This window comes from Hippopotamus amphibius, chromosome 13 (assembly GCF_030028045.1).
Source record: "Hippopotamus amphibius kiboko isolate mHipAmp2 chromosome 13, mHipAmp2.hap2, whole genome shotgun sequence".
NCBI classification, from domain to species: domain Eukaryota; kingdom Metazoa; phylum Chordata; class Mammalia; order Artiodactyla; family Hippopotamidae; genus Hippopotamus; species Hippopotamus amphibius.
The window spans coordinates 25,523,962-26,100,677 of record NC_080198.1 but is presented as its reverse complement, the minus strand read 5'-3'; the positions used below and the strand labels follow the sequence as shown (position 1 = coordinate 26,100,677).

Sequence of the window (576,716 nt, the reverse complement as noted above, 5' to 3'; positions counted from 1 at the left end):
CTATTTGAAGCCAAACTATATTGCATAGGATAAACCATGTCACTATTTTGCTTTGTAAACTGAACTATCAAAAGCCCTAGGGCTTTGGGGGAATACAGGAGAATTTGATCAATGGTCTCCAGGATCATCACAGCAGTGCCATGTCAAAGGCCTTTAGAATTTCTTTTGGTGACCCTGGTTCCCTTTTCAAACCTTCTTGCATTCCCTAGTGAATGCTTTGAAGTGAAAACAAAGTCATTTCACCCATTTCTGAGAAGTCATTTGAAAGATGGTGCTGGCTGCCACTTGAAACTTTCTTGGCTGGTTCTGAAATAATAAAAGATCACCTGAAGTTCATCTCATTGGAAGACCTGAAGAGAGTAGCACTATTTTGCAGAGTTGCTGAGAACCTATGCAACCCACCATGTGGTTTATCTAAATGCTCAATCACGGTTATTTTCAAGAGAGCACGGGCTAGAGAGTGCAGATGCTGATGCAATTAAAAAAAATCATCGGTTGGTTCTTCTTCTTTAATCAGCCTTCTCTCCTCTGAGAATATGCATTTATGGAGCTATGGCTATCCTGCTGATTGATGACCTAACAGCAATACTAACAGAGCCCTCATTCCTTTCCAGGTACTGTTGTAAGAACTTCATACGTGTTGAGTTGCTTAACCCTCACAGCAACCCTGAGAGAAACTGAGGCATGAGGAGATAGAGAATCTCTTCAGGATCACAGGGCTGGCGTGGGGCAGATCCAGGATTCCATCCTAGGCAGTACACACTCACAAGAATCATAGGCAACTGTTGCTACAAAGCTGAAGACATACCCATTTGCATGTTTCAAGTGTAGACATATTTCAGAATGGACAACGGAACAGGTCAGCCTAAATGGTGAAAAATCGGAAATACATTTTCTAAGACACGTGGCTTTATAATTCTTTAGCTCAATAAACATTCTTTAAGTAGTATTTACATTTACAGAGATAAAACAAGAAGTATTGCTAAGTAGAGCTGTTTTCTTATGGGTTAGACTCTGGCTATATGTTAGGCTTTAGATTTCACCGGGGGCAAAGAACCACACACACACACACACAATTGACCCAACAAGCTCAGGGAAAATTTTTCAATGAATGTGTATGAGAAGAAGCAATGAAGGCCATGTGTCTCTACTTTTTTTTTTTTAGAAATTATTGATATATTTGCAAGAACAATTCCAGTGCAGAGATGGGGGCAGACATGGCCAAAGGCTGAGATTCTTCTTCAAGGGTGTGTCTCTGTTTTTAATACCTTCCTTCTCCCCTCCCTTTCCCCACTCTCTCCCCCCACCCCTCCTCCCCATCCCTCCAGTCCCTTCTTCCTCTCTTCTGCCCCTCCTCTCCCAGTTAAAGCTTAAGCTCAGCCAGGGTTAAAAACACTGCATCATCGCTTAGCTGTGCTTCTCAAAGAAGAGCTCCTCGAATTACCAGAATCAGAGTTATCTAAGGTACTTGTTAAAAAATACAGTCACGGGCCTCCTGAGTCAGAATCTCTTGCAGACACACACACTTGAGCATCACTCTTTTAAAATAAGCAGAATGTTCAAATGAGAAGGTGTGGTGAGAAACAGTCCCCAGCTGTGGGCAGGGTGTATACTAATTGTAATAAAGACATTTTCTTAATTCTAGCTGAAGTTGATCATCTTGTCTTATGCTTATGGCCTTATGAATTTCTTCACCTAAAATGTCTGCTAGTTCCCTAAACCAGACTCTATTGGTTTATTTGTCTTTTTCACAGTAATTGGCAGTTATTATATATTCTCTATTTATTCAGCCTCTGGTAGGTACGTACTGAGCATTATAGCACCAGGGCTATTTCAGGTGCTGGGAATACAATCCAATGAAAGACGGCAAGGTTGCTCCTCCTGTGGGGGGTCTGCTCCATGGATGTATGGGAAACAGACAACAAAGTACAAAATAAATGCTGTAATATTAGATTTTGCAAAGTATATAATGAAAATTCTCAGTATAATGAGAAAGTTACTAGTGCAAGAGGGAATAGTTGCTGTTCCGGAATTGGCTCATAATTCCTTGCCAGAGCCGGTTGCTAAATTTTCAGGAGTTTTTAAAGCTCGTTGTTAAACAAAGCCTTTATTAAAATCTAAATTATGTAAACTTAAAATTAAATAAGTTGAATTAAGAGCAAAAGCAGTAAGTACTCAAAACTTCATTTCCTAATTGCTGCATGGCCTCGGTCGTCCCTACAGGTTATGTAAGGTGTCACCTCTTTCTATTCCACCTCCAGGACGTCACGTTGGTAGCTTGAAAGAGGACATGCTGGCAGTATGTCCACCACAGAAATTGGCAGAGGCTACAAATCAGGGCTTGATTTATTGTTTTCTTGATTGTCTAAAACTTAAGTTTTGGCGAGAATATTAATAATGCAAATTCAGCTGAAAAAGTGTCTCGTCTCAGTAGCTGTTCCATTGCATTAGCACCAAAAAATGGAACAAAATATTCTTTCAGTACTCGGAAACTGTTCTCCAGTTCTGCATTTTCTATTGACCAGGCCATTAGTATTTTCTTCCCCACTCCTGAACGCAAATTCCTCCAAGTTCACAATTCTCTGGATTATTTAGAAACAAAACCAAAAACCCTGGGGAGAAATGCTCATCAGCCTGGAACTGGCCTCATCGCCGTTTCACTCTGCGGTCCCTCCCTTGGCTGAGACTTCAAGTCCCCATTACAGCTTAATAGGCTGGATCTGACAGAGCTCAGCAATGGCATTGACAAGGCTTAGATTGGTTCCCATTCCTGCTGTCAGTCAAGCCTCCAGATTGGAGACTCCAACAGTCCTATCCAGTGCCTCCTGTACATGGCTTTGCTTGAACAAGCCTGAAACCATCCCCTAAGAATGTTACATCTTGGAAGCTTTCATATAGCGAATGCATATACAGTAAGGTCCTACTGTATAGCACAGAGAACTATATTCAATATCCCGTGATAAACCATAATGGAAAAGAATATTTAAAATATTTTTAAAAGAATATTTAAAGAAAGGAATGTATAACTGAATCACTTTGCTGTACAGCAGTAACTAACACAACATTGTAAATCAACTATACTTCAGTTTAAAAAAAAAGAATGTTAGTCTTGGCCAACTGTATTTAGCTGCCACAGAGCTTCACTCACGTTCTACTATCAATTTTTTCCAACTGTTCTCAATTGTATCTTTCAGGGAAGGTTTTTTTTTTTTTTAAATCTCTGCCCCCAGGCGTGCTGTAAAACAGGAAATCAAGACATGGAAAACAAGGTCTCTTATTTTCTGGGCTTTTCAGGTGGAGTTGTTAGACAAGCTTTGTTTGTGTACATGTTCAAGGTCCTTCCAATGACAGGATTTAGTAGGATCTATTAGAATTTTGGTTCTGAAAAGAGTGTCACTCTGAACTGAAACAATCAGGAATAGTCTAAACATGGATTTGATGAAAATCAGAGCTTCAGTCCAAATTTGCCTCTATTGACAGGATGTAAGTACTTAGGAAAGATACTCAAGGAAGAGAAACACGATGCAGTGAGTAGGAGAGGTCACAAGCATGGTGGTGTTAGTATCTGCATCGCTGCATGTGATGGAGGGGCTGTAGGACTGGGAAACCAGGAATGGTCCATGTTCTCTTCTTCTTTGGCTCTCCATCCTGCCCTTATTTCTCATCTTGCCTTTCTGCTTCCTCAAGGCAGCAAACGGGGCGGGGGGAGGGGGACGAGAGTATTGTTGGAATTTACCTCTCAAAAGTGGTGAAAACAAATTTCCCTACAGCATAGACATACATCCTCTTTCACTTCACCTCTGGGCTGTGTGACCTTACGGGTATTTTGTTTTGTCTTTTAGCCTCTTTGAATCTCATATAATTCATCTATAAACGGGGATTCAGAAGATTTTTCTTGCAGAGTCGGAAGGATTGAATGAATCCGTGTTATGACTCTCTATCATGTTACGATGTCTGTTATGGCTAACAGACAGTGGCCACAAATGTCAACTTGTCTACAATGGATTTTCCCGTGGCATTTATTTATCTTTGAATTTATTATTGGAGGCTATTTTCCTCCTGCAACCTCTCTGTTCATCTTTGTTCTTCCAAGTCTTACTTGGTTCCTTTGGTGTGGAATATGTTACATAATTGATAGATGGTCAGTTAACAGTTGATAAAGAAATGAATGAATGGATGGATGGAGCAAGGACCACCCTGAGCTCTTGTTTCTGTAGAGAAGATCTGAGGGAAGGTTGTGAGTCACTTTGCTTCCTTTTTGGTTCCAGTTGCCCCTTTGTCTTTTTTTTTTAAACAGTAAGATCTCAGCAGGCCTTGATCACTATTTCTGCTCTAGCATTGTAAGAATGGCTTTGGGACACTGGCTGGGAGAAAACAGTAGAACTTTGCTTTGAGTTCCAGGAACAAAGAAGCTCTGAACACTGTTCTAACAGTATTTGATGACATTATTTCTCCCATTGTATGCTGTTTCCTGCATCCTTGCTGCTATATATTGATTGAAAGTGTCTAAAAAGGGTACCGAAAAGGGAAAAATGAAATCATCACAGGATGTCTCCTATAGAGTGTGAGACAGGATGGGTGGGGGAAGATGGATGGGGAAAGGAAGCAGATATGCAATAAGGCAATTTGGGCAAGGGACAATAAGAATAAAAAGAAAAAGAAAGAACATTATAGTAGTGAGGAGAAAGGAGAAATATGTGGAAAGTGTTCCTTTGTCAATTCTTAGAATTTCAGGCCCCTAAGGGAGGCTCTGAACTCTTTTTGTCTGAATGTCAGGAGGACACCTAATTTTATTATTGGCACAGGGAGGCCAGATGACAGAATTCTCAGGACTGTAAGGAACCGTATGTTCAAATGGTGCACCTACCAACAGTGATATAGTCTCCTCCTCTGAATCATTGCCTGATAGGAATCTAAGCTGAACCTGATTGTCACCAAGGGTGTGGAGTTCGCTACATAGAGTAGAGGCCCATTTCCTACTTGTGCTTCCCTGGGCTTAAACTGAAATCTACTTCTTCATCATTTCTACATGCTTGCCTCGTATGCAAGCTCCAACTTCCTCCTGTTGAGGGACATTTGGCAATTTACATGATCTGAGCTTTAGTTTCTTCATCTATAAGATTAGTTATAATAGTATTTAGTTCATCCACTTGTGGTAAAAATTAAATAAAAATAATGCATTTAAAATAAGGAGCATTCTCAAGTCCTCCCGCGGTTTATTTGCTGTGTTTTCCAGGTCTCCCCAGTCTGAAAGTCTTTCGGTCCAGCCAACATCTTTCAAAATACTTCCTGGTTCTCAGAGTCCATCAAAATTATTCGTGACCATGTTCCCCCTCATCTAATCTTGTGTCACCTGTACATAGTGCTCACACAATTTTAAGAATATGAAAAGATGTAGTTGACCTGATCTGTGAATTCAGAGTCCCTCCTATTAAGTTAAAGGTCTGAGAGCTGCTTTGCCCCCTGTGATAGAGATCCCAAAATCCATGGAAGCCCTAAGATCCTTTAGATAAGCTAACAGGGAAACATGGAGAGTGAGAATTATCTGCTTAAAAGCACAAATTCATTTTTTATATTATTGTCTTTATATTTTAAATCTCTATGTTATAAAAATAATGTATGATTATGATAAAGGAGAAAATAAATATCCAGCTTATACAAAATATCCAATATTTAATTGTTTTAGGAATTTTGTTTATATCCTTCAGAATTTGTTTTAATATCCAAAAAGAAAACACACTTGTTTTACAAATTATTAACAGATCTTCTGTTTCACTCTCATCATCTATTTGGAAAGTTCTTTAAAGTTCAATTCATATATTTTATAATTTTTCATGCTTGGATAATATTCCAAGAATTGTTTACTCAGTTACCTACAGTTGGGCGATTTTGATTCCAAATCTTTGATTTTGTACATAGTGCTGCAGGGAACATTTTTGTACACATCTCTCTCTGCACTTGTGTGACTCCTGCCTTACAGTAAATTTCTTAAAGGGGAACTGGTGGGTCTAAATGTATATGCCCTTTTTTTTTTTTCCAGGTGTGTTGGTGGACATAAACATGAGGATGTGACCACTGATTGACCCGAGACAATCAGAGGCTCCTCACCCCCTCCCATGTCCTTGGACGGAAAGCTCTGCCCACCCTTCCCATAGTGGGAGCCATTTTCAAGGACACAGCCTTGAGAGAGTAAGGGGTAGTTGAGACTATCAGGATGGTTTATGTGACTGAACCCCATTAAGGCCTCTATATGAACTTTTAAGACTGGCAGGTGGGTGCAGCGATCACTCACTTGTGACACCCGAAACAAAGCTTGTAAGTAAGTTCCCTTACTTGTTAAAACCTGCTGCCTACTAATTTGGAGTGGCCTGCCTCATTCTTCCGTCTCTCTTCGCCCTTCAGTGAGAGGCATCAGTGTGTGAATCAACAAGGTCTACTAAATTCATATTAGCAAATTGACACAAAGAAAGAAGGCACAGTTGGCCCTCCCTATCCACGGGTTCTACATCCACAGATTCAACCAACTGCAGATGGAAAATACGCATGTTTCCTAATTACAGAAATTTCCAAAAAGCCAAACTTGAATTTGCCACATCCCAGGAGCTATACACACAGTGTTTATACCGTATTGGGTATTATAAGTAATATAGAGATGATTTAATTATGGGAAAAGATGTGCCTAGGTTAGATGCAAATACTACCCCATTTTATAATATAAAGGACTTGAGCATCCATGGATTTTGGTACCCTTGGGGACCTTGGAACCAATCCTTCCATGATAGCAAGGGATGACTGTATCTACCTCATGTATAAATGTGCTGATGTCCTCCCCTAGTCTATGATTATTAAATAGAAAGAACTTAGAATGATGCCCAGGTTAATATATGTTAGCTATTGTGCTCACTGTCACTATTATTCAATTACTGCTGTTTTCAATTTTTTTAATTGAAATATAGTTGATTTATAATGTTGTGCCAGTCTCTGTTGTACAGAAATTCACCCTTTTTTCTTTGTCCATGTTGCATAGCATGTGAGATTTTTTTCCCCAACTGGGGATCAAATCTGTGCCCCTTGCAGTGGAAGTGTAGAGTCTTTACACTGGACCACCAGGGAAGTCCCTACTGCTGTTTCCATCATTTTCCATTTTTTCCCCCACTGGATATCTGTGATGTAATTAAAATGGACTACTAGCTGTTTTCCTAAAAGTATTCCACACCTCAAATCTGTCTCGCTCATGTTCTTTCTAGTTGTAACGTCTTTCTCTTTCATCGTCACCTGTCAACACCCTCCCCAGCCTTCAAGGTCTACATCATATAAATAAACTTAATGAATTTTTTGGGTTTTTTGTTTGTTTCGTGTTTTTTTTTTAAGCCCTCAACTGCATAATCTCTTCATCCTTGGAATCCCTAATAACTTTCAGGATATCTCTGGCTGAGTAATAGCTATTTGCGTTCTTGGTTTAGGATGTAACTACAGTTGACCCTTGAATAACTCTGGGGTGAGGGGTGATGACCCTCCTCACAGTCAGAATTCCACGTATGACTTTACAGTCAGCCTACCGTGTGGCAGTTGTTCATCCTCAGATTCAACCAACTGTTGGATGATGTAATACTATTGTACAGATTTATTGAAAAAAAAATCCATGTATAAGTGGACCTGCACAGTTCAAACCCATGTTGTTCAAGGGTCAACTGTATTAAAATAGCTTATTTAGCTTTGAGGAATGTGTTTTTCATAGCTGCCTCCCCAGCAGTGCCTAGTACTCTGACAGGGACAGATTAGGTGTTAAATAAACAAGTGTGAAATTGAAGAGGCTAGATGCTAACAAGGTACCATCATCTTAAGTACCTTTACATACAACCAATTGTTTATTACAAAGAAACTAATTTGTAGGCAAATCATCATGGAAGGCGATTTGTCATCCCTTTTAGCAGTGTATGTTGCTTTAGGGACTTTCGGCAAGGCACAGACTCATTGACAATCATATTTGAGGTTGTGTTTTTGGAAATGTATATCCCAGAAGATAGACATATGCTTCACTGGCTTCCCCAGGGCTCACAAGTCATATCACCTTCCTCCTCTTTGTTGGTCATGGGACTTTTGCCTTGAATGATCCAAGATGGTTTGCCATACAGAAGTCAACAAAAATTGCTTTTTGTAACAATGAAAATTCCTTGCTTGGGCATGGAGATGTTGAGTTTGTAAAGCAATTTCACAGATGTTATTGCACACTTTCAAATGCCAGCTGAATAGGCTGAAAACTGTGGTTAAAAATAAAACAAGATTAACAAAGTTTTCCATTTCTGTTGATGTATCAGATAGCACGCAATAAAGTGCTCAGTAGGTTCTCAGTAAGTGTGGTCCACCCAGCAAGACCTAAAGACCACAAAGCCCAGTGGCATCTTGAATATCACTATAGTTTTGTCCACCTAAGTACTTACTCTGAAGTTCATTTCTGTACTCATTTCTTATCCTTTGGCTGAGATGAAAGCTTGAGTACGACTAAGATGTTGTCAAACAACTTCAATACCTAATGACTGATATTCATTCCTAAAAGCCAGAGGTGGGGATCATGTCTAATCCAGCCTCAAAAATATGCCTTTTCAGGTTAATCTTGCAGGTCAAAGTTGTTTTTGTAGTAGTAGCTGACACACTGTGCTTTATGAAAAGTCCAAAGGGGACACAGGGAATTTATGGATAGAAGCTCAGACCTGAATGGCACCTAAATTCTAAGTTTGGTCTTATCGTTGGATGATTTGCCATTTTCAGCCAGGTCCCACTAGGATCTGCTGTGGCTTGAGAGATTGCCGTTGGATCAATACTCACACTGCAGTGTTTCAGGCTGCAGTTTCCATAGTGTGGGAGGAAGGAGGCTCAGGATGTTTCTTAAGTCCCGGGGAACAGAGGGAGATCTGGAGAAGAGGGGTATTGTCTGGGGAGCCGGGAAGCCTTCTGGTCTCCAAAGAGGTAGACAAAACCCTTGTTGCCTTCATATGAAGATGTGCTCTCAATGGATTATGGAATTATGAGGGAATGAATTAAATATGCCTTCTATTTTTCTGTAATTCAAGTAGACCCACTTTTTAAAAAATGTCATGAAAGTATTAGTAATGTTTTATTTCTTACTCTGGGGAATAAGTACACAGTTTTCTTTGTATTGTATTTTCTATCTCGTGCTAAATTTTAAATGTCACAAAACATATTTTAAAAAGGAAGGAAAAAATCAGATGTATGGCTTTCTATAGTTAACTAATAAATGGTTGATTAGTGATATTACAATATTTTTCCTTTATACACCAATTCCATTTCCGGTGATATGGGCCCAGCATGGGGTAGGAAAAGTGAAGCACGAGGGTGACTTAAAATTATGTGAAGATCAGGTTACCATATATTTATGGAGTCACAGTGACAAGATAGAAAGACTTATCTTTCAGCCTTGCTTGCTACTGCCCTGTTACTAGACCACATGGCCTGAAGTACACTGTGAATTGTTAATGTAAACAATTGTATATATTCATAAGCACATCACTGTCGTTTAGGACCATGTGTTGGTGTTTTGTACATAAGAGCCTCCAAACATTGGAGGGGTCTGGCCTTTCCCTGGCTGTAAAGGATCCCCTGCTGGTGATCTACTCCAGTGCAGAAAAAGACAGTGGAGAAAAAAGTTCTAGTTTCATACCAATGGGCCATGGAAGTCAGTTCTTAGAGTCTTCCTGTCTCTTCTAAAGGCTCAAATGCAGTGAAATATAGCACTCTGATGAATGAGGACTCCTTCAAGGCTTTAAGCATAATTTGTGTAATTTAATGACAGCTAAAGTTAAGCCTGTCTTCTGTCCCCAAGCTCTTTACCTACACTACCTCATTTAATCTTCCCAACAGCCCTATGTGATAAGGCCCTATAATTATACTCGTTTTACTGAAGAGGACATCAAGGCTTAGAAGGTTAAGTAACTTGTCCAAAGTTGCACTACTATTAGTTTTCTGAGCTAGTATTTAACCCGAGGGCTGTCTAACTTCAGAGGCTATGTGTTTCAACAGTCTGGTATTCTATACCCATTATGGGCAATCAGAAGGCTCTGACTGATTTCTTGACTCCAGCATAGGGATGGAGGGCTCCAGCCCAGCCTAAGTACAGTCAGGGGTTTCTACAAGCCCCTGATATTTCAGCACTACCTTTCTTTGTAAGACTTATCTACATTAAACTAGAAGCTAAGGATCATTTACTAATTCGATTCCTGAGCTGTATGCCTGAAATCCAGCGATTTTGTAAATATTTGGCTAGACGTAAGAGGGAGAGATGAAGTTCTGACTGTGGGATGATTTGGAAAGCTACTTTATAATGTTTCTTTTAAGATTTTTCAGGTAAATTTTGATTTAGCAATAAACAGTAAGGAGAGAGGAAGGGAAGACATTTCAGTCATCTGACAAATACTGTTAAAAGGATGCATCCCTTTGGGATTTGTAATTCTTAACTAAATGTCAATTTTTAAAATACAAATGTCCTTGGGTAGGATGACTAACTACATTAATTGATAGAAAGACAAGTCTAACAGAACAGTTATGTATCTGGACTGTGGAATCATACAACTCTGGGTACGAATTCAGCTATCTCGTAACTGCTGGTTGGTGTAGAAAGAAGGTGGATAAAACAATTCAAACCATCCTATAACCCGGAGCATTCGCCTTAGTAGTCATTGGATACGTACCATCCAGACCCCCATCATAATTTTCTCAAATGCAAGCAATGAAAATTTCAATTCTAATTCGTTAAAAAAAAAAAGATGAGTTCTGTTTCAGGCACGATGGGCTCCAAGCTGAAAATTATTTCATGAGGATCCAGGTTCTCTCTCTGCTTCTTTTGGCTACTCTTTGTTCTTCCCTGTTGGCTCCATTCTTTTTTGTAATTTAATTTTATTATATATTAGATTATAGTTGATTTATAATGTTGTATTAGTTTCAGTTGCACATTTGTGTATTTTAATGATGGCTAAAGTTGTTAAGCCTTTCTTCTGTTCCCAAGCTCTTTACCTGTATTATCTCATTTAATCTTCCCAACAGCCCTGTGTGATAAGGCCCTCTGATTATACACATTTTTACAATGATTTAAGATGTTGTATTAGTTTCAGTTGTACAGAAAAGCAATTCGGTTATATATATGTATCCATTCTTTTTCAGATAATTTTCCATATACATTATTACAGAATATTGAGTAGAGTTCCCTGTGCTATACAGTAGGTCCTTGTTGACTATCTATTTTATAAATAGTAATGTGTGTATATTAACGCCAGACTCCTAAGTAATCCCTCCCCCCACCTTTCCCCTTTAGTCATCATGTTTGTATTCGAAGTCTGTCAGTCTATTTCTGTTTTGTAAACAAGTTCATTTGTATCATTGTTTTAGATTCCACATATCAGTGATATCACGTGATATTTGTCTTTGTCTGACTTACTTCACTTCGTATGATAATCCCTAGGTCCATCCACGTTGCTGCAAATCACATTATTTTATTCTTTTTTTATGGCTGAGTGATATTCCATTGTATCCATATACCACATCTTCATCCGCTCCTCTGTAGATGGATATTTAGGTTGCTTCCACGTCTTGTAAATATTGTAAATAGTGCTGCAATGAACATTGGGGTGTGTGTATCTTTCCCTATTGTGGTTTTCTCCAGATATATGCCCAGGAGTGGGATTGCTGGATCATATGGTAGTTCTATTCCAATACATGCTGGAGAGGGTGTGGAGAAAAGGGAACCCTCCTACACTATTGGTGGGAATGTAAATTGGTACAACCATTATGGAGGACAGTATGGGGGTTCCTTAACAAACTGAAAATGCACTTTCCTAATGGGGTGACAAGAAGGCTGCAAGTAAGTCCAGATTTATATTCAGTTTTAGGTTCAGAACGTGAATGCCTTATTTCCTCCCCCCGCTCCCCCAAAGCAAAGTACTGGGGTTAGTTTTGATTGAAGATACTGGCTTGGCCTAGGTTACATCCCCATTTCTCCAGCCATCACTCTGGTTAAGAGGATAGGGTGCTCCAGGAGCTAGGCCTGTGCCCGGTTCTCCTACAAATTATGTCATGTTAGGAGAGGAAAGAGTGATTTCCTCCAGACAGTTCGAGTATTTTACTAAAGATGGGGGTTGGTGAATTGTAGGCAGGCAAAACAGTAAAATTCTACACATAAACCTGTAAGAAAGATCTGTGTACTACTGGATACAAATAGGGCTCATTCCCTCTCTGGGGCAGAACATACATTCTTCCAGAAGGGAGGCTTGCCAGCCACCTGATGGATGGGTCTGCTGCTTTCTATGCTGTTCTGAGCTCTGCTATAGCTGCTGATTTGAAAAGTCCCCTCTTGCATAACAATGACACCTGGCACACTCGCTTAAGAGCATGAGGGGGAATTTTCTTCATCCTTTCTTAAAGATGCAATTGTTTCTGACAGCCAGTGTCACCTGCGGTGAGAGATGTCGCTTCTGACTCGCAGCCACGGCAGACAGCTGAGCTCAAGGAGACTGTTAGTCTTTGGTGATGGTATTAACTCTTACCTAGAAAAGCCAGAGCACTGAAATGTTTGAGTTTGAGGGATTTTCTTAGTCAAATATGTAGTAGGGCAAGGGCTCCTGTTGTAGTCGCATACAACCCATGTACTTCCCCCGTCACCAGCCATCACATGGTGTTCAATTCATTTGTTCAAACAGACTACGATGTAAACTCCATGAGGGGTAAGCTTTGGGTCTGGTTGCTTTGTCTTTTGTGGCTAGCACAGTGCTGGGCAGGCAGTAGAAGTTAAAAAAAGTATCTGTTAAATGGTTGAGTCAATGACTAAATATAGGAATTTTAAAAGAAAGTTAGTACTCATGTGTGTATATTTTGTATGTGTGTGTATATACATGTGACTGCATCCTATCATTTTCATCTATTGCTCATATGGGAAATTGAGGCATAGTTGCTAGGGAATTTGTATAAAGCCCAACAAGAAATTAATACCATGGCTATAATATATAATAGATTATTTTAGCACGATTTTTGAAGTCTCTTATGGAAACTACTCAGCTGACTCAAATATCTTGCCTTTTTACAATGTTTTCCAACCCATTTTTATCTTAGTTCATTCAACATATACTCACTACGGAATTACTGTTTTCCGGATATATTTACCTTCTCATTCTGATGCTCAACCTCACAACTAGTAGGTATTATAACTCAACCTACAAAGGAGGAATAGAGACTTAGCAGGTAATGTGACTTGTCCCTAAGCAAGAGGAGCCAATGGCAGCCAGGAATCACACTGACTTCTCCTGACCCAGGCTGGATGCTCGTCTCCACTGGGAAATGGTACTTTGTGACCTATCGACTATGGGGTACTGTCTGCTCCCATGGAGTCTCAGCAACTCTCCTCCGTCTAGTGAACCTGCTGTCTGACATGCCCATTTACGGGGCTTTGATGATGCATGGTTATAGAACAAGAGCAGTCAGGCACATTATTTTCCACATTTATGACCGATGCTGGAACTCAGTCTAGACTTGCTGTTGATTTCTCATTCATTCTTTTCAGACATAAGTTAATGAAATGGAATATAAAACTAAAGGTCACAATAGGCACAATTCTCTTTGGCTCTTGAGATCTGAGTCACAATTTTTCAATGATTGATTTTCTGGCAGAAACACAACTTCTGATTTTGATCAGCTCATCAAAAATAAGGACAGGAGAATAACAATTTTTGAGTACAAGAAGGATCAGATTTCTCTGTCTACATACCCCACCTGAGATTTTTTTTGTTTTTTGTTATTTTTCCTGATGTGTCAACCTTTGGGTATCTGACTTCTTAATCAAGATTATTAAGAAAAGTAATATTTTTGGACCCTGAGCTCCTGTTATTATACTCCACAAATTTTCTTTTTTTTTAATCAGCATTTATTTATTTATTAAGCTTTTTATTGGAATATAATTGCTTTACACTCTTGTACCAGCTTTTGAGGTACACCAAAGTGAATCAGCTGTATTTATACATATATCCCCATATCCCCTCTCTCCTGCAACTCTATCCCACCCTCCCTGTCCTGGCCCTCTAAGGCATCACCCATCATCGAGTTGATCTCCTTCACCAATTTTGTTAAATGTGTGCGCTTTGGAGTTTTAAACCATGAATGGTAGAAACATTGCTGATGGTATCATGGATAAATAACTATAATTTCTTGAATCTAACTAGTATCTTTCTTCCAATGAGGTAAAAAAAATTCTCCATGACTTATTTTTCATGTATTGCTTATTTCCTGTGTGAGCAAGCTAGGGTATGGAAAGTTTGAGAAAATTTCAAAAGGAGACATTTTAGATGCAGATGCATGTCCCTAGATTCCTAATGTCTCCATTCTACCAGGCTGCTGGTTTTGGTTACACATTTTTGGATACAGGGGATACAGCCTTGAAGAAGACAATTTAAATAAGGTGAGTAGTGAACTACCATAAGGGCATGTTTGGAGGATAACAAATGAGACAGAAAAGATAACATGTAACCTCCATGGCTTAGATGCTTTGTTTAGTTTTATTTTCCATGGGACAGGGGTCTTGTTTTCATTCATCACTGTATCCCCAGTGTGTAGAGGACTATCAATATTAGATTCTCAACATATATTTGAATGAATAATAAAAAACAATAATATGAGTGAAAAAAGCTCCCATTGATTCCTTACTGTGTGCCAATTACTATGCTAAGACCCTTACAAGTTAGTTTATCTTTACAACAATCCAGTGAAGTTGTACCATCATTATCCCACTGGAAATGGCGTCATACTGAATTTTAAATTACTCGCTCAAGATCGCAAAGTTAGTAGGCACAGGACCTGAGCTGAGAATATAGGACCACAGGAAGCCAGAGCCCTTACGACTAGTAGAATCCAAAAACCAAGGACTACTGGAAACAAGCTAGGTCTGGTGAGAAGTGGAAATTGAAAGACAATTAGTATTATCTCAGATCTTATTTCTCTCTCTCATGGACCACATGGTCTTCTATTATTTTTGCTAATTTTCTCTTTGTCTTACACCCTTGACTTACCTACTCCTTCCCTCTTCTCTGAATGTGTTTTCTGTATTTCATGACTTGTGCTTCCTTACGGATACTGCTGCTTCATAACTTGGAGTTACCATGACTCTTGCATCCTAATTCTACCTTAGAGGACTAAATCTGCCTTACACCTTCATCTTTAGAAAAGAACTATTTAGTACTTTAAGCTTTAGTTCCTAGTTCCAGCAATATTAGTCAGTTCAGGCTGCTACGAGAAAAACAAAACAAAGCACCATAGACTGAATAGCTTATAAACATCGATTTCTCACAGTTCAGGAGGCTGAAAGTCTGAGCTCAGTGCCAGCATAGCTGAGTTCTGGTGAGAACCCTTTTCCGGTTTGGAGACAGCCAGTGGCTGACTTCTTGTTGTATCCTCACAGGGTGGAAAGAAAGCAGTGAAGCAGCTGTCTTGTGATTCCTATAAGTGCACTAATCCCATTCAAGAGGGCTCAGTCCTCAAGACCTCATCTCATCCTAGTTACCTCCCAAAGGTCCCATCTTCTAATACCATCACATTGAAGGGTAGTGTTAAATTTTACCTGCCTTGAGGGGACACAAACATTCATTCCAGAACACGCACCATCTCGTTTCTTTCTGAATTTTCTAATTAAAATTGGCGACAGCAAGAATCCAGTTATTCCAGCTCATTGGCTGCCTTTACATCCAGTGCCTAAGCCAGGCCCACTGGCTGGGGTTTGGGCAGGGCACACACTCTCTTTGGAGCAGAGCTGGTTCATGTGTCTCTAGAGTTTGAGTGCTGTCTAGAAATTTACATGTCTCTAAGACGTCGTCTTTTTTGGGGCTTTTCATCAGTTGGGACTCTTTCAGTTGCATATGTTTTTTAAAAATGCAACATAAAAAAAACCAGTTTAAAAATAAAAGGAAATATTTATGCTCGATTCAGAGTACTAGCAGTGTTAGCGAGTGCCAGCATCTTTCTTCTGCTCTCAGCTCAGCTTTCCTCCGTTAGTGTCACTCACTCTCACGTAAAATCCTTTCACATATAGCCCATGGAAGCTGCAAGCTTACATTTTAACATTTCTAAGTTTAGCAAAAAGAAAAACTATGCCTCTATCCTTCAACAAGACATCAGCCCAGCCAAAGGAACCCAGATTGTGCCTTAAAGTCTCATATTGGGTTATGTGCCCATTGCCGATCCAATCTCAGTGGTCCGACTGAGCGTGGAGGTGATAAAATGCTCAAATAGGTCAGGTTCAGTAACTTGCTAGAGATGAGTTAAAATCAGTACTACATACACAGGGTGGACTTGGACTTCCCTGGCGGTCCAGTGGTTAACACTCCGCTTCCACTGAGGGGGCCTGGGTTAGGATCCTGCATGCCCATCGTCGCGGCTAAATAAATAGGGTGGACTCTAAGTGCATCGAGGGGATTATTCAGGGGAAAGATTGGGGGCTGCCCTCAAGAGAAGAGTGAACGAGTGCTGGGCCCACAGACTCCCCAGTTATAGCTTAGGATGCTGTGCTGGGTTTCGAAGCTGAAAGGGAAGTAGTAAAAGTCCCTGCTTTCCATTCTAGGTCACTAGCAGCTTCATCGTGACCGAAATCAGAAGAAAGAAAGAAAATAGAGTTTTTCCTATCTGGCCTCTGGTCTAAGGCCTGTAGCAAGGCTTTCATTTCAGAACTTAGTGGGGTGACAGCTCCTCAGCAGAAGTGCATCTGTGAGTTTGGTCACAACCCCAGACTGCTACAAGAAAGCCCAGTTTCCTCACTTCCCGAAGATAGCTAGAGGGGTTCTGCGGCCCATTACAGGAAGAAACAGGGTTCTTTAAAGGAAGAATTTTAAATCACATGAAGCAAAGATGGAAGAACAGAAGGCTGAGGTATGAGACAAGGTGCATCATCTGTAGGAAATGGGTTTTTAAAAGATTTGCTTTCATTCTTGATTAGTTGTGCGACCTCATGTGAATTACTTAACGTCGGGTGTCAGTTTCTTCATCTGAAAGATGATAGAATTGGATTAGTTAAGCCTTCTACTTATATTTGGGTTTAATCTGTCCTTTTTACTAGCTTCTGAAGACGGAAACTTCGTTGCTTTTAGAGCTTTCTTATTTACTAACATAGGCATTGGAAAACTATATATTCCACTATAAGCACTACTTTTGCTGTACTCCACAAATTTTGATTTACTGTGTTTTCATTTTACTTCACTGGAAAATATATTTTAATTTCCCTTGAGATTTCCATTTTGATCCATGGATTATTTATAACGGTGTTGTTTAATTTCCAGATATGAGTTTTCTGAGCATCTTATTGTTAATAATTTTAACAATATTGTTGTGGTAAAGAGAATTTCAGTCTTACAACTGGGTCGTAAGCTGGGTCATAAAACAAGTCAATATATTTTACAACGCGTGTGCCGTGTGCATTTGAAAATCATACATATTCTGCAGTTGTTGGATATAGTGTTTTAGAAATATTTATCAGATAAAGTTGGTTGAAAGAATTGTTCAAGTTTTCTCTATGCTTACTGGGCCTTTTTCTGGTCTTTGTGTTCTATTAATTGATGAGACAGCAACTGTCTATTTTAGTTATGTCAGATTTTGCTTTGTATGTTTTAAATCTTGGAATTGGATGCATATACATTTAGGAGGTTTATGACTTTTTGATGAGTAGACCCTTTTTAATTAGATAATTTGCCCTCTTATGTCTGGTAATACTCTTTTCTTGAAGTTTACCTTGTCTGACACTAATGTAGTCCTTACAGCTTTCTTATGCTAAATGTTTGCATAGTCTATCTTCTCCACCCTTGTATTTTCAGCCTGTCTGTGTCATCATATTTAAAGTGGTGCTTCTTCTAAACATCATTTCAAAATCCAGTCTGATAACCACTCACTTTTTTTTTTTTTTACAGTTTATTGTATATGGTTGTCTTTTTTTTTTTTAAGCTCTTTATTGCAGTATAATTGGTTTACACTGTTGTGCCAGTTTCTGCTGTACAACAAAGTGAATCAGCTCTATTTATACATATATTCCCATATCCCCTCCCTCCCAAGACTCCTTTCCACCCTTCCTATGCCATTCCCTCTAAATCACCAATCATTAAGTTGATCTCCCTGTGTTATGCAGCAGCTTCCCACTAGCAATCTATTTTACATTTGGTAGTATATATACGTCAGTGCTACTCTCTCAGTTCATCCCAGCTTCCCCTTTGCCACCCCCCCCACCCCACCTCGTGTCCTCAAGTCCATTCTCTACATCTGCATCTTTATTCTTGCCCTGTCACTGGTTTCATCAGTACCATTTTTTTTAGATTCCATATATATGAGTTAGCATATGATATTTGTTTTTCTTTTTCTGGATTACTTCGCTCTGGTCCATCCACCTCACTGCAAATAACTCAATTTCATTCCTTTTTATGGCTGAGTAATATTCTGTTGTGTATATGCCACATCTTCTTTATCCATTCATCAGTTGATGGGCATTTAGGTTGCTTCCATGTCCTGGCTACGGTAAGTAGTACTGCAGTGAACACTGTGGTACATGTTTCTTTTTGGATTATGGTTTTCTCAGGGTATATGCCAAGTAGTGGGATTGCTGTGTCATATGGTAGTTCTATTTGTAGTTTTTTAAGGAACCTCCATACTGTTTTCTATAGTGGCTGTACCAATTTACATTCCCACCAACAGTGTAGGAGGATTCCCTTTTCTCCACACCCTCTCCAGCATTTATTGTTTTTAGATTTTTTGATGATGGCCATACTGACTAACTTCTCACTTTTAATTGAAGAATATAATCTGTTTACATGTTATGTAATTATTGATATAGTTGGGTTGAAGGCTACCATCTTTGTATTTGTTTTCTATTTGACCCTTGTATGTATGTGTGTGTGTGTGTGTGTGTGTGTGTTTCTCCTTTCTGTTTTTGGATGAATAGAAATGGTTTTAGAATTTTATCTCTTTTTAAAATTCTCTAGTTTTATATCTTTATGTATTTTTTCAGGGATAGCTCTAGAGGCCAGAATGTTTATTTTTAACTTAGTGCTATCAACCTTCAAATAATATGGAACTACTTCATGATGTGGTACATTACAATACTCTTCCACTTCTACTTCTCATCTTTTGTCTTCTTGTTTTCATATTCTACTTCTGCATATTCTATAAGCCCCATAGAATATTATTTCTTAAACAGGAAAAAATTTTTAAAGAAAGGTATTATAGTAGATGTATCTATAGGTTATAAAAAGGTCTTTATGTTTACCTACATATTTATTGTTTCTGATGCTCTCTGTTCCTTCCCAAAGATTCAGGCTTTCCATCTAATATTTCTTTTCAGCTGGAAGAATTTCTTTTAGCATTCGTATTATACAGGCATGCTGAAAATGAATTCTCAACTTTTATATGTCTGAATATAACAGCATCTTTATTTAGTCTCCTTATTTTACCTTCATTTTTGAAGAATATTTTCATTAAATATAGCATATTTGACTGTTTGTTCTTTCAGTACTTTAGTGTTTTATTGTCTTCTGTCTCTATTCTTTTTGATAAGAAGTCACCTATAATTTATATTATTGTTCCCCAACATGTAATATTTCTTTTTCTTGCTTTGGCTTCTTTAAAAATTTTTTCTTTATTTTTGTTTTTTAGCACTTTGACCTCTCTGTGTCTGGTAATGGGTATCTTTTCATTTATCCTGGTGACTAGATTTGTGGGTTGATGTTCATCAATCTTCATATATTTTTTCTGTCCTATTCTCTCTCTCTCTCTCTGCTTTTTCTGGGACCCAGTTATAATATGGTAAACCATCTTTGATAGTGATTCACAGATTGCTGATGCTTTGTTACATGTTTTGCATTCTTTTTCTCTTTTGGTTGGTGTAGGTAACTTTTCTTGACCTATCTTGAAGCTTGCTGATCCCTGCATTTCTTGTATTTAGTCTTCTGTTAAACCCAAATGAATTTTCTACTGACTTTTTTTTTTTAATTTCTAGCATTTCAATTTGGTTCTCTTTATAGTTGCTGCTAAAATTCCCCATCTGTTCACACACATTGTCCACTATTTCTTCTAGATCTTTCATCTATTTTCATCATTATTTTAAATTTGCTCTCACAGTACTAACTTTGGGTCATCTCTGAGTCTTTGTCTACTGCTTGTTTCTTATTTGACCATAGGTCACATGCTGTTGCTTCTTCAGAAGTCTCACTTTTTTTTTTTTTATTGTGTCCTACATACTATGTGTAAAAGACCAGCAGAGATATAAGTAAATATTATCTGTCTCCTGAAAAGAGTATGTTCCTTATTCTGTGGGGCTAACCATATCGGGAGCTGAGTCCGTCTAATCTACATTTAGCTTTGACATAACTTTAGTTAGATGCGGTTCACCCGAAGGCTTTTCCCTGCAGAGGGGCTTGAGATCTGAGTCCCCGAAGACTTCTTGGACCTCTCTCTGCTTCACAGCCTGAGCATTCTGATTTCTGGGAAGGTCTCTCTGCTCTCAGTGCTGTGTACTTGGGGGGTTTCTCTTGGCCCTTCTGCCTTTCCCTCGGCCTTTGGAGGGCCACTCAAGTACAACTTGTTCAAAGTCTGGGATCCCTTGAAAGAATTTCTGTCAGCTGGCTCTCACCACTCCCAGTCCTCAGCGTCACACCCTCAAGCATTTAGTGAAAGCCTGTGGGAAAGAGTTGTGAATGCGGGCAGAATTTCTCCATGGTCGAGACTTCCTAGGACTCTCATCTCTCCTGGCAGCTTACATGCAGCCGTTAAAATTTTGTTAAATGTCTGGCTGGTTTACCTGAATCCATGTTTTCACGGATTCCTCTCCCCACAACAGTTCTACCAGGGATAAAATACTATTTGCTCTCTTCTCCCTTAGGAAGGTCTTATCACTCTCTGGGATAATAGTTCATTAAATTTTCTTGCACCCTCAGCTCTACATAGCTAATCCAAGAAGTCCCTTTAGGGTCATTTTAATGATAGCTTTTCAATTCTGAAGACATTGGAGATCTGAATAAATTATTGGAGTCAAGGTGAGCATTATCTATTTGTATTATCAGAACCTGTCTCACAACTCCCCTTCTGCGCAATTTTTTAATAGTTGAATAATTGACTCAGTTACCAACACAGCAGCCAATGGCAAAAAAAAAAAAAAGGGATGGACGATGGTGCACCAAGAGTCACTGAAGACGATCCCAAACTGGGACTTAGCACTGCTGAAGCATATCATGCTTTTCTGCTGCTTTATTTTTGTTGATTTTGTTGTTTTCTGTAATAGATACTATTTCATTTGAGTAAAAAAGTCTTCCTGATTTGACAGATGTCGAGATGGTTACTTTCGCTTTTTTCAAATGCATAGAAGGAAAATCTAAGCTACGTTCTGTGGAGTGGAGGTAATTGACCAAATATCAAGTAGTCGGGTCACCTGTGGAGACAATGTCCCTGCTGAGGTTCTTCACTATGGTCTAGCTGTTTTGCATCTGCTGTGACACTAATGCATGGGAAGAGAGAGAAAACACTTTATATCCTGAAGAAATGAAAGATAGAGCTTGGGCTGAAATCTCAGCCTTTTTGTGAAGCTCTGTCCCTTGCTTACTCAAGAGCTCATGCCCCTCAGTACCCTAGGTCCAACTGAAGTCCCTAATACTATGCCCTATTAATTAAGTCATCTAGTTCACACAGGAATAAAGAGATTCTACTTACTTTCACAAAGTCTCAGCTTCCTAGCACATTCTTACATTTCTCAATGTCGGCCTTTTATAGTATGAACACTCAGGTCCCCAGAAAGTCTATTAAATCATCTGCAAGGGCAAATGAATGACATTAAGTACAAGGTGAGTTTGCAGTGGAATTGATTATTTCCCCAGCTGATATCAGTGGAAATCTACTGAGTCTCTACTGCACTCATGAAAAACAGATCATGTTTGACAAATGTGACTGGATATTTTTATACGTTTCCTCTATTGCTTGATAAGTAGGAGTGAGGGAGGTGGAATATTTGTAAAGTGTATGACATTGAACCAATCGGTGGAATGATTTCTAAACTTAGAAATGCTTCTTTTCTTGAAAGAGTGGAAGTCATCTAGCACAGGGCTTAGGAATATAGGCTTTGAAATTAGACTTTCCTGGGTTTGAGCCTTGACTGTACCGTTTATTTAAGCAAATATCTATGCCTCAATTTCCTAGGGTAATAGAAGCATTTGTTATCTATCTACCTCTCTTTATTTTCTTAAACACAGTGGCATTCATATACAATTCTGCACACTGCTTGGCACACAGTTGATGCTAAGTGGTAATAATTATAATATATGAAGAAAATTAGATCCATGATAGAAAGTCTCAAGAAAACCCAATAGCAAGTTTGCTACTAACACTGAAGGACTTTTTCCAGCTGTACTTGTGTACTCATGTTATTTTCACTGGGAGGTCTGAATGATTATTTTTTCTGCCAATATGATTGACTAGCAGAGAATCAGTTGCTCACAATCTTTTTGTTCACCTTTGTAATGCATAATAGGATTTAGCAGGAGTGTATTGCTTGCTATTCTGTTGTTTTTTTCACGATTCAGTATTAAATAGAATTTGTACCTTGAGGGAAAGGAGGACGAGAGAAACTCATCCCTGAGTGTTGGGGTGAAACTGGAATTCAAAGTGTTACTATGGATAATTGAGAGCTGAATGTCTAAAGGTGCAGAAATGGGAGACAAAGTCAAGTGCCTATTATTTCTTAAGATGGCCTTACCAAGATCTCAGTTCCCCAGGCTAACATTTATGCTTAAATGCAGATAGGAATGTTTCCAGTGTTTATTAGTAATGAATCTTACATAATCATGCCAAATAGAGCATAAAAGTACAGTTATTTATCTTATCTCCTGTTATTTAGCAATTTCCTTCCCCCACCCCTTCCCATTACCAAAGGAAAAGGCAAAAGGCAGAAAAATAGAGTGGTTAAGATAAGCCAAGAGGTTGAAGTCAGACAGCGTGGATTCAAATCTTGACTTTGCCTCGCGGTAGATACTGTCTCAGATTCCCCAACTAAAAAACCAGGATAATGCTTACCTTACTGGATTCTTGCAAGTTTAAAGGAGATAAGATATGTAAAATGTGGTGTTTCATACATCTTGACTCATCCTATTGATTCAGAAAAGAAAGCTTAAGCTTATAGATTCTCCCTCTTAAGTCTGAAGATCTGTGACGGTTCAGATGTGTGTCTGTGGGGGGGGCTTATCAACCACATTTTCAAAGGAGGATCCATCCATCTTGCTACTTTTACCCATATACCCATAGTGGCTGTCATGTGGGGTTTGCTAAAGAAAAGTAAAAAAGACCAACTTGGAGGCAAGTGATGAGGTAGCATCTTCTACTGTTTTTCTTTCTTAAATTCAGATTGAGTACATAGCTGTGTGTGAGACCTACACACCTGTACGACATCATGAGCATCAATGCCAGGATTAAATAGGGCCAACCCGCTGACAGCTGCCCTGTCTGAGCCAAGCACTGACCAGTGAGGGTTCAAGGCTTTGAGACGCATGATGGGAGCTGCTCAAGGTTAAAATTCACTGTCTCCAGAGGCGTCAAGTCAGAGACAGTGTTCCCATCCTTCCATCAGGGGTGCCAGGAAGGCTAATAGGGACCAAGAGGCTGCTTACAGGAAATACCTACACTCAAGGTATTTCACTCTATGAATCCTTTTGTGGTTCCTCATCATCTCCATACAATAGAATTCCTTATTTCAGTAGGGGAAGTTTGGAAATACTGGCGCTATTATGCTAGTTACATACAAAATCAGATGCCCAGAAGGATAGAATGGAGTCTTAACATTCATCTGTATCTCATTCATCATATGCTTTGGGCTTAGCACAAAGCTTAAAATAGGGGTTCTTTTTAAAATTTGGGTTCATCACTTCATGCATACTCCCTTATTTGCTCCTGTATAGAGACCATCCAATCCAATTTATCATGCCTATTATATTGATAAGAATATTGAGGCCCAGAGAGGGGAAGCGAATTGCTCAGGATCACATCCCTATTCAGTAGTTGAGCAAGACTGGCATTCCTTGATTGCAAGCAACAGCAATCGCGTATAGTGACTTAAGCAATAGACACATAAAGAGACAGACAAGTAAGATGGTTACTGGACAACCCTAGTATATTAAAGGAAGAGCTGAAGACCTAGGCACTGGGACAGAAAGGAACAAGCATTTTCAGTGGTCTTGGTGGCAGGAACTCATTAATAGTCTCTCCAGAACTTTTCCGTCAGGTCATTCAGTCTCAGCTACCTCATGTGTGTGGCTGTCCACAATTCAAAGTCCTGGAGGGAGAGACCTGATTTGTCATCAGTTCTTGGGACCTCCATCTAAGTTGTGGTCCGGGACTCTGGACCCTGTGACTAAGGGCAGAGTCAGGGGAAAATCCCCAAAGGATACTGAGAAAATAGAACTAAAAACAATATGTATGAAAGAAGTGTAAACTATGTTTAAGATAAGACAAACAGTTTTCCTGGGGCAAAAAAATTTAAAAATATGTAATTCTTAACTTTCTAGAAAGTTTAACAACAGGCACCTTCTTGTTATAAAATTGTTTCTTTGGTGTAGTTTCAGTTTTATGGTTGATGATCAAGGCCCTTAGGCCCACATCCAGCTTTTCTTCCTGGGACATGGCCCTGTTTCTGTGTTGGAAGTAAGGAAATTTGTTGGTCCAGGGCTTAACCTACATCTAGAGAATGACTCAGACATGGTGAAGAAGGCACCTGGTGTATAATATCCTACCTCTCAAAGAACATTTCGATCACTTGAACAACCTTATTTGCAGGATTCTTTAAAGCTGTATTAATCATATCTTTGACAGAGCAAGGGTCAGCCTGAAGTAGAACTATGACGCAAGGAAAAACCACCAGTGCCCAAGAATTAGGAAGATGGGGTTAGGGTTATGTCTCTGACATTTGCTAGTTTGGAGGAGGCTGGCTGCTTTATCTTCCTTGACCTCAAGTTTTTTTTAACCTGTGTAATGAGGATGTTGAAGTAGATACTTTGTAAAGAATTAGTAGAACAAATGAATGCGAAAATGAAGAAATGTTTTAAAACTTAATAAAACAAAACTCTACTCCATGGATGAGGCTTAATTTGATTCTTTCAAACACTATGACAGAACATGCAGAAATAGACAAGATAGATATTAATCAAGCATTCTAAAAGATTATTTTCATTGCATCTTTGTTCTGTCTCCAAATCGTCTTCTGTATGAAAATCATCATAGAGCTATTACGGCCACCGTCGTCTGCCCTGTAATGAAGGTGTGATTGTTTTGTTTTCTTTAAGAACTTTTATTGAGATACGATTGACATACAATAAACTGCATATATGTAAAGCATACCATTTGATTTTTTCTTCTAAGAATGTATGGCAATCCCAGTCTCCCCATGTGATTGTTTTGAATGCCCCTTCTTCTCGCTACTCCTAAGTCACTTGGACAATCAGGTGGATTAGGACACCAGAGGGTGAGCAGGCCACCCCATCTCTGACCCCCATTTTTATCACTTTATCAAGAGCAGAAATTTTAGGCAATAATGGCCTTGGCTAAATTCCACTTGGATCACTTCTTCCCTTAATGGAAACATTCAATGGCCGTTAAGCATAATTTCTGAACAAAAGAATTGTTTAGAAGGATCTTGAAAATATTACACATTTCATTGCCTTTTTATGTCTAATTTCTTTGGTGGGGCCCAGAGAGTTTAATAGTCATATTTTGTTAATTTTATTCCTACCCCCTGCAAGGCAAAGAGAAAATTAACCACATCATATGTCACCAGCTCCACGGAGAGTCTCCTTGAGTAATCCAGGCACTCTGCTGGACTCTAAATAGAGAGTCTGGATCCTTGCTCTCAAGGAGCCCACAGATGGTGGGGTTGGGAGAGGAGCTTCTTTCCATTTTCCATTCAATTCCTAGTCTGTAGGTATCATGAATACCTGCCTGTAAAGTTGGCTAAAACCCAATTTCACCTCTGCCTAAGCAAGCCCAAGTAGGAGCCCAAGTGCTGTTCTGTTAGCTGGCAATCAGGTTAGGGAAGAGGTGAATCAGATATAGGACCCAGATTTGTTGCAAGTATTTGCTACATCTCTAAATAATCAGCAACTTTAAGAAAAGGATTCCCCACCCCAACCCCCTGCGCTGGTACTAGTAAAAGAAAGTCATCAAACATAGCCTAATGATCAGACTTATCTGCCACTTTGATATTATTAGACTCCAGGGGATAAATGTCTCTCATTATTGTAAGAGAGGATTATGGACTATTTATGAAGCACAGACAACCTTATCTCCATCTTCATTCTTCCAGGCAGTTATGTTGAACATGTAAATATTCCCCCTGCTGTGATTATTAGTGCAGCTGGCCAGAGATGCTCTATTTTCAAGATGCTGATGCAAGAAGATAGAAGCATCAGGAGCAATGTACCAGGTAAGACCTCCCCGCTGGCAGGTGGTGGTTCGGATAGTGGTAGCAGTGGGCCTTTTATTGAGACAAGGTTGAAATTGTACTTTGTCTTAGTCAAGGTTTATTTTCTGTTACAAGTAACACATCTCCCCCCACCCCCCCCCCGCCCCCACCCCCCACCCCCAATTAGCTGAAACATGAAGGGGGTTATAGCACAAGGGTCCAGGAGCAATTTATGGAACACAGTGGTGTTAATTACTGTCTGACCTCTAGAGAGGCTGGGCTGAGAAATCAAACATCTACTCTGTCTTTCTGAGGCCAGATGGTCTCTCATTTCCTCTCATTTCTGCACCTCAGCTTCATTTTTTTTTCTTTTCCAACACTCCTGCTGTATCTCCATCTCTGCGGATACAGCAGAAGTTGGCTGCCCCACTTCCTTATTCACCTGCCCTTGACGTTCACAGGTCAAACAGTGAGCAAAGACAAATTCTCACATCTTTGACCCCAAACCCCCAGAATCAGCTAAGTTTGGCCCATTTTGTCCATCTAGGGTTCAGTCAGGGGGTGGAAACCTGAAAGCCCAAATAGGAACCCTCAAGAAACTCAAGCCTGGCATAAAGGACCCCTTGCTAAGCATTGTGGCGAGCGTTTCATGTGCATTGTGGCGAGCGTTTCATGTGCATTGTCTTTGAAATTCACTGGAACCCTATGAAGTAGGAATAATGATCTCACTTTATACATAACAAAGCAGGTTAAGAAATTTGCCCAGGATCCTGCACTTTAAATGGCAGAAATGGAATTTAAACCCACCCCACCTCAGCTTCAAAATCCAGGCTCTTTACCACTGCCCTCTCCTGCTCAAAAACAGGGCTTCTCAAATTTCAACCAGCTTCACAATCACCTGGAGGGCTCATTAAAATCCAGATTTCTGGGCCCCGTACCTAGAGATTCTGGATCTGCAGGTCTAGGATGGGGCTCAAGAATTTGCATTTCTTACAAGCTCTGTGATGAAGCTGATGTTGCCAGTTGAGGACCACACTCTGAGTAGCCCTGCTGCTCTAACTGATCACGAAATGAACCGTCTCATGAACTGACAAATCTCTGAGTTGTGAGCACACCCTAGAAATACCAGAATAAAGGAAGTTCTTGGGAGTTCATTAATTTGCTCTATCTACTCCCAATGTTTTATACAGCCTGCTTTTAACGCATCTTTCTAAGAAAGAAAACTCTCTCTGACATAGGGACTCTTGGAGTCTTGGAAATATACACAGTACATAATCTTTGGAGGTCGTCATGGAAGTTACCTTCCATACTTTTTCATTTTAGCCCTTCACTCTAATAAAAAAATCACTCTGATGCTCTTCAGAGAAATAATTCTGAATAACACTGTCTCACTGGGAGATGACAGAGGTCAGTTTCCTGAACTAGGATACACAACCTCACTCTTCTCACCCACATATTTTTTAAAAGTTCTTGTATACAGTAATGAGAAGGAACTTAGGGCTACTACACATCATGGGTGACCTCACACACAAATTGTTGAACAAAAAAAGTACGCACTGCATGGTTCCATCTATATAAAGTTGTTAAATGGGCCGAAGTCATCTATGGGGATGGAGATAAGGATCCCGGTTGCTCCTGGGGCAGGGTAGCAACTGCAGGGCATCAGCTGGGCTGGGGATGGGAGGATGCTAAAGACCTTTTGTTTCTTGGCCTAGGTGATGGTCACATGGGCATGTTAGGCCTGTGCAAATGCATCAGCTTGCACATGCATGCACTAAGCACTTTTTCTATGTGTATATTATATTCCAATATAAAGGTTCAGAGGAGGTAAAACAAAACTCCTTTGTAGAAAAGCAGAATCTAAACTATATTGAGAGCTTCATCACTACTGTGCTAAACCTTCACACCTAGAAAGAAAAAGCCTGAAAGGAAACACCCCACAATGTTAACCATGGCTGACTCTGAGTAGTAAAAATGTGGTTGGATTTTTTTTTTTTATACTTTTCTGCATTGTTTTCATTTTTGGCAATATGCATGCGTTACATTTATAAAGCCATTTTCACCTAAGTTTTAAAACTAATTAAAACTGTTTTTATACAGATGTTCTTATGTAAAAACAGATCAGTTTTATTAAGGTAGAAGAGAACCCAGTCCCAGCAAATTCAGAAAAAGAAACCCCATGTCTACAAATGCCTATTTAATACAAATGTCAGAACAAAAAAGTGGCCATGGGAATCGAGGGACCTTGACATTCACTTTATGCCCCATAAATGTTATTTCCCAAGGGCTGTTTTCAGCTTATATTGGTATTTGTAAAGCAAGATTCATGAGGGAGAGGCACTTAGTAAGTAAGGAAATGATCATTTCATGAGCTTTGCAAAACAGGATAAGAGTGTCCAAGGGCCAAGTGATAGTGATGAATGAGACTTTAGACCAAAGCTCAGAGGTGCTCAAACTCCAGGAAACCCATCTCATGTTCTTTAGTACGTTGAATATTTGTCACAGTAATAAAATTAAATAAAAATATCGACGTGTCTGTGATCGGCATTTTAAAAGCATTCTTTCATTGCTCCTTGAAGCGCTAGAAAAGTGAAGCGTTTCAAAGAGGTGATACTTTTTATGTTCAGCATCTCAACATCTTTGACCAAAGGTGCAATAAAAGCTTCTTGAGACTTAAAGAGAAAAAAGGAATGGTGATGTGATCCTCTATTCTGGTCTCTAAATATTTCCTGGGGTGTTGCCAGCCATGGGCAACATCAAACACATGAAGAAAGAGGGACCAGGGCCAAGTTGGCTGGCCAGGTGCATATTACTTTGCTGCATTTTGGAGACAATTTTTAAGGGCTTCATGGGTACACCCACCTCGTCTAAAAAAAAAAAAAGAGGTAACTTCAATTGACAACGAACTAACCAATGATATGTATATACTATGCACACACACACATATGAGGCAATACACATGCATGTAAATATACCTGAGCAACGGCACAGTGTACTAGTAGCTGTGAGAACACAGGCTCTGGAATCAGTCTCCTTGGGTTTGAATTTTCCTACATGTGTGACTCTGGAAACATTATTTAGTTGAACCTCAGCTTCCTCAGCTATAAACTATGAGTAATTTTTCTCTTCCTCCCTGGGTGATTATAGGGATTATGAAAAATGACACACATGCCAGTTATCCCTGTATTGCCTCTCAGCTCCCAATTCACCCTTCGGTACCTGTTCTGCCATAATGGATGGAATTTTTTTAAGCATTTCTCTTTTACAATGAGCACAATGTTAAGCTTTCTCAGTAGAGGGCACGGGAGGGACATTTCAGGAGGAAACAGGCTCTCCCGCTGGTTCCAACGGTGGCACCGGCAGCCGCTGGTATGGACAGGACATCTGGTGGGGATCTGTCCCTGTGGGGAGCCCAGAACGTGGGTTCCTCAGTGACCTAAGAGCCCTAGTTAGCCTCACCTTCCCATGGTCCTTTCAATAGGACACTGACTGCCAGATTTCCTGCCCCGCCTCCCAGCTCCTCCTGCAAGCTTACGTGCCCGGTTACCAGCTCCACCCCACCTTACCCCAAGAGTTGCTTCCTGCTTGCCCAGCCAACAAACCAGGTGACTTTCCTACCATCTAGTGAGCTGCTACTATACCTTCTCCAGTGAGGTCTCAACCCCAGCCTTGGGAAGGAGGCCAAGTGTGTCCTTTTGTAGGTACTGTCTCTCAGCTCTACCATCATATACAGTTATTTTAAATCTTATAAGTTACTCTTTTATCATAGGAATCAGCAAATTTATCCTGTAACCACGTAATGCTTTAAACCAGGGAAGCTTAGGGTCAACAAAAAACAGCCCCAAGGCCCAATGTAGCCACAGGCCTGTAGCTTGTGATCTAAGCATGTTTTTTTGTTTTTTTTAAGATCTTTATTGGCATATAATTGCTTTACAATATTGTGCCATTTTCCACTGTACAACAAAGTGAATCAGCTGTATTTATACTTATATCCTCATATCCCCTCCCTCTTGAGCCTCCCTTCCACCCTCCCCATCCCACCCCTCTAGGTTGTCACCAATCATCGAGTTGATCTCCCTGTGCTCTGCAGCAGCTTCCCACTAGCCATCTACTTTACATTTGGTAGTGTTTATCTGTCATTGCTACTCTCTCACTTCGTTAAGAATGGTTTTTGTATTTGTAAAGAGTTGGGTAAAGAAAAGGAAGAAGGGGAAGGCCCCATGATGAAATTTCCTGCTCTCCATGGATGTTTAACCTTCCCCAGACGTATTTTTCTCTCTGTTGTGTGTGACCCACATATGAAACTCAGTTCTCTTCTCCTGATTGCCATGAAATCCCTTTGGGGGTGTCCGTGGGCATGGAGGACACGCCCAGACTAGGAACCCTACAAGGGCAGTCACTGAAAGGCAGACACAGCTATGGGTGCTCCTGTGTGTTCATTCAGTCAGTGCTGGGTTTGAAGCTTGGTTAGTTGTCTGAGGTGAACCTATCACATGGATCAATGTCTCCTGGACTCACACATTGGAAGGGAGGAGCCTTCAAGTGTGTGAGTCTGGAAGGCTCAGAAAACAGAGCCTCATCAGATTGGGTCATTGCCAGGTTCAGTTGGGGCTGCTCCAATTCTGTTACCTTGATACGTTCATTTTCATAGACTTGTAAGGGTCTCTATTTGGTGGGTATCTTCTCCATGTTTTCTGGCTCTATCTCTGCTGTACATCCTTAACACTAATATATTGTGTATGTGTGTTTTAAGCTAAAATGTGCTTGACCTTGTCAATGTACCCCAATGGACTAAACAGATAAATGCAGATGGGAAGCACAGTTTTTAAATAAAGGAACAGAGTAAGAGTCACTGAGAGGGGAAGTGAGGCTGTAGCTTTGTAGGCAGATAATTTAAAACTAAGTATTTGTGTTTCAGGGCTTAAATTCTTTAACCATGTCTGCTAATTCAGATATCAAGCATCAGTCTTCCGCTCAATTTCTTGACTTTCTCTTTTCATCCATTCTTTACTCACCCACCTCCAGCAATGAGAAACAGCATCCTACTTTATGATAAAGAAAAGTTCACCGCTCTCTGAGTCAACCTCTAAATTCAGTTCGGGATCTGTCTTACACATCTGAAGATTCATTATTGCTCTCTTTTCCCATCTGGAGATTCATTAATATGTTCAGCCAAAAGGGAGCCTTATTCTCTGCAGAGAAAAGTAGCAGACTGTGGCATACACGAAGATGTACCACCCGGCTACTCCTTCAAGGAAGGACTTGGGGGTCTAGTTGTGGGAGAATGGGATTAGCAGACAGACTCTAGATTTCAGCTCTTTCAAGGCTGCCCTCAGCTGCAGAGAGCTTCTCTACCTGAGGTCGTGGGGAAGCCTGCAGGTAGTGACTCAGCAAGTTGGTGATATAAAAGACTACCATCTTGGTGATCAAGACACTCTGATAGGCAAAACTGGCTCCAAAGATTCTCTACCAAGTTGGCGAGTCTTGTTAGACGTGCAACACAGTCTGGCTTCTGTTTCTGCCTAACCTGGACCTCTCCCTTCTTTTCAGTTGTGTTGATCCCCAATAAAAATCTTGTACCCCGAACTCTGACTCAATATCGGCTCCCAGAGAACACACCTGTGACGAACTTCTATTCCCATTAACACAAAATAATTCATATTTAACCAACACATTCTTGAGTGCCTATTATATGCCAGGCATTGTACTAGGTAGTGGGTTCACAGTAGTTAAATGATGCACTGTGGTTTCTGCCCCATGGAGCTTGAGGTCTTATAGAGGAAACAAACAAAACACAAATGAATGAATGGATGGGGGAAAGAGCTAGAAATATTTCAGTTTATGTTATACTTGGCTGGTTCATATTTTATATACCTTCAGTGCATTGACCCAATCCAATTTACTTTGAATCTCTAGACAGAACTTGCTTACAGAATATCGGACCAGCTGTCACTGAGTTTTCTTTCGGTTTGGCAAGTTCTCTCTCTGCCTCCTGATTATTTATTAAGAAAATCATTCAGACTGCAGCTTTCTGGTTTTAGACAGCCCCACTGGCAATTGGAGCATCTATTTTGGAGACATAATTGAAATGACTGAAGAATGCACTGAGGACCTTTTAGCTGATAGACGCTAAAAAAGAAGCCAAGAGATCTTGGTCAAGATTTCTGGAATGCCAGAGTTTCTAATTAGAAGGGATGGTATTTATTTCCTGACCTAAACAGTGGCAAGGTTTTAGTCAAGGTGATTTAGAGGAGATTAGACAAGGAGGGAGATGCTTGGGGCATGTTGAAAGAGAAAATTTGTTTTTCTGCCATTAGCTTTTATTCTGCAATGTTTTTAGCTTCTAAAACCCTTTAATATTGACTTGGATGTTTTGTCCCTTGGGAATTGGGCAGGCTTTAGAACTAACACATGAAGATTGGCTGTACGTTTTCTCATTAAGTGTTATCTTTCTTAAGCTCCCTAGTGGCAAATTAGTTAGGTTTGAAGTGTTATTATTGTATCCAAGCCATCATATGGATGCTTTGGGATTATGATGTAACCCAGAAACATTAACCCCCCTCATGTGGGTACCTAGAGTCTTGGCAAAGTTTCCCATAGCTACCCAATGTTTGAAATAAGTATGTAGAAACAATAATAGTTAATTGTTGAATGTTCATTACATGCTAAGCGCTGTGCCATGTACACGATATACCCATTTTCCCATTCCATCCTCACAAGCATCCTACAAGGTAGGTATTATTATCATCTCCATTTTAAAGATGATGAAAATGAGGTTTGGATGGGTTAAGTAATTTGCCTGGAGACAAAGCCAGTACCTGGCAAAGTCAATATAAACCCCAGTATACCTGAATCCAAAACCATGATTACATTCATAGTAAAGTAAGGTCCCATTCATTAAGAAGCCACTAAATCAAAGTTTATAACGTAATTGTTTCATAGTCAACAATTCATGTCATGCTGTTTACACATTGCTTTCAATACTGTTCTAATCAAACTCTGTGTCTGGAGTGAAAATGGCTTGGTCCAGTCCATTTTAATTCAAACCACTAGAAGATGCATATGGCCCATGAAGGGTTTTAGTTCCCGAGAGGGAAAAGGAAGACAAAGATGAAATAAGATACATTTCCTGCCCTCAGTGAAGTCAGAGTCCATCAGGGGGTCCATCAGTCCGTTACTCCTCAGTTTTCATCCCTTCTCCCTCCACAAACTATATTGTGGAAGCTGCACAGGAAAGGAGCGAAGGGAGACTCTTAACTAAAGCATTATAGAGACAATAACTTAAGGCTCAGTGTGATATTTGGTGAACAGCCAGGCCAATCTCCTTTGCTCATGTGGGGATGGAACCTATGGCCCCTACCTCCTTAGTACTACTAGTATTAAGCAGGCAAAGACAGTCTGTTACATAATTACACTATAAGGAACACCATTTCATTGGAGTATGATTCCATCTTTCAGGGGACACTGCCATGCACATATCCACAGAAATACGCCTCTAGTAGTTATATTTGAACTGTACAAGCCCTTTCCCAAGACACAGCTGGTTAGTCAGTGGATTAACACTAACCCAAGCGGAGCCAATCAGATTATCTTCCCTAGCAATTCTGTATGCCCCATCTGTATCCTTGTGATTGGCTGAACCAGTAATACCTAAACCAGGGGGCCATGGGGTGGCCTTACATTTGTATGCAACAAGGAACAAATAAAATCTGTCTGGGTCTAGAAGACAAATACTAGCATGCAAAGGAAAACATGAAAGTTTTTGAATTTCTGGTTCCAGAATGGTTTCATAAATTCTGGTTATATTCCCCAAGTCATTCCTTTATTCTCAGAATACGTTCCCATTCTTGGCATAAGCTAGCCGAGAAACTGGAACAGTTTCTATCATTTGTCATCACTGACACTTAACTAGTACGGAGACCAAGCTTCATGTGTATCAGAGCTGCCACGTATGGTGGTTCACTGCACAACACAAGCGGGTGATCGTCACACCCTAGGTTGCATCACATAACCATATGCCGTGGACCCTGATCTTCAAAGTCACCGAGTCCCTGAGCAACTTCTTTCCTGTGTTCCGCTCAATTCATCTAGTGTTGATCGAGTCTCATTTCTACAGCAGAGACAGCACAAGGCAAAGGGTACGAGGATTCAACATAAAATGGTCATGACCTAGGAAAGTAAACCGATGACCAACAATAACAACAGCAGGTCGTACAGCGGATACAGAAGAATGTCTGAGGGAAAAGGCCCTAACTCCCTTGGGGAGGTCAAGGGGGACTTCACAGAGGAGGAATACCCCGGCAAGTGCCAGGCAGTGGGAACAGCAAGTGCAAAAGTGGGAGTGGAAGAGCAGAGAGCATTTGCAGAACTGTGGATGGCCTGCAGTTGCTGAAGGTAGAAGGAAGTGAGGCATGGGGCAGAGCTTGAGGGGGGAGCAGGGGCCAAACCACAAGGGGCTGGGCCTACCAAGCTAAGCTTGTACCTTATGCTGTAGACTAAGGCTCCTCATGTTGTAATAACATGCACATCATCTGGGAAGCTTGCTAGAATGTAGCTTCTGATTCAATACCTCTGGGGAGTCTGCATTTCTAACAAGCTCTGTGGTGATGCCAGGGCTTCTGGGCCACAGACTACACTTTGAGTAACAAAGATTGAAGCAGTGAGGCGTTGAAGGCAATGAAGCAGAGAATACTACGGTATTCCAGAAAGATCAGCCCGCTGTACTGGGATGGGCCTATTAGGTGTAGAAGGCAGGGAAGACTTAGGCAGCACCCAGTTAGGAAGATGTTTCAATATCCATGTGAGAAATGGTGAAAACAGGAATTAAGTTTATTGTGTCAAGTGCTAGGGAGCGATAAAAAGAGTTATTCCATTAGTTTCCTGATTCTTCTGGATCAATGCTACAGATTGAAGAATTTTAGATTTATATTCTTAAATAGCACAATATGTTTGCTGAGTGTTTATTTTTGTATCAACTGCATTCTTAAACCCATTTCAAAATTATTTTCACTTAATGTGCAAAATAAATTCTGTTCTTGATAGATAATTTGCAATCAAGTGGTCCTTTCAAGTGGGCTGGATTTGGTACTAAAATAGGTTTGTGATGAATGAATTTTTCACAAGGAAATGGAGGGCACTCTCATTTTAACTAGGCTCCAAGCACCGAAGAAGTGAGGTGGCACCTTGGTTTGCTTAAGAATTACCTGGAGCGTTTATTAAAAATGCAGACTCTTCCCCCATCCCTCACCTTCCCCCATCCTTATTTTGAATATCTTACATGGGCTCAGGCACCCGCATTTTAAACCAGCACCTCCAAGAGAATCGGATTCAAATACCCAAGAGAAATTAATACCAGTCTAGTTCATTTTAGCAAAAACTAATTGCCTTCTTGTAATGTGCTGTCATTACCTATTACTGACTAGTACCTCCAAATACACAAGATAATCTCTGCCTCCAAAGCAGTAAACATTCTCAATGAGTAAAGTGATCAGGAAGTTTTATATATCTCTAGCTGACATCCTTATTCCCACACCACGCTTATGGAGACACTTGTATTCTGGCAAGATTCACATTGCATCACCGTCATTAATAGCTCAAAAGTGATTTTAAAAGTGCTGCAATACTCATCGTTTCCTCTGAGTCGGTGAAATAGGTAAGGCAACTCCAGCTTTCCAGGTCTGTGCAGAAAACTTCACAAAGTATGGGTCTTGCTTGGCACCACATTGCTGCTGAGGGGAAGCACCACTGCCGCAGAGTCTTGTCTTATCTTCAAAACAAGTAAATCCGGGAACTGGAAATGCTTATGGTCAGCTGCCCCTCCAGGCATCCAAGAAGAGCTGTAGCATTCAACTTTGGCTAACAGCAGAATCACCCTTTCAGCTTTCAATCACCTTGATGCCAAAGCCACACTCCAGACGCAGGTGGGAAACAAGTATCAGTATTTTTAAAGCTCCCCAGTGATTCTAATGTACACCCAGGCTTGGGAAGCCTTGATCTGAAACCTCTGCCAGAGGAGGCTTTGCTATGGTGCTAATGAAGTTTCAGCCTAAGGGATCTCCATTTCCATGCAGATTACTTACAAAGATGTGCATTTAAATCTGTATTCAGGGACTTCCCTGGTGGCACAGTGGTTAAGAATCCACCCCCTAATGCAGGGGACAAGGGTTCAAGCCCTGGGCCAGGAAGATCCCACATGCTGCAGAACAATTAAGCCCGTGTGCCACAACAACAGAGCCTGCACTCTAAAGCCTGTGACAACTACTGAAGCCCTCGTGCCACAACTACTGAAGCCCGCACGCCTAGAGCCTATGCTCCACAGCAAGAGAAGCCACCACAGTGAGAAGCCTGAGCACCGCAGTGAGGAGTAGCCCCCACTAGTAGCAACTAGAGGAAGCCCCCAGACAGCAAGCACAGCAACAGAGACCCAATGCAGCCAAAATTAAATAAATAAATCTATAAAAAAAAAAACCAAAAAAGGAAAGAAAGCCTTGGCCAGGCCAAGGCTCCTTGAACAAGGTTACTCCTCAAAGGAGTGTGGCATCAAGCAGAAATGGACAGGTTTGGGAACCTCTCTTTTGCTCAGTCACTGGCTAAAACAGCCAGAGGGAAGTAAGGCCTCAGCAAGGATGTGCCAGGGGGTCTAAAGGTGCTGCAGCTGAAGACTGTGAGCGACCTTGACCCCTGCAGCAGTTTCTCTGGAAGGTAAATGTGAATGGCGTGCCTCCATGGATACCACACCCCCCTCTACATAAGCTTCACACCCCAAAACCTAGACCCGCCCCTTCCTCTGAATTCCTAGCTAAACTGGGGGAGAAGGGACTTAATCTGACCGCACCAGGGTTAACTTTGAGAATTTCCAGTAGCAATCCGTGGACCACATGCGCAACTTCAATTTTTCTTTTAATTTGCCAAGAGAGCTCATCTGTGAGGTGCAAGTGTTTTCTCTCAAGTGAATAAACATTGAGTGAATAAACACCACCAAGCGGTGATCAATCTGCCAGGCTGTTGTCTTCAGGGACCTGCCGTTAAGGAAAACAGGTGAAACTTGGATTTAATTATTCAGTTAGTTACACAACGATTTTCGTTAGGTGTTTTTCTATATTCCAAACACCACAAGATGCTCAGTGTTCTGGATTCAAGAGCTGGTTCCTGTTTTCATGGAGCTTATATTTAGTAAGGGGAGCTAGACCAAAAGCCAATGAATGTGTAAATAAATAAAATGATGACAGCTTGTAACAAGTGTTTAAGACAGACACGAAGTGCCTTGATAGAGTGAGGGATTGGGTGCTATCTTAGATAAGCTTGTTAGAGAAAGCCTTGCTGAAGTAGGGGACATTTAAATAGTGACTTGAACTTTGGGGATCAGGGTAGGATGAAGATGGGGAAGGGGAATGCTCCAGGTAGAGAGGAACTCTTGTTTTTGTCTTAGTGTTGTTCTAAATCTGAGGTGTCTAGAGCACAGAAAGCAATGGGAACCCCAGCACAGAATGAGTTTGGAGAGGTGAGAAAGTCAGACAGACCTCATGGGCTGTGGCAGGGAGTTTGAACTGTATTTTAAATGTAAGGAAAAGTCATAGCAGGATTTCAAACAACGTGGCAGGGTGGGTGGAAATGAAGGTAACATGATCTAGCCAGTGTATTAAGGGGATTGCTTTGTCTGCCCTGCGGGAATGGATAAGTGGGGAGAGGGAAGTGGAGAGGCCTGTTAGAGTCCTGGGATTCTGTGTTAGGTCGACAGCCCAAGGGGAGATGGGGGTGGGGCACACTGCATGTTTCCAGCATCATTTTTCTGCAGAGTATCTCAGTAGCTTCAGGAACATCACCATGGGTTAAAATCTGGTAAGGCACTGATTCCAGAGTGTATTTGAGGGCAGCTTTGACAAATGATATCTATGACTTCATATTACAGGTTAAAAATGCTTCCCGTCATTGTTTTAAACTTTTTGATCTCGACTCTTTTCCAGGATAACTTGAGTTGGATATTTGCAGCAAAAATCACTTTACACTGCAGTATTTGTAATTGCCTGTGATACTTCCTTAGCTGTGTCTCAAACAAACCAAAAAAGCCACTTTAATTTATTGAGCTCCTACGATATGCCAGGCACTGTATGTAGATATATATATATATAGACAGACAGAAATATGTAGTTATCTTTTCAGATGAGGAAAATTAGGCTTAAACAATTGACATTACAAAGATGATACGACTTATATGATACAGAGCTAGGATTGGAATCCTTGTCTATCTGATTTCAAAAGCTTGTTTTGAAGCACTAAATTTAACTGCCCAAAGATCATTTTATATCCATTTTTCCCCTTGAACTATAGAAAGGAGAGCTTTTCATGTCAACATGGAAATAGCACAACTCTTTGAAGGATTTTTCTGCCCAAAATCTGATTGTGTGTGTGTTAGGAAAAGTCACACTTTTTGGTGTGAGATGTTTGTCTCCATAAACTGGAATTGACCATCGGAGAATCTTTCTTGCTGATCTTACCACACACTGGCTGCCTTCTGAAACCAAATCAACAGCCCTAGAAATATCCCTCATTATCCCATTTGTGAGATGGAACCTGCTTAGAGGTCACATTAAATCCTTCCCAGTGACATTCATTTAAAATGTGGTGGTTCACTTAAAATGTTTCATCTTATTCCCTAAGTAAGATCATCTCCCTAAAAATATCTTGTATTTGTATGGTGCATCACAGCTTGCAAAGCATTTTTGCTTTATATATTTGATCTTTTAGGGGCAACTGACACAGGGGCTACCATCCTCTTTTTAACAGATGAGGAAATTGACTCTCAGAGATGAAATGGTTCTTTCAAGCAAGATTCTAGATCTAAAGAAGGGTAGGAGACAGGAGGAAGACCTAGGCATTATGATTTCAACACTTTTTACAAATATTAAAAGTAAAGAAGTTAGAAAAGGCTTTAAGCCATTATTATTTAGAGTAGTCAGTTTTACATATAGACTCACCCCCCTATCAGGAGGAACTTTAGACCTCCTGGGGAAATGGCTGGTTGGTAAAACATCTTTAGGTATTTGCAAGAATGGTATAAATAATATAAATATGAGTCTTTTCTATACTTAGCTGCTTCTGGCAATATTACTATATTGATTTCCTGTCATTTCCATCCCTTGCTCCTTTCATTCACAGCTGGCCTTTGTCAAGGATTCTTTTCCTCCCATGCATTAAAGTCCATTCTGTTCAAAACCAGCTTGAATCAAATATAACTATGAGAGGTGTCTTATGGACAACACAGAGGTCATGCTGATGCTTTGATCTGCAATCAAAGACAGAAGGAGCTGAGGATGTTTAGACTGCAAAAAAGTCAGACAGGGCATAAACTCATTCTGCAAATGATGGAAGGGATCTCATAAAGAAGTGGAACCAAGCCTATGTAGTAAAGCCCCAAAGATGGAATCAAAAGCCATGAGTATGGAGAAGCCTAAATGAAGAGAGACAGAGGCCTCTGTCACAGCCAGCAATGGGAAGAGGTCTGCCAATAAGCACATGAGTGCTCTTGAAAGCATATTTTATAACTATGATGCAGCCTTAGATAACTACAGCCCCAAGCGATGGCTTGACTGCAACCTCATAAGAGACCCTGAGCCAGGACAATCAAGCCAAGTCACTCTCAGATTCCCAATTCTCAGAAAAGGTGTGATGATAAATGTTGTTTTTAAGTGCTAAAACAAAAAAGCCATGAATAAAAAGCACTACCCATTCTACTCGCCTACCCATCTAACAAAGTGAAAGGAGAGAGCCACAAGACACAGTATTTTAATCTAATTGTAAGATTCATGAAAGGTTTTCCTGAGGAAGTGACATTTAAATTGAGACCTAAAGGATGCCTTCGTCACAGCCAGATGAACAGAAGGGATACGCACATCAAGCAGAGGGAACAATAAAGGTGGAAAGAATTTGGTACCTCCAAGGATCTGAAAGGAAGCCAGGAGCCTAAGCAGAAAGGGGGACACTCGGAGGAGAGGTTGGAAGGAAGAGGGAGGCAGACTGTGGAGGTAGGCTGTGAGACAGCAAATCAATTTTAGCTGAGTGTAAATAATACAATTATGTCACTCAGATCTGTACAAAAATGAACTGGGCTCCTGATAAACAATAGTGGTGAGCAGCTGGGTGACCCTCAAGGAAAACATTGGTTAAAGAAATGAAGCAGGAGCCAGGGTAGAAGGAGAGAGGGAGGACTGGATCTCATGGCATGTTAGGTCTCTTCCAATGCTGAGGGTCTATAATTCCACGATTCCAACAAGTGTGCGATGTAGGTATTTTCATTTCTTAGGAATTCCAAGGCTGCCTATTTTTCTATAGTAAATCTGACATGCAACAAACCTTGGGGTTTTAGCTTCTGTAAACAACAAAAAGTAAAATGGGGAGGGGGAGGAGACCCATGGTGAGAGGTGGAGAGATGGAGATGATACGGTGGTGATGATTAGCGATTTGAGGTCAATGCTGTAACGTGGTGGGGGGTGGCGGGGGCAAACTTCAGGTGCAAGATACAGGCCCTATAACATCACAGTCTGTGGCTAAGAAAATGGACTGTCGTCTGTCTCCTGCCGTAGCCCTATGCCTAGTGCGGCACACTTGCTGAATGAGTAAGTGAATGAAAGTCCCTGCTGTGGTGGTGTGCTCACAGCTGCCCCTCGGTCGTTATAAAATGATGATCACTCAGACTCTGCCCATAAATTCCTGGCAACACCTGAGAGAGGCAGAAGGAAAGGAGAGTTAATCAGCTCCTAAGTGTAATATGCTCATAAACCCTCCATTCCCAGGGAAGAAAAATCAGCCCTCCTCCCTTTCCACGTTTTCCCAAGGCTCAGCTCTGGTCATTTCTCTTTTCCTTCAGGGCTCCCTGTGATATTCATTTGACCTGATTTCTCCTGTACAGCGTGGCGGCTGAGGATTTGCAGGCTTGTCCTTGCCTGCGTTGGAGAAGCTGGCTGAGACTTTCCCGATGGACAGCCCCACACCTCCAGCGAGAACAGTCACCCGTTTTATTGGCTCGGACCGTAGACGGTCATTGGCGAGGTCAGCTGCTGCTAGTAGAGAGCTCTGTACCAACTGAAGACCAAGGAAGAAAATCTGGGGAAGGAAACAATGCCTGGCAGCACACACACTCGTGCTTCCTGTTCTGCACCAGATCCCAGACATTCCGGCAAGGTCCCTGCATGGTCTAGAGCTCCTAGCGATGGCCCGTTAAGAACAAGACGCGCCGCCCAGTAAACATTGGGGCATTGAGAGGGCAGTCTCCTCTGATTGTGTGGGTTTCCTGAGGCTCCCTCTGTGTCCATTGGTTTCAGTTTGGGCTTCCCGCAGTTTGAGGCTGCAGGGAGTGGCGCTCCCTCATGGTTACAGACAGAGATCACAGCAATGCTGCACAAAGTGGCCCGGAGCCAGAGCCAGCTAGTGGCTCCTGGTTATTAATTGCCTGTGAGGTGCCAGGCACATGTATCATGAGTGCGGTGAACACCGCGACGAGCCACCCAGGTCCCCCTGCAAGCTGTTGCTGCAGCTGCTGAAAGTGCCCTTGGCAGACAGCCTTCTCTCATCGGCTCCCTTAGGACGTGCCTCAGCGGCAGAGAGCTGCCTTCCCCAAGGTCATGAGCGTCCCTCAGTGACGGATCAAGGTGACTCTATAAAGGCTGGGCCAAGTCAGCCCAATGCAGGGCGGCTTTGATGGGCCATTTTGATGCCACAGTTTCCTGGGGGGTCAGCCCAGGCTGGCATTGGACCTGTGTGGCAGCGCCACGTCTCCGTCTGCCCAGTCCTGCTTCCTTCCCCTCAACAGGGGTTTGCCCCAAGCACCATTCTTAAAAAAAGAAACTTACATGCTCAACTTTGCCTCAGAGTCTACTTTAAGGAGAAGCCAACCCAGGAGAGGATGAAGGATTAAAACTGATTGACATGTGACTTTTTTTCTCCGCCTTGCATTCCCCTTTTGCTTTTCTGTGACCCTGCACTATTCATTTAACTTTCTTGGACCTTGTGACTGAAAGACAAATCTTAAATGCCAAAAACACAAGGGAATGAACTACACATCGAAGTCCCTCACCATCCTAAAATCCCCAATTCTGTATAGAATTAAAGTTTTTTTCCCACATTGTGGTATGATGATATGAAATTAATAAGGTAATTGCAAAGTTTGTTTTATTATCTTAAGAGATGCCTACATTATATAGTTGGATCATCACGAGTCCCTGTGAAATATGCAGTGATGTACTGTTTTCCCCGTTCACATCAGGAGAAACTAAAGCTCAGAGAAATTAAGTCGTTGGTGCAAAGATATTGATGTTTAATTTCAGATCCAAAACACAGACTCACATCTCCTAAAACTTAGAAGCTTCTAATACTTACCCCATGCTATTACTCAGATTCTCTTTAGTCTGGTGTCCTTGTATTAGTTATCTATTTCTGCGTAACAAGTTACCTTAACCATTAGCGGTTTACAGTAACACACTTGTAATTTCCCATAGTTTCTGAGGGTCAGGGAGAGGCTTGGCTGGGTGGTTCTGGCTCAGAGTCTCTCCTGAGTCAGGATGAGGGCTGGTGCTGCAGGCATAAAGTCTGGACTGGAACTGGAGGACCTGCTTCCAACATGGTGCACTGTCTTGGGTGTTTACGGAGGCCTTCATTTCTCACTGGTTGTTGACAAGAAGCTTTCATTCTTCACTACATGGAACTTTCCCCAGGATGGCTCCAGTGTCTTCAAAACATGGCAGCTCATCACCCCCCAAAACTGTCAAGAAAGAGAGCCACGAGGAAGCTGCAGTACCTTTTATGACCTAGCTCAGAAGTCACACACCATCACTCCTCCCATATTCTATTCATTTGCAGTGATTCATTAAGTCCAATCTTTTTTTCGAGAGGAGTGGAATTAAGCTCCAAATCTTGAAAGGTGGAATGTCAAGCAATTGATGCACACATGTTCAAACGACCACAGTCCAGCTCTTTGGTAGGCTTTAACATTACCCACTAAGAAAGAAACTCAAGCCAGCACAGAGAACCAGATTGCCAAAAACTGTACTGCATGAGAAGTTTTTTCAGGTGCCACATTAGGTGGCAGTTTGATAGCCTTTATTCCTTGGCCAGGATTGACTTTGAAAAAAATTCAAATAATACTGTGATGATAATGCAATGGTGAAGAATAACTACCTTTTGCCTGCCCAGGATCCATTCCACTTTCTTCTAATTTTACTTGGGAACCCCCATTCACCCCTCCTAGTCCACGTGGAACTGGCCATTTGAATCCACTTCCTTCTGGTCCAGAGATGGTCATTTGACCCAGGCCTGGCCAATCAGCATATTCCATTACCCTAGCCACAATGATGCCTCTGGGACAGGCACCCAAGTCACATGAGTTCAGCGATAGTCAACCCCCAAATTGTGTTGGAACTATTGGAAGCAGTTGTCTTTCTGTAGGGTTTTCTAGGCTCCTTCCATCATATGGGAAGTTTGAGAGTGAAGTCAACACCACGAAGAAATGGTGCCAAGACAGACAGAGAGATTCTTGGTGATGTTATTATTTGTATCCAGAAAGTCCAGCATAATTCGAGCCCACTCTATCCCTGGATTTTTAAAGCCATAAGCCAATAAAATCCCCACTTTGGTTTTTTCAGTTGCAAGTAAGAAGTCCTAATATACTATCATAAGTAATAACATCCATCCCTTATTGAGTATTTATAATATGCCAGGATGTGTGCTCAGACCTAAATATCATCTATTTCTTAAAAAAAGAACATTTTGAGGGTGATAGTATCATTCTCTCCTACAGAAGAGGCTCAGTGAAGGTAAAAACGTGTCAGTCATCCTTTAAGGAATAAAGAAGTTGGAATCTGAACAAAGACTTGGATGACTAGGTAGTCACAATCCCAGCACCATGTTGCCCTGCCCACTCTTATTGGGGAATTTTAAAATGTTTACTGAACCAATTAGCTAGGTAGTAATTACTACTGATCACTCAGAGCCTGGTGCTATAGGAAACGTACATGTGTTGTCTTATTCAATCTTCACATTGACTTTAGGATGGAAAAACTGCCATGCTCGTTTCACAGACAAGGAAAGTGAGGGCCAGAACAGTTTAGCATCTTATCCAAGGTTACACAGCTAGTAAGTAGTAGAGCTGGATTTTGACTCATATATCTGAGGAGAAGCCACACATATTCACTTTAACATCAGTAAAGATTTACCAATTAATAGAGTCCATGGGTATTTTAGAAATAACACCAGGGTCCAATTCAGGATTTAAAGTATATATATATATATATATATATTTTTTTTTTTTCTTTTCTCCTATTAGGGTGACCAGCACATCTTGGTTTCTCCAGGACTTTCCCATCTTAAAAACTGGAAGTTAGGCTGGTCTCCCTACCTTCCACAGGCAGTAGCAAATGCAAAGACTGGGATGTTTGAACTTTACTGGCAGATAGAAAAAGGGAATTGGGGCTGCAGACTCCTTGATACCCAGTTCCCGGAGAGAACAGACTTGTCTCACTATTCAGGGAAGTTAAGAAACCAGGGGAAGCCTGCTGTCTTAGCAGCTCGTCCATGAGATGAGCCTGGAAAGCTGGACCTGGGGACGTTCCAGTTGAAGATGCCCTGAGTATCTGTTCCCATATGCCCTGAGTCTACAAGATATGCTTTAATCAGCACTTTTGGTCCCAGCAGGCAGTGGCCTTTGTCAATAAATGCACTTTGCAAGATGGGAACCTTTCTTCGCAGTAGTTGTGTATAATAGGCAGAGAGTGGGTCATGGGGTCCTATGTCTTGGGTCTGCACCCAGCTTGGCCACAGCTCCTGTGTTGCCTCTGGGCCTTGGATTCTTTCACACCTAAAGTGCTATGGTAGTGACCACCTTAGAGTTTTGCAATGCAGATTGATGAGTTAATGTACAACAATGCTTTGTATGCATGAAATACTCCTGCAAATAAAAGATGCTGCTAATGAAAAGTTTACATCACATCTCCTTGAAATCAGTATCTTTCTCGCTTTAGGTTCTCATTTCTGTTTTCACCTACACTCACTGCTGAAGGATTCCATCCAAAGACATAATTTACAAACAGCTCTGTGTGATAGGCAGAAGGTTGGCCCTCAGAGATGCCCAGGTCCTAATTTCTTGTGATTATGTTTTTTTATGGCAAAGGTGAATTCAGTTTGTAGGTGGAATTAAAGTTAGTGAACCAGGTGACATTAACAAGGTCCTTAAATGTGGAAGACAGAGGTGGTAGAATCAGAATCAGACTGATGCAGGATGAGAAAGATACAACTGGTAATTGTTGGCTTTGCAGGTGGAGGAAGGAGCCACAGCCAAGGAATGTGGGCAGCCTCTAGAATCTGAAAAGGGCAGAAAAAATGGATTCTCCCTAGAGCTTCAGAAGGCAATGCAGCCCTGATGACACCTTGATTTTAGCTCAGTGAGACCCACTTCAGAGTTCTGACCTCCAGAACTACAAGACACTACGTTTGTGTTGTTTTAAGCCAAGTTTGTGATAATTTGTTATATCAGCAATAAAAAACAAATACACTCCAAAACCAAGGTAATCCAGTAAGAAATATATATAGGATCCTCACATAAGCGAAGCGATTACCCTTTGCCAGGTGGATTATTTACTCATTTTCTCTGGGCAGCCTGAGAGTGAGCCTTTTAAGAACTTAAGACACAGTGTTTGATGGATGTGTCTGTAGCATCTCCCCTGGGTTGTTGTAATCCACAAGAAGACCTACAGATGGGAGTCTTTAGAGGTAAAACTTGGTAAAAAAAAAAAAAAAAAGTAAACCCCAAAACATTGTCAATTTCACTTCTAGTGTATGCTTCCAAAGTCATCTAAACTGCTCTTGGCCCCGCTCTCTAGTTTTACTGGAATCAGTGTTTGGGGATAAATGACAAGGCAGCTGCTGTTTCTTGTGGGTTGGTTTCTAATGTGATATTGTTTTTCATTCTCTCTACAGAAGAGGCAGTTGAGCAAAATGGCAGAAGGGCCGAAGTTTGCCGTTAGACTGACAAGCTTTAAATCGTGCCCCTACCATGTACACACTGTGTGACCTTGTGCAAGTTACAACGGCATCCCCGAGTCACTTTTCTCGTTGACAAAACCAGGCTGATAAGAGAGTAGCTCCCTGAAGACAGGTATGTGAAACAGAATAATGAAGGTAAAGAGTTTTGCATGGTGCCTGCCTCATGGTAAATTCTCCAGAAATGTTCGCTGTTACCACCCATTGCCTATTTTTTGGTCTGAAAAAAATGAAGGAAAGAATCAAAGCAGCCCAGCACACAGAGTATCCTGTGCAAGGGTGGGCACAGCAGGATCAACAGAGGCTGAGGGTGGAACCCAGAAAACCAAGAGGGCTGGGCAAACGCTGACTCAGCCTCTGGCAGATCTTTGCAACGTGATGAAATCTTGTTCACTCTGCCAGTCTTCCCAGGCACCGCAAAACCCGCATTTAGAGAACAGCCAACAAGATGTGTGTATACAGTAAGTATTCATCAAAGCTCCTTTGCAGCCCTGGACACTAGTTTACTGGAGCATTGCTACTGAAGGCCTCTATGCAGTTAACAGGATCCAAGGGTTCTATCTGGAGTTTGCCAAATTTAGTGGGCAGGACAAAGGCCTTGGAGTCAAACAGACCTCAGTTCATATTCTGGCTCTGCCACTTTCCAGCTGCCCCTGTTTCTTCTTCCATGAAAGGGAGATAATGTTCTCTTTTCCCCAGAGATTTTTTTCAGGATGAAAGGTGATATGCAAACAAAGGGCTTGAACAGTTCGAGGTGGTCCTTGTCACAGCAGTTAATTATTAGTATGGATTATGTAGGTTCAAAAGACTTGATTCTAGCACTAACTCCATTGCATAATATGACCTTGGGGAAATCCTAAACCAGTTCTGAAGTTGTTTCTCCTTCTGTACAAAGAGGATAATAAAAAATGATACATCTACTTTATGGGGCTGTTATGTATGTCAAATGAGACAAGGCTTGTATATAAAAGTCTTAGGCTTGGAGTCAATTAGAATATAAACTTTCCCTGTTGTGCAAAAAGGCCCCGTTGTCCCCAGCCCTCTCCCTTATTGGCCTGCCTCTGCAAATGGTACAGTCACCACGGGGTTGTGTTAAGGCAGTGAGATTTTAACACTTGGATCCTCATAGATAATGCCCTATGGGGTTGAGCTCAGTACACACCAGCTGGGGAGGTGACATGAGGGCAGGGAGAGGTGTAGTCAACAGACACTTGATATCCTTCTGTGTAATCAGCAAGACTGAGCTTCTGGATTCCAGCGGCACAGTAGAGGCCATCAACATAAGTAACACGAAGGCCAGAATGTACAAGAAACTGAGCAGGAATTAATCTCCTAGGGCAGGCACTAAGTCATTCACTTTCCACCAATGATCCCAGTTCATCTACCCAAGCACTTGATCAACGAGAATAGCTTTTCTCATTTTCTAGCAGAGAAAGTTAAGGCCCAGAAAGGTTAAGGAAACTATCTATGACCACACAGAGAGGGAAGAGTAGACCTAGGATCTGGGCCCAGATATGTTCAGGCTCCAAAGTTGATGTTCTTTCCACACATCCACGTTGTATCCCCGAAGTCCCACTGTAATGATTTCATGACTCCTCTGATACCCAGGTCAGATGTGAAAATGAGCAGAATCCAGTAGCATAAATAACATGCTTAAACCAAGTCAGAGGAGTTCAGGGGACATATTGAAACCTTAGATCGAGTGAGAGCTTTGCAATAGTATCCGAATTGCTCACTTACCAAGTGTCATTGATTGTGGTGTGCAAATATTGACATACTTCTCATATAGCATTTCCCAGGGCATATTCTGTGAGATATTATATTATTGTTATTATTAAACAATAAAACTCATAACTACCACAATTAAACTATAATTCAACAAACTACTATATTTAAAATTTATTGAAGGCTTTTTATCAACCAGGCATTGGTTAAATACTATTTTTAAAACTATCTTATTAAATACTTAAAATGTTCTTTTGAACTAGATACTCATCTTTATTTTACAGAAGAAGAAACCAAGTCTTGGAGTGGTTTATTATCATTTTGAAAAAAAAGGTTTTATTCTCAAATACATTTTGGAATCCCTTAATTAAACCAAATTGAGCCATTTTTATTTACTACAGGACTTCTCAGAGCCTTTCATAGACTCTGAGACTCTTCAAGAAGGGGACACTTATTTAGTGATTGCCAAATGTAAGCGATACAGGTTGCTTTCTCTCCTGGACGTCTCTTTGGCTGCCTTTCTCTGACTGCTGGCTTGTCCGCTCTCCCTGGGAATCAGGCCCCATGCATTGTGCTCATGCCATTCCTTATCTGATCATCTTGAAAAGCCATGAAATTTTTTTCATTTTCAGAAGCTTTTCTTGTTTGTGGACTCTGAGAGGGGTGGAGGGAGGTGTGAATTGCTTTTTATAGAGGATTGAGTCACTGATAGTTTGGACTTAACATATGAGACAGTGGCTGTTTCCTGAAAAGTTACAGAGTTTTGTTCTGAAACAAGGAGATGAAGTCAGCTTTCCACTTTGCAAATTGCAGAAGTCCCCTTGGATAAGAAATAAATGGGAAAATCAGGTTTGCAAAAGTGGCAGTGTAAATGATGCTCTGGCAATGCTTAAACCTGGAGGAGAATTATAGGCATGTGTGGGTTTTTTTAATCTGTTCTTAATTTACCTTATATAATATTTATCAAATAGCTAAGAGTAGTATGGAAAATAATGGGAGTGTGTGGGTTCCCTGCCCCTCTGAGACCTTATGATCATAAGTTTACACGCAAAAAGCAGCAAGACAGGAACAAGATTTTATTTAAATTGCTCCAATTTTTAGTTTTGATATATTTCTATTTAATGTAAAAATCACCTCCTTATAAATCAGTTGCTTTTACCACTTATTTACTTTATGTAAAGTCAACTTCCTCCTTTTGAAAATCGCCCCCAGAATTTCAAGGAATACAGGTATACAAACTCTATCTTAGATTAAAACATCTTTGATTAAATTAAAAATATAACTCCCAAAACATATGAAGACGGAAGGCAGATGTAGGCATGGTAAATGATCATTTATTCAGGTGTCAGATTGCACTGAAGAACTTTACGAAAACTCAGGCACTGAAGACACCTGGTTTTTCAGATAGTGGCAGTCAGGTAGTGACTGAAAACAGGAATATGTTTTTGAAAGTTAGTATGAGGAGCAATTGTACCCATAGGTCCCAAGACCTCTATGTCTAAGACCCTCCACAAGATAAAAAGAATGGTCCCTGATGGAAATGAACCAAAGAGGCTTCAGACTTGGGACCCCACTTTTTGAGGGTAGCTTCCAGGGATATTTGGCTTGTTCACATGTAAGCCATAGGGATCCCATGGCCAGAAAAGAAGAAACCACTCATGGATAAAGTCACAGAGGTCCACATTAAGTAACTGTTTATTTCCTAGGGCTCCTGCAACAAATTATCACAAAACTGGGTGGTTTAATAAGACAGAAATTTTCTCACAGTTCAGGAGGCCAGAAGTCTAAAATCAAGGTGTGGACAGGACTGGTTCCCTCTGAAGGCTGAGGAAGAAACCCTTCTGTTCCTCTCCCTTAGCTTCAGGCGGTTGCTGGCAACAGTAGGCATCCTTGGCTTGAGGACACATCACTCCAATCTCTGCCTCCACTGTCAGATTGCCTTTTCTGTGTCTCTGTGTGTCCTCTCCTCTACTTGTGAGGATGCTGGCCATTGGATTTAGGGCCAACCCTAATTTAGTATGGTCGCATCTCAATCCTTAGCTAACTACATCTGCAAAAACTTTATTTCCAAATAGGGTCACATTCTGAAGTTCCAGGTGGACATGAATTTAGAGAGGACACTATTTCACCTACTATAGTAACCTCTGATGTGGAGGCAAATGCTGAGAGGGTATGGACAGGGAAATGTCAGTATCGGCTACAAAGTTTTACTCCCTACTTTGGAGTAAAACACACCTAGATTTTAATCTCAAAAAAAAAAAAAAAAGAAATAGAGTTTACATAAGTTGGGTGAAATGACTGGGCAACACTGGTCTACCTAGTTTTTTGTTTGTTTGTTTGTTTGTTTTCTGTGTGCGGGCTTTCTTTAGTTGCGGTGAGTGGGGGCTACTCTTCATTGTGGTGAGCGGGCTCCTCATCGCCGTGGCTTCTCTTGTTGCAGAGCACGGACTCTAGGCGCATGGGCCTCAGTCGTTGCAGCACATGGGCTCAATAGTTGTGGCTCCCGGGCTCTAAAGCTCAGGCTCAATAGTTGTGGCACACAGGCGTAGTTGCTCCGCGGCATGTGGGATCTTCCTGGGGCAGGGATCGAACCCGTTGCCCCTGCATTGCCAGGCAGATTCTTAACCACTGCACCACCTAGGAAGACCCTGGTCTACCTAGGTTTTTAAAGTAAGTTAGTACCATGCCACTAAACAAGTATCTTTACTATAGAATATGCCATCCACTGAGAGGCCCAGAGAAGATACTGTGATGGTTCTTAGAGTGAGGAAACTTACAATGTAGGAGGACAACATGAGCACATATGAGACAGTTAAAGTGCAGTAGAAAGCAACAGGCAACAAAGTGACCAATTAAAGCACAAAATTCACTGCCTAAACTTTGGGCAGTAAAAAAAAAGAAGGTTACGAAATTTTCAAGGACTGGAAAACATGAGTCTCCAGATTCAAAGACCCCAGTAGGTATACATTACAATGGCAACAAGCAGGCTTATGCTGAGGTGTCAAAATGACATTTCAGAAGGCCAGGTATGAAAAGAAGACCATCAACTTATCCAGAGTGGGTGGGGGTACGCTTCACATTAAAAACAAAACAGTAATCAGAAAGGCATCAGGGAGAGTTAAGAGAGAACGAAAGAATAGCTCCAAAATTCTGGCAAAGTTGTTGTCGACCTTGAATTTTATGCCTTCTAAGCTATCAATCAAGTATAAGGATGGCGGGGTAGGGGGCAGTTGGTAGGGGGACACTTTTAAGGCTTCCATATTCCAAAATAATTACCTTCAATGCACCTTTTTTCTTTGTTCTGGCAAAATGGAAGAATGGACTAAACTAGAGGAATGGAATCCAGAGAAGAGGAGCTCCAAACCCAAGTTAAGGAAACTTCCAGAATGTTAGCTAAGAGAAATCCTGGAGTTCAAGTAGTGCTAGAGAGATGGTGGTGTAGATTAAAGCAGAACTGAGGGCACAAAGGGAAATGTCTTCAAGAAACTATTGAAACTAAGAGATTCTAAGTTTGTCATTGAAAAAAAAAATGTATTGAGAAGGGTTTTGAAGAGTTATTACAAGGTGTGGAAAGATTTCATTGATTTACATAAAACGGAGCAATAAAAAGCAGTCAATTTTAACTCCAGATGAGACAAAAGTGGGATAAGAGATTAAATGCAATGATGGTACACTACTTCACTGAGCAGTGAGAAATATTTACATAGTCATAATATTAAAAGCACTGATGTGTAGTTAATCAAAAATTGTGATGTAATTATACAAAAAGGAGTAGAGGTAAGGGAAATGGAATGTAATAGAACTAACGTCGTCTACCTAAAGAGGAAATGAGTGGACAATGTCTAAATTTGAGAATTCAAGAAAAAGAAGTTTAGGCATTTTATTTTTAAGAAATATAGGGAAATAAGCAGAAGAAACAGCTAAAGGGTTTTCAGTAGTTGCCCCTCGGGGGGAGATTAAGAGGTGGTAAATGAGTGTGTCTTGCGGCTGTTGATTATGTCCTGGTGATTTGGGGTTTCTGGTTCTGTTCTTTGAGTCCCAGGTTTCTCCAGCTCTTCTTCCAATCTGTAAGCTGCCTCAGTTTCCTTCACTGACACTTAATCCAAAAAATATACATATATTCTGTTTCACTGAATGCAGTTTGTTTTTTGTTTTTTGTTTTCTTTTCACTGAATGCACTTTGAATTGAGATTCTACTACAACTAAGAGTCCAGGCTGTTACAATGAGAGATGTGGATCCCATTAATGTATGTATCCTGATGACTCCCTTTAAAAATTAGTCCTGATCCATGTCCAATGTACAGTCTATCCCATACGCTGAATAGGCCAAGCCCCTATTATGGCATGAGGTTAACCACGTTCCGTATCTTCCTCAGGCTTCCCTCCCATTACTCCCAGTTTCCTGTCACATTCTACACATACCCAACTTCTTTTAGTTCCCCTACTGTGCCTCCTACCCCAACACCCCCCACTGCCCACAGCTCTTCTAAATTGCTTTTTCTAGAACCTCTGTTCTTTTTACATCTGGTTTTTACTTATTCTTCAAGACTCAGCTCAACTGTTTCCTCCCATAGCCTTCTCTGATTTAGTAGGTTGGCCATCATAGTCCTCAACTGCACAGCTCCGTGTCAGCCCTTCAAACATTCTGCGATTCTACTTCTGTATCCTCCTTTAGACAAGAAGCTATCTAATGATTAGAACCATGTATTAGTCATCGTTCTATCTGTAGCACTCATAGTTGTTCAATAAATGTGTATTGAACTGAACAACTCAGCTTATGTCTACATGGAACAGAGATAAATATGGTTATCTTGGTGTTTCAGGTGCATAAACAACCACCTTTAAATATAGTGGCTTAAAACTGTTAACTATTTTTTTTCTAATGATTCTGAAGTTAGAGCATGGTAAGTGGGTACAGCTTGTCCCTATTTTGTGTGGTGTTGGCTGAGGTCACACATGTGGCTTCATTGACCTGAGAACTCAGTGAGAACTGGTAGATCTAAGATTCACTCCTGTGTCTGGTACCTCAGCAGGGATGGCAGCAATGGCTGGGGCTGGCTGGACCTCTCTCTCTCCCAACATCGTTTAGTAGCATCACCTGAGTTCCTTGACATGGGACCTAGATCCAAAAAGAACAAAGCTGAAAGCTGCCAATAGTCCTAAGGCCTCATTTTTCAGAATTCACTGTGCCACTTCTGCTACCTTCTCTTGGTCCAAGCAACTTGCGGGCCCAGCTTAAATTCAAGGAGAGAGAATAGGTTCCAAGGGGAGGATTGATATGACAAGGCTGGAAGAAATTGTTGGCATCCGTCTTTACAGACAAACTGCATTTGATAATTCAATCGTTACGGGTAATTAAACCAGATAATTCCATTCACACATTTTTGAACTAAAATATTTTTGTGGATTAGATTATCCTTGGAAGAGTCAAGAAGTGTGACTGGGGAGGAGGCACCTTGTTTTGCACATGATTTTAATTTCAAAGATAAAAATAAATGGTTCAATTGTGATATTTGAAGAGCGATGCTCAGACACAGAGCTGATGTTCTTTTCTACAAATTGGGAAGGGATAAGTTGCTTTCGGAGAAAACTAATGGAGGAAAAAGGGGACGAATGTGGCTCTATGATAACAAACTTTTCATTAAAAATGATATTTCATTAAAGATATTTACTGTCCTCAGCCAAAATTTAAAATAATGTCCATGTTTAAAATAATCCATTATATGTAGCCATTCTGTCGGGATATACTTTGCACATTAATGCTTTTGAGAATATGGAACTCTCAGAATAATGAATGGATATGCCTGCATTTTAGACATGTGCATTACACTAATTAAAATCTAGTATGGCCACAGCTTTTAATTACTTTTCATCATTGCTGTAGTCAATGAAGCTAGCTTTATTACCCACTGTAATGCCTCACTTGTAGTAAATCTTTATAAAACCTGAAAAGAGTTTTCAATTCTGAATTCCAGAGATAGGCTTTTCTGTCTAGCTTTGCTTGGAGCAGAATGCATAAATGAGCCTTATTTGCTTGTTACCTGAAAAGACAAACAAAGCAAATGAGACTAAGTAGGACTTATGCTTTTTCCTATCTCTATTTGAATATCTTTTTCTTGTATTTTGTTGTATTTTTAATTCTTTGCCGATAAGCATTTACCACTTAGGAGAGACAAGTCAAGGCACTTAATGAGGCTTAAGAGGGTTAAAGGAAAGGTTGGAAATTTTGGGTTCCAGTTTTGGTTCTGCCACGTACTTGCTGTTCTTAAGCAAATCCCTTAAACAAAATGAACCTTATTTTTTTCCAGTTTTATCGAAAGGATAAGCCTATCTTTCCTGTTTTCTTCACAGATAAGAGAAAGACAATGAAAGGGCTTTCCGAACTGTCAATCTCTAAGCATATGGGAGGAAACAAATTGGTGAGACCATAAATGAGACAGTAGAAGCCATAAAAAATCAAAAGTAGATTTGGGTCATTCATTATTTACTCATTTAACATTTATTGAGTGTCTAGTATGTGTTAGGCACTGTGTTCAAGGCTGGAGATCAGTGGTAAATCAGACAGTTGGTATTCCCCCCATCTCCGTGGAGCTTGCAGCCTGACAGGGGAGACATATTAAACAAGAAAGCAAACTGTTAATATCTCTGTAATAAGTGCTGGAAAGGAGAGGAACAGGACATCATGAGAGAAAGAAACAGGAAGAGCTGAATCAGTAAACCTTCCTGGTATAGGAAATTGAGACTGGAGGGTGGGATCAAGTCAGACCAGCAGATAAAGGGGTGCACAGGCAAGTCCCAAGCAAAAAGCAACTCGAGGAAGACAAGTGTGCCTAAAGGATTCTGAGGAAGAGAGAGAGGGCATGCACATGACTTAAAAAACATGTAAACTATGAAGGGTTTTGCTTTGATTCTGAGCCATGGAAAGTGACGGAAGACTTTTAAGCAGGAGAATGATGGGATCAGATATTATGCTTCACAAAGGTCTCTTGCTGCTGGGTCGGTAAGTGTCAAAAATGGAAAGAGGAAGCTACTGCAGAGGGCCAGAAAGTTGATGATAGCTTAATTCAGGGATAAGCAGTAGAAATAGTGGGGATTTGATGAATTCAAGATATATGTTGGAGGTAAAACTGACAGTATTCATTCAGAGAATCTTTATAATTAGACAGGATTCCAAGACTTCTGGCTTGAGCAATTAGAAGGGTGGTTCTGCTGATTATAGAAATGAGGAAACTGGAACAAGTTTGTAAAGGAAATAAAAATACACTGTTGTGGCATGTTGAATTTGACATTCAAATGGAACTATCAAGAAGGCAGTTGGCTAGAGAATCAAGATATGGGCTAGAGAAATTTAAAAGTCATAAGAGTGCAGACCCATGCTTCTAAATACCTTCCGGCATAGATAGGGTAAAAAGCTCCCAACCCAGGCCATCGCTCTGCCGCCAAGCTCAATCATGCCATGCCTGTGAGTGGCTGGGTAAGTGGTTTTCTTTTTAGGTCAGGATCAAGCCCTTTCCATTTCCTCCTGAATATCCCTATTCAATTTACCCGTCCTACCCATACACCATTGACCTGAGGGTAGGACACAGTTTTCAGACAGATGAAGTCACCCCGTTTGTGAAGGAGTCAATGGGTAGACCTTCTCCTACCTTTCTTGCTTCCTTCCTTTATTCAGAACCCAAGAACATTGTGTTAAGAAGTGATTAAATAAAAAGTAGTTACTAGCAGTCCAGGCCTTGGGTCAGTTTTACTGAACACCTAGCTTAAAGCAGAAGCATGCAACACAGATGTCTAACATACTTCACCCTGGCCTGTTGAGTCTACATGTCGGGGTGGTACATAATTATAACTTTCTGCATTTCTCTATCTAGAGTTGATGCTTTCTCATCTTATTTTATGATTAAGGTAAAAGGAAAGTGATTCCCATTGGAATGCTTTATTGCTTTCCATATTTATTCTTTCCTAGTGTTCTTTCTATATTTATTCTACATAACATTAGTGCTCTCCTTTTCTTTGATACTGCTGATGACTTATATGATGAAACACTGTCCCCGATAGGACTCCTGTGAGCCATTCTAGACTTGAATCCAAGTGCCAGCACTTACAACCTGTGTGACCTTACATATCTCTTGGTCTTGTTTTCCCATTTGTTAAATGGTGCTAAGTACCTTGTAACAAGTAAGTGAAACATAGGATAGTCTTAACACAACGCTTGGTACAATGTTAGGGATTTGTGGTGGTTATTATTACTAGATGGATCTAAAGCACTGATTAGCCTTGGGGCTGCACATACCAGGGTCTTAGGAGTTCCGGTGAGGAATACAAAATCAGATTAACGACCATCACTGAATAATGCGAAAGTGGGTTGCTATGGTGATAGAAGTGATGCTGACCTGGTGGGCATCTTGAAGGAGGTCGTGCTATTCAGGAGTCTAGTGTGTGCAAAGTTTTATGAAAACCTCTTCCAATGAACTGAGCTTGAAGCATTGTCTACTTCCAAGAAGGCACAAAGTATCTTGAAGTCAGTATTATTTCCTTGTATCCTGCAAGTTGGATTGGTGTCCAAGTTTACCATGTTACCCTGGTGGACCACACTCACCAGAGATGAGGCTATGTTTGGGGTTTGGGGAGGGAGAGAAAGTCTTGACACTTACAGGCTATAGAAAGAAATGATTGACAAGCAAAGAATGTGTGAAGTGTAGCATACTGCATTTAGAGTCAAACGCTGCTATAAATGACTTGCTTCAGATTTTTAATCATGCCTTATTTTGTCTAATGATTTTCCATACATGATGGCCTTTATTCATATGAGATCCTCAACAATTTTACAAATATTTAAGGAGCACCCATTCCATACCTGACTCTGAACCTTACTCCAGCTATGCTAGATAGGCAGGGAAGGTTGGGGAAACCGAGTCTCAGGAGGTGACATGATTTGCTTATCAGTGTCAGGCCTGTTCAGTGCTGTTTGGTCTTACCCTTAGGAGCTATTTCTAATGCCTTTGGGACTAGGAGAAATGGAATATATTAGACCCTTGGAATTCAAAGTTACCATGTCTGTTTTTGACTATTTGTGAGCAACCTGAAGCTCCCTGACTTGTAGCGTGTGTGCATATATTTTCATTTTACTGAAGCACGAGTCTGAATTGCCGCACGGCTGCTGTGTGGGAGTGTGTGTACCGTACATCTGTTGTTTTTGCCTGCCTGGCACCTATTCTCCATTCTTCGGTAAGAGCTCTTGGGTTTGCTTTGAGGCACTGTTCCTCACTGTGTTGGATACTGCCATTGGATACTGCCATAGAGGGAATGTCAGTCAAGGAAGCCTGAGAAGGGTCTGGGCATGTGACCCAAGTTCAATCAGTTGGACTCTCTCTCCTAGGAATTCGAAACCTGAAATAAGAGATATAAGGATGGAAAGTGATTAAGGAAGATCTAGCCCCGTCTCGATATCCTGGAAATACTATCCACCCATTTCCCTTATTTTGAGTAGGGATCACCAAACTTTTTCTGTAAAAGGCCAGCTAGCAAATATTTTAGGATTTGTGGGGGGCATTAGGTCTCTGTCTCAACCACTTGACTCACGGGTTTTTCCTTTTTGCTCTGTGATCTCGTCATCCTTCTAAGGAAATTCCTTTTTCTCTTTCATGTTGGCAGAGTTAATTTCTGTTGCTTGCCACCAAAGGACTCTACTAGAGCAGGGTGAGTCTCTTGGCTAATGAGTGAGTCTAGTTGGCTTCCCAATATCCACACACCAATGGAGATTTCTCTTTATGCCTCCTACTACTACAGGGAGTAACAACTGAGAAGAAATTAATAAAAGAGTGTCTTAGTAAAATAGCTAGGCCTGTTGACATCAACAAAAAAGGTGAAGAATCTATGAAAAAGAAGAGTGTGCTTTGTCAGATGTTTAAGATAAATTAAAAAATAGAACATTGAATTTGTCAGTGGCTCAATTCTATGACTTGAATTAGCCCGTTATAATTAAAGAAGAAATGGTGGGTTTATAATATTGTTTTAGTAAGTGTTCCAAAAAGATTTTTTTAAATAATCAATGAAAGATTTAAAATGTTAAAAAAATTAACGTTTTTAAAAAAATATTAAAATGAAGTTTACTTATGGTATAGGTTCATCATAGAAATGCTGAGCTTTTCATGTTGGAAGATGGTAAGTCTGTACAAAGCTTTTTACATTGTGAAAAAAGCTAGGGTGTCAGAGTAAATTCTTCCAGAATGACAAAATTTCACTTCTGTCATTTCTTCTGTCTCTGTCTCTTTCTGTTCTAACCAAAAGTAAATATTGTTGGGCATCCTATTTAGATGGAGCAGATAAAATCAAGTTTTTTCAGTCTGGTGATAGAAGGAATATAAAATGAACATTGTCCCTGCCTTCAAATAATTGCCCATCAAGCTGAGATGAGGACATTACCCACCCAGCAAGTTCTGAGTAGTGCAAAGTGGTCAGGTCATTTCAACAGAGAACAAATAAGTCACTTGAGGTTTCTCTAGCAGTGCCAAACCGAGGGAAGCAATAAACCTAGCTTCACCTCAATTTAGCATCAGAATCCCTGCATTCACTTCCTTCATTTCCAGCAAGAACCTGAAGGAGCAGGGGAGCTAAGTAACTTTAAGTTCCTACTTCTGATACTGGTGTCACTGCAACTAGCAGTTGCTGTTACTGATTCCTGTGCTTAGTGACTTGAATGTATTCACTCAACCTCACAATAATCCTATGAAGCAGGTACCATGACTATTTCCATTTTATAGATGAGGAGATAGGCACTCACTGCAAGGTTAAGTAATATGTCCCTAGGCTCTGTGGTCCCGCATTGTGTTCTTGAATACATCTGTCTACTTTGATACCAAGAGTGTAACTGTATATTATGCTGTCTGTGCCTGGACACATTCAGTTTTGAGATATGATCTTGAGGGAGACTCTACTGAGTGTAGATTTCCTTCTAACAATATCGTCCACTTCGATCGATGTCTACTGATAATGTTATAGGTGCGTATTATGTGCGAGTTACTCCACTACGTGTTTTGCAGACACAGTAGTTGATTGTTGCAGCCACACTGCAAAGGAGGCATTATTTTCCTCATTTTGAAAGGAGGAACCTGGATTGGTTTGTCTAAGAACACCTTAATAATAAGTTGCAGGATAGCAATTCAAACCGAGGTCTAGCCAGTCCCAAAGCCTATGCCCTTTGCTGCCTTCCAAATCTAGGACTCTGCCTTCTTTAATGCTATGCTCCAACTTACCAAGCATCTTCTATACTTCCATCCTCATGCCTGTAATCAGAAATGAGTTGGACATTCGTGTTCAACAAAATGTATACTATTCCAGCCAAGTAGTTCGGCCCCTCAAGGTTCCCCACAGCCATATCAACCAGTATTTGGAATGGAAGTCAGACAACAAATGCCAATGTACTGGACTGAAAATTACAACCTCGTTGAGTTGGTGGCTGAGAAACTCATGTGAGACACATAGATAATAAACAGCCGGTTTTGGACGGGAAACATGGCATTAAATAATTGAAGCCAGTGAAAGTGGAATGTGGGGCCAAGTCTACACAGCTATTTATGAAACTGAGAAATGGAATATTGATGTTTGGTACCAGTACTGAGAGCTTTCTGGTTAATTACATTCCTGGGTGAAGTCAGAGACAAATATGATACTTACATTTTTCAGGGAACAAAATAATTTTCAGTCATTCACTGAGAAATTGGTTAACTCTCTAGCTCACTTACTGTCTGTAAAACCTGGAGCAGCACTGGCTGTGAAACACTGAATTTGTGGCCTCGATGTCTCCAATATTTATTATGAATTTACTGAGCACTCGCTGTGTACCTGGCAAAGATCTTCTCAGAGCTCATCGTTAGTGCAACAGTCACAGAGACAGCTAGATCAAACATAGGAAAATTACTAGAATGGGATCCCATTCCTTTCCCCATCAGTCACTACCTGACACAGCTTTTTTCATAGCATTCATCAGTAGTGAAAACTATACATTTATTTGCTTATGTGCCTACTGTCTCCCAAAGTAGAATACAGGCACCAGTGAAGCAAGGGTTTTGCTTCTTGCTCTGTTGCCAACATCTAGAACTGGGCCCAGCAGATGACAGACAGACATCAATGCTGAATGCAACAGAGACAACAGAGGGAAAGGTGACACGATTTGACCAGGGTGGGCTGGCGAAGGCACCAGAGGGGGCAATGTTTCAAGCAGAGCCTTGGAAGGTGCACCGGAGTTGATCTATGGAGGAGTAAGTTATGAGCATCATGGGGAAAAGGCAAGGTAGAAACAGATGGATGGATGCATGAAGCTGCATGATGTGTTCAGGCATCAATGATGCAAAGGTTGTGTCCAAGGGAGTGCCTGTAAATAGTACACAGTGTGGCCAGAAGACACCATACACAGCATACAGTGATGATGCAGTGGGCTAATCCCCATTCATCTGCCCCCTACCTGGCTGGGACCCACTGACTTCCCCTACTTCCCACTTTGGTTTCCAAAGGTACTTTCTCAGAGAAGCCTTCAGTACCTCTGGCTGGGCTCTAGTATGTTAACGAAGCATGCAGCTCCCTTTAGCTATCTCCATTCTATTTCCTTCAAACTTGGATATATTAACTTGCTCAACCCATCATATAGTTCTAGCAAAAAGAATTTTTATTTGACATTCCCAGTGGCAGAGCTGAGTTAAATTGCTTTTGATGGCGAAGGTTTTATTAACCTGATTAGGTAGTGTTTGAATGGATATGAAGCAGCCTAAGTAGTCTCCAAATATGTCATAATCCATCATGTGTCACTTGTTGGCTTGTACTCTTTTTCTTTTTGCTTTTTCACTAGCACTGCTGTTTGAATGAGTGCCAAGCTGTTTAGAGTTAAAACTCTTCGTTGCAATTAACAGAAAACAACAAAAGCTCCAATTATAAAAGGGGGAATTATTGAGAGAACACTGTGTTAACGTTGTGAGAACATGGAACTCCAGAGCAGCTGGGCCTCTTAAATGACTTGAAAAAGAAATTTGAAACAGGCAGTTTTTAATCTCATATCTCTCGCTCCCTGGCCCTCAGCCTCTTTGTGTCTTTGCCTCTGGCTCTGTCTCCTTCCATCCTTCTGTTTCTTCCTTCGTTACTCCCTCCTCTCTCTCTCTCTCTCTCTCTCATTCTTTCATTTCTCACTATTCTCCCTTCCACTAGCTTTCTTTGCTTTTCCATGTTCATCGCTAAGACTTCCTTACAACTGTCCAGATTGTACTTTCTTCATTTGAGAGACCAGCTCAGATGACTGGCTAATTCCCTAAATCGCTCAGGTTTCAAAATCCATAGAAAGCTCATTTGATTGGTCCAGTTTGAGTTAGGTATCACCCATGGCCCAATCAACTGTGAGCAGGGAAACAGTCACATGATACAAATATGCCTGGGGGTGGGTGTGCAGAGGCCCTTTGGAGATATGGAGAGCAGTATTTCTCAGAGAAAGGGTATTGCCGCTAGTTGAACATACAAGGTAAAAGGTATCTGCTACCCCCAAGCACAGCATTTGGATGAAAATTGATGGATGAATTAATATTCCTTTTCAACTAATGCTGGCTGATCAATAAAGCTTGATGAGAGATACCATCAGGAATTTCAGCACTTCATGTGGAGTGATTCTTCCCTGGGAAAGTTGATCAGACTTTTTCAATGTCAGGCCATTTAGTAGATTTGTAGAGTTCACGTTTCTAGATCACCAAAGGCCAGAGAAGCAGATTCATGCTACCTGTTGCTTTAGAGGGGAAAAAAGGTACCCACTAGCTGACAGGCAAATGTCTATGCCAAATGGTGTCTCTTTGCAAAGTGGTTTCTTTGCTGTCTTTGGCTTGCTCATGTGTGAAATGAGAAGGTAGATGTGACAGTCCAAGTTCCCTTTAGTTCTGGTTTGCTGTGAATCCGAGTGGAGGTAAAAGAGGCCCTGCAAGGTCTGGGCTGCTCTCAGAAGGAGCTGCCTTCCTAATCACAGTTCATATACACACTTGTGTTTGCCAGACCCTCTGAATTCTCCTCAAAGCCATTACAGCTGAATTTGGGATCCTATTTTTTTTCCCTAGGTAGTCTAAAATTAGATTTGCCGACTTTGCAGCTCCTGTCAGATGTCTGTTTCTCAAAGCAGAGAGTTTTCAGACTTTGAGCAAAAAACTTTCAGCTCTTGGGAACTGTGGTTACCTTTTTCATCTCTCTAGGCAGAACTCTGAACGGCACGTGGGCCTCTGAGCCAGGGCTCCTGGGGTCTCTCTCCCAGCTGTTAACCATGGAAGTCCTGCACCAAAGCACCCAGCTCTCTTCTGTAGGATCTGTCAGCATGAGAACCCTATTCTGCAAAGTTCAGGGCGATAAGACTGACATTGGGTGTAAATGGTTTTATCTGGAAATGACAGAATTATTAAAGTGGGGGTGTGATTATGCTCAGATTCCTCTGGGCATTTGGTGGAGGGTGTATTCTCTCCTGGTCTTCTTTAAATGTTTGGTGGAATTCACCAGAGCAGCCATCTGGTCCTGGGCTTTTCTTTGTTGGCAGGTTTTTGATTACTGATTCAATCTTTTTACTTGTCATTGGTCTGTTCAGATTTTCCATTTCTTTATGATTCAGTCTCAGTCGGGTTTATGTTTCTAGGAATTTATCCATTTCTTCTAGGTTAACAAATTTGTTCGTGTGTATTGTTCATGGCAGACCCTTATAATCCTTTTTATTTCTGTGGCATCAGTTGTAATGTCTCATTTAATTTTTATTTTGAGTCTTTGTTTTCCTTACAACTATGCATTTACCAATTTTATCTTTCAAGAACCAAGCCTTAGTTTTGTTCATTTTCCTGTTTTTCTAGTCTCTATTTCATTTATTTTTGTTCTAATCTTCATTACTGCTTTCCTTCTGCTAACTGTGGGATTAGTTTACTCTCCTTTTTCCAGTTTCTAGAGAGGTAAAATTAAGATCTTTTTTTTAGTGTAGGTATTTATCGCTTTTCTCTTAGAACTGCTTTTGCTGGTAGCCTGTAAGTTTTGATATGTTGTGTTTCCATTTTTGATAAAATTCTTAAAAGAAAACCTGGGTAAAGTTCCATGATAACAACCTAGGCAATGATTTTTTGGGGAATACGATATCAAGAGCACAGGCAACAAAAGCAAAAATAGGTAAATGGGACTACATCCAACTGCAAACCTTCTGCATAGCAAAGGAAACAATCAATGGAGTGAAAATGGAACCTATGGAAAGGGAGAAAATATTTGCAAGCCACATATCTGGGCAAGGGGTTAATATCCAAAAAAATAAGGAGCTCCTGTAATTGAATAGCATGACAACTCATTTTACAATATTGGCAAAGGACTTGAATAGACATTTCTCTAAAGAAGCATACAAATGGCCAACAGACAGATGAAAAGATGCTCAACATCACTAATCATCAGGGAAATGCAAACCAAAATCACAGTGAGGTATCATCTCACACCTGTGAGGATGGCAATTATCAAAAAACCAAAGGTAAGTGTAGAGAAATTGGAACTCTTGTACTTGGTTGGTGGAAATATAAAATGTTGTGCTCATTTGGGAAAACAGTATCTAGGTTCCTCGAATTAAAAATAGTACTACCATATTGTCCAGCACTCCCACTCCTGCGTATATATCCACAAGAATTGAAATCAGAATCTTGAAGAGATATTAGCCCTCCCATGTTCACTGTAGCATTATTCATAATAACCATGCTATAGAAACAACCTAAATGTCCATTGACAGGCGACCAGGTTAAAAAAAAATTGGTATAGACACACAATGGAGTATCATTAGCCTTGAAAAAGAAAGAAATCCTGCCATATGTGACAACCTGGATGGTCCTGGAGGATATTATACTAAGCAAAATTAGCCAGTCACAGAAAGAAAATACTGCATAATTCCACTTATATGAAGTATCTAAAATAGTCAAACGCATAGGACCAGTAGAATGGTGGTTGCCAGGGGCTACGGGGAAGGGGGAATGAAAAGTTGCTTCTTAAAAGGTATAAAGTTTCAATCACACAAGATGAATCAGTTCTAGAGATATGCAGTATTACAACATCGTGCCTGTATTAACAATGCTGTGCTGTGCACTTAAAATTTAAGAGTAGATCTCGTGTTAAGCATTTTTACCACAATAAAAAAATAAATCCATTTCCCCTCCCCCCAACGAAATAAAAAAGGATTTATTGTGACTTTCTACCACTCAAGAATTCTTGGAAGCCGAAGGCCTCACAGCCTTATGAACGCTATTCTTCTAAGAAATGAAGGTATTCTTCTGGGAGGCAGAGGGCCTGCCCTTTTTGACATGGAACAGATCTTTCTGGATATTCCAGGTTTTTCAAAGGCCCAGGAAGAAACAAAGAAGAGCTGGGCTGAGTCTCCCGGGAGGCCTGCTTGTGTCTTTGAATTCAGGCCCACAGCCCTTCCCCTTTGGCCCGGCTGTCACGGAGGGCAGCCGTGCCCTGTGGCATCTTCAGAGCCTCAGAGCCGTGCAGGATGATCCTCGGGTCTGCTCCAGGCTGTTATTCCAAAACACTGTGTCTTAAGGAAATACAAAGGCTACTCAGAAGCTCCAACCCTCCTTTAGTGTGGTCCTGAATGCAAACTGCTTTTTAGGCAGGGAGAGGCCTCTGGCTAGAATAGAAGACAGAGCTGCAGTCAGGACATCTGGACTTGGTCCCTGCTCTGGAAAAGTAACCCTTGCTAAATCCCGTAGCCAATCCTGCTTTTAATCCCTTTCCCAGCCTGGTAAAAAGGTGATTAGCCCATCTCCAGGGCTTTACCTTTGTTGGGCGTCAATTTCAAATAGACCCTAGTTTAAATCTCTGCTTTAACACCCTTGTGGCTTTGGAAAATTTTTTTATAAACAGCATTGTTTTATCTACTTGCTATTTCAGGTTAAAATAGTTGCATGGATTGTCCACCAAATTTGGATCTTAAGTTAGTTGGATGGTCTGACTTAAGATTTAAGTCAGATGACATAACCGTATGGCCGTACTCTATCCAGGGTAAGAGATGACCAAGAGGGCAAACTGAGAGGTTACTGTGCCCCAGACACTGTACTAGGCACTGGACATGCAGTGTCTCTTTTATTCTTCACCAGCTTAGGAGGTAGTTACTATCATTACCTATTCTTTCAAGGGGAGGAAGTAGAAATTGAGACTTATTTAACCCTGGGGAGAACAGGTAGTAAGTTATATAAATCCCTTAGTACAGTTAGTTATACAAGTCACCTAACCCAGTGCTTGGAAACTGGCAGTAATTATTACTAAAGCTGCTTGGTAAGCAACTAACATCATAGCAGATATCAAATAGCAGCTGTCTGTGCAACGGGCTATATTAGACGTTTGGTTTTGTGCAGATTCAGAGAAGACTTTATAGAAGGAAAGATGACTGAGCTGAACCCTAAGGAATAAATGGGATTTTCTTATGAAGACAAGGGTATTTGAGGTATGCATAGGGGAGGGCGTTGTAGAAGCAACGAGAATGGCGGAAGCAAAGGCATCAAGGCATACGAGTGTAGGATGTGTTCGGTGAACCACAGGCGATCCCAGGCTAGAGCCACTGGGGAGGAAGAGCAGGAGTCCAGGCTGGGATGCCAGCAGGTCGCCCACGTTGGGGAAAATCTGGAATTTATCTTTTGGGTCACAGGCTTCAAACTAGTGGGCCTCTGGCCACATTTGGCCAACATATGTCTTTCATGTGTGTTACCCATAGCTATTTTCTCTTACATTTTGAATTAATTACCAACATTTAAAACTCTGATGTTTTCAGAGCTTCCCTGGTGGTGCAGTGGTTAAGAATCTGCCTGTCTATGCAGGGGACACAGTTTCGAGCCCAGGCTGGGAAGATCCCACATGCCACAGAGCAACTAAGCCCGTGCACCATAACTACTGAGCCTACACTCTAGAGCCCACTAGCCACAGCTGAGCCCACTAGCCACAGCTGAGCCCACATGCCACAACTGCTGAAGCCTGCATGCCTAGAGCCTGTGCTCCACAACAAGAGCAGCCCCCTCTCTCTGCAACTACAGAAAGCCCACGCACAGCAAGGAAGACCCAATGCACCCAATAAATAAAAAATTAGTTAATTTTAAAAAGCTGATGTTTTCAGCCAAGTATTCCAATTTCCAGATTTTCCTGAAAAATGGGTATGTTTGACCATCATGATTTACCCTTCAGCTGTGGGTGATGTGGAGTAATTAAAGGCCATCTAAGAACTATTTATTATGTGCTTATTCTCTACCCCTCTGCTAGAGCAAAAAAGTGTATGTGGTTTCCTTTAAGGAACTGTCCTTCTGGGGCTGGGCTGACCAACATAGTAGCCACTTGCCACATGTAACTTTTTAAAATGAGACAAAATAAAATTTTAGTTCCCTCAGTCACACTAGCCACATTGCAAGTGCCCAGTGACCACATGTGGCTAGTGAGTACCATATCGGACTGCACAGATACAGAAATTCCCCTCATGGCAGAAAGTTCCATTGGACAGCACTGCTCTATAGAGCAGCCAAGGATGAAGCAGTCAGAAAAATATACAACATCAAATACTAACCACCTGGCTTGGATGGTGCTGGAGAGGTTGGGAGGAGGTGTACATTTTCATGAGTCTTTATGAAAAGGAAGCTTCATGAGGGAGGTTGACTGAGGATGGATAGAATTAGATTGGAAGAGGGTAGAGTGTGAGTAAGAATAGAAAGGGAATCTATCTAGTAGGAATGCTTTGGCAACAGATCACAGGATAAATAATTAACAGTAGCTTAAGCAAATAGTTTATTTCTCTTATATAACAAGACATCTGACCCAAGGACCCAGCATCTCTGATATTCTTGTGGTCTTTCTCTAATTATTGGAAGTTGGGTGTTGGAGATCTAGCCTTTGTCTCTTTAATCATGATGGGAAAAATGATAAAGGAGAGTGTGCTGGCCATCTTCCATTCACTGGCCAGAACAAGGCCACGTCATGTCACATGCAAGGGAGCTCAGAGGCTTTTTCGGCTCCTAGTACAGGAAGGTAAGGACCAAGGGAGTTGTTGTTGACAGTTTACCAAAGCCATCTGCTGTCTGCCATAGCTGGGGGCTGGGGACACATGATGGGGGAGAAGGCAACGGACTGAAACCCAGAGACATGGGTTATAATTGTCACCATCAACTAGCTGTGTGAGATTTGGAAAGTTATATTTATGAGCCTCTCAAATCTCATCCCTTTATGATACTTAAGGCCGCTTTTGAGGTGGCCCACAGTCCATGGGATCACGAGATCCCTGAAACCATCCTTTCACCCTAAAGTAGAACACAAAATAAAATCCAGTTGCGAAATGATGCTGACTCTGTTGATCTGGGAGTAGATTGCATTAGCTTTCTATTGTTGCTATAGAAAATCAACACAAATTTAGTGGATTAAAACACAAATTTATCACCTTACAGTTCTGTAGGTTACAGGTATGACATAGGTCTCCCCAAAAATCAAGATGTTGGCAGGGCTGTGTTTCTTTCTGGAAGCTCTAGGGGCGAATCCACTTTCTTGCCCTTTCCAGCTACAGGCCGCCCACATTCCTTGACTTATGGTCCCTTCCTTCATCTTTTTAAAGCTAACAGAGTTGCATCTCTCTCTACCTCTCTTCTGTAGTCATATTTCTTCTGACTTTCTCTTTTGCTTCCTGATTACCTTGGGCCCATCCAAATAATCCAGGATAATCTCCCCTTTCAAACATTTATCTGATTAGCAACCTTAATTCCTCCTTGCCATGTAACCTAACATTTTTACAGGTTCTAGGAATTAGGATGTAAACATCTTTGAGGTGGGGACACATTGCTCTGCCTGCTACACTGACTTGGGCACAAATGAATTGGATACCAATCCAGAAATCCCACTTTTAAGAATTACCCAAGAATACAAGGAGATAAATGTATATGCATTGCTATTTATTGTGCAGATATTTATAATAGCAAAATTCAGGAGGAAAAGCAATGTCCCTGAAAAGGCTGGTGGTCAAACTATAGTCCATCTGTAGGATGGACAATTTTGCAGTCATATCTGTTTATTGATATGGTGTCAACAATATGTCAAGTGAAAAAAGCAAATTATAGAATACTTACATGGTATTAGCCCATCAATACTAAATCTACGTGCCCACAGAATGTATGTATATACATACATCGAATGATTACTAGTGATTATTTCTGGGAGTGGTAGATTTGAGATGCAAGAGGTTTTCACTAGATATTTTTAGAATGATTACTTATACTCAGAGAAAAAATTATATCCTTTTAAAGAGAAAGTGTTGTAAAAAAAAAAAAACTTTATTATTCCTGAATTATTCACCAGTATGTACTTCTGACAGAAGTCTTCCTTTCCACTTGAAATTCAAACAATAGTGTCTAAATGAAAAACAGGGTGCACTGCTGGGAGCCATTTTGTGTGTCTGCATTCAAAAATCACACAGAGATCACTGTTTGCCACTTTATCTCACTCTTCTGTGTTTTTAAATAGTCTTCCAAATGCTGTTCCCATTTGTTGGCCTAATACTTAATAGCTCATTCCACCCAGAATCTTGGAGTTCATTTGCTCATTTCTCTCCTGAGATAGACTGTAAATCTGAAACCTTAGGCAGCTTGGTATTTTGATTTCCAGGTGTCTATAGAGAAATGCATTCACCAACTCAACAACCAAAACTTAGCAAAGGCCTACAATGTGCCACTTGTGATTTGCTATCATTTCTGGTTCGTGTGATATGTTCTTCTATTGTTTCCTTAAACCTCTCTGTTGCATGAATTAGTTTGGATGTATTTCCCTTTGCAACAGTACATGCCCTAATTCAGTTAGCATTCCCAAACTACATTTCTTGGTACTAGTGCTCTCTGTAGCATAGAGGTATTCTAAAGACAACAATATTGGTTTTTTCCTCCAAAGTTTCTCTAATATGCGTGCACACACACGCAAACAGATGTAAGTGTATCATAATAAAAAGAGGTAACTGCCTTGGGAAATGGGCCACCATTCCCAAGATCAAAAGGAACATTAAAGCTGTACCCAATTCATCAATGCTATTAATCTGTAAATTAATGCTTGAGACACACTTGCCAGCTCACCCTAGACTGGTATAACCACCCTATTAATGATCTCTGGTCTTTGTTATGTATCTTATGCCTTATAATTCTAACATATTTGTGACATTATATTTTGTTCTATATGAAACAGAAGTCACATGTTCATTGTTTCTTGTCACAATTATTTCCTCTGCAAGAATATTTTACTTTAATCCTGTCATGAATTTTAAATCATAAGCATTTGATGCTCCATCAATCCATTATAATTTTAAAAGGAGCATCATGGTCAAATAATTCTTGCATTGTTAGCTATAAGGAAGAGGTGTCAAGTTTTGAGAAGGATGATGATATATATATATGTATGTGAGAATCATGGAGGTCTTCTGCATAATAACATATTACAGTGGTACCCAAGCCTAAATGGACTGCTCGTACCTGGGCAGCCTCTGCTAAAATATAGATGCTCAGACTCTAGATCAAATCTAATAAGTTTTCTACAGAAGGAATCCAGGAACCTATATTGTTCAAAATCTCTCTAGATGACTCTTCTGCAGTATGTCCTGCAGTATGACCTGGTTTATAATCCACAAGTATATTCCATTTTGTTACATTTATTTTCATCTTCATAATTTCCTTTATAAAGATCTTTACTGATTCAAAGGGTATAGTAAACTAATGAAGTCTTAAGTGAACAAATAAAATGTAGCTCTTTTGGAATGTACAAAAATGCTCATTAATATTACAACATGTTTAATACTTGTTATTGAATGGTACAACCTACAATACAGGCCTTAATTGAATTTTGTTTAAATTATGCCAGGCAATTGAAATGCACCCTTCTCAGCAACAAAGAAAGAATTAGAGAATATCATCTTGGTTGGTTTTGTAAGTAAGTACAACCCCTTTGAAAAGTGGTTTGGCCATGTGTACCAAGAACCTTAAAAATGTTTATTATCTTCGCACCAATAATTTTTACTGCTAAGAAGATCCACTAAGGAAATAATCAGAGAAGACAAACATATTTAAATAAGGTGACTTCATTTGTAGTATCACAGAATGTGAAGTAACCAAAATGGATAAGTGTAGAAGACTATTTTAATAAATGATCACATGTACGTGATAACATATTATGCAGTGATTACAATTATATTTAGGACATTCGGTGGCAAGCATTTAGATGCTGCACAATCTAAAACTGAATCAGAAGTTTTTTTCTCTTTGTAAAAATTCAACTTTAATTGAGATACTGAAGTATTCACCCATTTTAAGCGCGGAGTTCATGAATTTTAACAAATGTTTTGACAATTGTACCCAAGGGATCACCACCAAATCAAAACAGAGAACATTTCCTTCACGCCAAAAGCTTCCCTGTGTCCTTTCCTACTCAACCATGGATTTAAAATGTTTTATTTTAAAATTTTTATTGCAGTATAGTTGCTTTACAATGTTGTGTTAGTTTCTACTGTACAGCAAAGTGAAGTCAACTATACATGTAGCCCCTCTTTTTTGGGTTTCCTTCCCATTTAGGTCACCATAGAGCATTAAGTAGAGTTCCATGGGCTATACAGTAGGTTCTCATTAGTTATCTATTTTATACAGAGTATCAATAGTGTATATATGTTAATCCCAATCTCCCAATTCATCGCACCCCCCTCGTCCCCCTTGGTATCCATACATTTGTTCCCTGTGTCTGTATTTCTGCTTTGAAAATAAGATCGTCTATACCAATTTTTTCAGATTCCACGTACTTGCATTAATATGATACTTGTTTTTCTTTTTCTTGAAAATTTAACACTCAAGGGATGCCTAGGCCTGCCAGTTTTGCTATACATAAGGTGTCCAAAAAGGGGGCTGGATTTTGTTTATTTATGTAGTACAGGGGACATGTACTAGAGAGAAATGAATAGGTTACAGAAAACGCTGTGGGAAGTCAGGAAGGAAAGGCAGTAAGTGAATGGAGCACCCAGAGGCCACCCTCCACACACACAGACACACACACACACACCCCTCTCAAAGTCAAGGCTAGTGTTTCTCAACCTTGGCTGCACATTGGAATCATATTAAAAATCCTGATGTTCAGGCTCTCTCAAGCCCATCATGTTGGAATTTCTAGGAGTTAGGACCCAGCTATCAATATGCTTAAGCTTTCCGGGTGGTTGCAATGTACAGCCAAGAACCTGATTAAAGACAGCTAACATGACAGAGTACCCGTGTGCAGCGCAAGGAAAGGAATAATTGTCACAGCATCCCATATTTCTTTTCTCCCTCCATCCTCCTCATCTCTCAGCAAGCTTTGATAAAGTCCCCTGAAACCTTCAGTGAAAAACTGCTTAAACTTTTGTAACACTTTATCCTGGGAAAGACAGAGGAAAGAGGTGTCCTGTGGCTTCCCCCTTCAGAAGCTCCCTCCTTGTGAACAGGAGCCTGGATGCTGACCCAGGCTTATCTTTTTGGCAGTCGCCTCCCCAAAGGCAGCTAGAGACACACCCTGGGCGTTGAGCCAAGCTTCCAGCTTCAGCCTGCCATCGAGGCCACAACAGCCTTAACCATGGACTACACATTTCCTATCATGTTAGTAGACTCACAAGAATCAGTTTGTAGTCCCAACGCTGGTTCCAAGCACGCACACGAGCTTGGAGTTCAAAATTTAAAACTCCAGGATAACATATCCACCTTCCCCTTCGCTTTAGTAGAAGAACTGGATATTTGTCATAAGGAAAAAGGACCCTGCTCTCAGTACAAAGGGAGACTGGGAAGGTGCCTCAGCAGCAAGTATCAGAGGGAGGAAAGAAGGAAGGCAGGAACTAAAAATAATTTTAAAATAAAGATTGTTTTCCTAAATTAGGATTTGCAAACTGGCATCCCTAGGCCACAACAAACCCCAAATTATGTGAAGCACACACGTTTATAATAAATATGAACTTGAACCCTTTGAAAAGGGGTGTGCAATCTCCAGCTCATCTCATCACAGTCCTCATCATGACACTGAGGCCACTTGATGAACCCGCATCACATGATTGGGCTCAGCAGTCACTGAGTGATTCATGACCGCTAAACTCCATTCTTTGACATTTTAAATTCTGGATTTTCTACAAAGGTTGACATGGAGTGCTGATCAGTGTTACAGAGATGCCAGCCAAGAACCACCTTCTCTATCCTCTCCTTGAAGGATCTTGGACACAAACTTGCAGCAACTTGCGAATTACTGGCCAATGTTAGTCTGAGGAACAGCTTTCCAATTCTGCAGAATCTAACCCAAACTAATTATAGGATTCACCAGGGACAGCGCCTGTGGCTCCATCTGACTCCACTCCATCAGAGCACCAGCTGCCGAATTCTGTTTTTTGGCCAGAGGCTGAGCAGCAGATCATCAGCCACCATGCAGTGGGAGCAAGACAAGAGGGGAGCTGGCCAGAGTGAGGGTCCCCTGCAGGGGAGAGCCGTTATCCCCCACCTTTTCCTTTTGCACAGAGGTCCACAGTGGAAAGCAGCACATCTCCCTTTAAGTGACATGCACGTTTGTAACTATTCCTTTCATTTTTGGAAAGCCCATAGAAAGGAAATGTAAATTTTTACTTTCTTGTTTGCCCTTTGTTTGATAAATAGAATTTTATATAGATGTGGTTTACAACATTATTTCCCCACCAACCCCAGAGCACTGAATCATACATAAAGAGTTCAAGAAGTACTAGCTGAATGAATGAACGAACCTATCCTTGGCCTAGCCTATGTAGTCATGCATCTATACCTCAAGGCAACATCTGAAATATTCTGTAGCTGCTACGAACAAAATCTACTGGTTATTTAGAGAAGAAAGCTTCCTTTTTATTAAAGGTTAGGAAAGATTTTTAGAATTAGTATCCAAGTTGTACCTGGAAGGATAAGGAAGATGTGCACGTCAGCAAGAATAGAAAAGTATGGAATATTTTGACATAGGAGCAAGGACCAAAGGAAATTTCTATGTCATTAAAGGGAATTCACTTCAAGTGGGAACCAAACGTCCCTAAAAAAAAATGGAAAAAAATTTGATTGGGAATTTAACTCAAAAATGAAATAGAAACTATCAAATAAGTTTCTATGTTACAATCCGTCAATTATAATCACAGCAATTTGCTGTCTTAAACAATGGATCAAGGCTGCAGTGTGTACGTGTGTAATACTTTTGACAATTGTATGGTAACATAAGATGACTGACCTCTTTCACTTCATACTTGACTTTCACAGATTGGCCATGAAGAGGTCATAAAACTTAGAGTTTTGATTCCCTTTTGGAACATCATCACTACAGAGATTCTGATACCTACTCAGGTAATAAGGATCCCTCGCAGTTGACTTTGGCTGGTATATAAGCAATACATTGAGAAGCTGTGGGTAATAAGGATGGCCAGGCTGATTGGAGCCTTGAACACTGTGGTAAAAAAGTGGTGCTTTATTTCCTTAATGGACAATAGGGAGCCAGTGAAGATGTCTGAGCATGAGAGTAAAGTAAACAAAGTTATCCTTTAGGAAGATTTGCCTGGCAGTGCTAGGGAGGATGGGTTGCAGTGGAGGTTACAGATGTGCAGACAGTCGGGAGGCTGATGTCATCCATCAACCCCAGTGTTTCCTTACAGAATGTTTGTCTATGGGGAAAGGCAAAGATTCCTCGTTTATCAACGCTTTCTGTCCTCCTTCGACTTCCACTGCAATTGATGGCGATGCATACCTTCATTTATCTTTGTAGGATGAGAGACATTTTTCAGAGCCGTTTGCATGTTTTAAGCAGCCCACACAGAGATGGATGTGATTGGCAATTTGGAACATATTGTCTTTATTCAGCTCCTGATTCCTCCTTAAAATCAGGCCTGAGGGAAGAAGGGTTAAGTAAAGGAAAACAGCTCCCCCTCCCCCTTTCCCACCTCTATGAAAACACAAATTTAATTTTTCATCTTGTGATGTTTACTTTTGAAGGTAAACTAAATGAAGGCTAAAGACTCACTGAAGTCCCTGAGATGAAGAAGAGCTGAATATAGAGCTGTTATTTATTTTCTAAACATCTTTCTAAAGCAATTTATTTAATACAACTGCATGTTATCCTTTCAGGGCCTTGAATGGAGTGACATAAGTGATAGACTTTTTCAAGAATGTTACAGGGAAATACTTTTCAACTATGGTACTCTTAAAAATGTGAGTATACCCATGTTTCCCCTTCATTCTTTGTTTCAAAGCTATCCAACCCTCAAATACACACACACACACACACACACACACACACGAATGCACATACCTGCTCACTAAACAAAGGATATATTCTAGGAAGAGGATAAATGGAGGTTCAGTAGAAGAAAATGAACACCTTCCAAACAAGAATTTCTGAAGTTAAGCTCTCATTCTCTCAATTACAAGTTCTGAACACAGGTACATAGCCACCTATGAACCAGGAATGGGTCTATTTCCTAAGCAAATATTAACAATGACAGAGAAAGGAAAACAGGTAATTTCCCCCCTTGAAACATAAGTGTTCCTAAGGGTATTGCTAGTAGGTAAAAGGGCCTCAAATCTTTTGGTCCATCTCTCACTTCCTAAACCTTTCTGGGCTAGAGATTTTGCAACAGTTTTTAGAGCCTCTCTACTATAATCAATACTGAATTCTATGAAAACCAGAAAAATACTGAATTGAACATTACGATTTCTTTATTTTTCATCAGGTCCTTTACCCTAAAGGCTCAGTGACTCTTTCTTGGCAGGATGATAAAGGCAGAAAGCACACTTCCCCCCTGCCATGTCAGGCAGGCAATAAAGATATTGAACACCTAGTGCATATTGGCAATATTCTAGCCATGAACCAGGCAGAGAGGTCCCTGCCCTTAAAATATTAACTTTCTTGAGGGAGGAGAGGAAAAGAAATAAATGTAATAAATTCCCTAACTGCTAAAGGCAATGAAGAGATAAGAGAGGAGCTACTTCCTGCCAGGTCATTTGGGTAGACCTCTTTGAGGAGGTGACAGTTGAGTTGGACTTAGTTTGGACTTGAATTTCTGTTTGGACTCAAAGTCAGGTTGAGCACATTAGTCTAGATTTAGTTTTCTCAAGACAAAATCCCCATTTCAGAAACTGGTATTTAAATTCTGCAATCTCACAAAGGTCCTCCCTTTCCACCTTCATGGAATGGAGCAAACAGGGCAAAGGTTAAATAAATGAACAATTTTGTGGGGTTGTGGGGTTTATTATTCCCATATTATGGATGAGGAAATAGAATTCAGAAAGGTTGAGTTAATGGCCAAAGCTGATATGCACAATAGGTAGAAGAACCTTAGTGACTTAATACAGTTTCTTGAAGGTTCTATAGGTTCTTAAATTTTGGTAACGTATTAGTTCTCTGTTGCTGCATAACAAACTACCCCCAAATTTAGCAACTTAAAACAACAAACACTATCCCACAGTTTCTCTGAGGCAAGGACTCTGACTCACGGTCTCTCACAAAGCTGTTATCACAGTATAAACAGGGCTGTAGTCACTTCAAGGCTTAACTGGAGGAGGACCTGCTTCCACTATCGTTTACTCATTGGTTGGCAGGTCTCATGGGCTACTGGCCCGAAAGACCAGCTCCTGCCATGTGAACCTCTCCATGAGGCTACTCACGACACCACAGCTTGCTTTCCCCAGAGCTATGACTCAGAGGGAAAGAGAGAAAGAGGGATGGAAACTGGAGTCTTTTATAGCCTCATCACAGAAGTGATCTATTCCGTCACTTTTGCCACATTCTATTCATTAGATATGAGTCCCTTACTCCACATCTAAGAGGAAGGGATTACACAAATGCATGGGAACAAGTAGGGGTGGTTGGGAACTATTTTAGGGGCTGTCTGCCAAAAAAAAAAAGTTATTTTAAAAGTAGTATATAAGTCAAATTACACTTTTCATTAGACAGCTATCTAAAAATGCAATACTGTATTTGGGGATACACAGTTAAATTGAATGGCTTTTCGAACTAATGATTAGAGATGAAAAATAACTTCATTGTTAAAATGGAAACATCATAACAAAATCAATAACCATGCTGACCTGAAACTGAAAGATTCAAACTGACAAGGGAAATAAAACATGCAAATATCTTTTCATTTTATTATACTCAACATGAATCTAATACCAGCAAAACAAAACCATCCATCAATTCATGTCAATTTGGATTGTATAGGCTGATTGTTTTGGATGCCTTTATTTGCCAAACTTCACAACAGCACTTCAGAGCAGGTTCTAAGACTGGGCTCGTCCTATAGCTGAGGGTACATGGGCACTGAGGTAAGGCAACTTGCCCAAGGTCAACAGAACGCAAGAGCTAGAAGTTAACAAGGAAAGTCTGACTCCAGAGCCCATACTCTTAACAATTTTGGTGAGATCCTGAGGGTTATAAGGAAAATAAACATTTCAATTAACATAGGTTTCCACCTCACTTGTGAAAGGATTACCCCACCCCTATTTGTCAATGTGCACTGGACAAGAATCAGACACACTCCTTTCCACTTCCATTTCCCTTCAGATAGCACCCACTTTGCATGGACAAATAATTAAGCTAAGGGAACATCTTATATCACATACTTATTCCACATCCAACTATCCAGCTGTCCAACCACCCATCCATCCACCCGTTTATCCAACCCTCCTGATTCATCTCACATCTGCCCCCACCCCATCCATCCATCCATCCACCCACCCATTCATTTTTCCAACACGTTGAAGTTGATCTGCTTTAAATCCGTTTTTCTCAAATTGCAGCCATTAACACCCTGGTCTCAATATTTATAGCCATATCGACACAAAACTTGTGCTATTATAATTTTTTAAAAATATCTATAGTGAGGGCTTTGTGTGCAAGTTTATTTTTCTTCAAATATACTTTGAAATAAGTTCACAGGAGTTAATTTTTTAAAAAAGGAGTGGGGGGTGTTGACCTACCACAATTGCCAAAACTTGGGACTCAATTTGTCCCTGTCCTAAAGTGTTTAGAAAGAGGGGAACAGATGTGCCCCTTTGTCTTTATTTCAGGACATCCCCACCCCCACCCCCAACCTAGAAAAAAAAGGGCAGTAAGTATCTGGATCCAAAGGCCTAGCTTATCCTGTGGCTCTGGGGAGAGGCAGAGGGGGGACGGTAAAGGACTCTGCCTACCCCACCCACCTAACCTCCGGCTCTGTACAATTGACTGGTTTGAAATGAGATTGTTTTCCTGAACACCTGTGGGACCATCCTTGAGTCAATATCTCGTATTCATTAACGAATGAACAGCTGGAGACGAGTAAGCCTTTCTGTGAAGGCTGCTTGCTGAGCCTGCTCAATCAATGCCCTCCCTTGACGGTTCCACTTCTAGTAGCTGCATCTGGCTCCCTCCTAAACATTCACTGCTAGGCGTGGACACTGGAGCCTTTGTGGGCCTTGTCTGGTGCCACGCTGGGGCCTCCGAAATACGTGTATTTGGGCAGTTTGTGTGTATGAGAATAAAGGGAGGTTGGTCACGCAGATTTATGAAGGCCTTTTTGAAGGCCCAGGAGAAGCTCTCCCCCCCCTCCGCCCCCACCCCCACCATCTCCCCTCCCACCTTCTCTTTCCCTTTGTTGCTCTGCTCTGTCTCCTCTCTCCCTCTTCTCCATTTCTCCCCCCACCTTCTTTTTCTCCACCTCCCTGGTCCTATCCTTCCTTCTTTTTATCTTCATCTCTCTCCTTCCTCTTTGTTTCTCAATCCACTTAATTCACTGTAGGTTTTCTTAAATAATCTTCCTGTTTATTTCAGATCTATCCTTATGGAGGAGACAATTTGAATCAGCCCAAAGAGGGGCTAGTGAAAACGATCCCTTAGTTACTGGAGGGCTGGGGGGAAGGGGATTGAGCGCCTACCTCGGAGTTGCTGCAGAATATGAAATAATGTTCATAGACATACGTTTGGCATATAGAAATTGCTCCATAAAAGTTTTATTATTTCCTTCTTCATTCTCATTAAACAATAACTCTGAGCATCCTTTTTCACTAAACCAATGTGACAATTCAATTAGGTTATTTGGGAATCTACCATGCTTGACAGGTATTAAGTTTTATTTTAGGCCTTGCCTTATTTCTCAGAGATGATTTTGGGCATTCCTGCTCTTTATCCCTCAGTCATGGAGCTCTGTGGAATAATCTTAGTTGCAAAACTGACCATGCTTTGCTTTCCTATGCTTAAGAAAAAACATTGATTGTAGTACTTTAAAGTGTGTTGGAGCTACTGTTTGCTGCTACTTAAATATTCTTAGGGTGCCCTCTTCTGTTTCCTGACAGTAATAGTGCAGATTATTATATCTTGTCTGAGGCTGAAAAGTCAGACGCAGTTAGTCTGTACAAGATACAGAGGAAACTAGGGTGCTGTTAGCATCACCTCTAGCTGCCAGTGTGGCTAAAGGATGCTGAGAGTGGACTGGATACGTAATAGGGAAGAACAAATCTGACCCCATATTGGATCTGTTTCTTTTACTTTAACCTTTGTATTCTATTGCTTTTGCTATAAGTTAATCACTAAAGGGATATTGCCTATAGCTTAAAGTACACCTAATGGTCCATCTCCAGGAACCCTGCCTCCCATGCCTAAGCGATAAGCTAAAATACCTTTGTTTAGCTTATAGGAAACACCCTGACCAGGTCCCCCCCTGTGAATGGCTATAGGAAAGAAGAAATGAACACATCCCCTTCAGAGTCTGGCCAGAACCAGGAAGTATTTGCAACAACTTACCCCCCACCTTTTTTTTTTTTAAACCTTACCTCCTCACTTTCCCCTCTTTGTTCTATAAAAGAAACTAGCACCCGAACTGAGGCAAAATGGTTCTTTGGGACACTACTCCACCATTTTCTCCGTCTGCTGGCTTTCTGAATGAAGTCGCTATTCCTTCCCCCAACACCTTGTCTCTTGATTGACTGGCCTGGCCTGTGAGCAGTAGGAGCTCGGACTTGGTAACAGATAGTCTACACTGGGTTGTCAGAACATGATAACAATCATACTGCCAAAATTTTCTAACAAATATTTCTGGTCTTTCCTATAAGTTAATAATTTGGCAGGGAAGAAATGTATCATGATCCCTTATTATATGTGAAAAGTCACAGACAAATCTTTTCCTCTATTTATGGACCCTCCCAAGTGAGGATTACAGTTGACCCTTGAACAACAGAGGTTTGAACTGTGCAGGTCCACTTGTAAATGGATTTTTTCAATAGTAAATACTACAGTATTACACGATCTGCAGTTGGTTAAATCAGTGAATGTGCAACTGTGGATTCAGAGGAACCTCAGACACCAAGGTTAACTACAATTTCTATATAGATTTTCCACTAAATACAGTGCTGGCACTCCTAACCTCTGCCTTCAAGGGTCACTTATTTAAGCTGTGAGTAGGTGAGTCTTTTCCTTCCTTCCTTAGGACTCTTTTATTGTAAGCAACTGAAACCAAATGATTTTAATTTGAGCAAAATGAGGGCAATTCTTACAAGGTACAGGCGTGCCTCATGGAACCCAAAGACCACAGGGCCATGGGCAGAGACTGAAACTTGGCACAGCATCAGGACTGATATTGTAATTGCCCCATTTCTCACTCAGCATCCATCTTTTCTTTCCACTTTCTAGTTTTCTCTGCTGCCTCAAAGTTCTAAGTGTGCATGTCTGGGGCTACCTGGGACCAACACTTTTCGTTCCCATCAAATTACTGGGAGACAAGAATCAGATTGCCCTTGTTTGAGTCAGGTGTCTAGCCCTGGACCAGTATGGCGAGAGCCTCATGGTGACACAGCAGAAACATGGAGCTCACTCCTGCAGACCGTTCCTGGGCAGATGGCCCAGCAACTGATGCCCTGAGCTACCTGAATGACTGACCACGAAAGCCAGAGCTTGACTATATTCTGTGCCTTAAGGAGAACTTATGAAGCCAATGGCCCAGCCCTTCCCATTCCAAGCAGCAACGCCCTGATCAGTGGGGCCACTCAGGGTGTGACCAGTGAAAGGCATGTCCTTTTCAGTCAGCAGCTATAGACCCAATATCTGAGGACATCTAGAACCCTAAGGAGAATAGCAAACAAGTTCTTATCCAAGTCTAGGAAGGTCCTGGAAACATTACTGACAAAGCTTTTACTGTGGGCTTTTTTCCTCAAATGGTATTTTTTATTATTATCATTATTATTATTAAAGCACTGCATAAGTTTCACTGTCCTCAAACCCTATGGAAAAGTGACACAATAAATTGAAACTCCCTCTGGTTTCTACCACATTTCAGGAGACAATGAATGATGAGACCCGCAAACATGTCACACCAACGTGTCTTCCCATGAGTATACAAAATTGTATATGGGAATCCACCATGAGTATGTAAGACAGCACTTGAGATGCATGGAATACCGTATCCTTTAGTTTTCTAAATCAGTTCAGGCACTTGCCTGTGTGCATGTGTTTCCTTTTCTACTTTGAAATGATGTAGGAGTGTTTGGATTTATTTAGTCCAGAAGTATTGGGAAGGGTCCCTGGTCCTCCATCCCTCAGGGTCACTCTTCTAGGGCTGTCAGCTTGATCTCCATGCTTTCTCTGTGCAAAGCTTGGGACTCAGGTTCCTCCATGACTCTGAACTCTACCCAACTTTTGCTGGTTTATGCAGTTTTTTCCTCTCAGGGCTCTGTGACCTGTGGGTGGTTCACAGAGTGGGAGTCAGGTCCCTACTGTTCCTAGAAGCACTTAGTGCTTCAATTTTGCCAGCTCTAGAGAGTATACTTTCTTCCTCAAATAAAGCCCTTCCATGTGACACCCGTCCCCCTCTACGACTCCCTTTGGGTGACAACTCTGACTTGCCTACAAAGCCTTTTGAAGGAATTTGCCTTTAATGAATTACAAAGAAAGGTAATTAAACTCTCCAATCTGGCTCTACCAAAACTTATTTCTCTATATTATAATCATTTAATAATTTGACATTTCTTGAAAGCCCTGTACAGTATGAGCGTAAGTACTTAAATCTATTGTTTTGTATTAATTAGAGCAACCACTTTTGAAAGTTCCCAATGATAGACATGATGCTAAGTTCTTAACCTTTATTAGTTTTGATCCTTACAACAATTATACAGAAGAGGAAACAACTTCAGTCATTTACCAAGGTTATAAAGCTGTGCTATCAAACAGAAATACGTGACTCACAAAATTTCACATTATAATGGGATTTTAAAGTTCAAAATTTAAATTTCATAGGCAATTAAAAACTTTCTAGAGCCACATTAAAAAGTACAAAGAGAAACTTTTAAAATATATTTTAACTCAATGTATCCAAAAGATTACCCTTTCAACATGAAAATCAATATAAAAATTGAGTTATTTTCTTTTTTCTACCAAGTTTTCAAAATATGCAGTATGTATTTTTCACTTATAGCACATCTCAATTCGACTAGCCGATAAAAACTACTTTTAAATAGTTTTGCCTCAACATCACTAATCAGGGAAATGCAAATCAAAACCATAATGACATACACCTCACCTATTAGAATGGCTATTATCAAAAAGATGAGTAACAAACTCTGGGGAGGATGAGAAAAGGGAACACTTGTGTACTGTTAGTGGGAGTGTAAATTGTTGCAGCCACTATGGAGAACAGTATGGAGGTTCCTCAAAAGACTAAAAATAGAGTTGCCATATGATCCAGCAATCCCACTTCTGGGAATTTATCTGAAGGAAACAAGACCAATAATTCAAAAAGATGTATGCACCCCTATGTTCATTGGTATATCTACAATACCCAAGATATGGAAGCAACCTAAGTGTCTGACAGATGACTAGGTAAAGAAAATATAAATACACACACAATGGAGTATTATTCAGCCATAAAAACAGGAAATCTAGCCATTTGTGATAAAATGAATGAATCTTAAGGGCATTATGCTAAGTGAAATAAATCAGAGAGAGACAAATACTGCAAGATCTCACTTATGTGGAATCTTAAAAACAAACCAACCACACAAAAAATTAACTCATAGATACAGAGAAGAGGTTTTTGGTTGCTAGAAACAGTGGGTGGGGGGGTGGACAAAATGAGTGAATGTTGTCAAAAGATAAAGTTCTAATTACAAAATAAGTCTTGCGGATATAAAGTACATCATGGTGACTGTAGTTAATAATACTATATTGCATATTGAAAGTTGCTGAGTAAATTTTAGAATTTCATCACAAGAAAAACAATAGTAATTGTGTGGGAATGAATGCTAACTAGACTTGTGGTGATTATTTTGCAATACATACAAATAGCAAATCATGTATACCTGAAACTAATAACGTTATGTCAATTATGTCTAATTAATATTCTGCCTCATGCTTAGGTCTGTGGCATTTTTCAGCCTTTGCCTTTGTGTGAACTAGGAGAAGGAAAACAATATCCTTGGCATTCTAGAAGCGGAAAGAAATATACACAGAGCACAGACTAATACATTGAGATGTAATATTACCACTCTACCTCAAGTTGATTCCTGTTACTTAACCCCGAGTAAGTACCTAATCAATGCACTTTTCATTGGGAAGCCTTGAGAATTAGTCTCTCACGCACCTGAGCCCTAATTCTGGTCTAGTTTTCTTCCTTTGATTTATTCTGGAAGAACTCCAGCAAAGAAGCTAATCTTCTGCAATAGTTTTTCTACTGTTTCAAACAAGGGGCACTTGCAGTGCCTAAAGCCTGGCAGGAGTCTAGAAATGTGGGCCGATGTGGGAGGTTGGTTCCCCTGCTGCTACTTTTTGATATACAGAGACAAGGAGAAGTCTCAGGGAAGAGTGCGCCCAAGAATCTGGGCAGCATCTGAGTTGAGTCACTAGCCTGCTGAAGCTGGGAAGAAGCCCGACATGAGGACCAGAAGCATCCAGCTGGGGCTTGGAGCTTGGGGACTCTAAGGGTCTCAGGTGGGCAATTGTTTCTGCTTCCACCGGTGCTTACGGTTATGCACTGAGGCCAGCGGAAGTGATTTACAGCCTGGTCAGAGAGCAGGTAAAGAGGTTTAAAATTTTTGAGGTAGAATTTAGGTAGATAAATTTATCCTTGTTAGTGCATGGTTCTATGAGCTTTCATAGCCATCACCATAATCATGATATAGAACATCTCCCCAAATTCTCATGCTGCTTTGTAGACAATCCCTAACCCCACCCCTGGCCCCATTGATCAGTTTTTCTCTCTATTCCAGAAAGTCAGATAAGTGTATTCCTAGAGTACACAGCCTGTTGATTCTGGCTTCTTTCACTTAGCATAAAGCTTCTCAGATTCGTCCCTGTTGTCTGTTTTATTAATTTGTCCCTTTTTATTACTGTGTAGTATTCCACAGTATGGATATGCTACATTTTGTTGATCCACTCACAGGCTGGAAAATGTTTGGGTTGTTCTAGCTTTTGCTGGTTGTGAATAAAGATGTCTTAACATTTGTGTATAAAACCAACCCAGAGGCACTCTTGTTTGGATTTTATAGATTCTGTAATTTCACAGTACTTCAGTACCTTTAGGACTTCAAATTAGCCTCCTCGATGTCCGATTATATGTATACACACACATACACACAAACATATGCTGAATATCCATATATACCTGCTACTTAAAAATAATGTAAAATTATTAAAATATTTTCAGCTATTCACTCCTGGTACATCCAGTCCAGGATGAGCAAGAGCTATTCATTTGAGTTTTTGACCTCATTCATTGGACTTTTCTCCCAAATATTCTTTTCCCAACTGGTATTCACACAAAGCAGGAACGTAATAATCATTTCCCTTCGTTTTCATCTCACATCACACTGGTCTCACTTGCTAAACCCCTGCACTGCTCTAGACTGGGGCTGAGGTTTCATCTTTGCGCCATGATGATTAACAATTTGCTGTCAATGTTCCCATGAAGGAAAGAAAAAATTCGAAAGGGATCCTTCTGAAAAAATTGCTTTTACCCACGAAACTATGGATACATCTGCTGGATTTCTTTTCCATGACTCGCCATATAACAGATTTAGATTTCCTATCTTTTTTAGATATCTAAAAAGTGCTATTATTTCAGCTGTCATATCAGCCAATTGGCTAGGACAAAGACAAAAACTTCTCCACTGGTTACACAGCTAAGTGTCTTTGTTTTGCTCTAGAAGAAAAGCTGGCAACTTGGCTAAAGTAAGCTTGCTTCACAAAACTCATCCCTCATGTGTGATGGCTGTAGAGCATGGCCTTCATCTTACTGTATGTTTCCTAATGGCTAGAAATAGTTCGGGTTTGTCCTGCCCTACTACTGAGTCACCATATAATTTCCTGACTGTTTAATGGAGGAGGGAGCATTCACCAGAGAGGAGGATTTTCTTTTGTTTCTGTCCCCAAGCATTGGGTTCCTGTTATGCATTTGAAGGCATTGAAAGGCTGAAGCTCTGATTACAAGTGAATCCAACCTGACCTGAAGTGTTTCAAAAGAAAAATATCATGAACAGCAATAATTATTGATAGCATTTATTGAACACCTGCTACTTGGTTGATACTGTGCAGAGCAATATGTATTCATTACAATATAACTCCCGAAGACAACTCCATAAATTAAACACTGTTACATTGCCCCCTTTCTACAGATGAGAAAACTCACTCAGAGAGATTGCTTAAAGCGGTCACAGTATGTGGCAGAGTTGGGACTGGAACATAGTTGTATTTGACTCTAAATCCATGCTGTCAACCACTGCATTTAATTGTCCCCTGGATCTGTCCAATAGCCCCATGATTCTTCTATCTGTAGGTAATAGTGGAATTGATATGGCCTATATGCTGGACTGAATATTTTAATTTTCTTAAGCTCTTATTCATGGACATAGGTAGCCCCCACTATGCCATTCTGAGGGGTCCACTTGTTGTCTATTCTGTATTTTTCCCCAATGCATTGCTTTAATGATACTGTACTTAACTCTAGATATTACACCAACTCTGGATGACAGATAACTTTCTTTTAGCTACACAGCTGGCTTTTAATTTCTGCAGTTACCTTGGGTTGAAGCTGAAGTTCAAAGGAGCCAGAGACAGGAAGGGAAAATGTACATGCTGAGAGCTTCGATGTGCCCACAACTAAAAAGATACTTCATGAAGCTTCAGTTGCTTTTCCAACAATATTTTGAGTAAATATTATCATTCTTTTTATAATTATTATCACTATTTTGAGTATTTTCATTTTACAAATGGGGAAACATGCTCAGAATAATGAAGAAATTTATCCAAGGACTCTTCGCAAATAAGTGGTGGGACCATGATTTAGATTCTTGTTTTTTTTAAAATTTTTCAGTCTTGTTTTCCACCGGGCTGCTACCTGAATTACAGAAAGGAATACTGACTCTGACTTCAAGGTGTTTATTGCCATGGGTGTGGCAGCATTTGAAAGGAAGCTCCAAGCCTTTTGGAAGATTTATCTGTTTTCTGAGATAAGCGAACATTAGGATCTGGATGTGCTTTTAAGTTTGGCCCAGAGGGATGATACCAATGTTCTGCCTTAACAGAAGAAGCAAAATGCGCCAGTAGGAGGCAGATGGGCATGAGTAAATCTAGATGTGTCCAGGTGGTACCACTCCTGTTTAACTCGGTGCAATTCCATCTGGAAGTATACATTGTGTGTGTGGTTAGGTTCTAAAACTAGCTACTAAAGGAGAAAATTGCATAGAGCCAAAATGATCCTTAAAATTCCCGAGAAAGGAGAAATGGTTACTGAACTATTGTCTCTGGTTCTCTTAGCCTGGCTATACTCCGCTATTAGAACAAATCGCCCTTTCTTCAGTGGGGTGCAGGTGGAGAAGCAGGTTTGTGTGAAGGGGCTGTGTTGCATGAATACTGCTGCTCTGTGTGTCTATGAGACAGCCCACCCGGAGAGACGCCTGTGCGTGTTTCCCAGCTGAAGCTCATGCCCAGGCAGCACCATCTGCAGGGACGCATCTTCCTTTCTGCTGTGGCCCATCACCTTGTCTGAAAGGCTGTTGCTTAGGTGCTGAATCAGGAACGTAAACATGTATCCGTGTGGGGCAGCAATGACAGAATGAGCTGAAATCAACTTCCATAAATGCATTGATAAGGATCTTTAACAGTCTGGATGCTAAAAAGAGCAGAGACAGCAAAACATGACTCTCCTCTCTTAAATGGGTGGTACTGATTGGAAGATACTTTCTATCTGCAGCTAGAGATTGCAGAAGGGAAGGAGAGGAAAGATAAACCGAAAGCAGGTATTTTCAGAGTCATTTTCTTAACATTTTGTTTAAAGGAAAAAACTCCTTCACCAAGAATAGAAAACTTATAATGAATATATGAAAGTGTCAAAGGGGTTATTTTGTGATAACAAATGAAGTCACTTATGTGGTACACGGATGACTAGAACATAAAACTTTATAGGGTATTATTTTTACTATGTGAAAAAATTCTCTTTCCTGTTTCATTGAATTGGTCTTCTGCATTGATTAGCATCACTCAGAGAAGGTATGTGCGGAGATTCTTGAATGCGTTACATTGTTTTCGTGATCTTTATATTAGCTATGAACGTTGGGATCAAATGCTGTCAGGAGTTTGAGTTTGTTAAAAAGCCTCAGAAGACATATTTCATGGGAACGTGGGCCAGGAGTAAACACCTCTGACCTCCTTCCGGAGCTGGGCTATCCCATCAGCTGTGTGGCTTTGGTGCCGTCTCTAGCTATCTATGCCTTTATTTATGAGCAAAATGAGCATTTTGTACGACATGACTCCTAGAATCCTTTCTGGGTACAGCATTATCTGTCTTGGTTATGAGGGCCAACATTTTGAAGTTTGAGGCTACCCATCTCAAATTGCACTTGAACACGCCATTTGAAAAAGCATTACAATTCCTTTCATTCAGACATTTTTTTTCCCCACCCTCTTGCTTGTAGAATTGCTTGAGGGTAGATTCCTCAAATGAGGCTCAGATGGGAGAAGAGAAGGGGAAGGGAGATTTGAGCTTCACAGATTGTAAGCAGCTATTCCCCCAGCAGGCCACATAGTCAGGGAAGAGAGTCATAGGAGAGGCAAGCTTTAAACTCAGGATTGGGTGGAATTCCCTGGTTCCAAAAGTGGGTTGAAAGCATGACAATATTTTTAAAAACCTCGCCGCATGTCCAAAAGTGAATTCATTAAGATGTTAACAGGTCGTCTCGCCTATCTCTGGTTTTGGTTTGACCCAAGGGCATTTCGTGATCAAACATATTTGGGAATTGGGGTTCAACTCTTTCTTTACTGTAGAACTTCCCAGAGACTTCAACATGTTAATATACATTATGACTCTGTAAGCAGAAGGAAACACTAAGAAACTTACTATTTCCAGCTCTTCTTGGACCATGGAAGATTTTCTAAAATGTGTTTCTCAGAACTAGTGTTCCACGCAACATGATTTGGAAGCATCGGTTTCAGGTGTCCATTATCAGTGAAAACAAAGCTTGATTCCTATAATCTGGGGTAGTTTGAAGAAAAAAACCTGATCTATTTGGGTGGTTGCTTTGAAAGATCAGTGATTTGCAGTGTTGTTGGCTAACTCATTCTCACATCTTTCTAATTCATTTACCAAAGAACAATTCAGCTGAACAAAAAGGCACATCAGTCCTCTCAGACAGTACCCAGTCATTATTGCCTCATTGCTCCAAAACATTTAACTCTCCCTTATTTTTAAGAGAAAGACCTTTAACAAGATCTCCCAGGCCCTGTGTACTCTGGCCTGATCTGTGCTCCAACTGGTTAAACACCAGTCATACTGCATGTGCTCGTTTCCTGGGGCTGCCATACAAGCTACCACAAACTGGAAGGCTTACAACAACATACATTTATTCTCCCACAGTTCTGGAGGCTACAAGTCTGAAATCAAAGTGTTGGCAGGGCCATGTGCCCTGTGAAGCCTGTAGGGAACATCCTTCCTTGCTTTTTCACCGTCTGGGGCGTCCAGGTGTTCCCTGCCTCGCTACAGCACAACTCTAATCTCTGCCTGTCTTCACATGGCCATTTTCTCTGTATCTGTTTCCTCATCTGATGACACTGGTCACATTGGATGAACCAACAACCCTGCTCCAGTCTGAGCTCATCCTAGCCAGTTACACCTGCAATCACCCAATTTCCAAATAAGGGCACATTTCTCAACCCAAAGCAACACCTTGATCTCTCCTCTCTGTCAGGAGTGTTCATCAACTTCTTGAATTACCTGGATGACTCCCCACATCCTCTATCCCAAGACCTTTGCTAACACTTTTCCTTCTGGCTATTCTTCAGCTGGTTACTCCAACCGTTACCCTACTGCTCTTTCACAGCATTTTCCCATTTCCGTGCCTCCCACAACACCATTCACAGCATTTACCCCACTTGTAATTTTCTGTTATATCTGACTATTGTCTTCCTCACCTTCCTTCTTCATAGACAGGGACCATGTCAGTTTTGCATCCAGTTTTGCATCCATGTCAGTTTTGCATCCCTAGCACTGAGCATAGTTCCCAATACAACCTAGTGAAACTGTGCTTTATTATGTTCACCATGTATTTGAATAGACAAATCAATCACTAAAATCAATGAAATTAAAGCCTCTCTGAACAAACCTTCCAGAAAAAGTCTCTACCTTTTCACTTACCACCTATACCTAAAATGAAAGAAACGGAACCACCCTCAGTGTGGTGTGTTCCTCCTCACTCACGGCGCGGGGCCTGCCTCTGGAATTTTGCAGTTGCTGTTAAGTTCCTCTCATTGCTAAAGTCGACTCCTGCACAACAAGGAAATGATCGGCACACTTCTGAGTGCAAGCTCCTGTCTGTAGCCCCTTTGTGGAGCTTGTATGTTCTTCCCTCGACAGATGCTTGAAGAGAGAAGCTGTATGATTTTCATTCATGGGATCTCTAAGGAGAACTGAGCTCTGTCTGATCACAAAGCTGCCTTCGTGTTCGCAGCCTGTATGGGCAATAGCTCTGTTCCCAGCCTGGCAGAGGTACATAATGTGCTTTCTACCTTGGTAAGAAACTCCTCCGAAATGAGATGTGGCACACCCTTTCATGGGAGTAACTGGACAAGTCTGACCACAAGCCCCAGGAGCACGTTAAGTATAGTGGTGAGAATCCACTGGGAAAGTTTTGTTCAGGAATAAGGGTTTGATGGTTCTCCTGGTGGTTAAGAAAATTTATAGCAAGGAAAGGATTCCCCAGAAATAATACATGACTGGTTTTCTTCTGTTCTCCCTTCCACTGAAGGCCCATTCTCTCAAATTCTTACCCCCAGTTCCTTCTTTCATTTACTCTAGATTCATGTTTCTCAAACTGTGGCCCATTTACAACTGAATCACCAAGTAAGAGCATGTTTTCAAATCTTGATTTCTCCCCAGACTTCTTTAGACTTTTGGAGGTAGGGCAGAGGAATCCTTTTTAAAATTATGGGGGATTCTTATGTGCCCTAAAGTTTAATGAGCAGTTTAAGACAAAAGCTATGGTAAGATTTCTCCAATGAATATTTATAAATTCCTTTCAATAGAAAAATCACAATATTTAGGTTTTATGTGATTTATTTTAATCATTTGAAGTTTGCGTTGTTGGAGCTAAAACTTTGAATGCGACATAGAGATGCATTTAAATTTCAATTAATAAAGGAATGCAAAGTGTAACGGACATGCCCATCATTTTGCATACCATGCCTCTCCTTGTGTGAAGAGCACTGATCCTGGTCAAGCTGATGCCACTAGAAGTAGGCACCTGCTCTGAGCTGAGCCAATCAGATTAGCCCAATTAAAATTACGGTTGAGAACAGGAATTAGAAGTCACATCCAGGGCTGTGGCTGGAATTATATTTATAGCTATCGTCTTGCTCTGATTGCAACAGAGAAGCAGAGAAAACAATTCTGCAGAAGAGAACAGAATGAAGACAGAATGACATGCATTAATAAAGAAAAGCACTAGGTTCTCAGGGAGAAAGAGAGAAAGTTTAGTTACTGATTTTCCAGTATCAGGTACTAGGTCCGGTGGACAATGTGCAACATTTTCTGTTAAAAGAATGATGTTTAATTTTTGTGTAAGTGTTATTCTTGTAACCAAGATTTTTGTTAATAAAAATGCAGAATTTACTGGGTGCTGCATGAGGTAGAGATGATGAAGTCTCCACATATCTTACGTGTTTTTATTCAATGGCGTGTACCAGGACACATGTCAGCCTGACATGCATTTAAGGATCCAACTCAATATTAATTTTCCTATGTGTGTTCTGGTCTGGTTTCTCCTGTCATATTGTTTGAAAATATTAATTTGCTTTTAGGAAGTTTAAAAACAGGCAAATCTAACAGGCTGTTAGTAAACTGAGGGCAGCCTGAAGCACTCAGTTTCTTATAGTACACTGTATCATTTTATCACCTTAATTATATGTCTATTAGATTTTAATAATAAAGATAGGGTGAGTTTCCAAAAAATACTAACTCTCTTAAAAGTATATTTGAAGTCAGGAACCAGAGCAGCAGGATTTCATCTTTGGCTTGATGACTTATGGCATCATCAAAGAGAAAATGACTCATAGGTAACATTTGTCACTAATAAGATTCAACAATTGAATAAGCATTCTTAAATACCTTTCATGCACTTAATCCATCTTCCTTATATGGATTTATCTGAAATAAACCATTTTTTGATCCCTCTAAATAAAATCACAAAACAATACCTGTAACTCAATGTAGTGTGAATCATGAGGATGTAGAAGTAAAACTCTTGAAAACATAGTTCATCAGAAAGGAAAACTGATGCTAGAATTGAAAGACAAGTTGTCATCTGGTCTCAATTCTAATATCAGGAAATCTGCCTGATTACTGTCTTCAGTACTTTAAGGGAAAAACTTCTATTCAAAAACCCACCATCAAGCATGATGAACTTTAACGGAACTAAAATAAGAAAACTACGCAGCCCTTTCCACTGCTCTACCCCAGCAAGATGCCATTTTCTTCAGTTATGTAGGCAATGCCAATTTGGTATTTGTTCTCCTGGAAGAACACTTCAGAGGAAATCTTGGGTTAGAGGTGGCCAGAAGATAAAAGTGTTTCATTAGCTTTACACACACACACTCTGACAGTCATCAACTTCCACACATAGATTTGTTTTCAGAGGACAGAGACGGTTGTCTTAAATTAGCCTCACATCTAGAGTGATACCCTTCTCCGAATTAAAACTGCATCCAAATAGACACCATACCAGGACCTAATTATTGCAAAACTGGCATGGGGTTTTAAATTACTTGAGAAACATTAACTGATCTGTCTCCAGAGTTGGTATGAGGAAAGATGTGGGTTTCTACGCTTATCCTGAGAACTCCCTAGTGCTGCTGTCAAATCCAGCACAGAAGGAGTTACCATTTCTCACTCTGGGGCACATATGGTGTTGTAATGATGCTGCTTCTTCATTAGCTAAAAGGGCATCCTACCACATGTCATCTGGTTTGTCCTCCTGGAAACAAGGTCTTGTCTGGCATTTTCTAAAGTATGTTTCCATAAAACTCAATCTAAGTGTTTGAGGGATGCCTAGTACTGATTCTTCTAGATAGGACTAGCAAGCATTTCTCAAATAATGTCCTGTGAGATGCTCTGCTGAAAAAGTATTCTGCACTCAGGTCATCCTGGGAAGTCCTGCAAAGGCTATTTCCCTTGTGGAGACTCACAAACCATGTTGCTACATGAGGTCAGGGACTATGTCTTTCACAGTCATTCTATACCCCTGGGCTCAGCCTGAGATTGGTATATAGTAGTTTAGTAAGAAACATGAATTAGAATAGTAAAGGCTCAGAAAGTCTTCAATGAGGAAATATTTACCCTTATTTAGGCTACTATTTCCCCACAAAGGTTGACCAAAAACTTTTTCTTTAAAGGTAACACTGCAGAGGAAAGAGAACGAATACCATGTTGACTGTCTCCCTCATTCTTTAGGGTATGTATTCTATTACTTTAGCTCTGCATGTCAAGAGTTAAACATTAGAGAAATGTTGCTTGTGCCCAAAAAGCTTGAGTTCCCTTAACCAAGTTTCCATCCCACCTCCCGAGTTAGTTGTAGCTATTAGTATTGTAGAGAAGTTTGCTTTCAGCCCAGAAACCTTGCAAATAAGCAAAGGTGAGAATGGTAATGTGAAAATAACAACCTAAAGTTTTACAGGATCCTTGTGATCTAGCCCATGTGAGCAAGAACAAGGAAATATTATGCTTCCCTTGAATCCCAAGTGGCTCCAAGAAGATGGCAATCCGCCTTTACCCTTTGATCTTGAACCATGTGCTTACCCTTTTCCCTTAGCATAAAGGAAGCCTAAACTCTACTCCTAGTAAAGATGGTTCTTTAGGACCTTAGTCGCCTGTCTTCTCAGTTTGCTGGCTTTCTGAATAAAGTTTCTCTTCCTTGCCTCTTGTCTCTTGACTTACTACTGGCCAGTCCTGAGGCAAGAAATAGGAGCTTGGACTCGGTAACACCACCATATTACATTCACAGACCATAATTTGATCATTATTGTCCTCCATTCTCTAAGGTTTACTTTATTCCTTCAATAACAGTTTAAAAACCTGAACTCAGCCGTCATTAAAAAAATACATATCTGGTCTGGAAATCTACGTAGCATTTTATAATTGAAAAGTCAGGAAAAAGTAAACAATGGAAGAAAATTTAGAATGGACGAGTCCTTTTACCCTAGAATCAGCTATGCCACAAGTGCAAGACACTGACAACTTTAATGTACAATCCAGGGCTTGCGACGGAAACTTGAGTAATTTAGGGGTCCAGTTTAAAACAAAATACAGCTAGGGACAGCTTCTCATAATCTGATAGGCCTCTATCATTCTCTCAGACCCTTTTGGTGCTATTTCTCCCTTATTAGGGGATTTAGCCACATTGCCTTCCTCCACTGTAGCATTCATTATAATTTAATCAAATGATTAGGTAATTATTTAATATCCATCATCTCTATTGACTGGAAGTTTCATCAGACATAGATGGTGTTGGTCTTGCTCAGTGCTACCTAAAATCCTGTGCTTGATGATGGGTGTTTGATATTTCTTTGATCATTCAGATTTTCCAATTAAATGGGGCTTAGAAAACTCCACAGAACTCGTATTAGCTAACATTTTTTTCCCTAACTGGACACTGTTTTTACTAAGAGAAAAGCAGTCAAACATCATTGTGGAAACCATTTGAGTAATTAGAGATTCAGTTCAGTTGTACCTGATTCACTAATGAAAATCATTTTCTTTACTTTTATATCTCTGGTCAGCATTAGTTAAGTAATTTTATTTAATTCAGCTGCACTAACTATGCACTGGGCACTGAGAATGAAAAGGCTATTTTTAGTGATTCCTTTCCTCCAGGTGCAAGTAATCTAGCTCAAAGCTAAATCCTCATGGAAATTAGGACCGATCAGGCCTAAAAGAAATTTCATCCTATCTAAGCGAAATAGATTGTTGATGAAAGTCATTTAATACAAGTTCCTGCCTTTGGATTCCCTCTTTCCTCTGTATCTCAGGATCAGAGTTTTGCAAGGTTGGTCTAAATAATGTTTGTTGCAAGTAAAGTAGACTTGGTTGGGCTGGGTTCCTACAAACCTTATTCTCAATTCTCTTTTCCTTTGCTTTTTAGTCATTTTCACAATCGCCACTCCTGCCCTTTTAATCAGCTGTTCAGAAGACTGAGCAATAGGAGAATAGCTGAAGAATGAGGACGAGAGGAAGGTAAAACCACGCAGGTTTTAGTAAAAAAAAAAAAAAAAAAAAAAAAGCCATCTTGATTTTCTATAAGCTGTTTCTATCTTTGCTTTCCCTTTTTTTCCCCCCTCCCTCTTATTTCACTTTTCAACCTTTGTTTCTTTCCATCTTCCTGTTATGTCCTTCCTTTGGGTTTTTTTAGTAAATATCTGATGGGTGTTTTAGCGGATGCCTCTCACCAACATACTGTTTTGTGGATTCTCAAGTGTTTGTATGACCAACACATGTTCCTACAAAAATTCAATGTTAAAGACGAATCATTAGCCAATTCATTAAGCTAGAATTTTGTTTGACAAATACCATGTACGATTTTCTCTCTTCATTAGACTGCCTTTAACAGAAAAATTTCTGCCTTCGTAATACTGAAAGCTGTAGTAAAGTCAGTAGGGTCACAGGAAAGTTAAGAAATGCAATGTGGAAAAAAAGTGCCACCTCACAGAAAAGCCGTAATCCCAGAAAGTAGCCACCGTTAGGAGAACTTTAAACAGGGTTTGTTTTGCACTGGAAACACTCCCAGTTCTATAAATTCACACTTAGAATCTGGAGAATCCTCGAATCACCTAGTACTGTAACTATCTTTTTAAAGCAGTGAATACATTTTGCAGACACAGAATTAAGACAGTAAGAAGCCAGACTGGAGCTGCTTGGGCTGACAGAAGGGTGCAGGACATCTGACTTGCCCACTCTCCCTCACCCGTGTCCCCTCGATAAGTTATAAAGTTCAGCAGACCCCATTTTAAAAGCCCGGTTTACATTTTATCCTAATTGTTGAGGAACATCACTCTTCGTAACCTAACTTCATATTTAAGGTCTTCCTGTGAGCTTCACTGATACCTCACACTCGGCGTGCAACAAACTCTCACAGCCACCCTTCAGCTGCCTCCCCGAACTCTAATCTCATTTACTTTCACAAATTAGGCTTGTGGGACGGGGACCACAGGGCCTTCCTTCACTTCACGGCTTTCTCCGAGGAGACCCGCGGTGACGGCCTTTTGCAGAAATAGTATTCTGTTGAATCCCTTCCAGCCCTCTCCCTCCACAGGGTAGTCCTGTTATTATTTTTTTCTCTTTAGTTTCCATTTCCCTTGGTAGAGGACAGAGACTTTTGAGAGTTAAAGCGACTTTCAGTTTTCGTGAAGAAAAATTAGCCTGACCATTTCACTTCCCAGAGTTACGGAACCAGCTTCGCTTCGTCCGGCACTCACTAAACTCAAATGCTGAGACCCCGACGACTACAGCAAAAAAGGAGGTTTAGTAGGAAGAGAGACAAAAACAGAGAAAAACGAACCCCAAACCACCCGCCCGCCCGCAAGGTAAAACGCTGGAAAACAATGGGCGTGGGGTATTTATAGGATGAGGGGCGGGGCGACCCGAGGCGTGGGGGCACGTGGGGAAAGGCGATTGGAAAAAAGGCGCAGGAGCCTTCTGCGCAGGCGTAACTAGGCTGCAGGCCTCTGCACTGTCTCCGCACGATCTGAGGGTGGAGTTTTCTGCCCTCTGACGTCAAAAGGTCACGGAGTGGACACTGGCGCATGCCCAGTTGGAGGGTCAGGGGTCCTCTCTTGGCTTAACAAGGTCAGCCAGCGCTAGACACAGCTGAGTCCAAGTTCCTGGAAAATGACTCAGGTGAACGTCCTATAGCTTCCGCGAGGTGCCGCTTTGAGGACAAGCAATGCTTTTGTGGCAACACTTGAAACGACCATGATTAGTGAAGGCAGGCGAACAGGTGACATGGATTTAACTAATGATTGGGTAATCATTACCCAATGTTTTCACCAGGGTCTGCAGTGAAGTACTCTGCTGAGAAATCAGGTTTTAGAAAGTAGTTTGGATCTTTCTTTAGTTGAGGATTTACGAGGACAGACGCCTTAATATGTGCCGTGATCTTAGAAGGACACGTTAAATCAGAATCTCACTTTATCTGGGGGTGGAGTTCCCCAACTCCATCCAAAAGCTTTTGTTAAACTGCTCAGTACAGGGGGTTTCCTAAAAGAAATCACAAATCCATGCCTTTATGAAAGAACCTCAGATATGTCAACCCTCATGCCTCCTTTCTTATATCTCTCATTTCCTATTACTAGCATCTTTATCACTCAAGTCATTTCTTTTGGGTTAGTTGTTTTTCCCCAATTAGTTTTAAAATTCTCAAGGGCAGGACCATGTCTTATATTTACTGGAGAGCTGAGCAAATGATACAGATGAAAAATTATAAAAATGCATTAGTTGAGAATCCTGTCCACTACTAGTTAATAAAATCCTTGCCAAGGTTATGCTGCCTGTATTTCTCCATTATTCTCTGCAGACTGTTAGCTATTTATTTCTCACCAGATAGACAAAAGGGAATAGGTGAAAGTGTGGGAGTTAATATTTATTGAGAATCTACTCTGTGCTACCTGTTATACCAGGTGCTTTGTGTGTTTTATTGCATTATACCCTTCCAACAATTCTGAAATGTCAGAATTGTAATCTTCACTGTACAGATGAGAGTTGGCCCTGGAATCCAATCTTTTTAGAACTCAATGACTAAAGCTTTGTCTCCAATGTAAGATGCCTCCTGGGGTCTCAGAAAAAGGACCCATAAATCCTTTTCTGTTTGCATCTTGAGAGAGTAAAACTTGACTCTAAGTACTCTGTGGCCGAAAGGTGTTTTCTACTGGAGTTAAACAAGGGGCCAGAGAGGATCCAGCTGAAAGCTTATGTTCCCCAATGTGTATTAACAAAACACAAGTTCTTCAGGAAAGTTGAGAGGTATTATAAGAATGATCCTGTAGCCAAATAAGTTTGGGTATTGCTGGGTTAAACAACATTAAATTGATTTCCTGGAGCTTTTAATTGATTAATTCATTCTACAAACATTTATAGAGTACCTGGCACTATTTGCTAAACTATAGACACTGATCCTGCTCTCATGAAACTTTCAGTCTAACAGGGGAGACATATGTCTAACAAGGAAGATGTTTACTTAAAATTTTGGCCTGTCCAAGAAACTGAAATTTGGCCAGTGTGTTCAAAGCACAGAGAAGAAGAGGGAGAACACGGAGTCTGGAGAGGTGGTAGGTCATCAGATCATACCGGGCTTTATACTTCATAAAGAGAGTTTGGCTTTTGTTCTGTTTGAAACAGAAAAGCCTCTGAAGGGTTTTAAGCACAAAGTCTATTTTAATAGAGCCACCTTGCTGCTTTGTGTCGACATGAGTGACAGATGAAAGCTCTACGAGGACAGGGCTTCATCTGTTTTGTTCACTGTTGTAATCAAAGCGCCTGGGTCCGTGCCTGGTGCATAACAGGTGCCCAATAAACCTTGCTTTAATGAATAAGTAATTTGGAAGAGAGCAAGAGTGAAATGTAGAAATACAGTAAGACAGATATTACCATGGTCAAGGTTAGGGGTTATGGAACGTTAGATCAACTTCATGTTGGAGAATAAGGAAAAAAGTCAACAAAACTAAAGATTCTTTTGGAGAGAGTAATATTAGGACTTCCTGGTGGATTTGCTGCTGTAGTTAAACAGAAAGAACTAAGGATAATTGAATTATCAAGTGGCTAATAACTGATAGGTTGATTATTAAGTTATTGTCTCTCCCAGGTTGAAGGTTGCCCTTCTACACTCCCTGTGGTGCTGGGGCTGGGACGTACAAACCACCTCTCTGCTTTCCCAGCTGCTCCCTGTCAGGCTCTGCTAATAGCGAGTGTGACAGAGAGACGGAAAAGCAGGAGGAAAGAGAAGGGCCTGGGTCCTTCCTGTAGGCTTTCTGCTCCCATAAAAGTCGCTGCAGCCTCCAAATTCTTTCTTTCTTTTTTTTTTTTTAATGCTCCTTATTGGAGTACCACTGCTTTACACTGTTGTGCCAGTTTCTGCTGTACAACAAAGTGAATCAGCTGTATTTATACGTATATCCCCTCCCTCCCGCAACTCCTTCCCACCCTCCCTATCCCACCCTTCTGTTATCACCAGTCATGGAGTTGATCTCCCTGTGTAATGCAGCAGCTTCCCACTAGCTATCTATTTTACATTTGATAGTGTATATATGTCAGTGCTACTCTCTCACTTCGTCCCAGCTTCCCCTTCACCCCCCACCCTGTGTCCTCAAGTCCGTTCTCTACATCTGCATCTTATTCTTGCCTTGTCACTGGGTTCATCCGTACCATTTTTTAAGATTCCATATATATGAGTTAGCATACGGTATTTGTCTTTTTCTTTCTGGCTTACTTCGCTCTGTATGACAGACTCCAGGTCCATCCACCTCACTATAAATAACTCAATTTCATTCCTTTTTATGCTGAATAATATTCCATTGTATATATGTGCCATATCTTCTTTATCCATTCATCTGTTGATGGGCATTTAGGTTGCCTCCATGTCCTGGCTATTGTAAATAGTGCTGCAGTGAACACTGTGGTACATGTTTCTTTTTGGACTTATGGTTTTCTCAGCGTATGTGCTCAGTAGTGGGATTGCTGGGTCATATGGTAGTTCTGTTTCTGGTTTTTTAAGGAACCGCCATACTGGCTGTACCAGTATGGTACATGCTAGTTGTACCAATTTATATTCCCACCAGCAGAAGCTCTTCCTGCCCATGGCAGAGGCTAACCCAGGTGGCAGTTTTCCGACGCTCACAGAGCCAGCCTCATCGCCCTCCTCTCAGAGACACCAGTGCCAACTGGCACTGTTTCCTCAGATGTCTAAGCTTCACCTCTAATTTTTTTTTAACCTTTTTTGATTGCAGAAGTCATGTAATATAAAACATACTATTTAACCCTATTTAACTGTGCACTACAGTGGCACGAAGTACATTCACATTGTTGTGCAGCTCTCACCATCATCCAGCTCCCGATTTTTCACCTTCCTAAACTGAAACTCTGTCCCCATCGAACACTAACTCCCCATTCCCCTTTCCCATCCCCCACCCCCGGCCCCTGGCATCTACCAGTGTACTTTCTGACTATGAATTTGACTATTCTAGGTACCTCGTAGAAGTGTAATCAAGCAGTATTTGTCTGGACCTAATGTATATTGGAATGCATTTTTTTTAAAGCTCTTTATTGGAATATAATTGCTTTACACTCTTGTACCAGCTTTTGACGTACACCAAAGTGAATCAGCTGTATTTATACACATATCCCCATATCCCTTGCCTCCCGTGACTCCCTCCTGCTCTCCCTGTCCTGGTGCTCTAAGGGATCACCCATCATCGAGTTGATCTGCCTTTGTTATACAGCAGCTTCCCACTGGCTATCTGTTTTACAGTTGGTAGTGTATATATGTCTATGCTACTCTCTCACTTCATCCCAGCTTCTCCTTTGCCCCCTGCTCCCCCAACCCCGTGTCCTCCAGTCCATTCTCTGCATCTGCATCCTTATTCTTGCCCTGTCACTGGGCTCATCAGTACCATTTTTTTTTTTTTTTTTTTTTTTAGATTCCGTATATGTGAGTTAGCATACAGTATTTTTTTTTCTCCTTCTGGCTTACTTCACTCTGTATGACAGACTCTAGGTCTATCCACCTCATTACATATAGCTCCATTTCATTCCTTTTTAGTGGAATGCATTTTTAAGGTTAACTTAATATATGTCCTACAAATAGATCATACCTTGTTTTGTTTTGTTTTTTACCCTCTGCTATATAGTAGGCACTCACTGGCCATCCACTTCATACATAGTGTATATACATCAATCCCAATTTCCCAATCCATCCTACCCTCTTCCCCCCCTGGTGTCCATACATTTGTTCTCTATGTCTGTTCACCTCTAATTTCAATGAACTCTGACCTTTTCTCTTGGTTCTCCAGCTGGTGGCTGTTCCTTCAACAATCACTTCTATAATAACTTAGTGTTCTTTGGTTTTGTCAATTATGTGGTTAACAACTCTACACCTAGTTAACAATTCTTTGTATTTGAACAATTCTCTGTTCAAATCACTGGTGTGGTTTCTCTCTCTTGATTGGACTCTGACCAATGCACTTGGCTTCTGATTTGATTGACAGAATATGGGAAAGACTGGAAGATACACAAATAAAATGCAAGGGGAAGAAGTGAAGAAATTGGAATTAAATATCTTTAGTTTGAAGGCCTGTGATAACTACAAGCGATGCTGTCAAACAGGCACTGGGGTAAACAAGTTTAGTGTTCCAGGGAGAAGGTTAAACTTGACATATACAGTAATTCCCCTGCATACAAGTGAGTTCCATTCCAAGAGCCTGTTTCTTTCTTTTTTTTTTTTTTTTAAGAATTTTTATTGCAATACAGTTAACGCACAATAAACTGCATATATTTAGAGTGTACAATTTGGTATCCCAATCTCCCAATTCATTCCCCCCCAACCCTCCCCGCTTTCCCCACTTGGTGTCCATATGTTTATTCTCTACCTCTGTGTCTATTTCTGCCTTGCAAACCGGTTGATTTGTACCGTTTTTCTATATTCCACATATATGTGTTAATATACCCAAGAGTGTATTTCTAAGTCCAATTTGTTCGTAAGTCGAACAAAGTTAGCTTAGGAACCCAACTAACACAATCGGCTATATACTGCTGCTTTTACGGACATCCTGGGCTTGAAATATAGATACTGTACCACTGTACTCTATACAGGACTGTAAAGTCCGCAAAAGCACAACCACTTGTAGAGGATGAACACATGTGACAATGTATGCCAGACAAATGAACTAAATTACGCGATTGGACATGTGAACTCATGTTCGCATCTTTGAAAGTTTGCAACTTGAAGGTTCATATGTAGGGGACGTACTGTAATTTGGGAAGTCAAGACTTTCAATGGTGTTTAAATCCACAGGACTGGATGATTTCACCTAGAAAGAGAATGTAAAGACATTAAAAGAGATTTCGCCTAGAGAGAGAAGAAAAAGGAGCCGTGGGATTGAGTAGCTATTCGATATGCTTATATTCATTGTGAATCAACAATTGTTATGAGAAAGAATTGAATATATTTTAGGAAACACTGGTTTAATCCTGCTTCCCTTCAGCCATGCAAGGGACGCCGCAGGGGAAGGCAGTGTGGTGAGCAGCTAGGCCCTGGGGGTCTCCTCTGGACCACTGAGACACGTTCCTCCTTGAGGGCTAGGTTGGATGGACGGGAATTCCTGGAGCCAGATGCTGAAGCGCAGCCTCCCAGGAAAGGAAAGCAGGGAACAGAATCGCCCCTGCAGCACATGAAGACGTTTTGCTTTCAGCTGCAAGAGCTGAACAGCTGGCTGTATAATGTAGCAGACGTTACCATCCACTTGACACCACCCAAATTCAGTCTTACAGGTCTCTGTCTTCTCTGTAGCTTCGGTGGCCATTTAAGGAAGATACACATGAACAGCAGTCCCCGACAGAGAGTGTCTTATAGAAAGGGGAGATGCTTCTTCAGTGCCTGGTGGATAGTACCCCAGTGTAAAGGATGTCCCAGGGAGGATCTCAAAGCAGCCCAGCGAGCTGGAGAGCCATGCAGATGGCCTGTATGACCCCCCCTTACCCTCTCTGGACATGCTCACTGGCTGCATCCTCATCCCTGAAAACACATCACTGGCACAAAGGAGCGCGGATGTGGCGGGGTTTAGTCTGGTGGCATTTTCTCAGGCAAAGATGTAATCTGTCAGCCAAAATCTGGCTGGTGGGAGGAAAAAAACTTTCAGGGACTCCTTGCAAGAGCGATTTAACACTGAAATCAAGGGGAAAACTCACTTGTACTAGCTTTAAAATGACCTTTTAAAGGGATCTCGAACTACTCTTTTTTTATTTAAAATGAATCCTTCCAGGGATTTCCCTGGTGGTGCAGTGGTTAAAATTCCACTTGCCAATGCAAGGGACATGGGTTCAATCCTTGGTCCGGGAAGATCCCACATGCTGCGGAGCAACTAAGTCCGTGTGCCACAGCTATTGAGCCTGTGCTCTAGAGACCACAAGCCACAACTACTGAGCCCGCGTGCCACAACTACTGAAGCCCACGTGCCTACAGCCTGTGCTCCGAAACAAGAGAAGCCATCGCAATAAGCCCGCGTGCCGCAACGAAGAGGAGCCTCCACTCTCCGCAACTAGCGAAAGCCCACGTGCGTCAACAAAGACCCAATGCAGCCAATAAATAAATAAATAAATTTATATAAAAAGTAATAAAATGAATCCTTCCAAACTGAAAAAGTATCTCCTGTGTTGCAACTTCTAGGATCCTAAGCAAAGTACAAAGCAGCCAGGAGGTAAACAGACGGGCTGACGGGAGGAATATCTCAGCCCTGCATTTATGACTCTCTTCTTGCCCTGCATTTATGACTCTCTTCTTTCCCCACATGGCAGTCAGCGGAGTTCTGTGGTTAAATGCATGTGCTCTTAATCAGAAAAACCAGTTTCGAATCCTGGTGTTAATGTTATGTAGCTGCAGAATTTGAGGAAAGTTTGTCTTTTCTAAGTCTCAGTTTCCTTGCTTGTAAAATAGGAATAAGAACTTGGGGACTTCTCTGGCGGTCCAGTGGTTAAGAGTTCACCTTCCAATGCAAGGGGTGTGGGTTTGAATTTGTACCATGAAGGGGTGACAGGATAACCACATTTAGTAACATCTCTAAAGAGGTCAGCACAGAGCCAAGCACATTGCTGAAGACCAGTAAGCGGCAGCTGATGGCAGTAGTTAAGGCGGCAGTCAGAGCAGCAGCAGAAGAATATCTTATATGCCTCTGTGCAAGAGACCATACCCAATAGTTTCTTGCAAAGTGCTAAGCAGAGCATGGTTCCTTACTGTAAACTTCTTGTTTAATGGAAGTTTTGTGTCCAGCTTCTGCCATTTTAGAGAAGAACCTTTATCTAAAGTATTCTTCCTAAAAAAGGGACTAGCAATGAACAGCTATAAGCAAGGCCTTGGCTGGGTCAGGTCCTGAAACAGTGTACTGCAAAATTTCCAGATGATTCGTGGCTCAGCCAAACCCAAAAGAAAGGTGATAAATGGCAGAACCTAAGAATAGAACAATATCATGAAAATTTAGAAAGACTGGTCCAGAGGAGGTAAGAACTGGTGTTATGCCTTGATTTTGAGGAAAAGGGTTTATTTCAAATTTTAAAATGGTTCTCATCTCTTACAAAATGCCTCCTGACTTCTGTCCTGTGATTTTTTTTTAAACGCGATATGTAAGGGGGAGTCTATAGGTGGCTGAAAAGAGACCACATTATTTTTATCTTGACAAGCAAAAGGCCTTTCAAAAATAGTGCTGGAAAGTTTTTGTTGCATTTGTGTAGTCGAAACCCTGTAACAGGCTAGGCTAGCTTTAGGCATTGGTAACAACTCCCAAATCTCAGTGGTTTAACACAGAAAAATGTATTTCTTGATGACTCAAAATTTGCTGTAGACAAGCACTCCCTCTGGCTGCTATACTCCATGCAGTGACTCAGCAATCCTGTGTCCCCTCCTTCTCAAACCTGGACTCCACACTCCTCACAGGAAGGGAAGAGGCTCCAGAAGAGCACAGGGAGGTTTTAGTGCTTGAGCCTGGAAGGGACACAGGTCCTTTGAGAGTTAGGCTCCCTGAGAAGACTCCTAAATGGTGATTAACATGTAGGAGGATTAATAAAATATATAGGTTGCAAAACAAAACAAAAACAAAAAAATACCCCCAAAAACCATGCAGGAGGTTTATTAGGGAGTACTTTGGGGATCAATACCTTTAAAAGGGAAGGAAAGGGAAGAACCAATGTTGGAAAGAGAGAGTAGCTGGGCTATGACACAGTCTCAAGAAAGGCCTCATCCAACCCCACAATAACTCTGAATTTGGAAGAGTCCTTCATGGTTGTCTCCTTTGGAGAAGGGATGGCGCTGGGATTTCCATCCTTAAGTCTCTTAGACATTGTATGTAGGCTGCCTCAGAAAGAGGGCGAAACTTTGGGAAAGATGGCTCTCCTCTTCAAACAAGGCAATCCTCTAAGTCTAAGAAGTGAATGCTGTCAATCTTCCTAAAAGGTAGGAAAATAGCCCTTTCTGTTTGAAAGGGAAGATCTGGGAGCACAGCACAGCACATCTGTACCAAGTGGGATGAGTCAGGGGGAAATGTAAAAGATAAAATCAGAGAGAATATTACATAAAATTATTTTTGGCAACTTGAAACAAAAACTGGACAACTGTCACTTAACCGAAATAAGTGTATTTTTATCACATAAGAAAAAATCTAGAGGTAGGCGGTCCAAGCTGGTATCACATTCTATGCTATCAGGGCCTCAAGATACCTTTATCGTTTGCCTAGATTGATCATGTAGGCTTTATCCTCATGGTTATAAAATAGTCTCTCTCTCTGCGGGTATTCCATTCCTAATCAAGGCAGGAAGAAGACGGGTGAAGGGTAGAAGTCCCATGCATGCTGAATTTGTCCTTTTCTAAAATGATGGGGGAAGAAAGCTTTCCAGAAGGACCTCACCAGAAGTCTTCCCCTCATATTTCATTAGCTAGAAAAGGATTGTCTGGCCACGCCTAACTCACATGAATCCAGGGAGTTGAGAGTTTATGACTGAGCTCATGCTGTCACGGCATCAGGTTTCTGCTCATAAGAAAGAACATTAATATGCTATTGGATAGTCAACCAGCACTGTCTGCCATGGGCAGGCAGACACCAGATCATGTAGGACCTTGGCATCCACAGGAAGGAGTTTGGATTTTACTCTAAATGTCATGGGTGGCCATCGAAGGGTTTGAAGGAGGAGAGTGCATGTCTTAATTTACTCAGGCAGCGGGATGCGGAATGGGTTACAGAAAGGAAGGCAGGGAGAGGGGAGGCCATCTAGGAGGCTGGTGTCATAGGTCACCAAGGACATGAGATGGCTTGGGTGATGGAGGCACAGTGAACATGGGGTTTATGAAGACTCTCTGAACCTGAACATGTAACTGCCATCTTGGCCAGATAAACCCATTCTGCTTAGAATCCTCCTACCGTGGTGGGGAGAGAGGATCCTGATAGGTAAGTGGGGTATCAATTTAATCAGTCTCTTTAACAGAAACTGTGGTCCTGGAACTGGAAGCTAGCCTAAACCATCCCATCGTCTTTCCCTTAAGGCAGATAAGGACTCATTATCTTCATTTTATAGATGAGAGTGTTGGTGCTGCGAGTGACCATACCACCTCTTTAACTTATGATTAAAGGTAATTACTTGAATGTGTTTCTGAATCTGACATTCGTGACACTTTGCTGGGTATCACATTTGTTTCCTTCCTCTACCTTTCTCCTTAGTTTCATTTCTCCTTTATTTTTCCCTCAGTTTACTTCATGCTCAAGATTTCCAGATCTCCCCTTTAATACCTTTTTATGGATTAAACCCTGACTGAAAATATTTATAAATACCAAAGAGGAGAAAACTCCCTGGGAGCCTTATAAGTATGGAAAAAAATGTTTCTGGAAGTTTTTGGTTGCAAAAAAAACAAACATAGGCCATCTGGCGCCACCAAGTGGCTACTCCAGGAGTTGCATAGGAAAAAGTAAAACTGCTTCCTGCCCACCTGAGACCCTGGCAGGACACCAGATAATATCTTGATTTCACACATCTTGGAGTGATGTTATTTCATGAGTGTCTCTGAATCCTGGAATTCTCTCATATAGTTTTGGAGGAGAGGAAATAGTTTCTATGAGATGGAGGAAAGGATCATTGCTTTAGATTTCTCTTTGACTTGACATGATCTTATCTCCATATATACTGAATCCCAGAGAGTTTCTTTGATTTATCCAAGATCTCGTAGCCGGTTAAGCAGGAAAATTAGGACTTAATCACTTCTCCCTGGCTCTTCGTCCAGTTTTCTGACAACTATAGTATCGTAAATCACTGTTATGTATACACAACAGTGGCCAGAAGGAATCATGCACTTCTAATTAGAAAATCTGTCTTGATGATAGATGATGGATAAAGATCGGGAATTCTCAGACTCTGATTTTTTATATCATTTTCTGGCATTCTTTAGTAATTAGTCATCTCTACATGACAGGAACTCATCAAATATGTTTTGAATGAAAGGATGAATGAGTTTCCTTTCTTTCCTATTCACTGTAGCCGGAGTGCAAATAACCATGTCCCAAGCCATTCTGCAGATGATCACGTAGTCAGAATCTTATTTAACTCCTTTCCCACTGGGCTTGTCTCATAGGCATTTCCTTGACATAGAACAACTGTGGAAATACTATGGTTATAATGTTTAATTCAAGCAATCAGCCATAAGCTTTTGACATCACTTTAGTCCCTCAAATTGCCAGGTTGTTGGAAGATGCCAATTGATGCTGCAGAAAATATAAGTCTGAACAGTTCTATACGTATGGAGGCAGTCATCAGAATCCTGTTATTATCTCAGTAGCTTAACTTTTGAGAAAACCTTTTCAATAACTGACAGGAGATATAGTGATGGGCCATTAGCTGTGAAAATTTACTTCACTCTCAATTCTGGCCTAATCCTAACTGTGACCACCAGTGAGTCTTATATGATAGCATCATCTCTTCTTTTAATCTCAGAGCCTTTATCTTCCTTCAAAGAAAATTCTGCTGAACATATGCTGACAGCTCTTTCTCCTATGCCTATGTCTGTTTAGAGTTCTCCCCTTTCATTATATCAGAACAGGATAGCATGGTGGAAATAGGTGACATTTGGAACCAGAGTTCCTGGAGTTGAATCGTGGTATTGGCACCTTATGGATTTGCAGACTTGGGCAAAAACCTCAACCTCTCTGACTTTCAGTCTCATCAACAACAAATGAGGGGTATTCATACTTAGTTTTCAGGGAAACCGGAAGATTAGAGATGCATAAAGTACTAAGCACAGCATCTGACGTATACACACACACATTATATACTAAATAAGCAGGTGCAATTCAATCATTATTACCATTGTCATCATTGAGGTAATTTCTATCAGAAACAGTTATCTACAAATCTACTTTTTTTGCAATTGGTCTGCGTATGTAAGGTCATCAGGATGTGTGTGGCTTTTCTGTGTGCAGATATTCTAGGTCAGGTAAAGATCAAATGAGGGTATTTTCCCCTCAGCACTACCACGTAACAGGCGAACTAATTAGCTTCTGTTCGTGATCTCTTGGGCCACCTTTCTGTGTTGTGCACAGTTGCAATTTTTCCACAGTATGGAAGTTTAAACTATATTAATAGGGAAAATCTGCATGGATGTATGACGATATCAAACATATCAATTGTACTTTTAGCATCTGTTTGTTGGAGAATGTGCATGTAGTTCAAGTACCTATGCATTCACGTAGAGCTTTCACTTAAATTAGTTCAAGTTAATTAAATTCATAAGTAATCATGACAGCATCTATGTGTTTTTGTAAACCAGTCATATGTTTATCAGTAAGATGTATGGATTCAATCCCAAGTCAGTGCTTATTGAGTCCTTGAGTTCTCAGATCCTCTGTGGTAATGCCAAAGTCTTTAATGGGTCCATGGTCCCTGGGAGGGCCTCCCTGATCTGGTCTAAATCTCTCATTTTATCATCAAAGCTACTCTGGATTAGAGGTGTGAAATGGCTTATCCATAGTCATATCGTTGATCCATTTCAGAACCAGAAATTGGACCCACGTATCTAGAGCCTTAATCATATGCTGATTCTCCTATACTAAAGTTTCCCAAACTTCACTCCCTCTTGTATAACACTTTCAAAATTCTTCCCATATCTGTCTATCACTATTAATATTATTCACTTAATATTTTGTTTGAATCAAATTTGTTTGCTCACTCCTTAAAACACAGATGCATCATAAGAACTATCCATAAAAACCACTGGTTTTAGATGCTAGGTTTTCCCCCCAAAACTCATTTAATTAATACACAACTATCAACATTTCTCTATAAAATGTTATAAAGGTATTGTTATACATAATTGTATTATGTTATTTAATTACTATGCAACTATTAACATTTCTCTATAAAATGTTATAAATGTATAAATAAAAATGTATTCATGTACCATCTTGCATCATCTCAGATACTACCTGTGGTACCTGGACCACCCAGTACATACCTGGGCCAATACCTCACTGCCTCCTTGGAGTAGGAATTTCAGTGTTTCTCTTTCCTTTCAGTGCTTTTCTTTCCCCACTTGCAGGTTTCAGTGAGCGCTCTGGATAATCTTGTAAAGATGGAGCTTTAGACTCGTGAATTGAGGCACATACCCAGATGCCCCCAGACTGTAATTTAAGATATATCTGAAATAACACCCATCTCTAATGTGAATATGTACCGCATGTCTAGGTTCTGGTCCTTTTAATATATTTGCTATTTATTCTTTCTGTTTTCAGAGATTCTGAAGGAAGGACTCCAGTCTGCTACAGTAAATAGAGCATGAAAATCAGGTCTGGCTTGAATTTTATCCTAGACATTAACCCTATCTCAGCTTTTGCAGGCTATTCTTACTGGCTGAGGTGTGGCCAATAATTCACCTTTCCCCCTGCTAAGAACACCTTAACCTTAAAGAGAAGATAGATACACATCATATTTCAACTTTGTTTCTTTTTCTTTTGCCACACCACATGGCCTGTGGGATCTTAGTTCCCCCACCAGAGATCAATCCTGGGCCCTTGGCAGTGGAAGCATGGAGTTCTAAGCACTGGACTGCCAGGGAAGTCCCATCATGTTTCAACTTTAAATGGGGTTCTGCACAAAGCCATTCACTGGATACATTTCTCTCTGTGCTGCCATCCTAGAGGCTGTATGTAAATTAAACATGGGATAGCAGAGTGGTGAAGTACAGGCATTTGAACTTTGACTGCCTTAATTTAAGTAAAGACTCCTCTACTTCTAGTTTTTTAATATTCATTCCTTAGTCCATGTGAGTCTCAGTTTCATCATCTGTAAAATGGGGATAATAACAGGAACTACCCCATAAGGTTGTTATGGGGGATAAATATGATCTGATGGATTAAATTCTTAGCCCATTGCTTGACACTTACTAGGAACTTGACAAATTTAGTTTTTATTATGATAGTAAGGCTGGTTTACACCTTGGGAATTTAGGGTTTCATATAAGTGAGATGCTTAGGAGATACCATTTTAAAGGGCATGAAATGACTGGTGGTTTCCCATTAAAAAGGGGGAAATGTTAGGTTACTGCCTAGTGACGCCTTCTTATACCCTAATTAAATTGTTAAATCTTCCATCTCAGGAAACCATTCCCATCGCACCAAGGAAGTAACACTACTTCTACTTCCTCATGAGGATAATACCATAATACCATTGCTGGGCTGGCCAAATACTAGGACCTAGATCGAAAGTGGGCAACATCCTTCCAAGAAAAAGCCATTTTTTTCTTTTCATGGAGGTGAGAACCATGCCAAAAAAAAGCACATGGCTTCACCAGACGCTAAGCCATTCAGTGAAGCAAATGCCCCATGTCAGAAAAGAAAAAAAAAAGGAGAGACAGACAGACAGACAGAGAAGGAGAGAGAGTGTGCAACCCTTTTGCACAGGTTTCTTTATCAAAGCCAAGACCACTTAAAATATAAACTGGCTGATTTACTGGAGCATTTATACCCATTTCCCTTATTTGACAAGGCTCACTTGCTATTTTTAAGTCCTAATTCATTTTGTCTTTACTTAGAAGCTTCCACCATTTAAAAAACAACAACAACAAAACCATGTGCACAAGATGAAAAGACAGAAATCAAAGAGTTATAACTCAGAACTGGTCTAACCCAGTTGAAAAAAAGAAAAGGAGAAATGGGGAGCTTCATCTAGAGAGGAGACATCAGATTTGTAAAGTCATTCAGTAGGGTTACTTCATACAGCTCTCAAGGCTGTTTCAAATGAGTATTTCAGGCTCTGACTCTTATTAGAACTGTAGCTAAAAGAACTAAAGTTTGATAATGCGGTATTGGTTTCTCCATCCCCAGTACTCCTAAAATAATCTAAACTTTTTGTAAGATGACTTATGGAAAATGATGTTGAACTGATGGTCAGGCCACCTGGGGTCTATTTCCAACTCCACTGCTAACTGTGGAGGCCTTGAGCTAGTTTCTTCCTAGGGCTCATGTCCCTCATCTGTAAAATAGGGGAGGTATTATCACGAGCATCCTATAACTGCATCACCCAGAGTGACAATGCATTAGCAATTGAGGAGCTATTTTAACCTGAGCAAGTCATTGGATTTAACTAGGAAAAAAAAAAAAAAACTAAAGAGGGAAAAGCACTTTTCCAAAGAATGCTTTTCCTTTTAACATTTCCATGTGGAAAAGAATTCACATCGAAGAAAAAGTGCTAAACCCTCTGATCCTCAAACAAACAAAAAACACCCCAAACCAACAACAACAACAAAATCACACAATTTAAACACGTTTTGTTCAAAACTCAAAATTCTGATATATACTACCCTCTAGTGGAGGCTGGGACCAACATGGCTAATTCCATCTGAAAGTACTTTCAGATCCTTTGTTCACAGGACAGGAGGAATAGGAATTTTCTTTAAATTGTAACCATTTACAGTCCTCCTCAGAGTATAATCCAAAGACCTGGGCTCTCAGAATGAACCCAGCTTCCCAGAGCCCACTCAAGAGCAACTCAACCAGGCTCTTTGAGGGTGGGGTCCAGGGATCACCATGGTTAACAGAGAACTCACCTGATTCCTAAACCCACTGGAATTTAAAAACCAATATGCTAGCTCTCTGAGAGGCATGGTATGAAAGTGAGCATTATCATAAATCTAGTGTGTAGTTAGAAGACGAATCTCTAAACCCTGAGGAGAGATACAAATTTAAATTCTCTTTTCTTCATCTCAGAGAAGCAGAAAGTAAATACACCATCAGTTCCCTGTCGACTCCAAGATAAGGATCACGTTCCTTTGCACAGCACACAAGGCCCTTTATGGTCCAGACCCTACATCCCCACCACCCAGGCCCTGGTGCTTCTATTATTTTTTGCCTCTGCCCCATATTGATGCTATTGCCACCGTTACATTCCACCTAGAACACTTTTAAATCCCTAAAAATATCTGTGCAATTGATTCTGCATCCTTAAACATGTTATTCACTCTACATGGAATATGCCTTCCTCCAACTTAAATCTGATTGGAAATATCATACCGTTTGTACGGATCATTAAGGAAACTGAAAAGGGTAATGCTACATGAAACTGATATCAATGGCAGGAGCACCAGGACTAGTTCTGCAGGCTGCACGTCTTCTCTCCCATCTCCATACGCCGCTTTTCCCAAGTGTTTGTGGTACAACCTATAGCACTGTTGCCACTGGCATGGCCATTCCCCTTTCCAATCACATAGCTGACCTCAAGCCCTTTTCTTCTTTATCTAAGTTTAGACACACTTGAGAAATAGAACCCAGGCAAGTACAAATAAAGATCAAAATGTCAACTTGATTTCTGACAAAAGCTTGGTTGGAGACTGTGGCTAGATCTTTGGGTACCACAGGAGGGAAGGTTTAGGACTGCAGAACAGGCATCCTAACCAAGAACTTCTGCCCTGCACTGTTTTAGGGCCAAGACAGAAGAATAGGAGTCATATTCTGATGTAGTCTTTTAGTAGCTTAGCCCTCCCCAATTTATACAATGAATAAGGGTTGCCTCTAAGAAGGCCCAGCTCTATAGAAACTCTGGAGCTGCCCCTCTGCGGAACTGTTAGATGAGAAAAGTCAACTTTCTAAGCTCCGAAATATATTTTTCAACATCTATTCAAACGATGACTTGCTGTAGGCAGCGTTCTTGTTAACAGAGTGCAGTATGTTCTGCTCAGGGCCAGTCGGCCTGTGCTGATCGCTTGTTTCTCATAAAAGATGTTGTTTTGTACATGTTCCAGGAGACAGTTAAATGCAGCAGTAAAGATTTCAATTATTAATGTGATAGTGAAAAGCTATTTCCTTTCTTAACAAAGTTTTTATCAATATAATTGTAGGTTAACGTGTAACTGTAAGAAATAATACAGAGTGATCCTTCTACACTTTGCCTATTTGTTTTTTCAGTCTAGTTTCTCTCTTATGCAGATTGGGTGAATTCTACTGTGTCCTCAAGTTCACCGCTTTTATCCTCTGCCATCTCTACTCTACTCTTGCTCCCAACCAGTGAGCGATTCATTGGTGATGTATTTTTGAGTTCTATAATTTCCATGTGTTTTTAAAAATAATTAATTTTATTTCCTTGCTGAAACTATTTTTCCATCTGTTTCAAGAGACTTTATATTGATGGCTGAATCATTTTTATGATGACTGCGCTAAAATTCTGGTCCGATAATCCAATATCTGATTCACGTCCGTGGATGTTGCCACCCGTTCATTGCCTTTTCTCATTCGAGTTGTGATTTTCTTGGTTCTTGGTACGACATGATTTCAGGTTGTATTGTGGTCATTTTGTCAATTATGTCAGGAGACTCTAGGTTGTATCTAAATCTTCCATTTTAACAGGCAGTCCCCTGTTTAGGTTTCACTTATAGGTCTTGGCTTACATTGTGGGCTGTGGCTTCAATGGCAATTTAATTTTCAGAGCCTTTGTGGTGTTATTTTGGTCTGCTTGGTTTATGCTTGATGTTGCAAGCATGACTCCTTTTCCACTGGGAGAAGAATGACCCTACCTGTCTGCCTTCCCTTGTTAGGTCAGGGATTGGGACACCATGGGTCCAGGTCATCTACCCCAGTTGGGGACACCCTGCCACTATTTTGTCCCTTAAGTCCTGAGGAAACCATCTCACCTTCCTCTTACAGCCTTTCAGCATTCTCCTTGATTGTCTCTTGTGCTGTTTCCGGGGTTTATATTTCTGTAGAGTGGGGAGGAGCAGGGAGACACTCATCTACGCCATCTTGTCCTGACCCGAAGTCACTCTATTTCATTTTAAGGAAGGAAAAAACTCAATGTAAACAAATAATTCACATTTTTTTCCTGTGAGTCAGTTTCCATCTGCCATAGGGAAGCCTCATTGGCGTTGCCCCTTTTTCTCCTCAGCAGTTCCTTCTTTTCCCACTGTCCATCTCCCCTTACCTGCCCCCCCATACCTCCCATGTACGGAGGTATAACTTTTGAGTGATTTTTAAACATGAGAAACCCGTGGCAGGGCATACAGAAACACAAAATAAAACAGCCTCTGTGTTAGGTTAAACACAAAGGCAGCTATAAAGCAGGGAGCTTTAAGTACCAGCGGTTTTGTAGTACTATTAAATGAATTCTGTGATTTCCAATAAAAAGAGATCTGACATTTACTCACTTAATTTTAGTGACTGATGGAGCTTATATGTTTCAACATTCTTAGAGGTTATTTGTATTTAATAGGGATCAAAGTGAAACAAAACAGAGCCCTAAAGGCATGATTTCAGAGAGCAAAGAAGTGAGGATGTTATTTCCTAACAGTGAGTTTTGAAGTGCAGCAGAGGATAATTCAATATTTTGTATCTTGGAAGAAGCCACCGTATCTTTAAAGACTAGATTCTAAAATTATCACTGCTTTGTTATGTTTTTAATCATAATAGTTCCTTTAGTTTGAACTTTCAAAAAGTTTAGAGTTAAGGATTTTAGGTGTGATCAAAAGCAAGCTTGAGCAATACTGTTTCAGAGAATGAAGGGAAACAAACTCTGCCTCCTTATGGGGCTGACCACTAATTAGGCCGTGAGGTGCAGGCTCTCGTCCGTTGAATGTAAGTTGTGGTGCGTCTTTTCCAGCTCTCTCTATAGCTGTGGACTCAATACCTGTCTTTGCTGACATTTTTGTCTAATACTCTGGCACTGTTCCTTCAAATCTACCTTCCCTCCCCCTTGACTGGGAAAGTGTGACAGGTGCTATGCAGCTGTCCGAACCATTGTCAAGCAACAGTTTGATGCTTCAAAGATAGAAAAATGTTATGAGATGGACTTAGGCCCCTGACAATCTCATTTCTTTCTTTCTATCCCTATTGGGCTAAGGAGATTCAGTTTAATTAGGCTGGGGTCATATGTGAGATGGGGCAGGTTATCTGATCTTCTGGGTCCCTTTTATTCCTTTATGTCTTGCCTCCTCACCCTCCATGAGTTGTTTTTTTACTGTTTTTTTTAAATAAAAAATATATACATATATATAAAACACATTGAGGCCATAACATGCAAAGCGATCAATACTGGCATGAGAAGAATTTACCTATTTAGCAGGATAAAAATGGTCAATCTACTTTAATCTGAAAACATAGCTCTTTTATATTTTTCACTTTTTTGTATTAGAAGCACTCATCCCATTGTAACAGAACACTCACCTCCCTAGTCTACACTCGAAGAGAAAAACAAATGTTTTCCCTCACCACGTATACAGCGTTAAAGGCAGCTTTCCCTGCAGTCATGGAAAGACAGAAACAACTTTTCCTATGGCTTATGATGTTTGCTCTGGAGGTATGGTCCCCTGAAGTCTAGGAGGAAATAAAAGAAGACACAGGTCTTTTGTGTAGAGGGACAGAGACGGTGTGGATGTGTGTCTGGAGGTGGGGAAATAAGTGAGGTGATGGATAAATACAAGTGACCTCACCCTGGGGCACTCGTCCCAGAGGCCATTGTCTATAACCCGTCACAAGCCCAGTGAGTGAACCAAGAGGAGGATCATTATAAAGGACATGTTGCAAGGCCCATGACCCGCAGTGTCCTGGAGTCACTGCCGTCCCGCACGGAGCCTTCATGAGGGAATGTCCCATTATTCATAATGCAGCCCATGCAGCCTGTGCCAGCTGGGACTCCAGCTTATACCAGATGGAAACCCTGTTCACTCCATACCAGCATGTTACCAGCTCACGTCCCTGCAGCCGTAGTTCCCCCTAAGCCATGAGACTTTATACTGTCCCCATCCAGTGATGCCCACGCGTGCACCTCTAGAGAATGCCATGGAACTTCTGAAGACCAAGTTCTAAAGCAGGACAGGGGTGAGTATGGCTCCCATTTAGCTCATGCATGGTTCAGCCTGAAGATGTTAAAAACCTCTCGGCTTTCCATGGCTGTAAGGGGGTACCGATTATGAGGTTCCAGCTTCACTCTTACAGGACAGAGACCGAAACAGTGGTGGTGTTGAAGGTGGCTTGTGCCCTCGCAGGGGCTGCGGTTGGGGGAGGAAACGGGGATGGCAGACATAGGAGGAAAGGAGCCCAGAGACTGGACCTCCTGATGCTCTCCTAAGGCTGACTCTGAGCAACCTGACCGTGCCCAGGAGCTACTTCCTGCCCTCCGAGGTAAGAGATTCCTGATACCACTCAGTCGTGGGGCTTCCTTGTACATCGGGGAAGCCTGGCCTCATCACCAATCCCAGAATGAGGCTAATTTGAGGTCTCTGCCATTGGTGGTAACTCCATCTCCCTTGCCCAGGATCGGTTTGAGAACAGGCATATGACACATCTCTAACCAACTAGAGATGAGGGTTACACCATGGGGACTTCTAGAAATTCTTTCTTTTCCTTAAAAAGAGAGGCCTATGAAAGAAGTAAATTCTCTTCTCCCCTTTCCTCCATGTTGATATATATTCACGTTGACACGCCTGGAACTGCTGCTGTCATCGCGTGACCATGCGAGAGATACAAGAAGAATTTGAGCTGGAGCAATAATGAGGTCAAGCCACTCAGTTAACCGACTCTGAAATGGCCCTCTTTTTAGCTCTTGGATAGATAAGAAAATAAATCTTCCTCATTGTTTAAGCCAATTTTAGTTGACTCCAGCCAAAAACATACCAAATGAATTAATTATCTGATGGGGAAATAAATCTTTTGCATAATTTCATGGACTCCTTGTGGATTCATGATAAGCTAGGAGGAATAGTATCTTCTTTCTGGTAATGGTCTCTACCTCCACCCCCTCCAGGAGATCCTGAGATGGCATATACCACACTCTAAGAAAGAAACTTTCTATCATTATCAAGCTTTTTTTTTCTTTCAGTGAAGTCAATATGGGGAATAAAACTAAGGAAAGGACCCCTCCCCAATTAGGCTCTGAATTCATAAAATGTTACATAAAAAAGTAAAAGATAGGTGAATACACATACAAATTCCAAACCAGAAGATAGAAATACCCACTTTCAGAAATGCAAAGCAAACTCAAAATCAGAGAGGTGGGAAGGAACTTAAGTGAAAATGTATTGGAGCTTTACGAGAAGCAGGTGTAGGCCCTAATAGCTGCATCTGGGGGCTTGGATGCCTGTGCGGAGAAGGAAGTCTGGGACACAGACACTATTCATACAGAGAACTAGAGCTGCGATACCTGCAATAAGCCAGGAGTTACTGGGATGGGTGGACTCCACCCCTACCAGGTGGGGGAAGCAGCAAGGAAGCTTGTCTTATATCCAGGGTTGAGTTTAGAAAAAAGTAACCCCAGGAAATTCAAACCCATCATCACATGAGTGAGCAGGTTCTAATTCATGCAATCAGTGTGGAGCAAAAGCTCCTAATTGAGAAATCAACATAAAAATGGACGCAGAAGGAGTGAAACTCATGGACTCTCAGAAGAGGCAAAGCCAACATCACCCAACAGGGAAAATTCCACAGCTCAGGGAACCCAGGATGCCAAGGAAGTAAGTCTCAACAGAAGATGAGCCCCCAGGTGAAGATTCAAACCATGGAAGGAAGTGAATTACTGGGACAGAGGATAAGATGGTGCAACAGAAAGAAATATTTATACATTAAGAACAGGAAATAATAGAACTATCTAAAAGAGGATTTAAATAAGTATATTTTAAAATGTTTAAATAGGTAAAGAGGAGATAATAAAGATAAAACAAGCCCTCCACACTTCCACCCAGAGTCTTCCATTAGCTAAACCCATCTAAAAGCAGAAAGCGAGAGATCCTGGGAAATGTAGTGTCCTCTAATACACAGCAGAGGAGAGAAGGGCAGAGAATGGATCTCCGAACAAAAGTCAAGTGATGGACCCAGCTCACCCTTAGCTGATGAATTCAGGGGAGTTGCTGTAACGGCTTTCAGCATAAGGACAGACGTTAGTGTCAGAGGCCTGTTCGGTGTCTGCTCTGTTCTCCTAACTCCCCCATCTGCCTGAGTTCCTCTGCTTTGGCTGCCTAGTCAATGTTGGCTTGAAAATGGCACAAGCATTTTGTGTGTGAATGACTAAACGGACTCCTCTTTCGCGCAGAGGCATTGCTTCCTTCCAGTCAGAGTCCTGTTCTACAAGGTTTACAAATGGGAACGTCATTTAAGACCATCCACCTACTGAGCTTTGTGTAATGCTTATATCCTCTCAAGGCTGCTACACCTGGAAGCTAGTAGTGGGATATAAAAGTAGCTTTCCCTGTTGGAATGGCTTTTCTTATTTGAATTCTAAGTAACTCATTTAGGCAGATATCAAAAGCTCCTCTTATTTGCATTTATTTTACCCATAGAAAACTTACAGTTCACATGACTGTTCTGCTTCAAAGAAATAATCAAAATACAAATTGCTTGAACTAAAAGGCAGGAGCTCAGAAAACCTTGGAGAAGGAAGAGAAATTAGGGCACATTTGAAACATAAGTGAAAGGGGTTTTTGCCGTGGCTATCTTCAAATCACATCTCCAAAGCACAAGTAGAAAAGAATTTTGAGATTTACTTACTTCACAGAAACTTCGTCCTTCCTGAAATTTTATTCTTGAGTAAGTGAACCAAAAAAGATGTCAATGTTAAAACTCTGTTTTCCTTTGGAGTAGATAACCAGAAACTATAACATGATTTTTCTGGAATCAGAGTTAAGCAATAACTGGTAGTCATCTTTATCTACCCTCAACAGAAAAGCCTTTGAACAAAGAATATGTAATAAGCAAATAAAAAGTATTATTTTTTACTTAAAAGATATCACCGGCTATAATATGAAATTTTAGCCAAAATATATTTTTCTTTTGTTCATCTTCTTTTAGCTTTGATAGAGGTAAATGGTTTAATGAAATATCACAGTATTAACTCTGGTGGGCATTTTTGGTGATAGAAAATATGCTATTTTTGGTGGTGATGTGGTTAACTGTTAACTAAGTAGACAAAAACTGAGGTAGATTTTATAAAGTGTCCCAATTTTTTAAAACTTTAGGGCTATCATTAGGTAATGATTCTGACTTTTGAACTGCCTGTGTTTATAAATTCTCTACTTAATGTTCAATGCATATAGTTACTTTCAGTTGATCAGTTATATAAGAAAGCTTTGTTGACTCTGTGTGTGTGTGCCTGTGTGTGTAAGTGTGTGTGTGTACTTCATAAAGAACATTAGCACCCTCTTCTGGATGACTTTTGAGGCTGTAATGAAAATATTCCTACAACTTTTTTCATTTCCTAACAATGAACAGCTTGAATATTCATTAAATTTGCTCCTGATTAAAGTACCACCTCTGAGTAATTTAATTATACTGTATATTTCAGAAACACTGATAAGTGCTAGAGTCAAAAAACACTTCATTGCTAAATGTTACCCACTGAGAATAAGTGTTGGCTTATGAAAAGGGAAAAAAATGCTGCTTCTACATTTCTCAGAATGAGTATTTCCAATGATTTAAATACACAGAGCTATGCAAGGAGGAAGAGAACACAAGGACAGACAAGGAGAGCAGACGTGTGTACATTCTTCTCCCAGCTGTCAGTGCTTGAAGAAAAAATGGATGCCCTCATATGTTTTAATACTGACAACAGTTAAATATTCTTTTATTCAACTGAATTTTTTTTTTAAAGAAAATCAGACACCTTTTAAATCAGACTTCCTGGAGTCCCCTAGCTGCTTCAGATAGATACCATATGAGGCTGATGAGGGAGATGTAACTGAACTTGTTTGATTCTTTCATTCACTCACTCATTCATGCTACAAATATTTTGTGAGCATCTATTGTGTGCCAGGCACTCTTCCAGCTACTGGAGATCCAGGGAACAGATCCATGTTCCCAACCTCACAAAGATGACATTTCTAGTGAGGAAAGATGGATTCAATGCAGAAGTACGTACAGAATATGTCCCATGATAAATTCTATGTAGAAAAATGAGGCAGGGTGAAGGGGATGAGATGTGTGGGTGCACAGTGGGTCGGTATTTTATACAAAGTGGTTGGAAAAGTCCTCACTGATATGGTGACATTTGAGCAGAGACTTGCGATCAGTGAGTGTAAACCTTGTGGGATATTTAGGGAAAGAGTGTTCCAGGTGGAAGGAAGAGCGTGGGCAAGCCCTCTGAGGTCGGACCCTTAATTCCCTTTAACGATTTCAAATGCCGTCTAGGGGCTCAGCACGTCTCAGTAGCTAAGAGGATGCTTGACTTTCGGAATTTGAAAACTTGGATAAGATTCTGTATATTAGCAACTGACAAATGATTTCAAATCTCTCAGCCTTTATTTTCTCACCTATAAAATGGGGATTCGTACAACTTCCTTCTTCCCAGTGTTGCTGTAACGACTAAGTGACAACGCAGACAACGAGATTAGTTGTCATTGGCATCGTGCTGAGTTCAATGTGAGCTGTGACAAGGGAAAAAATTCTTCTCAGCAACATTTACATATTAAAATGGATCACGAATGTTGAACTGGAACTCTCTTCTAAATATTAGTCTGAAATTATAACATGAGTAGTCTTTTTCTGTGTGGTCCTGGATAAGCTGTTTTCCCTTTATGATACTTAGGTTTTGTAAAATGAGGAATTTAAATTAAACCAGTCGCTGCTGCAGTCTAAAGTCTTCAGGTAGTAGGAGAGCTAGTATCCCTGTCTGAAAATTCCTGAAAATAAAATTTTATATTTACTTCTCTTTTGTTATTGAAGTATAGTTGATTTACAATGTTGTGCCAATCTCTGCTATACAGCAAAGTGACTCAGTTATACACATATATACATTCTTTTCTTTTTAATACTTTTCCATTATGGTTTATAAAAGGATAGTGACTATAGTTCCCTGTGCTATACATTAGGACCTTGTTGCTTATCCATTCTAAATGTAATATATGTTTTCTTCTGATAAAGATAATGAGGGACTTGACCATTAGGCTTGCTTGGGGCTGAAATATGAAGTGTGGAATTTTGTGGCTAAGGCCACTGGCTGTGGAGTGTGACAGTCCAGCCAAGGTGCTACCCCAAAGGCTGCCAAATTTACATTTACCTCAAGAGCAATGTTTTCCCCAAATTGTTGTCTTCTTGAGATATTTTCAAAGGGCTCCATCATCCACATCTAAGTCCAACATTTGAACTACTTCTGGGCACCTTCCACGGGGTTAATTCTCCTTCCAACCATTCTCCCCAAATCCTATCCCTTTCCTTTCTGCCTCTTGACGGAAAGCCATTTTTCCAAGCTCTTTCCATGAATAAGCCTAACTATGGTTAGATGAAGGGTCATAAGACTGTGGGGGAGGGGAACCAAGAAGGAGAAGGCAGCAGAGGAAGGGCTCCATCTACAGCCATTTCCATGAGGAAAATGGGGCCAAAAAATGAGGTGAGGAGTCAGGAATCTAGCATCTTTCTCCGTGTTTGAAAAGCTGTCTAAGGATCATATACCACAGGCTTCCTTACCCATCCTTATAATCTTCAAATGGGATTAAACAGAACTAGTCAGAGCACTGAAGGGACAGCTAACTTCTCACAGGCAAAATAATGTACAGAGAGGCTTTGGCATTGCTAGCTATTAAGTAGCAATTCCAGCAAAGTCTGTTCTGAGAAATGCTGCAGCTCATATTAATCTCCTTCCCTTCCCCTTGCAGAATATATCAGACCTCAAAACCTGCTACTGCTGATTCTGCAATTTATCAGCTGTTGACTCTGGGCAAGTTTACCAACCTCTCTGAGTGTCAGGCTCCGTTTATAAAATGGGGTAATGATAATGACCTAGCAGAGTTGCCTGGCACATAGTGTGGCTTAGGGCACGGTAGCAATTATTATCGAGATAAAGGGGAAGGGTGGTGGTTGTAAGGAGTTAATCAGATTGTAAGGCGCTTTCTAGCTGGAAGAGAGGATGCTGATTTGGTTAAGATATAGGTAGGTATGAAATAGAAAACATAAGAAATGGACATGGAGAAGATCTGAAGAGGGAGAAGTCAGATATTTTAGGTGTCACATGATTCAGGTGTTGAAAAATTAATCACACAGCTGGCAATCAGTCCTCATTCATTGCTCCTAACGTTCTCCTGTGTCTTAGCTTCTCTGTGGAATTCTTACTGGGAGCAAGGCTACTATAGTGGAAATTCTTTGAGGCAGTGACAACATGGGACATGTGAAATGGATGTTCTGCAACACTTGAATTGAGACCAAAATCTATTGTGCTAATTAGTTATTGGAATCTTTGCATAATTACACATGCTCAAGGACCATTCACTGGCTTTGCTGGCTGTCTTGCACGACTGTTATCATGTGACCACTGGACAGGATGCCATTTTGATGAGAACTAGCTCTGTGTCTGCAGAGTGGAGATATTATAACATTGCTAGAGCATAATTATTGCCTCTGAGTTGGTGACTCGGTTTTTCACCTTCAGATTTATTTTGTTAGTAGTTATTCGGTTGCTGTCAAATGCAGTGAAGACTGAGAAGTAGCAGTGGCCTTAAATTCTATACTATCCGCCTCCCAAAAACAAAAATCATTTAATCAATCAACATATAACTCTTGAGAAAAATTCTATTGAAATCACTTTAGGATTATTTAACACCATCTTTTCATGTCAGTAAACAATCGAGGGGATGCAAACATACATATGATGGATAAACAACAAGGTCCTACTGTAGAGCGCAGGGAGCTATAGTCAATATCCTGGGATAAACCATAATGGAAAAGAATATGAAAAGAATATATATATATATGTACAACTGGGTCACTTTGCTGTATAGCAGAAATTAAATACAACATTGTAAATCAACTACGTTTCAATAAAATTTTTTAAAAATAAATAGGAAAAAATAAGCAATTGAGGGAACACAAGATGCAGAAAAGGCTGGAACATCAGTAAGAGTATGTTCAATCTTTTAATTAAAGACATGGAAAATCAGAAAATAAAGAGATAATATTTTCAGCTATCCATCTGGAAAAAATTTAAACGTAATAAAAACCTAGTGGATGATGCTATGGAGAAACAGGCATTTCTATACAAGATTGTGGTCTTGTAACCTTTCTGGAAAGGAGATGTGGTGATATGCATTAATATTTACAATATACTTGCCCTTGCCCATTTTTTTCCAGGAATTCCAACGCTAGGATTTTTATTGTCAATATCTGCACATAAATTTTCAAGCTATGTGGGCAAGGACATTTACTGTAGCTTGTAACAATGACAACATATGGAAACAACATAAAGTACTAACGATAAAGAGTCATAAATAGGATATACACACATATATGAGATAATATTTGGTAATATTAGCTGTTTAGGGAGGGCCATTTGCCTGAATTTCTTTTCTCGCTGGTGTATTGCATGCCTTGCTTCAGGCATCACAGGGCAGAGCAGAATGCAGGCATCAAATAAGTAGAAAATGTTGGGCTTTTGAGTTTCAAAAAGTTTTAAAAGCCTTTACCTTGATATTTAGAAGCTTGTGCAGTAAATAAGAGAAATTTACCTATCTGCCCCCATAGACTAAAAACTTCCTGACTTGGGGAAACGAAGGAGTAAGAAGGGGATCACATACGTGCATGGGAAAGGAGCTTCCAGTGAAGGCTGAATCCAGGGGTGGGAAGTAACAAAAGCTACGGATTATTTTCCTTAGACTGAGAGAAAAGAAAATTTGCTTCTTAGGTAGATGCCTAGAAATGACCAAGCCCTCTCCTGACCCACCCCTCCCCCCATTTTGAGAGTATCCTGACATAGTGTTAAAAGAGTAGGGACGGAATGGCTGCCTGGTGTAATTAAAAGATGGGTCTGAGAGCACTTGCAAGATCTCCCCCAAGTCACCGCATGGCACAATAATCTCCTGTGTGTGAAGGTGACACCGACACTGGATGGAGATCCAAAGGATCTAATGGGGGCTTCCTAGGTGGCGCAGTGGTTAAGAATCCGCCTACCAATGCAGAGGACATGGGTTCGAGCCTTGCTCCAGGAAGATCCCACATGCCATGGAGCAACTATAAGCCCGTGTGCCAAAAAAAAAAAAAAAACAAAACAAAAACCAAAGGATCTAATGGGACCGGGGTGAGAGCCGGAGATGATCATCAGAGTCCTACACAGGTGAGTGATGGGGGACCAGATGGGACAAATAGCAATACACCTCAGCATCCGTCAGCGTGGAACGTCAACAACCAAGGACAAGACTCTGCAGCCATGACCTCTGTTCTATATAAACCTCATGGAACTCAGCTAAATGCCAGACCCAGACTGGGAAGATATTAAGTTTGGACCACCCAGGGGAACAGAATCCTAACATAAAATTAAGTTGAATTGAAGAAAAATAAAGATGACTGAATGTCTTCCTTGCCTCAGTTAGTGGGATGAGAGAGTCTCTCACTTCACATACCATGAAGTAACATGTAGCTATTGAAAATAATGAGGCAAGCATATTTGCTCTGATGTGAAAGATCCGCAAGATAAATTTTAAATTAAAAAAGGCAAGAGAAAGAACAATTTGAGTACTGTGCATTCCATTTGCATAAAAATGTTATATGTTCTAACTGTTCCCAGGATATGGAAGAAATGATTAACTGTGATTTTCCTCTAGAGACTGAGACTCTTCATTTAATGCCATTTTATAAAGATTTCTTTTAAACCAAGAGCTTATATTATTTTATAATACATATTTATCATATACAATAAAATATCCTTTTTTATCCTTAAGCCATGTTTTGTGATCTATTATATTGAATTAGAATTCCATTTATGTAGTATTTATTTCGATAATTTTAGAATATAGGATGAAAATATGTGTCTTTAATATCTTTTGAGTGCAGCACAAAGCTGTCAAAAAGAATTCATTTGGTTTTCTTTTTCAGTGAGAAATGGTGTTGCAATGTGCCTTAAGGAAAACTGCCCTCTCTCCATCTTTTTTGTAAATGTGGATATGCAAACTTTTCCCACCACAAAGCTATAGAAAACGTTCCTAAAAATGCATCAATAACCAGAATAAGGATGTATGCTTTGAAGAACTGGACAAAGTCATACATTTTCATACGCTCTAGCATATGGTCAAACATGCAGGTCACAGACTGGGCATATCATCAAAATTTATATATGCAGATAAAGAAAGGTTCCTTCCAAGTCATCCTATAGTTATTTCAAGTCACAGAAAACATTTAATAAGTCATTTTTTGGAGTTAGTTAGGGCACATTGTTTTGAACAACCTAGCAGGTGCCAAATCACCACCTTTTAAAGATAAATTTAAATTTTAACAGCAGTCAAAGGCCATTTAGAGTCAAGTATGGTGAATAAGCCAGTCACTCAATTTAGATAATAAATTTACAGTAAAAAAATAAAAGCGTGGTATAACTAAAACAACACGATTGCTCTATAAGCGCTAAAGGAAACAATGCCTAGCACCCCTCCCCCCCCAAAAAACCTGAATGTTTTAAAAACTACAGCATCCTATGAATAACTGCATTGCCTTCCTAACAGACTACTTTAAATTAATTTTGATGAATAAATTTTAGCCTGTTAAAAACCAACCTAATGACTTACAGTAGCATTCTCTATCACTGTTTTAAAATATGGAACTATAGGATTTTTACAGCTATACTTCTAAATACTTTAGATCAGCATTTAAAGTGGGTCACAAAACCATGTTAGTGGTTGCAACCAATATTAAAAATACAGAAGAGAAAATATCAGAGTGCTTCACATGTAATTGGTGTAGGTATGATTTTATAAAACTGTTTCACTTATATATTTTTAGTCAAGCATTCACTATTCAGCACAAACATACTGAGCAAACACAATACACCTGTCAGCCATTTGGACCACCAACTGGTCATCTCTCACCTAGATGGTCTCTAAGATTCCTTCATTCTTAGCCTTAACATTCTCTGGAATATTGAAGTCCAAGTTTAATTGCCTTTTCAAATTTTTTTCCCAGATCATATTTTTAAGTGATGACTGTGTGCTGGAATTCTGCGAGCACTTTACTATAGTATCTCATGTGATCTTTGTTCCAATCAAAATCGCTGCTTAACAAACCATTCTAAAACACAGTGACTTAAAACCACCACAATTACTTACTTAGTTCCAGAATTTTGAGCTCAGTCAGCAGTCAACAGAGAAGGCTCATGTCTGTTTCGTGTTATGTCTGATGGGGCAGCTTCACTGGGGTTGGAGAATCTACTTTCAGGATGTGTTACTACACGGCTGGCAAGTTAGTGCTGGCTGCCAGCCGAATGCTCAGTCATGGTCAAGGGCAAGGAGACCCCACTCCTCTCCATGGGTTTCTAGGACCTCTTCTCACCATGGCTGGGTGGATTGGTTCCTAGAACAAGCATCCCAAGAGTTAGTAAGTGGAGCTACTAGTTTCTTAAGGCTCCAGAATGTGATACCATGTATTCTATTGATGAAGTGACCATAAAGCCCAGATTAAATAGGAGGGGACACTGACTCTACTCCTTGGTGAGAAAAGTGTTCAAAAATTGGGGGGCCATGTTTCAAACTGTCACATGTTCAAGTAACCACATGAGGTATATTTTCTATTAATATATCCCAGTCTTATAGACAAGGCAACTAACACAAAGAGCTATTCAGTAATTTTTCCCAAAGTCACACAGCTTTTACACATCATCTAAGACCAGAGTACAGATCTTCCTGTATCCAAAGCCAGGCTCCAGTGACCCTGCTATTCTGTCTCTTCTTGTGATTAGTGCATATAAAACTCTACATCCTTCATAATTTATAGTTAGGATTTGTTGTTTGAGGGTAAATGACCCAGGAGTTCCATAAATTGAGAAAAATATGGGTAGTGTTTTGATCTGATAGTGAGTAGATGAAAAGGTGAAGGAGTTCAGTAATCTGTGGAAGAAATATGGAAAGATTAGCAGATACATGATCAACATGATGCTTAAATTGAAGCAAAATAATAATACGTGAGAAAGTCACTCTTGACTTATTAACCTTTTTGAAAAAAATTATTCCAGCTAGAGATGCATATCCCTTAAGCATGCACTCAAATTCTTTCAGCCTTTAAGAGAAAAAGTGCTCTAAGTGAAAATTAATTTTATTATAAGCTGAAACAACCCCTATCAGCACGTAGCAGGAGTATGTGTGTTTTTTTCTTACGTCTGCAGAACTGAATACTAAATAGGGTCTAGCATTTTTTTTTCTGTGATGTTAGCTATAAGTGGTACTTAGATATTCAACATGAAAAACTCAGTTCTACCCTTTGAGAATAACCCTTGTTGTCTGACACAAAATATTAAAATATTTAAAATTCAGTAGAGTGCAAGACACATTATTCGCTTGTTGACGGAACACATTTCTTCCTAGAAGGAAAACACAGAAGCCATTCAAATTCATCGAAATAATTTAAATGCGTTTTCAAGTGTGCAGGGTATTGTGGCAGTTTGGTTTCCAATGACATTCTTTAACTTCAAAAGGTGCCCTTTCTGTTTTTCAAAAAACAAAAACTTTTTAATCCTAAGAAACAATGCAAGACTGTTTTTATTTTTCAGCCAGTAATAAAAATCTTGGCTTCCATGATGTTCCATACACTAACATGTGGAGAACAGGACGATGTATTTGATCACCAGACTTTCACGCTCCATCTGCACTGCTGGGACAATGCCTGTTGTAGTCATTCTTGTAACCCAATACTTAGCGTTGTGTTTGTGTTAAGCAGACATTCAATAAACAACTGCTGAATGAATGGATGTTTCATTTGTTTGAGGACACAATATTTAGTTATAGTCTATGTCCACTGAATGGATTTAAATCAGATTCATCTGTATTTAAAAATACATTTTTCCTTGCTTCCTTTACTTGCTACAGAGCAGCAGGCACATTAGAGACCATCTCTTCTAAACCTTTGTTACAAATGAAGAAATGGAGCTAGAATCACAAAATCTAGCAAACCTTGCCAAAGTTCACAGGTGTTGCAGAGATTCAAACCAGGTGGACCCCCATCCAGGTGAACAGAGATGCTGCTGTCCTCACTAACTACGTGAAACATGGCTACTGCTCCCCGAACCAAACATTACCCACGTTCCCCCAAGGGGTGTGTGGTCTGGAAAAGAGGAGAATTTATCACAGAAACAAATTCAAGCATTTGTGATTTCTTTTTTCTTTCGCTTTTTTTTTTTTTTAGCACCATTAGCCTTATCATTCTATCTTTATGTCATTTTTTTTTTAAGTGCTACATGCAAATGTTGAAACGATCAGGTGTCTGTTGTGTTTGTTACCATAGTGCCTGGTACCCTGTAGGTTAATAGGAAAAAAAACAAATATGAAGTTGTGGTGTTACAGCATCCCCCTGAGTCTCACTTGTTCCATATACTGGCTCCATCTTTGCAGGCTGGCTCCCCCACCCTGCTCAAGAGGCACAATGCCTAGGAACCATGAAGATGGTGTTATTTATTTTAAAATCAGTCAGAAAAAGAAACATAATCCACACTGGATTATATTCATCCTTGCACCAACAGAGTCATAAAATACAATTGTTAATGTTTTTGGAGAGAAAAGGCCCATGAAGGCAAAACCTCCTGGCGTCCGTGAAATCATGATGTGGCCCTGGGCTCTCCTGGGCTGCGTGAAGAACAGATGTCCCTACAGAAGTGCACTGAGCTCACTGAAAATATACAGACAGGAATATGGAGCTCAGTGGGTGTCCCCAGCAGTTGGAAAAAGTGAGGTGATGTCTGGCTCCCATCTGAGAAATATCCTGGGTTAGCTAATGGTGGGGGAGTCAAAACCAGTGGTGGAAACTGTGGGGGACCTGCTGTATCAAAGTTTGTCGGGGAAAAGGATTCTTAAGTTTTTCCCGTGGACCAAACCTGGGCTGCGTTTAAGGGCGCTGTCACAGGGCTTTCCTGGAGTGTCCACCGGACCCCAACAAAAGAGTGCGTGCAGGGACTGCCAGATTCCTAAGCAGCTTCAGAAGGAGGACATGACCAGCTAAGGCGGGGGCGCGTGCCTCGGGTCAAGGGGGGCCAGGTGAGTGGTCCCCAACAGGCACTGGGAGTGTCATTTTGCAGAAAAGAAAACCTTTCAGGCTGAAAGAAAATAAAGGCAATTTATAACAATGACAGTCAAGTAAGAGCATTCGGGCTGCACTGACCCCTGTGTGTTTCTGTCAGAAAGATGTTTACAAGGGGAAGAGGTGGAGCCAGAAAAAGGAAGCAGCAGCAAACCACTCCATCCTCCACCATGTGCAGGCTGCTCACCTGCATGAGGTCCTGGCCGGGGCATAGAAGAGTGAACTTTCACTCAGTTTTGCCATTTTGATGATTATATGGGACTGGGAAGTCTACAGTTCAGAACCAAGACGATTTTCAGTGACCATCTAACATTTTATTAAGAAGCAATCCAGTCATGCCTGAGGTTTGTTTTAGGAGCCAGAGGGAACGTCCCCCCAGCCCATCAAATAAATTTTAAAAGGATCAAGGGAAGGGAAACAAAGCAAAACAAAACCTGGCAATTTGTTCAGTATCATCCATTTCAGCAAAAATATTCTGATATGGTTAATAATTTCAGAAATGGTTTCGCAAATTCAGGTTTCCTGTCACTTGAATATTCATGATTTCACCCGTGGAATAATCATCCTTCACGCAAACAAACAGATAAAATGAGCACAGAATTTAACTCGTGACTTTACATGCCAAGTCATAAGTGAGGCGAAAGAGTCCCCAAAGAGCCTTTATGAAGAGGAAGGTGCCTGTCAGTGATAACATGACCTCGAGGCAGCAAAAGGAGAGACCTGGGTGACATTGAGCAAATCCCCCCTTCATGTGGTAGACTGCTGGTCACATCAATCAGTCCACTCTTGATACGTACAAGGCATGTGTTTGATTGTGATTGATTCTGTTTGTATAAAAATATTCATGGAAAATATGGAATATTTTGAAAATTTAGAGAACTTAATATTGAACCTGTTTTCATATGGGGGAGCTGAACGGAGTTGTTTAGCACTCAAAGTGAATGTCCCCAGTATACTATTTTTTGAAATGTCTTCACAGGGTCAATCTTCCATTTCTAGGCAGTTTTACTTATATGAAACATTTGTAAAAAGATTTTTTAAATAACTTTAATAATAATAAGTGACTAAGAATCCATTTATATATTTAAGTATCCCATGTATCTAGTGCCCAATTATAATATAAACATAAATTCTATTTTCCTAATAATATAAAGGTATGATTTGCTTATGAACAAGGAAATTAACTAATGATGGATTTTCCCCACCAATGCTTGACCATGGAAAGGAGTGAGGGTTCAAGTTGAAATGAATATTCACACAACTGCTTTTAAAATATGGAAAGCCCATCTTAGAATTTACGTAACAGCCATCTCTTTATGGCTCATATTTTAAATTATTATTTCTGATGATCCTTTCTCAGATACAAAGGAATTAAAAATATTTGCTGATGGGACCACTGCTAGATAAGCCTTTTTTAAGGACCTTCTTGAGTAAAAATTCCCAACTACTGCCCTTCAGAGAACTGAAAATCTAAGCTCATCCCATTCAAACCCAGTTTATAGCATTCTACATTTATTGATCCCCTAATAGGTGCCAGACACTATGTTTAGCAATGAAAGGGCTACAAATATGAGGAAGCCACCTTTTCTACCTTTAAGGAGATCATTTATTCATCAGACGAACATTTGCTGTGAGCCTATTCTGTGCCGGATTTCCTGTGGGAGTGGAGATACAGTTAGCAGAAAGGCAGCCAAGGTTCTGCCCATGTGGAGCTTACACAGTCTAGTGGGAAGATACACACTGAAAAAGTAAATTTAAGCATAATTGTTACACAGAAGTACAGGATGTTATGAGAGCACATGACAGGAGCACCTAACGTGTCTGGAACATTAGGTAAGGATTTTATGTTGACAGCAGACACTAAATTAAAATGACTATAACAAAACCAGAGGATTATAAGTGGTAAAGGAAACATTTCAAAGTACAAGGAACACTGAGATAAGAATGACCAGTTCTAATCAGCATATGACTAACGATGGTGGAAATCTAGAAGCTTTCCCCAAATCGATGCCATTTGAATTGAGTGATGAAAGACATTTTATTTATTTTTAACTTTAATTATCTTTGGCTAGAGAAATAACAGCACCAAGTAGTGATTAACATTTTTTTTTTTAACTTCAGGGTGTCAACCTACGATTGCTAGCTCTATCATATTTTAAAATTAAGACTTTAGTTTTTTAGAGCAGTTTTAAGTTCACAGCAAAACTGAGTAGAAGGCACAGAGATTTCTAATGTCTCCTGCCCTCCCCCAACAAGCATAGCCTCCTCCCTTATCAACTTCCACTACCTGAGGGATACAATTTTTACAACTGATGAAGCTATACTGACACATCATAATCACCCAACTGTCCGGTTTACATTATGGTCCCTCTGGTGTGACATAGTACATGGGCTTGGAGAAATGTATAATGACATGTATCCATCATTATGCATGTATGCTCAGTGGCATCATTCGGAGCATTTTCATTGCCTTAAAAATCCTGTGTGCCACCCATTCATCCCTTCCTCCACCCTAACCTCTGGAAACCACTCTTGTTTTCGCTGTCTCCATAGTTTTGTCTTTTTCAGAATGTCACATAGCTGTACTCATACAGTATGTAGCCTTTTCAGATTGGCTTCCAATGTTTAAATATACATGTAAGGTTCCTCTGTGTCTTTTCATGAATCAATAGTGCAAGTAATTTTTTTAAAAATCAGACATGTTCCTGTCACCTCATTAGCATTTAACATCCTATAAAACTAAGGTAAAACAAGATATCCTTTGGATATCTTGAAAATAAATGAGAACAATGCTTTTCTTGACAAAAAATGATGTTCCAAAAATCATTACTAGTAAGATTTAAGCTAAAAGGACATATAAAGATTGAGAATGTGGAATACACAGGAATAAACTTAACCAAGGAGGTTAAGTGAAAATTATAAAACGCTGATGAAAGAAATCAAAGAAGACATAAACAAATGGAAAGACATCCATGTTCGAGGATTAGAATCCTTAACAAGGTTAAAAATGTCCACAGCACCCAAAGCAGTCAAGCTACAATCAACACAATCTCTATTCAAATCCCAAGAGCATTTTTCTCAGAAACAGAAAAAAACTTTTAAATTCATATGGAACCACAAAGACCTTAAATAACCAAAACAATCTTTAGAAAGAAGAACAAAGCTGAAGGTATCACGCTTCCTGATGTCAAAATATATGAGAAGGTTACAGCAATTAAAGCAGCTGGTACCCACATACAGGCAGATGTAGACCAATGGAAAATAGAGAGCCCAGAAATAAACACAGGTATGTACGTTTAATAGATCTTCAACAAGATTGCCAAGCTAACATCGAGAAAGGACAGTCTCTTCAACAAATGGTGTTGGGAAGGCTGAATATCCATGTGTTCTTACCACAATTTACTAAAAAAAAAAAAAAAAAGATGAGGATGTGGGTGATCAGTTCCCTAATATTTAATTAGGTAATTGGGGTTGGTAACTAAATAAAAGGCTCATCAATATCTCCAGTTTCCAGTTGCAGTCTGAGAAATGCATATTTTATACTTTGGATAATTAGACGGTATAAAATAGTTCAAACTCTCAAGAATTACTGGCTTCAAACTTGGCTTCGCTTCCATTTTGCTGTATAAATTTGGGCAAGCAATTCATTTGTCCATGCTTGTTTCATTATTCATGAAATATGGATAATAACTAACTCATAGTGTTCTAAGGAGCTTATCATAGTGCCTGGCACATAGCAAACTCTCAACAGAAGTAACTTACAATGATGCTGTTGATGATATCTGCTGACCATGGTTTGGGAAAGGATTCTTTCATTTTCTGTCTCCTCTTCCTCTATGTCTCATCCTTTTTTTCTTGCTTCCTTCCTTCTCTCTTTTTTAGTGTTTTTCTTTAAACCTGTCTTCTATTTCTGGCAAAAAACCTATGTAATTGTACCTTTCTTCTGGGTATTATTTGCCAAGCAGGTGTAAAAGTGTAGTGCAATATAATTTAGTAAAACCTAATTTTAGGTGTTGGATTTGTTCTTCTCTCTGTGAGTGGCTCCAGCAGGGTCCTCACACAGCTGTCAAGCCCTGTGGAAGAACCTAGGCCAGCAAAGAAAATGACCATGAAGGACCAAAGGAGTCAATTTTCCGATGTCTCATATTTGACTTAATTTGTTCTTTACTTAAAGGTTTAGATTAGGAAGGAATAAGTAAGTGTGCTCTTATAATCGCTGAACAGGGTAAGGTTTTCTTTTGCCTCGTTTAGAGCAGATGCAAAAGCCATTTTGCCATATTGCAACACAAGGTCTAAAGACCATCTGGAGAATTTATTAAAATGAAAAGGACGCAGTACAATTTGGATTACATGCTTTTATTAAAGATATGATAGACTCCATCTGATCTTTCCTATCTTTATCATCTGTAAGTTTTTTATATATATTTCTTTCCTAAAACAAGAATAAAATTATTAGAGATTGCAAACACTGCCAAGTAAAACTTTTTAAGAAAATCATAAAAATCCCTGCCAAAGCTCTACTTATACACATCAAAGAAATAAAAAACTTTCATATTGAACTGTTATTTTTTAGGAGATCTATCAGGAGGCTTCCCCCCTAAAAATGTTTTGAATGACTCAATATTCTTACCAACCAAAAAGGGAAAAGTATTTTGGGGAAAAAGTAATAAGAATTCTGAAAAAAAGAAGGGAAATAGAAGAAAAATTTTTCTAAACTATTTATTGTAAGTAGTGGTTGTGCAATACTACTAGGGGTGCAAATATCATAGACCATCTCCTTACCAATGGCGTAGGTCACATTTCTCTGCCTTTTAGCAGCTTTCTGTATTAGATTCTTCTGAGACTTAACTTGTGTTAACTCATCTATTCTTTCTTACAAAGTGATGTGGGTGGTATAGTTATTAACTCCATTTTATAGATAAGGAAACTGAGTGCCAAGAGTTTAAGGGACTTACATGCTCAAGATCACACACCTAGGAAGGGATCAAGCCAGGGTATGATGAACTCAGTCAATCTGATTCCAGAACTTGTGTCATCACCCGTTACGCTGGACTCTTGCCTGGGGAAGACCTTAGGCAAAATGTGTCCATTCCTTGGGCTCCATTTTCCTCATTCAAAAATTGCAGTGGGTGGTATGAGAATAACAGTGCTGTTGTGATCCATGAGTCTGTGAAAACAGGGAAGGGATCCAAGGAGAACACCAAGAATGATGAGCATTTTGGAAAACACAGCTAATGATGAACGACAAAAATAATCAGAATGATTGAGCCTTTGAGAGGGGAGGGTATTTTCTACCTGTGTTCATGTAATGACAGTATTAGTAGTCATAGTAGTGGTAGTAGACAATGGTGCCCATCTTTACTTTCTTCCTGCAGAGGAATTTTGTTTATATTTCAGCAAGAAAAATATTTTTGCCTAAAGCTTGTGACTTTTTCAAATTTGCAATGGAAACTGCATATCCTCTTTTTCTTGGAAAGTTATGAGGGTGCGAGAAAAATCATGACTCTGCTGTTTACTACCCATGAAAACTTAGCTGAGATTTTTAATTTCTTTGAGCCTGTGTTTTCTTGTCTGCACAAGAAGCAGCAGTCTACACTTAATCGTCGATGAGGATATTAAATGAGTTATAGCCTATGGGGGTGCTTAGCAGTCTGTCCAGCAACTATTTACTACTGAACACGTTTCAAGGGTCATTCTTATGATGACTGTTACTATTCTTCCCTGGGGTCAGTGATGAATCCTTTGACATGAGTTTTGGTCCTCTAATGTGCACATACTAAAGCCTGGTCATAATGACACAGATCTCTTTTGTTTAAAACAAAGATGGAAGTAGAAATAGTGAAAGCATTTTGTGATGTGAATTCACCTTGGCCATCCACCCTTGAAATTTTGTATCAGTTCTGATTGCATCCTATAGAACACTATCCTATTTGAATGCTAAAAACTCTGTAGGAAGCCTATGGAATCTTATTTTATGACAAAGATTTAAGGCAAACAAAAACACACATCCTTATCTGTTATTGCAGCCGTTTAAGACTGAAACAGGGCGCAACCTGATCATTGGGTGGAGAGATAATGCTATATTTATTATAAAGTTAGAGATCTTGAAAATGTTTCTACACCATCTCCTGTCCTGCGACTCCATGCAAACCAAACACACAAACAAATATTACACAAACATACTACTGGGTTTTGCTTTCACCCTAACTAGCTAAGAAAAGATTTGGAAAGATCAGGTTAGTAGTATGAGCGGAGGGTGAAAGATGTAACGTTTCAAATGACTTTCACTCATTAGTACTTCCAGTATTTTAAATATCATAATGTGTAGGTCATATTTCCTCCTGTATTAAGCTGCTATGGATAAAATTTTAAATTATTTTTTCCTTTTTGCCACAAGAGATATAGGAAGATGAAACCCAGGTATATTATTCTCTGAGACTGAGATTTAATTGTCTGAATAACTCAAGTCTGTCTATAGCAGCTTGGTACTTTGTTCTTTGGTAGTAGTTTTGATTCAAGATTAACCCTCTTTGAGATGCAAAATGGTTTGTTGAATTTTGTTTAGTTTCTTGTCTTACCAAATATTGGAGCCTGAACAAATTGGGCTTATAGTATATCCCACTACAAGGTAAGCTCTGTGAATTCAGGAATTTTGTCAAGCTGTTTACAGTTTACAGAGCAATACTAACACATATTGGCAGGCAGTACTTATGAATAAGTCAAGGTTTTTCAGCCTTGGCAACTATTGACATTTTCCGTTTGATTCTTTGTTTCAGGCAGCTGTCTTCTGCATTGTAGGATGTTGAACAACATCATTGGCCTCTACCCTCTAGATGCCAGTAGGTGCCAGTAGCACTGAACCCCCCTCCCCAGCTGTGACAACCTCAAATGTCTCAGATCATTGCCAAATGTCTCCCAGGGGAGGGAAGGGCCCCCATTGCCCTTTATTGAAACCACTGCAGCAAATAAATGAATGTACTGCCTTGACGTGTCAAAGGAAATCTTCGTAATAATAAGTTCCTGGCTGAAAAGGAAAGAAGAATTTGGAAGCTATTTGATTTATATAATCAGCATAGGGCACAAAAAATGGATCCTTTATTCTCCACCAAAGTTAACAAGATTGCTGAATCATTTTGAGAGGTTTGCTATAGTAAGAGGAAAATTATCTTTCATCATCACGGGGCAGAAGAGAAGGGGTCACCCCTCAGTCACTGAGAGTAATATTGTGGTAGTGCTTTATCATCCCTCCTACCACTCCCAGCCCAGTTTTTTAAGGAACCTAATGTTATTTCCAGGTCTGAATACAGAGGTTCTGGCCCCAAAGTCTACAAAGTATTTAACATTGCAAATGGGGTATGGAACTCTGGTTTATTTCGGTGATGCAGCTGTTGGCAGCTCATACATTTCTGGAACGTGAGAAGCATCCTCTGACAATGTGCAATTGTTGTCTAAGCGACTACATTGCCATTTGCCACAATTCTGGCTCCTTTCACATGGTGTTTGGAGGACTTGGAAAATTTGCCACCATATTAGCAAGGAGGAAAGTTGGGTGTGAAGAGAGGCCTGGGGGAATAGGCTCAGTAATCACACTTCATCCTCACCAAGTTCTCAGCTCAAATGAAACGCAAGTGGGTGGTAGTTTAAATAAATCAATCTTTCTGTCGAAAGGGATACAAATGTTTAGGTGACCTGGGGCACATTACTTAGCCTTTCTAACCTGGATATATTATCCATAAAAGAGGGGATGGCAGTGACGCTTAGATGATGCATTTAAAGCACTGAGCACAGTGGCTGGCATGCAGCGAGAACTGAATTGATATAAGCTATTATGATAATTATCATTATTAAACATATGCAGGAGGTGTTACACCTCATAAGCTAGTTGACTACGATGGAAAGAGCAAGGATTCAAGGACAGTGAAGTCACACAGGGTGGAATCTTGGTTCAGCTACTTACTAGCTGTGTGAACTCCTGTATCAATCAGCCTAGGTGATGCTGTATTTGTAGCAACAACAGACTTCAACACCTCAGTCGCTTACAACTCCAAATTCATTTCTTGCTCAGCTCCACGTCTATCAAGGTTCAGCTGCAGCTCTACTCTACATCAATCTTATGCCAAGAACCAGGCTGAACGAGTAGCCTCTGTGTAATGTTGTACATTGTGTTATCATGGTAGAAGGAATTCACAAGACGGCAAATCATGAAGGGGCTCTTGAAACATCTGCTCAGAAATTCATTCATCACTTCAGCCCACAGCCACTGACCAAAGCAAGTAACGGAGCAACTCCTAAGTTCTAAAGGGCAAGGGTATATAGTGGAGGGGCACTGCAGAGAGTGACGAGACAGTGCCACAGCCGACCACGCCTCTGACGTGGGCCTCTGAGCCTCCATCTTTGCTTCCATAGAAGTGTTAGCAGGCAGAAATTCAACTAAACATGGAGAGATTAGGAGGTGCCACTCTGCCCAAGGTATGTGATCTACGAAATCTCTCTGAGTCTTCATAACAACCAGCTAAATTGATGTAGTTGGCTCCATTCGACAGATTTTTTAAAACCTGTCTTGAGGAAGTTCAATAACCTCGCACACACAATCATATACAAAAATTGCAGGATACACACTAAGTATTTGCAGTTGCATAATGGCTTATTTTTGAAACAACTTGTTTCTAATTGTTTTAGACTCTATCTGCATGTAGGAAGAGCAGTAGGAACAAAACTGGCTGGCTGCAGATGGTGCAACTAGCCCTTCGGAGTTCTGACTCACTAACTTTCTAGTCTTTCTCCAACAAAATCCTGGGCAGGGGGTATCTACGCTGGATGCTCTTTCTTACCCAGTTTTGGCCTGCTGCCTCCCCTTCTCAGACTGCAAACTATTCTTTTCCATCTTTTCCCCCAACTCCTGAATATTAATTATTCCCCTCCCCCCACCTCCCCCCACCTCCAAACCTTTTTGGCAAATCTTTGTAGTAAACAGATGGGCTATCTGTGTTGCTGGGAGACCACTTCATACATGGAATCCAGTCCAAAGGGAGTGAGAAGGAAGGGGACATATCAACTACGTGGTAGAATGGCTAAGAGTGCTGAAGACTCCTCTTCCTCCTCCTTTTCTATTTTGAATTCAACTCTGCTTCATTCTCTGCACGCCCCTTCTATGACCCTCAAATCCGTCATCTCTAAAATGAGAATAATAGTACTACCAACCCATGGGAGTTTTCTTAATATTTAATGAAGTAATGTTTATAAAGCCTTTAATACAATTTCTGATTCACAGAAAGACTCAATTGTTTTGTTGTTATTTACTATTTGGGGCAAGCTTGGCGGACTAAGGGGGGAAGAGAGTATGAGTTGGGGTGGAGGGGACTCAGTCCTATTTATGATGGATTTGGGGAGTGTCACGACGGTTGTATCTTAGGCAAAAGATAGCAGTAGAAACAGCATGAGTTTTAAAGGAACTTAAATTCCAATCCCTGTTTAGCCCCTTATGAGCTATGTTACGTGGGCTAATTCAGCCTCAGGAAGTCTATTTTCTACTTTATTATTTTCTCCTTTAAAAAATGGGCATTATAATTCACTCCTAACCTCACAGTGGCCATGGGACTACCTGCCTGGCACACTGTCCCACATCTTCAGTCATGAGTCATTGGTTTCCCCTCTCCCCCGTAGCCCCCTTCCCCCGACCTGACCCTCTGCCTAGCCCTGAGGGAATGGGCAGTGTTCATCCTGTTCCTTGCGGTGTCCCAGCACCCGGCACTTCTTGGCCACATGGAGAACCTTCCATGAAGGCTTCAGGGGAATGACCAAGTCAGGAGTCTTTCGCTGGTGTGCAGAAGTCACCAGAACGCACACACCTCCCCACGTAAGGTGTGGGTGGCCTCTCTCTCACCTGGAAACCCCGTCCTCGGGCAGGGGAGCGTCTTACTGAGAGTGCCATCCTGCCTCCCAGCAAACCTGCTGCCCCAAAGTTGCCCTGGAGCCTGAAAGCGCGGGCGCGCGCGGCGCCGCCGACCCCAAGGTCGCGGTTGGGCCTCGCCCACCTCCTGGTTCTCCCCTCCGGACCCCGCAGCTGGCCAATGGCAGCCTCCCCCGGGCCTCCGGGCGGGCCCCCCTCCCTCCCCCTCCCCCCCTCCCCTCCCCCCTCCTCCCGCGCCGCCGCCGCCGCTCCCCTCCCCGCCCGCCCCTCCCACCCTCGCCCGCTGCGCTCGCCGCACCCGCGCGCAGGCTTCCAGAGCCCAGCGTCCGCGAGCCCGCGCCGGGCGCCCCGCTCTCCCCGGCCTCGCTCTTCCGGCTCTTTCCGAAAGGGGGCTTCTGGCCCTAAGGACGAGGACGGTGGTGGCCCTCGAACTTCATTTTCAAAGACACCGCTGGGTGACAGGCCCGAGCGAGGCGAGCTATGGACCCCGTCAGCCAGGTAAGACCGACTGGGCAGCGCGGGCGATGCCGCGGGACCTCCGGGCTCCGGATGCCGCGTCCCCAGCCCCTTCCTCACGTTGTCTCTTTCTCTCTCCTGCCTCCTTGATCCACAGCTGGCCTCAGCAGGCACCTTCCGGGCGCTGAAGGAGCCCCTTGCCTTCCTGCGAGCCCTGGAATTGGTGAGTAGCGGTGCGTGTGCGGGGAGGGGACCCAGGCAGTGAACCGGCAGGTGAGGAGAGGTCGGGTGGGGTGCTGTCTGCTCGGTTCTGCTCCAAGCCTGGGATGCAAAAGCCGCTTCCTTCAATCCTCCCCACTCCCCAGGTGCCGTTCCGGGATGGCGGGGACAGGATGGAGGGACCTGGCTTGGAGGCGGGAGCGTGGACGAATTTTTGGAGGCGCTTTGACAAGGTGGCATCTCACCTCGGCGCTTGCACGCGCGCAGGGGCTGGGGAAAGAAGCCTTCTGGGGAGACCTGGAGGGTAGCAGATGGAGGAGCTGCCGCTGGGCTCTGACTGCTCACCTGGATTATTGCGGGGGTGAGGGAGTGAGAGGAGGGATGCGGGGCTGAGCGGAGTAGCGGGGAGGGCTTGGCCAAGCTGGGAAAGTTGGTGAGCACGGGGGCAGCTCTCCGCCCCGCCCGGGATGCTGGAAGCACTGTGATCCCAGCTCCGCCGCCCGAGCTCTAGCGAGAGAGAAGCTGCGAGGCTGTGAAAGATGCTGGCGTCGAGAGCGGGACTCCTTCCTCCCATCTCAGAGTTTCTCTACTCTGGCTGCTCTCGAGGGCTTTTCAGATTTCTTCTAGAACCTCCCAGCCTTCTTTGTGGAGCTTGCTTCAGCGACTGGGCTTTAGGAAGTTATATTACTCTTCGGTTCTGTCCCCTTAAAAAACAACTTGGTAATCCTAGGGCAACTTATCTATTGGCAGGGGGGTGAGCCGCAGAAACAGTTACCCACGGGGCCACAGAGCAATGTTAGTGTTTCTGGCTTGGATGATGGTTATTCACAGTGAAATCTGCGGGTCACACATTCTCTCTTGCTAGGAGCTCTGAAAGGCAAGCGAACCTATCTGAACAGAAAGTTCAAAGCCCGTCATGTAGCATTAATCACAGGCCCTATCACTGACTAGCTGGGAAATTATGTAAGAGCATGTTCTGTCCTCCCAGATCTTAGCTCCAAGGGCCAGTATCCGGCTTTGGCAACACGACTGTGGTATGTGCTTACATGGATCATCTACAGGGTAAACACGTTTGCCTTGTTTGTAAACCTGCGTAAAAATGCACGAATATATCAACTGGACATCACATCAGGACAGCATTTGGAAGGCTTGAACTAGTGGTTTGGGGAGAGCAGTTCTAAAACTGTTTTCCTCAGAGCCAGGTTAAAGCAAGCAGGACTCACAGTCTGGGCAGCTTTCAGCTGACTTTCTCAGAGTTCTGTCCACATTCATTCATTCAGCCGTGCAATAAACATTCTCTGCGGAAGAGTGATTTTTTTGCTCAGTGTAAAAGCTCCATTGTCAAGCCATTGACTCTCAAAACAAAATTCAAAGACCTGACATCATTTCTGACATAATCTCTTATCTTTTCCCACTGTCACTGTCATTCACCTGAAATATTAGTTTGTATCCCCTTCAGTCCTGGTACAATCTTATTTCATGCCCCCCCCCAACACTAACCCCCCCAAACAGCCTTTACAAATATATTTCAAACTGTTGTAAACCTGGATGAATTTTCTTCAATGCAGATTTATAGACATCAAAAAAAAATTTATGGAAGGTGGGTGCTCAGGAACCTGCATTTTAAACAAGCTCTCTGGATAACTTTTATGCACATTAAAGTTAGAGGACTACCACTCTAAGCTATACAAGCAGCCCCCCAAACTCCAAAGCACTTTTTTACCTTAAGGCTCTTGTTATTCTTGTTCATACCGTATGGAATGCCCTCACAGCCCAAGCCGAGAACAGATGTTTGTCTTTTACCCTCAGCTTAAATATTACCTCCTCAGTGAAGATTTCTCTCATATTTGCTTCTTCCCCTTTCCTCCACCCCAAACTGAATGATTCACCCCACTCTTTGGGCTTCCATTACATCTTATCCATTCATTCATTCATGAGAACTTATCACACTGCCTTATAGTTGTTTTTTCTTGGTGTGTGTGTGAGAGAGAGATGGGGGTGGGGGAAGGGAGAACTTATTACATTTAAAACATTTTTTAAAATTTATGTATAGTTGATTTCTTCTCTCTCTTCTGGGCCTTTAAGACTCTAAGGAAGAAGGGATTTTGCTTATAAATCAGTGATGAGCCTCTCATTTGTGGGAGAGAACCTGAATAAGGGACCAGTAAAACCTTAAAATGTCAGATAAGTTCGCTGATCACTGCCTTTTGAAAGAGCTAAGGTCGAGAGATGTGAGCAGGAAGATGGACGGTTTGAGAAAGTTAATCAAAGTGGAGAAAGGAAAGTAACTCTTCTGTGCGTCCTGTGCGTCCTGTGCGTGAAGAGCCTCTCCGAGGTCTCTGTTTTCTGTGGGAGATAGTGACGAGAGAGAGCTCTAGCTCTTCCATGGCAGGAAATTTGTTCTGTTTCTGTGTTCCCCACAGGTGCCTTTCATGGTAAACAGTAGTGATCAGCAAAAAGTGTAAATTGAGCATGACAGAGCACTAAAACACCCCCATGTCTCCTGTTCTTGGGGGAACAGCTTTGAAGTTGGCAGTCTTGAAAGTCTTTGAACTACAGTTCTTTTTATTTTTTAGTATTTATCCTGTAGAAGTAAAAATATGTGTAAATATCTCTGTTCAAGGCTATCTACTGCAACATCGTTTGTAGAGGAAAGAACTGGAAACAATTAGTAAGTCCATTGACAGGAAAATCATTAACGTATGATTCATGCATGCTTTGAAATATTATACTGTCATTAAAAAGATGAGTTGAATTACTATGCATTGCTGTGAAGGTCAGGTCAGTGTATGTAATTGTGTTCGATAAAATTATTAAGTACAGAAAAAATGAGTTTCAGTCTTAGTATTTGATGAAATTGTTATATGGAAAAAAGCGGTTTTCAGTTTTCCTTCTTTTAATCAACACATGGAAAATGTATTCAGTCAGATTTCAGACTAATGTATAGCATATAGTGTTTTTGTAAAACTAAAAGCAGAAAATATAGTTTTGTGTGTGAATGTGTGTATGTGTGTGTGTGTAATTTGTATAAGCATAGATGTATACCTCTGAACTGTTAAAATTGATATTTTTCCCAAAGGGTGTAATCGAGGTTCAGTGGGGAGAGGAGAGGGTAAAGGAAAGCTGTGGTTTGCAGGAAAAATCACAGGCACATCACTTGTCCACAGTTGTGCACATGAGTAATTAAAAAAAACCCTCATATTTAAAATGATTTCCTATGGATTGACCATACGAAGCAGAATTACTTCTAAAAACATTGTCCACTTTGAGATTTATTGCCTTGGGGGGAAAATGCACTTTATTGATGTGTTCTTTGCTTAGGAAGGGCTCCTGGATACAGTAGATTTAAAGTTTAAAGAACATATAAAAGTCAAGCCTTCATGGAAAAAGCTTTAGCCAATTTCAAAGACCTTGTGGCAAAACTCCCAAATCCTTAATCTCTAGTTAAATGAGGTCAGAGGACTTTTCACTATCTTTTGGGTCAAAACCACAATTCAGGACACAGCACTGACTCTGGTGGTCTGTTTCATCTATTCCCCGATAATAAAATAGGTCCACAAAAATGCCTTAAACCATCATTTAGAGATGGCAAAAAATTTTTTTTAATTGAATTTACCTTACTTCTCAAACTTATTAAGTTGGTATAGCATCCTACCTTCTACTGATCACTTTTATTTTGCTACTTCATTTCTTTGCCAATAGAATTTTGGGCTGCTTTTTTTCCTTTTCCTTTTAAAACATTTTTGTTAATACATTCTTTCTTCTCTCTACTATTTACAAGGCTCTGGATTTGCAACTGTGCATTTATGTGTAATGGAATGTGGGGACCCCAACAGGTCCAAATTGTCTAGGACTAGAACTGGTGCGCATGTAAGGGCATCAGAGGGACTTGAGCTCCCTCAAATGATATTTGCTGGACTGGCCAGTCCAGACTCCGTCCCTCTAGACGGAGGCAACTGTTGGGGCAACTTTCTTGATTCCTCTAATTCTTATTCTTTGACATCCATCCCCCATTTGGCTATACTGTTTCTGCTACAACCCCTGGACTCATATCTCCATTCTGCCTTTCTTTTCTGCCTTCCCGAAGGAGGCCAGCTAATCCAGAGATGCAGCATGTCTGATGTACGAGGTATAGAGCTCCTTGACTTAAATGGAGGCATCTGCTTCCATAATCTTCATTCCTGAATCTAAATTCTGATCTATGTTTTCCAGACATCCTACTGCTTGCTTGACATCAGTAGCATTTCTCATCATGTTATTGATAATAACACAGTAAGCATATTATAATGTAATGTAATATAATATAATATAATTAGTTATCATTTTAAACCCTTAAGAAGTACAGTAGCTACCTCTGTCATGCAGGCTTCAGAAGAGGCATTATATTCCATTGCTTTCCGTACATGATGATGTATGAATGTATTGAATCTGTATGGCTTACATTCCCATTTCACCATGGAATTCAAGGAATGTTTATAACTCATCAAGGACAAAATTGTAGAAAACGGCAAAGCCAAGATTTGAGCATTCTCACTCCAAACTGTATTCTCTTAAATGCTACACTCTTCTGCTTCCTTCAGTGTGGCAGGCACCTGCCATCCCTTATCCTTAATTCTCAAAGAAACATTAAAAGGCAGATGCTATCCTATTTTGCAGTGTTTACCTCACCCACTCTGATGTGTATTTCAGGTCTTTTCTGAAAATGCCAAGGAGTGTTTATATTTAGAGACTAACTCAACAGACATCAATTATCTTTGATATTCTTTTATTTTCTGTTGGTTATTAATTAACCAAGATAGAGTAGGTTCAAATTAAAAATCAGTATCTTTTCATTTAAAATACGTAGGAAAAAAATTTGATTATAAAACCAATAATTTAATCTTCTTTTATGGGTCTTTTTTTCTATTTTCTTAAAAATACCTGTGCATGAGTCAGACAACTGTTTTTTTCTAAGCACACACAAGACAGGCGTTCTAACATACAGCTTGTTTAAATTATGAGCAGCAATCTGCCTTTGAGGGTGTGATGTAATTTCAAAGCTACATGAATTTGGATTTAATTATAACTTCTAGCCTCTCAATTAGTGACAAAAATCATGTGCAACTGGAATATGAATCAATACATACACTTTTCATAAAAGAGCAACTCCTCAGTGGGCTAATGGATTTGTCCCTTCATGCTTTTCTGAGTTTCATTGAGATAATTGGTATTTGGTCCCACGAGTACAGAAAAAAAAAGACAAAATACTGTTTATGGATTTGAATCCCAGTTTTATTCTTTCACTAGCTTGGTGACTTGGGCAATTTATTTAACTTTATTAGGTATCATTTTTCTCATCTATAAAATGGGACTGGAATTCAGTAGTTACTGCTGTTGAGGAGTATTAGGTGAAGACACGTGGGTCAGGTCATTTTTTTCTGTGCTGGTTGCCACATCTTAGCAAGCACCAAAAAAAAAAACAAAAGCAGTTTTTAAACCGCTATTTACATAAAGGAAGTCATCAAATCCAGTGCTTCTGCATACTGTGTTATGTTACAGTCCAGTTTTGTGTGCTTTACTACACGGTTTGGTTACAGGACTTCTGTGCATTGTAAACATAAACGGCATGGAAAAGGTTAAATACCTGTGTGCAGATTGTAAGATCTGGTCCGGACTTGCTGTGTATATTGTAACGTTAAATGAAAAAGAACCCCCCTTTGTATTATAGTCTTGCAGTCTTATGTATGATAAACGGTTGAATAATTTGTCAAAAAAAAAAAAAATGGGACTGACAATATCAATGGTTGCTACTTCAAAGGGTGGTCATCAATGACCTAAGTCACAGAAACCACCTTGCACAGTGCCTGGGCGATAAAAAGTGCTCAACAAATGATTGTGAAGGTGGTGATGATTATGATTGTGACAATAACTATTTGAGTGATTCTGGGAATGATGAAGAAAGAGGAAGTAGAAATCTACCGGAGAGTAATTTACAACATTATGGCAACCTCTTGCAAGTTAGAGTCTTGGCAAAATTCTGACCTAGAAAATTTATATTCACACTTGCGTGTGCCTCTTTTAAGCCCCTCACCCCTTTTACCATGCTACCAGGGATTTTTTTTTTTTTTACCATAGCAGTTTTGACTCTCCAGAGAATTGCTTCTTGGAATAGTTGCATTCAAGGAACATTCCAGAGAGGCCAGTGTTGGACCTAAAGGAAGAGGTCTAATACAAGAATTTCAGCAATTTAGTTCTCAGGATTTATTTTTTTGTTGCGGTGTGGGGAGGCAATTTTCCTGATTGTTCTGAAATAGCCATTGCTAATTCTTGAAAAAGTGACGTGTATCCAACTGAATTCTCCCAGGTGTAAACCACACCCTAATACCCAGGTACAGTAGGCCCTTGGGAGCCACACAAATAAAAAATAGGAGAAGATCCCTGCACTCATGCTCAAGCAGAAACATCACCCTTAGTGCTCTTTTCCCCAGAGGATTCACATGTCTTCCTAATCCAGGTAAGAAAAATAGTCTTATGGTAATATAAAAAAATTTTAAAAGCCTCTAAGGAATATATCTACAGAACCATGACTTTCCTTTGAATCTTTACCTTCTGCAGGCATGTCTTTGACCTTGACTGTATATGTAATTATTCTCATTGGTTCCTTTAGCTTAGCCATCCTGTGAGAACCTCACTTCCTCACTGAAATTTGGGGACAATACCCCTTGCCTACCTTCTCATAGTTTTGGAAATCTTACGTAAGAGCAAGCTTGCAGAACACTTTGTGAACTACTAAATTGTCCTGCAAAAGTAAAAGATAATTGTGATCATGATGATGGTGGTGATAAAGGAGCAATTTTCCAGTCTGGGTGACTCTGGATATCATGAAATAATTGGTGAAGGTGGAGGTGTGAAGTGATCTCTGCTCCCTGCAGGGCTGAGCCCTCTCAACCACTCTCCATCCTATAGCCTTTGCCCCAGTCTCTTTGGAACCCACAAGAGAGAATCATGCTGCCTGTTGAAACTGCATCATAAAAACTTGGAGGAAGACCACCTTCCCCACGTTTAGCTCTTTTACTAAAAGCCTGTTTCTTGCTCTGTACACATTTCCTATTTATTAGATGGGGGGCCTGGTGATGGTTTCTTGCTGGGCTGATGAACTTTTGCACTGCCCTTTCCTGTGCTTAGAACACACATTCTCTCTTTTCACTGAACCCCTTTTAGCTGTCAAATGCTTCTTGTCTTTTCAGGTGTCAGTTTAGATGTCACTTCTTTTGGGAGGGTCTCTCTGAGTAGGGAGGTCCCTCTAGGTGAAGACAGCCTCCTGATGGCTCCCAGGACACACTTTTTAGTGACTTTTTTTTTTTTTTTTTAACATTTTAGCTCCTCAACCAGACTAAAGGCTGTGTAAAACAAGGATCCTGCTTGTCTTGTTCATCAGTACATTCTAAGCACCTAACACAGTGCTTGACACATGGTAGGAATACCTCCAGGGGCATTCAGAAGTCCCACCAGAATACTCAGGCAATTGAATATAGGAACCAGGCAGTTGATTATATGCAATATCCTGAGATAAACCATAATGGAAAAGAATATAAAAAAGAATGTATATATATGTATAACTGAATCACTTTGCTGTATAGCAGAAATTAACACAACGTTGTAAATCAACTATACTTCAAAAAAAACCCCAAAACATCCAAGCAGTAGGTGCTTTGTAAGTATTGGTTGAAGGAAGTTAGGGAGAAAAGGAGGGAGGAAAGGGAATAGAGAATGAATAAATGAATCCTTGCAAACACATTGGATGGGGTGTCAGTCACCTTTCATGATCTCCATTGTGAAGAGGAATTGCAGGGCCTCCCACGGAAACAGAGGTTTAGCTGTCAGTCTTGGTTGTGGAGGACAGTAACTTCTGACTCAGCTGTCAAGGAAAGAGGGCAGCTGCAAGCATGCCCATTGCACAGCACGGGAGGAGAAAGAACTCTTAGGGAAATAGGGAAATAAACGCGTGAGGACTGGCACAGGCCTCAGGTTCAAGGCAACACCTTAGCAAGAGTGCTGCCAGCCTGGTGCCTTGGCTGTTGTCCCACTGCCCTCTTGGTGTGTTCCCTTCCTGCTGCCTGTTGAGCTCATCCTTTGTGTGATTCTCACCTCACATCCTAAGAGAAGGAATACGATTGACCCAGGAGATAATCTATTCAGTTGGGACACAACTGTCAGCCCCAGGCCCTATCAGGCTATGGATTGGCTGCCCTGGGCCAGAGGTTCACTGCGAATCCTGTCACTTGTGGCCTGAATACAAAGGGTCATGAGATTCAAAACATGCCCCCTAGACTGTTCTTTCAGCTGGAGCCGGGGGAGGGACAGTTCTTTAAGTCCAGGACACTTTAGGGACAGGGAGAGGTGTACATGTCTGGTGAACAAGGAAGGTAGCACTGGTTGTTTTCTCAAGGAGAAGATGTTGCATCTTTGAGATTTGGAGAGCAACCTTCTTGGAATTTGCTCTGATGAGGGGCCATTGAGGGGCTCCACACTGATAATGTGATCTGGAGGGGGTGCGCCTTTGCCCCTTCAGCACATGGGCTCTACCAGCTTGTGCTGCTTGTTCATCAGTTGAAAAGTCTCTTTCTGAAAATAACGGTGGGGTTTTTCCCTAGTCATGAGACAGCCCATTCGTGAACCCCAAACAACACGTACTCCATCTTTGTTCGTGTATTGGTAGGTTAATTCAACACTGGCCCTCAATGTTAGGAGACTGCATTAATTAGTGCATCTGTTATCTTGTGTTTATTAACATGGCAGAAAGGAGAAAAACATGAATGAATGGGTTTTGTTGGCTTTTTTTTTTGTTTTTTGGTTTGGTTTTAATTTAATATCCCTATGCTAATGAAATGTTTTATCCTGAGTGTTTACTCATGGAAGAGTCATTGGCTTGCCTGGTGTGATGGGTCCTGTCTGTTTCAGGAAGGGGAAGAGAGGAATTGGTTGACAAGCAAGAATCCTGTGAAAAACCTGGAAGGTAGCGTGGGCCTTGAAGGAGCCTGGGCTTTGGAATGAGCCTTTTGCTGGAGGGCTGGCTCTTCATTCCAGCTGTGGGACACTGAGCAGATTACATGATCCTGCTGGTCCTCGGGTCTGAAGCCATCAAATGAACGTCATGAGAGCCCCATCTTTGGGTTGCTATGAGGATTCAGTGAGACACTGTTCATCAGCTCCCCAGCAGAGCGTCTGGTTTAGACTGAGGCTCCCTGGCTGTAACTAAGGAAGAGGTTGTTAAAGACGATAACATGCTACCTATAAATACAGTTAAGCATTCCAGAAATCCCTAGGACTGTATAAACCTCAAGTTTGCTCAATATGTTATCACCATATTGTTTTTTATTTCCATTCTTCTCTCTTTATTGTGAGATGATCATAAAATATACACAAGTAGTAGTAACACTAACACACGGAAACAGCACTTAACCTGAGTGCTCTACCTGTGTTATTTCACTTGATCTCACAATTGCTTTTGAAGGACCAAATAATAACCCTTTTTCTATGTGAGGAAACTGAGGCCTGGAGAGGGCAATCAGCTTGCTTAAAATCATACAGCAGACGTGTAAGAGAGTCAGGACTTGAACCCAGGCAGCTAGATGCCAGACCCCTTGATCTTAGTCATTTTTCTATGTTACCTCCCATTAATGGTGATCACTCATTACCTCTAGATCTTGAAGTTAAATGATTTCCCCAATGAAAACAGTGGGGACAATGTATATATAATTTCCTCTTAAATTCATGTCTTCTTATTCCTCATCCTAGTCCCTTTCTACTATCTTATGTTGTCAGAGCACAAAGAAAAATGTAAATGCTCATCCCCGTAATGACTAAGGATGTCCAGACCTTCTCAGGGACCTTTTTCCATCTCAAAAATACTCCTAACCCCTGAGAAAATTTGACTGATCTGTGTATCTCTTCTAACAAAATCTTTATTCACTGATCCATTGTATAAAGAAATTCAGATTCAGGAATGTGTTTGTTGAAACATGCCTGTAAAGAGTTCTGTAGAATTCAGAAAAGCTGTGGATATTTAGCAAGATAATGATCCGTAAATTCTTTTTGTATGCCTGATAAATTACTTGAGTCAAAGAGATTAATTCCATCATGGATACAGGAAGAGCAAATGAATTTTGTCTGCCCATTGTGTGTGTGCGTGCATGTGTGTGTTCACGCGCGCGTGTGTGTGTGTGTGTGTGTGTGTGTGTGTGTGAGGTGTCATCCTTTGGATTTGTTACTTCAAAGAATTTATGTGCTAAATAAGAAGACATACCCCCTATGGCTTTAATAAGAAGTGCTCACACATCCTTCTGGTCTACCATGAGACTGCCTGGCTGTGCTTTCATGCCCTTAATTCACCTGATGGCTTTGCCTGCACTCGATAGACAGTTGGCATTACCCATGGAACCCTTCCTGAAGCGGAGATCTAGAAGAATTGAGAAGGTAGAAGTGTTAGATTAGAGGAAAAAGTGATACCAGAATATTACTAGGCACAAATCCATCCTATGAGTGCAGAATGGAACTCCTGAGAGATATTTAAACTAGAAAAGGAGTGGCTTGAAGAGTAGAGATTGTGACTGTGATTTGGAGTGTGCTGGCTTTAGAACCACATTAACTTGGGTTCAACCAGAGACCTTGAGTGTGTTCAAGGGCAGATCAACCTTACTGAATCTCATGTTCCTCAGGGATTTTACTAAAAGATATGTTTACATGTTAAAAATGAATTCATGACTGAAAACCTTGGACAAACCCTTTCTGTCCCCAACTCTCAACTTCTTGAACTGTAAAGTGAGGATAACATCTAGAACACAGACTTGTGAAACAAAATGGGCCAACACATATGAAAGTTCCCATCACAGGGCTCAATAAATATTGAATGTTCCCAGATCTAGAAAACTAAAGCTCAGGTATCTGGGGACTCTTTACTCTAGAAGCAATGCCTGATATGTTACCTTTAGTTTTCATCTACAGCTGAGATGTTTGAGGAAAGGGAGAAGGCATATTTTTATGTTTCATAATCATTGACTAGACTGTGTAGAAGAACTTTTGTCGTCAGAATCACATCACAGATTCTATTTATGAAGCAATTGAAAGCAAAACATGATTATGTATTTGAAATGTTTTAGATGACTTGCTTCATTGGTTAAAAAAGAACAATATGTGAATACGTGTGAAATTGTGGCGTTAAACTAGGTATTCAGGGGAAAAGACTGCTTATTAGCAAGAATGATGAATTTGAAGTATACATATTGTTCATACTTTTATTATTATTTTATTATTATTTTTTAAAATTTATTTATTTTTATTTTTTGGCTGCATTGGGTCTTCGTTGATATGGGTGGGCTTTCTCTAGTTGGGGCGAGCAGGGGCTGTTCTTCGTTGTGGTGTGTGTGTGGGCTCAGTAGTTGTGGCGCACGGGCATAGTTGCTCCGCGGCATGTGGGATCTTCCCGGACCAGGGCTTGAACCTGTGTCCCCTGCATTGGAAGTCAGAGTCTTAACCACTGTGCCACCAGGGAAGTCCTATTATTATTTTAAATTGCTGGCTCCTTTTTGTTTTCTTTTTAATAGCTGGCTTTCTTCATTACATTTCCCTCATTTGTTAACAGAAAGAATAACTGGGTTTGACTGTCAGCTCCACCACTGACAAGCTATGTGACCTTGGGCACCTTACTTAACCCCTCAGGGCCTTTCATTTACATAAGAGTAGAAATAATAATGATTAGCAGGAAGAATTATTGTGTTGGTTAAATGAGATAACACTTGCAAAGAGTAAAGGCACTTAGCAAGTACTCAATACATTTTTATTTCCTTTCCTTCGTTCCCCTAGAATATGTTTTACTGTCAATGCAAATTTCTCAAGAATTTGTGAAATTCTGGAAAATTTCACAAGAGGCTTTTTGTTTCTCTAGGTGTTCCTAGGTATTCTTGTGTCCCCCCCACCCCCCTCATACACACACACGTGCATTCTTTGTACTAAAGGCCGTAAAGAGCAGATACCTAAGCCAAATGAATTCAAATGGGACAATACGATCTGGCAGGTGTGGTTGGCAAGGAGAGAATGATTAGATTGGGTCATCAAGTCCTCAGTCAGTGTCCCAGACACATTGGATCCCCAGGCTGTCTGCAGGCTTTGGCTAGATGACCATGAATTTGTGAAGCTTTTCTGAAAGGAATAACATACTTCTTTATTTTAAAGAAAGACAAAGCCCCCACAAATAGTGGGAGTTCACTAAATGACTGTAAATAAATGAGCTCTTGTTATGTGCCAGGCTGTCCTAAATCAGTGGTATGTACATTATATACACAATTTCATTCACATCTCACATTGGCCTTATAAGGTCCACTTGCCCAAAGCTACAGAGCTGATAGGTGACCAAGACAAGATTTCAAGCCACGGCTGTTTGACCTCCTGCCTCTCCCATATCTGCTGTGATCTAAACATGCCAAGTATTTGTGTATTGGGGGGTAGATTTCTTTTGACTTGCTGTTTACAGTCATTTTAAAAATTATTTTATTTGTTTATTTATTTAGGCTGCGCCATGTCTTAGTTGTGGCACGTGGGATCTTTAGTTGTGGCACGCATGTGGGGGCTAGTTCCCCGACCAGGAATCGAACCTGGGCCCCCTGCATTGGAAGCATGGAGTCTTACCCACTGAGCCACCAGGGAAGTCCCTTTACAGCCATTTTTATGCTTAAGTTATTTGTTTAGTAATTTAAAATCACAAAATATAAGCAAAAGTTAGTAAACCATCAAAATCACCCAATGTCCTTCCACTGGGAGACAACTAAGGTGAATATTTCGAAAAGTATTTTTTCAGACATGTTGGTATTCCTTTTTTCCCTGAAAAAAAAAAATGATGTGTTAGATTGCTAGGGCTGCCATAACAGCACAACAAACTAGGTAGCTTTAACAACAGAAATTTATTGTCTCATAGTTCTGGAGACCAGAGGTCTGAGATCAAGGTGTGGGCAGAGTTGGTTCCTTCTGAAGGCCAGGAAGGAGAATCTGTTCTATACCTTTCTCCTAGTTTCTGGTAGCTTGCTGTCAATCTTTGGTGTTCCTTAACTTGTAGGTAATGTATTGCCTGAATTTCTGCCTCTGTCTTCACATGGTGTTCTCCCTGTGTGTATATCTGTATCCAAATATCCCTTTTTATTTTTTTTATTTTTTTTTATTTTTTGGGGGGTACACCAAGTTCAATCATCTGTTTTTATACACATATCCCCGTATTCCCTCCCTTCCTTGACTCCCCCCACCTCGAGTCCCCCCCCCCAGTCCTCTAAGGCATCTTCCATCCTCGAGTTGGACTCCCTTTGTTATACAACAACTTCCCACTGACTATCTATTTTACAGTTGGTAGTATATATATGTCTGTGCTACTCTCACTTCGTCTCAGTTTCCCCTTCACCCCCCGCCCCCTCCCATACCTCGAGTTCTCCAGTCCATTCCCTGTATCTGCGTCCTTGTTCTTGTCCCTGAGTTCATCAGTACCATTTTTAGATTCCGTATATGAGTTAGCATACAATATTTGTCCTTCTCTTTCTGACTTACTTCACTCTGTATGACAGATTGTAGTTCTATCCACCTCATGACATATAGCTCCATCTCATCCCTTTTTATAGCTGAGTAATATTCCATTGTGTATATATGCCACATCTTCTGTATCCATTCATTTGTTGATGGGCATTTAGGTTGCTTCCATGTCCTGGCTATTGTAAATAGTGCTGCAATAAACATTATGGTACAAGTTTCTTTTGGGATTATGGTTTTCTTTGGGTATATGCCCAGTAGTGGGATTACTGGATCATATGGTAGTTCTATTTGTAGTTTTTTAAGGAACCTCCAAATTGTTTTCCATAGTGGCTGTACCAACTTACAGTCCCACCAACAGTGCAGGAGAGTTCCCTTTTCTCCACACCCTCTCTAACATTTGTTGTTTCCAGATTTTGTGATGATGGCCATTCTGATCGGTGTGAGGTGATACCTCATTGTGGCTTTGACTTGCATTTCTCTGATGATGAGTGAAGTTGAGCATCTTTTCATGTGTTTGTTGCCCATCTGTATGTCTTCTTTGGAGAAATGTCTATTTAGGTCTTCTGCCCATTTGTGGATTGGGTTATTTGCTTTTTTGGTATTAAGCTTCATGAGCTGCTTGTATATTTTGGAGGTTAATCCTTTGTCCGTTGTTTCATAGGCAATTATTTTTTCCCATTCTGAGGGTTGGCTTTTAGTCTTGTTTATGGTTTCTTTCGCTGTGCAAAAGCTTTTAAGTTTCATGAGGTCCCATTTCTTTATTCTTGATTTTATTTCCATGATTCTAGGAGGTGGGTCCAAAAGGATCTTGCTTTGATGTATGTCATAGAGTGTTCTGCCTATGTTTTCCTCTAGGAGTTTTATAGTGTCTGGCCTTACATGTAGGTCTTTAATCCATCTTGAGTTTATTTTTGTGTATGGTGTTAGGAAGTGTTCTAATTTCATTCTTTTGCATGTTGCTGTCCAATTTTCCCAGCACCACTTATTGAAGAGGCTGTCTTTTTTCCATTGTATATTTGTGCCTCCTTTGTCAAAGATAAGGTGCTTGGGCTTACTTCTGAGTTCTCTATTCTATTCCATTGATCTTCCTTTCTCTTTTTGTGCCAGTACCATACTGTCTTGATCACTATGGCCTTGTAGTATAGTTTGAAGTCAGGAAGCCTGTTTCCACCAACTCCATTTTTCCTTCTCAAGATTGCTTTGGCTATTCGGGGTCTTTTGCGTTTCCATACAAATCGTAAGATTTCTTGCTTTAGTTCTGTGAAAAATGCCATTGGTAATTTGATCAGGATTGCATTGAATCTGTAAATTGCTTTGGGTAGTACAGTCATTTTCACGATATTGATTCTTCCAATCCAGGAACATGGTATGTCCCTCCATCTGTTTGTGTCATCTTTGATTTCTTTCATCAATGTCTTAAAGTTTTCTGCATACAGATCTTTTGCCTCCTTAGATGGGTTTATTCCTAGGTATTTTATTCTTTTTGTTGCAATGGTGAATGGGAGAGTTTCCTTAATTTCTCTTTCTGCTCTTCCGTTGTTAGTGTATAGGAATGCAAGAGATTTCTGTGCATTAATTTTGTATCCTGCTACTTTACTAAACTCATCAATGAGTTCTAGCAGTTTTCTGGTAGAGTCTTTAGGGTTTTCTATATATAATATCATGTCATCTGCAAAGAGTGACAATTTGACTTCTTCTTTTCCAATTTGTATTCCTTTGATTTCTTTTTCTTCTCTGATTGCTGTGGCTAAAACTTCCAAAACTATGTTGAATAATAATGGTGAGAGTGGACACCCTTGTCTTGTTCCTGTTCTAAGAGGGAATGCTTCCAGTTTTTCCCCATTGAGAACGATGTTGGCTTTTGGTTTTTCATATATGGCTTTTATTATGTTGAGGTAATTTCCTTCTATGCCTATTTTCTGGAGAGCTTTTATCATAAATGGATGCTGAACTTTGTCAAAAGCTTTTTCTGCGTCTATTGAGATGATCATATGATTTTTATCCTTCAAGTTGTTGATATGATGTATCACGTTGATTGATTTGCGTATATTGAAGAATCCTTGCATCCCAGGGATAAACCCCACTTGATCATGGTGTATGATTTTTTTAATGTGCTGTTGGAATCTGTTAGCTAGTATTTTGTTGAGGATTTTTGCATCTATATTCATCAGTGATATTGGTCTGTAGTTTTCTTTTTTTGTGACATCTTTGCCTGGTTTTGGTATCAGGGTGATGGTAGCCTCGTAGAATGAGTTTGGGAATGTTCCGCCTTCTGCAATATTTTGGAAGAGTTTGAGAAGGATAGGTGTTAACTCTTCTCGAAATGTGTGATAGAATTCGCCCGTGAACCCATCTGGTCCTGGGCTTTTGTTTGTTGGGAGATTTTTAATCACTGCCTCAATTTCCGTACTTGTGATTGGTCTGTGCATGGTTTCTATTTCTTCCTGGTTCAGTCTTGGAGGATTGTATTTTTCTAAGAATGTATCCATTTCTTCCAGGTTACCCAATGTATTGGCATATAGTTGCTTGCAGTAGTCTCTCATGATGTTTTGTATTTCTGAGGTGTCCGTTGTTACTTCTCCTTTTTCATTTCTAATTCTGTTGATTTGCATCTTCTCCCTCTTTTTCTTGATGAGTCTGGCTAATGGTTTATCAATTTTGTTAATCTTCTCTAAGAACCAGCTTTTAGTTTTATTAATTTTTGCTATGGTTTCCTTCCTTTCTTTTTCATTTATTTCTGCTCTGATCTTTATGATTTCTTTCCTTCTGCTCACTTGGGGGTTTCTTTGTTCTTCTTTCTCTAGTTGTTTTAGGTGTAAGGTTAGGTTGTTTATTTGATAATTTTCTTGTTTCTTAAGGTAGGACTGTATTGCTATAAACTTCCCTCTTAGAACTGCTTTTGCTGCGTCCCATAGGTTTTGGGTTGTTGTGTTTTCATTGTCGTTTGTTTCTAGATATTTTTTGATTTCCTCTTTGATTTCTTTAATGATTTCTTGGTTGTTTAAGAGTGAATTGTTTAGCCTCCATGTGTTTGTATTTTTTACAGTTTTTTTCCTGTAATTGATATGTAGTTTCATGGCATTGTGGTCTGAGAAGATGCTTGATATGATTTCAGTTTTCTTGAATTTGCTGAGGTTTGATTTGTGACCCAAGATGTGATCTATCCTGGAAAATGTTCCGTGTGCACTTGAAAAGAAAGTGTAGTCTGTCGTTTTTGGATGGAATGTCCTATAAATATCAATTAAGTTGAGATGGTCTAATGTGTCCTTTAAAGCTTGTGTGTCTTTATTGATTTTCTGTTTGGATGATCTGTCCATTGATGTAAGTGGGGTGTTCAAGTCTCCCACTATTATTGTGTTACTGTCGATGTCCCCTTTTATAGCTGTTAGCATTTGCCTTATGTATTGAGGTGCTCCTATATTGGGGGCATAGATATTTACCATTGTGATATGTTCTTCTTGAATGGATCCCTTGATCATTATGTAGTGTCCTTCCTTGTCTCTTGTAATAGTCTTTACTTTCAAGTCTGATTTGTCTGATATGAGTATTGCTACTCCAGCTTTCTTTTGACTTCCATTTGCATGGAATATCTTTTTCCATCCCTTTACTTTCAGTCTATATGTGTCCCTTGGTCTGAAGTGAGTTTCTTGTAGGCAGCATATAGAAGGGTCTTGTTTTTGTCTCCATTCAGCCAGTCTGTGTCTTTTGGTTGGAGCATTTAATCCGTTTACATTTAAGGTGATTATTGACATGTGTGTTCCAATGACCATTTTCTTAATTGTTTTGGGTTTGTATTTGTAGGTGTTTTCCTTTTCTTGTGTTTCCTCCTTAGAGAAGTTCCTTTAGCACTTGTTGTAAGGCTGGTTTGGTGGTGCTGAATTCTCTTAACTTTTGCTTGTTTGGAAAGCTTTTGATTTCTCCCTCAAATCTGAATGAGATTCTTGCTGGGTAGAGTATTCTTGGCTGTAGGGTTCTCTCTTTCAGGACTCTCAGTATATCCTGCCATTCCCTTCTGGCCTGCAGAGTTTCTGTAGAAAGGTCAGCTGTTATCCTTATGGGTTATCCCTTATATGTTATTTGTTGCTTTTCTCTTGCTGCTTTTAATATTTTTTCTTTGTATTTAATTGTCATTAGTTTGATTAATATGTGTCTTGGTGTATTTCTCCTTGGGTTTATTCTGTATGGGACTCTCTGTGCTTCTTGGACTTGGTGAATTATTTCCTTTCCCATGTTGGGGAAGTTTTCCACTATAACCTCTTCAAATATTTTCTCAGATCCTTTCTTTTTTTCTTCTTCTTCTGGGATGCCTATAATTCGAATGTTGGTACGCTTAATGTTATCACTGAGGTCTCTGAGACTGTCTTCTATTCTTTTTATTCTTTTTTCTTTTTCCTGCTCTGTGGCATTTATTTCCCCCATTCTATCTTCCAACTCACTTATTTGTTCTTCTGCCTCAGTCATTCTGCTGGTTATAGCATCTAGAGTATTTTTAATTTCCGTTATTTTGTTATCCATTGCTGTTTGTTTTTCTGAGTTCTTATGAACTGTTTCTTGTACTTTCTCTATTTTGTTATCAAGATTTTGTATCATTTTTACTATCATTACTCTAAATTCTTTTTCAGGCATTTTTCCTATTTCCTCCTCATTTATTTGGTCTTGTGGGTTTTTTTCCTGCTCCTTTGCCTGCATGGTGTTTCTTTGTTTCCTCATGGTTGTCTAAACTTTTGGGGTTGCTTGTTCTGGCGATAGAGGTGTTTATAGAAGACTGTCCAAGCCTCAGAGTAATGTCCAAGTGTTGGATTAAACAAATATTAAGTCTAGGAAACACATACATGTATAAGACACACAATTACTGAATCCATTAGGACATAAGGCTCTAGAAAGACCTGACAGAACCTCAGTGTGCTATCAGATATTCAAAGAGAAACCCAACAGAAATTGACAATTGAAACAGAACAAATCAGAGACAAAAGGAAAAGCAAACAAACAAACAAATAACACCTTACACATACAAACATTAATCCAGGGAGATTTTGTAAGCTAGGATCAAATATAGAAAAGAGCTAGAGTACCACCAGAGAGAATGTAGATTCTCACAATGTAATTAGACAACTGTACTAAGAACTAAGATAAAGACAAAAGCCTAATATTAAATACCAAGGCAGTGCATCATCTGGAGAATAGAGCAAGGAGTCTAAGCAGACCTATAGTGTTGCTTATAAGTATGTTAAGATAAAATAAACTTAAAAGGCTGGAAGAAGGGGGAACAGAAGAGCGTAATGTAGTTGGAAATATGCAATTAAAAAGAAAGGAATAGAAATGTATAAAAGATAGGGATGAAAGGAAAGTATGAGAGATATATTGTCTGTACTACCAAAAACTTAGCTAGAAATAGAAGTATATAAAAAGGCAAAAAAAAAAAAAAGAATAAAAAATATCATTAAAAAATTATGTTATAAAACTTGTAGATCCCTTAAGGCTAAGATCGTATTTAATAAAGAAAAAAAAAAAAGAGAGAGAAAGAAAAAGAAAAAAAAAAAAAATCCAGAACTGATCCCAGAATGGACCAGTTCAGTAGGTATTGATACTACTATTTCTGTTTCCTTAGCGTCTCAGCTGTAAGTGTCCTTCTCCTTGCCTTGGGTTTTTTTTGCATTATTCTGTGACCAGCCGAGGTTCCTTTATTGTTTGTCTGTAAGCCTCGGTGTGTGGGGAGGGAGAGGGTACAATAGTGGCTCCTTCTCCTGGGAGTGAGTGAGCAGTGGCGCACTGTTGTTTCAGTTGGGCTTGGAGGTGCCTGTTGCAGAGGGACGCTGGTGGCTCAGGCGTAAACAGAAAGTCTTAGAGTTGGGCCTCTCTCGGGTTTTTTTGTTGTTGTTGTTGCTGTTGTTGTTTTTTTTTTTTTTTTTTTCTCGGCAGCCTCCCTGCTGCTGGCGTTGCAAGGGGTTTTAATCTAGCCCCGCCCAAGCGCCTGAGGGTACTTGTTATCCCTGAACGCCTTAGGTGGCCCACGGGCGTCTCTCCACCGCCTGTTGCAGAGGCTCCGAAAGAGAGAGAGAGGCTACGCGCGGCTCCTCCCCCCCGCCCGTGAGCCTGCAGCCTCCAGCCACCATCATGGCCGGGCAGCTCTCAGGGACGGGCACTCCTCTCCGCGGACCTCCTCCCTCCTGTCCTCTCGGCCCGTCACCCTACCGGCAACAATGTTTCTCCCCCTGAACCAGCTCTCCGGTTCCCATGCTCCCGCTCCTGGACCCTCCATTCAGCCGCGGATCGACGTCTCAGTCCGGGAACGCTGAGCTGCGCTGCGGGCCCTCCGTGTGTTTCTCACTCCCTCCCGTCTGCCACAGCTCCGCCGCTTCACCCTCTTTGAGCCGTCGTAGATGCCTCCCTACCGGCTATGTCAGGTTCTCCGCAGCCCTTTCCTGTGTCCGAGGCCGTCTGCTGGTGTTCAGCTGGTTCTCTGTGGGAATGACTGCGTCCTTCCGTGCATTCCCAATGCATCTGTGGAGAGGGATGCACTCCACGTCCCTCTACTTCGCCGCCATCTTTTTTCTCTCCCCAAATATCCCTTTTTATATGACAGAAGTCATATTGGATTAGAGCCCACCCAATGCCAGTGTGACTTCATCTTAACTAATTACATCTGCAATGACCCGATTCCCAAATAAGGTCACATTCTTAGGTACTAAAAGTAAGGATTTCAACATTTGAATCTTGGAGGGACACACTGCAACCCATAACTAATGAGTTCTTAGAATAGACACTACTTTGTCATCTGCTTTGCTGCTAGATAAAATCTTTCTTCACAATTTTGATGGCTGTGTACTATTATACCGTATGCCTGTACTAGAAATAACTAGTCTCTAATTTTAATAGTTTTTAAATGGATATTATTTTTAAAACCTGCAAGGAGTCCCTTCTTAAAGATAAATGCTTACTCTGTTATTGTTTACTTAGCTTCCAGATGTAGAATTTCTGGTTCAAAAGGTTATGCATTTTTAAGGTATTTGAAGCAAATGCCAGACTGCCCTCCAACAGAGGTGGTTCCACCGTGGGCATTACCAGTTAAAAGGTTTTCCAGTTTCATAGATGAAACTGTAATCTTGATTAAATTTGTACTTCTTTAATTTTGCAGTGAGATTGTGTATTTTTTTCAGAGGATTGTTTATATTCTCATTTTCATTTGGAAACATTTTAATGGACAGAACGGATTTGTGAAGCAGTGGTTGAGGCTGCTGCATTCACGATGCTGGTCACGTGGACTTTTCTATAAGCTGCTGCCTTAATCTTTCTAGGCCGTTGTGCTCCTCCATCATTTGGAAATTATTTAGATTGCTGTATTCTGACTTGAGTAGAGAGGCAAATACTGAGTCTTCCTCTCTCTGAATCATTATATAAGAATAGATTTATGTAATTTTTAGCATACCAAAGTTAACTATGTCATGAATCTTTAAGAATATAATTTTATAATATAAATTTATCATCCAACTTGCATTTATTTATATTTTTAATATTAAACTTATTTATCATAAGTAACTTATTATTTTACCTTAAACGATACTCCTAAGCATTGGTCCATACTCAGTACCTTTCTGAAATGTGAAGCTCATGTATATGTATGTGGTGACTCACGCATACGGACTCATGCCATACCTTCTTCGGGTTTGAGGCACTTGGAACTTTAATAACTCTTGAGGGGAAGGCAGAGTGGATGGGGTGTCATTGCGTCATCTGAGGAATCCTGGGGGGTATCTGGCTCGTGACTGTAGAAAGCCCTATCCATAAAATAAAATGAATTCAGCAGCTGCCTGATGCCAAGGGCACTTCCTTTCTTTCTTGGATCACATTCCTGGCCACACTTGCTATTAACAAAGATAACATTATGGATGCATTCTGCCTCTGCCTCACAGGAGGCTATTTTGGGCCACCTTGGCCTCTCTGAATTAAAATAACAGTTGTTAACATGCATTGTATACTTACGGAGCTCCAGGCCCTGTGTGAAATGCTTTCAACAAGTATGCCATTTAATTCTAGCAGCTCTACTACAAGACATGCATCATTATTTCCCCTTCTTTAGGCAAGAAATCTGAAGATTAGGAAAACAAGTTTAAGTGTGTAGGGTTTAAGTGTGTGTAGTTGACAACAGAAGAGCTGGGATTTGAACCCAGGTCTTCGGTGCTTCAAAAAGACCTTGTGTGCTTCACCTAACAGTTGTAGAGGAAGAAGAGTTCCCATTCTCTCCCAGAGACCAGATGCCTATGAGAAGAACCATCCCAGCCAACAGGGCTGCTGTCTGTAGCCCTAAGTGAACCCAACTGAGGGACAGGCCCAACCATTTAGCCAGACCAGTGGGCAAAATCCACCAAGGTGGTGGTTTGACTGAACCTACTTATTTGTCTCAGTGAGGTGGGGAGTTCTCTTGCGGGCGGGCAGAGCAAAATTCTTGAGTTCTCTTTGCAGTTCAAAGGCAAGTACTTTTTAAGAAGGCATTTCTTATGAATTCACTTGATAAAACAATACATGAAATAAAGCATGGTTATTTGCTTTGAATTGTGAAAGCAATTCTGATTTGTAGAAACAAATTGTAGCACCACAGTGATCTAGGCAAAGAATGGAAAATACTCAAACAGAGCCAGAAACCGGTTGCTCCCTGCCTTTTCAGTTTGTCTAGAACGTCTCCACCACCATTTAACTGATCCCCATCTGCTTGTAAAAATGCGAAGATCCTTGAGCTTGTAAAACCTTTTGTATTATTGCTTTGTTTTGGATGATGCTCAGTTTCCTCTCCCATATTAGTTAGCCTGCCTTGGAAGAACCTGGGGAGCATGCCCAAGGCCACCTGGCTGGTCAATGTTGGGGCCAGAATGCAAACCAGGTCTGCTAAAGTGTGAGCAAGCAGGAAGCACGCTATGCTAAGAGGCAACACTGGTGACCAGAGGTGGTGGCATCTCTGCCTGTAGAAGCAGCTGCTTCCACTCCAGCCAGTTGTTACTAAGCGGGAGCATAGGCCTAAAGTGTCTAGATAGTTCTACTTTTATTGAAAAACAGCAATGAGAATTCTGGTGCTCTCCTTGGGGGGTTTTAATGTGGGAACTGTCTCCTGTTTCTCAAACAGCAGGAGGCCCTTCCTGTGCAGAATACACAAAGCATGGCTGACCTCTGGATGTAGCCCACAGTCTCCAGCTTGTTCCCACTGAAGCACAGAGTCCTGGCACCCTGGAGACTTTGTGTCCGTGCCCCCAGGGACCTGGCCCGGTTCCTCTTGCACAGAAAGTTCTCAGGAGCCATTTGACTGATAGGTGAATGGGAACTTTGGTGTTCAGAAATTAACCCTGGCTTTGTTTTTGAAACGATGAAATTAGTGACTTCAAGGGTCCCTGTTGCCTACTCTCAGATAAAATAAAAATTTATTTTCACTACATACCTAGGAAGCATAAAAATATAGGGTCTCTGTCTTAGACCAAAGCCGTAATGGGAATGGAGGCCGTGGCTCCTAGCAGCAATGTAGGATAAGTTAGTAATACAGTGCTAAGTCCCAAAGAACTGAATTTCTCAGTCAACCAGTGTAATCTCAAAGAATTCATAAAAAGTGCAGTTTCATTGTAGTTTAAGGAATCAGAATAATGGGGGAGGATTCTGAATATGTATCTAGAATAGAACGTTCCACAATAATGGGAATGTTCTTCACTGTCCAAGGCCGCAGTCGCCACGTGTGACTATGAATCACTTGAAACTGAGCAACCAGATTTTTAATTTAATTTATTTATAATTAATTTAAATTTAAATGGTTAGTGGTTACCATGTTGGACAGCCCATGTGCAGAGAATTAGCCCATCTATCTGTTTTTCAAGGGTGATATGCTAAACTTCAGCAAAAAACTTAATAAGGACTGGCTACTATGTCATGGAATATATTCATTGTGTCTCTGTTCTTTAAAACATTCGATTTTACATTGATTTTTCAACACACATCATACAGTCGGTGGCAGGGAGTTTTTAAGCCAGCTTTTAGAAATTTATCAGACCCTGAATTTTCCCAACTTTACAGTTCTTTAGTTTATGCTTTTCATGCATTTTATGCATTTCCTTGTGTTCATGAATTTTATACATTTATATATCCACTTTATAGATTGAAATAAAATGATAGAACAAACTAATAACCTTTTCTATTTACCCTCTGATATGAAGCAAGATGACAGTTGTTAAAGTGTGTACTAATTTGTTAGCACAAGAATATCTCATAATAATAGTTACTATTTTTTAATGAGGATGTGCATTTTATTTGGGAAGCAGGCTAAAAGCGACACAGATTGTTCAATATCATGTGATGCAAAAAAATTAATTTCTTTAAGGTTTAGTTATCAAGAAATCATGTTGAGACATTTATTCCATGATTAGCAGGGTAGTCTGGTAATGTTTTGACAGTGGCCATATGAGTGGTACAATTCGCATGCAAGTGTACATTTAAGAGGAAGAAGAGCATTGTAATCAGATTAAGAGAGCATCAGTTGTACAGTTGCATCACGATTGTGGTGTCAGCCCTACAAACAAGACCTGGAAATGAGCAAATCCGTGTGTCTCCACACCCTTCTTGCCCCCATTTTAGTCACCCATAGATAGTATGGAATTTTTGAGTTTGCCCAAGTGTCCTGGTTTTGCAGTGTCTTTGGGTTCCCTTGAGAGCAACACCTAAGTCAAAAGTAGCATCTATGAGAGTAATTTACTGGGAAGTGATCCTAGGGAGTAGGAATGAGGGACCAGGGAAATGAAACAGGGATAGGGAAAGAGACATAACAAGTAACTCATAGGGCTTCCTGAGCGAGCATCACACAAGGCATCTCAAAACTAAGTACCTTCGAGACAAAAGGGGGAAATAGTAACCTTTTGGCTCCCAGACCCCATTACTCAGGGTGGCTTCATGGAAAGTAACTCCTGACTTAGTTTGAGTTCCCCAAAAGCAGATTCTGAGGTAAGGATGACATTAGTTTATTTGGCAAGTAATACCAGCAAACACTGGTAAGGGGGTGGAGAAATGGGACAGGGAATGGAAGGCAATAGAGAACAAATTATTTAAAATGTTTCCACCATTGGCAACTGCAGGTTCATCCCAGTGGGAGATGCTGGAGGCCAGCCTAGAACACTCATTGGCTATAAGGTGTCACCTTGCTACTTATGAAGAGGCTGGGAAATGTAGTTTGTAGCTGGGTGTGTTGTTACCTCCAACAGAACTGTTACTAAAGAAGAGGAAGAGAGTGGAACTTGGGGGATTACCAGTATCTGACACAGATACACAACAGATATTTTTCAAATAGTTGCTGAATTCTCCACTTTGCTTTGGCTGAGTTTATATATATATATAAAATATATCCATTCTGACTCATCAGAGATCATTAAGCAGAAAGCATTTGGTTGCAAGGAATGGGAACTCATTCAAACTGGCTTAGGGGGATAAAAAGGATGTATTGGAAGGAATCTGGGTTATCAAAAAGCAAGATTAGTCAGACTTCATGAGAGAGAGAGGGAGAGGAAAGGAAAAGCTGGGAGGTGGAAAAGCTGCGAAGAATTCTTCCCTATCATAGTGCTGGGCCCTTGTTTCATCTGCTTTGTATCTTGACTCCACTTCTCTGATTTTACTGTCAATATCTTGCTTTGTTTTTTGTATTTAAGGAAGACGTCATCTGCCCCCTGCCTGATTCTAACCATATAGTGCGAGCATCCAACACTGTTACTCTTATACAAATTCTCCAGAGATGGAGAATGGCTGACTCAGCCTCACCTGTGGCGTGGCTCAGCTAGGGTCCTATCACCAGATCTGGGGAAAGGAGCAGGACCACATAGTATACAGAGGCTAGCCAGTGTTGAAGGGAGGGAGACTCTTCCAGATGGGGCAGTAAGTGGGGAGAAAAGGGTCACTATCTCTACTTCACTGAGAGTGACTTTTTTCAAGTACGAGAAAATGCAACTTTTATATGAAAGCAGAATCCCAAGGCAGTTGGTAATCAGTGCTGAATCACAAACTTCCAGGAGAATGGTGTTAGTAGTTTCACAATAATTGAGAAGTGAGCACAAATGAGGTGTCTCTGTGGGTGGTGACCGCCACTTAGATGTTGGGGACACTCATCTTCAGACCTGTGTACCAGGAAGAGGCTCTTCTATGTTTTGAATGTGGCATTGTTGAATTCATTAATCATTAGAGGTGCTTGGTATTCAAATTAGCAGCAAATGATGTGTCCTTGATTGCAGAATTGGGATATGTTTTTTACTTGTGGTGCTCCAGAGTGATTGGGATATATTTTTGATTACTGCTCCAAGTTTCCCTGCTAGTTTCAGAAGAACTCTTCACAGAAGAGCTGGTTGGGGTACAGAAATGGGGAATGGAAGAAGGAGGGAATATGACTCACCTCCAAGTGATGCCTTGTAAATTGTACTTTGGCAAGTGACATTTTATACAATTTGTTACCCAGAACCCCCTTTTAAAATGCTACTTGTGTTCTGAGTTCTGAGTGTGAATTCTAGAAGGTACATTCTCTCCCTCTTCCTCTCCCTCTCCCTCTCTCTCCCTCCCTTTCTCATTCTCTCTCTCTGTCTTCCCCCCCTCCCTCTCTCTCTCTCAGTTCCATCCATCCATCCAGTCATCCATCCATCCACCATCCATCCATCTATCTTCATTCTAAGGTAACGTCAGAATGGATCTGCTGAGTCAGATGCTTTGGTTTAAAAACAAATGTTGCACGGTGTTGGTATTCGATGCCAGCATTCAGGTATGCTTTGAGGATAAAATAATTGGGCTCTGATGGTCCCCTGCCCAAATCCGCTTTACCAGGCTCGTCTACAGCCCTCTTCCTCTCTCAGCTGTGGTAAACGTTGATTGCTAACAGGTCACAGCTGTCCCTTATCCAGAAAATTGCCTTTGGCTGAATGACAGCCACCAAAACTAGGAACTTATTCTCTGCCCCAGGGGAAATCTGCCCCAGCTGGTAACAGTCTAATACTGGGGTACACAAAACACTGGGTCCCTTGCCTCAGGGTGGGACCACATCTGGTACAATTCACACTTGAGAGCACCTGGCGGGGTCAGACTGGAGGTGGCCTCTGGCTGACACCACATCCTTGAGCAGCCCCTTCCCCAGCTCTCTCCTCTGCTCTCTGCTGTTTCCAGAGAGCACCTCCCCAGTAAATGAAGAGCACTCCAGTCCCTGTCTCAGGCTCTGCTTCCAGGGAACCTATTCAAAGATAGGGATGTTACTGTGGTTAGACCCTATTTTTAAAAAAGCATATTGGCAAAGGAAGCTGTGCAGGGTTGGAAATAGTTCTGTTAAATGCAGTGAAATATGATTTAGTGACAAGAGAACTGGATTTGAAAATCCAGGCTTTAATCTCTGTTCCTCTGCGTGACCTTAAACAAGTCACTTTCTGAGCCTCCACTCCCTCATTGGAAAACTCGGAGTATATACTGACCTTTCCTTCTTTATCTCTTACGAATCTGGTGTTTCGTAAACATAGCCTTTTTTTTTTCAGTAGTGTTACTGTGACAAGTTGGAGAAATAAATCTGGATATTGATATAATGTTTTGAATGATCTTTAGATATGAAATGTGCTGATTAGCACAGTAGCTAATGTAGAGTGGGCCCTCAAAAGTGTTGTGAATTTTGAGCAATTCTTTTAAAATATGCATACTTAGAAAGGCATGTTTGTTACTGTTGGCTTACTTAAGAGACAGCTCGAGCCATAGAACACAATCTAGAAAAGGTTTCCATTACAAGGATTTAGCTTTTTTTTTTTTTAAGTTGGACTGGTAGGGTAGAAATGAGTAGAGGACATGGTTTACCATCTCATAATGAATTTGATGCATATACCAATATTCACTAGTTTGATAGATTTGTTTCTGTTCTGAAGTGTATCAACAATTAAAATTTCCTACAGTATTCCTTCACCAAAGTAAATGACTTTCTGTCCTGAGGCTGTGATATGAATCTTCTGGAAATGACATATTGTAATACATACAACTCTTCCAAGTTTATTGCTGCAGGCTTATGCTTAAATACATAGGATTTAAGGAGGAGAATTGAACTATTTTAGAAAATTCTCCATAGAAGCGTAGCAGTAACTAGCAGATGGATGCTTATGACATGAATTTGTGTAACTTTTTGACGCTTCTGGATTTTGTCAAGTTCCCATCTTGTCTTCTGCAGCATCTGTTCACCTGTTGTCTGTCTAATGAATTAATTTCACTCTAACATTGACTGTTACCACAGGCTTCACTGGAATGTATGCTTCATGAGAATGAGCCTGTCCGTGAACTATACTTCTATAATTCCATTACCTAGAGCTGTGCCTGTCTCATGGTAGGCACTCAGGTATTTCCTAAAGGGATGGATGTAGGAATAAATGAATTAGTCGTTTTCCCACCTGGAATGCCATTCCTCATCAGCATCCCTCATTTCATCATTTTTCCCCTGTTGAAATTTTACCCTTTCTTCTCAGATTGTTCCTTTTACTTATTTGAGCTTTCATGGAAGAAATTTCTTCTTCTCTTTTGGGAGACTCATGGTTTCCCTGTCTGCCCTAATGAGTTAGGCTGGTGTTTCCCAACATAAGCTAGGCTTTGCAGCAGGAATCTCTTCCTGTTATTTGAACATTATGTCCAAAGCCACAGGACTGTAAGTTGTTGGAACAGAATTAAATCTTATCGGACCTGACCCCATGTTTATGATGCAATCCTCTGCACCACTTTCTTTCAATAGTCTTCAGATTGTCTATGCATATATTACATTCTTCAGTAAAAGATACTTTTTTACCAAAAATTTTAATGTATTGATTTTCATTACTGAAATAAAGCATCAGTAATATTCAACAGCCACATTGAATAAATGTGCATAATTTATCTTCTTGTCTTTAAATATTCCTTTAAAAATATTTTTTTTCTAAATATAAATGTAACAGTTTTCATCCTAAACTTAGAAATTAACAGCGAGTACAATAAAGAATTCACTTTCAGAAGCGTATGTTTTCAGAGGTGAAGATTATCAGGTATAAAAAGTTGCAAAACTTTCATATAGAAATACTGGCTTTGAAAATATTCTACCCTGCACTTCTGAACTCAGAAAAAAATCTGAGAATAAAATGCTCTGTATGACCTTATCTTATAAACATCACTGCTGTTTTCATGGTGTCCTGTGTGCACATTTCCCTTTCAAGCAGGGTGACATAGAGGGAGGGAGGCCTGAGTTTATTCATCAAAAGACCTTGATTCTCATAAAGAGCTAAAAAAAAAAAAAAAAGACCTTGATTCTGGTCCTGACTCTGCCGTGTACTAGCTGTTAAGATCCTGGGCAAACCACTTCTATGTGTGAGTGGTACCTGCTTAGCTTATTTCCCAGATTTTTCAAATAGTATGAGACATGTGTGTGATCATGCCTGCTAAACTCTATACACACAGAAGGTAATTTATCCAGTGGAGTCCAACAGATTCACGTTCAAATTTGAACTCAGTTACTTCCACGTGGGGGAAAGTTTTTTGATCTTATCTGTAAAATTGGGATTAATATACTTACCTCATACAGTTATTGTCACCATGAAATTTTCAAATGCATGTAAATACTTAGGATAAGTACTCAGCAAAGGCGAGCTACTATAAACAGTTATGAAAAAGCATTGAACGAGAACTTTAGTTTCTTCTAGTCTTCCTTTTTAAAAAAATCCATTTTCACTTCACAGACATGATCATTTAGACTCTGCCAGCAATTTTGGGTGAGGTTTTGAAAAAAGCTACGCCATTGTTTGGTGTTACCCGGTCATCTCCTATAAAGCCGAATGGTCCTTTTGAGTTTTACCAAGAGAAAGCTGAGTTATCTAGAGACATTGGCCATCATGATCTACTGTGGGGGTTAAGGGCTGTAGGGTTCATGGCCCAATGAGATCCTATGTAGTTAATGAAATCCTCTTAGTGGGTAATTCTGGGCAGCTAAGGAACAAAAGTCTACTGTTGCTAAGGGCTGTAGAACTGATCCAACATAAAAACTTGCACCAACTTTACCTTGAAGCATCACATGAATTCTCGAGTGAGTGCTTTCGGCGTTTCTTCGCTCCTTTTCTTATTCTAGGACTGTTCAAAAAAAGCTGTTCATTCCACAGTTAGTGATAACATTTGAATGGCAAATTTTCTTGGAACAAGTAACAGCTGGGTTCATTTTATATTGCGTTGTAAATGGCTGCTAGCAGATCCTTTTCTGCAAGTGGGTTCTGTTATAGGAGAAAGCATTTGGGAACTGAGAGGGAAAGGCATAACCAATGCCAGCCTAGCTCCCCGAACAACAGTAAGACCTTCAATCACCTTGAGAATCATTCACCTTGAGTAAGAAAAGTGTGTGTGTCAAAGAAATTTTAAGTTACTGGTCAATTGGGTGTAGTTTTTCTCTTTAAATAATGTCAGAATTTCTAAGGGCAAAAGAAAGACCAGGCCAGAGAAACGTCATAACTTACAAGGCAGTTGATCCTTTAAGTTGCAGGGCATGCTACAACCTTTCATTTCTTGTTAAATGATTTTGTCTCTCTCAGAGCTTCCCAGTTGGAATTCTATGATTTAAAAATACCACAAGTGAGAATTGTATGAATGACTCATGCAAAACACTCCACATTTTCTTCCTCTTGGGACTATAAGTATCACAATTTTCACACCCCCTCTCCCCCCACTTTTTAAAAATGAAAACATCATGTGTGTCTCACTGGAAGAAAATGAGAGGATTGGTAATGAAGGGTTGGGCTTTCTGAAAGTTACATTTATGTTATTTAATTTTATTAAGTTATTTAATATAAAATGTATAATTATGTTTAACGATAAGACAAATTAGTGTCTTAGTAAATAATTTCATATGATAATTTTTATTAAATGATTCTTGTGAAGAAGACTACGATAGTGATTACAAGATTTTACACAAGTTAAGGATCAGGGGGAAATAATTTTTTTAAAAAAGGGAATTCCCTGGTGGTCCAGTGGTTAGGACTTATCGCTCTTACAGCCTAGGGCCTAGGTTCAATCCCTGGTTAGGGAACTAAAATCCTGCAAGCCATGTGGCGCAGCCAGAAAAAAGAAAAATAAGTTTAAGTATAAGACAGATCCTGATCCTGCCACATTACCTATAGAGCAATGGGGAAAGTTTTATATTCTTTCTGAGCCTCAGTTTCCAGAGGTATATAATGGGTCCAGTTTTGGAATGACATTATGTACTAGCTGGTCTCCAAGACAGTTCCCAATGACCCCATCTCCTGGTGTTCACATCTTTGTGTGGTCCCTTCCTGCACTCCGCTGAGTTGGTCTGCCCAGTGGAGAGGCCCAGGAGGCTGGAAACTGAAACCTCCAGCCAACAGCCAGAGGGGGAACGAGGCCTGCAAAAAATCACATGAATGACCTTGAAAAAGTATTCTCCAGCCTGAGCTGAGCCTTGAGATGCTTCTACCCCAAGCTGACAGTTTGACTGCAATCTCCTGACACACCCTGAGCCAGAACCATCCAGCTCAGCATTGCTGGGTTCCCAACCCAGAAAGTATGTGAAATAGTAGATGTTTGTTATTTTAAGTCGCTAATTTTTGAGCTAATTTGCTACGTAGAGGTTGATAACCGACATGCATGATGACAGGAAAAAGAGTATTCCTTGTACCTACACATTTGAAAACTTGAATATTTAAGTAGGGAGTATATGAGATTTGTGTCTTAGATATTTTCCTTACCTAAACCCTATGTTTTCTGTCAGTTCTCAAACTATATTGTGATTAATAATCACCTGGAGAACTTGCTTAAAACAGTACAGCTGGGCCCCACCACCAGACGTTCTGACTTAGTAAATCAAGGGCAGGGCTTACGAATTGTTCTTTTTAACAAGCACCCACACACCACCTTACAGAAACTGCTCTTGTGCAATTGAGCTATTGCTCTCAGAGCCAACTCCGGTCCTTCTTGTTTCTCTTAAAATGACAGTCCATCCCAGTTTGCCATGGACTTTCCCAGGTCTAATTCTGTCTCCCAGGAAATCCCTCTATCTGGGCTCACTAGGAAGACTGGTCATTTTCACAACTTCCCATACCAGCCTCTGCAACCAGAATACACTCTTCACCCCAGTTTCTGCATCTCCACCTGCCAGCATCACACCCAACGTTCAAGGCCCAGTTCAGATGCCACGTCTCCATCCCAGACAGCTTTTCAGGTTCCCCTGAAAATCCTGAGAGCCTTTAGATTCTCAAAGCATGTTTCCTTTTACAGCATCTTATAAAAGTAACACTTGTACCTTCTTTATCCTTTGGAAACTCTTGGAGGCAAGGACTGCTGTCTTATTCATCTCATAACTGAATGTCAGGCTTCTTGATTTGAAGTGTGGATTCAATATCAGGTGCCAGCTTGCTGCAGCCCCAAGGGGCAAACCTTTGGGGCAGGGAAGAAAGCATCACTCTTTAGTGAGGTTTCTCAATATGCTCCCTTTCAGTATGTTTGAATTTAAAGCAATTCTGTATTCGTCACTCTAGAAATAGTAAATAGGCTGCCATTATGAATAGATGCTGCATGGAGTCAGGTGGCTTCTTTCCTGACACCTGTTAGTCTCTCGCTGGCAGAGCAGACCGACATTTTCCTGGGGACTTCCACTTATACCTGACCTCTGTCTATCAGATTCACCAATGATGAAAAACAGTATAAAGTTAATTTGTAGATGGCCCATTAAAATTTGCCAGGGAGTTCATTATAATGGTAAAGATCAAAGTAGCGGGGAACTCAATGTGCTTGATTATGACTTCAAAATGCAAAGAAGCCCATCAAAGCACTCTCTCTCTCTCATCCTTGAAAAGGATTAAGTTCTTTCAGCCCAACTTCAGATGGATTCCATACAAAAGGAAAACTGCACTTGGGGGACAGGTAGTTCTAATCAGGGTTTGACATCAACTTGGTTTCGACTTGAGGAAGGCAAATTCATTCAGTTAATCTAGGGAAGGGAGGGAGGCTATTCTTTTCAACTGCCTTCTTTTTTATTGTGCTCACTCTCCTGAAATGGAAAATGTACACCCTCCGTTGAAGGCAGAATAACTGGAGGACATTCTTCGGCAATAATAATAATGAGTTGTTGTGTATCGAATACTTAGTCTGTTCTAGGATCTGTGCTAAGTGAAAGCATCTCTTTTGGGTGAAGTTTCTCATTATGATCCCTTTGCGAATTTAAAGTAGTCTTATGCTTTATCCAGCATTGGATAGTGTTTTATTCAACTTAGCTTTCCCAGTAAAACAAAGGAGGAGATATTGTTACTGTATCCGTGTTACAGGTGAGGAGAGGCTCTGAGGTTGAGTGATTCACCCAGGGTCACACACAAGTTACAAGAATCAGCCAGGATTCAAACCCAGGCAGTCTGACTTCCAAACCCAAGTTCATAGCTACTGCATTACCCCACCACCCTCACCATCTTCTTAAACAAGAGGTTTCTATTGAAATCAGTTTTCTTCCAGATACACCCTTTTTAAAATGGTTACTAATACATTAACAAAGTGTCAAGTTCACTTTGATTCCTTCATTCCTTAATATGTTTATTTCCCCAGAAGTTGTATACTAATTATTCATGTTTTCTTATTGACTGGCATATAATTTCAGAAATGTTTCATCCTTCTTTCTCTTTGCCCTTTAATTAGCAACTTCCTCAGCCTCTAGCTGGCAATTTTGCAGTCTTTCCTTTCCCTGTCATCTCACCTCACCCTTTCTGCCAAATAATTTTAAGTTGAAGAAATTCTTCATGAAAATCCTTTCTCATGAAGATAATCAGCCTTCAATTTGCAAGTTCTGTAAATTTTGATTTTCATATATTAAATTCTCTTAAAAGAGGTCACACATTGAGATGAAGTGAGACACCCTGTGTTGATAAGATTCCTAGGGGGAGTCTATTTAAAAAGTTCACTTTCAAGAAAAAGCTAGTCTCTGGTCTAATTGCAGTTGGTATTAAGGGACTAACAGAGATCTGATATCAGACTTGAGAAGGACATAGTTCATGGCTCACATTAGGGAAAAATAATGAATAAGGATTTTTACCAAAGTAAAGGGCTTTGAAGGACAAAGAAAAAAGGAAGATTATCTTCAACAATATTAGAAGATATTAAGGAAGAGAAAGAGTGACGGCCTGAGTATCCATTAAACACAAGAAGTAGTAGAACTAAGAAAACATTGGTACACTTTATGTCAGAGAATATTTTGCCTGTGTTCTCTTCTAGGGGTTTTATGGTGTCATGTCTTACACTTAAGTCTTTAAGCCATTTTGAGTTTATTTTTGGTATAGTGTGAGGGTGTGTTCTAACTTCATTAATTTATATGCTGTCCAACTTTCCCGACACCACTTGCCAAGGAGACTGTTTTTTTTCTGTTGTATATTCTTGCCTCTGACCATGGGCTCTCTGTTCTGTTCCACTGATCCATATTTCTGTTTTTTGTGCCAGTACCACACTGTTTTGATTACTATAGCTTTGAAATATTGTCTGAAGTCTGGAGAGTTATATCTCCTGTTCTGTGCTTTTTCCTCAGGAGTGCTTTGGCAATTCTGGATCTTTGGTGGTTCCATATAAATTTTAGGATTATTTGTTCTAATTCTGTGAAAAAAAGTCATGGGTAGTTTGATAGGGATCAGATTAAATCTGTAGATTGCTTGGGTAGTATGGCCATTATAATAATATTAATTCTTCTAATCCAGGCGCATAGGATACCTTTCCATTTCTTTCTTTTTTATAAATTTATTTATTTATTTATTTATTTATTTATTTATTTATTTATTGGCTGTCTTGGGTCTTTGTTGCTGCACACAGGCTTTCTCTAGTTGCAGTGAGTGGGGGCTACTCTTTGTTGTGGTGCACGGGCTCCTCATTGTGGTGGCTTCTCTTCTTGAGGAGCACAGGCTCTAGGCATGTGGGCTTCAGTAGCTGCAGCACATGGGCTCAATAGTTGTGGCTCACAGGCTCTAAAGCACAGGCTCAATAGTTATGGCACATGGGCTTATTTGCTCCATGGCATGTGGTATCTTCCTGGAGCTGTGATTGAACCTGTGTCCCCTGCATTGGCAGGCGGATTCTTAACCACTGCACCACCTAGGAAGCCCCAATCCTTCCATTTCTTTGAATCATCTTCAATTTCCTTTATTAATGTTTTTAGTTCTCAGCATATAATTCTTTCAGTTATACATATGGATACATTCTTTGTTATATCATTTTCTATTATGGTTTATCATAGGATATCAGATATAGTTCGCTGTGCCCTACTGTAGGACCTTGTTGTTTATCTGTTTCATATATAGTAGTTTGTATCTGCTAATCCCAAACTCCTAATTATTCTGCTTCCCCCCCCAACCTGGCCTTTTCCTCTTTGGTCACCATACGCTTGCTTTCTGTGTCAGACAGGTTCTACCTCATGTTGTCAAGATGGCTATGACAGCCCCAGCCTATGGCTTCTCGGGTCCAAGTCCACTGGAAAAAATGTCTACTCTTGCTCTAAGGTCTTAACATAAGGTTCATGCTGCCCTATTGGCTCTGATGGATTCATGTGCCGAGCACTGAGCCAGTCCTGAGGCTGCTGTGGGGCACTGATTGGCTGAGGCCTCAGAACAGCAGGGGAGCCCTACCTGATGCACATGGCATGAATGTTGGGAGGGCTGGTTTTTCTGGAAAAATCAGGGAAGGAGCCCATGGGACCAGCTCAGACCATGAGAGTGTCTTGCTTCAAATGCTGAGGTCAGCATGTTCAGACCAATGTATTAGAGGGGCTGCTGGTGGGCTGTTCCCTGCACTCTCTTGCCTAGCTAGCTCAAGGCCATCCAGAACACACACACACACATCATTTAATGCAGGTGTCCTTCCCACATTCTGCCAAAAATCACATGTGTAAAGTGGAGTGTGCATGTGTGAGCAGAAGCTAAGAGAAGGTGGTCGTATTTTTGTTGTTCTGTTGCTTAATTTCCTTTAAAAAACTTTTTTGCTTTCTTTGTGTTTTTAATTAACTTCTGGATTTCCCCTTAACATCTTACTCTGAGAAGAAATGAGATGTAATTATATTCATAAAAGAATCTCAGTTGTTAGTTTGAGAAATTTCATCTGTATCTCTGAAAACCACTGGCTGACAGTGGGGAAAATGGTGGTGAAGGAAATCTGATAGACTTTTCCATGGAAGTGCCCAATATGGCATCTGTAACTCAAAGATAAAATAGGTGATGTAGGTAATGCAATCTGAATTTAAAGCTATGTGTATGTATGTGTGTACATATATATGTACAAATATATACACATATTCATATATATGCATACTTTGAAATATTACACAGGATATATCTTTATCTAAAAAATACCTTCAACACCATGTTAAAGCCAGCTTTCTATGCATTATTTTCAATTTAATACTCTATCTAAACTTAGCATAGGAAAGAGCATTGTGTGGCAGTTAGGAGGGCTGAGATGCATTTTTCGCTGCAGTTTAATCCTTATAAGACTTTAAAAAAAAAAAAAAGCCTTCCTCTTTCCAGGCCTCACTTTCCTCATTTTTATGTTATTTATTTATTTAAAAAAAATTTTTTTTTTTTTTACTTTCCTCATTTTTAAAAGAAGAAGGTAGGACAAGGTGGTCCCTTTCAGATCTAAAATTCCATGGTTCTCTAAATCCTCCCATTGCTAATATCATAAATTCCAATGCTGTGCAAATAGGAAATAAATCTGACACTGAAGTGAGTCATACAGAATAATTCAAACAACAGAGAGTAAAGCATACATCAAATTCACTCACCCTGTAAGTGGATAGTGTTTGACATGTTGATGAAATTCCACCTAGGATTTTCTTTGCCTCAGCGCCCAAATATACATGCACATGATTTTTACATATGTAAGATTGACTGTACTTGCTTTTCTGTAACCTGCTTGGTCAAAGACTTAATTTGCTGTTATTAAAACTATAAATTCACAGCCTTTTACAGCTGGGATCTAGGTGCTGCCCAGCAAGCTCTCTGTTTCCTTAGTCAGCTCTCTCTTCCTTCTCTCTGCTGTTCTTTTGGGGGACTGTTTCAAACTGGGCCACGTCTTGAAGTTCAGCCACATCCGTCTCTGCCTTCCCTGACAGCAGACACACATTTCCTACTTCCAGAGAAGAGGGAACCCATTTCTTTCAATTTCCTGTAGTAAAACCCATTTAGATAACTTACCCATGTTCACATATGTCTTTTTCTCCTTCCTTCCTGAAAGAGGTTCCGGGCCTGCTCATTACTGTTCTGTCCACCTGTGTCCTGGATCCTGCCTCTCCCTGAGTGGCCTTGCCTCACCCAGGTCTGCTGTACTGAGCTCCCCAGAGGTCTCCACTCCTGAGCCACGAGCCTCATCCCAGTTCGTTGAAAAGGGCAACTTCTTTCCTGTCTTAGGACTCCTTCTTGTCCCTGTTCCTGAAATGCTCTTTCCTCCACTCTCCCCAGGGCTGGCCACATCCCATCGTTCAGATTTCCATTTAGATCTCTTTCCCTTGCAAGTGCTTCCATAACAGTCTCAGTAGATGTCACTTCACCTTGATAAATTCTATATCAGTACCACATTTGTTTCTTTTACAGCACTGAGCAGAGTAGACATCATAGGATTCTTGGGTTATTCTTTTGCTCATTGTCTGTCTCTCTTGCAAAGTTAGAAACTTCATAAGGGCAGAAACTCTGTTTTAATGACTAAGGTATACTCAGGGCCAAGCAGAGTACCAAATAGTGTTATCATGTATCTGTTGAATGAATAAATGAATGAAGGGGTGAGTGAACAAATATCTTCCTAATTTGGGAAACATTTCACTTGAAGAAAAGTTGACCTAATGTTTTATCTAGCCCAGACTCGTAAACATTCAGAGATTAAATTTTGTGTTATTACCCCAAAGTCTTCATGATTCTAATCCAGGTCTTCTTGAAAAGTTTGCACTGTCTTCTCAGAACCAATTGAATTGTCACGTACAAGTTCATGTGAAAAGTAAGATATGAATAGATATCTTAATATGTTATATGAATTTAATCCTTTCCCTTACTTGTGTGGTGAGAAATTAATGTGGAAGAATTTCCGTTTGAAATTGCCCTTATTTCGTGGGTATAACACTGGAGAGTTCTGTCAGCGTTCTGCTGAGTCAAAACTTGTAGCCATTCAAGAGATTTTAAATAATACATTTTCACAGATGTGAATTTGGGATGTAGAAAAACTACTTAATTCTGTAAGGTCATGTTATTTCTGTCACTACATTTTGAGTAGTTTGCCAGTCTCTTGAGATCAATAAGGAAAAATATTTGAAAGGCACTTATTATTTATCTACAGAAGATCCCAAATAAACACTGGCACATAATTCAGTCACTAAATAAGAAAGGAATACATTTCCTTATAACTTAAAAATTTTTATTATAAAAATAACTTTTATTATAGAAAACATTGTCATCATTTAAAAAAATTTTTATTGAAGTACAGTTGCTGTACAATATTATATGTTACATGTGTACAATATAGTGATTCACAATTTTTAAAGGTTATATTCTGTTTAGGGTTATTATAAAATATTGGCTATATTCCCCATGTTGTACAATACATCCTTATAACTTATTTTATATGTAATAACATTTTAAATTTAAATGACGGCTTTTTTCTGATTAATTAAATGACTTGTTAAAATTTGGAATATACAGAAAAACAAAAAGTGGAAAATAAACATCACTCATAATTACAACACCCAAGGATAAGGCCTACTTTTATATATGTTCTACATAATTGGAATTAGACTATAAATATTATTTTATAACCTTATTTTTTCATGTATTGTGAAAAATTTTTATACCATTAGGAATTTCTGTAAAAGATTCATTTTACTAATGACATAGTACTATATAACATAGCACTGTATCAGAGTTTATTTAATCAGTCTTTAATTATTGGAAAATTAGGTTTTCCCTTTTGCTATCTTATAAAGAATGCTGTTGTGAACATCTTCAGATATACATATTTGTGTACATTCTTTATTATTTCCTGATTATAAATGCTTAAAGTGGAGTTAATAAGTCAATGAGAAGTCAAAACAGCTAGGCTTAGTTATTGAAAAAGGATGTCAAGGTAAAACAGGAGGGAAAACAATCTCATGTATGGCCACCATATACTTTGAAAATATTCCTAATCCTTCCAGTAGATATTTGCAGACTAAACTGAAGAAGACTATATTCAAATTTTCTAGTGGAGCACTGTAATAAAGGCACACCTTATTAAAAAGAAAATAATACAGAGAACTTTGAGGACCAAGAACTTATTCTATATTTTTGCACCTCTGGACCAGGAAGGCAGGGTTCAGCTGTAGGTCCCTGATCTGTGTCCACAGAACTTAGAGAATTGCCTGGCATGTAGCAGTAATTTAGGAGATGTCTAGTGAATGACTGAGTGAGTGAATGGACCATTAATAACTGGTGTAACAGAGCTTTTAGAAACTCTAACAGCTCATCCATACATTTCAGGAATTGCAATTGCTAATGTTTTACTAACTTTCTGCATGGAAATGGCATCACTTTGAGAGACAGAAAACTTTGATCGTAGTGTTGTGCTTTACTTTGTGACCTTGTTGTCAGTTTCCCCCTCTGTAAAATGAGGATGCAGTACTTGGTTTTCCGGAAATTCCTGCCATTTCAAAGAAATTATAATCCAAAAGCCAGGAGCAGTAGCAGTGCTAGAAAACACGTATTGAGGAAAAGTTGGGAGAACAAAGGGCATTGCTTGGCTAAACATGCTGGATGTGGATTGGATTCTTAACTCAGAATAACCTAATTACTTGGACTGCATTTGCAAGTTTATACCCATCAGAAATTTCTTTCAATTATAGGAAAGATTTTACATATTTTGGACTTATTTTTTTTTAATGTCATTATTTTATAGCCTTTTCATTTTGTCAAAATATGCCTTCAGGGGGCTTAGTCAATTTCTGACCTATAAATATAGTAACACTTTTCTTTATCATCTTAGTATATAAGTAAAACATATTTTATTGTAGAAAATAAGGGTCCTGGCGAAGAGATCAGAGGAAAGTGTGCTTTATAATCTCTCTAATCTTGCTTTGTTGACAATTGTGAGGGTCACATATTTCCATTAAGAATCCATTTCTGTTTCTGGAACAGATTAATGTGATTACTGTTATAAAGATTATGAAAGTCAAGTTGTGGGCATAGGGAAAGGAGCAGCAAATTGTAGGCCCCTGAAGGATGAGCAGTGTGTGTGTCCAGATGTCCTGCAAGTTTGCTGATTTCTTAAAAATGCCAGTTGTGCTTCATTTTGTCTGTCATTCGAATACCCAGTTCATTGCTTAGCACACAGTACGTGCTTATGCTTTATCACCTAGAATGGGAGAAACTCTCTGCCTCCCTTTTAGGGAGAAGAGTTTAAATTTCTAGCCCTTTGTATATGCATGGCAGTACTCTGTGTTTACACACACGTCTCCACGTGGGTAGCCAGTCTGAACACGAAGAAAACTCCCCTTAAATAAAATCAGCAGAAGGTTTCCTTGTGCCCTACATTAGAAAGCTCCCAGTGAGCGTCCTGAAGTTTCCCTTGAAGGGGGCAGCTGAAAAGCAGCCCCGTCAGGCTGGCTGCCAGGGAATTTGCAGTTCTCAGCTCTAAGGAGGTTGAAGTTGTGACTGTTCCTGTCCCCAAGGGGGTCCACCTTGTTATTCACCCAGTGAGGTCTGTGACAACAGTCAGTGGGGAGAGAGGTTGCCTTGCAATGTCCCTGTTTGGCCAGAAGGCTAGGACATTATTCCTAATAGAGGGATAGTAGGAGCCCCGACACCTTGGAGAAGTTCACAGCAATTCTCTGCATTCAGTGCTTGGAGGAATATAGGGTTCCCGTGATATCACCCACAAACATTTGTATAGATGCCAAGGATATAAGCACATATAAACAGAGGAGATGGGCATATACTTTTGAGCACCACATATGGACTGGTAACTGTGGTAGGCACTTTATTTTCTCTAACTCATTGATTTCCCATAGATTTTCAAGTAAGTGGTGGTGTTTCCACTTTCTAGATGAGGAAACAAAGTCAGGGAGGAGAAGCACGGTCCTGAGGTCATCTAGTTTGAAGTGAATAAAAGAGAGCTTGGATCCACATCCGCCTGTCCCCCCCCCCCCAGAATCTGTGTGCTTGACCACTGGTCTGTACTGCCTCCACAAATATAAGTGTATTTAAAAGTATTACATTACTGATCATATAAAGGCTTTTTTGTATAGGTCTTTAGGTCTTGACTCCCCACAATGATTCTGTGAGGTAGGTGACTCTGTCCCCATGTTACAAAGGAAAAACTAAAGTGTCAAGAGCCAAGTCACTTGCCCATGACACTCAGCCTTTGAAAAGTGTTACAGCTTAGATCTGTGTGGGGCCAAATGCCAAGCCCTTTTCTCTCAATCCCAACATCTCCCCTGCCCTTGAGAAGCTTGTCACGGAGATGAATATACACAGATGTAAAGAGATTTACAAGTCCCTGTCTAAGACTCATTTGCTCCTTAAGAGTGATCTTTTCTGGAAAAGGCTGCAAAGTCACAGTAAAGACCGTCTGTCCACGGGGCATTTCTCCTGCATCATCATCCCCTTAAGGAACGGGAAGAGGCCATTCACTGGGGATGATCCAGTAAGAGCTGCTCAGGTGGGCGCTGCAAAGAAAGGAGCAGAAGATAAGGCCGTAAACTGCAAAGAGGCCTCTTTTTCAAGATCCAGGAAAGGCTCAAACAGAAAGAGCAGTTGAAGCACATCAATAGAATTCAAAGTAGCAGGACTCTTAGCTGCAGAGCCACTGTGCCATTTGTGAGGGCAGAGCTTTTGACACTGGTTCCTTTTGAAGCAACAACAGAGCTTTTGAATCCTCAGCAAGCTTTCTCTTGAGGGCAAAGTGCTCAAAAGCTGGCTCCAGAGGAAATAAGAAAGGGCTAAATGGAATACTACAGATTGACTCAAGGATTAGCGATGCTCACTTTGCAATGGACAGTGCACCATTTCTCTCTTCACTTTGTGGTTTTAGTTTTCAAGCTTCTGTGTCCTTTGGCAAAACAGATGGGAACTGGATAAAACTTAGTCAGTTCCATGAGCATTTACTGAACTCCTCCTGTGGAGGTGATGGAAAGATGAAATTGATTAAGCCTCCATCCTTGAACTTGATAATTGTTGAGATAAAATATACACAGTTCAGTGTCAACTAAAAAAAATGCCCAACCTAAAAGTTGACCATTATGTTTTATTTCTGGACCTTACTGAAGACTGTGGCCCAGGAGACAGCCTCTCAGATCGCTCTGAGGAACTGTTCCTAAGAGGTAAGGGAGGAACCAGGATATACAGGAGTTTTTGCTGGGGGAAAAAAAATAAAGACTTGTAGTCAAACATCAAAAGATTACTGCTAATCAGAAAAAAAACAGACATCTCAATGAGTCTTGGCTCTTTGAAATTATTTCTTTGATGTGCATCTTAACTATCTAGGGCCAGTATCCTGTTTTTCTCCATCCTGGGTACACTGTTGGGGCGGCTCCAGTGGCTGATGGTTTGTTGAGGGGGAATGACAGGCATCATTCTTTGTTTACTGAAATAGCAGGCAACATTCTCTGTCCACACCAGAATGCCCCAGTTCTGTTGGAAAGTACTCCTTTATACGCACAGAGTAACTTATTCCTGAGATGTGATTTCCTGCTAAGGCAGCAGGAAAGGCTTCTTGGAGGAGGAAACATTTGAGTATTTGATCTGGATTTAAAGACTATAGGACTTGGTGAGTTATAAATAAAGAGAAGGGTGGTTCTAGGATGGGGGGGTGGGGTGGGAAGCAAAAGCAAAAGATGAAAGAAGGTGCATTCAAAGAGATTATCTTAAAGTAAGTTCAAAATAGGACAGGAAATAATGCTTGAGTTTTCTTCAGCACTTACTTTGTTCCAAGAATTATGTGAAGTTTTTCACATGCATTGTCTCATTTAATACTCAGAACACCTTCACATGAGACAGGTATTATTTGCATTTTACTGAGGAGGACAGTGAGGCCCAGGAAAGTTAAATAATTTGCTCAAGTCACACAGCAGATAGCAGACTCATTGTTTGGGCCCAATCTGATTGCAAAATCCTAATGTTTAACCACTTACAATATACTGCCTCAATAGGTAGTCCTTTGTGGCTGGAATATTGGCCAATAACAAGAAGTAATACTACTAAAATATTACTAGTAATTATTATAACAATCACCTGCCTCCAGAGAGTATTTTCAGTGTAAAGGTACTAAGCAAGTTACTTTGATTGGACTTAATCCCCACCACAGTTGAGTATCATTAATCTCATTTTAAGATGAGTAAACTGAGAGAGTAACTAACTTGATAAAAGGGTGTTAAGGGTGTAATAGATCTGAGCTTTGAATCAGTATCAGTGACCTCAGCCATTACATTGTATTGCTTCCTAAGGCTGGGATCAGATGATAAGATCCTTGAATGCTAAGCCAGGAAGTTTGCATTTCTCCTGTAGCTAACATGGAAATATTAAAGTTTGTGAGCTGGGGAGTGATGTGGCTTGACCTGGACTTTTGAATGATTAACCTAGAACTGGCATTGGGTAGATTATAGAATGGAAAATCAGAACAGAGAGAGCAGTTATAGGACCTACTGCAGGAGTCCATGTAAGAGGTCCTTTCCAGGTGAGATGTGTGGTCCAGGTGATTGGTCCTGAAAGTGCAATAGGGACGCCTGGGAGGAGAGACAGAAAGCATATGATGTTGAGTTTATGAATGATAAGGTTGGCTCTTTGGTGCCTTGAAATCTGGATCTCTTGCTAGAGAGGGAGGCTGCCTGTAGTGAATCTGCTGGCCCTTGAGCTAGGAGCTATTTAGTATGGAGAGAACCTGGAGCTCTGATTACCAGACACTGGGTTGCAGCTGCAGCCACCCAGAATTAGCCGGGCCAGATGGTGATGGGTAACTGGCTGTTCTCCATGGACCTCAAGAGAGAGCACAACAAGTATCACAAGTGAGAGGCACATGGCTTCCCGTGGACTCAGGAAACACGTGTTGTGCGATTCTGATTCTCTCAAATCATTTTCTTCCCATGTTATCTCAGTGATATCAACTCAGGTTGATAATGGTGAAGAATGCTGTATACAAATCAGATTTTCTTTTAATGAGGCCATCTGGTGGGTTGTCTGCATTTATATCCCGATAGCCAAAAAGTCCTCCTAGCAGGTTAGAAGCTGAATAATTCTCTGCTTGTACAGTATTAGTAGAAATTATTTATAGCATAGCAGAACAGCCACTGCAATTACAACTTAATTCTTGGGTGACAAGAGACAGGATGTTAATTAGATCTCCCAGATAATAGTATACGTAATGACCATTAGTACCAGCCATTTTTTTCACATGTAATAGGTGTGAATTCTCAGCATCATTCACTTGTGGTATACAAGAAACATAACAGTTTCTTTAATAAAATAATTTGAGCCCACGATCTACCTAGTGATCAGAATATAATCCACTTACTTCGAAGAAAGGTATGATTCCAAAATGTGTTAGTTAGTTCAGATTTGGAATTCAATCATGGTCAAAATCATCCTCCCTCCAATTTATCCCTCCTTTTGACCCAGGGAGGATATAAGCCCAGGAGATCATACTCAGGTGCCAACCTGCTGACAGCAGGGAATGGGTGTCCACCTGTCGGAACCTGCAGGCCTTCTGCTGGCTTCGTACACTCAATGTAAATTCATTTAATCAGATCTTTATAAACCTGCAAACAGAGACCAGACAGCCTGCCCATGCTGACTGGTCCCCATTAGACTTCTGGCTCAGACAACCTGGTGAGATGAAGTCCAGTCCTCCCATTATTCCCCGTGGAAAGTGTCCACACAGCTGGCATCTGACACTTCGCTCGTTGTGCCCGTAACAGGACCTGGTGCAGGTCCACTTACCTCTCCTCCTCAGCCACCACTTCCCCCTCAAGACCCAGGGGAAATTTTGCAGGTCCCATCCCCACAACACTTTAAGGCTCTGGAGTTCTCGGGGCTGTAAGAGGAGATTCATTTTGTCTCCGTAGCCCTGTGTGTCTGAGATGGAACCAGAAGCTGAGAAATTCTCATTTTTATTCATTGGCCCACTTCTGAGGACAAACGGTGACCCATGTCTCCCCACCTGAATGGAGATGAGGCAGGCAGAGTAAAAGAAGAGATTAAGAACTCAAATTACAGTTCTGCTGCACATGTGTGATCTCTGATACAGCACCTCTTGGTAGTAGAAACAATGATTTTGATGAGAAAAATGAGGCCCTGAAAAGTTAAGGGATATGTTAGAGGTCCCACTGAATCCACAGGACTTTGGACAGAACTGTCCGACTGCAAACAGTGAGCTTTTACCCATCACTCTACAGGTAGCAGAGACGGAGGTTGGTGTATGGGACCTCACATAGAACTTATTTCTCAGGGTACATATTTGGGAGTGTTGAATGAACCAAATTCCATTGTAATGGAATGACTTTATTCTTCTATTATCAGCTATCAGGAGCAATTGTTAGACCATGTCAATGTTGTGAAAGTCTCCTTCATACAAATGGGATTATGCTGAGATTCCAAAGGATATCACCATTTCTTGTGGATTAAAAGAAACTTCAGAAGGTCGCTGGTTGGGATTTCATTTTGTTTACTCCAGATCACTGAGTGGCCAGTCTTGTCCTGAAGATGATCTCCTCTCACAATGAAACTGAAAGCCTGGAGGCCTAGATTCTGGTCCTTGGTCTTCACATTCTCATAATGATGCCCCTGAATCCGTGTCTTCTTCATCCCCTATCGGTGTCTCTCTCTGTTAAATAGCACCCAGAAAAGGTGTTGTGGTTGTTAATAACTTTGAGATCTTCAGAAGAAGGGAGAAGTTCTTGGCAAGAATTGGATTCCGTAACTCATGGAAGTAATTGAACGGTTGTGCTTGAACTCTTGCTAGTTAAGTTTACATTGGACTGGTTTTAGGATGTGTAATAAGGAAATATCATGGATTTAAATGGCCATCAGATCCATTTCCCCATTCCTAAATTTTACCAAAATTAATAGTAATGTTTTCTCAATCCATTAGAAGACTGAATTCCTTCTTGAAATAGAATGAACCACTGACATTTTATTTTTAGCATTTTGTTTTCTTTCTTAGTGACTAGACATATATTAATTACTAGCTATGTTAAAGTTGTGATCATTTGTGCAAATTGGGAGGGAAAAGTAGCCACTGGCTATGACGAATGGAGATAAATATACACACTATAAGAGGAAACGCACCCCCACCAACATGACAAAAATGAACAAAACAATACTAAGTGATAACAAGGTTATGGAAGAATGAGAGCTTTCTTACACTGCTGGTTGGGGATGTCAATGGATGTAACTTTGGATAACTACTTAGTAGTACCTACTAAAGTAAACATATATGTAGGTTCATGTGGAATATATATAGGAGTATCATATATCTGCAATATGTAATTGTATATAATATATATTATATACAATACATATAATACTATATATTATTATATATAATGTAACTTATATAGCCAAGCAATTCTTAAGTGTATGTTCCCCAAAAGATACAAATAAATGTGTTCATAACAGACTATTTGTAAAACCACACATGTTCATCAGTAGCATGGTAGGCAAGTCCATTATGGTTATTTATACACTGAACTACTTACAGCAAGAAGAATGATCAGACTATGAGTTCACACAACATGGATGAATTTCACACGAAAAATAAAACGAAACCAGATACAAAAGAGAATATAGTAGGTAATTCAATTTTAAAGATAATCTATGGTCTTGGAAGTCAAGGCAGTAGCTAACTTGGCTGGGAAGAGGGTAGGATGGAACTTATGGGGTTCTGATAATAATATTCTTTTTGTTGATCTAAGAACTGAGTTGATAGATGTGTTTACTCTGTAAAAACTCATTGAGCTTCTTTGCACTTTTCTGTATGTATGTAATAGGTCAAGAAATTTGCTTTGAAAAGGGCAGTATGTGAAAAGGACCAGGAGAGGCCCGGATGGAAAAAGGAGGGCAAACTAAATATTGTTAACAAATGAATAGGATATAAATTGTGAAATGTTATTCAAATGTAGACTGTCACATATGACTGAATCTAAAATAGATTTCAGTGGGCCCATCACTAGGTGTTAGCATTACTTTTATGAAAGTCTACAAATCTCATCTGTCATAAGACCAGTTATATCATTCAAGATGTTCAATACTAAGCCATAAAAAAAATACATACCCTCAGAAAAACTGTGATAGAAGCAGAAAGAGAGTTCCTTCTTACTTTCCCCTTTATCCCCAGGTTCTAGAAGCTCAGAGCCATCCTCTCCCTCTTTGGGTCCGTCCAGAATCTTTTATTCAGGCAGCACATTTCACCACAATTAGGTGACCTGTTTAGCGTTCCTCGCCTGAGTCAGCCCATTTCATATCAGATGAACCTGGTCTATGTTTAAAAGGAAGAATTCATAATGTACCAGCATGCTCTAAAAACTTAATCACTGGGTTGAGAGCTCCCGGCCCCACTTCCCCTAACATGCCTGTTCTCTCTGGCTTTGACTCACAATCATGTGTTTTTTAAATGGACAAGAGGATGAGTATACAAGCAAAATTGCTGGTGACTAAGAATAGTAGCCAGCAGTCCTGGGAAGGATGCAGTGCTCCAGGGCTGAGCAGGAAAGCTGTGGAGGCTTGTGCGCTGTGGTCATGCAAACCAGCATATGACCAGAGGATTGATGTGACCTCTGAAGAACTGAGTTACTGAGAGCTGGTGTCTGAATCCGCTATCATTAAATGAACCTGCCATGTTTGTTAGCAGCTTGTGTGTAGACACGAGTATTAGATGGCTTTACTCTTTTTCTACCTTTTACTTATTATAATATCCACAAGAGGCCAAGACCTGTTTTCTCAAATTTACTGCCACATCTCCAACATTTATCAAATAAGACGTGCTGTAGTAGCTGCATATTATATTTCTTATTTGAATGATTTGACTACAGTCTGTAAGTCCAGTCCAACCTGCAGATGATCTCAGCTATCCCACTTCTGGAAAGTAGGGCCAGTCCTCAGGTCCTGAGTGCAAAAGCAATCATTATTATCGATGAGCTTGTTGAAATACAGAAAAATACACTGCCAGTTCAAGCAAATAAATGAAAGACTTGGACTATTCAGCAAACTGGCTCCAGAGCTCGCAATTCACAGTTGAGGGTTATTTTAATATTAAAAATAATAGCTAATAAGAATTAAAAGTTTACTATGTATTAGCCACTAATCACTTATCCTACCTTATAATTTAATTATCACAATAACCCAATGAGGTAGCTACTCTTCTTAGGCCTGTTTTACAGATGAGAAAACTGAGGCACAGAGAGGTAACTTACCTTACCCAAAATGGCACAGCCATTTAGTGGTCAAGCCAGGATTTGAACACAGGATCTAAAATATATGAATATATCTAAAAGCATCTAATCCTTTAACCGACCTGCTCGGCTTACCTTTACCCAAGTCATCATGATGTTATAATTTGGAAGAAAATGGAATGAATTTGTTTTTAAGCCAATTCTTTCTTGAGTCAGATCGAATCTCCAAATGTAATACAGCACATTGCTTGAGGAGAGGAATGTACTTCCTGACTAGTGAGATGGATCACAAGTCTTAGGACCGACCTGGTTCACCCCTGGGGCCTGGCGCAGTTCACAGTGTTTCTTTTCACTCACTAAAGTGTCTTTGGACAATAAACTATATGGTTACCCTATGACATATTTGTCTTTGCCAAAATGTCCAAACGCCTCAATTAAAGCTCAGGTGTCTAGAATCTATCAAGAATGAGACCAATTTCTTTATCTGACCCAGGACTTTCAGGATCAAGACAAGGCTGCTGCTTGACTTAGAAACAAGCTGTCCAGGCACCTCTGAGTTTTACCCACAAGGGTAATCCTTGGTTGGCCAAGCATCCCCCTCTCTTACCTTCGCCTTATTAGAGCAGGGAAGTAACAGCACAGTCTTCTGAAATCAGATGGCCTGCAGGGGGGACATGTAACACCTTGATCGCAGGGCTACGGACATCTGGGCAGAGATTTTAGCATCAATTTGGGCTGGCTGAGCTGAGAGAATCCTGTGATCTGACACGTGTCAGCTCGGCTGTGCTTGGTGTTGTCAGGAAGCTCAGTGACCCTTTCTAGGCTTTACAGTGTTGCTCAGCCCTCAGGAGCCTTTTATCCAACCCACGTACCCTGTGGAAAAGCAGTCCTGGGGCCCTGTCAGTCCTTGCTGGTGGGACTCGTCAGTCTCCTCCAGGTCCTTTTGGTGCATTCTTCTGAAACACACGACTTCAGGAACAGACCTTTACATAAGAGTTAAATGTCCCTCATGGAGCAGTGAGGATACTTCTAATTGTGAGTGTTAAAAACATTCTTCCAACTGGCTTAGGCCAAACAAATGAACAAACAAAAAATTCTTTAAAATCTGGGTTCAGATTCTCGCATGAGATATGGCTAGTCCCCGGATTTCAAATGATGTCTTGGGGATCTTTCTCCATCTCTTGGCTGTTCTTCCCTGTATTTGTAGACAGAGGCTCACCACATGCAGCCACAATGATCACAACCAGGTCCAGGCTTCCATAATTCTTCATGCTTGAGACCTCAGAAAGAGAGACCGCTGCCCTCTGTGTACGTTTCAACCCTTAGATAAATGCTCTAACAAAGCTAGGGATAAAAGAGGAGACGGTGAACACTTAAAAAGTGTTTTTACATTAATCAGTTTAATACTTTATCCACATGTATTAGTTCATTTAGTCTCTCCACGAGCCCTGTGAAAGAAGAATTATTATTAGTACCATTATGTCTATTTTACAGATGAGGTAATTGAGGTACAAACAGACTAATTTGTTCAAGGTAGTATAGCTTGTAATTGGTGAGCTGATTTTTTAAAAATTTTATTGAAGTATAGTTGATTTTCAATGTTGTATTAAGTTCTTGGTGCAGCAAAGTGACTCAGTTATTTAAATATATATATATATATATGTAATTATATAGATATATTCTTTTTCTTGTTCTTTTCCATTATGATTTGTCCAGATATTGAATATAGTTCCCTGTGCTATACAGTAGGACCTTGTTGTCTACCCATCCTATGTATAATAGTGTGCCTCTGCTAATCCCAAATTCTCATTCCTTCCCTCCCTTCCCCACCCCATTGGCAACCACAAATCTGTTCTCTATGTCTGTGAATCTATTTTTATTTCATACGTATGTTGATTTGTATTTTAGATTCCACATATAAGTGATATATAGTATTTGTCTTTCTCTTTCTGACTTGTTAATGCTTCGCTTAGTGTGATTACCTCTTGGTCTGTCCATATTGCTGCAAATGGCATTATTTCATTCTTTTTGATGACTGAGTAGTATTCCATTGTATATATGTACTACATCTTTAGGTGAGCTGATATTTGAACTCAGGGAATCTAACTATGCATATCCCACTGTACCATAGAGGCATATAATAGCTAGCTCCACCAGATGAGGAAGAAACAGTTTTCTAAAATGAAACTTTTTTCAGACAGAAAAAAACCTAACAATAATAGAGGTCACTAATGTTGTCCAGTAGACCTAAATCATACTTTGTACAGGTCACTGAACTCTCTGATTCTTCATCCTCATTGTAAGGAGGGTATTGGTCTAGATAAAGATCCAAAATACCCAACACATATACCACAAGCACCATTATGTGCATGCTGTTCCCACGACAGACATTACTAAACTATCATCACATTATTTGTCCCTTAAATCTGGACGCAGCTTCAGGATCCTTCTCTGCACACTAATCCAGGGAGACTTCCTAACTGGACAGAGTTTACAAGTGAAATTGAAACCTGTTGCCATTCTAGGATTAAAAGATCTCTAGAGACATTTCCCAGGCTAATGTTTCAGAATTCTGCTGAGACTGCTCAGGCAGCTGAGACAGGCAGAACAACTTTTAGATCATACAGCATAATCACATAATTATTAGATGCTATGAGCAAGTGTAGTTCTAAGAATTCTTCAAGAATTTTCTAACCAATGCTCCAGTTCATCCTGCCAAATTGTTTGGTTTATTCCACCCTTTTTCCTCCTCTTCTAGTAAGAACAGAAATAGTGATCATATACCATAAACCCCTCTTCTTATATGTCCACATACATTTGCACCCACTCTCTGAAGCGCATTCCATCAGGAGCCCTGAGACAAGCCAGCAGTCTTGAAGGGGTCTGGGGCTCCATTATAAACCCAGGTGCGCATTTTTACCTGGGGAGCTTGAAAAAACTTCTTTACAGGGCCTGAAACTGTTCCCAGAAGCTCTGGGTAATACACTTTCCCACTTCCTTTATGAGAAAATGGCAACCAGAGAGGTCAAGAGACTTTTCTAAAGTTACACAGCTGGAAGTAACAGAATTAGGTCCTAGAAGCTGAGGGTTTGAAAGAGGCTTAAGCCAATGTTTCTATCTGGCATGTACTTTCTAATTGGCGAAACAGAGGATGAATAGAAAACACTGATGAGGTAACAAATAGGTGCTCTGTGAATCCTGAAGTTACCTTTAGTTGGTGGGCAATCTTGAGGGCTGTGCTTCCATCCTCTCTGGGGTGTGTTCTCTTTCAAATCACATCTAACATATAGATCTAGAATAAAAAGTTTCAAACCGAGCAAGACCAGTGTGAGCAAGGGAAGAAGACGGCGTCTTCTAATCGGACTTCCCGGAGTCTCATTCCTCCTTGCCTTGGAAGCTTGAGGCTTTTGGTTCTCAGGGCATAGCTTTCTCTTTGCTCATGACTCTGACTCATTCTTCACATGAAGCTCCGACCTCCCTTCTGCAGGAAAGTGTTCCTTGATGGTTACCTCCCATTCCTGCCCTCACGTTTGATCCCCACGTGGCTTTGGCCAGCTCACCTGGGTTAGGCTCATAAAGTAACTGATCATTTAATGACTGTTTCTCACCCTGGAGTGTAAACTCCACGAGGGTCAAAACATGTCTGTCCCATTTCCTGTTGGATCCGCAGGACTTAGTTCAGTACGGTGCTCAGAGTACCCCTTCAGTATATTTATTGGAGGAAGAAAGACGGGAAGGAGGATGCAAGAGAAAAGAGATGTATACATCTTAAGGCCTTAACCTTAATAATAATTATGAAAAGGAGATGAACATTTATTGAGCCCTTATGATGTGCCAGCCTGCTTCTCTCATTTCCCTGGGATGTAGGTTTCATCATCCCTATTTTATAAACAAGAGATCAAAGCCCAGAAAGGTTTCATAACTCACCTGAAATCACTCTGCTATCAGGTAATACACTGAGGATTTGAACTCAGTCCGTTTGACTCCAGGGTCCTTCCTGGAGTCTGGATCATGCAAGAGCAGAGTTTCGCACCATTGGCCCTACTGACATGTTAGGCCACGTAATCCTTTACTGCCGAGATGCCTTTGTGCCCTGTTGGATGTTTAGCAGCATCCTTCGACTCACAGGTGCCAGTGGAACCTTCCCTACCACCGTTTCCAAAAGTGTTTCCAGATATGGCCATTCTCCCTTAGGAGACAAAATCCTCCCTGGCTGAGAACCACTGCCTTAGAGTAATAAGCCACATCCTATAAACAGCAGATTGAAATTCATACTTTCTCAAAAACAGTTTTTTCCCCTCATCTTTAAGTCTATTTTAACCTTCCTTTGCTGAATTCAAATTAAGGAAACTTTCAAGTCTGGTGAGCTCTTCATTGGTTACACTCTCTCTTTGGACTTTTCAGAAACTTGAGAAGTACTAAGTTCCTACTGCCCCCAACTCAGCCTGGTGTCATCTTTGAATCGGAACAGCAAAGATACTAGCTCAATTTCAAGGGAAGCCAGGCACGGAAGTGATGGCTCAGACTGAAGGGGGAATGTCTGATTTGCTATCAGATTACCTCTTTTTCGTTCATAGCAGTCACTTGCCCAAAGACAGGTATAAAATTTAATCTGCAACTAAATTTTGTCTTTTCCAGCTAACTCATTTTTATGTGTTTGTTCATATTCTGTGCAAAGGGGAATTGTTTTAAAAGCTGAAATGTTTCACTAAGAGATTTTCTAAACAAACTATTAAGAATGAAGCGATGGTCTGTAGTAATAGAGAAATTGGTGACACCTGGTGGTGGACCACATAAAACTTCTTGGAGTTTGAACAGGGTTATTATTAATTTTTTTAAAGGAATAATCTGTGCTATTTCAGTCAGGTGCTATAAAGTATTTTTGGCTCACAGCTGTTTTAATGACCAGGGCAGGAGTATATAATTACAAATGGTTTAGCTGTGGAATTCAGAATAGCTAATACATCTTCTCTTCTGGCATGTAAGAGCCTTGTGCAAGCTGGAACAGGGGACACAGGCAGACCAAACATTTTTAAGACCTCCATCAGGAATTGGTTTTGACTCTTTACGTTCAGAAAGTTAACCTTGGGAGACTGTAGAACAGCAAAGATAATAGCTCAATTTCAAGGGAAGGTGGCCCACCTGGAAAGCCTATGGCTTGGACGTTGTTGCTACAGGGGAGAATCTGGTGAGAAGGGAGTGAATGCTGTTTGCCTGGTGTGCCAAAGGATGTAGTCAACACCAGTGCAAGATGTTAATAAAGGGGGAAATGTGTTTTATGGTGAAGGGGGTGGTAGAGAGAGGGTCAATTTTTATGTAAACCTAAAATTGCTCTAAGAAATAAAAGTCTGTTCAGTTTTTAAAAAAGAAACCTGGCCTCCAGTAAACCCCTTGAAAACTCTCTTCTGACATTTGGCCTCGTGGCGGACCAGTCCGGCTTCTTCTCCACTCACTGCCCTGTGAGAATGCTCGTGAGAAGGCAAGTCATAAGTGCTGGGAAGTCTAGATGTCTCGTCCCCTCAAGATACCAAAGGAAGTACCTGGGGGTGGGGGTGTCTGGCTTTCTTGGTCATCTCTTCTCTTCTATTTTTTGGGACATCTTCAAATGAGGAGTCAAGTTGGTGGCAGTAGAGTAAATCTCCAAGTAGGAAATCTGGCGGCCTTTGGACTCAAATGCCTTCTAAGTGCTTTTCAGAGGATTCAGATGGGAGCTTATCACCATCAGCAGCCTGATGTGTAAGAGCCCTTAGATAACCATGGGCCAGACCCTAATCTAAGAGTTAAACTCACAGGGGGGTCGTGTTATTAATTCCATCCATACCTGAGAAGAATTGCAGCTCAAGGCGCCTGAGTAGTTAGCCCAAGGGCACACAGCCGGTGCACACACGGTGACACTGCAGGGACCAGTGATCATCTTCTCCCAGAGGCAGGGACATCTCAGAATCCAGCAGTCCCACCACATGCCAACTCACTTTCTGGCTTCCCTTGCCTCCTTCAACTCTTTCTCTGCACTGCAGCTCCATCAGTGTCCAAAGTGGGTGACCAAGCCAGTGAATGTTGGGGTACTCTCCTTTCTCCCCTAGTAGAGGCATTACTGATGGTTTAAGGTCAAGCAGACCGTCCCTCTTCTAGAATCCTTGCCTCTTGCTTGTGCTTTTAATTCCCTGAAGATGATGACTTTTCTTGGCCTCATCTCTGTTATCTGTTACACTGTCAGGTGCTTGGGTAGCACTCAGTAAGCTTCTGTAATGAGTAAGTGAATGAGTGGAATAATGCCTCTATCATAACAGTCGTTTCATGCTAACATGTTGTCACTGCCATTTATTAAGCACATTTTATGAAGCACCTACTAAATCCCAGGGAGCTGTGATGGGGATACAGCAGTGAACATGACAGGCAACGTCCCTGCTCACGTGGTGCTTGCTTTCTGCTGGGAAGAGACAGACAGGAAGCAAATTAACAAATTGTGTAGTGTGTTCAATTTTTTAATTGAATTTTTGTTGAGGTAATTGTAGATTCACGTGCAGGTGTAAGAAATTTATATCCCAGATGTTAGACAGTGCAGGGCTCTTATTGGGAGCTCAGCTCCTGTTCCAGAATAAAACTGCCTTCCAGCAGCAGGATTATAGTACAAAATCACAACCAGCATAGTGACATTGATACAGTTCACCTATCTTTTTAAGATCTCCCCAGTTTTACTTGTACACGTGTCTGTCTATCTACACTCCTATGTGATTTTATCACGTGCCGGCTCAGGTATCCAGTTAAGATAGAAAGGATCAAGGATCTCTTGTGTTGCCTTTTATAACTATATTCCCCGCCCTCTCCTATCTTGTCCTGAACCCCTGGCAACCAGTAATCTGTTCTCTTTTTCTATATTTATTTTCTTTTTTAAAGAATATTATATAAATGGAATCTTGCAGTATGTAACCATTGGGGTCTGGCTTTCTTCACTCAGGGTAATTCCCTTCAGATTGATCCCGGTTGTTCTGTGTATCAATATTTAGTCCTTTTAATTGATGAGTTAGTAGCCCATGGTATAGGAGAAGCCCAGTTTGTCTAAGAATTCACTCACTAGAGAGTATCTAGGCTGTTTTCAGTTCATGGCTGTTAGGAACGTACGTTTGTGTGTAGGTTTTGTGTGAAGGTTTTGTGTGACCGTAAGTTTTTTTCCTCTCTATTTTATTATCAAATGTTTCAAACATAAGGCAAGGTTGAGACAGCGTCAGTGAACACCCACATACCCGCTACGTAGATTCTACCATTAATTTTTTAATTAATAGGCTTTATTTATAAAGCAGTATTAGGTTTACAGAACAGTTGACCAGATAGTGTAGAGGGTTTCCATATGCCCCCTTCTCCTCTGTACACAATTTCCCATATTATTCATATCATGCATTCATGTGGTACATTTGTTACAGTTAAACCTCTATTGATATATCATTACTAACTGAAGTCCATAGTTTATGTTAGGGTTCACTCTATTGCAGTTTTATGAGTTTTGTCAAAGGCACAGTGTCATGTGCACACCTTCACAGTAGCATACAGAATAGTTTCACCACCCTAAAGACCCCTGCTTCATCTATTTGTCCCTCTCTTCCTCCCCCCCAGGATCGCTGACAGCCATTGATCTTTTTGCTGTCTCTGAAATTATACAATATGTTTAATTTCTCTCCAAACTGGCTTCTTTCACTTCCCAACGTACATTTAAGGTTCTCCCATGTCTTTTCTGGCTTGAGAGCTCCTTTCTTTTTATTGCTGAATAATATTCCATCATGTGTCAGTACCACAGTTTATCAGTTCAACTATTGAAGGATATCCTGGTTTCTTTCAGTTTCTGGCAGTTACGAATAAGGTTGCTATAAACATTTGTGGGTGGTTTTGATGTAAATGTACATTTCAACTCATTGGCGTGAGTTGGGACACAGTTGCTGGATTGGATGATAGTCTGGGTTCGGCTTTGTGAGAAATTGCCCACCTGTGTTCTAGGGTGATTGTTGCATTTTGTATTCCCACCATCAGTGAATGAGAGTTCCTGTTGCTACCCATCCTCATCAGCATTTGGGGTTGTGAATGTCTGAATTTTAACCACTCGTGTGTGTAGTGGTATCTGTTGCTTTAATGTGTCATTCCCTACTGACATTTGATGTTGACCATCTTTTTATATGCTTTTTTGCCATCTGTGAGATGTCTGGTCAGGACTTTTGCCCATTTTTAATTGGGTTGTTTGGTTTTTTATTGTTGAGTTTTCAGAGTTCTTTATATATCTTGGATACAAGTTCATTATCAGGTAATGTTTTCCAAATACGTTCTATTCTGTGGCATGACTTTTCATTTTATTGTGTCTTTTGCAGAGCAAAAGTTTTAAACTTTTAATGAAGTCCAATTTATCTGTTATTTCCTTTCATGGATTGTGCTTTTGGTCTTGTATCTAAGTTTTTACCAAATCCAAGATCAACTAGATTTTCTCTTATCTTCTGGAAGTATTATAGTTTTACATTTTATATTTAGAAGAATGATTCACTCAAATTAATTTTGTGAAAGTTGTAAGGTCCATGTTTAGATTTTTTTTCTTGCATATAAGGATGTATTTCTTCTAGCACCATTTGTTGCAAAATGCTGTTCTTTCTTCATTGAATTGCCTTTGTTCCTTTGTCAAAATCAATTGACTCTATTGATGCAGGTCTCTTTCTGGGCTCTCTATAATCAGTTGCATTGGTTTAGTCATGTATTCTTTCTTCTATACCATGCTGCATTGATTATTGCAGATATTCTTTACCAACCTGAGCAAGTTCCTCTTTAGTCCTAGCTTACCTAGAGTTTTTAATCACGAATGGCTGTTGGATTTTGTCAGATGTTTTCTCTGCACTGACTGATATGATCATACGATTTTATTTGTTTAGTTTGTTGATGTGATGAGTCACATTGATTGAATTTTGAGTGATGAACCAAATTTGTGTACCTAGAATAAATTCTAGGTGCACACTTAGTCATGACCAGTGACCGAGTGATGACCAGGTATACACTTGACGTGGTGTATAATTCTTTATCAACATTGTTGGACAAAGTTTGCTAATGTTTTGTTGAAGATTTATGCATAAACTCATGAGAGATATTGGTCTGAAGTTTTTAATTCTGTGATGTCTTTGTCAGGGGGATACTGGCCTCATAAAATGAGTTGAAAAGTGTTCTGTTTCCTGGAAGAGATCATGTAAAATTGGTGTTAATTACCTTTTAAATGTTTGGTAGAATTTCTAGTAAAACTATGTGGGACTAGATTTCTTTATTGGAAGCTCTTTAACTACAAATTCAATTTCTTTAATGGTTATAGTGCTCTCCAGATTGTGTATTTCATGTTGATTGAGTTTTGGTAGTTTATTGTTTTTGGAGAATTGGTCCATTTCTTCTAAGCTGTAGAATTTACGAGTATAAAGTTATTTGTTGTAAACCTCATTATTCATGTGCTTTTAAATGTGTTATGAATAAAATAAAATAAGGATGATAAGGAAAGGCTTCTCCAAGGAGGTGACAGGTGAGTTAAGATCCGAAGGAGCCAGCCATGGGTAATTGGAGAAAGCATTCCTGGCAGAGAGAGATGGCTGTGCAAAGGCCCAGAGGAAAGGACAAGCTTGGCAAGTTTAAGGAACAGAAAAACAGCTGGAGTAGGAAAAGCGATAAGGAGAGAGGTTGGAGTCGAACCTGGAGAGAAGGACAGGGCTTAGAGAATATGGTGGCCTTGGACCTTAGGTATCATTGTAGGAGAAGTGGCATGCCATTGCATGGTTTTGTTTTTAAAGATTCATTTATTTATTATTTATTTATTTTTGGCTGCATTGCTGCACACAGGCTTTCTCTAGTTGCAGTGAGCGGGGGCTACTCTTCATTGCGGTGCACAGGCTTCTCATTGCAGTGGCTTCTCTTGTTTCAGAGCACAGGCTCTAGGTACACAGGCTTCAGTAGTTGTGGCACGTGGACTCAGTAGTTGTGGCTTGCAGGCTCTAGAGCACAGGTTCAGCAATTGCAGCACATGGGCTTAGTTGCTCCATGGCATGTGGGATTGTCCCAGACCAGGGGTTGAACCCGTGTCCCTTGCATTGGCAGGCGGATTCTTAACCACTGCACCACCAGGGAAGTCCCCAGTGCATGGTTTAAAGTGGGAAAAACCATGCCCGAATTTATATTGATAAAAGATCAGTGTGGCTGCTGTGTGGGGAATGGACGCTAGGAGAGCCACAAATCAGAAGACAAGTAAGCGATGAAGAGTTGGCAGTTTTCTCTCCAAAATGATGGTGGCTTGGTTCCCAGGGGCAGCTGGGAAGATGGGGAGTTGGAGCCAGAGTGGGAACGTGGTTTGAAGATACTGTTTCTATCCCTCTTTGCGCAACTGGCCTGAACTCCTTCTCCGGAGGACTATGATCAGCCAGACTTTTTTGTTGTTTTTCCAGCACAGTTACTGTTTCTCAGACCATCAAAGCTCACTAAGTTGAAATAAAGTTCAGACTATCAAAAATCACCTCGGCTATATTTTGACTTTTCTTCTGTCTTAGTCCATTCAGGCTGCTGTCACAAAAAGGCCATAGACTGGGTGACTCATAAACAATAGAAATTTATTTCTCATGGTTCTGGATTCTGGGAAATCCCAGATCCAGGTATGGACACATTCGGAGTCTGCTTCCTGGTTGATAGAGGACCATCTTCTTGCTGTGTCCTCACAGGGCAGAAGGGGTAGGGAAGCTCTCTGGGGTCTCTTTTTAAGGGCATCAATCCCATTCATAACCTCAGCACCTCCCAAAGACCCCACCTCCAAATACCATCACATTGGAAATGAGGATTTAAAATATGAGTTTTGGGGGGACACAGATATTCAGTCTGCAGTTCAGACCATCTAAATCCATGAAGTTTAAATAGAGATCAGACAATCAAAAATCAGAGCAGCACTATTTTGGCTTTTCTTCTACAGCGTAAAGGACCCTAAAGTTTTTGTACAGGCTCTTGATTCACAGCCTCATGTTAGAGGGTTTCTCGAAAAGGCTTCAGCCATTCGTTTTGTCAGAGCTTTAGGCCATTGTTCAGTGTTGAGAGATAACAAGAGTACAGTTTAATGCGCTACAGATGTCTGGGACGGTGACTCAGGCTCCTGGCAGAAATCCAAGCCAGGAAACCTGCTGTTGCAATTCGTATTCTTTGTGTCAGTGCCGGAAACGGCTGGAGCTGTAATTGCAGAGTTTATAGTGATGTAAATGCAGCCAAACCCCAAGTGAAGCCTCACAGATGTACATCATTAGGAAAGCTCTCAGCTTGCTCCTGTGCTGTTCAGAAGCGATTCATTTGCAATCAATTTCAAAGACTCTGTGGATGGGAAGAATGTTCTCTCATATTATCTAGCTCCCTTTAAAATCTGCCCTCCTGACACTTTGATAAAAGGTAGTAACCAAACTTCTTGTGTTCAACAGAATGTGCTTATAATAACAAGTCTGGCATTTAAAAAAAAAAAAAGACCCAAAATATCAACAGCCCTTTAGAGAATGGAATACACCGTTTTCCATTTGACCCAATTGTCCAGTTGTCTGCAGCCCCTCCTTTTTCCTTCCCTATGTTATGATTTGTAAGGAGGCAGACATGTGACCTCACAAATCAGAAAGCCCTGGGTCCTCATTTTAGAAGCTCTGCTTTTCTTCCTAATAGGAAAGTCCCCCCAGATTTATTTTGATTGACTTCAATGCATAAACTTTTTGAAATACAGAGGACATAGTTAATATGTAATTATAATATTAAATATTATCATATTGCTATTTAGCTTAATTCCTTCTTTAATGTATTCAGATCCCAGTGGGAAACAGGTGCAGAGTCAAAGAAGAGGGTTCATTATAAAGGGAGTATTAATAAGAGTGTAGTTGGGTTAGGGGGACCGCATGGGGCAGGGCAGTTGCCTGGGATTTGTAGCAGCAGAGAGGTTCTCATCATAAGCCCAGAGAGGTTCTCATCATAAGCCCAGAGAGGTTCTCATCATAAGCCCAGGGAGATGCTGGAAGGAGCACCTGTGGAATCTGGAAAAAGGGAGATGTCATGGGAGAGTGACGACCTCCAGTGAGGGGCATAACTTGTTCAAGGGGCCCTTGCAGGGAGCAAGGCTGAGGAATCAGTCACTCTCGTGCTCTTCCGCATCCTCTGATCTCCTGCTGGGCTCCCACTGGCCGAATTCAACCTAAACCAGAGCCCAAGGGAGCCCACTGGAGTGGTCTACCTAGATTACCTCCTGGGAGAGAAAGGTGGGAAGTGGAGGGACAAATTCATATGTTTTTAAAAGACTTATATCCTAATATATTAATTTTGAAATATCGCCTTTGTCAACTGTGTCATTTCCTGAAACTATTTTATTTGAACTCTATTCATGAGTCAATTTTGTTTTCATCACTAAAGCCATCTTTGAGTCATCTAATATGGTTTTAAGAGATCTTCACTTTTTAAATATAGAACTTCTAAATCTTTCTATGATCCTATTACTGCAGTTTTTACCAAAGTCACAAATAGACTTTCACATATTATTATTTTTTCATTCTTCTTATAGATCAATTATTTTTATATACTTCGGTATGTAACTCCTTACCATTTTAGTTCTAAACATGATTTTGAGAGGTTATTTTAATAGTATTTGTTCCTTATACTTGTATTTAGAAAGTATGATGAAATATGTATTAAATTTCTTTGCCTCTCTTTGACCAATTCTGTCAGCTTGCCTTAATAAGCGTCCAAAGTAGGATTGATTGAGGTCACTTCAGAATTGTTGTGCCTTCCCCGGGTGGCACTTGGTGATGGAGTACCCTGTGGTTTGAGAGATTTTGTGATGATATACATGTAACGCTCTTCCTTTTTACTTCAGGAATAATTTTGTGAGGAAAACATTCTCTTGTTCAGACATACAATGCTAAAACTATCTAGATCTCTGTTACCTCATGTATAGAATAAGAATAATACTAGTACTTATTTCAGAGAATTACTGAGAAAAATTGAATGTAATTAACACAAAACAGGACATTGTAAGTACCTAATGTCATTTGGTTTGTTAATTATTTTAAGGTTTCTCGGTGGCCCTAAATAATCCATTTCTTTAAAGCACTATCTTAACTGACAATTATTCTGTCAGACTAGTAGGTAGTAGATTAAAGGTGTGATTCAGCAATAAAGAAATGCAAATGTGTGGTTGAAAAACATTTTCTTCTGGTTGCTGTGGATAAATTCCAGCATTTCCAGTTTGAATTTCAGCAGGCTGAAACGATTAGAGATGGTTTATGAAGATCTGTTTTTGTGCCTGAATTCCACACCTGCCAGATTCCTTCTGTAAGTACACTATTGCTGAATCTACTCGGACCTCTCTGTTGGTCTGAGAACTGAAGGAACTTCTGCCTCATTTTAAGCAATTCTCTTTGCCCGGTCGGTGGCAGAGCGTGAGTGAATTAGCTGTACCTGTCTTGGGTACCAAATTGATGCTGTTTTGCCTTCCTTTTGATATTTGTCTTTTAGTTTCATTCTGGTTCTTTTTCTTGTCTTTCTCATAAAGGTAAAATGCAAAAAATTGGAATAAGCCATTGAGTTTGTCCAATTATATTTAAGCTAATGAAAGCTTACAAGCTGTAAGCTATTCTTAATACCCTGGCATTATATTTCTAAAAGGCAGGTCTTTTGCAGTCCCTTCATGCTGAAATGGTAAGAAGAGCCAACACATCATGATTTTCCATTTCAGTATCCCTTCCACAGCATCATAGGAAAGGAATCTTAATTATCAGAAGACACCTTCCACATTTACAATTATACTTAGTACATCCAAATATTAAGGAGAAGGGAAAATTTGTAGGTTAGTCCCCTCCTACACACACACACACACACACACACACACACACACACACTTATTAACTTTTGAGCGGACATGGAGATTTTTTCCCTTACAATAAGGACCTGTATCACCCTAGTTTCTCATTCTCATTAAATCTACTACAAAGTCTTTGCTGGGGATGGGAGACAGGGAATAGGGGAGTTCTGTCTTGTTCATTTTTTTTTTTTTTTGGCAAATGACAACTTCAGATTCTATCATGATAGAGGGAGAAAGAAAGCCCATATTGCTAAAGCTGTGTGTGTGCGCATGTGCGTGCACGTGTGTGTGAGTGCATGTGTGTGCACTCAGGTGTGTATATGTGTGCATGTGTGTGCACATGTGTGTGCACGTGTGCGCATGTGTGTGCATGTGCATGTGTGTGTATGTGTGTGTGTGTGCATGTGTGTGTGCGTGCATGTGCACTTGCACACATGCTTTGGGGTGAAGAGCAGAGGTGTTGCACCATTATGCAGAGCATCCTGAAGGCATCAGGCGAAGGTATAAAGTCAGGTGCTGCAGGGGCCAGGCAGGTCACATGATGCAGGAAGCAGGCTGGCTGTTAGAAAACCATCCATGTGCTAAATAGAAATGACACTTGCACTCAGTACTGACATCATGAGACAGACACACTGGAGCAACTTGGAGAGGCTTTGCCTCTCGTGGTTAAGAGTTGCACCAGCAGTGTGTGGGCTGAACCATGTCTGTAGCTTGAAGCGGCCCCAGAGCCCATCAGGGAGTGATTTCTTGACCTCTCATCAAGGCACAGCTGCTCATGGGCACCTCTTAATCCCTCCTTTTTTCACCAATGAGGAATTTGACCCCCCTGAGGTTACCTGAGGTCAAATCCTCACTTTCTTGAATATGTGCCCCTTCTGAGACACTTTGCTTCCTTCTTGCATATTTTTTCCCTCTTATACTTAATCCTAATTGTTTCTTAGATTGTCCTAAAGTGACCAGTTATCCCTCATATTTGTTGGTTTTATAGGAAGACATATGCTCAGTATCTCATAGGCTAGAATTCTGAGTGATCCACTCACTTGGTCTTGGTGAATTTAACCCTCAGAATAGGTAGGCTCCATGAGTACTGCTCGTTTATTTGTTGCAGATCTTGCTCTTTTCATCTGCTTAGTTCATCTGGTTTCAGGGATAACAGGACATTCTGTGCCTAATGGGTTTGACAGTTTGAGTTCAAGCTGCAATAAAACATACTTCCAGTAGAGGGCAGGTGTGCTTTTCAAATCAAATGTGTGAGTGTCCAGTAGTGGGGAAATTGTTTCAGCTGGCTTGCTTTCCTCTAATGCCCCAAGAAACAAGAATTCTTGGTTATTTGTTGTTTTAAGGAAATTTACGGTTTTTCTTAGCTGAGTAAATTTAAAATAGAAACAGTGTGGTTTTTTTTTTTTTTTTCCCCACTATTAGGCAACAGAGATCAAAGTTGGAAGCAGTGGATGCTATACTGAGAAATATTAACTGAGATGACAAATTTCTAAAGGTAGCTGTGACAGTTGGTTTTGTTAATCCCAGGCCAGTTTTAGAGTAATATCCTATGTAGCATAGTGTTCAAAGATTATCTAATATTCAAGGTTTCCTTTATTCAACAATAATTTGAACTTGAACTAAGAACTTGCTGTGTGATAAGTAAAGTTCTAGGCACTGGGAATACTGCAGAGACAAGAAGAAGCTCATCTGCGTGGTCATGCAACTTACATTCTAAGTAGGGGTGAAGTAAAACAAGGGACCAAGCGAATGATGACCGATTTGGATACTGATAGCTGCTAAGATGCTATGATAGACAGTGTGGAGGGTGAGGGGCAGTGTGGTTCAGGTGATATGAAATGTGCTCTCTGAGGAGGTGGCATTGGAATTGACCTGAATGAAAGGCAGGAGCCAGCTGGGCAAAGACTTGGAGGAGGGGCTTCCAGATGGAGGAGAGAGCAAGAATGAAGGTCCTGGGGTGGAAATGATGTCAGTGAAGCTGGAGTGAGGAGAGCTGGGAGGAGAGAGGATGAAATATACTGACAGAGGTGGTGAGGAACCTTGCATCAAGACATGCAGGTGTTGGCAAGGAGCTGCTGTTTGCCTCATAAGATTGTAGTTTTAGTGTCATCCATCCCGTTGTTCTTGAAGCTTGCAGAAGAATCTCCCGAGGAGATTGTCAAATAGAAAGAGTCTACTGGAAATTCTGATACAGAGGTCTAAGGTAAGGCCTATGGATCCGTATCTTTAAGCTCCATGGCTTAGAGATGCAAGGGGTCCATGGACCACATTTTGAGAAAAACGCCTATTTATCCATTAGGGTTCTATGGTTGCAAGCAACAGATTTTAACTCCAGATAAGTGAATTAAGCAGAGAATTTATGGAAGGCAGCTGGGGAGCTAATGGAACAAGGGGAAGTTGATTAACAAGACCCCAAAGATGCTCTAGGCAGCTAGCTTTGTAGAATCAATGGGGCATCTTTTCAAGACACTTCAGTCTAGCGATCAACTCCAAGCCAGGTTCTCTGCCTCCCAGTGCGGACTGTTTACTCTTTCATTACCAAGGGCCAGGCGTTGTGCTAGGCACTGGTGATACAGTGATAAACAGGGAGGCCTGATTCATGGTGCCCTTTTAAAACCATTTCTCCTTTTCTCTGTACATTTATTTGTTAATTGAGCAAACATTTATTAACACCTACTGTATACAAGGTGCAGTGGGTGAAATAGAAATCCACAAGATAGTCTCCATCTTGAGGAAACATATAATTGAGGAGGAAAAGCACAAATAGATTGTTAATAAGAGATTGCTGTCAACCCACAGGGGTTGAGATGTATCCTCCCAGGAATACGCTGGGTCGTCCTTATCTTCCTTGACAGTGAGGGAGACTTCGTGAGGCTGCCTAGAGTTAGGAATGCCATGGGCTACCTGTTAAAATGGAACCTCTGACTTTGGCCTTGAGAGCCTCCTGTGGTTTAAGCAGCACATCCCAGGCTTATTAGACATTCATGATGAATTCTAGAGCCCTTGTTCCTGCAGCACTGGAGTGGAGATTTGAGGATTAGCCTGGAGTTGGATCATGATAGGGACAGATCAGTTGGATGATTCAGGCCCTCCACAGTCACACTCCTGCCTGACTCACTGGTGACTCCAGCCCTCCTCAGCTCAGCTCCCCTCGAAGCAAACCACCTCCTCCACGTGTAAACGTTTTATGTCACTCTAAGCTGTCAATGCATCCAGCTAGGTGACTGAAGCAGGCTTGTTAATGCTGCGGGTGATGATATGATGGGAATCCATGAGGAGGCATTGTCTTAGCATGGAGAGATCTAATTTTTTGTGTGGATTTTAATGCAGAAAGGTAGAGTGTTGTCAGATCCTTGGTTTTCCCTTATTTGCTTCATGCTTTGTGTTATGTTTATTTTTTTAATTTTTATTTTATATTGGAGTATAGTTAATTTACAATGTCATGTTAATTTCAGGGGGTACAACCAAGTGATTCAGTTATACATTTACATATATCTATTGTTTTTTAGATTCTTTTCCCATATAGGTTATTACTGAATATTGAGTAGCATTCCCGGTGCTATATAATAGGTCCTTATTGACTATTTTATGTGTTATGTTTAGAAAGACCAACTGAAAATTATTTTATTCAAATTCACTTTAAATTTAAAGGATTTGGCTTTCTTATGAGGTTGTATGTAGGAAAGGTAAGAACACAGATTCTGAAGCCAGGCTGCCTGGGTTCTGAATCACTGTGAGAACTTCAGCAAGTTTCTCAACTACTCTATGCTTCAGTTTCCTCATTTGTAAAATGAGCACTAATAATAACACCGATCTTATAGAGTGCATCCGTTAGCAGCTATCATAAAAGTGCTGCTTAACAGGCTACCCTACAACTCAGGGGTTGAGCTGTATACATAAGAGAATGTTGGAGGTCAGTGGATCAAGCTGAGCTAAGGTCAGTTCGACTGGTTCCACTCCACGCTGCAGGTGAGGGTGTGCTCCTCCCTGGACCAGCAGACTAGCAGAGGGTCCATTTCTCATGGTGACGGCAAACTCCTAAAAAGAAGCATATGAGGCCTATTAAGACATAGGCTTGGAATTGGCACAGCGTTACTTCTGCCTTGTCGTGTTGACCAAAGCAAGCCACATGGCCAAGCCCAAACTCAAATGGCCAAAGCAAGTCACATGGCCAAGCCCAAACTCAAATGGCAGAGAAATATACTCTACCCCTTCAGTAAAAGTCATACGGCAAAGGGAGTGGCTGCAGGGAGGAGTGAAGAATAGAGGCAGGTAATGTACATAACACATGTTATTGTGGGAATTATATTAATGTGTGCTAAGTGCTTAGAAAGATGCCTGGCACATAGTAAATTCTATATCAGTACTTGTTTTTGCCACTACTCTCTTTCAGATGTCTTCTCAGTCTAGAAAATTTTTCAGGAATGATCATTAGCATCTTGAGACAGAATGCTTTATAAGCTAGGGACATACATGTTTATAATAACCACCATCAATATTTGTTGAGTGTTTTTATATCCATTATCTAACGTGACCTTCACAGTAAAACTGCAGAGTGGGTATGACTTCGCCGGTTGCAAGTAAGGAGGCAAAAGCTCACAAATGCAGATTTATAGGACAAGAGGTCTTAGAATTTTACCCAAGGTTTGTGCGGCTTCAAAACCTGTGGCTCTGAGACCGGCATTTACTGCAGGCCCAAAGCGCCCGTCTCCCAGATCATTCAGATTTCCAGAGCTAAGATAACAGCCGTTGATAATACCTTTCCCACTGGTTGTCCCAGATCTTCCCTGGCCCCACTTCCCAATCCATTCTACACTCATCTTCCCTGGCCCCACTCCCCAATCCACTCTACACTCATCATCCATGATTCTTTAAAAATGCAATTTTGAGCAAGCTACTCACCTGCATAAAATCTGAAACAAGTCACTACTGCTTTCAGGAATCTTAAGATTCTTAACATCTCCTCCAAGGTTCTACTTCACTTTACATCCTCCATTTCCTCCCATCCTCCCTTGCCTCTGCATGTTCTGACCTCCCCAGCCCCTTGCTCAGGCCACTTCCTGAGCACGGGACCTTTGCAAATGTTCTTCCCTATGCCTGGACCTCTCTCTTTCCCTGGCTCTCCACCTGGATAAGTTTGACTCATCTACCACGTTGTAACCCTGGAAGACCGCTTCCTCAAGGAAAGTGCCCTGCCCTCCACGAAGGTCATTTCCTTATTGCCTTCATTCTCTCAGGGCTGTCCATCTGCGTTAACAGCACTTGTCAAAGCTGTGACCCTCTGCTGGGTATGATATGGTATGATGTGGCTCTTTGGCCTGTGATCGTCTCTGCATGCCACCCAGCCTTGGGACTCTAGATTCCCTCCTACCCATCCTTGGTCTCAGCTCAAGCCTGTCTCCTTAAGGAGTACGACATGGCATTGTTAGTCCTGTCATGCCTCGTCCTTCTCTTCCGTAGTACTTTCCACACTTGTAACTTTTTTGTTTGTTGTCTGCCTTTCGTAGAAATCGGTAAGCTCCATGAACTTAGCCTTTCGTAGAAATCGGTAAGCTCCGTGAACTGCAGTGCTCAGCGTATTCCTAGCAGCTGGCACAGGGCCTGCTGAAGAAGCTTGGTTCCACTTGTTTGACTAAACAGCACTGGAATCACAAGGCATTAAGAGTGCATTCATCACCCTGCTCGTCTGGCTAACCTCTCTGGGGTTCTTTGGAACTTTGTTCAAGGAATACAACCATCGCATGGCATTTATGAAACACTTACCGTGTGTTAGACACTATCCTAAGTGCTTTACTAACATTATCTCATTTAATCCTCAGAATAACCTTATTACAGTTCTGTTATCATTATCTCTGTTGCTGATGGGGGAATAAAACTGAGAGACAGGTGAAACAATTAGTTCAAGGTCAATAGGTGACGGGCGTCTTCCCTGAATTCCCAGGACTGGGTCAGTGCCCTCCTCGTTTCGCTGTGCTCTCAAGGGACTCAGGACATTTGTCATTGTCGGCACTGCCCCTCTCCTCATGAGACTGTGAGAGCTGGTGGTCTCACCCACCTTTCTAGTCCCCATGTCTACATATCAGGTACCTCATTAATGTTCACTGAATATGAAATATATCTGTCCCGATACAAACCCATAAGCAGTTTTAGAGATGGAAAAAGAAGGATTTTCTCAATAGATTAAGGCAAATGAAACAAAGCAAGGAAATCAGTAGAAGTAAGCAAAGCAGAAGTAATAATAAAATATACCCTCATTGAGTTGTTATAAGACCAAACTGATTTAATGTAAAAAAATGCTTAAAACAGTGCTTTTCACTAAAAAGTGCCCTGCAAATAGTAACTGTCATTATACAAATCTTTGTGACTTCGCCCAGGCATCGGAGCCCTGTTTCTTATTTCTATTTTTTTTATTATTTTTTTATTGGAATATAATTGCTTTACACTCTTGTACCAGTTTTTGAGGTACACCAAGGTCAATGATCTGTATTTATATCTATATCCCCGTATTCCCTCTCTCCCTTGACTCCCCCCCACCCTCCCCGTCCCAGTCCTCTAAGGCATCATCCATCATCGAGTTGAATTCCCTTTGTTATACAGCAACTTCCCACTGGCTATCTATTTTACAGCTGGTAGTATATATATGTCTATGCTACTCTCTCACTTCGTCCCAGCTTCCCCTTTGCCCCCCCGCCCTCCCAAATCTCAAGTTCTCCAGTCCATTCTCTGCATCTGCGTCCTTATTCTTGTCTTGTCACTGAGTTCATCAGTACCATTTTTAGATTCCGTATATATGAGTTAGCATACAATATTTGTCTTTCTCTTTCTGACTTACTTCACTCTGTATGACAGACTCTAGCTCTATCCACCTCATTACATATAGCTCCATCTCATTCCTTTTTATAGTTGAGTAATATTCCATTGTATATCTTTGCCACATCTTCTTTATCCAGTCATCTGTTGATGGGCATTTAGATTGCTTCCATGTCCTGGCTATTGTAAATAGTACTGCAATGAACATTACGGTACATGTTTCTTTTTGGATTATGGTTTTCTTTGGGTATATGCCCAGGAGTGGGATGACTGGATCATATGGAAGTTCTATTTGTAGTTTTTTAAGGAACCTCCAAACTGTTTTCCATAGTGGCTGTACCAACTTACATTCCCACCAACAGTGCAGGAGAGTTCCCTTTTCTCCACACCCTCTCCAGCATTTGTTGTTTCCAGATTTTGTGATGATGGCCATTCTGACTGGTGTGAGGTGATACCTCATTGTGGCTTTGACTTGCATTTCTCTGATGATGAGTGATGTTGAATATCTTTTCATGTGTTTGTTGGCCATCTGTATGTCTTCTTTGAAGAAATATCTATTTAGGTCTTCCACCCATTTGTGGATTGGGTTATTTGCTTTTTTGGTATTAAGCTTCATGAGCTGCTTGTATATTTTGGAGGTTAATCCTTTGTCCGTTGTTTCGTTGGCAACTATTTTTTCCCATTCTGAGGGTTGCCTTCTTGTCTTGTTTGTGGTTTCTTTCGCTGTGCCAAAGCTTTTAAGTTTCATGAGGTCCCATTTGTTTATTCTTGATTTTATTTCCGTGATTCTAGGAGGTGAGTCAAAAAGGATCTTGCTTTGATGGATGTCATAGAGTGTTCTGCCTGTTTTCCTCTAGGAGTTTTATAGTGTCTGGCCTTACATGTAGGTCTTTAATCCATTTGGAGTTTATTTTTGTGAATGGTGTTAGGATGTGTTCTAATTTCATTCTTTTACATGTAGCTGTCCAATTTTCTCAGCACCACTTATTGAAGAGGCTGTCTTTTTTCCATTGTATATTCGTGCCACCTTTGTCAAAGATAAGGTGTCCATATGTGTTTGGGCTTACCTCTGAGTTCTCTATTCTATTCCATTGATCTTCCTTTCTATTTTTGTGCCAGTACCATACTGTCTTGATCACTGTGACCTTGTAGTATAGTTTGAAGTCAGGAAGCCTGATTCCACCAACTCCATTTTTCCTTCTCAAGATTGCTTTGGCTATTTGGGGTCTTTTGCATTTCCATACAAATCATAAGATTTCTTGCTCTAGTTCTGTGAAAAATGTCATTGGTAATTTGATCGGGATTGCATTGAATCTGTAAATTGCTTTGGGTAGTACAGTCATTTTCACTATGTTGATTATTCCAGTCCAGGAACATGGTATGTCCCTCCATCTGTTTGTGTCGCCTTTGATTTCTTTCATCAGTGTCTTAAAGTTTTCTGCATACAGGTCTTTTGCCTCCTTAGATGGGTTTATACCTAGGTATTTTATTCTTTTTGTTGCAATGGTAAATGGGAGCGGTTCCTTAATTTCTCTTTCTGCTTTTCCGTTGTTAGTGTATAGGAATGCAAGAGATTTCTGTGCATTAATTTTGTATCCTGCTACTTTACTAAACTCATCAATGAGTGCTAGCAGTTTTCTGGTAGAGTCTTTAGGGTTTTCTATGTATAATGTCATGTCATCTGTAAAGAGTGACAATTTTACTTCTTCTTTTCCAATTTGTATTCCTTTTATTTCTTTTTCTTCTCTGATTGCTGTGGCTAAAACTTCCAAAACTATGTTGAATAATAATGGTGAGAGTGGACACCCTTGTCTTGTTCCTGTTCTAAGAGGGAATTCTTTCAGTTTTTCCCCATTTAGAATGATGTTGGCTTTTGGTTTTTCATATATGGCTTTTATTATGTTGAGGTAATTTCCTTCTGTGCGCATTTTCTGGAGAGCTTTTATCATAAATGGATGTTGAATTTTGTCAAAAGCTTTTTCTGCATCTATTGAGATTATCAAATGGTTTTTATCCTTCAATTTGTTGATATGGTGTATCACATTGATTGATTTGCGTATATTGAAGAATCCTTGCATCCCAGGGATAAACCCCACTCGATCATGGTGTATGATCTTTTTAATGTGCTGTTGGATTCTGTTAGCTAGTATTTTGTTGAGGATTTTTGCATCTATATTCATCAGTGATATTGGTCTGTAGTTTTCTTTTTTGTGTGACATCTTTTCCTGGTTTTGGTATCAGGGTGATGGTGGCCTCGTAGAATGAGTTTGGGAGTGTTCCTCCTTCTGCTATATTTTGGAAGAGTTTGAGAAGGATAGGTGTTAACTCTTCTCGAAATGTGTGATAGAATTCGCCTGTGAATCCATCTGGCCCTGGCCTTTTGTTTGTTGGGAGATTTTTAATCACTGCCTCAATTTCCATACTTGTGATTGGTCTGTTCATAGTTTCTATTTCTTCCTGGTTCAGTCTTGGAAGATTGTATTTTTCTAAGAATGTATCCATTTCTTCCAGGTTATCCAATGTGTTGGCATATAGTTGCTTGTAGTAGTCTCTCATGATCTTTTGTATTTCTGAGGTGTCCGTTGTTACTTCTCCTTTTTCATTTCTAATCCTGTTGATTTGCATCTTCTCCCTCTTTTTCTTAATGAGTCTGGCTAATGGTTTATCAATTTTGTTAATCTTCTCTAAGAACCAGCTTTTAGTTTTATTAATTTTTGCTATTGCTTCCTTCCTTTCTTTTTCATTTATTTCTGCTCTGATCTTTATGATTTCTTTCCTTCTGCTCACTTGGGGGTTTCTTTGTTCTTCTTTCTCTAGTTGTTTTAGGTGTAAGGTTAGGTTGTTTATTTGATAATTTTCTTGTTTCTTAAGGTAGGACTGTATTGCTATAAACTTCCCTCTTAGAACTGCTTTTGCTGCATCCCATAGGTTTTGGGTTGTTGTGTTTTCGTTGTCATTTGTTTCTAGATATTTTTTGATTTCCTCTTTGATTTCTTTAATGATTTCTTGGTTGTTTAATAGTGAATTGTTTAGCCTCCATGTGCTTGTATTTTTTACAGTTTTTCTCCTGTAATTGATATGTAGTTTCATGGCATTGTGGTCTGAAAAGATGCTTGATATGATTTCAGTTTTCTTGAATGTGCTGAGGTTTGATTTGTGACCCAAGATGTGATCTATCCTGGAAAATGTTCCGTGTGCACTTGAGAAGAAAGTGTAGTCTGTCGTTTTTGGATGGAATGTCCTATAAATATCCATTAAGTCGAGATGGTCGAATGTGTCATTTAAAGCTTGTGTGTCTTTATTGATTTTCTGTTTGGATGATCTGTCCATTGATGTAAGTGGGGTGTTCAAGTCTCCCACTATTATTGTGTTCCTGTCGATGTCCCCTTTTATAGCTGTTAGCATTTGCCTTATGTATTGAGGTGCTCCTATATTGGGGGCATAGATATTTACCACTGTGATATGTTCTTCTTGGATGGATCCCTTGATCATTATGTAGTGTCCTTCCTTGTCTCTTGTAATAGTCTTTACTTTCAAGTCTGATTTGTCTGATATGAGTATTGCTACTCCAGCTTTCTTTTGGCTTCCATTTGCATGGAATATCTTTTTCCATCCCTTTACTTTCAGTCTATATGTATCCCTTGGTCTGAAGTGAGTTTCTTGTAGGCAGCATATAGAAGGGTCTTGTTTTTGTCTCCATTCAGCCAGTCTGTGTCTTTTGGTTGGAGCATTTAATCCGTTTACATTTAAGGTGATTATTGACATGTGTGTTCCAATGACCATTTTCTGAATTGTTTTGGGTTTGTATTTGTAGGTGTTTTCCTTTTCTTGTGTTTCCTCCTTAGAGAAGTTCCTTTAGCACTTGTTGTAAGGCTGGTTTGGTGGTGCTGAATTCTCTTAACTTTTGCTTGTTTGGAAAGCTTTTGATTTCTCCCTCAAATCTGAATGAGATTCTTGCTGGGTAGAGTATTCTTGGCTGTAGGTTTCTCTCTTTCAGGACTTTCAGTATATCCTGCCATTCCCTTCTGGCCTGCAGAGTTTCTGTGGAAAGGTCAGCTGTTATCCTTATGGGTTTTCCCTTATATGTTATTTGTTGCTTTTCTCTTGCTGCTTTTAATATTTTTTCTTTGTGTTTAATTGTCATTAGTTTGATTAATATGTGCCTTGGTGTATTTCTCCTTGGGTTTATTCTGTATGGGACTCTCTGTGCTTCTTGGACTTGGTGAATTATTTCCTTTCCCATGTTGGGGAAGTTTTCCACTATAACCTCTTCAAATATTTTCTCAGATCCTTTCTTTTTTTCTTCTTCTTCTGGGATGCCTATGATTCGAATGTTGGTACGCTTAATGTTATCACTGAGGTGTCTGAGACTGTCTTCTATTCTTTTTATTCTTTTTTCTTTTTCCTTCTCTGTGGCAGTTATTTCCCCCATTCTATCTTCCAACTCACTTATTCGTTCTTCTGCCTCAGTTATTCTGCTGGTTATACTATCTAGAGTATTTTTAATTCCATTTACTTTGTTATCCATTGTTGTTTGTTTGTTCCTTAGTTCTTCTGAGTTCTTATGAACTGTTTCTTGTCCTTTCTCTATTTTGTTATCAAGATCTTGTATCATTTTTACTATCATTACTCTGAATTCTTTTTCAGGCATTTTTCCTATTTCCTCTTCATTTATTTGTTCTTGTAGGTTTTTTTCCTGCTCCTTTGCCTGCATGGCGTTTCTTTGTTTCCTCATGGTTGTCCAAACTTTTGGGGTTGCTTGTCCTGGAGATAGAGGTGTTTATAGAAGACTGTCCAAGCCCCAGACTAATGGCCGAGTGTTGGGTCAAACAAATACTAAGTCTAGGAAACACATACATGTATAAGACACACAATTACTGAATCCATTAGGACGTAAGGCACTAGAAAGATCTGACAGAAGAACCCCAGTATGCTATCAGATATTCAAAGAGAAAACCAGCAGAAATTGAAAACCAAAACAGAAACTAAAGCAAAATCAGAGAAACAAACAAATAACACCTTACACATACAAACACAGATCCAGGGAGATATTGAAAGCTAGGATCAAATATAAAAAAGAGCTAGAGTACCACCAGACAGAATGGAGATTCTCAGAATGAAATTAGACAATTGTACTAAGACCTAAGATAAAGACAAAAACCTAATATTAAATACCAAGGTGGTGTGTCATCTGGAGATTAGAGCAAGGAGTCTGAGCAGATCGATAGTGTTGCTTATAAGTATGTTAAGATAAAATAAGCTAAAAATGGATGAAAGACAGGGGAACAGAAGAGCATAGTGTGACTGGAAATATGCAAATAAAAAGAAGGGAATAGAAATGTATAAAAGATAGAGATGAATAGAAGGTAGGAGAGATATATAGTCCGTACTGCAAAAAACTTAGCTAGAAATAGAAGTATATAAAAAGGCTAAAAATAAAAATAGAATAAAAAATGTTATAAAACTTGTAGATCCCTTAGAACTGAGATTGTAATTAATAAAAAAAGAAAAAACAAAACCAAAAAATAACTAGAGCTGATCCCAGAATGGACCAGTTCAATAGAATTGATAATAATATTTCTGTTTCCTTAGAGTCTCAGCTGTAAGTGTCCTTCTACTCACCTTAGGTTTTTTGTGTTATTCTGTGACCAGCATAGCTTCCTTTATTGTTCGTCTGTAAGCATTGGTGTGTGGGGAGGGGGAGGGTACAATAGTGGCTCCTTCCCCTGGGAGTGAGTGAGCAGTGGCACGCTGCCTGGGTCACGGTGGCTCGGGCAGCTCGGGTGGTGCCTGTTGCAGAGGGATGCCAGCGGCTCAGGTATAAACAGAATATCTCAGAGTTGGGCCTCTCTCCGGGCTTCTTTTTTCTCAGCAGCCTCCCTGCTGCCGGCATTCCAAGGGGCTTTAAGTAGCCCTGCCCGAGGGCCTGAGGGTCCCTGTTATCCCTGAGTGCCTTAGGTGCTCCACAGGGGTCCCTCCACTGCCCGCTGCAGGCGCCGAAAGAGAGAGAGAGGCTATGCCCACGGCTCCTCCCCCCCGCCCGTGAGCCAGCAGCATCCAGCTGCCATCGTGGCCGGGCAGCTCTCAGGGGCAGGCACTCCTCACTGCGGACCTCTTCCCTCCTGTCCTCTCGGTCCGTCTCTTTACTGGCAACAATTTTTCTCACCCTGAACCAGGTATCCAGTTCCCACGCTCCTGCTCCTGGACCCTCTGTTCAGCTGTAAATTGACGTCTCAGTCCAGGAACGCTGAGCTGTGGTGCAGACACTCCGTGTGTTTCTCACTCCCTCCCGTCTGCCACAGCTCAGCCGCTTCACCCTCTTTGAGCCGTCGTAGATGCCTCCCTACTGGTTATGTTGGGATCCTTGCGGTCCTTTCTGGTGTCCGAGGTCGTCTGCTGGTGTTCAGCTGGTTCTCTCTGGGAATTATTGCATCTTTTGGTGCGTTCCCAATGCATCTGTGGAGAGGGATGCATTCCACGTCCCCCTACTTTGCCGCCATCTTTTCTCCCCCCCTGTTTCTTATTTCTCTGGTGTTGGAATGGGCTTTCTTGGCTTTGGCAGGGTTTGGGTCCTGTGTCGTAACTCTGTCCCTGGTTGTGCCTGGGGAGAGGGGAACAGCCCTCAGCTCTACTGCTGCCCTACAGCTCTTACTCCTTCCCTGTTCCCTGGTCCCATGGTATGCTTTCCCATCAGAGACGCAAAGATCCCTCCCGCTTTAGGCGGCCTCTTACTAGCCTCTCTGGAATCTCTATTTGTACTTGGAGCCTGGCCTGACGAGTTTCTGGCTGATCTAGGATGGTAGCCCAGGCAATCTGACATTAGAACCACTGAAGGTAGTAAGCACTTTACGATCTACATCTCCTTCCTTAAGAATCTCAAATAAAATTCCTGTAGTACCATTTAATGTCCTTCCATTAATTTTTATGATACTAAGAATCTGTAAAGCCTTCTGTTTTGTATTAAGAAATGCAAATATTTTCCATGTTTTTCTTCAACATATACACGTTAAAATGCTGAGTACCAGGCACTGTACTGGGCTCTGAGGAGCACGTGAGTGAACAAGAGAAGCACCCTTCTTCTTCTAGGTAGTAACCTAATGAGAGGCTGACCTTCAATAAGAAACCCATAGGACCTTATCTTCTACTTCATGTAGATGAATTTTATCAGATTCTCCCAGCGAGAGAGTATACCCAGCTCTGAGTATTTGAATGTAAGTGGAATGTCTATACCTGGCCACAGAAAAATAGCTTTCCCCCCCTCTCAATTAACTCTGCTGTTAGGAAAATTCACCCCAAATTTAGGTTGTTTGCACTTTGCAAGAGAGGCTCAGTGTAAAAATCACGGTGTTATACCAAAGGAGAAAAAGCAAACTCTGTGGCTTTGAGATGCCTCTTGAAATTTCAGATTGGCAACTGCTGGCTCTCCCAGAGAGATGCTCTTTTCTGTTTGAAGTTGTGCCTCTCTCTAGCCCCTCCTCACCACCAGGAAGTCCTTTGAACAGCACTGTTGGCTCCAGGCCTTTGAAGACTTCTTGCTAAGGAAACCATGCAGGCAGCAGCTGACTTTAGAGAGGTGGTTATCATACAAACACACCTGGCTTCAAGTTCCAGCTCTTTGTGACTATCTTTGTGATTTTACTCAAGTTTCTTAATGTCTCTGAACTTCAATGTTCATATTTGCAGAATGGAGACAATAGTGATAATTATATGCATCAGGGTCTTTGGTTGCAAGCAACAAAAACTTAATTTCATAAATGTAAGGGGGCACAAGGTGGAGACTTTATTTGAAGATTATGAGATAACTTGTAGATTCAGTGAAAATACAAAGAAGCAGACTCAAAAAATGGGAATTAACAGTCATGGGGATTTATGAATCAGGAATTAAGAGCTAGTTTCATCAGATTTCAAATATACATCCCAGTTCCTACCCCTCTTCTAAAATCCAGACTTATATATCTAACTGCCATGTGAAATCTCTATGTAGAGTTATAATAGGCATCTTAAAATTAATACTTACAAAACAAAATTTGATTATTCCTCCAAATCCTGGCCATCCCTATTTTTGTAACCATATCCCCTTTCATCCAGTTACTTTAGCCAAAAATCTTAGAGACATCTTACAGTCTTCCACTCACACCTCACATCTGGTCCACCAGCAAATTCTTTCAGTAGTGCCTTCAACCTATACCTGATTCTGACCATGTCTCACCTCCTACACGTCAACCACACAGAAGCCATCCTATCTTAACTGGACCATTGCAATGACTTCTTATCTCTTCTCCTAGCTTTACTTCTTGCCTCTGTCCCAACTCTGTTCTATGCAAAGCAGTCATATTAATTATTTTAAAAACAAAATCAAAACATGTCACTTATCCTTGAACCCTCTAATGATTTTCCATTTCATTAAAAATAAAATCCAACATCTTTTTAAGTTTGGCCCACAGGACCCAACATTATCCAGACACAGGCTACATCTCCAAACCCACCGTGTGGCTCTCTCCCCCTTGCTTGGCACATGAGCCCCCTCCATATTCGTTGAATAAATTCTGGATTCAACCAACCTTGGGTCAATATCTTTGAAAAAAATTCCAGAAAGTTCCAATAATCAAAACTTGAATTTGTTGTGGTCAGGTGACTATTTAAATAGTATTTACATTGTATTTACCACTATTTACATACTATTTACATCGTGTTAGATATTATAAATAATGTAGAGATGATTTAAGTATACAGAAGCATAGGCTATATGCAAACACTGCGCCAGTTTATATAAGGGACTTGAGCATCCATGGATTTTGGTATGGGAGCCTGGAGGAATGTGTCTTCACTATGTACTGATTCTACTTTCTGAAATCTATTCCTTTCAGTCCATTGATTCTAAAGATTGCTCTATACCTTCACCCTCTTGCTAAACAAGCAATAAGACAAATTTTCATGAAGAGCCAAAGCCATTATCTGAATGATTCCCGAGGAAAGTGACTGTTAGCACTGGTAGAATTACCTGAATTCCAAACAGTTCCCTGAATATGGAGACTGGGTTGCAGTGAGTATGACACAACAATTTCTGTAGTATTCATATGCAACTAATCACCATGTAGGAAATTCAACGTTAGGTTTTTATACCATCCAGAGTAATGTTCTTGTGTACTTAAAATATTGGAAGCCAGCATCATTTCCCTTAATTATTAGTTGTTTTATTGCTAGCTGGTGCTGCAATGTAAGAATTTTTCCATCTTATAGTTGTGTTTCTCCTATAACATGCCATCTGTGTTATAGGAGAAAATATCAGCTCTTTGATGTTTGGCTATTTAGCTACTTTTTTTCTAAGGAAGATCAGAGAAATAGTAATAATAATAATAATATTAACGATACCAATAATATATTCTCATGTTTAACTACACATCTTCTCCTTTGAGTGTTAAAAAGAAAAGATAAGCAGAGCCAACAACATTTTTTCCTTTCTTTTGAGTATGACTACTGAGGCTCTGGAAGTTTCTGAGACTTTCTCAGGGACTATAGATGGTAGGTGACTGAAAAGCAAAGCAAATTCAGTTCCCTTGAAACCATGGCTTAGAGACAGATGAGGTGTATTCGAGATCTGGCAGCTGAAATACATGGGCTTGGGTTGTTGCTCTTACACTGACTCTATGACCTTCAGCAGGTCACTTACCCTTTCTGAGCCTCATTTCCCTCATCTAGAGCGTAGAAGATGGTTCCTAACTCCTGGGGCTGTTGTAGGGATTAAACAAGATGAGCTGCTTCGTACTCATGTAATCATTTATTTACTTATTCAAGTATGATTTGAACCCCACTCAGTGTCATTTAATGTCTAGACACTCAGAATACGGCCCTCAATAAGACAGTCTTTGCTTTTATGTAACATCCAGACTAGTAGGTAACAGTGAAAATGCTTTAAGTCTCACATAATAGTATTTCCTTCTTCTCTGTTTCTGTAATCTCCTCTGTAGAATCATTGCCTGCACCAATTATGAAAATTGTGCGTGATAGAAGGAGCATTAAGTATTAAGGGAAATTTATCACCACTACCTTATTACTACTGTTGGCACACTTATCCCCAAAGAAGCAGGTTCCCAGATTTGAAAGGATGAGAAAATGTTAATAAATACCACTGATGAATAATAATATTGGAGTTACCATCTGCAAAAGCTTTCCCATACTCAGCTCCTGTCCTTTTCCCCGTTTTCTCTGTCAAAAAGAGTGGCCATCAGTCTAGAAGTGTAAAACACACCACTGCTAAGGATATCGCATCTGCATAGAGGGTGAAGTGGCAGAAATCTGGGTGAGTCCATTTGTCTCTTCTAGATGAATTGTACTTTTGTGTGAAGTAATAAGCGAGCTTCCCAGTTTGTTTGGATATTGGTGATGCTTTTTAAAAAGGGATGGGAGAGGTGAGTAGATGGTACAACTTATAGATTCAGGAGCTTATCCAGTGGCAAATTCTAGATAATCCAATAGAGAGATGGCTTATGAACGTATAGAGAAGGATGAAGGTACACTGGAAAGTATAAACTTCACTGTGTCTTTAAAAAATTAAGGTTAGATCAAAAAGCATTTTGAATGGTTATGTCTAGATGTAAGTAAGGTGTTTGGAGAAATCCCTCAAGGAATTCTTGTTGTCAGCTTGGATAATATAGAGTCAGTGAATTCTTCATTGGTAGAGCTGTGAAACAGAAACTATAGGTTAAAAGCAACCAGAGTGCAGATGATCTCTGTCCTTGGTCCTGACCCATGCACTGCCACCAACGACTTGTATTAAGACCTCAAGGGGTGGTTCGCAAACATTTGAATTAGCAGCGGCACGTGGGGGAGATTAGAGCTGCTTGGATCTAATGGTGGAGATTATGATTCTGTGGGCATGAGATGGCGCCTGGGATGCTCTACTTTAAAGAAGTTACTTTCATCAATCTTGTAAATGACATTAGCTTGGAGGATAAATGAATACATTAGGTGGCTGAATTATAATCTCAAGTGACCTGGATAAACTGAAACAAGGGCCAAGTGAAATGAGATCAGAGAAGTAAGGGTAAATGCAAAGGTTTACTTTGGCGCTTCTAGAAAACCATCGGCACAAGTACATGAAGGGGGAGTGATAGCTTAAGATCAGTCATTACAGAAAATATTTAGAGGTTAGCTGACTGCAAAGTAAACACGTGCCAGCAGAGGGCTGTGGCTTCCCACCCAGCAAATGTGAGCTGAAGCACAGCATACTTGCCAAGGGACGAAAGTTCTACTGTACAATTTATAATTTATCTCGCAGATTCCACCAAGTGACACCCTGTGTGTTCAATGACCAGAATGTCCTAAAAAAAAATAAAATTTAGAGCTCAGATTGGTCTACAGTCATCTAGTCCAGAGGTATTCAAACAGAGTTCTGTGGATGTCAGGATTCCACGGGGAGGCTTCCTGACTGGGGGTTGTGTGGGAGAGGCAGTGGTGGAACTCAGCGCTCCTGCCTCAAAGGGAGGTTCAACCCTAGCAGCTCTGCTAATCTCTCTTTTACACTTTAGGTGTCCAAATAGAGGTTTGTATGGGAAATTTAATTTTAAATTTGGCTGATTAAAATTTAATGTGGGGAAATAAAACTGAAGAGTTCCTGAAAAGTATGTCAGCCTTGCAATTTGCTTTCAAAAATATCATCAGGGTGTATTTTCTGCAAAGGATACTAAAAGAGGAAAGAAACATATACAGTTCTCTTTTCATTAATTTGAGGAAAAACTGTTATCTAGGGGGAAAAAAAGAAAAAAAACCCTGCCTATATCTATATAACTGTCTATCTATTTATAATCTATCTACCTACCTACCTACCTACCTATCTTCTGGATGAAATTGTTCTTTTATTACATTTTCTATTTAGCTGCAAAGCAATGCAAACGTTTTGACCCTTGGCACCACTTCAGTGTGATGAGTCTATAATAAGGACATGCCCCATTTTCGGATTATTTCTCACATAAACATGGTGAGCAAATGATCTGTGAGAAGCTTTTGATGTTCTGTTCCCTGATTTCTTTTGTTGCAGCAACAGCCCTTTGCTATTTTAAATGATACCGAACATTGTCTGTATAATTCATAAATATTTGCATTTAGTAATTATATCAATAAAAGATTTGGGAGACAATTATGCTGAATCCATTTTATTTTCTGCAAACGAGGCAGAATCTTAATTAGTTTTACTCCTGGCACTCATTAACCCATATATAATCTCTGATTATGTATTGAATTCAAGTAGAATTTAAATCTTTTCAAGACTTTCCTGGGATAAAATTGAGAGTTTTCTTTTTTTCCCTACAGATTTCTTTTTCTTCTAAAATGCTAATTTTATCAGGGGGTGGGGTGAGAAGAGGAATATTTATTGTCTTGGATAAATTTAGACAGTCTTTATCACTACAATTATAGGGCTAGAAAAGAGTACCTTCACTGTGCTATGAAAGGATAAAGGCCAAGTATGATATAAACCAAAAAAAGGTCGCTCTCAGAAACTTCTGGATCACATTTTCAAGTAAAGAGTGTGCACCTTTATAGATAATATTGTCACCTGGTAAATCATTCGTTGTCATTCACTGAGCAAGGGTTTATTGTGCTTTCTATGTGCTGTTTGCTCCTGTTCATAAAACAGGGTGCATAGAAGACACAGGTCCTTCTTGCTCACAGCTCCTCAGTCTAGGCTAGGAACTAGGAGATGGAAACACTTGTAACACACATGGTTTTAGAATCTCTATCCAGGAGTTACAATGAGTGATGCTGAGGTGGAGTCATAGGACCATTGGTGACAACTTACTCTGTGCCAGGCACTGACCCTTGCATGTATTATCACATTTGCTCCTTACAACGCCCCCTTTTGAAAATAAAAAACACCCAAGCCATGGAGTGGTTAAGAAACTTGCCCAAGGTCACACAGAGAGTGTACAGAGTGAGGATTAAGTGAGATACTGAATAGTGAGCAGTAATCACGGTGCAGGGCCTGGCACACGACATGCTTCCCAAGCGTCAGCTTTTACAGCAGGTGGTGGCAGTGGCAGCAGTAACAGTACATACCGGTGTCCTTCAGATCAACCCTGTGAGCTCGGTAGCAGTCTGGAGCCTGACGTTTCCGTTGAGAGACAGGCGTGGGGAGGATAAATGACTTGCTTGGGGACACCAAGCCTGGAAATGGCAAAGCGGAAATTCAAATCTGTCTTCTCTGTCCAGCTTTCCCAGCTCTGGAGTTGGGATTTTGTGTTTCAGAGGGCCAGTATACTCACTGAAAAATTTCTGCCGGGGGTGACAGTGACCACACCAGTGGTCATTGTAGTGATATCCTGGAGAGACTGGGTGGGGAAGGTCAAATCAGGTAGAGATTAGAGGTGTAGGATCAGTTTGGAGATAATCATATCCACTGAGTGGGATAAAAATGATGTCATGAGAAACAAGATGTGGGTTTTGACGGCAAGGAACGGTAAAAAGAAGAGATAGGTCTGAGTGGCGTGTAGAAGGAAGGAAGGATCTATGGAAATTAATGACAAGCTGTGGGGCATAAAAGGGAGGGATGGCTAGACCAGGAGCAGGTGCAAGGCTAAGCACTGTGCCTCTTTCATTCACCTGGTGTCTGCGTTGCTTAGCACAGTGTATACTTCCCAGCAGGGCTCTCCAAACACTTGTAGGATACATTCATGAACGACCAAGATAATGCCAGGCTTCAAGCCTGAGCATCCTGCACAGAAGCAAAGAGAGTGCTGGAAAGGGCACTGGTTTGAGGGAAAGAGGACTGTGATTTTGCAGATTTTTTTAAAAAACTGTATTGGAGTGTAGTTGATTTACAATGTTGTATTCGTTTCATGTGTACAGCAAAGTGATTCAGTTACACAGATACATACATTCATTCCTTTCAGATTCTTTTCTCATTTAGGTTATTACAGAATATTGAGTAGAGGTCTCTGTGCTATACAGTACGTCCTTGTTGGTTACCTATTTTTATATAGACTAGTGTGTGTGCGTTAAAACAATTGCAGAGGCAGAGCCTAGCATTGAATGTAAGAGAGTCACGCTCAGAGGTAGTTCAGGTCTAGAGATGTTCACTTCAGGGCCACCTGTGTAGAAGGTGATGGTTGAAGTGAAAAGGGCAGAGTTTTCTTAAGGAAAGTGAGAACAGAGCAGACCGGAAGAGTGAGGAGTCCTTTGGCATGGGAAGTCACCGTCCCAAAGGAAGGAATGTATTTCCAGGAGGAGGCAGTGGTAACAGTGTCCGGTGCTACAGAATAAACCAGGGGAAGTAGGATGGAAAAATGGTCCTTGAATGTGGCCAGAGAACTTTATCAATAGCTTTGGCAAGAGCTGTTTTATTTACATGGTGTTGCTTCAAATAGATTGCAAAGATTTCCTGCAGGGATTGTAGTGAGAAAATGATGACTACTCATTGATAGATATTCAAACCAGACCTGAGAAGGAGGGTTTCTTAGAGCTGAGAAGGAAATTTTGTGTGAGGATGCTGTTATTTTCAAGATTAGGGGGAAAAAATGCACCCATGCTTGTGGTGTGTGTTGTGGGCTGAATTTTGTCCCCGCAAATTCACGTGTTGATGTCTCAACCCCCAGTAACTCAGAATGTAACTGTATTTGGAAATAAGGTCTTTAAAGAGTTGACTGAATTAAATGAGCCATTAGAAGGAGTCCAAACCCAATATGACTGGTGTCCTTACAAGAAGAGAAAGATGCCAAGGGTGTCCGTGCACAGTGGGCGACCACACGATGAGGCAACAAGAGGACAGTCATCTGCAAGCCACGGGGAGAGGCCTCAGGAGGAACCAACCCTCCTCACCCGTTCTCTTGGACTTCGAGCCTCTAGAATTGTGAGAAAGTAAATTTCTGTTGTTTAAACCCCCCAGTGTGTGGTATTCTGGCAGCCAAAGCTGACTAAGGCAGTCTGCAAGGTGGGGTCGAGGATAAGTGTGCAAAGAGGGACAGCCTCTTGCACACTTGTACAGGGAGGAATAGATGGAAAAGAAATGCTGTACGTGCGGCAGTATAAAGTCAGTTGAGAAATTAAAGCAATTAAGTGCTTATTGCCAAATAACCTGACCTATGTGATATTTCTTGATCATTTACTTTTCTTAAAACATTTCATTTCTTGTCTTTTTCCACTGAACACACCCTCCATTCCTCTGAAATTTGGAACCAGGTGTTCAAACTCCCTAAGGTCTGACCTCTTTTTCCATTCTGCTGCCTTTTTGTGGATGTTGTTATTTAATAAATTACTACCTGTTGGTGTGAAGGCGAACGAGAGAGATATTGCTCTCAGGGCCTTCTATGTCATCTTTTTAATTTGCTCATAACTGGGATATTTCTCAGTCATCTAGTACCACATTTTACTTATCACTTGAAAGCATTTTTTAGACTCCCTTCTTATTTCTTTATCATTGTATGAAATTCTGAGACTGATTCAGGCCAGTGAAAACTAAGCAGATTTTCCTTCCCCATCCACAGTATCCAGAGATTCAGAAACTCAGACCTTGTCCTGGTCCTTTACACGTCCCGTGAGCCTTGTTGTGGGTGAACTCCTTCACGTTAGCTTGTTTGAATCTTGCTGTCTGAAGCAGAGAATAAAATTCAGAAGTGGTTTGTGTGGCTTCGTCCTTGTGGATTAGTCACATTCTTTCTGGCTTGTTAAAGCCCACGTAATCAGCAAGTGGCTAGAGAGATGCAGGAGTGGTGTAGACGAGTGGTGCATTTGTAGATGTCAACATCAAGTGGATGTGTTAATCCTCCTTTATCCTCTGAGTTCTCTGTCCTATGGGAGAAGCTTTCCCCAAATCTAGCCCAATGATATTTTAAAACACTTGGCAAGATTTCATTTAGAAAAACCAGACCCTTGAGAGTGTTCTGAAAGGATTGACTCTGCCTATATCTGGGATTTTTTTAATCTTTTGATTATCCTTTAGGTAGGTTTTTTTTTTTTTTTAACATATTGACAAGCTGTCTTGTGCACCAATAAAGAATCTATTGGACACTTTCTTTTAATGTAACTTCATAATCCTCTATAGAAGTCTGAAAACAGAATTGGTACATATCCCAAATATTATCCTGAAACTTAAAGGTGCCCATTTCATGCTGGGATGAAAGTGGACTGATGCCATGTGGCTTTTTCTATATGATTTGTAGGCATAGTTGGAAAGGGGGTGACCTTTCTTCATCATCTCATCTAAAGTAGCTACATACATCCTCCTTCTCTTTCTATCACTTCCCTTATATTGGATTCACGCAACTAGTTACCGTCTGAAATTATTTCTTAGCTTATTGACTGCTACAGTGTAAGCTTTACAAAAACAAAGACCCTACTTGTCTTATTTGCTATTATATACCTAGTGTATAACATAGCTCCTGGAACATAATAAATGCAGAGTCATGTCAGTATTATATTCTCATTTTAGTGTTTTTCACAAAGCCATGCCTTCAGCTAACTTTTTTCCTTACTATTCCCTCTTAAATATCCCCTCTTACCAACTACAACTTACTTAGCTCTGAGTTGAGGTGATAGTTCATTTTTAAATTGTCACTAAAAAGGTTAAAGAAAAACCAGGACTAATATATGTTGATAGAGTTTATAGATTCTGATTCTATATACTAGAGGTAACATTTTTGAAAAACATCTCCTGTTCAATGACTTAAACATTTAGCAAAGAGCACATGAAAAATAAATATTTAAGCATCAGAAAAATGTTTTCTTACTGAGATCTCTCTACAGAATGTGGCATTTTATTTCCAACTTTTTAGCCAGTGGTTCTCTAGTTTCCTGAAGCTTAAACAAAGTTAACAATTCTAGGTTTAAAGGGCAACTTGCTCACATGTTAGAAGTCACTTTCAGGTAAGAAAAGAAGTCTTATTTTATAAGTATAATTATCAGGTTTAAGTGAAACTGACAGCCTGGAAAGGTACAATAAAATGGCTTCAGGACAATAGCAGATTTCAGTAAGGTAATGCCAACCTATCATCTTTAATGAAATCACGTATTTTGAGTTAAAGTCTTTGTTTTAGTGTACTATAAAAATAAAAGATGAAAAAAATTTTTTAAAGAAATCAAATAGCAAGGATAAAGGAAACCAAGTGAGATACATTTTGGATACTTTAAAAAACCCTGCTTCATGAAGTCACAGTGCTCCAGAAAATTGGAATCTATGTTATTAGACAAAAACATAATTACATGGTTTTATACTTAGCAGAACACTGTAGAGTTATTATACAGAATGTTCTATGTTTTGTAATTTTTTTCCCTTACTGCCAAGTTGAATCTTTAATAAACAAGTATAATGGAAATTGGAGGAAAATAAGAAACTTGGACTGTTAGAATAAATAGGCACAAAATATTAAACAAATTAACTGCACTAAAAGGTCTCATTAGTATTGGTTCAGAAAGTAAATAATAAAAAGTTCAAGTTATGATTCTTTAGGGTTGATCTATGGGTCCATATTGCATTTACAATAAGATTATAAAATCAAACATTTTATAAAGAAACATTACACAGTCTAGTAGAATATTTTCAACACAGAATAGCTCCATATGTGTTTTTGTATATAAATTACAGATATTTATAATATTAGTAATATAACTGGGTGTCTAATACAGTATTCTGTGATGTGATTTTATGTTGCCCCAAGTCGTAGTATTAAATATCATTAAATCATGGAGTGGAAAAGGTATTCACTTTCAACTTCTTTCTCTCTTTAAAACTATTATGGAATTTTGCAAGCACACACAAAAGAGAGAATAGTATAGTCATATACTGATCACACAAGTTTATGTCTCTGGCTAAATTTACAGCCATAATTCTTTTGAGCACTTTTTCAGCGCCATTTCTTTATTCTCTCCTTCTGGGACTCCAGTGACATGAGTGTTAGATCTTTTGTTTTTAGCCCCACAAAGCCTTGAGGCTGTGCTCAATCTAGCAAGACAGAAAACTTTTAGACAATAGCTATTCTATACCAGCCAAATACCACTGAAAACAACTGTGGTCCCCACCTTCCCCCCAGCCAGCAAAGGTCAAGTGGGATGGCTGGACCTCCAAATTCACCAGGCTGTAATAAGGAACCCTAACCACCTGCTCCCCACCCCTGACCATGGTGATGGGAGAAGGCTGTGTAAGTAGCCAGGACTTCCCTGCCTGTTGGGCAGTAACAAAGCCTCACCCTCACCTGCAGAGTCTCAGAAGCCACCTAAGGAGCCTGGATTTCCATCCCTGCTGAAGCCTAGTAGTGTTGCACCTGTGCCCCACTCGCCTGGTGTCAGCGGAGAGAGCAGTAACTAGACACTCCTAATCCTCCAGGCCAGGGAGGACCATCAGAGACCTAGGCAGAGCCTGGATTTCCCACTCCCACCAACACTAAGTACCCCTTCTGCTCCTTATATGTCATTGGAGGCCCGGTGGGGGACCTGGACTTCTCCTCCTACCTGGCAATGAAGAGTCAGCCTTCTCCTCCCCCACCCCTCCCAGAGCAGTATCAGAGGAAGCCCATTAAAGCAGGGATTTGGAGTGTCATGAGACAAGGGAGAATCTGCCCTTCTCCCGGCCCTTTTTTCTAAACTGAGTAGGAACATTTTGTCTGCACCCCTTGGTGTTTTCAGAGTGCTGGTTTCTTCACCTCTGTGTCTGGGATAAAAGAGGCAAAAAGTAAACCCAGGGAACTCACCGCCACGTTGTTTCTTCAGTTCCAAGCTCCCTAGACAGCTTGCCTTTTCCTTTCCCCCTTTCAGAATCTTCTTATATGTGTTTTCCATAAAACTTCCAAGGTTTGTAGTTGTCCTTTGCATGAGGAATAATGGAAACAATGCCTGCTCCCATCTTCCCCCTCAGCTGGTTTTTATGTTCTCACCTCTTCCCCTTCTCCTGTCATTTATTTATTGGAAAAAGGAGTGTTTTTATTTTTTGTTTGTTTGCTTGTTTTGAAGAATTTCCAACATTCTGGATTGCTGGTTGCATTTTTATGTATCACTGAGTAGGTTCTTCTATTTTCTGTATTTCCATAGGCTGACAGCTAGAACCAGAGACTTGATTAGCTTCAGGCTTAATTCTTTAGACAGATATTTTGTAGATGGTGCTGTGACCTTCACACTGGGAGATACTAAACATCTGGACCTCTTACTTTCAGGGAAGTACAGATTTATCAGAGAGCTAGGGAGTTGCTGGCCTTACTCATCCATTATAGAGTTTCCTATCAACTTTCTCTGATGACTTTAACATTCAGTTCTCTTTTGGTTCTGATAAAATAGCCCACCTTTTACCCAATGGCGTTCTGAACGAATTGATCATAAAATTGAGGAGTAGGAAGTACATGGCGGCCATTGAAGGGTTAACTGAGGAAAACAACTTAGCATGAGACTCAGTAGCTCCCAAGAGAAAGAAGTGGATCTGAACCAAGATTTTGCTTTATCCTTTCCACATTTATTAAGCAGGTAAGTCAGTCCAGCTCTCCTGGAGCAGCACGAGGGGTGGAAGAGGCCATGAGTTACCCTAGTAGGACTCCAACCATACAGCGTGACAGCCCTCCTCCCTGCAACACAGAGAAGCATGTCTTGGCTTCCTGTCTTTCTCCTCTATAACAGTTTAATAGAGAGTTGGCAATACAATTTTATTAAAGTTTAGTAAAATGTTTGTTCTTTACAGATGACTTGTGGTGTCATAAGATACCAGTTTTTAATTATGATGGTGATAGAGGGTTTCTTTTGGAAAATAAGTTTATTAAAATAAAAACATGAAGTAATATAAAGAATATTAAAGTATAGTATGGTGAAATATAGCTACGACAATAATTGTGACTAAGCATTATGTAAATGCTTAATATTTGTGAAGCTCAGATTAATCAACTAATGACATTGTTGTATCCATGTGAATACAAAGGATCACATCGTTTGAAGGCAATCAGTGCTGGATCTGAACTCCAGTTACCTAATGCCTACTCAGTTGCTCCTTTCCAGCTATGCTTTTTCCTAAACAGTGCTAGGAAGACTGTGTGACTTCAGGGCTAGAGTCTGAGAACATTTCATTGCAGCGCTGTGAAGGCAGGGCCTGCGTCTCTCTTTTTTTATTGCTATATCCTCAGCACCTAGTGGAGAGGGCAGCCCAGAGTCCGTGCTTCATAAACATTCCTAATATTTGTTGTATCTAAATTTGTTGTATCCTAATCTACATTCTGCAAAATATTATCTTTTACTTCTAAATAGAGCATCCTTTGTTGAGCCTCTGGAAACCACCCTTCTACTCTCTGGTTCTCTGAGTTCAACTTCTTCAGGTTCCATTTGCAAGTGAGATCTCACAGCATTTGCCTGTTTGTGTCTGGCTTATTTCACTTAGCACAGTGTCCTCCAGGTTCATGCATATTGTTGCAAATGGCAAGATTTCCTTCTTTCTTATGGCTAAATAATTTCCTTCTTTATTGTGGCTATATATATATATATATATATATATATATATACACACACACACACATACACACACATACAGACACACACACGTGTTTTTATATATGTGTGTATATATGTATATATCACATTTTCTGTATTCATTTCTCTGTTGATGGATACTTTGATTATTTCTATATCTTGGCTATTGTAGCATTATTGTTAATAATGTGACAGTGAACACTGGAGTGCAGATGTCTCTTTGAGATAGAGATTTCATTTTCTTTGGAAATACATTAGAACTGAGATTGCAGGATCATATGGTAATTCTATTTTTAATTTCTTGAGGAACCTCCATGCTGTTTTCCATAATGGCTGTACCAGTTTACATTCCCACCCATAATGTACAAAGGTTTACTTTTCTCCACATCCCACCCAGCACTTGTTACCTCTTGTAGTTTTTGGTAATATGCATCCTAACAGATGTGAGGTGACATCTCATTGTGGTTTTGATCTGCATTTCCCTGATGATTAGTGATGTTGAGCACCTTTTCATGTACCTGTTGGCCATTTATATGTCTTCTTTGGAAAAATATCTGCTCAGGTTCTTTGCCCATTTTTTAATTGGGTTATTTGGGGTTTTGCCATTGAGTTGTAGGAATTCTTTATGTATTTTGAATGGTAACTCGTTATCATATACATGGTTTGCAGATATTTTCTGCCATTCCTTAGGTTGCTTTTTCATTTCATTGGTCATTTCTATTGCTGTGCTGAAGTTTTTCAGTTTGATGTAATCCCACTTTTTAGTTTTTGTTTTTGTTGCCTGTGCTTTGGGTATCATATCTAAAAAGTCATTGCCAAGACCAATGCCAGGGTGGTTTTTCCCTATGTTTTCTTTTAGTATTTTTACCATTTCAGGTCTTACATTTAAGTTTTTAATCCATTTTGAGTTAATTTTTTTTTAAATGAAGATAGGAATCCAGTTTCATTCCTTTGCATGTGGAGATCCAGTTTCCCTAACACCATTTATTGAAGATACTATCCTTTTCTCATTGTGTGTTCTTGGTGCCCTTGTCAAAGATTTTCTGACTGTATATGCATGAGTTTATTTCTGGGCTCTTGATTCTGTTCCATTGGTATATGTGTCTGTTTTTATGCCTGTACCATACTGTTTTGATGACTGTAGCTTTGTAATATAGTTTGTAATATGGTATAAACAAGGAAGTGTGATGCCTCCAGCTATGTAATCAATATTTTTTAGTAGAAATTTATGGAGTTCCTATGTGCGTAGACTGTGCTAAATGGTTGATACTGGTTTTGCTCATTCAAACACCTTAAAAACCCTGTGATTTAGGTGCTATTATTATCCCTTTTTCTAAAAGATAGAGACTGAGGATTAGAGATGTTAAGTAACTTGTCCAATGAAGCATAGCTATTGGCATTGAAACTGGATTCAACTTCAGATCTTCCTAACTACAGAGGAATGCTCTTAACCTCTACTCACACTTATCCTTGAAATGACCTGCTAATTTAGAAGGCATTCTTGAGGTGGGAAGAGCACAAGATTTATATTTGAGAGGACATCCTTGGCCCCAGCTCTCACACTTACAGCTTTATGACTTGACGCAAATATGAACTTTATTCATTTAAAACCACTTCTTCAGTTTTTACATTATACTGATACCTCCTGTAGTATTATTTACTTAGTATGTATTTGGTATTCTTCTTTGAGTAGATAACTCTGTGAAGAAGAAAGTAGTATTAAAATCTTCCTAAATACTGCTCAGTGCTTTGAAGGTGACAATCATATGTTCCCCTCATCCTTCCATTGCCTTCTCTCCCTTCTTCTCTCCTTCCATTTCTCTCTTGGAGGTTGTTAGTAAGTATTATGGAGGTTTTAAAGATGTGCTAGCACTGAACTGAGATTTTCTCCTGGGTGTAATAAGGAATACTGAAAAATAATGGAAAGGGGAATAATTTTTTATAGTGTGGTTCAATGTCATTTAATATTGTGTATCACCTAATATTGCCTCTCATTCTAAGGATGTGTCCCACAATTTGAGGATCATTGGCTTAAACTCTTTGAGAATTTTTGTCAAAATCAAATGGAAGTATGGAAATGAAATCATCCAGTAAACTGGAAATTTCTTTTAGAACTCTTCCCTTCACTTTCAGGAAACATAAACTGATAATTTGGCTGTAACATTAATAGCAGCTCTAGCTCTCCTCTCTGCTACCACTAATTTATATCTTTCCAAAAAGCATCTAGAAAATGTTTTCAAGTGAGGTAGTGGCTGAGGACTGGGAATATGTGGCTAGACTTTCTATGAGGCCAAATAGGAGAAAACCCTCTATTGCAAGTTTGGGGAAACCTACATGATATGCTGTTTAATGCTCTTTAATGGAGTCTGTCAACAACTCTTTTGAAGCCCATGCTATATGTAAGTCACTCTATGGAGAAAAAACAAAGATGGTTCTTAACCTCGCAGAGCTAAAAGTCTTGTGTAGACTATCAAAGCTGAGCGACTCAAGACCACACATTAGCCCTATCAAGACCACGCCAGATGAATGCCAAATTGAATCTTGGGAATCGTAACTAGCTAGAAGGTCATTCACCTTTATTTCATCTTTTTCAGTACCTTTTGGTCCCTTTAATATATCAGGTCTATGGTCTATAGTAATTATTGTGGTAACACACAGCTAACATGTGCAGAGCACTTATTGCAAATGAGGCTCCATGGTAGATGGCTTCCCACATTTCTCATAACTGCCTGTTATTCATCTTTATTTTATAGGTAAGAAATGGAGGCAAAGAGTGTGCCTATGCTGAGTGGCTGAGTGGCATTTGAACCCTGTTTTAATTGACTCCATGGCTTCTGCCTTAGCTACTGAGCCTGATTGTCTCACCCCCAAAATAAAGAAATGAACTTCTCCCCTGTAGGAGTCCACATGTTCCATTGCTGCCTGCCATCTTAGAAGGCATGGGGCAGTGCCGAGTTCTGGAGTAATGACAAGGTATCTGCCTTCCTCGTTAACAGGCTTTGTTGGAATCTTTTCGATGGCATTCTTAATGTTCCTGAAACCTGCTTTGTGTTTGTTTAATTATAATATAGTCTGGCACTTTGACATTTAATTTTCTTGTTTGGTTGTAATTATCTTCTATGAGAGTAAGAGCAGAGTTGGATTATATTTACTTCCTTTCTTCCTTTCTTTTTTTTTCTTAACATGCAAATCTGACTGTGACTCACTGTGTTCAGAGGAGCCTTCGTTCTGGGTGACTGACCTGGGCTCAGCCTTAAGGGATGTGGCTGGACAGCCAGCCAGGGTCAGCATGCTGGGCGCTGGAGGCTGGTCTTGCAGAACGCAGCGTGAGGCTGCCAGAGGTTAGCGCATCAGGCTGTGCCGCGGAGGACACTGTGTGCATCCACAGCTGATGGTGAGCCTCGGGCCACAGGAGAACCTCGACGAGACAGCAGGGACCCTGCCAACTGGCCTCCACTCTCCTTTCCAGATAATTAGGATTTTCGAAAACAAATTGTCTTACCCCTCAAGAATCCCATTTCTCTGGGGTCAGGTTGTATTTGGCCTGGTAGTCCTCTTAGGAAAACTGCCACCTCTCTAAATCGAGACTATCCTTTAATAGATTGTGCACTGTTTCGCAGAGCAAAACAAATGTCTGCCACTCACACACAGCATGATGCTCACATAATGATTTGACCTGATCCCCACAACAGCGCCCTAAGAAGAGTTTCCTCTCATTTAGCTATTTGCATACCGCCTTTGCAATTTTCATTATATCCATGTATTGATACTACCTTGATCCAAGTAGACGATGTTATTTTTTTCAATCACTATTTTTTAAAATAAATTAAATTTTTTTTTTACCACCCATTTATGTTAGAACTCCAAAATATTTAGAAGGAAGTGTACAAATCTGTGATTTTCTCATAGATGGGCTTTACACCTCTTAACCTTTAGAATTTTCCATTGGCAAGTTCAACTTCACGATCTTGTCACCGCAGCCTCTGCCCCTTTCCATACTTAAGTTCACCGCTATGTTAAGAGAACTTTAGCATTGCTGTGATCCTATGTGATTGGAACAACTTTGAATGTACTCTCCTAAGTCTTTCTCATCCAGCCAAAGACTGCTGTTTACTAACCCAGCTTCAGAATCTGGAGTGCGGGTAGAGAAAGACAGCATGGGAAAGCATATAGGAACACAATCATAGTCAAATAGGCCAAGTTTATCAAAGAGCTGGGCCAGGAGGGGGAGCAGGGGAAACATGAAGAAAGGGGCAGGGGCTGTGGAGGGAGCTGGGGGTTTGAAATGAGAGCTGGGAAGTAGCTGTGGGGTGCGAGAGATGGAGGGGAGGGAAACATCTTGGGGATGGATATACCACTGTGTGTGAAAGGTTGAGTTTCCCAAGAAGCTGACCCTGAGTCAGAGATGAGTACTCAGGACGTTTATCAGCGAGGACTTGGGTCAACACCTGGGGAGAGGAAGCAGGATCGGGCAGAAGAAGATGAGCCACAGTGTAGTCAGAGAAAGACTTCAGCTGAGCCTGCAGGAGTTCTGAAGGCAGGATGATTCTTCAGAGCTGTCCCCACCAGCAGTCAGCCATTGAATGTGGGTTGTCCCAGAAAGGAGGGAGAGGACGCTGGGCAAGGAGGCCCTCTTCCTCTGAGCCCATCCCTGAAGGGGCTGCGAGCTGGGTGCTGTCTGTCGGCGGCATGACCCACAGCTCGGGTTAATAGATCCCTTCTTCCTGAAGGCTATCTGGGTGGCATATCACAGCATCCACCATACTGTGCATTATGAACTGGATGCCATTTAATATTCAAGTTTGGAGTTACTTTTTAAGCTATATGTATATTTTTTTAGATAGTGCATTTAAACAGCAGCTGTGGAGAGACTGAGCCCCGTGAGGTCCCAGGAGTTATTAGATTTATACCCAGAAATGTAATGTTAGATTCCCAAAGCTATTCATTGATACCTGCTCACACAACACAAATTCCCATAAATAGAAAAAGGGGGTAGGGAGATGTGGCTTTTATTATATTGTAATAAAACAGTGGTCCTGACCTCTGAAATTAGGTCTTTTTGGCCTTTGTATGAGGAGATTTAGAATTTTGGCTACAACTGGGCTTTTATTTTTATCAAATTATAATCAGCAAGAGTAAGAGTGGTGGTCCGTTTGGAGCTGCTGTCAGAGAAATTAGGGATAAAAGAATATGTTTCATTGAGCTCCCCTTGTGCATAGCACATGGAGAAACATAGCGTTAAATGGATGGAATATGAGTTTGGACTCCATTTTCAGACAAAAATTTGTTTGTTTGTTTTCAGACAAAATTTTTTGGGGGCTCCAAATAACTAAAGCATATCTTAAGCATAAAAAAGAGAAGAAAGAGAAGAGCGTTAGGCTCATCGTGCCTGGGACCCAGTCCAATTGATGTTATCAGGTTGACTCTGTTCTTAGGCAAGCTCCCCCTAAGGTGGCTATTGATGATCCTGGGCTTACATCATCCCAGTTTAGATACTTAACAGAAAGAGTGTCTTTCCTATCATTTGGTTCCAGGCAACTCTGTGAGACTGATGCTCTTTGGCTCTGATCGGCTCACTTCAGTCATGTGTCCATCCCTGAGCCAATCACAGTGACTGGGAAATAGAGTACCCTCATTGGTCAGGTGGCTGTGATGTGCCACCCTGCAGCCAGGGCATCCCAACAGCTCCTCGTGAATTGTGTGGATTGAGAATTCAGTAGACGGGGATTCCCAAAGGAAAACCAACATGCTGTCAATGAAAAAAGGGGAACACGGGTGCTAGTCAGATTAAAAACATCTAATATCTTTTCAGACCAAAGTGAAAATTCTGCCTATGCCGCTTTTATTTGGCACATGACTTCCATTCTTTTCCCCTCACTGTTCTCATATGTAAAATGGGGCTGATAATTCCGATTTGGCAGGGTCGGTGTTATGATAGCTGTTGATGTGTACGTAAAAGCTCTTGGAAACCTAGGGGGTGCTCACTAATTAAGAACTATCATTACAGTTAATAGCAAGCACACTCTGGGCTCTATTCTGCTTCCACAGTATTATTTCACTTTCCATTAGGAACCTATGAAAGCCTTTAAACTGGACCAAGCTCTAATGACATCCATCTTTTCATAGCAGAGTTAATGTTGTCCTAGCATCATGAAGAGAAAAACATGTGATATCTCAGCATTTTCCACCCTGCACACAAATTGGCAACAGGGAAATAGTTCTCTCTCTAAAGATCATCATCAACAAATATGTTTTGCAGCCCAATTTTGAATTTTAGTCAAAAGATTGAACAGAACCAGATAGAATTTCAATCAGGCCTTTCTCTTGATGGTGCATTTAACAAATCAGAGTAGCAAGAATATGTTCTCCAAATGGTACCCAGGTGGCTGTTAAATACCTCAAAGGCAGGAAACCCGGAAAGGGATGAATGACTGAAATTCAAGTGTGATGGGTTTTGATCCAAGTAACTGAAAGGTTAGAGATAGATGAGACTTTACACCTAAAAGAAAGGCACCTGGGCTGATCCCCGAAAGAGGATATGGTGTCACTGGTGATTGCTTTCTGAGGACATGTATCTCATTTGCCATCGTGGGAATGCAATGCCAACAGGACCATGTAAGAGGAGACAGAGCAGTGTTGTGGTCGGACAGTCGTGGGCAAGCATCCTGTTGTGTGAACGTGGGAAAAATGTTTTAATGCTCTAGACCTCAGAGTCCTCATCCTTTCATATATTCCTAGTGCTGCTCTGGCTCCAACCTGATGTTTTAGTGAATTCTCTTAAAAACGCACCTCTCCCCAGCACCTTCTCTCACAGTGTCTGCTCTGCCTGGAATGCTCACCTCTAACTTCTCCCGGCTACTCACCCAAGCCCTCGTCCTCCCTGGGTTTCATGACCTGTCCACAGTTCACCGTGCTCCTCCAGAGTCCTTTGCCCCCTTTCTTGTGTTTCCCCTTAAACCGTCATCCCGTGAAGCTCAGCATCATGTCTACCGTGCTCCCGGGTGTATGCTCAGTGCTGAGGATAGTGCTGGGCCATAGTAAGTCCTCAATATTTTTTGAGTGGATTAATTAATTATATTAAAATTAGATGTACTGAACTTCATCCCAACCTAGCTGCTTCTAATAATAAGCTTTTGGCCTATTTATGGGAAAAAAACATCAGGGATGGATCTTCCTAGAATCCTCTCCATCTCTATTGAGCGTTCTAGCCAGGCTTAAAAGTGGTCTGACCGAGTGCCTACCTCCCACCTGTCCTTCCAGTCCCTCCTTGGGGCCCATCCTAGGCCACTGCAGACTCTGCCTCACTGTGACCTGGGAAGTCCATAAAACTGGCACCCGTGTGTCTTTGTTACTCTCCATTTCATATAGGCATTTATTTTGGCTTCCTGAGGACATCTGTATCTGTTAGTCATTCAGATAACAGGTATCTATTGAGTACCACTTTGCACCACTCCCTGGATGGAGGAGTCTGGCCTCATATTTATCTGAATTTGAAAAATTCTCTTTCTGAAGGTTAGTATTATCAATAGCACCATTAGCACCCACTACCATTTGTTGGGGACTTACTATGTGCTGTATACTATGTTAGGGCAATGATAATAATTGCTAATACCTATGAGAATTCAGGTGCTATGCACACATTAGGGGTGTGTGTGTGTGTGTGTGTGTGTGTGTGTGTGTATGTCTGTGTATAAATACATACTGGCTTAATTCTCAGAACAACCTTATGAGGTGAGTACAGTTATTACCTCTCATAAAGATGAGAAAAGTGAGGCCAAAGAAAATATTAAGTAGCTTGTCAGAACTCACAGGAAGAGAGTGGCAAAGCTGAGATGTGAACCCAGATGAATGGGTTCAGGGTCTGCTTGAACTCCTCTGTTAACCCCATTTTACAGATGAGGAAACTGAAACTTATAAAAGTAATTTTATGTGCCCAAAGTCTCATGGCTGAAAAATAACAGAAGCAAAATAATAATTCAGGTAGGCCTGGCTTTGGTGGTCCTTGACCACCATGTCTGTTACTCTTCCCTAAGCTGGGGTACCGCTTCTTATCAGATGTGAGCGATGGGCAGAGCCTTCTAAGTGTGAGCTCATGCTATCAGTCCAACTCCATTAGGACTAGCAACTCTATTGCCTAACTATAATGCCCTATCAATAATTCATATTTGTATAATGATATATTTATCGTAGAGAAGAGAAGACACAAGAATCAGTCCCAGTAATGGCACCACACGTCCCTCCTTCAAGGTCCTGCATTAGTATACTCAAAGTGGAATATTAGATTGCCTAATTCCAGGCCGTAAGAGTCAAGCTTTCAGACGTGATAGTGCTCCCTGGTTTCAGAGGTAAAAATGGAATAGATTCTCAGGTTGCATTATTGTATACAGACTCTCCAAATTGCTGTTTTTCCATCCCACATTTGCCCAACCAGAGGGATTGGCCATATACACAGACGAACCCCTAAAATAAGGCTCTTTGTGATCCTTGAGGAAATGGCCTTGTGCGTCTGCGTGTACCTGTTTATGGTGTTTGGGGAATCTGTTGTCTTCCCTGTGGTCTTGAGCATCATCTGGGGAATAGAGCTGCATCCTTAATATGGCTGCTGTGAGAATCTGGGAAGATAATGTATGGGGGAAGAACTTTGAAAATGGCAAGTGCTGAACAAATGGAAAGGGGTCTGTTCATCATGGTCCCAGGAATTCAGTTATACCTCAGGTGCCTGATGGCGCAGCTGTAATATCCAGCCCAGATGGAAACTCTTCTTTTTCTGGAAAGTGATGATGAACGAGGCCTCCATTTTCTTAACGCTGTCACTCAGTCAGCAGCATTTTCTCTTTATTAGCTTTTCTTAACACAAGTAATGTTTGAATGAATTATTCTTGCAAAAAAAAACTATGTTAAAATATCATAGGTAAATCTCCAGTTTTTCTTGATTCACATGTCACTTCCCATCTGGCTTCCTTCCTCAGAGGCAAGCTCTATAGTGAGAATATTTTGATTCTTCTAGACATTTTTTATGCTTTTCTATATGCATTTGGCCCTGGAAAGCTAAATGGTATGAGTGGGAGTCTTTAGCATAAATGATTCTGTATGCATTGTTCTGCAGCTGGACTCAACTATAAATCACTGAAAAATATGTCTTGGACATTTATTATTTTGTTACATATAGACATAAACTGTTCACTGGAAAAGCTGTGTGAAATTGAACAGGATTAAATACACCAACATTTATTTTATTCCTCTCCTTACTGTTAAATGGTTTCCTTCCTTCCTTCCTTCCCTCCTTCCCTCCCTCCCTCTTTCTTGTCTTTCTTTTTCTTTCTTTTTCTTTCTCTTTTTCGTTCTTTCTTTCTTTCTCTTTCTTTCTTTCTCTCTCTTTCTTTCTTTCTCTCTCTTTCTTTCTTTCTCTCTCTTTCTTTCTTTTCTTTCTCTTTCTTTCTTTCTTTTTCTTTCTCTCTTTCTCTCTTTCTCTCCTTTCTCTCTCTCTCTCTCTCTCTCTCTCTCATAAGGCTACAATAAATAGTCTCATGCGTGTTTCCTTCTGCGTGTTATGTGAGTGTTTTCCCAACTTAAGTGCTAAGTGCAGTTATTGAGTTACGGAGTATACATGTTTCCAAAGTGGCTGCACATTTTATATTTACTCCTTTCATTAATGTTAGAGAGTGACTATTTCCTCACATTTTCATGGAAATATTGACAAATTTCTTTATGTTTGCTAATTTAATGAATAATAAATGGTACGCCATTGCTATCTCCTTATTGATGGAGGGTTTTTTATTTCATAGCCTTTGTTTATTTGGTACAGGACATTTTCTTTTTTTTTCATCGATTTTTGAAAGTTCTTTACGTATTAATGTTACTACTTTTTGTCTGTTATATACATAGTATAAATATTTTCTAAGTAGGCATAATTTTAACACCCATCTAAAAGTGTATATAAATAAAATTTTCCTTTTCATCATTCATGTCCTTACATAAATATCTCCTCCTCGGGGAAATCTTTTTTGACCTCCCAGATCCCATCAGGTCTCTTGGCATACTCCTTCAAGTCATAGTGTGCTTTTCCTTCATTGCATCTGGCATAATGCTAATTAATTATTTGCCTAATCATTATTTTTATATCTGTGTCTCCTGTCAGAATGTAATCTCCCCAAAGTCATGATTGTGTCTCATCTTAGCCAATACTTTTCCCCTGATCATAGCACCAACACGTAGTAGGTAAAAAATAAATATATGCTTGGTGATCATATGAGCTTTGGAAAAAGTCTCAAGTGACCTTGAACAAGTCTTTTAAAACTCAGCCTTTTTCCTTAACTATAACACATTTTGTAATTCTGTTTTCTGCTTGTTCTTCCTTTTTACTTAATTTGATGTTGGAGTCTAGTATTGTTTTTGTTTATTTATTTATTTTATTTATTTATTGGCAGCATTGGGTCTTCTTTTGATGTGCATGGGATGGGCTTTCTCTAGTTGCAGAGAGTGGGGGCTACGCCTCGTTGTGGTACTCAGGCTTCTCAGTGTGGTGGCTTCTCTTGTTGTGGAGCATAGGCTCTAGGCACGTGGGCTTCAGTAGCTGTGACACACGGGCTCAATAGTTGTGGCTCTCAGGCTCTAGAGCACACACTCAGTAGTTGTGGCACACAGGCTTGCTCCGTGACATGTGGGATCTTCCTGGACCAGGGATTGAACCCGTGTCCCCGCCATTTGTAGGTGGATTCTTAACCACTGTGCCACCAGGGAAGTCCCTGGAGTCTAGTTTTTAACTCTACTAATTCTAACCCAGAATTTGGTCTGAATTAAATCTCATTTTGACTCTGTCAAAGGGATTATTAATAGAAAAATTGGAAAACTACATTCACATTAAGGATCTCCTGGTTTGATCCCTGAGGACAATATTGAATGAGATTCTAAGTGTACTTAACTTTTTGTTCTTGCTTTCTTAAAAATTGGGCAATTGCATTCACAATTAAAAAAAAAATCATGGTGAAATCTGTTACCTGTAAAGCAAATCATTTACAATCTTTTTGGACCAAAGAAGCCATTCAGCTTTCTTCTAAAGAGAAAATGCTGCCCAGGTTTCCCTGGGCGGTAAATATGTTGAATAGGCCACACTGCCAAGATCTAACCAAAGAAAGCTGAAATACCAAGTCTCACTCTGTTCAGAATCTCTTCTCCAGGATTTTAGCTCTGAGGGAAACAGAAATATGTTCAAAGAAATAAAAATGTCTTAAGTAACCATGCTTTAAACAATGCTTTGACCAAAAGCCAATATTAACCACTAGAGCATTTCTTAGCTTTAGCATCAGATAAAGTTTACAGTTATCTCATAATTATGAGGCAGTTTATTTTAAAAAATCTTCAGTTTAAATAGGCACATTCATTAAGATATGGATCTACTAGTTTACACCACCATATGAAAAGCAGTGCACTATTATAAACTACACATGGTGGGTAATAATAGGTTTAAATCAGAATTGCTTCAGGGCTTGACTGCTGATTATTAAACAGTTTTGATGCTTGAGGGGAAAATCATACTGGATGCTGGTTTCTGGCTCCAGTTTCCATGTTATTCAGAGAGTTGTTGGATGTCCATCTTTCTTTGCCTAAACACAGGATTATTGAACATAATGTTACCAAAGGCAATTTGCATGTGGCTTCTTTACTCTGTTGAATTATTTCCTTATAGTAAATTTCCAGAGGTGGAAATAGCCTCTTTATGACTCTTAGGATGTGAATTTATCATAGTGTTTTTCCAGAAGGGTCACACACATTTTCAGTGCAGCTGGCAAAATATATGCAATAATAATAATAACAGTAACAAATTGGCTAGTTTCTGTTTGTTGAATGGTTATTGTGTGCTAAGCACTTTACACACATTATTTTTTCTGAACTTCACAACAACACTGTGTGGTAGGTACTATAAATTATGCCTGTTTTTGAATGGAGGTGATGAGATTCAGAGAATCAGAGAGGCTAATCAGGTTCCCTAAGATCACACAGCTCATAAGTGTTGTCTTTCCATTACATGTGAAGTAATAATAGTATTAACTAGCAATAATAGATAACAAGTATTGCATGCTTAATATATACCAAGTATTGGTATATATAAATTAGTATTATTGGTGTGTAATGTATAGACATTATATTATATATTATGTACACATTATCTCTTTAATATATTTAACTTTACCATTATAACTTTATCTGCATTGGATATTGTACTTCAAATTTTCTTCTATCTTCTCTTTTTCTTATTTAGTAGGTACAAAATCATCCCTTGGGATTAAAAAAACGTTTCTTAATTGTAAAGATGAGCATCTCTCCTATTCAATATCCAGTTTCCTCATCCTTTATAAGGATTTAATGAGTGAAAATATGGAAAGCATTGAGAGCATTCCCGGCCCATAGTAAGCAGCCTAATAAAGTTAGCTATTACTTAAGAATAACCTAATAATAACCACTCAAGCATAACCAGCCATCTACAGTTGAACTCCTGCCCAGACAGAGACCAGCTGTTGCTGGCTGCGTATTTGCCCTCTTGGGGTGATTACACCCACACATTGAACAGTCCCTTGTATGACGTCAGCTCCACAATTAATTAATTCTGGGGCTGGCGTGCCCTCTCCATGAAAGGACTCTCTGCCCTTCAGTTCAGTGATTCATCATATCACAAGACTCCTCAAGATCTTTCTTCCAAGAAAAGCTATTAGCCTAAAGATGAAACTTCGAGAGCTCCCTTTGTGAAAAAATGGGTTTTATAGAAACCCGAGGAAGAAAATTATAAAACCAGCTCTGTGGGCAGGTCAATATCCCACGTCTAGAGGGAGAGGGTGCGGGAGAAGTTTTCAATCACTCCTTCCCGAGAAATCCTAAATCAGCTTCCCTTTCAGAAACAATATTAGTTCAGGTATCACCTGTTTCCAACCAACATCTTCAGTTCCCAGATTGACAGTATCCTTTTTTCTTAACCCATCAAAAACACTCCTGAGTAAGTCTCTGGGTTGTCAGTTCTTTAGTTTGAAAAGATGTGTGATGGGGGGCTGAGTTCTTCCTCCAGCTCAGGGACCATCAGTACTGAAAATCTGACAAAAAGACAAACAGTAAAATTTAAATATTTCCTACCTGTGTTTTACTTTGTTTTCTGTGAGAACTCCCTGCTTATGATTCTCTAGTAATAGAATAAGGGAGCAGTCTGAATCCTTCAGGACATTGACATGAAAATATGGTAGAGTAGGTTAGCTCTAAGAGGCTTTAAAGAAGGGAGAGAAGAGGAAGTGTTTTGTTGGGTGACAGGGTATCTGGGAGTAGTCTTGGCACTACTATTTACTGAGACCTGGAGCCCACTACTTAACCTCTCTCCAGTCATGGATCTGGAAAATGAGAGAGTTGATTAAATTGATAGTTTTTAAACTTTTTAATGCAGTGGAACCCTTTAAGAAATTCTTAGTTGAAACTCTGATGTATGAAACAGATAGAAATCGAGCTACTCTGGTTGAAGTAGAATGGAGGGGCCCAAAGTGCTTGGGCCTGCATTTCACTTATGTCTTCCTTTCTTTTTCCCTCCTCCAATTACCCCTCCATTCTCCTCTTCTGGCAGCTTCTGCAGCACCTTTGAGGAACTCTTGGTCCCAGATTATCACAGTTAGGAAGTCATGGCTTTCAGCAATTCCTAAGGTCTTATTAGTTCTAAAGATCCTTGACATCAGAAGCCAAGTCAATATTAGGCCATCGAGCATGGTGTAGAAAAAAGACTGTCAACTTGGGAATTAGGTAGACTTGGGTTTCAATCCACGCTCTGTCATGGCTAGCCATAGAACTTTGGACAAGTCAGTTATCTTCTTTACAAAAACCCTTTTCTCTTCTGAGGAAGATGAGCTCTTCCTCAAAAAAAAAAAGTAATAAAGCCCATGACCAATGTTCAAGAGATATTAATTCTCTTCTTTTCTGTTTTCTAAGAATTGTCTTTGAAGTAAGTAAAAAGTGACATTGAGCTAGGCATTCAGATAGCTTCAGCAAAGAAATTATTTGGGAGTATGTAACATACTCATAACATAACGGAAAACAGAATCTCCAATTATCCTTGGAGATGGACAGAGGAGGAAGAAGCTTTTCACTGTTCCAAGAGGGTGTTATGAAGATGAAGAGGAAGATGAAAACTTTCTTAGAAAAACCTAGGATACAAAATGATCAAGTGACCAGTTTGGCTTTTGGGAGCATGACTCAGCCCAACTTTGATTGTTCCTCACTGTATGTAAATGAAGTCGGCTACCAAATCAAGAAGAACTCTTCGTTTCAGACAGTGACAAAGTGACTGCATAAATAGAGTAGGGGGAAGTGTCTTAGGAGCAGTGCCTTGTGAAAAGATTTTGAGTGGTCAGTAAAAGCAAATGGCATCTTGGGCTCTATTAACAAAAGCCTGGTCTCTATGACAAAGATGTGCTCTCTTTACTCTCTGCTGCTTCAAACATGCATGAACAACTATATTTGAATCTGACCACTTTAGAGTATTCTTTCAGAGGGATCTGTCAGATGATGGCAACTAATTGAGGCAGGAATCAAGAACACATCCCATGAGGAATGTTTGAATGAGACCCAGGCTAGGAAATATGCAGAAATGAAGACATTTCTAGGGCAAGGAAGCAGGAACATATGACTGCCTTTATGGTAGGAAAAGCTCTCCAGGACCTAAAGCTAGAATGAATGAGATGCAAAATGTTAGAAGAAGGGTCTCCAACTTTGCATCATTCAGTTAGAGACACAGAACCCATAAGGAGGCTGTCTGATTAGTTTAACTTTGGTCACAATGCCTAGAGCATTGAAGATCTCACTGTAGTAGACTAGATTATCATGTCAACACTTTACCTCCTCCCAAGTAACAGAATTATACATCCACAGTCATTGCCAAGAGACTTTTTAGTTCATTTCACTGAACTGTAGATATTTTTGTGTCTTGACTTTGTATTCAAGTGTGTAACTTGCTTTGGCCAATTGAATGAGGTAGGAGTGAAATGTGTCAATTCCTAGTCTAGGCCTTGAAAGATTTCCCGTATTTCTGCTTGTTCTTTTGTGCCTCTGCTACTTCCATGAGAAGACAGTGACTTTATTGTTCAGTGGGAATGAGAGTCACTTGAAGCAGAGCCATATAGCTGAGCCAACTCCCAACAAATTCTGTAGAGAAATGAGTGAGCTCAGCCAAGATCAACCAAGCCATTGCACCTAACCCATAGATGTGTGAGGAAAAGAATGCTGATATTTATATGCAAACATGATTTGGGGGCTCTTACATAGCAATAGCTTGTTTTCTCAATGAGATACAATGTATTAGTTATCTACTGCTGCATAACAAATTACCCCAAAACTTAAAGGCTCAAAATAATAGCAAGTTCTTATTATCTTAAACAATTTCTGCAGGTCAGCATCCAGAAATGACTTAGCTGAAAAGATCTGACTTGTAGTTTTACATGAAGCCACAGTCAAGATATTAGCCAGGGGACTTCCCTGGTAGTCCAATGGTTAAGACTCCATGCTTCCATTGCAGGGGGCACGGGTTTGATCCCTGGTTGGGGAACTAAGATCCTGCTTGCCATGCAGTGCTGCCAATAAACAAACAAACAAACAAACAAATTAAAAATGTCAGCCAGGGCTGCCATTACCTGGAGGGCTGGGTGGTTTACTTCCAAGATAGCTTACTCATACAAACGGCGAGCTGAAGCTGTCTGTTAGCAGAACACCTCATTTCCTGTTACATGGACTTCCCTGCTCATGTCCTCACGACCCTGGTAGTTGGCCTTACCCTTCTGAGAGAGCTCAAAGAAGAAGCCCCAGTACCTTCTTGGAGATAGATTGGAAAGTCACCCACCATCATCATTGCAACATTCTACTCCTTTGAAGAGTCACTGAGTTTAGTCCCTACTTAAGGGGAGAAGAATGCCACTCCACTGTTCAAAAGTAGACATGTCAAGGAATCTCTGGATATATTTTAAAGCCCCACAGACAGATACTAGATTAAGTGATCATTGAATTGAACAAAATGCAGGAGAGGTAGCTCCCCCAAATAAAATAAGGTAATTCCTCCCCCCAAAAAATATTTTAATAATTCCCTAAAATAAAATGCTATAGGAAGGGGAAGTGGAAGCAGAGTGGTCAAAAAATAAACCCAAAAGGAAGAAATGTTATGTAAAGTGGGCTTAGACTCTCTTCATATGTCTCGAGGAGAAGGAATAGGGCAATGTGTGTAAGAGCTCCAGCAGGATAGTATGGCATGATATATTGTGATGAAAGATCCTCTGGGGTTGTCCAGAAGAAAACAAAATTGGTGGTAGAGTGACCAATGGCAGAGGCAAGGTCAGGGTACAAGAACTAAATGTGATACACACAGAAGGTTTAATTATGATGCTGATGACGAAGAGATTCCAGCTTAAGAGGCATACGTTTATAAAGCCTACAGTGCTTTAAAACCTATAATGCAGGTGGATAAAGGAAGAGAGATAGAAAGATGGAATGCATGTACTCATAAAGGTATTATGAGGAAGTCTGGGAGGGGGTGCTGCAAGTAAAGGCAAAGCAAGCAGCAAAGAAGATGATTGGATTTGCCATTGAGTGGGATTGTAGGTGTGCATTCAACACACAGGCTGGGAATCAAATAAATGCTTGATAAGAGCCATTCGGTTAAGAGTATGCCATTGCTATGGTCAATTAGAAGTAAGAAGAAAAGGATGATGATGCTCCTGGTGTTTACCACAAAGTGAAACTGTACCAAAGTGAGGCCAGGAAGTGCTACTCCAATCATGGGCCATTGGAGCTCAAGCCTTGCTACCTCCCACCATGTCCCAGTTGAACTGGCTTAAGGACAAATAGCTGGGGGGTGGGGGGTGGGGCATGAAATAAAGCATCATTATCTGCTCACCAGCTTACCTAGGTTGTCTGTGCAAAATTTGAACATCATGAACTGTGAACTTTGTAGAGGGTCCTGCATCTAGCCCAGAGCAGAAAACAAACTGCGGGATCAAGTCAATGACAGAATAAAGACTTAGGTGTTCTGTCAGGAAGGGATAGCACATCTCTGGTACTGTGCCTGCATTCATAGCAGACATCACTAGTTGCTTGCACCTTTTTGCACGTCTGAATGTGGCCATGGGAACCCTTATGGGAATCAAAATGGTGCTCCAAATAGCCACTACCAATCGATCAGAGTTGTAGTGCAGGGTGAGCCCTATTTGCCATCCCTAGATCAGTCTCTCTGAAAGTCCAAGAATTCTTGGTCAGTAGAAGATGAAGAAAGCAGTATCCTTGGCAAGGGAGACACCAGAGAAGACAGTATTCTCCAGTGTGCTGATCCTCAGAGACGCGCATTGCTCCCTTGAAACAAAGAGGCGCCTGCTGTTCATCCTTAACTTCACGTAATCAAGCAGTTCTGCTTGTGAAGGAAGAGGACTAATTGCAGAGAAAGGAGGCCCTACTGTCCTGGTTAAAGATGCAGTTGGAAGCAGGGAAAGGGGTTTGAAGAAGACCACTTTCTAGATCAGGTAATATTGGCATTTGGGGCTGAATAATTCTTTGTTGGGGGGGAGGGCGTCCTGTGCATTATGAGATGCTTAGCAACTTAACTTCTGGACACCAGTAGCGCTCCCCACTAAGTTGTGACAAGCAAACATGTCTTCACACATTGTCAAGTTTCCCGGAGTGTTTAAAGGGTACAGAATCTCCCTCAGTTGAAAACCACTGCTCTAGATGCTAAAAATCACAGGATCGAGTTCCAACATGAATTCCAGTTCCCATCTCAAAAATAAAAATGTATTTTGTAATATTTTTGTCCGTGATGATCAAAGCACTGAAGGATTCTAGAAACTCTGTCCTTTCATCATTTTTTTTTATGCATTAACCCCTCTGGCAGGTTCCCCTTAGCAGGAGAAAGGACCAGGCTGTTTGTAGGCATAGCCGAGGAGGGTCCCTCCCATTCTGATAACTGCAAGATGGAGGAAGTGGGTGGGGTGTGGACTGTGCATTCACTGAAGGAGAGGGAAGCAGTAGGGCCACAAGTTTTGGCTCAGTCCCACCTTCAAGCCTTTGCTTTAGCTCTTCCCCCTGCCTGGAGCTCTCTTCCCACTGGTCTGTATATGGCTAGTTCTTTTTGGTCAAACATGGCTCAATTCGCACGTCATGTTTTCAGAAACCACCCAACCAAAGATAGTGTATCCCCTCAGTCATACCTTATCTCATTATACTGTTGCATTTTTCTCTGTAATATTTAACCTCTGAATTTGTTTTCTTAGTTTGAGCAATTATTTCCTATTTCCAGGCACTTACCAGCATGTGGATCCCACTAGAGCAAGGGCCTTTTATCTTTTTCATTCGTTGCTCTATCCCTTTGTGCCTGGCACTGAGTGGCAGCTCAAACAGTATGTGTTGAGTTAAGCATGGTGCTCTTGACATAGTCATTGCAAGTGTGATGGTAATGCCAATGTGGAAATACAGGGGGACATGGGAGTGAGCACATGGCTTGGAGACCTAAACTGTCTCTTAATATGAAGGAAAAATGGCCTCAAATATGAGACCAGAAGCCTCTGGCCAGGAGAAAAGACAAAAACAGTAAACAGCTATATGTATATTCTAGAATGTACATATTAAGCCATTTGATCCTCCAAATAGTCCCACGAAATGCGTACCTTTGTTGGACACTGTCGCCATTTAACAAATGAGAAAACCAAATGGGTACCCAGAGGCTAAGCTAACTTGCTCAAGGTCATACTGCTTGTGGTACAGAGAGCTGAGATTTGAAACTTAACGATCTGGTATTAGACCCGCACCCTGAACCATCACACTAATGGAGGAAGACAGAGGAGTAGCATGGTTGATGTCCCAGAGGTGAGAGAGAACATGATGTTGGAAGCTGGAAGGAGTCCAAGATGGATTATGCAGAGAGCACAAAGAAGAGGGGAGTGAGGGTGAAGTAAGCTGGATAGAAAGGAAGATGATCAAGGAAGACCTCATCAAAAGACCGCAACTCTGGGAGTCTTGCTTAATCTAGCACAACTTTCACATTGCAGCTTAACCTCAGCCATCCCATAAGCCGTTGGATGGATTTAATTTCTTATGACCAGGTCCAATTTATCAGTTGGTAATATTTAGAAAGGTGTTCCTGGTAGCTGTCCCCCCTCCACGTACCATTTATAGGGAGAACAAAAACACTGAGCCCAGGTGCATAGCACCCTGGTTTGTTTTATTTTTTGAAGAAGAGACAACAGAGCATTAGTTTTTATCCTGGAATAGATGGTTTGTCCAGCTGTAGATGCTGTAGAAAGGAAGCTGAATGTTAATTAGATGTCAACAGTAATTATGGTGATTATGTTTTTTGAACAGCTATTGGGAATAGCTGGATCCACATCTAGAATGTGATGTGAATGACATTTTAATAGTTTTTAAGAGAAAAAGAGAGCAGCCTGTTACTAAGGAAATTACAGTGAATAGAATGATAGTAAAATAGATTTCTTAACAAAGGACTGCAACAATGATAATAGTCACACATGAAGTATATAGGATATATTGAGGAAAATCATGAAAAAAAGTTTTTGAGACAGGATCCCTTATTTAAAAGAAAACCAATTATCTTAAATCTCTGCCTCAGGGTTTCACTGGAATGTTTTAGGCTGTATCTTTCTGATTTTTCTTAGAACTGGGTCATATCACAGCTTTCATAAACCTATCATTTTAATGATATTTTAATTACATACTTTTTTATCTACTACAGGGGCTCTGGTTCTGCAATAACTTCTGTGATCATCTGCTTCATAAGACATTTTTATTTCATTAATTTATTTTTAGTATTTTTTAAAATCACAATTTGGAGTATCAATATTTAAGGCAGATATTTATTCTTTTTTTTAAAATTGAAGGAGCCCTCCTTTTTATTAAAAGAAAGTCACGTGGTTCTTTTAAATAGAGCATCTGCTTCATGTATTTAACGCATTTCATCTAAACCTTGGGGGTAAGGCAAGATTAATCTGCCCTCTCAAGCTGGAATTTAAAAATCTGCAGAAGGGAGAAGAATTGCTCTAATTCTTTGTAATCATAAATTACCAGCGAGCAGTGTCGACAAACATCCTAGCATTTATTTAGTCCCTCATTCAACAAATATTTTTTGCAGACCTACCAGGTGTCATGTGTCATGAAAGAGGAGTAGGCAGTAAGCCACGCCATTATTTGTTGACATTCCTAAGGAAAAGGATATATTGCCTTTGGTATTAGTGGCTCCTACCATAGCTACTGCAGCCCAGGTGATGGCCGTCCCTCCCCATCCCGGTTGAGAAATGTGGTTGACATACAATGATGAACAAGAGAGGCCCAGTCTCTGTCCATAACCATCTATGGGGGGTCTTCAGAATGCAACAAGTGTGATCAGTAGTCTAACGGAAGAAATACCCAAAACTGTGGATCACATGGATGGTATGCAACAAGGGTTAAGGAAACCATCCCGGAAGAAATAGCCTATCAACTGATAGAAAGGTGGTAGCAAATGCAGAGGTAGGGCAGGAGTGAACATCAAATGCAGAGCACTGAAGGCAAGAGTGTGGTACCCACCCAAGGAAGTGAAAATAGTTCTGCAAGTGCAGATCATAAAGGATGGAGGAGGCTATGTTTAGTGTTGAGTTTAGCTAAGTTCAGGACCCTGTGAAAGCCAGGACTTTATCTTAAGAGCAGTCAGAAGCAGATAAAAGGTGTTGAGCAAGAGAGTGAACAGATCAGGTTAACCTTTGAGGTGGCTCCTCCAGGCTGCCATGTGCTGAGGGGTTTGGAGAGACCAAGGCTGTCCGTCAGCAGAGAGAATGGTTAGGAGGCTCCTTCCTGCGAGATCCTGGGTGGGAGATGCAGGTGGCTGGGGCTAAGAGATAAAAAAGAATAAATGAATTTGAAGAGAGCATTAAGTGACAGAATCCACAAAACTTGGTTTACTGTAGCTTGAATTCCTTGTTACTGGAGAACATTTCAATATGTTGAGTTCAACAATAATACCAAAATAATAACAGTGATCATAATAATAGCACTTATTGGGTGTCTACTCCGTGAAGAGCACTTGTGATCAGCACTTCTTATTTAATCTTCACATCACCACCACGTGTTAGACATAATCAGGTATAGAGAGAAAACTAGGGGCCGGGGAAGTTGAATCTCTTGCCCAGGATCACACTGCAAGTAGGTGGCAGAGCTGGGATTTGGGCACTGGCAGTCTGACTCCAAAGCCCGTGTCCTTGCTGGAAAAAATTTTGGAAACCAATACTAGGATTCATATAACATCTGAGTCTTGAGGTATGTGGGTTAAGAGTGTAGTTTTTTTTGTTTACACTACCAATATTCTGTGTACTGGTCAGGACCAATATCCATCGGGTTTCAGTGAGATTTATTCCTTTTGCTATGGAAAAAAACATAGGTTTGGGGTGAGAAAGAGAAAAAGGAAGGCAGAAATCAAGTATTTTACTGCATCAGCATGGGCTAGGTGTCCAGTACTTCATCTGTACCAGGAACTTTTCTAGGTGCTTCATTTGTATTCCTCACTCTGCCAGGTCCAGGGGATATATTATTTTTAATCTTCCAAGAAACTCTAGGAGGCAGGCGGTGGTTCCGTTGGATGGATTCAGAGCCCAAGATTGACAGTGGCTTAGCTTTATGTCCAAGGTCATTCCACTAGCACAGCGCAGAGCCCAGCCGTGCTCTTGTTTTCTTTCCAGAGCACACCCCTGCCTCTCAAAGGGAAAAGGAAGACAGAGATGTGCAAGGCAGGTAGACCGTGGGGCAGAAAGAAACAAGGATGCAAAAAGTAGAGAAGAAAAAGGAACGCTGTATTGAGTGTAGAATTTGGAGCTGGGCAATCTCACAAGCAGGTCTCATTAGAATAACAGGATTCTCCTCTCTTCCCTTTGGTGCCAAGCTCCTTGATAGCGGGAGTGTGTTCTGTTAGCTTTGGTGCCCCACTTTGAACTCCATAACAGTTAGAAGTCAGGACCAGAACATAAGTTCCAGTCTACATATTTTTACTGCTTGTAAAAGTGGTTTGATGCCCTTTGAATTGTTAAAGATCAGTCCTTGTTGAATAATTGGGAGTCCAAGGAATGTTAGCTCGCCTCTGAGTTTTCTTGGAGTATATGATACCTCGACTCACAGTCCACCTGTCCTAGTCCCAGGATCTTAAAATTGGAGGACTGAAGCACTAGCAGTTTAAATGATTTATTTACTTATTGAGGGTCACACATGTCCCTGGGTAAAGCATACACAGAGTTATTTCTGTTGCATCTTGGCTTTCCACAGAACAGTCACCTGAACCGTTTATGGCTGGGCAGTCATAACCCATTGCAGCACAGACCAGGAGTGGTTCAAGAGTAGTGATGCTGTGCCCAGCTGGCTTCTTTATCTCTGTGATTAATAGAGGGTCTGATTTACAGCAAGCTCTCAGAAAATGCTTGAATGAATGAAGGGTAGCAGGAATGATGAGCAACTTATGCCTGTATGGTGAAAAGGCAGTGTAGTTTCGTAGTGAAACCTCTGGATGCTGAGATCAGGTTGTCTAGGTTCAGATCATCCTAGCTATGTGTTTGACATTTAGCTCTCTTGCCTTCAGTCTTCTCCTCTGTAAAATGGAGACAGTACTGTTGTAAAATATTCCACTTAAAGTGCTCAGTAGGGCCTGATGTATAGTAAGTGCTCAGTGTGTTAGCTGTTAACTTATTTGTCAGCTTTAACAACTTACAAGTGAAATGCCTTACTTATACATAATCTTATATCATTTCCCAAAGTTGCCTTTGCTCAAGAGAAAAAGAAAAAAGGAAATACACATGCAGAAATCATTCTTTCGAGAGGTGGATCCAGAGGTGCAGTCTAATCCTGTTGGGGAGCAAAACAAATGGGGTAAATTGAAAGGATGTTAGACCATAACCCAGAGTGCGAGTCTCTGTTTTCCCACCCAAGTACAGATGCTTAGGTCCCCCCATTAGTGACACCATGTTGATGTTGATGGCCTGTCTTTCAGAAGGTAGAGTACCCAGGTCCATTGGAAGGGGCTAAGAATGTCCTCTTGGATTGGGGTTAGCAAAGATGCTGGACATCCTAAGGGCATCTTCCTATTGAATGAGTCACAGGCATCTTGAGCAAACTGGCTAACTGGACTTTTCAGAAAGGCGACATGGAAGTTCATAGGCTTTGACTTGGCCTCCCCTTGCTGCCCACAGAGAGCCTCTGCAGTCTCCATGCTGACTCTACCCTCTACTCCTCTTCACGAAGTCTCTCCTCTGTGACTCTGCCAATGTCCCTCAGGATTTTGAGCCCCTCTGCTCTCTTCCTCTCTTATCTACCTCCTGGGGCTGAGTGACCCTTGTCTTGTCTCCCTACAGGTGGATCAAACTGCAGCTTTCTTTCTTCTTGTTCTGATAAGATCACAGCATAAACCCAATCTCCTTCCTTCATTCCTCAGAGGCTTCCATTTTGATTCTCAAAAGCCCTTTCTTCTCTCAACAACATTCCGTGTATATCAAAAGCCATAGTTTCAAAGCTATTGTTTCTGATGTGGGCTTCAAGAACATATTTTGGAATTCAGAAACACTGAACATCAATGTTTTTGTTCTCTCTACATTTCTGCTATAACCACACCAGTTCTCCTTGAGGTAATGTGGTGCTTCTGACTGACAGGATGAAGGGTCATAGTCAAGGAAGGGAAGAAAAGCACAGAGGCTGATGCTTTAAGATCCTATCTTGTTACATTACATCCACTCATTCTGAGTTCCACTTTCAGATTTCAGCAAGTTGGCCGCTGTCTTTGACTCCATGCTGTCACAGATCCCTGGGCTCTGCTGTCTTACCCTTATGAAGATGTAAAATGAGGACCAGGGTGATGTAGTTTCACACTCGTTCATCACAGCATCCTTTCGACCTTATTTTATAGATGAGGAAACTGAGATTCAGAAAATCTGAGGCCATCATTTTTGCTGTTCATCACATATTTTCAGCTCCCCCTTTAAGCGCTGTTCTACCCCCTTGGGATTAAGTATACCTGTATAATTTATTTGTTAAATATGAGTGGAAGCGATACGTGTTACTTATGGGTGGAAGCTCTGAGAGCCAGAGCACAGTTCCCCATGCTCTCTTTCTCTGTGCCTCAGCAATGTTCCAGGTGGTGGAAACTCGATTCACTTACATCCTGGAATAAGGATGACATAGCGTAGAGCCCTGTCTAACCCTTAGTGGACAGGCAGCAAGAAAGAAAACTTCATTGCTTTAAGCCACTGGGTATTGGAGGTTGTTTCTAAGCCCAGCTTGACCTTGATCAACCTGGTTCGCCCAGAAGTCACTCATTTATGCAGTTATTTATCCATTTATTTGTTCAACAAATAATTAGTGACTATTTTCTCTGTGCCAGATATGGGCTAGATACTGCAAAAGCAGATCATGGTACTTGTTGTTATAGCCTCTGATAACATGTCCACCAAAGTCATGCACTTAATGAAATGATTAAGTGGGGTTTCATACTTAAACCATTGGATTCCAGGATTTGTGCTCTGAAATGCTGCATTCAACTATCTCAAATAGAGATTTCTAGGGTAGTTTACAATTGGTTTTAAAAATCTTTCAGGGGCTGGGTCCTACCTGTCTTAGCATAGCAGGCTAATTTCTTTATGTGTTATCAGTTCGGCTGTAACGGACAAAGTACATTAACGTAGACTCATCACCAAAGAGAGATTGAACAAGATGCCAAAATTTTGGCCATGTTTTACGGCAAGGGCGTCAGTCATGTTTTCTGGCTGCCTAGCATCTTTTAAATCCCCTGTTAGGTTTACAGAATTTGCCCACTTAATGGTTCCCACCTCCCCAATGTGGGAGCCCAAAAACTCACTTCCAGCCTCCTTTGCAGCTAAAACACAGAGGCATATAACAATTCTCCACCAAACAGATTCACTCCCGCTAGACTTTAGTTGAGAAATGAGCAATCAGAGGGGAAAGTCTCACTGTGGAGTCCGTTTCGCTGGGGAAGGGCAGCAGTGAGGTCCCGGTGTTGAGGGCAGTGCGGGCAGGGGTGAGCTCCTGGCATGTGTGTCGCATCTGTAATGAGGCTGCAGTGTTGAAAGTAGCTCGTTCGATAGTCCTGGTGCCGGGGGAGCAGCGTTCCTCTCATCAGGCTAGCTCTAGAACATGATTTGGGACATTGTTCCTGGGAATTTGGCAGTAAGCCCAGTTCTCTAAACCTCCCAATAATTCTGTTAGCTACCCACTATCCTGTAACAAACTTGTTTTCTGCTTAATCAGCCACAGTCAGCTTCTGCTTCTTGCAAGGAAGAACCCCAACTGATGCAGGGTGGAAGCTGAGTCAGAAAAGCTTCGAGCCAAATCCTGAGGAAAGAGAACAGCAAATGGCTAATCTAAAGGTGTGTGTGGGGGTGGGTGGAGAATTAACGTTTAGGAAAGCTGAGATCAGAGGTGGGAAGGCTTGAAAAGGAGGTGAGCCTCGGGTTCCCCATAAACAAACTGAGGTGGAGCACATCCTTCTGCAGGCCCATGACTCTTAGATCCATTCATTTAGTCATTCAGCAAATACTTAGAGAGCACACGCTGTGTGCCGGGCTCCACGCTGGGCAGTGGGGGATATAATGGTGGATAAACCAGGCAGAACCCCAATAGTTGTATGTAATGGGAAGGCTGGGCATGATCACATGATTGCACTAATGAACAAATACACAGTTACAAGTGAATAATACAAGAAAGTGGTGTTCTACGTGCATATAATAGGGTGACACGACCAAGTGTGGGAGAGCAGGGAAGCCTTCTGAGGAGGTAATTTTGGAGCTGAGATCAGAAGAATAACGACAAGCAGAAGGTGGGACACAGCAGAGGAACCTTCTAGGAGATGTGAAAAGCGTGTGCACAGATGCCAAAAACAGAGTGGACCTGGTCTATTTAAACAGCTGTAAAGCTGATGAGATTGAAGGAAACAGAAGAGGTGATAATGGAGTGAGGTGAGGCTGTAGTGATACGACAGAGTCAGGGAAGACCGTGTCCAAAAGCTCTGTTAAGGATTTTGATCTTTTTCCTAAAATCAATAGGAGGCTATTGAAGAGGTTTAAGTCATGTGCTAACATTGTCAGATTTGCATTCTGAAATACCATGCTGATTACAGTGGGGACGGCGTATGTGATCCAGGAATGGAATGAATACAAGAAAGTGAATTAGGAGCCTATTGCAATAGTCTAGGCATGAGTGGGTTGCTGGATCAGGCTAGGGCATTGGAAGGAGAGATGGAGAAAGATAGAGAGACTGGAGAGATGGATAGGAGGAAAATCAGTGAACTTCACAGTGAGATCTGTAATTTGTGGACCCTAACTTTTCTGACTTGGGCAACTTATGTAAGGACCATTGGAATAACATCGGTTCTGGCAACAGACAAGCAAAGACAGGGCTTCCCTGGTGGCACAGTGGTTAAGAATCTGCCTGCCAATGCAGGGGACATGGGTTCAATCCCTGGTCCTGGAAAATCCAACATGCCACAGAGCAGCTAAGCCCGTGCACCGCAACTACTGAGCCTGTGCTCTAGAGCCTGCGAGCCACAACTACTGAGCCCATGAGCCACAACGACTGAAGCCTGCGTGCCTAGAGCGTGTGCTCTGCAACAAGAGAAGCCACTGCAATGAGAAACCTGGGCACCGCAGCAAAGAGTAGCCGCTGCTCACCGCAACTGGAGAAAGCTCCCATGCAGCAATGAAGACCCAATGTAGCCAAAAATAAAATAAATAGTAAAAATAAATCTTTAAAAAAAAAAGGAACAGTGTCTTGCACATGCTGAGATTGGTGTGTCTTTGTAACTTTCAAGGGAGGACAATAAGTACAGAGATAGTTGAATATGAGGAGAGTTTTGTACTGGAGATCTCTCTCTGTTGATTTTAAGGCAGAATCTTCTGTTAATCCCATACCACTAATTTATCCCTCCCCCCCTTCCTTCTCCCCTTTGATAACCACAAGTTTGTTTTCTGTGTCAGTGAGTCTGTTTCTGTTTTGCATATACATTCATTTGTATTAATTTTTAGATTCTGCAAATAAGTGATATCACATAGTATTTGTCCTTCTCTGACTTATTTCTCTAAGCAAAATATTCTCTAGGTCCATCCACATTGCTGCAAATGGCAGTGTTTCATTCCTTTTTATAGCTAAGTAATTTTTTAAATATTCCATTGTATATATATATACCACATTTTCTTGGTGTTATATATAAAATAGATAAGTAACAAGGATATACTGTATAGCACAGGGAATTAAACCCATTGTCTTGTAATAACTTATAATGGATTATAATCTGCAAAAATACTGAATGACTATGCAGTACACCTGAAACTAACACAATATTGTAATCAACTATACTTCAATTAAAAATAATAAAATCAAACCCCCCACAAAACTGGGGGAAAAAATCAGAATCTTCTGAAGCTCCAATCTAATTAAATGCAGACTGAAAAACCCACGTTTGGTACATTCACCCATTTATTCAATGCAGTTTTCTGGAGCATAGGCCTTGCACCAAGTGTGGACATACAGAGACAAGAAGGGGACATTGACTTAGAGAAGCATATAGTGTAGCTGCGAAGTAGAGGGGTCAAGACATAAGCATAGTATGTAAGTAATGGAGATATGGACAGAAGTCTTTAAAAAGGCACACTTGGAGAGTGTATTTTAGGGTTGAGGTACAGGTATGAGTTTTGTTTTGGGAACTGGGGACAGTGCTGCAAAGGTTTAGAGACATCAGACTGTATGTTGTTCTTAGGAATCACCAGTATTATTAAGTAAGACTGAAGCAAGGGAATTGGGGGCTGGGCAGTAGTAGAAGGTGAGGCTAAAGATTTAGGCAGAATCCTGGTATCAGCAATCCTATAAACATTTTTAACTTTAACCTAAAGATTGCCAAGTATCACAGAAGCATTTCTAGAATAGAGAATGGAATCAGATTTGTGTCTTACGTAGTTAACCGGAGTCATGATGGACAGCTTTAACAAGAGATCAATATCCAAACTTGCTCTCTGCATTTTTTTGGTAGAGAATTTTATATTATTAGTGCCTTTAGGGTTCCAAGTGTCCATGTCATTATCTTATCTCATTTGAAGCATGGCAATTAGAAAATGCTGCAAATCAGTGTACTATTATGCTTCATCCTTTTCATAGTTAAATTAGATAACACTGACAAAATGACATTGGCTTGCTCACTTGTTAGAAGCCGTAAAATAACCTTCCTCATTAAGCAAGCATTCTCTCATCACAAAGCAAATTTGAAATAAGGTACAGCATGTCTTTAATCTCTCTTTAATTGTGTAGATTACCTTCTATCATATTCCATGAGTCACCATGTCTTGACTGTAGGTGACTTGAACTGTAAAGACCACTTGTATTTCTGCCACAACTTGCCAAAGGCTCAGAGGGTAGCTGTCACAGGTAAAAGTTTGGGTTTGTTTGGTCTTAATTTAAATAATGAGTAAATGATTGAGAACAAAGTCTAAGAAGGAGTCCCTGCAGGCTTATGTAATGACTTATTTGGTCCACCAGTAAAGCGAGATCGAAAATTAAGTTTTGCTAGTTAGGCTAAAGCCATTTAATGTTCCTTCATTGACATAGGTGATGAGGAAAAAAATTAAGACAAGATGCCTGGAACAAACAGAGCCCCACGTACCACTTCAGCAGAGACCAGCTACGCTAAGCTAGAACTTCAGATAGCAGTACTGGGGATGCTTCTGGCTTAATCACCTGTTTTAATCACCTTGAGCTCTTGTCTTCCTGTATGTCGTTACATGGAAGTTGCTCGCAGCTGCCGCTTATGGTGACTGCTGCTTGGGAAAGAGCAACGAAGGGACTGGGAAGAAAGATCCCACCAACTCTTTTCCATGCTGCCCAGATGCTAAAAGTTCTAGCGCTATGGAAGTTATGGGGAGTTGAACATTAACAAAAGAAACGATCTTTTATTTATTTATTTATTTATTGGCTGCATTGGGTCTTCATTGCTCTGCACGGGCTTTCTCTAGTTGTGGCGAGCAAGGGCTACTCTTCATTGCGGTGCCCAGGATTCTCATTGCGGTGGCTTCTCTTGTTGCGGAGCATGGGCTCTATGCGTGTGGGCTTCAGGAGTGGCAGCACATGGGCTCATTAGTTGTGGCTTGCGGGCTGTAGAGCGCAGGCCCAGTAGTTGTGACGCACGGGCTTAGTTGCTCCATGACACGTGGGATCTTCCCGGACCAGGGATCGAACCTGTTTCCCCTGCGTCGGCAGGCAGATTCTTAACCACTGCACCACCAGGGAAGTCCCGAAACGATCTTTTTCTTTCTTTTTTTTTTTTTAAGCTCTTTATTGGAATATAATTGCTTTACACTCTTGTAACAGCTTTTGACGTATACCAAAGTGAATCAGCTGCATTTATGCATATATCCCCATATCCCCTCCCTCCCGCCACTCCCTCCCACTCTCCCTGTCCTGGCTCTCTAAAGCATCACCCATCATCAAGTTGATCTCCCTGTGTTATACAGCAACTTCCCACTGGCTATCTATTTAACAGTTGGTAGTGTATATATGTCTATGCTACTCTCTCACTTCATCCCAGCTTCCCCTTAGCCCCTCATCCCCCCCAATCCCATGTCCTCCAGTCCATTCTCTGCATCTGCATCCTTATTCTTGCCCTGTCACTGGGTTCATCGGTACCACTTTTTTTTTTTTAGATTCTGTATATATGAGTTAGCATACAGTATTTGTTTTTCTGTTTCTGGCTTACTTCACTCTGTATGACAGACTCTAGGTCTATCCACCTCATTACCTATAGCTCCATTTCATTCCTTTTTATGGCTGAGTAATATTCCATTGTATATATGTGCCACATCTTCTTTATCCATTCATCTGTTGATGGGCATTTAGGTTGCTTCCATGTCCTGGCTATTGTAAATAGTGCTTCAGTGAACATTACGGTACATGTTTCTTTTTGGATTATGGTATTCTCTGGGTATATGCCCAGGAGTGGGATTACTGGATCATATGCTCAACATCACTAATCATTAGAGAAATGCAAGTCAAAGCCACAATGAGGTATCACCTCACAGTGGTCAGAATGGCCATCATCAAAACATCTAGAAACAATAAATGTTGGAGAGGGTGTGGAGAAGAGGGAACCGTCCTGCACTGTTGGTGGGAATGTAAGTTGGTACAGCCACTATGGAAAACAGTTTGGAGTTTCCTTAAAAAACTAAAAATAGAACTACCCAAACGATCTTTTAAAAGCAAGGAGCTGCAGTATCATCCAATAAGGAGACTTTTCCATTTATTTTTTTAAATGACAATTGGAAGTGAGAATAAGAAACACCAAGAGGAAAAAACATATATACCTCTGAAATAAAAACAAAGACCCATGGTTGTTTTTCAGGTGGTAACTTGAGTATTTTGATTGACAGCCTCTGTTATGAAGCCAATATTGTGAATAAAATAGTGATTCTTATGTGGGAAGAAGAACAAAGGAGGCTTACAGTGGTTTAATAACAGCTTTCTGCTGGCTGAGTAGCTGAAAACTTGAAATATAGTTGACAGTAATTAGTTTTGTGTTTCTTTTTTCTTAAAAACATTAAACATTCAGTATCTTTTTTAAAAAACTCACACACAATAGAAACACATCTGATGAACTCCTTACTCTTTGGAGTTTTATTAGGCTGTGAATATTTCCCCTCAGTCTGGGTTCTAAGTCTACTGAACTGAAAGAAATGTAAAAAGAGACTTTGCATGGGAAATCCACCAGTGCCTTCATCATGGGAACAATGATGGTAAGATGTCAGCAATGCTGGGAAAAAACAGACACAAAAAACCTATATGTGCCCCTTCACTACTGCAATGTAGAAATTTATGAATATTCAAGGTGATTATAGAAACTTTCAAAACCACCCACCACTAATGAAAAGCTGGAAAATTTATCCACTGCATATTTTGAAACAATCAAGATCAAATCCACCTGTTGGTGAGTTTTTTTTTTTTTCTGTTTTTTTTATTTTAAGTTAAAAGAAAATGTATTTGGGGTGGAAAGTATGAGAGTCTGATTGCTGACTGACTGTATAAATGGCAGCTTTTCAGGTTAGATATATATTAATTCAGCCAATATCATTTGCACATCAATGATGTTATTTAAGCAAAATGTTCATGCTTAAGTCTTCCCCTGAAGCGTATGTGTATATTTTGAAATATACCACTTTCTAACTTACAGTGTGGTAGTAAAGTACTTCTTTCTCTGAGCAGTGAATATTTCCTAAACTCAGTGATGTGTGCAGCAGGCTTGTCCTGGCTCCCAAGAGCCAATGGTTTTCAAGGACTTTGTGAGCTGTTGTTAAACATGGTCATTTTAAAAAATAAAACCATATAGACATAGAATTGGTTATATTAAAAAAGAATAAACACTTAAAAGTCACCATTTTCTAATTATTTTACTACGTCTTACTGTAACCTGTGCTTTTAGGGTGCTTCACCTGTGTTGTATTATTACATTTCAGTTCACACGCTATATGTAGTAAGAAGCTTGGCCTTATGTTGTAGTTCATTCTATTGTATATGAGTGTGTTTATGTGTAGCTACATACACATACTCACACACAGGGTATGCATCAAAACATGCATAAGGTATGAACGTTATTGCTTTTCTCAGTCTTCCCACCTGATAATCTGGAAAGTCTTGTTACAACTGCCCAGATTTTAAGCCCATGAGCTACTAAGATTTAATGGAGTATTTGGATTAATAGAACCTCAATAGTTTGTATGCATTTTTAATTTCATCTTGAAGGGCAACATTTATGTACCTATACATTTTTCCCACTTTGTCTAGAGTTCCTCCCCATGCATCCTGAAAAGGAAGAGGATCTCGGTAGTATCTCACCTGTCAAATAAACTCATTTATTTGAGGCCTTGTGGGAAGGGTCACAGCCTGGCCCTCGAAGGCTCTGTAAATAATCAGACAGTGAAAGTAATGGTAAGCCTACTGAATATGGACTCAGCCCACCTGAGTTCTAGGTCTGGCCTTGCCTCTAGGTCACTGGGTTGATCTGGACCAGGTATTTCCCTGCCTTAGCCTCAAAATTGCTATAGTCACTAAAACGGAAGTAGGACTAGACAAAGTCTAATATTCCACTCTAATATCATACTCTGTGATGTCACATACTTACAGCTAGAAAGTGTTTCCTGCCCTGCCCACCCTGATGGGCTCAAGGAGTGTAGTGCAAGGGGAGGGGGATGGCTAAACTGAGAATCTCTTGGTGACAGAGCTACCCCTAGGGTTGAAAACTGGCAGCCCTTGTGTCATATCAGGTCTCAAGCCTGAGCGTTTGTCCCATATAATGTTTAGTGTTTTTTGTTTTTTTTTTTAAATTATTTGCCAGTGTTTAAAAGTCAAAATTTCATATTGGATTGCCAGCTTTTTTTGAAAAGTTGAGATTAGCAACCTTGGTCCCCACATGTCCTGATTGCAGTGGGATCTGGGGCCTAGTAGCTGCTGTCTCCATTAAGAGGGTCAGAGATACTATAGGATATCCATACTTGAATACTGACTGTAGAAGATGATTTTCCAGGAAAGGCGTATGAAACTTTCACATGAGGGATCACAACACTCTACTCTCTAAACATAAGATAGGAAATATCATTGTAGACATCAGCTTATAAACAATACTAGGAGTAGGTTCATTTTCTCTGTTGAAAGTAGTTCACTTGGTGAAATTCCAGTTTCTTCATAATAAAACTTTCCTAAGGAAATAGCTATGATGGTTTGCATAGAATTTTAGGACCGTATCTACATAGGAATAAATCTAACAAAGGAAGTGTAAGATCTTTATGGGAAAAAAATGCAAAGTTTTATTAAGACATCTAAAAGAAGACAAGAAAAATTGGTTAGATAAAAAAAAATGCCCATGGGTGAGAAGACTCAATATTGTAAAGATGCAAATTTTTCCAAATTGGTCTATAAATTCAGTGCAATTCAAAAAAAAATGCATCAAATGTTTTTAGATAAATTTATTCTCCACTTTATCTGAAGAAGTAAAATCCAGGAAAGGCCAAGATAATTCTGAAAGAGAAGATGAAAGAGGAGGAAATGTCATAAATGTCATATGAAGCTGATTGCAAAGACATTATAATTAACACAGTATCATATTGGTTCATTAATAATCAAATACACCAGTGCATCAGAATAGAAAGCTGGAAAATAGATCCATGCACATATGAGAATTGCTATATCTGACATTGAAAATCAGGGAAGAAGGGTGAACTATTTGATAAGTAGAGTTAAGAAAATTGGCTTCCTTTATTGAAAAAGTAATTTGTGCCCCTACCTCCCTTCATACTAAAATAAACTCCAAAAGGATTAACGATGCTAACTGGAAAAACAAAACTCTAAAACTATGATTAAAAAAAAAATTAGGAAAACATCTTTATAACAGGCCTGGGAGGGGTTTCTTAAAACAAGTAATAAAAACAAACATTTTTAAGATAAATTACTTAGACTTTATTAAAATTTAAATTTTATATGACAAATGATATATTAAAGTCAAAAGACAGTAGTCAACTTGGAAAAGACAATTTCAACATGTATAACGATAAACAAAGAATTTGCGTTCATAATATATCAAAAACTCTTACAAATCAGTGAGGAAAAAAATACAAAATAACCCAATAGAAAAATGGCAGAAGATAGTTAGAGGCAATTCACAGGAGAGGACACTCAGAGGCAATAAAATAGGAAAAAATAATCATTCTTAGCATTAATCAAGAAAATTCAAATTAAAATAAGAGAAATGAAAACATATGTCCACACAAGACGTGGTTTTATTTGTAATTGCCAAAAAACTGGAAACTACGTAAATGTCCATTATTGTATAGACAAAATGTGGTGTATCCTTACACTGAATAGAAAGAAACTAACTACTAATATACAACAAAATGAGTGAATCTGAAAAATTATTATGCTGAGTGAAAATCCAAACCAAAGAGAAAAAAAAGTATATGCTGAATGATTCCATTAATTTAAAAAATCTAGAAAATGCAAACTAATATCTGGTGAAAGAAAGCAGATCAGTTGTTACCTGGTGCATTCATTTTCCATTACTGTGTGATAATTATAACAAACTTAGAGACCGAAAGCAACACATTTATTATCTCACAGTTCCCATGGGGCAGCGGTTAGCTGGGTTATCTGCTCAGGCTGAAATTGGGGCTGCAAACTCTTCTGAGGCCCCGGGTCCTCTCTCAAGCTCTTTAATTGTTGGCAGAATTCCGCTCCTTGCAGTTGTTTAGGACTGAGGCCCTAAACTCTGCAGGCAGCTGTCTTTGTCTGTCATATGGCCATCTCTACAACACCACAGTTTGTTTCTTCTTGTCTGCTTTTTCAGATCTTTGTGTCTTCTTTCTCTGACCTTTAGAACTTCTTTTAAAGGGCTCACATGATTAGATCAGACCCATCTGGGATGACTTCCTTTGATTAACTTAATCAAATTAATCAGCTTGATTGGGGACCTTAAGTCAACTGATTAGGAACCTTAATTATATTTGCAAAATTTCTTCACCTTTGCCATCTATGTAACAATCACTGGAGTGCTGTTCCATCCTCCATACAGGTCTCATTCACGTACAAGGTGAGAGGATTACACAGGATATGTATCCCTGTGGGGAAATTTGAGAGCCATCAGAATTTTGTTTATTACACCCAGGGTCAGCAGTTGAGAGAGATGCAAAGAGGTACTTATCACTCCAATTTTATTATGATTATTTTATTATTATTACCTCAGATGTGTTTGTATCAGGTAAGAAAACTATAGTATCCAGAATCCGTATTTATTTTTTTTAAAAAAAGGAAAACTTGAATTGCCTGAGTTTAACATACCAGTGCCCCAGGACAGGTTTCTAATCCCTCTATTAACAAACATTAAAAATGTACACAATGTTGGACTTCCTAGGTGGCACAGTGGTTAAGAATCTGCCTGCCAATCCTGGGAAGATCCCACATGCCGCGGAGCAACTAAGCCCATGCACCACAACTATTGAGCCTGTGCTCTAGAACCCGTGAGCCACAACTATTGAGCCCATGTGCTGCAGCTGTTGAAGCCCACGCACCTAGAGCCCATGCTCCACAAAAAGAGAAGCCACTACAATGAGGAGCCTGCGCACCACAATGAAGAGTAGCCTCCACTTGCATCAACTAGAGAAAGCCCGTGTGCAGCAATGAAGACCCAGCACAGCCAATTAAATTAATTAATTAATTAATTAATTTTTAAAAAATGTACACAATGTTAATAGTCCCTTTGACAATATGGGACACTTTGGAGAGTGGAGGCATGTCCGTAAGGTATACTAGACATTATGCTTACACAGGAGAATTTTCTCTCCCACTCTTCATAAATCCAAAGCCAAGTCTCATTACACCACCCTCTATCCAGTGAGAAGAAAACAAAGGAAAAAGTGTAAATGATGGTTTATCTTCCTCCTTCAGCCAAATTAAAGGAGGGAGCCAAGGAGAAAGTAAGAGCTCTGGGTGTGAATATTTAGCACAGTGATCTTTCTTACTCACTTGTGTGCAGGATCCCAATCACATTATCCCCATCCTCTTAGGAGGGAGGAGAGGGAAAGGGCAGAGTCTGTCTACCTCTCTCCACTGTTCGTGCCATTGAAAAATCCTGTTTTCACAGACCAGTACGTGCAATGGGGGAAATACTTAGAATATAATTATCAGGAAGAGAAGGCAAGATTAAACCCTATGTGTAGAGTAAGCCACATTTTGGTTTAAAAAAAAAAAATGAGCGAATATTCATTTGCATAGAGAAAAGACCAGAAGAATCTACTCTTCCTCGAAAGAGTAGTCATCTGAATGGTGGGATTCAGTGAATACTTTTCTGCATGTTTAGACCATAATAGAGAGAATTTGAAAGAGAATGAAAAGAAGCAGGGGTAAGTTAATATGTTATCATGGGTATATGCAAAAGGAATCATTAATGGCACACATGAAGTTAGCTTACAGCTCTAGCAGAGGGCTCCCCGCCTAAGTAATCCATCCAAGGTACTCCTCTGCCAGTAATGGTATTAGAACCACTGGTTTTGAGCTTTTACTATTTCCAAGCACTTGGTAGAGAATATCTTATTTATTCCCTGTAGCAACTTCACAAAGACCTATTCACTCTAGCTTAGTTGCTGCAAGCTTAGGTTGCAGAATCAGCCTGCCTAGTTTCAAATTCAGGCTTCATCCTTCACTGCCTGTGTGACCTACATGAGTTAACCCCTCCAAGCCTCAGTATCTGCATCTATAAAATGGGGATAATACATCAGAGTTATTATAAGTAATAGATGAAATAATGGTATGTGGTAAATGTTGAGCTTTCAAAAAAAAGTGTGCTATAATTATCCCCATTATATGGATGAAGATGTTAAGGCTCAGAGAAGCTGAGTTATTTTCCAAGGTCACTCGCCTCTAAGTAGAGAAGCATTCAAACACTTGTCTTCTCAAGTGTCAGGCTTTTCATCATTATACTAGGAATTACTTTCATTGCTAAACCTCATAGAGTGTAAGACTTTGCAGATAATTAAGTTGGGATGGAAATTTTCTTCTTGTCTCTGTAAATAATTTGACTTGCTTTGAGCTGGAATTCAACTTCCAAGTTAATTTAGAATAATTTTTAAATAACTTTAAATCAATCCTTCCAGGTCTACCAAAATAAATATTCTTGTTGTGATATCTATCTTGACAGCTGCATTTCTTAAAGAAATAACATGACAAAAGAACATCTTCCTAAACCTCGAATTTGGAAGACAAAACAAATCTCCTGCTATTTGTTTGAAAGGATGAGTTATATGGAGCAATAAGCTCTTTATCTTAAAAAAAAAGTATTACAAAGCTTCAAGGAGACAATAAAATTTAAAAGAATCTGTTATCTTTATTTTATTTACTGCTTTTTTTTGGAAGCTAAAACTGAGCTCTGTATTAATATATAAGATAAACCAGTTCTTGGTATATTTCAACTTGTCTGAAAGTCAGTTACTTTGGTTACAGTTCAAAGGACATGTTCTCAGTGAAGAAAAAAAGATATATTCACATTAATCATTGCCCCAGTGTATAACTTATGTACCAACGAGAATGAGGTAAGGGTGGCCTTGGGAAGAAAAGTAAGTGCTTGGAACAAGGGTGTCAGCAGATTTCTGTCCTTTGATGAACTCAGGATTACTCTGCCAGTTGCAGGCCACATGGAATGGTGGCTCGAAAGTCCCATGACGTGGGTTCCAGTCCCAGCCCAGCCAGCTTTTGACTACCTCAGGGGATGTGAGCTTACATCATCTTTCTTGGTCATGGTCTTCCACCTGAAAAATGAGAAGGGGCTGGATAACAAGGCTGTGGTTCCCCAAACTGGCTGCACAGCAGAATCTTATACAGATCCTCAGGCCCAGCTCCAGATCTGCCGCCTCAGAATCTCTGGCTTTGCAGCTCTTGAGAATCTGTATGTTACATCAGTTCATTGGCTAACTCTCGTATACCCACTTAGCTCTCGCCAGGCACCGGTGTTTGGAAACCACCAGACTGCTGCTTTCTGATTTACAAGGTCCAGGACAGTTTTACTGTTGTAGGACACTGATTTTTGCAGCACTTCTCATCTCAATAAATGCTGAATAGATGAAATGGGAGCTGACTAAACCCATAATTCCCTCTAAGCACTGGTTTCCTCAGATCCGTTGCTGTCTATCTGCTTATTTATATTTAACGTGTGATATTATGATAACACAAGAAATATTTTGGTCTTCACCCCCAGTTCCTTGCACAGAGATGCTAAAACTTTGTAAATGTCTGAGTGATGGGCTGATAGGACTGTCTCACATGGAGCTCCTAAATCCCTTGCAATATCCTGATTGATAAGAATGTATCTTGTTCTAACGAGGCGTCTTGGCAGGCCCCAAGATAGCTTCAGGATGGGGGCCGCCAGGAATACCAATTCTTGATGATCAGCTTAAAACTTTCAGCCCTACTCCCCAATCTCCAGTGACTGGAAAAGGACTAAAGGTTGAGTTAATAATCCATCACGCCTGTGTGATGAAACCTTCATAAAAATCCCTAAATGATGGGGTTTAAAGAACTCCTGGGTTTGTGACTGCATCCACATGCTAGCAGGGCAGCATACTGCAGCTCCACAGGGATAGAAGCTCCTGTGCTCAGGGTCTTCCCAGACTTTGCCCTGCGTACCTCTTCATCTGGCTGTTCATCTGCATCCTTAATAATATCCTTTATTATAAACCTGTAATAGCAAGTGAAGTGTTTCCCTGAGCTCTGTGAGCCATTATAGCAAATTAGAAGACCAATAACATGTGCCCATCGCCCTACATCATTGCCTCTCTTAAGTCATTGTAGACAATTTAAATATACAGCAATAGAGGGAATATTTAAATAAGTTTTGTATATCCATTGTATGACATATCAGAGCACCATTAAAAAGCATGACGTATGATTACTACTAGGTCAACGATTATGCATGCGTATTTTGTCAGCTATTGCCATGTAACAAACCACATAAAACTCAGTGCTTAAAACAGTAGGCATTTATTATTTCTCATTGATCTGTGGATAAACGGGCCTGCTGGTGACCATCTGGGCTTGCTCTTGTGTCTGTAGTCACCTATTAAGTCAGCCAAAGCCTCACTAGGCTAGAACAACCTCATGGCCATATTTAGTGGTCAACTGGCAGTTCTCTGGGCAATAGGAGTGACTAACCAGGGGTCTTTTCCATATCATTCATCAGGATATCCCAGCATTATTCACATGCTTGCTTGGAAAACTTCCAAGAAAGAAAGTGGAAACTGCAAGATAAGTTGAGACTTAGGCTAAGAAGAGGCACAACTTCACTTCTGCCACATTCTATTGGCCGAAGCAATTTATCAGTGAGCCCAGATTCAAGCAGTGCAGAAATGGACTCCACTTCTTACATAAGAAGAGCTGCAAAGTCTCACTGAGTGAGTGTGGGTGAAAGGAATAAGAGCATCACTTTTTTGCATCGATATACCACACATATGAACAAGAACTGGACGACATATTTTAAAAATGCAAAGAGCTGATGTGTTGACAAGTTAGGGCTGTGGGCTTTTTTCCCTTTTCCTCTGTGACTTTGTTATTTCATGTCAGTAGCTATAACATTGGCGGTGCAATAAGCAGTGATTGAAAGCAAAAACACAGTAAGGGAAGCCACAGTGAGAATAAGATCAACCGCTGCATTACTCGCTATACTGAGAGAATTGGACCCATAATTTGCATATCACAAATCAATCAATATAGCCTTCTGTTCTGTAGTGTATGCAGGTAACAGTGGAAAGATCCTGAAATTGCCAAAGCAGAGTAGTTCTCTGAGATATATCCAGTGGCCTTGGATCACAAGTGGAATTTAGCCATGAGATATCTAATTATTCTTAGCACTTCTGCACACTCTGCATATTATCAGGGCTGGCACCGTCTCAGGTCTGCAATGCTTTAGAAATCTCTGGAATCCCCAGGGCACAATTCTTTCTTAATCGCTATGATTTCCAGTAGTTGGAGGTTTGCTCATTTAAGAACCAAAATTTTAGCTCCTTTTTTTAAAACAAGATTGTTACTATTTTGAACAGAAGTCATTCTTTTAAAGTATAAGTTGTTCATGTCCTTGTGTTTTAAAATAGAGTTGATAAAAACCATTTGAACATAACATAGTTTTTGACAATATTGTTCTTTGCCATAAGGCAATGACATCTTCAGAGCTTTGTGGAGCAAAGTAGGGTTTCTTTGCCTTTACATAAAATATTCTGAGAATGTTATGCTTTCAAGTTCTCATTTATGCCCTTTTTATTGTTTCTGTGCTCTCTTTCACTCCCATGAGCTCTAAATGTGCCTGCCTCTGAGAGTTTGTTCCATTTTACTTGGCTTCTTCTAATACGCTGTCATCTTAGAAAAACCCACTTTATTAAGATTACTTGTAGGATAAGGGTAATTATGCTCTGTGTAAGGACCAAGAGGCCTTTAACTTGAGTAAGGGGCATGGCCTTTAGTGTACAGAAGCTTGGTGACATGTCCTTTGGCTGCTTCTTTTCTTGGTCTAACCTCTGTCCAAGGAAAGACAAGAGCCAGATCTGGGAATCCAAAGCACATTAAATCCAGAGCACATTATCAGGTGTCAAAGAGGTAAAGATATGAGTGACCTGAATGAATAAATAAAATATATTCTCGATGGGCTCACTGTGCTAAGGACATTAAGCATTCCATAACCCTGTTTTGCCAAAGGTTAGTTTGTCACATAAATTATGGACTTTTCCAAAGCACTGGCTTATTTTTACATGATAATTTAGGATGCAGGCTGGGTTCGTTCATTCGTTCCACACATTCATTCATTTACTCCTACTCTGGAGATGTATGTGCATGCACATGTGTGTACATACACACACACACACACACACACACACACACACACACACAGTGATAGAAACCCTGTCCACATGGAAACTATATTCCTGTTTGGAAGATAGAAATATAAGCACATAATTGTGAAATATTAAGACAAATACCATAACTGAGACATGTCAGCCACTATGGAGGAAGAGACAATGGAGGCAGGAAAAGACCCCCTAGGTCTCTCTGTGTCTTTAAAATATGGTTGATAACATCCAACTAACAAGTTTATTACGAGGGTTTAATTATAACCCTGAGTAAGAACATAGAAAGTCAAAGCTTATTATATAAAGTATGATATAGAAGGCAAAACTTAGATTCAAATATTGATTTCATCACATATTAGCTAGGTTTTTGCTTAGCCTCACTTTTCTCTTTTGGAGAATGGGGCTAATGCCTGCCTTGAAGTGTTGTTGGGAGAATAAAATAAAAGCACATAAGTGCCCCACACAGTGCCTGGGAAAGAGTAAGTGCTCCACAAATGTCAGCTCCTTACTCCTTTTCATCTTCACCAAAGGGGTGACAAGTGAGCTGGGTTTTGAAGTATGAGTAGGAGTTCACACACCAAACCACACAACAAATTGCCAACAGGGAAAGAGGCTTTTTGACAAAGAAGACATGGAGATTTGCTTTTGAAAGTGGAGGGTGATTTGTGAAGCGGTTGCCCCTCTCAGCAGTGTCAACAGTGCTTCTCTATTTCTTTCTCTGACTTCAGTAAAGCTAGTTCACTGACTAGTGGATTTGTCAACTCACCTGCACCACTCAACGTTATTTGAGCCCTCATTGCAATCAGACAGTATTGGGCTTTTATGAAGAATGGGGAGGACAAGACTAGGAGTCTATAACACTGAATGAACTAACAGAATTTTGAAATTGTATAAAGAGGAACAAGATATCCCTTGCACCATCGTATGCTCAGGGTCTGAAGCTAAATTATAGGGAAGAAGCTTGAAATCTCTTTATTTAGAAGTAGCCTGTCCGTCCATTTAATAGGCATTTATTGAGCACCTAGCACTTGCAAAATGTTGGATTCAGAGGGAGAGACAAACATCAAGATGGTAAACTGTGAGTCAGACCAAAGGAAAGAAGGACTATAAATGAAAAAGCCAACTAAAATGGATAGCAGAGGCAATGGCTCTGGTCTTTGAAGGGCAGGCAGGGTTGTAGTTATCCAAGAGGAAAAGTGGAGGCGTTTTATTGGCGGGAACAGCACAAGCAAAGGGGCAGAGGCGTTTAAGCAAACAGCTGAAAAGAGAAGCTTGTGTGAGAAGCATCATGGCTGTGTTAACTATAATTTTTTTTCTTTTAAATTTATTTAAAAATTGTGTTGGGTCTTCATTGCTGCACATGGGCTTTCTCTGGTTGCAGCGAGCTGGGGCTACTCCACATTGTGGTGTGCGGGCTCCTCATTACGGTGGCTTCTCTTGTTGCTGAGCACAGGCTCTAGGCACGTGGGCTTCCGTAGTTGCGGCACACAGGCTCAGTAGTTGTGGATTGCAGGCTCTAGAGCACAGGCTCAGTAATTGTGGTGCACGGGCTTAGTTGCTCCATGCCACATGGATCTTCCCAGACCAGGGCTTAAACCCATGTCCCCTGCTTTGGCAGGTGGATTCTTAACCACTGTGCCACCAGGGAAGTCCTGTGTTGACTATAATTTACTCCAAGCACTGGCCTCATCCACTGTGCAGGGGGTCACTAACACCTGTGCTCTATCAAATTCCCACTGTGGGGACTTCCCTGGTGGTCCAGTGCTTAAGACTTCACCTTCCAATACAGGGGGTGCAGGTTCAATCCCTGGTCCGGGAGCTAAAATCCCACATGCCTCACAGCCAAAAAAAGGAAAACATAAAACAGAAGCAATATTGTGACAAATTCAATAAAGACTTTAAAAATGATCCACATCAAAACAAAACAAAACAAAAGATTCTTAAAAAAATTCCCACTGGGGAGAATGAGGTGGGGACCCTTGTGGTTTCTGATGCAGGAGATCTGAGTTTGGAACTGATAATTTGGGTTTCATCTGAGCTGCTCAGGTGATCCAGAGGTGCAGGCAGTTTTGAGATTCGTCCTTCTCAGTGGCTTTTTCTCCCCAGGATCCATGTCCCAGAGCATCGTGCTGTCCTAACAGAAGGGTGGACTCCTTTTTTTTCTGAACAGAATGTAAGGCTGACTTCCCTTATACTACTACAGCTAATGTCAGAACAAGTGTTTCTAGTCCCTTACAGGGAGTTTCTGTGCCCACACTTCCATGGGGTAGGAGGAAAAGGACTGTGCTTAGAGTTGAGATAAGTGACATTCTGGAAATATCAGCATGTCCTGTTCTTCAGCTTCACTCTCTTAATTTGTATCCTTTAACAACTCGGGGATGGTTTACAAAGGAACTAACATTTTAAGGGAGACATTGGTGAAACAGTCTATTTTAAAAATAGATGCACAGCTGAAAAAGAAAACTGGTTTCCCTCTGTGTAAGTGCACATGGCATGTTGAACCATTCTAAGCAGGCCTGAAATAATAAATAATCAACTAACACAGGAGGGATGGTTGCATGGAGGTAGACACTGAGCAAGACACTAACAGGAACTCTGTTTAGTATTGTAAATTTCAATTCTCAGCGTATTTTCACCAAAGATGTCTTATGTTGGCATCACAGCTGCCCTGTGAGATAACCAAGGCTGCAGCATCTTTCTTGGTAGTCTTGAATCCAAGGATTTGCGGAAAATATAAATTAAGAATGCAGGAAGCATCCCCAGATAGGAGGGATCTTTGGGGTTTGTAAAATTGTAAGAGACTTTATTGGCCGAGTGAATTGGCCAACAAAGACTTAATTTGCTTTAAGCTAAATGGCCAAATCCCATATCATAGGAATCCAGAGACGCCTCTGGTAGAAGACATACTCAGGCCAAAGAGAGAGGTTTTTCAAAGCTTTCGTAAGCCCTTAAGTTAAAATAGCGCCCCAGGTCTCTTTGACGGACCCCATTCTCTTGCTACACCGCATCGTAACCAATCGCATCCCTGGGATGGGAAGGTGAGAAGAGAGTGGGGACAGTAGTTTCAGATGGAATCATAACCAAATAGGCTACGACTAGTGTCCTTGGAGCTCCATAAATACACTCTCATGTGACAAATTCTACATTTTGTAAACTGCATGGGGTGGGCACAGACCTCATTCTCTTTCCTACCAACGCCCTTTTTTTATTAAGAGCTGAAATTTGGTGTGGGTTTTGGAGGCATGTTTGTTGGGAAGAAAAGGAAAACCAGAAAGCCATTTTGCAAGCATTTGATTCTTAAATCTCTCTTGCCTCAAGCGTTAGCTGGAGAGGTGGTGGAAGATACTTGTGTGGTTATAATTACCATCAGGCTTCCTTCCCTGTGTTATTTATAACACATTAGCATCAGCATTACCATTCCCAAGTTACAGGTGAAGAAACTGAAGTTTAGAAAGGCTAAAAGGGGCCCACAAGTGTACACACTTGGCCCTGACTCCTGTCTTCATGGGGAGCCCATCAGTGAAGTCACGTAGCTCGTGATCTGATTTACTATTCATTTCTCAGTGTACTGGGCAAGATTATTGAAAATGGTCTCCATGTTTTCCTTCCCTCCCTCTTATTACATTACCAACAAGATTCATATGAAAAATGGACCTTAGGGATTCTTTCTGATATAAAGTCTTAATCCTTAATCATAGCAACAGCTATTCATCTTGCGGTTCCACACCAGGCTTTAAGAAATACGTGTCAGGAACAGCCAAACTTGTAAGCCGACAGAGCTCTCTCTATTATTATAAAAAATAACGATAGGAAAACAGAGAGCCAGGTCTTTGCTGTTTCTGATTAGAATTATGAATGTGGGCTTAAGAAAGTTCATTCATTTTCTCGTCTTGATTTAGCAAAGACATATTTAGTACCTCCTATATGCAAAGCACTATTGGGTGCTATGCAAGATTAGCAGGAAGAATGATTCTACTGTCTAGAGGTTTCTGGTGAGACCACTTTTAACCCTCTACAGCAGAATAGCAGGTATTATCATCAGAAATTACGCCATTGAAATACCTCATCACTTTTGTTTTCCACTAAGTGTAAACTCAATTAGAGAAGTAGCGGTCAGCTACCCACCTTGTACGTATATGCTAAAATTGCACACATTAGCAAGGCTGGTAATGAGATTTACAACCAGGACTTTTGAGTGAGACAACCGAGGTTCAAACCCTAGCTCTAACACTTTTTAGCTGTGCAGATTTGGGCAAGTTCTGAACTGCGCTAAACATTAGTTTCCTTATTTGTAAAATGAAAATAGCAATAGATTCTAGATCACAGGGTTGAATGATAATTAGATGAGGTAGTGCATGAACAGAGCTTAGGCTAATACCCAACAATAAACATTAGCATCATTGTTTGTATCACAAAGACCCACTGCAAGAAATGACAACTGCCCAACAGGAATGGATAAAGAAGATATGGTACATATATACAGTGGAATATTACTCAGCCATAGAAAAGAACAAAAGAGTGCCATTTATAGCAACGTGGATGGACCTAAAGATTGTCAGACTGAGTGAAGTAAGGCAGACACAGAAAGACAGATATCATATGATATTGCTTATATGTGGAATCTAAAAAAAAAGGGTACAAATGAGCTTATTTACAAAACAGAAGTAGAGTCAGAGATGTAGAAAACAAACTTATGGTTACCAGGGGATAAGGGTGGGGAGGGATAAATTGGGAGATTGGGATTGACATATACACACTACTATGTATAAAACAGATTACTAATGAGAACCTGCTGTACAGTACGGGGAACTCTACTAAGTACTCTGTAATGGACTATATGGGAAAAGAATCTTAAAAAAAGAGTGATATATGTATATGTATAACTGATTCACTTTGCTGTACACCTGAAACTAACACAATGTTGTAAATCAACTATACTCAAATAAAAAAATTTTTTTAAATCATAATTAAGATCTAGGTTTAGAGGGTTTATTAGAGCTAAAAAGAAAAAAAGAAGAGAAGAAAAAGAAATGACAATTGCCAGATTCCTCCATTGCATCGGTGATTCTCCATGCCTTTTTGCTTAAGATGTAAAACTTTCTGTTCTTATACCACCATATGTAGAAGCCTGGGATATGGAATAGCAAACAGTGGAGTGGAGTGGAGGGGCTGGAGCAGAGAAGGGTGTGGAAACTCTGCACCATCTTCTCACCTCCATTTTGTGCCAAAGAGCAGCTACATGGAATTCCTGGCATCTAGCTTGAAAGCTATGATATCAAAGATTATCCTTATAATTATACTGTGAGCTGAGATGATCTGGTCGTTTGAATGTGCTATCTATACTTGGGTACATATAAGAATTTAACAGCAATATTTATTCTGTGGTTATATTTTAGATGTGAGGCTAGGCCAATATATTCGTGTGTTTACCTTTATAATTTAGAAGTACCTCAGAGTAATTCAGCACTATTCATTCAATCATTAAACAAATATGTTTTGAGCACTAGTTATACACCAAGTCCTGGTAGCTTCCTGACTTATGCAGATAAATCTGAAGGATCCTAAGAACCTGATGGGCAGGAACCATGTTTATCTTTTTCACCACTGAATCCGCTGAACTTAGCACGTGCTGGCATATAGCACTCACTCCATGAACAATTGTTCAACTGAAATGTTAGACTAATGAATAACTGTCCTTTCATTTTGGGGGAATAATGTGGGTTTGAGGATTGTTCTTCCCTACTGAAAACATGAGCCCCAAGTAGGCTTTAGCTGTGATATATGAAACCCGAGTCTCCTTCTCTCCAGAGTTAGTTCTTCTGGCATCTCGAGGGAGTTTCTAAAGGTGCTCAATCCCTCCATTGGCTTGAAATATTTAATTAGAGCAGGAATAAAATCAGAAATTACCCAGCTTATAATAATTCTGGACTTATTGCCTGAGGTCCAGGAGATCATGGATGGATATTGGGGAATCCCTAGACTGCCCTCCACGAAGTGTCAGAAGGAAGCAACTCTCCAAAGACCTGCTCTGTAGACAGGGTAGATAGACCCGTGTATATGCTATGAATATTCAGAAATGCCAGCATTCAAAACCATTTTCAACAAATACTTATTTACTTTAAGCCTTATGCCTCAGTGTCATTCTTATAACTCCCTCATATTCAAGTGAGGAAAATCTGCTAAGTCTTTCTGAACAGGGCATGGGCTGTGCTTTTCTTTCCCACAGCTGACAATCTCTTCCCTCTAGAGGAGAAATGAAAGAGCCAGGCATCATCTCCATAAAGCAAACAGGAGCTGGCAAAGAGTATCACTATCAAGAGTATAACTGTCCCCCACACTGTTAGATGCCGTACGTTTGCTCTGTACTTACACTGTGCATGCAGTAGTTTGCAAGTACTCGATCTTATAGGTGATGGCAAGTGAAAAGACTACATGGAGTAAGGGACAGAACTGGAAGTCACATCCACCTGTGTGTATAGTCAGGCTCCAGGTAGGAATGACCTGGCACTCTCACACTGGGTGATTAAGGGGAGTTGTTTTTTTTTTTTTAAGGGGGAGGGGGCTTGTTAAAAATGAGTAGGTAGGACTGAAGTAAAGCAAAAAAGGGATGGTGCCCATGCAGCACCTTGAGGAGAGCAACTGAGAGGAGCTGTTACCACCCCAGGCCTGGAGGATCCGGGGGGCGGGGGGCAGGGGGAGGGGTGCAGACAGAGAGAGAGAAAGAGAGACAGAGAAAGTATGTAGAGAAGGCAGCTTCACAGCACATGTGGCCTTTGCTAGAGAGACACAACCAACTTAAAAGCCCATTAGGAGGGACCGAGAGAATAAGTACCCAGACCTCAGTCCCCTCTTGCCCTCTGACCTCCTGGCAGTACTTCCCATTGGCTGTGCCTCCATTGGGAAGCCTCAGGAGATGGGAGCTCCTTGATGTGGTCTAATTAGGTCAGCCTGAGACACAGAGTGGGTGGGAAAGGGGAGCTGGAGGGACAAATAGAAGCTGTCCAGCACAGTGTCTGCCCGGAAGGTCGTGCACGTCACCGTATACATTCTGCCCCCCGATGCTTCCTTCCTCCCCCATTCAGTGAATTGTCTTTGCTGGGCTGCTCTGCGTCAGGCGATTTGTTCTGGAGGATACAGGGATGGATAAGGTGCGATCCTGCTTAGAAGACTCATGGTCTTCAGCAAATGTGTCAACCATTTTTCACTTGCTAGTTTTTTGTTTTATTATTTTTTATTTATTTTTATTGAAGTAGAGTTGATTTACAGTGTTTAAGATGTACAGCAAAATGATTCAGTTTTATATGTATGTATGTGTGTATATATATGTATATACATATATGCTTATTCAGATTTTTTTCCATTACAGGTTATTACAAGATATTGACTGTAGTTCCCTGTGCTATACAATAGGTCCTTGTTGGTTATCTATTTTATATATAGCAGTGTGTACCTGTTCATCCTAAATTCCTAATTTATCCCTCCCCCCGCCTTTCTCCTTTGGTCACCATAAGTTTGTTTTCTAAGTCTGTTTCACTTGCTATTTTCACTGTCATTTGTCTCCCTTTTCCTCCCAGGCAGGGCTACGTTTCCACCTCAACATCCAAACTCTCCTCAGACCTTGTTCCACTATATTTCTTAGCTTCTCTTGTTTCCACAAACGTCTCCTCTGTGTTCAACTTCTGTTTGCCAGCCTTGAACTCTCCTGAGGAAAGCTAATGATGTAATAAATGCTCAAATGTTATTGATATTATTTTATCTCATTAGGTCTTTGAAAAAGAAAATAGACGGAGTTGGAGGGAAACACTCTTTCTCTTTCCAGAGAAATAAAAAACAAGAGGTCTAGAAAGTTCTGCCCTGACCCTATTTACCTGTCCACATCAGAATAAATTGCATTTTACTCCTGCTAGGAGCTTTTTGCACTTAGAGTAAGGAAGGCACCATTAAAGATTTCAAGGTTGTTCCATAAGTAGATTGAATGTAAGTGTTCTCATTACTGTAGCTTGAAAGAGTTGAAATTGTTTTGGGAGCAAAATGGAAGAAACTTGGCCAACGTCCTCAGTCATTTATTAGTGTGGCCAGAGTACTCTTCTTGTCCTGAACTACCTTCCTCCCATACAGCGATGGATGAGGAGATCCTCGTGGTACTGGAATTTTCCTCTTGTTTGCTGAATGCTTAGAAAGCCAGACCTCCCACTGGCCCAACCCGAAGCAGACAGGCCTGAAAGGACCCCTTGTGAGAAGCCAGATGTTTGGAAATAGAAGCTGTAAGAGAAAGGAACTATTGCATCTACCAGGAGGTGTGTCCAGCAAAGGGGAGTCAAGCATTTCTGTTTAGAAACAAAAATTCATTTGAAGTTGTCTGAAGGCCAAGCTCAGTTGAAAGATCAGAGTTAAAGATCCGACCGTATTGGAAATTAGCATTGCTAATGATGTTTTCAGAGAATCACAGATTATTTTCATCTATTTAACCTTCTCTATAAATACCCAAGTTTGAGAACACTGTACTATTTTTAATAGTCTAATAATGGGTAAATGTTATTTTGAAGGCACTAGTGACAATGCTAATATCATTTTTTCCAAACAAGAACCATCAAACAATGGCATATTGCTTTATTCTTGTCAGTTCCAATGGCATGTTACAGAGTGGTAGACGACTGTCTGAATTGTCTGCTAGAATAGAAGGAAGGACAGTCTAAGTGGCTGGCTGACAAGACTATTTGCTCTCTGGTAACAAATATCCAGACATCTGTATGGGTCTAGATAAACTGAACCCTGGGCACCCAAGCTTCTATAGAACATCTGATCGGTATGGTTTACAAAAGGAGCTCTCCTCTCTCTTTGACATGGCCTCCCCTTAAATCAACACGATGCAGAACTCCACAGCCTTTCGAGAAGTTTCCTAAATGAGAAGGTACAAACAGTCTGTGTCCATTAATATGAGTGAATCAATCACCTTTGTTCACCTGCGCTGCGTTTCAAGCCTACACTTTTTTGAGAAGCAGGTTTCTTTGCCTCTGTCTCAAGCGTAACTTGTTCTCACATTGATTGATTAATTCATTCATGAGATGTTATTAAGCATCTACTATGTGCCAAGCACTCTCTTAAACACTGAGGATACGGTGTTATGCAAAACAAACAGACTCCCTACTTTCCCAGAGGCTATATCCTAGTGGAAGAAGATAATAAACAAACAAGTAAATAAGAACAGAATAGACAATAAGTACAAAACCCCCACATCTCACATACACACACCACCACCACCACCACCACCACCACCACCATCACCACCCTAACAACAACGAAATACAAGATAATGTGAAAGGGAGTGACTGGAGAGAGAGAGGGTGTTTTTAGGTCTAGTGGTCAGGGAAGGATCCTCTAAAGAGTGGAGAGTAGAGCTGAGGATCCAATGATGAAGGAAGAGAGCAGGCAAAGATCTGAGGAAAGAATGTTCCAGGCAGAAGAAATAGCAAGTGGGAAGGTACGAGGGTGAGTCAAAAATTATCCTCACTCTGGCTGTAGAATTTATTTTAATTAACTTTTAGAAAAGAAAAATACATTGTTTTTTGACATAATCTCCTTGCTTTTCAATACACTTTGTCCATCTGTCAACAAGCTTTCAAATTCCCTCGTTAAAAAATGTTTTAGGCTGAGCTGTGAGCCACAAATGTACCGCTGTCTTCACTTCTTTATCAGAAGTGAATCTTCGTCCTTGCAGGGCTGCTTTCAGGGGACCAAACAGGTGAAAGTCCAATGGAGCAAGATCAGGACTATAGGGAGGATGCTTTAACGCCTCAAAACGAAGTTTTTGCAGAGTGTTGACACTGTGGGCAGAAGTGTGTGGATGTGCACACCCTCAGTCCACAAAAAAAGAATCATTGAATGCTGCTCTTCTTTCGTGCAAATCACAAGTAGGGCATCCAGTTTTGCTTGCACTGCAGTACAAATGAACTGATGTAACACATTCTCACCTGCACAGCAGTGACTGGGGAGACAGTAGCCTTGAACGGAAAGCACTGATAAGACAGTACGGCCAGCAGAAGTTTTAATATAACCAGAGTGCAGATAATTTTTGACTCACTCTCGTATAAAAGGCTGTGTGGCTGAAGAGGAGGTAGGAAGAGAGTTGGAATTAGATAAAAACAAAAAGGCAGATGGGAGCAAGGTCACCTAAGGCTTTGAAGACACAGTAAAGGGTTTGAGTTTTACTTGAAACCTACTGGACGACAATGCAAATATGTTTTCTCAGATGAGTGGTACGATCTAATTTATACTCTAAATAGCTCAGTCTGGATCACATACGGCGAATGCTTTATCGGGATAAGAGTAAAGGCAGGGAGATCTGGGGCAGGGGGTTCTATCGCAGTGGCCCCCGTGAGAGATGAGGGGAGGGAGGGGGCAGCAGGGGAGCCGGAGAGAATGTTAACAACGCCTTCTCTTGAACAAAGTGGGAGGTAGGAACAGCTGACCCCAGCAGCCAAATAGAATCAAACCATTAGTCTTAGAAACTTATCTAGTCAAAGTTGACCCCAAACGCCTTTTAGAGATCATTCACTGGAAACCCTTCCGTTTAACATGAGAAAACCTGAAAGATGGACAAATGAAGGGACACGCCCAGGGTCACTGAGCAGGCCATTGACAATCCCGGGAGTGAGCCTCGCGCCGCCCATCTTCCAGGGGCTTAAATAAGGTCAAGTCCACACAGTACACAGCCGAGCCCGGGCGGGGGCTGTGACAGCCTGGTAGACTGCCTTCCTACACCTGGGCTTCCCAGTGTCTGCGGTGTGAGTGCCAGCACTGGGGAGAACTGTGGAGTTGTTTCAGGGCCCTTGGCGCCATATGTGGGTTATGTGCAGCCTGGAGGCTGAGTTAATACAAGTGTAAGTGCCGTGTTGTGGCATCTAGAACAGAGAGGTTACCAGCTTGGTGCCTGGTGTCCAACTGAGTTCGGATCTTGGCTCTACCCATTATTGACTGTGTGCCTTTGGGTAAGTTACTTAACTCGTTGGGTCTTGGTTTCCTCTTCAGGAAACTGGAATGAAAATCGTAACTCTTCATGGTTTGGGGAGGCCCAAAACCTACGATAACACACTTATACAAACAAACAAACAGAAAACGTTGCTTGTGCTGACACAAGCAAATGGTCAAGAAATGTTTGGCATTATTATGCGGGAGACAAAACTGCTTTTCTTTTACTAAAAATGGGGCTCTTATTATTCCAACCCCTGATAAAAATGGCTCACTCTCCCCCTGCCCCAAAGAAACTGTTATGTGTGCTTCTGCCCTACAGGTGTGTGGCTGGAACTGCAACTCTTTAACTCAGCTCTAACACTGCCGGTCACCAGCGGCCTGGCAGAAACTGTGGCTTTAGCACAGGGATCTGATTTCAGTCAGTCAGTCTTTCATTCATTTATTCCACAAACGCTTACTGAAAGCTACTGCAAATGCCTGGTGGTTCTCAGCCTTTTTTTTTTTTTTTTTCTTGCTTCAACTGTGTTCATTTGCTTAATTTACTCCCTTGAGTAACTTCTCTCCTTGAAATGCAGTGAGTTTTCAACTAGCAAGTGAGGAGTGGCAGTGGGGAGAGTGGAGGTGAGGGTGTGTGGCGGGAATGAGATTCCAATCAGAATTTCAAAGGGGCCGCGTACAGGGTGAAGCTCTCCTGAGTCTCCTGGAGGGGGATGTGTGAGGAGCAGGCACATCACAGGAGGAGGAGGAAACAGGCGGCTGAAGGATGCTGAGCCCAGGTGGTATGTGTATTGAAAGCACTGCCTTAGCCATTTTTTTACTCACTTTCCTCCTCTCCACCAGCAGTTCTAAGAGATGTTAGTGCGCCCATTTCACAGAGCACAAACTGAGGCTCAGAGACCCTAAGGTGTTTCCCAAGTCAATGACGAGTCAGTGGAAGGCTGGGGCTGGAACCTGGGTGGCCTGACTCCTCGCCAGGTTTGGTTGGTTTGTTTGGTTCCCGAGTTGTTACTGCGTGTTTGGAGGAGAAAGAAGGGGAGGAGGGAGGTGGTGATGGAAACGACTGGGGTTGCCGTGCTGGTGTCTGTGTGAGTCAGAGACAGGGGGAGGGACCCAAAGAAAGGCTTAGGACAGAGTCTGAATTAACAACCACCAATAAAAAGCCTGGCCAGCCAAAGTGAGTTTCCGTTGGGCCATCACCGACCGCGCAGAAGATAAAGCAGAGACACCTGGGCCATCCTAACACTCTTCCTGTCCCTAGTGGGGTCCTGATGGTGAATGTGAAGGGAAGAGGCGTGTGGGTTTCTTCCTCCTCTGCTACGGGGTAGATCTCAGAGAGAAGGGAACCTCAGGAAGCCAGTGTGCAGAGGGCATCTAACCTGTGGGCTCCCTGTCTATGAATTCAGCATCAATCCCTCCAAAACGCACTGCCTCAGGATGCCATGCTTTCGGCCCCTCGAACTTGTCAAGCTCACCTCCCTCCTGCAGAGGCCCCTGTGTAGACAAAGCAGCCCAGGTGGCACTGAAACCTCTGAAACCTTTTTGATTCTCAGATTTTGCTGGGGAGACTTTAAGTCACACTCCTGGGACGAGTAAGCAACCAACTCATAATTCGTCCCTTCCCCAGTTGCCAGAACCAGAAAAGCCTGTCTTCGGGTACCATCACCTTAGTGAGTACTTATGGGTGCTGTATGAATTTCCCACATGGTATCAGGCATCATATCCAGGCATTTCCATAAAAATGAGGGCAATATTTTTTAAGCAAACATATACACGTTTCCTTAATCTATGCAAATCTATTCATAAGGATTCTCTAAAACCACCATTTCCCCCACGCACCCCGGACACACAAAATCCTGGCTCCTTTTGATTCCCAGTTTGTTTTTAAGCACTGAGTGAAGGGAGGAGGGGGCTCGCGGAGTCAAGGGGGAGATGGTGCTCCCTGGGTGATGCAGCCGGCTTGCACAAAGCAGCCGGTCCTGCACTTGCAGTTGGGAGCAAAGAGCCAAGTGTGGGATGGTAACCACCTCCCACAAAGCAGGCAGCATTTCACCAGAGGGAAGTATCAGGTTGCTGTACTTCGGCTGTGGGTTGTCACTGTCTAATAATATGACCGTTTTGCCATCTCTCTGCAAATAAGGCAGAAGCTGCTACCTGATTGGTATAACATCTCACTTACCCTCCTCATTGATTTTCTTGATCTCCTCCTTTGCTTCATAAAAAGAGGGACCAGTGGCTGGTGCTGTGGACAGAGAAGCTTGATTTTTAGTATGAGACAGCCTCTATTTTCTTTCAGGAGAGGGAAGTTGGATTATCAATTCTTTTGTAAATGTGTATGGTGATATTTGCTCCGGTAAGTTTATATCTCTCTTGATTTACAGCTGGCTGGGGGGGCTGTGTGTGTGTGTGTGTGTGTGTGTGTGTAGATTTGGACTGTACAGTCACTTATCTTTCCAAATATCATTTTTTGAAATCTTTAGTGATAGTGTCTCTTTTTTTCTTACTTTGCTTGCTTGTCTTCCTCTGTTTAAGCCAAGGAGCTCTGCCGTGGAGTAGTGTGATGCTTACCTTAGTTGGGAAGGATGTGCCGGGTTTCTTTGATGAACATAGTACAGAAACTATTTAAGCAAACTTATATTTGGTTTCATAAAAATGTAATGTCATTCTGCCTCCCACCGGGAGTGTTTAATGTCTTAAGTATATTCATTGTGCCACAACCTGCATACCATTTTTAATTAAAGTTTCTTCCTCGGTGTCAGAGCAAGAATTTCTTAAACTCCATGAAGAGCTACCAAATATTGTGTGCTGTACCAGAAAGGGGTGTGCTAATTTCATGAGGTCTTAAACCAGGGTAGAATGCATGAGATGGGTTTCCTGTAAGATGAGGTACATGCACCTTTAAAAGAACTGAATTTATGAAAAGTGTTCAGATCATGAAAGTAAATGCCTAGAATTCTGTGAAAAGATCTAATCACAAGTGGCTGTTGCTTCTCTTCTGTCTCTCTTTGCACCGTGTATTTGTGCCACCATCTGTCAAATGCCCAGCCCTGGCTCTCATGTTTCTATATCTGACACTGATCAAGAGAAAAGTTGCTGTTATTAAATTCAAACTAGTGCAAAACCATGATCTGCTCCTCACTGCTAGTTATGATTTGTAAAGGCATTACCTGGTTAACTGCTATTTTTCTATCTGTTTTTCTAGAGAATGTTAGAGGATCTGACTTCTTTGCTGTTAATTCAGAAGTCTGAGAGAAAGACTATTAATATAATTATCCTAGAGAGAGATGATAAGATGATTAAGTAATTGCTCTAATGGAAACAAACTGAGGCTTTTATCTTCTCTTTTTGTTACACAATCAACAAATATGCATACTTTTCCATGGTGAAATAGATTAGAGAATATATTTATAATGAAAATTAAAGGCACCATTCAATAAGAAGCAAGAGGTGGTCTGACTATCTACTTGTCAGAGATTTTGAAAGTGAAGTTGGGAACATCATGTGTGCCTAGACCTCTTAGGCATAGACTCTTTTCTTAAGAGCCATGATTCAGATCCTGAAGACATCTAGGGGCAGCTCATGGAAATACCTGTGTCTAGGAATCTAGGAATGTGGTCCTCATGTCTGCTTCTTTTGGGCTTCCTGCCGCCACACACCCTTTGCAAGCTGGAATGAAACTAATTATTCTGACAGAGTTTTGAATTTTGGTTAATCGAGCTCAGCCTCAAAAATCCTCCAATAAAAATTTTTCAAAATAAGACTACATTTTAAATATTCATCTAAATGTATAGTCATAAGCTTTTATACATTTTAAAAAAATCTTCCGAACCCATGTGAACTTACATTGCCTCTTGCTGGTCACAAGAAGCATGTTCCTAATAACAGCCTTAGATGCCATAAACCCTCACTGGAACCAAGTGTTCCTTAGCTTATAGTTTGTTGAAAAAAGAAAACTTTCGTCCCTGGGCTGTTGGCATTTGCTGCTAAGTAAACTCAACAGCATTAAACATCTGTCTACGTCTCCTCAACACCCACTTCCCCAACATCCCGTGATATTTTTGTCATTGTTCCCTTTACATGGTGGTCGTTAACAGGTTATGTACACAGTCATTAGCCGTAAACGGAGTTGGTCATCCTCTGAAGCTGTTTAGTAATAGCAATGAATGCAGAAGGGGGGCGGGGGGAGGTGACACCCTGCAGGTGAAAGCATCTGTCTTGTCCTCTAGGTTGCCCGTTTACAAAACTGTTAGAGCTCCCAGCAGGCTTGCACCCACTGACATGGGAAGGACAACGGGGCATCTGTATCTTGAAGAGGTCAAGACCTCCTGTGTGACTTAGGTTAACGTGCCTGTCTTAAAAGCATCCCTCTGGAAAAGTCCAGACTGCCATTGCCCCCCAAACGGTCATAATCTCTTCCAAGGAATAAAAATCTGTGCCATGTTGGGGAGAATAACAAAGGGAATTTTGATTTCACAATGAGACCACTTACCCTTTTTCGCAAGATGAGGGATGCAGTCGTCGTTCCCATTCAGTACGTGCCTACTGTATGCCTGGCGCTGTGCTAAGCATTTTACGGGGCTTGTTTCCTTGAATCTTCACAGCCATCCCAGGAGGGGGATAACATTACCTCCCCGTTTTACAGATACGAAGACGGAGACAGAGGATAAGTGTGCAATTTGTTTGAGGCAACACAGTGATGTAACTCAGAGCCACGCAGGCTTATTCCAGGGTCAAGCTCTTCTTCTCTCCCTTCCTCCAGGGCTTCCCTTCATCAGTACAATCTACAGCCAAGTCCTAGTCTGCAGTGATTTGCAGGGGCTTACAAAAGCACACCATAGTTTTTATACCAAATTTTCATTAGTGCTTTTTCCACCTCTGAAGCTGCAGAGCCTCCTTCTTCTCCGACTCTGCTTTTGTGACTCCAAGTTAATTATGTGTTTGTAATTGGAGAATGTGTATTGTATTTTCATTCAACTACAAAAATATGGATGTATCAAAAGGGAGCCAGGCTAGGGAGAGCTATATGCAGAAGTGGCAAAATTAAGGGAGCTTTTTTTTATGTTGATCACAAGAAATCATCCCTTGGTTTTCAAACTTGCAAACATAGAGTCAAAATAAAGATGTGATGATTAACAACATGTTTCAATACCTCAAGGTATGTGGTTTGTCACTGATGCAAAATATAAAAAGCAGTTGCTACTGGATTGATGTATTTGTGGAGAATTTGTAGAATTCTCACCTTTTTTTTTTTTTTTTACTTACCCCTTGCATGATTTTCTTGCACTTTGTGACCAGCTGAAAAGCGCTGAGGTGGCCCTTTAGGTAGACTATTGCAAAGTGTCTGTACCACCTGGGTAATTAAAAAAATGAAAACAGCTGCCCATAAGCTTGCTGAGAAGCATGACAAAGTTGAAATTCAGAGGCCCCAGATGCATTCTTTTGCATCTGAGCACTGAACTCCCCATTTGAAACCCATTTAAGCCAATACAGTTCAACTGGATCTTTTAGGAGGAAAATGCAACTGACATAGAATCAATATGTTTGAAATTTCTCCTCCACTGGCAGTTTTCGGACTAGAGGCAGGGCACACCCGTTGTGAGGTGAGCCTGTGAAATGCTGCATTTGGTTCCCTCACTGAGAAAGGATCGTGAGTGATGAAAATGTTGCTAGAAGAGAGAACCTAGCTTAGAACACTCTTGCTCTATTTCACCCAAAACCAAAGGGATCTAAAAACACAAATGAACAAACAAACCAGCAAAAACAACCCATCCCAAATTGGGAGGATTGAGAGTCCAGTTTTGAAGTGTTGACACAATATTGACTTCTTGGTGTGGTCTGCTGCATCTAATAGTGATAGCAGTGATTCCTGGTGTAGACACCGTATTTATTAAAAGAATTCAGAGTGCAATACTCAATAAGATATGTTTCCAAAATGATAGTCATTTTTGTCAGAGGCAAGGTTGGTGACTTATTGATCCTCTATTACCTCTTTTTCTTGCTCTTAAAAAATAATAATTGGGTGGTTTAATCAGAGAGCGTGGTATTAGAGCCAGTCAGGATAAAGAAATTTAAATCAATCTGCTTTTTTCCAACAGCATTTCTGAGAGTTTTAAATGTATTAACAGACATCAAATGAGCACTTTTACTTTAAAGAAATATGTTGTATTCATCCACAGCGTTCATCAAATGTAGGCGTATCCCTTGAAACCAAACTTAGAGACAATTTTGTAAAGCCTGTCATATGTCAGTTTCCATCTACAAGGTAGAGCTTTCTTCTAAGAGGTGGCCAAATCCAAAATAAGTCACAGTAGAGCTTGTGTTTCATCTTACCTACGTTTCCTTCTGCCTTTTCTTTGGCTGTGGATATGTGTGTACTTAATCATGTTGATCCTTAAGAGCTTAAAAATGATCTATTAAGTATGGAGGAAGCATCTGGTGTTAAGACATAATGAGTGCTGGACGAGGCTCGAATCTGTCATCAAACATTCTAAAGCTGGTGTACAGACAGAGCTGGTGGTCCTGTTCCATACTTGTCTAAGAAAACGGAAGCAGGGAGGATTTTGAGCCTGAAAGGAGCACGCGAAGTATTCAGTCCTCTAGAAGAGGCTCTTGGTCATTGGTGTGCCTTTAAATGTTTAAAGATTAGGGATGAGTGGAAAATGGAAACACCTCAGTCTCTCTACTCTGCAGACTAATGGATCTGCATAATTAATATATTTTACAGTGATCATTTTTGAACAGATTCTAGCCAAAATTCTTAATGGAAAATGGTTCCTGGGCAACTTCAAATGTATTCCACTACGGCTTCTGGAAAGCTTATTCCCAACACAGGGCAATCAGTTCACTGTGGAGCTTTGGGTTGGCCAAATATAAGTGAGTAATCATGTCATTAGGGTTTTTTGGGAGGACTGGCAGGTTGGGGGTAAAGGCTTCTATTGATAGTCCCCATGTGACTTTAGCCCTGCTTACAGAATCTTTAAATCCTCCCAAATTACCACACATTGTCTCCGTGTAGGCTTTCTGGCAAAGATATGACAAATATTTTAGACTTGCTTTATTTCTGGTAAAATACGGCTTTAAGAACATTTGTGCCCAACATAGATGATTACTGTGAGGACTTTTCAAGTCACCATACTAAGATCCACCTCTCAGTGATGAACCCATATATCTTTATCTAGCTTTGAATAACGGAAGAAAAGGGATATAATTTTTCAAAACCTATGACATTCAATTTGCCTTCCTATGAAATTGAATGGTTGAGACCAAAAAATATTTTGTTTTAACTGAGGGCAGATTTGAGGGAAGGCTTGGAGTGTTGACTTCACCAGGCTATTCTTGCATTCAGCAAATATTTAAGGATGCCTACCATGTGCCAGGTACCATGCAAGGCGTGGGAGATACGGCGATGAACCAGATAGACATTGTATCTGCGCTCCCAGAACTAAATGTCTTCATTTTCCATTTTCTCATCTAAACCTAGTTTCTCTTTCGTGGCTCAGGTTGTGTCGTTTTAAAAGCATAATTGAACTGTTCTAGTAAGACATTTGCAGGAAATATGTGCTTTTGGTTCATGGTCAGTGAAGGAATGCGAGTGAATCCAGTTATCTACTGATGTGATTCCTGTGTGGCTGAAATGGAGTGGTCCGGAGGTGGGGAGCCGGGGGACGTCTTGTGGTTGTGCCTTCTAAGCATTACTTACCGCTCCCGGTCATCCTCAGATTTGATAGGCTATTCTCACTCTTGTCCGATGTTGGGAGAGGAAAGAAAGGGATGAAGCTACAACAGGACAGAAAAGTGAAGAGGCTAGAAGAGTAGACAGAGAGGGTGCCTAGAGGAAAGGAGATTTTCACTGGTAGTAGGAATTAGATCTAACTGGCGTTATCGGGTTCACTTTGGGTGTTCATTCACTTGTTCATTTATTCAGAATATTTTTTTTACTATTATATCCCTTACTTCTGTATAACACTTTACCAAGTTCACTTGTTTTACATGGGCTCGTTTGATTCCAGCAATCAACAAATGAGGCAATAGAAAAATATTATAATTTTTAACAGATGAAGAAATGGACATTTAGAATTGTTATATGCTGAAATTCTTGCAACTAATAATGGATAGAGCTTAGATTCACACTCAGATTCCTGACTCAAAAATCCAGTGGTTTTCGACAGAGTTATCAAGTTTAATGAGAAAACACAAGTAAGTGTGTTTAAAGCACCCTCTTTCTCTTTGAGGCTGTGCTGGAAATAACAGCAGTGTAGCAGTGGATGGAGATCCACAGGCTTGGCTCCTTACTCAACATTTGTTAGCTGGGCGGTTTTGCATTCTTAGTGCAAATAGAAAACAACAGCATCCCTTCCTCATTCCCATCCGCAGTAGTTCAAGGAATGTGGAGTGATGTGTCGCAGAAGCCACGGGAAGCCCTAGAGGTCAGACCAGCAGAGTGGCTGGGGCGCGGGCTTTGAAGAAAGATGTACCTGCTGTATGAGTCAACATCCCAGCAAGAAGAGATGACATCCTCAAACCATCTGACCTCTTGCTGGTGACAGTAAAACATTAAACCTTCGTTTCTTTAAGTCAGAAAATTGAAGCCCCAGAAGGTGAGTTGCGTTTCTCCCGGCCTTATGGTGTCTTCAGTACAGAAGGATGATAAGAGCAGAGCGCAATGCTCTTCCAGCCCAATGAGCTGAAGAACCATCTCAAATGGAGAAAGGCCAGTTTATGGACCTGGCATTTACCAGAAATGTAAGTGTTCTGGGTTATCGCCAGATGCCTGAGCGCCTGAGATCGGACCCTAGTTTTTGAATTGAGTACACCCAAGAACGTTTGGGGTTAGTTGAACCGTATTTCAGCCTCATTAGAGGCTACAGGAGACATTGAGCTCCAGGGTGGATCTTAAGAGAGTCATGGACACGGAGAAAACATCAAAGACAGCTGCTCATCGCACGTGCTCCTAAGCTTGGATCAATGAGGGGCTTTCCTAGGAGAGTGACTCCAACACTACCTGGGCCCACATCCTTGATCCTCTGATGAACTTTTAAAAGGTATCTGTCACCATTGAGACCCCTGTCACTTTTGCCAAAATAAGAGGCATTCCAAGTATATTGCCTGGCAGAATGCCCATCAAGAAAGCTGTCTTCTGCCTGGATTGTCTTGAAGAACTGAACTTAGAATGAGAGGAAGTAGATTCAGATCCTGGGTCTGCTACTTAAAGTATGCATGGTCTTAGGCGATCCACTAGCCTTCTCTGGGCCTCAGTCTCTTCATCTGTAAAATGGAAATAATGGGTCCCCTCCCCAGAGTTCTGGAGAGGATTGCTTTCATAAATGATAGGAGAAAACCCTTTTGAGACCACATGGACCTAGACAATAGTATCATTATTTCCTTCCCTGTATAATCAAAGTTCATTCTGCTGTCAGTTTTCGCTCAGTGCCCTTGATATTCATGCACGAGGTGAGGGGGGATGTTTCTCCAGTCTACCAAGAACATAACTGCAGTTATGGGATGGATCTGAAGTAGTCTAGAAATGGTTTGATGGGTAATTCCATCTCAAGGGGAGATTTATGTCCATATTGTAAATTGCAGAGACAGAGTGTCTTCACTGACGATTAACTATAATAAAACCAAATACAATGTGGATAAAGCAATTCCCTATGGTCAGCTCAGCTCAAGGAATGCCTCTGTATTCCCCTTTCTACTTCCTCAGAACCCTCTGCCCGCCATCTGTGCAGGCATAATCCATTCATTGTGAGGGGTTGGGAAGAGGGGGGTTGACATGACCTCTGACCTACTATTAACCCTCTTCTCTCCACATGATCCCAAAAGCTGCTTCAGCGAATTGACAAATCCCAATTTTATTTTTTCCTCCCTGAGGACCAAAGCTCAGGGAAAGCCTCTTGCTGCCCACCCTGAGTTTCTCATTAGCCCCTGATACAGGAGATTCAAAGGTTTCTCATTTCTCATATTTGATTTACTTCAACACATCTCCAGCACATTTGATCCGAAAACTCGATTAGCCCATATTTTTTCCAGGAGCATTATCTGCTGGCAGTCCTCTCCGGGTCTCCTTTCCCTAGACTCACCTCTTTACTCTGAGTGGTGTTTACAAATTCCTCATCCTCCGAGGAATCTGGAAGACACCCCCTCTAACCCTCCCCGAGACCAGTTTCCCAATATGGTTGCCGTCTCTCTCTCCCGCGGCCTCTACACTGTAAGACAGTGTTTCTCAAGCCTTTTTCTCCCCTCCGTGGATCTCTTCAGGAAGGTGCGAATGTTTTCCCAATTATTCACTCATTCATTTGTTCACACACTCAGTCATTTATGTTTCTACCATATTTATTGAGCAGCAGCTGTGTGCCAGGCGCAGTGTTAAGATGTGGGGTACAGAGGGGCCTAAAACAGATGTCATCCCGGCTCTCCTAAGACTTGCAGTCTAATGGGGGAAGAGGCAATTTAAAAATCTCTCAAAAGTGACTTAATTATCATTGTAGTAAGTGCTAAAAATAAAAGCTAAGCCATCGCGGATACTCATTATGTGACAGGCACGGCTCCAAGTGTTTCATGCATATTAATTCATTTAATCCTCATAATAACTCTTTGAGGGAGTTCAAAGAGGGAAGAATTAGAGCCCATCAAATCCTGAAGGGTGTGGACTCCTTTCATAAGTCTAGGAATATTGGCATGATGGTCACACAACATGATGCTAAGAGTTCACAGAGCTGACGTTTAGACAGTACTTACTGTTTCCCAGGCACTGTGCTCTGCAGCTCACACAGTCTGAACCTTCCCAACAGCATCCTGAGGGATCACTATTAGTATTTTCGGGGTGGGGAAGAGGAGACAGAGAGAGCCTGAGCCGCTTATCCAAGGTCACACATTTTGTGAATGGTGATTATGAGACTGTAGTTAGGTGTGTTGGACCCCAAGCCTAGGCTCTTAAACACAATGATAATCTGTGAAAGGCTGATTAGGACATTCCTCATTTGGTTCATATTCTGGAAAATACTGTAGAATGAGGACAGAGAGGGTTATTTTAATGCTCGTCTGAGTAAGAAATACAGTGATCCTTCCTGAAGTAAATCGGAGCTTGTGGGATCAGGAGTGTTGTGTCCTTCAGTATGCTTCATCCTTGAGCGTATTTCAAGGGGGACAACCAGCTGCTTCTACAGCTTCCTGTTCAAAGGATGGAATGAGAACCAGCAGCACTGGCATCTCTTGGGAGCTTGTTAGAAACATAGACTTTCCAGTTCCACCCCAGACCTACTGAGTATTGGAATCCACGTTTAGGTAATCTCCATATGATTCACATGCACCGTTCAGTTTCACAAGGTCAGCTCTAGAACAAGTTAAAAGACTGGACTTCCAGCTCTGGTTGTGATGCTAACTGACCAGTTGTTTGATTTCTCCAGATTTGTTTTGCTCTGTATTTTCAATGGGATGACTTCAACCCTCCTCATGAATGGAATCAAGGGTTGCCCCACAGAAGAGCCTGGAGCTGTTGGGAAGGAATGTTCTGTAGAAGCTCTGAGTCTCTTTTATCTCCAGAATTGTTTTTTCTGGTGTGGTCCATGGACCACCTACATCAGAATCACCTGGGGAATTTATTTAAAATGATGCTCTGATTAAAAGTAGACTTCTCAGAACAGCAATAAATGCTAAAATATATAGTGTAACAATGTCTTTAAACACCAAGGGAAAAATGACTGTCAGATTAACATTGAATATCCTTCCTAAAGTATTTATCCAGAACAAGGATGCAGTAAAGACATTGTCAGACAAACATTAAATCACATTTAATTTTTACATTTAATTAATCCTCTTTCGGGAGGAACTATCTCTGTGGAATGATCCATCCAGACCTCGGTTTCAAATTCTGGGTCCCATTCCCCGCTAGCTGTGTGACTTTTAATTACGTGACTTACATCTGTGAAGTGAGGAAAGAATTCTCGCCATTGGGGGAGGTGCTGTTGTGAGGTTCTCAATAGTGTATATAAGCATGTGGCTTATAGTACTACACTAACTAGATTGTAATTATTATTATTGGTTGTTGTATGAAATTTCAAGTCATTACTCTCAAATTATCTGTATTATGACATAATTATGAAATTATAGATTCATTGCAATAAAGAAAAACCTGCTTTTAATGTGGAAGTGTTGTTTAACTTAATTTAGCATGTATGTCTTATCATTGCATTCATTCATTTATTTATGCATTCAACAAACATTTATTAAGATTCTACTAAGTGCAAGGAAGTTTCCTAGGCACTGGAGATGCAGTAGTGTTACATGTTACTCAGCAGGATGGAGACGGGTGATAAACACCAAAAGAAAATGTTAGATAGTGGGCAGAGCTGTTAAATAAATCAGGTGGAGGGAATGGGCTATTCTTTCAAACCGTATTTTTATAAATTGAATTAAACAGTAGATTTATCAAGGGAAACCTCCAGAAAAGTTTTAGAGAACGTGCACATAACTATTTTTCACATTTATGAATTTTTTCTTTAGGTTTTCTTTAAAATGAAGAGTCAGCCTGTTGGGAAAACTTAAATTGGTTCGAGACTTGGTGACCAATGGTACCACCTTTCCATCTTCCTAAAACTTAACAGTTATACATCATTCCATGTGATACTAACAGTAACTCCAGGGAACAAATAGATGAGTTGTTTATTGACTTTTCTATCAAGGCTCAGAAAAACCATTTTCAATTGACCAGAGGTTTACCACTGGTAAATGATGATGCAAAGACCCTGTCACCCCGAATCCAACATGGACTCTACCACAGAATCGCTCCTATTGGACCATCTCTACAAAGCCTCATAAAATAAAGATAAGGGCTCTAGGTTATTGGTCTGCAGTGTGGGGACTTATGGAAGTTATTTTGGGTTTAAGCTCTTACCGTTATCTAAATATGATGGTGCTGAGAATGAAAATGGAATAAATAAGACAATGGCAAATGGAATTTATGAGGCATAGAACATCAGCTTCAAAACATTTGGAACATACGGAATTTTCCAAAGCAACTTTAAGTTTTAGAATGGGCTTTTTAAGCATTTTATTCCTAATACTGCTGTCTCAACACCTTCTGATTAAAATTTAGGAACAGTTTATTCTTACTGACTCAAAATTGGAATTATATACCCTAGTGAATTCTACCAGCTAAACATCCAAATATACCTCGAAGTTCTAACATCCCTACTTCTTACTCTCTCGCTAGTCCACAAACAGTGCTACATTCTATCAGTGAAAACATTAGATGGAATATATTAAAAGAGAAAAATATTAGAAGTGGATCTAACTATTATGCTAACTCTTCCAGCAGGATTAGAACACAGCGGGGCTCCACGGTGCCATGGCCACCTCTGGACTCCAGAACAGCCTCGTTAATTTCCTCATCTTATTACATTGAGGTTAAAATTCACATTACAGTGTTCAAACTCAGCTTGCAATTATTTCTCTAATGAAATAATGAAATTTTCTGCTGTCATAATCGGTCACGTCTTTGTTATTCAGACATGCAGTGCTACCTTTTCCCCCCGACTACATACGGAATGTAAGATTCAGGAAACATTAGTAAACACCTGGTATATGCAGCCAACCTTGATGGCAGTACAAACAGCTAAATACATAGTACACATGGTTTTCTTTTTTTTTAATTAATTTATTTTATTTATTTTTGGCTGCGTTGGGTCTTCGTTGCTGCGGGTGGGCTTTCTCTAGTTGTGGCAAGTGGGGGCTACTCTTCATTGTGGTGTGCAGGCTTCTCATTGCAGTGGCTTCTCTTGTTGCGGAGCACAGGCTCTAGGTGCACACAGGCTTCAGTAGTTGTGGCACTTGGGCTCAGTAGTTGTGGCTCGCGGGCTCTAGAGCGCAGGCTCAGTAGTTGTGGCACGTGGGCTTAGTGCTACGCGGCTGTGGGATCTTCCCTGCCCAGAGATCAAACACGTGTCCCCTGCATTGGCAGGTGGATTCTTAAGCACTGTGCCACCAAGGAAGTCCCTGCACATGATTTTCTAATGTATTTGACTCCATAGTTCTGGCCAGGCAGGTATTTATCCATAAATGTGTCAACTTAAGCATAAGTTAAGATTGTCAGTTAAAAAGAAATTCATTCATAAATAATACAGTGTGACTGAAGGGCAGTTTTCCCTGTAATCACAATTTTAAAGACATTAATGTTCTGAAAGCATCTTTCTTTAGCCTCGTTCCTCCAGGTCCTCAAAGCTAAGAGCTATATATAGTTCATCACAGTGAGTCTTGGTGTCTGCCATGCACAAATGGGTTGGAGCTAAAAATCAGAACATATCAAGAGTAGAGAGACCTGGGCAAAAGGTTTTAGTCAAGTTAGGGGAGTAAGTTCTGTAGACTTGCTGTACAACATTGTAACTTAGTCAACTATATTGTACACTTAAAATTTTATTAAGAGGGTAGATCTCATATTAAGTGCTCCCTCCATAGTTAAAAAAAAGGGGGGGGACCTGATGGTGTTTGAAAATAATATTTTATAATTTGCAAACACAGTAGAAGTTCTTAAAAAAAAACCCTACTCACTGTACTTGTTGGGTTACTGTTTTTTATTCCCTCTTTTAAAAAAATTGTTAATTACTGTAGCGTAGTAAATTCTTGTGGAAAGTTGGTACAGCCACGCTCTGCTGAATTCACCAACTGATTTGTATATTTACTCGCACAGTAAGTTTGTTGTACTAAACCTCAAAAAACATGCCCTCATATTTCCTCTCATTTTGCTTTATATACAGCTGTGTGTGTGTATCTTCAATGATCTCAATGCTAAATGTCAATTGTTTATCCTGTTCCCATTAAATTTTTTACTCTGACATAGACGTCAACCATCAAGGCCCTGTTCTTTTTGCTGTCACTCCCCCGTCTCTGAGTCATGGTGCTTGGCAGAGAGTAGACCCCCAGTAAATGCTTGTTGAATGAATGTGACAGTCGTGTAGAATTTGCTTTCTCAGCAGGAACATTCTATTCCATCAGTACCTTTAAGACTCCTCAGGTGAACCCACTCTCCAGCCAGCCAATTTCTCTTTGTTTTTTTTGTTGTTGTTCATGTGTTTCTTTGTTTTATTTATCTCTTTATGTTTTTATTTGTTATGGAAGTGTAGTTGATTTATAATATTATATTAGTTTCAGGTGTATAGCATGTGATTCAGTGTTTTTCCAGATTATAATCCATTAAAAGTTATTACAAGATAATGGCTGTAATTCCCTGCTCTGTACAATATATCCTTGTTGCTTATCTATTTTATACATAGTAGTTTGTATCTTAAATCCCCTACCCCTACCTTGCCCTCCCTCTTTCCCTCTCCCCTCTGGTAGCCACTAGTCTCTTTGGTTTTGTTTGTTTGTTTTCCCCTTCCTTGAAGTCCTTTTCCTCAAATCCATCCTGAGACACCTCTCAGCTGTTATAAGATCGGAGCTGTCCACCCTGAATGAGGACCAAATGCAAATACCAACAAAAACTGCCTTGTAATTTCTGCCAGAAGTAGTGGACCCAGGGAAGATCCCCTCTCTGCGGAGGGGCACCTCAACAATGGGCTCCCCTGGGCTGTGTTGCACGGCCAGCCCAGCTGGGGGTTAAGTCAGTGCGCTTACTGCCCTGGGCCTTTGCTCCTTTCTCTTTATCTGGGGTCATCATTCTCCGAGCTAAGAATGCCTTCTCTAGCTTGCCTCACAGCACCTCTCCGGGAGTCATCTGAGGCTCGGATCCATGCCTGAGCGCTGTTGTTTTCCCCCTCCCAGGGCAAGAACCATCTTCCTGGTAAACCCCTTGGTGTTTTCTCTTTGTATAAACTCTGACTTGCCAAGGATAGTTTTCAGTTCCAGTTAGGTTTTTTATTGTAGTAACTTCGTTGTCTTGAACTGATATTTCCACTTAGAGTGATCCTTTTTTTATTTCATTTTTCTTCCTTAAAGTCCTAATAGGTCATTGTTTTTCCCCTAAGAACTTAAGGACGTGTGAGAACTCACCAATACGCACAACACAAGAAGCACAGAAGGCTCATTTAAATAAGTGCTTCAGTGAAGTTTCTTGCATCCACTAAAATAAATTCGGCCAAAATAAGATTGAAGAGAGCTTCAAGTGCCCCAACATCTAACAAACTGACTTTATTAGCAGAAAACAGGAAGAAGTGAAAAGAACTTGCAGAATAAGTCATTAAACTCCTGCCCTTAATAAAGGGTCAGAAGTGTCAGTGGAGCAAATTGTAATTTGCATTACCTTAGAAAGAGGGAAAAGGTCCCCTGAAGAATTACACAGGTCCACAGAGCACAAACCCTGTTAGGAGCACATTGAATATTTAGCAAGTATTGGTCCAGGAAGGGGGGGAGTCTCCAGTGCCTTGACTGTTCTTGCCTGGCATGTGGAAGGTTACATAATTACCTTACTTCTGGCTGATGCTTTGGGTATTACTAATCACAACAAATTTGGTATTGACTTGCCGGTCTTGCCTTTGTTTACTCTAAATGGGGAAATTTCTACAAACTTCTTATGACTTGTTCTCTCCTTTTGAGACCCTCAGTTAATTTTCTTCTTACCTTGTCTACTCCTAATCCTAGTTGTGCATGCACCTTTTGTGAAAGTCAGGGTATTTGGGGCCCTAAAAGTTTGTTTTTGATATATGATAAGGTCATTGAATTGTTATGTTAATAAAGTGGCATAAGGTCTTCCTTGAATTTGTTATTTACCTAGATAGCACTGCCCTCTGCTTTTCTCTCTCTCTCTGAGTTTATGTATCAGTTAGTTTTTGCTGCATAACAAACCATGCCAAAACTTCATGGCTTCAGTCCACACTGTTTATGTAGCTCATGATTCTGTGGCTCAACAAGTTGGCCTGAGCTCAGCTAAGTAATATGTCTGCTGGTTTTGACCGGCTCACTCATGATGCATCTGTGGTCATTTTCTAGTTAATAAGATGGTTCTCTTTCTAGAGGTTATCTGAACTATCTCTCACTTGGGAAAATGGCAATGACTGGGCAACTTACTCCTCATCATCTAGGAGGCTAGCTTGGGTTTGTTCTTATGGCAGTCTTGAGGTTCCAAGAGTGAGCATGAAAGCTGCAAGCCCTTTTAAGACTTAAGTTTGAAACTCACAGAATGTCACTTTCCTCACAGTCTATTGCTCAAGGCAAGTCACAAGGCCACCACAAATTCAAGAGTTGGAAAAATAGACTCTACCTCTTAATGGGAGTAGCTGCAAAGAATTTCACCCATTTTTGCAACCTATCCAGTACTCAACTCTGATTTCTCTGCTCCCAAGCTCTAGGAACATGCTGCTTTCCCTCATTCAAAAAATCTATCCTTGACGCCTCACTAGCCCACCAACATCCAACTGAGCACTAAATCCTGTCAATTTTGCCTCCAGAATATCCCTTCATCTGTGTGGTTCTCTCCATCTCCAGTCTCACCTCTCTTGCTTTCCCTTATTCTCTTGCAATTTCCCATAAAAGGTCTCATCGTTTTTCCCTCTTCTGCCCACCCACACCATTCTCCAAGCATTCTCCACGTAATAACAAGAGTGATCATTTCTCAGTTCAAGGCTGCTCATCCAGTCCCCTGCTTAAAACTTTCCAATAAATCTTCAGTGTTAAGTGAGAGGTCAGAATCTGTAAGGGAAGCCACACCCCTGTGGCATCCAGCCCCTGCCTGCCGCTCCAGATCCTGCCCTCCTGCTGGCCTTCATCCAGCTCAGCTCCTCAAATGCTCCATCTTCCCACAGAGCCTTTGTGTGTTCCGTTCCCTCTGCCCACCCTGAGTACCTTTCATCCACTTTTTACCTCCTTCAGTCAACTCATATTCTTTTGGGGGATGATTTAATTGATGTCCACTCTTCCATCAAACTATAAGCTCCTTGAAGTCAGGAAGCCTCTGTTTTTGCTCTTCAGTGCATTTACTGAACATAGCAGTGTTTGGTGCATGCTAAACACTCAATAAATAGTGTATATTTGAGAAGATGAGTGAACAAATAAATGAATGAATGAATGGCTGTGTATGTTCTAGCCCTGTGCTCTTGCATAAATATGGAAGAGATGTGGTTACTGCCTTTAAGCATTTATATTCTTATTAGGAGAAGAAGGTATGTAAATTATAAAGTATAAAGGGTCCAATAGAAGCTTAAAGACAGAGGGGTCAATTTTCCCTTGTGGTAGAGGGAAGGAAGGACAGGGAATGTGTATTGGTTTCCTGTGGCCGCAATTACCATAAACTTTGTCACAAAACAACAGAAGTTTATCTAAGAGTTCTGGAGGTGAGAAATCTTAAAATCAAGGTGTCATTGGGGCTGCATTCCTTCTGGAGGCTCCAGGGGAGAATCATTTTTCTTTGCCTTTTTGCAATTTCTAGAAGCTCTTGCATTCCTTATGACCCCTTCTTCTATCTTCAAAGCCAGTAACTTGGTTTAGCCATCTGTAAATTTGCTCTCTCTCTCCCTGTCTCACCTCTGCTTCTGTCGTCATATCTTCTTCTCTGACTCTGACCTATCTGTCTCCCTCTTATAAGGACCCTCGTGCTTGCATTGAGCCCACCTAGATAATCCACCATTATCTCCCCATCTCAGGGTCCCTAATTTAATTTGCCAAGTCCCTTTTACTGTGTAAGATAATTACATGGTAGGAGATGAGTACACGGATATTTTTGGGGGGTGGGGGGGTCATTATTCTGTCTACCACCAAGTTATAAAGGAGTGATATAAGAATAGCTTCATAGAGAAAGTGGCACTTGAACAGAGTCTTAAAACACAGATGATCACTCTAGGAAAAGACAGACACATAGGTGAGGGCTTATAGGCAAAGAATGGCTAATAACTTGGTGGGGTGGGTAGTAAGTCATTTGTTCTTCCTAGAAAGTAATGAGAGATGAGGCCAGAGAGGCAGGGAGGCAGGGACCTGAAGACAGAAGGCCTTGCGTGCCATGCTAAGGAAGTCACACTTGATCAGGTAGGCAACGAGGGCCATTCAATGGTGATAAATGCGAAAAGGAGGCAAGGTAGTTCAACTTGGATTCTGGAAAGATGGCCCTTGGAGCAGAATGGAGCCTGGATGTCCAGGGACAAGGTTGGAGGCAGGTGCAGCTGAGGGGAGACCACATCATTACTCTGGGCCAGTGGTGATGGTGGCCTAGGTCAAAGCAGTAGCAAGTGAATAGAGAAGCTCTGATCAATATTAAGAATGCAGAACCAACAAAGCCAGGGGACTGTTTGAATGGATGAGATGAAGGAGGAATACAGGAAGACTCAGGTTTACACTTTCGTGATGGGACAGAAGGAGGTACCATGGGCTGAGATGGAGCATATCTCAAAGGAGGCTGTTCCCGTGGGTTCTAGGAGTCATCTTTTAGGAACATAGCCTTTCAATACTCATTAAGCCCTGGGTTTTAATGCCATACCAGGTAAATGGGTTTGTTGTTTCATTTCCAATGTTCCGTTGAACTTGTAGCATTAAGAAATGAGAACATTACAATAATCATAATCATTAAGGAGATCAGCTTCCTATGAAGCAAGCTCTACATTACCCAGCTCTTTCTACTTCCCTCTGGCATTTGTCGACCATTTCTTCCCAAGGAACATAAACACATCAACGGATAAAAGCCATACGCGGCAACTTCCTCCTTTTACTTAAGCACGTCTGACACCTTCTTACATCTTTGTTCTGGCCTTTTCCTGGGCTTGTGTCAAAACACTGCTTGTAATCCTCTCCCCACAGACCACTGGTTCCCTTAGGATTTTGGATTCCATCCCAGCATCTGCCAGATACAGTGTTAAGACTCAGTGAGATCAAAAGAGCCCAGGTCCCTCCATTTTCTCATCCAGGGGCAGGTTCTGCTTGTCTTTGAAAGCTTCAAGGTATGGCTGAAGTTCAAAAGAAGGAGAGTGTTACTGGATTTGGCTAAGAATTCAAATCAGACAGTCAGGGTTTTGACCCCTGGCTCTACCATGTACTCACTGTGTAATATTAGAAAAATCACCATGTTACGAGCCTCAGTTTCCCCATTGCAGAACCAGGATAGTACCCACTCTGCAGGCACATTGAGATGGTCATTTGAGATAACACATGCCAAGCACTATATCCAGGTCTGGCATGTAGGAAATGCTCCTTACACATTAGTTACTCTCGGTTATGAGTATTTTATTAATAATAATTCTTATAATGTGACTTGAAAATAAATAACAAGCAGATGTCATATGGTAAATCCAAACTCCTTCTGAGGACCTTGCTGGTCCTGCCTGAAGCTTCATCTTATGCTATTGCTCTCCTTGCCCAGTGTAACTGCAATAGCTTCATTTCATTCCTTGAATATGCCAGGCTCTTGCCCTTCTTGGAATCTTCTTCCCAAATTCTCCCTTCATCCATCTATCACTCTTTCCATGGCTAGCTCCTTTTAGTCTTGTGGGCCTGAGTGTTCCCTCCTCAAAGAAGGCTTCCCTGTTCACCTTATTACCTAAGAAAGCCCCACTGTTATTCCATTGCTGTACCAGCTCATACCTTCATTTCTTTTATCACAATTTTATATTGGTTTATTCATTTACTGCATGTTGCTCCCACCAGAGTTTAAGCTCCAAGAGAACTGCATCAATATGTTTCTGTATCTATCTCTGTCTCTATCCATCTCCAGCACCTACACACCTGGCACTTAGTAGGCAGACAATAAATATTTATATTTAGAATTTTTTTTTAAATTTTAAGGAAAACATCCACAGACATCTGATAAAATTGCCTTGGAGAAAAGATTGTTCCAAGAAGAGCCATGTATCAAATAAAACCTCAAATTCAGTGCTGTGAATTTATACTTATTAGGTCACTGAGTTACACTTTATTTCCAGATTGTAGGGAACCAGCTTTCTAGAGTCACTGATAACAGAGGTCAGGGAGGTGCCCTTACTAAACTGTGCATTGATGGAAAATGAGCTGAGACGTATCTCTTTCAAATGATGGTATCCTCTCACATCTATCATGACTGGGAAGAAATGAACACACTAGACTGGGAAAGAGTATTCTTTGCATACTTCAGTGTGTATTAAAATATGCATTTCCAACCAATCTCTGATAAGGAAGTCAAACACCATAAGGTTTGACACTCTCCCATCAGCCTCTCGGGGACACCTTTCGGTTTCCTGTAAGGGGAAGTGTGCTGGTGGGCGGCGTCCAGACCCAGGGCCATCAGGGAAGTAAGTGGAGGTCATGGTCCATTATTCCTGCCAGGCTCCTCTGCTCTGCAGACAGACAAGTTCAGCTGCCACAGCCGCTGCTAACCACATTCCTTAGAGACCGGGTTATTCCATTAGAGATCAATTCCATGCCACACAGAGTCACTGAGGTCTCCCATCTGCCAGCAGGTTTCCCAGAAGGCTTTTGCCATTTTCCTCTGTAGTTGAGGGAGCAAGAGAAAGCCGCTGGCTTTACACTTTACTGTGGAACATTGTGTGGTTTACCATTTCAGTGACGTGATTTGCTTTCAGGTTAAGCCCCTTGTAAGAAGCATTCTGGCTCAAAAAAAAAAAAAAAATCCACAACCAGGATTTTCATAAGAGACAGAGTTCCATTGCATATGGAATGAGATAAGGACATAATTCTAAAGAAAGTGACATAGTGTTAGGGAAGTTTGGAAGAAGTGGAATCAGAAACCTCAGTTGGCAAGGGAAGGGGGCGGGGGGGAGCGGGTCCCTTGGAAAGAGTACTTGCCTGAACAGTAACTGTCGGAAGAACGTGAGGGCCAGGTTTTAGTAGGAGGTGTAGATGGTCTGCTACCAGCTGTGGCACCTGAAAAGTTGTGCTTCTCTTTAAGAGCAGTGGTTCTCAGCCTGAGGTCTTTGGATCACTGGACGTGGTTTATTAGGGAGCCTCTGCACTGAATCTGTATGATAATGTTTAAATAAATGTGGAGATGAGAATTTTCCTGTAAAGTAAGTCCATCGTCTTCAGTAGCTTCCCAAAGAGTAAACTGAAATCAAATACTAGTCACATTTTCCCCAAAACAGGTTTATCTTCTTCCAACTTCCAGGATGATCTCACACCTTGGAATGTTGTCATTCAATTATTATCACTCTTCTTGATCTATTTTTGTCATATTGTTTTTGCTTTCTTTCCCTTATTTCAAATTTTATGTGGATGGCTTTTCTTCTACTTCTAGTGCTACTTGTTTCCTTCTAGAATCTAATTTGAACCACTTCTAGTGGACCACTCCTAAGTACTTTGATATAAACTTGTGGGTCCTGCCCTGTTTGGAGGGAGAAAAGGGACGTATTTCCATTAGTTCAACAAATTACTATGAAACACCCTCTATGAGCTAAGTGTTGTGTTTACCCCGACGACAGTTCTGGCATGTTGGTTTTTGTTTACCTTCATCAAAGAACTCTGGCTCTACTATTCTGTTCTGCTTTTTAGTTTACTTCTGTGTGTATCTGACAGGTCTTAGAGGTGTGCTCTGGGTGTACTTGCACAAATTACATGTCTGAATTAATTTACAGACATGATGAGAGCACTTCTGCAGTATGGGGGATGTGAAGATAACCAAGAGACAGCCCTTGCCATCAGAGGGCTTCCAGCCAAGCAAGGCAAATAGCATAATGGCATCATGCACTTTTGTAGTTCTTGTTTCATTTTTAGTTCATTTCTTTCCACCTCTTCAGTAGGTATTCGAGCTTTTTTTTCCTAGTTCCTCAAATTCCTAATCTCCTCCTTCTCTTCTGTTCATTATTTGATTTCATTTATCCACCTGCTAAGAAAATTAAGATCCTTCTATGTAGGACCTCCCAATTTCCCTCCTTTCCAACTCAGCATAATTCCTGGAGCCCCATGCAGTGACTACTTCGTGTCTCTTAGAGCAGGGGTTCCTCACCCCCGGGTACCAGTCCACAGCCTATTAGGAACTGGGCCACACAGCAGGAGGTGAGTAGCGGGCAAGGGGGTGAAACTTCATCTGGCACTCCCCATCGCTCGCATTACCGCCTGAACCACCCCCATTTCTCCCCCTCCCATGGAAAAATTGTCTTCCACGAAACCGGCCCCTGGTGCCAAAAAGACTGGGGACTGCTGTCCCAGAGGAAGAATTATCCCTCACATTCTTTTTTTTTTTAAGCTCTTTATTGGAATAAAATTGCTTTATACTTTTTAACCAGCTTTCCTCACATTCTTTAAATGCATTTTTATTGGGCATTTCTATTTGCAAGGCAGTCTCCACTTACATTTCTATTTCCACATCTTCCAATTTTCTAGACCCCATGCAAATCCCTTCTTTTAGAATTGTCACTTTTTTTTTTTTTTTTTTTGCCTACTCGTCTTTGAGTCCCCTGAACAAATAAGATGATTCTCTGGTGGTATTTTAACCTTGCTAGATGTGTTAAGAAGTGGTTTAAGTTTAACTTGGGAGACAGAAGCTAAAATGTTTAGAAAAGGTCACTCTGTCTTTTAGTTCCACCGTCACTGAATGGCTATGTATTTGCAGTCTCTTCTGCAGTGCTGGAGCTGGGATAATATTTATGTCTGTGCTTATGGTTATGGTCTCTATGAGCTGCCCTGAACAACATTAGTCCTCAGAAACTAAAGCCAATCTATTAAATATTAAGTAATTTGATATATTTTATTACCTCTTGAATTTAATCAATAGAAAGACATTATTGAATGATGGTGGGAATTTTTGTCTTATTGTCTAGGAAATAATGTCCTTTACATGGAATGTATAGTCCTGTAGGCGATGGTGATCTTTCATCTCATTAAAACATAATGAGAAAAGGCTGCTCTCTCATAATCAGGCAGAACTTAATGGGTTCTTGGAACGATCGATAAAAGATTATTAAGAGAGAAAATTTGTGTTAAAAGAGAATATATTTTCCTCTAAGTCCTGCAATATTATAATAATAAAACAGAATGAGACATCCTTACTTTAAAAAGTAATCCTCTCAAAAGTTTTAAGATTATTCTTGAATATCCTTTTTTAAAAATCCTTGAAAACTGTTCACATATATATTAAATTTTTAAAACTGTTGGATTTTGACTATATATGGACATGTGTATCTAGATTGGTTTATAATATGATCTCAGTTTGTAAAAATTTTTAATGGTGGAAAATTTCAAACATATAAAGAAACACAGAATAATATAATGAGCCTCTATTTCCTCATCGCTCCAGCAATAATCAACTCATAACTAACGTTATTCCTTTTATACTCCCCAAGCATCAAGTCATTTCTCCTGTAATAAATTGGTGTATATCTCTCAAAGGTACTAAAAACAAAAATACTATAACATCATTTCGCATATCTTACAAATGAACAGTAAGTCAGTGTCATCAAATATCTGTAAATTCCCAAATACCTCTCTTAATCTCATGATTTTTTTTTTTTTTTAGTTTTCTGAAATCTGGATTTTTGATATATCTGTTAAGACCTTTCATCTATAAGCTCTTCTCTCTCAGTCTCCCCTTCTCCTCTGTTTCATTATCTGTACATTTTCATAGCTTATTGTTGTTATTCTTGAACAAACAAGGTGTTTTCCACCTACAGAGTTTCTCACATTCTGGATTTTGCTGATTTCACCCTTGTGATATCATTTTACACGTCTCTCTCTCTCTTCTGTATTTTTTGTAAATTGGCAGTTGGACATAGAGATTTGATCAAATTAAGGTGGGTTTTTTTTTCTTTTCTTTTTCTTTTTCTTTTTTTGCAAAGACTACCTCAAAATTGGTAATATCTTCTTCCATTAGAGGCACATAATATCTGGCTGTCTCTCTTTTCGTGTTATCAGTCATCAGTGCTTAGATTAGTGTTAAGCGTTGTGTCTTAGCTTGGGCTGCCATAACAAAGTACCACAGACTGGGTGGCTTAAAAATTAGAAATTTATTTCTCACAGTTGTGGAGGCTGACAAGTCCAAGATTAATGTGCTTACAAGGTAGGTTTCATTCTGAGGCCTCTTCTCTTGGCTTGTAGGTGGCTTCTACCTTGCAGTGTGCTCACAATGGCCTTTCCTTGGTCAGTACACACAGAGAGAGAGACAGAGAGAGGGAGCAAGCTCTGGGTTTCTTCTTTTAAGAACACTAATCCTTTCTCTTTCTGACTTACTTAGTATGACAATCTCTAGTTTCAGACAAATACCATATGATGTCACTTATATGTGGAATCTAAAATATGGCACAGATGAACCTATCTACAAAACAGAAACAGACTCCCAGACATAGAGAACAGACTTGTTGCATGGTGGGGGTGGGCGGTGTGGAGGAAAAGGGACGGACTGGGATTTTGGGGTTAGTAGATGCAAACTATTACATTTAGAATGGATAAACAACAAGGTCCTACTGTATAGCACAGGGAACTATATCCAGTGTCCTGGAACAAACCATAATGGAAAAGAATATTAAAAAAAGAATGTATGTATGTGTATAACTGAGTCACTTTGCTGTACAGCAGAGATTGGCACAACATTGTAAACCAACTATACTTCAATAAAAAAATAACAGTAATAAAAGAACACTAATGCTATGGGACCAGGGCCCCACTCTTAACCTCATGTAACTTGAATTAATTCCTTAGAGGCATCATCCCCGGATACAGCCACACTAGAGGTTAGGGGTTCAGCATGTAAATAGGTGGGGCACAAATATTCAGTCCATAACAGGTTGCAAAATGGTGATATTCTAATTCTATTATTCCTTCTTCATTATTAGGTGAATAGTTCTATGAAAGGAAACATCCTCTCCTCTATTATTAGATCGCTTACTAGTAGCATTCTTAAAGAAAAGGCAAGATAAAAGGTGGATGCTTCCTTTTCATTTACTAGTTTTTTAAAAATGAATTTGTTCACGAGTGTCCTCAAACAGTGACCACTTAGATTTTATGATTAACTGTCCCTTTTAGTATAGCTAAGAACTCATGTATTCGAACTGTCATTCTCTATCTGTGTGGCCTTGGATGCATCACCTAACCCCTCTAAGCCATGGTTTACCCAGCTCTGAAAGGGGGGTGTTGATGATAGCTACTTCACAGAGTTATGAGATTTTAATGAGATATAATGTCTGTGAAGCCCATTACAGCCATTAAAGACAAGTTTTGCTGGACACAAATAGAAGCTCCCTAAATTGCAGCAGCAGTTGTGTTATGACTAGAATTATAATCAGAAAATGTTACTTTAGAGTATACTTCAAACTTTCTCTAGAACTTCTCTAGTGTTGGGGGTATTTTTCAAATGAATATATGCTGCCTTTTAACTGCCTGTGTCAGGGTTGCTTCTTTTCCATCACATAATCAAAATAACACATGGTAGCAAGTTCCCTGTTACTCCAGAGGTGTTCTGATGACTAATTATGTTTGGGAGGTTCAGACATTGATTCCCAGGTCAAGAATCAGAACAATCAGAACTTCACAAATGTCTTCAAGTATGAACAATGGAGAGATGCAACTTGCCCGTGAGATATGCAAAGCAAGTAGAATATAGAAAGGCTTTTGAATCTCTCTACATAGTTATTTGCATGTTTTAAAATTCTTCTGACAATAAATGGTTTTATGACTCATTCTTGGTTTCTGCCTCTTAGTTCATGAGCTTAAATATGATGCCTGTTCATGTTCCTGGCTTGTAGGTGGTAAACCCTGGATTTTATTTATTTGTAATATAGCCACAAGCACAAAAATGAAAAACAAACAAAAAAACCAGCTCCTCCTGTTCTTTTCATGGGACCATGTACTTGTCTTTTATTAAAGTGAAGCTGCATTTAAGACAAAATTCTTTTTGTTTTAATTTTTTTTTTAAAGGAGACAAAATGAGAGAAACTTCTCTGAGCCACGCAGTCTAATGAAAAGAATTAATTGAATGTGGCCAGCTAGTTGTGGATCAGTATTTTTCCCCCAAATAATCCTGTGTTACTCTAATTTGCTTTATGGACATAAATATAATGCTAGTTCATGAAGTGTTCAAATTTTAAAGAAGACACATGAAATACCCTGAATTCATCCAGAATAGAATCCCAACTCGACTTTTACTTTCTATTTATAGACATGGTAACTAAAGCCTAGTCTTTTTTAAAAGATGGAGTTAAAGGATTGTGACTTTAGTTTTTAAAGACATTCTAAACATTCTACATTATCATGAAAGCATGGCTTCTGACAAGGAGTGGTTCATGCCAGCATGTTCTATACGTGTTATTAAATTACAAAACAGTGGCTGTGTTCCATGCCTTTATCTTACTCTAATTTTCCTATCAAGCAAAAGTGTGCAGTTAAGATATATATCAATGATTTTCTTCAGTGATCTAAGATCAAATTTCTCCAGAAAAAATGTCAAATTCAAAAACACTACAAGGCAAGAAAGTAATTCATAAGACTCTTAAATCAGATGTCAGAGAAATGTCTTCAGTTCTAGGTGAGAAGTTCTGTGGAATTTTTATTTTTTCTTATTATTCCATTATGATGGGTATGAGAGAATGGGAGTGGATTCCTGTAAAAACAATGACCATCACTGAACCTGACGAAAGATAAGTTACACTTTTACTCAACTAAAGACTGACACTTATATGTAAGCATATATTCCCCGGTATATTTTGAAATAGTCTTACCTTGATTGTAAACAGTGACTTTGCCAAAATATTTTAATAAATGAACAAGTCAAAAATATGATGCCATTTACATTCTCTATAAATTAATTTTTAACATTTTTTATTGAATGAAAGATTCTTTAAATTCTATTGCACTTTATTTACAATTTTCAAGTTTCACACACATGATTTTATATAATCCCATAATAACCCTTTCTCTCCCCATTCTTATATTGCCCCCCCAAATGTAAATAATTTGAAGATATTATGAAGATAATTCTGAAAGGGAGTGGTTTTATTTGATTTTACATTTTTTCATCGAAATGTAAGTTAAAAGCAGCACAGCTATCTAATGACAGGTCTGAATTTACTTTGCTCAGGTTACCCAGAGATTGTCTAAATTTGCAATTTTAACAAGATTTTTTAAAAATTGAAGTATAGTTGATTTACCATATTGTGTTTATTTCAGGTGTACAACAAAGTAATTCAGTTATATTTTTTCAGATTATTTTCCATTATAGGTTATTACAAGATACTGAATATAATTCCCTGTGCTGTACAGTAAGTCCTTGTTGTTTATCTCTTTTAAGCATAGTAGTTTGTATCTGTTAATCCCATACTCCTAATTTGTCCATCTCACCCTCCCTCTCCCCTTTGGTAACGATAAGGGGTTTTTTTTGTTTGGTTGGTTTGGTTTTTTTTTTTTTAAGCTTTTTATTGGAATATAATTGCTTTACACTGTTGTGCCAGTGTCTGCTGTACAACAAAGTGAATCAGCTGTACTTATACATATATCCCCACATCCCCTCCCTCGCGCGACTCCCTCCCACCCTCCCTATCCCAGCCCTCTAAGTCATCACCCATCATCGAGTCGACCTCCCTGTGTTATGCAGCAGCTTCCCACTGGCTATCGATGTTTGTTTTAATAAAATCTTTTTTTTTAGTTACAAAAGTTGTACATGCTTATTGGAAGAAATTGAAACAATACAAAAATAATTTTAAAATGAAATTCTGCTTCCAAAATTCACTCCTTAATGTTAACAACTGATAATATTTCAGTACAGTCTTTCTAGACCTTTTCAAGTCCATTAAAAATGTATATATGTATAAATACTTCTTACAAAAATGCAATGCACGTATGTCATACTTGGCAATTTGCCTTTTTTTTTTTTTTGCTTTACATAAAATCATCTATAACTTTCTATACTGCTTTTCATACTTTGTAACTATTGCATGATAGTCCATTGATTGACTACTTCAAAATTTATTTGCTTTTTTTTAATAGGCGTAAACGTTGTTTCCAATTTATTTTTACTATTTCAGTCATGCATTTTACTTTAAAGATTTGTGCCAGGCTTTATGTTGGAAAATAAAATTCAAGCAGAAATTTACATTTCACTTGGTGGGGAAGTGTTAAATTTAGCACATAAGGCACAGGGCTTTCTAGGCACTGTCCAGGGAAAAGGAAATGACTAGATGCTGAGTGGGCTTGACTGTGCGATCTTGCTTTTATAAAATGCCATGAATGCTTATTTTACTTCTGCCTCTTTCTCCCAGTAAATTTCTGGAGCAGACTGGCTTATTCAGTTTGGCTGATTGAATAACCACTCCCAGCCCTACTCTGCTCGATATTACCTAACAATCTAAATGGGAAAAGGATTTGAAAAAGAATAGGTACATGTATATGTATAACTGAATCACTTTACTGTACACCTGAAACTAACAAGACATTGTTAACTTAAAAGTTTAAAAAAAAAATAACCATTCCCAGCCCTTTTACCATTGCCTACCTCCCCTCCGCAGCCCAGGAAAGCCAAATATTCACTTCCCAGGCTCCTGTGCAGCTAAGGATATCCATGGAAATGCAGCAACCATTTTTTTTGGTGATGAGGCTGAGACCATAGGAAACAAAGAGTTGTTGACTCAGACATCATCATACCAGCGGCCACTTAGTTCTGGACTTTTCATTTTGTATGAAAAACAAAGTGCTCTTAGTTTAAGCCACTATGTATGAAGCTTTCTGTTACCTGTGCCCAAATATATTACTAAGTGATCCCTCTCCAGGCTACAGGTTTAAGAAAATGAAAACAGAAACTGTTTATGCTGTATAAGTAATTTGGGCTTCTCCTTCTGCAGGGCCTGGTCAGAATTCCTCAGGCGCTAGTATGAAGTACCAATTTTATGAGGCTGCCTTTGCTTGGGAAGATTTCATATAAATCACAAACCAGCTAGAAGGGCACAGTATCCAATTTTTGACAGGTAGGCTGAAATGGAAAGCAGTATGGAAGATATTGGAGCTAGTTAAGAACACAGATAGTTATATACAGTGACAAGAAAAAACATACAGCTCTATGGGGAAGAGCTTTTCGACCATGGTTTTCAGTGCCTCCAAATAAGATAAAATTATATTGTCTTCCAGGGACAACCTGCAGTTTTTATCTTCACAGGAAGGTCTCATCTGAGATTTTACAGGGCTGTTCTCAAAAACCTTCTGGGTCAGAGTGTTGGCAGTAACCATAAACTGATGGCCCCAGTAGGTGCTTGGTCAATTTCTTTGGAAAAATCCAATTATCAGCAAGAGAAGAAACATTGAAAGAAAGAAGAATTGGACCCAAATGAGTAGAAATGGGACATTAAGTTTTAGAGGTGTTCATCAGTCAGCTGAGGGCCTCCTGGGCAGCCCATGGGATATGAGGGAAGTCACAGTTAACCAAACGTTCTTTCTGCACCGGAAAATATCCTCACAGTATGTATTCCTCACTTTTCCAGGGCTGCTAGTGAGTGATCAGCTCCTTTAAACAACTGTGTTCCCAGAAATGCTTCTCAGGGGTGCTAAGGACCAATGGCTTATCAGCCCAAGACAAATTATAAAAGGAGAAGGAACAAGAGGGGTCCGTCAGAGGGGATGGAGGGGCAGGAACTGGTTCTCTTTAAGCTGTAAGCTATTGAATGATGGATAGGAGTGAAAGTGAGAAACCACCTTCCCCCAGTCGGTGGATGGCTGACAATTAGGAGGAGGGGCTTGTCAAATGTAGTTGGTAGAACTACTCCTGGCAGGCTTCTCCAGTGTTCCTGTCGTACCAGATGCTAAGTCCTTCCCCACGATGGCCTATGATACTGCAGAGCGAAGGCTTGTGAGGCTGAGGCGGGATCCACCAGCTACCACTGGCATCCATTTGGATGATCAGGGCTTTGTCTTACAGATGCTTCATTTAGTCCGTACTTGGCTTTCTAAGCATTGATGTGACAGAGGAAGCCTTAACTAGCCCATAATTGACATTAGTCTTTCCATGGTCTGCTCCAGCCGAGGGAGGTGCACTTCACAGTCCTGGGAGAGTCGGGAAGAAGGAAGATAAACTTTAGAGAAAGGTGGATCCGAGTCCAAACCATGACTGCTTCACGTACCAATCACTCATGTGATCTTGGTGTGCCATTTGACCCAGTTTCCTCATGTGTAAAATGAGGGGTTATGTTTCCTCATTAGGAGGTTGTTGAGAGGATTCAGTGAGCTCGTGTAAGTAATGTGTTTACTGAAGAGACTGACGCAGAGAATCAAATGTGTTGATTTTTTTTACTGCCATCATCACCATTGTCATCACCATCACAATGTTTTATTGTGCGGGGCTTCGGTGCCAGGGTACTTGTTTTCAGTCCCTTCGTCCTCTCATCTTCACTTGCTCTTTCGTTCGTACGTTCATTCACTTGAGAGCATTTGTGAGTCACCTACCATGTTTGGCACAACAGGGGTACAAAGAGAACTGAGGTGTGGTCCTGCTGGCAGAGCTTCTGCAGACTGGGGGATAAGACGATGCTCCTCTTCCAGCAGCAGCCCTGCCCTCTCTCCAGCCACACTCTCCACTGTAGCCAGAGTGGTGTTTCTGGAATGCAGATTTGTCATGCCAAAAACCTAACCGCCTCCTAAAAGCTTTCATCACGCTGACGGACTATTTCTGTAAGGACCAGATACTAAATAGGTTTGCCTTTTTGGACCATAGGGTCATTATTGTCAGGACTCAGCTCTATCACTGTAACCTGAAAGCATCTGTAGACCATACGTGAATGAATGGATGTGGCTGGACATGGCCCAGGGGCCATAGTTTTCAGATCCTTGCTAGACCAGACCTGACACGTCCCTGCTGCCTCCTGAGTGGAGTCACCACTTTCTTCCCATCTTACAGTGTCTGCTCCTGTCCTGCCAACTGCACGGCTCAGATGTGGCTCACTTGCTCACCTGAGTGTCTTTGACTTGCTGCTCCCTCTGCCTAGAACACTCATTTTCTCCCTCTTACCTGGCTAAACCTGGCATGCTTGCCTGGTGTCTGCTTAGCTCTTCATTCCTCCATACTCCCCTCCTCTCCTCATGTTCCCTCCACCCCTCTGCAAGCATGCACATTTTCCTCTAGCGTGCTCCAGTGACCGCCACCACTGTAAAGCACTGTCACTCCTCCTGTTCGTCCACTTGTCCACATCCCCCAATAGACAGCAAGTTCCCGGGAGGTGGGGGAGTGGAATATATGTACATATTTAGTCAACAGGTGTTCAGGGAGCACCTACTTCTTGGCAAGGGCTGAGATTCATCAGTAAACAAAGACAATGGTATTACCTTTCCTTGGGGAAGTGGTCAGACAAAACATAAACAGTTGAATACGCTATGCCAGACAAATACAGATTTTTAAATATCAGCTCAGGTAAGCAACAACAGCAGCAGGGAATAATGGGAGTCAGGGTGGGGGTGGGCTGGAGTCAGGAGCCCCCCTCTAGACAACGTAGTCCGAGAAGACCTTCTGTTTGCAAAGGAGCTCAGCTTATTTGGAGAGGGCTGCAGCAAGCTAGAAGCTGAGGGGCGTGAGCTAAGGTGGTACTGGGTGGTACTTGTCCTTTCATTAATACAGTCCTAATAGTCCTAGGGCTATTTTAGTGTCTGGAGAGTAATCGGTGCTGGGTCAGTGTTTGGTAACTGTCTGAGTTGCTTTCCCCAAAAGCAGATCCTGAGACCTGCTTTTTGAAAATGCAAGAAATTAGGCTCAACCAGGTGACCTGACAGGTGATGCCAGGAAGCACAATGATGAGTGGGGAAATGAGACAGAAAAAGGAAAACTCCCACCAAGGGAGTCATCTATGAGCAGCTGTTGCTGTGAGCAACAGGAACTTAATCCCATTGGGAAAAACTGTACTGAACACACCTCAAAATTTCCCCACAGACAGACAAGGGCACTGCAGGTTTATCCACCAGTTTGTTTGGAAGCGGCCAGGGAATTGACTCCCAGAGACTTGCACCGTGCCCCCGTCACAGGCTGCATTCCTGCTGCCTGAGAAAGCCCTCAGCAGAGAGACTTGTGTTTGGGGAGGAGTCTTTGATGTGTATGAGGACTGTCCCCCGAAAATGCAGGTGGCCTCTGGGGTGGGCTGCGGGGATCTAAGCAGAGCATCAGTGGCCTCTCCTAGAGTAGTTAAATCAGTACGTGAATAATAAGTGATTGAAGGGATAAATGAATAAATAAACGAGTAATTGAAGTGAATCAGTGAAAGAAGCCCAAGGTGAGTGATATGAAATAAGAGAAAATATGAGATATGAAATAAGAGTGAATACGAAATAAGAGGAGTGAATCAATGAAATCAGTCCGTGGTTCTTGCTCCAGGGAAGAGTCAGGGAAATTCCTTTGGTGGCAGTGGTGTGCTAGAGCACAGCGGACTGTGCAGCTCTCTTCCCAGTCAAAGTTCAGAGGTGTTGTGTTGGTAGCTTGGAATTGGCCATGATGGGAGTATTTATACCATGGAAATTGGCAAATGCTATAAATCAAAGCTTTATCCTCTGGAGATCTGATTGTCAGCACACACAGCTTGGTAGTAAGAGAAGTACCAATGTTTGGTCCCAATCTCCCAATCTCTTTCCAGCCAGGCTCCTTACTCTCACTTATTTCTTCCAAGGCATCTTTCATGCCCGAGGTTGTGTATCAGGCCCTGGAAGATGTCCCCTCCCTGACTTCGCTGCAGACCACAATCCCCATGAGAGCCATTAATCAGCCTGATTTCCTGTCCTCCTCCAACCTAGTGCTTTCAACTATGCCTTGCAAATTAACTGGAAGGATTAATAGCACCTTTCACTGATATTCCCTGTATGGTTCGATTAATTCGCGGGAAGGAGAGGCTTGACCTCTTTCCAGGGGAGGACCTTTGGTATTGTTAACTGTGTGAAGATATTCCTGCTGTGGGGGATTTTGGTTTGTGGATGCTTATTAAGCCAGAAAGTGCAAGGCAATGCTTCTGTTCTCTTTCACCTGAATGTATTCCTAATCAGGCTGCATGCAAGGGAAGTCTCTGCTGGCTAATTTCATCCATTTAGAGAGTAATTTTTGTTGTTAGGAACAGAGCCGTAGATCATCCCAGACAGTAGTGAAATGCGAGTTCATCACAGGAGATTTATTTCAGTCTCCTGAACTCAAGGGAAGTGAGCGACTGGGCCAGTGGTTATGATATTGATTACCTGAGAGTGCGCTGGAGGGTGAGGAGTCTGCTCTGTTTGAGGAGAATTGGGACCTTGAGGACAGATAGCAACACAGGACTTTTTCTTCTTTTTTATTTTTTCTTGAAATATAGTTGATTTACAATGTTGTGTTAGTTTCAAGTGTACAGCAAAGTGATTCTTTTTTGGATTCTTTTTCATTATAGGTTATTACAAGATACTGAGTAGAGTTTCCTGTGCTATACAGTAGGTCCTTGTTGGTTATCTGTTTTATATATAGTAATGTGAATATTTTAATCCCAAATTCCTGATTTATCCCCCCCCCTTCCCCTTTGGTAACCATAAGTTCATTTTCTATGTTTGTGAGTCTATTTCTGTTTTGTATCATTTTTTATATACCACATATAAGCACATATCACATGGTATTTGTCTTTCTCTTTCTGACTTACTTCACTTAGTATGACAATCTCTCAGTCCATCCATGTTGCTGCCAATGGCATTATTTCATTCTTTTTTATGGCTGAGTAATAGTCCACATCTTCTTTGTCCACTCATCTGTCGATGGACACTTAAGTTGCTTCCCTGCCTTGGCTATTGTAAATAGTGCTGCTATAAACGTTGGAAGGTGTGTATCTTTTCAAATTTTGGTTTTATTCAGATATCTACCCAGGAGTGGGATCTCTGAATCATATGGTAACTCTATTTTTAGTTTTTTAAGGAGCCTCAATACTGTTCTTTATAGTGGCTGCATCAATTTACATTCCCACCAACAGTGTAGAAAGGTTCCTTTTTCTACACACCCTCTCCAACATTTGTTATTTGTAGACTTTTTGTTGATGTCCATTCTGACTAAAGAGAAAGCTTTTATAATTTCACTTGTTTTGGGTAGATGGACTTCTGCCGCTGGGCTGTACCCTTGATGTCTAGGATGGTGAGTGAGTACATTGCATTACCAGAAGGAAGGCACAGGTTTGGCTTAGGATGAACACAGAGCCCAGAGCTTAGAGAAAATCACACATGTGCACTTGCACACACACAAACACAGTGTCTTTATGTCTGTCATCAAGTCGTGTACAGTTGTTAGAGAGTTGGCCTCAGGTGGAAATTTTTCCCTTGCATTCTTCTGTCTCATCTCTGTCTATACCTCACACACAGGCTCTTCTCCCTCCTGAGCCTTCCAGGACCCACCCCCAGTTCTCATTCCTTCCTGGCTGCATACCACAAAGTTTTCCCATCTCTTCCATCTCCCAGGAGGGGATATTGTCTGTCTCAGGAATTAGCGTTAGTCTCATAGAGCCAAGCATCTACAAGACACACAAGCTGTCCTCTTGCTAGTATTGAAGACCTCTCTGAGCAACACTTGTAAAGCTGAGGAAGTTTATGTCTCTTTATAGCATCTTCCAAGATTCTTCTTCTAAAATCTTCTACCCCATTAATGGTGAAAAGAGGAAGTGGTAGGGAGGAGAAGAGGGAAGGAAGAAAGGAAGGGAGAAAAGGAAAGAAAGAAGGAAAGGAGAAAGAGAGAGCAAAGTACCCATCCTCCTTGGCAGTGGGCTTTGCAATATGTGAGACACTAATGGGGCACATGGAAAACCTCAGGCCACTAAAGCCCTGTGGTGCATTTCTGGGCAAAGAAGCCTGGACCATTTGACAATCCTTCTATCCATGTGGCCAAAAATATGTTCTCCCCGTTATTCTAGAGCTAATTAGAGGACTGCTGACTGAGGGAGTCTACAGACCAGGATTCTAGTTCCAGCTCTGCTCTAGCTGAGTTGGAACAAGTGAATTTTCTTCTCTAGTTCTCAATTTCTTCACTAGTGTGGTGGTGGGAGGGGGTTGAGGAGAAGGAAGAGGAGGGGAGATTTTAATAGTTTATTGAGGGCTCTGAGCCTGATGCTTCGCATCAGCTAATGTACACAAAATCACGTGCACTAAATTACTCTCAACCTCGTTCACTGGCCAACTGCCACATTGACCTTCCACGGGATCCTTGAACTTGTCAAGCCTTTCCTCCCTCGGAGCTTTCACTTGAGCTGTGCCCTCTGCCCAGAACTCGTCCCTCCACCCCACCCTTCGTCACCCGTGGCTTGCTCTCCTTCATCCTCAAGGTCTTAGTGTAAATGTGACATCCTCGGGTGTAACACCCTGTCTGGCAGAGGTTCCCCTCCCAACACTGAACGCAATTTGTAATTATTTTATTTGTAGGTTCTTTTAGTTCTGTCCCAATCCCCATCCAACATTAAGCTCCAGAGCAGGCAGGGACCTACTTTGTCTTTTCTCTGACTTTTTTACTTTTCTGTCCCCACCATCTGGCACCTGGTAAATACACCATTAAACAGCTGCTAAATAAGCCACTGAATTAGTCCTGATTTAGTGGATTTAGGACTGAGGTTTGGAGAAGTTAAAATAACTCGCTCAGTGTCAGACAGCTAGGAATTGGACTCAAGCTCATGTCTGCCTGACTCTAGAACTGCTCCCCTGTACCACCGAGGGTGGAGTAGCTGGGCAGCCTTTTAGGAAGGGAATCATAAGAGAATTTCCAAAGTTCCCTCCAACTCTACATTTTTCTGCAACAACAAGAGAATTTTGAGTCCACAAAGAGCTTCCATTTCCCTCTCTCCACGCTGTCCTGATGTATTCTAATTACAGAACCAGATCCCTAGCTGATATACTCTGAAGGAGCTAATTTCACTCTCTCAAGTATGGAATCAACCATCCCTGCAATGTGTTATTCACTCAGCAGGATTTGACTCTTCCAATGTTACACAGACATTATCTGTTTAATCTTCACCAAACCCGTGTGTTTGATATCAGTCACACAGTACCATTTCTCTTTAAACAATGAGCACTGTGGGGAAGGGAAGGTAACCAGAAAGCCCATAGGTATCATATTTGACTCAAGTACAACATCTTATGTTTTCAGAGATCAATAGTAAAGAAGACAGTGGTGTGTGTGATTTCAATACTCTGATGCCTTCCTTCTTTTAGTTCAAACATATTGAGCTAAATACATAATTTAAATACTTAATAATCATTCCATCTTAAGTTCTCTGCATGGTAGTGTTAGTAATATCTTACTGTATGTAAAGCACTTTAATATAAGATGAAAAGCCAAAGGCAGTTTCTTTGTGGCCATTAAGCACTGAATGTAAAGGATTTGTCTTTGGGCTCTTTACCTCTAAACCACTACATTTTAATGTTTCAGGGAATTTTTTAAGAATACAGCTGTTTGAAACCATTATGCTATTTTGCCACATTTTTAATATAGTAATATTGAGCTTCACACACACACACACACACACACACACACACACTGTTGTTGTCAGGAGGAAAAATGATCATGTATGTTAAGTGCTGGGCACATACCTAACCCATAGTACATGATTTATGGCAACAACAGGTAATGCCTCCTAACCTTTACATATACAGGTGTTGACTACACTCGTAGAACTCTTGCCCAGAGGAGTGCACGTGTGTAAATACCATGCAGATCTCTGCATGAATTGAGAGGGGGCTACATGTAAATACATACTCCATCTCGTTTTATTCTCTCAGTGATTTGGGAAGATACAGAGGATATCTCTGTTGTTCTGGTGAGGAAAGGGCTATCTCCACTGATGTCACAGGGCTTTGGGCCCCATGACTCCATTCTTCCTTCTGGAAGAGATCATACCAGAGGTGCTATCATGACACGGCACTAAGGGCTGAGACGTCCAGGATAGTAGGATGAAACCTAGATGTAAGCATTGAGCAGTTAAAATCATGTTCTCCTTGCTCCTACCTGTACTAAAGGCTGACAGAAAGAGCATTTGGTCATGAGCACATCACACCACAGGGATAAAGATCTGATTCCCTTCGGCCTTGGTGTTCTGTGTGTATCATCCCCAGATTTCACAGTGGGTTGGAGTACCTTCTAAATGCCCCCTCAAGTCCCATCGGTAGTATAAACCAGGAAGAAAAGCAAACAAAGCAAAAAAGATCAGTTTTTCCAGAGTGCTTGGACGTTGGTTCACTGGGACTGATGGTCATATAGATTTAGCCAGGGAGTGGGTCTAAATTTCCTATTTTATGTCCTGCAAGGTCTTACCAAAAAGTTCATCCACATTTATTTACAGTAATAACTCTTAACACTTAACTGAGTGCTTTTTCTTGTGCCAGGATCTGTTCTAAATGCTTTACACACATTAACACATATAAGCACATTTTGCTTTCACTACATCTACTATATCATTTGGTCAAGTTGTTTCTATTTGAAAATGCTGATCTTAAGAACTGGTAACTTGGTGGATTCTGGATCGAGATGGCAGAGTAGGAAGAGCCTGAGCTCACCTCCTCCCATGGACACACTAAAACTACAACTACATGTAGAACAACTATCTCTGAGAACGACCTGAAGACTAGCAGAACAGGTTTTCTAAAACTAAGGATGTAAGGAAAAGGCCACATTGAGATGGGCAGAAGGAACAGAGACGTGGTCTAGTCAGAACCTACCCACAGTGGGAGGGATATCACAGCCATGGCAGGTTCTCCTGAGGAGCGAGGGGTTCAAGCCCCACATTGGGCTCCCCAGCCTGAGGGACCTGTACCAGGAAGATGAGCCTCTATAACATCTGGCTTTGAAAGCCAGAGGACTGTGGGAAACTGAGACTCTGTTCTTGAAGAGCACGCAAACACACTCATTTGCTCCAAGTCCCATTGCAGAGACAGCAGCTTAAAAAACGCCTGTGTCATAAGAGAAAGAGATTCATTGACTAGATTTAGGGTATGTGCTGGAGGAGCAGAGATCTGGTGGCGCTTTCTCCAGGGACAAAAGCAGTGGCAGATGCCATTTTTTACAAGCTTTCCTTCCACCTGGCAGGCCCGACACTGGCATGTACCATTTCCATCACTGTCCATCGACTTAGCTATCACAGTGCGCACCAGCCTGGTGCTTCCCTGAGGACCTACCCCACCCAACCCGCCTGCCCCAGCTCGCTCCTCCAAAGCAGCTCCACCCAGCAGGCATCCCCAGCTGGCACTGGCGCCCCTCCAAGGTGGCTCCTGCTCCAGAGGTTCAGCCCCACACACCAGGGCACCCACTACAGTCTCAGCTGGGCCTCAAAGCCACTTCAGAGTTAAATACACACACAGAAAGTGAAGGAATGGGAAAAGATATTCTATGCAAATGGATGGGGTATCAATGCCTGTATCAGATGAAATAGACTTTAAAACAAAGACTGTAAAAAGGGACAAAGAAAGGCATTACATAATAATAAAAAAAGATCAATCCAACATAAAGCAAATATTAACAGACATAAAAGGAGAAATTGATAGTAATACAATAATAGTAGGGGACTTTAACACCCGCGTACATCAATGGGTAGATCATCCAGACAGAAAATCAATAAGGAGACATTAGCTTTAAATGACATATTATATCACATTGACTTAATGTATAAATACAGAATATTCCACCCCAAAAGAGCAGGATACACATTTTTCTCAAATGCCCTTAGAACATTCTCCAGGAGAGATCACATGTTAGACCACAAAATGAGTCTCTGTAAATTTAAGAAGACTGAAATCATATCAAGCATTTTTTCTGACCACAATGGTATAAGACTAGACTCTCAATTACAAGAAGAAAACTGTGAAAAACACAAAGACTTAAAGGCTAAACAACATGCTACCAAACACACTTCTTCTGACCAATGGATCACTGAAGAAGTTAAAGAGGAAATCAGAAAATACTTGGAGATGAATGAAAATGGAAACATACCCTTGCTAAATCCGTGCGACACATCAAAGGTGGATCTAAGAGGGAACTTTATAGTGATACAGGCCTACCTCAGGAAACAAGAAAAATCTCAAACAACCTAAAATTACACCTACAGGAAGTAGATGTAATGTAGGAAAAGAAGAATGAAGCCCAAAGTTAGTAGAAGAAAGGAAATAACAGAGATCAAAGTGATAATTAGAGACTCAAAAACAATAGGAAAGATCAATGAAACTAAAAGCTGGTTCTTTGAGAAAGTAAACAACTGGTCCACAGCCTGGGGGTTGGGGACCCCTGGACTATGACATTAGTTAGTAACTAGTTGAACCTTTTAATAGTGGACTCAGAAAAAGCAAGTAACACAGATATAACCACCAAGGGGGTGTCGAGGCTGTCATATACTGAGATCTTATGCTCTGGAATAGCACACCTTAGATATTCACCTTCCTCCTCCACCCATCAACTCTAAAATTCTCTGACTATGCACTTTTTTAATCTATAGTATTCCAGAAGACAAAACATGTTTATTGCAGAAAATACAGGTACACAAAAAGAAGCAAGGAAGGAAACATCCCCAATTCTTCCCGCCTGGAGATATCCATCATGAATCCCTGGTTGTAGCTTTCCAGAGCTTTTGATGTGAGATTACATCTCTACCTTCTGAGGCATGACAGCCTCAGATATTTGGTCTCAAACACAGATATTTTGTCCTTGTGTTTAATTTTTCTGCAAGCAAAATTACTCCAACTTTCCAGACAATTTTTTCAAACCCCACCACCCCATTCCCCATCATCACCCTGCCTTCATTCCAGCCTGAACTAAATATGATGCCACACTTTAGAAGATGCCCTAACTTCCCTCAGTGCAGATGCTAAACTCCTGTCAACAGCTCTCCTGAGATCAACACCATCCTAATAGCTGCCTTCTCTTTTGTTTCTTTGTTCTCCCCAGCTTTTTGCAATCTTTGCATTTGCAACATGCGGTGGCTATTCCGGAGGCCTGCGGCTGAGTGTGGACTGCCTCAACAAGACGGAAAGTAACCTCAGCATTGACGTAGCGTTTGCCTACCCGTTCAGGTAGGGAGTGGTGCCCCTCCACAAAGAGGCAGAGCATTTTCTTCCTTCTGTGGTTTCTAAAAAAAATCCAATCTCCCAGGGACTTCTGGGTTGAAAAGTAAGGCTTCTCTTGGAGCCCGCAAAATGCCCAAACAAGTAAAATGCCCACCCAACACCCTACCCTAGGAAAAGTTATTCCCTGGGAGTTGGACCTTCAAACCAGAATGAACTCTCCTCCCCTCCCCAAAATTGCAACAAATGGCACAGTATTGGGGTCTATCAATATGGAGACCTCAGTTATCCAATTCCTTCCTCCCTGTCCATATTTCTAATCATAATCTCTCCCAGATTCTCTCTCGAATTGTGTAGTCACCTCTCATTTCACATCGACTTATGCAATCCTGGTTGATACTGTGTTTAATGATATTAACAGCTAATATTGTTTCCATGTGCCATTGTGCTTAGCTTTTTACCTGTTTAATCTCATTACATCACCAGAATGACCTTTTGAGGGGAGTACAAGTACCATCACCATTTTCAAATGAAGAAACTGGGCACAGAGGCATTTGCCCACTTTCCCTTAGCCCGTAAGCAGCAGAGTCAGTGTTTGAACCCACTTGGGTTAAGCCCAGAACTCACATCTCTGTTCCTATACTTAAGTTGCTTGAAATAACTCTTTCAACCTCTTTATAAACTCACTGTGAAAGATTAGACCTGTCTATAAAATGATGCCTAAATACCTGTCAGGACTTGTCCCAAATCAGACACCTTGTGATTCTGATCCATGTACCCAAAGTGGATTAATTGAATTCAAATTTTAAATAATTTGTTTCTGTAAAATTACCAAACACTTGGTACCAAATAACTGGTGTAATTTTTGAAAACAACTTTCAACACAATATTTTGGCGTCTAACTAATATACTCTCCTGTGTGCACTTCCATATAGCAAACATTTGTTGAATATTCATTTTGTGCCAGATACAGTGCTGCCTCTGGAATTACAGAGAAAAGTAGAAAGTAGCCCCTAAAAATTTTTCTTAAGCAGGCAAGTACAGTGTTTTCCAAAATCTTTCCCATGGAGCCATAGAGATTTAATGTTTCTAAAAAGAAAGGAAAGGGGGAAGAAAGTAAGAAGAAAGGGATAGAGAGTAGGAGGGGGAGAGGGAAGGGAAGAGGGAGCGAGGCCGGGAGAATTTTAAAATGATACAGTAAAATAAGTTTAAGAAGTACTTCTTAATACTTTGCCCTTCTAATACACATTTGCAATCACCAAGAACACAATGTTTCCCCAAATATATTGGACCACAGAAACCCTTTCTCACTGAGTGTCTCGGAAGATTTGTATATCATGAAACACATCCTTAGTATGTTGATTTAGTGAACTTTTCCTAGTCCAAAACATTGCCTGTCTGTTCACAAGCCAATGAGTCACACAGACGTGGCATGTATACCAACGTATTAAATGGTTTTTAAGAGTTGTATAGTACTAAATGTTGCAAACACCTCTGCTCAAGTAGATACTCTCCTAAATAACTAATAAGAGAGTCCGAAGCAGAGAAATATGAAGCATAGAATGCCTGGTATTTTAGTAATAAGAGCTTCTTATGCTAGTGGAAATGGGGGTGGGGATGCTTGACAAGTCTGAAGGTTCTGGAGGAGCTCCTTGCCTTTTGTGTGGAATGGCCAAGCCAACGCATGATTGTTGATCAACACAGGGGGTCGAGGAGAGCAGAGGAGAACTGCCACTGGCTGAGCAACAGCGGTGGGATGCTTAGTAACATTATTCATGACGTTGTAAGGTCTGCATTACTTTCTACAAGGATTTCCCACCAAGAGATAAGGTAGAAGCAGATGACTTGAAGGTCAATCCCTTAATATTTGAAGAGCAACAGGTCACTGAGCATTGAGCACGGGTCTCTTTGTCCCTCAAACTAAAAGACAGTAGTCAAGAAACCTGGGTAGGTGGGAAACCAGTGCCGTGGTTGGGGTGGGGGTGGAGAACAGGGTGATATTTAACTTTATGTCGTCCTTAGCTAAGCGGACAGCTTGAAAAGGCCTTTCCCGCAAACATTGTCCAGCCTTGGGCATCTTCATCTTCTTCCTAAGACATATTACTGGCCGAATTAAAAGCAACTGGAGAAGTTGGATAAAAATATTCACTGCCATCTATAAGGATCGTGGCCCTGCTCATTTGAAAGATTTTTATTTGGGTTCTGAAACACAAATTATGCACCACTTCCTTTTTAGTAGCAGGACTTTCCTTCCATATCCTGTCTTGCTCTGAAGCTCTCTGTAACAGATAGAAGTCAATGAAAAAGTTGAACACGAAGAGGAAGGAGGCTTGAAGCATCCAGCTGATCTTCCTCAGCCCTCTTCCTGCCACACATACTGCCCACCCCCTGCTCTACAGCCCTGGTAATAGCTCCTCAGAACCCTAGGTCTCCTAGAAGCAATTTAAAAAGCACCGTTCTAGAAAAAAGCAAGAAAGCTTTTGTCACTCTGCGTACCACATCTGTACAGAATTTACTGTCTACTAAAGAAGTCAATAGCCTATCTCCTCCCACAGAATGTCATGCGTTTTTGTCCCACTAATATCCCTCTAAGAGAATCACATTCCATTCCAAAGAGTTGCAATTTCAATCGTGCATTTGGATACTTTAAAATGCGGTGCCACTGTCTTCTTGGGGAAGATTTCAATAGTACGAGACCACATCTAGAATTGATACAGATTATTCTGGAGTCATTTGTTTCAGAAGAAGTTGAGTTAGCAAGATGTCGGTGATGGAAATCATCAAAAAGTTATTCTAAAATTTTACAAGCTAATGTCAATGACGATTATAATCTTAGACATAAAGCAAGAGCATTCAGCAGCTTCTGATTATTTCATTTATTGCAAACACAGGGAAGACGGTAAACTCTAATGCCAAGTCATTTGAACAAAAGCAATGAGTCTGTAAATGACAGATCAAAGGAAGCTACTCAACTTCCTTATCAGATTATCACATGTGAGATAATGTCAATTATAAAATGTTAGATAATTTACAAAATATTCGTGTGCTGCTTCTAATAAATATGCTCAAATTGCAACTCCTTCACACCACGGCATGTGTGCATTTTTGATGCACACTTCTATCAGAAGGAATTTAATTCAGCAATATATCCTTTTACTGTGGGAATAAAACATTTGCTACCTGACCTGCCTTTTGGTCTGTGATTGAAATGAACAAGGAGTATTTAACTTTTTCTCATCTACTATGATGTGCTACTTTAATAGAAAACTCATTTGATAATTTGGGGGGGGGCGATTCTGGGTTCAATATTTTTAGCACTTTATACACAAAAATGTGAAGTAGAGTTTCTTATTTTAAGAAATTTAACACATATGGAGGAGGCCTACTTGAGGAATGCCAGCTAACACTTTGCATTTATACTTGATGCCTGTCACATGAAAGATAGAGGAGGTCAGAGTGGAGAGTTTGGGGGCTATGGGAGTAAAAGTTTTCATGGCAAAGGTTAGTTTTGAAGACTCAGAGTGTACTACATAATTACTGCACCATCTCTGTGAAGGGGCTTCTGTGGTTCCTATTGAGAGGACTGAGCTGAGAGAAATTTGGTCAGCATCACATAGAAAATCACATCCAAACTTTTGGATTTCATGTGTTCTATAATATAATCTACTAATTGGAATAAAAACTGAAGAAAGTAATGTTCAGGTTGTTTGAAACATGCTGAGTAGAGCCAAAAATGATGATGGAGTAAAGTGATTAGGTTGGAAAGATGACTTTGGGCAAGATTTTAAAAGACGTTGAACTCCCAAGTGATGGAATAGAGAGAAGGAGTTAAAGGAGATAAAGAGAGAATAATAAAGGAAACCATTTTAAAGTGGAGAAGATAAATCTGGATTTGATCTTGCCAAGTTTGAGGTGTTTTCTTTCAAGAAGTTTCATGCTTGAACCCCATGTAAGAAGAGATAGGGGAAGCCTGGAAATGGGGCTTCACGAGTCATCTTCATGGAGTGAAAAATAAGTCCTAGAAGAAGAGAGGTCATCAGGAGAGATGGAAGAGTGGGCACACAGGGCTAAGCTAGGGGAGATGCCCACACTCTGAAGAAATGAAGAAGGAGAGCAGTGACTGAGGGAGACCAAGAAGAGCCAAAAGGAAAAGGTGGGGGGGGGGGGGGACAACCAGGCACGTGTAGGCTTCACGGAAGGTAGGGATACGTCAGGCATGAGTGATGCCACTCAGCACTTCAAAGAAGTCAAGGAGTGAAAACTAAAAGGCCAGTGGATGGAATGAATGGTGGTCATTAAGGAATTTCATGAGATGTTTCAGTAGGAAAGAAAGCATGCCAGCCTGTTGGAGGATGGGAAATAGAGTTTGGTTTGTCTTCCCTCAGACAAATACAATGCAAAATGCTAAGGAAGCATTCTCCCTTAAGCCTACATGAGATGATGTTTGTGAAGAAAGAGAGCAAGGTTGTTAATGACCTTCTTATCGAGAAGGTGTTTACCTCTGGCTGCTTGAAAGTAATCAGCTCATTTGATGGCATGGTGATAAACTTGCCACCTTGGCTAGACAGTAATAAAGGGTTCCATAATAAAGGTGTAAAAATCTTCCATCATTTGAGAACAACTGAATACAGAGAATAACAGCAGATTCATCATAAAAATAAATTAAGTTGTTGTGTAACTTTCATGTCTGGAGACTCCCGTCAGGATAGAAAAAATATTAGTTTTCTGTCAATTTCAAGCATTCTTATAGATATGAGATTAATAATCCCTGCTGTAGGTAATTAACAGAATTGCCCTTGATTAATTTATCCTAAAGAAATAACTAGAGCTATAGGGAAAGAAGTGTGTGCAAATGTATTTATTGTTGAATTATTCTGAGTCCTTCAAAATTAGAAACAATTTATGTGTCCAAAAATAGGGAATCAGTTAAAATAAAATGTGGTAGGCAGACACCAAAAGAGTCATTTCCTCAGATAACACTTACAGAGATAGATAGATAGATGATGAGATAGATAGAGAGATAGATAGATAGATAGATAGATAGATAGATAGATAGATAGATAGATAGATGGATAGATAGAGAGATAGATCGATGATAGATAGATAGATGGATAGATAGATAGAGAGATAGAGAGACAGACAGATGTAATGATTGCAGTTGTGTTCGATTTCATACTGGCTGGCTGTAGCACATACTGCCATTGCCCATACCTGTCAGGCCCTCACAGTTCACACTACACTTTTTATTGTAAGTCCATATGGCTATTAAAGAGCTTTCTTTAGCCACAGGAGCGTGCTTGGTCACTATGCCAGGCAGGCCAGAAATGCTGGGGAGTTAATGTCTCCTGGAGCAGCCTTCATCCAATGGCAAATGTGAGTTGGAGGATAAGTGTCCTATCTGCCTCACCTCTCGTGGGGTACAGCTCTACGCCAGGTCCCACCCCATCTCTCAGAAGTACCCAGCAGGCACTTCCCACAGTGGAAGCATGGTCATTAACATACCTTCTCCTACCTGCTTTCCCTTTCCTGTCTCAATTCTCCACCAGCCTATTGGTGTTTCCAGAGATGAATCTTCCAAAACCAAATTGCATTCAAATCTTCATCTCAGGGTCTGCTTCCAGGTAATTCAACCTAAGACACTACCATTGTGTGAATAACCAACAATAAAGAAAGTAGATGGATGAATGGATGGGTGGGTAAGTGGGTGGGAGAATGGATGGATTGATGGATGGATAGGTAGAAAGAGGTAAAGATAGATAGATGATAGAAGATGATAGATAGATAGATAGATAGATAGATAGATAGATAGATAGATAGATAGATTCCTATTTCCTCTCACTCTAAATCATGTTGTACACTGTTGCTTATATGAAAACCAGCTTGGTCAGATATCTCCTTTAGTGGTTTTCAGTTCAAGCTTGGAATTCGAAGCCATGGTTGGTTTTCTCTGTCCATGGTATCTCAGCATATGCGGTAGGTCTTTTCCAATTGACAGTCATTGTAGCATGTACTTCAGCCTTAGTTTCTGAAAATTAGATGATTACTCAGATTTGGGAGGCGATCCATGAGGTTCCCAAGATGAATTTTTGTCTAGGATGTACTCTATAGTTTGTTAGTCTACCGCAAATACATTCTCCAAATTTGGTGATTAATCACACAGCCTTTCTCTTGGGATAACAACAAAATCTATGTCATATTAATAGAGATTATGTCATGATCACTGCATCAAAATGTTAATTTAATTCTAGGTGGTGAGATTATGAGTGCATCAAATATTCTTTGTACACCTGTCCACATTTTCCAGATTTCCTACAGTAAGCTTTACGACTTTTTACACTGTGAATCTACTGAAGCAACATAATGTAGCTTGAACTCTAAAGATGGATTGCCTCGGTTCAAATCCCCACTCTGGAACTTACTTGCTGTGTTTTGTTGAGACTATTGCTTACCACCTCTGTTCCTTATCTGGAAAACAGAGACAGTGTTACCTATTTCATAGGGGTGTTGTAGTAAATGAATCATATATAGGAAATGGTTAAAAGAAGGCCTGGCACTCAGTAAGTCTTTTAGCGTATTGTTTTTACTTTCATTACCAAGAAGAGGTAATTAAAAATATGGAGCTGAAGAAGATAGTCTAGTTAGTTAGCAAAATTACCCTCAAGACAACAAAATGACCCCTTTATTATGTTATATTTTACCCAGAATGGGATCTTCCCCATGCCTTGCTCTCCCGATATGCAGACATTAAAAGAAGTGTACATATTTAACGATTTCGCATTTATTGACTTGCTTTAACTCTTTGACGCTTATTTGGGTTGCTCTGGAAGGTATTCTTATTGGGCCTATTTTTTTTTTTTTTTTCTCATTAAACTCATGGAAAAATGAAAGCTTCCTAAAGTACAGAACAGAAACACTTGGTGGCATAGGCATGATCTTCCTGGGATTGTTCGGTGTGAGCGGGATGGGAGAATGAGACCCTTGAGTCTAATCTTTGCGAGCCTTGAAACAGAACTCAACGATGGGTCTTCTGTGTTGAGGGAAAGGCAATCCGGGGCGGCTTGCCGGGCACTGCCTGTAGAAGCACTGTTCTCTCTATGACTCTGGCCACTTGCTCTGATTCGCCCACTTCTATCTGGAACATGGGGACAGGTAGCGGTTAATGCCAGGAAAGCTGTGGATTTGGGGCCTTTGTCTGGTAATGCTGGCTCTGTCATGGGGGAAAGCATTTTTCCCCTAGGATCCTTACCCTAGAGCAATGGTGGTAAACTTTTTTTTTTAATCATAAGGGCCAAATTGGGGAAAATAAAATGTTAAGAGCTGCAACTTTTGTATATCTCTTGTTCAGGAAATGCTGCATTTGCAATTACATCTGAGTATGTGTTTATTGTTTCTCATTACCAGAGGGTTTCACTCTTTTTGGCTGAAATTTCAGAAACTTTATAACTACTGTATCTCATTTTAATGTCTTGCCTTAAAATAAATTTTGGATATGATGAGACCTGATGGTTCCCTGGGGCAGACAGTTGGGGAGATTGGAAGATGATGTAGCCAAAGGATTAATGGTGGCTCTCTGGCCACACCCCTGGCTTCATATCCAAGGTCTGCCAGCCAGCAGACGGGAAAGTTATAGTCTGCCTGGGCCTAGGTTTCCTTACTCTAAGAAGGAAATAAGAGTGCTTTCCTCAGAGTATGGTTGTCCCGTTCAATCAGGTTATACAAGTTGTTTGTGCAGCTGAATCCGGTGCACATCAAGTGTTCAGTGAATTGTATCTTCCTTGTCGTTAATTTTACCAATAGAATTTGGTGCAAGGAACTGGCACAGAGGGCAGTTGTAGACCAAAGACTGTCCCATTTGGAGATATGTACAATGAAGAGAGGCGCTATCATTTGCAGAGAACGTCTGCAGAGATCACAGGAAATGTGGCACACTGGCTGCTGCCATAAAATGGGTTAAATTAAGCAATTAGAGAATGACCAACTCATTTACACCACCTCAGCCCCCTGATTCCTTTGCTACCTGAGTAACTGCTAGACGGCAACATTTTTGTTGCAACACTTCTCCAAAAGGACGGTGGTGGGGAATTCCACAGAAGGATGTCTTAGTTTGCGTTCTCCCAAAAGCACATGCTGAGACAAGGATTTGTAGTTTTCTTGGCAGGCGATCCCTGGAAATACCAGTAAAGTGTGGGGTAGTGAGACAAAGAAGGGAGGAAAGCCAGTGAACAGTGGATTAATGAGCAAGGTACCACGGTGGGCACCTGGGGCAACTGACACTTCTAGGAAAGCATGGATAAGATGCTTCACTTCTGACAGGTGATGAAGCTGGGGTAATTATCTACCAACTCCTGCTGGCCATCAAAAGCTGCTCCTATAGCCATTAACTTCCCAGCACTGCATGCAGACCAAGCATGCACTTGCAGCCCGTGAAGCCTTCTGGCAGAGATGGTGATGCTTGCTTTAGAAAGCCATCATTGCATACAGAAATGGTGAGTACCAGAGAGATAGGGGTGAGCAACCAATGGCCGCTAATGCAATGGGGCCGCTAATACTCTTTAATCATCTCTCCTAGATCTGTGACTGATCTCATGTTGGATCATTTATTCCTTCTCTCTGTAAACATTTATTGAGCGCTTACAGTGTACAAGGCCCTGAACTATAGAGGCACTTGATATGTGTTGGTTGGTGAAGTAGACACAGCCTCTTCCCTCATGAAATTTACAATCATTTGGGAACGGGAGGAAGACAGTAAAGAGCTAGACAAAGAACACTTGCACACACACTCATATACCCCCCCACACACGGTAGTGGTGGTTTATAAGAAAAGGTGAACACTCTACAGAAATGTGAAGTGGGGATGGAGAGGGTTAAAGGACACCTGCTCATGTAGGATGATCCAGAAGGACCTCCCTGGGGAGATGGCATTTAAGCCAGTCACAAGAGGAGAGGAAAGGGAGTGGGGGAGGGAAGGATTGGGAGTTTGGGATTAGGAGACGTAAACTGTTATACATAGGATGGATAAACCACAAGGTCCTAGTGCAGAGCACTGGGAACTGTATTCCGTATCCTGGGATAAACCGTAATGGAAAAGAATATGAAAAAGAATGTATATATGTATAACTCAGTCACTTTGCTGTACAGCAGAAATTAAACACAACATTGTAAATCAACTGTACTTCAGTAAAATTAAAGAAAAAAATTTTAAACACACACACAAAACAAGCAAAAGAGGAGAGGAAGAATGATCTAAGCCGAGGGAACAGCTCGGGCTATGCTGAGGAGATTAAGATGATGAAGGGGACACAGGGAGAAGCTGTGCTGTGTTAGATTAGCTGGTTGGGGAAATCTCTCTGCTGAAGTGACAGTGGAGCACAGACCTGGGAGAATTAAGAGAGAGGAAGAGACAGCTGCGTTCCTCGGAGATCCCTGAGGGTGTATTCCAGGGAGAGAGAAGAGCCAGCGCCCGGGGGGCCCGACGTCGTCTCAGCTTGCGGAGAGTCTGCGAACCAGTGAGGAGACCAGCGCTGCTAGGTTAGAAGGAGGAGGTGGGGGAGGGTTGGAGGAGATGAGCTCGAAGAACTGGACAGCAGCTGGATCACACAGGGTCTGCTTAGATAACATGACATATTGAGATTTTATACTGAGTGAGATGGGAAATCGTTGGAGGTTTTGAGTAGCAGGGCTATGCAATTTATGTTTTTAAAAGATCTGGCTTGCAACTATGAAGACAGTCTTAAGGGAGCATGGGGCAGGGGTGAAGTCAGGGAGGCCGGTTAGGAGGCAGCTGCAGCCGTGCAGGGAAGAGACCGTGGGGGCTTAGACACAGTGGAGGCAATGGGGAGGGTACTGTGTGGGACGTAGCATGTCAGATTTGCAGGGTCATCCATACCTCACCTCTCATGGACATTTGCATCTACAGCCCAGCCCGGTTTGTCATCTGTTCCCAGCTCTTTCCATCACTTTTGCCAATGATGCTGGGTAGCATGTGGTCAGTCTGGGAATCAACTTTAATATTTTCACTTTCTTGTTTCCAGCGTTAGCTGTGGGCAACCCCTTGGGAGGGGTCACTGGTTTTTCCACACTGCATGCTATTCAGGACAGTCAAAACACAAGTAGGCAGCCAGCTGACTGACCTTGAGTGGAAACTTACACGATTCCGTCGAGACGTGTTTGTGAATGCATTTCTGAAGGCAATAAGAAATATAGGAAGTGGATGATAATTCCACTTCATGCAATGTACTTTGAAACAAGTCACTGCCTATATCAGTCAGGAAAGGAGACTTCATGCCAAGTGATTCAATTTTAAAAAGTTAATATAGGGAGCTGGGGAGGCAGGGCTTGGATGGTGGATCAGGAAGTCATCCAGAGATTAGTGACTGCAGGAATTCACCACAACCCCTGCAGCTGGAGCGTGGATGGCAAAGTTAAGCCCTTGAGCCAAATCCAGCCAGCCTACAGCCTGCTTGTCCATGAGCTAAGAATGGCTTTTATGCTTTTTAATGATTACACTTTAAACATTGTAGTTGTATAAGTACCTACAAAACATCCTTGGTGTTGCCTGTTGGCCCATAAAGACTGAATTATTTACTATCGGTTCCTTAAAAAGAAAAGTTTACTGACCCCTGGGCAAGAGGCATAGAGGGAAGTGTGGTCTTATGAGAGCACCAGATGGGACACTCATGTGACAGAAGCTGGGACCATGGGTGGATGAGGTGTCCAGAGGAGCACTGAACCAAGGTAGAGAAGCAGCTGCTGCTGGCCATGTGACCCAAAGGGGAAGAGATATTCTGGCTTCTCCCTTGCTCCTGCCCTCCAGCCTCCCACAAGAGCTTCCCATTGGCCCAACCTAACTGAAAGCCAGTTGGAAAGGAAATCAGGCCCCTGAGAAGCAAAGCAGAGCAGGGGACGAGCAGGTCATGGAAGTGAGGACAGACAATGGCCAGCACAGAATTCCTCTCTGAACATCAGTTTCCTCATCTACAAAATGAGCAAATTGGACTGATGCTTTCTTAAGAGAATTAGACCTCTAATTTGATGAAAGCAGAGATACACTTTCCTTTTACGGGGAACTGGGAACCCAGGTAGTGCCCCAGCCACTGCTGCTTCAGAGAGAGCAGAAGAACATGTAAAAAGTCAACAGAATCACTCTATATGTCTTTTTCTTCCAGCCTCATGAGGCTTGTTCTGATATTTGTCCTATTTCGGTAAAATCTGAGCAGGGCTTTTAAAACCAGGATTTGGGCATTATTGAAAATAATTGTAGGTTATATAATCAAGGCTGTTGTTTCTGTTGAGTTCCCACAGGGAGGTGACAAGTAGCAGAGATTAAATCAGTGTATGCTGGGTGAGCCTTTTATGTAGTTCTCAGTCTCCCTGTGCGTCGTTTTAGAGAGCAGTCATGGGGCAGTGTGGTGGGCCGAGCCTCATTACCTGGGAGAAGCTCTAGTCCCTAGAAGAGTGCAAACATCGCTTTTTTCAAAGTTAGGAAAAACAAATTCTACTCGTTCTTCCTTTCAGCTGTTTTCTAGAATTGGAGGCAGAGGGTGGGGGGCAGGGGTTGAGTAGCCTAGAAAATGATAAAGGGATTCAGCTATAGCAATAGCCCAGGAATGTCAGAAGGAACCATCCCACTCACATCTGTCTGCACGTCCCTTGGAAATGTTAGGTGCCTGCTCCATCCTGTTAACCTCCACCCCTGCTGCCTTCTCTTTGGGAAGAATGTTGGAGCATTCTTCGAATCCCCTGGAGCTATCAAGCAGTGGCCAGAAGTCACACTATACTTTAGGAGGTCCAGCTGGTGTCAGATGAATAGTGGAGACCCGTGTGTCCCCTGCTTCCCAGCCCCACCCATCCCTGAGAGAATGGCATTTTGTGAGCCAGAAGAGGAATTGAATTCTCTGAGGACCATGAGGTCAAATATAAAGGAGGCAAGTGCTCAACTGCCTTGCTTGCCAGATGCTGGGCAGTCAGAAGTAAATGCATGGGGGCCTGGGGCATCAAATAGTAACATCTGTGAGGCTGGGATTTGCATTCCTAATTCCTCTTCCAGGATCCAGCTGTGTGAATTCAGAGGCCTGGACTTGAGTCAGGACGTTAGACTGTCTCTCCAAGTCAGGTTCAGGGACCCCCCACAACCGTATCATGTAGAAAGCTTGTTAAAAATGGAGATTCCAAGCTCCTAACCCAGACCTACCCATCAGCATGACTGCTGGTGGGGCTCGGTATCAACACTTAAAAAGTCCCCAAATAATTCCTAGACACCCAGAAATTGGAGAACTGCTGATCCAAGGAGAAATAAATAAAATAAGCAGAATTTCGATTTGCCATTGCCTGATATTTTGTGTTTTTACATTCATAGATTTTTTTTTTTAATTGAGATTACACTTTGGCTTTAGCAAACGCTTGCCTTATTTGTGATCCTTAACAGGATAAAATAGGAAAAGGAAAGTACCATGACTAAGCAAATGGATGTTTCTATTTCCTGTTATTCCCAAGGTTTCTTTGTGACATACATTACTCTCAGAATGAAAAACAGTAAGTGACGAAAAAGCGAATGATAATTTAAACTTGGTAGTGATGGGCAAACTAGCAATTTCACTACCAAGCCCCCTCCATAATATGCATCTAGGCATATCCCCCCAAAAGGGGCTGAAGTGCTAGCTGCCTTTCCTCCCGAGGCCAAGTAGCAATTAGGGTAGAAATCAAAAGGAGTAGTATATTTTATATATGTGTGTATATGTGTGTGTATGTATACACATATACACATATGTATCCATTATTGGTAGGGTCGTTATCCCCTTGACTGTCACAACAGCACTGTAACAGAGGCAGAGCTAGAGTTTTTGTTTTTTGTTTTCACTTTCTGCAGATCAGCACACAGAGACTTAACACTTTATTCAAGGTCACACAAACTAGTAAATGCCAAACCTGGAAACCTGTCCAAGTCTTGTGACTTCCATAGGTGTCTCAATGGAGTTGTTTACCGACAACTCCAACCTCTATTTTAACAACAAAGAATGATGGTGGAGATGATGATGAAGGTGATGAAGGAGGTCTTCAGCACCAGCATCACTATCATCAAACAGAAGCCACTGTCTGTTGGTCATTTGACCATATGTGAGGAGCTGTACAAAACCCATCGCACGCGTTGTATGCTTTAGTGCTGACAACATCCCAGTGAGATAGCTACCCTGAACTCCACTTGACAGGGAGAAAACTAAAGCTCACTGAGATTGAATAACTTGCCCAAGGCCACGCAGCTGATAAGTGGCAGGACCAGACTTTGAACAGCTGGGTTTGGCTTCCCTCAAAGGTCATGCTCTTCACCATCCCGCCGTGGGGAGCAGCAGTGATGTCCCTGAGTTGACAGACCACCACCGTAGCAGAGATTCTTCCCTCACTCCTAGACTTCGAGCCTCCTCTCCACCAGCAGGCAAGCTGGGCAGGCAAGAGGGATGTAGGGAATGGTTCTTGGGGACATTATGTTCCTTGGGACTCAGAATTACTGGCATTTATTTTCCAGTTGATTTCTCAGCTCCAGGAATAAACTCTGAAGGCAAAACAATCCCAGGCTGGAGCTATCATCATCACCCTGTTTCCTTTGGCAGCTGGCTAGAATTCACAAGAAATAAGCTGTTGCTCATACTGTTTGTAGAATGTTTCACTTTTTAATTTGAAAGATTTTATGCCAAAGTAGCAGCTGTCACTTGGAGACTGTTAAGGAGTCCCATAAATGGCAGGGTTTTCTAAGAATGCAGTTACACCGAAGGGTTTAGTGCTTCAGCAGGTTCTCGTTTCCCTGGCAAAGGGGTGGACTGTGGAGGGAACCAGGAGTTGGGGAGTGGAGATTTCCCAGATACCAATCGAGGGACTTGAACATCTTTGATCACAGCCAAGGCGCTTTAGTTATAATGCTCCTTAAGCCTAGCACTGAGACATCGGAAATAAGGGGAAAGCACAGAGAACCATTTTTCCTTAAGTGAAGAGTTCAGACTTCTTCTGAGATGTCCTTGATTAGCTCTAGGGTTCTTTAGAAATTAGCTGAAAATTATGCTCAGCAACCTCTACATAAATGAACCAGGGCATTCATTTTCTACCCTTTCTTCCACCATTTGATATTCCGTCATCTAAGGCACTTACATTCTGTTGTTTATCACCACATTTTTATTTTTTTAAGAACTTTTATTGAGATATAATTGACATACAATGAACTGCATATATTTAGTGTACAATTTGATTTTTTTTCTTATTAGTAATGTATATATGGCAACCCCAACCTCCCAATTCACACCACCCCAACCCCTATCACCACATTTTTAAATCTCTTTTATATTAGAAAAAGGAACACTTTATTTTTTCTGTTCTAAAAATCCCATTGTACAAAAATTAATGAAGTAGAATATCAGGATCCTCCTTAATGTAACTTCGCAGGGAGAATAACTATCAAGAGTTTCAATGTGTATCATTTCAGACTTTTTCTTGGCATGTACTCTATTTTTTTTTTGTACTCATTTTTATACAAACTGATTTTGGTGTAAATATCATTTGCAAATTAATTCTTTTTTTTTTTTAATTGTAAATATCCTCCCACGTCAGCTTTTATGGATCTACTACATTCTTTGGCCTCATAGCTGTACCATAATTTGTTAAGCCAATCACTCATTGATGGATATTTAGGTTGTTTTAGTTTTTCACCATTACAAACATTGCTGCAGTTAACATAGTTTTATAACTGCATTTGTAAGGTGAGTGCCTGGGGCCAAAGGTATATAAGCCTTAAATTTTGAGAGATTTTGCCAAACTCTGCTCCAGAAATCAATTTAGATGCCCACCAGGAGGACATGAAGGTGCCTGTTTCTTCACATTCTACCCAATAATGGAATCCTATACAGGTACATAGTGACTTTATTAGCGACGATAGGCATGTTGTTATATTAGACATTTGTATCCTTGGCGAAAATTTTTGAAGAGCTGTGTACTCATCTTTCTTTATATCTGATCCCTGGAATCAGCACCCCTCAGGGCACTCTGATGAGCTCTGCTAATCGATGCAACACTGACTCTGGGCCAGGCACGGTGCCTGGCAAGGATGGAGATTTAAAAATGAAAAAAGAATAGGTTCTCTTTCCATGAAGCTTAGTCTTTTAAAAGAACACTCCACATAGATGAAATTGAGACACAGATAACATGGCTCGTTAGGACCCACGGCAAGTCCTCAATTATACAGGAATTTGCACTAATGTCCCTGAAATCCTTCCCCAATATCACCATCACACAGAGTCACAGTGCAGATAATTGGAATTAAGGCCCTGTTAATCTTTACTAGCGACAAGGAGGTCTAGAACAAATTGCCTAAATTGACAAATTAATATTTACACAGTGTGATAGAACTTTTTAAGAATTCATATATCAAATTAATTTATGCCATGGTGCTCATCTTAACAAACCCTCATTAAATGTTGGCACTGGAAACAGTCTGCCCAATAGTGATTGCAAAGAGAATTTGTTTGCCAACCCCTGGTCTCTCGCAGATACAAAAGTAACATAAAATAATTTGTCTTCAGGGTTAATTTTTAAGAATTTAGTCTTACTTATATCTCTGTGTTTAGTTTCTTGCTTGTCAAAATGAGAAAGGACTGGTTTCTCTGGTCTTTTCACCAGTCACCCTGAATGATTACGAGAGAGTAAATGCTGTCAATGGTGCACCATTAAATATGATTTTTTGTCAGTTTAAGTCATCCTCTTAGACTGACTTGAACGTTACCATTTCAAAACCTGAAATTACTACTCTGATTACCATGGTCTTTAGAGATGGAATTTAGTCTCTCTGCAGAGTGAATGTTCTCAAAAAAAATGACAAAGTTTAACATTTCCTTTATGCAGATTAAAAAAGAAATGAAGCATAAATATTCCATATTGGAACAAACAGCACCATAGAAGAAAGTGAATGTAAATGCCTTATGTTACACAAGACTAAATGAAAATGTGATGTGAATTACTTTCTAGCTCAGGCTCATCACTAGTGCCCGGATGACTGTGTTTCTAGAGTTTTAAAAATCATTTCAATTTTCAACCAAATGCCGCTAGCCAAATAAACAGTGTGTCCCTAACCCTTTTTATAATGCTTCCTGGAAGAGAAATACAAACAGGACGAAAAAAAAAGCAAAGCATACTCAGCTCATCTTTCAGAGTCTCACTGTATATCACCAGGAGCCCTTAGAGACTTGTTGAACTTTTGAACTTGTCCATTTACTCATTTGATCAGTCAGTGCATGCCAGGTATGAACCAGGTGAGTGTAGAGGGCTTGCCCTCTGCTGCAGCTCCAGCCCATACTTAGCCATGTTTGGGTCCTAGGGGCCCCACCCATCTCAGCTCATTGGATGATGGGTAGGTACTGAATTATTAGTTGATCAACAGTCTGTATATGTTACTGGAACAAAGACTCATTCATTCATTTAGCACATTTTTTAATTTAATTTTTCTTTTATATTGGAGTAGAGTTGATTTACAATATTGTGTTAGTTTCAGGTGTACAGCAAAGTAATTCAGCTGTAAATATATCATATGTCCACTCTTTTTCAGATTCTTTTCCCATGTAAGTCATTACAGAACACTGAGTCCAGTTCCCTGTGCTATGCAGTAGGTCCTTGTTGATTATCTATTTTATATAGCAGTGTATTTATGTTAATCCCAAACTCCTGTTATCTCTCCTTCTGAGCCATGTTTCCCCATAAGTTTGTTTTCAAAGTCTGTGTCTGTTTCTATTTTGTGAATAAATTCATTTGTATCATTTTTTTAAATTCCACATATAAGTGGTATCATATGATATTTCTCTTTGTCTGACTTACTTCACTTAGCATGATAATCTCTAGATCCATCCATGTTGCTGCAAATGGCATTATTTCATTCTGTTTTATGGCTAATATTCCACTGTATATGTATATACAATCTTTATCCATTTATCTGTCAATGGATATTTAGGTTGCTTCCATGTCTTGGCTATTGTAAACAGTGCTGCAGTGAACATTGGGGTGCACGTATCTTTTCGAATTATGGTTTTCTCCAGATATATAGCACAGTTTTTGAATGCTTACTGTGTACAAGGAACTGTTCTTGGTGATGGAGATCAAGTGGAGAGCAAGTTACATTGGGTCTTTCTTCTCCTGGAGCTTACTTAACATCGTAGTGAGGGCAAAGAACAGGGGAAAGAAACACACAAACAAGCCAGAGACCAAGATCATGTCACATAGGCACAATGACAAAAATTAAACAGTGATACGGTGGATAATAGCAGGTAATGGAGTAGTCAGGGAGGTCCCTCTTATGAGTGGACATTTAAGCTGAGAGGTGAATGACAAGAAGGGTGAACTATGGAAGGATCCAGGTGGAACATGAAGAAGTAAGAGCAGGTGCAAATGCAGGAGGGAACCTGGCGCAGTAGAGGAATAGATAGAAGAATAGTGCAGGGAGAACACAGTGAATGAAAAGGAGAGTGGGGTACAGTGAGTTATGCAGGGGCCAATAAGAGACAGAGCCTCATGGGCCATACTTGCATTTTGTTCTGGATGCAGTGGGAATCCTTTGCTTAAGACGAAAGGAGTAACATGATCTGATTTACATATTTTCAGGATTATTTTAACTGTTGTGTGCAAAATATATTTTTCAGTTAATCTAGGCAAGAGAGAATAGTGGCTTAAATAGGGTTTTAGTGATTACGAGGGAGAAAACTGGAAAGATTTGGGATATATTTACAGAGATGGTGCACAGAACTGGCTTCTAGAAGCAATATGTGGGGCGAAGGCAAGGCAAAGAAGGCGTCAAGGCTTGGGGTCCAAGAATGGGGAGGATGTTGGTGGGTGGGACATGGATCAGGTGTTCCATTTTGGACATGTCAAGTTGAGATACCTCTTAGATGCAATAGTTGTTTTAAAACAAATGAATGGCCTGTTGTAGAAAGCGATGGTAGACCAATCAGATTCCCTATTTGAGGTATCTGCACCAAGAAACTGGAGGGAGGGAAGGAGCTGCAGATGAGTCAAAGCCAGAGAGGCCATGGAGAGCTCTCTCTGAGCCAAAGCTATAAAGAAGCAGAAACTGAATCAAAAAGGAAGCCACTTGGAGAAAGGAAAGTATCAGATCAAAAGAGATAAATACATCTCGAGGCGTTGTCAGGGTACATGGCCCGAGAGGGAGATGTGAGTGAGTTGTCACTCCCTAGACCTGCCTCTGTCCCTCTTACTTTCTAGTTCTGCCCACAGGTACCCTTCCAAAAATATGCTGTTTGTTTTTTTTTTTTTAATGTGATTTAGGTGGGTTGCTGTTTCTTTCCAATAAACTAACCTAGTTGAAGTAAATAATTCAACACATTGAGGACCACAAAAATGAGTTAGATGAAGTCATTGTCCTCAGTGAGTTCACAGCCCAGTAAAGAAGATAATAATACGAAGAATTGTTATGTAAAGTCCAAATGAAATGCTAAAGGTGTTAAAACGTTATCTATCTGCCATTTAGTATTACATGCTCTTTTATAAGCAAACAAAAAATTAAATGTATAATTTGTCTATTGGAATCTGCATCAGGTAATAGATACTGCAAATGATGGTTTCTGTTAGGAAATATATGGCATTATATAAGGCAAAATTTCCCATATTTTGATCATGGGTTTTACCAAATGTGCATCCCACCTGGACTGTTATTTACTTCCTGTTTTCATGTAGTTAAACTCACTTTTGTAACTGAAATACTGTCACCTCATCCTAAGTAATAAAGCCCTGAAATAATGGTTTGTTTGCTATTTATATAGTTTTCTAATATTCATAAAAATAAATAGACTATGAAAATAAAGAGCCGGGCTGCATGTGGCTAAAATCATATCACAACCACTAGGGCTACAAGTACCAGATTCTTGGAAACAGTGACAGAGAGAGAAAAGCACTAGACTCAAATTTATAAGATCAGACTTTGAACTTGGCCCCTTAACCGAGGAGATACTCTGCAGTTCTGGGAGAATCAATCTCTTTTTCCCTCAGCAATAAAATGAGTGTATAGCTTCCCTGCCCCTCTTACAAAGTGATTATAAAGATCACATATGCCAGAGTATGTTCAGATGCTCTGCAAAAGACAAAGTGCCTAACAAATTGCAAGTGCTTATTAAGAATGTAGTTGTAGACTATAATGACTGTACCTGTGGGTTCCTAATGTAAGTGCCACTTGGACATTTAAAAACCAGAAAGAATATTTTCTCTTCTAAGTTGTGCTCCAGAAACCTCCAGCTCTTTAAACTTGTCTTCACTTATTATCAGAACCATACAGTTTGGACTGTGCTCAAAATAATTTCCAGTTATTTCTGGCAAGCAAGCCTTGTCTTCCTAAGTACATAAGGGAGCCCACAGAGAAGGCACCTTCTTTTATCGAATGAGTTCATTGTAAATAGACTATACGTTATAGTGTACAGCGTGGCACGAGCAAAGATTTAGTGCCACTTATTGGCTACAGTCTTTGTATGAGATAATTAAGCTCTCTGAATCTATTTCCTAATTTGCAAAATGGAAATAATAATCCCTATTTTGTAAGGGTTTTATGAATTTTAATGAAATAATGACAGTTAATTGCTTAATATAGTGCCTGAGCCATACATAGCAAGCTCTAAATAAATATCAAGCACTATTATTTTACTGCAGAAGGATGAGAATTGCTATTCACGTTGGTGACATCTGTTAGGAGTCTATGATTCCACATATTATAATACCCACCTTGTAGGGTTATTGTGAGAAGTAAATCAAAGTTCTCACATGTAAACAATGTCTGGCACATGACAAGTGCTTAATAAATGTAACCCTTTGCTGTCCTCATCAGCTTTTGTTATCTCAGTATTTATTGCAGTACATGTTATTTTGGATAAAGCAGAGTATGATGACAGGATTCTTAGTTGTAGAAAATTCTGTGTTAAATCAGAGTTGATTGTCTATATTGTTGTTTCTGTTCTGCTGTTCAAAAAACACTATGGAGTTTAGCATAGTGTTAGAGAATAATAGATGTTCGAAAGCTGCTACATGATAAACAGGAGAGATTAGCATCAGGTTTGATTCGAATACCTAAAGCTCTTTATTGATAAAAACCTAGACTTGTGCTGTTATACACTAGCTACCTGTGGCCACAAACCCTTGGAATATGGCTAGTCTGAACGGAGATGTGCTGTAAAATGTGAAATGTATACTCAATTTCAAAGACCTAGTATGAAAAGAAACATTAAAAAATCCATTAATAACATTTTATATTGATTAGCATTGACATAGTAATATTTGGGGTATATTGGTTTAAATAGATTACTTCGATTATTAATAATTTTACCTGTTTATTTTTACTTTTACAATGGGGCTACTAGAAAGTTTAAAATGAAACCTGTGTCTCCCATTGTGGCTTGCATTATGTTTCTTTTGGACAGCGCTGACCCAAGCCATTTCATAGTTCAAAGGTTGACAAAATATCTTGGCTCACGTTACAGTAGCAAAGTTTTTCCAGAATTTTAATGTAAATTATTTTTGTGCCAGTTTTTATCTGTTGAATCCACTTTCTAAACTTACTGTTTTGTAGCAAGCCATGATTTTAAGTGGGTAAAGTCTGGTCATCTAGTTCTCTTACTCGTGTATATCTTAGTGTATTTAAAATGTATTATTTTGTAACATAAAATTTAAGATAGTTGTTTGCACTGAATTAAAGAGTAGAGAAAGTGACAGTTTACCCTAAAACTAACAAAATGACAAGAACAAAAATGACTAATGTTATAATTATGCAGATAATCTTGAAGGGAAGTCAGTGGCTGAGATTAGGTGATGAGTCTGAAAACAGTGACGGATTGTTTAGAAACCAATAGTATTTTGATTAATGTATAATAGTAAAATATTGCTTTTAGTGGTGCGATTATGCCCAGCAGAAATGTCGATTGTAGAAGATTACCAAGTCCTACACAGTATACTATATTAATTTGTGAATCCAGTGAAAATAATCTTATATAGTATGCACATTCCCAAATCTCCATCAAGAAGACAGTATCTGTAACAGAGAGACCTTTTAATGAGTTGATTTAGTCAACTTTTTTTTCTTTTTCTTTCTTTTTTAAATTTGTTTATTTTTTTGGCCACACCGCACGGCATGCGGGATCTTAGTTCCCTAACCAGGGATCTAACCCGTGCCCCCTGCAGTGGAAGCACAAAGTCTTAACCACTGGACTGCCAGGGATTTCTGAAAACATTTTGAAATGAAAACATTTTGTAAAATAATGTGTTGATAACATTTAAAATCTCATATGGATGCGTATGTTTTGGCCATGTGTAGGTGTGGGTATTCGAGCTTTAGAGAAGTTTCTATGATGAAGAGCCCTTGAAGCTAAGAACAAAGAAAAAATGCTTTGCTTTATGGAGATCTTGTTAACAATATTCCAGAAACTTTCTGAAGCACCCAAAATATCATCCTGTAAAGAGGTATTAAGCACCAATGTGCTTTAGCTTAGAATTCATAATTCGCCAAAAAAAAAAGTGGAACATCACTCATATTCTATAATCCTGTCCTCTGCACCTTCCTCCTTTGTTCTACAGGACTTTAACAATCTGCCCTTCTCCAAATTTACAAATGATTTGCTTTTCCAAAGTTCTTCTCCAAGAGTCAGTCGTCCTCTTGGAGTGCAGGGAGCGTTGGGTTCCAAGGGTAGTCCACTAAAGCCACATGTGGAGCTACAACAGTATGCATTTACAATGAACACCACAGATGCAAGCTAATTAAAAGAGACTGCTACAGAACTGAAGATCATCTTTAAAAAGTATCTTGAAAATCCATGTATGAAGAGAACCAGTATTTTTGGGAGGGTAGCTTTTTATTTTATTTTATTTTTTTAGTTTAAGTATAGTTGATTTACAATGGGATTAGCAGATATAAACTATTATATACAGGATGGATAAGCAATAAGGTCCTACTGTGTAGCCCAGGGAACTGTATTTAATATCCTGTGATAAACCTTAATGGAAAAGAATATTTAAAAAAAAAGAATGTCTATATATGCATAACTGAGATGCAGTTTTCAATTAGCAACTGAAAAATAAGTAGGAGAGACTTCTGCGAACATCCTGCAAACTGCTCTGGGAATCTTCAAGGACCATAGAGGTTAACCGCAAAGGTTCTGTTATCATCAAATAGTATTTCTCAATGTTTGTCTTTTCACTGACAGGGGTATGCCCCCCTCATTACTCTTGCGCTCAGCTATGGCGAGGTGCTTTTGTGGCTCAGGTGGACAGAAGGTTGTGGGGGAAGGGACAGAAAAAGAGCGGGAAAGCGGAGAGAGATTTCTGAAATGATTGAGAAAGAGGTGAAAGGTAGAAAAGGGAGTTTACTTACAGAGATGAGGTGTGAGTGAAAGACAGTAACTGAACTGGGAAGGAAGGAGGAAGAGAAAATGTGGGACTTGCTCCGTAATCAGTGATAACAGCTCATTTCCTGAGCTCCCATGCTGTTCTAGGACTGTGCTGTGTATTTGACACACATGTAATCTTCCCAATTAAAGACAGTACTAATCTCATTTATAAATGAGAAAACCAAGGCCCAGAGGCTTAGGTGTTAGGTTGAACCGTATGAAATTGCCACTATTTTGCTTGGCGTATGACAATTTCAATTGGTTCAACCTAATACCTTGCCTGGGGACACAGAACTAGTTAATTTTGGAATGAGGTTGTAAATGCCCCTGGGCGCTTAATCTGTCCCCCACTTTCCACACATCTACACGACGACATTGGAGGGAAGAGAATACATGCTGTAAGGGATCTTGCATCAGACAGGACCATCTTCTCACCATCAGGGTGGTGGCACCATGGGGGAAGGAATGCCCAGGAGCTTTTCAAAGCAGGGTTGGTTATAGAGCAGAACCAATCATTTGAATGCACAGGTTATTTGTATGTCTGCTATTTGTAGCTTGAAAGTCATCTACATTAAACGCTTCATATCTGTAGAAAACAGCTAATCCGCAGAGGGAAGGCCATTTCTACATTAGCATGCTTACATTGTAATGTGGTTTACATACAAAACAGACATTTTAACCTCCCCTCACCCTACTAGGAAAGCATGGTTTTATTGGTTCCCAGTAGCTCGTGTCTTATGCAAATTACTCCACTTGGCTCTAAGTTTCAGTGAGCAGCATTCCAGCAGCGAGAGGAGTTCAGTCGATGATAGTAATGTCTTGTGAGGGACCTTCTTTGTAGACTTTTCTATTGATTTTTATATTTTCACATCCCCAAAAACTTCATCCCTGAGCTGAAAACTCTACTTGTCTGTGAATGCACCTCCATCTGTTGTTCTGGGCTTAACTTGTCATTTTTTCTGGATATTAACACAGGACAGAGATTAGTCCTGTATACTTTGTGTCCTCAGACCCTACTTCCTTCCTTCCTTCTTCCCTCTCTCCTTCCTTCCTTTCTCCCTCTCTCTCATCCTCCTTCCTTTCTTCCTTTCCTCCCTCATTCACTCTGTGTTTTTTCCCCTCTTCCTGACTGAGCCTTGTAGAGCAAATCTGTGAAAGGAATTGTTGGCTGGACATGGACCCTGGTACCCCGAGGAGGCAGTGGGACAGGCCTGAGATAGCTGATGGAGGAGACATGCTTCTTTCACGTTTGCAATTCCTACTTCTCAGCAATGTGCCCCCAAAGCAAATATTTACCAGTTGCATGCCACAAAATTTCCCAAATGTCCTTTCTGAAATATTTTGAGGAAAACCTCTTTGCCTCACTAGGTAGATAAGTTTAACCAGTGATCCCCAAAAGGATTTTTGAGAAACGTTAGTCTTATAAAATGCTCTTCAAAGGATTCACACTGTCTCAAAGAGATATCTGTCCTTCCATATTCTTTGCCCCATTACCCACAATAGCCAAGACGTGGAAACATCAACAAATGAATAGAGCAAGAAAAAAATATATGTACATCACATTCATATATATGTGCACACATATTTCTATACCACACATATACTGATATGTATGTATAAATATACATGCAATGGAATATTATTCAGCCATAAAAAAGAAAGAAGTCTTGCCATTTGCAACAATATGTGTGAACCTCAAGGGCATTATGCTAAGGGAAATAAGTCAGACAGAGAAGGAAAGATACTATATAATCTCACTTAAGTGTGGAATCTAAAAAAGCCAAACTCAGAAACAGAGAGTAGAGAATAGACTGGAGAACTCGAGGTTTGGGGGCACAGGGGGTGAAGGGGAAGCTGAGACGAAGTAGAGAGTAGCATAGACATATATATACTACCAACTGTAAAATAGATAGCCAGTGGGAAGTTGCTGTATAACAGGGAGTTCAACTCGAGGATGGATGATGCCTTAGAGGACTGGGACGGGGAGGGTGGAGGGGAGTCTAGGGAGGGAGGGAATACGGGGATATGTGTATAAATACAGAAGATTGAACTTGGTGTACCTCAAAAAAATAAAAATAAAATAAAAAAACATGCAGGAGGAGAGGCCTGATGTTTTGGCTATTTGCCATTAAAGCTCATTAAAATGAAAAAAAAAAAAAAAAAAAAAAAAAGAGTAGGAGGGTGGTTACCTGGGGGTGGGGTCAGGTAAATGGGGAGATGGTAGTCAAAGGGTACAAACTTTCACTTGTAAGATGAGTAAGTTCTGGGGATCTAATGTACAGCATGGTAACTATAGTTAACAGTACTGCATTGTGCACTTCAAAGTTGCCAAAATCTTAAATATTCTCACCACACACACAAAAAAAGGTAATTATGCAAGGTGATGGAGGTGTTAACGTTATTGTGCTAATCATTTTGCAGTATATAACTATATCAAATCATCACATTGTACACCTTAATTTTACACAATATTATGTATCAATTATATCTCAATAAGGCTAGAAAAATAAATAATAATGAAAGACTGAGATAAAAAGCATTGAAATACTGTTGAGAAACACCATTTACTGGCCCCCATCACAGTGTAAATTGAAATAGCGAAGGCTCCGAAAAGTCCCGCAGAAGAGAAATCTGTTTATATCTGTTAACCCAGCATCTCCCTAACTCATTTCATCACACAACCTTGTCTTAAAATATAACATCTTTTTAACATAACGTAACTAGACTTCCATAGAACACGCTTTTGAAATGTTGAGTTAGATATTAATGAATTTTCATTCCAACTGCAAAAGAGCTCTCTCCTAAAAAGAGCTGCATCTCTTAAAAGCTGTATCTCTTAAAAAGTGAAAATTAAAAGCTTCCATGCTGCCTCAGACCCATACTCTTTCCAATTTATAGGTCTGTCTTTAATGCGGGTGGATGTTCTATGGGCAGCACATTCAAATCTGCTATGTCCACTCATTCGTCAGGGCGTCGTATAGAGCACTAGCTCTGCCAGCCTGACTTAGACAGTGGTACTGCTGAGAGGTGGGTAAAGATCTCAGAATTATTAAGCATCTGATGTGATGGAAGTGTTGCAAATGAAGGGGGGTCAAGACTGTCTCCTATAATTTTATCCTGGGTAGCCAAGTAATTAACAGATTATAAATTGGAGGTGTGTCTTAATCATGCTCCATTTTCCTTGATTGTAAATAGGTAGTTCAGACAAAACTTACTAATGAGTGGAGGTCCCAGTCTTATGCCCAAATACCTCACTCATGAAAAAGCACTAGGCTTTACAGCTTTGCTTCCTCCCCTCGCCTACTCTCTGAAGAGAGAAAGTACAGAAGCTGAATAGTGACCAAGATGGGAGGATAAAACAGCATGGATGAACCTGAGCTCTTCTGAGGCAGTCAAATAAACGTCTCCCAAGAATAAGAGAGGACTGGGATTTGTATTGAGTTGCCGTTTAAGAGAATCACATGCAATGACTGAGATTCTCAGTAAACTACACGCTGTTATATACGATAGTTATATACGATAGTTCACAAGTGCTGGACTATAAGAACCTCAGCTTCATAGATAATGGGCCAGTTTCAAGGAAGCTGCAAACTCAAATACCAACATTGCCAGGCAAGTACTATCAATGATGGAGTGCAGGAGGAATGGAGAAATAGCCACTGCCACTCAGGTCTAAGAAGAATCGCCTGAGAAATGATGGGATCCTCACTGACAGATGCTAAAAACAGAGCAGGAAAGTTCTAGAAGAAACTGGATATTTGCATAATTTTAAATATCTCTCCTAAGATATTTATAAATTACAAAGGGAAAATTACTAAACTTCACAGTGGAGAAACCCAGCAGATACCACCTTAACCAAGGTTAACATCACCAGAAATAAGATAGCATTGACATCATGTACCCCGTGATAAGATGCACTGGGATCACAAAATTGCTTCTGTGGCCTTCTTGCTACAAATGCATAGCTTCAGTCTAATCATGAGGAAAAAAGCAAACCCAAAATGAGACATTCTGTGAAATAATTGACTAGTAATTATCAGAAGTGCCACAGTCACAAGACTGGGAGAAACTAGGAACTGTCGCCAATTGAAGGAGACTAAAGAGGCGTAATAATTAAATGCAACATGGGATCCTGGATCGTGCTCTGGAACAAAAAAGGGACATTAAGAGGAAAATGGCTGAAATTTGAATAAGGCCTATAGTTTAGTTAAAAACATTCCTATGTTAACATTAGGGGAACGTGGAGGAAGGATACACATGAACTCTTTATGCTATTTTTTGCAAATTTCCTATCCGTCGAAAATTAGTTTAAAAAGTAAGGATAGCAGAAAAAGAAGAAGAAATGGTGAGATTCAGAAACTCCAACATCGCACTAACCTATAGAAATATAGTGTGAGCCGTGAATATGAGTCACATGTCGTTTTAAATTTTCTAGGAGCAAATTAAAGAAAGTTCAAAAAGATTGGTGAGATTAATTTTAGTAATTTAACTCAATATATCAAAAATACTATCATTTCAACATGTAATCAATATAGAAAATTACTGAGATCTTTTTATATTCCTTCTTGCTCTATGTCTTCAAGAGCCAATCTCAATTCAGACTAGCTGCTTTTGCAGTTCTCCATAGCCTCGTGTGGCTAGTGGCTGCCATACTGGACAACACACATCTACCACCATCAAGACACATTCTGTTTGCATCTCTTATTTCTGCTTCTTTCTATGAGGGTTTTGTTCTTTCCTACTATAGACTCCTCCTTCCTTCCCTCACTTAAGGGCATTTATATGTTTCAGGCATTATTCTATGCACAAAACTGACAAAAATTTCCAGCTTCCTGGAGCTTCCATTCTTGAGGGAGTGATTGACATAAACAGTAGCAATAGTAAATAAGTAAATTATACACTAATTAGAAGATAGTAAGTGCTATGGAGTGGGGGTGTAGGGGGCACAGAGCTGCATAAGGTGACTCAGATACACTGGGGGTAGGAAAGCTAAAAGAGGCAAGACCTGAAATCAAACCCAGGTCCCCTATGACTTCATTCTGCTACTTTCCATTCTTTAGTTTCAACAGACAATTCTGAATGAAAGGAATAATGGGAAAGTAAAAGCAATGTTTGGCTTTGACTTATTTAGTACTTAATAAGGTCAGGTCCAGCTCAGTCACAGAGGGCAAACACTTGAGTGCCATTTTCAATGTCTGGTTTAAAGGAGGTGATAGCACTCTGAACAGCCACCCCTCCAGCTAAACAAAGCAGAAATATGCAGGAGCTGTCTTATAAGGACTAGGATATCTCGGCAGAAAACAGGGTTTTGAAGTTATGCAGCCCACTGCACTTTCTTGACATGAGTCCAGAAAGGTTTGATCAATGGGGTTTGATTCTTTCTTGCCCTGAAATTTGAGTAATTGCCTACAGCCTGGTGAATTTAACATATTCGAAAAATTGATTTCTTCTCTCTAGGGGACTGTGAATTTTGTTGACTCTCCTTGCAATAGAGTATGAGGTTCATTGCTTTTTTAAACTTTTGGTCAATAATAGTTACTCATTGAAATACCTTCCAATGGCAGTTCTTCCTGGTCTGGGATATGAGAAGAGAGTTGCTGCCAGAAATATGTGTGAGGAATCCTGCAACCTCTGCTTTTCAGTCTGAGATACCTTAAAGAAGTTAAAAGCAGGAGGTGCAACAGAAAAAGAGAAAGAGAGAGAATTTGTCCTGTATTGTGTGTGTCTTGGTCCTGCATCTGATTATGTGAGGTGCTTGTTGGGATGCAGATTCTGGGGTCTAGCCCCAGATCTCCAGATCCCAGATCTTTGGAAGATGGAGCCTGAGAATCTGGCTGGTTCATAAGGTTCCTGAGCGATTCTTATGCCCACTTGGTGTTGAGAACTGTGGATCCTGATGCCTCTGCTCATGGCTGGGATGCTCAGGGGGTCTCTTCTAAGAAAGGGACACTGAACTGCCCCCTGCGTGTTGGATTCTCTGTCTATCAGGCTTTGTAACATGAAGACCAGGGGATTTGGATCCAGCATACTAACCCCCATGGTACTGGGTCAGCAGAAGAATTCTTCAGATCTCTTAATTGTAATATTGTAACAAACTATGCTGTTCCCATTTTGTAATGCACTGGCATCGAGGCTGCTTTCCTCTCTCTGTTTTGCTAAGGGGAATGCAGACGTGCTTCTGCTCCTTTTCTTTTCACTTGGACTCCTGTAATGCATGTATTTATAGTCCAAGGAGGCAAGACAGAGAGCCAGGACAGACTTGTGCTTTCAAGACCTGCCATGTGGACCTGGACAGGGACATGTCAGGCCTCCAGAAATGAGCAAGTTCTTTGTCTGCACTCTGAGCATAGCCCTTTTATCATCTGTGGTCCCATCTAAACAGCTTTTCTTAAAGGATAAAGCCTATTGTAATTGTGGACTCTCTAATGGACTCGGGTACCGTTTAAAAGCAGCAAATGAAAGAGGAACTTATGAGGACTGTGCTCTTTAACTAGACCTTGGAGCCCTGGATGAACTTACTTTTATGTTACAGTCTCTTATTTTTACTCCTTTTTTAAAATTACAAAAGTAATAGCTGCCCATTGTACAATATTCAAATAATACAAATAAGTAAAAAAATGAAAGCTACCGGGACTTCCCTGGCGGTCCAGTGGCTAAGACTCTGTGCTTCCACTGCAGAGGGCATGGTTTCCATCCCTGGTCAGAGAACTAAAAGATCCCACATGCCGCGTGGCTCTGCCAAAAAAATAAAAATAAAAGCTACCATGTACCAACCACTCAAATTCTATTCTCTGCTGTTTTTCTAGCCATATATAAACATAGATGATTACACACACACACAAGAGTAATCAGGACTCTGTAAATTGTAAATGAGACCAGCCCAATTCAAAAGATTTGTGAAGAATAGGAGGAATCTCTTGGCTTACATAATCATACTTTTTTAAAATTGGAGTATAATTGCTTTACAATGTTGTGTTAGTTTCTGCTTTACATGGAAGTGAATCAGCTATATGTATGCATACATCCCCTCCCTCTTGGACCTCTCCCCGCCGCTCATCCCACCCATCTAGGTCATCACAGAACACCGAGCTGAGTTCTCTGAGCAGGTTCCTCCTAGCTAGCTATTTTACACATAGTAGTGCATATAGTCAATCCTAATCTCCCAATTTGTCCCACCCTCCCCTTTCCCCACCCCCATGTCCACATGTCTGTTCTCTATGTCTGCAGCTCTATTCCTGCCCTGGAAATAGATTCATCTGTACCATTTCTTCTAGATTCCACTTAACTGAGGTGAATTAGCTTTAAAAATGACCAGATCCAGGGTAGTCTTTCTTTCTGTCATCTCTCAGCATGTCCTCTTTCTGTGTGTCTTCCTCATCCCCCCCCCCCGCCCCCGCCGCAATTGGCTTCCCCCAGATGTTGGGGAGGATAGTTACCTGCAGACCTGGACTTGCTCCAGATTCCAGACAAAATAATGCCCCATCTCTATTCAAAAATGTGGACGCCAGAACCTGTAACAGTGTGGTCTAACATGGCAAAGGAGAATTAAAATTGCAGATGGAATTAAAGGTGTTCATCAATTGACCTTAAAATAGGAATATTATCCTGGATTATCTGAGTGGGCACAAAGTAATCACAAGGGTCCTTAAAAGTGAAAGAGGGAAGAGTTAGAGTCTGAGAAACAGATGCGACAGTGGAAGCCAGATCAGAGACATGTAATGTGAGGAGGACTCAAGCCTCTGCCGCTGGATTTGAAGGTGGAGGAGTGCGGCCATGAGCCAAGGAAGTGGATGCCCCTGGAAGCTGGAAAAGCCAAGGAAATGGATCTCCCCCCCTCAGACTGCCCAGAAGGGAGCACAGCTCTACTGACACCTTGAGACGTGTCATATTTCTGATGTATATAATGATAAGATAATAAATTTGTGTTCTTTTAAGCCACTGTGTCTGTAGTACTTTGTTCTAGCAGCTGTAGAGACCTAATATAAAGCACAAAAGGCAAGAGACTTTTTCTCCTCAAAATCAAAATGTTTAAAAATCTTTGGAAGGCTTCTGACCAGCCTAGCTTGATTTTTTTGTTTTAAGCTCTTTATTGGAATATAATTGCTTTACACTCTTGTACCAGCTTATGAGGTACACCAAAGTGAATCAGCTGTATTTTTACACATATCCCCATATCCCCTCCTTCCCGTGACTCCCCCCCACCCTCCCCATCCCGGCCCTCTAAGGCATCACCCATCATCGAGTTGATCTCCCTTTGTTATACAGCAACTTCCCACTAGCTACCTATTTTACACTTGGTAGTATACGTATGTCTGTGCTATTCTCTCACTTCGTCCCAGCTTCCCCTTCACCAACCCCCCCCCCCCAACCCTGTGTCCTCCAGTCCATTCTCTGCATCTGCATCCTTATTCTTGTCCTGTCTCTGGATTCATCAGTACCATTTTTTTTTTAAGATTCCGTATATATGAGTTAGCATACAATATTTGTTTTTCTCTTTCTGGCTTACTTCACTCTGTATGACAGACTCTGGGTCTATCCACCTCATTACATATAGCTCCATCTCATCCCTTTTTTTTTTTTTTTTTTTATTTATTTATTTATTTATTTATTTATTTTTTGGGGGGGTACACCAGGTTCAATCATCCGTTTTTATACACATATCCCCATCTTCCCTCCCTTCCTTGACGCCCCCCCCCCAAGCCCCCCCCACCCTCCCCGCCCCAGTCCTCAAAGTCATCTTCCATCCTCGAGTTGGACTCCCTTTGTTATACAACAACTTCCCACTGACTATTTTACAGTTGGTAGTATATATATGTCTGTGTTACTCTCTTGCTTCGTCTCAGTTTCCCCTTCACCCCCCGCCCCCTCCCATACCTCGAGTTCTCCAGTCCATTCTCTGTATCTGCATCCTTGTTCTGGTCACTGAGTCCAACAGTACCATTTTTAGATTCCGTATATGTGAGTTAGCATACAATATTTGTCCTTCTCTTTCTGACTTACTTCACTCTGTATGACAGACTGTAGTTCTATCCACCTCATTACATATAGCTCCATCTCATCCCTTTTTATAGCTGAGTAATATTCCATTGTATATATATGCCACATCTTCTGTATCCATTCATTTGTTGATGGGCATTTAGGTTGCTTCCATGTCCTGGCTATTGTAAATAGTGCTGCAATGAACATTATGGTACATGTTTCTTTTTGGATTATGGTTTTCTCTGGGTATATGCCCAGGAGTGGGATTACTGGATCATATGGTAGTTCTGTTTTTAGTTTTTTAAGGAACCTCCAAACTGTTTTCCATAGTGGCTGTACCAACTTACATTTCCCACCAACAGTGCAGGAGAGTTCCCTTTTCTCCACACCCTCTTCCAGCATTTGTTGTTTCTAGATTTTTTGATGATGGCCATTCTGACCAGTGTGAGGTGATACCTCATTGTGGCTTTGACTTGCATTTCTCTAATGACTAGTGATGTTGAGCATCTTTTCATGTGTTTGTTGACCATCTGTATGTCTTCTTTGGAGACATGTCTATTTAGGTCTTCCACCCATTTGTGGATTGGGTTTTTTGCTTTTTTGGTATTAAGCTGCAGGAGCTGCTTGTATATTTTGGAGATTAATCCTTTGTCAGTTGCTTTATTGGCAAGTATTTTCTCCCACTCTGAGAGTTGCCTTCTTGTCTTGTTGCTGGTTTCTTTCGCTGTGCCAAAGCTTTTAAGTTTCATTAGGCCCCATTTGTTTATTCTTGATTTTATTTCCATGATTCTAGGAGGTGGGTCCAAAAGGATCTTGCTTTGATGTATGTCATAGAGTGTTCTGCCTATGTTTTCCTCTAGGAGTTTTATAGTGTCTGGCCTTACATGTAGGTCTTTAATCCATTTGGAGTTTATTTTTGTGTATGGTGTTAGGATGTGTTCTAATTTCATTCTTTTACATGTTGCTGTCCAATTTTCCCAGCACCACTTATTGAAGACAGCCTAGCTTGATTTTCAGCCAACCTCCATCCCTGTCACCATGGTCATCAGAATAGGGTACTATAATTGTCTAGATCTGATTCCTCTTTACAGCAGGGAAGGGGATCAAGAGACTGTGACTGGCAGCCCGTCTCCTCAGCATCACATAACTGGCATAGGAACAGAGAAATTCCTCCAAAGGAAGATCATGCGGCTTTGTTGTTTATAGCTTGTTTTTCAGAATGGGTTTGTGACATATATTTTATTCTATAATTTGCTTAATTCTCTTTACAACATATTTTGGAGGTATTTCCATTTCAATTTATGTAAAACGTACTTTGTTCTGTTTAGTAGCTGCCTGGTATTCCATTGTGTAGGTGAACCAAACTGATTTAACCACAGTTTCCTGTTGATGGACATTTAGGATGTTTCCAATCTTTGCTTCCAAAGAAGACTGAACGTTGTGTCCTTCGGTATATCACTGTGCATATCATAAGACTTACTTGTGATTTTTTTTCTCAACATTGGTAATGTGAGGGTGGTATGGAGAATAGGACAAGAATAGGTGTAGTGGGTTGAATAGTGCCCCCCAGCAAATATATGCAGGTCCAAACCCTCAGTACTTGTGGATGTGACCTTATTTGGAAATAAGGTCATTGCAGATGTAATAAGTTAAGGGTCTTGAGGTGAGATCATTCTAGATTTAGGGTGGGCCCTACATCCAATGACAAGTGTCCTTATTAAGTACAGAAAAGGAGAGCGCACAGAGACACAGGGGAAGGCCCTGTGAAGACAGAGGCAGAGATTGGAGTGGTGCCTCCGCTAGCCAAGGGAGGCTAAGAATTGCCAGCCGCCATCAGAAGCTAGGGGAGAAGCATGGCATAGACTCTCCCCAGAGCCTCTAGAAGGAGCCCACCCTGCTGACACCTGACTTCTGATTTCTGGCCCTCAGAATTGCCACAGAATAAATTTCTGTTCTTTTAAGCCACGCAGTTAATGGTAATTTGTTGTGGCAGCCCTAGGAAACTAAAACACAGGTTGTGAAAGCAACTGGTTCTCCCGCCATCCTTCGTTTGGCTTGTGGCCAGCTGTCAATCGCCGGGGAAGACAGAGGAACGGTAGATCAAATCACAAAAGCCGTATAGCACACGGGAGTCATTTCAGTGTCCATTTCTGTGAATGTGCTTCGTGATTTTTATCTTCCAGTGCCGTCTTGTTTAAACAAATGGTGAAATTAGTTTATACTTCAGAGTCAGCTCCCAGTGGATATGTGGAAGAGAGGCAGACCCAGTGTGAAATGAGTGGCAAAGCAAAGCAAAGGCTTAGGCAGAATCCTCTCCGGTGATATATAGCATCATAGATTTTTAGTAGCTGTGCATGAGGAATGAATAAATAGATGAAGGAAGGAAGGAAGAGGGGAGGGAGGGAGGAAAAAAGATAAAGTAGACCATGATTATGACTAGCGGGCACCTTTGAATGCCCCCTTTCAATCAATGCCCTGTAAGGCATTAAGCCTTTTATATTTAATTCACAAGCACGGCTGAAATGCTCATAATGTGCTTGGTGTCCACTACGATGACATAAGCTGGCCATACCTCCACACTCACTGCCCTCACTGTTTCAAGTCAGATATTGAAGTGCAATGAACAATATCCCAAGCAGAGAGCTAGGAATCTGATTCTTTTTGATCAGTAAAGCCCTAAAAACAAAACCAAAAGAAAAAAAAATAGGTAATAAGACATACATGTATAATCACAGTACACAGGCGTGTTTATTGCACTGGACTTTTTCTCATCTGGCTTCTGACATGTGAATTACTGTTGGGGCAGGAAGCTCATGCTTGGTAATTGGCAGCTGTATTTTAACTGCAGGTTTGAATGTTTTGGAGGGGAGAGAAAGAAAGAGCAGATGTGGAGATGCCTGTTTTCAGGATGTACAGTATATCACTGCCTGTCCTTAAACCTGCTGAAGGAGACAGAGTAAGTCATGGAAACTCATGGAAAATGGAGCAAAACTCTGCCTATGGTACCTGCCAGAGTGCTGTACAACGCCTGTCTTTGGCTTTCAGCTTCTCAGCACGTACGTGGCCTTGGCCCCTACCACTTCCTCTTCTGGATTTCCCTCCCCTCACCTAGGCCCACTGCAAATCCTACCTCCCATCTTCCTACCCTGGATTAACTTCAAGAGAGCAGGTCACAGATCTTATTAAATTGTAATCATTGATATTTATTGCAGGGTAAATCCACTGGGGACCAGCAGTTGAGTGAGGATGTAAACCAGTGTTAATAAGAATTGGACCCACGAAGACCTGTGGAGTCCCAGATCGAGCATTTTTCTGTTTTAGTGTTTCCTCGAGCTCCTGATGAATAAATAACCTTCTGCTCTTCCAGTGCCTGACACTTGCTCTCTTGATAGCCTCTGATGTGCTTGTTTTCTCAGCGCATTTAAATTGGGTCACAGGACAGGAGACAGCAGTGCTCTAAAGCCTCCCCCAAGAACATGCATCTGTGATGTGTGTTTAATGTTTTCCCTGTTACAGAGCTGAATGTCGTCCGTCATTCTGATTGGCAGGCCCAGTGTTTAAATGAAGGCTTTTGGAATTATCTGAGTCGCAGGGTCACAGGAATCATCCTGCGTTCAAATATTTACAAAGCATAATTAAATGGGTTGATCAGGTGGGGTTCTAAGAAACAATATGGTGGTGTTAAATTTTCCAGCAGCTTTCTACTAGTTTCATCATTCCTTTCTGCACCCCACCCCCCATCTTTTCAGTTTATGATTTTTGCTTTCAGCCCTCAAGCCTCTCTGAGCTTCTGATGTCTCAGACGTTGCACGGAATTTCTCATTTGGCCCGTCTTGTTACTGCCCCTCTGTTAATTTCATCTCCTCAATATCCGAAGGCCCCCTCGTGCTTCTAAGATTAAATCCTCCACTCTTGTCATTGTTCTCCTCGCTTTGCTTAATTAGGTAATATCTGAGGCAACTTTGAAGATGCGAGGTGCTGTGCCAGTGCTAAGTGGGATGGTTCTAATTATTATCTTGAAGCCTCGCATCACCGTAATCTGCTTCTTCTCTCTCATTCGTTTCTCTCTCTTAGTCATCTGGGTATGAATAATGAACACAATGTTTCTTTAAATGGAAGAATGGAAATATAGCTGAGTTCTTTTTCCCAGGTTGCCTGTTAGCAGAAATTGAGGCACATCCACGTGCTTTGCGCCTGGGAAAACAAAAAGGGAAGGTTGAGACCCTAGAAAGTGTATTGTGAATGATCACGGTCTTAGAGATTTTTTTAAATGACTTCTGTTTTTATTACCAAACCAACAAAAAGTGGTTGTAGAGAATTCGAATAATTCAGAAAAGTGCACAGATGAGAAGACATATGAAATGTGTTTTCATCTTCCAAATTTTGTGTGTCTATGCGTGTGTATGTGTATTCATGTTAATCTGTTTTCACACACAAAATAGGCTCAACCTGAACATAATGTTTTCTAACTTACGCTTACACTTAATGCACTGTGAACATTTAAATTACATTTTCTTCACATCCTCATGACCACAGGCCCCTCTCTTATACAGATGAACCACAACTTATTTAAATAGTTCCTACAGGTGAACGATTAGTTGGTTTCCAATCAACAACTACCTCAACAATTAATTGGATAAAATAAACCATTCTGCAATCAACATCCTTTATACATAGCCAGCACAGGTTTTTTTTTAATAGTTATTTCTTCAATAAAAATTTCTGAAGTTAGATTTGCTGTTCAAAGGATGTGAAAGCATTGGCTATTTAGAAAGACACCCAGAAGATGTTACTAACTCATGCTACCCATCTTGGATGAGTTATAAAAGGACATCCCATGTCAGAGCGTCTCTTTCCTGGTCTTTCCTTAGCCTTGACAGCTAATGCTGGATTGGTCTTCTTTCTGGATGGACACGCTTTGGAAATATTAGTTGGATTCTTAGACTGGTTCTAAAGCATGGTCCAGGGCTCCTCATGACTCATCAGCAAGGTCCTGTATCCCTGGGACATCAGTTGTATCAGAGGCAAATTCCTGTTTAAAGAACTGCCCACTGGAAACAGTTACACTTGCTTTATGCCAAGTCAGAAAAGAAATTCTAAAGAAGGGAAAAGGAATATTAATGCTTAGTGACCACCTATACAGTATTGACATTGTTTTCTTTTGACAATCTTATAGTATAGTGAAGTTTCACCTTCATTTTGTAGTTGAGCTAGATTCAAATCCATCTGTACCTAATGCCAAACCATGGTCTTTCCTCCTGCCTACAACTCAGTTTTGTAGTTGACACAGAGTTTCAAAAGCCATAAAGAGTCTGCCTCTCACTTAGCTCTATTTACTCTTCTGTCAATTTTTTCTTTTTCTTTAAATATCAATTTGGTATACATTTGGCTTTCCAAGTGTTAGAAAGTAACATCTCTTGTTTTACAGGTAGGTTATGTTTTCATTAGAATCCTTGATGTATCAAAGTATTCTTTTTTCTCTTTGCCTAAAAATGTAATATATATTCATGAGGGCTTTGAGTAGTATTATGTATGGGATATCATTTAACCTTCCTTGCAAAGTCTGTTTGTAAAAGCAAGAGCTACTTGTTGGGAGATGTTAATGTCCTGAGCCAACAGGAACATAGACTGTGGGCTTTAGAGTGATCTTTCTACCTATGTATTGACTGAATGTTTAAGGAGAATTCTGACATCTCTAGTTGCAGATGGTTTAGGAACCAAACAGTGAACTAGGCAAGCTTGTATCCATAAGCTGAGGACTCTAGCAACGATGAGAACAATATAGCATAGGGGTTCTCAGCATAGATTGGCAGCTTTAGAACTGATCTTACCTCTAAGTCTCAGTTTCCTTTTCTGTATAATGGGGGATAATAAGGCTTATTTGGAGAATCACCCTAATGGTTAAATGAGTTCATGTGCTTTCAAGTGCTTCGCAGGGTGCTTGGTACCCGAGTTTGATCTCAGTGGATGATCATGGAGGAAAAGATATTTTAAGAAGCAGAAAAAAATCATATACTAAGTAAATTTGCACTGGAAAAGCATTAAAGGGATGTAAAAACGGACTCTCCTAATATAGAAATCAAGGATTTAGCGTCCACTTTTTCTCTATTATGAAAAGTGCTCTGAAGAACCCAGAATTACTTCATAAATGTAGTTTATTTAATTAAAGGAAAAGTTCTTAACTTCTTTTGGAGCCGTGTTCCCTTCCCTCCCCACCCCCAATTTGAGGATCTGATGAAGCTGTGAATTCTCCCTAGAAACATGCGCGTTCACATCACATTTTACAGCTTCAGGGGCACCAGTCTATTCCAGCTTAAAACTGCCCCAAAATATAGACATTGTAGGACACAGTTTCATTTATCTGAACAGGGTCAGAAGAGAGAGGGCTCTGGCTGGGAATACCCAAGCCCAAAGCCAGAGATCCTAATCATTGTTGTATGCTGAGTACATCCTTGCCCTTGAGCATTCATAATGTAGAAAAGAAGGCAAATAGGGAAATGAATGAGTGCAGTGCAGTGTGGCGAGGATGCCAGTAAACGCTTATACTGAAAGGAATGATTTCCTGATGCAGGTTGTGGAGGGAGGGCTGCAAACAGCATGAGAACAATGCCTCCTTAGGCTGATTTCGCAAGTGCAGCCGTGGCCCCAGGGTCTTTCAGAATCTTGGGAGATCCTATGGACCATGTGGCATATATTTCATCAAAATCAAAGTCCCAAATCACAGGTACTCAAAGAATCACCCATGTTCTCTCCCACTAAGCCCATCCTCCTTCTCTATAAGAGAGAGATGGAACAAGACATGTGGGTGAATGGAAACTTATCAGGAGACATACCTTCATCTTTGCTTGATAAGTTTTATCTCACTTGTATCATTCTATAAGGCCTAGAATACTCACGCCTTGATATTCCTGAATTCTTGATTACAACTATCCAAAGGAGGTAATAGACACACCACTTCACCTTGCACACACAGCCTTGTTTATGAAGGATGCTAGCTATGTCCCAGGCCTGGAGGCCTGCTTGCCCAACAGAGGGTTCTAATGTGGACAAACAAGAAAGGGAAGATACTAAGGAAATGGCCTGGCCATTCAGTGATGCTCAGGTGAGCATAGGAGCAAAGTTAGAGCAGTTCTCCACTTTCGAGTGCATTGCCAACTCCAATTTGCATTAGCTCATCACTGCTTAGTTTTTCCTTTGGACACACCTAAATTCAAATCGCAGCCCTACCACCTGCCAACCTTGGACAAGTGACCTAACCTCTCTGAATACTGAGTTAACATGTACTGAAGGCTAGCTGTATATGTGGTCCTGCCCTAAGTGTTTTACACATGTGGACTCAGTCCACCCTCAAAGCAGCTGTATGAAAAGGTAATTATTATTATTACCACTGAATACTGCTTGGGATCACTCATCAAGTGGGCAGAGCTAGAAATGGAACCCAAGCTATTCATCTCCAAGGCTGAAACGCTCACTCCCAAGGCCATGATGCCTCCAGGAGCCACAGGTCAGTTTCAGCATTTGTGAAAAAGGGACAATGCAGACCATTCTTAAATAAGACTGGATTTGGCAATCAATGGATAGTTGGGTCCCTGCCCAGAAAGGGAATCCTTTTGGAAGAATCCACAGGCATAGGAGAAATCAGGTTGTGACACAGAAAGTGACACACCACTGATCACAACAAGCCAACCCACCCTCTATATCAACGGGGCTTTTTTTTTTTAAGCTCCTTATTGGAGTATAATTGCTTTACACTGTTGTGCCAGTTTCTGCTGTACAACATAGTGAATCAGCTATATTTATACATATATCCCCATATCCCCTCCCTCCTGCAACTCCTTCCCACCCTCCCTATCCCACCCCTGTAAGTCGTCACCAGTCACTAGTTGATCTCCCTGTGCTATGCAGCAGCTTCCCACTAGCTATCTGTTTTACATTTGGTAGTGTATATATGTCAATGCTACTCTCTCTGTTTTTCATCCTGTGACCTCCTGTTCTCTTCTACACTACTTCCAAGTGACTGTTCAAATAGGTTAAACTGATGGCATCTCATTTCCTTGTGGTCTTCATTCCTGGCTACTGTGATCCTTCTTAGTGAACAAGTGACTTGGCTTTTCTGAAACTGTCTGGGTTATGTCTTGTTTCACTTGCAGTACATTCTTTCAAATGTGAATGATCAGAAGCCATTGTCAGAAAGTCAAGAATGCACTCAGAGGCCAAGAGCCAATACAGTTTTGTTTGTTGCTTTAATTATTGTGTGGATGTGCTTAGGTTGTTTGGATTGCTGTTCTTGTTGAAGAGAATTGAAGGCACATAACTAACTCTTCAATAAACATTTTCGAGCCCTAGTTTTGTGTATAATGCAAGGCTAGCACTGAGCAAAGAGAAAAGGACTCCCAGAGAACTCAGACCTGGACCTAGTCTTAGAGTGGGGCAGGGGGTGGGGGGAAGAGAGGTAAATAAGACAAAGAGAGCTACTATCCATTAGAAGGGTAAAGGAATATGTTTTGGTGGTTTACAGAGGAAAGGGATTGTTTTCATCTGGAATGATCACAGAAGGCTTCCTGAAGGTGGTGGCAATTGAATACAACTTTGAAGGACATAGAGAATCTAGACTAGGATATGGTAAACCAGAAAGGGTGAAGGATATCCCAGCTATGCAGAATGTATCTGGAGAGTAGCATGTGATAAATAGACTTTATGAAGGAGGATAAATTTTATAAAGAAAAAGGACCTCATTTGCTGAGGTAATAAATAGGGAATGAATCAAATTAACATCTCTGACTTCATTTCTTACCATTCTCCCCTGGTTTGCAATTCCTCCAAAACAATACTGCCTCAGGGCCTTTGCACTTGCCATTCCCTCTGATCTGAACACTTTCCCCAGATCTTTGCAGTTACTGACTATGACAGAATCCGTGTTTGTTTCATAGCACTTTACATAATGTTTTCTTTAAAACTCTACGCCTAGCACAGGGAATCTCACATCTAGTGTGTTCCTATTCCCTGCCCACCCTTGTATCTACATCACTTCAAAATACTAGTTTTTATGCGATCCTAGAAAACTGTAATTCTTGATTTTTCCATCTGTGAAAACGGAGGTGAAAATGCTTATTTCCCTTTAAGCAGTGGTTCTCTGCCTGGAGAATTAGAAACATTAGAATCACCCATGGAGCTTTTGAAACCACAGATGCCCAGGTCTTACACCAAACCAAGTAAGTCCAAATCTCTGCATCTGAGGCCCAGGCAGTGTCAGTATCTTGACAAAACTCCCCACGTGGTTCTGGTGGACAACCCTCACTGAGAACCTCTGCTTTGCAAGGAGAAGTCAAGGGCAGTGGCCTTTGCTGATAACATTTCCCTTCCTTGCTCTCTCTGGCAGGATGTGGGTGAGTAGCAGGATCCAAAGCAGAGAGGCAGAATCTGGATGACAGAAACAGTATACGTTTCCTTCATCCCACGGAGGGCAAAGGCGTGTCTGCTGTGTGCCAGGGTTCAGAGTGTAGGGAACCAGAGAGAAGGGTTGGCAATGAATGCATTGGGTCCCCTGAAATGCTCCCACCTCTTAGAAACAAGACTCCAGACTGCAGGGTTTGGTTGTGAACCAAGGGCAATGTTCTAGTTAGAGGGCCAAAAGAGACTTCCCTTAGGTCTTCACTGAACGAAAGGCGTTATTCCCCAGAGTGCAATAGCATGTTCTAGAATCGCCATCCCCTTATGAATCAGAGTCATTGCCTTAGTCCACGAGGCTTGACATGCTGTTGTTCTTGCTTCTGTCTTTGACCTCATTTCCTAGTGCTCCCTCCCCCGCCTCTGTACACTGCAGGCACACTCCCCTCCTCCAGGCCTTGCGATAACATCTTCCTCCACAGAGACCTTCAGATGCCTTCAAGAGCGATTCCCTTCTCTGGACGGCGACGCTTCCTCTTAGCTGGGCTCTTTAAGCCTCTGCTTCCACGTGGTTACCCGATTTGCTCTTCCGCTGTCTCTGCTCAAATATCACCTCCTCAGAGAGGCCCTCCCTGACCTCTTTATCTAAATAGTACCCTACTTCCTCTCCATCTCTTTGTTCTGCTTCATTTTCTTTCTAGCTTTTATTGTGGTATATTTACTGTTTGGCAGTTCATTTTCAATGTTCCCTGATAGAGGATAAGCCCAAAGAGCTGGGACCATGTCTCTCTTGTTTATTGCCATATCCCAGCTCCTAGCACAGTGCCCGGTACAGAGTGGATACTCAATAAATATTTGTCAGGTGAATGAATTTAATAAGATTTTATTCTCATTGTATTCATGTGTATGTTTATCTTCTATTAAAGGCAAGTGTTACTAGACTTTTAATTCCAGGTGAATGGTCTGCTTTTCAAATGAGTTAGTGTCAGGAAAAGGGGGAATCAATTTAAAGAAAGATAGGAAGTAAATGGAGGCATGAGGGGTCCACAGATGTGCTGTGACTCAGGAGAGTGATGAGAATGACTGGCATTTGGGCAACACTGGTCTGGAGGCAGGTCAGGAAACAAAGACAGAAGCACAAGCCTAGAAGTAAGGGGAATATCATCTAGCCGTATCATCCAAATCAGGATGCTGAATGGTACACTTTGCCTACCGGCAACTGCAGTCTCTTGGAGCGTTGAGGGACCATTCACCTGGCATTTACTGAGTATCGGCTGTGAGCTCAATGTGGTGGGGGCCAAGTGTGATGTAGAATCCAGGCCCGTTTTCAGAGGTGAACCTCAGAGATAGCCATGGGCACCATGATGGTAGAAATCAAAATGTGACCAGTGCTGTAAGAAAGGTCCGAAGAGACCACAGAAGAGTAGCATTTGTTCCCCTGGAGGTAATCAGGAAACCCTTCTCTGTAGAGGAGAAATTTGAATGGGGCCTTGAAGAGTGGGTAAGGTTTCAATAGGCAGAAACGCGGGCCAAGGGATTCTGGACGGAGGGGACACCAGGCAGAATACCAGCTAATAATACAGGGAAATGAGCTCACAGGGCACAGTGAAAAAAATATCTATGGACATGAGTGGAAAACCCATGTAGCACTTCCAATCTGCCTGTTTATGTCTCTTTGTGTGACTGATGCCACATGCATCATCCAAAAGGCGTTTCAGGTGATCGTGTCCATTTCCTCACAGAGAGGAGCTTCAGGAGGGTGTCTCTACTTCCAGAACCAACCTCGAATCTGCTCTTTATTTCTGCAAAGAAAATACCTGGGAAACCCCATCCTGTCATTTCCATTGTAAACGCACAGGCAGGGATCAACCACTGCCCTAGATTTGCATTAAAGGGATGCCTGGCCTTGATAAAAACTCCAGAGAATGGGGGCATCACTTGCCAGAACCCTGAGAAGCTCTGTGGACTGGGAGCTGCTCTCCATCAGCCCCAGGAATCCAAGTACACCTACCCTTGGAACGATCCAGTGTCCACCCCAAGCGAGAAAGGTCTTAATGAAGTCCTTCATCTCAAGGGGAAAGGAATCCTTGAAAAGAGATTTCCTCTGGTAGCCAAATACATAAGCCTTCCTGTTCCCTCTCCCCAGCAACCCCTGATGGATAATTAATGTCCTTTGCATGGTTTTATCCTGCTACTTTGCAATACTGTGCTCCCCATGGGTCAAGCTTCAGGACCTTGGTGATCATTTTGAAGAGTTAGTATGATTTAATGTGGCGCTTTATCTTCCCATTGTGCTTCAGAGTTAACATCCTACTTAATTTTCTCAACGGTCTTTGTCTTGAGTTACATCATGGAACAGGAGATTCTAGGGAGGATGTTATGATATTAAAAAATGCAGAGAGAGATGAGCCATTCTTCCCAGTGGTTCAGGAGCTCATGCTGCTTCCTAGCTCTTGCCACCTGCTAATATCTCATTGTGAGAAAACTTCCACTTCAGAGAATAACTACAGGAGAGAAATCACCCCCTCTCTCTTTCTCTCCCCCTCCTCCACCAGCCCTGTCTCTCTCTCTCTCTTTCTCTCCCCTCTGTCTCTGTGTCTCTCTGTTCTCTCTCAATTAAAACGCAATCCATGTAGTGAATCTCTCTCTTAATCTCCCTTTGTCATTAACATCTCATTTTAAACCAAAGTGCCCTTCAAAGAATGTTAATGACTGTTACACAACCTTAATTTGGAGTCAAATAAACTTTAGGGAAAACGGAGTTAAACCAAGTTAAGTAGCTGTGTTTACCGAGGTCATGGAATGAAGCCTTTAAGAGGTGGCTTTACGCTATTAATATTCAAGAGGGCTGTGTAATGCCCAGCATTTCCCAAAATGAGTGTTTCCATGGAATCTGTTTTTGATGGCCTGTCCAGAGAGACACGGGCTCATCAGCTGAGAGTTAAATCAGCAAAAAAAGAGGCCTGTGTTGGCAACAGGTGCTCAGATGTCCTCCTGAAATTCCAGCTCCCTGGACAGCTACCAATGTTGCCTGAAAAACCACTGGGTAGACCAAGCCGTGGGAGGTGTGTTGAACTGGGAAGAGGGGTGGGACTACTCCCTGCATTTCTAATCTAGCTTCCTTCCAATGTTCTCGTCTACGTAATAGCGTAATAGCGTAATAATACCTATCTCGAAGAATTGCTAATAGACGAGATGTCCAATTTGGAATAATTTAAGTAAAAGCAGCTAAATAGCAGATGTGAAGGATACATTCAATAAATAGTCGCTGGTATGTCAAGGTCCTCTAGAGGCTGTTTCTCAAGTTTTACTATCTATGCAATCTCACAGGTGCTTGTTACAGTGCAGATGCTGATTCAGGTCTGTGATGGGGACTGAGATTCTCTGAACTTACTCTCTTAGTTTGAGGACTGTACTTTGAGAAGCAAACATCTCAGACATACAAAAAGAACCAAACAGAGGGATCTTAGTTCCCCGATCAGGTATCCAACCTGTGTCCCCTGCAGTGGAAGCACAAAGTCTTAAACCACTGGACCACCAGGGAAGTCCCTTTTTTTAATTTTATTTTTTATTTATTTTTGAGTCTCCACTTTTAAAGAGTTATAATACATGGAGAGAAACTAGACATGCAGTCACCTAGCTAAATGGCAAGCAGAGTGCTGGTACAAATAGTCCACTTTGGAGGACAATGGTATTCTCACTCCCTTAGGATTGATAGGGGAGTTTTCCCTCTGAGCTGACTTTGAACGGTGGGTAGACTTTGCACGGACCCGGAGTCCTGGGTTCTGGCTGTACCAGGAAGGCAGCACACTCCCAGAGGTGGCAAAGCATATGGGAAACTTCGGAGATGCTCAGGGAGTGGTGAGGAGGAAGTGGTAGATGTAAAGTGGACCGTGTACCTGGATGTCTGAGTCTCGGGTATCAATTAAACACAATCTAGGAGAGTTCTAAGCAAATGTGTTTCCCAGGGCTTCCTTAACAAAGTGCCACAAACTGCATGGCTTAAAACAGCAGAAATGTATTATCTCACAGTTCTGGCGTCTAGAAGCCTGAGATCAAAGTGACGGCAGGGCCACGCTCTCTCTGAAACCTTAGGGGAACCCTTCCTGGCCTCTTCCTGGCTCCTGGAGGTGTGCTGGTGATCCTTGGCACTCCCTGGCTGCGGCCGCATAACCCAGTCTCCGCCGTGGTCACCACGTGGCCTTCTCCCTGTGTCTCTGTCTTCCCATGACCATCTTCTCACAAGGGCAGCAATCATATTAGATCAGGGGCTCATCCCACTGCAGCAGGCCTCATTTTAATTAATTACACCTGCAATGACCCTATTTCCAAATAAGGTCACAGTCTGAGGTACTGGGGGTTAAGAATTCAGCATATCTTTTCTGGAGGACTCAATTCAACCTATAACAGCAAATACGTATTTGCTCATTGGGCCCCAGCAATCCCCTATGCCCTATCGGATAAACGTCAAAAGTGACTTTTTCCCACTGAGCTCCAGGAACAAATGAAGGATCATCGAGCTGAAGACCTCTGTCTTCTCTACCTTCACCCCTTCCCGAGTATGAAAAGATCTTTAGGACATCCCAGGGGTCATTGAACCAAGCTGGAAATTCAGGACACTGAGGCTGGGAGAATCAGGACAGCATTAGAATTCCCACTGAAGCCCCTGTTTCCTTTTTTCTGCTGAATTCTGTAGGAATGTTATGTCATCCCCAAGAAGCTTCTGGGAGTGGGGGCCCCCGAAGCACCGTCCCTAACGTGTTCACACAGCAGGGTTCAAGAAAAGGACGACGTACAAAGTCTTGCTCCCTGGACTCTGCAAGAAGCAGTGGCCTTCCATTTTCTTCCTTTGCTCCTGTCTGATGGGAGACTAATGTAAACACTGTCCACAGTGTGAATTTTGTGGTGAGTGAAAGGGGACACTGGGCTACTTACTTTATCAAATTTAATTGTCCTCTTGAATTAAAAAAATGGGAACTTTAAAAAAAAAAGTGACTTTCTCTCTTTAAATTACATACTCTCTGGCTAGATAGATGAAATCATTGTCACCTAGGTACACAACATTTTGTATTCCAAATAACCCTGCTTCCTCATGTCTTCGAGGTCAGCAGCGTGAAAGGAACATTTCACACAAAACCCCTGCCAGTATGGCTGTGAGCAGTAATAAGTTTTGCAAGCCCGTCCTGTCAGACCGATGGTCCATCCCAGATTGATTCACAGCATCCTTTCTCTGGTAAAATGAAGAAGAGCGTTGACCGCATTATGTGGGCAGAAGAAAGGAGGATGTGGAAATAAAAGGATGTGAAAGGCATATCTGTTTTCAAGGCGGCTGAGAGCGAGTTGCAGGCTTGGTGGAGCTGCTGTCCGCATTTGACGAAAATAAGCCCAAGTGGCTACTGGGAGGTGGTAGTTAATTTTAAACCATATTTAAAGACTGCTGAGAAATACATTGGCCCCAATCCAGACCGTGGTCAGTTGTCTCCTGGTACCAATGACTAAAAGGATGTAAACACCAGGCCCCAGACATATTAGGCACAGACCAGCAAGGTTGGACATCCTTATGTTCTCAGTCCTGTCCTAAGCAATTTAGTATACTGGCCAAGAAGGCATAAACCTTGGAAACTGTAATAGGGCATGCTAAGAGAAAATAAAGGAACCTCTGCAGGCCAGGCTTAATTTTGCAAACTCCATTTCCTGGAGATAATTGGCCACTGGGCACTTAACAGAAGGATTAGTCGGCTGGAAGTTTCATCTCCTCCCCTGAAATCTTCCCCAATCCTTCCAGCCTGAATTAATCTCCCCTCCTTTGTGCTACTGTAGCCGTTGATCTGTACCTCAATTGCAGCTTTTATCACAGTCTCTGTTGGCATTACTGCTATTTCTGTGTGTCTTATCTCCCCTGCTAGACTCTAGGCTCTCTAAGGGACAAGACTCCTCGGTCCTAGTCATTTTTGTATTTCTAGCATCTAAGACAGGGCAGGTTTGTCCTCATTAGATATTTATTGAAAAATTGAAGGATGGAGGGGAAAGAAGGATTTTGTGGTTTTCTCCATCATTATCCAACATCACTTCCTCCTATCACACATGGTTTCAGTCAAATCCTTTGGAGCAGAGTTCCAGAACACTTAAGAGATTCTGAAACTCAAAAGGAATGGGACACTTTCAGGGGAGTTTACGATGGGTCTTTGGGGAGATTAAATGAATTAACAAACATTTGCATACAGAAAACTCACTGTAAGTAGCCCTGCTTCTTTTGGGTGGTCTGGGAATGGGCAGGGATGGAGGCACACTTTGTATCCCTCAGAGTGTGGGAGGTTGCAAGTAACAGAAATTGCTTTTGAGTAACAAGTGAAGTAATTTCTTGGAAAGTTTAGGGAAGTTCACATAATGAAAGGGAATGCTGAGGAACTGAGCTTCAAAAAATACAGGAAATGAGGGGCTTCCCTGATGGCACAGTGGTTAAGAATCCACCTGCCAATGCAGGGGACGTGAGTTCGAGCCCTGTTCCGGGGAGATCCCACATGTGGCAGAACTAAGCCCATGCACCACACTACTGCACTCTAGAGCCCGTGAGCCACAACTGTTGAGCCCATGTGCCACACAACTACGGAAGCCGGAGAGCCTAGAGCCCATGCTCTGCAACAAGAGAAGCCACCGCAATGAGAAGCCCACGCACCAGAAGGAAGAGTAGCCCCTGCTCACCACAACTAGAGAAAGCCCGCATGCAACAATGAAGACCAATGCAGACATTAGGTTAATTAATTAATTAATTTTTAAAAATACAGGAAACGAGGCAGCTCGAGACACATACATGTTTGAAATTAAGCAGTGGCTTTAATTCACAGTAGAATCCATGCATTGCTATAGGGATGATTCTATTCAACCCCTCATCCCATTCTTACACAAGGCCACTCAAGGTCCAAAATCCAGAAACATAATCTAGTTGTCTAAGCTGGGCCATACACCCGCCCTCTTGGCTCAGGAATGTTCCTTTTGTAGAAGAGATGCCACCCCCCAAGAGATGTGATTCCCTAAAAGAAATCAGGTGCTATTAATAAGAGAAAGGAGAACGAGTGCTTGGCAACTGAAGCACAGCTAATGTCCAGTACCATTTACCTTGGAAAATATACAAATCAGAAAACTACTTAAAGGAACAAAACTTCCTTATAGGTACTGGGAAAGATGAGACACTAGCACACTTTTATTTATTAATAGATTGGACTTGAAATTCAAGTACAGTACATTTGGACAAGCACTTTCAAACAGTTTATTCATCATTCATGTTGCCCACCTATTTCAGGAGTTTTTTTACTTGTTAAATTGCTTAGAAAGCCATCTTTTTTCTAGAAAGATGAAAGGACCAACCTTGGAAGAAGTCATCAAATAATGACTAAATCAGAAATTAGAGTTGATGGGAACATTAAGGTAACTGAATGTCTGTCAACACTTTTCTTTCTCATGTGGATATGGGGCCAAGTTACAGGTAGGAGGAAAAATAAACAAACTGAGCTTATTCAGTGACATAGAACTCTAGGAATTGCATTATTGTACATTTCCAGTTTCTTTAATTAATACATGAAAATTACATTTTGTCAACAGATACACATTGTGCATCTCCTACTAATACTCTAATAGTAAAAGTAAAATAGTAAAGGCTAATAGTCTAAGCCTTTTAAGTGCTCCTATGTATCAGACACTCTACTAAGATCTTTACATGCATTTCTCATTTAATATTTATAGGAACTCAATGAGAGGAGGTACTCTCAGTATTAGGAAACTAGGAGTCAGAGAAATTATGTAACTTCCCTAAGGTTGCACAGCTAAGTGGCAGAAAGTAAAATACAGAAAATACTAATGTGGAAAATGGATACACTACACATACATTAAGACAATTACAAACATGGTTATTAACTTTAGAAATTATTCTCTGAAGCATTTAGATGAAGTCTACTTACAAAGGGCAGGTTCTCAATAAATGCATATGAAAGGCAGGATTTATAATGTGATTCTAAAAATGTGACTTCCAGGAAATTTTTGTGGGTAGGGGAAAAGATTTATCAGCATAAAGTAGCTTTTTATGTAGAACATGATGACCTGTAAGTCCTTCTACTGACTCTGAAAATGGTTTTCAGTTGTTATATTATGACTAAATTGAGATTTTAAAAAATGAATTGATTAATTTCCCCCCCTTGGGTCTGTTTGCCTCTTGAATAGTTTATTAAGGCAGGAGTGTAATGTAGCTGACATTTTTTTTTAAAAATCAGGGTAATCAAGAAAATGTGGTATTGGCATAAGGGTGGACATGTAGCAAATGGCATAGAATTAAGTGCAGAAATAACCCTTTACTTTTATGGTCAGTTGATTTTCAACAAGAGTGCCAGCCTTGTTAAAGGAGAAAGAATAATCTTTTCAACAAATGGTACAGGCACAAATGAATATCAACATGCAAGCAAATGAAATTGGACTGCTACCTCATACCACATCCAAAAATTAAATCAAAATGGAGCATAAATGATATAAAAGCTTAAAAAAACTATAAAACTTTTAAAAGGAGACATAGGAGTAAATCTATACAATCTTGAGTTAGGCAGTGCTTTTCAAATATGGCACCCAAAGCATAAGCAACAAAAGAAATAATAGATAAATTGGATTACATCAAATAAAAAAAAAAACTTTCTGCTTCAAAGGACACTATCAAGAAAGTGAAAAGACAACCCACAGAATAGGAGAAAATTCTTGCAGATCATGTATATTGAAAAAGAGACTTGAATCCAGAATATATAAAGAACTATAACAATTTGACAATAAAAAAAACTCAGTTTTTAAATGGGCAAAGGATTTGAATAAACATTTATGCAAAGAAGACATACAAATATCGAATAAGCACATGAAAGTATGCTCAGCATCACTAGTCGTTAGGGAAATGCAAATCAAATCCCACTAAGATGTCTAAAATAAAAAAGACAGATAATTACAAGCATTGACAAGGATGACAAAAAATTGGATATTTCCTACATTGTTAGTGGGATCGTAAATGGTGCAGCCACCTTAGAAAACAGTTTGACAGTTTCTCCAAATGTTAAACATATGAGTATATCAATGTTAAATCGTGTGATCCAACAATTCCACTCCTAGGTGCATACCTAAGAGAAGTAAAAACATACATATAAACAAAAACCCATACAAGAATGTTCTTAGCAGCATTATTTTTAACAGTCAAAGTGGAAACAACCCAAATATCCATCAGCTGATAAATGGATAAGCAAAATATGGTATATCCATACATGGAATATTACTCAACAATGTAAAAGGAATGTTCAACAATGTGGATGAACCTTAAAAACATTATGCTAAGTGGGACTTCCCTGCTGGTCCAGTGGTTAAGACTTCACGATTCCACTGTAGGAGGCACGGGTTTGATCCCTGATCAGGAAACTAAGATCCCACGTGCCACATGGCGCAGCCCCCCCAAAAAAAAAATTATGCTAAGTAAAAAAACCAGTCACAAAATGCTACTATCATATGATGTTATTTGTATGAAATATCTGGAATATCCAATTTCTAGAAACAAAGTGTATTAGTACTTTCCAGGGGATAAGAAATGGGAGAATGGAGTATGACTGCTAGTGGATAGGAGACTTCTTTTGGGGTTGATGAAGATGTTCTGAAATGAGACAGTGGTGTAGGTTGCTCTGTGAATATACTAAACTCTATAAATATACTAAAAACCACTGAATTGTACTCTTTAAAAGAATGAATTGTGTGGTATTATATTATGGTTAATTATATTTCAATAAAGCTGTTACTTAACCCTAGAAACCATGATCAGTCATTATCTCTTTGAGATGGTAAGTTTGTGGAGTGACTAGTAGTTCCCCAAACTTGCTATTTTCATACATCTGTATACCTATCTACACACTTTGCCATTTGTCTACAAACTTCTTCCCACTTTCCTGTCCCAGCTCTGACCCTTTTCCAGCCTTGTAAATTTCCTATTCCTTTTTCATGAGTTGGCTTAGATTTCATCTCTACTAGGAAATCTCCCTGAATCCCTAGTTCAGCCTTGAGGTGCATTTATCTGAAGGTTCCATTGAACCTTATACACATCTTCTTTCCAGCAAAGATCATATTCTGTGGTAATTATTTGTTTATGTGTCTGTGTCCCCACTAGTGTATAAACTCCTTTAGGCATTTGTCTTTGTGTTTTGAGGTATGGTACAGTGTCTGGTACATAATGGGTACTTAGAAATGTTTACTGAATGAATAAATGAATGAATTTTTTTAAATATTCATTTATTTATTTATTCGGCTGTGAAGGGTCTTAGTTGTGGTACATGGGATCTTCGTTGCGGCATGAGGGCTCCTTTAGTTGCGGCATGCAGGACCTTTAGTTGCAGCATGCGGGACCTTTTAGTTGTGACATGTGTGGTCTTAGTTGCAGCATACATGCGGGATCTAGTTCCATGACCAGGGATCTAGTTCCGTGACCAGGGATCAAACCCAGGCCCCCTGCACTGGGAGCATGGAATCTTAACTATTGGGCAACCAGGGAAATCCTAATGAATGAATGCTTAAAGATAGAAAATTTAATGTTTCCTCTTTAAAGGATTCTATGATATCAGGATATTTTCTAATCTTAGAAAGTGTCTGGATTTAAACCTTAAATACTTTTGTGTGATAAATTCAGATTACCTGTGGAAATTAATGCTACAGTGAATAAATATTTGCCTTCTAAATGTGAGATGCTAACTCAGTCCTCAAATGTCCCAGGATAGGCTGAGCCCCCTAAGAGGAACAAGTAATTTCTTCCTACAGCAAGGAATACCTTGTGCAATTAACCAGCTATGCTGCAGCATCCTAAAACATTTCATTGGAGTGTTTAGCCTTGGTGATCAATAAACCCAACATATTTTAAGCTTTGACTCTTGAGTCTCTTGTGGAAAATAGAGCCTCTGGTAAATAAATTTTATCCAGATTACTGGCCTTCCAAAACAATATCTTGATGCTCTGCTACTTAAGCACATTGTGGGTTGAAACAGCTGAACAAAGTTATCACATAGACAAATGGATTAAGAATATACAATGAATTTTGATCAATAAGACTTTTGGACTCAAATCCCAATATATAAGCAGCTGGTGGCATCTGAGAGATGAGAAGTCATCATCAGTGAACAAAATAGACCCTCAAAAAATTGCCTTCATGGAGCTTGCATTATAGAAGTGGAAGAAATGTAAGGGAAAATAATTTCAAGCAGAGAGGATAATTAGGGTAAAGGCGATAAGATGTTTGGTAAATTGAAGAACAGGGTGACTGGGGCATAATGAACATTAGACAGCAGTGTGATCGTTAATACGATTCCCCATGACAGACAGACTTACGGGTCACAATTCTTTATCCCCTTCCCCAAACCAGTTTTTACAAAGCCACCTTTTGTCACCATGGTCACATAGAGAGAGTATATTTCCCTGCCCATTGATGAGCTTGGCAGGTGACTTGCTTTGGCCAATGAAAGGTGGACAGAATGGTATGTCATTTTCGAGATGAGACCTTAAAGGCATGGCATGGTCCTGTTTATCTTCCTGTGCCTCTGCCATCAGCAAGAAAAGGCCTCCAGGTAGATGTGCCCCCCTTCATCCTGAGCACCAGAGTTAACACGAATACACGGGGCAGAGCTGTTCCAGCCAGCCAGAAGGCACAAGGGCACGAGTGGGTGGTGGGTGTTATAAGCCTCTGAGTTTGAACCTCATTTTTCATGCAGACTTATCACGGCAATATTTAACCCATGCAGTCTTCAATACGAATCTTACACATTATTAGTATACCTTTCTTTATGTTTTTCACTTTTTTAAACATTATTTATTCCTTATATAATCTACAGTTGCCAAAACATTTCTGAAAATGGCAGGTTGTTTGTAAGCCATAAATAAACATGAGCCTAGCTATTTTATTAGAAAGAATAAACCTCATCTGACCAAACTCCTAATTTATTCTCACCATTTGTTTAGTAGAAGGAAAACAAAGGCCTTTTCTCTTTTCCCCACTTCTGTATCCACCTCTACACCAGGACATCTATTCTTTCACTTCCATAGTTTGAAGGCTTTCCATTACTTAAAAAAAAATACACAACTCTGTTGTTTGTAGGGTGTATTTTGGCATCTTTGTATGTTAGTACTAGTCACTAGATAGATGGGTGATTCCTCAACGAAGTAAAATCCACCAAACGAAGTGTGAAGTTATTTTCATAAATAAACCCTGTTTATGGCTCATTTTCACAAGTTACAGTTCCTAGGCTAAATTTTCCAAAAGGAGGCCAAGCTTTCATACCTGTGTATCCCAAACTTGAACCTAACAGGAAAACAAAGAGAAAATGAAGCTCATCAGCTGTGGTGAGAAATATCATAGGACTTCCTTGTCTTAAATCTAAACACTAATAATTTCTCACAATATGTTATTCAGCAAGGAGTTCTTGGGTGTAGGTCCACAAAACATGGCAAGCCATACAGAGGTGAGGGGGTTGGGTGAAATGGATGAAGGCAGTCAAAAGGTACAAATTTCCAGTTATAAGACGAATAAGACCTGGGGATGTAATGTACCGTGTGGTACCTGTAGTTAACAGTACTGTATTCTGTATTTGAAACTTACTAAGAGAGTAGATCTTAAAAGTTTTCACCACAAGAAAGAAAAATTGTGACTATATGTGGTGATGGGTGTTAACTTACTATGGTAATAATTTTGCAATATATACATCAATGAAATCATTATGTTGTACACCTAAAACTAATACAAGGTTATATGTCAATTACATCTCAATTAAAAGGAAAAGGATGCAATCCCTGCCTTAAGTAAATGTACCCTGCGAAATAATTTTAACAACTGAAACTGCCAGAAACTGTCTTAATTTGGGTTCCCCCCAAGGCAGACCTGTGAGAAAGACTCAGGCACAGGGAGCTCCTGTGTGAGGTGATCCCAAGAGGCACAGGAAACTGAGACAGAGACGGGAAAAAAAGCCAAAAGAATTTGCGTTAGTGAGCAGCTTACCACTATGGGCAACTGGGACCCACTGGCATCCTCTGAGAAACTGTGTGGAACACACCCAAGAATCCTGAGGCCAGGGGCCAGGGAGGCTGGGGCTTTTATCCCCAAGTGCTGCATTCAAGAGAGGTAACCCCCCCACCCCTCCCCCACACACACACTTCCGACTGCCCCTACTTGCAGCAGAACAGTCTTCCTTGGGCCAAGGGAGGCCCTCAGACAGAGAAGAGAGCATAAGGTGGGAGGTTTATCAACATCTCCAGCAGCTGCCTGAACTCAGATAGGCCAAGGAAATCCGGTGCAGGGCATCACCTGTGTCTGCTACAGAGCACGCAGCTATTGATTCCATCAGCTATAATGACAGTCAGTATTTAGTGAGCACTTACTCTGTACCAGGCACAATGCTAACAAGCTGTTTATGTGTATCATATCATTTAATCCTTGCAGCAACGCTGAAAGGTGGATACTGTGATTAGTTTCCTCTAATTAGCAGACAAGGAAATTAAGAAATTTGCTAAGGTGACAAAGCAAGTAAATGGTGGAGGTTTGAATGTGAGCAGTCTGACTCTGGTCGGCTAAACAACTGTTTACTCATGAAGGGCTAAGTGCAGAAAAGAGAAGCACGGGTAACTCAGAGATGGGGAAATGGTGAGGCGTGTAATCCTCAGAAAAGGCTTCATTGCGGAACTATCCTTGAGTAGTACTTTAAGTAGTACTTTTAGATTATGTGGAAAAGTGTAGAAAAAGAAAAGAGCCTGTGCATGGTAAGGATGGGGAGAGAGGAAGATGCAAGGGGCCTGTAACATAATGGGCGTGAACTCAGCAAAATATCCTCATTGGAGAGCTGGCCCTTTTTAAGGAGTAAAGCACATATAATATTGCATGTAATTGTATGTTCATTCAGCAAATATGTATTGAGCATCTGCTTCATACTTGGCATTGGAGGTACAGAGATTTTTTTTCAAAAACCCAGGCATGCTCTGTTAGGGAAGAGACTCACACAGTAGATATGTGTTATTCTGTTTTCTAGTACTGGAATTCTGTCTTTCAGTGAATAACCCATTCATGAATGTCATGTGAAGTTTGACTCCACCTCCTCTTACCCACTACGTGCGCGCGCGCGCGCACACACACACACACACACACACACACACACAGCAGCTACACACACAGCTACACACATACTGAGCACCTGACTGCAGCCTCGCCAATTAGGGCACCCAGCCTCTTGGCTTCAGTAATTGTTTTAGAGATGGACACATGACCCAATTTGGATTTTTTCAACTGGAGCAGAGAGGGAAGTTGGCCTCTGGTGATCAGGGCTACTGAGCTGGTGAGATGTGGGTGTGAAGTTGCCATCTTACCCACCACCTGGAGAAAGAGTCAAGCCAAGCAGAGGCAAGATTTGAGGAATGGTTAGTCAGTGTCCTGACAAATTTGTGTGTGTGTGTGTGTGTGTGTGTTCTTGGGCTCAGTCATGATGGTAAGCAAGAGATAAATCTTATCTCAAATTTCTCAAAAAGAAGCTCCATTAATCCCATAGAGGATGGGAGTTAGGTTGGGTAAGCTTTTCTTAACATCTCTTATTAAATTCAACCAACAAAAGATGCAGAGTTATAATACACTGGCCTAGTCGATCTGCAGGTCATTAGAATAGACTAGTCCTTTCTATTGAGCTGAGTTATCACAGGCCACCAGACCCCATGAATATTTATATAGGTGGGATTCTGAGATAGTTGTGTAGATCTCAGGTGGAAATCTGGACTTTATGTTAATTTTTCCTTGATTGAAGGAGTCAAATCTATGGAGTACTAAATCCTTCTAATTCTCCTTTTATAAAAGTCTTTCTCTTCTCACTCGCTGTGCTAATCCACTTTGGTTCATGTTCCTTGGCTTGATAACCAGACTATGAATGTTACCATGGGTTGGCCACATGTGGAATTTCTTTCACAAGATTTAGGAGCCCAGAGAAGCTAAACAGAGAAATGTAAAACTAAAAGTACTTTCAGAAAAGGATGGTTTTGAATCATGGAACATATTCTGATTTAAAACAACTACTTTCTCAAGAGGGCACTTGTAATGAAAATAAAAATCTGGAGAAGTCATACAAGGTAGCATAGAAAGAGAGGTTAAATAGAAGAGAGAAGAAATGGATTTTAGCAAACTTTGTGATGACAGTGGGTATTTCTACAACTGATGGCCCTTCAGGATAAAGGATTAAATGGACCCCTGTTTTTATCGAGATGTGTCAGTCATTTATAAAGACACTAGATTAAAATCAATTGAATCAATAAATATTTTTGAGCACCTGCTATGTGCTTGGCCCTGTGCTGGGGGCTAGGAACACAGTCCAGCAATCCCTAGATCTAGGGGACTAGAATCTTTTTCTCTCTCCTTCTCAACATGTTTTCTTCTGTATTTGGCCTCATTATTTTGGAGTAGGATCCAATATGCCTGTCTTAAGTCTTTAAGTCCGGAAGATGAAACGTGACAGTTAATCAGATCTGGATCTGATGTTCAAACCTGAAAATCAAGGAACTATTCAGAAAAGGAAGAATAGGTGCCGGGTAAGCAGAAACATCATATGTCTACTATATAGGGATGCTGAGATAAATAACTCTTACTCCCATGTTACAATGTCTCCATCTTAAGTTCTCAGTCTGTGACTCCTTTTCAGGGATGAGATAAAGGATGGACAGGTAGCAGGTGCATTGGGTAATCATCACAGTGGAACATCTGTCTAACCTCTTTTTTCCTACCTCTAGCCTGAAAGACCTTTTCGAGGTAGGATGAAATGAAACATCAAAGACCAGGGAACATTCATAATCTGAGGTAAAGGCGTATGCCCCCTGGGTGAGGCATGGACTGTCGGCTGATTGGGTAGTGTCATCTGCAGTTCTGATACTAGAGCCCTTTATTCAGTATTTGCCAAGGACAGGGAACTGCTACATACTCTACACACTCATTAGCTGATGACGATAAAAACGATTGCTTAGTGTAATGATGTGCATATGATAGGTAATCGGTATCAGGCCACGCATGCCCATATAACTTGAATATCGAAAACGGGCGTAAGAAAAATGAGAAATTTGGGGAAAGTAAAAAATCATCATTTAGAATAGCCATTCTCAAACATTAAGTCCCAAGACCCCTCTACATTCATAAAAATGATCAAGGACCACAAAGAGCTTTTCATTTGTTTGGAGTATGTCTATGAATGTTTAGAAGATTACCATATTAGAAATCAAAGCTAAGAAATGTATTAAAAATATGCAAATATGCATTTTATTAGCCCTCAGAACAGTGGCTGCATCCCACAACAGTTTTCCTTCTGGAAAATTCCACCATATACTTACAAGAGAATGAGATTGAAGATGGCAAATAACATCTTAGTATTATTGGGAAAATAGTTTTGATCTCATGAACTCCCTGGAAGGGTTTCAGATATCCTCAGAGGTCTTTGAACCACAGTTTGAAGAGTTCTGATCTAGAATTTTCAGAAACGTTAAGTGTTTCCAGGGAGCCTAAATAAAAGTATTGAATATGAAATTACTTGCAAGACTTATTTGCAGCATATGTTCCCATGGTTCAGACCTTGATTTCTAGTTATCAAAGAAGAAGCTGCATTTAGCTTCTGTTCTCTTCCATTTAAGCGTTCTGTGAATCAAGAAGAAAAATACATAGGAGAAGGGTTTTTGGTTTTGTTTTGTTTGAAATCTTTCCAATGACTAAATACTATTTTCCTTTTGAAGACTTTTTGGACCCTTCAACGAATAGCTTGGTATCACTGGCCTCACTGAAAAATTCAAACTCTTTCTGGTAAAATCCTTGCTAGATGTTGCATACAACGGTCTTTCATGAAGATTGGTCCAAATTGGGGTGACTTACTTGGAGACAGAAGTTCAGGAGGCTGGCTTAGATAAGCAGGAAGGGATTAAGCAGGACATAGTGAAGGATGGCCTGAGACCACAACCATGTATGTGGACTAGGATGGGTGAGGGGAGGAAGCCCCTCATGCCTTCCCCTGGGCAGCATGAAAGACAGAGTCTCATTCTCAATGCTGTCTTCAAAGTCACCACGTCAGTCCCTAAGAATTCTTTTCTGGGGACGATGTGGGGTGGCCCTGAGGGTCTCTCTGTTCATTCCCACCAGAACCAAATATGCAAGAAAGCCATTTCCCTTAGGCCAATTCCCCCATTAATCATCTTGCTAAAAGATAGATTTTTCTCTTCTGAAATATTTCCAATGTGTTAGCTTCACTGGACCAAGCCCTGTACCACACTGTAACACACACACACACACACACACACACACACACACACACACACATATCTACATTCTTACCAACCTTCCAGTTGAGGAGCATCTTCAACCTCAGACATGGTGGCAAAACGGTTGGGGTAAAATCTCCTTGACTGTTTGAGGTTAATTGATTCTGTAGCAAATTAGTTTTTCAGCCAAGTAATTTTTAACAAGCTAGTGTCTCATGCATCAACCATTCTGAAAATTTTACCCAGCTCCTCCCACTGCAGGTGGATAGGGAACGGGCTCAGATGCGCCCCTGGGAATCGCTGAGAAGACATCCAGTCTGCTGAAGAAGCGTAACGTATGCATGGGGGAGGCAAGGTGGAGACTACTCCATTGTGCAAGAGTCTCTCTGGACCGACCAGTTGTATTAGGCTGGAACCAGTGGGGGTGGAAGCCAGCTCATTCCTTTTAGGACTGTGCTCAGCCTCGGTCTCCTCATCTGTAGAGTAGGGGTAATGGTGATTATACCTCCGAGGTCCCTGGTACAGGGTAAAGGAAATACGGGATGTAAAGCACAGAGCGCAGTGGCTGGCGCAAAGGCAGGGATTACGATCATCACTATTAATGCCGGAAGTGGCTATGGCAATCCTGTTTGCATTTTCTAAAAGAAGACAGTACCTCCCTTCTTTGGCAAGTGGCCCTCAGGGTCATCTCATCATTGTACAGGCTACTTTACTCTGCACTGTCTCTGAATACCTTCTGTTTAACTCTTTCCATTGTACCTAATTTTTAAATTAGCTATGTCTGTTAAAAGAGATTTACATAGACTGTGCTTCCAAAAGTTTGTTTAGCCAACAAATATTTGCCATACGCTGTGTATTGGCTATTGTTTTAGGTACTAGAAACATAGCAACAAACAAAGCAGACCAAAAAAAATTAAAGTAATTAATTAATTTAAAAAAATTTTTAATTTTAAATAAAATAAGACAGTACCTCAGAGTACACACTTTCTCACCTCTAGGCCTGGAGCACTCCCTTACCCAGCTCTCTAGCCATTATACCCTGTTCACCCTCCAAGCGTCACTTAAGCATCACCTCCCCCAGGAAGCCTCCTCTGGTTGCCGAGACAAGCTTAGGGCCCCTCTAAACCCCTGGACTTAACCCTCATCAACATTTATTGAAACGGATTATTCAGTTGTCTGCCTCTTCTTGCAACAAAGACTGTGAGAGCAGTGACCATCTGCATGTTGTTTACTCTGATATCTATAATCCCTGGCGCAGTGTTGCCATGTGTGATTTGGTTGGATGGATAAATGAATGATTGGGGGATAGGCTGGAAGTGTGATTCTGCAGCCTGGTCCTGACACTGGGGCAAAGGCAGCACGCAGCTGCACACGTGTGGCTTAGACACACAGGGTTGATGGGAGATGCCTGAGACTCCCCGGAGGGGCGAGCTCTTTGTCGGGCTTCTCCAGCAGGCCCCCAGACCCCTGGGGATGGCTTCCATTTTGAGCTTCTAGTACTCTGGTTCTTCCAGCGTCCAGGTATGGCCTCTCTGGACCACCAGAGGGTTTCTTCCTCGTAGGAATTTCAGCATAGTGGAAGGTCCCCCAATCTAGGAGCAGAGAGCTTAGGTCTTGATTCTTGCCATGTGTGACTTTGATCCAGTGCCTGCCCCTCTCTGAGTCTCGGTTTCCTCTGACACAACACGTGAGGCATCTCTTTCTACTCTTCTGCAAGGTAAGAGCAGCGTCAGCTTCCAGACAAATAACTCTTCCAGGAATTTAATGAGATCTATCCTTTCTTTTTCTACCTTTTCTTCTTCCCTCCATTCCTTCCTTCCTTTCATCCCTCCTTTCTTCTTCATTTAACAAATATGTATGGGATCTTTACTAGAAACTAGATTTGACCTGGTGCTCAGTCACAGAGAGGCAGCAAAAATAAGCAGGATCCCTGCCTTCATGCTATAATACTTTGAACCTAGTGGGAGAGACAGGCAAAACAGGTTCACAAATTAGCAGGGTAACTTCAGACAGGCAGTAAAGCAATAAACAAGATAAATTAAGCGGTGAAATGGGATAATGTGATACAGAATGACTAGGGGTAGAACACACACTTTAGGTAGTCAAGGGAGGCCTCTCAGAGGTGGTGACATTTGCGCTGAGACCCGAATAGAGAGATGAAGCTGACCATGGACAGCATGGAGGCCAGTTCAGAAGCCCTGGAGGGCGGGGGGCAGTTGTGTTCCGGGAAGAGAAAGTGGCAAGTGGGCGTGATGCTAGTAAAAAAGTGGGCAAGATCCAGATGCTGTCAGTCCTCGTAGGCCATGATGACGGGTTTGGATATGGCCCTGAGTGGGAGGGGACGCCTTGGAGGAGAGCTTTATGCAGTTTTATGTTTCTAAGAGATTTATGTCTCTGATTTATGTTTCTAAGAGATTTCCGGTTGCTGTGCAGAAAATGAATTCTTAGATGTCATGTTCCAGATGCAACTTGAAGAAAGCATGATTAATCCCCTGTTGCTGGCAAAGCATCGGAAACATGAGTGACATTATATTTGCTGACAGTGAAGAGCACTTCTTCCATCCTGAGCTGATAAATATATTGAACAAACTGTGTTTAGTTAACTAAGATGAACAGTGTTTCCTTGTACCTTAGACTTTTTTTTTCCCAAAAAGAATTTGTGTATTTGTGGTAATATGAACAACTGAAGAACTGGAAATTTACAATTCCATAGCCTCTTGACAGGGCAATAGCTTTTCAGTGGTTTAAAGGAGATTGCATTTTGTTCTATATGTATAAACGATTTCTGCTTATTTTATTATCATCTGGCAGATATATTGAATTTCCTACCCAGCAAGGGTTCTGTTAGTTTCCCTATCTTGAACATTCAACGAGGTCATTATTATGTGAAGAATGAAATGACAGCAGGCAGCAGCAGAAAATGACCAAATAACTGCTTAATAGGGTGACTTTTTGACAGAACAATATAGTAATAGAACGCGTTGTATTTCTAGGTCTCGGAATTCTGCTCCTTGAAAGCATTTGGATTTGAAAACTCAACTTTAGTAATTAGACTTACACCTTGAATTTTGTGCATTGGAAACTGTTTGCAATTCACCTAGTAGTAGTAACCATAATTGCCGATTACATGCAAGCGCTGCAGTAAAAGCAATGCATTTTATTATCTCATAATGTGAGTGGCTCCCCTCTAATCAGTTGAAGGTCTGCTGAGCAAAAACTGAGGTTTCTTGTAAGAAAGGGAATTCTGCCTTCAGACTGCAATATAGAAATTCTGGTTTTCCAGGCTTTGGACTCACATCTGTAACATCAACTCTTACCTGATCTCCAGTCTGCTGACCTGCCCTATGCATTTCAGACTTGTCAGTCCCCACAATCACATGAGCTAATTCCTTAAAATAGATTCTTTAAATTCCTTATAATATGTATGCTATTAGTACTGTTTCCCTGGAGAACCCTACCTAATATACTCCTTTCCCCAGCAGTTCTGCTTCTAGAAATTTATCCAAAGTAATCATGCAGACATCCAAAGATACGTGTTCAAGGTTCAAGATTTCCACCACTGGGGGATCATTAAGAAAATTGTTGTGCAATGTGCACTAATATAGGACATTCTACACAATATGATAATTCACATATCCTATAGGTAGGTTATGTGACTGTTAAGAATAAGGTAGATCTTCCAAAAAAATGAGGTATTTTTTAGGTCATATTATTAGGTAGTATGGTCATACGGTCATATCATTAGGTAATAAACAGCAGATTAAAGACCTTGTGTGAGTTCCATTTTTTAAGTTGTTAATACTGAATGATATTGTGAGGAACCTTTCATTTTCCTCCTTTAATCATTTCTGTATCGATTGAATTTTTGTCCATAGCATATTTTGACTGTTAATGAATCCAATCGATTTGCCCTAAATTCTAAACAAAAGGTCAGCCCAGACAGATTTCTGTGGTCCTCTCCCATGTGACCTGTGTGTATTCTGAATGTCATAAACATCTTTTAGTCAAAACCTTAAAATTGTTTATTTGCGAAGCATTTCTACACTAACTAAATAAAATGGACAGAGATAGGCAGTTGCCTGGACATTCAGGTGTAAAAAAAAAACCTCTGAGACTTGTTTACTTCATAATTCCCTTGAGTACAGCACCACAGTTCAGGGAAGGCAAGCAAGACGGGGAAAAGAAAGATTTTCCCTGAAATATACAGATAATGACCTCATTATCTATTTTAATTTGACAATGTAGAGGCAGTCTGAGTTCTCCATGACTCAGGTTCTATTTGAAGAAACTAAAATTAATAAATCAGAGCTTATTATTACTGAGAATGCCAGTGCCTCTTCGCAAGTCATTATGTGCGTTTCACAGTTTTTCTTCTTTCAGTCCTACTCCAGGCCATGCCCTGGCTTCCACTGATCCATTCCTTTTTAATCACCTTGGAGTCTACCTTTTGACTTTGAAATGTTTATCTATATAAACGGAAACTTTCGGGGGGAGGGATGAAATTTGAAAGATCCTTCTCGCATCACGCACTTTCAGTAAATTGGATAAACATCTTTGCGGCCTGTGGAGATGACGTGCACATCCTGGGAGGAGAGCCAGTCATTTTCCAGCCTTGTCCTCATATGAACAAGCACAGCGCATGGTGTAGGAAAGAGTATTGTTTGCAATAACGTTGATTGCATTTTCCAATGTCTAGCTCAGTTCCCTCTCCCAAATATTTATTATTACTCTCCTTAAGAAAGAAACTACCTTCCCTAATGGTAAAGTGAGGAGTACGAAAAGTAATGGAAAGTTCCTCCCATGGAAACAATAAGCTTTAGTACATTTAATACATAATCACATCAGGGAGAAATGCCCTCGTGTTTAAGAGCAGAAATACAGCATTTTGTCTTTCCCTTAGTTTTGATTTCTTCTTTTAGGAAAATATTTTCAGTGAATACCTAATGTGCTTTTGTTGCGAGTCTCAGAGATGAAGCTGGTTTTGACTCAACCAAGGTTAGAGCAAAAATATTTGGAAAAATGATTCTGGCTGCTAAACAATGCCATTTACCTGAAGATGAGGGAGCTGGAAGTCAGCTCTCAGGTCTAGCAGACAGGAGTATAGGTAGCACCTCCAGGTCCTTCCTGGGAACAAACAGCATCATTAAAAACCCTGAGGTGCTCCTGGAAGGATACCTGTGGACTGGATTGTTTTCTATCTCTGCTTTCTTTGACGTTGGCTAGAGCCTAGTGATGACCCTTTTGGTCAGCAGAGGCCTTCCAGGTCCTTCCAGGTAAACAGATCCTTGTCAACTTCCAGTCTGTGAGTCCTGCATCTCAAGCAAACTGTCTCTAGTCTCCTTTGCAAGATGAGGACTTCAAACCTGTGTCCAGCTTTAGCAACCTGCAGGCAGATGCTGTAGCCCTCTCTCAGCTCTCACCGCAACCAGCATATTTCCTGAGACGCTTCTCAGTCCTCACCTTGTCCCCATCTTCTGCCTTTTCCACCCCAAATAGATCCTAAATCTGAGGCTCTGTGCAGTCAGACACTCCCCAAATTTTGACCACAGCATAAAAATATGCCTTATGAGGTGCTGGTGGCATAAAGGGAAACTTTGCTGTAATCAAAGTGTGAGTTTCCAGAAATAGTTTGAAAATCGCCCAGGAGCCTGGAGAGTGTGGAACAAATAATCACAGACCCCATACATTCAGACATTCAGCCCATGACCACTCTGCTGTTGAGAAACAACCGGAAGTGGAGAGAATGAGAGAGAGAGAGCAAGAGAGAGAGAGAGCAAGAGAGAGAGCCGACTGCAAGAATCTCTCAGAAAAGACTGACATGGGGTAGAAAGTCAGTAAATATGTGAGTAATAAAAACAAAGAATAGCATTTTTTTTTCATGTGGGAGGTTAAGAGTAAAAGCTTTGAGGCCGGATAGACTGTTTTTTGTTTCAATAAGTTGCGTTACCGCTCTGCTCCCCCCTTTCCTCACCACTAAAAGAAGGGAAATAGCACCCACTTTATCAGGTTTGAAGGTTTAAGTGAGATTATATGTGAAAGCCTTTGGCTTGGTGCCTGGCTGAGCATGTGCTCAATAAAGTTGTCAGATGGGGATGGGCACCCAGTGGTAGCAGAGGTGGACTCATGTTCACAATCTAAGTACTGTCACCAAATGCCATGCTTCAGGTTCAGCAAGAAAACCAGGGGAAATGACAGTCAGAGGGGACTTGCCCTTTTCAATCTCCTACATAATCTCCACTCCTTTCCTCACAACTCATTGTCTTCTCATCTTAGCTTCTCTGATGCCTGGCAAACAGGGCTCAATAAATCCCTCCTGAATGAATGAAGGACTTGAGCATAGAGGAGTTTGCCTTCTCTGTACCAACCGGCTGATCTTTGGTGATTCTTTCAAGATGTCTGAGCTCCAGCTTCCTCGACTGTCAAAGGCAGAAGGTTGCTGGGGAGAAAAAAACGAGATGTAGTGTGTGAAGGTGTGTATAAACTCCCAGGATCTTATAGTAATTTACGTTGTGAATCATACAGGCTGAGCAAGTAGGGGTGTCTGTGAGTGTGTAAATGCACACACAAATGCACTTATTATACACACGCACACACACTAGCAAAGGAAAAGTCGATCTGAAACCAGACAAATGCCAGTATTTCCTGTAGGGAAGAGAGAAAGAAATGGAGCAAGAGGGTTAGAGTCTCTATCAGCTGGTGAAAGACTGAAAAGGGCTGTAGAAAATTATCTGGGGAAGAGAATCGCACTCAGCACCACAGTTGGCCAAATGACCTCAGATCTCCCCTCGGCCACTTTAATCCTGGCCATCAGAAACTCAGTGGCAACAGCTTGCTCCCCGAAAGCGTAGCACTTCCCACATTTACTCCTGGGTGGGATCACCAGGACGTGTCATTACTGTCTTGCACTGAACCTCCCCCAGGTGTGTTGTTAGGAGCTTTAGTCCGCCTTTTTTCCACACCCGGTGAAAGATATTGTCGGCAGTTTCCAAAGTCTTATTACCAGATGCCCTTAATGGTACGGTGCTCTGTGAAGATGAATCTGTGCTGTCCTTTACTCCCCTTCTATAAAGAACCGCAGATGCTGTGATGGTCACAATTTCAGTACATGAGCCAGTCGGGTGCGTTTGCCCTCTGCTTGCTTCTAAAGCAAATGTTAGAGTAACCCAGAACAGAATTTAGAAACCAACAAGATTTTTTTTTTTTAATTTCCAATCTCTATTGGAAAATAATAGTTTATACTGTTGTGCCAGTTTCCACTGTACAACAAAGCGCCTCGGCTGTAGTTATACGTATATCCCCATATCCCCTCCCTCTTGAGCCTCCCTCCCACCCTCCCTATCCCACCCCTCTAGGTCATCACCCATCATCGAGTGGATCTCCCTGTGTTTGGCAGTTGCTTCCTTTTAATGACTTCCTGTTGGTCAGCCTAAAGGGCTTCAACTTCATCATTGCTGGGTACCTTGTACAATGCACGTGCTTCAAGGTGGAAGCAGAATGAATGTTGGTTTAGAATTTTATTCAGTGTAAACTATCTGTGTACCATTAGATTAGATGGCATGGGAAAGCTGGCTTAGTCACTTTTATACAAACATTTGGCTGGAAGTCTAAGGATGCTGTAACTTTTGAAGCAGAGAGGCAGTTGCTATCATAGCTCCTCCTCATCTGCTTGCATTCAGACTCACCTCTGCCCTCCACTACCCACGTGACCTCCAGCAAGCTCACTACCCACCTCAAGCCTCAGTTTCCTCATCTGTATAATGGTGACAGTACCTCCTGAGAAAGTTGTTACGATCGTTAAGTGAAACATAAGCCAGTAAAGAAGCTAATACAATGCCTGGAGGTTGAAAACTGGTGGTGGTGGTGGTGTGAATATTTTTATTAGTAAAGCAACAGCAACTTGCTTAATATTTTTTCCAGCCCTACGAACAGAACTGAAAACTGTGGATGGCCCAGCAGTTCCTATAGTTTAATTGAAGCAGGAGTGAAATGTTTAAAAGGCTGTGTTTTAAGTGTTGGTAAATTTTTAAAAAGAAAAAAGAAGAACCTACTGTCACATGGAGGTGTTTTTGTGGATAGACACAATGCAGTAAAACCCAACGAAATTCAATTACCTCTTGATTGAGTCAGGCCAGCCAAGGAGGGAATTATACATTTGAAATCAACAAATTGGATTTGGTCCTTTTGCAGGCTCAGCGATTGCTCCCTGACTAGTCCCTCACAAGATCAGAGGCGGCCCCGTCAGCTTCCAGATTCCATCAACCGATATGCTCTGTCCGTACAGAACAGTTTTCCCCTTGTTTAGGTTCTAAATGAATGATATTTGCTTTCAGAGTTATTACAGCTGCTAACCACATGCTGACTCTAAAATTTCTCTCTCCAAAATACAACATATATATTTCTGCATATATATGTAACTGTTGCCTAAAAGAACCTTTCTGGTAAAATATGTGTTTAGTAATAGATGCCATGCCCTGGCATTCAGAATATTCAGGGAGATGAATCATCATGTTCAGACTGTTTTGAGCTGACGTGCTCTTTCTTTATAAACGGTCCCTATTCCCTTCCACGGAATAGGCACCAGCATAGAGCTTCCCTTCTGTTTCCTCTCTTGCTCCTGCTTTTGCCCCATGTGGCTGGAGGGCTAAATACCAAGCTATAGATCATTGGTATTAATAAGCACAGCAAATTCATTAGTGTTTTTTTTTTTTTTGCGTTGCACCGATAAGCACCATTAACATTTACTGTAAATCAATACAAGTTAGCAACGAGGAAAATGTTGATATTCAGCTGATTGCATAGAAAAAAATTTTTTTTTATTCTCCCCCTTCCTGCTGCTCTCAGAGTATGCAAAAGTTGCACACCCAGCCTTTACGTGTGAGCTGAGGGAACTGGCATTTGGAAGCATTGCTGATCCTGATGCCTGGGAAGCAAGTGTGCGTGTTTCTAAATAGTTACCACAGGTGAGGAGGTTCTGCCTGCTATTTTTGTTTTACATGTTGTTTATTATAAGAAAATCTTCCCAATGGTCTTCAGACGAAGATCCACTTCTGGGTATTTATCCAAAGGAAAAAAAAAAACAAACAAACACTATGTAGAAAAGATATATGCACCCCTATGTTCATTGTATCATTAGTTACAATAGCCAAGCTATGGAAGTAACCTAAGTGCGCATTAATAGATGAAAGGATAAAGAAGATGTGTGTGTGTGTGTGTGTGTGTGTGTGTGTGTGTGTGTGTATAGTGGAATATTAGCCATAAAGAAGAATGAAATCTTGCCATTTTCGACAACATGGATGAACCTAGAGGGTGTTATGCTTAATGAAATAGGTCAAAGACAAATACTGTGTGATTCATTTCTATGTGGAATCTAATAAACAAAACAAATGATCAAACATAAAACAGAAATTGTGTTATAGATGCAGAGAACAAACAGATGATTGCCAGGCAGAGGAGGGTGGAGGGAGGAGAGAGAGAGAGCTGAGGGAGATTAAGAGGTACAAACTTGCAAAATAAGTGAGTGACAGGTATGAAATGCACAGTGTGGGAATACAGCCAATAACTCTGTAATATCTTTGTGTGGTGGTGTCGTAACTAGATTTATATGGAGATCATTTTGCAATGTATAGAAATATCAAATCACTTCAAAAACAAACAAACAAACAAACTCATAGAAAAACGATCAGATTTGTAGTTACTGGGGTGTGGGGGAGGGGAAAGGTACAAATTTCCAGTTATAAGATAAATAAGTACTAGGGATGTAATGTACAACATGATACACATAACATACTATGTGTTATGTATGAAAGTTAAGAGAATAAATTGTAAAAGTTGTCATCATTAGATAAAATTAGAAAGATAAAGACCCAAGTCTGTAACCTGACCCACAAGACCCCGCAGTGAGGGTCTCTGGATGCTTCTGCATCTCATCCTCCATCACTCATCCCCTTTCCTGCCATGTTTCAGGTCCCTTGTCATATTTCATCTTTTCCCATGTGCTGTGCTCCTTGCCTTTGCAGCATCTTGATACATGCTCTTTCATCCCTAATTTTTAACAGCTTTTTTGAAATATAATTCACATACCATACAATTCATTCATTGAAAATGTACTGTTGCGTGGATCTTAATATATTTATAGAGTGTGCATCCATCACCACATTACCCCCAAAAAAAATCCTGTACCACTAAGCCATCATCCCCAATACTCCCCCATCAGCCCCAGGCAAACACTAACTTAGTTTTTGTCTCCATAAATTTGCCTATTCTGAACATTTCCTATACATGGAATCATACAATGTATGGTCCTTTGTGATGGCTTTCTTTCACTTAGCATAAGATTTTCAAGGATCCTCTATGCTGTAACATAGGTCAGTACTTCATTCCTACTTATTGACATAATATTTCACCCTACAGCTACACCACATTTCATTTATCCATTCATCAACTGACAGATGTTTGGGTTGTTTCCGCTTTTGGCTATTATGAATAAAGCTGATGTGAACATTCTAGTACAAGTTTAGTGCAGACAAATGTTATCATTTCTCTTGGATACGTATCTAGGAGTGGAATTGCTGGACCATGTGATAACTCTGTGTTTAACCACTTGAAGAATTGCCACTGTTTTTCCAAAGTGGCTGCACCATTCACACTTCCACCAACAACGTGTGAAAGTTCCCATCTTTCTAATTGAAACTTATTATTCTAATCCTATCTTGTTATTCCATTCTAATCTCACTAACTCTAATTGTTCCAATTTTATAATCATTTTGATTGTAGCCATCATAGTGGATGTGAAGTTGTATTTCTTTGTGCTTTTTTCTCAACTTTTGATCTGGACAATTTCTATTCACTTTTCAAGCTGCAGCTTAAAAATCACTTCCACGGGGAATCTTACCTTGACTGCCACACCCCCAGACTGGCCTAGCACTCCTCTCATAAAAGTGATCTTTTCCCTCTAAACTTGAAGTTCAACATGAGCAGGGACCAGCCCATCTATCTTTGTTTCCCACTTTAACCCCAGAATCTAGCCATTGCATGAACTACAGAGCTTCTTGTTAAAAATGTGTTGAATGGATGACATATTACAAAATAGTTTAAAAAAAAAAAGGTTGCGTTATTTGAAAATCACCTCTGTCAGAATATACCTGGCATGATTACCTTTTAAATCTATTTCATTTTTCAGCATTCCCACAGACTAAACTATTGAGAAATGTTTTAATATCTCTGACAAGGGAAGGAAAGCGTCTCTACAGTATAACCATGATGGATGCTTCTGTTTTCCTGAATTTTACTGAAGCTATACATTTTTCTGGTTGACAAGAAAGAGGAGGAGTCTCAGTATAAATAAGTAAAATCAAGTGGACTATGTAAACACTTTTCTCAAGTCAAGCAGTAAATGAAAAAAATAGGTTTCTGAGAAATTAGGAACTTAGGGGGACTGGAGTTTTCTGTTTTGGTTGTCAACTAGGCTACACCCCTAGAGATTTTAATTCAGCGGGTGTGGGACAGATCCTGGCATATACATTTTTAACAAGACCCACAGTTACAATGCTAGTTGTCCATGGGCTCCACTTTTTAAAAAACTCATCCTAGTCACTATTCTCATTATTTAACAGAAACAGATTAACGTAAAGTTAAAAAAAATCCCTGGCCCTATTTATTAGCTCTGTGGTTTCACACAAATCACTTAATCTTTTCTAAGCCTGTTTCTTCATGTGTAAAGGGGAAGGGGACAATAAAATGCCTACATCATAGGGCTGCTGTGAGCATTAAATGAAACAGTACATATAAAACACAGTATCTGCCACGTAAATGCTCCAGTATGTTAGTTGCTATTAGTATTGCTGTTTTCTCATTTTGTTATTATCTAAATTGTAAGAGAACCTACACACAAAAATCTGTTTTAAAGGAATCAAGTTTTGCTTAGTAAGAGAAATACTTCTTAAGCATATGTTGGGAATGTATCAGATTCATCAATGGTTTTGTCATCATTGTTACTTTTGTAGATAATTTTCCAGGTGGTCCTTTACTGAGCATTCATGGGTGAGCTAAGTGTGGTACATGTCTATTTCCAAGGGCCTCCCTAATACTTAAGGAGTAATTTAGTTATTTCTGAAGAAGCTGAATTTTGTCTCCTATATCGAATTACAGATCACCACCAAGTTCACAGCATGAGCTATTGTACTGGATATAACACATCTTCCTTAGGTGTCATTTATTGAGCAGAAAGTACTGCCCTCCAAAATCTTATTTTTCTCTGTTAAGTAACATATTGGGCCTGGATGCTGTCCTGATAGAACTTATGCTCTAAAATAGAAGTTCTCAAAGTTCTGTCAAACTGGGGTCTATCAGTCATCTTACAGAATCAAGAATGTTCGTTCACTTATCCAAGTCCTGTTTACTGAGTGTCTAACAAGTGTCAGGCATTCGGGATCTAGAGAGAAGAAAATCAAGATCTCAAATCACGTGGAGACAGGAAAAAAAAAAAAGTAACTGGATACATTAGCAAGGCAGTGTGGCTGGTGATGGGCGCTGTGAATGATGTTGAACAGGGCTATGTGATAGAAATGGCTAAGGGGAAGGAGCTATTTCAGACTAATAGTCAGAAAAAGGCTCTCCCAGGAGATGATGTTTTGAGCTGTCACCTGCATGCCAGGAAGGAACCAGCCATGGGCAAAGTCAGGGGACAGAGTGAGGAAAAGGGAACAGTCCGTGAAAAGACCCTAAGCCAGGACCTGGTGGGTCACGCTCAGGAGTTAGGGTGTGGGTCCGAGTATAATGAGAAAGCACTGGAGAACATAAGGGGAAGGATGTCATAGTCTAATCCATCATCATTTAAGGTTTGCTTTCCCCTCCCCACCTCCCCTCTCTCTAAGGTGACCAGCTACGGTGAAGCCCAGTGGAATGCGTTTCACTGCAGTATCTACTTTCACGAGTCCAGCTACAATCTCTGTAATGTCTCTGATGAACTTGTCGCAGAGGCATGCCATGAAGGTCCCAAATCACATCTCATATATGCCATCGAGTTTTTTTTCTCCATACCATTTTTTTTTAATAAATTTATTTTTATTTATTTATTTAATTTATTTATTGGCTGTGTTGGGTCTTCATTGCTACACATGGGCTTTCTCTAGTTGTTGGGAGCGGGGACTACTCCGTTGTGGTGTGCAGTCTCCTCACGGTAGTGGCTTCTCTTGTGGAGCACGGGCCCTAGGCGCGTGGGCTTCAATAGTTGCGGCACATGGGCTCAGTAGTTGTGGCTCACGGGCTCTAGAGCACAGGCTCCATAGTTGTGGCACACGGGCTTAGTTGCTCCGTGGCATGTGGAATCTCCCCAGGGCAGGGCTCAAACCCATGTCCCCTGCATTGGCAGGCAGATTCTCTACCACTGTGCCACCTAGGAAGTCCTCTCCATAGCATTTTAATGATTCTCCTCTCTGGTATCTCTGGTACCTTAGGTTACACCAGGTGACATTCGAGGTGCCCACCTGTGAGGGGAAGGAGCGGCAGAAGGTGGCCCTGCTTGGCGACTCCTCGTCTTCAGCAGAGTTCTTTGTCACCGTCGCCGTCTTCGCCTTCCTCTACTCCCTGGCTGCCACCGTCGTTTACATTTTCTTCCAGAACAAGTATCGAGAAAACAACCGGGGTCCACTCATCGTAAGTGGTTATCTTTATGAAATAACTTTTTCTGTCCCTTCTGATTTCTTTTTCCCAGTGCTTAAAGGGCTTTGGAGTTACCCGAGCCCTCAGGGCAGGTATTTGAAAGGCAATCGCATTCTTTTTCGTCCAGATATCTTAGATCTAAAACGAAAACATGACGCTTGTCACTCTTTTGTGCCCCTGCACTGGAGAAGTATTATAAGAGTTGCTAGAAACACTTCTGAAATAAATGCTTGGAAATCTCATGAGATCAAGGAAAGAGTAGTGAGGCTTGCTGCAGATTTATGAATCATTCCAGGGTTATGGAGTTAGTTGACCATTTTTTCTCACTGGTTTTTTAGGCAACATGACTTGTAGTTCCTTGAAATGTGTTATTCTTTTAATATATGATAGACTGGTCATAGAATAATTTAGTTTGAAGATGGAGTTCTCTGTCTCTGAATCTCAGTCTCTCTCTCTCTCCCCCGCCCCCCAACCTCTGTCTCAATCTCTGTCTCTACCTCAACCTTATCTCTTTCCACCACCAACCCTCCCCCACTTTCTTTTTCCTCCCACAATGGTTCAAGGGCTCACTTGGGTGAAACGACTGTAGCTCAACATGTCCAAATAGGGACACACAGACACCTAGGGGAACACAATAGCTCTCAGAGGGATACGTAAGCTGGGATAACTTTAAGGAAATACAGTTTAAATTTCTCAGCCTTCACATGTACATTTGCCTAAAATTTATCTTACTGAGAATGCCCTGCTTCTGAAAATATCTTACTGCTTCTTTCTTAATCACCTATTCCCCTTTCATAAAATAAAAGCATCCTTCTTTTCCATCCCATACACGGTACATTGCTAGGTTGAGAAATATTGGTGTTGGTACTGAGAAAAGTGAGTGATTCAAATGACTGGGTAATGTATCCATTTGCACATAAGAAGGTTTCCAATTTTTTTCCTTTCCATAAAATAGAAAATTCTAATCTACTGGTCAGCTGATAGATCATTAAAAAATAATTTCTGATGACAGATCACTGTGTGGTCTGGGACATAGTACTCAGAAGGAATTCAGAGAAATTAATGGCATTGCTATAACAAAACCCCATCCATTCTCATTTACTCATTTATGCGAGCAAGCCTTCTCATCTATACAATGAAAAATGGAAATAGAATTTATGCTGAATCATATCCCATGTTAGAACTAAGTAATATGTGTCCCTTGAAAATACATAAACTAATTGAAGAAAAAACAGTCCCATACATTTCTAATAAAAAATTTTTACTTTTACAATTTCATAATTATTAACATTTATAATACATTTACGTTGTTTTAGACAGTTGTGCATTAATAACATTTTTAATGATTACCCAGCTCAAAAGAAAAAGTTTTGATACTTAAAGCATTAGGGTCATGGGTAATCAAAAAGTAATTTAAATTTATATACATATTTTTGTTGCAAAGAAATATAACAGGGTGATCGATAAATGCTGTACAGTATAGAAAAATGTTATATGAGACTGCGATTCGGTGGGGGAAGTATAATGGAAATACAAGTTGAAAGAGAATGAAAAGAACATGTAAAGTTTCCAACTGTTAGTGAGGAATTTGTTTAATAATTTTTAAATGGGGAATAGAGAGTATCAAATAACAGTTCCATTGAATTCATCTAAAAATTGATACAATGGGGTATATTTTTAAATATCAGTCCTTACGCCAGAAATTACATTATTGCAACTGTTTAGACTTTTAATAAAAACAAAATTATATGTCAACTTTATACAAATAGGAACACAGTTTTTACAAATTCTTTTAGGTATTATGTGAGTGAAATAAATTTTACAGGTCTCTAGTCTAATCTCTATAGAGACCAGAACCTTAAAATCAACACATTTTGAAGGGTAACTGGGAGAAACCCCTATTTGTAAAATGTCATGATAAGTTTGAAGGGACTGGGGAAAGATCAGTTTTATAGCACTACAGTATGTTGTTGTGGGAAAAGAAGAGCAAATCAGCAGAACTTGAGCCTTCGGACAGATGTCTTTTTTTTTTTTCCCTCTCAAATTGGAGCAACTGGTCTTAATGGTTTTATTTTTTTTTTTTTTTTTGGCACACGGGCTTAGTTGCTCCATGGCATGTGGGATCTTCCTGGAGCTGGGATCGAACCCGTGACCTCTGCATTGTCAGGCAGATTCTTAACCACTGCGCCACCTAGGAAGCCCCAATGGTTTTAAAATATCTTTAACAGTGTCACCTACCTGGGCTTGTCCTTCCCGTGATGTGCAGATAGATACACCAAAGAGGTTGAGATATGCACGCACGCACACGTGAGTGTGTGTGTGTACACGTGTGTACCATAAAACTAACATGCATGCATCCATTCCTGGATAGATGTAGACGCTCTCACAGAATTCTAAAGTCTGAGGAAGTACTCTGGCTTCCAGAGAGAAGAAACTGACTCAGCTAGTTTGCCCATAAAGTGGGAAAAGATCTATTTTGTTATATAAAACTACGTTCTTCTCATACGAAGCAATCTTGTGAAGCCATGCTATTTCACCTCTGGGTAAATAGTCTTTCCCATCAAGCAGGATATAATGAAATCCCGAATTGTGTACTATGCTGGGTAGGTTTTGTTTTATTACATCGTGGAAGAAGGGGAAGAGTGAGGAGATAATTCTAGTAATAAAAAGAGAAAGGCTCCTAGGTGAGACTTCGGTGATATTAAAAAACTGATGTGCTCATTACTTAGCAGATAAAAGTTAATTTAAAAGCGAGCCCGAATCCTAAGAGCCGCAGAGACAGAATGAATGGAGAGGATCAGCATGACGCCATTGCAGCTGCAAACGGCAAACCCTTCCAGTTCTAATCCCACCAGGAAGGGACCGTGACGGGGGAAGGAGGGGTGGGCTGTGGTACCCACCCTTAACTGTGAGTTAGCAGGTTCAGGCCAATCCACAGTGTGAGCAGGGTCTGAAGAAGGTGGTTCATACCTAAAAAACTTTCAAATACTAAGCTAACAATAATTGTACTTTTTTAAAGCCAACCCTATTTATTCAGAAAGATGGCTAGTGATTATTACTTGTTCTCTCTGTTCTCGTCACTAACTGTTCTTTTGTTGTTTTTGCTTTGTTTTTTGCAAAACACATGTTTCCCTTTATTCTGTAGTTCGGGGTTCTCTGTAATCCTCTAGGACGTGAGAGGACACATCGTGCGTAGATAAGATCAGTGTGGATGGTGGAGATGTTGATAATAATAACAGTAACACCAACTGGTGTTGACAGCGTTTCCTCCTCTACGTGGAGTTGATTTCACACTCACAGCAACCGTAGCTTGTATCGTTATCCACTTTTCTGAGAAACGCGAGGCTTGGAGAAGTTACCTAATTAACTCTCCCAGGTCACACCACCAATAGTCAGAGGGTGGAGTCTGAACCCAGGCCTCTCCAAACCCAGGGCCCAGATTCATAACTGCCACGCAAGAGGGTCCAAAATCCTCATAGGCAATGTGCTGCGAATTTTGAGGGGCGTAGGTGGGTAGGACAAACTGGTTTATACACCTGGACAGCGCCTGTGGTTTTCTTGCTCTGGATATAGAGAAACCAAACCCGTGAACCCCTAGAGTTTTCTGCTTATTTGACTGTCATAGAGGGTTCTTTCTTAATTTGCCTTTGGAATCCATTTGGCGTTCTAGAATGACTGCTGTGAATCTGTGATGCTCGGATACCTAGAGGGTTCTGCCATTTATCTCTGTTGCACACGGAGGATATCAGTGATAGAAAACAAGCTTTAAAAATGCCCAAGATCAATGGCTATTATAAATCAGAGATTACCAGGCCTGATTCCTATACATTTGCAAGCAGTCGGGAGCAATTTCAGGCAGACTGGAGCCAAGTTATTACTGGCTATTTTTTAAGGTATCTTTCCCTGAATATGCTTGACAAGATTGCCCACCTTTAAGTGAAAATGGGAATCTGCATATCTTTAGAGGTAACATAATTGTCAACGATGCTGAATGACACAACAGTGGGACAATCAGGCCAGAAGAATCAGCCCGCTATCGTACATCACTACAGTGAGTGCCTCCTTTGCACAGAGAAATAAATACCGTTCTCAGAAAGCAGAAGCGGCCACCTGAATGGCGCATGATTGTGGAATTGAAATGTCACCTCTGGTTATATCATTTTGTCATGTTCCTCAGAGTACAGTTTTAAAGCCAATCTCCTGCCTAGATTTCTGAGATGGCATGTTCTGAACCATTTTCAGATCTCATGTCAAATAGTGACAATGTGAGGCTTTAGGGGTTTTTTTTAATAGTCATGTAAAGTAGGTTAAAAAAATAACATCTTGCAGGGCTGACAAAGTGCTCTCAGAATGAGTATCTAATAAACACCATCCTACATTTTGGTGAATCCCTGTCACGGGAGATTTGGTTTAAAGTAACTACTCTAAATGTTAAGGAGAATCAGTATTCACTTTCAGATTTTGTGGGAAAGGAAGGGGCTGTGTTGTTCAAGCTCTCCTTTTCCCACATTGGAGACCAGGTTGACCCCAGGTGGCTTATGGGGCTAGAGATGGTTACCCATCGCAGGCACGCAGTGGTAGTGGCTCACATTTGTTTTATGCCCGGTGCATTCCTAATATTTTCATATTTTGCATCCAGACTCAGAACAATCCTGAGAGAGAAATGGAGCGATTACAATCAGCCTCATTCTACAGATTCACTCCAGTTTATCGAGCATCAGGCATTGGAAAATGAGTCCTTGGGAGATTAGGGACCTTGCCTGTGGTGAGAGAAGTTAATGGCAGAACAAGGACTTGAACTCTTAGGCCAGTAATCTTGAGGGTAGCGGCTAAACTCTGGGGTCCTGGATTTTAATCCCCCTGTATAACCTATTATTTAACAGTTGGAAGCCTACAACTTTATCTGTAGAATGAAACTAATAATAATACACGTCACAGGGCTGCTGGAAGAAAAGAAAGTTAATGCCTGCAAAGCGCTTTGCACAGGGAGTGGCACACCAGTAAGTGGTCGATTAATGGTATGTAATTACAGCCCTGTTGTTATCCTTCATTTCAATTTTTCTCGTGCCCATTACTAGGTAGTACCTTAGCCCTTTAAAGCGGGATTGCAGGCGCCTTCCTTTAAGTGCCTGCAGCCCTCGCAATTCTACTTTCCTCCAGTCCCCCTACCCCAGGCACTTTCTTCCCCCCCAAGTCCCACAGGATCAAGCTTGACTCAGGACTGCTTCTAAGATCACAGTTGCTGGGTTGAGCCATCCAGTTAACCTTTCTGTTTCTGGAACCCCACTCTATAAGATGATTGAAGGTGCATTTTTAACCCCCAAACAAAAGAAGGCTCCTGATTGTCAAGTAGGGACTAAGACCATCACTGGGAGGAGAACAGGGGGCAGGCACAGAGACGGATGCTCAGAGAACCCAACACGGGTCCCTGTTGTCAACTATATCTTTCTTGGCTGTTTATCAGAGATGGGAATCAGAGCTGCGGTCTCTGCGCTGTTCAGAAATTGCTGAGAAACCTTTCTCTCACCTCTCGCCTTCTCTCTCCTCTCCTTCCTCACCCTTTTCCCCTTTTCTTCTCTTTCTTCCCTTTCTCTTCTCTCTCCTCTAATCATGTTATACTTCATGTCTAAGTGTATTTCACTTAAATAGTATCTTCAACAGGCCAAGCAACGTGTATATATGGATGAACTAAAAGCATCCAGCCTGGTGAGGAAAATTATTTAATAATTATGACTCTCCTACAAATGACCTGCTAGAGGTTATGTAGATAGGCTTTGGTGACCTAGAGGAGGCAGCGTATACCTCCACCTAGAAGCCAAGGCACTCCCTCCCCAGGTGGGCTGGGCTGATGGTAAAAACATTTCCAGAGCATGTGGTGGTTCATGAGAGGATAAATGGGGGAGATTAGTTTTGAAGTTCTTCCCCAAGTATAATGTATTTGGTGCAAAAAAAGAATAACATCATTTGAAGCCCTCAAAATGTGTGTCTTGTTAGGGGTAGGTACACCCATTAGAATCTGACACTCTGGCTTGTGGCGGTGGGTGGGGGGGGGGGGGGTGTATGTAGTTTCTACTTCCTCACTCTTTGAACCAAAAAGTGTTGGCAATACAAAAGGGCGTGGACCAAGCCTTAGGTGAACTGTTCATCTAAACTGCTGTATATTTTGCATCAACAAATACATTGTTCCAGAATCGACACCACAGATGAAGGCAGATAAATGAATGCATTTTAAATGTTCCCAGCACACCGTCTACACGTTTGATCAGATTTTACATCCTCAGCTCTTTTCCAGCTTTCTTATGTTTAGCAGATTCTTAATTACAATTTAGATGAGGGTTAATCCCCGCCGTATTTGATACCATCTTTCTCCAATTAACTAGTTAAACAAAGAGATGAGCTATAGTCCGATGGCCTTAATAAAAGCAGTGAACTGCTTATGGAATTAGTGTGATTCTTCAGGGGCCCAGAGCTCTTCCTGTCCTGTGCTGGAGCCGGTGCCTTCAGAAGGCTAGCAGAGAGTGTTTGTCTGAACCCCATCCATTTTTGCCATATTTCTTCTCATTCCAGCGAACTTATCATTCAGTTAGAAAAATCAGGACCTAGTGGAAACCTGGCAAAGCCCCAAATGTATCTTTCCTGTGTGATTCTTTTTGCATTTAAAACAACATGAAATGGGAAATGTGTCTGCTCCAGGACCCAAGGTACTTAAAGGAAACCATGCTGCCTTTCTCAGATAGACCAGTGGTTCTCAAATAGTGGCAGGGGGCCGGGGGGAACATTTGGCAATGTCTGGAGACATTTTGGATTCTCGCTGCTTGGGGGGCGGGTATCGCTGGCATCTCGTGGATAGAGCCCAGGGATGCTGCTAAGCCGTCCATGGCACACGGGACGAACCACTGCAAATAAGAACCATCCGGCTCAAAACGGCAATAGTGCTGAGGTTGGGAGACCTTGAATGACACCAACAACTAGCAGCTATTGAGCACCTACTGGGTGCCAGGCACTGCACGCTTTTTACGTTTCTTCTCTTTAAATCCTTTAAACCCTTTGAGTTTGGTATTTTAATTCCCATTCTTGAGATGCAGAAATTGAGGCTGAGGAGGTTTAAGAGATTTGCCCTGGAAAAAATTTAGGTCTGTCTGACCTGAGCTCAGAAGTTACTTGGTTTTTTTCTGAATTCTTCCACTTATGGAGGACTCTCTGCCCCTCCCTGTGTTCATTTCTCTTGGTCTGTGAAACTCAGTACTGCCTCTTGCCTTCCCTCAGGCCCTTTGTTTTCTTGTGTTCCCTCTCCTAGCTGCCCCCAGGACACACACCCACACGCGCACACACGCACACAATCTGAACATCTCAGTTTTGTAGCCTTTTTCTCCAAAGCTCTGTCTTCTGATCTAGCTGACATACTAGAGAGGAAAATGAGGCCAGCCCCAGTTCTTTAACCGATTTTAGATGTTAACCCTGAAAGAACTCATATTTTCCCGGAAGACTTCAGGCGCTTTTATACTGCCCTTGACTCCATCTCTCATTGTGAAATTTGAGCCAGTGTAAATGTTTCCAAGAAGCTCAGGGCGCTAGTTTAAACTCAGGGCTGCAAGTCGTTTCAGCAAAATAGTATAAAGTTGGGAAGAAAGGGAGCAGAGATATTTCCCTATTCAGTTAATAACTATCTATAGTTTTTTAAAAATAATTTGTCTTGTACTCGTTTTCCCTATAGTACCCTCAGATATTACTGGTTTTTAGTTTTTGTATTTTTAAATCAAACGAAATTTCATGTGGTGTTTCCCTGTTGATTACAAGACAAAGCTCTTCCTTGGATTCAAGAGTAACAGTCAAGGCTGCGTAAGTCCCGCTGGGCCCCAGGCCCTCTGCTAGGCACCAAGGACACATTGCAGAGTAAGACCTAGCTCCTGGCCTCAAGCCCCCTGCTTTATTCCTATGACCCTTGAGGACCATATCTGTCATGGGAAGACAGTAGGGGACCAGTAGTTAAGAATTCAGACTCTATATCCAGACTGCTTGTGTCCAAATCTCAGCACCACTGTCTATCACCTGTGTGACTTTGGACGGAGTATAGAACCTCTCTGTACTTGTGTTTCTTCACCTGTGAAACAGTGATAACAGTGATTCCCAACCTGTAAAGTCATCAATCAGATTAAATGAGTTATTGCACACAAAGCTGTTAGACCAAGAGCAGGTGCTCATGAATGCAAGCCACTGTTTTCATCATCTACCCTGGTGTCCATACTGTGCTGTCCGTGCAGCTAGAGTTAATTACAGTTCAGTGGGCTGCCTGGCTGAAACACAAGTGGATAAGTACAAACTCCACTGACTCTCATCTTAAGAAATGCTTTAGAAGGCTTCTTATTGCACTGTTGACATCAAATGCTCTTATATATTAATTTTTTTGTTGTTTTTTAGAGCCTCCAAATTCAGCATAAGCCGCTGTCATTAGAGACAGATACAGTCAGCCCTAAGGTGGGGTCCCTTTGTCCCCATCACTCAGTTTCTCTCCCGTTAGCTCTCCCGCCTCCACCCTGGCACTCAGACCTCATAGTTTAGGGAAAGAGAGGAAAGAACACAGTTCCATTAAACAAGCCAGGCTCCAGAGAACAGGAGCTTGAATCCCTTATCAGCTGGCAAGTCTGAAAATAGCAGCGTGTGAAGAGCACAGTGTTGTAACAGGAAGAAACTTGGAAAATTTGATTGTTTGGGGGCATCCAACTGAGAAACGATGTTCAGACTTTTACCCTCCTCTTATTTTTTGAAAGTGGTGACATATCGCCCACCTCACCTCACCCCCATGATGGCAAAAATATCCTTACTCTTTGCTAAGTTTATTTCTTTGATTCCAGAACAAGCAGACAAGAACGCAGCTTTGGATTCACTGTGGCTTTCAGCAGTTCAAGAATGTCTTGCACTGATACCCACGGTTCATTAAACTTTCAAATAATTGGCACCAAGTCCAGAGCTTGGCTTTTTTTTGCAGCCCTCTTAGCCCTTTCTCCCAGCTGGGCATCTTCATTTCCATTGCTTATTAGCAGGACTCTAATCAAAGCCACAGAGCCATGCAAGGGAGTACTTCAAAACTTGCCCAGGGAACACAGAAAATGTGACTCAAGGTAAAACTGGCTTGGATCCCTTATGAGCGACATGGTTAATTGAAAATACCTGAGAGCTTGGCCAAGCTGTGATCTCCCCTTCACTCAAACACCTACTTATCTGGGACCTGCAACTTGGAATCTGTCTCCGTGTTGTTCTGAAATGTCGAAGAAACATCTAATTGATTCATATACTATCTTAAGAACAGCTAAACCTGAATTGCAATGAATTTTATTTATGGCCTAGTGGGTCCACTACCCAATTGACTAGCCACACCTGTAGGCAGAAAAGTGTGTAGATATTGAAAGTCTAGAAATTACAAGACCAGAAGAAAAAAGAAATTTTGATGGAAAAACAACTTAGAAAAATTGCAGTTGAGGCTAGAGAAAAGAAGGATAAAATGCCACTGTTTGAGCTGCCATTTACTCTTGAGCACTTTCCACAGGCCAGAACTTAAATAAAATAGTAGTTAACTTGTTTAATTCTCCAAACATCTTTAAGGCAGGTGTTATTGTGCCCATTTTACAGATGTTGGATCAGATTTACAGAGGTTAAGTAATTTGTACTGTGATGCACAGAGAATGAGGCTTCAGAGACACTCGTCACCATGGTACTCTGCTGCCACCCCATTTTTACCTGGAAGTAAGAAAATGAAAATCCAAGAATGTCTATCAGCCTGTTCAGCATCCACTGTGTGCAAGACCTGTGGGAGCTTGTGGTGGCACGAAATACCCACGTCCTCACTGTACTGGAACTGACTGTCGAGTCAATGAGACAGGACAAAGACACATCATGACAGAAGCACAAGAGAAGTGGGTTTTTCTAGTGCTGGTGATAAAGACATCATGTAGGAAGCAACGGAAAGGAGCTAGTGCTATTTATTGGCTTGAGTGGTCAAAGGTTTATGGAGTCTGTGAGACTTGACAGAGAGTAGAGACTCGCTGGATGGAAGGGAGGGCTTTTTGACTAGGGGAATGGCTTGAGCTAGAGTGTAGGGGGAAATAATATTAGACATTTTGTTGGCCTGCCAGCTGCCTTCATAGACTCATACAGTGCTGCTAACCTATGGGTCATGGTGCCTCACCCAGTAACGTAAAATGGTCAGGTGACTCAAGCCAGGCAGTCAGGGTTGCCTCTGGAATTTATCTGTGGAGTGAAGTTCTTCCCCTGGAATTTCGAGGCTAGGAAGATGTGAGTCTATTTGATAGTAGTCACATTGCCCACAAAGTAGAAGGAATCTGTGAAAAGAATAAAGCTGAACAGAAATAAGCAGATCCTAGATATGGAGAGAAAGAAAGGTAGAGACAGAGTGACTTGACCAAAAAAAAAAAATGAGCACCTGGATTTAGCCATACCAGACATACTCTAGACTATCCATTTTTATAAGTTACTGAATTTCCCTTTGTGCTTGCTAGTTTGGGGTTTCTCATACTTGCCAGATGAAATAATCTTGACCTATACATAAATTCTGCCTGCTGTATAAAAAAGTTCTAAGAACCCATATGTCAAAAAATATTTACTAAGATTAAATAACAAATGTCTAGTATGATGGTTAGGTGCTAAGCACATAATAGATGCTTAAAAACAGTTTATCTATTTATTCATAAGACCAAGAAAAAATAAGATAGAATAACTCTGGCAGCACTTTAATATTCATTATTATTTAACTCTAGTTCTTTCCATTTGTAATGGCTGCATAATATTCCATTATTGTGAGATGATATGAACTATCTAACTGCCGAGACCAGCTCGGCGACTCGAGGCGAATGACGGGTGCTGCAAGCTTAAAGAAACACAGACACAAATTTAAGAGAAAGATGGGACCGGGGGACTCAAGACCTCCAGGATCAAGAGCCCCGCTGCTTCATCGCACGTTGTTTTTATTGAGCTCTCGGCATTCCAGAAGCAAGATAGCATAAGGCTCTCACACTCCCAGTTTCGTCCCACAATCAAGGTTTTTCTTTGAAATAACCAAACAAAGGCCTCATATGATTGGGGGCAGTGGTGTTTTGCCAGAACAGCAGAAGGACGGCAGCTGCTATTGGCCAGGTCTCTGTTTGCCTCCTGGGTCCTGATCTGAGCTGAGTGTGGGAAGCAACGCAGCCATGGGGGCAGGAGACCTCTCTTAGAAGGAGTAAGGGTCTGTGCCCCACCCCTGTTGGCCCCTCTACGACTGTGCCTGTCTTAGGTTGTTCCTCCTCTGAGGAATCTTACCCGTCTCTGGCTAACCAGTCATCCTCCGGGGCCAAACAGGGTGACATGAGGTGGGCAAGTGAGGAAGGGGCTGCGCCCCCAGAGAGGGTCAATTTTCTGTTTCCTCAGTAGCCTATGCCCCCATGGCCTCCACGCCCAGCACCCTTAGCTCCTCCACGTCCTCAAGCAGGACATCCTGCACCCAGTTGCTCGGCCCGCATACTTTAATTACTTTTAGTAACATTTTCAAGGTTTCAGAAAGACTTCTGAATGTTTTCCCACATTTAACCAACGTCTCATTGTTGGATTTTGAATTTTGTATGGCTTTGAATTTCTCTCTTTTAAGCAGTGCTGTGATGATCAGCCTTGTGCTTCAATCTTGACGTGTATTTTAAATGATTTCTTTAGGATCAAAACCCAGAAATTGATTGTTCTCTTGACTTTTATAGCAGAAGTTTCTATTTTAAGTCCATATAAAATATATCCCTAACCAATTACCTCTGATCTGAGTGAAAAATTTGGATTCCAAATTTTGATTCCACCATAGACCCTGCAGTCTTATGTGGTTGGAGAAGAGCTCTCCCAAAAAGATCTACAAAGAGAATATTTTCTTCTGAGGGTGAAAAAATAAAAACAACTTGCTCTAAGGAGGCTGCCACGGAAACATTTGCTTTGAAACTTGGGATACTAAGGGGACATCAAAAATTCAATTCAAGCCATGTTTAAGTATGCAGAAGCTCAGGCTTTAATTACTAGGGAGAATCCCCAAGACGGCCATGAACCTGCATGGCCGCGTAAGCCTGGCCTGAGAGCTGGGCTCTGCATACCTTTAGCTCTGGCGGTCTCCTTTCTCATTGAGGCTCAGTAAGTGAAATTCAAGATCATTAACTGCTCCTCTGGCCACAAATGGAAAAAGAAAACAAACATGCAGAAGTTGCATGTGATGATTTTTTAAAATAATGGAATGCTTTCTAAGTTTCATCCTGGGGTGTCGCTCATGCCTGCAGTTCTTGTGTGGCGAGCCAGCAGATGGCTGGGGAGCGGCAGGACCAGCAGGCATCTGTGTCCAGCCCTGCCGGCTGCAGTCGGCCTCCCAGGAGCTTCTGCATGAAGCTGGTGGCTTCTTTCAAACCTCCAATTAGGCTGTACCCCACAGCCTGCCTGCCCGCCTGCCCCCCGCTTCCCCCCGCCGCTCATTCTGTAAATTGTTGATTCAGGATTGAAAAGACCAAGACCAAACCATATGGTATTCGTGTCCTTGATTAGAAGATCTGGCTGCTGAAAACCCTGTTCTGGGCTTTATGAAACCCTCAGGCCTGGAGGATTGGCAAAGTTATAGGAAACAGGCAGGGGGAGGGGCTGTGGAAAGGAGAGAATTGATTCGGATTAGGTCATATTTGTGGAGAGGCTTCATGAAGTGGTCCCCCACCTCCTGTCTCCCATTCTTCCGACCATCACTCTGAATACAGCTGCGTTTATGCCATGGGCCATCTCTGGCTCATAGAAAGACTCTCTCTCCTCACTTTAGCATTCAGAGCCCTCCTAAGCCATGACCCTTCACCTACTCTCCAAAGCCATCTCCTACCATTCACTATATCCCATGTTTTCACCAAACTGGATGACTCGCCTTTCCCTAAACATGCTGTAAATCTCTGTAGGCCTATCTCTGTAAAAGTTACTGAGCACTTGCCACCTGGAAGGTTCTCCTCTCCTCCCCCATCTAAATCTGACTCATCCTCAAAGACCCAGATCAAACACTGTGTGTTCCCTGCAGTATTTCTTCTTCAACCACATCCTTCCTCCAGATGATATCTGAGTTCTCCCTCCTCAAACTTCCATACCTCCACGTGGAAATCTTTCTTTGTACAGTACTGCTTTGGACTTGAGTTAGATGTTGTTTTGTTGGATTCCATGACTAAACATCAAATATCTGAAGGGCAAGGGCTATTTCTGACACAGCTATAGTCCCCTGAAGTCAGTATGAAAGTGAAACAAATGGCCTTCCAAACTGGTCATCAAGGATAGGGTCTGTTGTGTGCATTCCTTCAACACGTATTTGTTGAGAGTTCCTACTGCGTGCCAGGACCTGTGGTTAGCACTGGCTGCACACAGCAGACGTGTATTCCAAGAGAGACACAGGAAGAACTGCCAGAAACATAGAGTATTCACTGTCGAGATCTGGGTCTCTAGATATTGGAGGTATCCGTTGGGTCTGCTACACTTCAGCCGAATTTCAAAAATCTCAATCAGCGTGGTTTGTGTTAAGACAGTTCCTCAGCTCAGAAGACACTGAGCTTGCTGTTTCACAATGTTGGACCCAACTCTTCTCAAATTCTGCCTACGATGTGCATGCTACGAGGGTGAGTCAAAACTTATCCACACTGTGGCTGTAGAATTGATAGAAGTTTTAATATAACTGGAGTGCGGATAATTTTTGACTCACCCTCATACAATGTACAGGGAATCTGCCCAACCAAAGGATCTTAAGGTATCTCTGTCGTGTACTTTGTTCTGATTAGGCATTTTGTAAGGGGGAAATGGAATCAAAATCTAGTACACTAGCATCCCTAGCATCTTTCTTCCTCTCTGAAAATGTGAAATTTGACCTTAATTCATACCTTTCATTTAAAAGAGATATTGCTGCAAGTAATAAATCCTTCCTTCTGGTCAAAAAAAAAAAGGTATTTAGAACTGTGCTTCATCAAGTCAAATTCAAATTTATAAACTTCTGAAGCATCCTTTCAGCCACTGGTTACCAACACCTATCTGCTTTGTGTTTGTGGGAGATTATTTGGGAAATGTGCAATCAGAAAGTTAAAGAATTACTGTTGAGTAAGAGCGATCTTCTTAAAGACTCAGATGTGAATTTTCTCCACAAAGAAGTCGAGAACTGGTAGTATTCTATCTTCGGAATTCAGGTTGTTTCCAAATGCTTGTAAAATAAAAGAAACATCTTTTCTAATATGCCTAATAAAATAAAGCTAATTTACCAAGACTTTATACTCTTGCTTATATAAAGTAATTTGATAATAGAATACATATGAATGGATTGCTGGGGTGAGTGGAACATAAGTCAGTTTATTTCTCCGGAACAAACGAAATTCCGTGGAAGAAAAAATTTTCCTGGCTGGAGAAGGTGACCCTGTCCACATCTCTGATCTCAGGACAATGTCACATTTTCAGTTTTCTGCTTGTGTATCAATTTCCTATACTGGAAAAAGAGCTTCTTGAAGGTAGGACTGGGTTTGTTATCTCTGAAGAACCAGCACTAACTGGGCCAGAGCAGGAATTCAGTAAGTGCTTATTAAAGGAATGAACTCCAAGCTCTAAGGTGGGTGTACATGGTCCTTTAACTAGAATTCCAACCCCACATCCACTTGTCTGTCAGTTTGAAGTAATCACACATCCATCTGAGAGTTCTCCATGCTACTATGGGTCCTGGATTAACAGAACAAATGGGTTTTTCTGTTGTAATTCAACTCCAAATCTTTCCAGTTGGTTTTTTTCTACCTATTGAACCAAATTACTCTGACAGGCCTTCATTTTCATCAAAATTCCATTTCTAACTATGCTTTCTTTGTGTGTGCTCTTAACTGCCTCATTGCCCTGAGATGATTCAGCCTTCTCTCCTGTCTTAGGCATTGTTCTTGGAACAAAGGTTAGTGCCTGCTGACTCTGTGTAAGGCATTCTGCTAGGCAGCATCACCTAAGCCTGCGTCTCTCCATCCTCCTTTGCCCTCTCATTTAATAGTTTATCTCTCCAAAACAGAAATACTTTCCTTCCCCAAAGCTCTTAAATTAGGGAAAGAGGTCAGAAATGAAATGCTATCTCATCACTCTTGTTTAGGCCTACAGAATCCTTATTGGTTTGTGAAAGTGGGAAATAGGAACCCATTTTTCCCATCTAAAATTGAACAACAGCTGAGTAGAAGTGAAGGGGTAGATTCAAATTAGAAAGGCTCTATTAAGTCAGCCTAAATCAAAGCCGATTTCACTCCAGGAACCGTGTGCACGGGAAGGTGTAATTATAAACATTTGATATTCTGCTGCCTTTATGCACATTCACTTTATGAACTTGGACCCCCAGAAGCCTCCGAGGACTGCTTCCCCATTTTTAAAAAATATTGAGAATGAGGCACTTCTTGAAGGAATTAACGGAAGAAGGAGATTTTTTTAAGCTTACCAGCAACATTAAAACAGAGAAGCAGCTCTTCTGCTGGGTTTTGTGTGTGCTTTACAAGTGCTACAAATGAAATGAACCTCTGGGGAGTCAGCAAAGAAATTATGGTTTGGCGATTAGGAGGACAACTGATTCCTGGCAGCAGGGCGGGGGGGTGGGGGGTGGGGGGTATTATTAATTGCAGCTTCTAAATAACATCAGTGGGTCTCCGTGCAGTCGCTGGAAATATTTATCTTGGAAGAAGGAAGAGGTTTCAGAGAATTCCCAGAGATGTGTTAACCTAAAGCCCCAGGCTACCAGCTGGATCGTGTTCCGGCCCATGGGTCCCATAATGGTCAACTCCAAACCAGCTAGAGGAGAGGTGGAAGCTGGCTTGGACTGAGCAAGTCATCACATCTGTTTATTCTCTGTGGCTGCCAACCTCAGAACTCTGTTCTGTGAGGTTTCATCAGATGTCACATACACTATTTTTTTAATTTAATTTTTATTTTATATTGGAGTATTAGGTGATTTGCAATGTTGTATTAATTTCATGTGTACAGCAAAGTGATTCAGTTATACATACACATATATTCATTCTTTTTCAGATTCTTTTCCCATATAGGTTATTACAGAATACTGAGTAGAGTTCCCTGTGCTATCAGTAGGTCCTTGCAGATTATCTGTTTTATGTATAGTAGCGTGTATATGTAAATCCCAAACTCCTAATTTATCCCTCCCCTCCACCTTTCCCCTTCGGTAACCATGTTTGTTTCTGAAGTCTGTGAGTCTGTTTCTGTTTTGTAAATAAGTTCATTTGTATCATTTTTTTTAGATTCCACATATGAGTAATGTATTTGTCTTCCTCTTTCTGACTTACTTCACTCAGTATGATAATCTCTAGGTCCATCCATGTTGCTGCAAATAGCATTATTTCATTCCTTTTCATGGCTGAGTAATATTCCCTTGTGTATATACACCACATCTTCTTTATCCATGCTTCTGTCAATGGACGTTTAGGTTGCTTACATGTCTTGGCTATTGTAAATAGTGCTGCAGTGAACATTGGGGTGCATGTATCTTTTCAAAGTATGGTTTTCTCCAGATATATGCCCAGGAGTGGGATTGCTGAATCATATGGTAGCTCTACTTTTAGTCTTTTAAGGAACCTCCATACTGTTCTCCATAGCACTTGCACCAATTTACGTTCCCACCAACAGTGTAGGAGGGTTCCTCTGTCTCCACACCCTCTCCAGCATTTATTGTTTGTGAACTTTTTGCTGATGGCCATTCTGACAGGCGTGAGGTGATACCTCATTGTAATTGTGACATCACTCTATTAAGGAAGGATGTCAGGACTGTTGACAGACTGGCTTTTGTTTGACATTTCTCCCCCACCCCCAAAAATCAAAATTAATGCTGCGAACCCCTGAATTCCAGTAATCTTTAAGGCTGTAAAACTATAAATATAATCCTAATGAGTGCTGTGAGAAGCTTTTATTTTATTTTTTTTGTGCACCTGCTTAGTTGCTCCGCGGCATGTGGGATCTTCCTAGAGCAGGGATCAAACACGTGTCCTCTGCATTGGCAGACAAATTCTTAACCACTGCACCACCTAGGAAGCCCTGTGAGTAGCTTTGAAATCACTGCTTTCTATGCCCTCTGCCTTACCCAGAGAAGTTGTCACTTGCCTAGAGTCACGTAGCTTGTTCTGGAAAGCTCCATTATTGTTCAGTACGTCCAAGTCCATGAAGACAGACCAACATGTGGATCAAGTTCTCGTCTTGCCAATCAGCCCCTCTGTGCCATTATTTCATGTCAGTCTGATTCAGGGCAGAGGCTGTGTGAAAGGAATATGTGGGTTGTACCATGAATTTTTTTTTTTTTTTTTTGTCCTTCTTACATTAAAACAATAGCCGACTTGGGGATGAATGCCTCAACCAAAGTTGGAACAGATTTAACTATATTTTGCAAAGAACATTTACTTGCAAGATGCACTGCAAGTTTCAAGCTACCAGGGGGGTGCATCATTTGGTAAAGCCGTTAGTTGAATGTCAGGGCTCTTCTTTTTTTCCCTCTTAGAATCTGGCTTCTTTTCTTTCCCTGATGTGGCTGATGAAATCTAAAATATTTATGTGGCTTTATAAGGACTATTTAGCATTTAATGCACCTGATATTTGCCCAAGTGCTTGACACTCAGTATTTATTAACAGGAAAATAACTGCTAGGAAATCTGCACTGTGACATTTAGGAAGCCAGTCCCTTTGGGGCAATATAGGGTGTTTCTGGGAACTATATTGGTGCCGACGATTCAGAGTGAAATTCACTGGCCAGATTCTGCCTGAGGCCTCATACTTAACCATCCCCCTGACTTACTAAACCTCATTCCAAGAATCCTGAAGGGCAGCATGATAGTATGCATTCCATTCACTCATCAAGCAATTATTAAGGATTGAGTGGGTGTTGAAGAAGTTCTAAAACTCTGCTCAAGTCTGAGTTGGGTGCTCGTGCCAGGATGCGTTGAGACTAGCCTTACTGGAGGAGGTGGCTCTCGGTGGTGGGGACTGGGAGGTGGAGCGCCTACAGTGGGTATGAAATCTGGCAACGTCTGAGGACATTTTGGGTTGTCACTACTGGAGGGGGTGCTACTGGCATCGAGTGGTAGAGGCTCAGGATGCTGTAAACATCCCAGGGTGCACAGGACACCCTAACACAACAAACAGTTATCTGGTCCAAAATGTGGGTAGTGCTGAGGCAGAGAGACCGCGTGGCGAGGCTTCTCCCTCTGGTTTGTAATTGTTCCGTTACATATCAGATATATCAGTCTCCCGCATCATACGATAAGATCTTTGAGCACAGAAACCACTTCTTATTTTTCATGGTATCCCAGCACCTGCAGTGTGGAATCCAGAACTCTGTACATAGTGTTGAATGAATTAATGAAGACAGTATCCTATCCCTGAGAGAGCCCATGATCTCAGAAGTGGAGATCAGGAAACAGGCAATTCAGAGATAAAATGTGTCTGGTCTTCAGAGTACGTTCAGATAAGAGCTATGTTGTGTGACTTTATAAGTGATCCTCCAAACAGATATACTTTTGAGAGTGAAAGTGAGCGCTTTCAAATATTTGAGGCAGGGGACAGATGAAACCCTTCATCAGGCCAAGCCTACAGCATCTGGGCACTTTCATGGGAAACCCTGGCCACAGCCCACATGTCCTGAGAACCCACCAGGAAGCAGGTGCCGATGCTTCACAGAACCCACCACCACTCACGCAAGCGAGGGATGAGACGTATGGAAGTTGCGTGAGTTGCTGGAGAGGTTTACATTGCATGTCACACGACAAAAAGTCAACGCAAATAAATAAATAAAACTTTGTCAGAGGCTTGATCTTCATTCCAGGCCCCAATTTCATGCCCACCCTCTGCCAGGTGCGCTGAGGCAGCACCTGTCTCCTCTGCTTCTTGAGCCGCCCGCCACCAGCCTCTCCAGCCTTCCAGAGGGCACGTCTTTCATGATCCCCTTCTCCCCCATGTATTTATTTATTTATTTATTTATTTATTTATTTATTTATTGGCTGCGTTGCATCTTTGTTGCTGTGCACGGGCTTTCTCTAGTTGTGGCGAGTGGGGGCTACTCTTCCTTGTGGTGTGCAGGCTTCTCATTGTGGTGGCTTCTCTTGTTGCGGAGCATGGGCTCTAGGCATGCAGCGTGCAGGCCTCAGTAGTTGTGGCCCACAGGCTTAGTTGCTCTGTGGCATGTGGGATCTTCCCAGACCAGAGATCAAACCTGTTTCCCCTGCGTCGGAAGGCAGATTCTTAACCACTGCACCACCAGGGAAGTCCCCCTCTCCTCCCCTTTTTTATCACAAACATGCAGCTCTCTCAGCTTGCATCCACACACCCATTAGCCTTGCTCAGTCACCAAGGGGTCCTCCCTGCATAGGAACCAGTTAGAGATTGTAAATAAAAGTAACCTTTCCCAGTGAGTGTGGGGGGAATAAATTAGGAGGTTGAGATTAGCAGATACACACTACTATATATAAAGTAAATAATCAAAAGGACGTACTGTAAAGCACAGGGAACTATACTCAATGTTTTGTAATAACCTATATGGGAAAAGAATCTGAAAAAGAATAGATGTATGTATGTGTATAACTGAATCACTTTGCTATACACCTGAAACTAGCACAACATTGTAAATCAACTATACTCCAGTATAAAGTAAAACTTTTTTTATAAAAGTAACCTTTCCCAGATGTGGTTCTCATGGCTCCAAGCTACAGTTGGGGCTTCTGCCATACTGTGGCTACAGACAGAAGGGCAAGGTTAACCCTAGCTGGGATTGCAGGGAAAAGCTTGAGAGAAAAAATAACATTCAAACAGACTGTTGTCAGTTTACTCAATCACCAGGCCTGTGGAACATGACAAAAGGTCTGGGCCTCTAGCTTTTTCGGTGGGTAGAGTTATCTTTAGCTGCAAGCATTCTTTGTTGGGGGATCAGAAAGATCTTAGGTAGAAACTTGCTAAAGAGGAAAGTAAAGAAGAAGTTTGGTTTGTGATTTCTCAAAGCCTGGGCTTTGGAAGAAAGATATTGAGGCTTCAAGTTAACTTTATGTTTTGCTTTATACTAAACTCTCTTTCAGTAAGAACCAATTGTTTATAATTTTTAGTGCAGTGATTATGAAAAGAAAAACCTACTTTATTATGATCCAGAGTGTCATAATATTTGAGCAAATATTAGGGACAATAAAGTTACTGTCTCAAAAAAAAAAAAAAAAAAAGATAAAATAAAGTTACTGTCTTTAACTTTAGGTAGAAGAACTTCCTTTATTCTTTAGTCCATCTGACACAGTAGAGAAATCTCCAACTGAAACTACAGTGCACTGCCTCTTCCTACCCTAGATTAAAAAGATTCTCCTTGGCACAAAATCGACAGCAGTCATCACCCTTGTATAGATTTAAAGATTTCACAACTTTGTATGTGAGTTTGATATCAGGTGGACCTTTCAGAATAAAATGTTACTGGTAGTTGATATACCAGTAACATTTATTCTATTCCAGTTGGCTTTCTGTGAGTACGTGAAACAAACACCAGATGGTAATTTCTGTAAAGATAAGGGAATTGGTGCTAATTTTAGAAAGTTCTTGGCCATTTCTCTCACCCAGAGTTAGGAAGGGAATTCTCAGTTGGAATGACTTTCCAGGTTTCAAAAAGCAGCTGTCTGATTTTCTTAAAACTGTGCTATCTTTCTGTTTAACAGTATGTCAGGCCAGATCGCAGTATTCCATGCATGGAAAGCATGGTATCTAAATCTTCTTCTCAATCATTGATAAACATATTGACCAGGACAGAGCTGTGCCTCAGAGACCCGTGACCTGTTTGTACATTCATTCTGCTCCTAACCAATACTGTTTTCTCAGAGAGTCAAACTGGATGAACTGGTTTTTCTTCTCTGGTCTAAACTATGTCAGGTGGCAAGTCTCACCCCAAAGGCTCATTGGTGGGGAGAACTAAATGTAAGGTGTAGTGATGCAAAGGCTGGGTAAATCCAGGCCTGTTAGCAATGTGGAAGACAGATGGCTATGCAAATAGGATTCTCACACTCAGTTGTAAGGTAAACTGTGAACCGGGGAGCAGCAGGTGGCTGGGTAAACGCAATGCTTAAATGTTGTCTGGATGTTTACATATAGCTTTTACAAGCTGAAATCTTCCTAATTGAATTCAACAAACAGTTATTGGGAAATCGTTATGTGCAGAACATCGTGCTAGGTTTTGAGAAAGTTGAATCAGAGAGAGTCCTAGCTTTAGGGCTCTTTGGTGCGCTCTGCGGAGGACTGTGATAACGGGAAGGCAAATGAGGGAGAAAGGACGAACGAGGGATTGATTTCAGCTGGAAAACTCGGGACTTTTTTTTTGAGGAGCAGGTCAGAGGGGGGAACAAAAGTTGGCTTCCCTGGGTAAGTACAATGGGAAGCTTCTTCCATGAGGAGAGATACAGAGTGAAGGACCAGACACAGAAGAGAGCAGAAGATGGTGTGTGTGTGTGAGCGTGAGTATGTGTGAGGAGGGTGAGCGTATTTAAAAGTGGGGGATTAGTAGGACATGAGGTCATTAGGGGTGCGATGAGCCTGATTGTGGAGCAAAGATTCACCTTCTATAAAAGGTCGTCGACCCTTCCTCCTCCCCTGCCCACCCCCCAAAGATGTTCCCAAGGCAGGATGAATTCTAATACACTGAGCTACGCAATTGCAAGTTTTCCGTGAGAGAAGGGTATGAGCAAACCTGTGTTTTTTAAAAGTTTGTGTTAAGTTAAATACCATGCTGGTCATAGAGGAGGGGGGCTGAATAGCAGACAATTACAAGTAGTCTGATGAGGAACCAATAAGAAGAGTCTACACATCACATCAGCTTTTCCTTGAGCAACTTTTCTTGAGTACCAGGCATGAAACCAAAGGCTTCGCACGCATCCCTCATTTAAAGCTCACAGAAATCCTATGAGTGCAATGTTTTTATTCCCATTTCAAGAGAGGCCCAAGGTCATCATGGCTGGTGAATGGCTGAGCCAGGAGTGAAACCAGCACTGTCTGATCCAGGGCCTGGGCTGGCAGTCACCACCCCACACGGTGCCACAGGAAGGCAGCGGGGTTGGAGCAGGGCAGGGGCGCTTCAGAAGGCTTCCCTGTGTAACATGAGATTCTGTTGTCAGCCAAGCTGCTACCTGCAGGTGGAGAGGTAGGCTGAGGGAAGGAGACGTGAACTTCTTTTTCCAACAAATTAAATGGGAGGAGTATAAGGACATCCGTATTTGGCTAGTAGCAAAGAAATAGGATGTGGATCTGAAATTCAGAGGTCATCATAGTGGATGAGAATATGAAGAGAGGGGAGTGAAAAGAGAAGTTGTGACCTTACAAACCTCCCATATTTTAGGGATAAACAAGAAAAGGGCTCTCAAAGAGAACCCTTAAGAACTTAAGGTGATAGACCTGACCATCAGAAGAGCTCCCATCTAAAAGATTTTGAAATGAATAAATGAGAGGTTTTCCTAACATTTAGAAATGTGGTGGTACTTTTTTTCATGTAATTTTAATGGGGTAAAGAGAGCCCAAATCTGTATCCTGATTAAATGACCATCCTAGAGCCCGACCCGCCTTCACACCAACACTTATTGAGTTCAGCAGGGCAGGTCCACCAAGTCAATGTACTGAGCTGGTAGAATTTGGTCTTGTGAAATATCCTGGAATCATAGATTCTCAGAGTTGGGTACCCAATAAATGAACTTCCCATCTTCCCAGCCAGAAACTTGGGTACTTCCTATGACACCTTCTCTCCACCTCTAAGTCAAAGCCCTCACTAAACTCCATTAAATCCATTTCATTGTCTCTTGCTGAAATCCAGCTGCCACTTCCCTAATCCAGACTACCGTCACTTCTTTTTGACAGTGTGACCACAGTCTCCTACCTGCCCTCCTCATCCTTTCTCCAGGTCTAATTTCCCTGGAGCAGTACGTGTGCACTTGTCATCACATCTGTAATAAAGGATCTCTGATGCCAAAAAGGTATAGAACCACTGTTCCAGGCATTTCAAGTAGATTAATCCAAGCTTTCATTTTTCTGGATTCATAAACCCACCAGGCTCTCTCCCATCTCGGAGCTCTTGTGCCTGCTCTTCTCTCTGCCTGGAAAGTTCTACCCAGATGTCCACATGGCCAGTTCCCCTATTTCCTTCAAGCTTTTACTCAAAACCTCCCTTCTTAATAAGATTTCCCTGGCTACCCCAGCTAGAATTTCAGCACCCACTTCCCCATCACCTCCCTTCCTTTCCTTCTTCCCTGCATTATTTTTTCTCCACCATACTTACCACTATCCACATCACTACATACTTCATTTATTTACCTTATTCATTGTCTGTCTCCTCCACAAGAAAGCACACTGTACAAAAGCAGGGACTTTTTTTTCTGCTTTTGTCTACTTCTAGATTTCTAGGGTCTAGGAGCCCACTTGACACATGGTGGCAAGGAAATGAATGATCAATGATGTTTACTGGTTTTTTGTTTATTCTGTTATTTTTTTTTTTATTGTCCTGAATTATCTAGCTGGTTTTCCTAGCTTTCACTTGAAGTGAATAAGTAAATTCAAATTCTTTTTAAGGTTGGTTCCTCAAATCAAGCTACAAAAACAAACAAACGGAACACTTGATATCTATCATTTTAAGGAAGAACACTGGTATTTTTCTTTAGTTTTGAATGCCAAGCATGGCGGGAGTAGGGTGGGGTGGAGGACTGTTCCATTTAAAATTATGAAAAATGAATTCAGATTTTTCATTTGCAAGGTCTTCCCATGTATTAAATTCATAAATAGCTATTATATATACATACCCAGTGGAGGTAGGTGCTCTCGAGAGACTGAGGTGAAATTAGTCCTCGCATCCATTTTGTATTTAGAAATGAAGAAGTTGGTGAATGTTAGAAAAAGAAAGGTCTCTATTTCATTACTTTTTTATGAGCAAAGTTAATCAAAGCCTCTTTAGGACAGACTCGCCGTTGTGAAAAAGGTCGCCTTGTCTTGTGGAAAATATGTGTATTAATAAAATGCAGGTGGTTTAGCAAACACAACAATATCTGTGGGAAAGATTGCATTTCTTTCCCACATTCATGGAATTAAGTGCCCTGGAGCAACTGAAAATGTGACTCAGAAAAATACTTTAAACTCTTCTTTGCTCGTAGCAGTACAAATCCTAAGTCGGGCATGACCTGTGGGGAGTTAAAAGGCAGTGTCGTGCTCAGAATAACATAGGAAGAAATACCCCAAAGAGCCAGGCACACCGTGCAGTCCAGGTGCCTCCGAGGGAGGAGTTCAGCTGGGCAGCTGCTGCTGAGCATCCAAGAAGCCGAAGCCAATGTCAGCCTTTTCATTAAAGTGCTGTCAAAACTACTTAGACTTAGTTACCACTCAGTCAGCCTCTGGTCCTGAGAGCCAGTGGGTGGCTCTCATTCCAGTCAAGTGGGTTGGCATCCAGCATCCACAATCTCACTTCCTGAAAGGCTGCACCTCTGCCACCAGTGATCTGCTCTGGGAACTCGTTCTTGCAGGTAAGTCCCCTTGTTAAACAATTCCGCCCTGTATCTAGTTCACCTGGAAGGAATAATGCTAACAGTTAATATTTATTGAAGAGTTATCAAAAGTCAAGCATCCTGTAATGAGTGTTTCATATGTGACATCTCAGTTAATCCTTACAAAAGTCTTGGGAGATAGCTATTGTCCCCCCATTTTACAGATGGGAAAACTGAGGTTGAGAGGGTTCAAGGATCTTGGCTAAAGTCACACAGTGGATCATCCATGAAGAATCCAGCACTGACTTCAGAACTACAGTAATTAACCCCTGTGCTCTCTAAGACCTTCTAAAGAATGAAAACTAAGGAGACGGGGAAATGGTAAAGAAGTAACCTCCAAGGAGTGTGTTTCTACCACTTTCTTGAAAACGGTCAGAAAAGCTATGTACTAAACCAGAAACAAGACTCATCCAGTCTCGATTCCAAATGAACACTTCACAAATTGCTTTAAGGGAGCACTAGGTTGGGAACCATTCTTTTGAAACTTTTGGGTAAGGTAGGGGCAGGGAGTTGTCACTAAAACAAAACCAAACAACCAAACAAAAAAGACCTGATGGCCATTCCAAGCCTATAACATAGCAGAGTGCACTTGACATATGATCATTCAATGATCAATGCAAAAATAAGGCAAAAACTAACAAAACATGTGCCCACATAGAAGAAGGATACATAGAAACATAAAACATTTCCAACCTGTAGGCACTTAGTCTACCATCCAATCAAAAAGCATCAGCTCAGCAATATGGTACATCTCAGCTCCCTCTGGGTCTTCAGTGAGAGCATCTCCCCGAACTGAAGCAATTCCAGGTTTCAGAGATCTGTATGTTTCACACATGGCCCCCAAACACAAGCCCACAACCTTATACATACACGACAGTAAGGACACCGCTCAGTGTGGGAGATTTGAATAGTTTATCAAAGATTATTTCCACTCTTGGTGATTTTTCTCATTCCAAAAAAAAACTTAGACCCCATCACTAATTGTGCCTGATTCAACTCTCATATTTCCAACACATTTTAAGTTATTTCTTTTTCCTTAAGCTACACACAGTTACTTTAACAGGTACCATAATTTGGCTTTCAGATTCTCTCCAAATCAGCAAAACAAAATACTTGCAAAATGTTTATTTCCTAGGTGTTTTCCACTAAGTTCAATACTGTTTGCCACGGAGCATAACGCAATGAGGGTAGTCCCTAAAATCTGGAACCACAATGTTACATTACTTACCTCCAAAACAAGGTGTAGCTTTCTTTGTGCTCAAAAAAAACAAAAACAAACAAAAAAACCACTTTCTATTTTGCTTCATTTTTGTAATAGTGAAAAAGATTTTTTTCTTTTTAAAAAAGAATATTATGAGTGGCACTTAGCAGGGGCGGCTCTGCAAACTGGTATGAGATTATTACATCTTCAACTAATTTCTGCAAATTTGTGTGGAATCGGGCCCTCTTTGTGACTAAGAATATCTTATGTAGAACATTCTCCTTTTTAATAGCTCATTTCTTCCTCTCATCAACAGGATACAATATGGCATATAATGAGATCTCATTATAACAGATTTTAATATACCATAGGTCAAATGGTACCCACATAGCATAACTACTCGAGATCAGATTCTAATAATATGCAGTTTTAGCTAAGTGCCTGTTATTGGACTTCCATCAGATAATGTTAGTCCTAATCCCCTGATACTCAGCTCCACAGGTTTCATTAAGCTGTCAGTTTGGGGGGAAAAAAATGAAAAAAGAGTATATGTGTTTCTTCTTTATTTCTATAATATATCTCTGCTTATATCTATTAAAAATATTACTGGACTAGGTGTGGCAGTAATTATAAAAATATATTTGACATAGTTTCCACAAGACATAATCTTCGCAAAGCCATAATGGTTGATGGCCCAGGCTCTGGGCTCAAGCTGTGTTAATGTCCTGCGCCTACCACTTGCTTGCTGGGTGACCTTGGGCAATTTATGTCACCTCCCTGTGCCTCTGTATCTTCACTCGTTAATTGATGGTAATAATAGTACCTACCTAATCACTGAGAATTAAGTGAGGTTAACACTCAGCACCAGTGCCTGGTAGATAGAAATTAATAAGTGCTGGAAGAGAGAAAATAAGAAGAAAGTGATCTTCAAGTTGAATTGGGAAAATGAGACCTACCTGTATGAAAATGAGACAGGGTGGCATTGTGTGCAAAATAGCACGGGGAAGCCCTTGAGAGCAGGAATGGAGAGCAGTGGATGCTGCCGTGGACTGGGCAGCTTTCAGGGAGGAAGTTTCCACATAGACTAGGACCCTGCTTCTCACAGTTTGTCCCTGGACCAGCAGCCCCTGGCATCGTTTGGAAGCTTGTTAGAAGTACAGACTCTCAGACCTACCCCAGAGCTACTGAACAAGAATCAGAATCTGCATTTCAACCAGATACCCAGGTGATCCGTGGCACCTAAAGTGGAGAAGCCTTGCTCTCAGACACACCTTGCTTCTCAGCTTTCAGGCCTGCCATTCTCTCTTATCATACACATTGGCACTTAGAAAAGAATAGCACTGGGGGAAAGGAAGCTATCCTCCCCAAAACTCCCACTGCAAAAATCTGTGAGTGTTACATTCTAACAGTTATATGTTGGGAATATGATAGAACTGACAAAAATGAGTGGAATCAGCTAAATAAAGCAAGAAACATAAGTTATGGTTCCATTAATATTTATGCCTCGACAGGGTACAAATCACAAATATTTATTTCATCCAGACTGAAAACGAAAACCAAGAAAACATATGATGACTCTTTGGGGGAGGGTTTCGGCAGAAGTCCCTGGTCCCCTCAGGCTTGCAAAAAACGTGGATTCGTGCAGAAGGCAATTGTATTTCAATTCCACGAGTCTCCCTGTTCATTCTCACACACACACCCCAGATGACAACACCGTGTTTCCATGAGTTACATGATGCACGCAGCACACATTGCAGACAGACGTACAGATACACACTCAGACTCATCCACACCATGCCGCTTTTTCCTGTTTGCCTTCCTTCTGTCCTTAGGCACCTGCTCAAATCTTGCCTGCCAGAGACACAGAATCTTTGATCTGGAATAGACTTAACAGGAAATGGGATAAGAACAGGAGGAAGAACCGATGGTGAAAATAACACCTATCACTTATTGGGTACCTAGTTGTGCAAGATATTGTCCACAGATTAGCCATTCTTTTTTCATCCTCACAGTAACTCTCTAAGGCCATTAGCTGTCTACTGTTTCAGTTGAGGAAATAAAGACCTACAAGGTCAAATAAACTGCCAAAGGCTATCCAGCTGAGAACCAGTGTGATCAAGACTCAAACTTGGTCTGCCTTCTCCCCAGCTGACAGTGAAGCCAACATCGATGAATCCAATAACCGCCTTTTGGAGAAATGGCTTCTAATTTGTAATTCAAATGTAATATTTTCCCTCGCTTTCCCTTCGTATGATGAGCGGAGAAGTGGCGAAGGAATTTTCTGAAGTCAGGCTGAATTTAAGCTGTGGATGGTGAAGTGCAGGATAATTTCCTCGTTGGTATTTTAGAAGTTCTTCGCTTTAACCATCTGTTGCAGGCTGACAAATGGGTTGATATATGACAGAATAATGGGTCTTCAATTCTAGGAAGGCAGAAGGAATGCTTGAAATATAGCAGCTCTTTTCATGAACCTAGCTGTGCTAACACCTCTTGCTCACTTGCAAAAAAAAAAAAAAAAAAGTCGGTGGGAGGAAAGTGTGAAATATAATCATAATCATTGCCCTAAACAGAAAGTTTCTCACAATTGCCGAAGGTCAAATCCAATAAAATATGCCTATTCTAAAATTATGCTAAAGTTTTCAAATCCAGTTATTTAAAAGGGTATACGGGGGGACAGATATAAAGAAAAATAATAAAAGCAAACCTCCAAAACCCTTCTTTCCATCCCTTTCTTCCAGTCATTTAATTTTTTTATAGGCAGCCAGTGTAGTGGGTTTCTTATATCTTTGAAATAATTTACAAAATGTGAGATTTTTGAAATGCAAATGATTTCCACTCCAAGTGACTCCGCCAAATGTGAAGTCTCTTTCCTTCTTGCATTCAGTGGATATAGATGAGAAGTCATGCCAGGTGTTTGGCTAGGCACAGGGACACAGGAGGTTAAGACTGTTCTGTCCCCAAGGAACTAACATTCCAGTGAACGAGGTTAACATATGAGCAGAATTTAAATAGCACATACTATGTGCCTTCTGAGAATGTGTCAATGACCATCACACTCATCGATCATAGCAGTGGCTTATTCTCCCAGGCAGCACTTCTTCTTCAAATGGCCTTGCATGTCTTAACACAAGTACCAGTTCTTTTCTATCATGTGTCAGAACCAGATTAAATATTCACACACACACACACACACACACACACACACACGGTGGTTGCCAAAAAGAACCACTGACTCAAACTTTAGACTGTATTAACAAAATACAAAATTTTGGCCACATGAATTTAACCTCTGCAGAGTGAATCTATTCTTGAAAGAACTTCAGAATACAGAGTGGGGGGGTGGGAAGTAAGTTATTACAGCTGAATTCATTGTCAAATATCATTGACCTTGTCAAAATCAGGCCATGTCTCTTGAAGGTTCCATCACCTTCACCAAGATCATCATCCCAACCATAAATGCAACAATGAAAATACTTCAGTCTCCATGATTAACGTTTGTATTTATAATCCTCACCCCAATCCTTTAAGGTAGGCACACCTGTTCCATGTTACAGGTGTAAACACTGAAGCCCAGAGAATTTTTAAGTATGTGATTAGGTTTTCTTTATTGTTTCCAGCCATGCATATCAGCTCTTCCGTGTCTTATCAGGGAGCTATCAGTAGTGTAGAATAGTAAGTTAATAATAGGATTATGTTTTCAAAGGAGTCTTTGACAGCCTGGATTTATCTCCTCAGCAGTTCCTTCCCACTCTAACATTATGTAATTCCAGAGAAGGAAGATACACATTTTTTTTCCGGCTTCAGGGAAGGTGACAGCAAGAGGACACAGAGCAGAGTTCAAAGAGGAACCTAAAGTGTTGAGAAGGTGGCCCCTAAAAGGTCTGCTACATTTTCTGAGTCACAGTTTCTCAGTGTAGCTTACTTGAAATAATTTCCTATAAAACGCATCCATTTTTAACACAGGTTGGTGGTGGGGGCAACTTAAATTTATTTAGACAAATTAAGAAATTACTTTGGATTGCCTGCTGTTTTAGCTATCCATGTCTCTACTGTTTGGCATTGTATGGAGGAAAAAAGCTAATTGTGTGTCATGTGTTTTTTAAAAAGTGTGTGTGTGTGTGATATATGTATATGACTCCCAAGTCTCATGTGTATATATATAACTGTGATGGAGTAGTTTTGTTCACATAATAAAAGAACATGGTAGCCCAGGGTACATGTGAGTGATGAAGTTCAAATCTGGCTGCATTTGACTTGAAGCCTGCCACCACGTCACCTATATACTGCATTTCCTCCAGATGCTTCATATATGCTGCCTGACATCTGGTATTTTCCAGATATGTTTACAGTGCCCAGATGTTTCATGTCAGGTAGACAAAGCTGGTGGTTAATTGTCTAAACCTTAGCATTTTCATCTAGCTGGTTCAATGGGAGGCCCCAAAGCATTTTGGAAATGCTAAATAATACCTAAAAATGAAAAAGATTGGTAAGATACTCAATAAGTGTCTCCAAATTTCCAGATTCATCCTTGACTAACTCTACAAATATGGTTTTTCCCTATTATTTTTAAGATATCTAAACTGGTTTCAACAGTTGCCTCACCTCTGGTCTAAGAGTTGGGCATCTTACTTGTTTCTGTACTTTTTGGTAGGTGTATCAAAACCATTATCCAACTATTTGGAAAGAGTGTCATTTTCTGCATAAACTAGCAACTCACCTGGAAACAGTAACAACCCTGGTTGTTTCCCTAGGCTTACGAACTTGTAGAATGCAAGGGTCCAGAAAGGCAGGAATATTCTTCTATCAATATTTAGATATGTAAACAGATCCATCCCAGATCTCTTCACCCCTGGGTCTCACTCTGTTTATTGCTTGGCTTTCTTAAAGGGAGAGAGTTGCAGGTAAGCAAGTACAGAAAGCTGATAGCCTCAGTGGACATGTGGGCCACCAAAATTCCCAATAAACTTCCCCCCCAATAAATTCCCAATAAATAAAGCTTGCCCCCCACCAACTTAAACTTCCCCCTTAGTCCTGACCAATGTCAACGTGCATCCTTCTTGGGCATGGATTAAGCAGGTAGTATAGAGAAGGCCAAAACTCCCTTTACACGCCAATTCGTAGGCCTTCCAGATAAGTCATTTTGCAGTGTGTTTATTATTCAACATGAGTCTGCTTTGAAAACCACCCAAGGGACAAACCTAAAAGAATTCTGGATACAGTCAGATCTGTGCAGCTTTCCCTGTCCCTCTAGACTGCCCAGTGTGCCACGTGCATTTTTGTTTGTTTTAAAAACACCAGGTCCCTTTCCTGCAAAGCCATTATCGCCATTTGTGATACACATTTTTCTGTGGTTATGTGAGTAAAGGTTTCACTCCTCCGAAAGAATGTGTACTGGGACCATGTCTGTTTTTATTAACTACTGTATTCCTAAGACCTGGCATCTAATCGGTTCTTACTAGAGATTTGTTGAATAAATGAATAAACCACCTAATTTGACCATCAAAACCCACTGACTAATACCAATACATTTCTCTATACTGTTGTATATTCAATTATTACGTATAGAATTTGCCTACATATGCATTTGTGTGTGTAAGTTCATTGAGGGCTTACTAGGTGTCAGGCACTAAGCAAATCATTTGATTGAATTAACTTATTTATCCTTAGCAAAAACCCTATGAAAATATACGTTATTTTTTTCATAAATTTATTTATATATTAATTTATTTATTTTTGGCTGCGTTGGGTCTTCATTGCTGCGTGCAGGCTTTCTCTAGCTGTGGCGAATGGGGGCTACTCTTCGTTACAGTGCACAGGCTTCTCATTGCAGTGGCTTCCCTTGTTGTGGAGCACAGGTTCTAGGTGCACAGGTTTCAGTAGTTGTGGCACTTGGGCTTAGTTGCTCTGTGGCATGTGGGAGCTTCCAGGACCAGGGCTCGAACCCATGTCCTCTGCATTCGCAGGCAGATTCTTAACCACCGCACCACCAAGGAAGCCTGAAAATATATGTTATTATTGCTCCTTTTTACAGATGGGAAAATTGAGGCTTAATAGGGTCCCAAAGCTGCTTAGAAAGAGTTGAGATTTGAACCCAGGGCTACCTGATTCCAAAGACTGTAGCGTGAACTACTAGGTGATACTTTCTTTCCTAAAAACCTATATATAAGACCCACCTCACAAATTCTTGGTGAAGATTAAGTAGAATAATGTATGAAAAGTTCTTAGCACAGTGCCTAGCTTATAGTAAGCACCAAATCAATAGCAGCTACTAGCAGTAATATTATTACTACTATTAATTTATTTTGAACAGTTATTAATTTTCCTATATTATTATGGACTTGTTTGGAAATGTTTGTGCTATTTGTAATGAAAAGGTTAGGCTGGATCGATTGGAATTCAGAGCAGGTTGTAAGGAGTGTTTTTAACCTATGATTTACAACAGCATTGCAGCAAGCTACTGAAGACCTTGCATCCATTCCAAGATCGCCAAACAGCCAAGAACACCTCCTTCTTGCACCCAAATTATAAAATCAATTGTCTATGACTGAGCTACAGGGAAAGATGCAGAGGATCTTTTTAAAAATTGTTTTCATAAGAAAAGTTTAAAACAAGAAGAAACAGGAGGCCTCAGTTCCACAGCTGAGCAACCACAAATCAATTGATAAAGTTCTCAGGGAACAGACTGAAAAAGTGCAGTGTGTCAATCATAATCAAATTTAAGAGAAAAAGAAATGAAATCCTACATTGATTCTCCAGCGTCAGCCAGATTCTTCACATGTGGAACCAGATGATCGATTATTACCCAGGCCCTGTAACCCCATCCACTGCAGCTTTCTTTCTGCAAAATCTTGATTAGCTGACAGTGTGACAATAGTGTATCTCACAGTAATAACATAAAACAACCCAGAAAGTGCACGAAGGCAAAGATGTAAACCACCTGAGGGCCAAGAACAGATCTTCTCTGGCCGGTATTTCCGTCCCTACTCCATTTTCAGAACAGTACCCAGCCCAGAGTGGGAAAATAATAAATATTGAACAGATGATTGGGAAAGGAGACAAGTACAATGATGGACAAATGAACGAATCAATGGGATTTGGAGTCAGATCTCAGTTTGGTACCCAATTCCTCTAATTGCTTACCTTCTCTAAGCCCCTCCTCCTACATCTGTAAAATAGAAAAACTAACCCTACTTCATAGGGTTGTGGTAAGGCTTTAACGTGTAAAGCCTACACACAGGCAAAGTGTGTAAAGAACTTGAGCATCATACGGTGGGCCCCCCCATCAAAGCTGATTTGGAATATTATGAAGTTCACCTTCCGGTGAGAGATGCAGACTTTGAAGCTCAGCAAACCTTGGTCGCAAACAAAGCTTAGCAACTTAGTGATTCTGAGACCTCCAGCAACTCACTTAATCTTTCTGAGCCTGACTTTCTCATCTGTGAAGTGGGGTCAATAATAGCCATTTCAAAGTGTTATTATGAGAATTAAATGAGTTATACACAGAATACAGAGTATCTGCTACATAGTAACTGCTCTATAATGATAGCCATAACTATTAATACTACAACTTAATTTTTATTATGAGTCAATAAAATCATGGGCCTCTAAAAGCAACAGAGTGCTTTTATAATAGATTAAGAACACAGATTCTAAAAAATAAATAAATAAATAAAAAGAAGAACACAGATTCTGGAGCCAAACTCTCTGGGTCCGAATCCTGGCTCTGCATCTTTCAAGCTGGGTTTAAGTAATTTATCCCATCTGTAAAATGGGACTCCATATGTCATCCCATTTCACCAGTCACCATCCTGACACATGTCTTAAAAGAGGGGTCAAGTCACACTTTCCCCTACATCTAAGCTGAAAGGTAGCTCCCACTTGGTGGGGCTGTTCCTGTGGGCCCATCCCTTCCCTTGGCTGCCAGTACCAAAAACCCAAGGCTCCCTTTGGTCACAGATCTGCCTTCACACCTCCAGCAGACTCCTGGGGCAATGTATTGGGCCATCCTATCAACCTGCATAAGAAATCCTATAGGCCAGGACGGTTGCGAGAGGCGTGCTAACCTTGTAAAAGCTAAGCTGGAAGATGGCTAGCAGGGCCATCTCAGGCTCAAGTACCAAGAAAAACTGTGACATCAGTGGCCCAACACAAGACAAAGGGCATCCCTTTCAGTGGACCCTGAACATAAATGTGCTTCCACTTGTTGGCTGTGGCTTGGAGTTCTGCTGCCCACAGCACATGTGACTGCTCAACGCTTGAAATGTAGTTGATACCAAACTAAGATGTGCTGGTATAAATTACACACCAGATTTTAAAGACTTAATACCAAAAAAGTAAAATGTCTTATTTATAATTTTATAATATGTGAGATGATAATATTTTATATATTGAGTCATGTTATATAAATACATATAATGTATTAATATAATTAATCACACCAATCTTTTTCCTTTTTTTTTTTTAATGTGGTTACTACGAAACTGAAAACTACATATGTGACTCGCATCTCTAGCTCACATTCCATTTCTATGAGACAACACTGGGTTAGACACTCTATTCCCAACCCAAGATGGGGCCATGCAGGTCTTTTCAAGCCTCAAGCATTCTCTGCCCCACTTCTGTCACATGGGCCACAAATTATTTACTGTTGTTCTTTAAATTAAATTATTTGGTAACGTCAATAAAAGTTTGGTTTTTTTTTAAGAAAACCCTGTACCACTCCTGGATATAGAAATCCAGCATTATAAACATAGAAATAAATCAATGGAAAAATAAAGAGTACTGTATTCTGGCCAGGTACCACTGTTTGCCTGAAGGCTCTGAGCCTGGGGCCAATTTTCTTTGATAGGTAGGTATTAAATATTTGTTAAATAGGTGTTAGAGACATATTAACATCCAGCTGAGACTTTCTCCTTTACTACTCAGATTATAAGAGAACTGTGAAGGAGAAAGCATTTCTTCCTACGTAGCTCAGTGTTATTTATTGCTATGTCTGTGTTCCCAAAATTAGGTAGCCCAAACTTCAGAACACCTGGGCATAATGGAAAACCGCTCACTAAAGATGGAGCCCAATGTCCTGAATTCAAATCTCAGTTACTTATGACCATCTGGACACATCATTTAACTTCCCTGAATCTGTAAAATGGGTGTAATTATCTTCACCCTCATGCAGTTATTGTGAAGATCAAATGATCTTCCACCATAGCATGTTAAAAACTAGACATTCTCTGGAAGTCAGATGCCATTTTTATGTGTTTCAAATGAAATAATGAAATAAATCTGTGAGTGGACCCAGAACGTTATCCCATCCAGCCACTGCTTAGCGATTCTCCCTTTGAAAAGTCCAAAGCTCTTCCATGAGCTGACCTTCTATCTTGCTGTTTGATTTCTGTGTTTCCTGATTCACAACTTCATTCTGGGATTCCTGAAAGCTGACTTAGCAAAGTGAATCCAGCTACACTGAGGTGGAGGGTGACTCGTTGGATTGCCCAGTTTCTGGTATAGGCTCTCGGTGTAGATAGCAGCAACAGAAAAAAGAGCAAACCCATCAAGTGGGAGGTAATGTCATTGCAGTTGAAATACTGGAAATACTTACCATAGACAGAAATGGGAAATTGACTATGTTTGCCAGTATCCAGTGGAGCTGCAGTGTGCCACCATCAGGGAGAGATGGAGACAGGTTTACCTGGTTCTAAAATACTGTTTTCTGTTACCTCTTGATGACTCACTCTCGTATGCCCCAGAGTGATCCAGGACAAGCATCTTTAGTATATTAAATTTCACTCTAGTAAAAAATAAGTTTGCTAACAGTAAATTGGGAGAATTATGGGCAACAAAAAGACACCCAACAAACAAAATGGAAACAAACCACCCAGGCAGCGTGAAGCCAGGCTGCTCCCTCTGCTGAGGAAGCTGTTTTCTTGGATCACTGAGCAGATACTTAACACATATTGCAGAAACACAACCAGATAGTGTGTCTGTGTTCCTTCAGAACAGAGTGAGACCAATGGCTCAGAGCACAGTTTATAACCACTTAATGAACCATGGGCACATCATTCAGCCTTCTTGGTCCCCATTTCTTCATCTACGGTAATGAGCTAGTAACGCCTCCTCTAACTACTTCTTGGTGTCTTATGAGGGCCACATACATCCTAAGTGTGAGAGTTTGGGGCAACCATTAAAGCACCTTTCAAATGTCAGCCTCACCTCTCTATGGGAGGAAATAGCACAAGCAAACCTACCAGAAGATATCTTCAGTGGGTTATTGTGTGCCGCATGATAACCTAACGGTAAATGTTACAAATTTATGTCTAGAGTTTCTTCCATGCATATTCTATCTCTGTCAGATAGACAAGGGGTAGCATTTGTAAACAATTGAAATCTTGACTGCACCATCAGAAGACAGTCACTTCTCAAGTACACGGCATTTACCTCTCTTGGTATAGAAGATGATTCTAGGTGGACCATTAACATGACATTAAATAACATGAATGAGAAAGTTACTCTGCATTCATTTTAACTTTAAGCCTTCTAATTAGGTCATGCTAGTATTTCTTTAATATCCTTCTAACACTTGTGAATCTCCCTTTTAACAGGGATCCTAGGCTCCAAGGCCTTGTGCAAACATCCCCAGCTAGAATTTAAGGTATCTTGTTTTCACTGTATAGCATTTATGTTTGCAGTTTTCTTCTATCTGTGGCAAGTTGTGTTGGTTTAATGTTTATGGTACACATATATTTTCCTTCTGAGATAATCTTATTTATGTAAAAAGGGTAATTTGCCTTAAATGAAATGTTAATAACACAGGAGGTATGTGGATAAAGTCAAAATTGTTCAGGTTGTACCAAAGGACTAAAACTTAGAGAACATCATTAGGTAATTATCTACCTAAAACACACCAAAGAACATCTTTTCTCCCAACTTTTTATAAAGCTCATGATACGGCACAGTAGTCAAGCCAGGCCCTAATCATAAGGAAAGTATTTGATCTGTTTGTGCTTCAGTTTCCTCCTAAGAAAAGTGGGGCTTACCTAAGTACCTCGACTATAAGGTTAATGACGTAAGTGCCTGGCACAGAGGAAGCCCTCTAAATGTGACAGCACGAAAGGTGAGAGCAGCAGTCTCCTAAGACAGCCACTAGCTTGGGACGGCTTTTGATGGACCCTCTGCCCTCTCCACCATGTTATGTGTCCAGGAGGTGACTTGCATGGATCACAAGGGGTTCCAGTTGGGTTTGGCCAATTGGAATGAAACCCGTGGGTTTAAACCATTTCACCTGCCTTCCTTAATCAAGGTTGTTTTAAGACTAGCCTGTCCTCCAAACAGAAGGAACTTGGAGTCAGCTGCGTCTAGTCCCAGCTGAGCTGGTCAAGACAGGATAGGACCAACAGCCCTTGAACTGCGCATGCGCCGGTGTCCGCTAGGTGACCCTTTGACGTCAGAGGGTCGAAAACGCCACGTGCGGAGGCCTGTAGCCCAGTTACGCCTGCGCAGAAGGAGGGTTCTGCGCCCTTTCCAATCGCCTTTCCCCACCACCACGCTCACGCTCTCCACGCCTCAGCCCGCCCAGCTGCCTGGTTCCCCATCCTATAAATACCCCGCCCCAGGCCGCCGCTAGCCGCGTGGGTTCTGGGAGGCGAGTGTGAGGCTTGTTCTTTGGTCCTGCGCTTGGCTCTGTGGCGAAAAAATCTTTACTTTGCTGCAGCCCTAGGCCTGTCGGGGTTTTGGCTTGATGAGCTTTTAGGGCAGAATGAACCTGGTTTGGTAGATTAAACGATGGGAGGAAAGTGGGGTCAGGGGTTTGCTCCCATATCTCTCCCTGAATGTAGCTTCAAACTTAGGCTTACACCAGAAGTCCAAAAACAGTTGAGGCTAATTTATAATATACTCTAGCTAGAATTTTGACATAGTCGCCCCGTTTGTCACACTTTGCTTAGGTACAGAAAACTTGACTAGAGGCTGCTTTCTGAAACCTTTGATGGGAAAACTCAATTCTAATGATATTTATTATTTGGTCTCATTATAAATCCTGGTGCTGCTGTAAGGATAAATAGGGCCACCTGCAGCTCTGTCTGGGAGAACCATTGATAGAATCAGGCAGTGCCTGGATCACATTGCCATGCTGTTTTTATTGGGTCTAATTATAAAATATGTTCAAAAATATACACGCTTACATAAAACAAAAGTTGTCTCTAATCCTTCCGTTACCACCTAGTAAACTCCTATACGAAAATTTATAGAACCAGATTGGGACCGTCTTGTATATTCGTTTATTCTTTCTTTCATTCCTTCTCAGCAAATGTTGCTGGTACCTTTTCTGCCAAGACCCAGCAATAAGCAAGGTAGACAAAGCCCCTGTCCTCATGGAGCTGACATCATATTGGGGAAAATAGACAAACATACACATTTTCACTCCTCACAACCATCCAATGAAACAGATACTGTTATTATGCCAACTTACAGAGGGTTAAATTGAGGCTTCAAGTATTAATAGTTCAGCAAATTGCCTAAGGACACACAACTAGTAAGTAGCAAAGTCAGGATTCAGTCCCAGGCCTATCTAATGACAGACCTGAGCTTTTAACTCAAGAGATACCTTAGTACAATATATCATCCCTCTTTATAAAATGTTATTAGAGGGCAGAGGGTTGGATTAGATCTCCAAATAACATATTTACTCCAAGGACATAGATCCTGACTTTAGTCATCACGGTTGTTGATGGAAAGTGATTCATTACTATTTTGGCATATTTAATTTAAGCAGGACCTCAATCTTTTTAACTTTCTCAATGCACTTGTTTTAAATAAAACGGTGAATGCTCCTTCAGGGAGACATGAAAAGCAGTATAGTCAGACTCACAGGTCCTGGAAGCAGATGGCCAGGCTTAGAATTCTGCCTCCCAGCCCCACACACACACACTAACTCATGACTCTGAGAATTTTATTTAAACTCTCTGTGCCTCGGTTTCCTCAACTGTAAAATGGGGACAGGATTAGCATCTAGTTCATAGTGCTGTTGTCAGGATAAAATGAATGAATACATGTAAACTTGGAATAATACTTCACATAAGTGCTCAATAAAAGTTAGGTATTATTACTAATATTTTAATAAGTAAGTAAAAACTTTGATCTTATTTTCTCCAATTTCCAAAAGAGGTTTTCAGATGACTCGGTTCTTAATTATTTCCCCATCCTAACAACCTTTTAAAAAGTCTTTCTAATTATGATGAGCGTGGATAATGACAGCTCCTGCCTCAGAGTTATAGGGTGTCTCTGGCTGCTAACAAATAGTTATCTCAAGAGAGCACAGTCCGTATTTTGCGATTTTAAACCCCCGTAAGACCTTGTTCAGTACCTGGTGCATAACTCAAAAATACTGTCTGACATGGAAGCAGCCTGAGTGTCCAACGGATGAATGAATAAAGAAGATATGGTGTATATATTACTCAGCCATAAAAAAGAGTGAAATAATGCTATTTGAAGCAACATGGATGGACCTAGAGATTATCATACTAAGTGGCGTAAGCCAGACAAAGATATACATTATATGATATACCTTATATGTGGAATCTAAAAAATAGTACGAATTATTCGTAAAGCAGACTCACAGACATAGAAAACAAACTGTGGTTACCAAAGGGGAAAGCGGGGGTAGGGGGGTTGTTAGGGATAAATTGGGAGTGTGGGATTAACAGCTGAACACTACCAAATATAAAATCAATAAACAACAAGGATTTACTGTATAGCACAAAGAACTATATTCAATGTCTTGTAATAAACTATAATGAAAAAGAGTGAAAAAAAGTATAACCAAATTACTTTGCTGTACATCTGAAACTAACACAATATTGTAAATCAACTATACTTCAATAAAAAATAAAATAAGAATAACGTAACATTATCTAAATATATTTGCCCCTAAAAAAAAAATTACTGTCTAAATAAATGTAGGATTGGATGAATGAAATAAGGTACCAGATTGAACATGAACAGAAAGTTGTATCTGACACAGTCAACCTGGCTTATTTATTTGTAACTGTTCCTCCAATTTCTAATTCAAACCCCAACCCTTGAGTTTCTTTATTCCAAATGTTCTTACTAATGTTGAAACAGTGTAGACACTGTATTTCTTTGCCTGTTTGTTTATACCTCCATCTCATTCCAGAAACAACTTCAGATGACTTAGAAAGACATATAAAACTCAAGATGAAATTAATTAAAAATGAGAAGGAAAGAAGACAGGAAAGGCAGGATAGGTATATAAAACAAAGTTAAGAATAGGGCTAAAGATGCAGAGAATGGACTTGAGGACATGAGGTTGGCGGTGGGTGGGGAGGGTGGAGCGGCAAAGGGGAAGCTGGGACCAAGTGAGAGAGTAGCATAGACATATTTACACTACCAAATGTAAAATAGATAGCCAGTGGGAAGTTGCTGTATAACAAAGGGAGATCAACTCGATGATGGGTGATGCCTTAGAGGGCCAGGACAGGGAGGGTGGGAGGGAGTCGGGGGAGGGAGGGGATATGGGGATATATATATAAATACAGCTGATTCACTTTGGTGTGCCTCAAAAACTAGTACAAGAGTGTAAAGCAATTATATTCCAATAAAAAGCTTAAAAAAGAGAGAAAAAACAAAGAATAAGGCTAAAATACTCAGGCTTCTTAAACAAATTAGGGGGTAACAAATTGGCCCTATATTTTCTAAAGCCAGCAATGAAATGGTCAATTGGTGAGTTACGTAATTTGCAATGACCCCTGGATGGAAAGAGACCTATTGCTTAGAAGACGCAGCCACACTTAGCAGTGGGCCCTCTGGAACATTCTCATAAAAGGCACACCTAACAAATATCATCCACAACAGCATCTTTAGAGTGTAAAAATTCCTTCAGTGCAGATCATGGGATCTTGATGAAAAGTAATTCAGTCACAGCATGAGGGAAAGCTAACCAGAGTAAGTGAGATGGACCACGGCCTTGGATAGAAAAGAAACAGATGCCAAGTTTTCTACTTTGAGGCGCTTATCATTTAGAATAAAAAAAGAAGTCTATTTCTGTGGCTATGTCAAAGTTACTATTTTTCTTTCCAGATCAGTGTTTTATTACCTAGGTAAACAGGATACAACATCTTTATAGTAGTCAAGCATAAATACAGTAAATCTGAACAATTGTCCTATGTTAGAACATGATCTGCTGACGTCTCGGAGGTGCCTCCCACCGCCACCATCTCTGAGTCACAGGAAGGTTATGAGAAGTAGGCCCCATCATCAGAAGCATAGTAAACCTCCATGAACATTACTAGTATTATTTATTTTCTAGAAATATAAATATAATATCACAAAACATTCTTTTATTCGTTTTTCAACATGGTTCCAATGCTCTGGGGTCTTAGAATTTTCCAAAAGGCAAACCAAAGAGTTGTGCAAATGGATCAATTTGCTTCTAGAATTCACTGTTCTCCTCCTGTTTTATCTTTCTGTTTGTTTCTGTAGGACTTCATCGTCACTGTAGCCTTTTCGTTCTTGTGGTTGGTGGGTTCATCAGCTTGGGCAAAAGGACTGTCTGATGTCAAGGTGGCTACGGATCCCAAAGAAGTATTGTTACTGATGTCAGCTTGCAAACAGCCATCCAACAAATGCATGGCTGTCCACAGCCCTGTGATGTCCAGCCTAAACACTTCTGTGGTATGTTTCCCCCTATGCTTTACCTCCCAAATCTTTGTTTGCCAATCGTGGCAATCAGAAAAACATCTCAGGAGTCTCTTGGGAATTTTTGTCTCTGAAACGAGTCCAGTCTAAAAGGTGATAGTTCACTCCACGGGCAAGATGATCCTTTTGGCCTTCAAGTTTTCTATTGTCAGACCCCATGAACTTTAATGCTGCCAGTTACAGAGCTCTTAATCAGAGCCCAGCGGGTACTGGCAGCTGTTGCTTGGATGACAGTCAAGTTGAAATTCTAAGCCAGAAGCAGATGTAAAATCTGAACTTTAAGGCTGAAGTCTGCCAGAAGTTATAAGGAATGTTTAATGGCATAGAGGTTTCCTGAGAAGAAAACATTGTTCAAGACACACATGGTTAGAATACACCCAGTTGATTGTCTAGAGAAAAATACACAGGCCCAGTAGGGTACAGATAGAAATGCAAAGTATAAAAAACGCCTATAATAGTTATGGTAATTTTTTTAATCTGCTCCACACTCCTGGTTTAGTTGCTTGATAACTTCAGAAAAGCTGAACTATATTCGTTGAACAAAGTCACATGTTATCATCAGGTGTATGGCTCTTACAGCGAGACAGAACACCTGACAGATAGCAGAGCCACTAAACTGGATTCTTATTTCATGAGTGTAAGAACGTGTGTTATTCCAGAGAAAGAAACTGTATCTGAGAGACAGAAGCTATCATGGTAGCAAAAAGCAGTAGTTACCAAACAATAGAGGGCCCAATGGTATGTGTCGAAGGACTGACATTCTTTAGCAACCCTGAAAAGTTAATGACCTTTGCGTCAGGGTTAACTTATGTTTCTACAGCTTTCTAGAATTTAATCTGAGAAGGCATTTAAGAAGGGGCAAAGGGTGGCTAATCAGCTGTTGGTGGTTTGACTGTGAATCTTGCCTTAGTGATACGATAATAAACATTGAAATAAACTATGTAGTAGGGTCTCACTGTGAGTTTCATTTATTTCTGGCCGCACCTGTGGATGAATACTTTGAGGTGTGCATTAAAATGCATTCTACTGCTTCTGTAGTTTGTCTACAGGCAGTGCTTAATGAAAATTATTATAACCCTGATCTCAGAATCTAAGAGAACAAAGATAAAATCATTCAGGGGGTTGTTAGTTCCTCTAGTAAATTATGACATCCTGCACGGCCCATTTCATTCTGCTTCCACTGTCTCTAATAAGTTTAGACTAGGAGATGCAAATTTTGAATGAGAAACAACGTGACGTATGTCTGAAAAAATCAGAAGAGGAATGGATGGAAAGCAGATTATGTCCTGTGTGGAAGGGCAGGTCTGGTGGTGTTCTAGTTTTGGATCTATATCTGTGTTCTCCAGTTCCTGGTGGCAGAAAACTCCATGTAAACTGGCTTAAGCAAAACAGTCTTCATATCCCTAAAATCCATTCTTCATATCCCACTTCTGGTACCAGTGTCTATATGGGGTGTAAGGATTGGGTCACAAGTAACAGAAACTGATGAACCATCCATTGTTTCTACTTCTGTTTCTCCAGCTTCACCAAAGCAATCTTGATTGTCCTCAGATAATCTAGATTTCCTCTCCCCATTCTTTCTCATGATATGCACTGTCTTTTTCAGTCTCTCTTTCTGTTGTCCCACATCTAGGCTAGAATCAAAATCCTTACTCTGATTTCAGCTGCAACAAAATGTCAAGAACACATTCGAGGGCTCATGTGCCCCTAAACTGTGCCCGGCAAGAGATCTGTGATACCTCTGTGGTGACAGTAAAGACATCACCACTCCTAAATAGACCCATAACAATGCCTTGTTTATCTTCTTACTTTTAAGTTGCATTTCCCTGATTTCTAGGTTCTTCTCAAGCATCCCTTTTTTAGAAAGCAAGTAACATGAGGGAAAAGGAGAGACCAAGGAATAGAAAACAGATAAAATTATAGTCCTGGGCAGTGCCATCCCTTTGTATCTGAAAAGATTCCGTGATCATTTTTTCTCCTCATATATCGACCTATACTTTCAGAGGTGTAATTTAATCAAGTACTCCCCTTCGATGAAAAACATCCTAGTTATTGTATGCATGGTTAAAAGGCCTTGTGTGTGAATTAGAGTTGTGTCAGTGATTACCTAATTCATTCTGCTCATGCAGCTATTATACTATAAGTACCTTATTTATGTTTTGTATCTCCCTCAGCAAGGAGCCTAGAGTATGGCACAAAATAATGTGAAATAAATCTCAGTCAACGCTAAAGAATGGAATGGGAAGAGGGAAGAGGGGAGAGAGGAAGGGAAGGAGGGAGGTCTGGATAAACCAGTCTTCAGGGAGATCGGTTAGGAGACTAGATGCTCAGTTCTGGCTCTTGACACCTCAGGAATACGGCCTCCCTGTCAAAGCCCTGCTTCACTTTATGCCCCAGCAAGAGTCCACTGAATACAATTCATGGAAATATTTAAGGAAGTGATTCAAAGCATAGCTTAGCCATCAGTAAGCCTTTACTAACGTGTCCAGCACTGTCCAGCTGCTTTACACAATCCTCTTTAATCCTCACAACTGTCCCCCAAAGAAGGAATAATTGTCTTCATTTCATAGAATTTAAAAAAGGCTGAGGTTCAGAGGCTAGCTGCCTTGTCCAGAATCATAAACCAAAAAAATCACAGAGCCAGGCCACTCAGATTCCAAAGCCAGCGGGGATGGCTCCAAGGCTTAGACTCAGTGCACCCTGATCCCCTTGCTGCTAAAATCTTGAAGCTTGGAGCCCATGTTCCAAGCCCCCAAATCCCTCCTCTTGACTACCTAGCCTGCCACTCCCACCCCCAGGGCGCTCTGAAGCATCCCACCATCCAACAAGTAAGAGAGAAATTATTTTGACACTGCAGGGGACTTCTAGAAGCCTACTCCAGAGCTATGGCCACTGCCCACGTGCATTTTGATTGGGTAGCGTCATGCTGGAGTGGCTATTAAATATGCTTTAATGTCATCACAGCTTTGTGTCACACTATTGTTGTCTCTCTCCAAGAGGGGGCTGTTAAAACTGACTGCCTTGCTTAATTCCCAGTCATCCAGTTTGCCGTGGAAGAGGCTGCAGAACAACTGTTCTATTTCGGTCTCTTACAGCAGCAATCAATTCTGCTTCCATCAAACACTCAGGCCCCAGGGAAGTGACACCTGGTCCTCTGGCTCACCAAGGACACCCTTCTGGAGAGTGAGAGGAGTTTCCATAGGAAAGTCTCACATTCAGTTCTTGAGAAAATATTTCACACCTCTCTGCCACCTGAACTTCATTCAGAGTGTGGTTTGGACATTCAGTTCTGACTGTGAGAGGCTCAGAAAGTACAGCTGTTCAAAGAGGCACAACCTCTACATACACTACCCTGCACGTGCTTGTCTGCACTCCACTGGTACCATTGCTTACTCCATATTTTTAGGTTGACTCATTTTATTTATATCATTTCAATAAATGGATAAGTAGTAACTCTAGCGTTGAAGCGAAAGTAACCTTATAAATTAATGCACCATCATTAAAATGAAAATACTCAACCCTGTGTCTCCTGAAGATATCTTACACATCATGAAGGTCACCTCACTTGGGGAGGTCGTGATGGATTAGGTAGGGGCTCTGTCTATAGAATCAGATGGAACAGGGCTTGTCCCAGGTCTGCTATTAACCACACTTTGCGACCTTGAATGAGATCCTTATCTTTGCTGAACCTCAGTTTTCACATCTTTAGTATGAGTATAATAATAGCACCTTCTTTACCTAAATGAGTGGATATACATAAAACCCTAACATGTAGTAAGCCTTCATTAAAAGTCAGATATCCTATGGATAAAGAAGATGTGGCACATATATACAATAGAATGTTAGCCATAAAAAGGAATGAAATGGAGCTATATGTAATGAGGTGGATAGACCTAGAGACTGTCATACAGAGTGAAGTAAGCCACAAAGAGAAAAACAAATATCGTATGCTAACGCATATATACGGGATCTAAAAAAAAGGTACTGATGAACCCAGTGACAGGGCAAGAATAAGGCTGCAGATGCAGAGATTGGACTGGAGGACACGGGGTTGGGGGGGGGCGGGGGGTGAAGGGGAAGCTGGGATGAAGTGAGAGAGTAGCATAGACATATATACACTACCAACTGTTAAATAGATAGCTAGTGGGAAGTTGCCGTATAACAAAGGGAGATCAACTCGATGATGGGTGATGCCTTAGAGGGCCAGGAAAAGGGAGGGTGGGAGGGAGTCGCAGGAGGGAGGGGATATGGATATATATGTATAAATACAGCTGATTCACTTTGGTGTACCTCAAAAGCTGGTACAAGAGTATAAGCAATTACATTCCAGTAAAGAGCTAAAAAAAAAAAAGTAAAATCCATGTGTGTATGAATTAAAGTACTACTGTAATTACAATAAAAATTAAAACTAAAAAAAAAAAGAAAAGTCAGATATTCTAAATGAAATAGTGACTGCAAATGCAAAATTGGATGAGGCCTCCATATTGAGGTGAAAAGTGACCTTTTGTGAGGGATTTTTCTGAAAGTGAGATTTTTCTGGGGTTTCTGTCTAGTCTATCAACTCTTTTGCTTTGATTCTCCTTCAGGTCTTTGGATTCTTAAACTTTATCCTCTGGGCTGGAAACATCTGGTTTGTTTTCAAGGAGACCGGCTGGCATTCCTCGAGCCAGAGATATCTTTCAGATCCAATGGAGAAGCACTCCAGTGGCTACAACCAAGGAGGGTACAACCAAGACAGCTATGGGTCGAGCAGTGGGTACAGCCAGCAGGCGAGTTTGGGGCCATCCTCGGATGAGTTTGGCCAACAGCCCGGTGGCCCTGCTTCTTTTACCAATCAGATTTAACAAGGTAATGCTGGCATTCTTCCGAAGATAGCCTCCCCACCTTCCATGTCAGTGGCAGGCGAATTTTTTAAGAGTTTCAATCAATTATTAATGCAGGGAGTGTTGAATGTAAAGCAGAGATCTGTAGTCCTCATTAAAGCAGAAAGGCCTGGGTCGTGATGAATGGTACTTAGAGATGAGATGACATGAGAGATATATTATTCATTATAGATGGCTAATTGGAGAGTACCTTGTTATATACACAGATACTTTTATGGTCGTTTTGTCTGCGTGTTGAGATAGTAGAAGCATTTTGTAGCTTAAAGTCTCTAGTATGTAATATGCATAAAGTAAATTAAATAGTGTTGTTTTCTTATGCTTTTTGATGCGAAAGGCGTTTTCCTGATTTCTCTCAGACACTTTGGTGCATCACAACCTGCATGCATTATTATTTTTTAGTTGCAGGCCCTGTAGGATTGTGAATCCCTAAGTACTGGGTTCAGACAATTACTGTGTATTTTTTTTTTTGATGAATCGATGCTCGTATATTTAGTGCATGAATAAGCATTTTCTCACAAAATGAACATCTGAACTGTATTTATGAAAATTTTCCAGTTTGCACCACGAATTTGTTAAATGGACGTTTAAAGAAATATATTCACTACTTTGTATTCTTGCAAACTTGTCTCTCTGGCTTTATCCAATTCTGAATGCATTATAACTAAGGTTTGGGGTTTTCTTTACCCTGATTAGTAGATGTTCAGTGCTGTAGATGGTAATTACCCAATATTTATTCTATTTAGTTAGCTAAATATTTACATTCTTGTAACTTTCTATGGTGTTTTGTGGCTTTTATCCATGGACCATGAACAATGGGCCCAATAAACGTGAGTGTTGATGGAGTTTTGTTTCCTTAGGATGATGGAGACATAGGTATCAGACACCATAGTCAAGATACTGTGCTGATATATTAATTTATAAAGGATATTCTGTGGCACCCACACTACCAGCGACACTTTTAAGTCCTATTTATTTGTCAAGTTAATATGTCCTAGATCCAATTAAAAATTCTCAAGTCTCGGCTCAACTTACAACGTCTGATTTGAATGTAACTCATAAATTAAAAATGACTTCCATGAACCACTCTGTCTTCTCATTAAATATCCCCCAGCAAGTATTCATTATCAAGAAAATGTCAATCTTCGCTTCTTTGTTTGAACTCAATTGAAACACCAGGGCCCAACAGGGAGGGCAAGCTGAGCGTCTGTATTTCCAGAATAGAAGTCGTTATTGATGTATAAACTCATTGTGTGATCTGTGATGTTGGAAACATTTTAGCCCAAAACAGCCATGTGTCTTAGGTGATATGTGTAAACCGTTTCTAGATCCTGTTGGATAAATCTGTATTGTGATATCTCTTTGACCCTAATAAAGTTATTGCATACAGTGCTGGCTGGATAATGGAGAATTACAGCAGTAGAACCTGGTGAGCTTGAACAATGAGAGAACAAAGGTTAAGTGCACAGTCTTTCCAGTCTCTCACCCTGTCCTTTTTTTATGAGCCCAGGACTGTTCTTTCATTGATTCCATCATTCTAGGACCTCCTATGTAAGCACTGCTATACAAGGCACTGGGGATATGATAGCAAAAGCAGAAACATGCCCCAGCTCAGGAAGCTTACACTCTATTGAGGGGACAGACAGTAAAATAATCATACCTCAGTTACACTGTGTGCAACAAAGACACAGGATTCCATGAGAACGTTTATCAGAGGGACTCAAACTGCTTAGGGGGACGTCAAGGAGCTTGAATCTGCCTCAAGACAGCACAGAGTTTCACAAGGACAAGGTGGGAGGGAGAGTATCCCAGGCAGAGAGTAGCCCTGCAAAGCGCTCAGATGGCGGGAGACAGGGTGGATATGTAGGGCACAATGTGTGAGGGGGGCTTTGAGAGAAGTGTCGCTGCTAATGGGTGTCGGGCCGGGCGGGGGTGGGGGGGGGGGAATCCTGCCTGGGGGCCATGATCAAGAATTCTGTCTTTATCCTAAAGAAGCTAAGGGAAAGCATTGAAGGATTTAAACAGAGGAGGGACACGATGAGATTAGCATTTTGACAAGATCTCGGTGGGTACAGGATAGAGTGGAGGACATCCTGGGGATAGGAAATAGCCTTGACCTAACCCCCGTTAGACGATGGACTAGGAGTGGGAGAAGGAGAACTGGCACAAGTTCTCCCCGCATCCACCTCTGATTTCCTGGGACAGTGGCTGGATTGGACCGCTTTCTTCAGCACTGTCCAGGGGCACGGACCGGCCTTTGATTCTTATGCTGTCGTGAATTCTCCAAAGTAGAGAAATCCTCAGAACCAGCTGTTCTTTTTACCAACCTTAACAGTCCCAAAGTACATCAGGGCTCTGATCAATAAAAAACACTACCTGCCCTGGTCCAGATAGAGACATGCTTCCAGAGTCCACTGCAGATTTGCAATAAAATGCTGCTATAACCTGACGGGGATATCATTAAGCTGGTTTTATTCCTTCTGGTTTCAAGAAAAGAGCAGTTAGATCTGGTCTTTTTAAAAGGAGAGTAATCAGTGTGGTAAGAGACTTTGGGCCTATGTGTCCACCAGACTTCATTTGGAATTGCAGCCTCTCGGCTCACTAGCTGTGTTTCAGGATGTGACTTCACCTTCCTAGCCTTCGTTTCCTTGGGAAGAGGTAAAGCATCCAAGTAAAAAGGATGAGCTCTGAGATCCCTCTGCCTGGGTTAGAATCCCTGCACTGCCATCTACTTGCCTGTCCTTTGTCTTCTTCCACACCTTCTGCAAAGCCCGGGGATTTCTCTGAAGCCACGGACTGAAGGCAGGTTCAGCCTGGGAACATAGGGGAGTTTACAACCCAGGGACCACCTTCAATCATTGGGCATTGTGGGCAGGTTAGTAAGTGCCTTTGCAAGATGATAAATTCATTCATTCATTCAGTTGCCCTGTCTCTACAATGAAGACAAGCTCTGCCTCCTAGGGTTGGTATCAGGATGAAAAAGGTAAGCCGTGTAAAGACATCAGAACAGCCTCTGGCATCTCAGTCTGGGTTCTAAGTGATTCTAGGAAGCAGGAGTGACAAGGTGGGAGAGTGAGACAGGAGAGGCGGAAAATCCGATGAAAGAGCACATTAGTGGTTGCTGATAGGAGCAGTAGGAGCTCAGTTCCATCAGGATCTCTGAGTAGTTTCAGAATGGCTCCAGCAATTTTCCAGCAAGCAACAGGAGCAGGAATATTTACCTACCAACCTCTATCCCCTCAACTGGTTGAGAGTTGCCTAGAGGGCTGATAACTTTCCCATGTTTCCAGCTTGCAATTGCCTATAAACTGAGCAGGTTCTTGTGACCTTGAGTCCTAACAGCTGTCAGGCAGTGGGCTGTGGGTGGGAGGAGGGAAACTGACATGAGTGCTATCACTGCCCTCCCCTCCCCCATTCCTGGGGACAGTGGCCTTGAGGAAGGCTAAGGGGGGAGCCACAAACGGTGCAGGTCACTGTCAAACATGATCAGGAACTATCCCCCACAGCTGCGGCTGAAGATAGAGACTGGCCAAGAGAAAACAGCACAGAGCATCAAAATCACCTATGACAGTGATCAGTGATCGATAATCGTTACTGTTGTTGCTTAGAATGTAAAATGGGGATGCAGATAACCTGCTTCATAGGATGGGGACAAGACCGACCTGGTCATGTGCAGAAAAGCTTGATGAACTGTAGAGCATTCTACAAATGTGAGTTGGCTATGGAATGTCTACTTCACACTTACGCAAGCCTGAGATTTTGTAAGTCAAAGGCTTTTTAATCATAGGAGGTGAGCAAAGTACAGCTCCTGGCATCTTGAGCTGACACTCAAGATTGAAAGACTCAGATAACAGGCAGGTAATGCCAGGAAAAAGACAACTTGTCCCTTTCCTAAGAGATTTTTTTTCCCCATTAACTCCCAGTCTACCCAGCATATAAATAAGACTTTAATTTTAATACACCATGTGATTTTTATCTAGCTGTCCAAAGATAAGAATTTTTAATAACAACTATCAAGTAACAACTAACATTTATCGAACACTTACCACGTGCCACCCCCTTAGCGAATAAGCACTGTGCATTTAACCGCAACAGCGCTATGACATAGATGCTAGCAGTACTGCCATGTAACAGGTTAGAAAACGGAAGGGCAGTGAAGTTAGATAGTGACAAAATCCTTGTGAGCACCTTCACTAATTGCTATTTTCTACTGAGCATCTAGTCTACGCAGAGAACTGTGCCACACACTTTATATCCACTTTCCTATTTAATGAAAGATCCAGTACTATTTTTATACCCACTGAGCAGATGAGAAAACTGAGATTCCTAAAGATCAAGTAACCCCTTAGCTCAAGGTAACTGAGCTGGAAGTGTGCAGATGCCAAATTCAAATCCAGGTCTCTGCATCCAAAACAACTTGCTCTAAACCATGTTAAACCACAGCAATGCTACCCCACTGTTCTACTACATTTTAAGCCAGATATGCTTTGTCCAACTGGGGTACATTCCAGAACAGACTTGATGGTCTGGGTACAATAACCCATCAAGTGCTTCACTTGACCTTCCATAGGGATGCTGAGTCCCTAATAGCTATAAGGATACTTTTGTCAGAATCATTTGCCAACGTGAATAAAATCAAACTCAATTCACTGAAGAAGTTAATTAAGTCATTAAGAGTGCAAAAGGTCCAGATGAATGAGGAATGATTTCTTAACATGCTTGACTTCAAGCCTGAGGCTTTGCTGGGTTTGGGGGCTTATTAGCTAAATGCTCTTCAGAGCCTGTTGGCAGCCTGTGCTTCCAAGAATGGCCCGGGCTCCTCCAGTCGCCCCTGGACCTCCATGAATAATGGACATTGGACATTAAAAGGCCAAGATGAGACTAGAAGACTTCCAGGAAGTCTTGTGTTTCTGTGGATAATATGTTAAGTCCAGCTGAGTATTTTCCTTAAAGGGGCAGGCCCCCTGGTTTATCAAACAAAACACTTGAAGGAGGTTGTAATAAGCCTCACAGGTTTCCTGGTGGCTGAAAAAGGATTTGCCTTTGAGCCTCTGCTATTTTATTCATATTTTCATTACGTGACCTCTTGGAGCTTAAGAGAATCTAATTGGCTTATGCTGTGAACTAGACTCACTGGCTCATGCGAACTTTAAGTCATCTCCCTACTTCCTAGAAACAATCTCATGTGACGTTACTTGCTTTCATGCCACTGTGGTGAACAAGAGAAAAGCAAAATACAAACTCAATAGTTTTCCTTATTTCAAGTATTTTTGCTTCTTGCCTGTGAATTGACATTTCTCCTGATCTTTTCTCCCCGGTCTCTTCAGACGCTCAGGTCTCTTCTGATTGATCTCCAACATCATGTTCCTTCTAGAATGTGATGCATTCCATAGCCTACACGTTGGCCTGAGCGTTGCTGTCTTTTTTTACAAGTCCATTGTTAATCTCACTCTCTCGAAGCTCCTAGACCTTCTATGAAAATTTCACAGTGAATGATGACATATGTTTCCACAGAACTTGGGAGCATGGCACAACCCACACTCAGGAGGAACATGTTTTTAAGCACAGTCGCCTCAAACAAGACCTGAGGTCCAGATCTGTGTCCTAGGAGCTGAGAGCTGGGTCACATCTTCAGGCATTGGTAGATGTTGTCACTAGCTTTATCAGTGTTAATTGATCATGTAGATTCCTAGCAGCAGTGTGTAAGCATCGGCTCCTAGTCAGAAAGACCTGGATTCCTGTATAGGTTCCATCATTGAAACCAGGCTGTGTGATCCTGGGAAAGTGCCCCAATGTCTCTGAGCCTCAGACTCTCTTCCATTCAGTGGGAGATAAGGATATCACCCTCTATTTATTTTCTCTGACTGCTGAAATGAATTACCACAAACTTAGTAGCTTAAACAACACAAATTTTTTATCATACTATTCCGTAGGATCGAAACCCAACAGAGGTGTCACTGGGCTAAAATCCAGGGGTAGACAGGACCCTGTTCCCTTCTGGAGGCCCCAGGAGAGAACCCACTTCCCTGTCTCTTCCATCTTTTAGAAGCCGTTGCTGAGGGCCCTCTTTCTCCATCTGCGGAGCCAGTAACAGCAGATGAAGTTCTTTGCACGCTGCATCACTCTGACCTTCTCTTGGCCTCTCTCTTCCACTTTTAAGGAAGTTTGTGATCGCATTGGACCAACCTGGATAATCCAGGATCATCTCCTGACATTAAAGTCAACTGATTAGCAAAGCTAATTCCATCAGCAACCTTAGTTCCCTTTGCCGGTGAAACAACATATTCATAGATCCCAGGGATTAGAATGTGGGCATCTTGGGGGCGGGGAGGGGAGCATTATTCTACCTTCCACACCATCCCATCAGTAAGTAAGAAAATGACACAATGTAAGCAAATTTCATAGCAGATTGGACTTGTCAGAGTGCTCAGTAGCTGACAGTGATGATTGTTCCAGTCAATAGCATTAACTTTTCTAGGAGAAAATGACCCAGCCTGTAGCATTAACGCGGGGCGACTGACGGCTTTTCAGTGCTCCTGTATTGAGAGACCAACTTTGACAGCGCTTCCACTCAGGGAACCAGTGTTTATCACCTTCCCTGCTCAAGTGCTCCAGTAAATTAAAATACTTTATTGTGTACAGATGGAATCCTTGAGGGAGCAAACCTTCTTTCAGGCCAGCTCACGGCTGGAGAAACAGCTGGGTAAATACAATGCTTGCCTCTGCGTGCTTCCAGTCCAGGGGGAGAGATTACACACAGACCTGAAATTACATTATGCATTCATTTGTTTACGTGTACTTCAGGTCTCGCCCGCTCGCATATAAACTCCACTAAGGGCTGGGACTTGATTTACTAGACTGTGCACACCTGTGTGCTCGACACCTGGACCAGTGCCTAGAATATACTAGGTACTCAATAAATATTTGTTGAACAGCTATAATGTGATACGTTATACAAGCTATTATAGTAAAGGTTGTTCATAAAATAAGCAAACTTAAAGGTGATAAAACATATCGACTCGCCAGAGAGGAAAAAGAATCTTAACTCTCCTTTGAAAAGTTTCCAGCATGTTCACAGATAGCTCACAGTGGGGCCCCCGGAAAGGGCTCCCTGCACTATGGGGCCCGCAACCCTTGGCCCCCGTGACTCACTGACTCACGTTGCACCACCCTGAGACTGCAAGCCAGGAGTGGTCAACAACTATCCGTTGCCTCATTCCTGCCCCTCTGCACCACTCACCCCCCAAGAAGCAGCAAGTAGGCAAATTGCAGATGTTGATAAGCCATGGAGGAGATGAAAAAGAGGGATGGAATGAAGGATTCCTGGAGGGATGAGATATTTGTGTGGAAGATACAGGCAATCCCAGAAAGCCCATCAAAGCACACGCCTCATCTCTCCACGGTGCAGGCACTCTTAACAATAAATACATTTTGAATGTGTCCCAGTACACAGAGCCCTACACTCAAGGTTCCACAAAACAAATCTTACCTTTACCGCACGAGACGCTCTCTGTTTTCCTCTAAATTCAATGCCGCCCCACTCCATGGCACTTCATTTGTTTTCTAATGCTGTTCTTCACTCACTTGATTCACCAAAGTGTCCCTAATGGCTGAGCCAGAGCATTAGGGGCCCCGAGTCTCCATGATACACACAGTTTTGACACCGGATCAGAGGTGTGGTTTAGTGCAAAAGAGCAAAGCTTAGAACCTAGAAGAAGATGCTTCTGATATGAACCAGTTCCCTTTGCCACGACTCCTTTTCTTCCCCCAAATGTACTATTGGATCCACAAAAGCTTCATTTGTTGGGAAACAAAGAATAAGCAGGGAGGGTGCTTTGTGGTCACGAGGGGATTTCTCAGAGGGGATTCCTGGGGTCCAGGAGAGACGAAGGCAGGGCTAGGTGCATTCTAATGAGGGGTTAAAGAACTCACTAAAAATCATTTCTTTTTTCCCAGTTTGGAGTTGTTTGTGAGGAACAGAGAATCCTGGAAGCCTCTTGTGTGGGAAAGGGAAGGAGAGGCTGTCAAGTGAACCACTGAAGCTGGGCAAACAAACCCTCCCCCCCCAGATGTAAAAAATGGCAGCCTTCCTGCAACCAAGGGCTGCCCGGGGTCTCAGAGGCGTCATTAACGCTCCAGAACCACCACCAGCTCCGGACACAGTGGGGGCTCAGCAGGCGCTCCCTTGGGGGGCCCTCTCCCTCCTCCACGACATGGTTACTTGTTTTACAACTTGGAGACCTTTCTTTTCTCTCTCTCTTTTTTTTTTTTTTGCTGGAAAGTAATATAATTAGAGGATCAGAGGTCTTCCCCTGCTGAGCCTCCCAGACTGCACACCTAGAAGCAACCATTGTCCTCAGTTTCTTAGGGATGCTTCCAGAGATGGTCCATGAAGATGTCAGTACACGTATATAATCCATTAATTCTCAAGGAGGTAGTATTGCCCCCAAAGGGGTGAAAACTGTTTCCGTGACGGCAGAAATCTCACTGTTTATGTATAAAGTGCACATAATACAGTACATAAAGATCTACTGTATATCTTTGATATTAAAATTTTCATTGCCAGGGAGCATTAGGAAAAGTTTCCTTAGAGAAGATGTTATGAAAAATAGGTTAAGAAATACTGGTACAATCCCACTTTCTTGTGTACATGAGAAGCCGCACACTGCCCTGGTCTCGGGTTTCAAATTGTGGTTTGAACCCTGGCTCCACCACGTGTTCGTTGTAGGAAGTCTATCAGGGTTTGTAGTGTGCCCCTGCTTTTGTCTTCTCATCTGTAAAATAGGGGTAATGGTAGGCGTGGCTACCGTATAGGGTAACCGTGAATATGAATGTTGATGCACGTAAAACACTGCGAATAGTGTCTGGCACGTGGTAGATCCTCTGTAGGTGCTTGCCAAATCATGATTCTTCCACTTAATAGTATATCTCAGACGTTGCTCTATATTCCTTTTAATGGCTGCATAACATTCCCTTGCATGGACATGCCAGAATTCATCCAGACCAACAGTGAGCAAATAATAGTCCACAGCCAAATCCAGTCAGCCCCCTGTTTTTGTAAGTCAGGTGTTATTGGAACACAGCCACGCCATTCATTTTCACATTGTCTGTGGCTGCTTTCACACTGTGACAGAGACCTTGTGGCCCACTAAGATTAAAACATTTATTATCTGGCCTTTTATAGAAAAAGTATGCCAACCCCTGGTTTATTCTCTACTGAAATCAATTGTCTACTAAAGGACACATAGACTGTTAGATCAATCTTCTGCTACATCAAGCATCACAGCAATTGATATTCTTGGACACATATCTTTGAGCACATTTGCAAGAATGTCTGAAAGATAAATTCATGGAAGTGGATTTCTTGAGCTAAAAGATATGTGTATCCTTAATCTTCCTAGATATTTACAATTCCTTTCTTGAATGTTATGTCAGTTATACTCCCACCAGCAGTGTACAGCAGTACCTTTTTACTCTTCCCTAGCCAAATAAGGATATTATCTCCTTTTCAGTTTTTGCCAGTCTGATAGGTAAAAGAAAACTGCTGTAACTTTGTTATTTAAATATATTTACTTTGTGATGAGATTGTTTTTTTTTTTAATATTTATTTATTTATTTATTTGGCTGCACCAGGTCTTAGTTGTTGCCTGCGGAATCTTTAGTTGCAGAATGCAGAATCTTATTTGCAGCATGTGAAATCTTTAGTTGTGGCATGTGGGATCTAGTTCCCTGACCAGGGATGGAACCCGAGCTCCCTGCACTGGGAGCGCAAAGTCTTAACCACTGGACCACCAGGGAAATCCCCAGGTGTTTTTCTTAATGAATGCCTTCCTTTAAGAGAAAACAACTCCAACAGTAGCTGGCAGATACTGTGTCCAAGAGTTTTATCTTTGCAACAATTCATGTGAGCTAGGTAACATTATCCCTATTTTACAGATGAGGAAACTGAGGCACAAAAAAAGTCAAGATCAGACACATGGGAGTACTGTAATTAAGAAAACTGACCTTGGCAGAAAGAGAAAAACAAATATCGTATATTAACGCATATATGTGGAATCTAGAAAAATGATACAGATGAACCTGTTTGCAAGGCAGAAATAGAGACACAGATGTAGTGAACAAAAGAATGGACATCAAGGGGGGAAGCGAGGGTGGCTGGGTGTGGTGGGATGAATTGGGAGATTGGGGTTGACATATATACACTAACGTATAAAATAGATAACTAATCTAAAAAATAAAATTAAAAAAAAAAGAAAACTAACCTTAGAATAAGGCTACCTGGATTCAACCCACAACTCCACCACAATTATTAGCTGTGTGACCTTGGAGAAGTAATTTAACCCCTCTCTGCTTCGGTTTCCTTTTTCTTCTTTAATGAGAGTGACAATAGTACTCACCTTATGGTGTGATGTCAGGAAAGAAATGAGGGCTTCTATGCTATTGGTTTCAAGTGGTGAAGCCATGATTCTAATCCAGATTTCCACGATCTGGAATAGAAGCTCTTAAACACTTAAGCTATTTCATTTAGTGACAATGTATAACTACTAAACATTTTATATTCTCTGAATTTATAGCTATGCCTTTCCTCATGCTTAGAGGCTTTTAGAAAGAGCACCAACTCCATCCATTGCTGCAAACATGCAAAACTGCACATGTCTCGTCTTGCTTAGTCACAATCATTTGGAAATTCTGGAACATGAAACCATTCAGGGAAAGGACTGCCAAGGAAACATGAAAGCTATTAAATCCTTCAAATGTTTCAGATCATTCCCATCTGAAATAGCACAGACAGTGCAGAATTAGCTTTTAGAAAGACACATATAAGAGAGATGTTTTGAACGTTTTGTATCTACACATAGCTATGCGGCCTCAGTTCATTTTCTAAGTGGAGCTGACTGTCCTCACAAAACAGCCTCTCAGCCAATTAAACAGCCAATCGATCGATTCGTGTTTATTGAGTACCTGTATGCTAAATACTATGTGCTTGATACCCAAAATACAGCAATAAACAAAGTTGAAACATTCTCCGTTGACACAGAATTTAAAATCTAGTGCAGTGCTGTCCAATAGCAACGTCCACAATGATAAAGACATTCAACTTCTGTACTGTCCAACATGGTAACCTCTAGCCACACGTGGCTATCAATCACTTACAATAGGACCAGTATGACTAAGGAACTGAATTTTTACTTTCAATTAATTTCAGTGCATTTAAATAGCCCTAAGCCCTTGACACAGCACCTGGTACACAGCTGGCACCCAATCTGTGTTGGTTAGGGTACATCAAATGATGAATGACTCTGTATATGGGTGGATGGATGGACAGACAAATGGATGGATGGATTATATTTACATTTATCTCTATGTGTGTGTGTGTGTGTGTGTGTGTGTGTGTGTGTGTGTGTATCTGGAATAGAAGCTCCTAAACACTTGAGTACTCTAATTAAGTACTGTAATCAAGAAAACTGACCTTTATATATATATAAAGTAAGAATCTCTTCTAACTCATGCACCTATAAAGAAATGGTTCCAAAACGTGTTCCCGTGTGTTCCTTCTAAAAGTAATACTTGTTCTAAATTAGATATTTGAAAAGAAGCAATCTCAGAGTGTATGAAGAGATTGGAATTCTTGCTGATCAGTGGTGTCAGTGATGGTCAGGTGGAGGTAACTGATGGTTTCATCTCATTTTTATTTGGTGTTATTTTTAGGTATACTCTGTGCTCCATGAATCCTACCAAGGGCTTAGCAACTTAAAATTGGTAGTGGGATTTGCTCAAGCACACACGACGTGTAACAATTTATCATCATGACAGGTGCTAAGGAGTTCAAGGCAACTTGCTGATGCTCCACTTCCCGAAGTCAGAGCTCAGGAGGAAAGGTATTTTGTTAGGGAAATCAGAACCCTCCAAATAGATTCTTCAGTGTATTAATATCTCTGCTGGCTATTTCTGTTTACAACTTCATTATCTTTATTTGTACCCATCCAATTTCAAACATGCCACTAGGAAAACATATTGCCAGCTGTTTCAAGTTTTAAAAGGACAGTTTTATCAACACCATATATTTAAACCCCATATGCACACTATGGTGAGAATGTTATCCAAAATAGAGTAAAACAAAAGTGCTAAAAGAAAATAGATCTTGCTAGTATTCTGGGAACGCAAGTCTCTCCAGGTTAAATCACATTCCCTTCAACACAGAAGCACCAGCGGAGATTTATATCATATTGTATTTTACTACTTCAGTGCAGATTAGTCTCAAACTCTGACAGCAGCCTAGAAAAAAACTTCTGCTGGGTTTGAAAAGTCATGTGCTGGAGACATAAACTTAGAAAAAATAAAGGTCTGAATGAAGGCTGAGCCCTCCAGTTCCCTGGAGGAAGGCAGAAGTAGAAAAATAAGCTATCATATACAGAATGGATAAGCAACAAGGTCCTACTGGAGAGCACAAGGAACTATATTCAGTATCCTGGGATAAACCATAATGGAAAAGAATATGAAAAAAGTGTGTGTGTGTGTGTATATATATATATATAAAACTGAATCACTTTGCTGTACGGCAGAAATTAACACAACATTGTAAATCAACTATACCTTCAATATAGAAAAGCGTAAAATAAAAAGAGTAAAGGAAACAGGGGAGGGGACGGCCAGGATCCTCACCAGGACAATAGCCAAGGCTCAGAACACTCCCAATTACTGAGCTGAGCGGTGCTGTGACTTCTCCCTCTCCCACCCTCAGAAACACAGGAGGTGGCTTGTTAGAAATCAGGCAGCAGACACGCAGCCTCTGAAAGACCCACAAGGGAGAGAGAGAGGAAGACATCACTCTATCACGTCTGCTCCGGATCCCTGGTTTTATAGTTCAGGGTTTATGTCCTCATTTATTCTGTGCCTGGTCCCCTAAAGGACGTGAGACAATCTCGATTCTGTATGAGAACCATGCATGGGACTTTTTGAGAGAAAAAAAGGTTCAGACTTTCTAACTAATGCAGATGAAGGTGGTTGTAAGGGGGAAGAAAAAACCTGAGGAAATGGGGCAGAGGCATAGCAAGGAAATGTTCACTCTGTGCCTTTTATACGTTTGCTTTAGAGCCTGAAAATGCGATGGTTATTCAAAAATAAATTAAAAGTTTGAACGTTTATCGTTAGACACTTTCAGATGACTTTGAAAGCAAGCCTTTCCCCACATAAGCTGCCATCTCGGGAAAACGCATGCAAGCATTTCATCGCCAGCATGAGCAATTCCTCCATCCTCTCTGTCAAACCTCTTTAAGCATATTTTCTAGAGCTGAGCATTTTCGCCTGATTTCTTCTCCCCGTGGGCATTAAAATCCTAAATTAAGAACCCAAGGATTAGCCAAAGAGACTAGAGACCCTCTTCATGAGTGGGGGAGTCCTAGCAATCGCAAAGCTTACCATCTTGTTTAATTATCTGTGTTGATTGACAGGATAATGAGCATTGATTCCACACACACGTGTGCTGGCCGCGTCGCAGCGGTTACCTGGCGTGTTTTATTGACACAGGGGCCGCGGACTGCTCCAGTGACCACCAGAACCAGTTTCTGCCTCTCAAGCAGGCATCAGAAAGGCCTGCAAAATGACAGTCACCAGTGGAAAATGAAAGGTTCTCGCTCGTTCTCCCATGACATTGTAAGATAAGTAAAGCCCAGGCCAATAGAACGTTGAGCATTGTTATTCAGAAATTCAATTTCCACATCCGGACAGGCGGTTAAATGCTTTAAGCCATCTGCTGGCAACTTCCCCAGCCCAGCCCACAGCAAAGCCGCATTTTTGTTTTTATCAGGTGGTTTTTTCCAACAATGACCAACCAAAGAGAGGAAAAGGGTCTGAGAAGGGAGCCCCTTGCATTGTCCACAGGCTCAGGGCCCCAGTGCCTGCTGGCTTCTGGAAAACAAATCCAAAAGAACCCTTTGATTAAAAACAGACAGAACAAAAAAGATATCACGTAAAATATGCAGTGTGTGAGGGTCAAATTCTGCTCTGTACTCACCGTATTTTCTGGAAGCCTGAATCTCTACCAACTGTGGGAGTGTGCTAGCCGTCACCACAGGGGTTTAGTGGCAAGGTCCCCTAGTGAAGACGGGACCATCCCAATGCAGACCATTATGAGTTCACAACAGCACGGGCATACAGAGCAGGTTAACAAAGTGTAGATACCAAAGTTATTCGAGAGGCTAAATAAACAGTATGTGGAAGCAACTGGGATACTGACGGGGATGGACTTCCGTAAATGCGGGTACCGTTATTGGTAAAGAAGCATGATGAGGGTGGCTAAGCTATAGGTATCAGGTCGAAAAACAGGCTCTTGCGCAAGTTACTTAAGCTCTCAGAGCCTGAACATGATTATAGTGCAAGCATTTATATAAGATAATGTTTCTAAAATTACACAGGACTTCCATTTCTGGGAAGATGGAGTAGACATATTTTCCCTAACCCTCTACTAAGTACAACTAAAAACTCTGGACGTTATACATAAAACAAACACAAGTCTAAAAGATGGAGGAGAGAAAGGCTGTGAGGGACCTCAGGACTCAAATCGCAGGCACTGAATAGCCTGGGGCTTCTTTTTGCCTCAAGCATCCCAGGCTGGGTGCCACCCACCTGACACACCAAAGGCCACTTTGCTGTACAGCAGAAATGAACACAACATGGTAAATCAACTATACTTCAATATAAAAAAAGTGGAAAATAAAAAGAGTAAAGGAAACAGGGGAGGGGACGGCCAGGATCCTCACCAGGACAATAGCCAAGGCTCAGAACACTCCCAATTATTGAGCTGAGCAGTGCTGCTGCCACAACACAGTCTTGCTCTCTCTGTAGCCAAAGCGACAGGAAAAAGACAGCCTAGCCGGACAGAAAACGTTCAGGAAATAACTACTCTACTGCAGCCAAGCGCCATTACATCTATGCCCCACCCCCACCCACGCCAGCAAAGATCAAGTGATGAACCTAGACTCCCGCCCTCTCCAGGCTGTGATGAGGGGCCCCAACCAGCACATCAGGTGGTGTCAGAGAAGACTGAGAAGAAGGCTAGGACACTGATCCTCCAACCGCTGTAGTGAGTCCTCCTCCCTGGCATGGTGTCGGTTGAGACCACGTGGGACCCTGGACTTCTACCCCACCTGGTGGTACTGAGGTACCCTCGCCATACCTGCTAATAGAATCTGTTGCCAGCAGATCTACTCTTAGAAAAGGGTTAAAGGAAGCTCTCTAAACATAATGTACTCTGCATTTGATGTACGTATCTTGCTTATTGTGTATCTCCCTGCTAGAATGTACGCTGTAGGAGGGCAGGGCTCTTTGTTTTGTTTTTTCCACTGTTGCATCCTCATCACTTTTAATAGTGTCAGACTTATAGTGAGGGCTCAATAAATATTTGGGGAATGAATTGCAAGTTAATTTCTCTATGTGTGTTGCAGGGTCCTCAACTATAAAGTTGAGCTAGTGACACTTTGATTCCATATTATTATGAGGGTTAAATGAGATAATGTTCAAAAACACAACTTTCCTAGGATATATAAAGAACTCCTACAATTCCAAAAAAAAAGAAAAGAAAAGAAAAGCAACAACCTGATTTAAAATTGAGCAAAGAACTGAAATAATTTCTCCAAAGAAAATATGCAAATACCCAATAAACACATAAAAAGATGTTTGACATCACTAATCCTTAGGGAAATGTAACCCAAAACCTCAATGAGGTAACACCTCATTAGCATGGCTACTATCAAACAAAAAAAGTGGGGAGGGGGAGAAAAGAAATACAGTATTGGCAAGGATGTGGAGAAATAGAAACACTTGTGCACCGTTGGTAAGAATGTAAAATGGTGCAGCTGCTATGGAAAACAGAATGGTGGCTCCTCAAAAAGTTAAAAATGGAATTACCATATGCTCCAGCAATTCCACTCTTGGATATGTACCCAAAAGAGTTGAAAACAAGGATTCGCATATATATTTGCACACCATATTCATAGCAGGGTTCACAACAGCTGAAAGGTGGAAGCCCCAAGTATCCACTAACGGATGGATGGATGGGTAAACCAAAGGTGGTGGGTACATATAGTGGGGAGAGAGGAAGTGGGTGGTTCTTGCAGAACGGTTACAGTGTTTCATGTTGTGAGATGCAAAGAGTTTTGGAGATGGACGGTGGTGATGGCTGCACAACAGTGTGAACATACTTAATGCCTCTAAACTGTACATTTTAAATGATTAACATGGTACATTTTATTTACGTGTATTTTACCATAATTTTAAAATTAAACAAAAATGCACCTTGCACCCTGTCAACAACATAGTAGAGACTCATTAAATGATAGAATACAGAGGTGGCGTATAACATTTATAGCAGAACCACCTTGTGTTTCTGGCCTATAATTACGTCTCACGAAAGAGGATCTAGCTATAGAAGTAGGTCTCACAGTCCTTTGGCACCAGCTTGGCAAAATCAACCAAGAAAAAGGGGAGTATCAGTGAAGGGCCAGTGCCAGGGGCTGCAATGATGCTTCCCTCTCAAAGTTAGATTGCGATCACCTGGCGACGTATGACACTGTCTCAGCAGGAAAGAAAGAAAGTTTCTGGTCTCCTTTTACTGCAGAAAAAGAACAGAGCTGGTTGTAGAATAACAGAATTGGATTAGGCTTTGAAAAAAAAATCAATACCCGTTATCCCAGTGCCTGGAGCCCAACTCTGTAGTTTATTCAACAGAGTTTGTGACAACAAAATTGAGCAAGAACTCAGTAAACTAAATTATTTCTATTGAGATCCCATTGAAAGGAAAAGGAGCATCTTTACTAATAGAATTGAAGATGTATTTAGTAGGAGGAGTAAGTTCCTAAGACCAAGAGGTATTCTTGCCTGGTGGGAGAAGTGACTGTGCTCAAAGATAAGAGCTGAGCACCAGCGGGTCAATGTCAGCTTTCCCTTAGCTGGGGGGCCACAGTGGTGTGTGCAGGCAGAGTACCAGCTTCCTGAATGTCATCCTTCACAAAATAACTCATTTACCAAACATTTTAATAAACATTTTTTTTTTTTTTTTTTGGCTGTATTGGGTCTTCATTGCTGCGCGCAGTCTTTCTCTAGTTGAGGCGAGCAGGGGCGACTCTCCTTTGCAGTGCACGGGCTTCTCATTGTGGTGGCTTCTCTTGTTGTGGAGCATGGGCTGTAGGTGCTTGGGCTTCACTGTTGCAGCATGTGGGCTCAGTCGTTGTGGCGCTTGGGCTTAGTCCCTCCGAAGCATGTGGGATCTTCCCAGACCGGGGATCGAACCCATGTCCCCTGCATTGGCAGGTGGATTCTTAACTACTGAGCTACCAGGGAAGCCCAAACATCTTCATATACTTTATTGAAGTAAAATGTTGTTATGTATGTATGCACCCATGTGACCCCCCTCCCAGATCAAGATATTAAACATTTTCATTATCCCCGAAGTCCCCTCATGCTATTTCACAACCACTCTTCCTTTCAGTGGGTAACCACTGTTTTTCTTATTTTTTTAATCAACAATGATCTATTTAAAATTTGTTTTATTCTTTTATACAGTTGTTAAAGATTGCTTTCCATTTACAGTTGTTACAGAACATGGGCTAAATTCCCGTGTCGCACAATATAGCCTTAAGCCTATCTCACACCCAATAGTTTGTGCCACTCACTCCCCCACCCTATATTTTAACTTCCGTCACCATAGATTAGTTTTTCTCGTTCTTGAACCTCACACAAATGGAATCATACAGCATATATGTTCTTTTTTTGTGTCTGGCTCCTTCGTTCAGCACGTGGCTTTGTGGGTATTTGTAGTTTGTTCTCTTTTTATTAATGAGTAATATTCCAAAGATAACCCAACAGCCAGTACGCATCGGAAAAGTCACTTAATATCATGAGCCATCAAGGAAATGCAAATTAAAAGCATACTGTGTGGCCAGAAGACATAAAGCTTAAAAAGACTGACTATGCCAAGTGTTGGTGAGGATGTGGAAAAACTGGAACTCACACATTATGGTGCAAGTGTAAAATGAAACAATTTCTTAGGAAAAGTATTGGGCAGTTTCCAAGAAAATTAAACATCATCTACCCTATGACCCAGCAATTCCAATCACAGATATATACCCTGAGCAACAGTTGCATATGTACACAAAAATACTTGTGGGAAAATGTCCATGGCAGCTTTATTCATAATGGCCCAAAACTGGAAACAACCCAGATAGTCAACTAGACAAACTGTGGTAGATGCCAGTGAATCATTTTTGAGGGCCTACTGTGTGCAAAACACACTCTTGTCCTTGTCATCCCTTATTTCAGCAGGCATGACACCCTCTCCTTGGGGATTCCTTTTCATTCTCAGGTCCCTCTGAAAGCAGGGAGGGAGCGTGGAACACTCTGGACTTCCTAGTACCAGATACATGCCCATCTTTCCCCAGTGGATATCACATTCCAGATTCTGGGTCACACTGTCGTCAACAGATGTCCAATTTCATAAACATTTCCTGGGCATGATGCTAGACCCTGAGAGGCAGATACAAAAATAATCAAGACATAGTCCCTGCTGAGGGGACAGTGGTTGAGAGCCTGATTCTTGGAATCAGAAAGACCCCTGCTTGGATCCCAGCTCTTATTAGCTGTGTGCTCTCAGGCAAGACCTGACCTCCTCATCTGTGTAAGGCATCGCACAACGAAAACAATAATAATAATCCCTCCAAAAGAGTGTTCCAAGAGCTGCATGGGAAGCGCATAGCGCAACATCTGGTGCTTAGGAGGTTTTTAATCAAAGTTATTTATTACTATTATTGTTATAACATTCACAATCTAGTGAGGAGGAGAGACATCAGCTAATTATAAACACAAAGCAGACGATCAGAGACATTTGAACAGAGCTAAAATGAGCTTTGGGGATATGGAGAGAAAGAAGAGGCTAATACGGGCTAGAAAATTCTGCTAAGATTTCTTATAGGATTTATAGAGGGTCGGGTGTCAGCTTAGGAAACGAGAACGGCAGCTCTAAGGTTAATAATGAAATAGTGCAGTGAGAGGCAACCAAGTGTAATAAAAAGAGCATGAAGATTGAAACCCTCCAGCCTTAAGTTTGAATCTAGGCTCATCCATTTATTAGCCAGAGGATTCTGGAAAAGTCATCGAACCCCTCTAAGCTTCAGTTTTATCACTTGTAAATGATGACGATTCCTATTTCTAATGGTTGTTGAGGATGTATATATATATATATATATATATATATATATATATATATACACACACACTGATCACACACCTAGGACAATACCAGTTACTCACTGCACAAATTTTAACAATCACATTGAGTGAGAAATTAAGGCCCCACACACACTGTTCCTCTTGGGGTGAGGCTGAGGGTTCTTTTCAAAAAGGCAACATCACGACCACCCTGGCAGCATTTGCCTACTACCATGACTCTTACAGTGGTTATAAGACACTTAGAGACTCCAGCAGCCCTTTCAGCCGGGAAAATGCACACACACATGAAAAATTTTGCATAATCCAAGAGGTTCCCAGACTCCCCAAAACATAATCCATGGAGTTGCTGAGCTTCCAGAGCCCCCAGTGAAGAAGTGAGCACCCGAAGGAAGCGTAAGCCAAACCATCAAAGGCAAATGTCTTGGAACCTCACTCCTGTGACCCACTATTGAATTGGGGCTCAGTAAGGAGCAGGGCAGTGGACCGAAGCTTGAGAGCAAAAATGGTGAAAAAAGCTCTCCTGTGATTACATTTTTTTTCTCACTCAAGTAGTTTACCAAACCTCTGTGCCGTTAATAACACGCTAATCTTGCGCTGACTCAGCCTGCGGAGGCCCAGGGCTGCAGCCTTCGTGGCAGGTAGTCCGGTGCACTTGTCAATAAGTCCACATAGAGTCGTTTGTCAAATCCCCGCCTGCCATCCACACCTTTCCTTTCCCCCAGCTGATACATGCCTCAGCACTCTCAAAAGCCACCCTCATATGCCAAAGGGTCAGACTGGCCAAGGTATATTTTTAATGTTTTTTTTTTTTTCCAGATGCTTTGACACTATGTGCAAATAGCTGAAATGTTCCATGATATTGTGAAATTGTGGTATAGGGAAAAAAATGATATATTATCACCTGAACTGTCTGTAGAGACTGCTACCCTTTTTGATCCTAAGTTTGATTCAGTCTTGAGGAGGAGGTTATAAAAAAAACCCTGATTTTCAAGAGCGTCCACCATCACCATCATCAGGGACCATTTTTAAAGTCTTTATTGAATTTCTTACCATATTGTTTCTGTTTTATGTTTTTGGTTTTTTGACTGCAAGGCATGTGGGATCTTTCCTCCCCGACCAGGGATGGTGCCTGCACCCCCTGCATTGGAAGGCAAAGTCTTAACCACTGGACCACCAGGGAAGTCTCCATCATGCTGCCTCTTGCCCATTTGTTTTCTCCTAGTCCAGTCTCTGCCCTTCTCTATGCCCCAGGAGGCTGATTCCTCAGACTCCACCTCCCAGGCTTCCTTCCTGCTGGTTTCCTCATTGGTTTGGTCAAAGGGAGGCCCAGGCAGGAGAGCAGAACATGGGGTATTTCTTCCCTGCTCCCTCCCCGGTTGCCTGATTTGTAGCCATGGCTGCTTCCTTTCCACCACGGCGTCTGTCAAGCGGCCCCTGCTTCTAGAATCCAGCTCTCTCTGGGCTCCATCATCTAATTTCCTCTCCTTGCCGCTTCAGCACGAGAGTGATGCCTCCTGTCATTTCTGCTCTCTGGGTGCCTTGACGAGCATGTTTATTTTCCTAACCACGATCACTGAGTCATGCCGTCATGGGTGTCTCTGGAGCCATCCGAGTTAGAGTCTGTGTCCTGCCAGGATCCCGACGATGCGTCACCTCCCTGTCATCTTCTCCGTGACTATTATTTACTAACTGCCCCTCCTATATCAGACACTGTGCTTCTCATGAGGACAGTATGATTTTACAGATGAGGAAGACATCGCTTTAAAGGTCTTATCCCAGGTAACACAGCCTAGTAAGGGGCAGAGTCAGAACTCAAACTACTCCGGAGGCTCTTTTTAACCACCGCCAACAGTTCTGCAACACAGTCCGTGTCAGAATCCTCTGGCATGTTTGGGACAAATCCAGATTCTGAGAGACCCACTCAGAGCCCTCTGCTGAGGAAACCAGCTGGCGGCTTTAACGTGGGCCGTGACGCCGGCTTAGGGTCATCACCCGATCGGAGGGAGCTAATTGCATAGGTTAACGAACAACCGATAGGGCAGGCTGCCATTAGCACTCTGAGCAGTCAGGGCAACAGTAATTAGTGAGGCCAGTCAAACTCTCTCTCCCTCCCATATTTAAACGAAAAATGCTAAGGAAATCAGACAGGAGGTAGAGGGAGGAGAGAAAAAAACCATAAAGAGAAGCAGGCCATGAGCAAATGGCGTGGCCATATGGTAGAGCAGTGACCAGTGATGCAGTAACGACAGCTGTGTCCCTGGAGCTAACTGGAAGCCGGGACAATGACTATTCTTAGCTTCTCCTGAGATCTACCTCCTCTCACCCATCAACTCACCAGTGATCTAAGTAATCGCTGGTCATGTCTTCCCTGACCTGGACTCATTTGACTGAGTTGACATCCCCCACCTTTTACAGTACGAGCTCTAAGCTAACACAAGTGAAATAGCCTCCCTACCAGTCTTCCTGACTTTCCTCTGTTTGTTTCTCTAAACCACTATTCACACTGAAGCCAGAGTGATGTCTCCAAAATGTAAATCTAAATTTATCAGCCTCCTTGCTGAAAACACACAAATGGTTTCCTGTTCTCTTGACATAAAGTGAAAATTCCCTACTATGGTCTCCCAGTTCCTGCGTGGTCTAGCTACCGTGCCTCCTCTTCATCCTTACCTGGAGCCTCCCTCCCCCTCAGCCTCTCTGGTCCAGCCATCCTGGCCTTCTTTCAGTCCCTCCCGATCACCACACTCCCTCCTGCCACTGGACTGAGCACAGGCTGTTCCATCTGCCTACAACGTGTATCCCTTGCCCTGTTACCCACTTCTCTCCTCACCAGGGCTGCCTCCCTGACCTCCCTGACTGATGTCAATCTCATAGCATCCCCCTTTCATGGTATTATCACAGGGGTGACTTCTTGTGTGATTACCTGATTAATATCCATCTTGCCCACTAAGCTCCCTGAGATCAAGGTCCCTGTCTGAGTTCTCTCACTGTTGTGTCCCCAGTACCTTGTAGGGTGCCTGGCCCACAGCAGGCACTCAAATGTTTGTTGACCACCTTAAACCATTCAAATGTTGAATGGTTTACTGTCTCCCTACGAATAACACTAGGGAAACGCTCTTCTACAAGGGCCACTGTATAATTGTCCTGGAGTGGATGACAATAGTAACAGCAGGCTGGTAACTGTTGCTTAGGAAGGGCCGACACACAACAGGAGCCCAGAGTATGTGTGGCTGCACGCACAGTACCCAGGACCAACGGGAGCCCAGTCCTGCAGCCCCAGCATCTACTTTAACACCTGAGAAAATGCCCAAAAGGTCAGTGGCGCTTGGCTATCCTTTACTGAGCTTCACTTAAGCTTGCAGGTGTATGTCAAAGCGTTCATGTCCACAGCTTAGTAGCCAAGAGAGTGTAAGTTTGGTGCCTATTACCCACCTCAATCCCACTTTCAATTGAGCTGGAAAATTAAAGAGAACAAATTTGCAGCTTTGATTGCAAACTGAAAAGATGATATAATTAACACAAATGTCTTTGATTGCCTCTTGAAAAACATTTGTAAATCAAAATTGGTAATGATTTTAACGGTATGACATATTCTTTCAAATTATCCATGAGAGAGAGAAATGGTTTCGGATCATGCAAATGTGTGAAATTACGGCTAATACATGAAAAATATTCTTCCTTATGTAATTCCCTTTAAGGGACCTACTTTAGTTCAGAAAAACTTTTGAACACTTAGCAGGTGCCAGGTATTCTGCTGGGCCGGGGGTAGGAGATATGGAGAATCTGCAGAACTCTTGCTGTCAAGGGCCTTACATTGTGATGGAGGAGATCGTGGCAAAAGAAAATAACACAAGCCATTTGCAAGTGTACCTTGTGTAAACTGTATGTAGGATAAAGTGCACATCATTTATCCTATGAAGGAGATAATAAGGGTGCACAGTTTTTAGAAAATCAGGAGTAGCTCATGGAGAAGACCATAAAAGGTCCAAGATGTCATAGAGACCAGTTTCCTAACTTTACAAGTAAGAAAAATGAGGCCCCCAGAGGTCACGATCTTTTGACTAAGTGCCCAAACCAGGTCTTGAACCCAAAAGTTCCCTTTAAAGAACTGTCAAAGATATGACCAAGTTCTACTGTTCTTACTGGCTTTCTCCCAACTGCTCCAGCCATTAGGGGTTGAAATATCAAGCAAATGTGGATTTGCTGTTTATAAGGGAGCAAGGTCCATCTCCCTGCCTTCCATCTGGTCCCTTTCCAGTCTCCTTCCCATATATCAGGTAGAATAACTTCCCCAAATACAAATCTGGTCATGTCATCCCTTTCCTTCCCACTGCCCTTGGGTTAACAACCTGGGTCCGTGCTAAGGCTCACTCAGCGTGCTCTGGTCCTGACCCTTGACTGCAGCCTCATCTTCCACCACTACCTCCTTCCCTCTCCACATTCCAGCCACACTGTTCTTCCTCTGGCTCTTCAATCTTGCCATGCTCTCTCCCACTTCCAGGGCCCAGCACACACTCTGCCCTCTGCTTGGAACACTCTTTCACCTTCTTCACCTAATGACTCATCTGGCTCAGATGAAATACCATGACCCTGACCTGCAGACTGGGTTAGTCCTTCCTGGCCCGGGGTATGCGCTCAGCCACTGCTCTGTATTGAATCACCTGTTGAACATCTGTCTCCTGCACTAGATTCTAAGCCCCAAGAGTGCAGGGACATCTCAATCATTCACTGATGAGTCCCCACCCCTTAGCACAGTACGTAGATTCTTAGGTGGGTTAAGCGGCTGGAACAAATACACTTCAAGCCCTTGGTGATTTTCAGAAAAAGAAGGTATCTCTTTCTTTTTCATGTGACCGTTCAGAGTGGGGGTTCCGGGTCCATGCCACCATGTAGGGACCCAGGCTGGTGTGGCTCATGGCTTCAAGATGTGGCTTCCAAAGTACTCCTGATAATTTCTGTGTTAATTGGCTGGAAACAGGAGGGGGCACGGAAGAGCCTGCACGGAAGGTGATCACTTCTCTTCTGCTCCTTTTCCACCGGAGGGCGTCTCGTCACACGGTCACAAGACTACACAAAAGGCTAGGGTATGTAGGCCAGCCATTGCCAAGTATTGCACTTCTTTACCACGTGACGAGGGGAGAAAGGATTTTGAAAGACAGATGGCTGCCCCACCAGAACGCTCCGGGCAGATTGACTGAAAATAAATTAATCTTTAAATCATTGTATTGCTCTACTCTAGATGTTGATATCAATACCCAAACTCCCAGAATCATTATGTTTCTTTCATTTTGTTGGCAGCATTTCAATATCCAAACAACTGGCTTCGATAAAAGGTAAGGCCTGGGGTGCCAGAGATGTATGTGCTTCTCCTCTACCATGAGAGCATGCCAAGAGTTAAAAATAACAGGACATCAAAGGATGCCAACAATGTAGGAAAACTTGTAGATGAATCATCAAACAGTTATGATGTTCTTTTTAAACACTTGGGACTAAGATCCAGTGATAGGAATTAACTCGCCCATATTTAAAGGCCCAGCTATAGTAGGAGCGTGGATCCCCGACTCCTAATTCAGTGTTCATCCTACCCATGGCCAGTTGGCCCTCCATGGGCGGCATTCTCAGTGTGTCCAGAGCAAGACTGTCAGCATCTGACTCGTGAACGTTCAGTGGTATTCAGGATGCAATCAGTCCCCAACTGCCTCTGTTGATTGAGCAGAACACAGTGTGGCAAACTCCCAAGGTGTAGATATTTGCCCTGAGAAGTCCATTTTATAAGTAAAATATCTTTAGAGCCAACAATGTGGTCATGGAAATAAAAATAAAAGAAAATAATGTACTCTTACACTTAGATCATTATCTTATTCCAAAACATGTGCCTTCTTTATAGAGTTACAAGCACAGCTGGATTCTACTACATTGCAGTTATTTTCCCTCCTAGATGGCTGGTCTATGTCTCCAAAGGAGATGCTTTGTATTTTTATTTAAATAACTCTTCATCTTGATGAGAATATTATTTTTACACTATCACAAGAGATGCATAATTTCTGTTTCACAATTTCAGGCACTTTTGGTAATGTCGATGACAAAACAGCATGTCCATGACATGGTAAATATCCATGACATTTCTCATAACACCCCTCTCTGGGAGGCTGAGGGGGGATTGTATGTAACTCTCTGTCACGCACACTGCCCACCAGTTCACACGTGTGTGCGCGCAAACACACACACACAAACACACACATTCCTAGCACGAGACTCCTTACATTAGACCACTGGGCCACAGTTACTCCCATGCCTTAAGAAAACACAGGATAAATATGGCTCATTTTGCCAGAATGTATTCTATTCAATGGTAGTTTTAAGTGTTACTCATTGAAATCAAACAGGGCCAGATCATGGAATAGAAGTCTGTACCAACCCACATTTTCTCTTCTGGCCGTTTGGGCTTATGCCCTTGACCTCTTAGGGGAGGTGGGTAGAAATGGGGGTTGAGTACACATTTGCCTATAGCATCCAAAGTAGTTTTATAGTGGAAAAGTTTGAAAAGTGCTAGAGTATTGGGGAAACTATTGATCTAGCAAGAAAAGAGCAGAGATCTAGTTTTTACTTCTGCCACATACGACTGACGCAAACTTGGACAAACCACTTTTCTCCTGTGGGTCTTCATTTCTTCACTTGCAAAAATAAGTAAAATTAGGAAAAGTTCTACAATGAGGTGATTCTGCTGCATTGCCGTCCTAAGGGTTGTATTTCTACTACAATAAAGTGTTGGGATCTCACTAGATGAAATGCTTCTTGTTTCGGTTTCCACGTTCCAGGGCAGGTGAAGAGAAAGAGGCAGGGACTGTTCTCAAGTTCAAGTCAGCTCCGTTCAGCACACGTATGCTAAGGCCTACGATGCACCAGGGCCGGGGAATGAATGCAAAGACAAATAAGAGGCAGTGACTGCCCTCGGGGAACATACAGTCTAGAGCTGCACGGTCCAACGTGGTAGGCACTAGCCACCTGTGGGTGTGGGACACTTGCAATGTGGTTAGTTTAAATCCAATTGTGCTGTAAGTGTAAAATATATGTCAGACGTAAGAGACTTAGTAGAAAAAAAGTGTAACATATCTGAGTAACTTGTTCATTTTGATCACATGATAAAATGATATTTTGATAAATTGGGTTAAATTATATATCTCTAAAATAATTTTAACTGCTTCATTTTACTTTTTTAATGTGGCTACTTAGAAAAAGTTTCATAATAATTAGGGCTCCTGTTACATTTCTTTTGGACAGCACTGATCTAGAAGATACTTGGGACAGATAAACGGTGTTTCAACGTGAGGGTTATGACAACTTTCCATTTAGGGAAGTAGAGAAGCATAAAGGAGGGACATGTTGCCCAGTCCCAGGGTTTGGGAAAGAATCCTACAGGATACACTGCCTGAAAAACAACATCTAGAGGCAGCATGTGTCACAGTGAGGGACCAGACTGACTATGTGACCTTGAGCAAGCTATTTAACCTCTCTGTGCTTCAGTTTCCTCATCTATATAGTGGAGATGATACTAGAGCCCACCTTGCAGAGCAGACGTAAGAATTAGATGAGTCTAATCACTTACATCCCATAAAGGAGTGGCTGGCATCCAGAGCATGGACTCCACAAGCGTTCGCCGCTACTGTCCACCAGAACGCGAGCGCCAGGAAATCAAGGAATGCTCTCTGGACGTCGCTCACTGCTCTCTCCCCAGAGCTAGGACAGGGCCCGGCAACACGTACTTGTTGGGAGGACAGCGTGTGAAAGGAACTACGGACAGTTTAGTAGTATCAAAGCGTAAAAAGTGAGGTAGGAACTAGCAGGAGAGGTGGACTTGAAGCGCCTGCTTTAACACCGTCTCCCACTCCCCCATTCCGAAGGCACGAGAGCCAATAAAAGACGCCCAAAACGAAACATCAATCCTTTACATGTTTAGTGGCACTTCGCCCTTTACAATATGCTTCCACATATTCGCTCACAACTCTGTGAGGCAGACGGGGCAGGAATTAGGAGGCAACACGCTGCGTCTACTAAGGGAAGAACCCAACCCAAAAAGAGGAAACCAAAACGCCTCACAAAGTCCCACCAGTATCGGTAGGGTAACCAGAGCTCCTTGTGAGCTTTTATTTTTTATTTTTTTCTAGTTCTGTGTTTCCCATGAGCATACGTTATTTTATAGTCGGGGGAAATGCATGCTGCGTTTGAAAGAATGCAGGAGAAGAAAAAGTGGACTAGTCCAGGGGGAGTCCCCATCTAGAGGGCAGTCAGACCTGAACTTCGTCAGAGGACTGGGCAATATCTGCTTCCGCAGCCTCCGTGGAGATGCTCTTCGAAGGAATTATGCCAAAGTGGCAGATCTTTCTATGGCCTTTGAAGGCAGACAGGCTTTCAAATCTTTCGTCTGCCACTCCAGAGCAATGTGACCTTAAGATTCTTAATCTCCCCGTGTGTCAGTTTCCAATATGTAACATTGAGACACAAATAGTACCTACCTTTCTGGGTTTACGAAGCATTAAATAAGATTATGTTTGAAAGGTATCTGGCACATAGTCAACAAGAAAGCTATCTGTCATTATTTGCAAGCTCGCCCACAGCTTGGAAATTCACCGGGTCCTTGCCAGGAGAGGAAGAGGTACTATCCCCCACGAGAAGTCTCAGACCCAGTAGAACACCCCATACTAAAGCCCTCTCTAGTTATTCTGAGTTATTAATAAATCAATCAACTGGTAAAAGTTACAGAAGGGGTATTTACCTCCTAAGGAATTAAGGTGTTTCCTCTAAGCAATTTGCTTCTTAAAAACAAGGCTATTTATAATCAGAGTTTATTCTTTAGCCACTTAAGTTCAAGGTTACCACCATACAGCTCCCCACCTCCTCAAACACCCCCCCATCCCCCCGCCTCAGGAAAGGGAGATGTGAGCTGAAAAAAATATGTTATCTCCTTGTTTTTGATAAGCAGGAAAATCTTGGTTAATGGAGGGAAAAAATCCCAAGTTTAAATGTGAGTTTCAGGATGTGGCAGAAGTGAAGAGAAGAAGTGGATAGGATGGGAGGGAAAAGAACTAAAAATAGGATCCAAAGAAGCAGGGAACTTTGTGAGTCTGGGACAGTAGGCTAGAGGGAGGGCCAGCCACTGGACTAGCAGGCAGGAGCCAGAGGTCAGGATGAGGCTGAGTTTAAAAAGCCATTCTCAGAGAACTTCTGTGTGATTCCATTCACAGAGCATTTGTTATGCCACAACATATGAAGATGGGGAACAGATTAGTGACTGCCAGGGGGTAGAGATGGGGGAGAAGGGCAGGTGGAAAGACTGTTATATCTTCTTTGCCTTACATTAACACCTTCTTTGCCTTATATTAATATATCGCAAGGGCTTCCTAGGTGGCGCAGTGGTTAAGAATCTGCCTGCCAATGCAGAGGACACGGGTTCGATCTCTGCTCCAGGAAGATCCCACACGCCACAGAGCAACTAAGCCCGTGTGCCACAATACGGGGATATGTGTATAAAAACAGATGATTGAACTTGGTGTACCCCCAAAAAATAATAAATAAATAAAATTATAAAAAAACAAATCACAAGCTGTAAGCTGTTATACCTTCTTTGCCTTCTATTAATACATCACAAGTTGCAAATATGCATATTGTATATGTATATCGAGAAATAAATAATTATCAAATATATATAAAACAAACCTATGTGTATACACACATATCCTCTTGATTATCATTTATTACCCTATTAGATTGTTAGATAGACGAGGGCAGAGGCCACATCTGGTTGTGTCACTCCTATGTGCTGAACAGCTCAGAAAGTACCAGGAACAGAGTAAGTGCTTGATACAAAAGTTACAAATATCGGACTGATCATCTTCCTTTGCATCCACGATTGCTGCGATTGCTGCACGTTACCTGGGCAGAAGGCTGTTGGCTTTTGTTTTTCTCTTCTTTTCTCCCTATTCATTCATTCAACAGCACTTACCGGCACCTACTCTACAGGGCAGGTATTCGTGCCGGTCACTGGGAATATAGTGATGAGAGCAGCTATGATCTCTGACCTCATGGAGCCTGCATTCTAGTTGGAGAGAAAGATGATTCAACACATAATAACTGTAAACTGGGACAAGTTCTAAAATAGGGGATGGATTGGAGACTGAGAGAACTGAGAGGATAAGAAATTTTCTCCACTGTACTTTGTGCAATTCTCACAGTTCACTGTGTGCTACCCACTGGAAAGGACTGAGTTAGCACCATCCTTTCAAAGAATTTAAACTAGAGAAACTAGCTGGGAGATCGCTGTGACTAGGGCATGATTCAAAGAAATTCCTTATCTATCAAGATATCAAAGGGCTTGTCCCGGATGTCATACTCCTTTATCACACTAGCATGTGGTGATGCTCTATCTGACACAGAATAGAAACTCCACAAGAGCAGGACTTTGTCTTATTCAATGAGGTATCCTTAACGCCAGGGACTGAGCCAAGCACATAGTAGATGCTCTATAAATATTTGTTGACTAACTAAATGAAATTACACATCAGAAAACCAAGGCTTAGAGAGGTTTTCCCAAGGTCACATGCGAAGCAGGTGGTAAATCCCATCCTAATTCTACTAATGCTATTTGCTACTGAAAGGACTTTTGTCCTCCATTGTTTAAAGATCCAGGATCAGACACCCCCATGTCCCACCCCTAGATAGGTGGCAAAGAGCCCAAGGCCAGAATCCCGTTGACGCACACCTTCCAACCTTCTTCCCTAAGTTTCCCCTGGAAGGTAGAGCCTCATGTCTGGGGAAGGGTCATTTCTAACCCATGCTACACGGTTGTACATTTCTTCTCTCACAGCTCTACACAAGGGCTCAGATCTGGAAAAAGCCATCGCCACCGCCACTCTGATTTTCAGAAACTCTTCTGACCCTGATGGTAAACTTGGAAAAGCTACGGCCAAAAATCTGCTACAGACCCAATTTAGGAACTTCACAGAGGTAAGAGAATTAACAGGCGCCAAGAAACAGGCGGCCACGCTGTAATGGCTGGCCCAAAGAGTCAGCAACTCCAGATCCACGGCCCCGTTATGTTGTTTCATTCAACAAATGTTTCTTGAACACCTACCCTATGCCAGGAAGTGAGCTGAGCACTGGGGTTAATGCAGTGAACAAGCTAATAATACAACAGAGTAGAGAGATGTGCTGAAAAGTAATTAGACATAGTCAAAGGACCGGAAACAGGAGAGCATGCAGAGAAAGAGTAAGACGGAGGGACCCTCTTGGGCTTGGTGGTCACAAAGAGCTCCCGGAAAATTAAGGTATAGCTAAGATCTGAAGAACGAGACCAAGAGTGAGCAGGGAGGGGGCGGGGGGTGAGAGGGCTGGCGTTCCAAGAAGAGGACTTGGCATAAGGCATGTCAAAGACCTACGAGGTCCAGTAAGTATTGGTGAAAAGAAGGAGGGAAGCAGGAAGCAGTGGGAGAGGAGGCTGGGGAGATGGAGAGAAGCCACTTCTTACAGAGGCATAGCCTGAGGGAGGAGGAAGCCAGGGAAGGTTTCTAAATCCAGGTCAAAGAAATTACACCAGCTGCAGTAGGAGATGAGACTACGGTTGGGGTGGGGAGTGAGATGAAGAAGAGAGGAACTGCGGGGAAAGAAATCCAAACAAAAGAAGATATTGGTTTGGATTAGGGCGTCAAATATGAGATGGATATGGAAGGCAGAATGAACAGGATCTGATGACCATAAGGGTTGAAGAACAGGGGAAACAAATAATGCTACCTGAGTTCTGACTGCAGGAAGAAATGGGTGGTGGGCCCATTTCCAGGGAAGAGAAAGACTGAAGAATAAGTAGATTTGAGGTGGGGTGGGAGGTGGGGGCAGGTGATGGGTTCTGTTAGCATGTGTCAAGTTTAAGATGTTTAGTGGAGAAACTCTGACAGCAACAGGATATGTGAGCAGGAAGGTCAGGATAGACATCTATAAAAGTGACCAGAAGAGAGTGACCTGAATCATCTAGAGGCATCTTTCCCAAACCTCAGCTATTTGAATACCGTCTTCAATATATTTCCCATGTCTGCCTACAGCTTGTATTGTAATTTACTTAGAACATTTTAAGATTACGCTCTACTTAAATAAAATTATAGGAGACTTGATCACTGTTCTGAATGTAAATTCAGTGGGTAAAAGTGGAAAGTGGTAAAAAATATAGATGACTGTTCATTCATATTTAATATTTATTCTTGCCTCACCTAAAATTGCTTTACATTCTACCAGCAGTCTGTGTTCAAACTTCGGAAAATATTAGTCTGGGGAAAATGCGTAAGAAAAAAAGAGGGCCTCACACAGAACCTAAACCACCAATATTTAATGGTAGATTGAGCAAGAAAAAATGTAAAAGGAAACAGTCCCTCAGGTTCTATGTGTATGCTGAGACATTTAAAAGAGAAGTATTACAGTTCCTTTAAGATATAAATACATATGGTTTTAGCATACTACAGCTGTATCAGGTGCCAACCGCTGGGGGATGCCGGGTCAAGAGTACAACTTCCCGTCAATCTATGATTGTTTCAAAAGAGGGTGTGTGAAATTGGCTTTATTTTTAAATTCCACAAATATAAGTGATTTTTTTTTAAAGCCTGTTTCATAGAAACAGTGAATAGATTGGTGGTTGCCAGGAGCTGGGGGGAGGGGAAAGTGGCGTGATATAGGTCAAAGGGTACAAATGTCCAGTTATAGGAAGTTCTGAGGTTCTAATGCACAGCATGGTGACTACAGTGAGTTATACGCACTGCATACTTGAAAGTCACCGAGGTAGATCTTAAGCATTCTCACCCCACTCGCACGCACACGTTAACTCCGTGAGGTGATGGACGTGATCGTTACCTTGATGTTGGTACTCATTCCACAATGCGTGTGTATCAAACCATCACAGTGTGCACTTTAAATATATGCAATTATATTTGTCAATTATCCCATAATGAAGTTAAAGAGAGAGATAGAGTGTGTGTGTGTGTGACAGAGAGAGAGAGACAGCGACTACAGTGTGAGACAGAAAAATTACTGGAAAGAAAGGTTAATAATAGTTAGCTATCTTTGGGTAATGGGGTAAAGGGTTATTTTTACAGGCTCCTATTTTTTTTCTAAATGTCCGATATTAAACACACATCATTTTTGAAATAAATGTTTTTTTAAGAAAAGCTATTTTTTTCAGCCAGAAACATCAGGCAGAATTTGACAAGAGATCCAAAGTTTTGTGAAGTCTTTACAAAGAGGGTGGGAAAACAAATCCTATATCACTGGCTTGTATCAGAGGCCAAAAGAAATGACAGATCCTGGAGAGAAAGAGAATGTTGCATGTCTCTGGCAAAATCTCAGTGAGTGTTTAAAAAATACGAAAAGGAGGACCTAGTAGATGGATCATCCTGACGTGATTCACCATCCCTCCAAGGACATCAGAGGAAAAGAGGTAAAACCAAAGTCACCAGGAAAGACACCTTCAGCCTCGTGTCCCTCAGGATAGGCTAAACCCGGGAAAGGATCTCCAGCAACAGACACAGCCAGGTCACGGTGCAATCCCGCCCTCTCCTCCAGATGAGAGCAGAGACTGATCTCAGGGGACTTGAGGGGACGGCCCATCCCTGGCATCCTCAGTCTCCGTGGTGACAGCTTCCCTCCACTGAGCAGATGCGTAGCAGCGTGTCAGAATGCTGTCTCGGCCAAACCACCCCGCCCTGCCCCTGGAGAGTCCCTAAGGCAGATACAGCAGAAGAGTCTCCATCTATAACTGGGCTTTCTCCTCAATCCTCATGCAGGGTTCTCTCGGAAACTGAGCCGGACCTCTGGCTGAGGCCTGGGTCTGAAAGGAATATGTCCTTTCTCATAAGCCTAACATAATTTGGGGGATCTGACTTAGCCTCTATAGCCAATCAGAGGTAATAAAACTGAGCACCTAAAAGCACTGCTAATAGGATAAAAAAGCAAGGTGGCAGGTCAGGCCCCAAGAAGGCTGGACCTCTGTCAGCTCCATGATCTAAAATATGCAGCAAAAAGAGAGGAGGAAGTCCTCCAGCCATCTCTGACCTTTGAGCAAACAGAGTGCTTTACACTAGTAAAAGGCTTCTCTCTCTGTCTTGTCTCCAGCTCTCCTGGAGGGAGGCAGACACAGGTCCTTTCGCCCTCACTGGTAGGTGTGACCCCTTGAGGAACAGCCTAGAGAAATGCGAAAGGTCTAAGCCTGTAAAAGGAACGTATCATCACTCCTAAAGTGCCTTAGTCATTGCTGCAATGAGTTTTTTTTTTTTACAGTCAGCACATGGGTGAATGTTTGGCATTGAACTAAACGCAGTGAATCAAATGACCTTAACATTTTTGATGCCACTTGGGAAGATATTTCACAAGCTGTGGTTGGAACTGAAAAGCTTCTCCATTTATGTGCTTTTCACATGTTTTCCTCAATCTGTTTCTGAGGACTATGAACTTGAGTTCGATTTATGATCAGACTTAGGGCTGAACAATCTTCCAAACCATATATTTCCTTTTAGCATATTTTATTCTGGATAATCTTATGCTCAGTGGATCACATAGTGAATACCTCCAATAACAAAGAGATTGTAATTTGAAAATCTGAAAACAGAACAGTTTCTGTATTTGTAGAGATATAGCCTCTCTTGACCATTGAGTGTGGGCTCCAGAATCAGGTAGCCAATGCCATGAATCCTGGTTCCACACTCACAGCTGCCTAGCTTGGGACAAATTACTTCCTTGTCACTGAGTCTCTGGCACTGCCTCTGTAGGGTGGGAAAACAACAGTACCTATTGCATGAGGTCACTGTGAGCACTCAGTGAGACAACCCATGCAAAGATTCCACACAGTGCTCAACGAGTAACACTGGCAGCAACGTGACATGTTGTTAATAACATGTTTCCTGCTGTGTATTGTCTGTGAAACCAAAGTGGCATGATGAACTCGGGTTTTTTTGCTTTTTCTTCTTTATTCTTACAGGGACAGGAAACCAAACCAAGATACAAAGACCTCCTTTCTGAACTTGACGAACATACAGAAAATAAGCTGGATTTTGAGGATTTCATGATCTTACTGTTAAGCCTCACTATAATGTCAGATTTGCTCCAAAATATATGGAGTGTAAAAATTATGCAATAAACAGCTTTAAATAGATAGTTAGACAATTTAATGGAAAAAGACAGTGTTAAATGATTTAAAGTTTTTTTCGTTTTATTTTAAATTAACTGAAGGTACTGATCACGCACTTGGGGTTGCCTCGGTTGGTTCTGATTGCTGGTATTCAGACCAAGTGTAACTACAAAAGTTTCCGCACACTCTTCAGGAATGTCTAAATAATACAGTCTCTGGGGCTTTACAGTATGATAGGTTTGATACCACTGGATATTGCATTGCTTTTGCTGTGTCAGTCGTATTTTAGTGCACTCTCCTCATAGTCACTGAGTCCCTCATTCATTCACTCATCAAACAATGTGTGTTGAGTGTCTACTTGATGGTACTGCTAAGGATGCAGTCATGAACCAGCCACCCTCTGCCTCAGACATGCCTGCAGAAGCCCAGCAGAAGAGATAGGCTGTGAACAGTTTTCAATCAATTGCATACAGTATAATTATAATTGTGATAAGGGCTACAGGATGCTAAAAGAGCCGTTATCACTGGCCCTGGGATCAAAGGTCAGAGAAGCTCTGCTGACATTCTGCAAAAGGCAAACCTATAGGGGGTAAAAAAAGATACAGATTGGTGGTTGCCAGGATGGAGGGCGGGAACTGGACTTGCCCACAAAAGGGCACACGGGAACTTTTAGGGGGGGTGGAAATGTTAATATCTTGATTGCGGTGAAGCTTCCATGATAGCACACATTTGTCAAACCCTTAGGACTGCATGCCACAAAGGGTGAATTTTACTGTATGTGATTCATACCTAAATAAATATGACTTAAAACCCCCAAATCCCAACATCCTTGTAATTTCTGGCCAAGGTTTAACCAACAGCTCCTTGAAAACACGACCGAAAAGTGGGCATGTCCTAAGGACACACAGCCCCTATAGCTATCCCTGTATTCCTGAGTTTAGATTATACACACACACCAGTCAATGCCTGAATCTTTGAGACAGACTTTCACCAAGACTTTTATTCCTTATAAAATCATTGTAGCTTCCTGAGTTCCCTCCCTCATCTCCTCTTTTCTTCCTAGCCCAACACGGTGAGCCTCAGAGGCACATGTTAAGGAAACTTTACCAAAGGGAGACCTCCGCCCCTGGTCTGCAGAAGTGTTATCTCATCCTGCAGTGTTCCAAATCCACCAACATCCGATTCCTCAGCCCTCCCTACTTTCCAAACCTTAGACAATCTAAGCCCAAGTGTTTACAGACCATGTCAGGGGAAGCCTCAGACTTTACCCTCTGTTACATTTTTAATAGGAGAAATGTGTTCAACAGGACTCAACCCATGTGCCCAGCACTGTTTTAGGGGTTTTACAAATATTAACTCAACTCCCATCATAACCCTCTAAGGTAGGTGTTAGTATTTTCATCTCACAGATGAGGAAACCGAAGCACAGAGGTTTTGATTTTCCCAAAGTCACACAGCGGGCAGGTTGGAGTGTTGTCTGCCCTCTCTGTGGGCATTGTTAATTTTGTTTTAATATTAGACATTGCCATGAGCAATAATATTATAATTCAACAAAAATAACTGCGCACATTTCAGGCACTCTGAGAGAAAGCGTGGTACCAGCTGGGTCCTGGAGAACCATTTGGCATTCCTCAAATAGAATCTGTGGGCTGCACTCCCTCCAAGCCCTTTGTATCTCAGTCACAAGTAGCTGAATATGGCAACCTTGGTGACCAATCAAAAGGTCAAATTCACACCTTTCAGAGAAGGAAAAAAGAGACCCCGCCCAATGGTGTGAGGAGGAATCTTGGAGCCATTCCAACCCTTGTGGCTCCCAAGAGGATTTTCGAAACTCCATCCCAGCTGGGAAATCACACTCCTCTGAGGGGGAAATCAATTATAGAATCTATTGCAGCCCAATGCAAAGACTGAAAACAGAGCAGAAGCTCGTGGCGCATCAGTGACAGATAAATCAATGAGCATTATGCGAAGACACTAGATCACAGAAACCTCACCTCTTGGTTCCAGTCCCAGGACCATGAGTTCTACACTTCAAACAAAGGTTCCATCTTGAAAATGGTACTGGCCATCACAGGTGAGATTGTGGATGCAAACATGTCCTGGGATCCCTTGGTTGCAAGGAACAAAGTCCACTGGAAACACGTGCACACGCGTACACACACACGAAGGAAAAATTCACGGGATGTATTTCTCAACAAAGGACAGCAGCATATAACAAAATGAAAGTGCAGAGAATGCAATCGATGTCCACAAAATATTGGAAACCACATTTAGAAAGCAAAATCAAGGCTTTGCTCTTAGTGTCTCCTAAATGAATTGGTTTCTTGACTCCGCATCTCTTGGCATGTAGCCTCTCCCTCATTTCTACCCCTATCTCTCTTTATCTCTACCTCTTGACTAGTTTTTCTTTTCTGATCCTTGGCCCAAAAGCAAAACACATTGTTCCCATTGCTGACTTTACTTCCCTCTTTAAATGCTCAACCAATATTCACTATCACCTCAGGAGCCCAATTCCAATCCCCAGGAGCGAGAACCTGATTGGCTGGATTCAAGCAGGGATCACTCCAGATCCATTCGTCTGTGATCAGGGATGCAAGTCATGTGCACACTCAGCAGGGCCTGGGGGAACAGACCCTGTAAAGTATATGGACAGGTCCTCAAAGAAGAAAGGGGGAGGAGCTGAGGAGGAAATGACTGACAGAAGAAATTATAAGAACCTATAATACAAAATCCATAACTTGGACAAGAAGGGCAATGTTATTTGTTTCTCAGGCATGGGCTCAGCAAACATGGGAACCAATGGAATAATCTCCTTTGTTATCCCAAGCAAAACATTGCTTGCCTTGTCACTATGTAAAAGGAGCTAACCTGAGCCTCCCTGGGAAGGTTTCCTGTGATTAAATATAGTTCAGATCTCCCTGTACAAGAGCTGTGAGCACCCTTGCAATTTGGTGAGCATGACAGAAACATACCCAATCCTAAAACCCCTAATTTTCTTTATTTTAACATCTAAAAAGGCACCCAAGTATGAGTTCAGGAATTGTGCTTTAAATAGTCCTTTGTGAGAAAGGGGAAAAGGGCTGGAAGGAAACCAACAAGAGTCCTGCACATCAGCTGACCTTCAGGTAGAGCTCATGAGAGCCCTTAGCTGAATCCTGAGCTAAGAGAAGGGCTCCGAAGGAGCTGGAAGGCCGGTTCGCTGAAGCCGGCAAAGGCTGACCCAGCCCACGGACAAGGGGCGAAAGTAACCCAGCAAACTGGCCTGAGAGACTTCCTGGGCCAGCCTCCTTTCCTCCAATTTCAGTCTAGGACGCGTGGATTCAGATTTCTCTTTGCTCCCTCGTGGGGTGCCGTTTGAAATGACCGAATCCTGGCGTCAAGCAGGGCCTGCGTGGTTTCCACTCCTGCACACTTGAGGACCGCGTTCCTATGCCACGTGCTCACTACTTCAGCCGCAATTCCGAATGTAAGGACAGGGGACGCTGAAGCGTTTCATGCTCACTGGGTGACAAAACGTGAACTGTAACTTACTAGAGGCTCTTCGTGGCCTTGACTTCTCCCACTTCGCACAAGTGTTCAGATGGTGTGGCTGGGAGGTCTACGCCCCTGGAGGGACCACTGGGCTGGAGAAGTGGACCAGTCCAGAGGGCCGGACTCTGGTCCCAGCTCTGCCACCGCCAGCTGTGGGGCCCTGAAAAAGCCCTCCACCTTTTCTGAGTGAGCCTCATATTTTTTCAGATATAAATGTGGGATCATACCGGGGCCTGTTTTCTTAGACAAGCCACCGTGAGACTTAAGGCAGCATATAAATACTTCAGGAATGCAAAGTGGGCCTGTGTCCGTGTCTCATATCCATTCAAATTTGTCTGATTCTAGACAAATAGTCACTATCATTATTCTTTGTCATGACTGCCCCTAACAGAGCATCTACTATCCTCAGGTACTGCCAGATGGTCCTTTGCTCAATTCCCTGAACAACTTTAAGAGATTGGAATTATGATCTCTATTCCGCCAAAGAGAATGACATTTAGAGAGGTCGAGTGACTTACCAGGGTCACAGAGTGATAAGTGGCAGATGAGCCTGGGGCTTCCAATCCACATCTACCTTGGGCCACAGTCTGGCTCTTTCCTGTGATGACAAGAGTGGATATAAAACTACCCAAAGGAGAGCATCGCCATGATTCACAGCTTATACCCGATTATAATAAGTTGTTCTCCAAAACAAGGAGGAAGCGGGGGAGGAGGAAGAGAAGAAAGAGGGAGAGGAAGCAGCAGCTGCATCTCACATGTCCAGAACCCACAGGGAATCAAGATGCATTAAGGGAAAAAGCGGTAACAGTGTAACTTGGTTTCCCTTGATTTTCTATGTCATTTAAGGAGGGACTTCTTCCTTTGGGGAAAAGTCATGGAATTTAAAAATCTGTGTGGCCTGTAGCCCATGGTTTTGCTTTAAGAAAGTATAAATGGCAGGAGAGAGGCCATGGAAGAAGGGAAGAAAAGGCGGCAGAGCCCCGGGACGGCGGGGGGTTCCCTACATATACCTGTTAGGCGGGGCAGTGGGGATGCTGATGTGGGGGGCAGAACACAGACTTTTCTTCCCAGCTCTGCTCCTGCCCCTCTGCTTCCAGGTCTCAGATTCTTCCCGCCTTCCTTCCATACGTTCCCCAAATTCCTTCCCATTCTGAACTAATCTTTTGTATTAACCAGGACTTTTGTTTTAAAGAAAATTATAGCAAGTGCCATAAGCATATGGACAAATTTAATCACTTAAAAACCTGTCTCGGGACGCCCCCGGTGGCCCAGTGGTTACGTTTCCCTGCTTCCAATGCAAGGAGCACAGGTTCAATCCCTGGTCAGGGAACTAAGATCCCACATGCCGCGTGGCAAAAACAAACAAACAAACAAAAAACCTGTCTCTTCTACTCCTCTTTTCTGACTTTGACCTTGGCAGTCTGTGGTATAAGCCCAATACACAGAGGGCTAAACGTCTGTAAGCAAGAGGTGTCCTAGAGAAAAAAAGAGAAAGAAAGAGGGAAAAAAAGCTGATGATTTCTCAGTGCTTTGTAGATTAAAATCATGTGGCTATGCTTTTTACATGAGTTTTGAAAGCGCAACACAAATCACACAATTTGTGTGGCCATTTACTGGCCTGTAAGAAACATCTCTAAATGCAAGAGCCCTGCCTGTCGTGTATGGTATCCTCAACACCTGGAACAGCACCTAGAATATAGGAGGTGCTTGATGAATACGAAATGAACAAATTAATGAATGAATGAGTCCTCAAACAGAAGAGGTGGGAAAGGGGACCATTAAGATATTTGCTTGGACACAGGCTAATGTCTTGTTGAAAAAAAAGGAAAACATGATGTGCTTTAATGGTAGGTGAGCAAACTGGCTCTGATGACAAAGACTGGGCTAGTTTTAAAAATTCACAAGTGTGAAGATCTACGCTCTGTTTAAGGTTGCTCTCGCTTTCACTGAGCTCAGCAGCAGCAAGTTAGCCATACAGAAAATATTCTCAAGATCAAAGATGCAGAGAGCGAAGCTTCCCCATTGTCTAGGGGCCAATGAAGCCCACGCAGAGCAGACAACCCATCGAGACGGAGGAGCTCAGAGCCCAGAACCACCCTCCAGCTGTGATCATCTGGGAGCTGAGCCTCAAGTGCGCTCCAGCCCCTTCTGTGTCTTATCAATTGTGGGACCTCAGCCAGGTCCGAAAGGCACATTTTTGTTTATGTGATAAAGTCATTTCAAAGTGCAATGATTTATCTTTACATTCAAAGTAACTTCACTGGCCTCATCTGCTTCTCATTATAGTTTCTTGTCCTTTTGTACCTTCAGGTATGCTTTGACCTCAAGGAAATTTGCAGCCCACATCGGGACAGGTTACTCCTGGGAAAGCTCTGGACCTTTCACCAGGGAGAGAGATGGAGGCCTTGGGAGCAGGACAGGGTTGATCTGGTCGCAAGGCAGCCACATCCCAAGTGGTCTGTGAAAGCCTGGAACGGGCTGCTTCCTCAAAATCTCTCTCTTTGAAGGAAAGAAAGCTGGAGGTCCTGGGGGCCTCCGAGGGCTTAATGAAAATCAATAATGAAATTAAAAGTGGGAAAAGGAGAACTTCGATTTCTCTGACACTTTGGTCTTCAAGGAAAGGGCTCTGATTCCCCCTGAAAAGCATGTGTGGAATAGTGAAGACGTTAAATGGCAGAGAAATGGGGCTCATCGCTCATGAGCTGTCCACGCCGGATTCCCTCCACCCACCCCCTCCCTGAACTAAGAAAGGGAGGAGAGGTGAAGAATGGAAATCACTGCTAATCTCTGGGTGACCGTGTGGGAATGAACCGGGGTTTCTTGATTCTTGATTCTCTAGGGCTTCCAGCCTGCTCCCTGAGTCAGGAGGAAAAGACAACAAATCACAGAACAAGGGCCAAGAGTAAGCAGTAAGCAGAGTGTGTGCAGCGCATGTGGACACAGCCTGGACAGGGGCTGCTGCAATCGGGTGATGTGGTCTGTGAAGTTCCAAGAGGGGAGATAAGCTTCGTGCCTTTTGCAAATACATTTGTCCATAGCATCCTTTTGTATAGAGCATCCTGCAAGACTAGTAGCGTCCACATTGTGAGCATTCCTTGTCTAGCTCAGTGGTCAACACATTTTGCCTATAAAAGGCCGGACAATAAATATGTTTGGGCTTGCAGGCCATATGGTCTCTGTTAACAGCATCTTCACTCTGTTGTATCATGAAAGCAGCCATGGACAATATGCAAATGAATGGCCATGGCTACGGTCCAGTGACACTTAATTTACAAAGTCAGGCAGCAGGGCCAGATTTGGCCCTCGACCTAGAGTGTGCTGACCCCTGGTCTAGATCATTCCTACAGCTCCATCCAGCTCTAAGATTCTAACACGTGTTTGTGGTTGTCCTGCTTAGTAGAAAGGACTGATTTAGTGACCTTGCAAAGCCTTTGCTAAATGTGTCTCAGATCACGGTGCCTAGTCTCTCTGGAACCCATCCCAACCAGCCCTCGGCAGCAGGCTCTTCATCCCATTTTGCCCACAGCCTCTCTGCTGGGGAAAAGCAACTGAGCCTAAATTTAATTATTCTGCTGGGGAAATAAAAATAGTGTTGCCCTGAGGCTGTATGATGCCAAGAATTTTCCATGGCACAGGAAGAGAAAAAAATAAATAGCAGCTTGAAATAAACAAGTCCTACCCACACTTCATCGGGGCCTAGAGAGGTGTGAAGACTGGAGGAAGCAGGGGAGGGGGTCAGGTGGCAGGACCCCACTCCCTCTTCTTTGTTTTTAAAGTTGAAGACGTAGTCCCTCCTGATATGCCCACTTAACCTGCATTTATCGACAACAAATGCCAGGCATTCATTCCTTCATTCGATAAACATTTTAAATGCCTAATTTGTGCACTAATTATTAAGAATTCTCAATAATTATTAAGAATTTCAAAATGGTGACAGCAGAGCATTAAACCAAGCATGGAATCCTTCTAAGCGCTACGTGATTGCATATGTCACATCCACGAAGCCAGCCTTGGTGCTTGATGTTCATGTTATAAAGATATATGTGTTATTACAAAGACTCCAGTGCTCGCCCTAGAGAAGCTTGCTGTCCAAGGAGGGATGGAAAATGTGTGTAATAAAAGACCTATCCGTGCTTCACCCAATCACTTTCAATTCCTTTACCACTTTGTCCACATCAGATCCCAGTGGACATCCACATTCAACAGTCCGGCCCTCCATCCCTTTGTTAGTGTCTGATCACAAGCTGCTGCAGCCATTTGCCTGAGAGCTCAGAGAACTCTTGAAGTCCTTTGCCAATGACTGACTTGTGTGGGAGTCCATCTAATTGGCCCCTTGCCTCTGGTGGGGTCAACTCTGAAGCCAGCTGTGCACTGACCCCAGACCTACCTCCCCTGCGGCACTGAGTCACACCCTAGCTTGGTTCCCTCCCCATCCTTCTTCCCACCTCCCTAGGAAGTTCTTCCTGGGAACGCTTCCTAATGGATTCACCTTGACACAAAAATCTCACGTCCAAGTCCACTTTGGGGGAACCGAACCTAAGACCCACGCATATAAGTCATGGGGGAGTGAGGTTCAGAATGAGAAGTACTGTGACGGGGATGCTGAGAAAGCACTTGGCACATTCAGAGATGAGGGAAAGTGCCTCCAGCTGGAGGGCTGAGAAGGGCACAGGTGGGAGGAGCCGTGGGTGAGCTGGCATCCATGCTGAGTCTCGATTGATGGATGTTATTTCAAAAGGTTGAGATGCACAGTGGACGTAGGGGGTGGGCCTTGTGCTTGTTCTCCGTGGGTCCCTCCAGGTCTCTCCACTCTCGTTTCTCCCCTGCTCTGCGTCCAGGACAGTTGACCTGTATGAACGGCATAAACAGGCAACCTGGCTATCCGGCTTCTGGTTGGATTAGGCCGGTGACCTCAGAGGTGATGAGAAGGTGGAGGAGCAAAAGCTGCATGCCTTTCTCCTTCTGTGTCTGGTCACACTCCATCTCTCGCCCCTTCTGATCTGGAGGTGGTCATGGACAGCTGTGGGTTCCGTCCCATCTCATGCCCATTTGCCCCAACCCTGCCTACATCTATGTAAGTGTGCAGTCTCTTTTTCAATCCTTCTCAGCTGCCTCGTTTGAGGATACCATCAGGATTTTACCTGCTGTGAAGGGGCTGAGGACAGTGCAGGTGACAGAAAGAGCTCAACCAAGGGCGCAGAAGCCAGGCTCAAAGCTGCGACAAAAATAGTGGGTCGAGAGTGTAGTAGGATTTAAACCACAAAGGCTGGTTACAGACAAGACATGAACAGCCCTGAATGGTAGCCTAAGGAGTTGGGACTTGGAGCCAAAGTGTATCTGACCAGATGTATTTGGGGGGAGGTGCTCTGATAAAAGTGAGAAGGATATGGACTGAAGACAAACTAGAACAGAGCTGAAGGATTTGGAGGCTACCGAGGTCAGAGCCAGATTCAAGTGCAGACCAGCTGGACAAGGTATTGATACCACTGGACATGTAATGAGATGTAGAAAGCCGTCTGCATGCAACCCCCACCTTGAAGCTTTCATCCATGCTGTTCCTGTTGCCTGGTGCACACTTCCTCCCTCACCTGGTTAATCCCCCCTCACCTCCAGGTTTAGTTTAAACATCACTTCTCCTAGGAATACTGTGCTGGCCCTCCCTAATAGACTGCCCGAGGTCCCCTTGATAATGTGCTCATATGATGAGTGCCTTTACCTATTTAAAACAGATCATACTACACTGAGACTATTTATTTAATTTTCCAAGTGCCCCTTTGCACCATAAGATCCAGGAGGGCAGAGACCATGTCTGTCTTGCTCACTATTATTTCTTTAGAGCCCAGTCTAATTCTCTAGCAACTGAGAAATATATACTGGGTGGACAGACAAAAGGAAGGAAGGATGGGTAGAATCGGTAGCCTCTGAATACTGCTGTCAGAAAAGTGTCCTGACCTTGACTTTCTAGGATCTATTTGGATAGAATCATTCATTCATCCTCCTGTGATATTTCTCAGGTTCTTATTTCATTCTAGAGCTGAGTTTCAGAAGGCTCATTTCAGAGAGTAATTAATAGAGTCATATTTCTTCTGAAAAAGTTGGAATCTCTGAGGCTGTTTGTACTCTTGGCACAAAAGAGAATACTGACAAGAGGATGCAGTTGCCAAAAAAAAAAAAAAAGGAAATTATGACAAGCATTTTGCAGAGTAAACATCATTAGGAGGAAGGAGTGATGAAGCTAGAAGAAATGTTTCCTGTTGAAGCCTACTTTGTATTACAAATCATGAAGGGGCTTGATTGGATAGCCTGTTGGTGACAAATAGCCTGCAATTCATTCCTTCCTCCTGCTGACTTTTGGCCAACACGCTGCAAGACTCATGTCACTGTAATTTGACAACCCCTTTCTATGTGCTGGGAGGAGATGAGGCAGACCTCTGCCCAGAGAAACACCTGGTTTGGGGGACCAGTGCTACTGCACTCTACCCCTTATTGGACATGCTGTGGTACCAATCAAAGCCCCCGCATGCACAGCTAACACACCCAAGCAGGCTAGTTGAGGAGCCATTAACAAAGGAACCATTTACAGAAGTGTGGACAGGGTAAGAGAAACCAACGAGGGTGACAGAGCACCCCGGACCTGATGACAGTGGGAGCTGCTGGTACCAATTCTGGAGCAGACATACTATCTACGGTTTACAGGCGAGAAAACTGGAGTTGTCTCTCCCACTCAGGTGGTCCAAGGGAGGCTCAAAGAAGAAAACCTAGGTGACAGCGTTCGGAAAACTGACATTCTCTGAATGTGTTCCTGCAGCATTCCTGTCTCCTTGGCTTTACCTCCTGCAGTCTGTGCTGCCCTCTTGATTTTTGTTTGTTGTTCTTCAAACAAAACACACTCCGTGGTTTTAAACAGGGGTCCCTACGTTCTAGAAGCCTTCACTGGCCACCTCTCCACCACTTGGGAGGGTATATCTGCTGTCTGTGCTTACCTAGTGGCCATTCCCCCTTCTCAGGACCATACCTCCGTTTCCCTTTGGAAAATGAACTGGGTGGTCCATCAGCCCCCATAGAGCTTACCAAAGAGCTTATCAAAGAGTTACTGCTGACAATGCGGTCATTACTTGTTAGCAAAAAGACTTCTCTTTCAGCCAGGGTTTCTACGCCGTTGGCACGTAAGCTGGAGAGAGCTGCCTGAGAATGAAAGCACCGTGGAAGGACCAAGAGCTGAGAGATGCAGAGTGATGGCTTCATGATGCCTTTGTGTGAGCTCCTGACTCCAGCCTTGCTGAAGGGCAGTGGTCCATGAAGCCAGCCCCCCTCGACCCTGTACCTCTCTATGACGTGAGCCAATGAGCTCCTGCTTTGGCTTGAGCTGGTTGGAGCTAGCTTTCATCACTTGCAGCACTGCTCTTCCAGGCTCTCATCACCCCTGAGTGCATCTTTCCCATGCTATCTATGTCTGTATAGTCTGATTTTTTTTTTTTTTGCTGGTCTGTTCCACTAGATTTTTTAGTTTCTCCTTTTCATTTTTGCCCAGGGCCTGGCACAAATTTGTAAGTGATTGATAAATGTGGAGAGAAAGCAATACAAAAGTTGGGGTTCCCGGATAAGATTGCTCAGTATTCCTAGCTCAGTATTATTCTTAATAATAGTAATAATCATCATCTTTCATGATGATTATAATGACAATAGCTACCAATTATTGAGACAGAGAGAGAGAGAGAGACAGAGAGAGACAGAAACAGAGAGATTCTTTGCATAAGTATCTCCTTCAGGAAGACCTTCCATCCTTCTTCCCCTTAACAGTGGTATTAAGAGTTGTGAAATTTAGCAAATTAAAAATACAGGGCAATTTCCCAACAAAGAAAAGCCGAGGACCAGATGGTTTCACTGGTGAACTCTAGCAAATGTTTAAAGAAGAATTAATACCACTCCTTCCCAAAGTTTTCCCCAAAATTGAAGAGGGGGGAGCTTTCCAAACTCATTATATAAGGTCAACATTACTCTGATAGCGAAGCCAGAGAAAGATACCACAAGAAAAGAAAACTACAGACCAATATTGTTTTTCAGATCTTTATTGGAGTATAATTGCTTTACAATGTTGTATTAGTTTCTGCTGTACAACAAAGTGAATTACTTTGAAATATATAAAAATCCTCAACAGATATTAGCAAAGCTAATTCAACAGCACATTAAAAGGATCCCACACTATGACTAAGTGGGATTTAGCCCTGAGATACAAGGATGGTTCAACATATGAAAATCATGTAATGTCATAGAGCACATTAACAAAATGAAGGATCAGAATCACCTGACCGTATCAATAGACTCAGAAAAAGTGTTGAGGGTATTGGAATTGGAATTCAATGCCCTCAACATACTAGGAATAGAGGGAATACAAAGTATAATAAAGGATATATATATGAAAAGCCCATAGCTAACATCATACTCAGCAGTGAAAAATTGAAAGCTTTTCCTCTAAGATCAAGAACAAGGCAAGGATGCCCACTCCTATCACTTCTATTCAGCCTTGTACTGGAAGTCCTACCACTTCAGCCGAAAGGGTCTGTGATTAGGTTTTGTGCTCTGTTCGGACAAATTCCAGTGGGGGAGTGACCCAAAGCTCATAGTAGCTGAGAAGCTGCCCTTTCCATCTGTCGCCTGCTGGAAGGTCCTCTGTGCACAGCTATACTAACAAGGCTCCACATCCCACTTCAGCTATGAGGACGGGGAGAAACACCTCCCTTTTCATTTAACTTTTAGACCTCATATTTTCATGTTTGCAGTGTGTTAACTCCCAACCTCCCTGCAAAGCTCCTGTCTGAGGTTCCCAAAGTTAAAGGTCTGATGTGAGCCAAAAAGGCTATTTCTGCCTGTCCTCAAAAGTGCAGTCCATAGAGAAGGAGAAAAGAAGAGGAAGGAGGGTACCATTTGGAAGCTTCACCTAGGTAGTGACCCGATTGATACTGTTATTGGTTTTTTCCTAATATCTTTATGGCATTTTGCAGAACAGCTAAATGTTACACCTGGTCTTAAACTGGATCCTGTACCAAGGAAAGTAATTTAAAAGGCAGTAATAAGTCAATTAACAAAAATGGAAAATAGTTGATGGGTTAAGGAAAATCTGTCAATGTCAAATTCTTTGATATTTTAACTTTATTGAGGTTTTTGGAATAGAATATTCTTTTTAGGAAATATACATGGAAGTATTTCGGGTCAAAGGGGCATGGTATATACAACTTATTCTCAAATGTTTCAGAAAAAAAGCATAGAGCAAATAACGAAGCCATTGCAATGAAATGTGAATAGCTGGTGGATCTGGGTGTAGGGTGTGTAAGAGTTCTCTGTGCTGTTCTTCTATAATATTAAAATCGTTTCCAAGTAACAAACTGAAAACATTTTAAAGTCTATGAGAAACATACCAAAGACCTACAATGTGGTGGTTGGAACGACAGTTCATTGACTCACTCTTTTATTCGTTCATTTATTCTATAAACATTCACGGAATACGTCCTAGTGTCTGGCACCAGTGCTACAGACATGAATAAGACACACTCCTGTCTTCAAGGAGTTTATTTAGTGAAAGGAAAGTCGTCCCAAATTGATTGGATCAGGGGAGAGTAACACCTTCTGCCTAATCTTGTATTTTCTGTACATTACTTATCCAAAGTAATGTTCTTGCAATTTCCTGTGGTCAAAAAAATGTCATATTCATCGGCTGAGAGACGACGATTTTAGCAATCCCATCAGATTCATAAGGGAAGAAATGGAGGCCCAATGACATGTTCACAGCGAGACTCTCCTCTGGGCACCGGATGTATCTCTAGCCATCTCACTGCCTGCTTCTCTGAGTTCCCAAAACTTCTCAGAGGTACAGATCAAGGAACCAGACACTCAGCTTTTACAAGATCTCCTAAATTCAAGGAGAAGAGCTTTCTGCTTGAATTAATCCAGTGGTACTCAGTTGGGGGCGCTTCTCCACCCCATCCCCATCAGGGGGCGTTTGGCAACATCCGGAGACATATTTGGTCGCAGAAGCTACTGGCATTTAGTGGTAGAGTCCAGGGCTGCTGCTAAACATCCTACAATGCACAGGACACCCCCTCACAACAAAGAATCACCTAACCCAAAATGCCAATAGTGCAGAAATTAAGAAATTCCAAACTCATGCAAAAACTTGGACCAGTTCAGTTCAAGCGAAAGGAGGGAAAGGAGAAGAGCAGGAAGCAGAGCATATCAGTTAGGAATAAGTTCAACTGCAAGAGACAGAAACCCCAAAATAAGGATGGCTTAAGCAAGATAGATGTGTATTTCTCTTTTTTTGAGAGAAGCACATTGCTGAGAAGCCCATGGCTAGCATGACACCGCCCAGTCATTAGGGAGTCACCAGGGAGCTGACCTGCCATCTGCCCCAGACATTTTCTTCTCATAGTCCAAGTTAGTCATTTGAGCTTGAACCATCATACCCTCATTGCAGCTAGCAGGAAGGAGGAAGACGTGCCCAGCCTTGAAGAGCACATCCCAGGAGCCATAGCCAGGACATTTCCTGGTGTCCATTTGGACAGAGTTTATCACATAGCCACACTGAATTGAAAAGGAGGATGGAAAAAGGCAACCTTTATTCCAGGAAGCCGTGAGCCCAATTAAAAATCAAGAGGTTCTCCTCCTATGTTGTTGGTGGGAATGTAAATTGGTGCAGCCACTAAGGAACACGGTATGGAGATTCCTTAAAAAACTAAAAATAGAGCTGCTATATGATCCAGCAATCCCACTTCTGGATATATATCTGGAGAAAACTCTATTTCAAAAATATTTATGCACCCCTATGTTCATAGCAGCACTATTTACAATAGCCAAGTCATGGAAGCAACCTAAATATCCATCAACAGATGAACGGATAAAGGTGTGGTATAAATACACAACAGAATATTACTCAGCCATAAAAAAACTAATGAAATAATGCCATTTGCAGTGAAATGGATGGACCTAGAGATTGTCATACTGAGTGATGTAAGTCAGACAGAGAAAGACAAATATCATATCACTTATATGTGGAATCTAAAAAAAAATACAAACGAACATATTTACAAAACAGAAACGGACTCACAGACATAGAAAACAAACTTATGTTACTAAACGGGAAAGGGAGCGGGGAGGGATAAACTAGGAGTTTGGCATCAGCAGATACAAACTACTACATATAAAATAAGTAAACAAGGTCCTACTGTATAGCACAGGGAACTATACTCAATATCTTGTAATAACCTACAATGGAAAGAATCTGAAAAAGAACATATATACATATATATATGTCACATTGCTGTACACCTGAAACTAACACAACATTGTAAATCAACTACACTTAAATTTTTAAAAATGTAGTATCTGCAAAGTGCAAAAAAAGCAAAGAGCAATAAAAGGAGGTCTGCCTGTAATCATAAGACCAAAAATAGGAATTAAAAAGAAGTGAAAGACAAAAAAAAGTCAGGCGGGTTCTATTACTAAAGTACAAGGGATGAACGGATGCTGGGAGATCGCTCACAGAGTCTGCCGCAGAAGCACAAGCTAGATATTTGCTTTGGGGATGTTTGCCGTGTTTTTGTCTCTGTACTCACCAACTGTTTTTCTAATAGTCTTCCATTGTACTTGGTGTTTGTAACTGTTAAAGCAACAAGTGCCATTTTATAATTCTGCAAAATAATTAAGGGATACACTGCTTCAGGGAAAGGTGACAGGGAGGACTTGCATTGTTCCCGAGAAGGAAACCAATAACTTCAGCAAGGGTGTGAAGATCATACAGAAATCTGAGCCCAGGAAAAATAAGACCACAAAATTCCTAAAGGGCCCACACGAGTCCCCAACTGAGTTAGTTAACCAAGGATGCCAATTTAGAACGTAAAACTAAAACATGGGAGTAGGGGGATATATTTTTATCTATTATAATTATTTATCTATTTGTATATTATGTGTGTGTGTGTGTATACTCCCCTCCTATACATGTTTTCTCAATCAAATAAATGTTTGCACTAATAACAGCTTTCAACAAAACCTATCCCAATTTGCTTCTGGTTGTTTCTTACATATCTTGTCACACTAATAACAGTCAACAAATTTTAGATTGTTGTCACATTACTCTGCTCTTAACAATGATTATCCTACTTCTTCAAGTACGCTGTCAGGCTATCAACAGATTGGTGGCCAGTCTGTTGTTCACACTGTGCATTTCTCAAAGGTAATTTTTAACCCAAGGACACAGTGCTTCAGTTGCTGAAATAGTTGCTCTAGAATCTCTTGGAAGTGCCAACGGCTTCATTAATCTCCCACATATTGTTTCATATCTTCTGATGAAATGCCACCGTCCAACTTTATCATCCAGACCTAAACACGCGGAGCATAAAGCTGGGTTTACATGCAGATTTACCAACCAGAATGTCAAACAAATTAAAAATATTTAGGTGTCAACGACCTGATACTGAATTGCAAACAACCCTGACTTCATTTGGGTGAGTGGGTTGGGCTAAATTGAACCTGAAGCTCTGAAATAGAATTCACCCACCATTTCTGCTTAGCAATTATGCCAGCTTTTTTTCCTTGGAGATTGGAGACTGGTTATGGAAATTGCAATTGTGCCTCTTCTAAATATGCAGACTCATACTCCAAACCTCTCATTTGTGATTCTATGATAAAGAAAAAACCTAAGCTGAGAGGAAGGAAGACAACATTCGCATTTCTGAACTTAATCTGAAGCCGACTTAACTCACTCTGAGCCACAGATAAGAATAAAACCAATTCCTCCTTAGATACCAATTAGAACAAACCTCTCTTATCATGATAGAGTGGAGGTTGGGGGGATCTGCTTATTTAGATAGTTTGGGTTATTAAGAGGCAATCTTTTGGGTGGGGGGTGGGAGCTGTTTATCCCTTGAAATTTTGGAAAAATTTTTTCTTTCCCCACATATAACAACAATATCTAGCATTTACTGGAAGCATGTTATGTGCCAGGCACATGCTAAACTCTTCATTTAATCCTTTAAAAAATCCCTCTAATTTAGATAACATTTCCGTTTTTACAGATTAAAAAGCAGAGGCTCAGAGAGGTTAATTTACTCACCCAGCAGGTCACAGAGCTTCCGCTGGACTTCAGTTTGAGCTCTGGTGAGCCTGATTTACTTACATTTTCTTAATTTCCTTTTTAGAATTTTGAAACATCTTTAATCCATCTGGAATTTATTTTGGAACATGACATGAAATGAGACATCAATATTTTGTGTTCTACAAATGTACAAATTTACATGTTCTACAAATATAACCAACCAACCCTGCCACAACTTAAAAAAAAATTTTTTTTTAACAAGTTAATGACAAGGCAATGTTTATGACTAAAGTTAAGTAGACGAAAAGGAGGAACACTAAACTATATATACAGTGTATGTAACTACATTAACATATACATATGGCCATTGATATAATGTCTGTTGAACTACACGGAAATATAACCCTGGATGGTGTGGAAGAGTCTGAGATCTGGCTTCAGACCCGTGGGTGGGTCTAAATCCCACATCTACCTCTTACTTCCTCTGGGCAGCCTCTTGCAAATTACTTAACCTCTCTGTGCCCAGTCTCTCATCTATAAGATGTGGGTAGTAATATCGATATTACTCATCTCCCAAGGTGACTGAAAGTGTTAAATAAGTCGATCCATGAAAAATACTTAGCATAGTGCTTGGCACCTAAAAAATCCTGCATGTATAAATATGCCAAACCCAATATTTACAGTTGTTATAACTGAATAGTGTCATCAAGTATATTTTAATTTTTTTCAAATTGTCTACAATTACTTGTTTTGTTTGTTTTGCATGTTATACTCAGAAAAAAAATTTTAATTTTTTTATTTTTAAAGCCTGGGTCTTCAGCATTCCACGAATGCCGAAATACCCTGAAACCAAAAAATTAAGGCCCTTACAAACTTCCTTTTGAGATGCACCCTCACTGGGAGAAACCTCTGTCCCTCTAGCAGAAAACAAGCTCTTTATTTCTATAAGCTGATAACACAGGGAACTTTGGCACAAGGATTCAGGGGGGAAAAATCCTTAAATAACAATTAGGAGGTATTTGGCATTATGACAAGAAGAAGCAATAAATTTAAATAACTCCCAGGTAGATCATCTCTTCAAGTCCTCAAGGTGTTGTGAGACTCGGGAATATGTCATATTGCATTATAATTTATAACTGGATCTGGAAGTCTGTTCTGTAATAGGTCTAGCAACAGGGGTAAGAATTAATCCTCCATTTGCACCTCATTACATTGCTGGGAATATCGCTGAACTAGACTCCACGTGAGACAGACTTTCCTGTATATAAATAAGGGGGCCAGACATAGGAATCTAATCCAGGTACTTTCTTACACACAGGAAAATGCTAAGGTAGAGAAGCTTATTATTCAAAATAATGCAGTTCTCTGGCTAAACTTCCCCAGGCTTCAGATGAAGCTAATGAAGCAGAGATTTATCTGTGTTTCTTCTGAGATGATTGATGAAAAAATCAGCTGCAAATAACTGAGAAAACAATTGGGAGAAAAGCTTAATATGTTTCCTCCAGCATCGAGTCTGTCACGGCTATGTAACGGCTGCTGTTCAGAAATTCAGTGCACAGAAGAAAAGGCTAGGCAGCTAGTCCTGGCAACCTGTTTCTCTTCTGGGAAACTGTGGTTAAACATTTCCTTCCAAGTAGTTAAACCTCTCCTCCCACTGGGGCCTTAGAAGACTGAGAATGCTAACCGGTAGCTGTGTGACTTTGAGCTTGTTTTTTGACCTCTCTGAACTTCATTTTCACCATCTGTCCAGTCAGAATACTTACCTTGCAGCAGTTCTGTGAGGACTCCAGACAATTCATTTAAAGTGCTTTTCTTAGACCCTGACCCCTGATGAGTCCACAGTAGCTGTCGGTTTAATTCCTGAGGTTCTGTTTTCAAGAGCCTTGGAAGGGTCTCTGGGTCACCCCTCTCCCAACTAATTTGCTCTCCCTTTAGGTGGAGAATTGGCTTTTTTTTTTTTTTTAGATAAGTAAACCAAGGTATTTTGAAGCATCTTGCAGATATTTTTTTCATGCATCGTGTGGTTTCATGCTTCCAGGTCCTCATTTTCAGGAGCTATGCTTTTGGTTCTGGTGGTTTTATTCAACATCATTTTCATTGACTTCATGAAATGCTAATTTTTATAAATGAAATAAATATATTTGCAATGCAGGACATTTATAACGCAGAAGCAATGATAAAGAAGTAGACAACGTGGTCAAAGACATAGCTATCTTTCTATTGATCTATCTGACCATCTATCTATACTAGTGTTAAGTGGAAAGTGATATTTGAGTGGAGTTAATTATGTAAGTGAATATTAGGTGGAGAACTGGCTTTTATTCCACTATTATAGATCAGGCTTAACATAAATATCTAGGAGGGGTAGCAATTTGCTTAAATTTACACTAAGCTACACATGATGCACATCAGAGTCTAGCAGATTCTGAAGGGCTAGAAGGGAGACAGAAAGCATAGTGACTCATTAAGCATTTATTTAGCACCAACCATGTGCCAGGTTTGCACTGGTGCCTGTGGGATGGAGGCCACACAAGCCTATGGACATTGAAAGTGCTCCTCTCTCTCCTGGGTCCTGCTTCTCATCCTTCCTGCCTCCTGGGCTTGATGCACCACTTAGGTAACACAGGAACGCAGATTCCAGTACAGACTCCAACACTTCAACTCCTATGACAGAATCCTCCCTAGAACATGACAGTCTCAGCCCCCATGCTCAGATGGGAGACACTGCTATTTCTTTATTTTCATCAAACTCAGTTTAATTCAGTTTCCAAGCCTGACCCCTTCCAGGCTGGGTAGAAATTCCATCTCAGTCACCAGTGAGCATTTACCTCTCTGAGAGTCACTCTAGAATCCAGGAGACTTTCTTGGTATCCAGAAGCTAGAGAAAGGGCCCCGAACTTCCCATCCTCACGGCCATCACCAGCCTCTTCCCGGTCTGCGCTGCCAATGGTCCCTCTCACTCTCGGAAGTGCTCAGCTCCTGGGGGAGCACAAATCCTGTGACAGCCAAGAGCCTGGGTATCTTCATTACGGCCACCCCATTGGTGTCTGGCTGCCGTGGGAGGTACTGCCACTCTGCATTGGAAGCATCTCAACATTTCTCACCCTCCAACTCTGGTCTCTTCTTGAGTCCAGACAGCTCCTTCTATCCCAGGGCTCTGCAAACATTTTCTGCAAAGGGCCAGATAGGAAATACTTAAAGCTTCGCAGGCCTTGTCATCTCAGTCACAACTGCTCAGCTCTGTTGTAGCACTAAAGCAGCCCTAGACAAGGCATAAAGGGATGAAGGGGGCTTCATCCCCATGACCCCTTACTTAGGGACTCTCAAATTTCATTTTCACAAAATGTACATATGCCACAAAATGTTATTCTTCATTTGATTTTTTAAAAATGGATTTTGGAAAACCATTCTTAGTGCTCAGGATGTTAAAAAAACAGACAGCGGGGACATCCCTGGTGGTCCAGTGGCTAAGACTCCGTGCTCTCAATGCAGGGGACCCAGGTTCCATCCCTGGTCAGGGAACTAGATCCGGTGTGCCGCAACTAAGATCCAGCACTCCCAAATAAATAAATAAATAAATAAATGAATAAAAACCCAAGCAGTGGCCCAGCTTTGGCACACGGCCAGTAGCTGTCCAATCCCTGCTCCAGTCTCTTGTCCTCAAAGAAACTTAACATAATCTCTTCGGTGAGTGTGGACTTTTGGAAGACAAAAGCCATTTATCCATTCATTTGTTCAGCAAAGCTTTGTAAGGTAACCAACCATCCCAGATTGCCTAGAATTGAGGAGTTTCCCAGGATGTGGGATTTTCAGTACTACAACTTGGAAAATTCTGGGTAAACTAGGACAGTTGATCACCCAACGTTTTAGGTGCCAGGCAATGAAGATTCCAGAGTGAAGGAAACAAAGTCTTTGTCTTTATGAAGCTGGGATGCGCTTCAGGAAGACATGCACTTTTGCCCACAACTCCTGTTCTTGGCTTGAGGTCCACACTATCCCCACGCGCCTTCATCCCCACCCCAGGGCAGAGGATACAAAAAGTCTTGTGAAAGGGGATCAAGGGAAAATGCTTGGGGAAAAAGCCCAAGTTATCAATTCAACAGATTGTCCTAAACACAGTGAAGTAGATAGTGTTAAAAAACAGACTTCAACTGAGTAATCTTTCAGGATCTCATTAACTTTTTTCATCAGTGATTCATGAATCTAGCAGGATCCAGTCTAGCAGATAGAAAGGCAAGAGATTTTATAGGCAGAAGGAAGCGGGAGCAGGGAAGTTATTCTAGGTGGAAAAAAAAAGATGGGTTACGGCAGGGTTACTTTCTTTTATGGGTTGGCAGGGGTGTTTTAGGCAGATGACCTAACTGAAGCTGATGGGGCAATTCCTGATTGACTAGTTTAAGATTTCATTTCAGAGAGAGCCGATCTGAATTAAGTCTTGATTTGGTGAGTGGTGGCTTAGCATCAGTGACTCCATTTTGGGCCTCTTTTCTTTAACAGTAGTGTTGGTTCCAAGGGTCAAAGAAAGAGTGGAAAGAGTAGACAGGAGGAAGTTCCTCGTAATGCATTGTGAGCGAAACAACACTGAACCACACCCCTACCCATGTCACAGGATGGAAGCCAGGCTGGGCCATCCAGGCCTAGGGAGCAGAGCAAGGCCTTCCAGAGTGGCTCAAACCTCTTTCACTCCTAGAGACTCCTGTTGTACCAGAAAGTGGAAACATCCCAAAACCACATTATAAAAATTGTGGGCTCTATTACTTGTTCAATCCTATTGGTCCAATCCTGTGCTATATGTAGACACTCCATTGGACTTCATGAGAAAAGTCTAAACTCGAGGCCGTTTGGAAATGTGAGGGCCAGGCAAAAAAGCTTTCCTCTTCTCCCTCACCCCTACCCCCAAACCCATTTTCCTCCATGATAGAGTTTGGGAAAGTATTACAGCCTCACCAGAGCCCCTGTGAGCCTGTTCAGAACCTTTATCTAATTGGGAACGCTTCCCACTCTGGGACCACACACCAGAATGGTGGGTGATGCACAGACTGGCTCTCCCTATTGGGCCCCTCTGGCAGGCAGCTTTGTGCAGTGTACAACCTGTGCCACTATACAAAGCCACCCTGAGACAACTGTCTGGCTGTCCAGGAAAGAAGTCAGACCCTTTATCTGAAGTTGAAGGGATAAAAGAGAGGGTGAATCTAATGGCATCAGACACCTTCGGCCCCACTGCGCTGCGCGTTCAGGGTAACTGGGTTCCAAACTCCTTGTCTCTGACTCTGGAGCAGCAGCTTGCTCCTTAGGGAAGTGATTTCTGTCTTCCAATCATGTGTGTTTTTGACAACTGGCTGTTTCTTGCCTACTGTGTTTTCCTATAGTTCTACTAACAGAATGTGCCCGCAAAGGGCTGAAGCATGGGTTGCGAAAGCTTTTGAAAGCCAGCCAGGCGGAAACTTGAAGACAAAAAGATCTTCAAGCAGATATTATTTGCAGACTTGGGTTAAGCAGCTGCTGGAGGTGGGGGAGGACAATAAGAAGTGCATCCTAAATCAAGCTTCAAAGGGGGAATGATTAGCTTGGCGGTAAGGGGGTGCGTGCTGAAGGAGCCCGTAGCACAAGGGCTTTTATACATCTACCACTCCCCTTCCCCAGCTGAGAACTGTTGATCAGGTACGGGTGGTAAAGTCCCCTAATGCACAGCCTGACAACACTGCCTGACAGCTGGTAGTCAGGTTGCCATGTCAACAGGAAGAGACCCTATTGGGGTTTTTATTTACTCACCACCAAGCTCTCTGTCTGAGTAGCTCTTAGCTATGGGAGAAGCTAAGAAAGCTGATCTCTGACTTGCAGACTGTTTCCCTGGGCAATGGAATTATTTTGACCCCAGTGGGGAAGACTGGGGTCCTGCAAAGGCACGCAGGGTATGAGAAGGAGGGGTGGGAGAGTGAGAGGGATGGAGCCTTCTCATGAAGCATCCTGTTTCACTGACAGGAAAATTCACATTTATGGCATGTCTATCATGTGTCTGAAATTCTGCTAGAAGCTACATGGATTAGATTTTATTTTATTCCCACAGCTATCCTACAGGAGTGCTATTAGTGTTCCCATTTTACAGATGAACAAAGAGAGGCTAAAGGTCCAAACAGCAGAGCAATGGTTACCTGAGGATAGGTCAACGACATGGATTATTATGCAGCCATTTAAAAATCATCTTTTAGAAGCTATTTCTTGGCACATTCTCAAAAGTACACAATACAGTGTCCATATCATAAAATATACATAATAAATAAATACCCATAGGAAAAAAAGTGTGGATAGTAATATTCTGGAAGTCACCAAAACCCATCCAGCTGAGAGCAAACAAAGACTATGTATTCAGAGCTTGCCATACAAGGGAGTTGGCCACCATCATTTGCATATGGCAGGTGACTGGCAGGCAGAGGAATGAAAAGGTCTGTAGTGGAAAAAAGGGAAGGCTTCAGGCATGCACAGACTGAAGGCTGTTGGCACAGGGAAGCTGGAGAAGGGCTGCCTAGGAGCAGGGCATCCTGTGTGATTTGTTAGGGGAGCATATTTGGCTTTCTCTGATTGGTGCTAAGATCCAATATATACTGCCTACAAGAGATGCACTTTAAATACAAAGGCACAAATAGATTAAAATAGATGGAAAAATATATACAGTGCTAACAACCGCATAAAAGGCTAGAGTAACTATATTAATAGAAGATGAAAAAGACTTCAAGATAAAGAATATTACCAAAGATAAAGGGGTATGCTTCATAATAATTGAACAAATTTGATTTATTCAATTCATCAGGAAGACCTAATAATCATAAATGTTAACAACAGAACTTCATAATAAATGAAGCAAAAAGAATGGCAGGTTCCCTGCATGTACAGTTTTTCTGTGGCCTTGGTGTGAGCTGAGTGTATTTCCCTACACCTTGACTTTGGCCATATGACTTGCTTTGGCCAATGGCATGAAGGTGGAAGAGGCCATGTGCCAAAATCCACCCCAGACCTGAAGAGGCATAGCAGATTTCTGCTTGCTATCTTGTACCTCTGCATTACCCAGGAGAGGAAAATGCCCCAGCTGGCCCACTGGTCCTGATATGATGACAGATATATAACGAAGAATTACCTGACGGACCAGCAGACTTGCAGCTTAGAACCACCCGGCCTAACCCAGACTTAGAGAGTATTATGAACAACTTTGACGTCAACAAATATGGCAGCTAGATTTAGAGACACTCCCCTCCAAAAGATAACAAATTCCCATTGTCTAGGACATTCAAACCAGCCACTGCAAAGAGGGATGTTTTTCGAGAACACTGAGCATCACCAAGGTTTCTGAGAATGATGTTTTTAATATATGCATCCCAGTTCAGAAGACCCTCTAAATTGGCCACACTGTGCTGGCTCAGAAAAAGTGAGAAAAAGGATGGAATATAAGCAAGTTTCCAAGTGAATGAGGTGCTTGTCTTTCTGAAAATTAAATACAGCTGCAGGAGTCCCTTCATTGTAAGTGCAGTGCTCAGTGAGGATCCAACCAAAAAGTGCAATCATCCAACCTCTAGATAACATATTTGGATGACCGTGCAAGGTTCTGGTAACATATACAAAAAGGTCTGACTGCCATGGAACCTATAATATCCCTGAGAAGTTGTATTTATTGTGTTTATTTTGCAACAATAAAAATAGAGTCTACTGACTGCATTGCCACTACATATCAAGTGTGATGCTAAAAACTTTGTAAACGTTGGCCTGAAAGAAACCCTATGAAGTTGATAGCATAAACTCCATCTTATAGGCCAGGAAACTTAGGGCAAAATGTCCAGAGCCACACCATGATTTAAGCCAGGTCTGATGGGCATCAATGGCCAGGTGATATCCCAGGGGTTTAGAACGTGGAGCCTGCAGCCAGCACTGGAATTGAATTCCAGCCCCATCCTTTCACAGCACAGGGTTCTTGGGCAAGTTAACGTGTCAACGCTTCATTTTCTTTATTTGTAAATGGAAATAAGAAGGGACCCTGCTCAGGCCCAGCCTGGCCAAGGCTCTCTGCCTCAGCAGGGAAGGGTTCCTTTTCCCTTTAGGTTCTACTAGGCAAATAATGAAACCAGAGCTGAGATCGACACAGCACAAGCTTTATTCAGTGGGCAAAGAGTGAAGAAGTGGGAACTAAGTTCAAAGATCACCTTCTCGCCATTGACGAGAGGGATTTAATCTTACAGAGTAAAGACAAAGGGAGGAGGAGTGGGGCTACTGATGGGGAGGCACATGCATTAGTCTATGGAGAAGGACCAGGGCTTTTTCTAGGGAGTAGGGTGCCACCCCCTTTTTATCCATAATGTCCAGTCAAGGCCACCGGTAGGTGTGTCATTTACTATGCTAATGTAGTAAAATCAGCATCTAATACGACTCAGAGTCTGTTGGAGGTCAGATTCCTTGCCATCTTGGTCCCAGCTGGTTCCATCTGGTTTTTTTCCTTGTAGCTTCCTTTCTTATCTCTGGACTTAGAGATTTATGTTAATTCCTGCTAAAGGTGCGGTTTGGTGGATTTTGAACAAAGACCTGGAGCAGCTCTGGCAACACACCTACCCTTCAGATTCAAAAGGGAATTTAGATAAAATGTTGGTGAAACATGGTGAGACTTGAGCTAGAGTTTCATCTTGAGTTGTTTTCCAGAAACTTGGAGTCAGCTGTGTCTAATTCTAGCTGAGCTGGTTAACCCTGGATAGGACCACTGATCCTCCAACTGCGCATGCACCTGTGTCCACTCTGTGACCTTTTGACATCAGAGGGCTGAAAACTCCACCCTCAGATCGTGCTAAGTGCCTCCAATTGCCCGTGCAGAGGCCTGTAGCCTAGTTACGCCTGCGCAGAATGAGGACTCCGGCACCTTTTTCCAATCACCTTTCCCCACCCTCCCCGTGCTCCGCACGCCCCGCACGCCTCGGCCCCACCCTGCTGCTTTAGTCCTCACTCCATAAATACCCCACCCCACCCCAGCCCCTTGCTTTCTAGTGGGTGGGTTTAAGATTTATTCTGTGGTCTCCACCGTTGGCTGCCTTGCGAAAAACCTCTCTTTGCTATAAACCTCAGCATCTTGGCTTGCTGGGTGTCAGGCAAAACGAACCTGATTCAGTAGCACCTCTCTCTGAGTGCAGAGCTTTTTCTTAAACCCCTACGTGTGCCACATGCTGTGGTACAGCAAAGAATTGAAAGACAACTGAGATAAGGCCCTTGTTTGGAAAGATCTTACTATCTAATAGAGAAGACAAATAAGCCAGGGATTATAATGCACTGGAAATGGTGTTTTAGCAAAGGTAAATCGCCTAAGGCTAAAAGGGCAGCAGAGAGAAACGGGGCTGGAGAGAAAGAGCAAGTCTGAAGGAGGTGACACAATCTTGATCTGCGGGGTGGCCATGCAAACACCCCTTGTGGACAGACCTCTGCTCTAGGAAGGGAAGCTGACTGAGGGCTGCGGCTGCTGCTGTTCTGAACTCCATCCCAGCACCTAGACCAAGGCTTTGCTCCACAGGCTGACTTTGGCTCAAGAACTCTCCAGAGACTGCTGAACCTTTCTTAGGCAGGGTAGCAGTCCAGATGCTTCCACTCAGCCTTCTCTCCCTGTCTCTTTTCTTTGAGGGAGCCTTTTCCAGCTCCGTCCCCATTTCTTTTCATTCGGGTATTTCTCTTTAAAAAAAAATCCTTGAATGTTTAATTCTACCTCGGCATCTGCTTCTTGGAAGACCCAGACATTGTCTAGAAGGATAAAGAGGAGTAGGTTGGCAAAGAAAGAGAGGATGGTGGGAGCACAGGCAAGGAGGCAGGGAAAAGCTACAAGCACAAAAAATGGAGCTGCACACAGTACCTGACCAGGCGGGAAGGAAGGGTATGGGGTGGGAAAAGTGTGTTCTTGAGTTAAGAGGTACATTAGGTGGGGATAAGCGATCAGGGTCAGGTCATCAAGGACCTGTTAGGGGATCTAGAACTTGTCTAAGTACAATGGGGGAACAGACTGTAGAGTTGTAGGAAAAAGGAACAAAATCAGATCTGCATTGCCCGCAGGCAGCAAGGGAAGATGGATTGGTGGAGAGCAGGATTGGGACAGGGAGGTCAGATAGGAGACACTGGTGATTCAGGTGAGCAATCACGAGGGCCTCACCTGGGGAGGATAAAGTGATGGAGAAGAGAGAAAAGATGCAAGCGATATTCACAAGGTGAAATTGTTAGAACTTGGTATTCTTGGACACTGGTTATGGAGGGTGGCTAAGAGCAAGGAGTTGAGGAAAATACCCAGGTTTCTAGTGGGAGCAGCCTAGTGTATAGAAGCCAACACTTCACTGGAAACAAACTGGCCAAGAAGCACACACGTGTGTTCATTAAGCTCCATGACATTCACAACTTGCAATTCACATGAAATTTAAAAGCAATCAAATAAGTTGTCCTTCCCCCAAAGACACCCCCCAAAACCTCAAAAGCCATTGAAGTCATCTCACGCAACACACATTGCTAGAAATGTGATTTCATCAAATCAATAATCTGGCCAACCAGTCATGTAATGAAGAGTGCCCTTGGCGTTGGTGGTGCCTGGAGCCCAGGTGCAGCTATGCCTCCACCGTGAGAGGGAGGCAAAGGTTAAGGAGTCCTTGGTATGCAGGTAGAAACTGAAGTCAGGAGGCTTTAAGTGGGTAGGACCCTCTGGAAAGGAAGAGCTGGAGGCCAGTTTATGAGTTCTCTATTGCTGCTAAAACAAAGGTGGCTTAAAGCAACATAAGTTTATCACAACTATCAGTTCTTGAGGTCAGAAGTCCAAAATCAGCCTGACAGGGTTAAAATCAAGGTGTGGGTAGAGCTGTGTTAATTCTGGAAGATCTAGGGGAGCATCTGTCTGACCCTTGCCTTTTCTGGCTTCGAAACGTTCTGATCCCTTAGCTTCCCGGCAGTGGCCTGACGCTAATTTCTCTTTTTTCCTTTTGTCATCATAGTTTGTTCTCTGACTCTGACCTTCTTGCCCCCCTCTTTCACTTACCAGGACCCTTGCGCTTACATCGGACCCACTCAAATAATCCAGGAAAAATCTCGCCATCTCAAGATCCTTAACTTAATCACATCTGCAAAGACCCCGTTGCCATTAAGGTAACATATCCCTGGCTCTGAGAATTAGGACGTGGATATCTTTGGAGACCATTATTCTGCCTCCTGCAGCCAGGGACTAAACCCTGGAAAACATGACTACTTATGGGATAGACAAGGCTTGGAACAAGATGGATAAAGAACTAAAGGCAGGGATAACTTCCAGGCAGCCAATTACCAGTGATGTTTTCAATTCTAAGATACCTCAGCTGTAAAGTTGCTGTGTTAGAAGAAAGGTTTAGGGTTTCTCTCTCTCTCTCTCTCTGCCTGTGATCTGCTTTAGCAACTCAAAAGTAAAAAGCTATTTGGGGTAGAATACAAGCCCTTTAGGCAACACACAGATATGCACAAGAAGCATTACAAGGCCCAGAATACTATCGTCATTATTTTGAAGCTACTCCTCCCCAGGGGGAAATCGGCCTCTTCTGAGAAAGGCTGGTCTCACCCATTGAAAGGACTGTGGCCTCATGGGGTTGTTCCTGATCGTAGGATAAGTCTGGGTTTTGTGGGGACCCCCAGAAGCCCTTGAAGCTCTTAGCTTAGTCCCTCTCTACCATAGCGAAGTCACCTCTCCATCTCTGATGCCTTCATGGCCCAATGGCAAAACCAAGATGTCACACCTTCCTCCTGATTCACGGTCGAAATAAGCAGCCTCTCCGCAATAGTTTGCTTGGAAGATGCAATGTTGAGATCCACCCTGAATTTTCTCCTCCCTCAGCCTCAAGCAGGGTGTCTGGCCTTTGGAATTTCCTTGCCTCAAGAATTTTGTGTCATTTACGACAGCATAACTCAACAATGAGATGATGCCGGAGATCACTAATTGCAGGTCAAATTCCCCAGAACCAAACCCTGAGACAAGGATTCATTTGCAGGTGATGTACTAAGGAAGTGCTCCCAGGAGCACTGGAGGAGGGAACAGGGAAAGCAAGAAAGAGAAAAGGCTATCACCAGGCTGTAGTATCAAGCAGAGGTGCAGCCTCAGCCTGATCCCTTAGAGACCCCCAGAGGGCAAATGACACCTCAGAGTCTGTCCTGTTGAAAGCAAGGGAGCTGGGCTTCCCTAACCCTGCGCTGGTCAGTCATTGGCTATGGGCAACCTCCACTTACAGCCCTGCACATCTCCTGAGCACAAACAGTGCCTGGCACAGAGGATGTACTCAGGGAAATATTTGTTGAAAACATTGGTTAATGTTAGAATTATTGTCATTGGCTTTTGATTGTTGTCACAACCATAGATAAGACATATAGCACGTGAAGCACCCAGTAGAGTCCCTGGTCTGTTCAGACCATCTGAGAAGGCAGTGCACCCTGCCTGCAAATGTGACTGGGAGCGTGTGCATTGCTTGTGTGCCCAGGGCATAATCTCCAGCAAAGGGTTTGTTTTTATGCAAAAATATGAAGCAGGTGCTACCACTGCAAAACCATCACCAATATTTTGACTGTCATGTCTCTGCAGCTAAACACAGGTGTGACAGTGAAGGGAAAGTGTACAAAACTAGGCATTTAACACTGGAATTTACCGGAAAAAGAATAGGATGACCAAAGCTGGGGGAGGGGAGGAGCAGGACAGAAAACCCTGAAAATAAGTGTGGCCTATTCACACCTGAGACTCAATGATTGCCTGCCAATTGCCTTGAAAATGGAATCCAGCCCTGAAATCATACAAACCTGAGTTGAAAAGATCGCTCCCGCATTTATTATGTCGGTGGCCTTGCGGGAGTGGCTTAAATATCCTGTAGGTCTCAGTTTAAAATGTGGGATGATAATAATTGTATCCTCTTCCCAGGGTTATTCCAAGGAATGAATGAGTCAGTGAATGACGAAAAGCCTTTACCATGCCTCGCAAAGAGTACACAATTATTATTGTTGTTGTTACTTGGCTTTTAGTCCCTCAGATTCATCCCTCTGTCCAAATCATTTATTCACTCAATGTTTCCTGATTGCTGACTCAGTGCCATGTACCAGAGCAGGCCCAGGAAATACAGTAGGAAACACGGCAAGTGTTTAACAGACTAATAGTTAAAACAGGTAATACGAAACTATTTATTGAGTGTTTACCATAGATCAGCTTCTATTCCAAATACTTGATACACACTGTCTCATTTAATGTGCTCACAGAATCTCAATGAGGTTGGTCCTTTTGTCATTCTTATTGTTGTCGAACCCAAGTTCACATGCCCGGTCCACAGGGAGGCCCAACAAACCTAAATGTCAGAGTATAGAGCACAGAAAGGTTTATTGCAGGGCCAAGCAAGGAGAATGGGTGGCTCATGCCCAAAAGACTCAAACTGCCCAGATGAGTTTCAGGGAAGAAGGAAGAAGCTTTAGAGGCAGCATTTGGGGAGAGGGCGACAGGGAGTATAACCCTCCTCGGATGGGTTGGTGGTGCTCTGGGAACATCCATCATCAGTCTTCTGGTCCCAGCCAGCCTGGGGTCCACATGCTTGTGCTCAGACTAAAGTTACCATCCTACACATCCCTGGAGGAAGAGCCAGGCCCAGGCCCTGTCAGTGCTCTATTGTTTCTTTCTGCTTTCTTTCACTCCTCTAATAAGTAACTGTTTGAATCTGCCCCTTGGAATTCAGGGAAGGTCTAGGAGGCTGAAAACTTTCTCCTATAAGCAAGAAATGGGGGACACAGAAAGGCTCTTGTACGTGGAAGGGCCCCGCAGGGTTCTGCACCGTTTCATCATTAGACAACCCAGGATCAGAGGGGCTAAACTACCCCCACAATCAGCTAGTAGAGCTGGAGTTTGAACCCAGGCAGGCAGGGTCTAGAGCCCGTCTGCTTCATCACAAGGGGCATGATGTCCCCGCTCCTCCAGGGGTCTGCCAGGGGGATGGTTGATTTTCCACTATGTGACACCAAGTCGTCAACCAGCCTCTACGCCTGAAGTTCAGGAACACACAGCAATCCACAAAACCCAGCACATTTGGAGGGCTTTCAGGGGATAACAAACTCTTTTCCTACTAGACCCAACCTGTGACAAATCTAATTGAATGCTGGAAACTGCACGATTGCTTGTGATTTGCCCAGGATGAATGGCTCTGTTTGTCTTCATTTCAAAAAGCATCAATTCTTGCCTGTGACACATGGCCCTAGAGAATGTGTATTCCTTCCCCGGAAAATCAGCAAAAACTAATTTCCAAAATATTTCCAGCAATCCTCCAATACCCAGGCTCAGCCAAATGAAATTAAATTCTACCTTTCTTGAAGGTGAGTCTTTTTTTTCAGTGTAAGCAATAGAGTCATGTTTCATTTCAAAGCCCCAAACATTGAGGCTATTGATCTTGGTAAATGTGAAGATTAATGTTTCTGAAGAGTCTACATGCAGGGAAATATCCAGGCAACTACAAGTAACATCCAATAAAGAAACAATAAATATTTAATAAGTTGAAGGGACTACTAATATAGGAGAAGAGTTAGATCAGAATGTGTGTATGTGTGTGTGGAGAGAGACAGAAATTACTACTTACTACTGTCTCAATTTATATTTTTCTTAAGACAAGTTCAAGTTCAGTCCTCGCCCCAGAGTTTGTACCTCTTTTGCTAGTGCCTTCTATTAAAACCTTAAAATTCAGGCATATGATGAGAAATAAAGGTGGAACACCTGAATTTTCAGTGAGAAACATGGCCCTAGCAGCTGGCAGTGTGCTATCAAGAAGGAAGAACTCCTATCTAGAATATCTAAGGAACAAGAAAATGGGAGGCAAACTCAGGTTAGAGTTGATGTTTATATCCTCTGAAATGCACAACACAGTACTTAACTATGGGCAGACCTTCAAAAAGGTTAAATTCTTTTTATATTGAGAAAAAAACTTTCCTCTAGAGCGTCTGCCTAAATTGTCATAAGCCAACCCTGTTTAAAAAAAAAAAATGACCACTGTATCATAGTGAGGTTTTAAGAGTCAAATGGGCTAATATGTATAAGATCCTGGCTATTCTTAGTGAAGAAATGAGCCCTCGGGCTCCCAGGGCATCCGGGGCTCACATGTCTCTCATTTTCAGGCTCTCAGATGCCTGCAAAACAATCATTCAGATCTTGAATTAAAGTTCCAGCTCTGCCTCTTACCAGCTGTGTGACCTTGGGCAAGTAACTTCACCTTTCTGAGCTTCAATCGCTTCATCTGTAAGTGGGGGTGATAGTAATGCTTCCTGCTTTACAGATTTGTGAAGATTGAGAAGACGTGTGTAAAGTTCTTCCCACAAGTCTGGACTAGCTACGTGTTCCCAAAGTGTTAACTATTATTCATATTACTATGGTTATCTTTGAGTTCAGTTCCAGTTATACTCTCAGATGAACTGATCACCCTCCCTCCTCATAGACCCACTGGATTTACAGAAAGCCTTCCTTGCTTTTAACTCCCATTTCCTCCAGTTCTTTTAAATGCCAAGTGCAAACAATTCCCTAATACTGTATGAATAAGAAAAAAAATTTCCCTGAGTTTCTCGTGATCTTTCAGGTCAGGACAGAAGCCAAGCAGGAAAGGGGGATTCTTGCCATGGGGCACATTATAAACTTACTGATGCAATTAGTAATTGCACTTAGTAATTTTGTTCCGAAATTTCCATTAATGGAATCTTGTTTTTTATCACAGAAGAAAAAGCAAAGAATATGGGTGAAGATGACTCTCTGACAAATGAGGGTGAGACTGGCTCTCTAAACTCATAATAGTAAACAGTTTTTCCATGTCCAGATCACTTGTAATAGATGCCGTTGACAACCTCCCCAGATCTTTCTATACCTGGCCTGCACCGTCCCCCAGCATCTGTAGTTACTAGCTGTTGATGTTTCCACATGTGCCTGCCTCCAGAGACTTGCCCTTGGCTGGTGACCTGCCTAGTCTCAAGATGCCTGGGATGTATGATCCCTGTGCCCAAGGACAGCCTAAGGTCAATGACTGACTGAAATGGGCGTATAAAAGCCCAGGCCCCTGGCTCTAAGAACTCTCTAGCTCCTCCTGGAGTCTGGCTGAACCTCACCTGTGTTTACATCTCTCCGTACCTCTTTCCCTTCCTATCCTCTCCCTCCTTCACAGGTCTCTGCTGAGGTGTTTCCTCAATGAATCATTTGCACAAGAATCCCCAGTTTGGCTCTGCTTTGAAGGAATGCAGCCTCGATGTTGGCCCCTGACAAGTCAAACTAGCTAGTTGAACAATTCACGGGGGCCATTGTGAGAGACTTAATCATGGCATTCAAAATAATCAGCATCAGCGTTATCCTTGAATTTTCCATCACTGTATAGTTTGCAAAAGTCTTTCACATGTATCTTAAACAGGTGAGCATTGTCCTTCTTTTGAGGTGGACACACTGAGGCTCAAAGAGATCAGACTCGGTGTATTCAGATACATAGTAATTATGTGGTAGCTATTGCTTGAATTAATTGTTTAAACACCCTGTCAGATACTGTAGGTTGACTTCTCAATACCTAACCCAACTCTGTCCTCATCCTCTACTCTAGAGGCTCAAGAGTGCAGTGTGTACTTTCCCAGAACACTTAGCACCTACTGGTATCCATATGTCATGTCTCTGGTCAGTGAAATGAAATCTCCTGGGGAGGGCTTTTCTCCCAGAACAGAAAGGCAAAGTCTCAAAATGAAATGCTTATCTTCTTCCCACCTGCCTGGAACAGGGATATGGGGCCAGAGGTGCAGCAGGTACCCAGGAAGGAAAGGAAGATGAGGTGTGGGAGATGATGGAGCAGAACAAGACCAAGAGCCTGGAAGACTGAGAACCTCACGGAGATGGTACCCACGCCACAGACAGCCTGCCTCCTGTGACTGGCAGCCAAACACGAATATTAACTCGGACAGATCTTGATGTCGCTTTAAAGAAATTTGGAAATGTGGCACATAATTAGGAAAGAAGTTCACATATTACTTAAAAGATTAGAAAACTGTCGATAGCGTAGCAAATTTATTCAGCCTACTAAAGAGAAAAGTCATGGAAGATCATGACAGATTGCCCAGTTTTTCAATGCAGTAGGACCTAAATCCAACCCTCCAAAAAACGAGACATCCTCACGTACCTGGGTGCAAAATGCTTTTATTCCTACTAAACACAGATCAAGCATTATCTTATATGACCTAAAATATATTGATTAATAAATAGCCCTATGAGATAGGTTCTGTTATTACTCCTCTTTATATGTGAAAATCAAGGCTCTGACTATGCTACTCACTAGGCTATTTGAATTTAAATTTAAATTAAATTAAAAATTCACTTTCTCAGTCACACTGGCCATGATTCAAGAGCCTGACAGACAACACGGGGCGAGTGACCACCACGTCGAACAGTACAGATCTAGAATATTTTCATCATTGCAGAAAGTGCCAGTCACTGAAGTTGCCCTAATGGGTGAAGTAATTTACCCAAGATTCTGTGACTAATAAGAACTTGGTCTTATCCCAGGCTCTGCCTTACAGGATGTACATCCTCTCCTGAGACAGTACATCAGTTTCCTATTGCTGTTGTAACAACTCACTGCAAACTTAATGGCTTTTACCACCACAAATTTATTATCTTACAGTTCTGGAGGTCAGACACCTGAAGTGGGTCTCCCTGAGCTAAAATCAAAGTGTCAGCAGAACTGCATCTCTTCCGGAGGTTCTAGGGAAGAAGGCGTCTTGTTGCCTTTTCCGGCTTCTAGAGGCCACCCCATCCCTCGGTCAGCAGCTCCTTTCCCCATCTTCAAAGCCAGCAACATCAGACTGAGTCCTTCCCAGGCTGCCTTCACACTGCCATCTCTCTGGTTCTCCCTCGTCTGCCTCTCTCTTCCCCTCACAAGGACATGTCATTATGCTGGGCTGGCCCAGATAAGCCAGGATAATATCTCCATGTTAAGGTCAGTTTATTAGCAACCCTGACTGTGTCTGTAACATTCATTCCCCTTTGCCATGTCACCTACCATTTTCACAGTTTCCAGAGATTGGGTTGGTGATACCATCAAAGGCCATTATTCTGCCTCCCACAAACAGTATTCAAGGCCTTCCGTGATCTGACCTTTTTTACCCCCATGAATCATCTTTATACACCTTGTGTTCTAGCCAAGCAAAAATCTTCACCCTCCCCTAGAAATGTCATTTATTCCAGGAAACATGATTAAAGATCTTCTCTGCTCTTCAATCCCAGGGAAATAAAGCTGATTTAGAGCAGGTGCCTGCCTGGAGGACGTCTTTTCCATGCCTTTGTTTTAAAAGGTTCCCTCTTCCAGAAATGGCATTTTTGAATGCAGCCCATGTTAAGCACACCTGGATTCTACTTATTCTGAAAATTCTGTTCAGATCCTGCATCATCCATGAGACAATACCTGAGATCATTCTCGTATCACACCTTTTGATACCAAATGGAGGCAATAGATCAGGGGTGGAGCACTTGGCTGCAGCTCCAAAGATGTTTCCAGACACATCTAAGTGCCCCCTTTGGTGACCCTAAGCAGGATATGTACATACTATAGCATGTGGATCAGAGTGGGGACTCGAGTTAGAAACCTTGGAGTTGAATCTCACAAGAAATAGACTTACCTTTTAAGAGTAGAACATCCTTCCCTCTTCCCTGTGTATGTGTGGGGATGGGGTGGAGACTAGGGTTAATGAGAAATTTATTTCACTTCATTTCACCTTATTTCCTTCTTTTTATGCTTCCAGCTGAATTCGACCTTATCAATATTCTTCATCCGTACATTTTACCCATGTCCTTTTCAGGATCTTTTTTCAGTAGCAGGTAAAGCATCCAGCCAGGGTCTGTGAGCACACAGCATCACAACAATGCCAAGGACACTATGATAGTGATAGATGAACTTAAACTCAAAAGAAATCTGGGACCCTCCAAGGAGAACAGACAAAAAATAAAACCACGTTTTTTCCAGTGTGATTTATCTAATGTCGTTTATGATAAGACATTTCAGGGCAAACAGGCCACATCAGAGGTGCATATCTCTCCGGGAAATTCCACCACCAAAGAGGACAAGATTGTTTCTGTATAGCAAGGCCCTTAAATGCAAGCCAATACTTCATCTGGGGCTAAACTAAGAAACAAGAGACACACACAACATGAGAGGATGGGGAAAAAAAAGACTTTGTACCTTTTTAAACAGAGAGAGAGACTACTGAGTATACACAAAGTCGTGGGTTTTTTGTTTTTGTTTTTTTTTGACACTTTATTGATGATTTAAAGGATTTTCAAGGGTAATTTCGACTCTACACAGTTTTTGCGTTATGTGCTGACTTTAAACCCTAACTCCCACTTAAGCTATGACTCTAAAGTCTTTTAGCACCTGAAGCCTCAAGAATCATTCATATTGTATGAGTTTCTTGAAAGGCTCTCTGATTCTAATCGAAACCGGTCCCACTAAATCCTAGTGTTCATGTTTGCTTTTAAACAACTCACACCTTGCTTTAAAGGGTAGGAGCTTCTTCCCATCTCATTTTAGCTTCTTTTAGCATTTGGGAGCCGCAGTCCCAAAGAGCTTAGGGTCAGACAGGCTTTGAAGTTAATTATTAAAGCAGCAATTATACAAGTGAGAAGAGTGAAATTGGAAATGAATCCAGCCGCTGATGGTGGGGTGAGTTTGGGAGGACTGAGAGCCACAGACACAAGCAAGCAATCAACCCAGGGTTTACATGACCAAATACGAAGTAACACCATGTGCTTTAGAAGATACCTAAATGAACCTACCCCTGGACCATTTCCACCTTTGTAGCAAAAGAGTAAATGTAATTCTCAAACATGGCCTGGCCATTGGGAGAGAGGTGGTGACCCTAGAAGGAGACAGACCTCAGCTTCCGACTAATCTTTCCATTCAGCACGTGGGGGACCTTGAAAGGGATTTCATTTTCTTATTTAAAAAGAGAAGAGCATCTCCTCACAGTGTGTTTCATGGAACACCAGTTGTGAACAGTGTTCCGTTTGGTAAAAGGGTTCTATAGTCAAGTAAGTCCAGCCTTGTCAGTTTCCTTAGTCATAGTCCCCTCTTGGAAATTCACAAAGTACGTGAGCACATTAAAAGCTCGGAGAAGTCCTGCCGTAAAGAAATGCTGCTCAAACTCAGTCTGTCCCAAACGTTCTTGAGCATCGGTAACATTTTTGGTAAATATTAAAGTGTGTTCCAAGGAACCCACACTGAGAAAACTCAAATGTCATGTAAGCTGTGCACGGGGAAAGGTGTATCTACTTGTTCACATTGCTCCTGTCACAGGGTAGACTAGCGGCTCCCAAGCGATGGCCCGTATGCCAAATCCAGCCCATGAGCTGAGTATGTTTTTACATTTTAAGTGAATGAAAACAATCAAAAGAAAATTACTATTCCATGACACATGAAAATTATATGAAATTCAAAATCCAACACCCATAAATTTTTAGAGTGGCCACACCCACTTGTTGATGTGTCTTCTGTGACTGCTTCTGAGCTGCAGTGGCAGAGCCGGGGAACTGTGACAGTGGCCCACAAAGCCTAAGATACCTCCCTCTCTGGCCCTTTACAGGAAATGTGCAAATGAACCAAAGTCTATTCTTGCCACTCTGCATTCAAGCTGCCTCATTTTCTGGGGAGAGGATCAAGGTTATAACCGGCTTCAGAATGAGACCTTCATTTTTTAAAAAACTGGTCTTATCTTTCTTCTGGACTCTGCTATAGCTTGGCATTGACTTGAGCTGAACCACTGCTCGAATTCCAGGTCTTTCCATCCCTCAAATTGTCCCTAGTTTACTTCACACAAGTCTTTCCCAGGTAACAGTTCTACTAAGGTGGTGATGTCAGGAAAGAGATAAAGGAGGCACAGAGAAATTAAAGTTTGGGTGGCTTTAGCTGGGAGGTTAGGGTTTGTGAAAGCATCACCCACCACTTTTAGGGGGAAAGTAAGGGATGAACATGGGCAAAAAGAGGAAAGATGGGAAGGGCACTTTGGACTTGTTTGTAAACACTCTGATGTGGGGACAGTGGAAGTCAGCCACCGAGAAAAGACCAGAAACATGGATTCTTGCAGCTCCAGCCCCAACTGAAGAAGCAACACACAGGGCGCTGGAGTCATGGAGACCGTGATTTGAATCCTAGCCCTGCCGCTTAGTTTCCATGTCACTAGGCAACAAGCTTAACTCATCGGGAAGATGGACAGAAGAGAGTCATGGTGAGAATTAAATAAGATGCTTTTTATTTAACAACCACCATCGCAAGAATAAAGTCTCTTAATCCTCACCACAACCCTGAGGAAGGAACTATTGTTGTCATCCCTATTTCGCAGATGGGAAGACTGAGACACAGAGATGTCATGTGGCAGAGCCTAGATTTAAACTCAGGAAGTCTGGTCATAGCTTCTGTGCTCATAACCACTGGACACACACAGATTGGCACATGTTAAACATTTGATAAATGTCAGTTTTAAGTTGCCTCTTATGCAGATGTAGAGAACGGACTTGAGGACAAGGGGTGGGCGGGGAGGGCAAATGGGAAGCCGGGACGAAGTGAGAGAGCAGCGTTGACGCAGGTATACCACCAAATATAAAATAGCTAGCTAGTGGGAAGCTGCTGCTTAATACAGGGAGATCAACTCTATGATGGGGGATGACTTGAGAGGGTTGGGATAGGGAGGATGGGAAGGAGTCATGGGAGGGAAGGGATATATGCATAAATATAGCTGATTCACTTTGTTGTACAGAAAAAACTGGCACAACAGTGTAAAGCAATTATATTCCAATAAAAAGCTTAAAAAAAAAAGGAATGAAATTGGGACATTTGTAGAGACATGGATGGACCTAGAGACTGTCATACAGAGTGAAGTGAGTCAGAAAGAGAAAAACAAATATTGTATATTAACACATATATGTGGGCTATAGAAAAATGGTACAAATCAACCAGCTTGCAAGGCAGATATAGAGACCCAGATGTAGAGAACAAACATATGGACACCAAGAGGGGGAAGTGGGGGGGGGAGTTGGGGGGGATGAATTGGGAGATTGGAATCGCCATATATTCATTGCTAATAAGAAAAAAATATCAAATTGTACCCTTTAAATATATGTAGTTTATTGTATGTCAATTATATTTCAATAAAAGAAAAAAGAGAAAAAAACTAAAATAAAATGCCTCTTAAAAAAAAAAAAAAGCCGTATGTTATTAGCTTGCTATTTCTCTACGTATATGAAGAGCAGGAGCCTCTGGAATTAGACCAAGCCACATTCCAATTCTTGGTCTACTGGTTATTAACAGGGTTTATTGAATATTTATGTGAAGGTCAGGCATGTTACTTCACCCCCAAACTTTAATGTTACCTAGGAAGTGAAGATAAGAGCGCCTAGCTTACAGTGTTGCTTAAAAACCAATTGAGATAACGCCCTCGGTGTACCTACAGAGAGTCCAGAATATGAAGACAGCACACTGCCACACGGAAGCTATCTTGTACTACCAAGAACATCCTGCCCAGCCTTCTCTCTTCCATGTCAGTCCTGCTCCCCAGGACTTCCCTAGTTGTCCAGTGGTTAAGACTCCATCCTTCCAATGCAGGGGCACGGGTTCGATCCCTGGTTGGGGAACTAAGATCCCACATGCCACATGATGTGGGGAAAAAAATTTTTTTTAAATCCTGCTCCCCAAATTCTCCCAGACGCCTTGCTAAAACTCCACCCCCCTTGCATTGTGAAGGGAGCTTCGTGTGGGTCTGTCTCCCTGACTCAGGTGAGTTTCTGAGGTCAGGGATGATGACTCCTCCTCCTTGGAACAAACCTTAGCAAGAACTCACCTGAAAACACCACCAGGGAAATAACTGTCTCCATTTCCCGAAGGATTCGGCCCAATTTTCCAGCCATGGCAATTTGACTTTTTTCAGGCGTGATCATGCCATTCCCCTGCCCAGCCTTCCTCTCCATCCCTCGGCATCACAACCCAAATCTTCAGCAAGGCCGTGCTGCACCTCCCCCACCGCTCTCCATCATCTCCCTTCTCCTCTCTGAACTCCAGCCACGCCAGCCCTCCTTCTCTTCCTCAGACGTGCTGATTCATATTTGCTGTTCTTTCCCTCCAGGAAGATCCTTTTCCTCCAGCGTCCACCTCACCCTTCACCTGGCTCGCTCTCCCTCATCCTTCAGGGAACCCCTCAGACAAGGTCACATGTCCCTCCTGGCTGCTCTCAAAGACCCTGTACTTCCTAAGTGCTGGCACTCTTGTAATGACATAATCGTGTCGACCCTGCATCTTACTGCCTGTCTCCCCTTTAGACCAGCCCTGCCCATTAGAACCGTGATGGGAGGCATGGATGTCATTTTAAATGTTCTTGCAGCACATTTTAAGAAGTGGAAACGAAGCAGATGAAATTAGTTGTACTAATACATTTTATTTAACCCAATATCCAAAATGCTACCATTTCAACCTGTCATCAATATAAAAAAAAAAAGTATTGAAGGTATACTGCACATTTTTTTTTCATGTTAAGTCTTCAAAACCCCATGTGTATTTTATACCTACAGCACAACCCAGTTGGGACCAGCCACATCTCAAGTGTACAATAACCACATGTGGTTCATGGCTATCACAGTGGACAGCTCAGCTTTAAGCAGCAAACTCCGGAGGGCACAGAGGACTTACTGCTCCATCCACAGCACCAGAATATACCAGACTCAAAGTAAGAGTCAAACAAGTATTTGGTGTTTAAAAAAAAGGGGGGGGGGAGTACTTGTACAGAAGAAGAGATGGAAGCCGAGACAGAGGCAGTGATTGGCCCCAAGGTCACAGGACTAATGAACAGCAAACCACTACTAGCCCCCAGCTGGAGCCATGCAGCCCCAGGGGCCGCCCTGAAACTGTAGGCATCGCTCAGGCCAGTCTTTCCCTCTGGGTCCGTATATGCTCCCCAAGGTCAGCCCAAAGCATTTTTCTCTAAAACTTGACCTTAAAAGACAGGAAAAGTTTGATTTTGTGAGAAAAGTTTTCTTTCTATGCCCTTGTAAATCCTATAGATGGATAGGTATTATGTAAGCGGCATTAACGCGCGAGGAGCTGACTGCTGGAGATGGTATTTTGAAGTCCTCTGTACAGCTTTATATTATCAGCGGAGATCTCCTTCAGGATTCAGCCTTCAATTTCTCCAGGCGAAGCTGCAAAGTGAGTCAGAGCTAGCCCTCCATCCCCAGGCTGGCTGGGGGGAGGGGAGGGGGGAGGAGGGGGAGGGGAGGGGGGAGGAGGAGGGGGGGACCCTGTGGGCGTGAGTGAGATGGTGCAGAACATGGTCGGCAAAGCTCCCCATCCTAACCTTTATCCCCTCCGAAAATCAGTGAGGGTGGTCGTAAGACAAATCTCCCTCCCTCAGAAGGTTTCGCTGTAAATAAAGGGTCAGGAATCACCAAAAAAAAGAGTGGCGATGCAGAAAATATAGGCTCAGCCTATATCATAAGGAGAACAGAGAGAGTTATCACAATATGATCCTATTTTCATTATAAAATTCATATTTCATCTATTTATATTATAAGGAGTATCTGGAAGATTATTTTTCAAAATATTAACTATAATTATCCCTAGGTACTAAAATGACAAATGATTTGTCTCTATTCTTGATCTATAGTTTTGAATTTTCTTCAGTGGAAATGGATTATTTGTGATAGAAGGGAAAAAGTGAAAACTTAAATAAGTTTATGAACACATATATACATTCATATATGATCCTGAATGTTCAAACAGTATTTAGGTGCTAATTATTTTTGAAGGTTCCCATGAAACCCAATTTTTGAGCTTTTGAGTAAATGACTTTGCCCTGCTCATGTTCAAATTAGTCCTAGAGACAGAAAACCGACTCTTAGTGCTATCAGAGTGCCTTAGGAACGCAGCCTCCCTCAGTGTGTAAACACAAACCAGCACCCACGTACAGGCTGCCTGGGGGTGAGAGGGCTCTCCAAGGACCAAGGTGTGGGAGTCAGAGGCTGATTCTGAGATTTGGCACAGCTACCAGCAGGCCAGTCGGGAACTGAACCTCGTTAATGAGGAAACAGGGGACTCTCCCATCTTCTGGTTCAGTGATGATTAATTCAAAGAGCCATTGCCCCCTCTCTCCTGAGGAAGCAGCTCAGGTTGGAGATCAAGGCCCACAGAGAAGGAATGTTTTGAAACATGCTAAAGGTTTCATGTCCTTTACCTGGAGGCTGCCTCCCCAGGCAGAACTCTGAGACCAGTGGTTCTTAGGCAGGTATATTGTGCCCTCTGAGAGCCGTCTGGCAATGTCTGAAGACACCTTCAGTTGTCACAACTGGTGGGTCTGTCTCCCTGACTTAGGTGAGTTCCTGAGGTCAGGGGTGAGGACTTTTCTCAAACACTGTGCATTAGATATTTTACTGATCATTTAACATAAATTGAATAGAGACCTTCATATTGACTTATTCTAAAAGGATGAGTGAGAGAGAACTCAACTGATTGTCCTTGAGCCTTACCTACAATCAGGCAGGTTGGTGGGTGTTAAGATACCATGCAACATTAAATAGGAACTGTTTAAATCTAATGTTGTTTTTCACTGCAATAAACACAAACTAAATATGTTTTCCATCCAACAGAGTGTCTGGACTAGCCCCGTAACCGTGTGTACTAGTACACAAGAACTAATACATCAAGAACACAATAAAAGTGCCAATTTTTCCTATTTAAAGACATCCTCAGAGAGTTAAGATGAGCTAACAATTTGAGATACCATTAATTACATTCCTAGGTAATTTTAATCCGAAAGGGATCGTTTTGCTTTTCCCAACTGAAAGTAAACCATTTATTATAGAGGAAGGAGAGTAATTCTGGAGCTGGATGGAATTGAAGGTAACGATGCTAAATGGAAGCTATGATGCAGACGTTTTTATCCATTGTAGCTTCTTTGCCAGCTGGTGAAAATACGCCCATTTCATCCAAGGGGGCTTCTTAACAAGGGAAAAACTCATGGTTTTGAATTATTTCATTTAGATTTCACACTGTGAACTAGATTTCCTCTCTGCATCCATAAAATAATTCTAATAATTATTGTTGTGCCCCAAAGGAAAGAGTTGCCTGGTGGGTAGCGAGTTCCCCGTCATAAAGGTAGTTAAGAAGACCTAGGACCAGCACTGGAAATATTGTAGGGGAAATTCTTTTCAATTAGTCTCTCAGATAAGGATTTGACTGGGAATATTTCAGAGGTAATTTATTGAATAAAGCTTTGTTGGGCCCTTCTCTTGAGCCAGGGGCTATAGAATGGAACTTTGGCCACAGCCCCCCATCTTCAAGCAAAATAGAGTCCAGTATTTTTAACTCCGAGGTTCTACAACTTCACCTTAGTGCAATTTACATCAGCTCTCTCTTTCCACCTGCTAAATATTTTCTTTGGTCTCAGTTTTTTGGGGTTTTTTTTCTTTTTTTTTTTTTAACAACACTTATTTGTGGACTTTTTTTAAAAAAGAGAAAGAAATATGAAAGACAGGATGCCACCTCCTTTCTGGCATCAGTTAGCTAGCTGTTCCTGTATAACAAACCAGTGGCTTTGAGCAAGTCTCATTTTTTGTTGTAGTTCACATGTCTAAAGGATAGCTGATCTAGGCCTTAGCTGGGCAGTTCTGCTCATTGGAGCCAGACTCCTGCATCTGTAGATTGGCTGTGGGTCTTGCTCAAGGCCGGGCTTGGCTGGGTGGGGCAGCTCCAGGTGGTGTGTAGATAACCCATAAGGAAGTAATTGAAAGTTGACCAAGATTTTCTCCCTTTCAAACCAGAAGAGAACCATAGGACCAGCAGAGGAGAGCCTCTTTGCACGGAGCTGAAAGGGAAGATGCCACTTCTGGAGTTCAAACTCACTGGACACCCCCCACCTCCACCAGAGAGAATAGGACATTAATCAGTAAGGAGATGCTATGTCTCCCTGACTCCCAAAGACCCGTGGAAGCACTGAGAGGGTCTGGCAAGAAAGTCCTGTGTCCCTGGACTGAGAAGCCAAGGGAAGCCCTGTTTCAGGAGAGGTCTGATGCCTGCTCCTGCTGTCCCGTCAGTCCACCCAGGAGAGACAGCAGTGGCTCCACCACTGCCTCAGAAAAGTCCATAGCACCTGGACCTCAGCCCCAAAGCAGACAGGGAAAAACGACAAGAAGCCCAAGGGGCCCAAGAGCCTATGGGAACCATGAACCGTGAGGCAGAAAATATAAAACACTCAGAACAGATCTCTGCTGAAATGTACAACTTCTACAAAAACATAATAAAATGACAGATTCCATGAATAATGTGCATGTGTGCAAACCTGCCCTACACACACACGCGTGCACACACGCGCACACACACACACACACACACACACCCCTTCCTGGAACTAAAAATATGACTTTAAAACTTTTACAAATCAGTAGATGAGCTGAAATTGAGTGGTCACTGGGGAGACCCAAATTAGTGACTCAGACAATCAAGTGAAAGAAATCTCTGAAACAGCAGAGCAATAATTCAATGTGTTAGAAGTCATGAGTGGAAAAGATAAGAGATTAGCTACTAAATCCCGCGAACCTAACAGGAGAATAATCAATTTCACAAGGAGGAAAAGAGGCAGATGGAAGTGCAACAATAATTATACGAATCAAAGAAGAAAATAACCCAGGCAGTAGAAAGATCTGAACCTAGTTTCAAGTTGATTGGAAAGAAAAGCCTCAGACTTCTTAAAACTCCAGAGCAAAGTATCAAAAAAAGAAATGAATGTCCTAAATTCTCACCACCAGATAAAACCTATTTACATTATTAAAAAATAAACACATGTATACATTTAGAAAATTCAATGGTTCATAAAACTATGAAAAATAAAATACTTCCTTCATTCTCTGCATTTCCCTCCCCCCAAATTTCTCTAAAAAGATAAACACTAGAGTTTCCTGTGATTTCTCACTCCCCCCTAAAGTTTATGAGTATACTGACATATGTATCTATACAGATGCTTATTTTTAGTTATGTATACTAAGAAGAATTCTGTAGTTTGCCCAACCCTATCACTTAATGTATTTTACATATCCACATGTCTAATTCTTTTAATAGCTACATCATACATTCCATGACATGAATATGAACTCAATGTGATTTTCCAACCAATCCCTTATGAATGGGCACTAAATGTTACTCCAGTTGTTTTTCTCTTACACTCAATGAGACCATCAGCTACCATCTTAAAAAAAAACCTTTTGTAGATCTTTTGTAAGCATATTTACAGGGAAATTCCAATCAGTAAAACTATCAGGTCACAGGCATCTGAGTTTATTCATTAAAGGCCTTGAAACAATCTTGGTACACTGTAGGTACTCGAATATTTTTTAAATCAGGTAAAGTAGTCATACTGTTCACCGGAAAGAGTGTATTGATTTATATACTCCATATTAAAGACTTTTAAAATTATTGTAGTTTGTAGAATAATAACCCCCAAAAAGATTTGTCCGTGTCCTAATCCTCAGAACCTTATTGGAAAATGTCTTTCCAGGTGTAAGCTGAGGATGGTGAGATGAGGAGATGAACCCCGATTGTCTGTGTGGGCCCTGTATCCAATAATCAATGTCCTTTATAAGAGCGAGGCAGAGGGAAATTTGACAGCATTTTGACACCTAGAAGAGAAAACAATGTAAAGCAGAGTCAGGGGGGAGAGGTACGCAGCCACAAACCCAGGAAGGCCAGGGCAGCCCCCAGAAGCTGGAAGAGGCAAGGAATGCATGCTCCTCTAGAGCCTCCAGAGGGAATGTGGCCCTGACAACCCTTTGATTTTAGAATTGTAGCTTCCAGAACTGTGAGAGAATAAATTTCTGTTGTTTCAAGCCACCATTTATTGGCGATGTGTTATGGCAGCCTCAGCAAACTGGAGGAGAAAAGAACATCTAGAGTTTGGAGGCAAATTGGTTCTGACCCCATAGAGAGGTCAGATTCCAGAGTCGTGCCCCTGAGAGCAGCCCTCTTCAGCTTCCTCCCAAACAACTGCCCCATGGTCAACACCAGCTCAGGCATTCTTCCTTGGCCATGTCTGAAACTGAGACCCAAAGCAACTCAACAAAAGAAAGTAAACACTCAACTTACCACTTACCAATTTTTCTTGACTTGGGTACAGGCAGAGTAAGTACTAATTGATCCAATGCAGACTTTGAAAAGAAAGTTTATAAATGGTTTTTTTTTCCCCTCAAAAGTTCAGGTGATGGCAGATGGAGACTCACATATCTACATCCATCTTAGCATAATTGATCCAGTGAGAGCCTTGCTGGAGAGGGGAGAACATTTTCCCAAACAATCCTTGGTCTCTCCCCTGGTGAAGAATTATCGTGCCATCTGGAACAAGGCAGTATATTCCTTTCACAGAAGTTGTGAAGCTAATTACCAACCAATTCCAACATAGGTTAGCTTAGAAACATGCAGTGACCGTCTCTGTCTTCCAAGTCACTGCTCTCTGAGCGGCCAATTTTGACGTAATGAAACTAATCCTATTTTACACTTAAATAGTGCTTACTGTTCAAAAAGTGCTGCCAAACATGGAATCTCAACTGTTTTATGTTGTTTCTCACAACAGAACAATGAGATAGAAATGGGGCGAGAATGACTGTATACATTTTCTCAAAGAAAAGCAAACTTCTGAGAGGCGGTATGACTTGTCCAAGTTTCAGACTTCAAATCCACTGCTGTGCCCCACACCAGCACCTCCTGAGGATCAACCCATCTGAGCTAGGCACATAAAATATGAGCCTGTTTATTTTCAGGTGCTCTCTTGTTGGGAAGTGAAGTGATGCTGGACTGAAAAAATTCTATGTGTACACGTGCAAAGGGGTATAAACAACAAGGCTGATATTTCTGATTATCCAAGTTCCCCTTACCCTCTGACTCAAATACACTTTAGTTCTTGGCGCATGGTCAGTTTGACTTTGAATAACATTTTGTTTTTTTTAAAAAAAAAATTATCCCAACTTTAACTCTGTTTTGGGTTGAGTGTAGATTTACCCTGTACCATCAACAATCCTTCTGGTTTCCTGCTATTATGTCTTCTACAACCAAGGAGGATGACCAGAGAGCTCCTAGGTATTTAAGAACTACTTGTCTAAGTACATAGCTCTCAAAAGACTGGATGCCAACATTTCTTTGGCCAGTGATTAATAAGTAAAATTTTCAGGTGGTCATTCTCCAAAGCGCTATAAAAAGAAAATTAAAAGCAAGATCAATGGTGCTTTTTAAAAATGCTGAGGAAAATCCTGCATTTTTTATGACCTCCAGAAGCCAAAAAGGTTCTTTTCCAAAGATAATTCCTCTTTCTGTTCCATGGGTCACAGGAGCAACAAGTGATGTAAATTAAAAGCAAGAGATCTGAATTCATTTAGTCAAAGATATTTATTCACCAAATATTCATGGCGTCCCCACTAGGTGCCAAGCACACGCTAGGGCTACTGCAGTGAGCAAAACAAGGCCTCCAGTCCTCACAAGCATACCTCCCACCCATCAAAGTCAGACAAGGAACATGTGTCAATTTAGTGGCTAGTTTTCAGCAAAACGTATTCAGAGACTCAAGGCTGACCACTCCTGCTGCCCTCACTCAGCACTGAATTGGAAGATTACAGAAGGCTATAAACACAAGCAAAGCAGCTGGCCTCATATCTACAATTTAATTTTTAACAGCCAAGGGTAAAGTGCCCATCGATAGTGACAGACCCCAAAAAAGCAATCATTCAGAGACCCAGGAAAACGCTACCCGTGCACAGGAATTTTTAAGGATGTAGACGCCTCAGAAGGATGGGCCTCTGGGAGGGAGTATATGTTTGTCAGGGACCCCTCCTGGTGCCTGGGGGGCTTCTTGCACTTTCTTGCACCTGTTCTGCTGCTATATTTATACACGTTCCCAGAGACTGTAGGGAGAAGGACCCAAAACACAGAGAAAGTGAATTATAATGAAGTCACAAAGCATTTATTCGTCCCACAAAGTGTTTATTGAGCATTTGCTGTATAGCAGCCTAGTGACAAGTTACTCATCTTCTCAAGTTTTGCTTTGTTACCAGAAGAAAAATTAGAAGCAAAACTTGAAGCAGCATGTGATTTCACATGCATTAAACGTTGCCCCTTTAGCCCAAGAGAGCACTTTTGGGGTGAAGGAACAGTTCTTTATCTTGACTGTGGTCGTGGTTTTTGAATCTAATATATAGGTGATTAACTGTCATAAAACTATTCACAGAGACACATAGAAAAATAGGTGCATGTGAAAACCGGTCAAATCAGAGCAAAGGCTGCAATCTAGTTAATTGTATTATACCAACGTCAATGTCCAGGTTTTGGTGCTGTGGTTATGAAAGATGTTGCCTTTGGAGGAAGCTAGGTGATGAAAATGGTACACAATCCTTTCTGTACCATTTTTTTTTTTGCAATTTCTTGTTAGCCTGCAGTTATTGTAAAATCAAAAGTTTTAAAAAAGAGTATAGCAAACTATTTTATTAATTGTCCCTAAAGTGGTGCACCTTTTACGGTGTGTGAGTTTTTAGTCAATCAATCCTTCATAGAAATAATAATGACATAAGGATAATACATGAGAAAATAAACAGGGTAAATAGGGCCTGATAGAGTAGGAAGTCAACCAATTGTTGTTTCTTAGCTGACTAGGGTGTAATTAATAAAAACAATAATAATAGCTGACTGCTTTAGTATTTACTATTTGTCAGACTCTCTGTTTTTATATATTAATTCAATTAACCCATTCATCATCCTTGTGAGATATTACATATTATGAGCCTCATTTTACAGATGAGGAAACTGGGGCACAGAGATGTTAAGTAACTTGCCAAGGCCACACCATGTATAAGTGGCAGACCTAGATTTGAACCCAGGGAGTCCAGCTACAGAGCTCTAAATACTAACCACCTAGGGTAGGGGGCCATGCCGTCTTCCACTTCCATTAGACACCATAAATAAAACAATGCCCAAGAGCATTTGATAAATGATGGTACTTCCCACCACAAACAGCTAACCTTATTTTTATTTGAAAATGTTTCTCTTCTCTGTCATGTGACAATTCAGTGTGCTGAGTCACCTGTCAAAAATCCATCAATTGAAAGGTGATTCTTCCGCCAGGCGATTCTTTCGCCCACCCCGTGCTAGAGCAGACGATGCATTTCCATCATAAACCCCTCCCTCTGCCAACAAACCTGTACAACTATTCACTAGTGTACGTTGGAACTGAAACTAATTGCTGAGTCACACACCAAGCATCCTGGTGCAAAATAAAGCCAAACGCATGGGTCTAAACACACCATATCCTCAGCATTAAGAAAAGCAAAGGCAACGATGATCAGCCAAACGCTGAAGGGACAAAAGGTGATTTGCAATCCCTGCTGTCTTTGTTAGACCACATACACGTGTTTTTGTTTTGTCGAATGGAGCGACCTAGGGCCCAGTGTTTGTTAATGGGCTGGTTTTTACCAAGCCATTGGCAGGAGAGGTCTTGACTAATGTTAGTGGGAGGGTTCCTGTATCAGACTGTGTGGCTTTTAGTCCTGACTCTTTCCTCTCACTACACTGTGATTCTGGGGACGTTACCTGTCTCTGTGCCACACTTTTCTCATTTGTAAAAGGAGGGTAATAATCATAGTCACTACTTCACGAATAGTAGTGAGATGAACAGTTCATATAAAAGAGTTTTGAATCATACTACGAATTCAACAAATGTGGACTATGATTCAATCCTAGAAATGCCCTAGAAACATCTTATAATAAGTCTGCAAATGCGTAAATATAAAATCTTTGTGTGCAAGGAATAATATTAAAATTAAATAGGTTACCTAATAGAATTAATAGCAGAAGGTAGAAGCAATCCATGTGCCCATTGCTGGGTGGACGGATAAATAAAATGAGATCCATACATACAATGGAATGTTATTTAGCCTTAAAAAGGAAGGAAGTTCTGGCACACGCTACAACATGGATGAAGCTTGAAGATGTTATGCTTTGTGAATAAAGCCATCACAAAGGACAAATACTGTATGATCCCACTTGTAGGAAGTGGCTAGAATAGTCATTCATAGAGACGGAAAGGAAAATGGTGATTACCAGGGACTGGGAGGGAGGAGGAAATGGAGAGTTACTGTTTAATGAATTTCAGTTGAGAAAAATGAAAAAGTTCTGGAGATGGATGGTGGTGATGGTTGCACAACAATGTGAAGGTACTTAATACCACAGAAATGTACATTTAAAAACAGTTTAAATGGTAAATTTTGTGTATATTTAACACAACAAAAAAAATAAATAGGTTAATAATTATAAAGTTCTGAGAACCATCCTGGTACATTGAAAGTGCTAAATAGTTGTTTATTAAATACACACTAAAAAAATTTTTAGATGGAAACAAGAAATGGCATATAGTAACTTTTATTATTTTCAGTAATAAGAAGAAGAAGAATCAGGAGAAGAGTCTCGAGGTCTGCTGTAGGCCACTCTGCCATTCCTCCACCAAGAAGTCTGGTACAAGACCCTCCACCCACTGCAGGCACATGACAGTCTCCTCACTGCTCTTGTAGCCAAGAGCCTACCTACCTCCATCCATCTGCCTCTGTTCTACCACAGTTAAGATTCAGTCTCTGTTCCAAAAGCTTCACCAACTTTTCTCCTTCCTTTCTTTGAAAGGAAAGAAAGCTGTGTGACCCTAAACACATTCCCTAACCTCTCTGAGCCTCTGTTTCAATGGGCATAAAATGGATACAATACTTTGATGGAGCTGAGTAATAGCCACGTCCCCCAAGCACCAGCTGCCATTGATGTTTGAACTTACTGTCTTATGTGGCCCCTTTCAGTCATTTATTTTACCTGCCTGGCCCTCGAATGGTTTGCTTTAGGGCAGAGTCTCATGAAAGCATAATGAATAAGTAATTTGTTCACGTGGTTTCACATCCAAATAGACAAAATGTGCTAAACTCAAAAGATATTCAAGCACCATACCTGGATCAATGGCTTTTCTGTCAAGCACAGTCTCATACACAATGGTTTCCTTTTTAAAAGCACAAAATGTTAGCAATAAAGTCAGTTTATTCGTTTTGATCGTATTGAATTTTGGTGTATATTGAGTACTTTGAGCAGATGATTTCTTATAAATTACCTCATCTTTCCAGTGTATAGAAGGCTAGCCACCTAGGCTCCAAAAACTCCTTGCTGTTCTTGTCTCCTCCCATCCCAGTCCCCACTCAGTCTGCCCACCACGCCCTCCCTGAACTCAGGTCTTTGTATTGATGTGAAGTCTCTCACTGAGGTGGGAGGTGTTCCTGGATGAATTAGGTTCTCCCAAATTTCACGTGTTCAAACCCTAATCCCCAGGACATCAGAATATGGAGATAGGACCTTAAAGAGATAATTAAAGTAAAATGAGTTCATATGGGTGGGGCTTAATCCAATATAACTGATGTTGTTAAAAGAACAAGAGATTAGGACACAGATGAGGAAGAGCAAGGTGAGGACATAGAAAGAGGCATCATCTGCGAGCCAAGGAGAGAGAGCTTGGGAGACATAAAACCTGCCAACACCTTCACCTAGGACTTCTAAGCTCTAGAACTGAGAAAAAGTAAATTTCTGTTGTGGAAGCCACCCAGTCTGTGGTACGTTGTTATGGCAGCCCGAGGAAACTAATACAGGAGAGTAGCTATAGATTTTACCATCTACTAAGAAACTCCACGGTTGAAGAAATATTCAGCTCTATGACACAGATAACCTATTTTCCAATCTAGATCTTATTTTTAAGAAATGGTGGATAAAGCTGGGTTTCCATTTGTCGAGAGTTGTTTTTATTGAATACACGTAAAATATTTACAGCAAGTTTTGACCTGAGCCAGATTCTAAGACTGGATCTGAAAATCTCAGTTTCTTAATACACAGAAATTCAGCAGAAGCAGATGAATTGAAAGAATGGTATCTCCTTTCTACAATGCCTGACTAGATTTACTGTATGTTAATATGGAAGAACTTTCCACTGAGCCATAATTATAGAGAAAATGTGGTCCTCTTCCACGGGGGAGAGAATCACAAAAATGTACTTACTGTTAACACTTCCAGTTTTTTATTTCTGTTTCCAGTGACAACCTTTTCCTTTTGATTTCTAACTCCTGTTCAATAAATAAATAAATGGCAGTTCTCAGGAGAGTGGCTTTTTTAAAATCACACAATTCAAAATAATCATGTGACAACTAGCCAGCTGTATCTTACCTGCCATATACTTTATTCCTCTGTAGGAAAAGAAAATTTGACAAAACATCAGCTTCACTATGATAACAAGTGGCAAAAAAAAGAATTTCCATTTTGTACAGCACACGACTATTTCCCACTCCCACTCACATTTTTTTTTAAATGCTGTGTGGGGAATAATAAACGGGTCTCATTAACCGTCACTCCCCCCCCACACTGACTCATAAATTGTCTCTACTTAGCTAATAAGAATTCATATTCAACTCTATTTTTGAAGCCATGGCATTCTGCGCCCTGAAGAACTATTTTCAGATCACAATGAAAGCAGGTTCGTTTTCTATCCATTTCTTTGGCCTCTCTGCCCAGCTTCACGTAGATACAAAACAAGTATGGAGAGGGTGCCTGCCTTTATCACCTGCCCCTAGGCTAGTTCCCAGTGGTTGTCAACCACTGCCCATGCATCAAAATAATCTGAGGAGTTGTTGGGTATGTCTGCTCACAAACTGATTTGTTTAAAATATATTCTCACAGAAAATCTGTTTCAGATGTTCTAAGGTAGAACCGGAGGGTACGTTGCTGCTGTTGTTTAAACAAGGGTCTCCAAATGTTTCTGACAGTAGGTTTGGAGCAATGGTGAAGGGGACTATCAAGTTTGGTACCCCCAAGTGCTTTCCTCTGTGCCCCTCAAAATTGGCAAAATTAGGCAGAAGCTTTTAGAGTAAGATCATCAAACCCCTAATGATTTCAACTGTTTATAACAGAAGCTTAGAAAGAAAAATCGCATACTTGGGTTTGGTCTTGGAGACTTCGTTGGCCATTTTATGGTAGCATCTTATAATGTTTCCGTATCTCCAAAGCAGGAAGCATATCCAGGAAACCAACCCAGCAAAGAAAATAGTCATCAGAGTGAAGATGAAAGGAGTATACCAGTCACTGGATTTGTATGTGTTGATAGCTGTGTACACAATGGTGAGAACTTTTCTTTGCTGGGATATATTATTTCAAAGCAAACAGAGCATTAGTCTCTGTTTTCAGAGAACATCTGTTTACACATAATAGCATCAGTATAGAGCCATGGTCCTATAGACAGTGGGGTATTGACTCAGATATATAGAATTTTTAACTACCACAGATGATACTAAGAAACACACATGCCTAGAGAAGGCACCGATTTAAGCATCCAAAGACTTGAATTGCATGCAAATGACTGCTCTGCGAGCTTGAACAAAACCATCTCTCCTCTTTCACCTCAATTTTCTCATCTGTAAAATCAAGGAGTTGAACCAGATGGTATCTGAGTTTCTTTTAGGCTTGTATGCCTCTATTATCTACTCAATGCAGGGTAAACCCGTTTGTGCAACGTGAGAGAACAGTGTGTTCTTGAAAATCAAATATCCTGGTGGAAAGATTTATCATCCATGTTGTTAAAAAAAATGCCTCTATCTTAAAGCATAGAAGATGGTAAAATACACTAACTGTAAAGTCTACTGAACAGACTTTATCCTTGGGTGACTCAGAAACCATTCTTGAGTTATACAGAGATTTTACTTATCTGTTTTTGGAAATAACAAAATACTGAAGGGTCTGTTCAGTTTCATAGGATGAGATCAAAGATTAGATGAAATGAAAAATATAAGCCCTGGAACACAGTGCCTAGCACAGGGTAGGTGTCTGTTGCTGTGAATAACACTGCCACTAGAGAATAATGTTTAAAAGTGCCCAATTATAGAGGTGTTTACTTGATAGAATTCATTGATGAGTGGGCCTTTCTAGTGGGCAGGACTTCAGAGCATTCAGATACAATCAGTTGCTCAGGGGTCCCCTATTCTGCACCTGCAATGATCACAAATTGTCTCTCATGCACCCAGTGTATTTTCTGAATTGTGGCCTGGTGGCTGGATGGGGTGGTGCCCAAGTGAAAAGGCATATGGGTGGAGGTACTGCCCTGAGTAGCCTTTTAGCCTTTTTGGATGAAACCTGAATTTGCAGTAGGACATTTTGCACACATAGACCCAAATTAAATTCCATAACTCCTTACTTCAGAGCTGGTGGTTAGAGGAGGTGGTGTATTAGTCCTTGTCACATAAATATCTATAATAGCGGTGCCTGTCCTGGGCTTGGTGGCTTTGCCGTATTTCAGGTTGTCATCAATTATGTGCACTACAAGATGGTACTGCTGCTGCAGTTCAGCTCCAGATTCAAAGTTAAAAGGATTCTTCACAATTAATTTTGGAGTATTTGAGCCCCGAGTTGGGTCAAATCCAAAATGATGGTTCACGTTTCCTTTAAAAGGGGTAAATCAAAAATTATAAGTATTTTAAGATATGTTAAAAGGTTTTCTCAAGCTGCTTTACACAGCTTTTGAAACACAGTAGGTGTAACTAAATAGAATTTTTATTATTCTCTGAATCCTTATACCTATACCAGGCTTATAATAAAAATGAAATCAAGAAAGCAATAAATTCAGTTGGCTGGAAAAAATTGTTTTAAAGGTTAAGATCATGGGTCTGATCCCCATATGTGATCAGCAAGCCTCACACTATTATCAAATTATTCTGCCTAAATGCTTTCCCTTCCTTTATCTCCCACTTGGAGAATTTTATTCCCACTTTCAGCTTAGTCTGGATCAATATCAAATGGGCCAGTCAGACCACAAATATCTATTGAGCTCCTACTAAATTTCAAATCAAGTCTCAATAGCCCTGGAGACACTGTTGTAAACAAGATGCACACAGTCTCCACCTACATGATTATCATCTAGCAAAAGGAGCAGACATTGAAGTAGCCTTTACAATTAGTTGGGAACATTAACTCACGTCCACGCTCCCATTCTTTCAACTACATGACAGCAGGTCTGACCTCCATACTTTAAGTACTTCTTGTTATACCTTCTCATGATACCCAGTAGTTTTCCCTTATGAAACTTGTCATATTTTATAATTTTATAATCGTTGATGTTACTAGTGGTTTAATGAATCATGAGTTCCATGAATACAGGATCTGTATCTGTCTTGTACACTACCGTGTACCCTCCTCCTAGAACATATTTGGCCTTCAATAAACTTCTTCCATACGTACCAAGATCTTCCATATGTACGTACAGATCTGTGTAAATCCAACAATAATACAGTAGAAAACCTCTGTCCTAGTGGCTCTGTATTACCATCACATGGAAAAAAGGCTGCTATTTTCAGCCAGTACCGTGGACAGCAGACATAGTCACTTGTAACTTAATCTCGAAGGTCCAAATTCTCTTCATTGTCCAGCAACATTGAAATCATGGATAGTTCCACCATAGGAAGAATTAGATAGGACATATAGAAGTGAAAAATGTTCCTTGAGGAAACAATGCCATAGATATGAGTTTAATCTTTATAAACATAGTTATTTCTAAGATTGTATTATTTATGTCAGAGGTTATATCAACTTGACACATGTTCATGATTAAAAGAAATAATAAAATTATCCACCAGAAACCATCTCAAAGCACATTTCAAAATCTTGTGAATCTCTGTCGTGGCAGGAAACTGTTCACGTTTGTCCCAGTAACAACATTGTAAAAAATGACTGCCTTGTGTAGAGAGGGTGTGCAGACAGGTGCTTCATCATTCTGGTCTAAGATGTCAACCGTGACCTGTCAGCAGTGAGGGAGGAAGAAACATCACATCCACGTCATGTGACTATTTATACACAAAATCAGACAGAAGCATCTGGGTAGAGACAGATCATTTAGAATTATTAAATAAAAAGTCTGGTATTTTGAGTTTGAAGAAATGTTTCGGCAGATTTAAGTTCTCGCTGCCAATCAACTAGTCAGTTGGCTTATTATTCCTGGGTCATCTGTGACGTTCGGTGTGGCCCTTAGCGAGAGTTTGGGGCTTATTAGAAGAACCTGTGGAAAGCTCATGAGTTATATAAATTGCAAGAAAAGGAAAGTGAAGAATAATGCCTCTAAAAATTGTACTCCCTTGAATCTTTTAAATCTCTATGTTTAATGGCAAACATAGCCCAAGTTTGCTTCCTCCTTCTCAACTTAGGGGCCTCCTCTGCACCATTCTCTCAAGCACAATATATTTGTTGGTAACAATATGATTACTTCAAAGGATGCTCTGACCTTAATCAGGGGCTGTTATCAACCTTTTCTTAATTAAAATACCGTAAACTGGGGAACCATGATTTACATGGGAAAAGATCAAAATATCAAGGATTTTAAAATGTCAGTGATCAAATGCCAGTCAGCCTAGAAAGGTTATCTGCCCACCTCTTACATGAGTAATAACTTTCTCAGCAACATTCACAGGAGAATCTCTGGTGTGCTCATATTTGCAAGCACCGCCTTTTAAAAATGTTTTCTGTAGTGCTTTAACAATACAGCTAGCTTCCCGGGGAAAAACTTGTTTTTAATGCTGCTTCCACAGATTGAATACAGCTCTGTGCTCTATTTAATATGATTTTAGGAAGATTGCTGTGATGTAATGGAAACAGCACAGGACTTGGAATCCTAACACTTTGTCAAAACCTTGGGCCTTCCATCTGCCTGATCTTTTGTTTGATACAAGGGACTTGATGTCGCTTTGCTCACCTGTAAAAGGGAGATCTCAATCTCTCCATTCCTAGGATTGTTGGGAGGACCATTTTATCCATCCGTGGCTATTTATTTAACACTACGTGCTAAGCACTGATCTAGACACAGAAGATACGAAGGTAAATCAAAGTGTCTCTCCTATTGCAATCAATATTCTAAAGGAGGAGGTAAAGCAATAAACAAGTCAACAAAATAGTATAGTAGGCAATGTCATATGGAAATTGGCGCTCTGCAGGTTAAGGAGACAGAGAATAGTTGATGGAACAGTTTTAATGGAGTGTTCAAAGAAGGGCTTACTTTCTTGACTCTCTCCTATTTCCTCCCTTCTCTCCTATATTTGATACATATTCTTAAGCAAGTATGTATCCCACAGACTATGTAGTGTTTGGTCACATGATTTTGATTTGCATAAATGATATTGTACTATAGATCTTTCCTGTTGCCTACTTTCTCATTCAATGCCATATTTTCTTGCTTTTCCCTTGTTGCTGTTTATAGAACAGATTTTCTACTTCTTCTTGGTTCTTAGTATCCCATCCCTTGCATCTACCATATTTTACTGATTCATTCTCTTAATGATGAACATATGGGTTGCTTCAAAATTCCACAAACAGAAAAGACCTTTGTGAGCAAGTTTCCTTTGGGCAGAAATATGATTAAGGTAAGAATGTGAGTCATGTGGTTGTCTGGAGGACAAGCATTACAGCCTTGGGCAGTCTACAAGGTGTAAACATTTTTGGTGTGTTGAAGGAACTGCAAGAAGTTCATGTGGCTGGATTGAAGTAAGAGAGAGAGAGCTAGGAGCTGAACACAAAGATCCAGGGTCCAGATCATGCAGAGAAATGCAGACCTTGGAAATGACATTGGAGCTTTGCTGAGTGTGACGGGAAGCCAATGGAGAGCTTTGAGGAAGAGGGTGAATTGTCTTTAGAGAGGATCGCTCTGGCTGCTACATTACAGCAGATTATAAAGAGTACAAGTGGAAGTGAAGATTCCAGTTAGGAGGCTGCTGCACGAGACCAGGTTAGGGACAATGGTGGCGCAACCAGAGTGTCAGCTGTGGGTTGGTGAGAAGTGGAAGCATTCAGGATATGTTTTGAAAGTAGAGACAACAGGATTTGCTGATGGATCAGAGAGATGATTCAGGGCACATGATAGTGATTAAGTGCCCAGAGTTAATCCTTCTGTCTCTTTCCAGCTGAGTAAACCTGGATAAGTGGCTTAACTTCGAAACCTTGGAAACGAAACTCTTCTACCTATAAAAAGGAGTATCAGTAGCTACCTCATGGGATGGGATTGAGACTAAATGAGGTAGCATAGTCTTGGCTTTTATTAGGTTCTCAATAAAGGGTGGGTGGTGATGGTGATGGTGGGTTCCTATACTTTGGGATCTAAAGAACTATTTTCCTTTTCTGAACTCAAAGGTCACATTTATCTATATCATCAATTAACTTGCTACCTACGGTTTAACTTTGCGTGTGTTAAAAATTGAAGCTACCTAAAGGCATATATGATGTCTTACACTTCTTTGTAACCCAGGATATCATGCACAGAGTAAACACAATAGATATTTGTTAAAAGAAAGAGGGAATGAACAAGTTCCCGCCTTATCATTAGTTAAATTACAAACTCTTTTTGTAAGAATCACTTGAAGTTGTTTTTTGGTATCTGCTTTCCCCTCTTATCATTTCTAATAAGTGGATGATAACTGCAAGTGATGGCACCCTATACAATTTTAGGAGTTCATAAGTTTCAGCAGGAAAGACTACCACACGTACTCAGGTGTAAAGATCACTCTCATAGGTAGCTTCCTTAATCCTGTCTGCATGACTGGAGTACAGCCTCTGGGAAAGTCATTCTGACTGTTGATGTGAGGGGACCTGATGTCTTCCTCACAATGACACACTCAGGAAGCCTAATCACTACACAAGGAGCAAGCCAGGGGGTTCTGTGCGGGAAGAGGAAATGTATACTGAGTCATCGGGCCAAACGAGGACCTTAAAATTCTTCAATCTTACCTCTATCTCTTCTCTAATGACAAAACTTTAACATCATTAAAAACACATACAGCAGTATTCACTCTGGAGGTCTTTCAAGAGTCCTTTGATGTTACTAAAATAATTTAGGGCCCCACACTTCCTCCTACTGTGTTGTCAAAGAACACATCTTGGGTAACTACCTTCATTGTAAACAGCACCTCTTAATGAGAGGCAGCCTGGGTAGGAGTCCAGTTCTACAAACCCTGAGTAACTTCACATAAGTTTCCCAAACTCTGTGCCTAAGTTTCCTCATCTGTAGAGTAGAAATGATGATAAGATTGTCTATCTTGAAGACTAAAGGTGAAGATTAACTACATCAATGGATAAAATGTACCTAGAACAGGAACTGGTACAAGTGCTAGATATATATTTGCTATTATAATTCTTTAATCTCATGAGAATTATTGTTATTATTTTGACAATTTCAATTGTAATAAATTAGAACTTAACACACCTCTATTACATCAAAACTTGGGGCTTTCTAGGGACTTCCCTAGCAATCCGGTGGTTAAGACTCTGCACTTCCACTGCAGGAGGCACAGGTTCAATCCCTGGTCTGGGAACTAAGATCCCACATGCCGAGTGATGCGGCCAAAATAAAAAAATCGTTTTTTTTAATGTTAAAAAAAAACCTGGGGCTTTCTATTTACCAGGGCCATGGCTGTGCAAGATGAAATCTGTCACAGTCCACACCTTCCACAGTGAGGTTATATTGCTTCGCGGTCTCATAGGCTGGCTGTGTGGTAAGTTCAATCATTCCAGGGAGAGGGTGAATCCAGAAACTTTGTATAACCTGCATGTCACCAGTGGTTATCTTGTACGCCACACAGTCTGGTGGGTGGTCTTCACCAGCGGCGGTCACTCTTCCAACTTTGTAGAGAGCTGCCAGTAACGTTTATGAATGTTCATTCTTGTCATGCAGCTACAGCATTGGAAAAAGCCTAACATGTCTTTGCCTTCTGAATAGTATTATAGTTTCTTGAAGGGTCAGCCTGAATCCTTTGAGACAATGCAGCGTGTCTGGAAAGCTCAGCTCTCCAAGGTGGAAGGTAGATTTATAGATGGTCCACGTTAAGCCACATGGCATGTGTCCTATGACATGAGTTAACAATAACTTTAGAAAAATAATAATTAGCTTCCATGTATTGCATGTTTACTTTCTACCAGGCATTGCGCTAAGATTAGCATCAGATGATTCACAGCCCAGACTCCGAAACCAGGCTCCACATCTCAACTCTGCCACTCGTTAGCTATAACTCATTAGAAAGTTTTACAACCTCTCTGGGCCTCCCATTCTTTATCTGCAAAATAGGAATAATAACAGTATCTGCCACATAGAGTTGTTGTGAGGATTAATGAGTTAAAATATATGAAACACGCACAACAGCACCTGATATATAGTAAATGCTACATAAGAATTAGCTATTATGTATACACGTTAACTCACTGAATCTTCTCAACAGCCTTATGCTATAGGTACTATCACCATCCCCATTTGACAGATGAGGAAACTGCAGCCCAGCGGTACTAACTTGCCCAAGGTCACAGAGCTACTGAAGGTAGAGTCAGGATTCAAATCTGTGCTTGCTGAATCTGCAGCCCACATTTTAAAATTTAGTTGCTATAGATCCAGTGTGCAGTTCTCCCAAATAATCTTCTAGAAGAAACGTGGGTGTGGTAGATGGATTGCATTAATAGGCTCAGATTCTTTACCCTCCTCATGTTCATGCTCTACTTTGTAATCCTATAGTGCCTTCCCACGTGACTTGTTTTGGCCAATGGGACACGAGCAAGCCTGCGCCAGCAGAGGCCTGCAAAGCACTTGTGTGACTAGGCTTGCCTCACTCCTGCACCTCTTCCTTTGCCCTGAGAACTGTTCAGACCAGCCTGTTGGAGGATGAGAGGAGGCAGATCATCTAGCCACCCCCACTGAAGCCAAGCTTGATGCGCAAAAAGCCAGCAAATTTGCACAATTGTGAGCAAGTACAGCCCAGCCAATTCTCAGACTCATGGGCTGAATCAATGTTTGCTCTTGCGTTACTCTAATTGTTTGTGGGTTTCATTATACTGCATATTTATAGATAACTGATACCATAGATTTACCCCTCAACCACTTTCTGCCTGGATAATAAACTCCAGGGAAAGTACCTGACCTTCTCCATTTAGTAAAATCCCACCACACAAAGACTAGGCTCACCAACATGTATTATCTGGGTCATTTGGGTTGCTGGTAACCAAGAATGAGAATTAGGGCGAAGAAATCATTTCACGTGCTGTCCCCACCCTCTTGAACTTCACAGGAGTTCTTTATCTGTTTGCAACTGCCTCTACTAATATTCATCAGTCTCTGAAAATGTGTCATTAAGCAGGCAATGAACACAATTCAGAATACCAAGAGCAGAGAAAACACATTTGTGAAAAGGGACTTAATATTTCATTATGGCAAATCCAGAATATAAAAAGTGCAACCTATTGTTTGTTAATAGTGAAAGCATCACTATTAAGAAAAAGGTGTCATAACTGATACAGGACCATGTAAAATAGATTAAGGGTAAACCTGCCATCTCTAGCTTGCATTCCTGGGCAAAGATGGTACCATTTTCACATTTAACACCTGGCAAAGCATAATGGGAAGCTTATTCTTCTGTAGGTATAAAATTAACCTTTCAGTAAAACTAAAAGCTATCTTGAGCATCTTTAGCTAAGTTTAAACTAGAGTAATTATGAAACTGTAACTCTGCCAAACTTCATCATCAAAAAAACTATTGGAAATGAAACATGTTTTCCTTTGTGATTTGCAACCCAGTGTGATTTAATTTTCATGTGTTTCCTCTTCAGTCATTTCTGATGAAGGAATTTTTTTTAACCTATGCCTCCCTCCCTCCAGAAGCTTTTTGTCAATGAGAGATTCAGGTATTCATTACATACCATCAGAAACTTATTTTCACTTTAAAGGTGATAAGCTCTCATCATTTTTTTAAGATGAAAAACCTCATGTAGTCCTCAAGGCACACTCAGATCCTCTGTGCTAATCAACACAGCATGATAAAAGACCTCCACAGTAATCGATTTTTAATATCCTCAAGGTCTATAGGCTAAACATTTGATATTCTGAGGAGAGTTTGTTTTCAGAGTAGTACTAACTTTCCAATTTCCTTCTTTAAAGCAAATTGCCACTCAGTTGTAAAGATTTTGTCTTCTCTGATGGGCATCACCTCAAAACACCAACCCTCCCCTAATTTTATTTACTATGGTAGAGAAAATCAAGGGATGATTTTAAAAAGCAAGGAAACGGTTCTAGCACATTGTAGGCACTCAATGAATGTTAGTGGTTATTTTAACTATTGTTGTTGTTATTATTGGCGATGCTGTCATGGCTACTGTTAGCATGTATCATGTGATTTAAATACCTACAATGATCAGTTAGTCCTTATCTCAACTCCATGACATAATTCTTACAATCTCCATTCTACAGATGAGAACTCAAAGGCACACACAGATTATGGGAATCATTTTAACTGACAGTGGCAGAGAAAGAATTTGAATCCAGTTCTGTTTGCCTCCGACAGTCATGGTATTTCTGCTACATCAGGTTGCTTTCTTATGAAGACCTAGAAATCTTCTCTCTGGTACAGTGGGTCAATAGCCGGCTATTTGGAGAGTAGTACACGTAGGAATGGCTCGCTGATCTCTTTGTATGAATTCTCAGCACTTGCTTTCAGACTTGTGTGACCTCAGTCATCAAAATCCATCCCCTCAAAAAAGCAGCCTGGAATGCTAAACAGAGAACCAGACCAGGAATTTGGAAGTCTGCATTTAGCCATCCTCTCTGCCACTCACTAGCTGTGTAACCCAATTCTCTCTCCAGCCCCAATTTTCTCATAGTAAAAGAGAGGTTGAATCTTTCCAGTCCTTCCAAACCGGCAGTGCTATAATTGAAAATTCTAAATCCTTCTCCTCAGCTATCAATAAGGCATTAAATCTTCCACGAGGAAATATAAGTGTTCAATACATTTAGAAAGTTTTACCTTCAAAATATAAAATTGCATTTCAGGACAACTTTGGATAGTTGGAGAAGAAACTGACATAAAACAGTTGATTCCCATAAAACACTTTTCTTAAATGCCAGCCTTAAAAGGCAAAACTATAGAGCTGCTAAAAAGAGCAGAGGTTTCCAGGGGTTAGGGTAAAGGGAAGAATGAATAGGCAGAGCATGGGAGACTATTGGGACAGAGAAACTGTTGTGTATGGTACCAAAATGGTGGAAACATGTCGTTATACATTTGTCCAAGCCCATGGAAAGTACAACACCAAGAGCAAACTCTAATGTACACTCTGGCCTTCGCGTGACAATGATGTGTCAATGCAGGTTCATCAACTGCAGTAAATGTACCACTCTGGTGGGGGATGCTGAGAGTGGAGGAGGCTATGCATGTGTGGGGGCAGAGGGGGTACAGGAAATCTCTTTACCTTCTGCTCAATTTTGCTATATACCTAAACTGCCCTAAAATAGTCTATGTTTTAAATGCAAGTCTCTTTTTTAAAATCTAGATTGATTGTTATTAACTTTGGAGGGTCATGGAATCCCTTTGATGATCTCATGAAGGCTATGGGTCCTTTCCCTCAGGGACCCTCAAAGCCAATGCTCAGACCCTCTGGTCCAGATTTACAATTTTATAAGCTAGGAGATAATTAGAAAATTATGAGCTATTAAACTTCTGCATAAAGACCCATAATAGTGCTGCATTAACTCTAGAACCCCCTAGAGCTAGAAGAGCATCACAGAAGTGGGAGAATGCAAAGGCAGGAAAGAAATTACAGTAATGAGGCTTCCTCATTACTGAGAAATCAATACTGAGTACTTCTGAAAGAATAAAGTCCATGGGGGGGAACCCGGATCCTGTTACAATAATTCGATTTACATGCAATTTTTCTGAAATGGTTTGGTCATATATTGTAAGATTCAACTGTGTTACATTCCAGAACTAGGATATAAATAGTGTGCATTTATTTTACAGAAAGGTTAAGAACTTGTCCAAAACTGCATGGTGAGGCAAACAAAGAACTGAAATCCAAATACGTGGGTTTTTTATTTCCTTGCCTCGCCTCAGAACAACTGTCTAATGAATGTATTTGTCTGCCAAGGAAATAAGCTGGTTTGAAGTAGTGAGGGTTCCACCCAGTGTTATGCTGGCAAATGTTTACCAGCTCTCTGGGGGCAAAAATAAAAGAGTATGTGTATGTGTGTGTTTGTGTGTGTTTAAACGTATAATCACAAAAATACTAAGTTCATCATAAATTTTACTGATACAAAAGATGTATAGCATACATTTTACAAATAACAACAAAATAGACAATGTTCTTTACTGTAAATTCCCATAAAGATAATTGATTCTTGTGGAATGCTTTTTTAAATTTTTGCCAAACTCTCCTTTCCGTAGCCAATCAATTGACAAATGAAGGTAGTTCCAACATGAATGTTACTTGATGTATTCCTTTGTTAAAGAGTAAGGTGGAAGTGAAACAATGTCTAGAGGTTCACTAGTTCATCAGTGAAGGGCATAACTTCTTCATTGGATAATAGGTACTGATTTCTAGAAGAATATTTCCACAGTTTTTGTGATACAAGAATAGCTGCAGACACAACAGACTTTTAAGTCTAATCTGCATTAATAACATTTTCTCTATCACTTTAAGGCTATGTAATCAAAAAATTAATGAATCAAGCCCCTGTGTGTAGTATTTGCCTATTTCCCTGGTGTAAATACTGCCACCACTGTCAACTTTAAGCTATCAACATAATGAAGCTAAGTTGGGAAGAGAGTTGCAGTAGCACACCATTATTTATACCAAGTTCCCCATGCATATCCAACAGATGTATATAACATCAAGAGTATAGATAATAGTAACATAATTAAGAAGTGCTGAGTTTTGAGTATTTACCAGTTTTGTTTTTAATATAATTTATGTAACTAAGTGCATATAATTTTATTTTTAATGGTGGTTATTAATAAGCAGGTCATGGAATTCCTGAAAATTCCTTTGAGGTATTCAAACCAAGTCTGGAGGACCCACTGTCCAGGGATGCTGTGCAAGGGATGAGTTCCTCTCTTGGATGACAGAAAATACAAGTATTACCTCTGCCATCCCTTCCAAATTTAATGTGCCTTGGTTTATGCTGGCGAATATGTCCTAATTCGTATCTAACTCGTGGCTGAGATACACCCTGACCAAGATCTTAACTCTGGACCTGAATTCTGATCTCATATGTTCGCAGGATTTAAATTACATGGATGATAACCCCACTGTCCCTACCTTCTTACACTTAGACCTAATTCAGAGGCAAGAGGGAAGAGCAACAAAATAAAATTAATATCGTGTATTTTTCCATTACAAAAACCTAGATCTCCCATCAAATTTAAGGGAGCCTCTGGGGAACCATCAGGATAATACACTGAGAGCATTACTCATGAGAATGAACTTCTCTGAAGGTCTGGAGCTCCTCATCTGCTTGTGTTTTGCCAACTCACACGCTCTTTGCCACCAGTCACTCATCTGCGATCTGGGAGGAGTTCCCTTGTGTATGCTCTGCTTTAACACCATAGAAGCCAGGGACCTCTTACTTCCTGATGTTTCTGGAACGGAGGATGAATAGTGCGCAGCTTTGAATACAGGACCGAAATCATTGGCAGGAGCAATTTCTACAACGATCGTCACAGTTACTGAAAAATTAAATAGAAAATAAACACTTCGTGGTGGTGGTGGTTGTATTCTACACACTAGTCCCCAGAAGCAGGCTTATTGGAGGATCTTGAAACTACAACAGGATTCTCTCTGCTCCCAAATGATCTCTGTTCCCAGACTCTGCTTTCTCAAGGCACATAAATGAATTCTGGTGCTAACCAAAGCAGTTAGTCAAAGATATATAATGTACTGCATGCCATATTTTATGTTACATGATAGTGATATATATGTGTATATATATCACATTTTTATATATCATATATAAATGTATTATAATTATATATTTTACACAGAAGAGCTTATTCTTTTTTTCATGTGTATAATCTCTTCCTTTACAGTTTGTTTGGGTGTCACTTTCAACCCAACATGTGATATTCTACATTCTGCTTTTAATATCTCCTAGGAGGTGAAATGGAAAAAGACTCAGAAACCCATGTCCAAGGATTGGCTATGGCATATGCTTGGCCTTGAACTAGCTTAACTTCTCAGAGGCCTAGCTTCTTTATCAATGAAAAGGAATAATATCAGCTTCAATCTTCTATTTCATAGTGTATAAAAAATGGGATCATGCCTAAGAAGGTTTTTTCCCTATAAGATGTTAGTGAAATGCAGTTATTACCTTTGTCTCAGCCACATGTCTGTATATTGCAGGTTATAGAAAAGGAATTCTATTTTCCATACCAACAAGCTCAAACTAACCTATCAGAAAGTTGTCAAAAAGAAGAAATTTGTCAAACACAAAAAGCAAGCAAATTTTAAACAGGGGAACTTGTAACATTAAAAATGAAATAATAGTTCACATTTACTATGCAAGGCACTGACTCAGCATTAGTATGACTGTCTCCATTTTACAGATGAGAAAACTGAGGTTCAGAGTCAAGTTCTTTGTCAAAGGTCACAGAGCTAGTAAGTCACTAAGAGGTATTGGATCAAGTTGAGTCTGCCAACATCTCCCAAAATGTCTCCTCTGACATTCGAATGTGGCAAATGCCAAGCTAAACAGATATTAGAAGGTTTCCTTATGGCAAAACTTCTTAGGATTTCTGATATTCTGTATTTTGAATCTCCATCTATGCTTTGCTTCCCAAATTTATTTCACCATGGGATTTTTCTCTAGTTGATCATCTTATAGAAACCATGTTCTGAAAAATGCTTATATATTGTCTCTCTTGAAAGTCCATGCCATGTGTGTCAAGAAAATTTAATCTGGGGCCCACAGAAACTTGACTTTAGAGACTCTGTAGCATTCTTTATATTTTGGTGTATATTATTATGTGTATTTTTCTAGGCATAGGGGCTACAGCTTTCAACAGCATCTCAAAGGTATGCATGATCACCAAGAAAAGGTAAGAAGCACTGCTGCATGGAGACAGGTGATTTATGTGCAAGCCTCTATATTTCCCTCAATAAACTCCATTTATGTGCTACAAGAGCAGATGCCATTTATAGCTTTGCCATACTATGATTTTTATTGTATCCATAAAGACTCAAAATTGTGCTAATTGGTTAGCCTATAAAAATAGACTGAACCACATGTGGGGTGTTACAAGCATTCTTTATGAGCAGTTGCTGTGACTATGTTGGGGTGTGAGGACCAGAGAGGATGTGGATATATTAGCATGAGAGATTTTTTTTTCTCTCCACATTGGAAAAAGGCTCAAATCTGGTGAGAGGGGCAGATTCTTTTTTGATTAGTTAGGCCGTCAGGATGAGTAGCTACAGGAGAAAGCATTCTTCCTAGAAGGTCAGTTGGGCTATGTTATAGGCTTTTGCATGAACCAGTGAAACTCCACCAGTGGGGAACAGAGAAAACACAAGAAAACTTTGGGGCATGTTGTTATGCTGTGTCCCTGTCCCCTATAGATTATTTCTCTACATAGTTGGGTCATGGAAATCTACAAATCACATTTGTAAACTGAATCCTATTAAAACTCTTATATCAGGAAATCAAGAGGGATTTAAAGATCTCTAGACCAGCTGCTGAAAGTTCAGCAATAAGTTTCTTTTGGTTGCAAACACATGGATGCCACCATCATTCCACCTGCCTAATTCCATAACCCAGTACCCTTTGCACTGCTTCCGAATGCATCCTCACAATTCTCAACTCAATGATCCAGGCAACCACCACCAAAGGATTAGAGTTGGCACAAGAAGTAAAACCCAGACACCACCCCTATTCTAGGCTCTGCCTTACCAAATATCAACATTCTACTACTAGCCCAGTGTCCTCTACCCAGTTCTCACTTCTTGGACTTCTTTGATGCCAATCACCTCCTAGATCACTTATTATCATACTTTCCACATAAAATAGACACTGGGCATTAATAATAGGTGTATCCAGAAATTTTTGTTAAACTATTTTTACAACTACCTCTATAGTTACAAATTCACTCTTAAAATGTGGTAATATGTAGTTGAACACATAAATGACCCCTTGGGGCACTTAATGTGTGTTCTTATTTGTACAACAATAAGCAGAGAGAAGCAGGTGTCAGGGGGTTGGCTAACCTCACTCACCAGCTAGGCACTCTGCTCTGGCTCCAAAGCACACAATTTAAACCTGTGCCTGAGGGTGTTTTGCAGTTAGCAAAACCACAGCTGTAAAATCCACAAATGTCGAGGGACTTATGACCATGCAATCTGGGTGGACTTTATCTCAGCATACAAAAGTCCCGTTCTAGCGCAGGCTGATCCAAAATGATGGAATTGTTATGAGAAGGCCAAATGGCAGAGAGAGGTGACCACTCTGCACTTTTACAAATGGAATCAGCTGTAGAACTTGGCATTGTCCCACAGTTTGCATTAAAAATGGCTCTACCGGGAAAGCAGGGGCAGGCGGGGGAGGCATGAGTTGGGAGATTGGGATTGCCATGTATACATTACTAATAAGAAAAAATATATCAAATTGTAAAAAACAAACAAAAACCTCTACCTATATCATGTAAAATAATTCAAATAAAATACAAAAAAAAAATCATCCTATTACCCGTATGTTGGGACTACCCAATACCTGGCTCTTTCCAAATAAGAGATATTTGGCATTACTAAATGGTATAAACTGAATATTTGTGTTCCTCTAAAATGCATGTGTTGAAATCTATTCTCCCACTGTGATGGTATTAGGACGGGAGGGGTCTTTGGGAGGTAATTGGGTCATAAGGGTGGAACCCTCATGAACGGGATTAGCTCTCTTATAAACAAGACCCCAAAGAGTCCCTCTTGCCATGTGAAGTTACAGCGAGAAGACAAACATCCAAGAACAGAGAGCAGGCCTTCAACAGACACCAAGTCTGGCAGTGCCTCCATATGTACTTGCCAGACTCCAGAACTGTGAGAAAAAAATTCTGCTGTTTATAAGTCACCCAGTCTATAGTATTTTATTATAATAGCCTGAAATGGACTAAGACACTAGACATAAAGTCATTTAAGTAGCAAACGTAAGGATTGCGCTCTACACATCCCCAACACATCCCACCTCTAGCTCCAAGGATCTCTAGCCAGAGCTGCATTTAAGAATTGTGTTTTGCTTAAGGGGCTGCTAAGAGATGAAGAACACTTCCCAGATCTAATGATAACTTCCAACACAAATCTATCTAAGTCTCCCCTTCCTCCTTTGTCTCACTTAACAAAACTATTCCAAATATAATGAATTTTTACATTTTAAAATCTAATATGAAGAATCTAAAGAAAAGGCACTTACTGCTCCATGAAGTAGATCAAGCTTACCTGTATGGGAGGTACGGAAGCCATCAAATACTGAAATTGTCATTTCATAGATATGGCCAGCTGCAACGATTTCTGGGTCCTCACAATCCAGTTCTCTGGCAACCTTGTAGAACAACATTATCTCAGGAAAAAAGGACTTTTTTTTGTTTAATGTACATGTTTTAAGTAGGAAATTATTCTGGCAAATTCAAGTGTATGGCCATTTTCATTTAATACCGATGGCATTAGAATATGCCTGAGATTGGTCAAAACTGACACACAGAAGTAAGCATTTTGGTGGAACAAAGGGCCATCTTTGGTCTCCTTCCAGAGCAGCTGATTTTTGGATAAAGCATCCTGGCATAGTAGAAGGCAGGCATGGGTCGTATCCTGTCTTCATTGCATGCTAATTGTATGACCTTGGGCAAAATATTTAAAAAGAGAAAATATTTTGAAAGTACTTTGAAAGTGATAAAGCACTATAATAAATGTAGTTACTCCTATTAGGACAAGTCACTCACCATTTTAAAAATATTTACTGAGTACTAATTAAGTGCCAAGTGCAGTTGTAGGTATAAGAGAAATAGCAATAAACAATATGGTTCCACAGCAGAGACATGAAGACAATCTTAACATAATAGTATTGGCAAGAATCTCAGTTGGCATTAATTGGAATGGGTCAACATGACATCAAGTACCCAGGTATTTGGGAATAACTACATTTTTAAATTTGATTTAATAAGATGCTATTCATTCATTCAAGTATATTGAGTACCCACTATGCACCAAGCACAATGGGAAGTACTGGAACACAGAAATAAACCACTCAGAAACATGAAAAGCTATAGTCTGATGAGAAAAGACCAATAATTAAATAGGCAGTTATAACAGAGTGTAATATGTGTTTCGATAGCAGAAGTTGAACTTATAATCTAAGCTCATAGCAGGGAGAACTAAGCCAGTTATGATAGTAAAAGAAAGCTTGTAGGAAAAAGTGACACTTAAGACCCAAAGAATAATTATAAAAATGTAGAAATTAATTAGAAGTGGGTGATGGGTGGAGAGAGTTGTTCGGAAACAGAGCAAGCTTATGCAAAGGCCCAAATGTTAGTTATCATCCTGTTTATAAAACTGCCATCTTTATCCAAACTCCGTTTTTTTTTTTTTTTTTAGTAAAAGGTGAAAGGTTTATTCCATCTGAAGAGAAACCAGAGTATCAAACTCCATGTTTAATATGACAGTTTGGCATCACATTTCAAAATGGATATCAACACAGGAAACCTCTTGGCTCAGTGCCTAAGCTTCCAAATTCACAACATATGCAAAATCTCAGCTTGTAACTTGTAGAGTTTTCCAGAAAATTTAGGGTTTGGACCAAAAATGAGAGAGATCATCAATGGCTTTCTCAGCCATGTCTTCTGGCTGAGGAGGAGTATTTGGTAATGTTTGGGTTAAGGAACAATTATGCCAACCTAACCGGAATTGGTACTTTGAAAAAAAAAAAAGACCAATGGAAATTAGAAGAAGGATTCTCCCAAAGCAGAATTCCATCCTGCAAAGGTGGGAAAAAAGAAAAAAAACAGCTTACTGTGTCCATCCTCTGTTAGTGGAAAGTTTACAATCTCAAGAGGGTGGAGAAAGGAGGAGTTGATTTACCACTCCCAATGCCAGGAGGATGGGCCATCATCACACATGTAGGCAGACTTATCTTTAAGGAAATCAACATGATTTTTAGCCTCTGATTCATTTCCCCAGATAAATAGGAACTGAATTATATTGTGCTCATGACAAGAAGGAGAAAATGATGGCCGGCAGCAAGATAATGAAGGACTTGTCCAAATGCCTTCCAGTAAGACAGCAGAGGAGTGCAGACTCCTCTCTACTGTGTCCTGGTTCCTCTTGCTGAGTCTGCCAACACTAACCATGCTGTGGCCATGAGATGAATCCATCTCCTTGGGAAAACTCCCTGCAGATGCAGCACCTGGTGCTCACCTGGATGAAATTTTCAGCAGTTGGTACTTGCTCAAAGAGTTGTCCAGAACCAACTGGCCTCAAGCTCGGAGCATAATGGATCATATCAGGAGGTTCATCAAGGTCATGACACAAGAGTTTTGCAACTACTGTATCTTTTGCAATTATCTCTTTGCCTATGTACCTGTTTTCTTTTGTAAGGAGAAAACACTTTAGGTGAATAATTTTAAAAGGTAATGCTTTTCCCATAAATATCCACTAGTTTGGTTAATGCACATGTGTGACTGCTCTACTTATCCTGGGACAGACACTTCAGCTTTGGAGCATCATCTGGGAGGCATTTCCCAAAAGGTGCTATGAATTTGGTTTGACTTTGTTTTCTGGGAGTATTTCTTTTCTACACCCAGCTGAGTACCCGTTTGGAAGTCTATCAGGGACATCACCTCAGTGGAGAAGGAGTGAGTGGGAACCAGATAATTCTCAGAAATTGTTCCAGTCTAGAACATTGGAATGGTATGGTCAAGAAGCACAATTCTTACCATTCCATATTCACAGTGGGCTTACTTTCATCACCTATTTCTTCACTTGGATTCGTCTGCCCCAAATGCTCACTTTTAAGCCTCCAACCTCTAAAACCTAGTCATTCTTCAAAGACTCACACAGATCTCACCACTTTAGGAAGCTCCCCTGGATACTCTAGTCCTACATGTTTTTCTTTTAGCAATGAAAGCACAACACATATAATTTAATTTAAAATCACCTTGTATTTTTAATTTTTTATATGTATTCATTGTATCATCCTGACAAGACACAACCTCCTTACAGCAAAGGAGCATAGCAAATACTCCTGTCACCTCCAGGGACTGTAACACCGGGTTCAGCATGTGGTAGGTGTTTGGTTAATTAACCATGATGCTAGGGAAGGGAGGGGTGGAAAAGAAGGAGAAAGGAAAGGAAAAGGAAGGTATCATTTACTGAGTGTCTGCCAACCCCTATACGGAACAAATTCCAAGCATTGTTGTATTTGATCCTTAAACCAATGCTATGAGGTAGGTGCAATTATCATCTCCGTTCGAAAGGTAGAGGAATTGGAGCCCAAACAAAACCACATGGGTAGTAATTAGCAGAAGCTAGGTTTTAATTCTCATGAGATAGCTGGGAATAAAGCTTAGGAAGCAGGGCATGGGGTGGGGTGGAGGGCAGCTGTTCGATGTGTAGTTGAGAGACTGGTTGGAGTGGGGGAGAGAAGACACAGAAAAGTGACAGAAATGTAGGTTTGGAGACTGTTTCAAATAACAAAAAAATAGCCATACTGCCAGAAATACAACCCCGTAATCCCTTATCCGAATTCCAAAATCCAAAAACCCAAAACTCAGGATTTTCTCCTCATGTATTGGGATCATCAAAGCCTGACCTTACCTGACCTGCCAGATCTTTTTTTGTCCCCCTTAGTGTGAGTATTTCTATGTTTCGCTGCATTGCTATTCATTGATTTGAATAGAGGGTACTTGCATAATATACAGTAGACACACCATATTACCTTTCTGAAATTCACGAAAACAAAAATCTTTATCTTGAAATATAACCAGTGCTAAAGTTTCCAAATAAGGGATTATGAAACTGATAAATAGCATTTATGAAATTCACACCACATGCTCAGCACTGTGCTGAGAATGTTTTATAAATTATCGCATTTATTCTTCACAACCACCCTAAAGAGTAAGTACTATAGTTATCTCATTTTATAAAGAAAGAAACTGAAGGTCAAAGGGTTTCAGTAAATTGCCCAAGATCACAGAGCTCATGTGTGATAGAACCAGGATTCTAAGCCAGGTCTGTGACTCCGAAACTTAAGCTTTTAACAATTTACTGTCAGATCCAGGAAACCTAGATTTCAACACGTCATTTCTGAGGACCAGAATACGAGATTAAACAAGAGTCAATATGATCATCAACCACGTGTCCAGTTGAGCCAATAAACATAGCGATGCCTCTGTTTTCCATTCACTCAAAATCTTTAACCCTGCCCACCCATCTCAGCTCACCTAATCAGATATTGATCACAGAAAGGTGCATTGTCATTAATGCCACGGATGTAGACAGTCACTGGAATGGCCGCACACCACTGGTCATGGTCACAAGCCTTAATGGAGAAGGCCTGAGCATGTGCAAATCCAGCTCTCTCTCTACATCAAGGCGGGAAGCAGTAACCACGGTCCCACGCTCTGTAACAGAACAGCACATCTTGCTGCAAACTGGCTCATGCTGTCACTTTCAAAATGACTCTATTACATAGTGATGGAAAAAATAAAGTGCGAATTATGCCCCACTCATTAGAATTGAGAAGCTGATTCCAAATGTAGACACAAAATACCCTCATTAATCATATTCTATTAGCAAGCAGCAAAAACAAAATGGTTTTCGGCTTAGGGGAACAGGTAGGACTTTCTAGAAGGGGTGGTCCTTATTCTAGGCCTTGAGGGATATGTAGGATAAGGAAATGGTGGCAAGTAGAGATCATCCCCAGCAGAGAGAACATCATACATGAAAACACAGTAATGAGATCATAACTCATCAGACTCCCTTCCACCCAATCCATCCACCCATCCATTCGCTCAATTCCAACAAGCATTTATGGAGTGCCAACTATGTGTCAGGAACTGTCTTGAGCACTGTACGAACAACAGTTAAATCCCTGCCTTTATGGAATTGGCAATCTGGGCTGAGAGGCCAATGCTAAACAAGTGTAAACAAGAAAAGAAATGCAAATAGATATATTATTAAGGAAATGAAAAGTGTGACATGATTAAAAATAATGTCTAAGGGTAAGGTCCTGAAAAAAATGCAAGGACAGAGGTCCCATGGCAGTCAGCCTAGTCATTTGGCTGCAGTATAACGGACCAGGGGAGACAAAGAACAGGATGAGGTTGGAGAGAGAGGCAGTGGCCAGAGGAGACAGGGTCTTGGGGATGAGGTAAGAAGTTGGGATTGCATTCCAAGTGCAAAGAAAAATTACAGGAGAATTTTACATAGATCCAGTTTGGCTTTTAAACAAATTCATTCTTGCTGCTTTGCTCAGAGTATCGGAGCGGGGAAGGAGGAAGGCAGAAGCCCAGTGAAGAGATCAATGCAGTAATTCAGGTTAGAGGGGATGACGGCTGCCTTGATCGGGTTGCCCCCAGGGGCAGAACCTGAGATGAACATTTGGGTGCAAGTAGTTTATGTGGGAGGAGATCCAGGGCACTGTGACATGGGAGAAGTGAAACAGGAAAGAAAAGGCTGCCAATAAAAAAAAAAAAAAGGTGCATTCATTATCAAGCAAGTTATCACTGGGGGCAACTAGAGCTTAATACTCCTGGGGAACTCTGGAAGCCAGCACAAAATATGCACTCAAAATCATCCCTCCAAGGGCAAGGAGCTGGAGTATTTATACACCAGTTCTCTTTGGTGATTGGTTGAGAGCTTGTGGGGATGGGTAGTACTTTTCCAACATTTCTAACCTGCTCTTTGTGGAGGAGGGGCAGGCAGATGTCAGATGCCAAATAACACCTCAAGCAAAGAAACGCAGATACTGGCAGTGGGAAGTCAGGCCACTAAAACGTTAAGGGCTGAAGAGACCCAGACGGCACCTGCAGCACCTGCTACAATGGCTTAACCCTGCAGATGTGCTAAAGATCAGCACCTTTCTTCTCTGCTCAGCCCTGGAAGAAGCCTTACATTCCACATACTCTGACCCACCACCCACCCCCAGTCTCAGCCACAGTTGATTGGGCAAGAAGTGAATGATTGACTCTAGAAAGTCCCAACAGATTCTCTCTCACAAAAATTTGAACATGGAGCAGAGAGAAGAGTGACTTGGGTCTGAAAAGATGAGCTAGGAAGTCAGCAGAGTGGAGAGCTAAGGTCATCATTCTGTAGCAGCCACAGGTTAGCTCAAGAATGGACACAGAACTAGATTTTGCCAAAAGTTATACCACACGTGCATATTAAGCATCTACCCTGTGGTTCTTGTAGGGGTTCTGAAAATGAAGACGATCTGATATCTACCCTCAAGGAACTCAGTCCTGCAGAGGAGACATAATATACATGATAACAGTAGGAAATAAGAGGGAGAATTTGAGAACAGTCTCCACCTGCCTTTGTCGTCTGCAAAGTAAGCATTCCATGGATCTAGTTCAAAGGTTAAGTCTCCCGAGTAATCTTCATCGGTCACCTGGCATACTCCAACCGTTTTCCGCATTGGAATTTCCTTATCCAGTGTGATGTCAACTTGATTGTGCAGAGTTGAGTTTATAGAGATAACACTCAAAATAGCGTTTTCCACATTGAATAATCTTGTTTTAAAAGAGAAGACGATTGGGACTTCCTAGGTGGCGCAGTGGTTAAGAATCCACCTGCCAATGCAGGGGACATGGGTTCCATCCCTGCTCCAGGAAGATCCCACACACCACGGAGCAACTAAGCCCATGCGCCACAACTACTGAGCCTGCGCTCTAGAGCCCGTGAGCCACACAAGAGAAGCGACCGCAATGAGAAATCTGCGCACCGCAACAAACGGTAGCCCCAGCTCCCTGCAACTACAGAAAGCCCGTGTGCAGCAACGAAGACCCAACGCAGCCAGTGAAGAAATAAAAATAAATAAATAAATAAATAAATAAATTTTTAAAAAGAGAGAGAGAGAAGACAGAGTGGCGTTTGTTCAGTGTGTATGATTTTCCACCTCTTACGGTGGTGGAGGAGTAGGCGCTAGAGGTAGCAGTGATACAGGTGGAAACTACAGACCATGGTGTTAACCCACTTACTGAGCACTTGCCTAGAGTTAAGACACAACGCTAAGCACTTTTCATGTGTTTTCTCATTTATTCCTCACAGCAGCCCCAGGAAGTAGGTACCATTTTACAGATGTGGAAACAATTTTTAAAAAATTAAGCAACTTTCAGAAGTAAATACCAAAGTGGCTAAGAGAGGATTTGACCGCAAACCTATCTGGCTTTAGAGACTGTATGCTTAACCATTGTGCTCTTAGCCCTCTATTGTAAGAGCCAGGGTCTTAAAAATGTTGTCCCCTCAATATTGTTTTTATAAACTCCAGGGTTTTCCTTGAGGGCAGTACAAGAGAATCCAGCCCATCAGCTGCTAAGAATATATTGCACAAATAACACCTAAATCTATTGCAATTTAAATACAGTTTATACTTTAAAAAACTACTTTGCTTTCAGTTGTTAAGAAAGCCTTTTCTTCACAATCTTAGGATGTGGTTTACATCTGACTTGCTGATTTTCCTTCTCAGCAAAAAAAAAAAAAAAGAAAGAAAGAAAGAAAGGAAAAGAGAAAAGAAACCATTTCATTCTAATGGAAATTGCACTAATGAATTTCAGAGACTACATTTTCATATTCAACGTCCAAGGCCAAATTAGCAGAATACAATTGTATTACCTTACCTGCAGGTAAGAATGGGGTGCTTATTGCTGACCTTGGTGAGGTTAATCTTTAGATTCCCAGCAGCAAACAGTCCTCTAGTATCCACCACTTTAATAACTAGTGAGAAACTGAAAGGGCAGCCACAGGAAAGACAGCTGAGATTTTATGGTAACTGACAGGCTTTCACAGAAATAGAATCTATTGGGCCCTAACTGACCAGTGAAAGCAGTTGATTCATTTAGTTCAAATATCCGTCAAACCAGTTCTTTCAACAGTTGGAAATGGCTGACACTTTGTATGGAACCAAATTAGCCAAATCCCTTGAAAGGACAGGCAGGAACTTAGAAAAGTCTGTTATCCCCATCAACCATACAAAATCAGGGGAAGCCCTTCGTGTGGCAGAGCAAACAACGCTTACCTTTAAACATTGGCTTTTCAGTGTGGAAAACTGATTGACAAATGCAAAAGGGAAGGTGGTAAAAAAACACTTCAAAGCGACATAATGACTATGGGGGAATATTAGGCCGGGTAAATGATTAAAGGGTTTTTAATCTCAGCAGGGATATTTAATGGGTTTGAAGAATGAAAGCATGGAATGTATCCTGATGAAAAGATGAGTTCATGCCCATAAACTGTGTTCTAGAGTCACCAGTGCTCCCAATTTGCCCAGGACCATCCAGTCCAGCAGTGAAACTCCCACACACATCCTAGAAACTTCCCGGGCAAACCAGGACTGATGGTCACCTTTCCAGGAAAAAAAAAAAAATCTATTTTAACTTGAAATATACTGACAACTGAGACCAAAATTACTATTTTCCTTCTATTTATCCTAAAAATCATCAGTTCTCAATCTTCCTCTTATTTCAAAACCTCTCCTACAAAAAGATGATTATTTCTGAGAGAACTCTTGACAAAAATCATAAAGCCAATCCACTTTAAAGACATTTCTTTCATAATTCTGGGAAGTCTTAACTACAGGAAGAGAAGGAATAAGGTGTGGGCAGGATTGCATTTGATCTAGCCAAATGCTGAAGAGTTGATTGCAAAGGAATAAGGAAGAAATGAGCCTTGCTAACTCTTTCATATGAATTTGAACAAGCTAGTTCACGGCCCCTACATCTGCTTTAAAGAGAGGGAACTGGGGACTTCCTTGGTGGTGCAGTGAATAGGACTCCACGCTCCCAATGCAGTGGGCCTGGGTTCTATCCCTGGTCGGGGAGCTAGATCCCACACACCTGCCTCAGCTGGGAGTTCTCTTGCCACAACTAAGGAGCTGGTGAGCCACAACTGAGGAGCCCGCCTGCCACAGCTAGGACCCTGTGCAACAGAATAAATAAATAAAAATATTAAAAAGAGTAAAGAGAGAGTGAGAGAGGGAATTGGTAAGATTCCCTTGCCAATGAGGCTTTCCAAAATTTCCTTTACTCTCATTTAAAAGTCTGCTCAGTGACCCTGGAAACTCTGGCATGAGGAAAATTAAGGAGTAGGTGTGCTCTCTGTAGCATTTTAGTGAAAATCCATTGCATGCTTTTAGCCAAAGAATTATTTATTCAGATTCTTCAAACAGAGCTTCAGTCTTTCAGTGCCAGCTCCTCTGATTTCAAAGATACTGAAAAAAAAGAAAGCTTTAGTTTTCACTCATCAAGAAAAAAAGTTAATTTCTTAAACTCACATTAATGACTTTTACTCCCATTTGTTAATGAATTGAAGATTTGTAAATATCTTGACTATGCATAATCATTTTTCCATGATTATGCCAGGCCAACAAAAGAAAAAAGGAAACTCTTATGGACATTATCCATTATTCCCAGAGTTATTTATGCAATCAAATAAACATAGGGGCAGAGGATTTTGAGAGTAGCAGGAAATGGATAAAGATTTTGGCAATTTCTACCTCCCAAATATATAACGATAATACAAATTTAGGAGTATTCTTCTCCTGCTGACTTCAGTCACGTCGCATCTCTGAACTTTCAATCTGTTTTACTGAAGATGCTAAGATGCAGGATATATCCCGTCCTCAACTTTCATAGTTGGGAAGAATGTCCTTATGAGATTCAGGAGCAAGCTGATTGGAACAGTGTAAAGGTCCATTTCATTTTTCTGTAGAGCAGAACATGAGACTGAAAAGATAGTCATAAAAACCATTATAAAAATAGAAATAATAACTATGAACCAATCCCCTTCAGCAGATGTGGAGGAAATAAGGAGAAAATGTAAGTCCATTAAGTTTTCAAAGTTGCTGGATTACATCATGAGTGAATTCTGTGTCCCAGCCATCCAGGGAGAAGTCCTCACCACCTTCTATAACAGGTCACAAATGCCATCACTGAAATCACCTTGATGCTTGGCTCTGAAGAAAGTGGGTGAGGCAGAGAAGGGCCAAAATAGCCACATCTAGTACCTAAACCAGTAATTGTGCAATTACAGTTTAGATGATGATTTCATATCAAAGGCAATGCCAAAAGCATCTTCATCTGGGAGCACATTGAGGCCAGATGGGGCGAAACACTCTCAAAAAGGGAAATGTGAACCAAAGGGCAGACGTTTTGAGTAAATGAAAAGCCAGTAGCAGTATTTACCTTCTAGCTTCACTCTCAAAATCATACACTGCTGATGTAGAAATTGTTCCAATGCTGTTGATTGTGAAGCCAGAGCCCTCCGGGGAAAGGAAGTACTGTTTATTGGAAAGAGAAAGCAAACTATTGCAGAGACACTGACGTAGCCAGATTACGCCCACCTCCAAGAACCAGGCCTGAAGCCTCTTTGTGCTCTGGGCCACCCTCCTCCCTCCCACCGCACATGAGAAGATGCTCCTGGAATGTTTGCCAGTGAAGATGATAAGAAAATTGTGCTCCGTTCTACTGACTTCAAGCCAGATCATCTGCCCCTCAAAATAGATTTCCTAATTGCATATGTTTAGTATGTTATCTGAACATTTCTGACTTACAATGCTCCAACCAAAGCTAAAATTAAATAAAAAGGAGTTACATTTAGAAAAACATGATGACTGTCTAATGAGAACTTAGAGATTATTTTGTGTTCATTTGGTGGTGCTGGAGGTACATTTTTTTTGGTGGAGGGGAGCTGAGGGGACAGAGAGCTGTGCAAGGGGAAAACAGAAATATTGGGATGTCTGTTCATCTCATTTTGTGTGTAGGTACAGGCAATACTTTATTAAGTTGTTTTTTTCTTTGACTTTCATTTATACTGTCTTCCAGTTTGCTGTTAAATGCTTCAAATACATTGTACTTTAATGATTGCAGCTCTGCCATAGATACTGATATTATTCCCTATTTCACAGATAAGAATTCTGAGGCTTAGAAAATTCAAGTGGCTTGCCTCCAGGGTGAGAGCTGAGTTTTTCATAATGCCTCTTTGCTCACTACACGGCATCCCTAAGAAAAATGGGGGTCTTTTTTGGCCAGCAAGGGTAGGTGAGGTCAAGGTTTCTAGAATGATTAGAAAAAGCTGAGGAAAAAAAATCCACAGGAGGATTAATATCAGGAGTTAATTATACCGAGCACTACTGGCTTAATAATTGTGTAGACCCAGAGATAATTTAATAGAGAAGACTAAACCCATAAGGATTGCAAAACAGCCTAAAAATCATTTGGAGAAATTTGTGACCTTTTAATTTATTGATTTTCTGATGAATCACGGTGTTCTGATTAATTTAAATTCATACCATCTGTTTCTACACATATAAATAAGATGAAATTGAGTTCTGCTTTTTCTGTAAAACAATGTTGTAGAAATTACCATTCAGGAATTGCAAGAAAATCCATCACATACTTACTTTTAGGGCAAACACAGGAATAATGATGTCCATTTCATGGTGGAAGGACGAAGGATGGCTGGTCATTATATTACTTGAGAGGGCTCAAAAGCACTGGTTATGTATAAAAATACATGATTTTGTCAAAGACACCCACATTTATGTGTGTAACCACTCAAGAATTTGCAGTTCTCAATTCAGTTTCTGTATTACCAAGTTGTCAACAATTGTTTGGGAAAAACGCATAGTGGGAAGCTGTATTTTTATGAGGTTTAATTTTTCATAAAATGAGATAGCCTTTTAAAAAAATGATGGCACTGATATGAACAACTCCTGCTGTTGTTCGGAGAAGGTTGGAGCTGATGGTTGCTAGGCAGCCGGGGCCATCACTGGGAAAGCCACCGAAATGAACGATCCCCAGAACAGGAAGGCAGTCCAAGGGATGAGAAATTAACTCTCTGTGGGACCAGGCAACTTAGATTCATTTTTCCCCATTTTATCTATAATAACACCATCAACAAGTAAAGAAGTATCTCAGCCATAAGAATAACAATGGCAGCCTAACTCCCAGGTCCAGAATTATGACAGCAGCTCACAGGGGGGATGTACGGCAAGGGGAGATTTATGTCCTTCTGGATGGACTTATCTTCAAAATCCATTTTATTCCCTTTCTCTGAAAGGCTTGTTCATGACTATTTGCTCTCAGGGAAGCTTGGGAATTAGAAATGTCAGAGCCCAAAAGTGCAGGCCAAACCCAGCAAAGAGATTTAGGGGCTCCTTGCTTCAAGAGTAGTGACAGGATTCTTCTAGATTTTTCTGTGTTAATAAAAACTGTGATTGGACTTCCCTGGTGGCTCAGTGGTTAAGAATCCGCCTGCCAATGCAGGGGACAGGGGTTTGAGCCTGGTCTGGGAAGATCCCACTTGCCATGGAGCAACTAAGCCACAACTACCGAGTCCACGTGCCACAACTGCTGAAGCCCATGGGCCTAGAGCCCTGTGCTCTGCAACAAGAGAAACCACCGCAATGAGAAGACCGTGCACCGTAATGAAGAGTAGCCCCTGCTCGCCACACCTATAGAAAACCTGCGTGCAGCAACAAAGACCTAATGCAGCCAAAAAACAACAACAACAACAACAACAACCACAAAAAACCCAACCGTGATGGCAATCCATTACTCTGACCCAGATTCTGTGCTCAGCATTTTTTCCTGAACTATCTCATTTAATCCTTAAAACGATGCTAACAGATTGGTACTCTTCTCAGCCCCATCTTACAGGTGAAGAAGCTGAGGCTTACAAAGGTCAAGGAAATGGTCCAAGAACACATAACTAGTCAGTGGTTAAGCTGAACCTCAAACCCAGGTCTTTCTGACCCCAGGACCATAATGTTATACTGTCCATCTCAAGGGAGACTATCTTCCGGGAGAAAGGTAGTATAATTTCTACTTTTAAAACATTATATTTAAACTTGTTTTTAAATGTTTAGGGTGGGGATTAGAGAATCTACGTGGGTGAAGACAGAGTGACAGTAACTCAGTGTTACTGTTTACTGAGGAAAATAAGGGGCGGGGGGAGGAAGAGAAGTCAAGAGAAGACTAAGATGAAGCCCAGAAAAACCTGTAACATTTGGAAGTCCAGCAGAGGAGGATGAACCAGGAAAGAAAATGAGTAGGCAGAAGGATAAGAGAAAAACCCAGAGAGTTTATTATCAAAGAAGAATTCTAACATTATCTAGTATTATTGAGTATAATCTGTCAAGCACTATTCTAAGCCTTTTGAATGTATGACTTTATTGAATCTTCATAACAGCCCCAAGGTAGATCCTATTATTAACCTCATTACAAATAAACTGAGACACAGAGAGGTTAAGAGATTTGCACAGAGAGGTTAAGAGGTTAAAAAGGTTACAAAGCCAAAAAGTGGCAAAGCCTAAACTTTAACCTAGGCTATCTAACATTAGAATCTGAGCTCTTTGCTGAAATACTCTGTCAAATTTGGTAGTTTGTCCCAAAGTGATGTTTTCTTGAAGGAAATTAGTAGACAAGTATGATCTGGGCTACATGCTTGCTATACAACAAAATGTTCTGTCATGTTTTTAAAGCACAAATACTGGGTAATCACAGATCACCTACAAAATCTTTTCACAGAAGAGATACATTTTCAAGAAAATATTTTCAAACTGCAAACATGGGTATGGTTCTAAACTAAGTATTAATTACGTTAGTATAACTTTGCATTTCAGTCCTATTAGAGCAGTCTCTTACGTTCACTTTATAAACAAGAGCAATAGTTTCTACCTATGCACTTACACTGGAATATTACAGCCCTCATTCTTTCTCAAACAAAGTGTTATTAACCATGTCTAATACAGTGTCCCAGTGGCTCGCTAAAGTTAGAGACCTTTAATCAAGCCCTGATCATGGTATCTTTGCTGGCTGAACCTAGACTCTGCCTCAGAATCCTTCTCTACCCATCAGAGAGGGTAGGCAAGTTGAAACAGATTTGCCATCCCTGCCCGAGCCAGATGTTCCCAGTGGACTTACCCAGGTATTTATTATACACCTGGTAGCAGTCAAAGCATCTCAAAAGCTAACTTTACAAACCACCTTACAATGTTTCTCAGCCTGTGACTCAAGGACCACCTACACACTAAGAACCTTCATCCGCGAGCTGTTGAAGCTGGGATTCAGTGGGAATTCATTACACTGTTCTCTCTACTTTTATAAATGGATGACATTTCCAGAAATATTCATTAGATATGCAGACCTACTTGATTCAGAACACCTGCAGGTCAGGGAGGTGTGGGAATGTGAATTTTTAACGGGCTGACCAGAGTGAGCTTTAGGTACTCGAAAATCAGTTCTTCTCAAGTGATTCTCAACCTAGCCTGCACAGCGGATTCACTTGGGGAACTTTAAACATGCCAGGGGCTTCCCTGGTGGTCCAGTGGGTAAGGCTCTGAGCTCCCAATGCAGGAGGACTGGGTTTGGTCCCTGGTCAGGAAACTAGATCCTGCATGCATGCCACAACTAAGACCCAGCACAGCCTAAAATAAATAAATAAAATTAAATAAATAAATAAATAACATGCCAGTGCAGACCACATCCCAGACTAATGAAATCAGAATCTCTGGGGGCGTCACCTGAGCATCTGTATTTTTCAAAACTCTTTGGATAGCTTTACGGTGCAGCCACGTCCGAGATCTATTGATACAGCACATCCTACCTCTTCTCACACATCAGTGGTCTATTTAAGTCCCACATTTTTCATGGATTGAAAGGTACAAAGGTATCCAAGGGGGTTCTGGGAAGAGCATGGATATTATCTCATACTGTCTCTAAAACTTTTTTTGTTATAGGAGCTGAAAACAATTGTTGGGTCAACTCGTGCTGGAAAGCAGACTTAGTGACCACACACGCTCTTTCACATGTTTCCGCCAGATGGGTTAACTCTGCATGATTTAAAGCCTGGTTTATATAGATGCTCCTTGAGTCCAGTGGCCTGAGGTTTTAGCCTCTGTCCTTAGGGGTTCCCTAGAAACTGATTCAGAGGTGAAAATTTCTGTGCTAGAGATTTATTAATTAAATACTCCAGGAAAACCAAGGTGGAAGTGGGGGAAACAGGATGGAGAAGGGGAGGAAGCCAAGCAAATTGCTACCTCCAAAGCCACAGGGGCAGTTTCAGCCAATCCCACAGGGGAGCTCCTCAGGGGACCACATGCCTCTGAGTTTTCCCCACTCAAAGAAAAGGAGATGGGGCGTTCCTACTCCCGCAGGCCCTCACTCAGTGGCTAAGGGCTACCCCAGAGAGATGGACATTCCCAGGTGCTTCCTGCCCTTTGAAGTGCAAGAAAAGTCCAAGGACAGTCCTCCTCTTGCTGAAGGAAGCAAAAGCACATTGAAGGTGTCAGGAGCCAGGGAGCATCACACAGAAAAGGTATAAAGGTATCCAAGGGGATCTGGGAGGAGTTTGCATACTACCCCCTACAGTCTCTAAAACTTCTTTATTACAGCAGCTGAATTGTTTGGCTGACTCGTGCTAGAAAGCAGAGTTAGTTACCATGTTAAGAAACCCATCACCTCCGACGGAACAGTTCGCTCTGTCCCGTGTTCTCTGATAACTGTGATGGCGAGTAGGAGTCATTTCAGCCCTGAATTGGCTGGTAAGGGTTACCCAGAGCATTTTACTGAGACAGACTGCGAGCTTGGGTCGGAAAAGTGTCTCATTCAATTAGTGACATCTGCCACAAGCAAATGAGAAGGCAGTCACGGTAGGTACTGTCAGAGAACTTTGACGTCTAAGGTACCACTAGAATGCCTGGGCAGTTTTTAAAAAACACTGTTGCCTGGATCCCATCTCCAGAGATTCTGATTTAGTCTGCGGAGGGAACCTGGCATCCCAAGTGACTGTAGTATCACCACAAAGGTAAAGAACCACAGTAATATTCAGATAAATCAACATGCTGCTTCCCAGTTGTGCCAGGAAATGTTTTCAAGCATACTTTAAAATAACAAAATAAATCTTCCAACCCCCAAATACTTTATTTTATGTAATTCCTTTCTTAGCCTCATAAAAATGTCTTTTCAAACATGAACAGCAGAACACTTGTTTGTTGTGTCTTATCTTGAACCTTCAATACAACGTGGACTTTGAATAGGCTAGGCATGGCCAAATCTTTATTTGCCTTGTATGAACAGCCTTAAATTACTGATCTCTTTTCACACATTCTTCAAATAATTACATTTCAATATGCATATCTTTGTAAGGCAATGTTCTTTACCTACAGATAACACTGCTTGAATGTATATATTTGCAATTTGTAAGGCAAAAAAATAATGTTATAGTGTGATGTGATTCAATGTTATTGCTTGTTACAAGATCATTTAGCAATAGTGTGACTACTGCTTAAAGTATGTTACAAACTTGCATGCCATCTTGTGGAGAATGGTGCAAGTGGTGTAATTACAAAGTAAATACCCGAAAAAAATATTTATTAAAAATATGACTGTGGTTTTCTCCAAACATCTGCCTTTCGTGTGGAGGTAATTAAAGCTTTTCTTAAAATCATTTTTTCCCCAATTATATACTATTCTATGCAAAATTGTTCTTTAGCTTGAATAACCCAGATAATTACCTCGATTCTCAAATTCATTTAGCTAGTGTATGACAAAAATAAATATTTCATCACATACCAGAACTTGACAACAATGTCAAGAATTTAACCCTTGCCCCCCTTTCTCTTGGTGTCACAAAGAGATGAACTCTTAAGGTGAGGTTAAGGTAGAAGATGAGGCCATTGGGACAACTCAGAAATAAGTCTTTTGGATGCATACCCAGAAGTAGGATTGCTAGATCACGTGTAGTTTACTTTTAATTTTTTGAGGCATCTCCATACTGTTTTACATAGGGGCTGCACCATCATGCACCCCCCTCAACAGTGTACATGGTTTGCAGTTTCTCCACATCCTTGCCAGCACTGGCTGTCTTTGTTTTTGCTTGGTTTTTGTTGTTGTTGTTGTTTTATAACAGCCATCCTGACCATTGTAAGGTGATAGCTCATATTTTTGATTTGCCTTTCCCTGATGATTAGTGACACTGAGCACTTTTTATATACCTTTTGGCCATTTGTGTGTCTTCTTTGGAGAAATATCTGTTCAAGTCCTTAGCCCATTTTTAAATTGGGTTATTAGGGGATTTTTGCTATTGAGGTGTAGGAGAGTCCCCCACACACAAATAAAACTTAAAAACTTGAAAGTGTAGATGCTATTCAAAGGAAACATGGGCCTTTTCCCTAAAGTGATTATACTTAAAAACAGGCCATTAAAATCAGAATTGCCACCCCAAATTATAAAGCAACATTTACATATTCTGGTTTCTAACTCAGTAGACTCGTCTTTTTCTCCTTTTCATGTTTGTTTTTACGGCTGAGTTATAAAATAGGAGTATATAATTAAAATCCTCAGGTCAATAATTATAAGCTCTACTGCAGATAATTGTTGAGTCTCTTGATGATTCCATCACTAATCATGCCTCTTAGACTATCCAGATATCACTTTACCATCAAAACCTGATCATCGTCAGCTTTTAGTCAATATACTTGACTGAATGGAAAATGGTGTTTATTTGCATCTAAAATCTGTGGCCTACAATGATTCATTGCACATATTTTATCTAAGAGGGAAAAATAATAAAACCACAGAAACAGGTTTCTTTTTGTCATTAAATGGTGTACCCTTTATCTTTCAAGGGCTACCATGAAACTTCCAGAAATTATCCTTTACTGGGATTTTTTAAAAAAATCTTTCCAGCAAGTTATTAGTTGTAGTTACGTATAGTTATCCTATTACATAATACCCAAAAGAAAGTAAAAGTTTATTAATGAAATAACAATATATATCCAACACCTATATTCTAAGATGTGTCACTAACTTCGGAATACCTTGAATGAGATAATTTACCTTGAAATAGAGCGATTAAACCTTATTTCATGAAAATAGTCCCATTTTATCTTTCATCCTTCTCACCCTCAACCCTACTCTCATCTCTCCCACTATCCCACCATTGCTTGTCCTCAAAGCCAGGGCTTAGTTTTATAAGGTGCTAATTAACTGTTTTGATAGACACAGTAAGGCACAACACGTTACTCTGAAAACTGACTGTGAGGGAATAAGTTTATTTCACCATGAAGAAACGAAATGACAGAATACATGTTGAGCAAATAACGCCCTCCCCTCTACTTCTTGTTCATGACAGTCAAAGGCATCTACACTGCCCCAGGAAGTAGGATTCTTAAAGCAGAATTGAATAGAGATAATGTACGTAGATTTCTGAAACTGCCTTTCAACATAATAAATACTTGAGAAAGCCACATGCAACCCGCTTACCACCACTACTCCCACCACCATGGAACCAGGAAGGTTAAGATGGTCACGTGGGGGGAGAGAGGGGATGGTAATATGGGTGGGGTATGACAGGGAGCGTTGGGGTAGAGTGGAGACCCATGGAAGCACTGGAATGACCTCTGTAGGGAGGAGTATGGTCAGCTTCAAGTCACCCAGGGATCTCATTACTATGGGGTGGGAAAGAAGGGCATCTTCTCTCTGTAGCTATTTTTTAATCATCCCTAGATGGACCCCAGATATTGCCGCCCTGCCCTTTCTGGACATTCCCTAGCTGCCTACTCCCCACTTTTTGTTTGAAATTAACATAGCTATCCCAGCTTTCCAGGGATTGGGGTTAACATGGTATATTTTTTCCATCCCTTTACTTACTAGCCTATTTGAGTTTTTATATTTAAACTATGTTTCTTGCAGACATCATATAGGTGGGCCTTGGTTTTGTTTTTGTTTTTTCCATTCCCTCTGATAATCTCTGTCTTTGAATTGATGCATTTAGACCATTTGCATTAGCTGAATTAATATCTGCCACATTTGTAACTGTTTTCTATTTGCTGCAATTGTCCTTTGTCTTTTCCCCTCTTTGTTTTGATTGAACATAGAGATTCCATTCTGTCTTCTCTGTTAGCATATCAATTTCACTTCTGAATTTTTTTGTCTTTGCCTCAGAGTCTCCAATGTACATTTTTAACTAATCTAAATGTAGCTTCGAACGACACTATAATGTTTTTTAGAGACGGTAGCAAAAACAGTATGGGTGGCTTATAACAGAGCATCCCCAATCCTCTCGCCTGCTACTTGTGATATTTCTGACATTCATTTCCACTTATCAATATGCTCTAATCTTCTACTACATTGTTACTGTTAAATAAAATTATCTTCCAGTGAGTTAAAAATAGAAAATTATTTTCCCTTTCTTTTCTTATGCTCTTCCTTTCTTTATGTAGACCCAAGTTTCGTACCCATATTATTTTTCCTTCTTGCTGATGAAAGTCCTTTGACATTTCTTGCAGGTCGAGCATGCTGGTAATCAATTTCTTCAGTTTCTGTTTGGCTGAAAAATTCTTTATTCCTCCTTAGCTTTAGAAGGACAATTTCATTTAAAAGATTCCACTTTACTGTTCTTGCTTCCATGGTTTCTAACAAGAAGTCTGTTGTAGTTCTCATACTTGTTCCTCTATAGGTATGATGTTTATTTTCCTATGGCTCCTGTCAATTTGTCTTTGGGTTTTGGAACTTTGAATATGATTTGCCTAGGTGCCTGTGTGTCTGTGTGTGTATCCCAGATGAGATAAGGTTCAGGAAAAGGCTTTTCTCCAAGAGAGTAGGCTTTGTTCGGAGAATGCCGTGGGTTTATTTCACGATGATTCTCTCGCTCGCTCGCTCTTCCCAAGACACAGGTGATATTTTTTGAATCGTCACTGTGAAAACCTAATGAATGGAGTTCCTGGTGGTAAAAACTATGAAAATGTAGGGTCCCTCTAAGACTGTGGCACCCAGCACTTTGTCTCATGGTAGTCCACATTCAGCCTCCAGCAATTCATCAAAAGTACCATGTTAAGTATACCTGCTCATGGCTCTAGGAACTTCTGCTACAGGTGAGCAGAACTTGGCTGTAACTTTCTGGATTCACTAATTTGTCCTGATTTTGGAGTGCTGGTTTGTCCTGATGGGTCCAAGAAAAGTCTTTGATTTTCAGTTTGTTCAAGATAAGAAGTCTTACTTTTTCTATCTCTAAGAACAACCCATGAACCAGAGTTTCGGGGACCTGTGAACATGTACAGTAGCAATGGTGGTACAGCATGAAAAATCTTAGTCCTGGAACTTAGTGGGTCTAGATAGGGATAGAATCCATCTTTTACATTAATTACTATGGGCCAGATCTTCACCTGGAATTTCATATTTCATCATTATAACAACCCCAGAGGTATGTCATGTTTTATCAGTCTAACAGGAGGATCTAGTATAATTTTTCTACCCTGTGGGATGCTAGTTAGGCATTACATAAAATGTTAACAGGTGTTACATTTCGTTTAAAAAGTGCTATGGGCAAATAATTAAGAACAAATATGATTAAACAAACATCTCTATTAGAGAACTCCTAAGGGCATTTAATACGCTCTGTATGTGAATTCAGGGGAAATAAGTAGATGTCATTTACAAACCATTTGATCATAGGATCTTTTATTTTTCTCTTGGAGCATCTGGTGGGACTTGTGTTTTGTGGAATACACTTTGGTATGGTTTTGGTGGTATGAGAAGAAACACATTGGCTTTAGAGCAAAATGATCATGGGTTTGAGTTTCACCTACACTACTTATTCTTTAGGCAAATTGCTTAATCCTATTAGCCTAATGGTCCTCATCTATAAATTAAAGGCATAATACTTTAGCTTATTGATCCATTTGTTAATATCATAGTAGACAATAGCATCTACTTCAGGGATTAACATAGGGATTCAATGATATAAGGTATGTGCCTATCACCTAATAAACACTTAGTTTTTAATGTCACTACTATTATCATGATACATCAGACTCCAAAACAGGGGTACGCTCTTTCCCAGATTAGAACCAGTTTTTCTCTGAATCAATGTGACGTCAAATGCAAATGAAAGTTGTCGCCCAGTCATGAATGCTTGACTAGCACATCTGGTCTGATCGCCTGTGTTAGAAGGATGTGTGTAGGAGTGGATCTAAATGTAAGTTTCCACAGCCTGTGTCAACACTGAAATGTCATTCCATGTTCGGTAAAATTCACAAAGAACATCGCGTGAGACTTCCAAATATGGCCCAGGAGCCAAGTCTCTTCTGAGAAAAGTATAGGGTCAGGGCCAGAAGCACTTCATCTCATCTCATGAGTGAGCATTTGGGAGTCTTTCATTTGACATGAATTGCTTGTATTAATTGGCTCGTAAGTCACTGTGATTGCATGTTAAAGTCACAGCTAAGCTCTCCTGGACTGTGATGTGTTTTCCACCCTAAAATGTCAACATGATGGGTGAGCTGCCATGGAGAACACCAAGGGAGCAACTGCGACATGATATCTGATGCCCACGTGGTTGGAGCTGCTCAGTGCTGGAGTCAATACTGTAATCTTGAACATGTTGGTTTGGAGCAATATGCATGATTAGGTGGCTTAATTGCATCTTGTAAAGGAAGTTGTGACCTTTCCAGTTCCATCCTGGATGTGGTATTGTGCTCTTGGGAGGAGAAGAAGACAAATGTGTGGGGGGAGCTTGACAACGGCAGTGTTCGTTCCTGTAATTACTTGAGTGTATTCAATACCTTAAAAAACCATACGGACAATGCCTCAGATATTAGTGGCCGTCTGTTGTTTGATGAAAATGTTGTAAAAGTCAAGCTGCCTTGGATAAGGACCCAGTAGCATTAACCAGTAAATGGCAAATATTGAAAGTACAGCATCAACATGAACAATTCTCTAATTTTTCACCAATTTAGAAAACTCACACAACATGAAAAATTAAAGGCCATGATATTCTTGTCTATCAACCCACTAGCTAAAAATGTTACAGCCTAATAATGCTATAACCATTCCATACGGCATCAAATGTTAAGATGGTAATATAAATCCTGTCATTTGCAAGATATTTTATAGTTTAAAAACTACTTTTAAGTCCATTACAACATGGGAGAAAGCAGTAGGAGAGAAAACAAAGCAGATATTCATTTCCCAGTTTTACAGCTGAAGCACAGAAGCAGGCATGTTAAAGGACTTACAGCAGTAAAGTGGGGGCTCAAATCCAAGCCTCTTGGCACGAAATCCACCGTTTCCTCCCCCTCCCATGCTATCCATACCTAGAGGACACCTATTCTAAATAAGTGCATTCTTGGGGCATTATCAAGCCTGAGGACCAGCCTAGCATTTTGAAACACAAACTAATTCTGCCAGGAAGTTGTACTGTTTCTCAACAGTATGTGTAGCCAAAATCCGCAAGAATGAAATGAAATGCTTGGCATCTTTTGACAAAAGTTTCCTAAGGATTAGGCTGGGCCTGCCTGCACGCAGAGGAATGCACCAGAAGAGAAGCAATTACTCCGACAACCCAGCCTTCATTCACTCTCACTTGAAATATCCTCATAATTGAGGCGAAAGGTATGTTTGGAACCTGAATTGTGGGGCTAATTGATCTGATTATCTCTGTGGCTCTATTTGTGAAGCAGTCACACATAAAACCACCAGGCACTGACAGTCTCTGCCCCAAACCATAAATTACCTCCAAAACAGCATCCTCCAGATCCTTGGCCACTGCTCTGTAAATGACTGTGCCAGGGGCAGTGTCTTCTAGAATGTAAATCTCAGTAACTGCCAGAAAATGTAAAACAGATGTGCTTGAATGAGTGTCACCATTATAAGCCCAGAAACTGCTCATTCAATCCTGGGTCTCAGGTAAAACCTAAGGCATTGTGCTTGTTCTGCACAGATGCTTTTGTAGGGTGATTCCCATTCATCATAATCATAATAGACACTTGATCAATGGTGTCTATCATGCATCAGGTAAGGAGCGATGAGGTCTATAAATTTAAACAATAGCGATGTTGAGTATTTCGTGAGTGCTTATAATTGCTAAGCATTCGAAATCATTGGTGACTATTATTTCCACTTTACTGAGGATTAGAAAGAGTAACTAACTCAAGGTTACACAGCTAATATGTTACTATTGTCTGATGATTAATGTCTGTCCTTTCCTTAAGTTTGCCCTCTTTCTATCCCTTTTTAAAACACTGGGGACCATAAACTTGCAAATTTACTGGTCAAACCACTCTCAGGGGATCAGGAACACTGGGGCAGAGGGAGACCCTTAGTGCTGGAGCAGAGGACCCACTGCCGGAGCAGCTGCTGTACCATTTTGCCAGGGGACAGGATTTGTGGAGCAAAGGTGTCCACACCCTGCTTGGACCCTAGCCAGGACACTGGCCAGGCCCCCCCCCCCCCCCCCCGTAAAGCAAAGGTGCATGGCATGTCCACCAGCAACCTGGCAGCAGGCTCACTGCTTTAGAAGTCAGAAGTGCATGAGTTGACCTTGGATCTGCCCTTGAGGAGTTCACCCTCTGCTTGCAAAAGGGGACGGAAGGAGATAAACATGTATTCAGCACCTCCTGTATGCCTGGCACTAGGATTAGTCTTTGAACATACTCACTCAGGCAAGTTTCATCAAGAAGAGACTAAGCTCTCAGTTTATCTAATGGGGACACTGAGGAGCAGGCAGGATGAGTAACTGTCCCTAGTCAGTGACCATCCCAACATCTAAGCCTCAAATGCTTATGGTTTCATTAAAGAACATGGATCATCTGCATGTAGGTATTAAATATTTGACTACCTAGAAAAGGGCAGAGTTGAGAATAAATGAGACAAGAGTGAGAAAAAGAGATTCATACGTGGTGAAAATCAAATAGAGACGGGGAGACAGAAAAAGAGAGAGCACAAAGAGGACTTGATCCCTGCCTTGATGAAGCGTCTAACTCAGTGACATAGACATAGTGTTCATTAAATCATTACACAAATAAAGGAATAATTTTAGCACATAATAAACAGATAAATGAATAATTTTTAACAAGGAGCAAGTTACCTCACCTTTCTAAGTCTGTTGACTCATCTATACAATGGAATGCAAATAGAACGTACCTCCAGTGCTCTCAGCGTTAAATAAACAAGCCATCTGATGCTGGTAGCACCATGCCTGCGACGTAGTGCCCGGTAAGTGGTAGTCATGTATCACTACTTTTGTTATCATCATTCTCCTTATCACTCTCATAGCCATGACACTATGAGAGGACACGGTATCAATATACATCTGCCCACAGGGTCCCTCCAACCCCAAGAGAAGAGCTCTGTACATTGATCTCCCCGAGCAAGGGGTCCAGTGAAGAGGGGTGGCTCGTTCACATCTGCGATCTGGATTAAAATGGTCTGTGATGCTGTTGCCCCTCGGTCGTCCTTGGCATAGATTATCAGGGAGTAGAGAGCCACCGTCTCAAAGTCCAGCTTAGGTACTCCAGTGGCGAATAACTAAAATTTTTTTAAAATGCAGAATGATGGAGGGAATGACTGGCTTCCTAAGGATGTAGACAGAATAGTCTAGATCTATAATCCCCAATATGAATCAGCATTTTTTTTAAAAAAGACACAAAAATCTTGTATTTAAAACATGGAAGCAAAGTGATCTGATTTCTTAAAAACCTCCATGAACAGAAAATTCGCGTATGTTGTATCAAATGGCTTCCCCTTCATCCAGCCCACTTTTCCATGTTTTTCTTCCAAATAACAAACGTGATTACAGCCCTCTCCCTACTCTAATTTGTCATGGTTTATCCTAAGCCCTTTACAAATAGCTCATTCTATCTTTGCTATGGATATTATTATTGGATGCATTTTACAGATGTAGAAATTGAGGCTCATAGAGGTTACGCAGCTTGGCCAAGAGAGAATTGCCATTTCAGAGAGAAATACAATAGCTCTGGACGCCATCTGACGCCACACTCGCACTCCTGCTCTTAATCGTTAGCTTAAATTGCCTAGCACCTCAAAATGGATAAAGTCTTTTTTCCTCCCCCAGTCAGTCACCCCGAATCTCTTACTGTATGTTTTCCATGGTTGTTTCACACTGGGTTTTGAATTGCTCTCTTCAGGGATCCCCTGAGGTTGAACAACAAGAGAACTGAGTTCAAGTCCATGTCCATTATGAAATGGCTCCAAGACTTTGGCCATGACCCTTCAAGTCTCTAACTTGGATTTCTTCAGCTTCACATGAAAGCCTTGTGTGTTCTGTTACTAATGTCCTTTTCATGCCTGGCCTGATGAGGGTGGGTTGAGAAATTCTTGTTTCTAAAGCTTTTCTCATTGGTAAAGTTACAGAAAACAAAGATTTTATTGAGTAGCAAAACCCACTGAAAAGTTGGCTGCTTGTCTTTGGACATTCTATGTCAAACCATGAACCCCTGTCCATAACGATGATGGAGTCTAAGGCAATACTAACAGCTTGCGTGTACTAAGCACTTACTGTGTATCAACTGCAAGTGTTTAATTTGAATCATTTAACCTTGAAAAAAAAAAAAACCAGTGTTATTGGTACTATTAGTATGCCCAGTTTACAAATGAAGTTACTGAGGCTTAGAGAGGTCACCAAGCAAAGAACAGAGGAAAGATGTGAATTCATGCTTTTTGCACCAAAGTCCACGCCCTTAACCAAGCTGTTCCACTTTCAATGTGTCTGCCTTCCTAGTAAGAGAATCACCAACCCTCAGATGAAAGGATCATCACACCATCCTGCCAGCCTCATGCTAACAAGGGCTAACATTTATTGAGCACTTTCTATGTGCCAAGCATTGCTCTCAGGTTTTAACATCATTTAAACATCAAAACAAACTCACAAGGAAGATAATATTATTACCACCATTTCACAGAAGAGGCAACTGAAGTTTGGACTATATAATACAGCTAGGAAAGTCATGCTGCTGGAAGAGGCAGTATTTGGACCTGACCCCTGCCTGTCTACCCCAGGGCCCTTGCACTGACCAACACCATCTCTGGCAGTAACCCCTCAGTGTTTTCCTCCTACTACCATGAGAAGTCAGTAATCTATTCATATTTGACAGCACTCCTCTCCTGAATACTTATCACAGGCTGGACACTTTATCTCTTAGATTCTCATAACTATCCCATGGAGTAAATGCCATCGTCGTCAGCATCCTCATTCTACCAATGAGGAAACTGAGGCTCAGAAGTTGGATAACCAAAGTAATGCAGCTTGGAGGTGACAGCTAAGATTTAAGGCCAGATTTAAAGACTTTCTGACTCTAAAACCTGTTTTCTTTTCTTCACACTCTGATGCTTCCTGATAAGTTAATACTTTAGCCTGATTTGAAGATACATAGGCTTTTCAAGCTTCAGTTAAGCACATTGTTCTCAAGAACTCCCTTACCCAAGAAATGCAGCCCTAAGCTCAGGATGGCTCTGATGGTGTGGTTCCCTCTGCCTTGGGAGCCCCACAGGGGCAGCGACTGTGTCCTTCTTACTCCCTAGCAGCTTCTACAATATCAGGCTTTTCAACAAATCTTGCTTGCTGAATTTTTTTAAATGCAAATGCTATTCTTTGCACTTTACAATGGAAGAAGACAGGAAGATGCTTTAAGTCTTCCTCTGGTTGATGACTCCTGTCCAGGGAACAGAAGGTGCACACCCAAAGGGTAACTTGAATTCGTTTTGCCATCCTGCCTGTGCAACCCCATTTAGATTACTCAGTGACAGGTAGCAATTTGAAGATTACATAACCAGAGCGTACCTTGTCTCATTTCAGTGATGTATCTATATAATCAAGTCACTTCAAGCTTTGCTATTGTTTCTTCAGGAGACTAGTTTGGCTTTGGATTTTTTTTTCCTTTTTTTTTTTTCTTTTTGGTTTGACTGATTGCCCTGTCACCCCTCCCAAGCTCAGTCTTTTGCAAACCAAAGAAGCATACATCCTGCAAGGAAGGAAGTTCAACAAAGGGTAATGATATGCTAAACCTCAAATAGAACAGTATATGCCCTTTTATACAGTGATGCTGTAAAGACAGATATTAACTCTTTTAGTTGTGCCTTTATCTATAGATTTATTTCTATGCTATGAAACTGTCTCATGATCGAAATGTTTCTAAAGCTATCTAGAGCTGGTCTATGACATAATTATGGTAATGTGACCATCTTTCTTATAGTTTTTTATTCCCTGTAAGTTAACTGCACTAGTGCTGAATACTGAAGTATAAATATATTTATTATAGTAACATCTACAGAGTTCAGCCACTACTGAACTCATATGGGAATGTGGGCTGAATTGCCAGATTGCCTTATTTTTTGTGAGGATCCTAAAATGGAGATTTTTATGTAAAATCTTTTAATATTCAAGACATCTTGGACATCAAATGCATCTGAGAGTCTATATTTTATGATCCCAGATTTAAGATAAAATCATCACCCAAACACACAGAAAAAGGCAAAACACACACAAAAAAAGAACAAATTAATAAAGTCTTTCTTAGACTTCATTATATCCTTACTTAACTAAATGTCATACCTGCTGAGTTTATATGATCAACTTATCTGTTATTTCAATTTCAAAAAGACAGATGTAGTGGATTCGAGTAGAGTGTTCTATACCTTAAGAAAAATTCTGTTTACAGAATTTCGAGGACTATACGACCTAATGTATATTACTGTATATTATTAAAAAAAGTTTTTTTAAGGTGAAATTAATTCTGGCATTATATTTTATTTAACTCAGTGGATTCAAAATATCATCATTTCAACATATAATCAGTATTTTTAAACATGAATAAGATATTTTACATTCTTTTATTCACTTGAAGTCTTCGAAATCCGGTATGTATTTTACACTTAAACTACATCTCCGTTCAGACTAGCCATGTTCACGTGGTTAATAACCGTGAGTGGATGGTGGTTACCATATTGCACGGCACAGCTATAGAAGTTCACTGTTTTTTTTGCAAACATTATTCATTTTTATTGGAAATATCAAATCAAATCATGGCTGACTAAGAAGCTGGAAATTAACTGAGAGAAATTTTTCAGTTTCAAGACACCCATCATTTATTCTTAGAATATTAAACATATTTTGCATGACTTTTTGTTGGCAATAATGAGTTTGTCTTTTATCCTGTTCTAAAGGTGACTGATTCCAAGGTAAATAGCTAAATTCATCAATTGAGTTATTTTATGAAATAAATCCATGCAATAGTGAAGGGAAAAAAATCACTTATACAAATGTCTTGGTAGTCTGCATTCAAAATTTGGATAATTAATTTTTAAATTATTGGGTTTGATTTTTTTTTTTACTTATGTAATACATACTCATTTTTTTAAATCAAATAATATAAAGTAAAAAATTTTAAATCTCCCACTTATTCCTCCCCATCTCTGGTGCTCCATCACTACTTCCATTCCCAATCTCCAAAAATACCCGCGGTTAAATCTTTGGTATATATTCTTCCAGAACTTTCTATGCCTGCTTGCATGTGAATATAATTTTTTTTTAAAGAATCTTCTTGTGTTCATAGTTTTAGGACATCCTGTCTCCACTCCATAGTACTCTTCACATCCTGCACACCTCACCATACCGTGTGAATTCGGTTTTTACGGGCACGTCAAAATGTACAGAGCTGCCTCTTTCTTTCCATGGCTCCAGTGCTCATAGTATGTCTGTGGGACCATTTATCTACTCTTCTATTGATGGCCATCTAGGCTGTCTCTAGTGTTTGCTGTTACAAATAAACCTACATATATCCTTACCTCATTCTGTGAGTGTTTCCATAGAATTAGTTCCCAGAGGTGACATGTTGCCTCTAAGACTCTGCAGACATCAAACGCTGGTAGATATTGCCAAACTGCCCTCCAAAGAACTTGCACCAATTTACACACATCTCAACTGCATCTGAGAGGGCATTTGATTGAAATGTCGACTTTCCAGTGTGGCACAGCCCAGAGCGCTTGACAACTTCTAAAGAGTTAAAGTTAGTAAAGCCAGTAAAAGCAAACCAAATGATTATTTCAAGGCTATGGAATATGAGTCTAAAGTTATAGATACCAACCTGGGGCAGCAACCAACACAAAAAGCAGATGAAAAAAGGGCATCATTTCTTGAAAAGCCTCTTGCCGCTTCAGAGAGACTGTGCTCCAGCCTGAGCCTTCACCAACCACTAGGGAGTGACACCCTCTTGGTAAGGAGTCCTTGGTGAAACATTCTGTCTCTAGGCGCCAGTGTACACTTCCTTGGGGCACAATTCTTGCTAGGTAATCTGTAAAGTGACACCTTCTTCTCTCAAATGCACCAAAGCTCAGGTAACAAGATTTGCTTGAGCAAAGAGAAAAAGTCCCTAATTCATATTCCTCTACATGCAAAGGCCTCCCAAACCATGGTAAATCTGGGGTTGCCAGAATTAGTGAGGACTCTGCAGCTTACTAGATTCATTCATTTTCAGTTTTTAAATGACTCCACTGAGACACATCGTCCTGCCTTGTTCTATGTGTTTATCACTCCCAGATTTGGAATAAGACCCAGAATCTCTGCTTACCAAGTTTTCAGAGAACTTACACATCACTAGGTGAGGTTAGTACGAAACAAGATCGAGATAATACGCAAAAAATAGGAATTGGCCCAAAGCCAATAGAATGCAAGTTAATACCTTTAAGTTAAAATTTGAGGGGTGGCAGGGAATCAGCTTTGGGACCACGGATGGGAAAGACCTGGCTGATTGAATAGATAAAAAAGATCTTTACATAAAAAAGATCTCTGGGGCCAGCATCTAGGTGACCCATGGCTAAATAGGGAGGCCACATTTTTAAATGCACGAAGATTAACAATTTGAAGTTCAATAGCATTTGATTGGTCCATCGCAGTCACCGCCACTTCCTGTTACACCCCACAGCTTCTCGCATTTACCTGCCTGGCCCCAGGAGCATTCATGTTTACAATCTTAGACTTAGTGGTTTCCGTCAATTGCTATCTCAATAGGAGCCACCTGCTGTTATGGTTACCTGAATAGGCTTAGGTGATCTCAGATGTGTTCAACAGAAGGATATTGTCGAGAACAAGGGAGATTGTGTTTTCACCAGACTTTGCCCTGCTCTGGCTTCCTAAAGGTACATTCACAAATGTCCAGGGAATGATCGTATGGGTTTGACTCCAAACCATTTCTGGTGAAGGACAGTTGAAAAGAAAAGTAGACTTGGACTTCCCTGGCAGCCCAGGGGCTAAGACTCTGTGCTTCCAATGCAAGTGGCTCGGGTTCCATCCCTGGTCCAGGAGCTAAGATCCCACATGCTGCACAGTGTGGCAACCAAGAAAATATTAAAAAAAAAAAAAAAGTAGACTTATATGGGGGACTTTTGAATCCGTGCACTTCTCTCTAGTGCCATTACCCCCTATTTAGTTAAACCACTCTAATCTCAGACTTGAGCTACTGGAACAAGCTGACTTCCTGGTCTGATATCTACCTCTGTCTATTCAACACCCTGCAAATGCAGCTCATTTTAGTATGATACTTCCCAAATATTCCCTGAATCTCTACACTTCTATCTCACTCTACGTCTAACCACCAGCATCTCCTTCCTGGACCAGTTGCCTCTTCAATCACCCTACTTTTTCCTCTCCAATCACCCTACTTTTTCCTCTCCAATGTGTTTTCCAAGTGACACACAGCAATCTTTATTTTTTTTTTAAATTTTTATTTATTTTATTTTTTAGGACTTTTGAGATATAATTGACATATAATACATTGCATATATGTAAGTGTATAATTTGATATTTTTTTCTAATTAGTAATGCATATATGGCAATCCCAATCACCCGATTCATATCTCCCACACGCCACCCCTCTCCCACCCTCGCACAGCAATCTTTTTAAAAACACAAACATTAATGTTGTCTTCCTTTGTCACCTATATTCCCACTACTTTGGTCTCCTTCCTTCCCTCAGACATGACTTAGTTGCCACCCACCTCAGAACCTTTGCTCTGGTCATTTTCCATCTTTGGAATACTTTTCTTTGGAACACGATTTGACCACAGTTTGTGTCCTTTTCAGTGTGAAATGTCTCACCTCAAATGTCACTTCTTTGAGAGGTCTTTCTCAATCACTCTGGCAGAAGCACTCACTTTCTACAGTGTTTTCCTAGTTTTTTTCCTAGCATTCTTTATCAGTGTCTGAAAAACTGTATCAATGTATCAGCAAGTTTGGTATCTGTCTCCTCCACCAGAGGGTAAATTCTGGACAGTGATTCCAGCTGTTTTGTTCAACGCTGGATCTCATTGCCCAGAATAAATATGTATTGACTAGCTCCTGTAACCAAACAGGACCCTGTGAAGCCTTCCCAGAATAGACCCCCACCCACGTTCTCCACCTGCCTTTTGTCTGTAGAAAAACTTTGGTCAAAGAATAAATTTAATCAGAGGAGTGAAAAAATGCAGAAAGAAAGGAAAACAACAAGCAAAACAAAATAATAACACTTTAGCCATTAAACAAAGTCAAGGACATTTAGCTCTTCCCCAAGAGCTATAGAGAATATTCTGAGCCATGCTGTTTGAGCTGTTTAGCAGAGACTGAAACCCTCACCAGGTGGGAGAAGTTAACCCTACACTGCCCAAAAGCATGTAGACTCCAGACCAGTTGGCACGAGAAGGTTGATGATGCTGACTCCCAATTACCTCACCACCAGCCAATCAGAACAGTGCCCTCGAGCTGACCACGCCCTGCCCCTTGAACACTATAAGACTCCTCACTACCCCCTCCAGGATGGGACACAGTCTTATGGGCACTACCCCGCTGTGGCCTCCTTTGCCTGGCAAAGCAAGAAAGCTATTCTCTCATACTCCACCCCGAGCTCTGTCTCCGAGATTCAACCTGGCATTGGTGCACAGAGGCCAGGTTTCGACCTCACTCCTTAAAAACTATCATCAAATTCATAGAGACAGATTGCACCCATCTCTTGGACTGGATGTAGCAGTAACATTTTTTTTGTTGTTGAATTCAGTCATTATCCCCAAGAACTAAAAAGAGTTGGTTCTTTATTCAAATTCAGATTTCAAATTAGTGAAATTTACTGCAAACAATGCAGAAATCTGATTTGGTTTTATTTTTGCCCTTCAGTTACCAAATGTGTGGTTGCATGAATCAAATAGACACAGCTACAGGCTTTCTGCTTAACTTCTGGGTTTGCTATTAAAAATGCTATTTACACTCAAACCCTTCTCCTTAGCCCTTCCTGTTTCTTTGCCTCTTCTATATGGCAGATTTTTCTCACCTATTGTACAAAGAAATTGTGATGTATATTTTCACATGATTTGATTTTGGAATTCTATCACTTTACCTAGTGAGTTCCTCCAAAATATAACCTTTTCCAATTAAAAAAAATTCGTAGAGACAGAAAAGTTATTAGGAGTTATTGTTTAATGGGTATAGAGTTTCACTTTTGCAAGATAAAAAAAGTTCTGGAGATGGTGGTGGTGATGGTTGCACAAGGTGAACGTACTTCCTGCGGCTGAACTATACACTTAAAAATGGTAAATTTTATAAGATGTATATTTTCCCACAATTGAAAATTTTTATATATATACATTTTTTAATTTTAATGATTAAAAAACCCTAATAGGGACTTCCCTGGTGGTCCAGTGGTTAGACTATAAGCTTCCACTGCAGGAGCCCGGATTCAAGCCCTGGGTCAGGAAACTAAGCTCCTGCATGCCACATGATGCGGCCAAAAAAAAAAAAAAGCCCTAATAACTTTGCATTATTCTGAAGGTCAAGACCAAAATCTTTCAGCTGTCCTGTAGGATCCAGCAGATTTGGCCCTGCCTATCTCTCCAGCTCATCAGATACATCCATCTCTTTGCTGACCATCTTGTAAGTTTTCAAAGACATCAGACTCCTTCCACCTCAGGGCTTTATTTATTGGCTGCGTAGGGTCTTTGTTGCTGCACACAGGCTTTCTCTAGTTGCTGAGAGCGGGGGCTACTCTTCATTGTGATGTGCTGGCTTCTCATTGTAGTGGCTTCTCTTGTTGCAGGGCACAGGCTCTAGGCACGTGGCTTCAGTAGTTGCAGCACACAGGCTCAATAGCTGTGGTTCACGGGCTCTAGAGCACAGGCTCAATAGTTGTGGCGCACAGGCTTAGTTGCTCCGTGGTATGTGGAATCTTCCCAGAGCAGGGCTCGAACCTGCATGCCCTGCATTGGCAGGCAGATTCTTAACCACTGCGCCACCTAAGTCCTAACTCTTTTATCTTGTTGAGCTCTCTGGCCCAATGACCTCACCAGGCAGAACTACTGCATCAAAATCTGCATTTTAATAAGATCCCCAGGTAATTTGTGTGCACATGAAAGTTTGAGAAGCCAGGTCCAAGTGACTGATGAGTACAAACAGAGCAAATAGAGTGATTCTTGTATCTCCCAACACTTTTCTAGAGTTTTCCTTCTTATCTTCTAGTTAGTTCAGACTGCAAACTCAAAGCACCAGAGAGGGATGGGAATAAATCCTAGTGTCTGCTGCCACCTTGTGGTGAGAAGTTCTAACGCAGCCAGAATTCGCTCTTCAGGAAACAAACTAGAAAATGGGGGGGGGGGGGGGGTGCTGCGGACTCGACTTAGCCACGAGTTTTGAGAGATCACTACAAAACACAAGATGTAATAAAATAGCCCTTGGGGTGTACTGTGAGAAAGCCAAATAAAAAGTGGACAGAGCCTATTCATCAGCTCTGCTTGAAAAATCTAAGAAAATCTGGGATTATTGGAATTCCTATCAGTGGTTCTAGTTCTTCCCGCTTGGAATTCAAACACGCATATCTGAATGTGATAATCAGTTGGTGAGTGATTATTTGATTACCAACCTAAATGGCAGTGATTAGACAGTCAGGTCACCTGTTCTGCCTCTGCCTTGCCCAGGAGTCCACAACAGGAACAGGAATTTCCCACTGCCCTGTCAAATGCATCACTGGTGACCTCTACAAAGTGGTAAACAGGGCCGGTTCAACAAATGATGTCTCTAACGCCTGGAAGGGAATAAGGAAGCGATTCCAAACATTTCCTACATACTTCACCACAAACAGCCCAGAAGTTAAAACACCTCAGTCACTCACTGGATGGTTTTGTTTTGAAGTTTGTGAGCACAAGAACTAAAGAAATCCAAAACAACTGCGACAGGTGAAGTTGATAGCAATGGACCGCCCTCCCCTATATACACCAGAGCCCGTTAAGATTGCTCACGGAAGAGTTGGCCAGTACCGAAGATTTCAGCAACCCAGAAAGAAAGATGGCTCATTCAAAAGGAAAGGGATTGAGAGGTAGGAAATCGGGACTCATTTTCTTCTCTTTTGAGTGAGATTCTTTGGGGTTTGCATTAAACAATATTCATTGTGATGATTAGAAAAGGTAGCATGTGTTTTTAAGCATTGCATTTAGAAATGAAGGTTCTGTGTGGATTAGAGGGAGAGGAGACGGTGTTTATACATTGGATCGGAAAACCTAGTGCCACGATGGAAGCCTCGTTTTGTGATTAGAAAAGTCGTCATTGTAACAGAGAAAACCTTTCCTTTCTACCTGAATTTGAGGTTTAATGTCATATGATACTAAAATAAGTAGGTAGTAAGTTGTTATTTCAGTCTCACAATTTTAGACAGCAGATACTATTATTTTGAAAATTCAGTAGTGCATTTTTCAAGATGAGTCCATGATCAATGCTTTCTGTTCCTTTTTCCAGCTATTTTGGCTGCTGAAATAGGTACTAATTGTATTTCACCCACGTGCATGCTCTTTAATGTCAACTAAAAACTGTCTTATACCTGATACTTCTTGACAATAGCAAAACCATGAAGACAAGCATGAAATACTCCAAACATAATACACTTTAATTTATGAAGTCAATGAGATGAGTTATTTTCCAGTTTTTTTTGGGGGGGTGGGGAGGGGACCTTCTTTCTTACCAGGTTCATGAGCAATAGCTCAGATAGTAGAAATGAGGTGTTTTCACAAGGCCTGAAGCATCAAAGACCAGATTTCTGAACTTCCACGGGCAAAATGAAATGTTGCAGAGATTGCCACTTTCAATAAGAAACAGGGGTTAGAAAGAGAGCCAATACAACCAAGTAAATTTGCAACCAACCAAGATGCTTAAAGGCTTAGGAAAGGATTCTTTTCATAACAGCAATGGCAGCAATTCTATTCCTAGGCTCTGGAGCAAAATCACCTTTGTTAATTATGTTATACATAGATTGGGAATGAGGGTGGGGGGATAGGAATGGGAGACACATTCAAGAAATTCAGAAAATGCTTAGAGCTGGGCTTTTTACTTGAGGGGTTGCATGGATGGCCTTGGGGGTTCTTGAGCCTCCTGAATTGTATTCCTGTGTGTGTATTTATGGTAGTAGAAATTGATGGCTTTATTAAACGATTCTCATAGTGGTCCAGAGGAGGTTAGTCCTAGCCCATAAATGATCTTTGGGCAAATTAGAACATGGCACCCCTCCCTTAGGACACTTGACTGCCCTCTGCTGGAGAGTTATTATAGTAACTGCTCAGCTGTAATGAATGTGAATAGCACCACCTGGCGAGTGTGTGTGTGTGTGTGTGTGTGTGTGTGTGTGTGTGTGTGTGTGTGTGTGTGTGTGTGTGTGTGTGTGTGTGTGTGTGTGTGTGTGTGTGTGTGTGTGTGTGTGTGTGTGTGTGTGTGTGTGTGTGTGTGTGTGTGTACAACTGGCAGAAGTCTATGTCCTTGGTCCCAAAAAGGAGGCTGCTAGCCCAGGAGGGCTCCCTTCTTTTGACCTCTTCCCTTGTGCTCCATTCTTGCCTTTTACATGTTTTCCACACAGATCTGTTCCACATGGTAATAAAAGCTACCCTTTATTGAATGTTTTATCAGGTGCCAGGCACAGAAATTATTTTCTTTGTA

The 576,716-nt window shown here is 41.1% G+C and overlaps 2 protein-coding genes across 3 annotated transcripts; both read left to right on the top strand.

Annotated features, from left to right (window-relative positions):
- The first annotated feature begins 138,341 nt into the window (after positions 1-138,341).
- SYNPR (synaptoporin) lies at positions 138,342-439,261 on the top strand. Of its 2 annotated transcripts, XM_057706221.1 has the most exons (6): positions 138,342-138,359; positions 138,475-138,540; positions 319,679-319,803; positions 391,319-391,517; positions 432,777-432,968; positions 437,579-437,836. In XM_057706221.1, the coding sequence occupies exons 1-6, from the start codon at positions 138,342-138,344 to the stop codon at positions 437,834-437,836; spliced, it is 858 nt and encodes a 285-aa protein (XP_057562204.1). The 2 variants fall into 2 exon arrangements, with proteins under 2 accessions (XP_057562204.1, XP_057562205.1); XM_057706222.1 differs by lacking the exons at positions 138,342-138,359; positions 138,475-138,540 and adding an exon at positions 281,197-281,338 and having other exon boundaries at positions 437,579-439,261.
- A 21,035-nt stretch (positions 439,262-460,296) lies between these two features.
- On the top strand, positions 460,297-472,290 carry SNTN (sentan, cilia apical structure protein). The gene is made up of 4 exons (XM_057706773.1): positions 460,297-460,404; positions 462,389-462,423; positions 467,952-468,091; positions 472,098-472,290. Exons 1-4 carry the CDS (start codon positions 460,313-460,315, stop codon positions 472,254-472,256), a joined length of 426 nt encoding a protein of 141 aa, XP_057562756.1. The 5' UTR covers positions 460,297-460,312; the 3' UTR covers positions 472,257-472,290.
- Positions 472,291-576,716: the final 104,426 nt, after the last annotated feature.

What these genes read in the sequence shown, in the direction of transcription:
- SYNPR (XM_057706221.1), top strand. An exon ending in ACAACCGGGGTCCACTCATC is followed by an intron (nt 391,518 to 432,776) that starts GTAAGTGGTTAT and finishes TTGTTTCTGTAG; the next exon opens with GACTTCATCGTCACTGTAGC. An exon ending in CCAGCCTAAACACTTCTGTG is followed by an intron (nt 432,969 to 437,578) that starts GTATGTTTCCCC and finishes ATTCTCCTTCAG; the next exon opens with GTCTTTGGATTCTTAAACTT.
- SNTN (XM_057706773.1), top strand. Translation starts at nt 460,313, where the DNA reads ATGTGTGGCTGCACGCACAGTACCCAGGACCAACGGGAGCCCAGTCCT. An exon ending in CCTGAGAAAATGCCCAAAAG is followed by an intron (nt 460,405 to 462,388) that starts GTCAGTGGCGCT and finishes TTTTGTTGGCAG; the next exon opens with CATTTCAATATCCAAACAAC. An exon ending in ACAACTGGCTTCGATAAAAG is followed by an intron (nt 462,424 to 467,951) that starts GTAAGGCCTGGG and finishes CTTCTCTCACAG; the next exon opens with CTCTACACAAGGGCTCAGAT.